The 576,716-nt window shown below is 44.5% G+C and overlaps 3 protein-coding genes across 20 annotated transcripts; 2 read left to right on the top strand and 1 right to left on the bottom strand.

Moving 5' to 3' along the window:
- The first annotated feature begins 94,087 nt into the window (after positions 1-94,087).
- Positions 94,088-387,142, top strand: NCAM1 (neural cell adhesion molecule 1). 15 transcript variants are annotated; one of them, XM_069468914.1, is made up of 22 exons: positions 94,088-94,331; positions 322,065-322,139; positions 323,891-324,109; positions 325,158-325,301; positions 325,690-325,827; positions 326,935-327,052; positions 327,489-327,658; positions 333,619-333,761; positions 339,865-339,894; positions 344,038-344,188; positions 344,573-344,757; positions 345,154-345,250; positions 345,546-345,716; positions 347,330-347,461; positions 348,590-348,604; positions 352,889-352,936; positions 354,551-354,592; positions 366,461-366,585; positions 368,904-369,081; positions 379,332-379,539; positions 380,547-380,663; positions 383,954-387,142. In XM_069468914.1, exons 1-22 carry the CDS (start codon positions 94,280-94,282, stop codon positions 384,072-384,074), a joined length of 2,679 nt encoding a protein of 892 aa, XP_069325015.1. In that variant the 5' UTR covers positions 94,088-94,279; the 3' UTR covers positions 384,075-387,142. The 15 variants fall into 15 exon arrangements, with proteins under 15 accessions (XP_069325015.1, XP_069325016.1, XP_069325013.1 ...); XM_069468915.1 differs by lacking the exon at positions 339,865-339,894; XM_069468912.1 differs by lacking the exons at positions 339,865-339,894; positions 352,889-352,936; positions 354,551-354,592 and adding an exon at positions 381,712-382,527.
- Positions 387,143-407,550: 20,408 nt separating this feature from the next.
- Positions 407,551-455,965, top strand: TTC12 (tetratricopeptide repeat domain 12). Of its 3 annotated transcripts, none has more exons than XM_069468907.1 (22): positions 407,551-407,582; positions 409,097-409,169; positions 415,506-415,669; positions 416,222-416,243; positions 416,847-416,924; positions 417,758-417,879; positions 422,537-422,596; positions 427,463-427,534; positions 435,592-435,652; positions 436,101-436,289; positions 437,398-437,467; positions 438,241-438,329; positions 440,669-440,837; positions 446,043-446,135; positions 447,133-447,193; positions 447,925-448,062; positions 448,547-448,645; positions 449,115-449,183; positions 451,932-452,033; positions 453,341-453,440; positions 454,420-454,645; positions 455,804-455,965. In XM_069468907.1, the coding sequence occupies exons 2-22, from the start codon at positions 409,112-409,114 to the stop codon at positions 455,877-455,879; spliced, it is 2,118 nt and encodes a 705-aa protein (XP_069325008.1). In that variant the 5' UTR covers positions 407,551-407,582; positions 409,097-409,111; the 3' UTR covers positions 455,880-455,965. The 3 variants fall into 3 exon arrangements, with proteins under 3 accessions (XP_069325008.1, XP_069325011.1, XP_069325009.1); XM_069468908.1 differs by lacking the exon at positions 407,551-407,582 and adding an exon at positions 408,028-408,060; XM_069468910.1 differs by lacking the exon at positions 409,097-409,169.
- Positions 455,966-486,937: 30,972 nt separating this feature from the next.
- DRD2 (dopamine receptor D2) lies at positions 486,938-548,294 on the bottom strand. 2 transcript variants are annotated; one of them, XM_069468905.1, is made up of 8 exons: positions 547,969-548,294; positions 501,373-501,688; positions 495,235-495,344; positions 494,054-494,190; positions 492,805-492,995; positions 491,797-491,883; positions 489,947-490,274; positions 486,938-488,249 (listed from the first exon to the last, which is right to left on the bottom strand). In XM_069468905.1, the coding sequence occupies exons 2-8, from the start codon at positions 501,655-501,657 to the stop codon at positions 488,056-488,058; spliced, it is 1,332 nt and encodes a 443-aa protein (XP_069325006.1). In that variant the 5' UTR covers positions 501,658-501,688; positions 547,969-548,294; the 3' UTR covers positions 486,938-488,055. The 2 variants fall into 2 exon arrangements, with proteins under 2 accessions (XP_069325006.1, XP_069325007.1); XM_069468906.1 differs by lacking the exon at positions 491,797-491,883.
- Positions 548,295-576,716: the final 28,422 nt, after the last annotated feature.

The raw sequence follows: 576,716 nt of genomic DNA, 5'->3' as shown, positions 1-576,716 counted from the left end.
CCAACCTCCCATCCAGTCATGGCTGAGAACTCAGTTTTTAAGGTTTCTCTAAGGTCCCCTTGGCCAAAAAGGGGTGTTCAGTTAGTTGGGGGGCTTAGGATTTTATTTTTATTTCTCAAGAGAAAAGGAAAGAAATGTAGGTACCAGGGAAGATAACTAGGACTTCTAACAATGTGTTCCCTGAGGTATTTATTACTAGTAGATAGATTTCTGGGCTGGACAAAACCGATCTAGGAATCCTAAGTTTCCTTTTAGAGGGAAGCTCAACATATAGTTGGGAAACAGAAAAATAAAGGAGAACCATGGAACACTGCGGAAGTGCAGTCATGGAGATATTCACCGGGTACCAAGGAGCCCCTGAGGATGTTTACCCTGGCAGGGCTCACCCAGCCACCAATGGTGGGGTAGGACTTCACATGCCAGGTAGGAAGAACAGTGTGAGCAAAGACACAGAAGCAGGCAATGGCAGAGAGCAGGTGTCAATTGGGGGAGCGGTGGCCACAAGCAGTTCAATGTCACTGAGAATGAAGTGTCGTTTTTGTTTTTTTATTGATACATAATATTTGTACATATATATGAGGTCGTGTATTATTTTGTTACATGCATAGAATGTGTCATGATCAAGTGAGGGTATTTAGGGCATCCATCACCCCGACCATTTATCATTTATACCTGCTGAGAACACTTCAGGTCAGAGGATAAAGTTTCGAGGAGGCTTGAGTCGAGGGTGAATGTCAAGGAGTTGGCAGGGCCGGGTCATGAAAGGGCCTTTCCCGCCACGTTAATCAGCTTAGACATTATCTGAGTGATTAAAGCAGGAGCATAACAGGGTTAGATTCATGTTTTAAAAATAGATCTTCCTGCTCTGAGGATTAATTTGAGGAGGAAAGGCCTAGGGGCAGGGAGACCCACTGGGAATCCAGGCAAGAAATGATGAGGTCTGAACTGGGGCACAAGTTCTGGGGAGGAACGAAAGGAAGGATTTTGAGAAACACTTACTAGGTTAAATTGGCAGGACTAGCAAGTGATGGCGAATAGAGGCAAGGGAAAGGAGGGGACAGCTAGGATGCAGAAGGTTCCAATCCGGGGCCTGCACGGATGAGGGGACCAGTCACCTGTTTGGGGGAGAAAATATGGAGTCCTTACCCGGTGTGTAGAGGAGCCTGTGAAACTGCTGGGTGAAGACGACTAGAAGGAAGTTCTAGAGGCTGGGTTGGAGGATGCTGATGTGGGGGTTACCCGTTAGAGCTTGAGCAGGTAGGTTCTTAAGCGCAGCCTTTCCAAATTTACAGAACAAATCCTTTCATTAAAAGGGGTGCAGCAGAGAAAGATGAAGCTTTTCTTGCCTCCTTTGGTGCTTAAAAAAAAAGAACAGTCTTGAAATCAGAAGGCTGCAGATTCCCCACCCCTTTTGAGAAGGGCTGAGCCTTTCAAGAGGAGGTTGGGGAAAGGAGCAAAAGGAGGCAAATGTAGAACAGCCAGAGAATAAAAAGCTAAAAGGGGCAAAGAGGGGTGAAGAAGAGAAGGGCAGGAGAGAACAGGTCAAGTGCAGTAGAAAGATCCAGTGAGGTAAGAACTAAGGTTTATTCTTTGGAGCTGGCAATTAGCAAGTCGTTGGTAACCACATCAACTTGAGTATCCATTAATTAGTGAAGCAGCGGAAGACTTCAGGGGGTTAAGGAGATAGTGGAGGTCTTTAGAGTCAAGGAGAGAAGACCACAATCACTCGCATTAGCATCAATGTCCATGACATCCAAGTGTCCAAGAGGAAGCCAGGTGGAAAGTGCCTAGTTAGAAACGGTAAATGTAAACGTCCCAGTGGCTTTGCAGAGAGCACTTTCTCCAGAGTGTGGAAACAGAAATCAGATTACAAGAGGAAAAAAGCTTTCTGGTGGTGAGAATGTAGAGGCTGGGAATTCCAGGTAGAAAGGCAGGAGAAAAACAGAAAGAAAGACGAAAAGGGAAGGAGGGCCAAGCAGAGGTCCTTTGCTTGCTTGTGTGAGTCTTTGTTTTGCTTTGCTTTCCGGTCAGCATAACTTGAACATCTTGCCAGATGTTCGGAAGGAGAAAGTAGAGAGCTTCGTGCCCTGTGTTGTGGGGAGGGTGACAATTGATGAACCAATCTCAGAGGAAACAAGAGAAGGAATTGTGAGCCCTGCTAAGGCTCTTTAGCCTTGAAATTGGAAGAACAGTTATTTTTAGACAAAATGAAGAGCATGAAAATAGAGATGGGAATGTATAAAAATGGAAGAGAGGAGGCTAGATATGGTGGCCTCAGCCTTCTTAGTGTGGAGGGGGTGAAGTCACCTCTACTTTGGGGTAGGTGTGTGAGCTTGGGGAGACTTGAGGTTGGCAATAATGCCAATAAAAAATGCATGGGGGCAGGCATCAAGAGATGAATAGAAGCATCTGCTAATCCAGAGAAGGACTCACTTGAAATTAGACTGGTGTTGGTAATAGCATCAAAGGCTGGAGAAACATCCACTGCAACAAGCAAATAAGATGTAGTGCTTAAGAGAGATTGATCAAAATTCCTACAGGAGATTAGACGTACAGACCAAAAAAGTACAAAAAGGTCCATTTACAGATATGAAGAATTGAACACTTTCCACAGTCATTAGACTCACCTCCTTCCCTCCCATCCCAGAAGCTCTACTGGTGGTGATTCTAGGCCATCTGGGGGAAAGGGTTGTGAGGGCAAGGGGAGTCAGGGCTTCTGACCTTTAGACAACACAGGTCAGCCATTGGTAGCCACTCCCAGCCGCAAAGCTGAAAATGGCTGGTCAGCAGCTTTAGCCCCCACCCCCAACCTGCCAGTTCCATTGACTAAACACTAGCCAGCACTGGTCTTGTTTGGGAACTGTGGGGACAGCAAAGTGAATGAGATGCTCTCCTTAGCTTTACAGTCTGGCGCAAGGACTTGCAATCTAGTGCATAGTCTCTCCCCAGAGGGGTACCAAGGGCGCTTTTCTAGTTACATCTACACTTAACCAGTAAACACTAAACCTTCCCAGGAAAGAATCAGGGACCTGGGAGGGGCTTTTCTTCCTCTAGAACCGCCTTATAGGACCAGCCCATATAATAATAGTCTTTCCTTTTACTGGCTGCTTAAAATACCAGAAGACACAGTCTATGAAGTGGATGAATCAGCTAATAATAAAGAAATACCCGTGGCAGGCAGAGAGGCTGCCAAAAATAAATCAGTGAGTACAACCCACGGCGTTGTGGGCTGTGCTGAAGACTCCGAGCCCCACGCCAGCCCTCTCTGGAAGCCTGTCTGTGTCCCTGGTACAGGCACGGAGGCTTCCAAGTGTTCTTACCACACAAACCATCCATGTCATTAGTCTTCCTTGTTACCCAAAAGTTTCCATGATTATCTCACTCGAAAGTGAATCAGACATAAAAGCAAATGCAAAAATATATACAGAGTTGTCAGGACTGATATTTAATGACCACGAAAACGTATATCAGAATGCCTACCGAGGAGTGAGTATTTCCAGGCTAATTCTGGAGGACTGAGTGCGTCTTACCCCAGCTCTGCCTTCTCTAGGACCTCCAGATAATAGCTTCAACCTATTCATTCCACCCTCTCTCTCTAAATCCTGCCCTTCCTCCAGAACCCACCTTCTCCACAAAGCCTCCAATGACTACTCGAGTCTAGCTCACATCAATTCTGTCTGCTCACCTGCTGTAACACGTATACAATTAATGTCTAATTATGTGGGGTTTTTTTTTTATTTCATTTACCTGAAATTTAAATCTCTAAACCAATTCAACTTCTGAAAGGCAAAAATTATTTCTTTTTTTCCCCCACGAGTAATGACTTAGTTCTTCTCTTATGTCACTCATTTATTCAATGTTTTATCAGCACCAACTATTCTGGGTACTACAAACGCACATAGTGAACCAAAAGACTCTGCCCTCAGAGAGTTAAACGTGAGGGACAGGCAAGGAAATTGATCATCCTTAATGAAATATATTAGGTACCACCATAGGGAAGTACTGGGCACTCTGGGGCATTGAGGGATGGCATCCAACCCAGGCTTAGTCTGTGCAGTCAGCAGGTGGTCACAATAGTGGGACTTCATGTAGGTCATGTGTTTCAGCTGAGTCCTAGAAAGAAAATTGGAATTGTCCTATATCTGGGGTGGTGGGCAGGGGTAAGGTGGTTTTTAGTGTTCAAAAATCCCAAAGTTGGTTCATTCTGGGAACCACATGTGGTTCTGTACAAGGGCAAAGGAGAAAGGAGAGTGATAGACAACACGTTGAGGAGATCACTGTCTGGTCCAAGAGATGAGACAGACCAGAATACAAGAAATGTGATAGGGGCAGGCTGGACAGGCATCTCACCTAGTTTGGGGAGTAGAGGGTTAGGGAAGGTTTCTCTGGGAGGCAACATCTCAGTGGAAACATCAAGGATGAGTAGAGTTGAACCAGGAAAAAAGGCAAGGAGAGGCATTCCAGGCAGACAGAACTGCACGTTCAAGATCCTAGTGACTCCAAAGCTGCAAAGGATGTAGCATTATCAGTATTTTCCTTTTTCCCCTGGTCCCTCCTGATGCATTCAAATCATTGGCCTTTCTCTGGATCTCCATATCTCAGCTCCACAGCCAAGCTATGGTCAGCATCTTCCTTCTGGAGAAAGGAAGAGCAATCAAGGAAAAGGAGAATAAGGAAAGATTGTCCCTGGGAGCAGTATTGGGCACTGGGAGTGGGGAGGGATTCTAGTGAGGGTGGCCTATTTAGCAGCTACTCAGTTTTGTTCTTAGAGCAAAGGCCCCTGTGTCAGCAAGAGCCTTTCATGCTTGGTCAGTCATATCCTGAGTACTTGCAGCAATTAACCCCCTCAAGCCCTGACCTTTACACTATAAGCTTCTTGAGGGAAAGGACCATGATTTTTATTTTAGTATCCTCAGTACTTAACACAATATCTTGTACCATATTATATAGGCACATAATAAGTGTTGAACAACTGATTGACTATCTAAGTTCCTGGTTCCTACAAGATTCTGTCCCGCACTGCGTATTAGCCAGGATGCCTCTCATCTAAAAAATCAAAATAAAACAAAACACCCCAAGAGATCCATTCACCAAATAATGCTTTCTTAAGTCAGTCTAAATAGGCCCCTTGGTAAGTCACAGGTGGGTGCCAAAGGGTGAATCTTCTTTCTAATATTCTTTACCAACTCAGATCACCTGGGGCAGGTAGAACACAGAAAATGATCGTTTATATGGCCTCATATTTTTTACTTTCACCAGCATCTATTTGTATTCCTTTTCTCCCTTCTGGTAACTTGGGAGCTATATTTTTAGTGGTCACTCTTAATTTTATTAACAGCCATGTTTAATTATACATTTGTAAACATATCTAAGTTACTTAATATTTCTACTCTGTTCCTAAACATGTCAAAGACAGTGGAATGTTTAACAACTCACTGAACAGCATCCCTCCCCTCTGGTTTAGAGGTTTAATTTTGCCTGCTTTTCAATACAAGCATAAATTTTTTCCTTTTTTTTTTTTTTTTTTTTTTTGAGACTGGGTTTCAGTCTGTCACCCAGGCTGGAGTGCACTGCCATCATCATAGCTCACTGCTACCTCAAATTACTGGGCTGAAGTGATCCTCCTGCCTCAGCCTCCCAAGTAGCTGGGACTATAGGCGTGTGCCACTACATCTGAAAAGCAGGACTGTTTTTTGTTTTAAAATAGTTAATTGTTAATTAAATTTATGCTATATTATTCATTTCTGTGCTCACCATCATTTTTAGTATTCCAGATCTTCTCTCTGGATTCTTCTCTTTTTTTCTTTAATAATTTCTGTATATGGTTGGTACATTCCCTCAGTTTTTGTTTAGAGAATGCTAGTTTAGCTGGATATAAAATTTTAATTTGATGGTCAAGTTTCCTTAGTGCTTTGAAGATATTTCTCCATTGTTTTCTTTCCTCTGTTATTGCTAATGGGATAACTACTGTCTTTGTATACCAGGATCTTGTTTTCTGATAGCTTTAATATTTGTCCTTATCTTTCATGTTCTGTAGTTTAACTTCAAGTCTTAACTGGGTATTTACCTTTATTCCATTCAGTATTCAATATGTATTTTCAATTGGAGGATTCATGTCTTTCTTTAATTCTGGAAAAAAATCTCAGCTATTTTTTTCTTCAAATACTGCTTCTCTGCCATTATCTCCATTCTTCATTTATAAGATTCCTAACAAGTTATTTTCCATAGCTCTCCCTTCTATTTTTATTTCTGCCTGTTTTATTTCATAACTTTTGTTCATTTAATGTTACTTGTTTGATCTCTGTAAGGATTCCAAACATATTTCTTTTTAAAACTTTGTTAGATATATCCATATAATTAGTTTCATCATTTGGAGTTAATTCATGTCCTGATTGCTTATTTTGTGGGTTATTTTTCTTATTCTTAGATTTCTTCATATGTTTTAGTATTTTGGTTTACAGGGATCCTTTTTAATGGAAGGTTGTTTTGTTTCATATTCTTCTTCTCTTTTTCCCTATCTAGTAATTTAGTGTTTGCCTCCACTTGATCTTCTAGGACCCAAGTACAGAACCGTTGTTGAATGATAATATTAGTAGTGATATTATGGACATTGCAGATCCAGACATAAAATCTGTGGGTGGCTTGACGCTGTAGTGCTTACAAGGCTATGCCCGTTTTCTTCCAACTCCCTGAGTCCACAGCTTCCTATTAAACAGTGCTTCTTAAAGTGTGCTCCTAGAGCAGTAGCATCAGCTCCCTGGAAACTAGTTAGAAATGAAAATCTTTACCTTGGACCTACTGAATCAGATACTCTAGGGATCGGGCCCAGAGATCTGTGTGTTAACAAGTCCTCCTGTGATTTTGACGCACACTGCAGCTTAAGAACCACTGCAATCAGCCCCCAGGCAACTAGCCAATGATTGCTTTTCAGCATCCTTACATAAAGAGAGACATTCACTCAAATCAGCTTCATCCTTCAAACAGTGAGCCTGTTCTGTCCCCATCTCATCAGTCTGTTTCCAGCCCCAGAATCAGCAACCTGCTTGTGTTTTCTTCTCGTTCTGGTCTACAGAAATGTTTATCTTATTTTTGAGTCCACTTGATTTCTTGTTGGCTTCCTCTTTTTTTATTTGTTATTGCTGTGTTTAAGGCAAAGAGAGTGTGCTGAAACTCTCTTTGAATTTGCAGAGATATCCTTAAGGAAGTCCAAAAGCATAATTCACACTCACGACTTGGGTTCTATAACCACATTACCATATTCATCATACATTATCTGATTTTAATCATGTATTAGGTACATTCATATACCGTATGCCTTTAACTATGCTTTGTGACCTAGGGCAAGCCGCTTGACCCTTCTGAACCTCAGTTAATTCATCCACAAAAGATCATTACCTGGAAGTTTTAATGTGAGCATTAAATCCAGTAATATACGTGAAATAACCTAGCATGGTGCCTGGCTCCTAATTGGTTCTCGAGGGCTGTTAATCTCTTTCCTTTTCGCATCTAGAAATTACGTTTAATTTTAACGTTGTTAAGATTTAGACAACCTGATTTCCAGTTCACTTACCAATTTGCTTCGTATCCAAACACCTTTCATCACATTCCCAATTCACCAGAACATAATGATGTTCTAAAAGAGAAACGTTAAGAGGTTTTTCCCCGGCTGTCAAGAATGGGGCACCACCCCCTCACCCCAGTGGCTGGGGATTGGGGCCATCGGCAATACCACAGTACACAGCCCAGAAGGGATCAGTGCTGACAGGCAGAGTCCCAAAACTGAAAGCCTGCTCCACCTGAATCCCCCAATTAGGCAAAGGATAGCAATAATAATAATAACAGAGACAACACTGGTAATCATAATAAAGCTAATATGTACCCGGCAGTGTTGTAAACACCAGTGTTATTTCATTTAATCTTCACAAGAGCCTGTATGGTAGTTACTATTACTATCCCCATTTTACAGATGAGAAAATCAGTTTCAGAAGAGTGAAGTCACTTGTCCAAGGTCATGCAGCTAATGAGTTGCAGAGCTGGGATTTCAATGAGGCAGCATGATCAGGCAGTGAACCTATAGGGACATCCTTAAAGAAGTCCAAAAGTATGCTCTGTGGGGCCTCATCTCCATGCTTCAAAGCTGGCGGAGCAATCTCCGTCAGCGATCTGGGTCTCACCCTCTCCGTTGTGCAGAAGCTCTGATTATGCACAGCCGTCAGCTCACATTTTCATTCAGCCTCAGCAATTAGATTCTACCCAGGTTCTGTTTCCATCATAAAATTGCAGCAGTTGTCCAGAAAACAGGGAAGAACAGTCCCCTCAGGCATAATCGTTGGATCCTCAGGACATTTCCCCCCTGGAAATGTGGCGCTGTCTTGATGAATGTCTCTCAAAGCCACAGGCTGGCCGTCTGTGCGTATTTTAGGCCTCTTTGTTCCTTTCTCTCTGCTGTGGGTCTGTCTCTGCCTAGCCGTCTCTCTGACCAGCTCTGCTTCTGTCACTCTCCTCTTTTCTTCTTTAGCAAAACTGCTTTCACAATACAGTGACAACTTCCCACCTGCAGTGGAACCACCTACTTTGAAAGGGATGTGAGTTCACAGATAAAGAATCTTTTACTTTCACCAATTATTGATTTCCTCTCCCTCAGGCAGTTTTTGCCACAGAGGAATTTTCTGCCCACATTCCTGACAAGGGCAGTCAAGCCGCTCGTACCCAGTGGGCAGCTGTCTAGTTTACAGGGTCAGGGTTCGGGGCAGCAAGAGGACAGACAGAGCGGCACCAGGTGCTGGTCACTAGCATCTGTGTTCTACACCAGACATCGGCGTTTTCACCTGGGATGATTCCATCTTGCATTGACTCAAAAATTGCTGTGATTTTGGTCTATAAACAGCTCACAGATTGGGTTAGGGAAGAAAAAGCAGAGGCCTTTGATTCTAGCATTTAGAGACAGTTCAGGCTTCCACACCTGGGAGGAGGCAAAAAAATGAAAGAAGATCACTCTTCACTTGGGCATAAATGAAGGCAGCTGATCCCCACTCACTAGCTGTAACATCAGCCCCCTGCATTTCCAAACTGCTAATTCATTACAACTAATGAGGCCCCTACGCTGCCTAAGCTGAATATTGATCAGATTCCCGGCATGCACCTGCCCCCACGCTGGCTCGCAGTCTCTCAGGGCAGAGTGGGGAGTGACCGAGGCCTGGGGCCTCTACAGCAATGCAGAGATCCTGATGGCCCACTCGACAGACCTCGCGCTTGATTTGCACATGACGACATGCCCCGTCTGGTTCATGCTGAAACGCACAGACAGACCACCTCGCCCTCATTCTGTAACAGACCTACCTCCTGCCAAGCCACAGCGTCCTGTCTGCTGAGGAGCCACCTGAGAACGCCTCTCCTCTGAGGCACACTGGATGTCCAGAAGTCACCCGCATTTCCTGGCTGACCACAGGTGGAGGTGGAGGGAGGGGTGGAGTCCGGAGGCGGTGATTCATATTTCTTCGTCCTCAGAAGAGTGGAATTCCAGCTGTGGCCCTGTTTGGAAAGAGGGTACGAAGACAGGGGCAAGGTGAGGAAGACCTGATGCTTCCTTGAATGGCACTTTGTCTCCTTCATCCCACCAGTACCTACTGAGCACCTAAGATGGGCCCAGGAAATGCTCTAGGTGCTGCAGAAATGTTGCAAACGAGACGGCAGTGTCCCCCATTCTCTCAGAGCTCATTCTCCTGGGCGAGATAGACAATGTAAGAAGTAAATTAATATTAACTAAATTAGGAAAATACATTCAGAGTGACTGGGGGTGGGCCGTGCATGGACGGCAATATCAGCCTGGGTGGTCAGGGGAGCTTCTCTGAGGTGGCATCAGAGCTAAGACCTCAGAATGAGAAGGCTGGGTTTGGGGGAAGGGAAGACAGCGAGCAGGCGCTAGCCCTGGGGAGAGAATATGCCATCTTTTGAGACTGAGGACAGAAAGGAGGCCACCACGACTGGGGTGTAATGAGCAAGGGGGAAAGACAGGCAGCATCACAACAGTAGGTTTCCCAGGCAGTGGTAAGAAGTTGTTTTATTCCTCATTTGCTATACCTGCCAGGATGAAGTTTTGCAGCATTTCTGGGCATATGCATTCTAAACTTTCTTAGGACTTTCTTCAGTGTCTAATCTATTTAATAATACCCTTACCTTACCTTACCTTACCTTACAGTGTCTATTTAATAATACCCTTACCTTACCCTTACCCTTACCTTCCTGGTCTGTCCACTTTTACTGACCTGGAATCAGCACAACTTCAATCCAGACATTTTAGAGCCTAACAATGCTAGGAGAGTAAAGTCCCCTCAGATCCTGGGGGCGATTGATAGCAACATCCTCCTCCGCTGACCTCCGGGATAGAAGAGAGGAGGTCTCCACTTGCCCGGCAGCAGGTCCCCTGGGACACTTCTCTGTTCTGAGGCCCGGATCTCCAGCTCATCTCCCCAGGATTCTGATACAGATCTTGCAGATAGAAGACCAGGGTATCACCAATCAAAGGTTGAAAGGGGACCTCGGATTCTCTAAAACTATCAGGTATCTCCCTGAATTTGCCTCCTGTCGGGTCAGCAGACATCAAACAAGAAAATCACAGGGTCAGATCTCTTTGGCTTTGAACAAAGCATTTCCCCCTGTCCTTCTTCCATCCACTTCTTCTAACTGTCTGGCCTCATCTGTGTCCACTCCATCTCCTGCCATCAGCGCCCAGGGGTTTTTGATTCTGTGCCCATAACTACTCTGGACACATCCTTTTCGCTCCAGGTATAACCATCCAGGTTTAGGCTCTATTGATTCTCTCCTGACTATTTTCTTACAACCACAATCGTTCTCCCTGCCTCTAGCCTAATCCTTTCACACCTGTGCTCCTTAATGCTGCCAGAGTGCTATTGCTCCAAAACAGATCTAATCGTGTTACCCACAGGCTCAGAAAACCTTGGAAGGTTCCCCAGTGTCTACGTGAAAGGATAGAATCGAGATTCCTCAGCTTAATTTTCAAATCTGACCCATCTCTCATTTCTAGTTTTAAGTATCCCCATTTTCCTACCAGTCCTTCCTGAGGCCAACTGTCAAACTCCTACTCGCTCTTTAAGGTCTAGCCAGAGTGGCAGGTCCTCGGCATTTGGGGTGCTGTGGGAGTGGAATTGGTCTCTCTGATGTGTACTTCTCTAGTGCACAGCGTGGTAACAGGAGGCCCAGCTGTGGAGGAGATAGACCCAGCTCCCCCATACACTTGCTGTGTGACCTTGAGCAAGGAACTAAACCTTTATAACAACGTTCCCTTCTCTGGAAAATGAGACTGATATTAATTTGGTCCTCCAAGGATGACAGTAAGATTAAATAAAATAATCCAAGTAAAGAATAACACCTTGCACATAATACATGTTTAATAAAATTGTCGGTCAACAAATCTTTACTCAGTGCCTACTGTATTCTAGCACAGAGGTAAACAAGACAGGCAGCCTCCCTCAAGGAACTTACAATAAACATGTGAGCAAATAAACCACTGAGATAAGGTTTGGCACAGACAAGAAAGGATAAAATAAGGATACATGGTAGATAGTGCCTTTAGTGATGGTGTTTGCGCAAGGCTACATGGTGGAATGACATTTTAGTTCGTTTTTATTACCTCTATAATAGTTCTTAATATAGTCAGCCTGTGTTGACTCTGTTCAATTGGTTAAAAATCAATTTACCAAAAGACAATGCCTCGATGTGGGGAAAATTATTTCCTCCCCTTATATTAGAGGTTGTAGCTGAGTGTGCTGGTCACTCACCTCATATCCGTTCTTCTTCCCTCGACTATATTAACAAAACCCAGATTTTATTTGGGGTGTCAGATGGGCACGTTGCCCAGCTTGCCTTGTAGATAGGAAAGTCCACACAACACAACTTCTGCCAACGACACGTAAGAGGAAGTTGTAGCATAAGACTTCCGGGAAAGCTCCCTAATAGAGGAGGGATAGACACAGCTGCTGTGCCCCTTGCCTTGCTCCTGCCTGTGACACAGACAGAGGCACAACAGCCGTCCTGTGTTCACCAGGCAACAAGCTCATCCTATTCTGAATGTAAACCCAGAAAGCCACTGAGATCCTCAAAACATGCCAGCCCTGGGCTCACCCCTTATTTCAGGAAAAACATCAAACCTCTTATTTGTCATTGAAAGCAATTCCAAATATAATGCTATGCATGCGTCAGTTGGTTTCTCCCAATTACCTGACGCTGCCTAGGGAGCAGGTCACACTGTGCTTTAGTTATTTTTCTGGCCTCACCTTGCCTAACATGATGCTTCACTCACAGTGTATGTTTAAGAAATGCTTGTTGCATTTTGAACAACAGGTACTTGTGCTCAATTTTTTCATAAAAATCTCAAAAAGTCTGTACTTTCTCTTCCAATATCTTTCACTCACAGGGTTGTTGCCTGATGGCCTAATGCCAGGTCTTTGGGGACTGTCATATGTCAGTTACATGTTAGATACTCCTTTCACCATGGTCTCCTGAACCCCAAGTTTCTTGTTTGCTCTCTTGTCGCATGATCAGAATGCTTGGGCCTCTCTCATCCCAGGGCCCCAGATGACATTGAGGCCTGTCCCAGCTTCTCTCCTCAATCGCTGGTTTCTTTACCAATCCTTTGCTTGCCCTACCCGATATTATACACTTGAGCTCACCAGAGTTGCGGAGGGTCATCTGCTGGCCTTGGCAAGGCGACCTGCATTCCATCCCTGGCTCTGCCCCTTACATAAGTTGTGACCTTGGGAAAGTTTACTTTACCTCCCTGTGCCCGAATATTCCCATCTCTCAACAAAGACAATGATTCATACTCACACCACACTGGCTTGGTGTGTGGGTTAAACTAACTTACCTTATTTTCAAAAGCCTCAGGTGTAAAATACTCAATAGTTTAAAAAAAACTGAATAGCAATGCTCAATGAGTGGATGTTAAGTGTCCTCGCTGCAAAAATGATCACTCTGTGAGGTAATGCATTTATTTGTTAATTAGCTAGATTTAACCATGCCACAATGTGTGCATGAGTATACACTTATGTATATATAATATGTCAAAACATGTTGTACATGATTGTTACATATAATTTTACCTGCCAATAAGTAAATGTTGCTTGGAGAAATATAAATAAAATAGTCATGCTCAATAGTTCATGTTATTTCTGTTGCTCTTAGTTGTAAAACCTGATTTTCTCTCCTGAGGTCTTGGCTGCATTTCTTTGGCATCCTTGCTACTGAAGCTGGCTAGCGCATTTGTTTGTCTATTATTGCCTTTGTTTTCATCTTACCTATGTAAGACTTGGTTCCAGTACTGGTAAGTTTGTATTTGGTTGCAAATAACAGAAATCCCAATTACAGCAGCATTTTTTTAAATGAAGATTTGTTCGAGTCACTTAATAAGGAACCTAGTGGTGGGAAGTCCAGGGCTTTTACAGCCTCTCCACAATGCTACCAGGGACATCGGTGTCTCTGTTTTTCTGTTCTGCCACCATATATGTGGATGGAATGCTATTGCGTCAGGGGCTCAAGACAACTGTTGCACCCCCAGACCATATACCCAAGCCATAGGAAGGAAGAAGGGGGAAGGACAACTGTAAAAATGAAGATTTCCCTTTGGATTCAAGAAGGTGAGAACTTCCTAGAGGTTTCTCCACCCACATCTCATTGACCAGAACTCTGTCCACAGCCACCACTTGCTGCAAGAGAATGAGAGGAAATGAATATTTTTAGCTGCACACATTGTCCTCCTGAGTAAAAAAGTGCTATTCTGTCCATAAAGACAGTATTATAGAAATTAGGTAGGCTATTAGCAGTGTCCACCACAATTCTTTACTCAAACACAGTTTTAAAATTACAAAGCAACTCTATTCAGGCTTGAACTGGTCAAATGATTTAATTAGAAACACATGATTTGGGTTTAAAAAAAATGAACTTTATTATTTAGGAACAGTTTTTGATTCACAGGAAAATTGCAAAGATCGTATAGAGTTTCCTCTGTACTTGGCATCCAGTGTCCCCTATTGTTAACATTTTACATTAGTGTGGTACATTTGTTACAATGACTGAACCAACAGTGACACATTGTTATTAACTGAAGTTTATAGCTTATTCAGATTTCCTTAGTTCTTACCTAATGCCCTGTTCTGTTCCAGGATCTCCCCCAAGATGCCACATTGCCTTTGGTTGTTTTGTCATCTTAGGCTCCTCTTGGCTGTGATAGTTTCTCAGATTTCCCTTATTTTTCATAAACTTGACAGTTTTGAGGACTGGTTAAATGTTTTGCAGAACGTGCCTCGGTTTGTCTGATGTTTTACTCATGATTAGACCGGGGTTATGGGTTTTGGAAGGAAGAGCACAGAGGTAAAGTGCCATTTTCATTGCATTGTATCAAGAACATATACTGTCAACATGACTTACCACTGTTGATGTTGACCTTGATCGCCTGTCTGAGGTAGTATTTATCAGGGTTCTCCACTCTTTCTCCACGCTGTCCATACTATCCTCTTTCAAAGGAAATCACTACATGCAGCCGACAACTACAGAGTGGAGAGATGTGGTCCCCCTCCTTAAAGGCAGAGTATCACATAAATGGTTTGGAATTCTTGTGCATAAGAAATTTGTCTTTCCTCCCCCATTTATAATGTATACATGTATGTATTCAATCTTTATTTATGTCAGTATAGGACCATGAATTCTTATTTTATATACGTTGGCTTATGATTCAATATTCCTTTATTTATTTACTTGCTCAAATTCTCCCACGTTTGGCCATTGGGAGATGTTTCAGTTGGTTTCTATGTCACTTTGACATGGCCCCATCGGGGGGGTGTGTGTGTGTGTGTGTGTGTATGCATGTGTGTGTGTGCTCTCCCTTACTTTCTGACACTACAAGATGCTTTGGGCTCACCTTGTATATTCCCTACCCCAGTTCTAAAATTGGCCATTTCTCCATGGAATCCTGGTTCCTTTTACTGGATAAAAATATTAAAAAATAAGATGTGGGCACTAGATGTGCTCATTGTGGGCAGCTGTCTTCAATTCCAGACTTAAGACTTCCTTCTCCATTTTTTAGATGAATAATTACTTTGCTCCTCTGCCCACCTCCAGTTTCTTTCTCACTACCTCTGCCCACACAGAACTGAGATCAACAGGAGTGCTAGGCTCTCAAAAGTCAGGAGTGGAGTGAATACTAAAAATAAGAGACATGCCTCTGTAAAGAACCAGAAACAATCTGTTTGGAAGGATGCTGAACTCATAGATTCCTGAATGTTATGTTGTAATATAACATATTACATTATGTTATAATGTAATATTTGGTAAACCAAACTTTCATGTTTCTCAGCCCCTAAGAAGTAAAGTGATTGATCCAGGGTCATGCAGCCAATTCGTGGCAGTACCATGATTAGACCTTAACTCTCCAGAATTTTCCCTATTGCTCTCTTCCCTAAAGCACTACGCTGGCAAATTCCATAAGCTTTTTTCACCCCCCAGGTGAGTGCAGGACTGGCCGCTGCCTCAGTGTAACTCTTCCCAGGCAAACATCTCAGTTTGCTGAGGACAGAGCTGGATGTTGACATTCTGTAATACATTTCCAGGGCTGCATGGTAGGAAATAGCAGCGATGTTAGACACCAAACTAACCATGCGGGGACGTGGCATCAGGCATGCTGATAATGAGGCGCCAACACGGGTGTCTTACCTCAGAGGTCCCCAGGGTCCCAGCTCCCTCTCCACTCCCCCGGGAGGAAGAACACCGATATGGGATGGGAGGCTGTTTGGATGATGTTGTTTTTCTGATGTAACCCCTGTTGGTTTTCCTACCTCCATTTTCTCTGCCTCCTTCCCTCCCTCTTGGGAGCAATTTATGTGTCTCTGGCTCCTTTTAGATGGGGAGAGAGTGCTAATTAGCTGTCTGATTCATCCCAGGCCACCTGTCCCAGGGTACTTGGCAATAAGACCAGACTGGGCGTGGTCCTGAACTCCAGGGCAGACGCGTGTCCCAGGGGTCTGGGCAATCCCCCATCTGACGAAGACCACGGCTCATGCAACATGATGGGTGGAATGGAATATTCTGCACCAGCAAGTACTGTCCCCGACACTCCATTTTCTTTATTCCAGCCACACGGCAATTCGAGATAAAGCGATTACTGTACCTTTGGGGGCTTTAAATTTATTTCTCCGCTCCAAGTGAAATCCACCAGTAGGATCCCTCACCAGCTGAGGGGCCTGAGGAGTAGGCCACCCCTCTCCCTTCTCAGCTCTTACTTACAAGACCCCCACTCATTCCAGTCCTCAGGGAGAGATCTCAGCAAAACACTGTGAACGAGTTGTCTGTACTGGTCGTGGTGACTCCCTCACCCCCTTCTCTCCATAGCCCACCAAATCAGGCATTGTTGCCCATTCTCCCCATACAACTGCTCCTGTCGAGGTCCCAACAGCCTCATGACGCCACATGCAGCCTCCCTTCCCAGCCTTCGCCTCCCCACCTCTTCTTTCTCTCTCTCTCTCTTTAAAGCCCATTCTTCTGCAGAAAGACATCTCTTTCTCATGAAATGAGATTTGTCTGGCCCTGTGGTTTAATACGACTTATATGCTGAGGCCTCCTTAACCTCTCCTCTGTGTCCAAATGCACATGCCCAGCAACTTAGTATCTCTGCTTGGAGAGCAAACCACAGGCCTGGGGTCCCGTAATAAAATTCAGACCATTGCACTAATCATCATTAAACCAGTTTAAACATTATGACCAAGCCCTAAATGCTCTTTACGTTATTTTGGCTTACTTCTCATTCCTCAGATTTCCTGCCTGATTATGTAATGATTAATGATAGTAATAACAGCAACAACTAATAGTTACTAATTTTTCACTGTGTGCCAGGCACTGTGCCAAACACCTTATATGCATCCTTCCATGTAACACCCATGCAACCCCATGAAGGAGATATTTTTATACCCATTTTGCAGCTCAGAACACTCAGGCTTAGAGAGATTAAAGCACTTGCCTAAGTTTTAGGACTGAAAGTAGCAGAGGCAGAATTAAAATCCCTGTTTCTGAGGTGGGGGGGCAAGGGCAATATACGTAACCTAAACTTTTGTACCCCCACAATATGCTGAAATAATAATAAAAATAAAATTTTAAAAAATCCTGTTTCTCTTAACTCCAGAACCCAAACTCAAACGTGCTCCTAACTGCCTCTTCTATTAACCCATGCCACAGCCACAACCAATTCTGTGTCCAAATCTGCTTCTTGAGGTCGCTGTTGTACCCCTCCAGGCCTACTGTGTCCTTTAGCACTGAGTCTCAGTGTGGGATTGCCATACACCTTACCCACTGTAGATGCCAGCCTGATAAAATAATTCCTGCTCCCTGACTAACCGAGCACAGCTTGTGAAGAGAAGGGGTAGAGGACTATTGCAGGAAGGGTCTAGAAGGAGAAAGTTGAGGCCCCCTGGGTGCTGAACCCTGGTCCACCAGCCGCGAATTACCCAGGGAACGGTCTGTCCAGGTCTGCAACATGGAGCAACCAAATGTAATCAGATGTCAAAGAGATCTTTTAAGCTGAGTGAGGTGAGAGCCAAGAGGGCAGAGGGCTTGAATTGAGATGGACACCTTATTTACAGATCTCTCTGGAGAAAGTCTGTCTAGCCTTTCCCCTGTTTTTGGACATGATCAGAGAAAATTTTATATAGTTCCCTCAGAGCTCCCAATCCATAAGGTATTACCACGGCGCACCCCTGAAGAAATGGAAGGACCTGATTATTGCAGTTTTCAATCTGGGTTCCAGGGGGCCCTGGGATTCCAATAGAGCCTTGAGGCCCAGAACAGCTTAGACTTTCAACAGGAGCATCCCTGCCATTATCTCTTGTATATCAAGGTTTCACACACGATTTTATTAATTAAGAAGAATTCCATTTTTTAAAGGACAATGAGCATAAAAGACAATGGGTTTTAACATCAGATGGGCATGAGCTGACATCTTGATTCAGTGATTTACTCATTAACATCGTTAAGCCTCTATTTTCTCATCAGTAAATAGGGATGATACACAGGGACGATCGTCTCTGCATCTCTGGCTCATGGTGAGAAGCAAATGAAACAGGAAGTGAGCAGCCCTAGCAGAGCACTTGCCACAGAATAAGTGCTCAGCAATCTACACTCTCCTTTCTTCTCTTTTCTTCCCTGACATCCCACCACCCAATGTGTGGTGACATCCCCCAAATAGTAGACGTTTCCACGGTACCCGCAACTATCAGTTCCATAAGGTAGAAACATCCAATTTAGTAAGCCAAAAAGCCCCTGACCACCCTCACCCCAAACATATATCGCAAAGCTCTGCCTCTGTTAAGCCTCGCACCAGACCCTTCAAGACATTATTGAGGACCTCACTGACTCATCTCAAACATACCGGCTCAGGAGGAGGGCCTGGCCGCTCCCAACGCTGACTGCAGCACGTGCAGAAACAGCCCAGCAGAAGACAGGCAGCGAGGCTGTTAGAGATGGACACCTGGACAGCAAGAGAAGGGGAAGCTGACCTCTGACCTGAAGAGAGAGGTCGGAGCAGCCACCACACAGGTGCGGAAACAGACTACAACTCCACGAAATGATGATCGGTAGCCTCCGTTTAAGGAAGGAGGGGAGTGTGTAATGCATTTTTGAAAAATGTCTACTAAAAATGATTCATTTTTTGAAGGAACGATTTTGGCACCTGGAAGGATAGGTTTCAGTTATCTAGTTAGTTTGCGTAAATTCTAACGATGCCCGGATAAATGAGGTGTTACTCTACTTAAATGCAGTCCCTAGACTTGGGGGGTCCTTTTTAAGCAGTGGAGTGAATTGGAACAAGACTATTACGGATTGCTCTCTGTCAAAGGGGAAGATGCCAGGCTTCTTGAAGAAGACCTTTCCAGAAAAGCCCAGCAATAGGGCTCATCCTCTGGAACTGAGTTAGGGAAAAGGGGATAGGGAGACATCCAAGCTTGAAATGGCAGATGGTTTAGTCCAGAGCAAAGTGCTATTAATTAGGTTTTATGTATCTTTGATGAACACAGATGGGAAGAAAGGAGCAAGTGTCAAATTACCCATTTAATTATTTTTTAAAACTCTCTCTTCATAGGTCCTGCATGGTTGAAACGTAGACTATCATTTACCCACAGGTGTGAAATTTGCTTGAAGCGGGAGCTTCCGGACCATGGGCAGTCCCTGAGAACTGCTGAGTGTGTTAGGGTCAAAGTGTGTTCTCTGACTTCCCAAGGCACAGAGCCCACACACTTGGACATGGTAGGCAAGGGAGCCCCGCAGCTGCCACACCCCTCCGGGTGGGGACACCCAGTGACTTTCTCCTAGACTTGGGGACAGGAGCCCTGGCTTTCAAGGCTCCAGAAAAGCTGCTACACCACATTAGACAAACATTTGTCCTTTGTTGGTGACAGTGTGGGACAGCTGTTCTTCTTTGTTTAGCCACCTCCCCCACCCCCCTGTGAGAATCTAGTCAAGGCCGGAGGATGGGTGAGGTCGTGAACCCAAACAGGTGAACATACAAAATTTGCATTCGATTTCAGGAGAGTCCCAATCTTTTGAAGCTCTGGTTAAAAAAAAACTAGCATCAGGGCCTTTCCAAGTCCTCTTGACTTCCACTTGGACCAGCTCTCTTATTCTCTGCCCTGCCTTTGGCACAGGCCTCTCCAGCTCCCATCTCTTGCCTGGAGGCTCTGGTCTCCATACCCTGGTTGAAACTCTTCACTGCTCATTAAGAACTTTCCACAGTGACATCTGGAGGGATCACCAACCTCCTCCTTTGTCCTTACCCTTCTCCCTGATTGGGCTTCTGCAAATACGTGGTCCCCTCTGACAAGGAATGAGTCACCCTTGGAGCACTGGCCTGAGCCCCACACCCCTGCAGAGGCCCCAGACCCCGTAGAGGACCCTTACCTCACAGAGCAGCTCTCAAGTACTCTCTTGCAGAGACGTTTTTTGCAAAAGCCGGGTGCCCCTCTCCCAGCCCTGGCTCTCCTGGCACTTGCGACTAAAGCTGGGCACCTGCAGCCATGTCAACCTGCAGGGGCCCTAGAGGGTTACCTGTGCCCATCACGAGTGCCTTGCTCAGGGTTGCAAGGCAGAGCGAGGCTGAGACCAACACATGGGCCTCTGGCGCTCAACCCCACACCAGCAGTTCTCAGGCTCATTTGTGAGGGATGTCACAAGTAATTTGTTACCAGAAGTGAGTACCAACAGTTTTGCAAATTGCTTACTTTATCATAAATTTAGTTGGGGAAGCAGAATAGCAGAGTTGTTTTGAGCAGGCACTTCCGGGTTCAACAGAGTTGGAATTATGGCTCCACTGCTGGTTGTTTTTGTGACATTGGGCAAGTTACTTTATATTTCTTAACCCTCAATCTACCCATTTGTAAAATGGGACAATAATAGCATCTACCTCCTAAGGTTGCTGCGAGGATTAAATGTGACAAGACACCAAGTGCTTAGCACAACATCTGGCATAGAAGCTAACAATAAATGCTGGCTAAAATTAGTATTCATATTTATATTTGTATTTGTGTATAGAAAGAAATTCCAGAGTCTTCCTATAATAACTGTACCTTCCCTCCCTTTCATTCTGACGGGCTTTCCTGCAGCAGGGAGAGAAAGAGGTGAAATTGCAGGCTATACATAAGGAATTGAACCTAATAACAGCCTATCTTATTTTTTGTCACATCTACAAGTGAGTTATCATCACTGATGCACTAATAATATTTGTGGTGGTTACAACTTATTATAATTCCTTATTTTCCTACAAAATAAATGCAAATGTGTGTGCGTGCGTGTCCTTCCCTGCTCACTTAGGCTACACTCAGAGAGTGTGTCTCATCTGACAAGGATGTCAGGGGTCCCTGTGTGAGACCTGAGCCGTGAAGTCCTCCAGGCACAGGCAGGAGCCTCGGGATGTGGAGAGGGCAGCTCTGCCCGGCAGGGCAGCCCCGGGCCCTGCTGCTTGTGGGCAGAGCCAGGGGACCCCTCGGCCGTCCTTTCCTCCCGTGATGAATATGGAGGAGCCTTCGCTCAGCTCCCTGCTGTTGGGCTTTGTTTCTCTGCACCACTCCCCTGCTCTCTGATCAGATGTCACCCTTTTTATTATTATTATTCCCTCTGTGTTGACAAGTGATTTAAACACTTCACAGGGGGGAAAGGGGTGGGGGTTGGTGGGGAATCTTTTCTTTGAATCCAGGGTGTTTCTCTTTCAGATTAGCAAATAAATGACTATGGGTGTATAATTAAAACTAATAGGTTAATTAGAGAACATTTAAATCTTTCTGGAAAAAAAAAATAATGAAAGGCAATGACTGTCTCCTTCTGAGGCAACCTGGGAAGATAATAGATAACCCTGTATAGAGGATGGGCACACTTACAGTTTACCCTGTCCCCTCCTTCGGGGCTTCAGAATTACTGAACTGGGGCCAGATGTTCCCTGCAGACCAGAGGACGAGGGCTCTGGGAAGCAGACCAGGATCTTCCTCCAGGGAGGCCAACAGCTGCTGCAAAATCAGGGCTGTCCCTGTCCCTCCCTGTCTCTCTGAGCTCAGACTCTCACTGTGTTCTCTCTCTCTCTCTCTCTCCCTGCCCTTTTCTGCTCAGCTGTGATTGTCACTCAGCCTGAGCCAATCTCTCTGTCCTCCAGACAATGATATTTGAGAGACTTTCTATGCTGTGACAACCTTTTCTCGTGGGGGTCTAGGGGAGGCCAGCAGATAGGCTATGTCCACTTCAGCAGGCTGACCCTCTCCGGCAGGAGGGCTCTGGCCTGGAGGAGTGGCCCCAGTCAGAAGTCTTAAGCGTGCCCTGCATTCTGCCACCGACCAGAGGATGGATGGGATGCCAAGGGATGGGTGTACGTGTGCAGTGCTTAGTCAGCCATGGCTGGGCCGGGGCCCAAAGGTAGGCAAGGAGGAGGGAACCCTGGCCCCCATGGTCAGGCCCCTCTTCCCTCTGGAACAGCATATCTGGCAGTGAAGATGGAGATGTGCCCTGGAGTCCTGCTGGTTTCGAGGCCTGTTGTGATGGATAGAGGGAGGGCCCTGATGTAGGTTGAATTATGTCCCCTGCAAAACAATATGCTGAAGTCCTAGGCCCCAGGTACCTCAGGATGTGACCTTATTTAGAAATAGAGTTGTTGCAGGTAATTAGTTAAGCTAAAATGAGGTCATACTGGAGTCATCCAAGATGACTGGTGTCCTTAGAAGAAAAGGAAACAGACACAAAGAAGATGACCATGTGACGACAGAGGCAAAGATTGGAGTGATGTTGTCATGAGCCAAGAAATGCCAAGAGCTGCCCGAAGCTGGAGAAGGCAAGAAAGGATCCTCCCCTAGAGACTTCCAAGGGAACATGGTCCTTCCAACACCTGAGTTTTGAACTTTTAGCCTCCTGAACCATGAGAGAATACACCTCTGTTGTTCTAAATCACCCACTTTGTGGAAATTTATCATGGCAGCCCTAGGAAACTAATATAGGACTTCAACAGCCACCTGAATTAGTGACTAGTAAAATCCTAGATGCAGTCTGGGAGTGGAATCTCAAATCAAATACTTAGAAGAGGATAATCGGGTCTCTGAGTGATCCCTCAAGCTATTATATCATAGAAGGTTCAAGAGCTGGACCCCAACTTCACCCTGGGGTTTCTCGTTGTCCACTTAGACAGTCATCGGAGTTTCCTTATCTCCTGAGATGGACACTCTGACCCTGAAGGAGAGAGACCGTCTCAGGGGATTGGAGAAAAGGAGACAGAAGAGCCCTTTTTCTTTCATTGTCCCATTTTTATTAATAACAATATTGATGCCCGTCATTTCTGGAGTGCTCACCACTGTGGCCAGCACATTGTAAGGATTTTCTCATGGATGCTGCCCGTAAGTAAGCCCTGAGCCTGCCGAGGGTTCTCAGAAGAAGATGCCCTCCCAGATCAAGGGCATCCCCAGCCCAGCTGTTAAACCTGAGGACAATGAGTGAGGGTGGCAAAGACTTATGTGGGGTCCTGGAATTTGAGATTACAGCACCACTATTTCTGGTCACATACATATATCCATGTCCTTATTCTCATTTTCATTTTCTACAAAGTAGTTATTTTTTTTTGGTTTACATTGGTGCTATTTTCACAAGATTAAAACGAACAAGCAGAAAACCTATCTGGCATGAGAGGAGGTCCAGAAAAGACTAGAAAAGTACCAGGGACCCAAGGCACAGTTGCACCAGCTCAGCTGTTCAAATCCTATTAAAAAACAAATTATCTAAGGGCTACTCTCTGGGGACCCCTAGTCAGACAGCGGGGGAAGGGAGCAGGGAGCGCAGGACAGTCTCTCTGAATAAACGACAAACAAAGGGCCTCACCCATACTGAGCTTCTGCTAGAGTCCTGAGATGAGAAGAGGCAGGGAAAAAAGGGACTCTTTCTGGTCATCACCCTCATCCAGTATGCCCTGAGGGTGTCACCTTCTCAAGGCCTGTCCAATGCAGGAACAACTCAGGGAACAGACATGCTGCTCTTGGAGTGAGCAGAACTAACATTCCCTGGAAACTAGGTGGAGTATTCATTTTCTAGTCTGCAGGGTTAAACTTTGAGGACTGGCCTTCCTCCTCCTACAAAGACATTCCTCTTCCATCCGCAGTGCTAACACTGCTTCTTCCTCTTCTAAGGGGTCTATAAATCCCGACTTAGGTTGGCATCCCCGCTCTGCCCTAGAACTGTGATCTCAGTCAAATCACTTAACCTCCCAGCCATGGTTTTCCTTATCTGCAAAATGTAAATTGTAAAACAAAACAAAATGCAAATTCTGCCAGGGTTTTGAGGACACATGAAAAATTCCTATTAATGTAAGATTAAAACTGTATAGAGAATTATTTTAATGTGTGAAAATGTCAGTGGCTTCAATATGTAAGTATAATAAAATTACCATTATCACCGTAGACTCTCAAACATTACTGTGGCTGCTGGGATAGTGAAGAACGTTTCTAGGCGCTAAGGGAGGGAAAGCCATTCCTTCCAACAGCTAGTCCTTCCTGATTTGACAGCCCAGCCTGTAACCTACATTTCAACTTGCAGGAAAAGAGAAATACAGGTTTAATCCCAGGAGGGGAAACCAAGTAAAAGAAGAGTGAAGAGAGGGGCTAGAATTTAGGTAGTTTGATTTTCTGCCTTGAGTTAAAGGTGTCAAGCGCAGAAAGCAGGTATATCGATAGTTGTTTTGTTTGCCCAACAGAGAAAGATTGTATTAGACCCTTACTGACCCGCAGCTAGTCAGTCACTTCCCCGGCTGCTCTAGAGAAAGGCCGTTTGCTCAAGGCTGTGAGCAGTTCCTACACCTTGAGGTTGCAGCAGACAGGGACTAGTCTCCAGGGACAGCCAGCCCTGTTCTCCCCGGAAAGCTAGCAGGAGGTGCCTAAAGGGAAGGGATTCATTAACCTCACTGCCTGGGGAGCCAATCACGGGAGCCTGTTCAGACAGACAGCCAATCGTATCGCTGGACAGGACAGGGACCAATCACCTTGCTTCCCCATCTAGGCCATGTCATCTCACGCCTCCCGGGCTGTGGGCTTGTTTACCAGCGCAGCCGCCTGTCACCGGCAGAAGCAGAGGGGAGCTGAGAGTCCCCAGCCAGGCCGGTCTGGGAGCAGACGCTGGCAGAGGGCTGGGGCAGACTGACTGATGGAAAACTCCCAGGGTGGAGCCCAACTCCAATTCATCGATTCCACAAATACTTATTTGACTGGTCATCGTCTCTGAGCCAGGCACTGGGAAGAAGAAGGGCACGATCTCTACCCTCATAGAGCTCAGAGTCTAGTTGGGGACACCGGGAAGTAAAGAAATACGGTACTTCCACTAGAGTTTGATGAGGGCCAAGTAAGAAAAACCAGATGTGAGCAGATAACCTGGGCACTACCTAATGGGAACAGGATGCCAGGAAACCCTCCAAGAGGAGGCACAGAACCACTCGGGGCATATCACAGCCCAAAAGTCCCTGCACTGTGGCTTGAGACTCCCACCATACCATACCTGCCCGTATTACTCTGCTAGGGCTGTGGTAACAAAGTACCAGAGACTGGTGGCTTAAACAACAGAAATGTGTTCTCCCACGCTGCTGGAGGACGGAAGTTCAAGACCAAGGTGCCCTCGGGGTTGATTTTTCTGAGACCTCTCTCCTTGGCTTGTAGATGGCCACCCTCTCAGTGTGTCCTCTTGAAATCTTCCCTCTGTATGCATATCTTTGTTCAAATTTCCTCGTCTTATAAGGACACCAGTCATATTGGATTAGGGCCCACCCTAATGACCTCATTTTACCTCTTTAAAACACTGTCCAAATACAGTCACATTCTGAGGTACTGGGGATTAGAACTTAAACGTGTCAATTTGAGGGGGAACACAATGCAGACCATAATATCATTACTTTCCATAACTATTGCGAGTCCCCTATTTATCCACTTCCTCCCTCAAAGACCACAGTGACCAGGGGCTTTTTGTCCTTTAAATCTCCTGTACTCAGGCCCATTGACTCAGACTTGGACCAGCTCCTGTCAGGTGAGAGGGGCAATGAAGCCTTGCGTCTGACTCTTCAAACAAGTGCCTTATTGCTCCTCTTTTCCTCAAAATGTTGCATGTCAATTAATCTTAGAGTAACTTCTTTCTGCTGTTCAGCAGCCTTGCTCACTGGCCTCATGCCCAAGGTATTTTGTAAGTCATTTTATCTGTGATGAGGGCTGGTGTTTCCTTGAGGACTGCCAGGGATAGGGTGAGGAAGCCACCATCCATCAATCAGGGCTCACACATGTCAGCCTGAATCCTTTGGAGAAGGTGGCAGGTGCCCTGAGTTGCTGTCATGGGGCATAAGGGCATATCGTGTGATCTCTGCGATCATAGGGGCACAGGGCAGGACTCTGGGCACTTGAAGGTAGGGGAGGCATCCGCCCTACATTCCCCAGCTCAGTATAGTGAATATCTACTGAACATCCACAGGTGCCAGGCACAGACACTGTGCTAGGAGCCAAAGATGGAAATTTATGGCTCACAGTCCAGTCCCCAAGTTACTTACACTCTCGTGGGGAAGACTATACATGCCATCCAACATACGGCTGTGGTCAAGTTACAGCCATGGGGCTCAGGACAGCTGGCCCTGCTTGGGGTTAGAGAGGCCTCTGGTAGGAGCTGATGTCTGAACAGAATCTGAAGGGCTCGATGGGGCTGGAAGCTGATGGGGCAAATGAGGAGAACAAGGTGGTCCAGGCAGGGGAGACATCTGGGCAAGACAATGGAGGCTGAGGCATGGGGGACATGGGAAGAATTACATGCATGTCAGTGTCACAGGAGATTACAGTGTGACGGGGAGAGTGGCAGGAGGTGGGACAGGAGAATGGCTGGGGCCAGACTTCAGAGGGATGTGTAAACCATGCTCAGCAGCTCCAGTGTGCTTTGGGAGTTTTCAGACTGTGATTGTGGGAGCACTGGGGCTCTTTAGTGCTGCCTTAGGATAAGGAGCAAGAATGACCAGATGGGGCAGGGTGTGCTGGCTCATGCTTGTAATCTTAGCACTCTGGGAGGCCAAGACGGGGAGATCACTTGAGGTCAGGAGTTCAAGACCAGCCTGAGCAAGAGCAAGACCCCATCTCTACAAAAAAAGGAAAAATTAGGCAGGCATATTGGTGCATGACTATAGTCCCAGCTACTTGGGAGGCTGAGGCAGGAGGATCGCTTGAGCCCAGGAGTGTGAGGTTGCAGTGAGCAATCATGATGCCCCTGCACTCTAGCCCAGGCAACCGAGCAAGACCCTGTTTCAAAAAAAAAAAAAAAGAAAAGAAAAAAGAAAGAAAGAAAGAAAAAGAAAATGAATGACCAGATAAGACAATAAAACACTCATCAGAGCATCTAAGGTCTTACCTCTTTTATATATTGGAGTTCAATTTGAAAAAATGTTCTAAAGCTTAAAACAGCCATAGCTACCATTGTCCTAGCTAATGAGGAGTCCGTGTAGAGTTTTAAGCAGGAGTCAATATGGTGACAGCGTGGGATCTGACACAGGTGGGCAGGCCAGGAGGCAGGGGTGCCAGCCAGAGAATATTACAATACTCAAAGAAAGAAAAATAGAAAGAAGTTGAGAGATTGAGGAAAGGGTTTCATGGTGAAACTAACAGGACTTGCTGATCGATTATTAATATAAAGAGTGAGGCAGGTATCTAGATTGAACATTGGGTTTATGGCTCAGGCCACTGGGTGCACACTGGTGCCTTTCACTGAGAAAGGGAATAGAGGAGAAGGAGCATATTTGGGCAGGCAGACGAGGAGTAGAGTGCTGACCATGTGGACCCTAATGTACCAGTGGAGCATTCAGGTGGAGATGCACAGGTGACTGATAAGAGTCTTATACTTTCTGATACATCCTAACCTCCTAAAAACAAAGCTTTGCATACCACAGAGAGGCACCAAGAAATTTACTTTTTTATTTTAACATTTACAGATAAAGCTTTCAAGTTTCTCTATACTCTTCCTGGATCTACTCTTCACTCAGTTCTCCTTGTACTTCTCAAAAGCGTGAAATCAGAATAGGCTGATGTGCCCTTTCCACAGATGCTCTGCTCCACCAGATCCGTTGTGTCACCGTCCCCTAAACATGCATCACTTTGGAGCCTCTGGAATAGATAGAGGATGGGGTGACATAACTGGTGTCTTCCACATGGGATGCACACGAAATGCAAGATGAGGTGTGATCTACGGCACACTGACCCTCCATTTCTATGCATGCCCTACTCCTTCCATCTATCTCATGTGACTCACCCTCCCAGACCCAGTCCTAGTTCCACTTTCTCCATGAATCCTCTGCTCTACTCCCATGAATAAGATAAAACATAGGTTAGTTGTTTAGAGAAACTGCCTGTGAGTTCTATAGGGAAAATCCACTCTTTAGAGCACCCCCAGCGTCCATTTGCCTAGGGACTCACCACCGGGGCGTCCCAGTCCTGCAGCATTGGGCACAGTTGCTCTTGTCCCTAGAGAAGGGGAGCACTGACCCAGGGAAGTCCCCTCATCACCATGCTACGTATTCTCAGAGTGCCAGGGCACCTGGATCTGGGTCAAAGGCATCCTGTGCACTAAAAGGTCCTGAGCCAGCCAGCCTCTGTCCGTGTCTGGGACTGTTTCTAACTTGCTGAGTGTTTCTCTGCCACATCTCAGTAGTACCGGGTTTCCATCACACACATGTGTTAAGCCTGTTTTCCCTTGCCTTATTTTTAGTCTGCCCCTTCTCCCAAGTGGATTCTAAATTTCAAGCCCTGGGCAAATGCTTAGCAACAAAGCCCAGGAGCCCAGGCCCTCTTTCCAACTCTCCAAGCAGCACCTCTTTCTACAAAGTCCTATCCCTTCGGTGAGCAGCAACGTCCTTTGGTCCATGAATTGCAAACACGGAGAGTTACCTTAGTTCTACAACAGTGGCTGTGGCTGTCTCCACTCCCACCCTCCGTTCTTAGTTCCTCCACTTTTCAGGGTGCCCAGGGAACCCTGCGATGATTCCAGAGTGGATAGCTGCCTCTTCCAGGGCAGTCGTGATGTTCAGCTCATTTTTTCCATGCACTGTCTTGCATCAGATCAGTAGGGATTCTTCCTACCCCTCCCAAATATAGAAAGATTTATTATAGCCCACATGGCATACTTGTAAAATACACATGAGGCCTGATAAATTATACACTATTTATTATGCTACTAAAATGATACCCTTTGCTTAATTAAAGTAGCCATATGCTGCAGTGCAAATCATTCTCATTCATTAAAATCCCAAAATATGTTAAAAAAAAAAAGAGAGTGAATAGCTAGCAGCACTTAGGGAAACAATCAGATCACACAGTTTTAAGAACAAAACTGCACTAAAAATAAGCTTGACGTTTCACCCTGAATAGCAGCAAACATATCCATCCATTCATCCATTCATTCATTAATTTAACAACTAATTGTTGAACACCTATGCTGTGTCAGACACCTTACAGGTGCCAGGGACAATACGTGGTCCCTGTCCTAAGGGAGCATGCAGGCCAGGTGACAGACAGATGAATAAGCAGACAGGTAGTGTCAACGTGATGGCAGAGGTTAGCCAGGTGCCCTGGGAGCACATCAGAGACTCGTCTACCCTAGACTTGTTGGGGCAGGAATACTTCTCAGAGCAGGTGCTATCTGGGTTATATCTCAAAGGACAATTATCTCTGGGAAGTGTTCCAGGTTATTCTTTTTTCCATCACCATGTTTGTTTTCTTAGTGATTCATAGATCACAAATCGGGGGTAACCTTTTCACTCATTTTGTTTGCATGAATACTTTCTGTCTCTCTCTTGCCCCTACAACTTGAAGGTAGGCTCCAAGAGACGACACACCTTGTCTGTCTTGTCCAGTGTTCTTACCCCAGCACATATAATGGTGATTAGCACATAAGAGAGGCTCAAAAATATTTCTTGAATGGAGAAATGAATACTAACAAAAGAATAGCATGTGCAAAGGGCCAGAGCTGAAGGGCACACAATATGTTCTGGGAAGGTTGAAGGCCACTACTGTGCCACGTTCTCCAATGCCTCATCCCTCCCACCTTCCCTCCCCCTCATCAGCCCTCTACACTCTGTCCACCCACCCCACGCATGCTCTTACCCCCACCCATCCTTTCCCACAGGAACTGGCATTTCCCACTGGCTCGAGTAAATAAGCACGTTTGCAGCCTGGAACAACAGCAGCTATGTTTCTCCATGACCTTAGGGTTAATGGCCAGTGACCCCCGGGTACCATCTGCAGGGAGCCATGAAAGAGCACACTCGACCATGACCACCTGACAGCCTCCCTGTCGCCCAGAGCTGTCCCTCTGGCTCCACATCCACAATTGCTCTTGGGAAACCCTGTCCAGTGTGGAAACAGCACTGAGGCCAGTGCTGGAAAAACCTGGATTCAAATCCAGCCTGCATGTTCTTAGGCAATGGATGCAATTTCTCTGAGCCGTTTCTCCAACATTAAAATAGAGATAAAAATACACACTTTATAAATCTTTCAGGGATTAACTTGCTCAATACATGTGAAGTATCTAGCATACAGTAAACACTCAATAAATATAATTATTATGATTCCATGGTACCTAACACTCTCCAGTTCTAACCCCTCCCCTCGCCACAAATACCAACATTTAAGCAATTTTATCTTCATTATTTCATGTAACACTCGTAGCTACCCTATGAGACAAATATTCTTACCATTACTGCTCTTAACTAGGGAGGCCTCTGCATCTTGGAAAAGTCTCCAAAGCCAAGGCATTGGCAGAGCTGGGATTCAAACCCAAGTCCATCTGACAGTAGGGCCCTATCTCTCAATCACCGCATTGTGCCTGTGCCGGCTGCTTCCCTCCCTCAGCTTCTGCGTCTTGCTCTCAGGGGCAGGGGCAGAAAGAAAAGAGGTTCATGGCCAGGGAAACTTGTTCCAGGGGCCAAAGTGCAATGCCAAGGAGAAGAGGACTCGCACACATGGCAGTGTAGCCAAGTCCACTGTGTGCTCCATCATCCCTCCCCCTGCTCAGCCATGTGGGTCTCCAGCACTTTCCACAGGTGGGAAAGAGGATGTCAGGGCCCTGTCCACCCTGGCCTAGATGGCCAGCCAAATCAGGGGCTCTCTGCCAGGCTAGGTTATTCTCAGGCCTTTTTTGTCACAGAGGAGAGGAGAAGGAAAGCATATCTTGCCTATTGATCCTGAACATAACTTACATATGTATATGAAGACCTTGAAATGTATATGAAATTCATGATATGGATTGTGACAGATTGCATTTCTCAAAGATGGCCCCAATAACCTTTTTCATCCTGCATATCCTTCTAGAACCTTGCACTCCTTCAATCCGCGTCGTGAAGTGGTGGCTTTTTCTCTTCCCCTTGAACTTGGAGGGACTATTGGTTTTAACCAGGTAGAATAGTTCCAGAGCCCATGTTTTTAACTGCTATTAAGGGGACTACTTGTGTGAGAAGGAGGAACAGTAAGTCTGGAAGGGTAGGTTTGGGCCCATTTGGGGAGGGCCTTGAATGCCATCCTTCAGCATTCCCTTAGTGACTTTTACCACTGTACTATTATTTACATAGTGATTTTCTTTAAATCAAATTTAAAGCTACTCACTTTTAAGAACTTAACCTCATTCTAAGAAATAATAATCACAAAACCCACAAGTTTTACATCCCATGTATAAGTATCTAATAACATAAAATAAGTGTATAACTGCCTTTTAAAATTTTGTTCACAAGCCCCCTAATGTAATCTCTGGTACCACGTGGGCGTCTGTGCCCTGTTTCAGAATTGGTGTAGCAGGCAATGGACAGCCACCGAACATTCTGAGCAAAGAGAAGATCAAAGCCACATTTTGGGAAAACTGACCTGTAATGTTGGCAAATATCAGCGAACACATCCCAAAGACCTGCAGGTGAAAGGCATTGTGGGAAGTGCACATAGCGTGGCCACAGTTCACATTAGTGGGATTCACCTGGGCCCTGGAGCATGGGGTGGTGTGGTGGCATGAGAGGCACAGGAAGAATATGGTGCACCTCTCAGAGTAGAAAGCTAAGTCATTGGTAAGTAGTTTAAAAATATTACAGTTATATCATGGGTATGTTGTGTAGATAAGATAGCAAAAATCACAGGAACTTTTCATTAAAAACAGGCAAGTCTAGGAAATTCCACCCTGGGTGTGGGAAGTTTTGGCCCATGCCCAGGGCAGAGGGTCTCAGTGGTCCTCTTCCTGCAGCCCGTGGTTCTCAACCCTGGATGCATTTCAGGATCTTTGCAGGAACTTTTAACACATTAACTGCCATGTGAGTTGTATTTAACTCATGCTAGTTTTGAGCCTGGGACTTTGTGAAGCATATATAACTCACTTCTCTTTACCTTAGGAGCCGAGTGAACTATTTTTCAAGGTGCATATAACTCATGCACAGAAAACAACAAAAAGTAACAAAATTTTCATTAAATTAGAAAGGATCTTTTTGGTTTTTAAGTTTTTATTCTTTTTTCCTAATAAAACACCATGGCCCCAAGGAAAACATTTTTTTCTGAGGGTGGCAGGCAATGTGTCAAGAATCACCTAGGCCCAGATTCTACCCTAGACCACTTATCCAGACTCCAACCTCTGAGGATGGAGCCAGGAATCAGTATTTAAAGGCTCCCCAGTTGATCCTAGTGGGCAGGTGGTATGGAGAACCACGATTCTAGGGACACTTGGGTGAGACGTGCAAGGAGCCCTGAAAGAGATCACCTAGGGACAGAGGATGGGAAGCTGTTCTCATAGTTTAAGGAAGACTCTACACATTTTCATTCATACATATTAGAATCTCTGCATATACGTTAGAATCTCTGCAAATATATTAGAATCTCTGCAAATTCATGCCTAGCACACTGACAACACTGATGTATACCAATAACGGCAAATGCACATGAACTGGCAAGTACAACACTTAAGCCAGCCAGGCTTTGTCAAGCAGAGAGAGCTTGCCCACAAAATCCAGTCAGTTCACTGTAATGACTCTATAGGCCAAAGCCCTAAGACCAAGAACCGGGAATCAAATCAGATTTAGGCTTGTATAAGGTTATGTCAATCTCTGACAAATCAGACCTACCAAATTTGGGATTCTAATTCTACTTATCCATAATGAGTAAGTCACTGAGAGAAGGACTCCATATATTCATAGAGTCACACATATTCACGTTTACAGACAGATGTACACATATGTGCACACACTCGCATTCACACACACGTGTATCAGGTTGGGCCAAATAATTCTCAAGCTCAGATACCGCAAACTGCCCTGAAGGATCTGTGAGGCTTTTGTTCCTGCCACCTCTAGTCCTCCTTCCCCAGAGCCTGAAGCCCAGGGCCGCTTCCGACCCCTGGCTGTGAGCAGGCCCTCTGTCCTAGATTGGAGGGGTACTTGGCAGGGGACGAAAAGAAATTGCAGCCCAGCTCCCAGGGCAGTGCTTTCCTTGCTCCACAGTTAGTTCTTGCTCCCTGGTCCCCCAAACAAGAGGCCACTCAGAAATCACGGTTCTGAAACAAGGCAGCATTGTCCCCTGGGCCTGAGCTTTCCTGAGGCTCGAGTGAGAGGAAGAGAGATGAGAAGTCTCCCTGGGCCGCAGAGGTCTGGAGAGAAGCTGGCACCTGGGGAAGATCAATTTCCCAAGCAGCTGGCCAAGCTGGAGTCTTCCAAGATGACACAGAGACCTGTCTTGCTGGCCTCCCCGTGCTCTGAGAGCTCCTTCTCTGGGGCCCTTGCTTAAAAAAGCCATCTCTTTGAAGGTGGCACCAACTCTAACCTTCCCTCTGCTCCACACGGCTTAGAGCAAGTCAGAAGCTACTCCCTAGGAAGCAGAGAGGGAACAATGGGAAAGGAGTCCAGTGGCCCCACCCTGAGGTGCCAGCTTTACCTCTCCCAAAGATCCCCTGTCCAGAGGGAAGACCCAGCCTGCTTGGCCCTGAGGACAGAGTCAGCATGCAATACAGCTAAGCCACCCACACCCTCGCCCTCTGATCCAGCCTCCCACTCAGAATTGGTAGCAACAGGTAGTGAGGAATTTCTGAAGATCGGTCATTATGAGGAAGCCTCATTCTGTCCACTGCCCAAATTTTCCACTAAACATCAGCAAGAATCCGAGGCTCTCCCCTCCAAGTTGAACCTGGGCTGAATGGCTCAGGCCATTTGACATCCCTAGATTTGCTCCACGCAATGCACTCTTCATCCTCATTTCAGTGGACATGAACACTATCTGCCGTACTCAGCATCCCTTCTTTTTCTGGAGCACTGCCCTTCCGATCCTAATCCACCCCCTACTAGTTAGGGTGTCTTTGGCTGCATGTTACAAAACAAGCCATTGGAACTGGCTTAAAGAACAAGGAAAGTTATTGACTCGAAGGCCCCAGAAAGGTAGCCCTGGGGGGCGGATCAGTCCAGAGGCTCCTGCTCCGTTTCTCTGCCACATCCTTGGATGTGCCCTCTTGTACGGGTTGGCTGACTTCTCTCATGGTGGCAAATGGCTTTAGCACCCTCATATCCCACAAACATATGCTCAATCCCCAGAAGAGACAGAGTTTCTTTGGGTGGCATCTTTTTAAGAGCAAGGGTAGTTCTCCCCAACGATCTCCAGCAAACCTCCTTTGGAAACTGCTGGAGGCTGGCAGTGAACTTCTTATGGGATCCTACCTCTGTGGCTAGCGATGGATTGAGGCGTGGACACCTGACCCAAAATGAGCCAATCATAGGTGGATGGGCATACAAGGTCTGTCTGTAAAGTATCCAGCAATTGTTTATATAACAAGAATGGTTTGCATGACATCGATGTAACCTGGCAGCCAAGGCGAGTGGGCTGTAATGCGCATGCGTGAGCAATGACGCCTTCGCTGTACTAGTCAGTGGGACACTAGACGCCATTGAGTGAGCCTGTGCACTGTGTGGCCGTGGCATTCAAAATGACTGAACAAGTAGAGCAATGAATCTGCATCAAATTTTGCATTAAGCTTGAACATTCCTCCGCGCAAACTATTTGGACCATTCAGAAGGCTTTCGAGGATGATGCAATGAATGCAGCGCAAGTAAAAGTGTGGCGCAAACGCTTCAAAGATGGTTGAGAATGTGTTGAAAGTGATCCATGTTCTGGAAGGCCTGAAACTAGCAAAACACCTGAGAATGCTGAATGCATATGGGTTGGGTTAAGAGACGCTGGGAAAACTGTGTGAGGTCCCAAGGTGCCTACTTTGAAGGGGACTGAGGCACCATTGTCGTATATATAATACAATGTTTCTTCTATCTTGTATTTTCTTCAATAAATGTCTCTATTTTTCATATTACATGGCTGGATACTGTCCACACAGACCTCGCATAACCCAGGCCAGGGTGATTATAATCCTTTCTTAGGAATTTTTAAACTGAAGCTGGGGTCCAGAGCCATCTCTGGTTATGACACTGTATGGATCTTATCTGGGCCTGTAGCCACCAGCCACCTCCTTATGGGGAAGCCATTTGAGAGCACGATGCCAAAAATCAGAGAGACCTAGTCTAGAGACAGAGACAGAATCCTGATGGAGTGTGAGTTCCTGGTTCCAGTGGTGCCTAAGGCCAATTTCACCTTCTCTTCCAGTATTTTGCTTATGCCAGACAATAGCTCCCTGCTGGACACTTCCCCTTACCTCTCACATGCCTATTGCTATGTCCACGAATGGCAAATGCAAGAGAGGACAAGGACTGGCTCAGGTTAACCAGATCTGCCCCTCGAGTGGGAGGGGGACCACCTTCCCTTAAGTTTTGTAGGGGAGGGATAGGTTTCAGAACAAATTTGGGATTTTGTTCCAAAGGAGGAAGCAGACAGGGATTGGATGTTGGGTGAGCAACACAGTGTCCGTATTTCTCTCTGAGCCGTGGAAGGAAGGCTTCTGAGCCAATTCACTCTGTGTGCTCCTGGAGCAGCTCTTCCACTAGTTTCCAAAGACAGCCAAGCTGGTCATATACTTGCAAAGTACAAGCTCAGGGGGGTCATTTATCACCAAGGAGCCCTTTGGGGTCCAGCCCACTTGAATCCCAGCAAGCATGGGAGGAAGAGCTTATCACTGCAATATGGCAAGCTCAGGTGACAGGCACACTATGCAGAAGACCCCTCGTCTCACCTGCTGGAATGGGGCAGGATTTATCCCACAACTTGAAGGCTCTTTTGGGTCATAAATAGGAAAGAGCAAAGGGTATCCATCAGCAGAAGATCATCAAAGAAGGCTGTGTTTATAGCCTTGTTTTCTCTTGTTTTGCTTTTATTCATTTAGTTAACAAACATTTTAGGAGCACCTACTATGGATCTCGAAGAATATTTTACCTTCACTTTTGTCTTCCTCTTCTTCTTGTTTATATTCCACTTTCTCCCTAGCTCCTTGGTTAATCTGTGGCTCTTTTCTGCAGTATCTTTTCCTCTCTCAAGTCCTTCCTTCTTGCTTGATAAATTTCTGCATGTACTCTATGATGTAGCTTCCCAATTTACCTTATACAATATCTCTGACCAAGGCGCTAAAACTCACTTCTGAGCATGGAAGGAAACAACCACAATAGACAAGATAAAGAAACACGGTATTATTCTTAGAAGCAAGCTCCCTGTGAGCCGGAGAATTCTGCAATCAGACCTCTGCACAGAAGGCTGCCTCTGAAGTGACAAGATCAGTCACTAAAGTCCCCAATTCACCACCTGGGAGAATGGTCTTCCAGAGATCTATTTTCAGGAGCCAGCCATTGCCATGCAAGGATGCAGAAGACATTGGGGGCAGATATCCTGTGAACTATAAAAACAAATTGAATCATACTAATTTGCGAAAGCTTGAACCAAACTGGGCCTGTATCACTGTGCCTTGTTTTATTTTTATTTTTTAAAGAACTAAATCAAAGGAGTTTTGGGGGGATTGTTTTTTGGTTTGGGATTTTTTTGTTTTGTTTTTTTGTTTTATTTTGTTTTTGCCTCTGGCAAGGAAAATCATGAACCAGTTTGAACTAGGAAGGAAACTATATCTTCTAAAACTCTGCTGAACTGCTCTTCCTAAGTTCAACAGAGATCTTCTCATTGACAAATCCAAGAGCTTCTTTTGAGTCCTCACCTCCTTACCTCTATGAAGCACATTCCTTCCTTCCTTCTTCCCTCCCTCCCTTCCTCCCTTCCTTCCATTCTTTTTATTTTTGTAAAGCATTTCTTTCTGCATGCCTGCTTTCTTGAAACTTTCTCTACCATTGGTTTCTGAAAGAATGATGTTTTCTGGCTCTCCTGTCTCTTTGGTTTCTTTTTTTTTTTTTCCCCTTGGTCTTTTTGCTGGCTTCTTTTCAACAGCCTTTGTCCCTTAAATATTGCTGTCCTTGTGCTTCCTGTCTTACCTTATTTTCTTCTCAGATAAGCTCTTCGAAGTGTTCTTAGCCACTCCCTTGATTTGGATTACCACCTATGGAGATGATTCCTTGAATGATACCACCAAATCCAGCCTTTCTCCCAAATTCAAGACCTACATTTCTGGCCGCCCAAAGGACATCCTCACAGGCATTTCAAACTTCAGCTGTTCATAGCACAACTCATTGCCTTCATTCCCTAAATTCTTCCCTGCTCCTCTTCTCTAACTCCATCAAAGGCTTCTCTTCCAGCTGGCCATGGAGCCAGAAAACTTGGAGTCATCCTTTCCATTCACTCCTCTCTCATCCACTCCACCTGATCAGGTGCTAAGCCCTACCATTTCTGAACTCTAAACATGTTTCACATTTATGCCCTCCTCTTCAACCCAACATCGCTGCCTTTATCCAGATCCAAGCCATCGCTCTCCTCCATGAATTACAGCAATGGCCTCCTAACCAGTTTTCCTTCTTCAAGTCATGCCTCCACACAGACCGTTCTTAAACAGGACAAGGTTATCTTTCTAAAACACAGATCCTACTATGTCACTATTAAGAGCCTTCAGTAGTTCCCCTCATGCTCAGAAGAAGGTTCACCCCCTTTAGCATCAGTCCTCACACCATTATGTCCTATCTCCTGCCTTTCTACTCCCCTCTATGTGTTTATGTCTTAGCAATTTCCTGGTGCAACACCTTCTCTTACCTGTCTATGCCTCTGTCCATGGTCCCTCTTCCTGGTATTTTTCCATCCCTCAAACATCCCTCTCATGTCCTATCCACATACTCACTGCAGTCCTTATCTGCCTAGCATGTGGAAATTTTAATATTTATTGAGCGAATGAATAAATGCTTGAAAAATTCATACTCCTCCTTTAACACGTGCCTCTATCATCATCATCCCTAGAGAGACCTCCTGGGTTACCCTGGCAGAATTAGTGTCCCTCTTCTTTGCTTCCATGGTAATTTCTATGTTTCTTCTTGTAGATGGCTTCAAACTCATTTTAATTCACTTTATTTAATCTCTCCTCTACCATAGACTGTGAACTCCTTGAGGACAGGAGCAGTGATTTTGTTTCTGTGCAGCCCCAAAGGCAGACAAAGAATAGTCCCTAAACAAATGTTTGCTGAAATAAAATGAGATGAACCAAACCACCAGTGCATCAAAATATTCTACAAATGGAGAATAACTTTCCACCGACTATTTTGTTCAGCTCAAATGCATGGTTTGGGAGTTAACGTATATGTGAAATGGCAGGAGGGAGAGCATCTGACTCCAATTGGGGAGGGCTGAGTTGGCTTTTCCCTCTGAGAGAGCAAAGAACAAAAGGGCTCCCACTTTGTTGTTCTTAATAATGCGTAGGCAGCAATCAGGGTTTAACAGCAGTAGTTAGAGCATGTCCTCTTACGTTCTGTGTGCAAACTGGGGAAAATAAGCAAACACAACAGCAGAAACCGATGCAGTTCCCCTGCTTCCTATTTATTGGTGCCAGCAAGCATCCCATTGACGCTAATTGTATGGGGGGTAGGAGGCCTTCCTGTACCCAGGGAAAGGTGAAACAGTGCCACACGAAAACCCTGAACTACAAGCTTACATGTCAGTATTTATACCATGTTCAGGATAGGCAACAGGCTCATGAAGAGATATCAGAAACAGTTCTGTGCCAAGCAAGGAAGATGTCACCCAGGGTAAGCCAAGAAAAGCAGCTTTTTACCAGGAAAATCCTGTGCTTTGCTGCTGCTCAAAAATATCTGACTTGCAAATGCTTATTTGATTTACATTAAGGGGCCTGAATTCTTACCAAGCAATCTGGTGATGGGAGACCCAACTCCTACTCAAGAAAGCTAGATGAGGAAGAAGCAGGAGAAGCGAGAGGAGGAAGAAGAAGAGGAGGAGGAAAGCCAGTGTTGGCTTTCTTGTTTTTTTTTTAACCTCACTTGGTTGAAGTTACCGAGAAGGTACATACCAACTCTGCTCAGAAAAATTCTGCTGCTGCCAAATACATTAACCTTTACTTACCAACTCTCAGCAAGTGATACCAATGGCAAGTAGATGAGCACCAGTGACACGCAGGGAGCAAGTGGTGATGTCAGGGGATGGGGAAGAGGAGATTGATACTGAGATCTTTTAGGGACCCTGGTGGTCTCACAAAAGAAAATGGCAGCTGTGAAAGGGTTAAATTCTGCATGTGGCCCAGGAGACATTCTCATGTGTGTTCTAGAGTTGTTTTGGAGCATTGTACTGGAGATATTTTCATCTAGCAGTGACAGTCTTTTGAAGTCAGAGCATTTAAAACCCTAAGCAGCAGTTCTTTTCTTCCTCTCATTTGTTACATACACTTCCTTTGGACCACTGTTCATGGAATGGGTAATGTAGTAGTTATCCACTGGGACAATTATTAGCTTGTTTTCCTCTATAAAGCTTGGCCATAATGTTCTTACTGTTTTCCTTAGAGTGCACCCATGCAACGAACAGATGGGCCATATGAGGACTGAGAGCTCACGAGATTGGTTGGAGCTGAGAAAGTGGGGCTCAGAGTCTGGGGGGCCAGGGGAGAGGCAAACAGGTCCATGGCAAAGGCCACTGCTGCAATATGACGTGTCAAGGTTTCTACCAGTAGGCCAACTCTGTTAATTGAAATAAACCCCCAACAATCCAGATGCCAAGAAACCAGACATCTCAAATAACCATTTTAACACAGAGTTTATTAAAAAGATATAAACCAACAAGTTAGAAAGCTGATGGTGGGGATTATTCAGAAAAGCACACTTCAAATATAATCAGTAATTCATCTTTATTTCCTTGCAGAATCTGAGGACACCTAAATATTTATAAACAGAGTAAATATCATATATACCTTTTAAGGATTTTATTGTATTTTGTTTGAAAACTTGTTGTCTATGTAGCCAAATGGCACCTGCAAGCTAGTCTGAATAAAACAGAATATCTCAAATAGAGAAATTCTGTTTTATTTATTGTGCTGCCTGCCCCACCGCGACCACCCGCAGCTCATACTCCCCCTCCAGGAGATCCCTTGCATCTTTGTAAGAACTGATCCTTCCTCCACACACAGATTGCCATAGAAACTGTCCACCTAGGGCAATAATCTCCACCCCTAGAGGCAGTTGATTGGACTGTAGGAGGCAACCAGGCCCAAACTAGTCCTGCCAGAGCCCTTCCTTGGCTTTTTGTTTTGTTTTGTTTTTGTTTTTTAACAGCTTTATTGAAGTATAATTGATATACAAAAAACTACACATATTTCATTTATACAACTTGATGAGTTTGAACTTATAATACACCCATGATATCATCACCATATCATGGAAACAAACATATCTATGAGCTCCAAAAATTTTCTCATGCCTTTTTGTTGTTTGTTGTTTGGATTTGGTTTTGGTAGCATGTGTGTGTATGGTAATAATACAACATGAGATCTAGCCACTTAATACTTTTTTTAAGTGAACGATAAATTATTGTTAACTATAGGCTTATGTTGTACAGCAGATCTTTAGAACTTATTCATCTCACATTACTGAAGCTTTATTCCCATTGAACAGCAACTCCCCATTTCCTCCTCCCCACCAGCCTCTGGCAACCACCATTCTGTTCTCCACTACTAACCATTCTAGATACTTCATATAAGTGGGTCAAAGAAAAATTAAGTATTTCTCTTTCTGGGCTTGGTTTACTTTACTAAGTATAATGTCCTCCATGTTCATCCATGTTGCTGCATGTGGCAGGATGTCCTCCTTTGTAAAGGCTGAATAATATCCCATTATATGTACAGACCACATTTTCTTTATCAATTCACCCATTGATGGACATTTAATGTTTCCATATCTTGGCTATTATGAATAAGGGATTAATATCCAAAACATACAAGAAATTTCTATAACTCAATAACAAAAAAAACAAATAGCCCAATAAGAAATGGGCAAAGGACTTGAATAGATAATTCTCCAAAGAAGTATATGAAGGGCCAACAGGTGTATGAAAAGGTGCTCAACTGCACTCATCATCAGGGAAATGTAAATCAAAATAATCATGAGATATCACTTCACACCTGTTAGGATGCCTATTATCAAAAAAACAAAACAAAACAAAAAAATAACAAGTGTTGATAAGGATGTGGAGAAATTGATATCGTTGTGTGCTGTTGGTGAGAATGTAAAATGGTGTAGCTACCATGGAAAACAGTATGGCGTTTCCTCAAAAAACTAAAAATGGTACTACCACATGATCCAGCATTTCCATTTCTGAGTGTATCTCCAGAAGAATTAAAATCAGTATCTCGAAGAGATCACACTCCCATGTTCACTGCAGCATTATTCATTGTGGTTTTTTCTTGGGTTTCTGCAACTGGAACTGAGGAAGAGAAGATGTTCTTTCTCCTAATGCAAAGTAAAGAAAATGTGAGTTCCTACAACACTCCCAAGGGGGCAGAGTTTGAAAATATGGAAGATTGTATCCCAAGATACAGAGGGCACTCATCTTTACCTAATGACTTGTGACCCCAAGTGTACCCCAGCACTAGCACTGCATTCAGTATTTACTGACGTGACATCAGTGCACATGGCACTCTACTGGATGGGGCATCCTGCCAACCACTCTGTTCCAATGAACCTGTGTGTTGACCAGGGCAGATCTATCAATATCAGTGATCGATATGATGATTATGGTCAGGAAGGCAGACCAGCATTGTTTAATGGCATTTGCCCTTATGCCCCTTGGTTTGGCTGACTTCCACCCCATGCAAGTGGGAAGACTGGACAACCTATAACCCACAAAGGAGGCTGAGGAAAACTCTAGGGACCTGACATCTGGGTCCTTTTCACAGGAGTGGGTATGCACATTGAAGACTTGGCCCAGGTGACATCAGAGACATGAGTTGTGACAAAATATACTGGGGAAACACTGGGTTTTCCAGCATTTTCAAGGTTGGCATTTGTGACACATTGATTGCAAAATAGCCCCAATTATTCCTTTCCCTGAGTTCATGCCCTTGGCAATGTGATTCTGTAGCTCTTCCCATGAAGAAGTAGTGTCTACTTCCCCAGCCTTGAATCTGGGCTGTCTGACTTGTTTTGGCCCATGGATCGTGGCACAGTGATGGTATGTCAATTCTGAGCCTAAGCCTCAAGAGACATTTCATGCTTTTACTTGCTCTCTTGGAACTTTGACACTGCACGTGAACAAAGCCAGGCTAGCCTGCTGAAGGATGAGAGACCATGTGGAAGAAAGCCTACTTGTCAAAGCCATCCCACTTTAACCAATGGTCAACCACCACCACCACCACCACCACCCTTCCCCAAAATGTGAGAGAGACCAGCCAACATCCCTAAAGCCGTCTACCTGGCCCACAGATGACTCCTCGTGCGTAGATGATCCCAGCTGAAACCAGAAGATCCACCCAGCTGATCCACACACTCATGAGCCATAATAAATACTGGCTTAAGCAACTGAGTTTTGGGGTGGCTTGTTATGTAGCAATAGATAACTGAGACATGGTTTTAAAAAATGTCACAGTCAGATAAGGGGCTTTATTAAGGCACCTGCTGAATCTTCCTTATATCACATATATCACATGATAAAAGGGGAAACATTCTCAGTTTCTATACCACATTGATCCCATAAGATGCTAAAACTGCCCTCATGGAAAAGAAGTAAAGTCCCATCTCCCCGGCTGCAGGCCACTTCCCAATTTTCCTTCCATCGTCCTCTCATCCTGTTCTCTCTCTCATAATTCTTGCATCACTTCATACCTTGAGTCCTGCTTTCCATCTAGACACTTAAGTGTAGGGACCTAAGTAATATTCTGTCTTCTCTTTGTAGGAAGACAAAGAAATATGCATTATAATATTGAATAATTTCCACAGAAATTGGTTAAAATAATAAAAGTTTTGCTACTTAATAGAACAAGCTCCAATCATTGGACAAATGAGATGACACTGACCATCTCTATACAACAACTAGCATACAGTATCCTCTCAATTCATACTAGGTGATGGGAATCAAGCAACTGAACACTGACCTACCTACTGTGTGCTTGGGGCTGTACTGGATGCTGTGGGGAAGATACAAGATATAATGCAAATAGGCAAAGTCAGTATTAAGCCAGGAACCAAGATGCAATCTCTGCCACATTCACTACTAGTTGTGTTCAAGCTATCATGTGAACCAATTTCTATCCCCAACACAGTTTGTTGACTTCGAAATCCTTCTCCCTATTCCATAATGTGGAATATTCCATTATGGAATATTTAGATGCCCTCTCATGACATTTTCTGATTTCATAAGCCCACATCCCATGAAATAGGGATGGTGTTTCTAGCTCCCTTAGGTATCTGAGAAGGCAAATTAAAATTCACTGATTTAAGAAATGTACTTTGTTTTATGCAAAAACACAAAGCCTTTCCCTGCATAGTCATGGTGTAGTGTCCCCAAGGGGGTGTTTTATGTGTATTTATTCCATTTTATTTGCTTATCTGTGGTTGAATTTTCATGAGGTTTTATTTACTTTTTTGCAAGGTCCAAAATCTCTCGGAGATACACCTTAATGAAAAGCAGCAAACCACTTACAAGGTTTATAAGATGTACAAGTAATGGGAATTAGAAGTCATTATCTTTTGTGAAGGCAGCAAATGGTTGTCTGAATTGAGTTGATTTTGGTGATACATATTATAATGGAACAAATTACTAATGAAGTGCTAAATTACTGGAAACATCCTTGTTACTTATTAAACACTTTGGTTAATTAGAATGGGAAAAATAAAGGTTTGAAACACATTTTAATACTTCCTTTGAGGCCAGGTCAGAAGTGAACAGATGTGTAGACCTACAGCCTAGCCCAAGGGCATCCTCTCGGACACGGACTTCCAACTACCTATGAGAGACACTCCAGGGAGGAGCTACTGACCTTCCAAGTTCCAAACAGACCTTGAGTGCATGAACAGATACCCTTTTCTGTCTCAAATGGGTGGCACTGGCCCAATCATTCAGTTAGAATCAGTTTGCTTTTAATGAGCGTGGTAAAATACAGCTAGAAACGAAGGAAAATGGAGCTGGGAATAAAACAATATGGAGGCCCAATAATAGAGAGAGATTTAATAGTGTCTATTTTGAAAACACCCACTTTTTAGAGTATGTCATAGCTGAGATGCAAGGATGTTATGCACACCCCCTTATTCTCAGCCTCCGTTCCCATTTTCTCCATGTTGTAACCCTGTTCTGGTAAGTGGCCTCTAGTTGGTTATGTCTGCCCAAGTTCTTCTCTACTGGTTATACTTCTGAACCAAACTTGCCCTGTCTCACCCTATAGGAAAGTGGAATTTCAGGCTCCAGCCATTGTGCAGTAAATGAGAAACAAGTCTAGAGTCAGAAGATCCCAGTTTTAGCCCAGAAACTACCACTGACTCACAGTTTTTGGGAAAATCCACTTCACCCCTCTGAACCTCCATTTTCTCATTTGATTCCTTTTCTAATTTTATGTTTACAGGGTCTATCAGGTATTGGAAATTCAAAAGATAAAAGGGGCAACAAGGGGCTCATTGAATCTGGGGAAACAGTCTTGTAAATAAATAATTACAAAATTGTGGGATAAGTGTTATTAATAATAAAGGCTTAGGTAAAATGTTACAAAAATACTGAGAACAGTGATGCCTGGGAGAGATCAAGGAAGAGCATACAAAGGAGATGTCTGAACAATCGTTGAGGATGAGTGGGTGCTTACCAGGAAGGCAGGAACCTGCAAGGCACATGAAATAACTCATGTAAAGGTGCAGGGTGAGGACTGCATGAAAGATGCCAGGAACTGAGCACTATTTGGAATGACTGACTATATGAGGGTACAAGTAGCCAGCAGACAAGTTCAAAAGTGGGCAGGAACTAAGTAATTATGAGCCTTCTCTGTTAGGCTAAGGAGGTTGCGTTTGTCCTATAGACAATGAAGATCCATCAAGGATTTTTAAACAGTAGAGTTTCCAGACCAGACCAGTGCATCAGGGAGAACTCTGACCCATGTAGGGAGCGTGGGCTGGAAAGGTAGGAGGAGGAAGCAGGGAAGTCAAGGGGAAGAGTATGCAACAGGACAGGTAAGATTCATAGAACAAAGAATTGGAAGAACATGGTGATTAATTAGATGTGGGGTATATGGGAGAAGCAGATGCCGGTTACCCCCAAAGACTGGTAAGATACGTTTATAGTGATACAAGGAGTCTGAGGAGAAGACTGGAGATGGGGAAGATGACGACTGATTTCTGTTCAGGACCAGTTGTGTTGGAAGTGCCTGAGCAGCAGCGGGGTGGAGAAGGCTGTGGGCAGTAAGACCCCCACCATGGAGCTGAGGAGTGGGGGTCAGTGGTATGAGAGCCACCCACGGAGGGGATTGCTGATGTCACAGGAAATGATGAGGTCAGCCAAACAGTGCACAGAGGGAAAAAAGAGCAAGCTCAAGGACAGAGCCAAGTGGAAGAAGCCACATTCAAAGACCTAGTGAAGACAGAACCAGCAAGAGACCGAGCAGGGACTGTCAAAGAAGTAGGAGAACCGGAAGCAGGGCCACCAAGGCCAAAGGGGAGAGCCTCCCGCAGGGGCAGCGAGCAGCAGCCAACTGGCAAAAAGTCAAACACTGACTGGGAATGCACTCATTGGTTTTGGCAACTGGAGGGTTATTGATGGCTTTACAATGAGTGGTTTCTAGGAACAATTTGTAAAAGATGGATTGCAGAAAGATGAGGCGGGATTTCAGCCACGCGCCATGCACTGTTTGAATCAGTGAGCATCGGCTGTGTTGCAATGTATTTGCAACGAGGGGAGGAAGGCTGAAGGGGTAGCTGGAGAAAAACACAAAGCATAGGAGATTTTTTATTTAAACTGGAAGAGATTTTAAGCATATGTACGATAACTAGACAAAGTGATGGCCAAGGGTCCTTCCAACTCTCTTGTCCTCTTCTTCTAAGGATTGCATTTAAGAACAGAGGGAAACCATCTCCTGTCACTGGTGATTTCCAGTAGCAAAGAATTACAAGCATGGAAATGCCACGTTACTTGACATGGTTACTAGTCTTTTGCCTGCCTGCCCCTCTTTCCTTCCCCAAACCAGGCCATTCTGATGAGCTCTAAGTGCAAGCAGAACCTGGGGAAAGCTCAACATTGACACCCTAGATTTCCACCCCACCCCACCTGTCTTATCATCCAGCACTGACAGACGGAGGCTCCTCTGACCTCAAAGAGTCACCCCGAGTCTTGCCTGGTGCTCATCCCAAGGTCCTAAATGCAATCAGAATCATGCCCAGAGCCCAGTGAAAAGCAAGAAGGAGCAGGGGATTAGTGCAAGAAGGAAAAAGAGGAAAAGGCTCATGGAGAACTGGTTCCCTCTCTCTCCAGCAGATCTTACATTAGTCATCTCTGTAGCTTTTTCCCTCCTGTTTGGTTTAATATTCTCAAGGGAATACCAAGTCGAACATGAACAACACAAGACTTAAGCACTCAATCTATTTTAATCCTTTAGCAACATAGTTCTGAAATAATTTTTAGAAGGCGTTTAGACTTTCAGGAGGAAGAATCTTATCTTCAGCGAATTACTATTTATTGAAGCTTTAATAAATGTTTGTTTTTTTGCTGGCAGGCTGCTTGCTGTAGCTCATTAAAGTGGAGATTATCTCTGGGGGAAGAAAAAGCACAATGTCTGGTTTGCAGCCTGGGCAAAGAAGTGTTAGCAACACAAGTAAAAACTTCCACACGATCAGTTTTTAATCTCACCTGCTGAGGTGGTTCTTGCTACTTAATGATATATTTTGGAAATGGATGTGACACCAAAGGTCATCCATAAATAGAGCCCAGAGTGAAGGGAATGAAAATCACAAATTAGATTCACTTGCTGTGCTAGATAGGGAAGTTTCCAATCTCCACCGATTTGTGACATGGAAAATCAAGCAATGGTTCTGGAACCTGCCTTCTGGGGAAGAGGCTTGGGGGAGGCGCAGTGAGTTTTGTGTTTGCTTGTTTTCTCTGTCCAGTCATGTGAAGAAAGTTGGCTGGGAGGTTTTTCCCTTTATTATTGTTGTCTATGACACAATCGCTACATTATACTGGAGCCTTTTGAAAAGCCGGTGTACAGCTCAATCGCCCCATTACCATTGTGCTGGAGTGGAACATGGTGTAGCCTTAGGGGAGCCCGGGACTCTCTCCCGTGGCATGGGAGAGGGGCCGCTGTCTTCAGAGTTTGCAGAGAATATGCCAAAACCTGCCAGGCCGTACAGAATTCCCAGGGGCCTTTGTACTGTTTTTAGGCAAAGAATTCACCTCAGCTCTTTAAAATTCAGCTTTTGAAACCACAGAAATGGTGATTATAGGTGCCCCCAACTTACAATGGTTCAATTTAATGATTTTTCAACTTTACCATGATGCAAAAGCAATACACTTTCAGTGGAAACCGTGCTTCAAGTATCCATGCAATTTGTTTTTCGCTTTCAGTACTGCAGTCAATAAATCACATGAGATATTCAAAACTTTATTATAAAATAGGCTTTGTGTTAGATGAGTTTGACCAACTATTGACTGATGTATGTGTTCTGAGCACATTTAAGGTAGGCTAGACTAAGCGATGATGTTTGGTAAGTTAGGTGTACTAAATGCATATTCATCTTACAGTATTTTAAACTTAGGATGGGTTTATCAGCAGGTAACCCTATCATAAGTCAAAGAGCATCTGTATAGCCTGGGAAATAGTGACTTGGGAAGCTTTTCTTCCTATATGTTGCTAGCCCTTAAATGAGGAAGGTGAGGATGCTAGGCCTAAAATGGAGCTCCTATCAGTCTGAATCTTGATATCACAGACAGAACACAGACTTCCAAGCCAAAAAGGTCTGGATTTAAGTCTTGCCCGTGACACTGGCCAGCTGGGTTGCACTAAACCTCCCTGGCTCCGCATACTGTTCTGCAACATGGGGGTAGTAAGACACAGCTCACAGGATGGTGAAAAAGATGACACAAAGTAATTCAAGTGAATTTTTATTAACAAATATTTGTTGGGTGGCTGCCATGCATTGGGCACTGTTCTAGATACACAGGATACAGCAGCAGTGAGCAAAACTGACAGAGAGCACTAACGTATGCAAAATGCCCAGCACACTGCCTCATCACCAACATAACCAACAGACAGGTCTGAGGCCCTTGTGTCAAAGTAATTCTTTGCATCTGGAAAGTCATGCCTAAATCATTATCTACCTCTGAAATTATTAGGCTCGCCGATCAAAACTTACTGAAAGTAGTGCAACTACAGATTACAACCAAGATGCCATTGCATACCATTTCTGTTCCTATGGGACTGATAGTAGCCAGGCATCTGCTGAAGGAAGGATTGCAAAGTTGGGATGTATGGGTTGTAGGCAGTGATGAATCAGGTTTTTGAGAATCCATGACAAGCTGTTTCTGTAAAGGGCCAAATAGTAACTACTTTAGGCTTTGGGAGCCACACGGTCTCTGTCGGAACTACCCAACTCTGCCCTTGTGTTGGAACAAAGAAAACAGCCCTAGATAATATGTCAATGATTGTGCATGGCTGCCTTCCAATAAAACTTCCTTTACAAAAACAAGTGGAAGGCCAGATTTGGACCATAGGCTGTAATTTACTGACCCTTGGCCTAGAGAGGAAGACAGATATGTTACTAGATAATGTCAACAAAATGTGAAAAATGCTATGATAGGGATAGGCAGAGGTGGGGACTGCTATTGTCTGAATGTTTGTGTCACCCCCCAAATTCATATGTTGAAACTTAATCACCAATGCAACTGTGTTAAGAGGTGGGGCCTTTCGAAGGTGATTAGGTCATGAGGGCTCTGTCCTCATGAATGGGATTAGTGCCCCTATAAAAGAGGCTCGAAGGAGCCTGTCTGGTCCTCTGGCTTTTCACCATGTGAGGACACAGGGTTCTCCCCTTGTACCACGTGAGGACTCAGCAAGAAGGCACACCTAGGAAGCAGAGAGCTAGCCTCTGCCAAGTACCAGATCTGCTGGTGCCTTGATCTTGGACTTCCCAGCCTCCAGAACTGTGAGCAAAAAATTTCTGTTGTTTATAAATTACCCAGTCTAAGGTATTTTGTTATAGCAGCCCAAAAGGACTGAGACAGGTACCTAAACTACCTGAGGGTTTCAGGTAAGGCTTCCTATTGAGAAGCTTGTGTCTGCAACTGAGGGTGGGCATTTCTAATTTCTTTGCCATTTCTGAAAGAGCAGAGCACTACTTTCTAGCTCAGGAGGCTACTGCAGAAGTCCAGGGGGGAGAAGAAGACCTGACCTGGAGCAATGATTTTAGGAATGGAGTGGAGGGGGTGATTTGAGAACTACTTAGCAGGTAAAACGGACAGGTCACGGTGATAGAATATGGGGAAGGAGAGAACGGGAGGGTGTCGAGAGTGATTACCATGTTTCTGCCTAGGGTGGCTGGGCAATTTTCACCAAGACAGGGGGATTCAGGAGAAGCATGATTTTGAGGTTTTACCTCCTTGCGGAAAACTAAAGTGAAGGACTCCAGCAGATGGTTAGCTATACCGAGTCCTGATGCTCTGACCTGCACTATTGATAAAGACTCCTAACTGGCCTCCTTGCACCCTGTCTTGTCCCCTGCAAATCCATTCTCCCTCAGCTGCCACAATGTTCTGTCTAAAACACCAATCTGACCATGGTATTCCCCAGCTAAATAGTCTTCAGTGGTTATCCATCCTCTAGAGGATGCAGTTCAGAGTCCTTAGCTAGGCATGGGAGGTTCTGTGGCCAGCCCATGCCAACCTCTCTACCTGTCACCTGTCACTGCCCACCTCCCCTGAGTTCCTCCATGAGAAGTCAGGGCCTGGCCCAGGCCGGGGACTTGATGATTCGGTGCAAATAAGGACTGCTGAGCCAGTGTCCTTGAGGACTGGGCCCTTTCAATGTGGGCAGAATTAGAAATGCTTACCTGTGGGGGCAGGAACAGGATCCCAGTTTCGGCCCAGGGATTCTCAGCGAGACTGCAAACCTCAGCCTGGCAGTTATCACGGTCAAGTCCCCTCAACGACCTGCCCTGAATGTTCGACTTTTCCAGAATGGCAAAGGAAGGAAAAATACCATCGGGAGTGAGGCCTCCTCCCCCGCTCTGATCTCCCCATAAGCCATGCCTGGTGAACTCAAGGCGCCAAGGAAATGAAAACCGGTCCCTCCTCCCACACACTCCAGGGATCCCATTAAACCCAAACTGCCTAGCAGTCACTTCACTGCTCCTAAAAAAGAAACAGGATCGATTTTCCTCTGCTGGGGAGCAAAAGCTGGCAGTCTCCTGGTGTCGTGCTGAAGCTTAGACCCACCGGACATGTCTTCAGAGGAGGATTCGCCGGGAGTCTCTGGTATTCACCGCCGATGCTGAGGTTGTCGAGTTAGTGGTGAGGGGAGCAGCGTCCTCCTCAAAGACTATAGGCCACAGAAGCAAAAAGAAAAGTTTTTGGAGAAGCATTTACAGCAAGGACGATCCCTGACAAGAGGCTTGTTCTGGTCGAGCAGACACACAGTTGAAGGAAAAATAAAAAACCTGCCAGTCGCCTGTGGAATGTTTCCGCCTTCATTTTCTGCACACAGGATCTGCCTGTTTACCTGGTGCATTGAGTTACCAGCGGTACGTGAGAAAGGGTGATTTCAGACCACCTCTCATGGGTCAGTGAACTGCAAATCTTTCTCTTGTAGAGTAACGATTCCAAACAACCTTTGCCTTTCCCATTTGTTCAGCATCAAATGACTTTTAGTAATGAGAGCAGTGCCCCCCAGGATAAAAGCTGTCAGCTGTGACACGGTCCCCGCACCTACACTGGCCCTTCTCTTACAAGGTGTCCCTTTCAGTAGTCTCTCTGACCCGGCCTTGAATCGAGGCGCCACATGCCCACAGGTCCAGCCCCAGGAGGAGTCGGTCTGAATCCAAACATCTGCTTCACCTCCACTCCCAGGCTCCGTTTTGTCCCTTTATGGACAGGTGTGACCTGCTGCCCCCCAACACTGTTGTTCCAAGCTGTGTGAGCCATTTGGTGAGGCTCGTTTCTTTGCAAAAGAAAGGATTTTAGAATTCATGTCCCTGGATTCTTTTTTTCTTCTTAAGGGAGCTAATAAACATTTTCAAATGTCTGTAAATTGCCAGAACAAATACGTTTCAAGAAGTCTGAGCAGAGCCTCTAATGCGCTGTGGGTAGCTCGCAGTTGCGAGGCCAGTGGGAGGAAACAGGGGAATCAGACGCACAGGCGTTTGCCTTCACACCTAATCCAAACCCTGGTCTGCTGCCCGATGACATTTCTTTTTTGCTATTTCTTCAGCTGCCTTTTCCTGGGCTTTTGCGAATGTGTAGAAAATTCCAGGCAGCAGGAGAAGGACTTTTGCTGCAGCGCACTGCTAGTGCCATTGCCTGGATCATTAATTATCATTGGTAGTGAAAACATGGGCTTGGACAATTGGTAAAAAATAATTATTTACCATCTGCTGTAGGCTCTCAGGTGTAATTACTTAACAATGGAAGTAATTGTAAAGTAAAGGTAATGACAGCAGACACGTGAATGGCGGACATTACTGGAAAGGAGATTTTATCCTTATAATCCTTAACTCACCCTTTGTTTTCTTTCTTTCTCTCTTTCTCTTTCTTTCTTCCTTCCTTCCTGCCTTCCTTTTTTTCCTTCCTTCCTTCCTTCCTTCCTTTTTCTTTCCTTCCTTCCTTCTTTTCTTCCTCTCTCTCTCCCTTCCTTCCTCCCTCCATCCTTCCCTTCCCTTCCTTTCCTTCCTTCCTTCTCTTTTTCTTTCTTTCTTTTCCTCCCTCCCTCCCTTTCTTTCTTCCTTTCTCTTCCTCTCTCTCCCCCTGCCTCCTTCTCTCTCTCTCTCTCTTTCCCTTCCTTCCTTCTCCTCCTTTTCTTCCTTCTCCTCCTTTTCTTCCTCCTCCTCCTTCTCTTCTTCCTCTTCTTCTTCTTCTTATTATTATTCTTTTTCTTCTCCTTCTATATAGCTAAAATGCACTAACCATCCACTTGTCCAAATCCCCTCTTGAGTGAACTTTTCTGGAATTCCCTGGATTTCCTCTTCTAGGCTGCCTAGGAGCGCATGGGCATGCTTGTCTCTATTTGGGCATGGGTCATGTTATGTCATAACAAACTGTTTATATCTCATGACCAGGTCTCCTGTGCACCCCATTTACACGTCTGCTCACTCACTGGGCCATGAATTCCTGAAGCGAAGGGATTTTTGTCTTTCCAGTGTCCACACTGTGCCCACCATGCAACAGACACTCAATTGTTTTTCTTGAATGAATGCATGCATGAATCTCCCTCTCTAAGTCAAACTATTTAAAACACAAAGTATTCATGAACATGAAATTTTTAAGATTATCATCAGTGTTGATGGGAAATTTCATAAGTATTTCCAGAGAGAATGACCCATGTCCTTGTCACCTCACAAACCAGAGACCCTAGTTGCAAGTCCCATTGATATTTATGCTCCTTCACTAAACAAAAGGCCAAATTTAAAGTTCCAGGTACCAGACTAGTTCTGAGGCCATTGTAAATAGGCTCTCTGTCAAACCTCATTGTCCCCTCATTTGGGTTATAAGGGGATGGATACGTAGGAAAAATAGCCCCTCTCCAAAATATAATCATTTATTGATCCGCTCACTCAGTGCTTATTTCTTGAGTGTTTATTTCTTGAGTGACAGGTAGTGTGAGAAGTGCTGATGAACACACACTTTGGAAGTCCATGTTTTCTATGACTCAGTCTACTACAGGACACATCTTTTAAAAATATATGTAAATGATAATATAATGGCCTCACTTTGACACCCAGTGCAGGTATAAGGTACTAGGAGAGCACAAGGAAGGAGAGTGATCCCGATTAACTGTATACTAAGACAGAAGAGCTGCAAAGTGGATTGTGGGGTGGCCAGGCTGGACTTGGAAGGCTGGAATTCATGGATGACTTGTTCGTAGTATGAACAGGTCAAGGTTGTTGGGAATTACCATGCACGAGACCAGACTGTAGAAAAACACAATTTCAAAGCAAGTTCCTTTGACTCCCAGGGAAAGATAGCACAGCTGAGTTGGGCATGCTGCCTGGGAAATGTCCCAGGACCCCTTCCATTCCAGAACATCCAGTAACACCTAACCTGGCCACTAAGCACTACTGAGGGAAGGCTGCCAGAGGGGTATGTTTTGCAGCTACCCTGAGCCTCTGGAGCCATTCCGCCCCCTCCTCCCACTTCTCCTTTACCTTCCCTCCCTTGGAAAGGTGCTGGTGACAAGCACTGGTGTCCAAGAACATAACTTAACCTGAGTACTTGATCTCTCCAGCTTTCCTGAGTATCCAAGTCAAGAAAAGCAACACAATTTACAACCCCTACCTTGTGGTGCTGCCAAGCCTTTCTTTAGGAGGCTGTTTTATATTCCCTCTTGAGTTGAGCATGCCATGTTTTCTTTTGCATATTAAAGGATGAAAATCGAGGTGATGGACACGTTCCCTTAGTACCAGAGTCAGCTGCCAAGTTTCTCCGGCTGACTTTATCTCCTCCTACAACACTTCATTGCCAGAATGGTCTTCACAGGGAAAATGTAGCAGAGTGCATGCGTTTCTCTCACTCTCTTTGCTTCTAGTGAATTACCTGGGAAGTGACCAGGAAAAAAGAAAGTGAAATGCACACACAAGTGGGTCCAAAGTACTGTTGATTTTATAAGATATTAATGCTGTGCTCAACTGAGAGAACAAATTGTGTTTTATATTTAACTGCAGCAAGAGACTTTATGCTTAATAGGTTTTTTAATATAGTTTGACCTAGTACTGTCAAGAGAAAAACTACATTTTGTTCCCGCCTTACCTTCAGGACGTGATTTCTGCAGATAAATAATTTGCAATGCAGTTTCTATTACTAGGACAGTGTTTCACACATCTGTTTTATGTTTCATTAATGGTACAACAAATGAAACCATCAACCATCCTGCTTCTCTACATTAATTCAACATATAAGAAAAATGCGTGATGACTCTAGACAGTAAGGACGATTACTGTGTCAGGGAAATCTACTAGTTTACTTATGGATCTGCAAAGGCTGCCAAAGCGCAAATCACCGTGCTGGCAAACGGCGTCCAATTTACTGTTTAAATCAGGAAGGAGCGCCATGGTCTCATCCACAGCAGAGCAGTTTAGAACCCATTAAGTGCTAATTTAATTTAATCTCTGGTACCAAACCGATGGTGAATAAGTCAATCGGAATGGGAAGTACCAGCGGGAGAAAGGCATCTTAAAGAATGCCGTTGATGGGACTTCCCAACCTTCCTGAAAAGGAGGCGATCTTGAGTTGGACCAAAGAGACGGTGTTGTTTTCTGCAGTGAGGAATACAAGAGGAGCACTTTATATGCATCTCATTTATGCCAGTATTACAAAGACCTGGAGGGATGAGGAGTTCAGCTAGTTTAGTTGTAAAGAAGTCAAGGGTTGAGCTAAGCACTTAGTTCTGAATTCAGTATGGGCCTGACCCACTATTCTTCATATACAGCAATGACGTCTCTAAGGTCCTCTGTAGATACCTTCCTTTGCATCTGTGTTGCAATAACAGTAATGTGTTTGTACTAGGAAGGTCACATCTCTCATTCGCTTTCCCTTCTGACCAAACCATACACTTTTGGAGAAGTTGACTAAAACTACCGAATTGGAGTGATTGGCTTGGACTCAAGGGACTTAGTTCTGCAGAGAATATCTCAAGCCCACCCACTTCACTGGTTCCTTCTCCTCGAGTTCTTCTGAATAGTGCCTTTCATCACGCTGACTGCTGATCTCTACCATCCTGAATGGCTTTATCTGTGGTATTTGCCACCCACTGACATCCTGCACACTCTTTTATCTCAGAATATTTTATAAGGCCCCTTTGTGATTGGGGTCTAGAAAAAGAAAAGTCAAATCGCAAATTTTACCTTCTTTACATTTGTGTTGGGGGAACTACACGGCCACGATGTGTCATGTGTTAATGAGGGATATTGAGGGGGACGTGTATAGATTTGAGTGGTAACGCTGGAGGCAAGATATTAGGACAACCCTAATGCAGATGGGGTTTAAGCGTTGACCTACCAGAACCAAGTATCATAATATACCAAAGAGCACAAAAGAGGGGCATCTAGCCTAACTGTCCTGCGAGACTGTGATCAGGAAATGTTTCCAAGAAAAATGTGACAGTTGGCTGAATAAGAAGTACAAAGAGTGTGAGGGTATCCAGAGGCAAAGGTGATGGCATTGAGAAGCATGGAGGGAGGAACAGAGTGGTGGGCTGGGGCCCTAGAGAGGAGAAGGTGAGTTCATACAAGGCCTTATGCGCCATGGTAAGGAGGCTGTTCCTTCTGCTGCAGGCGAGGGGAAGTAGGGACTTGTGTGGTTTCACTGTGTGAAGGAGGAACCCAGAGGACCAAGTGCAGAGGCAGGGAGAGCAAGCAGGAAGGCATGTTCAGCAGTCTGGATAGGGGATAATGACAGCCCCAACTAGGGGTACAGAACAGAGAATCATGGATCATTTAGGAGGGCTGGGGTCCCCAACAGGCCAGGAGAAAAGGTACTTGGGATGGGCAGGGGGCCTAGATACTCGCTTTTGTAACATGTCACTAAGAGGACAGAGCTGAGATTCCAGGGACTATTTTAGCCCAAACCTGGGTCAGATCTGCAACAAAGAGGACCTGGAATCTGGGCAGGAGGCCCCCCTGACCCAGCCAGCACTGCCTTTGCCCGCTGCTGCCCCGAGTTATGGTTGGTCTGGAAGTGAGAGGCGCTGGTCCGGAGGGTGGTGAGGTCAGCAGATCTGGAAAGCAAAGGAAGCCAGAGCCAGGAGAAACGGGCTGGAGCTGCAAATCCAGGGACACAGCCACAGATGGTCTGTCACTTCTACCTCCCCACTGCTCTGGGAGAGAACCCTACAAAACAGTCTGGGACACTGCACCTGCTCAACCTCTCCTCTGACCACAGCCCATGGGCTAGGGTGCACACAACCTGACTTCCCCACCGGGGATGTCCTGGGCACAGAGGGGTCATGTGGTGGTACCAGCAGGTAGCCCAGACCTGATTTTTCCAGAGACAAAGGGGACTTGACCACCACTACCTCCAAATCTTTAGGGATCATTAGTTTATTCTTTCATTCTCTCAACATCTATTAGAGCTTATGATATGTCCAGCATGATGCCGTCTGGCATCATGCAGTATAGGGTGCCACAAAGAAGTCTCAGATGTGGATCTTACCCTTAAGATAGACTGTAGATATTCCAGTCTAGCTGGGGAGACAAGGTTGGGACAGAAATAACCATAAAACAATGTTCAGGCCACTAGAGAGATTGAAAGATAGGTTATGGACATTCCAAGGAGGCAGTGGTGGGTTTCCTGCTGTGGACATCCGAAAGGTCCAGTAGAGAAGATGGCAGGGAGAACTGGCCATCCTAGTTGGAGAAAATGTCCAGCAAAGCTCCAGAAACAGGAAGGGTCAGGGAACATGAACAGATGGGCTTACTTACTAGGAAGGGCACAGAAGGAAGTTGAGGGGAACAAGGCTGATGGGTGGCCTAAGGGACCTGCCATGTCAGACTGCAAGGTCGGACTGGACTCTGCCAGCTGCAACAAGCCAGTGGGCAATTTCCAGCAAGGAACGATATTTTCAGGAGCTACCCCGAGGAAGCTGGTTTTTTGCTCCTGACTTAGCCTTAAACCACGAGAAATGTCTCACTCCTTAATTTTTCCCTGTTCTAGCTGTAAATGCCAATATAGCATTTGCCTGGCTATAAATGCCAATACTCCCTTTAAGCTTGCAAAAACCCAGTTCTGCTCTGAGTATGGTGAGCTATTGACTGATTTAAGTTTCTCCTTTTTTTCCTTCATGGAAATGCCTTTTGTGCCTCACTGATAAGTCCAAAAGGACACGGGCACAGTGGGTGCTGAGGCCAAGCCATATCTGGGGATGTGGAACATCTGTGGAAATTAGAACTCAATACTATATATTAAGGACCTTTGTGTAACAAGCACAATGAAATATTCATCCCATTCATAAAGTTCACAAAAATACAATAAAAGTCCCCCAGGGACAACCTGCAATATTGGAGAAATGTTAATGGTGCCTTCTGATCTCAGAATGCACTCCCTGGTCTTAAAATAGAATGCCCTGAAGGTGACAGTGATCTTACAGCAAGGGGCAAAAGGAAGGAACATGGGGCAAGGATTCGTAACACCTGACAACAAAGCTCTGGCTGTCCCTGGGACGAGAGGCACCTGCCAGAGTCAGGCCATGGGTCTCAAAAACAGACGTGAGGAAGATGAGCAAAGCTCTTCCTCCGAGATCAGGTAAGAAAAAAGATTACATTTTTCTCCTTAGATTTCTCTTTTCATTTATTGGATGGGCATTCCATTCATCCAGCATTTAGACTGCGTGTCTCTTTTTAGATTATTTAAGCCTCTGTTTTTGCATAATTCCTGCTAGTTGTTCTGCCCTTTTCTGTAGTTAGTCTCCATGTCTGTAAACTGAGTTCACCAGGTCTTACTGGTGTGTAGATATACAAAAGATGCCCCCTTAGTCCTAATAGTATAGGACTCCTTGTTCACATGGGCCTCCAACCCTCCTGAGAAGTGCTCCAAGCATGTCTCAGAATTGCCATGGGGCATGTGCTCATGAACATCTCAGTCAACCTCCATTGCCTACCACTTGATGCTCAGCCCAGTGTTCTCTGCATATGAAGTAGCTTGAGGAAGTCACACCCTTGCAAGTGCTGATCAGACTTTTCCCAAGAATAAAAATGTTCAGGCCAAGATGCTGCTTTTAAATGATCTCCAAGCCTCCAGGATTCAAGGCCACAGGGAGGTGCTAGGTAGCACATCAAAGCAGAAAACACGGCCTTCCATGGCTCCATGCCTCCTTTTCACACTGGGCCTGACGGAGCATAGCTTATGCTCAAATCACACAATTTTCCTTCAGCTTCTCTCTTACTCCTTGTTCCCAAGAAATAGAGTGGGGGATAGATGCCATCCTATCCCATCCTCTGCATTTTCTGTATGACTACCATCTTTCTGCCTTGTACCCTAGGTTAAAAACATGAAACATCAAATACATAAAAAGTTAAAAAAAAAAAAAATACACACACACACTTATACACACATACCATCTTCTCCATGTCTTTGTTTTGTGCTGTTATAGCAGAACACCTGAGACTGAGTAATTCATAATAAACAGAAATAAAGTGGCTCATGATTCTGGGGGCTGCAAAGTCCAAGACCATGGGGCCAGCATCCTGTGAGGGTGTTCCTGATGTGTCGTTCTATGATGGAAAGTGAAAGGACAAGAGAAGGGGAGAGAGTGTGTGAGCAAGAGGGGACAAACTCACTCCCATAATAACAGCATCAATCCATTCACGAGGGTGGTACCCCCATGACCCAAACACCTCCCATGATGCCCCACCTTTCAACACATTGGGGAGCAAGTTTCCAACACATAAACTTTGGGGGACACATTCAAACCATAGCACTCCCTCCTCTACCAAAACACTAATGTTCTAATACATACCAGTTCATGCAGATAATTGAGAACCAAAGCCTCCCAGCCCCACAGGCAAGTCTAAATTCCACACAGGGCTCATCTAAGCCCTCCAGCTACATGTTAAACAGATCCCCCACCTTGTCATAAGGCTGGTTTGTTACAGTCATTTATAGCCTAAAACCGGTTTTCACAATTGGCACTCCTCTGGTGTCAACTGTTGAAATCTGTTTGCCAAAACACTGCCTCATGCAAGCCTCCAATTTGTTGCTGAATGGCTGTTCTTTGTTGTAAAAGGACAGTTTACCATTTTGGGCAAAGAACTGGGTTTTATAAGTGTTTGTATGGCAATTTGTAGAATAGCATTTTAAGATAACTTCAGCAGATAGCTGTCAGGACAATATTTGCCTTCTGCAGAATGATGAACTAGAACAAGCATGAGCTTTGGTGTCAGACAGACACACGGGTTTGAATCCCAGCTCTGCCAGTTACTGTCTGTGAGAATTTAACTCCTCTGAGTCTCAGTTGTGAAATACAGCCCATAATTTGTGAGGATTAAATTAGATGACATATATATGACTGATAGTTAGAGTAAAGGGACTTAATAAATGGTGGCTACCATTATTTATATCATTATTAAAATAAATTTCATTGCCTAAAGCTACAGAGGAAAAACATTTCTAAACACTTGGGGTAACCAAGGATGGCACAGGCATGGCATGAACGCTGCCTCTCTCTACCTCCCAACTCACAGCAAACATCATGAATTAATAACCATGCTCTCCCGCTGAGGCTAAACATGGCCTCAGAATCATCAGCACAGTGTCACAAGCAGCCACTACTGCTATTTATTTGGTAAGTAAAATTACAGGAGTCTCACTTACATCAGATAAACAATAAATAACTGTTTAGCATAAATATGTCCCAGGTAATATTTGGGACATACACTAAAAAAATACACTAAAAATTATCATACTAAAAATTATTCATTGTTTTTCTGAAATTCTAGTGTAACTGGGAATCCTGTATTCTATTTGGCAATCCTCAAGGTCTGCATCTGAGTTAGATTAGATGGCATATATTAGACTGATAGTTAGAATAAAAGGACTTAATAAATGGTGGTTACTATTATTTATATAATCATTAAAATAAATTGCATTGCCTAAAGCTACAGAAGAAAAACACTTCTAAACACTTGGGGTAACCAAGAATGGCACCTGCATGGTACACATGCCATCCCTGGACTCTATATTTATCATGACTCAGGGCTATCAAATAATTAAAACTCAGTTCTACCAGTTTTAGGGATAAAGGTGCCTATTAGATTATATGACTGGGAATTATAGCAGGCATCAGTGGATTCAAAGGCTCAAACACTAGGTGAGGTCTCCAGCCCTCAGGCCCACTTCCCAGTTGGCTTCTTCTATAGTTCAGCTCTCTCCACCTGCCAACGAGGAAGGATCCCCCAATGGCAGATTTATTTATTCCCAATTTAACAACCAGAGAATTTCTGTCTCCCAACTTTTCTACATCAACCCAGGGCAACTCTGATTGGCCTAGTATGGGTCTTGTGCCCACCTCTAAACTTACAACTGTTGCCATCAGGACAGGCCTAAACTGGACCATGGGTTGGTGCCCATGGGTGGGATTGGATTAAGACACCTTGACAGGTAGTCCTACCAGGATCATTTGGCATGGGAGGGGTACCATTCCCAAAAGAAGCAGGATGCTGGTCCATCTTCATTCTGTTTTGTCTAAAACATAGAATTAGAGAATGACTTCAATACATAGAGGGTCAAAATCTATACCTGTGAAATAAATATGTGATAAACTATAGTAAACGCAAGGTACTAGGGCATTTATGAAGGCAAAAAATAGTGACCTGTCACAACCAAATATCTTATTGCAAGAAAGATGCTGGGGGTGGGGGTGGGGCTGTTTGTGAGTGATTGACAGGGACAGTAAAAATTGCTAGTAAACGTCCCTTAGGGAAGCATTTTTGACTCAGTATTGGTTTTCGAACTATTTCAAAGCATGGAAAAATCCCCTGTTTTCCTCATGCCATTGAAGCATCTGTCAATCAGAACCCAAAGGGATAACTACAAAAGGCACTTAAAGAATTATTCCCCTTTCAATGTTTATAGCTATATGTGTCAAGAGTAAATGCAAGGGCTATGCAATGAAACTGTCAGGGTTTGAATCCCAGATCCAGCACCTGCTTGCTGATGAACTTGGACACATCGCCTCACAGGACAGGTCCAGCACTCCTGCACTGAGGTGCCCTTGCACCTGGGACAAGGGCCCAACCTCGGGATAGACAGGGATGTCTTGGGCAACAAAATCTACAAGCAAAGAAAGTCTCCATAGAAGGGGGCAGTGGGCAGGGCAGGAAATAAAATCCAAACAGACCACTCATGTAAGAAAGCAGGCTCATCCCATCCCATCCCCATTGCTGTGTGGAATCCCAGGATCCTGTGGAACACTTTCTATGCACACAAACATAAGATCACGTAACAAAAATAACTATAACATAACAAAAGATTAGTGCTCTAAAAGGGGTATATCCAAAATGCCATGGAGAAACTGAGAAGATATGGGGGCTGGGGATGGAAGAGTAAGTCCTGAGGGGACATGTTCACCAAAAAAAAAGTGGAATCTAAGCATGACTTTAAAGGAACAGCCCAAGCAGACAGCAGAGGCATGAATATGCACGGCAATATCTCCCAACCTTTTCTGACTCTCAAACCTCTCATATTCACCTGCTAGACATTCAAAGGCTCTCCTGTTCTGTTTTGAAAGAGAAAAATACATAAATAATTTTCTGTATTGATTTTTTTAAAAACTAGGAATCAAAACAAACACCATCACTTCTTCCAATGACATCAATCTTCTGGAAAGTCATTGTGAGTCCCAGGGGAACCACTTGGGAGCTCTTCATACCTGGCATGTTTGGACAACATGAGAAGTGTGGGGAGAGGAAACTAAATGGACCAGAGGAGAGTGGAAGGAAAACACTAGAAGAGCAAAAGGGACAGGGCTGCAAAGTCTCATGTGCTATGCAAGGCATGAGAACATTATATGGTAACGATAAGCAAAGGGGAATCCAGGAAGGTTCTTCCTTTGTTTTGAGACCAAATGTGATACCATCAAGTGGGAGGTCACTTTCATAACATTAATACTATAGCCGTGGCAGGCAGCTTCTACAACGGCTCCCAGTGAACAGCACTTCCTTGTGCTCATACCTTCATTATGACTCTTTCCCCCTGAATGTGGTCTAGACCTAGTGACTTCCTTCTGACGAATAGGCTATAGCAAAAATGATGGAATGCCTCTTCTGCGATCAGTTATAAGACTGCGTCCTCTGTCTTGGGAGTCCTCGCTTGCCCTCTCACTTGCTCACTCTAATGGAGCCAGCTGCCATGTTTGAGCTGCTTGAGCTGTACCATGGAGCGGCTCTCATGCCAAGGAACAAAGAAGACCTCTAGCCAGCAGCCTGGGGGAAACCAAGGTCCTCAGTCCAGCAGCCCACAGGGAACTGAATCTTACCAACAACCACACGCGTGAGCTTGGAAGCAGATCCCACCTCAGTAGAGGCTTCAGATGAGACTGTAGCCCAGCCAACACCCTGATTGTAGCCTTGTCAGAGACCTTGAGGCAGAGACATGTAACTTAGTTGTGCCAAGATTTCTACCACACAGACACTGAGATAATAAATGTTTTTTTTTTTAAGCCACTGAGATTTGGGGGAATGTGTCCCACAGCAATATATAACTAATACAATAGCTAACATTTATTTAGCTCCGTGTTAAGCAGTATATGTACATTCACAATCTCATCCAGTCTTTAGGGGAAACAATGAGGTAGAATAATAATCCCATTTTACAGATGAGCATCCCAAGGCTTAGCCAAGTTAAGGAACTCTTTCAAGCTCATAGAAGTGGCTAAACTAGGATTCTAATTTTAATCTTTTTTACCCTACAATGCTAGCTCTGAACCACCACACTGTACATTGTCTTGAACACAGCGGAGTGCTGTGAGGGTGGGTTGTTAGGGCACAGGAGGGGGACAAGAGGCACATGGACTCCTGTAAAACCCCTCTGTGAGTCTGCAGAAGAGTGAAGGAGAGTAAGAGCTGATAATTTTATTTCACCTTTGAAGGCTATTAAACACAACATGCTGTAGTGGAATTAGTGACCTTATTAAAACATTTATTCACACATTACTACTTGATAAAATTATGAGTTAATAAATCTTTTTACACCTACAAAGGATACAACAAACCATTCATCTGAAGGAAAACCATCTGACTGCTCCAACCCTCTGGTTCATTTCAGGAGGTACTAGATTCTTCAAAAAGCCAATGGGAGACTTTGGGAAAGAAGAGATCTCCATAAGACTCCCAGTTCCTCCTAACCCAGAAGAGCACTGCCAGAAGCCCTCATGCCAGCCCACCTACCCACCCATTCCCCTCACTCACCCTTCATCTGTTCATCTGGCAGTGTGTTGAGAACACCCTCCACAGCCAAAATATCTTCACAGTCACCTGGGAGGAACCATAGGATTCATAGAAGTCCAACATGGAAGAGGGCAGGAGCAAAGGACAACCGTCTGCCAGTTTTGCTGGTACAATCACGAAACTGCTTCCAGAGAAGACCTGCAGGCTTGGCGTGAGAGGGAAAAGTCCAAGCACCTGGCGGCAGGTGCAGGTATGCAGGTGGGTGGGAGGAGGGGATGGGCAAGATATCTTCTGTGGCCCACAGGTACACATCCCCTTCCTCAGAGAGAGATTATACTGCCTTTGTCAGCTCTACTGCCTGAATCTATTCACAATCTCCTTTCTCCCACCACTCATCCATGCCTCTTCATCCTCCAACTTAGGAGCCTCTTTTTTCCCCTTAACCATCTCTAACAAAATGGCTGTGAGTTAATTTCCCAGAGACTCCCTAGAATCAACCCTGCATTGTAAATGGCAGGTATAAGGAACTTTTGACTGACTAGGATAATGAGAGAAAGAGAGGCGTTGGTGAAAACAAAACTAGTCAAAGTGCGGTACAAAATGAATAGGAATGTCAATTTTTTAAAGCTAAAATTATATCCAGCATTTAAGAACACATTTGTCATCCTACAGAAGTCATCTAAATGTGTAAACATAATGCAATACTTTAGAAGCACAGAACATGGTATAAACTGCTTGAATAAAAAAGTGGCCTAGGCCGGGCCCGGTGGCTCACACCTGTAATCCTAGCACTCTGGGAGGCCGAGGCGGGTGGATCACTCGAGGTTAGGAGTTCAATACCAGCCTGAGCAAGAGCGAGACCTTGTCTCTACTAAAAATAGAAAGAAATTAGCTGGACAGCTAAAAATATATATAGAAAAAAGTTAGCCAGGCATGGTGGCACATGCCTGTAGTCCCAGCTACTCAGGAGGCTGAGGCAGAAGGATTGGTTAAGCCCAAGAGTTTGAGGTTGCTGTGAGCTAGGCTGATGTCACGGCATTCTAGCCAGGGTGACAGAGCGGGACTCTGTCTCAAAAAAAAAAAAAAAAAAAAAAAAAGTGGCCAAAAGTTTAACATCTGTTAAAATAATTAGTTGTCGTTACATTTTTCTCAGATGAACTCTCTTTTTTTATGTTCCTAATATTAACAGTGGACTTCTCTTGGGCAGAGGCATGGCACTCCCTTGATGCTCCTTCCTTTTGGTCTCCTCTCATTTACGGCCAACAGCCTCACAGCCACACCCCATCATGTAGAAATGAACAGCTCCCTGCAGAGCTGGAGTTGGCTGCACCCCTACCACGTGTCAGGTAGCATAGTAAGACAATTACATACATTTTTGATTTGGTCTTTATAATAACTGCAAGAAGGTTTCCGCATTTTACAAAAGAGGAAACTGAGGCTCAGTGAGATTTGGTAACTTATCCAGCTAGGAAGTGAATTCAGGCAGTCTGACCCACACCGTGGTGCAGCTCCCAACCTGTGATCTATTTATTTTTCATTTCTAGGGTGGATCTGTGTTCCCTCTCAGAGGAGCTATTGGCAGAGGGATGGAGCCACACAGGTTAGGCTGTAGTATCAGGGAGCGATCAGTTGCCATTGTTTTTCCAAAGCCTAGCTCTGCACCTGGCTTTAGGTAAACTACAATAAATATTGGTTGTATTAAATTTCAAACAATTAAGTTTATCTTAATTGTTCACAAATATTTGCCAAATTTCTGTTTTATAAATTATAGTCTGTAAACATGTTAATCGTCTCTTAGACTGTACAAAGGTAAATAAATGGCCAGGTGGAGGCGTACTGGTCTTTGGCAGTTTGAACCTGGGTTCCCCCCAGAAATCAGGCAGTCTATTTTGATAAGTGATCCCAGGGCAAACAGGAGTGGGGAACTGGGAAGAGAGAAACGGCAGAGGAGGGAAACCTGATACAAAAGTAAGTTCTGGAGTTGGACACCACTGTGGGCAATGGGGGCGCAGAGAGGCGAGGCACCATCTCACCAGCTCTCTGGGGAACCAGGTACAATGTGCTGCGGAATTGTCCCCGGGAAAGACAGAAAGAGAAGAGTATTTACCCACGAGCTGTCCCCCCTGGGGAATTAATGCATCTTCACTTCCAGGCTACACCATATGAATGTCACGTGGGAGTCTGTAGGTTATCAGAGGAGCCCTGGGCGGAAAGAGAGAGGTGTGGGTGCAACTAAGGTGAGGTGCTGGCTGGTTGCACCTGTGGGAAGCAGGTTGCTACAGTACTGGCTAGGGAAGGAGGCGGGCTAAGTGGATGTGAGGTGGGCCACAGGAAGTGTCCAATGTGGGCCCACGTGGGCACCCGTGGGTGCTGGGGGCTGGAGGGAGGGGGAGGTACTGGTTAGAATGCAGGAGGGCACCTGAGGTCTAGCCTAATCCTATTCCACAGAAGATTTGAAAAGTGCATTTCCTCACTCTCATTTCAACAAATTAGAGGTCTATTCAGATTAAAAACCGTCCTTTTAAAATGCAAATAAGAAAGAGGGCCAAGGTTAATTCTACTGGTCATTTAAACCTACTGTGAAAACCTTAATGGGATTGCCTTTTAAAAACCCTTGGAGGGGAGCTAGGAAGCACGGGTTGGGATAGAAGGTGGTGCCAGAGACATAAAGAAAGGTAATGAATGACTGTCATACGGGTAAACACGCAGCAGGATGCTTTATGTGCAGAAACACTGGTCACGCCAAGTAAGGCCTGTGTAATGTATCCGTGTAACCCGAAGCCACATCACTGAACCGACAACTCCCTGTTAGTAGTAACCTCTCTTACAAGAAGTATAAAAATACACCCACAAAAGAAGTGGCAGATGACACATTTTTTATGACTTTAGAAAAGTTTTAGAATTCTCAGCGACGTTCACAGTGAGTACTTTTTATTTCCTTGGGAATCACAGGGCTATGTAGGTAATTTGGAGTTTATAAAAAACATTATCTTGTGTTTTAGCAACTTGGTTGTCAAAGCGTGTGTGGAGTAAGGGGTGTTGGGGGCAGGCTCCCTGGCCGCTGCTTGTCAGAAAGGATTCTGCTGGAAGAGCTGTGATTGCTGGGCATATTCGTGGGGAAACAACTGGCTCTCTGCACTAATAATAATAATAATTATTATTATTATAGCAAGCTCCAATAGAACATGTATTTGATGCCAGGCACTGTTCTAAGCACTTGATATACATTAACTACAGTGGTCCCCACTTATCCACAGCAGATATGTTCCAAGACCCCCAGTGGATGTCCAAAACCACAGATCTGAAACCCATATATTCTGTTTTTTTCTGTACGTACCTATCAACATTAAAATTTAATTTATAAATTAAGCATAGTAAGAAATTAACAATAACCAATAATAAAGTAGAACCAATTATAACAATAAGCCAGCATAACTACTGTTGCCACTGGGGCCATTATAGGTGAAATGAGGGTGACTTGAAGACAAGCACTGAGATACCAAGATGATCTGACAACCCAGATGGCTGCTAAGTGGCCAACGGGCAGGTGGCACAGACAGCATGGAGACGCTGGACAAAGGGAAGATTCACGTCCTGGGCAAGTGGAGCTGGAGGGCGTCAGACTTCATCACGCTCCTCAGAATGGTGTGCAATTTAAAACTTATGAATTGTTCATTTTTGGGATTTTTCATATAATGTTTTCTGACTGTAGGTAACCGAAACCATGAAAAGCAAAACCGCAGGTAAGAGGGAACTGCTGTAATTATGAACAGGTGCTAGCGCTATCTATATTTTGAGGAAACTGAGACATGGGGACATCAAGGAACTTGTTCAAGGTCACGCAGTGAGTAATGGCAGAGCTGTGGTTCAAACTCAGGCCACCAGGCTCGAGGGTCCTGCGCTTGAGCACTTTGACCACAGACATGCTTGGGGAGGTCTGTGTGCATCCTTCATGGCTGGGAAAAGCCAGGGACTAGGAAGCCAACGCCCGTGGGCACACCAAGGTGCAGGCATCTGGAATAGGGGCTGGGGCTGGGCGAAGCCCACAGCATCCCAGGCACTCACGTTTCTCCAACAGAAGCCCCTCAGGGAAGAATGCTGGCCATACAGCGAGAACAGTGAGACACGTGAAACCCTGACTCCTCCCATGCGGCTGGTGCGGCAGCAGGGGTGTGTTTGCGTGTGGGTGTGTTCACTCACTCACCTCTGTGCGTTCAGCCAGGTTACCAGCACCTCTCACCGGGGTTACTGCAAGCGCCTCGTCCATGGTATCTCTGGTTTCGTTCTTGTTCCCTCCTGCTCATACTTTCTGCCACAGACAACATGATCTGTTAAAAAGGTCAACTAAGTCATTTCACCCCTTTGCTTAAAACATTTTAGCAGCCTCCCATTGTACTTTGAATAACATATGAACTTCTTTCCATGGCCCACTCAAGCCTTGCATAATCAAGCTCCTACCTGTCTCTCCAGCTGCATGTCTTGTGCCTTTCCCCACTGCTGTTGAAGCGACAGGCACACTGGCCATCTTCCAGACAAGCCCTCTGCCTACCTCGAGGCCCTCCACAAGCTGCTTTCCTCCTGGCATTCTTTACCTGCCAGTTCCAATTCTTTTCAAGCCAGGTGGAATAACATCTGGGAAAGATAAGAATCTCCAGTAATCCACATCTATACAGTGGATTTGGGGTTAAATGAATTTAAGAGATATGCAAAGCCCTGGAAAATAGGGCACATATTCTGGGCTTGTCTGTAGGACTGAGAAAGCTCATTTCTAGCCCTGTTATTGCTCACATTCCTTTCTCTGAAGCTGTCCTTTCCTGTTCCCAATAACAACCGCAATACCCTTCACTGTGTATTAACTCCCTTTCCCCTTCCCCTTTCTTAGCCTTGGACATTCTCCCCATCACTTACAATCTTCCAGCTTACCTAAGAATGGACATTTCTCCTTTAGGCTGTTGTCCACCCCTTGCAGGGCCAGTTTCTCTGTGCAGGTAGCTCAGATCAGATCGGGGTTTAGTAGTAATTGTGTACGAAAAGAGAATCTAATTGGGCTATTCATGTCATTATTCTTAAAGGTCACCTTCCTTGTCCAAGTCATTGCAGCTTCCAGGGCTATTTGCGAAGCTTTAATGGCATAACACTACTGGGGTCACATCCCTCTGTGTTGTACCCTGGAAAGAAGTCAGCACTGTCCCCTCTCCTGTTTCCAATCCTTTATTTTATTAGTTAGTTCAAAGACTCCAACTCTGCTCTAAAATGCCATCTGGGAGCCTCTGTCACTGCAGCTGCCCTATGCCAATTCCCCACGTGGGCCTGGGATGCCGCGTCCACACCCTCCAGTTGATTTCTTTAGCAGAAGAACAACTAAGCCGACATGAAACAAGTGGGCTTTTTCTGATTTCTGGGACAGCTGCCTCACTTTGATTGAATTATATTTAAATAACTTAGGTTTTAGGAGGATCAAATGAAGAATGTTTTCTGAATGGGTTCAAAATCAACTTCCTTAAATTCCTGCTCTCAAAACTGTTTGCTTGAAGATTTACCGGGTGGCTCATCACACAGCCAAGAAGTTCCGGCCTAGATTTGGGTCTCCTTTTGAAATGATTTTGCAAGCCCATGGGCCATCCCTAGATGACGGAGGGAAAGCCCATCTGTTCTTTACCACCCCTGGTGCCACTACAGAGCTTTTTGTTAATGAATCCCAAATAGCAGTTACAGAAAGAAGCACACGTTTAGCTGGAAGTTTTCTGTTCCTGTGCATTTTTTTTCAACCCCCAGGGAAAGCGTCAACATCTTTTCCAAACCCTAAGGTGTCAATTAGGTTGCCATAAAAAAAAAAAAAATGGTGCTCCCTGGAAATGATTTCACATATGATCTTTTTCATATGTGTTTAAAGAGGTGCCTGGGTCTGAGACTTTGATTGCCAAACACCTAACACCTGGCACAAGGAACTGCTTTAACAAACTCACCATAGCCAAGCTCAGCTATCATGAATACTATCTTCAAGCAAAGAAGTATAAATCATTGCTTTGTCCTAGTTTTGGAATGTCAGCAAATTAAAAATAAGGATGATAAAAGAGCTAAAGTGAATTGTGGGCTTAATATGTGCCAGTTTCCGTGGTAAGCTCGTATTATCTCATTTGATAGTCTAAACTGCCCTGGGGTGACTTAACTGAAGCTTGGAGATCTTAAGCAAGGTGCCCAAGTTCCCACAGCTGGTAAGCGGTGGAGCCTGGATGTGAAATGACATCTGATTCCAAAGCCAGTTCTCTTAAGTGCTCTTCCCTAAGGTACCTTCAGCGGGCCCTCGGCATCCTTGATAAGTAAGCCTTTACAAATTAAGACACGTTTTCTACCTAACTGCCATTTTCCTTAAGCTTTTAAGAAATGGCTCTTTGTTTTTCTTGAGAATTGAGACAAGAGAATGTCAGGCCAACGTACGGGGGGTGGGGGGGGGGGCCGGAAACAACAAATAAATAAATAACCAAATGAGTGTTTTTCTTTGCTTTAAGTGCATTTTTTTTAAAATCTTTGAGCTCCTTGAGAACACTGCAGTGACTAAAATAAAATGTAAAGAGCTGGAATATTGGAACATGCAGAAAAAGTAATAATTTTTAAATGATATGGCATCCAAAGATGAATTTAGTAGCGAAAATAACTCCTTATTGGTAAAGGCAAATTTAAGGAAATAATGGCTTACCAACAGGTACGCAAAGGGAAAATGAAAAATGTCTATTTCCATTGCTACTATGATCCAAGAACATGGCTAATTTGTCCTTGACTTCACTATGTGAGGAAGGAGGAAGCATAGAGAGCCACAAAATTGGAGGATTTAAGGTCACACAACCTCACTCCACCATAGCTGGGTCATTTTCTTTCATTCACTCAAAATATTGATTGACCCTCTACTGTGTCCCTGGCACTGTACCCTGAATGTCCATCGGCGAACAACACAGAAATGGTCCTTGCTTTGTAAAGCGTGTGATTACTCCTGGTACCACAAAACTCAGGGGTGCAGATGTGAAACGTTATTTCTTTATGACTTATTTCTCAAGCCTTCGTATCTTTTGGTGGCAGAAAACGATCTTACCAATTCAAGGTAAAACTCGGATCCTTCTGGATTAAAACATGGGCTCTTTTAGGTGAAAAATCAATTCAGGTCTTCCTCCTTTCCTTTTTACCTTTCCATGGGGGTAATTTAAGTTCTGGGGATCCTAGGGAAAACTGGGGTCCCATTCCCGCTAGTCTGTTGCCTACACTGGCCTTCACTGGGTTGAATCTAATCTTTCTTTGCCTTTATCCTCAGGTTCTGGGCCTTGTGCCTCAGGTCCAAGCTTTCACAATGGCCTTTGGACTCCAGGCATGACCACTCTGAGTCATCCTTGTCCCAAATCCAGACCACTTTGAGTCAGCCCACAATCTCTTGGCATTCCTTTCCCCATGATGGATCTTGCCTGCTGTCTCCTTTCAACCTGAGAATAGTCGTCCTTTTTTGATTCTCAAAACCCTTTTTGTAAATTGATAAATTGAACTTTGTGAAAACTAAAAACATCCTCTTCTCAAAAGAGACTGTTAAGAAAATGAAAACACAAACCACAGAGGGGGAGAGGATGTTCACAATACCCATATCTTCCCTAGGACTTGTCTCCAGAATTTATTTAAAACTCTTACAACTCAATAATATAAAGACAAACAATCCGATTTTTTAAATGGTCAAAAGACTTGAGCAGACACATCATAAAAGAAGTTATATGAACTGCTAATAAGGACACGAAAACATAGTGAACATCACTGGTCATAAGGGAAATGTAAATTAAAATCACCATGAGATACCACTTCACATCCATAAAATGGCTAACATTTAAAAGACTGATAATATCAAGTAGGTCAGGGATGAAGAGCATCTGGAACTCTCATATGCTGCTGGTGAGAATATAAAATGGTGCAACTACTTTGGAAAATAGTTTGGCATTTTCTTGCAAAATTAAACCTACATCTATCCTATAAAACTACCCTAAGAGAAATTAGAATATATGCCCACAAAAATCCTTGTACAAGAATGTTCATAGCAGCTTTATCCACAATAGGCAAAACCTGAAAATTTCAAGTATCCATTAGCAGAAGAATAGATAAAACAAACTTATACCCACACAATGGAATACTGCTTAGTAATAAAAAAGAACAAACTATAGATACATGCAACAATATAGTCAAAGCTCAAAGATTTTACATTGAATGAAATTAGCCAGATGCAAAAGTATAACTCCAGGTACATAAAGTCCTAGAAAAGATAAACCAGATTATTATTATAGAAGGAAATCTGGAGAGTGGTTACCTCTGTTTGTAGGAGGTAAAGGGCATGTTGACTATGAAGTTCACAATGAAATTTACCAGAGTGAAAGAAAATGTTCTCCATATTCAATGTGGTGGGGTTTACCGACATGTATACATTTTTCACAACTTAAAATTTGTACATTTTGTTGCATGTAAATCCTGCACCAACTTAAACAAAGAGGAAAATATTTCTCTTTCAAAAATTTCCACTTTTGGCCTTCAAAGTTAGTATTCCTTGTTCTGATTTTCAAAATGAAGCATTTAGAAAATCAGTTGATTTTTTTGTTCAAGATTGTACATGCCTTCTCCTAAAGGTGGTTGATATGAATAGCTGTTCCTGGAGGGGGAGCAGTCAGGCCATGGTCAGGTGTATTGGGAGCATGGTGGTGGTGGGAAGTGGCTGTGTCATTGACACAACCAACGTGATCAGACATGATCTGCCCACAGCCTAGTGGAAGAAGCAGGTAATAAACGTGCGAACAACAAAGTAATGTATAATTATAACCTCTGCTAAGTGCTATGACTAACATAAGCAGGTGCAATGATAAAGTAATTTTGGAGGGAAGACTATTTAAATAGCGTTGTCACAGGAGGCTTCTGTGATGATGTGATATTGAAGCTGAAAAATGAAAAGGAGCTAACCAGATAAAGTACCAGGATAAAATGTCCTGGGTAGAGGAAATAGCTCACAAAGCACCCTAAGTGGGAGAGAGTTGAGTGTGTTCAGGGAACCTAAAGGGGGTGAGTGTGAACAGCATGTGCTGATCAAGAAATGAATGGAACAAAATGTATTAGAAAACACATGCCATGGAAGACTTTCTTCATGGGTCATGGTGGAGAGCTTGGCTTTACTCTAAATGTACTAGGAAGTTATTTGGAATTTTAAGCAAGGGAGTAACACGTTCCAATTTATGTACTTCTAAAATACAATCATGCATCACTTAACGATGAGGATACATTCTGATAATTGTGTCGTTGCAGGCAATTCCATCAAGCCTAGATGGTACAGCCTACTGCATACCCAGGCTAAACAGTATTACCTACTGTTCCCAGGCCACAAACTTGTACAGCATGTGATTGTACTGAACGCTGTAGGCAATTGGAACACAATGGTAGGTATTTGTGTATCTAAATATAGAAAAGGTGCAGTAAAAATACATTATAATCTTATGGAATTATCATCATAAGTATGGCTCATCATTGACCAAAATGTTGTTCTACAGCCCATGACTGTAGTATTATTGAGTTATGATTGATGCGTAATAAACTACATATATTTATACTATGAAATTTGGTAAGTTTTGACATATTTATAAAGCCATGAAATTATCAACAGACAGTGCTATTTTCAACATTACCAAAATTCTCATCATTCTCTTATGCAGCTTTTTCTTACTACCATTTCAGTCCCTACCCATATCCCCAGGCAAACACTGAGCTGCTTTCTGTCACTATGGAAGAGCTGTATTTTCTGGAATTTGATATAAAAGTAAGCTTACATAATGTTCTCATTTTGTGTGGCTTCTTTCACTCAGCATAATTACTTTGAGACTAACTTGTGTTTTTGAATGTATCAATAGATTATTCTCTTCCATTGAGGAGTGGTTTCTCATTAAATGAATATAGTAATACCACAATTTGTTGATCCATTTACCTGTTGGTGAACACTTAAATTGTTTCCAGTTTTTGGTGCAGTAATAAAAATACTTTCTTAAGGTATTAAATAAAGAATAATCGCTTCCAGTTCTGAACTATTATAAACAAAACAGCTATGAACATTTGTGTCCAAATTTTGGTATGGACATATGCTTTCATTTTGGGGGGAGTTAAATATGAGTAAAATGGCTGCATCCTATGGTAGGTATATGCTTAACATTTTAAGAAGCTAGAAAATTGTTTTCCAAAATGGTTATACCATTCTACATACTCACCAGCAGTGAACGAGAGTATCAGTTGTTCCATGTTCTCACCAAAGGTTGATGTGTTAGTTCTTTGTAATTTCAGACATTTTAATAAATAAGCAGTGGTATCTTATTGTGGTTTTAATTTGTATTTTCCTATTGCAGGGCAATCCTAATGAGGTCAATCATATGTTTGTCATCTATATATCTTCTTTGACAAAGTATCTGCTCAAATCTTTGTTATTGGGTTATCTTATTATTGAGTTTTGAGAGTTCTTTATATATTCTGGATGCAAGTTGTTTATCAGATATGTGAATTGCAAATATTTTCTTTTAATTTGTTTTTGTTCTCTTATATTCCACTGTTTTGGAAGAGCAATTTTAATTTAATTTGATGGAGTTCAATTTATGAATGTGTTCTTTCATGGATCATGTTCTATTGTCTAAGAAGTCTTTACCTAACACTGGGTCACATAGATTTTCTCTTATGTTTTCCTCTAGAAATTTTATAGATTTGAGTTTTATCTTTAGGTCTATGATCCATTTTGAGTTAATATATTTTAAGGTGTGGGATATAGAGTGTCACCATTTTTTTTATTATTGCTTACAATTATCCAATTGTTCCAGCACCATTTTCTCAAAGACTATCCTTTCTCCACTGAATTGCTTTTGCACTTTTATCAAAAATTAGTAAAGCACATAAGTGTAGGTCTATTTCTGAGCTCTGTATTCTGTTCTCTTGATCTATTTGTCTAACTTTACACCAATGCTACACAATTATAGTTACTATAGCTTTATAATAAGACTTGAAATCAGTTAGTATAAGTCCTTCATTCTTTTACTTTTAACCTATTTGTGTCTTTATATTTAAAGTGGATTTCTTGTAGGCTCAGTACAGTTCTTGCTTTTGTGTGAAATCTGATAATCTCTGCCTCCTAATTGGAATACTTAGGCCATTTATACTTAATATGTTTTTAAAAATATGTTTGAGTTTACACTACCATTTTGATATGTGTTTTCTATTTGTCTCATCTGCTTCTTCTCACATTTTCCCTCTTTTCCTTCCTTTTAAGAAACTGAGTATTTTTTTATGATTACATTTTATCTCCTTTGTTGGTTTATTAGCTATAACTCTTTGTTGTATGACTATAGTGGTTGCTTTAGGGTTTATAATATACATCTTTAACCTATTAACATGTACCCACAAATGATGTTAATAGATCACTTCAAGTATAGTGTAAGATCCTTACATTTGTATACTTGTAATTCTTTCTTCCTTGAATATGTGCTATTTCTGTAATACATTTCACATTCTATATTATAACCCTCATTATATATATTTATTATTTTAGTTTTAAATGGCCAATTATTTTTTAAAAAGATTTAAACGATAAGAAAAGGTATTTTTTGTTTACCCAAGTTGCCACTCCTGATGGTCCATATTCCTTTGTGTAGATTCAGATTTCCTCTAGTCTCACTTCTTTCTGAAGGACGTCCTTTAAAATTTTTGTAGTGCAGATATACTGTTGATAAATTCTTTCAGAAAAAATTATTATTTTACCTTCATTCTTGGAAAACATTTTTACTGGATATAGAATTCTGGATTAATTTTTTCCCCTGTACTTTAAAGCTATTGCTTCACTGTATTTTGGTGTGCATTGTTCTGACTAAAAGTTTTGTCTCATTCTTATCTTGACCTTCTCTACATAATGTGTTTTATTCTCCACAAACTTTTAGCATATAGTAGTCCTGCTTTATCTGCAGGGTATATGTTCCAAGACTCCCAGTGGATACCTGAAACTGCAGATATTAATGGTACTGAACCATACATATACTATGTTTTTTTTCCTATTTGTACACACTTAAGATAAAATTTAATTTGCAAATTAGGCATAGTAAGATATTAACAATAACTAACAATAAGATAGTACAATTATAATGATATACTGTAATAAAATTTATGTGAATGTGTTCTCCTGTGTACCTACTCTTTCTCGCTCTCTCTCTCAGAATATCTAATTATACTTTACTCACCTATTTTTGACCATGGGTAACTGAAACCACGGAAAGCAAACTGCAAATAAGGGGTAAATATTGTATTCTTTCATCACTGGTTTTAAACAATTTTATTACGTTGTGCCTTGGTGATGTTTCCTTCATGCTTTGTGCTTGGAGTTCATTGGGAGTGTTTGATCTGTGGGTTTACAGTTTTCATCAACTTTGAAAAATATTTGACCACTATTATTATCAAATATTTTTCTGCTTCCCATTTTGGTGATTCCAATTACATGTATGTTAGGCCATCTGAAGTTGTCCCACAGTTCACTACTGCTAATTATTTTTAGTCTATTTTCCTTGTTTATTTAATTTGGGATAGTTTCTATTTCTCTATCTTCAACTCCCTAGTCTTTTCTTCTGCAATATCTAATCTGCTATTAATCTATTCCACATCAGTGTATTTTTTTAAATCTCAGACATTATAGTTTCTACCTCTAAAAATTCAATTTAGGTCTTTTCCTATTTTCCATCTCTAAATTAGCTGTTCAGTTTTTCTAGTAGCTTTTTGAATATGTGAAATATAGTATAATAATTTTTAATGTCCTTTTTATTCCATCATTTGTGTTATTTATGGGTCAGTTTAATTAATTGACTTTTCTCCTTATTTTGAGCCCATATTGTCTTGTTTTTTTGCTTGTTTGCTGGTTATGATTGGATACTACACATGGTGAATTTTGCTTGGTTGAGTGCTAGATATTTTTGTATTCTCATACACATTCTAAGCTTTGTTCTGAGACACAGTAAAGTCACTTGGAATCAGTTTTTCCTTTTGTTTCCTGCTTTTAAGTGTTGTCAGGTAAGGCAGAAGAGCATTCTGTCTAGGACTAATTTTGCTCGACTTCTGAGGCATAATGTTTTTGCATGTACTACTCAATGCCCCATTAATCGTGAGTTTTCTACTCTGGCTGGTGGGAAAGGTAATTATTCCTGGTCCTGTGTGATCTCCAGTGATTGTTCCCTATAAATCTTCTGTGGTGCTTGCCCCAGCCTTGGACAATTTCGTCACATGAATGAGCTGATCAGTACTTGGTTGAAGACTTAATGGGACCTTCTGCAGATCATCAGAGTTGTCTGCTGGTACAGCTTTCTTTTCTCTCACCATTTGTCCTAAGAACTCTAGCTTCCTGGGCTTACCTGGACTCCCAGCTCTGTCTCTTCAACTCAGGGAGTCCTTGCACCATGACATAGAAAGTAGTACAGTACTAAGCTAGAGTAATTGTATGGCTTATCTCTGTTGTTTCTTATCTCTTATGGATCATTGTCCTTCGTTGCCAGATGTCCCATAGCTTAATAAATGTTGTTTCACATATTTTGTTCAGTTTTTATTTTTTTCAGATGGGAGGATAAGTTCAGTCATTGTCATTACATCTTGGCTGAAAGCATTTCAATTTATGTTTTTAAGGACTATTATGCTCTGTGGTGAATAAACTGGAAGGCTAGTGAGTTTCTCTGAGCATCGGGTTTTATTTCTTTTTAATCAGTAAAATACAGCCAGTGTAGGTAAAGCCTACCTCTTATTTTTATTATGAAAATTAAATGAGATAATACATATGGTGTATAAAGAAGATTAGTTCCACTCCTTTCTCCATGGTATAAAGATGATACATAAATAATTTAAAGAATATCCATTTTATATCCCCAGGTATAAACACTCAATAAATGTTCGTTGTTGAAAATCCAATCCCTTTGTAAATTGGCAAAAATAATCTGGCCAATAATGACATCAAGATGTCAAGTTAAATAAAGTCAGTTAAAAAACAATAGCGTGCATACCTGTTCCCCTGGTAAATTAGGGTTATATATGCTGCTATTGTAAATTCTTACAGGAGGGTCCCACCATGGATGGAGGAGCCCCCAAAGAATTATGAAGGCACTTAGGGGATAAAACTGGAGGAGACCTTTACCAGTGTTTTGCTTGCCAGCATAAAAGATATCTGTAGGGCAATAAAGCCGTCTTAGAGCCACCTATGATGAAAATGTTAGCAGAAACAAGGCATGCTTATTATTTCAGAGTGCACAGAAGTCTCTAGAACAAAACTTCCCTAAGAGGAACACATTTAAAGACACAGCTGTTTATTGTCAAAACAGGGAGGAAAGAGAGAAATTGTCTGAATTTTAAAAGTAGACTTAATTTTTATAGTTCTTGACTACATGAGTATACATAAAACCTCTTCTTTTTTGCACATTGAAGTTGATTCTCACTCCCCTGTCCCTCCTAAATAAATGACTGGACAAAACTCGTCTTCATGTCCAGGTACACTGAAGGAGATGCTTGCTCTGTTCTTAGGCTGTATCATTTCCAACACTTGCAGTCTTGAGCCAACTCTAAGATAAGCCGTTATTATTTTAACAGTTTATCAAGTAATTTCCAAGAGGCTTCCCTTTGCTGTTTATGTTGGAAGTTGCTCCTGCCTAAGATTGTATTTACTCTAAGAAGTGTGTGGTGAGAGTCCATTGGCCGATGCAATGTAGCTTACTCCAAGCTTTTATGTCTACGAAAGCTCATTTGGGTACATTTTCATTTTTTAAACAAAAATAGCTGATTAGCAAATCCCACAATGAGGTAAGTCCCCAGCTCAGCCCTCCAAATGTTTACTAGCTACTTTTTGGCTGCTGGAATATTTACCATAATAAGCAAAACCTTAATCAAATCAGCAAAGGTTTTCAATTGCAGTGTTCAATTTCCCTCATTCTGAATTCATGCTGTCTCCATCAGCCCTGATAACCGGATGCAGGGAACAAGGGAAGAGAATAAAACCCTTTTTTTTTCAGTGAAAGGGGAAGTTACGAATAATGATAAGTTTTCCTAGCTTTTGAATTCAACAGCTTAGCTAACAAAAATGAGCATATTGTTGTCTCTCTAACCAAAGAGATCTAATTCCACGAAAATAGTTCATCAGATCTGCTGAACTGGTGTTACTCCCTGCCATATTTTCTATTTCAATCCTCACTCTGCTCATGAAGCAGCAATGATGATTTTAGAGTGACATGTTGTTGCTATGGAATCTTATTTCTCTCTGCTTTTGGTCTATTGAGGTCTCGCGAGCTCTTAAATGTCTTTGCATGAGTTATTGCTCAAACGCACGGATGCCCTGATGGGCTGGGCAGCTGTTCAAACCCAAACTCAAACCAGGGATGGTTACAGAGTCAAAGGTTGGGTTTTGAGCTGTGCAGCACATAAAATAAAAACCAGGCAAATGTTTAAGTCATGGCCTGTAACTTTATCTTGAAGGATTTTGATGACTTGAGCATTACTGCTGTGGTTTGGGATAGTTTTAGCCCCAGCATTTATAGTTGTCCTTATTTATTCCCCGTATGCGCTCTGAGCTACTTCTCTTGCCTAATTTTCATAAGGAGAAGTGATATGCACTGATGAAGTTGCACTCTCTCCTGCCTGGCAACACATATCTCTACATCTAAAGAATAAATTCAGTTCAGTTGCCCTGATATCAAACATGGGCTGTTTGTTACCCCACTGAGGGATTCCGTAGGAAATTTACTAGAATGTGGTCTCCGCGAGGAGAGTGACATTGTTTATTTACTGCTGTCTAGCTAGCACTTTGATTTGGGACTTAATGCATAATAGGGAATCAGTAAATATTTGTTAAAATGGCTCAATAGAATCATAGAAGCTTCTTGGGAGGGAGTTGAACCCTGCTGATTCTACTTCCCAGCAATTTCAAGTCTCTCTTTCACAGAATGATGAGTGTTGCTCTTATATCCTCCGGAACCCCTGCAGCCACGAGACCCCCTACTACCTAGAAAGGAGTCTGTTCCATTTGTGGAGGTCTTTCATTGTCCAAAAGCTTCATCTTACATGGAATCACAATCTATCCCCTGTGTCTTCCTTCCTTAATTTTTATTTTTCCCTCTAGAAGGACACTTCTGTCTCCTGACGATGCGTCAGACACCAGTGGAGAGGTCTCACAACTCCCTGGGGAGCCCAAATGGCATGAAGCCGAGTATAAATGGCTAATGGTGTAACCCATAAAGCCAGGAAGGAGCTCTCTTCTCTTACAGAACAGCTGATTTTCAGGATAATGTTCAGACCTACTAATTTTAGAGATTGCATGATACTAACAGAGTAATTAGGATTCATTATAGTGTACGAAGGTACTGGACCTTAGTGGGGAAAAATCTACAACTTAATTCGGCCCGACTCAAAGCTTTGAGAAACTGAGATTATCAAAGAATTCTATGTTAATTTTTAATCAGGAAAAGATCTTGGAATTGAAATTTTAATTAATCATACAGCTCTTTTTTAATTGGGTACCTACTCTATACCATCACTTAATTTTCCTATATTGTATTAAGGCTTTATTACTAAACCATAAGATTTATTGAGGGCTAGTGCTCTGCAAATGTTACCACACTGAATTCTCATAAAAACCTACGAAGAAGTTTCTATTATTATTAATATTATCCTCATTCACATAAGAGGAAATTTAGGTTCAGCATGGATGAGTAATCCAAGGTCAACAGCAGGAATGTCACAGGGTCAGGCTACAAACTCAGATCTCTCTGGCAGCCAAATGCTCTTAATCTCTAGGTCATATTTCTAATGAGAAATACATTCTTACAGGGAAAAAAAATCCAGGTTCAATTCATTTTTGTGTATACTTACAGTGCCTTTCACAGAGTCAGTGCTCAATAAATATATGTGGAATAAATGAATATATTTGGTGAATGTGGACCAGGAATCAAAGCATGATTCACAACTTAACACTTTACGCCTCAAATTTCATCTCTGTGAAATGAGGGAATTGAGCTGAACCATCTCTAGGTTTTCTCCCAGTCTTAGGAATGTTTGCTGCTAGTCTGGGAATGAGGATGAAGTGGAGTTAAACAGCCACAGACACGAGGAAAGAGCATTTCCTGAGCAGCAATATGAGCTAATACAGCATTCCTTTGAACAGAATGTTCCCTCTGCCCAAAATACCTTTTCTCCACTTGCTCACTTGGCAAATGTCCAGCGATGCCCCAGCTGGCCTCCCCTTGGTGAGGCTGCCCTTGGCCCCTCCCTCAATACACACCTCCCCCTCTCCCCACCCAAAACACAATTATTTTCTCCTCAGGCCCCCCTTCCCCCTCCACACACTACTCACAGTTTGTAATTATGTGATTCTGGGCCTGTCTCCCTGCCCTCACACCCTAGAGTGTGAGCTCCTTAAAGACAAAAACTACATCTTCACAGAGCAGGGCAAGTTCAGCAAGCCTCCCATAAATGTTTTCTGAATGGCCAAATGAATTAGCAGGCCATATGTAGGGGAACAATTTGACCTTAATAGAGGATTCATGCCAGAAAACAGTGAGAAATGAAGTTAGTAAGATAGGATGAGGCCAGAAGTCCAGAAAGGCGAGTTTAGGCTTCGTGCCCCGGGTGTGGCAGAGCCCAGGTAGTATTCTTAGTGGGGGAAGAGATGGTAAGGAAACTCCTGTTGGGAAGATTAGTTAAATATGGTTTTTCATTAAAAAAATGAGTAAAGGTAATGAACTTGCTTTCTTCCTGCACATGCTGTTGACCAATCCACATCCCATTTCCTCTATCTAGCACTTACATGCCTGAAAAACACAGAATGGTCTGATTTGAAGGTGTTTTCTTATTTTAAGTAAATGAATTTTTAATAAATTACTCACACAGTAAACAGACATCTTAACTAGGAGGAACCAACGTTGAACATGTCAAACAGTTACTAATCACACGTGTAGTACCTAGCTCAGTGCCTTACATATATTACGTGCTCAGTTGGTATTTGTGGGATGTGAAGTTGATGTTGCATTGGGTTGCATTCCCTCTGTTTATTCACACAAATGGAGAATAACAGTAGTTTCCAGATCTAAAACACAGCGATTATTTTAGAAGATTAAAAGATTAAAAAAATAATTAAAGATTGAAAGACTTTAGAGTTCGTGTTTAGAATATAGAACATGTATGTTTATTTATATCAATATGTTTGCCTTTTGAATTCTCCAAAATGCAAAATAGTATTAAAATATGTGCATTGTGAGAGCACATGTCAAGTGACTGTAGGAAATGGTCGTTCAAAAATGCATTCCATCACCAGCCACACAACCCGTACCCAGTGGTAGCTATCAAACGGATGACAATTCATTAAAAGCCAAATAGGCCTCCTTACCAGCACTCATCTTGGAGAAGCTGGCACTGGAAAACAGTGCAGTCAGTTCAAGTTCATTGACAGAGATGGTTTAGCCATGTTTACCCAGGTGATAATCCATATTACCATGTAGTTGCATCATTTTGCAATCTTGGGATTTAAACTCACAAGCAGTTTCAGAATGCACAGTTTTCTTCCTACCTGGAAGAAAAGCAGAATGGGGTGTGTGTGTGTTTCAAAGTCGGAAGAGCCTAGGAGGACTCCTCTGTGATATTTGGTGTCTGATTTTGAGTAATTAAATTCCTCAGTGACTGAGCACGATGCTGTTAGACAAACAATATGTGATGTTGCCTGATGTAGTGCATAATGATCTCATTTGGACCACCTATGAATCAACATTTCTGCCTAGGAAAGGGTGAGATTCCATCTTGAGACCTAGATTCTTACAAGGATTTCCATAATTTCGCAGCTCCGCTGATGGTTCATCTCTGTCTGTGTGTGTGTGTGTGTGGGGGGGGGGGCTATGTAGTTCTTCCCAACTTGGTTTTCTTGTGCCTATTAATCACTTTCAAATTTATAGCTAATTGCTAGGATATTATTTCAGAAATAAATAGAAATCAACCTCCGTCCCCTGTACTCTCATCTATAGTGAAAGTGCACAGGACAGAACTGAGGAAAGGTGGCAGGCTCTTCCCTGATTCTTGGAAAGCTTGTCATAATATAAATTGTAGCCAGAAATTGGCTACTACATAACAGGTCTTGGAACCGAGTGTTAGTTATTAAAATCCTAAAAGATCTCGTGATAGCAAGGTCTCACTTCTTGTGTGTATTCTTAAAGGTGCTTGTAACTTTGGTTGTGTAAATCTGAATCATGTCTGAAGGATCCCATCCCTCACTGACATTTATGTATATTTCAAAGATAAGTTACCTTCATTACTGATTTTGATCTTCCTTTGGTCGTGGCTCCTAACTCTCTGGATTTATGTTTCTCTGCCCCTGGCCCCTCCGAAAGTAGTTAATCTTCCCCACTAGTTGTGGGTATAGTGCACTGGAAAAGAATGTAGGCTTTGGAGCCTGTGGTAGGTATTAAGCTGTTCATTACATATTTCTGATTCTTCCTCTGGGCACAACAGATTTTCACCTTCCTGCCCCTTCAAAGGTAGGGATGTCCATATCGCTGGTGTTGGTCAAGCAAAAGCAAGTGTAAGGGATGTAGCCCCTTCCGGGTAGAAAGTTTCAGGGCCTACATGTGGTTTCATGGAAGCACAGAGACAGAGCCATCCTCAGATGGAGTCCCCTAGTGAGCATGACATAGAACAGAGCCCTCAGCTCACATAAAGTAACCTTTGTTATTTTTAAGCCACTGACACTTAGGGGTTGGCTGTTACCCCTGCAGAAGCCAGCTTAGCCAGGGCTGACACAGAGCTGGGCAGTCACGGGCTCAGATCATTGAACAAATGGAAATTCTTCGACCACCTCAGGGAGTCATGTGGGGATTAAATAAAAGCACACGAGTAAAGTGGTTTGTCCCCAAAATGTATATACTAACATTTATTTCCTCTTCCCCTTGATCTATCAGGGAAGAAAGTGTGTCTTGTTTACTGCTTAATTGTACCTAGCATAAGTCCTGGAATGTAGGAGGTGCTTAAATAAATACATGACTACAAAGGAATATTTGGATGTACTTAAAGAGTAACTTATTTAAAAGATCCTTTAGCAATCGTTCTGCAATATGAACATTGTTTTTTTTTTTTTCTATAGATTTTCCTTACATCTGGTTTTCCAAGCAAGGCACAGTTGGTTGGACAAGGAGGCAGTTTGGGTGAGGAAGAGAGATCACGCATGGTCTGTATTGGGATTTTAACTCCTGCTCAGCCAGCTCCAAGTGTGAGTGCCTTTGGATTGCATGCGACAATTTGTAGCATCCTGAGCTGAGGCGGCAGAGGCTCCACCGACCTCTGCACTGGCCAGGCCTCTTTCAGAGTATTCAGCCCTGCTCTGAGTGTCACATCTGATAGGGTACTAACAAACTAGATACATGCAGTGGCAGGCGAGAGGGCAGGTGTGGAAGGCAGAGGGAGATGCTGAGGAGTGGGGCAGCTGTTGCTCATTGCTCCAAATTCCCTCCTGCTGTTGGAAGGTTCATTGAACATGGAACTATTTGTGTTCTCAGTACCTTAGTAGACAACGTGCGTAAAAATGTTGCCAGCGGATAAAGCAGAATCTGTGCTGTGACCAAGGGACACAGAATTGTTAATAAGAGAAATATCTTCCCCATTCACTTGTTTAGAAATCATAGGGGAAGAAAAGAAACTTGAAATTATCCAGCAAACAGAAAGGTGGAAAATCATTAATAAGGGGTTTTGTCACCCTCTTTCATCGTGAGCTTTACCAGCAAAGGCAGAAAGGGACCAGGCATTAGAAGAGGGTCACAGGAGGAGGAGGGGATTGCGAGCCAGGAGCCGCTGACCAGGACAGATGTCTTCTGCAGAGATCTGGGGGCTGTCACTCCAGGGCTTAGAAGAGGAACGGAGAGACCAGTGGTGATAGGGACAAAGCTTCAGGGACAAAGGACCACATGGAGTTGGTGAGGACATAGAATCTTCTTGATGAAGAAGGATAGGAGAATCAGAATGAAAGAAGATTGGTTTCAGAGGCTAGCCTGAGAGATTGAGACCAAAGACCCTATGTGAGATACTGTAAGATGAAATTAGACTTTACTTGCTAGACCTCTAATTGTCCCACTGTATACCTTGTTCCCCGAGCAACTCTCACACGGTGGAAAGGTAGTTTTTACCACATCCAAGACAAACAGTCTAGGAAGAAGTTGTTGATGGCATTCACTCATTCACTCATTCCACCACAAGCATGAAGCAGCTCCTATGTGCCAGGCAACATGCCAGGTGCTCGTGATACACACATTAAAATGAAAGTCTTTGTCCTAAAGAATGTCACCAGCTAGTAGAGGAAACAGAGTCAGGAATAGACACACTGCAGTGTGTGATGTCAGGGAAAAGATGGAGGTAAGCACAAGGCATTCTGGAAGCTTCTGGCAAGAGCTCTGAACCCAGGGGAAGTGGGTAAGGAGCAAGAGGTGGGAATGGTCAGGGAAGAAATGACCTCATGACCAAGCCTGAGGGGATGCACGGACTGATGTCAGCCAGGCCACCAGCAAGAGTCTGCCCAGGCAGGATGGTGCATGCTGTTACTCAGGTCCACAATGGGGCACAGGAAGAGGTGACAGGTGAGACTGGGGAGGGCAGGGCCCAGTCACGGAAGGCCTTCATGGGGCTTGGACATCATTCTGAGGACAATGGGAAGCCATGAAAGGGTTTCTGCAGAGAAGTGACACTTCCAGGTTTCACCACTATTCTTTTTGGCTCTGGGGCTGGGAGAGGTGGATTTGGAGAGGGGAGAGTGGGGGCCGTGGCAGAAGTTTCTGTGAGGTGTGACGAGCACCTGAACAGCTGCCGGGGGAGCTGGGGCAGAGACCCTGGGCCAAAGCCCCAGAACCAAGTAATGTTGAGCCCTGTGTTGGTTTGTTTATTGACCTCATTCTTTCAACAAACATTTAGAATGACACTTACGGCAGGACACTGGGGACAATGATGGACAGTGGGGGCCAGAGGTCTGGTGTTTGCTACGTTTCTATCCTGCCCGGGGACCGAGCAGGGGAGCCTGGATTCTTGGTTGCTCCTCTGCTGATGCAAGGATGCACAGTGGTTGGCGCCACGGCCTCCCCTGCTGAAGCACGCCTGGCTCGCTGCATGGTTCTTGCTGATGCAACAGGGAATTTCTCTTTCGGAGAGCATGGCTGGAATGAGTGCTGTGTCTCCTTGGAGCTCCCGGGAGCTTTCGGGCTCTGTGGAAATCTTGGCACCTAAGGGGCAAAGCAGCAGGGCTAAAAATGGCTGCCGGTCTTCGGAAGACATGGGTGGGGGTTCACGGAGACCTGTATTCACTTCAAATTCCGGGTTCTTTAGGTTTTTGTGACTTGTGTAGAGCCAGCAACACCACCTTCCAGCCACTGTGTTTCTTCAAGAAGGTGCCAAAGGATTCTCAAGAGAGATGCAGTGCAGTGAATGTGTCAAGGGAGGAAAGAGTTCGGTTCTTTTTGCAAAGACTTGGCAGTGGGGAGCGGCTGGGATAAATGACTTTGCCATCCACAGTGAGTGCCCACATCCTGCTTCCTCCTTTTCTCACCCTCCTTCTCACACTCCAGGGTGCTTGTGCAGAGCAAAGAAGGTGGCACAGGCCCCTGCATGGGCATTGTAGGCCACACAGATACAGATGAACCCGGAGGTACCTAAATTTATTGTTGGCTTTGCCTACAAGGCCCTTTTCCTGGGTGCTGGGGCTGATGGCGGATGGTGTTTCAGTGTGTGACAAAGGGAAGCAGGACAACCACAGAAGACACAGAGGAACAGGGCATGAGGACAATGAACAGGATTAAACCAGAGAAGTAAAGCTAGCAGGGAGAGAAAGGAAAATGTTTTTCCTCTTACCCCAAGGACTAATGCAACCAAATCTTCTAAAATATTAGTTGCCCACAACTACTATGGCAATTATTTGGAAAGGCCAGTAGATTCGTAGCGTGCAACTTAAAATAAGATCAACCTCTACTTGTGAATAGCTAATTGCCAAGTGCTGCACTTCTGTCCCCTGAGTAGGCCCCAAATGTCTTTCTCTTATCACAGAAGCACAAAGAAGGAATGGGTAGGGACCTTATGATTATTACTGTTATGGCTAATAGATCTATTAGGCACTCACTTTGAGCCCAGAGAGTGTGAATTTGTTCTTGCCTAGTTTCCTAATGACCCTCATGTTCCCCAGTCCAGTGGACACTCTTCTCTGTCCTCCTTTTACTTGGCCTCTCAGCACCATTTAGCAGAGTGACACCTCTTGCCTTTTTAAAAATTCTCACTTCTCTTGGTCCTGAGATTCTACTCTCTCCTAGGTGTCATCCTACCTCTCTAAAGTTTCAGTTCAGTCTTTTTGCTCTTTCTTCTTGCTCTACTTGAACCCCGAATTGTGGTGTTTCTCAGGGGTCAGGACCTGGGCTTTCCACTCTTCTCTTTCCACGTCTTCGTCTAGGTGGGCTTATCTTGTCCCATGGCTTTAAATACCATGAACACTGATGACCCTGAAATTTATATCTCCTGCCAAGACTTCACCTCTGACTTCCAGACTCTCATGGCTGCCCGTCAGCTTGACATTGTCACTTGGATGGCTCAAAGGTAGACCTGACTTGTCCAAAATGGAACCCTCAATTTCCCATTACCTCCAGACGAACATTCCCTGCTTCTTCTGCACGTTGACTTCTTCTTCTTCCTCTTCCTCACATCCATCAGCAAGTTTGGTCAATTCCATCTCCACTTGTCTCCATCACTGCCACCACCTCCCCAGCCTCCATCCTCTCTTCCCTGATTTCCGCAGTGGCTTCCGACTGGCCTCCCGCACCCGCTGCTGCCTCCCTACACGCTGCTCTCCACTCAGCAGCCGGAGTGGATATTAACACACGTAAAGTAATTCATGTCACTCTGCTGCTGAAAACCCTCCAGGGGCTTTCTTTGAACTTTGAATAAAAGACAAACTCTTTCCTCTAGCCCTCAAGGGGGCTCACATGTTCTGTGCCCGCTTTGGGTCCCTCCCCCGCTTGCTCTTGCCACCCTGGCCACGTTGGTATTCTATTATTTTCTAGAATCACCCACGTTTTTCTGATCTCTGGGTCTTTGCACACTCCTGGAATTCACCTCCACTTGCCCTTTCCATAGCTAGGTATTTCTCATTCTCGAGACTGCAACTTACATGTCACCTCCTCCAGGACGCCTTTCCTGTTCTAATCTCTGCTATCATTCTCTACCAAGGAATAATGTTTATTTCCTTCATAGCTCTAATTACAATTTATACTATTTAAGGTCTCTTTGTTTAGTTATTTGTCTTTTTGACAAGCCTATAAACATGTATATTCTGTTCACTTCTTTTATTCCCAACTACTAATGCAGTGCCCTGCATGGGATAGATGTCCAGCATATACTCACTGAATGAAAGAGTATCAGCCTGGCACTAAGCCCTCTATGTACATTATTTACTTGATGTTCACAAGGAATCTGAAATGTAGATATTGCTCCAATCCCATTTTATGGACAAGAAAGATGAGGTTTAAGGTATCAGGTAAATTACCTGAATCCACAGAGCCTACAGGAGGAGATGCTAGGATTTAAACTTGAATTGTCAAACTCCAGGGGCTGAGTGCTCATCCACTTCACTTCATTGCTGCTGGGGTGTGTGGGAGGCCATGTAAGGCGGACAGAGGAAGCTATTGTGTCTTTAACGTAAGCTCAGCCATGCTTTCTGATTTTTAAGATCTTGCCATAGAGACCCCGGATACTTCCATGAGTCTGTTAAGTCACCTGTTTCCGAGTTCTGTTTGTTTGTTTTCAAGGGAAGTTAGGCAGCCTGGGGTTTGAATTCAGCTCAGGGCCAAGGAGCCACTTAAACCTGTTCTTCTAGCTCACTGTAAATTCCCAAAGCTGTCCACATATTTCATGGCCTGCTTCTTGTGATTTGATCCTGCCTCATCCCTCTATATCTACATTGAAGAGAATAAATTGCTCAAATGGCAATTTGTGATAGTTCCCTGTGATTCAGTTTCCGATAGCTCTGGAGTGAGATGTGTAAATACACTTGACCTCCATGATGTCCGCATGGCTCCAATGCCAGCCCGAAGAACAAGTAGGCAGATTAGAAAACAGCACCCCTCAATCCTTATCAAAATCCTAATGATGATTTTTGCAGAAATAGAAAAATCTATCCTAACAGTCATATGGAATCTCAAGGGACCCTGAATAGCCAAAACAATCTTGCAAAACAACAAAGTTAGAGGTCTCATCTTCCTGATTTCAAAACTTACTACAAAGACGCAGTCATCAAAACAGTGTGGCACCGATATAAAGACAGATACACAAACCAATGGAATAGAATAGAAGGTCCAGAAATAAACCCTCACATATATGGTCAAATGATTTTTGACAAGGGAATCAAGACAACTCAATGGGCAAAGGACAGTCTTTTCAACAAATGGTGTTGGGAAAACTGGATATTCACATGCAGGGAAAAAAAAAAAAGAAGTCGGTTCCTTACCTTACACCATAAACAAATATTCAAACATTAACTCAAATGGATCAAAGACCTAATGTAAAAGTTGAAACTATTAATATAAAATTCTTAAAAGAAAACATAGGGGAAAAGCTACAAGACATAGATTTGGCAATGATTTCTTGGATATGGCAAAAGCATAGACAACAGAAGAAAAATAGATAAATTAGATTTCATTAACATTAAAAACTTTTGTATGAAAGAACACTATCAACAGAGTGAAAAGGCAACTCCTGGAATGGGAAAAATATTTGCAAATCATATATATAACAAGAGATTAATATCTAGCATATATAAAGAACGGCAATTGAACAACTACAAAACAAACAGCCCAACTAAAAAATGGGCAAAAGACTTGAATAGACATTTCTTCAAAGAAGGTATAGAAATGGCCAATAAGCACATGAAAAGATGCTCACTATCACAAGACGTTAGAGAATTCAAGTCAAAACCACAATGAGCTATTGCTTCACACCCATTAGAATGACGATTATCAAAGAAAAAAGAAGAAACGAAAAGAAAAGAAAAGACAAGACAAAGAAAACAACAAGTGTTGAGGAAACTGAAACCCTTATGCATTGCTGGCGGGAATGGAAAATGCTGTGCAGTCCTTGTGGAAAACGATATTGAAATTCCCCCAAAACTTAAATGCAGAGTTATGTGTGATCCAGCAATTCCAATTCTGGGTATATACCAAAAAAAAGTCACAGCAAGGACTTGAACAGGTATTTGTACATCCATGTTCAAGGCAACATTACTCACAATGGCCAAAAGGTGAAAGCAGCCCCAGTCTCCATCAATAAATGAATGGATAAAGAAAATGGGGTATATAAATACAAGTGAATATTATTCAGTCTTCAAAAAGAAAGGTATTATTACACGTGCTACAACAAAAAGAAAGAAATCATTACACATGCCGAACCTTGAAAACATTATGCTAAGTGAAGTAAGCCAGTCACAAAGCGAGAAATACTGTCCGATTGATTTTCTTCCTATCAGGTACCTGGAGTAGTCGACTTCATACTTGGGGAAGATGAAATGTTCTGGAGGTGGACAGTGGTGATGGTCGCACAACAATGTGAATGTGCTAATGACACAGACTGTACATATTAAAATGATCAATCTCATATTATGTATATTTTATATTTTACCACAATAAAAAAAGAAAAATTTAACTTTCTAAAACACGGTATTTTGATTTACAGCTGAAGTCATGTGGTGGGTACTATGCTAGGCTGTCCAGATTCCCCCTTTAGGACCAGGGGATTTCCTCCTCCAAACAGAAGGGATGCCCTCCGTTGGAAATTGCCCTCAGCTGAAGAGAGCCGTCTCTCCCAAGGTCAAGTTGCATTCCCAGGATGTCCTGAATCCAGTGACTGGTCAATGGGAGGCTATTACAACTAGTTTCAGAGCTCTCATGGGCCTGGCTGAGGGCTTGTGCCTGCACTGAAGCCCAACTTCTCTCTTTCTGTGCAACCTGTGTTCTTCCCATCCCACACAGATGTTAATCCTGAAAGCACTTTCTAATAATCTCCCTGAACGATAAAAAAGGAAAGAAAAGAAAACCAACACCTTTTTCTTGATGCTTTACTTCCAACAATGCCAGAAAAATTGTTATAAAAACCATATAAATATATGACCGGTGAGATTTGAAAGGCACCCCTTGAAGTTGTACAGTGCACAACCTACGCAAAGAAGCAGTGATTCTTTGTTTATCTCTGTCCCATTCCCCTGCTTTTGGAGGTCCCCAGCACCATTCTTCTGGTTTGACTGAGTGTCCACTAGTCCTCAGGCACTAGACAGTGCTTGAGCCAGCCCTGAATGGGGAGGAAGCATGTCAGTTGCCTTGGCCCCACCACAAAGTAGAGCTTAGAAGTAATTTCTCGTGTTAAACAGATCTGGAATATGGGAAGCTAGGAATGAAGTTGGAGGACTCTCACTTTCACTGTTGAGCTCCGTGGGCTCAATTTTACCTCCCAGTCCTAACACTTTCCTGGTTATGCTCAGCTCTTTGGACAAGCCTCTTTTCTAGTCTCTCCTAGCCCCAGGCCACCATCTCTTCTGTGTTTCCCAGAATGCGTTTCGCCTGAGTCCATAGTGAAATACAGTTAGTGGGTTATCTGAGAACCTGGGGATCATGCCTAGGCGACCTCTTCTCAATAGCAACAGGAAGAAGCCCTAAATGGGGGGGCACTTCCTTCTAGACCAAATCATTTTTCAAGTAATCTAAGTCAAGTTAGCGCATGAAGTCATGGTGGTGGGGAGCTGGAGTGAACAATCTATTTAACTTATTTTATCACCTGAGAGCGATAAAATATGCTTATTGAAAGAGAAGAAAAGAAGACCCTCTTTCAAGCCTCCTTCCCTGAGAAGCTTGCCTTCCCGTCATCATGGCACTGCTCTCCCATCATCACGCCACTGGAAAGAGTAGTCCACACCCCCTGCTCCTGCCTCCGCCCCTCGCTTTCCTTCCTGGGAGAGTGATGCCTCCTTCCCCACGACTCCATCAATGCCGTTCTCCAGGAGGCCACTGAGGCCTTTCCAGTGGTCAAATCCAGGAAGCTCTTTTAACTCTTTATCTTTTTTGACCACTTCAAACTTTCTTCTCCTTTGGGTTTGTGACACTGTCATATTTCAATTCTCTTTCTATCTTTCTGATTGCTTTTTCACTATTTCTTTGTTGAATCCTTCTGCCTATACCTTCAACATTGATGTTCTCTGGGTTTTATCTGTCTGTCTCCTGCCCGTCTCAACTTGGACATCTCTGACTTAGTATGTCCAGAGCTGCCATCATTGTTCCTTTGCTCATCGCCTTGTCTGAATCTGCCCCTCCTGTGTCAATGTCCCCAGGAGCTACTCAATTGCCCACACTGGAAGCTTTGGAGTCATCACTTTTGTTGAATGAATAAAAGGAACTTGGATTTCTTCCTGTGCCTCAGACATCAATCTTTGGAAAGTTTTGCAGTTCTGCTGTTCTTATCTTGGGAGTGTGTCTCAAGTCTGTGTTCTTCTTTGCTTCCTTTCCCACTGCTGCTGCCTTAGACTCGGACCTGCCGCATCATCCAGAGCTCTCATGGCCTCCCAGCTGGTCTCCTTGCTGCGGCTATCTTCTTAGACCGCTGTCTGCTTACCAACAGAGCTCCCTCTCTAAAGCACATCCTTTGCTTTTGCTCCATGGATGTTCACACTGTAGGTGCTCATTGACATGTGCCTGACAGCCATTCAGACCTCTTTCCCTGGGATTCTCTCCAGGGAGAGAGTTCTGGGGAGGGGCCAGAGTTTTGTCCCATTTTAAAATGACGTTCCGAGAGGGATTGAAATGCAACACAGAGGTCACAGATGTAGGCTTTGACAAGTGGAGAGCCAAAGAATTGGAGACAAGTGATGCATCCTGTTAAAAGAACATGGGAGAGATGCTCAGAGTGTGGACTGGAATGCCTGGGGCAGAATTCTAGAATGAGTCATTACAACAGAGATCAACAACTACACGGGGTAGGGAGGGGCTGGAGAGAGAAAAAAGAAATTCAGTCATGCTGAAGTGAGATAGGATTTCCACACTTGTCTACATTGGAAAGCTAAAAATAGGGACATTTGGGGAGAAAAATAGTGAGGAATATTTTAATTCTACTGACATGGGCTATAAGGAGGGAGTTTTGCAGGGAAGGATGTGTCTCTCACTCTTGGTGGCAAAATTAGAAAAATTTTATTTTGGGTGTCCCAACCTTCACTTCCCTGCCCCGCCTCCAGCCTGTTTTCTCATCTTTCCTTACTACCAAACCTCTTTTTTAGAAAAGGATCTGACACATTCATCCACGTAAATTTATAATACTTAATGTGGTCATTTTAGATATTTAAATATAGCAACTATTAAAAAAGATGTATATAGTCCACTGTACCCAGGACAGGGCTAAAAACAGTGGTTGTTCAACAAATATTTGTCGAAAGGTGTTCAAAATAAGCATTATTTATATTATCAAACTCTTGAAACAATCTAAATACCCAACCACAGGGAAACCATTGAAGAATCGCCCACATGAAGAAATATTACATAGCTATAAACATATTCAGAAAGCCTTTTTAATGGTCCCGGAAAATGCTTATAATGAAATGTTAGGCAAAATCAGCAGGATTCAAATTGCTACTATAATATATCAATTCTAAAAATCATTTGCATGTACAGAAGACAGAAAATATACGGGTGTCTCTGGAATCTGTGGGATTTGATATTGTTTTTACTTCTTTCTAGTTTTCTGTATTTTTGGATTGTTTATATTTGGTATTAGATAAATATTACAAAGGAAATGTTGTGAAAGATTTACTTGGGGGAAGAAATATTTTTCAGGGGTTCCCCCAAATCACAGTGTATTGGTATAGCCCAATACAGGAGCAGATGGAGTCTCTCCAGTAATGGAGGATGGCTGGTCCACCAGCAGAGGATGGGTTTTTAAACAGTGCTCCAGCAGTGAGGAGTCTGACCTTTAAAGAAAAAGGGAGTACCTGGTAACATTGATGCATTGGTGCCTCTGAATTTAGGCAGCCTTCCTCTGTTAGAGGGTTTCCATGTGCTAGGCTAATAGGCTAGTCCTACATCTAGAACACCTTCCTCACCTTTGTTCCTTACACACTCAAACCTTCAGGTACTGAGATATGTTTATTATCACCAATCCCTTCTCCACCCCCCTTCTTTAAAAAACACAACTGTAAGATTCATTAAAGCCCTTTGTGTTGGTACCTCAGTAATATTCTACATTAGTACTTTTAAGGATTAAGGTTGTGTCCCCTTGTAAGAAAACATTATTTAATATCACTTCTATCTCATAATACCTACATAAAAGGCTTGGCGATTTTAATACAGAGACCACAGGTTTCAGCGTTTATAAACGAGAAAACATTCTCTTTCAGTTATTTCTGGAAATTCCTCCTAAACATCTGCGTTTTCTTCTAACTGAAGTGGCTTCCCACTTCCTTCCCAGGGGATCTGCTGACTTGGGTTGTATGTTGTCTCTCTGTGGGAGAGCAGACTTCATAGTCAGGACAAAACAAACAAACAACAAAACAAAAACAAAACCCAGCGACAGCAACCCCCATCGCTCTCCAAATTTCTAATTTTCTGCACTTAAAAAAAAAAATTAAGTCCTGGGCTATCCTTGTGTCACAAGGATCTTAGACTCTAAATGAAGGGATTCGACAACTTTAAAAAGCTAACCAAATCTAAGATTTTGCTTTTATTATTTACTAATTATTAAAATATCCAAACTCCTAATTAAGGAACTCCTGCTAGATGGCAGGAGCGACTGCGAAGGCGTGGGGAGAAGTGTGAAAAGAAGAAACCCTAGCTCTGCCTGGGAGTCTGCGTGTGAGAGAGCCCGGCTCCCCCGGCAGCTCCAGGCCGCGTTTTGCAGGCGGCCGCATCTGCCTCCCCTGTCTCTCTTACCTCCTTGATGTTCGGCACTATTTGTGGCCGGCGTGGTGGAAGGACACAGTGAGGTTCTCACCCCCGCCCCTCCGCCCCCCGCTCCCATCCCCAGTTCCATCAAAGCGAACCCGGGCCAGCGCAAGGATCTCCGAGTTGCGAGTGTGCTGAGGCTGGTACTGTCACTCATTCTCCGATCAGCGCGTGAACGCAGCTCAGCAGCCGCTGGCAGGAAACAATTCTGCAAAAATAATCATACTCTGCCTGGCAATTGTCTGCCCCTAGGTCTGCTGCTCTGCCGCCGTCCACACTCGCTGCAAGGGGGGGGCACAGAATTTACCGCGGCAAGAACATCCCTCCCGGCCAGCAGATTACAATGCTGCAAACTAAGGATCTCATCTGGACTTTGTTTTTCCTGGGAACTGCAGGTACATTTTATTTTTTTAATTCTCAGTCTGATTTGCTAATTACCCCCTTCCCACTACTCCTCCCGGCAGAGCACTGTTAATTTGGGTGGTTTTACGTGGAATGCTAAGGCTGGTCATCTTCGGTGAGCTGGGAAAGGAGCGCGTCGCCCTTGCTGCCCAGCCGGACCCCGCGCCCTTCCCGGCTGCGCTGCACCCGGGCTGTCTCCCCGCGCCGCGAGCGCCCGGCGCCCCACCGGCGCGCCCGCCCTCCCAACTCTGTGTGCCCGCGGCGGTGGGAGCGGAGCCGGCCAGCTCCCCGGGACCCTGCGGCCGCGCTGGTGATGGGCAGCGCTCCTTCCCCCAGGGCGGGCGGCAGGGCGGAGGATGTCGCGGCTCGGGTGGTGCCGCCGCACAGGCTCAGATTCCTCGGGGAAGGGTCATGTCAGCCCCGGCTCCGGAATAGTGAACAATAAGGGCAGGGCAGCCACCCACGATCGTTATTTCCCCGGGTCTAATAAAGTGGGGCTTGCTGCTTTCGCCCTCACCCTCCGCCACAAGCCGAATAACGGTTTGCAAAATGGGCAGAATCGCAAGGCTGTGTGGCCGTTGTTGCACCCCTGTCGATATGACGTTAGTTTTTCGTTTGCCAAATTGCTGGGGAGTTGCGAAGCCTACCCTCAGCCCGGTGCACGGAGGGATGGGAGGGTCGAGCGCCGCGTTTTGACAGGAGGAAGTGCGGAGGGGCGGAGGGCGAGGAGGGCGTGATCGGGGCTGCCTGGTGTGTGCGCGCGTGTGTGCGCGTGTGCCTTTGCACGCACGGCGAGCCCAGTGTGCACGGTGCGAGGGAAGAATGGCAGGTAGCCGCCCGAAACACCTCGCCCCAGGCCCCTTTCTTTGAGCGAGGTTCCTCATCCTGGCAAAGTGCGAACAATAGGGAGCCGGGTGGAAGACAGTAGTGATGCTGCCGCGGGTGGCTGGGCTGCGCCGCCGCCCAGAGAACCTCGGCAGCCGGGAGGGAGGTGCATTTCATTTTGGCTATTTCCATCTCGGCCTCCCTGGAAGATTATTCTGTGCGTGCCCACCCTCCCCTCCAGCTGCTCCCCCCACCCCCGCCCAAGGATTTGCGCTTGCCGCTGGCGGACGGGAGGGGAAGAAGAAAAGAAGCAGGGGCCGCAGAGAGCTGGGTGGGTTGGGCGGACATTCTGGGCGAGGGGCGTGTGCCGGGAAGCGCCCGAAGGGAGTCGGGCGGAGAGGCTGTGTGTCGCGGTCGCCGATGCCGGGTGCCCGGTGTACCTGCCCTGGACGGCCGAGCCTGGGTGGGGGAACTCGCGGGGCGGGCCAGGGGCACCCAGAGCACCCCCTCCGCGGGCGGCACGAGAGCAGCGCTCGGCCGCCACCTCCAGCCAACTCGGGTCCCTCCCATGGCGACCAATCAGAGCGAGGCTGGCTGGGCGGGAAGCCGTGAGAGGCTTTTATTGCTGCGCGGGTGGCGGCCCAGGGATGCCAGGACCGTCTCCCGGTGTTCCAGCCTAGCGGTCTCGCTCACCCCCGCCGGGAGAAACCCCGCCCTGCGGCCGGTCCCGCGCCTGCCCCGCAGTTGCCGAGGAAATAAAATGGAGACTAGGTGGTCACCGGGAGGTGTCCTGATCCGGCCCGCCCGTGCTTGCCCACTCTTGCCGCTTTCACGCTGACTTGGAGCATCCCACCGCCCCTTCCAGCACACACCCTCGCAGCCAGAGCGTGTCGCTTGGGAGGGCGCCGTGGCAGGGCGCACCAACGCGCGTGCGCTGACCGGCCGGCCGCGGGCCGGGGGGCGATGCGGGGGCGGGGCCTTGGCGGAGGGCGGCTCTGGGGACCAAGCCTCGTCCGTCAGGCGCTGGGTCTCCGCCGCCACCTGGCCAGGGCCTCCCCGGCCATACCTTTTTCCTTCGTGCCCGTGGGTCTCCGTGGAGGTGCTTGTCCGCATGGGGGTGTGTGTGTTTTTGAGACCTCCCCTCTGGGTTGATAGAGTGACAAGGGACACTGGATCTTTGGGGAAGATCGCCTGGTCGTTCTTACCATCATCCTGGTGGGTGTAACCCTGTGTTTGGAGCCTGTGGGAGTTGCAGGCGAGTGCACGCCCAGGAAATCCCACATTGAGATGTTTCTGGATGCCCAGGCAAGGGTGGCATTCTGACCAGCGTTCCCTGGAATGAAAGCGTTCTCTTTCCTGGCCCCGATACCTTGAAGGTGGGAAGAAGGCAGAACACGAAACACATAAAAGGTTACTTAACAAAAGAAAGAAGTTGAATGGTTTTCCAAAGAGAAATAATTTTCCTTTATTGTTTCTATCATAGTTAAAAAAATAGAATTCAAGTCAGAGTCAGGAAGAAAATAAAAACAATATAACACACATAAATAAGTGTGTGTGTGTGTGTGTGTATATATGGCTTCAAATGTAGCATCTCCAGGGGCAATGATAATTCAGGCTCTGTGCTCCACTCTACACATACGACAATTTAGATACAAGGCACTCTAACATTAATATATGAAATGAATCAGGTCGGCTGCCCTTCTCTCGTTTTGATGTCTTCGGGTCTTTAGGAACACGATGAAAGATTATGGAATTGCATAGTAAATTTGAGCTTATTCTAGAAGCAGTTTCGGATGTTGTACGCAAAAATTGTTTGCTTGAACGATCTGGAATAGTTAAGTCACGTTTACCTCGTAATTTTACAGTCTTCTGCCAGTTTAACTCGGAAGAGTCAAGGAATGGATAGGACTAGGTTTCTAACAAGATAACACCAGATTAAGAACAAAGAGCACCTTTGCAATCTTCCATAACATACATACAAGTAAAGCATATGTTAATATAATATCCCTAGCTAAACGAATGAAGATGCGTTTCAGCAAAGTTTGATGTGAGCACAATTATGGCGAACTACATATATTTCTTTGTCGATTTTCATTTTAAGATTGGATTTGTGTCTTTCTGAACAAAATGTAACCAAATGTAATACAGCCATATTTAAGAACGTGGAAACCTGTGATAACTCTGTCCAAACCCTCAAAAGATTATTTTCTTTTAATAAATATTAGCATAATTTAAAATATTAAAACTGAGAATTTATTTAAAATTGGAGAGTTAAAAACAAAAAGAGAATATAATCCAGACATTGTGCAAGTGTGGCCTGTCATTTATTTAAGTTTTTGAGTAGCTATTCTCACTACAGAGGTCCTAAAGATCTACTACCAACCTGGCTAAATTTTCATTAGTCTTGCATTATTTTTTAGAGTTAATTCTTCATGAAGCTCCCTCTTTCTTATCCCAAATTATTGATCTTGATGACTTTTTTCCAGATACTTTTACCCAAGATCTTTTCTCTGTTTTTAAAATAATATTGGAATAACAGAAAGTAGCAGGACACATCTGTGTTCAGCAAAGGAGGTTCCACTAAGTCTTCCTATGCTAATTTGGTTAAACTAAGAATTTGTTAATTTAACTGGTGAGTGGTTTCTTGTGCTTAATAGTTCAAGAATTAAGGTAGTAATTGCCCCCCAAAAATCCCACAAAAACTAAAAAAATATGGTGTGGGTGTGTTATTTGTAAGAGATGTGGGTGTTTATTCAAGGTAGGAATAAGAGGGAGAAATTAGTCACATAAAACCCCAAATTCACAAAGTTTTTGCATAGTGCTTCGTACATTCATCATTAATTGAATTCCTCAGATAGGTAATACGTAATTTGATGTAAGTAACTTACATCTGTATTTTTCTGTCACAGGGAACAATGTCTTAATTGCCTCTTAAAATAAATAGCACCGTTTTGTCATTCAAAAGCTAATCTTCAGACATGACAGATGTTTTTGTTCGCTATAGAACTCAGTTTCTCAAATTATAGACAGCGTTTTGTAAACTTTACACTGCCTGAAATATGGACTTCGGAATTTCTGATGCAACCACTTAATTTTTCAAGGTGAAGAAGCTTCTATTTAGTATTAGTCTGATGAATTCCCCATATTTGCGTCTTCAGTGTTGAAGAACTGTGGCTGCTCTCCAGACTGAAAGTGGCTTCAATACTACTGGCAGGCCTCCAAAGACATTTTACAGACAGTCCTTTCAGACTTAGTGTAAAATAAGTGATTGACTACCTGTTGCTAAAGAACGGTTTGAACTTTCCCTGATGAGCTTGGGTTTGTGGTGATGGAGAGCAGAACCAATTGGCAGGCAGGGGAAAGAAAGGACCGCACCTGCCCCCGTCAGTCTGCGGGAACAGTCTGTTGCCTGGGAGGAGACAAAGACATTCTTAAAAGGCTCTCCTGTAATATTTAGGTATTGAGTTTTAGAGCACACAAATGTTTTATGGCATCAAGATACATATTTTAACGTAAATTCCATAATGGATCATTCTTCAGTTTATCAATCTAAACAAATGTATAGGCCAGAAATGTCTGGAACTTTAAAAGAAATGGCAGCAAATTACAAAGAGCATTTTAATAATCTTAAAAGTGGGTTGCAAATTAAATTGGAAACAGTCATTTGGCCATATAAAATAATGGTCATTTGAGCTTTGAACAAAAAAGACAAGGTTAAGATTCCTTTGGTTAAAAAGAAAGAATTCAGAGTAAAATTCAGAAAAAGGATTTTATATGTTTCTTAATATACTCAATGAATCTCTGAGCAGCATTGTAAGAGATGGCCTCTTAGGAAGGGGGAAATGCCCAAGGACCTCTCTGAATCCTAATGATTAGATTTCTATGGGCTTCAGCGTTTTAATATTAAAAAACATTGTAGTGAAACCATTTGCAATAAAACGGGTAGATACGCTGACTACTGTAGGGCAATAGAATACAGAAGTCAGTCTGAAGGTCATAGTCATGTCACCTCTAGCCCTTTTTGTTATTAACTCTTGCTGCCAAACCTTAAAACCATTTGCTGATGTAAAGGGATGTAAATTATTTGGCGTTGGCAGTGGTGCCATTATGCCCTTTCATTTCATGTTGTTGAAATACTGTCTCTTAGCTGCAGATGCTCATTAGTAGCACTGCTTTTTGATGTTGGTCTGGGTGCCAAATGGCGGCCTTTCAGGCAATTTCAATACATTACACTTAAAATGCTCTTAGGCCATGGTTACGCGCAGCCAATGAGTTAACTGCTTTTCAGTTAGGTTGATACACTTTTCCCTTCCTGCGATATTAATTTGGCTTCTATGAAAGTGGAAACATAAAGGATTGCAATAAAAAGAATAAGCCATTTGGTCTATCTTGTGTTATATATGTTTTTGGAAAACAGATTTTAATAAACCTGTCATGCATTCTTTTTCTCTCAAATATATGTAATGCTTTCTTGAATTTTAAGATTACATGGCTGATATGATTTAAAAGGCTTCTACGTACCTACATTCCACTATATACTCTCACTGAGTACTTTTTGATTTGTAGCTGCAAACACTGGCAGCATGGGAGCTTTTGCTTTCTATTTTGTGTCATTCCTGAGATAATGTGTAAAATGCCTTGTGTTGTATATTAATCTCTTCCTTTGGTATCCGATTACCTCATCATTTAGGAATATTCGTAATAATGTCACACTGAGATTGTGTTACGTTAGGTATTCTTTTAAATAGTTGATCAAATATGTTTATTGAGTGCCAGCTTTTTATCCTCAGCTCTGTGGGGAATTACAAAGGAGTGAGATGACATAATTTCTGCTGTCAAGGAACCCTGGGAGTAGTAAAGCATGGAGATTAAGAGATAGACAACCCTAGGGTGAAACCCCAGCCATATCTTTTACTAGCTGCCTGATCCTGGACAAGTTACTTCTCCACGTTTCAATTCCTCTTCTGTGAAACAGCAATGTTAGCAATGCTTACGTGTTAGACTTGTGAATATTTTAGAGATCATAGGACTTCAGTGCATGTAATCTGTGTTTATTAATAAGGAAGGATGATTTAGAAAAAATAATTATTCATACATGGTACTCTCTTTTTAGAAGGGTTTAAAAAAGGATGAGAACATGACTTCTTCAATGATGACAATTAGACTTAAAAAATTGATTGCTAAATATGCCTGCACTGCCATGTTGGTTGTGAATACTTTAGAGAGAAAAGTGGTCTGATTATAAGGTTGAAAGCCATTAGCTCAAGGGTGGATCTAGTTATCATGGAGCCTGAAAGATATACAATTTTGAAAGACCCCTTTGAAGAAAATACAAAACTTTCTGGCTTTTGTAAGATGTAGGAAACACATGACCATGAGAACACATTGCCAGGTTGCTATTCCGCAGAACCTTGGAAGAATCCCATGCATTGAGGAACCGTAAAAAAGTCCAGCCCTGCTTTAGCAACTATGCTTTCGTCTGCTTGAACCCACTCGTTTGAGAATATGAGCTAATTGTTCCAGTTTGTTAAACATGCACCTCATGATGGTGGCTTGTGTACTACTTTGAAGATGAGAATCTTACTGAAATCAAAGTTATTTTTGAAAAGAAGTTTTTTTCACCTTTATTTTACAGAAAACATTAAGTGAGATCCGCACTGATTTGATATTTCTCACTGATGATATTTTTGTAAATTACTAACTCGAATAAAATAAAGCAATTGCTATTATTCAAATGAGTCAGACATAAGTGCCCGATTGGCAGGGCAGGAAGTAGTTTTGCCAACTAAATGCATACGATATTGGAGAAGAGACTAAAGATTTTGTTTTAGCTATCCAAAAGGAGATAAACTGGATACATAATACCAATAATTATATCTTAATCATCACTCTCTGGTTACCAAACACTTCCATATGCATTATATCATTTAATCTTCACATCATTTATTCAGTAAATATTTATCAAGGACTTTCTCTGTGCAGGGTGCTGGGAATACAGGGGTGAATGAAATGTTATCCTTCCTGTTTTCATGGAGCTTCCAGCCTAATGCTGCAGAGGAAGACAGACATTAAAAAAGTAAAACATATTCACATATTTATAATGACATATACAGATAAAAAGCTAAGGAAAAAACAGAGTATGAGAGACTGTCGGGGGGGATTTGGTGGTTGAGGAGGTGAGGATGTAACATTTAAACAACTCTGTGACATGGGAAGAACAGATGGTATTCTCATTTTAGGGCATGATTGATTGCTTAATTCAACAAATGTTGAATTACAACAAACATTCCTGAATTCCTTAATTCAACAAACCTTCCTAAAGTCTCGAGAAGGTCAAATAGCTACAAGAATTGTGCCCCGTTTCAGATTATAAAGTCCAGGAAGAAACGCCTCTGCCTCGAGAGTTTACCACCTAGGGGGAAGCGAGACATACAATACTTACAAATAGAGGCATGAATTTAATGCTATTGGACCACAAGGAAGGAAGGAATTAATTCTACTTGATACTCCCTTGAGCTGGGCTTGGGGGATGAGTTTGCCTTCACTAGGTGGAACAGGACAAGGGGTGATTCAGGCAGAGCAAACACCTGGAACAGTGGTTGAGACACAAATACAGTTCTGTTTGAGGGGCAGTGTGGGGGTGTTTGAGAAGGAGTAGTCAGAGATTAGGAGGAAAAAATGTTCTGTAAGGCCAGATTGTGTTCGGTTTTGAAATGAAAACTGAGACTGAGAAAGGTTAAGTGACTTACGCAGGTGGAGCTGGGACCATAACTTACACCAGTTGGCTGCATTTCATCCTTTCCTAAAGCAAGGATAATTTGAATATATATAGCATTGGAATACATGCCAAGCAAATGTGCGTTCCTGCGGCTTCTGGACTGACAGAGTCTGACCGCAGTGAGCAGCAATATTGGGAGCTGTGAGGTCCGACCAATGAACTGACCTTCTGCAAGTTGTGGCCCTTCTGAGCCTGTTTCCTCTTCTGTAAAATGGGGTTAATGACACCTCCCTTAAGGGTTTCAGTGGCTTAAATAAAATCACATATGTAAAGTAGTTACTCAATATGTGCTTTTAAAAAGTTTATCTTGAATGGAGATTTTATTTGAAATGTTTATTAAAAAGAAGTCTGGTACTATAAATATGATGGGCGAAGTTCTGGGCTAGAGGCTGGTGGGGGGGGCACAAAATAAATGAAAGAAGACTGTGCTGTATTGGCCCTGCAGAAGCTTGTAGGTTGTTGAGGAGAAGACACTTAGTTCAAACCATTAAGAAATCATGGAACATACTAAACATACTGCAGGAATAAGTGCCCAAGGGAAGGAGGCAGGCAATAACTGTGCAAATTGCTTAGAAAGGTAGAAATCATCTTGGTTGATTTTAGTGTCTGAAAAAAAGTGTGGAAAAACTAGTACTTGATGTGGCCTCCACGGACCTAAGGATAAATAGGGAGGGGAGGGCCTGCTCCCCTGCAAGGGGAGATGGGTCTGGCCAAGGAATTGCTATTGAAGAGCAAGCAGTTAAAGGCTGGATCTGGGGGCAGGTCATATCAAAGTCTTAAATGCTAGACAGAGGAGAGGGGTGTTGCTGGAGATGTTAGAAACATCATTTTAAAAAGTGATTCAGAGGATAGTCAGCAGTAGCAGCTATCCTGTGAACATGTGCTGTGCCAGGCTCGGTGTTGGATGCTAGCTGTGAATTAGCAGAGAAATAAGTAGGAGTAAATTGGTAGAGATGATTGCAGCACTTAAAGGGAATTTTGGTTTTATATAGCACACACTATAGTGGCTGGACAAAGTAAAGGGTTAGGGAAAGGATTTTTGTTGTTGCATGAAACATCAGTCAGATGACAGAGAACGCAGAGGCTGGGAGCAGAGGAGCCAGGTAAACTGGCTCTGAGACCGGGGAAGTCCAGTGAAAGTGTATTGCTTAATTAATAGGAAGGTTCATATGTAGAGAAAGGTTACTGTTGGGCTTAGATTCCAAGGTCTGGGTTCAAGTATTGACTCTGCTACTAACTAGCCAAGTGAATGTATGTAAGTTACTTAACCTCTTTTAACTGTAATTTCCTCATTTAAATATACGAACAAAATAAGATCATGTATGTGAAATGGGTTGCAAATGAAAATAGTTCACAATCATAACTTTTTATTAGTAGACATGTAGCTGAAAAATTTTATACAATTTAAATTTTATGTACTGCCAGAGGGGCTTATTAGATTAAAGAAACCCAACTGTGATATATTTTATAAAGCAGATAATTTTGGAAAGATATACTTGTAATGACTTTCTATACGGATAAAAAGGGCATAGCTGAGTTGTTAGAAATGACAAATCAACCAGCAACGAACGCTCTTAGATGGTAGATCCCAAATGGTAGATGACTGAGAGAGAGAAAGATTTTTAAAAGTCACAAACCTGAGGCAATGAAAAAAAAACATGGTACTGTCAATATGATGGGGAAATTAAGAGACACCTTAGGTTTCAGAAAAAGTTTGGGCATCCCACTACCTTAATCTGTGGGTCAGTATTTTGCAAACTGTGGGTGGTGAAATCTATTTAGTTGGTCTCTATACACATTAAAAAGGAAAGAAGGAAGAAAAGTAAAAGGAGGGAGGAATGAAATGGAATAGAAAAGAGAGTGTGTTTTATATCATAAGGGTAAGTACTACTTTGAGGAACTTTTGTTTCAGTGTGAGAGTGTGTGTGTGTGTGTGTGTGTGTGTATGTGTGTAATATGTAACCCAGTTGTGATGGAAAACATCATGGCTCCGTTCAAAAGAGTTTGAAAGCTACTGTCATAGAAGGAAGAATGCAGGACTGGAGAGAGGGTGAAGCAGTCTAGTGGAGAGGGAGTACATTAGAAGGACTTAATGGGTTGTGAGGGAGGGGAAGAATTGACAGCAATAGTACTTACTGAGCATCTAAGTAGCCTGTTAGCTGTAGGGTGTGAAAAAAACAAAACAAAACTCTAAGTATGATACCCTTTTTTGAAACAGCATCTCCCAATGTTGCCTAAGCTGGGCTTAAACTCCCAGGCTCCCACCTCAGCCTCCAGGGTAGCTGAGACTACAGACACACACCCTTGCTTCCTAAATATTAATATAATACCTTGACCTCCGAGAGCTTACTGTCTATTTGGGAATGAAAAGATAACTGGGAATACTAGGTGGTATCTACAGCCAAAATGTGTGGTGCCTAAAATTTTAGCGGCAAGGCAAAGATTGCCTGGGAACCAGGGGTGGTTGGAGAACCCCTCACACTGTAAGAGAGAATTGAAGGAAGCTTTGAAAGAAGGATTGGGCTCTGCTGAGAGGAAGGGTGGAAGTGGGTGTGCATGTTGCCTGTTTGGGAGGGAGTGGAGAGAGACCAGCTAAGGAAACCAAGACAACTCAAAGGTCATAATAGTCTATATTTTTATATTCTTTCAGTGGAGAAAAAAACACCGTGAATTACACTCAGTACTGTGTGGGGTCATTATCATATCTTGAAATATTTATGTTGTTGTATTTATGTAGCATGTAGAATGGTATCTTGTCTATAATTCAGAAAGTAATTTTGAGCAAATGGACAGAAGCAGAGCTTAGTGATGTGAATTCCTAAGTTAAAAAAGTATAATAATGTGAAGTGAAATAAATTGGAAACAATCAGTATTTGTAGCTATAATCCCAGTTTTGTTAAAAATACACCGCTGGGCGTGCTAGCTGGCACCTGTAATCCCTGCTACCCTAGAGGCTAAGGCAGGAGGATCGCTTGAGCCCAGGAGTTTGAGGCTGCAGTGAGTTATGATCGTGCCACTGCACTCCAGCCTGGGTGACAGAGTGAGATCTAGTCTCTAAAAAAAAAAAAATTTTTTTTTTTTAAAAAGAAGACCAAAAAAATACACCTCTTTCACTTACTCCATCATCAAGACTGGTTGAAGGTAAATTACTTTTTATGTTGTCTGAGTTTCCTATAATGAACATATATTGCTTTATATTCAGTTGTAAAACAAATAGTGCAGTGAAAACGAGAGCAGCAGTACTTAATGTGGTTAAGAATATAAGGAAGATGAGAAGGAAGTTAGAAACTCAGAAGGACCTCAGAGGGGATTTCATTTGAATAGTGAAATTCAAGTTCTTTACTTAGAGTCAAAGACTGAGGAAGAGCTGATATCCTGGACACTTAACAAAAAAGAAGGAAAGAAGGGCTATTAGGTTGGTCGAAGGCTTCATCCTATGGGCTACCTGGGCCTGATGAGCTGAGCACCTTGGGGAAAGAACCAGAGAGATGAGCAGCCTTTGCAAAGGACGATGGGACAAAGCCATGTGAAGGAAATGAATAAAGTAAGGGGTTTTCCCCTAGTGATTCTATTTATCATGTGAGTTGATTATTTTTATTTACAATTTTATCTTCTTACATCATTGCCCATGATATTCACATCTTTCTTTTTATACCTTTTAAAAATCTCCCTGTAGGTAGCAAAATCTTTTGAAGATGCTTCTTGTCACAAATTGGATGTATTGATTTGATCAGCAAGGGCACGGGAAAGGTTGTAATTGACCACTTTTCTAATGTCCTTTTATTCATATTTCATTTGAGTGTCCATTCTGTTTAATTGAGATGCTGCCAATCACCAGTTAGGCTGTAGTTGCTATATGAGGATTAGATTTAGGGTACAACATGGCAGCCTTAAAGACCTGTTATTATGTAAATCTAATGCAAGCTCTTTGATTTGGGCTAATAATTACTAATTATCTTCCTTTCTTAATTTAATATCTCCTTTTGGTGTTCTAGAGGCAGTGCATACTGTAGGAGTTTCCCCAAGGGCCTTTGGTATCAAAACTGTGGTTTGTACTGTGGCTTTTCTGTCTCCATGACCTTGAACCAATTATTTAATCTCTCCAACGGTCAGTTTATTTATCTGTAAATTAGGAATAATACCCACTTAATAGGGTTATTGTGAGGATGAAATGAGGTAGTTTATACAACTGTTTGGCACATAGTGAGCTCTGTAATTTTCTCCCATTTCCTTTCTTTCTGCTAAAGTTCACAGTGAAGAAATACACAATTAGTGTTGGATTTAAGTATTGATTATAATGAGAATCACATTTTTTCCATTTATTTTTCATTTTCCAAGAGTTCAGGATTGCTGTGAGTTGCAACTGAGTTAGAAATACTATGGCTGATTGCATAGCTGTTTTACCTCCTGTGGAAAGCAAAGTCTAGTAAATCTTGATTTTGAGAAAAGTAGCACTTTCAATATCAAATTTATTTATAAAGACCTCCTTTCTGTTTGCATAGGGTTAATATCAAACCTGTCAATTTCCCACAATAGTGGAGCCATAACATTTAGTATATTTAAATAATGGTTGCCGCTAAAGATCATATTGGTGACACTTCATCAATCTGAAAGTCATTTATCTGGCAACCTTAATTCGTTGGAACATGAAGAATGGAAAAGTAAGGGAAAGAAGCCTCTGAGAGAGAGCGTAACGTCGTCTTATTTCGTGACACAGTATCTTTCATATTGCTGAGGATTTCAGAGAGTTCCGCTTGCTTCCTGGGTTGTCTCTTTTTCCTCTGAATTCCTCTTTATTCTGTTTGCCTCCGTATCTCCTTTCGTGTTTCCCGTTGTTTCCTTTCACTCCTGACTCTAACGATCCTTGGATGTCTGTTGGAAGGAGGGAGGCCCTGAAAAGCCGCGGGGCTCCGCGCGGGTGGGCGTCACGCGCACGGAGGACTGTGCAGGGACCTGGTCTTTTGAGTGAGGGTCCTCCGCAGCCACTCATTAGTTCTTCCATTTCCTCTTGGCTGGCCGATTTAAGAGAACTCAGCATTTTGCCGCTCGCACGGTGGAAGTCTGCTTCCTGTTCTTCTCCCAGCTGAGTGGGAGAAATGGATCGTGGGTATTTTTCTTCAGTACTCAATATTTCATTTAATCCCTCTATTTTCAGTAGGGCGCTTCTGCCCTCAGCAAAGTCTAGTGCACCCAAGAGCAAAGTCCATCTGGGTCAGCCTCTCCATTGATAAAAATCCAGTCTTCTGCTGCAGCGAGAGGGGACGGCAGAAGAGGTAAGGGCTGCTGCCCTCTTGTAGCTTACAGTCGGGTGTGCGCACGCGCGCCCGTGGGAAGTGAGTGGAATGAGGGGACACATTAGCTTTCATTTTGGAGCAGACTCAGAACCCACTGATAACCCATCTCTTTCAGGGTTCTTATTGCTACCGTCCAAAGCAGACTTTTGAAAAATCTTTTATCTCGCACGTTTTAGTATAGAATTCTTGAGATGGAAAGAAGCTTGCAGAGTTCTTAAAGGAAAACGTAAATGCTCTAGGGGCGCATCAAAGGCAAAGACCTAAAAAGAGAAATGTTAAGGCAACTTCAAGGGATTGGCAGTTCAAAGAGTTGAGGCCAGTCACAGATTTTTGAGGGAACTTTTCTAAACTTAAGATTTCTCAAGGGAGTCCAGGGTGGCCTGAGAGATTCCACATTTCTTGGATATAAAGACATGGGCGTGGCAGTGATGCTGCAAAACAGACAAGAGCAGGTTCATGAACACATTTGCAAATGGCCATGTCCCAGACTGGTTGGGTAGTAGAAACTTTACTAGAAACAGTCACTTAATCCAGTATTTATGGAATAACTCGTGTGTTCTGTGCAGTTGGAGTAGGAGTTGAAAGTAGAATATGAACACATTCGGTAGCTTTGTGACAAATTCAAGACCGTCTCCTAAATTGTTTTTGCTTACACTTGTAATATTTATTCCTGTGGAATGACACCAGAGACAACTTTGAAATGTCAGAAAATAACTAAGAGTTATTTATTCCTTTATCAGATTTTCCCCCTCTTGTGTATGTAACTTAAAGTTACTCATCACATGTTTAAAATTTAAAATTTTCATCAAAGAAAACCATCTGTCATAATGAAGAAAAAAAGGGACATTATGTGATTTTCTTTGAAGATAAGAGATTGAAAGGGAGTCCATTAACTGCCCTAGATTATAATTTGAGGTCATTTTGAGCTAAATTGGTTTTGGAATCAGAATTTAAATTACCAGTCAGACTCAATTAATCTAACTGGTCCTGAAGGCAGTTCAATTCCCTGCCTTCCTTCTCATAAAAAGAATATTTTTATTGTTTGTCTTTCTTTATTGCCAAGTTGGATATAGCCATTATATTTTAGAAGATAAACACTTCAAACGGTAATTGACTTAGATATTTAAGAGTAGTGTTTTATCTAAATAAGAAACCTGAATAATCATTTATTATTTGGTGTTCTAGAGATACTCACAGTAGATCCTTTTGAAGTCACTGGGAGGTAAATCAATATATTACCGAACTATACTTTTGCTGCCATGTGTAATATTAAAAGAATAGCTGTCACAAACAAACCTCAGACAGTTAAATTATTTTATTTAATCATAATAATAAATATATGGCTGGAGATACTTTAACAAAGCATACATTGTAAATATGTGTAATTATTTTAACGATTTATGTATGCATTTCTAAATGAAAAAGTAAACCTTTTGTTTGTGGTAAGTGGGTTTAAAATTATTTACTGTTCTAACTTGCTGAACATAAGAGATTTAAAATGAGTTCAATTTGGTCTTGACTTTTATCTTTATATTTATTTATAGACTAGAACAAATAAATTATTACTTTTCCTTTTTCAGTTACAAATTTCTTAATTTAGAATTTAAAAATATGAAGGAAGAAAACAATTTGAATTATAGATGAATTTGGTGGGGTTGGTTATATATCTGATGCCGTCTGGAGAATCCAGGCTCTTGTGACTTGTACTAGTTGGACACTAGAACTTCACAAGGAAGCAAAAATGTCTTGAATGATTTGCTGATGTCCTTGAAATGATGCTGATATCTATCCTGTAGAAAACCTGATGGTATGCAGATATCATTGGCTGGCAGAGTCACATGTCTTGGGATTTGAGACTGTTGGCAAGAAGATGGGCTTCATTTAGGCCATGATGGGAATTGATCTACACACGTATTTAAAAATATTTTGACTGAAATTCAATTTGAAGTGGTCTCATTCATATCTAATATCTTAAAATTATATCTACAGAGTTGTTTAAAATGATCATAAAAATCAAATTTACTTCTTGATGTTTAATGCATTGATTAAAAAATTAACACCCACAACAGAACATTTGAGTTGTTGATGATTTTTTACTTAAAACATTATGTGGAAATGTCAGGTAATTGTGTGATTGGGATCTCTTCATGAGACTTTGTAGGTGGAGATAGTCCGAAAACAAAATGATGAGACAAGTGAAATTTTTATTGAGGAAGGTCTAACGATTATATCTGATATGGTTTGCATTTTCTTGGAAACTTTGGTAAAAAATTACCAAGGAAATAATGTGGTTAGTAATGTTCCTTAAATGTGCATATGTATGTAATCCATTCTACAAAGATCCTATTTTCTTTGTAGCATTGTTTTATTGAACAAATTTTATTTAATTTTCTGTCAAAATAGCCTTATATTATATCTGATAATAATTTAGAAAAGTCACAAGTTTTATAAGGATACATGTAAATTAGATGGATTACTATTAAAATGTAATTTCCAGTGTTACAGCTCTTTTAGAAAAATGTAATTTCTTAGTCTTAATTTGGAATTTATAATAAATCTTAAAAATCACAGTTTTCCAAAGGTTCATGCCAGACAAATCATTTGCTGTTTAAAAACAATGTGCAGTTTCTTAAAAAAAAAAGTATCACTTGTGAGTTTCCTATATTTGGGAAAAAAATTAACAACATTGGAATTAATAGTTGACCATAGATTTAAATATGATACAAAAGGCTTAAAATCTAAATTGTCATTGTTTACAAAATATTGGCAAATCAGAGCTAAAGCGCTTGGTGTTATTGTGTAATCTTCTGTTTAAAAATAAACAGTGGAAATAATTGTAGAAACCTCTGGGCTTAGAAAGGCTTGTTGGTGGTTCTTCACATCCTACTAAAAAAGCAGGCTGTCTTTGCATATTAATCACTCTGTGAAAGGAAGCTTGCCTTATTTGCATTGTGCATGCACTAAGAAGTCCAATAGTGTGCCTGAGAAAAAAAAATGGGGGGATTGTAATTGTTGTTCTCAAAAGGGTTTTTATTCCATTCAAGTGGAAAAGCTGAATGCTGGAGAATTAGTGCAGTGTTTTGTGGAAGAAGAGTCCCTTTTGGCCACTAGGTTTCGTGTAGTCCAAACCCAGTGTGTAAGGATCCTGAATGTTGGGGTGAAGAGAAAAGTGACTCATCTTTCTATGATGCAATCTGTGTTCTTGTAGATCACTATAATTTTGTAAGCATTTTCTCCTTGTTATGTATCCAAAAAGAGTTAGAATGAAATTCTGGCAATATATGCAATATTGGAAATCTTAGGAGAAGACTTAAACATGAACCAAAATGTCTGCATCGAAGTAGCCTGGGTTTTGGGAGTAGAGTGGGTTTGGGGAGTAGAGTAGGGTGAGGGATACACAATATAAAATTAAGTAAATTATGTGTAAGTTTTTTTTTGGAAAATATGTGATTTGGTTAATGGCTGGCAGATATAATTTGCTCCTCAAATTGATTTTAAATGATATATTATCTTAATAATAATGGCATCTTTTGTGCTTCATTGTATTTTCAGATTCATTGGTTGAATGTAAACATTGAGAATAAACAGAAGAAATGCTCTTAATGTTATTGAGACTTTCTTTTAATAAGATCTCATACCATGAGCTTTGAATATGTTTCTCTTCTCATCTCCTTCATGGGAGCTCTTCCTGATCTAGTTCTAGCTAGTTCTAGCTAGTTCTAGCTGGCGACAGCCATGTTAGCCAATACAGTTTCTGAGACCTCAAAATGTACATTAGTTATTTTGGTGGTCTGTTACTTCGAACTGGTTTAATATACTCTACGAGCTTTTAGCATCTTTTTAAAAATTCTGCATGGAAGATAGCATTTCCAATTAGATTTGAATTTTACAAGGGGGAAAATGCACCATCATCTGTGTATACATATTTTGATAGAATGTGTGTAATCATGGAGACAAAAACTATTCTTCTAAATGATTTTTGTTAAATGTTAGAAGGTAGTTGACCGGGTTGAAAGATTGCACACCGGATTTACTAAAAAGCACTTGGTTTAGGTAAATTTGACTATTAGGGAAACTACGTGTTTTTGCCCTCTTACATTGTACAGATTTGTTTATTTGACAGATCCTCTGATGATACCATTTCTGTTTTATTTGACTTGCTTTCTATAATATTTACCTATATGGAAACTCTGTTTAATTTGGGCTTATGTAGAGTACTCCATAGACTTTTAGGGGGTATTTGGGCCACTGTTCTGAAGAACAGAAGTAGCCAAAAAGTAGTTTGAAAAAGTAGGACCACAAAAAATTGAGACTGGTAGAATAAAAAAAAAAAAAGAAAGAAAAGAAAAGAAAAAAAAAGCACCACTATTTTTACCAGCCTAAAAAGACCCTAGATAAGTTTCATAATAAATTTGTAATAAATACATTAGTGATATGCTTCTCTACAATTTTTGTTATAGACATGTCAAAAGTCAAAATTACAGAAAATTAAGTTATAGGCTTTTATTTGTGATTTCATGAATGGGGCAACTTCCATTCTTTACAAAATAAAATAAGAGCTCCCACTGGGCAAGTGGGTTTTGTAAGGTGGGAACAAGGAAACAAAACAATAAAAAAAAAAAAAAAAAAGGAAAACTGATTGGTTAACATCAGGTGACTTTTTGTAAGTGTTAAAACTGAGGGTACTTGCTTATTACATTGACTCAGGTAGCCTCGAATTTCCTGTTTTCAGGAAAAATTGGTCTGTTTGGGGATCTGTCTGCTTCCTTAAAGTTTCAGTTTGATTATATGGAAGTTAACAGGGGTGAGTCCATTCTGGTTTCGTCTGTCCTGGTGGGGCCTGGTGCAGACGCTCAGTCCAAAAGAAGGGCCTCCCATATAATTTTTGTTTAATAGACATAATTTTTAGAGTTTTCAGTTAATGTAAATTTAAACCTTTTTATAAAAATATGAAATGCATTACATGTTTTTAGGATTGCATAAATTTCGTAAGTATATAAAATTATGTACCAACAAAGTATCAAAAACCCTATGATCATCTCTATAGACAGAAAAAGCATTCAGCAAAATGAAACACTCCCTCATGATAAAAACACTCAGTCAACCAGGAATAGAAAGGACTTCTTCCACCTGGTAAAGGCCATCTGTGAAAAATCCAGAGCTAACATATACAAATGACTAATAAGCACAAATGGCCAAGAGATGCTCAACATCATTATCCATCAGGGAAATGTAAATCAAAGCCACAATGAGATATCACTTCACACCCTCTACCATGGCTATAATCAAAAAGACAGATAATAACAAGTGTTAGTAATGATGTGGAAAAATTGGAACCTTTATACATTGCTGATGGGAATGAAAATGGTGCAGTCCATTTGGAAAACAGTCTGGCAGTTCTTAAACAGAGTTACCATGTGAACCAGCAGTTCTATACTTCCAAGAGAAATAAAAGCATATGTCTGTACAAAAATTTGTAGCCTAATGTTCATACAACAGCATTAATAATAGTAAAAATATGGAAACAACCTTTTGGTCCTTTCAACTGATGAAACTGATGAAAGGACCAAAAATGTAGTATGTTCATACAATGGAATATTATTTGGAAATAGAAAGGAATCAAGTCCTGATACATACTACAACATGGGTGAGCCTTGATTCTGCTTTTCAGTCATGTAAGATCCTTAATTGTATTAGCCATTTGTTTGCTTGTAACGGTGAAGGTTTATTTTAATCCTAGTACTTGTTAACATTTATCCTTGACTCTTACTAACTTTTAGGTTATGGGCATTGCATCTCCATGAGAATAGTTAAAATAATTTTATTTGGATATTCTTGAAAGAACTATTGAATGCTAAGATTACCCCTGGTGTGTGTGCACGTGCGCACACACACACACACAAAATGCCTAGCTCCTTAAAACATCGTGTCTATCTGCTAACCATGAAAGAGGAAACATTTATATCTTCTGTGTATGCCTTTTGACTGGGGTAAAATTCCTTTTTCACTTTGTGGAGCTGTTCCTACTCAGGATAGGAGATTAGAGGAGAATCATCCGTTTCACGTATCTTACAGCTTCACGATAGTACTATGGTAGTATCTTACGTTGTGTGCTTTGTCAATCTCTTCCCCTCATCTGCACCATTTTGATAGTGTTATCATCCGTTCTTTGTGTATAGATACTGGAATAATATGTTTTCCAGCATTTTATAATCTTTCATTGTTGAATTTCAAAACAAAAGTGTTCATTTGTTTTTGCTCATTAGCCATAAAGTGGTATACAATACATATGGTTGCATTTTAAAGCCAGGATAACATGGATTTAAGATGTATTTCTTGGCATGTGAAACTTCCTTAGTGATTTCAAATAAAATATTAATTAGATAATGATCTGGTAATTAATATGAAAATGGTTAAATAATTCTTAGATGGCATTTATTGTGTTTGGAAGACACTACATTGCTTTTCTAGAACACTGGTAAGGAATTTCTGATGAGACTGCTCTTTTGTTAAAAGAGGAAGAAATCTTTTAGTAGTGGTCTTGGAACTGGAACTACTGTAGATAGTTTGTGGATTTTCCACCAGGGTGTTTTGTAAGGAAATGGACTTTGTGCTACGGAATCACTTAGAGGAGCCATGTGAAAGTAGTTAACCCTTGGGGAATTATGAATTTGAAGGACCTTTGAGAGTTCATCTTAACTTCCCTGAACTATAATTCACAAATATCTCAGGTATGAAACTGTCTTTTAAAAAATAAGACATTTTAGACATATAGATAAAGGTTAAGGATCAAAGTTTATTCGTATTGTAATGAAATTGTTGACTTTCATTAGGTGGCTCTCATTTTTTTAGAGTGAATTTAATATTTATTGACAAAAATAGGCAGGTTTTGATGTGCCTTTTCAGACATACTTATTTTATGATACAGGCTGCACCAAGCCTATGATACGATTTTTCCCCCAAAAGATTTGTCATTTATTTTGATTGACAATTGGGATGCATTTTTCTATAAGATGTTATATGTGGTAGTGCTCTCAGGATTAACCATAATGCACATCTTCATGTCCTGCACAGTGATTAGCAAAGTGACCTGCAAGTAGGTGCCCAACAAGTTCCCAGTTGACTTCGTTTCATTCTGAGCCCCTTGTAGGCAGCCTTTATTCATTCCTGCATTCTGAATGTATTTATGCCTTTGACTGATAGGTAAGATTGAAAGGAGGAATAGATGTTACTGAATTGAATTGTAAAGAGTTCTAGCTAGGCATGTGTTGCAAAGGTTTGGTGGCAGTGAGTAAACAAGAACTGATGGTCTTGAAGGTTAAACTGGGAGTGTCCTTGCTCAGCCTGTGGGGAAGTTGGAAGGTCATTGGAAGTGCTAGAACCTGGGAATTACTTGATGAGGGTATATTTTGGAAAGTTGGATCTATTGCCCTTCTCTCTGAAGTTGCATAGGTGGAACTGCTACAGAGGCTATGTGAAGTGATAAAGGTTGAATTTGAGTTTTGATTGTGAGAATTAAAGCAAAGTATTATGCAAGAAATACTACAAAGGGAAGATAGATGAACTTGGCGACTGATTTTGATATAGGAGAGAAGGAAGAATGGAGTTGGTTTAGGTTGCAGGCTAGGGGCACTGGAAGAATGAATGTTACCAACAACAGAAATGGGGAAGGGGAAGAGGGGGACTTTTAATTTTTCCAAAAGGTAATAGTTTGGCTTGGGGCAAGGTCCTTGAGGTTAAAGTGGACTGTCTCAGCAGAAAAGCCAAGTAGACAACTGGAAATAGAGTTTTTAGGAAAGATGAGGTTAGAGACATAGATCTGTAGTCATTTAAATAGTAGATGGCTCTCAGAAGGTAAGTCCATTTAGAGGGAGAAGCAGAGAGGGTCAAGGACAGAACCTAGCCACACACTCATATTCTGGGGATGGGCAGTTTTTATATGTAATAGTTATTAAAAATGGGCACTCAGTTATTGAAGCAAATTACTGTTTTGTATATTTTCAAAGAATTAAAATGACAAAGCTGCCATTTTTATGTCATGCTCTTGCTTTGAATTCATATTGGTTTTTTATCCATTCACTCTGGCTCTGTTTTAATGACAAAGATTGTTTATAACCATACCAATTTCTTGTTGGGAATTCTATCTTTTAGTGCTTGTGGTCAATAATGTAGCTGATAGATGAAAGATTCTGTAGCTCTAATTGATATTCCAGGATATAGGGAGCATTTGGAAATAAGATTTGTGGATGGCTACAGAAAATAATTTTAAGAAATCATAAAAATGAACAAAAATTCTGATTTTTTTTTCCAAGTAGAAAGAGGGTGAAGTCTTCCCAGGGAAGACCAGGGAACTTAATGACCATCCCAGACAAGTTTTAAGGATGGCCTATTAAACAGGTGATATGGTAGCTCAGAGGAGAAAATCAGGATCTAATGTAGGTTCACTAAGGACAGATCATGCGACCTCCCTCTTCTCTTTGGAAGGATTTCCAGACTGAAAGTGGAGTTTATATTGTCTTATCATGATAGCCAAATGGAGACATACAAGCTCAATGTGTGCAATTGGTCAAATGACCATGTTCCTCATCAACTTGTAATGTCCAGGTTGACTCTGCATTTTGCAGGACTTATCCTTTCTCATTTATTTAACATTTAAAGTGTGCAACATGATGTTTTGATGTACATATACATAGTGAAGTGATTGCAAATTACAGTCAAGCAGTTTAATACATTCATCATCTCACATAGTAACCTTTAATTATTTATATTTTTGTGTGATAAGAGTACTTGAAATATACTCTCTTAGCAAATTTCCATTATACAATACAATATTATTAACTGTAGTCATCGTGTTGTACTTTAGTTCTCTAGACTTATTCATCCTACATAAGTGCAACTTTGCACACTTTGACCTACATCTTCCCATTAGCCCCCACCCAACCCCTGCTCTGGTAACCACTGTTCTACCCTCTCTATATTCAGGTTTTTTTAAAATAAGAATCCACATATAAGTGAGGTCAGTAATAGTTCCTTTTATTGTTGGTGGGAGGGTTGGAAATCAACTTTAGACCATACTCCTTCAGATTAATTATAGTATTCAAATACTATAGCTGAATTTTTGCAGTGTTGTCTGTGTATGTCTTCAATGCAGTATTTTTCTTTCCACGTCTGGCTTATTTCACTTAGTGTGATGTCCTCTAGGTTCATCTATATTGTCTCAATGGCAGGATCTCCTTCTTTTTTAAGGCTGAATAATATTCCACTATATATATATATATATATATATATATATATGTATATATTTGTCCCATGGTTTTTTTATTCATCATCAATTAATGGATACTTAAGTTGCTTCTGTATCTTGGCTATTGTGAATAATGCTTCAATGAACTTGAGAGTGTGGATATCTTCATGAGGCAGTGATTTCATTTCCTCAGGGTGTATACCCATAAGAGAGATTGCTGGGTCATATGGTACTATTTTTAATTTCTTTAGGTATCTCCATACTCTTTTCCACTGTGGCTGCACCAATCTACACACCAATCAACAGCATACAAGGGTTCCTTTTCTCCACAGTTATAATCTTGGTTTTTTTGGACAAAAGCTATCCTAACAGGTGTGAGGTGCTATCTCATTGTGGTTTTGATTTTTATGGCCCTGATGATTAGTGATGTTGAGCACCTTTTCATATACAGTACCTGTTGGCCTTTTTGATGACTTCTTTGGAGATGTCCATTCAGGTCCTTTGCCCATTTTTAAATTAGGTTACTTATTTTTTTGCTATTGAATTTTGTGTATTCCTTACATATTTTTTGGATATTAACTGCTTATCAGATATGTGGTTTGCAAATATTTTCCACCAGCCCATAGGTTTTCTTTTCTCTTTTTGATTGTTTCCTTTGCTCTGCAGAAGCTTCTTAGTTTGCTGTAGTCCCACTTGTTTATTTTTGCTTTTGTTGCCTGTGCTTTTGATGTCCTATTTAAAAATATCATTGCCAAGACCAATGTCAAGGAGCCTATTCCCTATGTTTTCTTCTCAGAGTTTTACAGTTTCGGGTCTTTAATTCATTTTGCATTGATTTTTCTGTATGGTGTAAGATAAGAATCCAATTTTATTCTTTTACATGTGGATATTTGTTGAAGAGATTGCTCCTTCCCCATTGTTGTCTTCTTGGTGCCCTTGTCAAAAATTAATTGGCCGAATATCCTTGAGCTTATTTTTGGCCTCCTTATTCTGTACCATTGGCGTATCTGTTTTTATGCCAGTACTATACTGTTTTGATTGCTATAGCTTGTATTAATAGTAGATTTTGAGTTCAGGTAGTGTGTGGCCTCTAGCTTTGTTCTTATTTCTTAGGATTACTTTGGATATTCAGGGTTTTTTGTGGTTCCATATGAGTTTTAGATTGTTTTTTCTACTTATGTGGAAAATGTCATTGGAATTTTGATAGTGATTGCACTGAATCTGTAGATCATTTTTGGTAGCATGGACATTTTAAAAATATTAATTCTTCCAATCCATAAACACAGGATATCTTTCCTTATGTCTTCTTCAATTTCTTTCATCAATGTTTTATAGTTTTCTAGGGGTACAGATCTTTCATCTCCTTGGTTAAATTTATTTCTAAATATTTTATATTTTTTGATACTATTATAAATTGGATTATTTTTTTGATTTCATTTTTCAGATAGTTCATTGTTAGTGTATAGAAATGCTACTGATTTTTGTGTGTTGATTTTGTATCCTGCAACTTCACTGTATTCTTATATTAGTTCTAGCAGTCTTTTGGTGGAGTCTTATGGTTTTCTTTATATAAGATTATGTCATCTTCTGACAGTTACAGCTTAACTTCTTCCTTTTGATTTGGATGCCTTTTATTTCTTTTTCTTGTCTAATTGCTCTGGCTACGACTTCCAGTACTATTGTGAACAGAAGTGGTAAGAATAGGCATCCTTGTCTTCTTCCTGATCTTAGAGGAAAAGCTTTCAACTTTTCACTGTTAAGCATGATGTTAGCTGTGAGTTAACATATATAGCCTTTATTGTGCTTAGATACATTCCATCTATACCTGATTTGTTGAGATTTTTAATTATGAAAGGATGTTGAATTTTGTCAAATGTTCTTTCTGCACCTGTTGAGGTGATCCTGTGGTTTTTGTCCTTCATTCAGTTAATGTGACATTTCACATTTATTGATTTGCATATGTTGAACCATCCTCACATCCCAGGAGTAAATTCCTCATGATCATGGTGAATGATCCTTTTCGTGTGCCTTTGAATTAGGTTTGCTAGTATTTTGTTGACAATTTTTACATCTATGTTCATCAGGGATGTTGGCCTGTAATTTTCTTTTCTTGTAGTGTCCTTGTCTGGCTTTGTCATCAGGTAATGCTGGCTTTGTAAAATGAGTTTGCAAGTATTCCCTCCTCTTGAGTGTTTTGGAAGGATTTGAGAAGGATTGGTATTAGTTCTTCTTTAAATGTGTGGTAGGATTCACCAGTGATGCCATCAGGTCCTGGGCTTTTCTTTGATGAGAGATCTTTGACTACTGACTCGATACTGTAGTTTTTCATTGGTCTATCAAGATTTTCTGTTCCTTCATAATTCAGTCTTGGTAGGTTATATATTTCTAGAAATGTATCTATTTCTTCTGGGTCATCCAATTTTTTGACATATGATTGTTCATAGGTACTTCTGTGGCATCAGTTGTAATGTCTCCTTTTTTATTTCTGACTTTATTTGTTTGATTCTTCTCTCTTTTTTTCACATTAGCCTAGCTAAAGTTTTGTCAGTTTTCTTTATCTTTTTAAAAAACCAATTCTTAGTTTGTTGATCTTTTGTATTGTTTTTCTGGTCTCTATTTATTTTTGCTCTGACCTTTGTTATTTCTTTCCTTCTACTTTATGCTTAATCTTATATTCTTTTTCTAGTCCCTTGAGGTATAATGTTAAATTATTGGTTTGAAAATTTTTTAAATTTAGGCATTTATTGCTATATAAGCTTCCCTTTTAGAAGTGCTTTTGCTGCATTCCATAAATTTTGGTATGTTGTGTTTCCCTTTTCATTTGTCTCAAGATATTTTTTGATTTCCCTTTTGATTTTTCTTTGACTCATCGGGTGTTTGAGAGCATGTTGTTTAATTTACACATATTTGTGAATTTTCCAAATTTCTTCCTGTCACTGATTTCTAATTTCATGCATCATGGTTAGAAAAGATACTTGGTATGATTTCAGTATTCTTAAATTTGTTAAAACTTGTTTTGTGGCCTAACATTATCTGTCCTGGATAACGTTCCATGTGTACTTGAAAAGAATGTGTATTTTAGGCCAGGCGCGGTGGCTCACGCCTGTAATCCTAGCACTCTGGGAGGCTGAGGCGGGTGGATTGCTCAAGGGCAGGAGTTCGAGACCAGCCTGAGCGAGACCCCGTCTCTACTAAAAATAGAAAGACATTATATGGACAACTAAAAATCTATATAGAAAAAATTAGCCGGGCATAGTGACGCATGCCTGTAGTCCCAGCTACTCGGGAGGCTGAGGCAGTAGGATCGCTTAAGCCGAGGAGTCTGAGGTTGCTGTGAGCTAAGCTGACGCCACGGCACTCACTCTAGCCTGGGCAACAAAGTGAGACTCTGTCTCAACAAAAAAAAAAAAAAAAAAAAAAAAAGAATGTGTATTTTGCTGCTGTTAGATGGAATGTTCTGTAAATGTCTATGAGGTCCATTTGGTCTGATGTGTAGTTGACGTCCACTGTTTCCTTATTGATTTTCTGTCTGGATGATCTATCCATTGTCAGAAGTGGGGTATTGAGGTCCCCTACTATTATTGTATTGTTTTCTATCTTTCCCTTCAGATCTATTAATATTTGCTTTATATATTTAGGTGCTCTGATGTTGGATGCATATATAATAACAATTGTTATATTCTCTTGATGAATTGACACCTTTATTATTGTATAATGAATGACCTTTTTGTCTCCTTTTACATCTTTTGACTTAAAGTTTCTTTTGTATGATAGAATAGCTATCCCTGTTCTCTTTTGGTTTCAATTTGCATATAATATCTTTTTCTGTCCTTTCACTTTCAGACTATGTGTGTTCTTAAAGTTGAGGTGAGTCTCTTGTAGATAGCATATAGTTGAATCTTATTTTTTTCATCTATTCAGCCACTCTATGTCTTTTGATTAGAGAATTTAATCTATTTACATTCAAGGTAATTATTACCAGGTAAAGACTTACTACTGCCATTTTATTATTTGTTTTATAGTTATTTTGTGGATCTTTTGTCCTTTCTTGATTTCTTCCTTTGTGATTTAATGATTTACTCTAATGGTGTATGCCTTGATTCCTTTTTCTTTATCTTTTGTGTATCTACTATAGGTTTGTGCTTTTTGGTTACTATGAGGCTTACATAGAACATATTAAAATTATAACAGTTTTTTTAAGCTAATAAAAACAACTTAACTTTGATTATACACAAAAGCTCTATACTTTTACTCCCCTCCATATTTCATGTTTTTGCTGTCTCAGTTTACATCTTTTAATATTGTATATGCTTTAACAAATTATCAAATTATTATAGCTATGGTTATTTTTAGTAGTTTTGTCTTTTAACCTTTATGTTACAGATATAAGTGATTTATACACCACCATTACAGTATTAGAATATTCTGAATTTGACCCTTTGCCATTACCATTGAGTTTTTCACTTTGTATGTATTCAAGTTGTTAATTTGCATTTTTTATTTCAACTTGATGAACTCCCTTTACTATTTGTTGTAAGGCAGGTCTAGTGGTGATGAATTCACTCAGCTTTGTCTGGGAATGTCTTTATCTCACCTTCACTTCTGAAGAACAGCTTGGCTGAGGATAGTGTTCTTGCTTGGCAGTTCTTTTTTTGTTAGTTTAACACTTTGAATATATTACCCATTACTTCCTGGCTTTAATGTTTCTGTTGAGAAGTCCACTGATACCTTTATGGGGGTCCCCTTGTATATGATGAGAATCTTATCTCTTACTGTTTTCAAGATTCTCTCTTTGTTTTTGACTTTTGACAGTTTGATTATAATGTGCCTCAGAGAATTCTTCTTTAGGTTGATCTTGCTTGCAATCCTTTGAGCTTTATGAATCTGGATCTCCATATCCCTTACAAGATTTGTAAAGTTTTCAGACAGTATTTCCTTAAGTAAGTTTTCTGTCCGTTTCTCTCTCTCTTTGCCCTCTGGAACTCCCATAACTTGTATGTTTATATACTTGATGATGTCACATAGGCCCCTTATGCATTCTTTATTCTTTTCCATTTTTTTTTGTTTTTGTTCCTCTAATTGGCTAATTTCAAATGACCTATCTTTGAATTTCCTAATTCTTTCTCTTGCATGATTGAATCTATTGTTAAAGCTCTTCACTGAATTTTTCACATCTGTCATTATATTCTTCAACTCCAGGATATTTGTTTGGTTCCTCTTTATTTTATGGTTTCTATTCCTTTATTATGTTTCTCATTTTGTTCCTAATTTCATTTAGTTGTCTAACTGTATTGTCTTGCATCTCATTGAGCTTATTTAAGATTATTATTTTGAATTCTCTTTCAAGCAATTCATAGATCTTCTTTTCTTTGGGATTTATTGCTAGAGCTTTATTAATATCCTTTGATGTTGTCATATTTTCCTTATTCTTTGTTATCCCTATATCCTTGTGTTGTTGTCTGTGCATTTGAAGGAACAAGCACCTCTTTTAGTCATTACAGATTAGTTTAAGCAGATTAAGGTCTTCTCTTGTTAGGTTCTTGGGCTGATGGGATTACCTTCAGCATCACAGTTGAATGGGGTTAGAGCTGGGTCATGTGGCTGCTGATGTGTCCACATTGGGGTCTGTGGCTGGTGAGCCTAATACCAAGGGCTCTAAACAGGCATGAATCCTGCCTGGTCCCAGGGTAGACTGGACTGTCTCCGGGAGCTTGGTCCATAGGGATGGTTCTGAGATCATGGTCTGCTTTAGGATCTGCAGACAGCAGGCCTGTTACTAGGTTCATGGGTGGTTGTGGCTTTCTCTGGGTCTGTGGGAAGATTCCTGCTGGGTCACTGGTTGAGTCCCTGGAAGGCATTGCTGCCCTAGTCCACGGCTGAAAAGGGCTGGAACCAAGTCACAGGGCTGCTTTCAGGTTCACAACTGGGACTAAGGTTGGCAGGTCTTCCCAGAGGACTGAGGGGGGCATGTCTCCCTTTTGTCCGAGAACTGCTGGCATGACTGATTTCAGATCACTGCTGAGAGGGGCTGGAGGTAAGTTTTAGAGCCATTTCAGGGTTTGCTGTGGGACTGAGGTTGGCAAGCCTGCTCTGGGGACTCAGACAGGCCTGTCTCTCTTTGGGACCCTATGCTGCCAGCCAGATTGATCTTGAACCACTGCTGAGAAAGACCAAAGCCAAGTCTCCGAGCCATATCCAGTTCATAGCCAGGACTGAGGTTGGCAGATCTGTTGCCCGAGGCAAAAATGGGCATGACTCCTGGGTCCCGGGGTGGATGGTTCTTATAGCAGCATCATGACAAAATGGGGCAGTGGCTGAGTCCGCATGGGTACAGGAGCCATTTCTGGGTCTCGAACCAGGGACATGGCTGGCAAATCCATCACCTGCATGTAGTTCTCCCCACTCAAAAGGCCTTCCTGGGTCTTGGGCTCCACTGGAGTTTTAAAGTCTCTTACTTGGATCCCAAATCTTCTGCAAAGGCACCTTTGTCTGTAGATGGCTGTGAAATTATTGTTGGCTGTAGGGGGATACAAAACAGGGTCCTCCTGTTCCACTATCTTGCTGATGTCCTCTTGTGTTTTCTTGTTCAACTTTCATATCAATATTTTAGATAGAAATGCCATATATAGGTGGCACAGATCGGGATTGAGAGTTAATATGATGGGTAATAAGATTAGGATTCAATATTTCAATAAGCTGGATTAATGAGCTAAATTTAACATGATGAAACTTAACGGAAATAAAAGCAAAATTCACACTTGGATCCTAAATTGTGTTTCATAATTCTCTTCTCTCTTTCCCTACCCTCTTTTCACAACCTTTATTAGAGTTATTTACTCTATTCTCTGTCTTGCATTAGCACTATAGACTTAATTCTGTCAGAGCACTTTCCTCATTGCACTGTTCTTGTCTACTTGTCAGCCTGCACCAATATACATTGTCAGCAGTTTGAAGACAGGAACTATCCTGTGGTATTTCTTCAGTCTGCTACACCAGGACACATCAAATGACCGATTGAATAAACAAACTAGAACTTAGTGACAGCACTTTGAAAAAGTCGTAGTAACCTCAGTTGGCTCCAACAGTGTGATGTGGTTGATAGACTATTTATAGTTCGTCAGCCTCTTACCATAACTGGATGCTAATGGCTATAAACTGATTACATCCACTAATTGATCCTTGCTATTGCATTTTCACTAGTAAATTGGCCTGAAAAATAAAAACAAAATGATTGGAGCTGGCAGGTATCTTAGAGATGATTGAGTTTATCCAACTCATTTTACAGATGAAGAAATGAGGTGAAGCAAAAAAGAGAAGAAGTTACTGGCCAGGTTCATACAGATAGTAGTTACTCATTGTCCTGGGACTCCTCACTTTTAATTTTATTCTCAATATGAGTGTTTTTGTATTTTTATTTACATAAAGAAATATTTTTGGTAATAACTGTAGATATATTTTGTACTATCATCAGTTACTAATTGTACATAATAAAGCATTTTATGATTGGCAATATAGTCTGTAAAAATTGATACAGTAATTTAAGTTTCCATTTCTTTTAACGAGTAATGTAACAGTTTACATCTGTTTCCTCCCTCATTTGTAAAAGTTTTAAAGGAGAAATATTCATTTTAATTAACTTTTATAAGTCTTTAAGGCATTAAATATATTTCTATATTATTTTTAATGTCAGAGCATCTTCTATTGGAAATCATATTGTTATTAGACTGTCTCCTGGGAGAAGCATGGAGGAGGAAGCTATGGAGAAAATGGGAGAGAGGGGATTGTAGAGGATGATTCATTATTTGTATTCTTATGTGATAACTGCTTCCTTCTAAAGGCATCTTTTCTTAAAGAAGCCTTTTGCTCCATTTGAGGTTTTAAATTTTTATGCATTTAATTTTTAATCAAAATTGATATTCACAAATTATTAAAAAGTATTGTGCAAGTAAATTTATAATGACAAGTACTAGTTCCCTGATTACTACCTCCCATTGGAAGAAGGAAACACTTTTGCATCTTTTGTTTCTTTGGTTGGTTTCCTCTGTATTACTCAATAATATATATATTTTTATTTCAGAATATTAGAAATGTTTTGGTTACATGGATTGCTTTTGTACTGCTTGAAACAAAGTTGTAACTGTGCCCATCTCCCAGATAGTGTACATTGTACCTGAAAGGTATGATTTCACTCCAATAATATATTTTTATGTTTTAAATTTTAACATATTTATTTGTTTGAAAAGGTAAATCATTTACATGCTTCAAAAATGAAAGGCATAAAAATATATGTAGTGAAAAATCTTCGCAAAACACAGAAAAATCTCTTCTAGAAAATTCATCATATTGATGTATAAGTAAATACGAAAATATTTTCCACTCCCTTTTATGTAAATTTATACTCCTATTACTTGATATATCAATTTTAGTTATTATTTATTGACTTCTTGCTATGATAAAAGAAGTGCATATCCTTGTATCACCCTACTTCACTTGACTCCTGCCTCTTAAAACAAGTCCATCACTATTTATAATTCCTCTGTTGGTTATATTCTTAACCTTCAGCAGCCAGCTGACGCTTGGCTTCTTATATCATCAACTATAGATGGTATCTCTTGATTCCTTTTTGTGAGATGGGGATTAATAGCATCCTTATACTTCCTCTCTCCTTTTTATCTTTTCTTCTTCAAATTTTTCACATCTGTCTTATAATTTTTGTATTATCAGTGTTAACATCTACATTTTGTTCTTTACCCATAATCCATCAGTGATTTCTTTATAGTGTAAATTTTAAAAGTTGAAAATCAATAAATAGCTTTCACATTATGATGATCAAGTAAATATTGTTCACTAAGATGCCAAGTGGTATATTATGATTGTATTTTCTTTCCTATAAATATTTCTTACAATTTCTGCTAGTCTTTTTTTTTTTCTGGCATTGCCTGCCTTTATCATCTTCTTAAGTTTGTCCAGTCTCAGCGATAGCATCAAATCTGTGGAATCCCTTTTGTGAAGGGGAATCCTCATTCCTCTGTTTGCCTGATGCTTTCCTCTGGGCTGACTGACCCTGGATCAGCTGCACAGCTGTCACCCTGGGATGACCCTTTGTTGCTCTTCATGGTTGAATCCAGTTTTTGAAATTTAATGCTTTTTTCTTCCTGATTTGCTGTCTAACTGTGAGCAAAATTTCAAATAATTTCCTAAGAGAGGGTGAACAAAAGGTAAACTTTATGCATTATTAGTCCATGCATTTCTAATAATGTCTTTATTCTGCCCATGCATGTCTGATAATGTCTTCATTCTGTCCTTTTGATTATGGGGTTAACAGGATAAGACTTCTAGACTGAAAATAATTTCCCCATTGTAACTGGAAGGGATTTCTCATTATCTTTTAGCCTCTATGATTCTGATGAGAACTCTAATGCCAATCTGATTTTTCGTTTTTTATAGATGACTTTCTTTTTCCCTCTAGAAGCTTATAGGATCTTCTCTTTATCCTTGGTGTTCTGAACATTTTAATACAATCTCTCTAGTGTGAACTTTTCAAAATCCATTTTCTTGATTACTTGGTGGCTCTTTTCAATGAGATGTATGTCCTTCATTTTGATGCATCTTCTATTAACCCGAGGTCCAGAAACCTGATAATTTAGCACTCAGCAATAGGACAGTGAGGAAGAGGAGGCAGCAATCTAGTCTATAACTTTTATTTAGTCCTCACTAACTAGCACTCGTTGTCAACTGTACATCATGCTCAGAGTACCTGGAAGTTCTGCACCTTGAGTCTGTGTGCGTTTCTGCAGGGCAGGTCAGCTCCTTCCTGGGCTGTGGGTCCTCCAAAGGTGTATTTTCTGCTGGGCTTCCATTGCCCTGCTTCCTTAGGCTCTATTTTCTACCTGCTTTTATGGAAATCTGTTTTAATCCATACTTGTTGATGGCTACCCTCCCATTCTCTGCCCTTGGGTTTTTATGCTCTCTTTTTATTATAACTGTAATGGCGACTTGGTGGGAGAAGAAATAAACTCATGTGTTCTGTCATCCCAAAGTTGAAAGGACTCAGCTGGATCTCAAGCTTGATAGGGCCGTCCTGTAACCCTGCCTCAGTGACTGGAGTCAGGGACCTTGTCTTACTCATAATTATCCTGGAGCTTGGCACATAGTCAACACTGAATGGACATCTGCAGAATTACAATAGGTATGAAAGTTGAGCTGTTGTATTTAGGAATGAATACTAAATTGTGCCCCCTGCACCGTAATACATAAGCATTGAAAGGGCATGTGAAAAATAGTGAGGTTTTATGGTGGGTTTGATACCCATCAACCTTACTTTGGATTAATAGAATTGCCAGCTTTAATGATTTCATTTTTCATATCATAGCTGTCTGAGAAGTAGTTCCTCTAAGTATACTTCTTTGAATTGCCTAGTTTTCCCGTGCAATTAGAAAGCTGCTAGAACTTGATGCTCCATTTTAATGCAAGCTAAACTGAATTTTAACTAACGTAAGGATCTTGTGGTGGCATAAATTAATGTTTACAAAAGCCATTTTATATACTGTAAAGTGCGATGCACGTTTGAGTTTTTGTTGATATCATGTGGGAACTGCCAGAATTGTTTTTTAAGCTGTGCTATTTTGAGCAGGGATTAAGGCACTAAGCAGCATGCTACTGTCATCTATTTTTGTACTTTAAATGGAAAAGGAATGATTTTGTAATATATAGTTGTGAACCTTAGCTGGTTATAGCAGAGATAAAGCAGCTCAGCATAGTATATGATTATTTTCAGATTTGTTTGGCTAATGTAGACAAAGCTTTAGGGAAACGTAGGGGACTGAAGCATGCCGTGAGGATATTTGGTCATATCCCATATATAAATGTCATATAGCCCCAGTGATAAAAGCCTACTGACCCATATCTGGTTCTGTTTGGCTAGTTCGATTGAAGTGATCAATCAACTCTGCCTGAGGTGGGGAGTGTGGTGGAGCCTGACCACTGGAAGGGCTGAGACATTAAGTTATCCTTGAACATAAGAACCATGCTCTTTCTGCAAGTCAAGGCTCCTGGTGGCATTTGTACTTGAGGTCTTGTCCTCTTCCCCTTTGTCCACTGTTTTGATTTTTTGAAAAGTTATTAAATGCTGGACCAATTTAGCAGAATAAAAGGGAACATAATTTAAATCTGCTTAAACTTTAAATTTGCTTCCAATTTTTATCTGTTTGTACACGTCGCTTAGTTGTAAGCAGGGTGTAACATGATGTTCACTTTTCCTACTTAGCATTATTTTATATATAACTTATAAAACTGAGTACTTGCATATGTACTGCCTTCTTTTTTTCTGGTAAGAACATGTAATGTGAGACCTACCTTCTTAAATTTTGGGGTGTACAATATAGTATTATTAACTGTAGGTACAGTGTTGTATAGCAGATCTCTGGAACTTAAACTTCTTGCATAACTAAAACTTCATATGGACTGTTTTTAACAATGATAAGGTATTCACTGATACGAGATAGTATTTTTAACTTTTCATTGTTATAAATTGGCTTGTTTCTAATTGTTTATTATCATATACAGTATTGAATTGATCCAGGCATCTTTATGCAAATGATTATAAAGATCCTAGAATATATCTTCTGAGTGAAATGATCGGGTCTAATGTTTTATATGTCTGGTTTATGCAGTTGTTTTGGTCTCCAGAGTGACAGGGCTGTGCAGTTGTTTTATTCCATATTTCTTTATTAGGGAGCTGAGCATTTCTCTTATAATGATTTACTGTTTATGTTTACTTATGGAACAGAGAGCCAATAGTTGGATACTTTTAGCTCAATCTATTAATCATGCGGAAAAAGTTAGAATATGGGAGATCAATGTCTTTAACTTTTGAGGACACCCCTACCCTGCCTCCACCTGCATATCACACAGTGGTTTTCTAGCAGGGAGATTCCTCCACTAAGATGCAGACATTGCTGGAAAGGGTAACACAAGTTAACTTTTTGGCAGCAAACACTGTGGTAAGGATTACTGTATCAGCTTAATCTCTAATTCTAACAGCTGGCTGAGATCAGTACCTCCCAAGAACAGGACATAGGACAGGTGCCTGGTAGGGCAGTGGGCCTGATAAGCTTGGGTAGGATGTCAGTATTGGGGGCTGCAAGGATGAACGGGGACGCCTCCTGTTTATGCAAAAGTCAGTAAGAAATAAAGGATACTTACCCCATTGGGGGGTGGGTGTTACAAAACACTGACTGGGTCACAGAAGTGATTATTCTGAGAAAATAACTGCTCAGAATCAAAAGGCTACTTTATTTCTACCAAAGTCAAACATAAAAACTAGTGGTAATTAAAATAAAGGAACATTAATTAATTACATAGTATATTAATTTGCCACAAGAAGAGATTTATAGTGTTGTCATGTCCTTTGTTTTTAGGGGGTGAATTTTCAAAAGAGAAGTTAACGAGACCATGTAAAATGTTATATGAAGAATGTTTTTGCATTCTTTGGGAAAACTACTATGGGGACGTTGCCCATTATTTTCCATTTTCCTCTTATAAAGAGCCAAATTATAGAGTCATCAGAGTTCAGAGGTAGGAAAAAGTTATTTTCTTTCATGAAAAGTATTATTTAATTTATTAGATAGTAAAGTATATGTAACCATATGTAGCCCCTTTCTCTCTCTCTCTGCCTCTCTCTCTCTCTCTCTCTCTGCCTCTCTCTCTCTCTGTGTGGCTGGAGGATAAATTGGCAAGTAAATGAATGAGTCAAAAGGGAGTTAAGACATAAAGAAATTATTTAGGGCTGCTCGTTCCTGGAATGTCTCTCATAAGAACTATAATTAAATTAAGTAATAAGTTATCTCCATCAAAGGTTATTTTCAAGTCTAAAGCAGTATATTTTCGTGGTAAATAATTGATGATTCAGTTCCACATAGTACAGCTTTGTGAATATTTGGTTCTCTTCTTATGAAAACCTAAAAAGTGATTCTTTTCCTATGAAGACTCTTTTTGCTTCCTTCTAGATCCTTTCCAGTGTTTCCCGGCGAGGTGGGTTGGCCTGCCCAGCCGTGGCCTGCATGTCACAGGGAAGGAAGCGCCAGCTGGGGAGCTCAGCAGAGGCAGAGCTGGGGTTAGATTTCTCCTCAAGTCCTGGAGTCAGGAACTGTGGGGGTGAAGAAGGGTTCAGCAAGGAGCTTGAGGCTCGGAGAGGAGAAGTGCTCATACCGACGCACACCGCCCATTAGTGGCACAACAACGACTTTTGCCGTTTGTTCACTATGGAGGCTCTTTTCACAGTGCCACATGATGTTTACATCATAAGAGGTTGAAATCTCTGGGTAATTTCTACTGAGCCTTGGCTAATTCACCAAGGCACATGCCTGGAGGACTAGAGACCCACACGAGGCGTTGTCTGATTAGGGTCCTGCAGGCAGTGAGACCTTTTTGAGGATGGATGGGAGGGAGATGAGGATTCCTCTTCAGTTCATCTGACTTTCGTATTCTTTTGTTATTGATTTAGTAGCATAAATATTTAACCTTTATGTTCTACTAATAAACTGTGCTGTATCCTAGTTAGGAAAAAAAAATCCTGGGTACAAACGTAGTACTTGATTTCTAATCCTCAGGTATTTTCTCCACCCGCCTCTCCAGCCCCTCTGTCCTGCTTGTCTGCACTGCCCTTTAAAACACAGGCGTTTGCTACTTTCCGTAGCCCTCTCTACAGTAAGATGCTTTATTTTCTTTCAGCTTAAGTTGTCACTTTTTACCCAAAAGCTGAAAAGGAATATCTACCCCATCCTTGCAGTCGATGCTGAGCGCCTTTCGTACATACGCAATTTAACTGCATGTGCCCAGACTACTCTTTATTTTCTCATCCAGGACTTTGCTTTCCAAGAAATGACCCCTCCATTAGTTAAAATATCTTTTGAACATTTGGATTCTGCCAAATAAATGAAATAACGTATTTTAAAAACTAAGCTAAACAGGTTCCTCTCTACTTTAGTGATTCATGAACATCATAATTCTTGGTTGACTGAGCCAAAAATAACAACAAAAATAAACCCCCTTTATTTCAGATTCTAATTGAACTACAGATTAGGTCCTATTCACTTACCTCCCTCAAAGAATATATTTATGGTAAACCATCAGGTTGGTGTGAAACAGATATTCAAAATGGGGGAAGGAATTAAAAATATATAGTGTGATTAATTTTATAGACATCTTTCTGATATTTTGTGAAATACTGATTATGTTGTGCTAGTAATTGTAACAGAAAGGTTCTACCCAAAGGCTGTAACTCCTCCAAGTAGAAAATATACTGCTAAAAGTAAAACTTAAGGTCTCTTCATTTTGTAGCCGTGCCAATGGCTCATGTTGGTAGTTTTTATACCATATTGTTTAAAAGGGAAAAAAGTGCCACCAAAATATATCAGTAAAGTTAGAAAATGGATCAAGTTTTCCAGAATATTTACTATATATATATATATATAGAGAGAGAGAGTACATTTCTACAGAATACTGAAAAAAAAAAACTATTTAAAATATTATTCTTATTTCCTTTTTTGTTTTTTTAACTCTCTGGATACTCATTTTTAAATTACGGAGCCTTTGAATCTGTCTGCATTTCATGTTTTACAGAGAGTTTTTTTTTTTTTTTTTAAATAAAAAATTGGAAGAAAGTGGGTAGTGCAGATAACCCTAATTAAGAGGAAACCAGGTCCCACGTGGATATTGTCTGATTCACTATATATTACAGCTTTAGAATTTAGAAAATTGTGTTATAAATCATGATGTCATTTCCAGGTAATCACATTCGGGCAATGTTTCCCCCGAGAGAGCGTGCCTGTTACCACAGCTGGGCCATCCCTAGGGCTGTAGGGGAGGTTTGGGCAGTTGAGAATCGTAGCCTTGATTGTATACTTCCACCTTTGTTGCTTTGTTCACTGTAAGAGGTAAAGAAAGTTTATTTAAATTAAAACATCAGCTTATGAGTAAAGAAAGCTTATTTAAATTAGAACACCATTAGTCACTATGGCAGTTGGTTATCTTGGTACACTTCCTATTATAAAATAAATTCAAATTTGTGAAGACTTGGATAAACAAGAGGCATTGTTACACAGAGGAAAGAGTTTGGAGACTGGAGGTGGACCTGGCCAGACATTCTGCTGCTGATTAGTTAGATGTGACCTAATATATTTTACTTTACTTTTTAAACTTAATATCACAATCTACATATTGATTGATTAATATTTACTCATTCAGCAATTATTCTTTGAGGCTGTCTTATGTACCAGGCATTAGTTAGGTGCTGGGGATAATGTGTGAGTAAAAAGGACATAGTCCTTGATCTCACGGAGCTTATGGTTTAGTGGGAGAACCAGGCATTAAACAGATAGTCACACAAATGATACAATGACAGTTGTGATAAGTGCCATGAACAGAAAGAAGACAGAGCTATCTAGTAAAATTGGAATGCTATTGCCTCCTTTTCAAGGTTCTGACACATAAAAAGCATAGTGAATGGTGGTAGTGATTGTTAGAAGTATTATTAGAATGATTATGATGTCATCCCCAACCAAAACATGATCAGGTGAAGACAGACAGGGCAGATAACTAGGTGCAGGTGCATGATGAGGTAATGAAATATGAGGAATTCAAACTGAGGAAGTATGAGGCTGACTAAGTGAATTAAAATATAGTCCTCACAAGGTACAGAAGGCATCTTTCTAGGGGTCAGAGTAATTGTTACCTTTGATGGATCTTTGAGTGGTCCATGGTTAATGCTCTGTTCCTGGAAGGTTGAGGGATCAAGGTTGCTGCGCAAAGCTTGTGTTCTAGTGGTTCCCTTTTAAAAATTGCTTTTATTTTAAAGTCTTCAGTGTTTGGAGGCAACACTACAGAACTCCAAACACATATGTATATATGTGCATTTGTACATGTATACGTATATGTGTATAGTTATGCCTTCCTCTGCAGAATGTCGGCACTTAGCTTGTCATTATAGGAAAGAAGGAATCTTCCTGTGTCTTCAACATAAAGTTGAAAAGCAGGCTGCCCTAAATCCCAAAATAGAAATTCTCTGAAGAGTTCATCTGGAGGTAAGAGAATTTGTGAACCCTCTGCTCACTTTTCAGAACAGCCGCTCTCTGCATGTGTACCTGCATTTTCTTGGCATAGCAGCGTGGTATGAGGAAACAGTGTTCCAGATGTTCTCCTGGGTTTGGAGTGATAAACCCTTGATGACAGTGTATACCCCATGCAGTCACTGTGGAAGGCAAGCATGGAGACTCTCTGCTGATGCATACCAATGTTTCCCAGAGCATAGACGTTATTCTGGGAGTGCTTGCCCCAGTTCAGGGAAGACGGATGTTAGAGAACTGAATTCTCTGCTCAAATGTCATGGAATGGCGGGCGTAGAATCCAGTCGGATTTCCCTTACTAATAATAATCATGGTTTATTGGACATTTAGCTAAGTGATTTTCATCTAGAATCTCATGTACTTCTTAAGACAAGACTGTAAGGTAGGTCCAAAAATGCCTACCTTACAGATGGACACAGTTGAACATTTTACATACAGTAAATAGCACAGCATGGTCTTGACTTGGAAATGTCTGACTGTGAAGCCGGCTCTCTTAACCTGACACTCTGTTGTCCCTATTTGTCCCCTTGTTGTGGAAGTTGAACCGATACCCACTGACTTGTCTCATTTGCCATTATAGCTGTACAGGCTGGTGTGGTGCCTGCCTCTGGGTTAGGGGTATCAGTACCCCTTGGGTTGTGGGTGACAGAAATAAAACTCAAACCAGCATAAGCATAAATCAGATTTTATTGGCTCATATCAATAAAAATTCCAGGGGAGAGGTGCAATCCATGAGACATGGTAGGACACAGTGGGTCAGATGATGGCACCGTGACAGCCTTTCTTTCCATCTTCCGGCTGTGTGTCCGTCTGTGTTGGCTTCATTCCCTGTCATACTCTCTCCATGGGGAGGCAATTAGAGCAACCAGCAATTCTAGACTCCTGAGCCCAGAAATAAGAGGTTGTCTCCTTCTCACGGTTCTAACAAAAGCCCAAGGGGTGACTCTGGTTAGCTTGGTTTCTGAAACAGCTAGTTGGCTGGGGAGATGCTGTCCCTAACCTTGGAATTGGAGGATAAAGGAGTCGGCCTCCCCTGAACCCTATGGGCTGAAAATGGGGAGCAGTTGTTCCCTGAGAGATACCGGGCAGGCGGGAACCTATGTGCGTTGCAAAAGCTATTCCATAAATATTTGGCGAGTAAATGAGTGAACTAAGGAACGAATACCTGCTCTGTTCTAGGGAAACTTCTGCCAGCACAGACATCTAAAAATATTTTCTGCTGTTCTTAGTGAAACAGAAAGATGCTGTTTAATTGAATCTTGTCAATTTTGGAAAATTGTGTTGAATTTAGGAAAGCCAGTGCCACAGATGTCTAAAATGTTACAAATTAGGGCATATATTAAGCCTGTAGTACATCTTGGTTGAATAAATATAGGAACGAATGAATAACTGAGTTGGAAGGTAGACTCTGTGTTCTACAGAGGGGGAAAGTCAAATAAGTGCTCCCTTTCAGAGTAACGCGTATGTGAAGGTGCTTCCACCAAGTCATTTCTGTCCTACGTTCCTCTGCACCCCCCAGATACTGGGATCAGTGCTGGGATAATGGAGGAACAGGAAGGTAAGCAATGAGGAAATTGCATTTTCCAAGCAGGCCACCAGCTGAGTCCCCTGTGGCACGGAGGACCCAACAGAGACGTGAGGGCTCCTGAGAGGGGAGAGCAAGTGGCATTTCTTGGAACTCTTGTGTTTTATATTAAAAGTTTATGCAAATTTTGGATTCTGCTTTACGCTATTTGCATGTTCCCTTTAATAATAAATTAATATTTAAAGTTAATTACCATTGAGAGAAAAGCAAAACAAAAAAACAAAACTATTTCTTGCTGGTTTCAGTGAAACAGAAAGATGCTGTTTAATTGAATCATATCAATTTTAGAAAATTGGGTTGAACTGAGGAGAGCTCATACCACAAATTGTCAGCCAGGCGTTTCCTATGGTCTTAGTTTCTCAACATTTCAGATACCCCGACCCACATAAATAGAAGCTTCATAATCACTTAGAAGAAAAGCTTAAAATATTGCTAAAGGGGCTGGTGAGATGAAGTGTCATCAGGCTCCCTTTAAGGACAACTCTCTTGTTAAAGGAGTAAGTCATTATTCAGGGGGTCTCTGGTCCACTGGTCTCTCTGTCTCTGTCCCTCTCTCTCTGGGTTAGAGCAATGTGTTCAAAGCACTCTCAATGTCAGAAGAATACCGATGATCATATTTTAAATTTTATCACTAATACTTTAATTTTCATCATACATGTCCCATCATCATAAATGTCCCAAATAATTTGTAATCCTCACGCTCAGTACTTTTCATCCAACTTTCAAACTTTGTTTTTATCGCAGCTGTCTTGTCTCGTGTTGGCAAAAACGTTCAGCTCTGTTGTTGCTCTCTTTTGACTTTCGATTGTTGCTTGAGTTTGAGTCTGTTAAAGTAGCCACCTCCATGAACCACTGTATCATTAGGTGAAGAGTGGATTCATCCAGCTTATCCAGATTTTTTAAATGATTATAGGGCTTTTTTCCCCCTTTGGGGAAAAATAAGAATTAAACCCTGCATTGAAATATCCTGGCTAGTGCCTTCTGTGAAGCCAGTAAAAGTCACTTACCTGTGCATTACAGATGTGCTACATATATTAAAAGTAATTTTGACTGTCCCTTTGAACATGCTGAACTAACTGGATATCAGACTCATAGGCGGGGTGTCTCCACTGAAGGGGCAATACGTGGGCTCTCACTTCTGCAGTTTTTCTTTTCATAAATTTGTGCAGATTTGCTTATATATTTGTATATATCAGTATCAGCCTTACTAAAAACTCCATAAATCTTATTTGATTTCTTCACCTAGTGGTTTTGCTTAAGAATTTTAAGAATAAATGTCTTCAGAGCACATCTTCATCGTAAATACACCAAAGAGATGATAAGATGACCAGATAATCATTGTGCATGCTTTCTTCCGGCTTAGAATGAGATGAATTTTAATATCTAACCAGCTATATTTAAATTATTTTTCTTTTTAAAACATGTTCTTGTTTATGTTCTTATTTTTCTTTTGTCTGTGCACTTATACACATGTGTATATGCTTTATAATTTTTTATTTTTTTTTTTTGCTAAGATGAAAATCATGCAAGAATTCTATTTTGAAAATTTTCACTCACAATTTTTCAAGGCATACTTTCCTCGTTCTCCAGCTTTCGATGTTACGTCAAGAAGTCCGGTGGCATTCTGATTCTTGTGCTTTTGTGTGTGCCCAGTTTTTCATTTCTTTCTATTCCCAGTATTTCACAGTTCTGGAACTGACTTGTTGTGGGCTCTTTGCATTTACTGTGTTAGGCTCTCAGTGGGGCCTTTATAGTCTGAAACTCAAAAGCCTCAATTCTACGAAATTTTCTTGTGCTAAGTCTTGGATTTTTCCCCCCTCTCCATTTTGTCTTTTTCTATCTCTGTCTCTGTCTGTCTCTCATTTAAAAAAAATTGTTCTTGTCCTTCAGATTTTGGGCCTTGTGGATTGAGCCCCTGACTTTCTTATTTATTATTCTCTTTCTGTCATTCTTTTGTACATTTGAAGAGATTTCTTCCACCTCCACTATTGACTTGTTGTAATTTTTGCTATCATACTTTTTAATTTTCAAGAGCTTGTTCATGATGTTGTCCTTGCTCCAGTTCTTGTTTTATGTGTGTAGTATCTTCCCTTATTTTCCAGTGGTCTAGTTGTTGTTTTGTTTTGTTTTCATTTTCTCCTCCTCCCCACATGGTCTCCATTTATCTGATATCCTTTCTTCTGTAGGACAAGAAAACTGCTGATGACTTAACCTACATAGTAGATTTGGCTTCTCTTTCACATAAAGCCTTTCCCCAAATTCCTGGTGATTCTTGGCTATCTAATCATCATCATATGGGGCTGAGACTTTTAAGTGAGGAACTTTGCTGTAGGGTTACGGGTGACCAGCTAGACTTTTTATGTCTACAGGTCTTCTTTTCTGGGGTGGTTCAGTTCCTCCTGGAAAGGATCTTCCAGTCTTCTGCCTGGGGAAGGGAAGCTTTGCTCTGGTGTTGTGGACCTGGGTGTGAGGAAGATGAGGGGAGAGAAGTCTCACTGCTCAGTTGCAGACATTCACTTGATCTCCCTGTATGTATCTCCATTCCTGCTGGTACCTTTTTCTGGGCCTGGTATCTCCAGTTCTGTTTCTTCTGAGACTAACCTCATATCTTCTGTGGGGGTTGGTTGGATTAGTCATTCAACTGCAATGTTGGGCTGGGGACCTGGCCACCTATCTGCTCATTTTACAGACTTTCAGACATTGCATCTGTTTTCAGCTTCTGCCTCCAGCCCGATTTTCTAGTTTTTGAGCCATTTCAATGTTTTTACTCTGCCATCTTGAAAATGGAATTTAAGTATGTCTTTCAAGCACATTAAAGTATGTACTGTAACAGTGTCATTCAGCAATGATGCCTTTTTTCAATTTGGTAATTCTATTTTTTTCCCCTGAAACTGTTTTGACCACACCTCCAGTTCAGAGCTTCAACAAATTTTCTCTTAAGATGTAAGTGTTTCTTCTAAAGAGATTCTGTGACCAATCTTGAAGGCAGCTTTGAGCAATCTTCTTACTTGTTTGGCGGAGCTTTTTTTATTATATTGCTTCTGGCTAATACGTGTCCTTTTTTGGTTTCAAAAAATTCTGGCAATTTTGCTTCTGACTTTGCATGATTTGTTTTATGAAATGTCATTCTAAAGTGAATGGCTCTGTGTACTTCTTGAACAAAATGAATGGCTCTGTGTGCTTCTTGAACATGTTTTTACATACAGGAGTCATCCGTGTGAGCCTCATTTGCATCGCCACATAAGGAAACTCATATTTCAAAGAGATAGCCCCAGCTTTTTTGGTTGACTGTTGCTGTTCACTGTGGATTCATTCACTGTGGTCAAGGGAATGCTGTACTATCAATTCATTGTGGGGACTCTTGGGAACAACAAAGTCCATGTCTGTCTCAATCCTCAGTACTTTCAGGTTGTTCTTAAGTTTAATTCTCTTGCACATTTGCATGGTTTGAAAACCTCTACTTCTCATTTCCTGTTTCAAACCTACAATTATGCATTCCCAGTTGTAAATATAATTTTTAAATCATTTCCTTTAAACAAATAAATAATTACCACAAAGATACAAGGACCATGATTTTTGTTACTTTTGTGCCATAGCGAATTGGATTTGAGAGTAGTCATATGTTGGTAAACAGAACTTTTGGTCAAAGGCAATTATGGCAGAGAGTTGAACTGATGGGTTTTTATGTACTCAAAGGTGAAACAAACAAAAGCAGGCAAAATGTTTCCTAAGGTGATGAGAAAGACATTAATTTTCAAAACATTGGCCTCGTGGGTCTCCAGGGAGTTTTGAGCTGTCACAGGTTTCAGCCATGGAACAGGTGGTGGAACAATACTGGCTCTGGCAACTTCTTGCCTAATATAATCTTACTAACGTAGTGCACCATTTCCCCTGTAAGGGACCTGCAGCTGTGATATTTAGAGGGTGAAACATTTTCCAATCTCTCATGGCATTCATAAAAAATCCAAAAAGACACCAAACAAATTAGTTGCTATGAAAGAAGGTATTCTGCTAATCTTGATGAGCATGATAAACATTTTTAAGAGTGCAGAAATTCAAAGTCTGCTCCCTCCAATGCTCTTCAGTCATTGAGTAGGAAGCATTGCATTCACAGAGGCAACTTCCTCAATAGTTGCACTTTGGGTTAGGGCCTCTCAGGAAGTGCCAAATGAAGGAAACAGGGGAATATAAGATCTGTCTGTATTCTCAGATTGTTATAAAATAGTCTAAAAGCATCGTGTGATCACCAGGAACAGACCTACCTAAACAAAACAGTGCAAATAAAGTCACAAAATCTTAAAGCCCTAAGAGCCCTTTCTGCTTATTAATTAGCAGATGAAATCCAGGTTAAGGGACTTGCACAAGGTTACAAAACTGCCATACTGTATTGATTCTAAGATGCACATGTTTCCATTTGTACAGTTCTGAAAACAGGACAGCTTCTTATAGTCATTGGTGTTGTACAGTTACTCCCGGCCATGCGGTAGTTGTGGCATAGTTGTAATTCCCTGAGCACGCACGAATACCCAAAGCACCAGCAGCACAGTTTGCAGAGTGGGTATCGGCAGCTTGGAAGGAAATCTCTGAGCCAACAGTGGAACATGCTTACTGAATGTGGCGTCGCCAGTGTTCTTGATGGCGCAAAGGTGGTATTGAGTGGAAGAGCTTGGCCTGAAAGGTTTGGAGTGAAAACATAATTCAAAGTTGGATTCCAAATGTGAAGAATGCTTAGGGATACTTAAATAATTTTTTTTTATATATTTTCTTTTGTACTTAAGCTCAAAGGTTGATATATGATAAAAATCTGTGTCTGTGCATAAAAGAACTCCCTTAATAGGTATAAAATAGAAATTTGAAGTGATAAGGCACTATGTCAATTTAATTGACAGTTTTTATTTCTTTCTCAGTACATAAAATAACGTTGCATCTTACAATGAATGTGTGGAGATTTAAAGTTCGTGAATTATGGTAATTAAGAGTTGCTGAAAGTCTCTCTGTTCTTCATACTCTTATTCCAGTATACTTTCATCACTGTGGATTATGAATGTAAGTAATGATATATTTCAATGGGGAATCAGTAAATTTACCCTCAAAGTTAGGCTGTTCACATGATGATGCTCTGATACTGGCTTTAAGAACAATCACAGAGAAGGAGCAAGTTTCAAATCGCCATTTCTGTGGCTTCCCTCCCCGTAAGCTGCGGGGGTGGGCAGTGGTTTTCTCCAAAGCACACCTAAATTAAAATAATTTTGTGGGAGTTGGGGTATATGTCTGTGATGAATTTAGCCAGGACAGTTTCAGAGCAGGATTAACAATGACTCGCTTAAGCCATTGAAACATTTTATTGGTCCACATGTCTCATTTTATTTCCTGCAGAACCCTCCCCATATATCAGTTGCAAAATGTCCCCCTAAATGAGTTGTTGGTTTTAAGCCAGTTAATATTGGAGGACTACTCCTTAAAATTATTATTTTGATTTTAGAGTTTTCAAACTGAAGCCATTCTTCATGATAATAGTTCCATTGAGACAACAATTATCTGTCAAAGTAGTGAAGCCCAAATCACATAATCTGGGGGTTACTTATCCTTCTAGTCTCTATAGTGATTTTAAACCAATAAATTAGAAGTCAAAAAGAAAGGGAACCAGAGCACGTCTGTTTTATTAATATATACTGAAATGTTTTCTGATCCACTGGGAGATCATTCTTACTGATCTTCCTTAAACTGTGGTATTAGGCTGTAGATGCGGTATCAGCAGTACCTAAGCTCAGTATGGGCTCACTGAGCCCAAAGCAGAGCTGAGCCCTGTGCACAGAACCAACGACCAAGGAAAGGTCAACACAAGCTGCAGACTGTCTTACGTTGTTGTGACAGATCTCTCACAGGGGCACTTAGGAGTGTCCCAGTGGGAGAGTACAGTAACTTGGTAAGGCTTTGGCTACTCATGCTGAAAGTTAGCCTGAGAAACTGAGCCTTGAACTTTATAAAGGTAGACACTGTGTCTGGCATGCCAGTCATCTCAATTAGCTTTTTCTTTTCAAATTGGATAGACTCAAGCAGGAGCACATCCTTGGGATTATTTAAAAATTGACAAAAATTTTGCCTGCTTCATCACACTAGACCTTGAAATTTGTGGTGGCAAGAAGTCTTCATTGGGATTATTTAATTTGCAAGGCTTTAAACTGTTTAGGTACAGGAGAGTAAGCACGACTAGACATCCAATGAAGAGAGGACTCTCAGTAAATATCTAACTGAATGTGATTTAATGTTCATTCCTCTGTAGGACTCATCTCCAAACTCCATTCGCAGATCAGAAAGAACTTTTTCAAGGACCATGTGTCTAAGTTTTGAGTTTGAAAAATGAGATCAGGGTCCTAAAGATGCTTTGGGATTGTAGAAGATGAAAATATTAATACTGATTTGAAAGATCTGGTTATTTGTGATAATTCAGAAGGCACTAGAGCAATGCTTATTTTTGCATAACTGTGAAAGGGGGCTGCTAAGGTAGGAATAAAGTCAACAAAAGCATAAGAGACTAAGATGACTTATCTTCAGGTACAAGGAAGCTCATAGTTAGGCACAGTCTGCAATTTCCAATGTAAGCAGAGACCAGTGTACAAGCTAAGAAGATCCTGAAGGTTTCTTCAACTTACAAAATCGAGCTACATTTTAAACAAAAATTGAACTGTTAAATCAATTTAAAAAGGAAAAGCAAAACCACCTAATGAACCAATTTCATATTTTCTGAAAGTGTGAAACTGGAATAAAACTAGGATGTCAAAGCATTCTCAGATTCGATCCTGAACTAAATCAGTTTTCAGTTTGATTCATGTCTCTGGCTATGGTATGCTAATTACAGGCCCTTCTTACATATTTATTAAAGTAGAGTCTCATCTGAGCAATTCATTATGATTTGTTTTTTAAAAAATAACTCTTTATACTTGAAAAAATTAAAATGCATGTCCTCAGAAATATTCTATAAATCAGACTTTTCCATTTTAGTCAGATGGGCTTTCAATAATGTAAGTATGAATTAGTAAGGCTTGATTCTAATTGCTTCATTTTCCTTATTCTGATGAATAACATAATCATATAGCTGTATATATATAATAGCTGATAATAAAACCACCTTACCTATTATTTATGAGTCATATTATAGTCTCTGGAGTGTTTTTGCCTAATGAGCAAACATCAGCTATATACCTGTAAGAATAATTGTTTTTATGGAAATAATTATTGATTTATAATTACTGACTTTTCTGAGATGGAAAGATCTGTTCTTTATTTTTCTTTTTCTTTGTGCTATACCCAAGTTAAACAGGAAAAGCCAGTTGGTAAGAGTACCAAGTCTTTAATTGTATAATAAATTAGGCAAAATATTAATTTAATTAAATCTAAATAATATGCATATTGAGTGCACAGTACTGGCTGGCAAGGTATGACACATACACATGAAAAGTTAAATGATAATAAAATCAGGTTATCATTAAGTGACATATGAACACTTGGGACAGTAACTGTTAGTGGAATTCCAGCAGAGGGAGTCAGTAAAGGATGCATGATTGGGGTAAGCCTTTATTTGGGCCTTTAATGAGGGTTAGGCTATTTAAGGGGATGAGGAGAAGGGTGAAAAATCTAGAGAGGTTTGTATTAGTAGCGGTGGTACCATGCATAGCATGAGCAGCGGTAGGGATGTGTTTGCTGGGGCCTGTGAGCAATCTGCTTGGTCTGCCAAACCACTGGCCTGTCCTCAAAACCATCCATGTCTTGAAGGATAAGGGAAGACTGACGGATTGACTCAGATAGAAGGAGACTAAGGAGATATGACAACTACACGCAATGTGTAATCCTGGATGGAAGCCTGATTTGGACAAAAAAAAAAAAAAAAATTCTAAAAGGACATTATTGGGAAAATGTATGAAATTTGAGTATAGTTTGTATATTAGATACTAGTATTGTTACCAGTGTTAAATTTTCTGAACTTCATAAATGTATCGTGGTTGTGTATTAGTTCCCTAGGATTTCTGTAACAAAGTACCACAAACTGGGGTCCTTCAAACAACAGAAATGCGTTCTCTCATGGTACTGGGGGCGAGAAGTCTGAAGTCAAGGTATGGGTGGGGCCATGGTCTCCTTGAGGGCTCCAGGGAAGACGCTTTCCTTGCCCCTTCTCAGCTTCCAGTGGTTGCTGGCGACCCTTGGTGTCGTTGCCTGGCAGGTGCATCACTCCACTCTCTGCCTCTGTTGGCACATGGGGTCCTCCCTGTGTGCTTGTGTCTTCACATGTCCTTATAAGGACGTCAGACATGGGGTTTAGGCCCCACCCTAATCCAGTACGACAGCGTCTTAACTAATGACATCTGCAGAGATCCTATTTCCAAAGAAAGTACCATTCTGAGGTTTCAGGTGAGCATGAATTTTTAGGGGGACACAGCTCAACCCAGTCCAGATTGTATATGAGAATGTTCCAGTTTTTAGGAGATAGATGTTGAAGTCTGTAGGGGTAAAGTATCATGATGTCTGCAACATACTCTCAAGTGGCTCCTCAGTAATAATAAATTATGTACATGTTTATGGAGAGGAGACAAAATACAATGTGGAATAATGTTAACAACTGATCAATTTCAGGGAAGGGTACGTGGGTTGTATAATTTTTGCAACTTATCTATAAGTTTGAAAATTTTCAGAATAAAAATATTTTTTGGAAAGCAAAAGAAAAATCCACAAAAAAAATGATCATAAACATTTTTCCTCTGGACATTGAGATATCTGGAATGGTGCCTGAAACTGCTAAATCTGTATCACTGCAAGTCTAAAGATACGACCGACACTGAGAACAGCAGAGCCAAGAGCCGAGTTTTTGGCATTAGCATCATCAACTAGTCCTGAAACCTACACTTTCTCTGTCCTTCCCCTTGTGGGAGATTTTTAAAAGTAGCTTAAGCGGATTTGAGTCAGGATTTTAGTTTCTTGCAGCTGAAAACATCCTACCTCAGTCAATGTACTAGTGCACGGCTGTGTGTTATATTAGCCAGGTCATAGTCAATAATAGCCAGCTTAATGTCAATATATTTCATTTATTTGAAACAAATTAAAAAATCCATTTTGATATTTCCACACTTTATATTTATAAAAATAGGTTAAATTTTTAAAATCAGAATTCCAAGGCAGTTTTTTAAGTTAAATGTTTGGCACTTTGCCTAAGCTTTTGATACCTGATATCTGACCTAATTGTCCCTTTGGGCATCCCGGATTAAACTACATTTCTTAGAGACAAGTAAAAATGCCTAGATTTTCCCTCATGACTTTTTATTCCTTGTAAGAAACAGCTCTCAGAAAGAATATGAGTTTTGGGGGGCACATTTCTACTGTATGTAACTTTGTATACTACTACCATTACAGATAAATGGTATATTATGCAGCCCTGGGGAACATGTTTAAAATGTATTCTGTTTTTTAGTTAAGAATACTTTTAGAGTCTACATTACAATGTATTGTGCATTTCCTGAAATAAATAAAACAGCTTTGCAAAGTATATGGTGTAAACCTTTGAATAAGAGACATCCTAGCTCAGGGCAAGCCATTAGGTGGAACAGCGTTCTCTCCAAGCAGATGGCGCTGGCCCCACCTAGTCCTGCAGAGGGCCAGGGGGACTTGTTTGTGCGCAGAGCCTTGGTCTCAGAGCAGGAGAGCCAGCTTGTAAAGTTATTCCCACGGGGCTCATTGCCGTCCGCCCAGCGTCACCCCTGACATGAACAAAACAGCCATGGGGCTCCTTCATTTCTTTAAGATGAATGAATGCTGCCGTAAAGGACTTTTATTGAACAGTGTGACGCGATGCAGAAAGAATGTTGTAATGAAATACAAAACTGTATGTTATAAAAGTAGGTAATAGAAGTAGTTTTGGGGCCCATTTTCTGATGTCTACCTGACTGTAAGATGTTTTGAGGAGTCAGTTGTAGTAGTATTGGAAATACCTGCGGGATTTCTATGGCATTCTCGGTTGTAAGGACAGAAATACACTCAGGCTGGCACACATCTGAGGCGTTAAGTGAAACATAAGCTCGTGGAAATCTGAGAATGGCAAGTAGAGGACAGGGCCTAGCAAAGTTGGGAGTTGGAGGGGCTGTTCTGATCCAGAGCTGCTGGTCTGGGGCCCCTGGCAGCAGGTGCTTCTGGATCTGCACTCCCAGGTGGCAGTGGATGTGGCCGGCCCGTCTGCCTGGGTGTGCCGCGGGCCGGGCTTCCTGCCTTCTCCTAATTTCTCTTTGTGTTCTCTGTGCACCTCCGGCTCCTTGTGGTCCCTCTTGCCACTTTCTCTCTCTCGTCCTTACAGCGTCTCTTCTTGCACCTGATCCTCTCATTCTTTCAGTATTTTCCTGTTCAAACCCCTAAGGAGACAGGCCAATTCCGCACCCCACCCCCCATGCATCCTTGTGTCCTGGGCCATGTCATTGCTGCCACCCACCCCTGCTCCAGGCGGGCTGGCAAGCAGTGGGGTAGGTGGGACAGAGTGCAGGCACCTAAGGCGGCTCCCTTCAGCCAGGGCTGTGGGCTCGGAACACCCGATCCACATTCTGTTATGGCCGAATGTTACAAAATGGCTTGGTTGTTACTCTCTGATGTGTGTCATGGGCACTTTAAGATGGATGGCTTAGGCCACTCCTAATTTAAGATCTAGGCGTGTAACCAGGACCTGGTAAGCATTACACTTGAACTCTTACTGTTGGAGGGGGCGCCTCTGTCTTACAGTGTTTGTCCTAAAAGAAGGGTAGAGAGAACATTTCTCTTTGAGACAGAGGTGGTGGTGGGTGAGAAAGTTGCTCCATTGGGTGTTGAGTGAGCTTCCTAGGAGAAGAGCCAGACCAGGGAGGTGGCGGTGGCGTGCTGACTATTACATATTTGACTTAAATTGATTGGAATCCAATAACAGCTTTAATGGGAGGTATCCAAGGAAATGCCCATAAATGGTTCAATTTATTAAGCCCATTCGTGGATCTATTTAGGAGGTTGAGTTCATGCAAACAATAGCAGTAATTCTTGGGCCTTTACTATCATAAGTCAGGCACTGAGCCAAGACCTTCCACACGCCATCCCGTCTAATCCTTTCCACAGCCTTCTGTGGACAGTTACGTTTGTTATCTCTATTTCACAGCTGAAGAAATTAAGCTGTAGGGAGGCTAAGGAACTTTCTCAGGGTCGCAGAGGCAGTGACCTAGCTGTGATTTTCAATCTGGTCTCTGCCTCTGGACACTGGGTCCTTCTCTCTGGGGCTGCCCCCCTGCTACCCGCCCCCAGCCCTAGCATCTTCTCCTTAGTAGTGACAATCCACCGTCCAACCCCTTAGGGTTCTGTACGGTGCCTTATGGCTTAAGACAGGAATATTTGCGCAGTGTGGAACTTTTTGGAAAGAGCATCCAAGATGGGAGTGAAGGGGACACTCGGGTGCAGACACCAGAGCTTTGCAGGGTGTGTGAATTGCCTGTTGCATGACAGTCTCCTATGAGCTTTTATTGGTGCAAGCTGGTCCCCACGGGCTACCAGGTAACACCCAGTGCGTAGCTAGCAGGATGGAGATGATGGAGGGGTCTTTCTCTTCCTGTTAACCATTCTGGAGGGTCTGTGGGAGTGCACCCACATGGACAGAGCAGGTCAGCCCTCAAACTTCCTGAATAACTTAGGTGCAGCAGGTTAGAAAGAGGACCGACGGGACGCGTGAAAGCAAGTATTTCCAAGTTACAAATTATTCCTCCATGGACCAGGCAAACCACTGGCACCCAGAAGAGTCTTTGCTTTTTGTTGCTTCTTTTTCACTGACGAGGGTTTGTGGGGAGAGGTGCTTCCAGTGAATTGTTGTATTTAAAGCAATCAATTGAGTCTAAGCACAGGTCTAATAAATACAGTTTTCTCACAGTTTGGAGCATCATTAAGCCGTCTTTAATTCAAAGTTTTGTCAGCCTGTCATTATGCCCCATGAATTAGAGGATGCCGATGTGCCACCTTCCTGGATCTTCAGCAGTTTGCATGTGGCAGGAGAAATTGCTCCGCCTTCTCTCAGAGGAGCCGAGTGAGGTTCTTCTCTTACTACCGCTCGAGAGGGTTTGTGGTTAGATCCCTCGGAGGTGAAAGAGGTGCAATGAGACAGACTGGGAAAAAAGAAAGAAAACCAATTATAATAATATATAATACACTTAAATAGAAATTTCATTGTGTTTAGATATGTGCAGAGTTCTTTTAAAACTGGTATGAGGTTGTGCTTTTCAAATCTTTGGAATTTATTTTTGAAGATTCTCCCAGCTTTAAATAAGAATAAATAGAAATAATGTTTATTACCGTGACTCTTGGAATAAACAATAGTTAGTATTCCCATGGTGTCACAGCCAGCTTGTGTAGCTAGTGGGTAATTCCCAAGACTGTGGTGACTTCATCAATGAATCTGATGCACAAACAAAAACATCCTTAACTTGTCCCTAAAAAAGTAAAATGTAATTATATTTTTATGCCAGTAGTAAAACCAGCCATTAGTATGTGTGTGTGTCTTTCCCCAGACCTTGAAGATACCTTGATACATCAGTGAATCCTAACCAGAAGCTTTGGACGTGAAGGGGGAAGAAAGACTGTCTACAAAAAGCAAACAAGACTTTTTTTTCTTTTGTTTTTTAGCCATGATATACTACATATGTTATATCCGTATCAGATATTTTTTTCTTATCCTATTATACTGGCAATGTTCTCCCCTGGAAAATTTCCCAATATTACAAAATTTGAATAGATGGTGGTCTTGGCATATCTAATGCAAGTAATAAGGTAGAATTTAGGTTAAAACAGGATTCCCTTGATCCTTCACATCAAATAACTCTAAAATACGGAAGTCAAAAAAGAGAAATCAAACCAAAAAACTCTTTGCCCATGTGCTACTATGTGTACCAATTATATTGGGAATAAATTTCTATTGAACAAGGTGTATACATTGAAATATTTGTGAGGTTTAGATCTTATCTCTCATGCTGTCCCATTGGCCAATGACAGTTAAGCTTATGGAATGCCGTGGAATCTTCTCTCTCTCTCTTTTAATTAAAACATTTTTTTCTTGAGACAGGGTCTCACTCTGTTGCCTGGGGTAGAGTGCAGTGGCATCATCACAGCTCACTGCAACCTCAAACTCCTCGGCTTAAGAGATCCTCCTGCCTCAGCCTCCCAAAGTGCTAGGATTACAGGCATGAGCTACTGTGCTTAGCCATAATTAAAACAATTTTTAATTATGGTAAAAACACATAGCATAAAATTTACCTTCTTAATCATTTAAAGTGTACAGTTCACTATTATTATGGATATTCACGTTATTGTGCAACAACCATGTCATTTTTCTTACTTTTACATTTTTTCTAAATCTTTTTTTGTAAGCAAGAAATGGGGAATGAAAAGAAATGTTTTGCAAGGTGCCTACATTCTTGAACTTATTTCCCAACAGTACAGCCTGTTGAGCCAGGTGGGTGAATCCATTCAGGAGGCTCTTCCCTTGGGCCAGTGCTGTCCGTGTGTGCCGCGCCCATGGTGGGCAGCATCGATTCTGCTTCTCGTGATTCCCAAGGTGGGGTCTTAGATGAGGCTGCAGAGACAGAATTGCCAGCTAATTTTAACCATGAAGGCCTAGGCCACGTCCACTCAATCGGCGCCAGTCAGCCACTGCATAATAAACTTGAAATATGTGACTCTAGCAGTGACTGATCACATAGATAATGGCCCCAGATTCAGCCAGCCATCTGAAATACTGCTTTGGTTGTGTTCGGTGTTTATTTTTTTAAGTCATTTAAAACGGTCATAGTCTTAAATATTTTATCTTGAAAGATATGTTTTAATAGAGTCATTATAATATTGCTAAGTGGTCTAGTTTTATCGGACTATTATTTCTGGTAGAGAATTTTTACTGCAAAAATGACTATTTTTTTTCCCCCAATGTTGGGCTCCTTATAAGGAATAGAGGAAAATGCTTCCATAGGCAGTGAGAGAATAGGTAGAAGGTGTTTTTTCCCCTTGCTGTGCTCTGGCCATAGGTTAGAGGAACCCTTCTATGTGGAATGCCCCCGAATGAAAGGTCCTACTTAGGGAGAGGGGACACCTCATGCATGGGTGTACCGACAACTGTATGTCAGCACATCTCTGCACCATTTGCTCAGCTGTGGTCCCTCTCCCTGCTGCCAGCCCACCAAGAGCAACCCCTAGCCCAGCTGTGTCAGTAAAGCACTGAGATGTTTAGGGACGCCACTCAACCTTCAGCACCCTTCCATGGATTTCTTTGTTCTATCATTTGCCTGATTTTAATTGTTGGTCATAAACTTTGTGCAGATGCTGTCTCCTTTGTGAAGAAGTGCTTATTTCCATGTTGATCCTTGTTTGCTGGAGATACCGTCTCCTGACAGTATCTTATTTTTCTTGATTTCCTCCCTGGCTCCTTTTCTGTATCCATCCTTGTATGCCGGTGCATCTTGGTTGTGTTCTCTTCTTTCATGCTCTCCCTGGGCCAGCTCTGCCCTCCCCTGGTGTCAGATACCACTCATAACGTGTGTGAGTATGTGTGTATACCTGGAACAGGTAACATTACCTGAGTTCTGGGCCCCATGTATTAAGTTGCCTCCTAGACACAACAGTTTGTAGTCATCACAGGCACTTAAAATTTCATATATTCAATACAGAACTCATCAGCTTCCTTTCTCTTCCCTCCCCTGGGCAGAAGTCTAGCACGTGAGTGCTTGTCAGCGTTCCTGATCGCTGTGAGGGCAGAAGTCTGGAAGTCACCCTGACTCTTCCCTCTGTCATTCCCCACCTACTTGTCGGTGCTCCTCCTGCTCTTTCTGGAATTGTGTAATAGCGCAATATGACATCTTTGGCCTCACGCTTCACTTTCCATTTTCTGACTATAAAGAGGTCATTTTTGCAACAGGATTCAAAGTGGTCATCAGCTTCCCAAGGGCCCTCCGAGTCCTTTGGGAGCAGCCAGGCTGCCATCATCCTGGTCAGTTTTAACCCCTTCCCTTGTTACTGGTCCCTCCCTTGCCAGCAACTTTGCTGCGATTTGAGCAGTTTCTCAGCACTCCTCCGGTTGCCTTTATGAAACATTGTATCTTTGTAAGATTTGTGAATATTTACCTCATCTTACAACCAAGAAGAGACAGAGAAGGCTTTGAGTTGATGGGTTGAGGCGGCCCTCACGTCAGCCAGGGCTGTTCCAGGTGGACACTTTGCATTCAGCTCATCAGTGAATGTCACACTGTTAAGGCACCGTTTGCTTCTCCACCCATGCTCTTCACTGTAGGGTTTTGGATATTACATGGCAAGGATCTCTTGCACCTTACCTTTGAACTGTCCTTCATGTATTTTTTTTATATTTTGTTTTAGAGGACTATAAAGATTCTTTAATAGCAGACAACTTGGAAACCTAGGGAGAGAGTGATACAACTTAATTCACTTAGTTTGCTAACTTAAAGCACAACTTAGTTTGCTCCCAGAAGGAGGTAGAGGGACATATCTCAACAGATGAAAGCATTCTTAGAATTTGAAAAGCAATTTTATATTTTATACCTATCATTTTACTGGATTTGTTACTTCATTTTAGATAGTTGGCAATGTATTGCTGTTTACTATTTTCTTAACTGCTATCTCCTGCTAGTCAGCAACTGTTAACTTGTAGGATGAGAAATTAATAGTAACAGTAGCAATAACAGTAATACAATTGAGTGTTTACCTCCTGCCAGGCATATGCTAAAGGCTTTACTTATATTTGCATATATGAATTGACTGAATGAATCAAACCATAACTGCAGAGGATCTTGAGTTTTAGTGTGCTGTGGTCCATTCTCTGTCCATCCAAATTCATAGAACACTCTTGCGGAGAATGCAGTGAATGGGATCAGTTGTTAGGATGGCCCTATGGAAATGTCTGGTCAGAAGTCCAGGAAGTTCAACACGAATAGAGAAGACATTATATAAATGTGTCTAGGGACGTGTCTGGAAGCCCTATTCTAGTAGGAAACAGAATTAAGCTATGATAACATCCTTTGGCTATTCATTTGGGTTTAAGTCATATAGTATTAATAGTTGGCACAGGAAAAGTGGTATTAAGAGACAAACTGGAGTAGCTTGTTTTCATCCTTCCTAAATCTCAGAGACAATCAGCTTTATGAATTCCTGTGAATTTTTTCCATGCTTAAGAATGTAAGGAAAATATTTCCTATTTACACGTTATATCAATTAAAGCCCTGAAAACGTCTCTGTTATACAAAATGCAACTAATAGCATCATAGTGATTTTCTCATTGCCATGTCACTAAAGTTGGCTTATGTAGGCTTGCACAAATTGTCATTTTGCATGATTATAGTATTACAAGAAATCTTTGTGACTTTTAGAAACCTGCTGTAGACCATTTGGCTTTGCTTGGCTAGCCTTCAGGATAATAATGCCATTTACTAGGTCATACTAAACCCCTGGAATAGCAAAGGTAGAGAATTAAACCAAGCCACTGCTACTGCAATTGTTGTTTCTGTGTAATTGGGAGGAAATGCTAAGCCTCATAACATGTTGAGCAGAACCAGCTCATCGATGAAGTGCTGAGAGTGATCTGCAAAAATATTTTGTAATAGGAATTATATAATTCCAATGAAATTAACAGAAACTTTTAACAGTAGGTTTGGTGTTAGTCCACCGGCCCTAATCTTGAGTTTAAAAGATGCTGTGGGACTAAGCATATGTTGGAAGGAGTTGGTTTAAACCAATGGGACCCTGACTTTCACTTAAGATAATGCTCTCAATGCAAACACCTTGGCTTGGGGCAGTCATGGTTGAGAGAACCAGTGTAGACCTGTGTAGTTCTCCTAGGTAAATATTTTGCTGGTTTATGACACTAGTGAAGAGGATAGAACATTTCTGAACACTACTGTCACAGCTGATGAGGTCTCTACACCTTTGTTGTTTCCATTCGAGACAAGTAAAAATTCTTCCGGGATTGCATAGATGACCTCTGATATCCGTCTAAGATAATGCTATGGTTGCCCTTTCTTGTGGAGTGAAGGAATGTAGCCAATGGCTTCATATAAACTTGCCAGATAGGTAAAATTCAAAGATCCTATTTTTTGAGAACTGGGCACAAATGGGTTTGAGAATAGAATTTGCTAGAGAGCTTGCCAAGGAGGCACAAGTAGAATGCAGCATCAGTTAGGATTAGGTTTGGCCATATGTGACCAAAAGCTTAAAGTAATGATGGCTTCAACAGGATGGTTTCTTTGTTTTAGATAAAAGAAATGCAAAGGCGGGCAGGTAGTCCAGGGTTGGCATGATGGTTTTACCATGTAATCAGGGACCCAGGATCCTGTTTTTCTGCTCTCAGACTTATTACTGGGATCCTACCTTGTGGCCAGTGTGGCCACTAGAGCTCCAGTCATCGCATCACATCTGCATTCTAGCAAGTTGGAAGGAAGAAGTGACAAAAAAGGTAGTCTTTTCTTCTCCATGTGAAAGCTCCTCGGAAGTTACATATCTCTTTGGCAGAAACTTGGTCAACTGGCCACACCCAATGCAGGAGAGGCCAGAGAAGGTAGGCTTTTAGCTGAGTGGCGGTATACCTCACTAAAAGTCTAGTTCTTAATACCGTGGAAGAAAAGACAAATGAATATTGAGAGAAGAGTAGTGCAACTGCTAGATGCTGTACTGTTTATACAAAAATCAGAGTTGCAAGAACTTTAATAAGAGAAGACTCCCTAGATGTGGGTTATCTTTCTCACCATAGAAAAAAACAGAAAATTTTTGGTGAAACTCTTATTAGAAAAGAAATATTTGGTTGATTGAAACTGAACATTAAAACATTGATTCCCTCTTAGCAGCCTGACATTTCTTATGCAAGCAAAAAGGAAAGATGTGGCCCAGGAACAGAAAAACGGAAATGATTAAATGCCAACTCCGTGACTTTTATAGCCACTCATTCAGCTGCCTACCCACAAAGCACTTCCCAAGGAAGTTACAGCCAAGAATTCACTTGGCTGGGCTTGTCCATTTTTTATTCATTTCAATGACCATCTCCAGGAAAAAAAACATTCTGAAAGAAGAAAACCCATTAAAGGACTTGGGGAGTAGGAACAGAGTTTTTCTTTAAAAGAAAATTTCAAAAAGAAATAGTTTAAAACCACCTATGTTTGATTAGGAATTTTAGAGCTCTATTTATTCTTTCTCTTATGTGTCTCTGTTTGTGCATCTAAGTCACTACAAATATATGCATACGTATTCACGATCAAGTTAGTAATTTTACAGATTAGGGACTTGGTTTTCTTGTTTTAATGATGTTGAATGAAAACAGAAAATAGGAGGAAATTCCTTTAAAATAGCCTTGCCAAAACATGAAAAGGCTTCAGCATTCAATAAACTGTAAATTTCTTCCCTATTGAGAAAGAATGTATTGCGGGGTCAATACACATTTAATGCATGGGACAAGATTTTGGTCTGATCTTCTGCAAAGAAACATTTTGTAGACTTCAAACACAGGCTTGTATCACTTCTTGGGTAGATCTCGTAGTTCTCCAGTCACTTTGAGGTATTCAAAAAGTCTGGCCCAGTTTTTCCTGACTGTAGGTACCCTTTACTAACTACTTCAAGGGGTTCCTTGGGGCATGCATCACTCAGCTTGGGGTCAGTGAGTGGGAAAGGTCAGGGAACCACCTATGCTGTGAATTGCTTTACCTTAGAGAATCTCCTCCCTGACAACCTCTGGTCTCTTATAGAGGTATGGCTGGTCCAAGGACTAGTTTAGATACTTCTTAGAAGGGCCTGGGGTGATGTGTCTTTAAAATTAGGGTAAGTTGTTATCCACTGTCTTCAGCTTTGAACTTTTGCTAAAATTCGGATCCAACAGGCAAACTGTCATTCTATATCCAGTCACATATGTAATAAGTTTTATATTTTGGATATTTTTTGACTCTGTCATTTACTATTTTACCCCTTTTTGGTAGTCTCTTCTTAATTCATTGTTTGCTTCATTCTGTGATTGTTGGAGTGGTTTATTTGTTTACCACTACTATTCTAGAAGTCTAGTGTAATCTAGAAGAGGAGGTTAGTGCCAGCTAATGTATTGAAGGCTTTTACATCTAATGAGTATAGTCTAATGGAAGGTTTTCTAGGCCTTAAAATATGCTGACAAGTTGTTTGCAAAAATATAAGAATATATGTATTTTTATATTATTATGAAGTTTATATTTTCAGCAGTAAAATGGGGATTGTGAAACTTCAGACTTACAGTATGGTGAAAAAATAAGCATTTGCAGCCAGGAATAATCTGCCACTTGTGTTGTGCTTAATGTCTCCTGGAAAGATTCTGAAATTATCTCCCTTTATTAATATTTTTTGCATAAAAAGACAGTACACTGTGAAGGTTGTCTTGGATATCTTCACTAGTTGCTTTTAAAAAATGTAAGTAAACTGCTGCAAGGTGGTAAGTGCTTTCAAAAACCTTAAGTAATTGCTTCAAATACTGTAGTCGTCTGGACCATCTGCTCATTTGCCAGGTATGGACAATTAGGGAAAGCTGTTTGAACCAATGTTGAAACCATTTAGAATCTCATTGGAAATCAACGGCTAACAGCTTCCAAACTGTCTCATCATTGGTTTCAGAAAATGCTGTAGTCAGTTGAAAATGGCTTTGTTTTTTAAAACGTTTGACCATTTAGTATGCAAATCACTGGCATTAAATAATTTGCTCAACTAACAGAATAATTTAGATATTTCCCAAACCATTTTTCATCAGGATTTGTTAGACACCTAGAATACACAGAATTGTACTAGACACTTTTTGAGACAGCACATAAAAGAAAACAAGCTCTTGCCCATGTGTTGGGTTATAGTTTGCTTAAGTTAGTTATGAGATGTAATTGGAGAACAACTATAATAACAGCTATATTTATTCATCCTTTTCTTTCTCCATTCACACCTTGTTTGCTGAGCACCTACTTATGTGCCACGTACCCTTGTAGGTCCTAGGGTCACAGTAGTAACCTATAAATTAGGGTCCTGTTCTCATAGAACTGTCACTCTGCCTGGAAGAGACAGATGGTGAAAAGGTAAAAGAATGAGTGAGTGAATGAAATAGATGTTTCAGCTGGTAAGAAGTCCTATGAAGAAAATAAAGTAAAATGCAATATTCTCTAGAGAGTAAGTGAGGGGAGAGGGGGGTGGTTAAAGAAAGCTCCCTCTGATACTGGAAATGAGACCAGAATGACACAAAGGACACAGAGAGAGAGAGAGAATAGCAAACATGTAAACAGCAGAACAAAGATCAGCATGGGTTGGCTGCTTTAGGGAAACTTTTTTGAGTTATTTTGTGGCTGTGCCTACACTATACATCTTGATATATTTTGCATATATTTTAAGTGGGTTAGTATCATCAGCTAATGTTTATTGAACTGTCAGCAAATATTTATGGAGAGCCCTGCTGTGCTCAAGAACACTTATTAAGAGCAGAGCCCTGAATTATGAGTTACAAAGATTTTCAAACGATAGGATTCTATGGTTTATGGGAAATATTTCAAAGGAATTACAAATTAATTTAAAAAAAACTCCAGGATCATCTTAGAGAAGCACTGTACATTCTAGATATAGCATCCAAAGTCAAAAGATTAACCCAGATGGGCAACCATTTTCTTTCTCATTACCCAACTAAAAAGGATTGTGGACATGGACAGGGTCTTATGTCTAGGGCCCACATGAAATCACAGTGGTCCTAGGAAGAAGTTAACTTAGTAATTAACATTTTCATTGGCTATTTTGCTTCCCCAGGATTTTGTGTTTTTTGATGAAAGTGAATGTCTTTCACACGCAGAGAAGTGCCAACTTTCTTGAGTGCCTTGTGAAAACACAGGAGTGGTTGCAGAAGGGGGCATGTGCCAGCAGGCTTCCTCTCGAGGCAGTAGCACCCTTGAGAATGCAGGCGAGGAATAATTAATATATTGTTTTGGAAAAATTTTGTGTGAAGTTTTAACAGTGGCAACAAAAGATGCTGGACAGTTTAAAATGTCTTTGTGTGGAGAAATATTTTGTATGGGAGAGAGCACAGGCTCTGGAAGCAGCCGGACACATGGTGAGATGAATGACTTATCATCCTGGAGTCTGCGTTTACTCCTCTTTAAGGTCATAATAGTAACGATGATAGCTATCATTTATTAAGCACCTGCTAGGCACTTGATGTACATTACAGCCATGCTGAGTTGGAATCTCTCTTTCATAGCTGGAAAAACAGGCTCAGAGTGAGGAGGCAACTTACTCCATGCCAGATATTCAGTGTGTAGCAGAACTGGACTCACCCCCACTTCCCTCAGCACCCCAGGTGTTCCCGCCCTGGCCACAGTTTTCCTTGCAGGCTTGTTGAAAAGATTAGCAACAGTGAAGGCAAAACGCTGCTAAGCAGCCTAACAGAGACGCATGAAGGTGAAGCATGTTCTGTGACTCCTCCTACATCCAAGGACCTGGGCTCACCTTGAGATTCTCAATGAACAAAGGAACAAATCAGTATGGTGAAATTTAATTTTCTGTACATTTAAATTTTAAAACTGACAGCCTCTTCCACTGTTACTTCATCAAAACAAGCAAACAAGCCCCCCCCCCCCCCCCAAGAAACTAGAAATGTGTGTCCATATCCTGAATGAAAATAAAAAATTTTGGATCTCCAAGAGCACATAAAACACATTGATGCAGTATGTAGGTTGGAAATGACTAAGAGGTAATTGAAGAGAACCAATGTTGTAGGAACTTAAAAGATTAGTGTCTTGTCTGATAGTCATAAATAACACACAACAATGATGCTTTGCAAGTGCAGTCCCAGTCCAATATGATGAGTTTCAGTACAGGTATGGAAGCTGCTGCTCAATATTCAGTTAATTTTGGTCTTCATCGAGACCTTTAAGCGTGATCTCCTGAATTTTGTTCTCATAATCATTGTCCTGCCTCCAGCAAGGACCTGCTGAATGATAAATCATTGGTGTAGATAAGTCATTGGCATGAAAGTTGATCTCAGACAGCTTCTTTTGGCATTTAATAATTACTGCAGTGAATTTTCACTTGAATGTGTAGAACAGTCTCACCCTGAACTGTAAAATCTAGGAAATTATTAGATGAGACACCCACAAATAACCAAAGACCTGATTCATATGACTTCAGTGAACTAACTTTTCTAAGAATGACTTGAATTTCTTTAATAAGATTTTATTTCAATTTAAGGTAATTTAGGTCAAACTTTTTACATTCCTGGTCTTGATGCTAATGTAACTTATCAGAAACTGACTACCTGTCAAGGTTTAGATTCTTACAGAATAGAAAGTGAAGACATAAGACATAAGCCAGCCACAGAAAGACAAATTTCTCATGATCTCACTCCTATGTGGAATCTAAAAAAGTTGATCTCATAGAAGTAGAGGGTAGAATAGTGGTTGCCAGAGGATAGGGAGGGTTAGGAAGGAGGGCAAAATGAGGAGAGGTTGGTCAGTGGGTAAAACATTACACTTAGACAGGAAAAATAAGTTCTGGTGTTCTATTACATGGTACGGTGACTATCGCTAATAACAATGTATTGTATATTTCAAGATAGCTAGAAAAGAGGAAATTGAAAGTTATGGCCACGAAGACATGATCAAACTTTGAGATCATAGACATGCCCTAATTATCCTGATTTGGTCATTATACAATACATACATGTATTGAAACATCACACTGTACCTCATAAACATAAGTGATTACTATGTGTCAATTATAAACAAGTAAAAAAATTATATATAAAAAAAGAGTAGAATGGGAAGCCCCTTCCAGTATTGGTATCAGAGGACGTGAATCACATTCGTGTGAAAGGCGTTCTCTTATGGTGGACAGAGACACTGTTTATTCCTAAATGACCAGGAGTTGTGAATTTGACTCATACTAAACCAGATCCATGACTTAATGTTCCCTAGAAAGTTATCTGTAGGGGGGAAACGTGTCTATGTAATAACTTGGTTTTGCTTGTCAAATTGTGTTTACATTTCTCAGTTGCTTTGCACTGTAGTATTATAAGATTATCTAACAGATCAAACAAATGTATGTGCACATTTTAAACAATTCTGTATCAATAGTTTTGTGCAGTATGAGGATGATTTTTCCTCTCTAAGTTACTTGGGCAATTACTTCAACTGGCCATTTTGGTTTTTTCTATATCAGTATCAGCTTAAAATAAAATAGTGTAAACAATTGCTCAGAGTATTGACTTTACATCCACTTTTACTCTTCTTTTTATTCTCAGCAACACGTATAGTTCTTTTAGCAAAAATCTAAAAATATCACTATAGTTCAGAAAAATGATACATCCTAAATATAACTAGTAAAATAGCTCTTCTGTGTTCTGAAGTAATCTCTTAATCCTAACAGGCTGTATGAGCGGAACTGAAAATTAACCCAGCTAATATTGTTCTTATGCTAAGAAATTGTGAAAGTATCTTTTCTGTGACTAACGTAAGTCACAAAGTCAGTGTTTTTCAGGTATGTAGAGTAAAACTTGCACAGTAGTGTTTGAATTGATGATATTGTCAGATGGTTAACATCCTATAACAATAACCATAATCACAGGACTTGCTGAAAGTTAATAACTGGGTGTTTGGGGGAAGTTATTTGGGGATGTGCTTCAGCAAAATGAGGGAGAAAGTCATAAAAGTAGGTGAGGAATTCAGAACAAATCTGTCTCCAGAGACTGGTGAAGGGAGGTCTAAGAACAATAGCAGTGTTAAAGAGGAGCCAGTTCAGATCAGAACAAGAGGATTCAGGGCTCTTGGAAAGTGCACTCGGCGGGGGTGGGGGGGGGGGGGGGAAGGGCCTCTAGTCTATAGAACACCAGATGTGGGTAAAGAGTTTGAAAAAGAAAAAAGGCAACAGAGCCTGGAAGCTCTGTAAAAAATTATATAATGAATGAAATTAATTTTAATATAATATTTTTGCCTTACTTAGAACAGCACTACTCTTATTATACTAATAAAAATGTAAACTTAACTGATCTAAACAAAAGAATACAAATATATTGAGGAGATGGGGTGGTATAAGAAAACACATCATGTATCATGTTAGGAAGCTAAAAGGTGATACTTAAAATTGATAAATCAAGAAGTATCTTTTGAAATAGAGTATTTAGAGATGAGGAGATAGCAGCCCCAGAATACACTTCTAAAGAGTTACAGTGTACTTCTGCGGTAGAGAAATGGGCCGGGAAGAGGTGGGACAGGGCACTACTGCTTTTTAACATAGGGCTGAACGATTTGATTTCTTAACCACATTGCATGCATTGATTTAATGAAACAGTTCATTAAAAATAATGATGAAATTTAAAAAAACATTGGATAAACTGAGCTTGTAAGGCTGGTGGAGGAAAAGCTTTGCTAGTCTTATTAAGGATGCTTGACTTTGGCCTGGGTCTCACTGTTTTTCTTAGGAGGATTCAGGTATGGTGGAAAAACTGTAGGCTGGGGACCCACAGAGACTGGTTTTGAGTCCCCTCCCTGCTGTCTTAGCTGTGTGGCTATGCATGATGGCAGTGTTGCCATTTTCTGCACACCCAGTGTCTGCTTAAGGGGTTGGTGTTACTATGTGTATCTGATACTTGGGGAGACGGAGTGCCAGAGCTCTGTGACCTTAACCAAGTTATTTAAACTTTCTGCATCTCAGTTTGTTACACTGATATGAGTAGTACCTGTCTAGTTGGGTGGCTGTGATGATGAGAGATATACCTGATGGCTGGCTTCCATCCCAATGCCTAGATTATAAACACTAAACTTGTTATTGTTACTAAAGTGTGTGGTTTCAGTCACTGACCAGATGTTTATTTCCTCTCTTCTCTAAAAGATGAAAACGATAATTCCAGACTTCTTAACTGTACAGTATTGGGATATGGTTTAGGAGTCTACAGTGGAAGTTCTCTCAACTCCGTGATACTAGGATTTTGCACTGTATGAAAAAAGCGTGGGAGATCATCTGTAGACATCATCTCAAACATGGTCTATTCCAGAATTAAAATGTTATCTCTCATCGAATAATTGATAAGTAAATACATTGCATTTTATTCTTTCATTTAGTTTTTGGTGAGAATATGAGTTTCATTGGAAAGCAAGAAGGGTCATTAGATGTTTGGTGAGGAAAGCATTCAAATCAGTTGTACATTAGATGTATCACTTGGTTTCTAGATCTTGTTAAGGTATCAGGAAATCCTTTTATCTCTTGTTATACAAAGTAGTACTTGAACTCCTGTAATATATTTTGCATTGCTATTGCAAAAGAGAAAATTTAACTAATCTTTGTTCTACTACGGATTTGAGGTAGGATATGAGAGTGAATAAAGCGATTTCATTGACCCATTTGTACAGCTGAAATTTGTGAAAAACCCAACCTAGGTATTTAAAGGAAGTAATAGCTAATATTTTATATCCCCTAACTTATGGAACACTTTAACATACATTATTTTGTATAATCCTCACAACTCTTAAGGATACCACTACAGTCAATTCTTGCTGTTTTTGTTAGTTATGTTCTATAAAGTCACCAAAACACTTAAATAGGGAATACTGAATCATTACTTCTAGGGAAATGCAGGGTTAGGTTTCTGCCAGCCTCTTGCCACAATATTTTTGTCAACTCATCAATATATATCCTTGTTTTATGCGTATTTTTGTTTCAAGACACCTTTTTAAATATATATTATTAAAATCGAATACACAGTAAACAGCCTGACTAATTCGTGGCTGAATGTTTAACACCTGTATTTTCTTCATGAGGCACATCACAGATTTCTTGTACTTGGGAACACCTAGACAGCACTTAAGCAGTATCTTGAGGGCCATTTTAAATAGCGAAATCACCAACCAAAAAAACGTCCACCAAATGGACCGTGAAAAGGACATTTGTTTCCAGCATGAGAGCTGAGGCAAGAAGGCAGAGGGTTGGTTGCCTTGTGCGACCTCACCTGGGAACGTGGGCTTTGGGCAACACGCTGAACGCTCTGTGCGCGACCCAGAAAGCATTGGAAGGTTTGATTGGGGGATTAACAAATACATTTTAGGGAGTAGGCAAATTTATAAATACAGAATCTTCAAAAAATGAAGATGGACTATATTATTGTAGCATTTTTTTCTTATAAATTAAAAACTGAATCTTAAACTGAGCGACTTGCCTAACTTCCATGCAAGTCATAAACGGCAGAAGCGATGCCTATACTTTTTGCGCTTGCTTTGTCAGGGTGTGCTGCCTGCTGCAATATTCTCCCCCACCGGGGACGCAGGGCGTTAACACAGGCCAGCAGGCATGTGGGCGTGCAGCAGGCGCTGCTCCTTACAGACATTCAGGGATTCAGGCGCTTCTGTCCCCAAGTCCTTCCTCTAATCTCCTGCCTCCTCTCAGCTGACCAACAGGAAGGAGAGAGTGTTGTAAAGGACCGCGTGGGCGGCAGTAGGGACAAGCGCGCATGTGGTTTGCGTCACATTTCATTGGGCCCCACCTACTACAAGAGAACCTGGGAAATATTTTTTCCCATGTGCCCAGGTGGAAAAAAGGAGCCGGGTTTGGACAACATAATGGCGTTTTCTTCCCTCCACGAGAGCATCATGACATTTTTATGCCATTCTTCTAGTCCTTTGGCCATTTTTCTGTGTCCCTTTAAGATGTGTTAGAGACTTAACAGCTCCTACCTGTTCAGATTCAATTGAAGAACAGGGTGGAAGTCGGGGGTTTTGTTTTCTGTGCGGTAAAAATTTCTTTGTATGCCATGGAAAAGGAGCTGATTATAGTCTTATACTTAGCTGGATGTTTCAGCAGAGTCTTTTCCAGAATTAAAAGAGTTTTCCAAATGGCATGACTTGATTTAAAATTAAAATAGATACAGAGGTGCATTTTTCCCCCCTCACTAAATTTTCCGAGTCAGGTTCTTGCCTCCCATAATTGAAGGCAACCATAATAACGAATTTGATTGCATGGCTTTTACTATTACTTTTGAGGTAATTGCCAGATTGGCATACACAGTAATTTGTATGTGAGAGGTGATCAGATGTGAACATTTCCATTCAATCATCTCCCTGGAATTCAGACACATCACTGCTTCTGGCTTCAGAATTAGGAGCAGTAATTGCAGCTCTGGGGTGAGCTGTGCATCTGAAATAGGCCGTGTTTCATGAGTGATCGGTGATGTTACCAGACTTGCTCTGGGAGACAGAGCTGAGCAGATTCCTACCCTACTCTATACCCTAAAGCAGTCGTAGTAATAACAGTAATGGTGGTCGCTGTAGTGGTAGTTGTTTTGGAAATACAGCAGGAAATATGCAGATAGGGATAGAGTTGGGAGGGCCCCAGCTTTAGGATGTACAAGCGTGGAGACAGAAGGAAGCCTGCTGAAAGATTAGCATGAACATTTAGGGGTTTTTCACTTTTGCTTTCAATCCTAAATTTGATGCTGGATTAGTCTAATTTTCTCTTCAGTGGAAGGCGAAACATATTTTTCCTTTACTCTGCAAAGAGAATAGTGGTTATTCTCCAGAGAACTAAAAAACTCATGTGAAGTGAAGGTAAACAAGCCACACTGGCTGTGGATCCATTCTTTTTTCTGGAGCTGTCTTTATAAAAGGATATGTTTCCCAGCTTCCTTACGCATCTTGATCAAGTGTGTGCTCTGAGATGCTACCCCTGGCTTTTGTATATTAACCTTTTAATTTTTCAGGAAAAAAATTCATAAAATGGTAGCTGTTTTTTAAATTTCAAAATATTAAGGAGGTACAAATGTTTTTGTTACGTGAATACCTTTTATAGTGCTTAAGTCAGGGCTTTTAGTGTGCCCATCACCCTAATATAGTGTTCTTTGTACCTGATAGGTAGGTTTTTGCTCCCCCTTCCCTCTTCTTGATTTCCAAGGATCTTTACATCTCTTTGTGCCCCTGTGTGCTCATCAGTTAGCTCCCAATTATTAGAGAGTACACGTGGCATTTGTTTTTCATAAAATAGTAACTATTTAAGATGCCACACACACCCAGGTACATATTGTCACGATGTTAAAGCAGTGTTATACATTTGATAGTTATAGTTCCCTATTTTCCATCATGAATATCTATATTCTTTAATCTCTCCTTGTCTCACTTGCAGTCTCTAATTGAGAAAGATGGAGAAATGGGCTTGTGTTCAGTCTGTCCCTATGATATAATTAGGCAACACATCTCGTGTTCTTATGATTTTTAGGTTTCACCGTTATATAATAAAAAGCACTTCCATTCACCTACTTGTCCTTAATTAGTTGACATGCATTTGTGGAACATTCACTGTGTTTGCAGCATTGTATTAATAACAAGCACTCCTGGTGGACACCAAAGAAATGACTCCAAGAAATTTAGATCAATTCTACATTCCTTGTAAGAATAGTTATAAAGTCTGTTGGCTGGCAGGATTTTCATAATGTGGCCCTGTTTTTACTATTGTTCTAGCCATGTTCCACTTGAATCACTGGACATCCATAAGAGAGAAAAAACTGCTGAGAATTATAAGCTTCTTTTGTTCAAATTCTGACTTGCAGTTTATTCTGATTTCTTTTAGATTTGGCCTACTTTCTTTGAGGTTTGGACCTGAGGGCTATGCTAATTTATATGATTGATGAACTGTCTTTTATTTTGTGCTGTTGACAGAAGAGGAGGATTAACCTCAAATCCAGTCATGGTAATTAGGCTCCAGCTTAAATCACCCTCATGTCCTGGAGGTCAGTTTCTTATGTGGCCTGTCTCTCCAGTTATGTGCAGACCGCAGCCCATTGGTACCTGGGCAAAGAAACTCTTCTTGGGGATTTGTCCTTGAGACAATAAATAGACTTTTTCCCCCCCTAACATTCACCTACCCTTGAGGGGCTGTAAATTTGGTACATAGATTTAAAGAAAACCCTAAAGGCTTTTTTTTAGCCTAGAGTGTTCAAGCTATAGAGAACTAATAGATGAGAATAGCCTAGGTGTTTACCACGACTCTTTTCCTTTTTCAAGAAAGGAAGCCATTTTTAAATTGTAGAAGAACTAACTACCCAGCCACATTCCAAAAGTAAGATAATTTATCTGTACATATGAATTGCTTATGAGGTTTTGTGGTTATTTCTTTTCTTCTTCTTTTTAATGGCCCTGGTTTCTGTAGACCTGAAAGATGTGTTATTGAGTGACAATTCCAATCTGTTCACATCTCATGGTGTAGGATGGGACAGAAGATGAAGATGAAATATTGTTTTAATATTCCCTTTCCTTAGTTGTCAGCAGGTTTAGGGATTCACAAATAGCTTGTGGTTTATAAATATTAAATAAGGGCTTCATTATTGGGAAGCGTCAGCATGACTAGCCAAACCCCAAACCCAAGGGATTTAGGCTATCATGATGCCATTTGTGACGAAAAATTCAGGGCTGAAAAATAGTTTCTATTCTCTTTAGTTATTTAAGAACACATGGGAAATTGTTCTGTTATTATAACAAAATAGTCTGGAGTCTATGTTAAGAAGATCCTGTTAATAACCTTGAATCAACACTCTACAGCCTTTTTATAGTGAAGAAGTCAATATATTAACAATAATACTACATTTGCCTGGAGGGTTAGACTTTTAACACTTCATTTTTTGTAGAGATGAAAAAATGAAACATAGTGAAACACCGTAAAATATCTAAGTACTGAATAAAATAGTTGTCACGAAACCTATGCACTTTAGTTTGTAGGAGACATAAGAAAACGCCATGAGACCTTTCAAATAGGGCCCATTTTCTTATGTCTATGAAAGCATTCATCCCTAGTTTGATTAATTTGATTCTATGTTTTTCTCTCACAACCCTTTGTCTTTTTAAGTTTATGTGGACAACACAATATAAGACACATCACACCCTGAGATGAGACGATTGAGAAAGAGGCGGCAGAACCACTAACTATAATGGCACCATGGTGCAAGACCTCTTACTGAATGGAAGAATAACTCTGCACCTGTCACTGCCCTTGAAGACACTGTCATAGTATATCGTCCAGCATAGTGACAGATTTTTAATTTTTTTGTATGTATTTCTATATTTTAATTCACAGATGAGCTCATACTTTCATTCTATAAATTTATGTTTTAGGTTGGATTTTCTTTTTTTTTTTATTTCAGCATATTATAGGGGTACAAAAGTTTAGGTTATGTATATTGCCCTTGCCCCCCATCAGAGCTTGAAGCGTGTCCATCCCTTAGACAGTGCGCATCGCACTCATTATGTATGTATACACCCATCCCCTCCCCTCCCCACACCTGCCTGACTCCTGATTAATGTTATTCCTAAATGTGCTCTCAGGTGGTGATCGGTGAAACCAATTTGATGATGAGTACAGTGTTGCTTGTTTTTCCATTCTTGGGATACTTCACTTAGTAGAATGGGTTCCAGCTCTGTCCAGGAAAATACAAGAGGTGCTATATCACCATTGTTTCTTATAGCTAAGTAGTACTCCATGGTATCCATATACCACATTTTATTAATCCACTCATGTATTGATGGGCACTTGGGTTGTTTCCACATCTTTGCAATTGTGAATTGTGCTGCTATAAACATTCGAGTGCAGATGAGTGATGGATTTTTATAATGATAATCCAAGACACTAAGAAGTTATTAAATTTTGCTCAGCTTACTAGGGACATGTATTGTTCTTTTCGAAGAACATGCTGTTAAAATTTTTTTTAAAGGCCTTGGTGTTTTAGGAAGAAAATTTCATTATTGAGTTAATTCATGTAATGTGAACCACACACCTCTTCTAGCAGAGCTGGATGAGAGGGGCATTGGTATATTTTTTCAAAGAAATTTAACATTGTCCCCTACCCCCATATTTGCATTTATTATGTTTGTTCAAAATAATTAGTATATCATTTTTATTTTATGATTTGCCAATTAGTTTGACCAAACATGCATACTGTATTTTATTAGGATCTCCTCTTTAGTTTTGTTTCCCTCTTAACATCGATCTTTTCAAGACAGGAATGGCAGGAAGGAAAGCAGACCACCTCCTGATCTCTTGCCTAGGGCAGCCTGAATACAACATTTGGCATTTACCAACCAGTCCAAAGAATGTGACTCTATTCCCTAAAAAGCCCAGGTCTCTTTCAGAGCCTGCCTTGTCAGCCCCTTGTCAAAGAGACACAGTCACCTTTGTGCTCCTGTCCCCAGTGCCTGGGGAAGATCTCCCATTCGAAGCCCACTGTCACGGAATCCTTGTGGTCTTGCTTGCTCAGCCTTCACTGGGACTCTTCCAAACCATTTCCATGCTCCGCAAGATCCCAGCTCTGAGTGATGATCCATCCTGCTGTTCTTAGTAAATAACCTCACCTTCACTTTGGAAGCTCTAATCTGCCCATTATGAACTGCTTCTTGCTTTTCATCCTCCCACTTCCTTCTCAACAGAAGAGCTGCCCCTCTTCCTCTTCCTCTTCCTCTTCAAGGCTAGATTCTGCAGCAGCCTCCTGGCCATCCTCAGTCACTCTGCCCATCAGCTTCCCCTTCTCTCTGGCTTGTCTGGCTCCACCCCTCTGCTGTCCCCAGGCTACATCTCTCCTAGCCCATAGCAGCCTGGCTGTGTCACCTTCCACTTCTTCCTGCCCTGCCCTTGCCGCCTCTGTTCTCTCCTTTACATGTTGCCATCCGCCTCTGTCCCTCTACTTCACAGATGCCCTTCCTCCAAGGTCACCATGACTTCTGAGCCCCGCCCCCAGTCCTTCCTCTGTTTTAGGGTTCATCTTTCTTGCCTGCTTACGTTATTCGGTACTTCTGACCACCTTTTCCTGGGACCCTCTTTCCTTAGAACTCTTTGCTGTTATCACAATTCTCACTGCCCTTGTTATCCTTCTACCTTGAAACCCCTTCCCCATCCCTGCTGCAAATCTGTGAAGGAAATTGACCCTACACAGATAGGCTGACATTTCAGGACCTTTTTGCATGTTTCTCTGTGCCTCAGAGGTGTCTGTGGCTGAGTTCGAAAACAATGGGTTTAAATACTTTACCCAAAGCCAAATAATGAGTAAGTAGCACAGACCAGGCTGGTACCTCGACTTCCTGATCCCCAGCCTAGTATTTTTTTCTAACGTCCACACTGTTTTGCCAGAAACACGTGGGCATTCACATCAGTTCATAGTTTTTTTTCTGTGCTTTTCTCCTTCATGTTTTTATCTGTCCCCATGACTTTAACTACCACCTTCATGAGTATGATTTCCAAACTTATCTTTAGCTGGATGCCTCCTGCAGTCTGTATCTCTGAGTTTTTCTTAGGTACCTGATGCCACAGCAATGCCTTAGAATTAACAACCATGTCAAATAACATTTATAAAGCATTTTGAGATTCAAAGAGTGCTTCCACATACATTAGCTTATGTAATCCTCATTGTAATTTAGAGAGGACAGTATTACCAGTCACCTTTTAAAGTTGAGGCAGCTGAAGCTCAGAAAAGTTACATGAATCACTCCACATGGCACAAGGAAAAACAACAAGAGGGCTGGGTTTGTGAGTTCAAATCCGTTTGTTCTTCTCTTTCCCCAGGCAGCCGGGGTCTGGTCTCAGGCTAGTTCAAGGCTGAAATTGCCCTTGTCCCTGTCTGCTCTCCCCAACAACGATTATAATATAAGCCAGCAGTGGCCTCACACTAGTGCTGGTATGGGAGCTTCTTGGCCACAGGGACCCTGTCTCAGTCACCTCCGAGGCCCTGCCCAGCATGGTGTCTGTTATATAGAAGGAGCTTATATATAAGCATCTGGATTTGGGTTGAATTATTAAGGATTTAGTTCTCTTGTGCACCCAGACTCAGAACCTTACAATCATCTTCGACTCCTTCCTTTCTGCTCTACCGACACATTAAGTGCTTGAGTCCTCTGTATTTTTCCTTTTTCAGTGCTCCGGGCATTTCTGTGTTGTTCTCTTTGTTTCAAACACATACCCTCTGGTTCTCATTTTGCCATGTCTCCTGCAGTGTGGCTGTAGCCTCTGGCTCCATGAATGCCAGATAAATCTCCCTAAAACACAGCTCTCCTCCTAGACTCAGACTTTTTCTTAGAGTGTGTGAGGATTTTAGAGATTATCTGGCCCAACCTGCCTCCAAGAAAAGAAAAAAATCAAAATGGGCTCACCCCTGCAGGTTGGGCACCCCCCACAACTCAGCCTTCCTTACACCTAGGCTCTCACCTCATTCTGCGTCTTGTCATTCCCTGTATCTGTTATTTTGTTTGCCGATTCTCCCCAGCCTGCCAAAAGTGAAGTCCTATTTCTTTGTCCAGTGTTGAGGCCCCCTCCGTGACCCAGTTCCAACATGCTGTTCGAATTATCTCTCACTAATCCCTAAATCGATGTTCCAGCCAAAGTGCACTGCTTACCATTCCCGCAGCATGCCCACTGCTTTCTCGCCTCCTTGCCTTTTTTAGATAATTCTCTCTGCCCGGAATCCCTCCATCGTCTTCATTTCCCGTCATCCTTTCCACGAAAAGCTCCGATTCTTCTCTAGTTGGAAAGGAAGGGACTGTCCCATCTATGACAGCGTATGGCACTTTGCTTCTCTGCTCTGGATTTACCTTGTTCTGCCTTGCATCATATTTATTTTTATGCTCATCTTATCTTCCTACTAATTCTAAGCATCTTTAGAGCAAGGAAGATTTTTTTTCCTTTTTTTTTTTATTTCAGCATATTATAGGGATACAAATGTTTAGGTTACATATATTGCTATATATGTGCACCAGACGGTGCACATCACACCCATCCCCTCCTCGCCCCCCCCATCTGCCCGACACCTGATGAATATTAATCCTATATGTGCACTTAGGTGTTGATCGGTGAAACCAATTTGGTGGTGAGTACATGTGGTGCTTATTTTTCCATTTTTGGGATACTTCACTTAGTAGAATGGATTCCGGCTCTATCCAGGATAATACAAGAGGTGCTAGATCACCATTTATTTTGTAGCTGAGTAGTACTCCATGGTATACATATACCACATTTTATTAATCCACTCATGTATTGTTGACCCCATATCTCTTACCACCTAGCAGAGTGGATCGGCTTGGCTTGGGGCTGGTACCAGATTGGTGAATGGATAGTTGAAAACAAAACAGAGAGAAAGTGCTGGGAAAGCTCTAGCCAGCATATCAGGTGCCTTGGGCTTCAGTTCATCCCCTGGGAAACTCAGGGGTTTGGCCTCCACTGAGTTGACATTAGCTTAATGCTTTTAAAACGTCATAGAGATGTGGAGGGGGACAAACATTTTGCTTCCCGCCATGTCTTGCCTCCCTGCCTCGTGGCAGCTGCTCAGTGTCTGAGTGATGACACTGCCTCTGCGAGGGCAGGAAATCAGTCTGTGTCCATCACCTGCCTTGGGTGGCAGGTTCTGTGCATCCTTGGGAGAAACGGGTGTTTGAGTTCTGGGAAGAGATGTTGCATTTTTCAAATATTGCAGATCTGAGGAGGTGAACAGACATCTCCAGGTCTGCAAACTTCTCATTGTTTATGTAAATGCTCATCAATTTGTCTAATTATACTGCATAGATTTACATGGAAATAATATGCCTAACCAAAGGGAAAACTCACTGATTAAACAAAATACGTATTCTATTTCTGTTGACCTTTGCGTGTTAAGTGAGGTAAATGTTGAGCAGAGTATGTGTGAAGTTGCAATGATAAATAATACATGATGTATAGTAGGTTGTATTGTTCAGAATTGTTTTTGCATTTGTCATAAACACATGCATGGGGCTAACATGAACTTAACTTTTCCTGGTGGAGTTTTTTCTGCTCTTCTAGCCTCTTACTTATTTATGTGCTGCAGGGAACTTGCGGAAGGTGAGAACTTATATCGTTCCCTTCTCTGTAATGAGGGATGATGAAGGGGTGGAATTGGCCTCCACCAAAATTTATTGCTCCTAGAAAGTTTGATCACAGCAACTTATACTGTGTCTGTATATAGCTAGTAATGGAACATTTTCACTCATTTTCTTCAGCCATTTCAAGGACCAAATTAACCCAACAAGTTGTACAGTTCAGTTAATAAGCCAGACAAATTATCTGTCATTTGCTATCTAAGTCCTGGAAATATAGCCTAGACACAGGATGTAAGTTGAATTGTGTTATTTTAGGGTCAGATCCTGGAGAAACTTTGTTTTCGGTGCATTATTTGGTTAGCCTCTAAGCCACTACTGTCCAATAGAAATAAAATGTGAGTTTCAGATGTATTTTAAAATTTCTAGTATCCATGTTAAAAAAAGAAAAAGGCTGAAATTAATTTTAATAATAATTTTATTTAACCCAACATAGCAAAAGTACTATCATTTCAACATATATTCAATATTTTAAAAAATTATTGTTGAGATATTTTATTTTTGTTGTTGATGTTCTGTGTCTTTGAAATCTGGTGTGTGTTTTACACCCCTCAATTTGGACTAGCTACAGTCCAAATATTCAGTAGTCACATGTGGATAGTGGCTGCCACATTGGACTGCATAGACCTAGGCTGGTTGAGATGTGATTGTCCAAGAAGGAAAAAGGTAAAGAACAGTTATATTATTACTCTTACAAAGGGGTCAGCAAACTTTTTAAATAATGGGCCAAAGAGTAAATATTTAGGTTTTGTGGGCCATATGGTCTCTTTTGCTCTGCTGTTGTAGCACAAAAGTAGCCACAGACAATCCATAAACAAATGGATATGGTTTTGTTCCAATAAAACTTTATTTATAAAAACAAGTGAATTTGGTTTGCAGGCTGTGTGCCTGCTCCTGTTCTTAACTTTAAATCACGTTGCTCTATCAGATAAATCAAAATAATTTCTATTTGGAAGTATTATTTGTATGCTGAATAATTCTGTTTGTATTTAGAAACCACAAATAATAGCAAATGATGGGCTCTATAGTTCATTACCTCTTTTATAAAACAATTGGTGATTCTCACTGTGTTGTAAGTGTTGTTTGTTGGTTTAGGGAATGAACATGTTTTTATGTCGCTATTGATTACCACTTTTCTATCTCTTTTTTTCCCCCTTCCACTCTTCATCCCTTCTGGCTGCAACAATATTATTGGATGGTTTGGCTATTGTATTCCTACTCATATTATTCTGTTACAATAGGTAAGACCCTTTTCTTTCTCTTTGAATTACAATTCTGGCCAGTGTTATAAAAATTAATATGTAAGGTTTTGCTTTTAATTTAAATGTTCAAGGGAATAACATGGCATAGTTTTAATAAATTTGTTTTAAATTAAATTATTTTCAGCTACAAGGAGAAATAGTCATTGGTATAGAATGTACGATTGGTACAGAATGTATGGGGAATATCCCCTTAAAATATTTTATAAAACATGGTTTACACTTAATATACAATCAAAAAATTAGATGGCTGCAGGATTATACTGTCTTAATTTTTCTTTCTCAATTTGGACATGACTGTCATAAACTCATACATGCCTCTGTGTGTGTCAGTGTGATTATGTTAAAATTTATTATTAAAAAGCCCTCTTCTCATATTAAGAATGCTAGAAAGAGATGTTTTTTTGTGTGTTGTGGCCTCGGGTAGTATGCTGGTGTATTCTGTGAAGCCAGAAGAATGACCATACAATGGATTGACCGTTGGGTTATGGAATGAGGAAAGCTGTCTTCAGATTTATTTTGACTACCTGATATGAACCAGGGTAGACCTGTTCATCAGGGTGTAGTAGGAAGATGTAAAGAAAGAAAATATGGTAGACATCTTTAGGTCTTTTCTTGTCATGTCATTGCATTGAGTCTTTGAAAAAAACTATTTGAAGATTTGTTCTCCCACATTAGACACTAACATCACTCTGAACCCCTCCAGAGTCAGGCCTGACGGGTCCCACTGCTCCTCCAGTGGGTGATCCAGGGAGTCACCCAGCCACTGGTAGAGACCTTCCCACCCTCTCCCAGAAGCTCGTTATTCCCTCCCATGGCTGTTACGTGTCACCAGGAAGAAAAAGCCCCCTGAAAAGAGCTCCCTCTATCCCCCAAAGACCCTTTTTTCCTTAATCCAATTTCTTTTTCTTTTAATTTCAGGGAAAATAAATCTCTCTTTCAGAAGCTGAACTTTGCACTCATCACCCATCATCTACCTCCCCTAACTTCCCCTGGGGCCTTGTTTCATCAGTTCAGCGTCATCCTGTGGCCTTTGACATCTTTTCTCCTCCAGCAGATCTTTGACTCCAGCCTGCAGACATCACAGGGCTTCCTCGGGCTTGAGAGGAACAGGGACACTTCCCTCCACCTTGCTTCTCCATCTTCCTTTCCTCACCACTGGTCTCTGAAAAGACGTCATCATCCCCTTCTTCCTCCACTCCTAACTCCTGAAGCCACAGCCTTCCCACGGGCCTTGTCCCCCCAGTCATCTACTGCAGTGGCCTCTTCTCAGCCTCTGCCTTGATCCCCTGCAGCTTGGCCCTCCCTCTGTCCTGTGACTGCCCTCCTGTTCTCTGCTTTGCCTCCTCCCTTTCTGACTGTACCTGCACTTTGTTCTTGTTGCCACCTGCTGAATGTAGGTGTCCTTGGTGTCCTTGAAAGCCCTGTTTAGGATCTTCCTTGCTCTCCTCCCAAGCCCTCCCTAGCTCTGCCCTCCTGCCTGCCCCGCCGCACTTCACATGGAACACGCCCCAGACAGTGTCCATCATTTTTCTCCTCCCCACCTGTCACAGCTGTCATTTTTGAGGGCCTCAGGTCCGCCTCGATCTGACTTTTCCATTCCCTTCTCCACAACCCTCCACAGTCCCTCTGTGGGATCGCTGCCAATTCCCCGCTGGCCCCTTCACCTGCTGCTGTCAGATTCATCTTCATAAAGCGTAACTCGAATCCCATCCCTGTCCTGCTCCCAAGGCTTCCTTGACTGCTCATCTTTTATTGATAGCTTAGAACAGTGCCTGACACCCAGTGCTCAATAAATACCAGTTATTTTCCTTCTCCCCTTCCTTGTCATCATCTGTATTCTCAAATTCTTATTTTGCCACTTCAAGCCTTCTATGATCTGGACCAACCTTCTTTCTGACTTTATTTCCCACCAGTGGAAGTAGAGCAGGAATTTGGGGAACTGCAGGTGGTTCCTCCTGGGAAATGGGGACTGGCAGGATGCTGGTGAGGGGCACAGGGGACAGATCAGAGAGGGGGCTTCATGCAGGCTTTGGAACTTCATCCTGTGGGTGCCGTGAAGGATGTGAAATGGAGACGTGATATGCAGGTGTGCAGCCAACAAGGACCACTCGCTCTTCTGACACTGTCCCTTCCCCTCTCTGTTGCTGTTGAAATCCTGCTTTTACTTGGAGGTGGGTTTGCAATACCATCTCTTCTACGAAGCCTTTTGTTATTGCTCCAGCTGGTAACAAACATTCCCTCTTGAGTCTCCATATTGCTGTGAGCACTTACACCTCTCTGTCCTGTAGTTCGTCTCCATGTGCTCCCACCGCATCCTCCCCCCAGCCCTGCAGGGCCCGTGCCCGACACAGCGTCCAGCCCGTGCACCAGACAGGCGCTCTGCCAATGATTGCAGGAACTTAAATGTGCCTAGATGTTTTTGAGTATTTGCCATGTTTTAAGATTTCACAGCAAATTTATTCAGGATCACTATTTTTAGTGATATTTTCATTATATTCATAATATTTAGCCTTGGCAATATTTAGCCAACGTCAATAAAATCTGTTTAACTAAAAGAAGCAGGGCTTTGCTGGGTCAGTTAGAGATCTACCATGTTGGAATAGCTTTCTCCCCAGGCAAGGAGAACACCCTGTCTGATTCCTTCCTTTCTACCCACTCTTTTCCATGTCTTTCCATGTCAGACTATTGTCTGAACAACTTTGGACCCAAAACTTTTCAAGAACATAGCCACATACCAAGATGGACCTACTAACCTTTACTTGGCTTTTGAGGAAGGATAAGAAAGTAATTTCTTCTTAGTTATTTGTGTCATTGTGCTGTACTTTGCCAGTTCTACACACACAGACACACACACACACACAGACCCACACGCACATGGGCTATAAAACATGATTTGTAGAACCTAGCAACGAAATGCCAACTTGTGAGCTTTTTCCCACTTTTCTTTCTAGGGTATTGCAGGATGGCAGGAGTTAAAACAGCCTATTTTTTTAGTGTATTCTTTAAATATCTATGAAATAAAGGCACAAGTGTTTATAGGAGAGGAACATCACAATTTGTTTATGCTATAAGTATTTTCCCAGGACGATGTTGCTGGGAAAGAGGTGTAAGAAAATGCTCATGGTCTTCCTGAACAGAGAGAGAGCAGGTGAGGGAGCACCTACTGAGCAAGCAATAGTGGTGGAGGAGGGAAATGCGCTCAGACACATAAGGGCCCCGAGAGAGCCAATTCCCTTCCCACCGTCCTCCCTAAAACGACCCCCTGGGAACCGTGTTCCCCAAACTTGCCATAGGATCACGTGCATTGTGATACAAAATGTAAGGCAGTAGAACACACGGGAGCATTAATCTGAAGTTCTGAAATGCCATCATGCATTATTTATACCTCCTGATACAAAAATATATCACAAATGAATTTAAATGAGAGAGATGATATTTCTTCTTTTTTCCCCGATGATAGATTCAGGCTGGATAAATTCCTTTATTTTATTTCAACCTGTCTGCTAAAGTAGGCCAGCATGTGATGGAAATATGCTTTTCTCTTTGAGGTGAGTGAAGTGGCTCATCTCAAGGAAATTTTTCTTTGCATAAAAGAGTTTTTTTTTTTTCTTTTTCTTTTTTTTTTTTTTGACTTGGCTTTTTAGCTATGTTACATTACCTGCTAATCATCTTTGGGAATGTTAAAAGTGTTGCCATTTAAAGCTTGGAGGTGAGATGAATAGAGCTACAGAGCCATAGGTAAATGATTAAAAAAAGATGAATTATGGTATGTGTCTAAAGATTTACTCTGTCCTTTTTAATGGTGATTAGGGAAAATAATGTGGGAGAGACAGCACAGTTTGAGAATTATTTATCAGATGAGTGCTCATTAGTCTATACTAATTTGCTATTAAAGAACCAGGTATAAAATGACCTTTGGAAGGCAGAGTCATAACGTTATTGAGTGGCCAATAGGTGCCAGGTGCTGTTTAAAAACCTTCCTTATTTGTCTCACTTAATCCAATCTCAGAGGATTAGTATTAATATTGCCTCATTTCACAGCAGAACAAATGGAAGAGCAGAGAGGGTGGGTAACTTTCTTAAGAGCACAAAGAATGTAAGAGGGGAGAGTGGGCTTTGAACACAGGCTGTCATATGTCAGAGCCTGAGTTCTTAACTAGTGTGCTTTGTGCCTCCCAGCCCATATAGGCGTGGCCAAAACAGCATCGGCCTAAGGTACACAGCATCTGTAACTTCCACTTACTGTTTACAGACAACTCTCAGTTACCTTAAATCGAAACTTTGCTTTGACAACTAGGAGGTGACTCTTTTCAACAGGAGGGCCACAGATACCTGGCTGGGAAGACGTCTGTTCATAGTCTTAAATGGTGTTCATGGTAGCAACATTGCAGATGCTAGATGGATAATAGATGAATGAATGGGTGAATAGATAGATGGGCAGATGGATATATAGATGGCTGGCTAGATGGATGGACAGACAGAAAGATGAAAAGGAAGGAAGGAAGGAAGGAAGGAAGGAAGGAAGGAAGGAAGGAAGGAAGGAAGGAAAGAGGGAAGGAAGGAAGGAAGGAAGATGACGTTTAGGTAGACAGATGGCTAGATAGAAGGATGAGTAGCTAAATAAAGAACAGTTCATAGATGTGGAAAGATACTGGCTGTTAAGTTTCATCTTTTAAGCTTTGTTTTTATTAGACTTTCATGTGACCAGTGCAGACAGAAGCCTAGGGACTTGGGAGATTTGTGAATTTGTACTACTGATGCTTTTATTGGAACACACGAGTTCCTGTAAGGCTGGTAATACAGGAGCTCAGTTTTTTATTATGCCTTATTTTGCCTGGCTAATAACAGACGAGCAAAGTGAACCCTATTTTTCCATTAAAATTCTATTATTTACTTAATTATTTATTTACTTGAAGAAATTCCCATCCTGTATGTAATAAAATCACAACGAAGAGTAAAATCACACTTAAAAATAAAAATAAAATCACACTTAAAATATTTTTTGAAATAATATTACAAGCCTCAAATAAAGCAATACTGATAAAAACATTTGACGTATTAATAATGTCTTAGGCTCAACTCAACAAGCCGCCAGATAAGAGAGCCTCTACTGCCTGGGCCATACCAGATTGGAGGCACAAATTAAGTTATAAGTATAGTTTCAGAACTACTTTTCTGTTCCATCTGCTCTGTGGTGGTGGAAATTCTTCTGCACTGTTCCTGGCGGCCCTGGAAGTCAACTTTGCCTCATCCTTGTGTGCACCTGCTGTCCCAAGCTCCAACTTGCTGCAGTGACACCTCTGGTTCAATTCATCTCTCTGGGCTTCAGCTTCCGTGTCTGAAAATGGGGCATAGTAGCAGTGTCTACTTCAGACAGAGGGTTGTTGCTGAGATTTAAATAATCAGACAGTCTGACATTGCTGTCCTCTGCATTTCCTGAGAAAAAGAGACAAAACTTAGAGCTTTAAAATACTGAGAGGGAAGGGAAAAGATCATTTGTTTGGATTGGCATTGCCGTCTGTTCCAAGAATATTGTTTTTGACAGAAACATTGATAGCTTTTTAAACAATGGGTACTTAGGTGTTTAGAAACTTATTTTTAACTTTTGCTTTACAACATTGTATAAATGGTTTTTTGTGTATCGCTTTGTAGATTGGGTTTGCCTTCTAGCAATACTTTTGGTCTACCATATGATCCATACACACTTGCAAAGATCGCCAGAGAATAGAATCTTGCCTGCGGTTGAAGTATTGGAGAGTGAAGATTCTCCCTTTTGGACTTGGTTGTCAACTCACAGCTTTGCCACCCATCCTGACATTGAAGTATTGACAGGCCTGCAGTTTCTCTGATTCCCTGGGCTCATCCTGGTTTTACATAATTAGCAAAGGACAGTGCTCTGAGTTTTAATTTCCTCCTCTGGAAGACAGCCTTGTTCTCCCTTTAAGAAACACGGGCTTTGGGGTAGCCTGCCCAGCTCCAGCCCTGGCTCTGATGCTAAACAGCTCAGTGACCTCAGATGAGCTGCTTCTCTAAGCCTCAGTTGTCCCCAGGGGGAATTAAATGGGAGTATGTAAAGCTTCTGTCGTTTAGGAAGTACTCGGTAAACTGCGTCCTCAAACCTGGTCCTTAACTTAACTCTTACCTATGTGCGAGCCCCCTTTAGATCTCCGGATTCCAGAACCAATCACCCGGCCTGGCTCAGTGTGCAGGGGTGAGAGGGAGGGGGTTAGTGGTTCACTGGCTTAGTACCAAGTCAAATTGCTTGGTACTCTGTTTTGTTCACAATCATTCCACATGCCTTCAGCGAATGTTTCTTGCAGCTCCTTCGTGATCTGTGTTGTTCTAGGGGTTAGGGGTGCAGTGATGGACCAGACAGGTGCACCTCCTGCCCTGACATTAGACTCAGCATAGACATTTTGGGAACAGGCCTCACTGTCACACCCGCTTTAGAGATCAAGATCCTGTGATCTGGGAGTAACTGCTTAATGGGTATGGGGTTTTCTTTTGGGATGATGCACATGTTTTGGAACTTGATAGAGGTGGTAGTAGCACTACCTTTGAATGTACTAAATGCCAATGAATTTGACACTTTAAAATGGTTAATTTTATATTATGTGAATTTTAGCTCGGCTAAAACAAAGATCCTATGATGAGCTCCTTGGCCTTCACCCCAAACTGTGATTCATCCAGGGCCTGATCTCACTGACCTTGGATCATTTCTTCTCTGAAAATTTTATTCACTTTATTTGGAATTTGAAACCCATGGATCGGGGCCATGTGATGTGTCTTCAGATATCTTGCAGAGCACTTTTCCCATGTAACGGTTAACTGTCTACTTCTGCTTCCACTTTTCGAGGCAGGGTGATGATTCTTTTTCCAAACACTGTTTGGCAGGCTCCCAGGGAGGGGAACAGAAGGGCTGAAAGCGCTGAAGGTGAGCATTGCTCAGCTTGGGTTTCCCTGGGCCCCTGCTACAGAGAGCACAGGCCTGCACATTACAACTCCAGGGGCAGGACTGGAAAACAGCGGGGGCTCTAACAGAAGGCCTCCGCCTCACGCCAATTTTCTCCTTTCTCTGCAATTCCCCGAGCTAGAACAGTTACGATCTCGTCCCATAAAACTAAATAGCTATGTGCCCATCCTATTGACAAGGCATGTTTGAGGGCCATTCAGGTGGCGTGGCTGAAGCAGGTGCAAGAGAAAACGTGAATGAATTAGTTGTCTTAATGGGACACAAATCCTCTGTTCTAATGGGAAATCCATTGGATTCGGGCATTTGGTGGGAGTTGGAGACAGTCTGAAACAGACATTTGTCTCATGGCTGGTTGGATGTCTCAGACTCAGTCAATTCTGTGGAATTTTTCCATTCTATCCTTTGCTCTGTGGAGAAAGGAGAGGGGGAGGGAGAGAGGGAGAGAGAGAGAAGGGGCAAATGCATGAGAGAGAGAGAGAAAGAGAATGAATGAGAGAGAAAATGAGTTTATATGTGGCTGAGTATGATTTACTTTCAGAGTTACAGCAGTAAATAGATGAATGTTGTTCATACTTTTAATGGTAGTAAATAAATCATAGTTAGGAATAAGGCATTTAAATGCTCATGGAATGTAGACCAGAAAATCCAGAACCATTTGCTCAGGCTCTGACCTAAATTTTTAATGCCTATTTTTTCTCAATAGCAACAGATACTTTATTATTGTAGAAGTATGAGAAATTCCACTCTTTCCTCTTATTTCCCCCTAAAAATGTAGTTATATGCGTGGTTAAATCACCCAGATGGTATTTTCCCATCTCTCGCGGAATTTTTAAAACTTGGGTTAATGGGTTTCTAGGGCAATCAGTTTCATACTTTTTAACTCTAACCTGTGGTGATGAATATATTCTGTATTACAATGTAGAATACACAAGCACATATACAAATGAATTATACAATTAAATATTCCTTAGCTACAGCCAGATATTAAAAATAATTCCCAAGGCAAAAATTTCACAAAATATGACTGACACACGATATGTGCATGCTATGTTTTATGTCAGTCTAGTTGATTCTTCTTTATTCTATCATTTTTCCATCCCTTGTCGTCGGATTTCATGTCACAATGTGCTGCATAGAGCACCTTGCTGTAGGGAGTCCATGGATCAGCTTTGGGGTCTCTGTGAACCCCTGAAACAATGTGTTAAGTTTCTGTTTGAGGTCAGGTGCATTTTCCCGTGAAAAGCATCCATGGCCTTCATCAAGTATTTCAAAGGTAAAAAAGCTGATGAACTACTACTCTAGAAGGTCTTTCTTTTTGTAAGTTAGAGGTTATTTTGATAAATTTGTAATTCAGGTTCAAATTTAATTTGAAGATACTATGAATGCAGATAGTGATTTAAGAAATCCCCTTTTCAGTGGTAGAATTTCTCTTTCCCCACTGTAACTTTTTAAAGCTATAGCATCACTATATGTAAAATGAGGGGTTGGGGTATATTATTTTGAGGTCTAATCTAACTTTAACTAAATATTTTTATTATCAAAATATAATACATGCTTATTGTAGAAAATTTACAAACACACACAGACAAAAGAGGAAAATAAAAATTACTCATTCAACTACCACACAGGAATAAATAAGATTAATATTTTGGTGTCTGTCCTTCAAGTCTCCTTTCTATGTACAAATGTATATGCTTTTTAAAGTACATTTTTTTGTATTATATATTTTATAACTAATATTATAACAAACTATTTTATAACTTGTTTTGCTCATTATAACATCATTTCTCCATGTTTATGTATTTCCTATTGAATTGATTTTAGTGGCTGAAGATATTTGTAAGATATTCAGTGGTATAATGTAACCAATTCCTATCATTCAACATTAGTTTACTGCAGCTTTTCACCCCTTAAACAACATTACAGTGACTATCCTTGTAGCTTATTACGCTCATTTTATTTTCTTAGTACAAATTCATTTCTATAAATAGACTAGCTAGTTCTAAAGGGATAAACATTTTTGAGACTTTCAATACCTGTTACAAATCGCCCTCCTGATAAGTAATCCTGTACTGACGTAGACTCAAGGCCTGGGTTTGCCTGTGGCTGTGGAACTCACTGTTCTTCCAGACACCGTGTTCTCGTGGTTCCGTGAACCCTTAGTACGATGTAGCATCAAGGTGCACCTTTAGGCGAGAAAGCCTTTAGAGTTTCCCTTTACAGAGGAGTGTTCAATTCAATAACGTGAGGATTCCATCTGGGACTGAATCTGCGTGGGTAGTAAGTTGTTTACCTGACGGTAATCGAATCCAGTCCTTAGCTCAATTGGATGTGCCGGTGATACCTACCTAAGGGAATTACTGCAGGTCGAGTCAATAAAGCAATTTCAGATAGAAGAAACCCTGAACTTCCTTTTTAAAGAATAAATAGACAAAGGACTTTTCCTTTGAAACATTGTTAATTAAAATGGAGTTTGAAGAACCCTTGAGCAGTGGGAAGTAGATTTGGTATTTCTCAGAAGTCATCTTTTATGAAATGTGACTAGAATTTCCATTTTAAGCTCAATCTGAACAGAAGCTTTGCCACAGTCTCTCCGGGGGCCCCCTCCAGAGACGTGGGGTTCCCAGGGGATTCTGGGCAACTAGGGGAGCCGTGAGTAGCTAACCTAGAAGTACCACTGCATGTCACTAAAAGGAAGGTTAGCATGATTTAGAGTGGTTTGATGATGAAAGAAGGTTATTGCCTCACAATTACTGAAGGAATATTTTACCTTTCTCCTAGTTTAAAGAAAATGTTGTGAAGTTTGGATTTATAAAAAGCGTTTTTCCAAACTTTTCCCAATATGAACAATAATGCTAGTGGTCCAGATCTCCTAGCCTGTGCTACGTGTAACTACAATGGGGTCACACCGATGGTGAGGATATTACTGACTCTGATCTCCACCCATCCACCGCATGATTTTACCCACAGTAAAGCCCCCTCAAGTGCCTGGAGGTCCCTTGGGGGCTTGCCTGTGCCCCCATGTCACCCAGAGCCCCTTACCAAAAAAGTCTCCTTAGTTTTTTCCATATCACCTTCCCTCCTCTGGGCCCCAGGCACAAGCCATAGGTCTAGGCCAGGTATGGGTCTGTGCAGCCTCTACTGTGTTCAGAATCACTGTTTGCCTCCAGTCCCGAGTCAAGTTGGTGGCCTGGCTCTCTGCTGCCTCCAGATAAGTTCAGTTGGTGGGAGGACCTCAGTATCTCCTATGCAGAGATATCTGACAGATCCTCTGGCAGCCCCCTCCACCCTGACCCTGGTCTACCAAATGTTCTCAGAGCTGTCTAAATCCAGATTCAGGCCGCCCATCTAGCAAATGAACGTATGAAACGGGCAACTTACAGGAGAGAAACTAAAGCTCAGAGAAGTGAAATGACCCACCCAAGTAGTAAGGGAAGGTGGTTCTAGTCCTAAAACCGTCGTACCCTGCTCTTTTTAAGATTCCTGATACCTAATAAAGCCCAGTGTCAGCCAGTTTAGTGCCAGAGCTGGGGGGTTTGTAGACTTAATATAAAAGTCCCATCCTCTGCATTTTAAACCCTTCCCTGAGGCATTAGCTATCCCCTGTATAATCTGGTCCTGCCCTGGAGGAAGGATACTTTCCCAGTTGAATCGTCAGGGTGCTCCTGGATTTTGTGGTAATGCCTAACATTCTAGTAATGGCTACACTTCGGAAATTACTTAGAGGCTTAAACGTTTGCTGGAGAATTGTCTCCTTAGTCCTCGAACACAGAACTAAGGAGAGGCCTGATAGGCTATCTTCACTGTGGTGACTTTGACCTCCGTGGCTTTTTTTGGGCCAGGTTGGCCCAGTCTCCAAGTCTTTCCACATGGTTAAGAATAGCTTTATGTTTTTGATGGAAAGTCAGAAGTTGCATTTTCCTTTATCCTCATGCATAATGTTTCTTGAAAGGCATTTGGGGCCTTCTCCATGGCTGCTGTGATTAATCCAGAGTCCGAGGGGCCAAGAGACCTACTCAAGGGGGAAACATGACATTTATAAGAAGGATTGAAGCCCTTTCCAGGCAGGATGTAGGAAGGTCTTAAGACAAAGTTATACCTTGAAGTGACTGTTGCGTTAACCACATTCTTTATGTTTTGAAATGTTTTAATATATTTCCTTGACTCGCCTTATTTTCGTCAATTTTGCTTTCTCTGAGGAAAATTTTGAACATCTCTCACTTTTCAAATTTCAGTTTTTATGAGGTTGACATTTTCCTTAGTGCATTGTGGGCTATAAATTATTGAGATATATTAAATAAAGCTCTGCCTCCTAGGCCCCAAACACCCTGTATAATGGATGAAAAAGAAATGATTTAGTAAGATTCTAGATGATCTAAAGGGCCAGTTACAAAAATAATGGTGCTGAAAGGAATATAGAAGTAGAAAACAGTCAGTGTTTTAAATTTCATATTTGTGCCCAAACCCTGAATTATGCTTTATAGAAATTCTTATTAATTGTAGAATTCTCTAGTAACATAAAAGTCGTTTCCATAAAGAGCAAAAATTTATTTAAAATTATATAGAGTAAATTTTGCACATAAACATACTCCTTTTTCACTTAACATACCCTTGCTGTCTTAATCCACTCCTTACTGTGTTAGCGACGTAGCCTTTTCTGGTGAGGACTCTCAAGATTTACTTTTGTGTGGACATAGATGGCCCTTGTGGAATCCCCTCCCTTTGAGGTGGGATCTGTGCCTTGTTTCTAGGCAGTATAATACAGCAGAGGTGTTGGGACATCACTTCTGTGATTATATTATGTAAGATTGTAATGTTTGTTTCACTGAGAGGTGCTCTCCCTTTCTGGCCATGTTGGCAAAGTCCATGTGGCAGGGAACTGAGGGTGACATCTAGCTAACAGCCTATGGGCCCCTCAGTCCAACAGCCCTTGAGAAAACGAATGCTGCCAACAAGCACACGAGCTTGAAAGCAGATCCTTTCCCAGTCGAGCCTCATGACACTGCAGCCTGTGAGACCCAGTCGAGCCTCATGACACTGCAGCCTGTGAGACCCAGAAGCAGAAAACTAAGCTAAGCTGTGCTTGGACTCCTGACCCACAGAAGCTGTAAGATAATAAATTTGTATTGTTTTAAGCCACGAAGTTGGTTGCAATATTGTTGCATAGCTATAGATAACTAATATATTTTGGTACCTGTTTATCCCCTGAAACTTACATTCATACCATCATTTAATCATCCATTCATTAAAAATTTCCTGAGCATCCACTACAATGCCAGGCCTGATGTTAGGTGCTAGAGAAACAAAGAATGAATAAGTCATATCCTCTTTAAACCACACTAGTAATGAGTGTTGTGCGAGGTGCTAGAGGCAGAGTGGCAGAGGTGGTCCAAGTCCCTTGCAGGAACAACGGGGCAGGGAACCTCACCTACAGGGGGTGAAAGATGAACAGCAATATCAGGAAAGACTTCCTAGCAGCAGGGACACTTGAGCTTTGTCAGTAGTGACTAGGACATAACCAGGTGGAGTGCAGGAGAGGATAGGGAGGCAGTGAGCACCCAGACAGAGAGAGGACACCATTGGCAAAGGCATGGAGGTTCTGGGAACTACAGGCAGTGACGTGAGATGCTGAGGGCTGAGATCTTATACTCAAGAGATGGGTAGGGGCGGGGTAATGGAGGATCTAGTGTATAGTGTCAAGGAACTTGGGCCTTATCCTGTAGGCAAAGGGGACCATTGAAGAGTTTAAACAAAATGATGAGGACTCATTTATATTTTAGAGGGACAACTTGGGAGTCTGAATTTAGAATAAGGCTAGTTAGATGGCTTTTGCAATAGCCAAATAAAAACCTGATGAGTGTCTAAACTAGAACTGTGGTAGAATGGAGAGGGATGAGTTTAAAAAATACATATGAGGGGAAATCTAGTAATTTGTCATTGATTGTGGAAGATTGGAAGTGAGGGGCAGAAAGAAGTCAAAGATAGCTCCTAGGTTTCTAGCATGAATGACTAGGCACACCCTACCAACTAAATAGAAAATACAAAATAACAGGTTTAACATAGAAGATGAGCAAATTGAGTTATGAACATGTTGAACTTGAGTGCCTATGGGACATGCAAGGTGAAGACTGCTGGGAGCTAATTGTTAAGACTTCTTAGCCCTTGCCCTACGCTATGGCCCCATAGTATAGTGGATGTGAGTGAATATGAGAATTTCCTTGCGTGGAGCTATCGGGGAAGAGTTGTCCTCGAAGAAGAGCCTGGTTGTCATTAAGAGATGGATGTGGAGAAGAGTGGTCTATAAAATATAAAGGGTGAAGGTGGTATGTTTTAAATGAGAAAAATTTCTAGGGGACCTGGTAGAGGGAGATTGATAGTGGAAGGTACTTTCAGAGCATAAGGAATGCGAGAGTTTTAACTGAGATAGAATGTTCTTCCTTTGTACGGAAGCTATGCCGGGAAGCACTGACCTCTCCATGTATGCCATATTTGTAGACTGTTTATATTGAGGAATCTAATAGGTCCGGCTTATTGAGTATGGCAATTTGAATGTGCTACTTTATTCAATTCAGAATTTGAGTTTGCTTTCATTCTGTTGTTTTGAGCAGATCGTACAGAACTGCTTCTTCGTGACCTCTAAAGGGACTATTAAGAGTAGAGTCCAGTCTCTAGTCCGTTTCTGCTTCTTCAGGCCTCTCACACTGATGCCACCAGCTTAACTGCAACTGCTTCTGCAGGCAGCTCAGACCGGGGATGCACCGCACCCTCCTTCCTGAAGCTACTGAGAGCAAAGTGAACACCTGACAGACACACCCTAATTTGGGGGAAGTCATTATTCACTCCTAGAGGGTCACATAAATTAGAAACATAGCTATGATGAACTGAAATCTTCTATATCTATTGTATATTTTTTTCTAGTCACAAAGCCTTGATTCTCTGCTTATTTCACTGATACGTTCATGCTCTGGACAAGCAGGTTGAACAAGTAGGAGCAAGGCTGTTCAGCAGTAAAGAAGAAAGAGAACAGAGTTCTAGACTTCTCCCCCCCACTTGTCTAAGACAACGTGATTGATAAATTCTGCTGTCCTGGGAAAGCCATTTAATCTTTATGGCCTTTAGTTGCTCTGTTGGTAAAATAGTATAAATTACGCTTTACCAATCTTCAGATAGAGAGCTCAACCAGTCTACGGCCATACCACCCTGAACATGCCCGATCTCATCTGATTTCAGAAGCTAATCAGGGTCAGGCCTGGTTAGTACTTGGATGGGAGAGAGCTCAACCAGAATCCCTTTAAATCTTTTTCAGATCTAAAACCCTTCCAAAGCCAAGACCCAGGGGACAGTGTCACAGTTATGTGTTGCTGTGTAATAAACAGCCCCAAAGTTCAGTGGCTTGAAACAGCCTTCTTATTTTGTTCATGTGTTTGTGAATCAGGAACTGAGGAAGGGTTTGGCTGGGCAGTTTGTTCCTGATCCTCATGGTGTTCATTTTGGTGATTGGGGCTGGAGGATCTATTAGTACTTCCAAGGTGGCTTCTTCACTTACACATCTGACATCTCAGCGCTCCTTGGCCTCTCTGTCTACGTGCTGGCCTGTCCCCTCAGGCCTCTCCATTGTAGCCCGAGCCTCTCACAGCATGGTGGTCTCAGGGTGGTCACTTCTTATGTGACAGCTGGTTCCCAAGAGGCAGGAAGCAGAAGCTGCCGGTCTGTTAAGGGCCTTGCCTGTGACTGGCATGGTACTGCTTCCACCATGCTCTGCTGATCGAGGTGGTCCCAGGACCCACCTCTTAGTGGCAAGGACACATTGCATGAGAGCATGTGAGATGGGGGATATTGCTGCAGCCATCTTTGGAAAGTATAATCTGCCATAGCCAGTCATTTCTTCCCGATACATGGAGAAAAAGCTTGGTTTTAGGGTAATGTATGTAGAGCACTTGGTACAATAGCAAGCGTTTAATGAATCATACCTATTGCTAGTCTAGTAAAAATAAAGAACAAGACTGAGAGCCAGGACTTGTCTTCCTTGCTATTCCACAGGGAGCAAGTAGGGTGTTTTACCTAGGACACAGAATGAACAAGAACATATTATAGAAGATTGAATACTGGGTGTGAGATTCTCAAAATTAGTCTGATCGAAGTAGAAAAATTAAATATTTTTAAGATTAAATTCTTTCTGACTTTAAAGTATTTGTCCCTGGGTTTTATAGATCTTGGTTGCTTCACTTAAAAAGACAATTCAGAGACATTTTTGGACAAGATACTTAATATGATTGTGATGCACATCCTTCCTGCTTGTTGCATTGTGTTTTATGATACTGTGGTTGCTGAGTCCAGGGGATAATTGAGAATCACTGCCTATTTCTTGGCATTATGAACTAAATTTGGATATTTACATTCATTTGTACACAGTGAAGCCATTTTCACTTAAAAGCCCTAATCCAGGTCCTTAAGAAAGTATATGTACATTTCTTTTAAATATGGTATGTCTGGTGATGTATACGGTTCAACTTACCAAGAATCCTAGTTTTAGAAGTTGGTTTAGAAAGATTGCCCCTTCTATGAATGCATAAAAATAGCTTAAATTATTTACTGTTCAGAAAAGCTGTGTTATTTTTTGTGGAGCTCAAGCTATGGGAGATTGAGAAGGTTTCCCCTCGCTTCCTGTGCAAAAACTAAATCTCAATTTTTGGCTGAAATTTTATTTTTAAAATTCCTATATATAAACTTCTGTATTTGGAAAGAGAATTCATTTATATCTTTTGCATTTCATTTCTTCAGTGTACCCCAATGTTTCCCCTGGACATGCAGTTTTAGTTGTCACTAGTCACTCTGAATTTTTTCTAGAACTGTGGAAGAGTTAACAAGGTATTGATCTAGGCATCGAAAGTAAGTGGAATTATACATAAAGAATCATGATTAAGAACACTTAACATAAGATCTATCCTCTTAGCAGATCTTAAATATATATTAGTAATACAGTAGTGCCTATGAAGTATAATAGATCTCCAGGACTTACTTATCTTGTGTAACTGAAACTTTGTACCCTTTAACCAACACCTCCCCATTTCTTCCTCCCCCAACCCCTGGCAACCAACATTCTATTCTCAGCGTCTATGAGTTTGCCTATTTTAGGTTCCACATATAAGTGAGATCATATAGTATTTGTTTTTCTGTGTCTGGCTTATTTCACTTAACATGATGTCCTCTAATTTCATCCATGTTGTTGCAAATGGCAGGGTTTCCGTATTTTTTAAGGCAGAATGATATTCCATTGTATGTTAACAAAAAATGATCATTAAGTGACTGACCTGCCTTCTTGGCAAGAACATCATGTACTTGACTGGAAAGTCCTTATAACTTTATAGTCTAAGTCTAAGTAATATTTTTCTTGAACAATTTCTTCCAATACCTCCCTCCCAGACCTATGTTTTACCAGGAATCTCAAAAGTAGTTGAATTATGGAAGTGACAGTCCAAATCAAAAGGAAGCTCTTAGATAGTCAAGAAAATCTTCTTTGTGGTTTATCACCACTTGCAGTGGGACTGACATTCACAGAAGAGGGAAAGGAATACTTGAACAGAAGACATTTCTGCTTTGAAATTTGCCATTTCCCATTTGCCTGTGGGCCAGCTTGGTTGGCCTGTATGCAGGACACATATGTGGAACTCACATCCTGTCCTCTATATGTGTACAATAAATGAAATACAACAAAGATCATTTATTCATTTTCTGCTTCAAACAGTCCTATAGCTTATTCTGAGCTTAATTTGGCCATGGTGATGAGTATCGGCCATGACAAAAACAAAAATGAAATAATTGGTATGTTGTAGTCCGATTTGACCACTCGTATCAGGAGACCTGAACCAGGGGTTCCATGTTCATGTGTACTTACAACCTACACGGGGATCTGGGTTTCCTTGGATTCATTAATGTGATAAAAGCAGATAGTCCATCTCGATGGTTCAGTTTTTAAGGACCTCGTCTGTGCTGTCATATCCAGCAGACATGCAACCTGGCATCAGTCTGAGAAGAAGCACCTTACCTCGTAGCTGTCTCCTGCCAGGAAAGTGAGAGACAACATAGGTACAAAGCATGCATTTGTTTACACAGGTGATTTGTGACACAAAATTTACCAGTAGTGACATTTAGTACATTGACAATGTCGTGCACTCATCACCTCTGTCTAGTTCCAGAACATCTTCATCCCTATAGAAGAACCCCCTCCGTATTAAGTGGCCACTCCCAATTCTTCCTTCTCACAACACCTGGCAACCACTAAGCTGTATTCTGTCGCCTATTCAGGGCATTTTTAAGAGATGGGATGGATCATGCAATCTGTGACCTTTTGTATCTGGCTTCTTTCACTGAGCGCAATGTTTTCACCATGGCTAATTTTTACTGAATGCCTGTGATGTACCAGGCACTGCATATACAATGGCAAACCAAACCAGCATGTTCCCTGCCCTCGTGAATCTCGTGTCATGGTGGTAGAATCAGACCAAAAAACAAGTAAATAAACAACTAAGGTGACTTTAAATCATGCTAAGTGCCATACGGACAACAGACAGGGTCTGGGCTAGAGAATAGTGAAGGGGTGGGGGAGGGGGTGCTGCTTAAGAGAAATGTCAGGAAGACCTCTCCAAGGGGCTGACAGTTAAGTAAAAAACTTAGAGTTTAGAGGGAACCAGGTCTGTGAAGAATGGGAGGAGGGAAATTTCAGAGAGAAGGGATAGCACGTGCAAAGGCCCCAAGGTCAGAAAGAGTCTTACGTCCTCTGCTAGAAGGCCGGAGTGGTTGAATTAGCCAGAAGATTTGAGAGTTGGGGAGGGCTCTGGGTTTTACCCTGAAGGTAATGGAATGCCAGTGAAGCATTTTAAGCAGAGAAGGACCTTGAGAAAACTTACCTGGTGCTGTGTGGAACATGAGGGCAGGACCAGTGGCGGGGCTGTGGTTTGCAGAGGGCAGACAGGCCTCCCTAACCTGAGATTCATAGCTCTGTGTGGGTGCTCAGCTGGGTGCGGCCTGTTGTTGATGCCAAGGCATCTTTCCTGCTTCTCTGGTTTAGACTCTCTGCCTGTGCCTTGCCTGGCCCTCCGGTCATTCACAAGCCTGTGCTCAGAAGTCTCCACGTCCAGCACGAGGTCTGAACTTGACATTCCACCCTCTAACACAGGCTGTCTCTGAGCCTCCTTGCTCTGCTTCCTCTGGAGACCACTCAGCATCCAGTGTTACTAATCTAGACCGGTTTTGCTGAGTTCTTTGGATGAACTGCATCATTGCAAGATGCCCAGTCCACATGGTGCTGAGGGGTACACATGGGGCCATATAGTTGACATGCCTTGGATGGGGGTCCAGCTATTCTGCTCAGTTCCAGGAACCACTCACATCTATGTACCATAAGCCTGCATCACTAGATCTCCAAGCCACTCTATGATCTATGCAAAGCAAACTGCTACTTCAGTCCATTCTGACCCTGTTAGGCTATAGCCTTGTAGAAAAAATACAAAATCTGATTTAGTTTAAGTGAGTGTTTTTTTAAATTTCAAAGTATTAGGGGGCACAAATATTTTTGTTTACATGTATCACTTTTATAATGCTTGTGTCATGGTTGTAAGTGTGCCCTTCACCCAGGTAGTGTTCATTGTACTCATTAAATAGGTTAGAATGGCTTTTATTAATAAGTGAATGTTTAAGTGTTTTTTTAGAGCACCAGAATATGCATGAAGGACTCATCAGCATTAACTTGAACTTGGTCCACAGAAAGCGGAATCTATACTTTGTGTGACTAGTATCTCATTTGGCTTTTTGTGAAGAGTTTCTTTGCCAACTGGAGTCATATTTCTCCTTTTAAAAGATGGAAGACATCTCTGATTATGTTATTCCAGATCTATATGGGCAGGTTTCCAATCAGCTGTAGGAATTGACATCATTCTCTGGGGGGGGGGGGCGCTGACCACCTTCCATTCAGGGGCCTGCCTGGTATTGAATGATTGACAGCCTGAGGGAGTGGGGAGATGGGGAAATCATAGTCTCATGTCTCACTGATAATCTCTTCTTCCTGTGACAACTGATTTTAACCCATTAACATCCCATGGGTCATGAGAGTATATATTAGGAAACCAATTTCTCAGAGCCTACAGCTGGGAAGAGTAATATGACCAGTGAAACTATGGCTGCTTAATCTTTAAAGAGAACATATGTGGATGTAAAATAATACATCTAAACCAATGTTCAGTTTTAAGTTAAATGGTAAAAATGACAATACAACCAAACATAAAAGAGTCTAGAATTAAAATAGACCATTAGACCTTTTCTTCTTGAAATTATTTTTCTCTTAAGCTATATATTTGTCTATTATTCCTTAAATGTTTATTGTATGTTAGATTCTGTTCTAGAAATTTAAAGACATCGTTTGTATCCCCATATTATGCTGAAATTTAAAAAAAATTGAAAAAAAGAAAAAAAGAAAAACTAACTTCAAAAACTGAAATAAAAAATTATAAAGATTTAAAAAAATAAAAAAAAAGAAATATGATTCTGCTTTTCAGAAGTAAGTCAACTTTAATAAAAGTAGATTCTGAGGGAAAAAAATTTAAATACATCACCATATTTAATTCTCCAGTAATCCTCTGCAGTTCATATCATTACTATCCCCATTTTCTAGGTGAGCAGACTGAGGCTTACCCTCTGCTGCCAGATATATCTGAACCCATTCTTGAACTCTGAATTTCAAATCAGCAAACTCTCATTGATCACCCAGTGCTAGGTACCATGGGGAATTTAAAGTGTACATAATTTTCTTCTGAGGTACTTTAAATAAAAAATTTGAAGGTGTTGGCCGGGCGCGGTGGCTCACGCCTGTAATCCTAGCACTCTGGGAGGCCGAGGTGGGCGGATCGTTTGAGCTCAGGAGTTCGAGACCAGCCTGAGCAAGAGCGAGACCCCATCTCTACTAAAAATAGAAAGAAATTATATGGACAGCTAAAAATATATATAGAAAAAAATTAGCCGGGCATGGTGGTGCATGCCTGTAGTCCCAGCTACTCGGGAGGCTGAGGCAGTAGGATCGCTTGAGCCCAGGAGTTTGAGGTTGCTGTGAGCTAGGCTGACGCCACGGCACTCACTCTAGCCCGGGCAACAGAGTGAGACTCTGTTTCAAAAAAAAAAAAAAAAAGAAAAGAAAAAGAAAAATTTGAAGGTATTAATATTTTTCTGGAAAATTAAACAAATGTAATGTTTAATTTACTATAGATTAAGATGTTCCATATAGAATATTTATAGATACATGTGTATACATGGGTTAATGCACATACATATATTTTCTTTGTCAGCTGAGAGGGCTTAAAAGAAATGATACCTAGTAGCAACAAGCATGCCTAGCACCCATACCTTGGTTTCTAGTACCATTCTCAAGTAAAAGGAATCAGGCGTCCTTGGAGAAGTAGCTTATTCTAGAACTGGGCAGGAAATATACACAATGAGCCTGGAGCATCTTGTAGTACCTGAAATAAGGAAGTGCTCAAAAAGAAAAACAAAAAACCACAATGGTTGAAGTATGTCAAAGGGACACAGGAGCCAAATGAAAGAGCTCCCCATGTCCAAAGCTGAAAAGCCATGAGCACCAAGATACATAAAAGTATTAGATTATAACCTAAAGTACAAAATAAATATCCATTGGTCTGTACCAATACAAATAAATGACTGGATAAATTAATACATTCTGGAGAAGAAACAAATTTCACGTGCAGAAGAATTCCAAATAAATTATGAAGCTATTCCATTCTACAGAAGGTAGAACATAACCCTCCTCCTTAAGCGTGGGCTGTGCATAGTGACTTCCTTACCACAGTAGGGAAAAGGGGGAAAAAAGAGTAACTACAGTGGAGAAACCTGGCAAATGCTGCCTCAGCCAGGTGACCAAGGGCAACATCACTAGCTGTAAATCATGTTGATAGTGTTGATATGTAGCCTGGAGATGACGTGATGAAAGTGCACTTTACCTCTGTGGTCTTCCCACCAAAAACCCATCACTCCAGTCTAATCATGAGAAAACCACTGGGTGTATTCCAGTAGAAGGACATCCCATAATATGCCAGGCCAGTACTCCTCAAATCTGCCTGAGTCAGCAAAAAAAGGAAAGTCTGAGAAACTGTCACAGCCAAGAGGAGCCTAAAGAGATATGACAGCTAATGTAATATGGGATCCTGGAACAGAAAAAGGACATTAGTTTAAAAAAAAAAAAAGGAAATCTTAATAAATTATGAGCTTTAGTTAAAGATAATGTATCAATATTGGTTCATTAATTGTAACAAATATACCATATGATGTTAATCATGGGGGAACTTTGCAAGTTGATGGGGTATATGGGAACTCTATAGCTTTCACAATCTAAAACTGTTTTAAAAAATAAAGTTTATTAATAAAAAAAAAGAGGGTGTGAGCATTTTATTGTGCTTCCTGAGAACAAGTTATTTGGTTGGTTCTTGTCCCTTCATTTTCATAATGCATCTGTCTCATTTATCTTGTGAGTGTAGGATGCACATATGAATTTATTTAACTGGGGATTGTCAGATAAGTAATTTTTGTAAAAGGAAGTTACATAAAGATCCCTTTGAAACTGTCCAACTTCAGTATATGAACAGTTTAGTGGGAAAAATATCTGTAGGCAAGAAGCAATTCTGTAAGTTAATTTTAATCTTGTTAAAGTCCATGTAAAGGTATTATTTATGTATAGAAATATATTCTTGTAATAATTGTTTTAATGGATTTTACATTAGCTTTTGATCTTTTTTCTTTTGCTTCACTAATTACATAAGGCTTTGCCCATTATATGATATTAATTTATTTCCATTGCATCCATGGGTAACAGAAGAAGAAGGAGGCCAGAAAGCCAAGTGTTTTGCTAGGGTAACTCAAGATCAAAAGCAACTGCATACGTCTCAATTCCTGGTTTCTGTGCATTGCCTGCCATGACTGTATTGGCTGGCTTATAAATTCCATCCTCCTTTCATCAGCTTTTCTCTTACAACTCTAACTTTCATTTTCCTTTAGGATTTTGGAAGGCAGATTTTATTATAAATGTACTTTGAGGATGAGAAATATGAAACCCTTTTCCAGTTTCTTTCCCTCTAGAAAGAGTTGGACTGCAAGAGCACATGTAGCATCTTCACATTTTCTGGGATAGCATCTAACGTGGTCTGTTGTTATATCTCTGAGTGCTGCTTTCTTCCCACCAGACTGTGAGATCATTAAGAGAGGAGGCTGTCTTTCTCTCTTAGTGTAGAGTTTGACCCATGGTAGGTGATCAGTAAATGGAATTTCCATAAATAACAGAGAGTGATACAGTGGAATTACAAAGTACTATCAGTTATTTGTAACAAAGACACTTGTTCTCCTGCCTTCTTACCATTAATATTAGGCCTCCCAGACTCATCCATTTTGTTGCAAGCCCAGGGTTTCATTTGGGGATGGGAGTGTCCTAGAAAGGGAGGAAATGTAGCAAGACTGTAAAGTAGCACAAGCAGACACAGACGTGACCTCAAAATTAGAAAATCATGGCACTAATTAAGCAGCCTGTACCACCTCTTCCCCTTTGGGAAATTGTCTTTTTGAATTGGCTTTGTAACTCATGGACTCAAATTAGGGACACTGGTGTTTAATTCCATGAGTGGAAAATACTTCTCATTTGACTCATGTATATTGTCACCATCATTATGTCACCTGGCATTTGAGATTGTGACACAAATGCCTCACTAGCCCTGTCCCCTGTAATACGTACTGCAATTAGCTACTTTCTCTTTTCTGGCCTCCCTGAGTTCATAATCCCTTTGGTTATCATCTAAAGCCAAATTGTATTCTGCAAAGCATGTTCCCCTTAATGTTAATACGTTACAACTGACTTCATTAAAAAAGGCTCTGGTAGTCAAATAAGCTTGAGAAATGTGTTCAGCAAAGTGAAAAGGCTTTCTTTACTAGGAGACTTCTGAGAGTCCTGATAGTGTTCATGCACTCTAGAACCTCCAAGTGGGGCATTAGTGTACCACGTTTCTAAGACTTGCTTGAACATAGGCTTATGAATAAGTATGGAAACTATGGTTAATAACTCTGGCTTTGGAGTCATATTCATCTGGATTATAGAACCTCAGGAAAGTTAATTAATTAATTAAGCATCTTTAAGATGCTTAATTTCCTCATCTTTAAGATGGGTATACTCATAATAGATGTCCATAGGGTTATTATAAAAATTAAATGAAATAATTGGGTATAAAACACTTGGCACAGTGCCTGGCAGATGGGTGTCCTTTGTAAAGGGTAGCTAATGGTAATACTAATATTTTAGAGGTACCTAGAGTTGTGCAAAACATAGTTTTGGAAATGCTGATCTCGAATCCTATTGGTTGTTCATTTCATCCAGTTTTACAGATGAGGCTGAGAATAAATTCCTGTGACTTATTCCATAATCTAATCCTTGCTTTTTCCCTAGTGCAGATGCCAGTTCTTCAGTCTTACAGGACATCTTGTGTTATAAACATTCTACCGGAAGGGTCTTATTTCAATACCTGGCCCCTGTGACTGATGTAGGAACTTTACCACTGGAAGATGTGGGGTTTTGATGGTTTGGTGCTATAGGTGGTAGTTTGTCTATTCGGTTGTATTGTTATGGCCATCGAATATTATCTAGTACCCTTTAAATGTGTGGAACACTGTGCAGTCATACCCTGTCAAGAAGGCATAATTATGTGGTTCACCAATAGAGAGAAGTGGTATCAGCTAAACTTGATGATTGTGCTAATTTATATGTGATTAATATTTGTACTATATTAACAGATGTCCTGGCACATCGAACTTTGTTTGTGTTCATTAATTAATTCACTGATTGATTCACAGATATCTAATGATTGCCTTCTATGTGCTGGGTATGGAGAAGGCAGAGATGAATAAGAAGTGTCCCCGGTCTCCAAGGCCTTGGAGTCACTTGTGGAGGTGGTCCTCAGTGTGAATAATCAAAGCACAGTGGAAGCAAGTCTCCTGAGGAAGGACAGGGAGGTGTCTAGGGGAAAGGTGGAATTCCAACTCAAGCAGAAAGATCTTCAAAGTAGAGACTTCCTATGCAGCTAATGAGTGAAAAGAGCTTTGGGGGCTTTAGAGTGGTTTGCTATAAATGATGCCAGTGGCAGTGGGGAGGGTCCATTAGGAGTGCCAGCATAAGAAATGGAAATGTCGGCAAGAGCAGACCACAAGGCAGCCTCCATGACAGGACCAGGGGTTTTATAGGATTTGGGACTGTGATGTAATGACGAGATTGCTCTCAAGGCAGATAACTGGAAGCAATGTGGAGAAGAACCTGGAAGGAACCAAAGTGGATGCAGGGAGACCAGTCAAAGGAGAGAGTCATTCAGGTCTGTGCTGGTGCAGGATTAGGGTCCTTTCTGTTTGGGAAAAAGAGGCATTGGTGTGTTTAAAAAAAGTCAAGCAACATTGTTTTAAGCAGATGAAGAGGGACTTACAAGGCAATTTTCTTGGAGGTGGAGAAGTGAGCAGAGGCTGAGAGATTCTTAAGACAGAGGGTTGACAGAATGTGGTGACAGTTTATTGTTGATATGATTTTGGTGGAGAGAAAGGATATCAAGGATGACTGGGAGGTTTCTGGCCGTGATGATAAGGGATGCAGTGAGACCACTGGCTGAGACAAGGGATGTGGTGGCCAGGGAGAGAAAGTGTGTTCTGGTGGGATGGGGTCCATTGAGTCTAAAGTGCCTGTGAGGTGTTCAGGGGGATTTGTCCAGTAAAAAAATACAAAAGAAAATAGGGCTCCAGGTTGGAGATACGGATACCGGATGCATTAGCCTGTTTGAAAGAGGGAAGTCATGGGCAAAGAGGAGGTGGCTCAGGCTGTGTCCAGGTGACCAACGAGAGTACCATAGCCAGGATGAACCAAGTGCCATGGACATTGACTCCCTCTCAGTCAGGAGAGCGTCCTGGTTTGGGTGCGAAATGATGTGATTGTGCTCGATGGAACCCTAGGAAACATCAGCTTTTACAGGGAGAAAGGAAGACTAGCCAGGGAGATTAAAGGAAATAGCACGGTAAGCAGTTAAGTAGAGACAAAAGCACGGTGAGTGGGATTCAGTGAAACATGCAGAAACATCCTTCCTCTAAGCTGGCCTAGAAGGAGAAAAGTGCACAGGCAATGGGGAGGGGCATGGGGTTGAAGGAGAGCTGTTACTTCTTTTAAAGAAGATTCGACCATTTAGTGGACACAAGGGAGCCAGGCAGGGATAGGGAAAGGTGAGGGAAAGAGGAACAACGGATGGGGCAGGATCCCAGAGGAAGATGGGAGGAGATCAAGGGCATGAGTAGGGGAAGTAAGCCTTGAGGAGAAGGTGTGGCTCCCTCTTTGTAACTGGAGGAACCGTAAGAAGGATTGACAGGAATACAAATAAATTTGGAAGTAGTTGGGAAGAGGGCCTGGAAGCTGCTAAAATCTACTCCTCAGAGGACTCTATTTTCATGATAAAGGAAGAGAGGAGGTCATTTGTTGATAGAGAGAGGAGCAAAGGGAGGAGCTGGGTGCTTGAGAAGGTGATAAAAATGTGGATACATGGGATAAATGGGAAAGGAAGCTCACTGGATGCCTCCCTCACAAAAAATATTTCTGGGGTGTGCTGAAACTGGAAACCACAGATGTATCACTGGTGTAATCTGCATCATTTACTTTACTTCTGCAGCACTTGGCAAGCCCTATGGTGGAGGGACACCTGAAGATGGTTGGGTTGAACCTATTGTGGGAATAGGCTGTGTGTGGTAGAGGGTTGAGGGGTGAAGAATGAAGGTTGGAGGTGAGTGAGCCCTAAGGTTAAAAAGGAAGTCAAAGAGGCTGATTGTTTGGAAGAAAAGGGGCAGGAATAGGGATGTAGTCCCAGGAGATGGCAGCATTTGGTATGGCTGGAACAGGTGAATGAAAAAGAGCGGGAATGTTGATGGATCGCAGTTGGATATAGGAACATCCGAAGTTAAGATTGCAGAGGTAGAACAATTCCCAGTGGTAACAAAGCTCAGGATGTAGCCATAGGCATTTGTTGCTTAAATGGAGTAAACAAATGTCAAGGGAATAACATGATATTTTTTGTAGCTTTTCATTTGAGCTACCTTTCCAATTTTTACTTTGAGATTTGCTACTGTTGGTAGGAATTGTACAGAACCTGGATCTTTTTATGACTGGCCCAGATATAATGCTCTGCTGGTGGTAGGCAAACCGCAGGACTGTTTGCATTTGTAATTCTTAAGTTAAAAGAAATCTGAAGGTTGCCAGTTATTCAACAAAGTTTCATCGATAATTGGTAATTACTATTAAAATTGATTATTGATAATTGATCATTAATACCTTTTCCCAGAAGTTGTCAGTTAGCTTTGTTAGATTTTGATTGGACCAATGTTTATATTAATTTCAGTTAAGCTTATTAATAAAGGCTACAATTGAATGATGAATTAGGAATAATTAGTTGCAGGGAAGGCAAAGGGCATTGTCATATTTAAAGTAAAAAATGTAATCAATGAAATAGTAATCTTGGGTAAATGTATTATAATGAATTCAACAAGCATTTATTTTTAGTGGCCTAGTGATTCATGTCAGCATCTTGAACGGTGAAGACAGAGCATCTTATAGGGACTTTGTAGTGCTGCTCAGGATACGTAGAGCTAAAGAAAAGCCAAATCTGGACCTGGTTTGTTGACTTGCCATGTTTGATTAATCATGTAGATTTCTCATGCATTATCATAAGGGGTTAACATTTTGCAACTGACCTCATTTGGTGCACATTTAATGTACTACTTCAAATAAAATCTGTGTCTTCATTTACATGTTTGTTGACTCAGTAGGTACAGTTTAGATACTTCCCAAGTTGGTTGCTATGTTGTTGGGGTCATCTTTCTTTCCTGTCTTGCTAAAGTAAACTTTTTCCAGGAATTTTAGACCTGTAATCATGATTTCTAAGTATTTCACATTGCTTCTTGCCTTTTTTCCCCAATTTTCTTGATTGTGGCAAACTATACATAACATAACATTTACCATCTTAACCATTTTTACGTGTACAGTTCAGTGGTTTTAAATACATTCATAATATTGTGCAACCACCATCACCATCACCCGTCTCCAGAACCCTTCTCATGTTGTAAAACTGAAACTCTACCCATTAAACAATTCCCCACTCTCCCAGACCCTGGCAACCACCGTTATACTTTCTGTCTCTATGAATTTGACTGCTCTAAGTGTCTCATGTAAGTGGAGTCATACAGTATTTGTTGTTTTGTAACTGACTGAATTCACTCAGCATAATGTTCAAGTTTCATCTGTGTTGTAGTATATGTCAGAATTTCTTTCGTTTTTAAGGCCGTATAGCATTCAATTATATGTTTGTACCACATTTTTTTCTTGCGTTGTTTTTATACTATTATTTTTTCTTTGGTTGAGTACAATTGCATCTCTATGGAGAACAAAAAAAGGGCCCCTTTTTTCAAAACACAGCCCACTTACACCGAGTCCAAGATGTATTAACCAAAGTAAACAGGGTAAGAAAGAGAGAGCTATGTGGAGAAAAGTTATCTTTAAACATGTAGCTTGGGAAACATTTCCATGTGTCGCAAACCACAGGAGTGCCTCTGTGGAGATGTGTTTGCCTTTACACCTCTCTGGCAGCCACCCCACCTTCTGGGGCTCCCAGGATATTTTTAGCATGGCATTCAACTTAGTAGATGATGTTTCTCAATATTTTAATTATAAGATTATTTTATGTTAATTTTGTTATTTTAAAAAGCTTTGCAAACTTTTTTTTAATGTCCCGAGGCCATATGGAAGCATCTTGTTCCAATTTAAGCTAACGAGAAAGGAACCTTTTACAAAACCTTTAAATTCGTGTAGCACATTTCCAAACACCTGAGTTGGGTAGTGGTGGTGGAGGTGGTGGTGGGAACGTGTGTGCGTGTCAGACGTGACGGACACACCCGCCATTCTTTTTTCTCCCGATCAATTAATTTGCAACCCCCATGCAAAGAAAGTTGCAGAAGGAAATCTGAAACATTCACCTGTTATTCAAATCCTGCAAATGTTCTCGTAAGGCAGCCACGTCTGATATTTATGCCTCTGTAAGAGGCAAAGCCTAGCTGTTTTCTGAGTGGGAGTTGATTTCTACTTTGAGTAAATAGTAGGTGTCAGAGAAGCATTTGTAATGAGATTTGGAAGGAGAAACACAACAGTGCGGAAGTAGTGTTTGCAGAGGAGCACCTTGACCCAAGTAGGTTATTTTAAAAATACTTTTTAGTGCTGCTGCTGTGTTCTTTTCTCCAGGTTCCTTTGGGGCTTGGCAGGATAAGGTCCTTATTGCTCCTGTATACTGAGGGCTTCATATAAAACTTGAAGAAGAAATCGTACATTGGGGGTGATCAGGGTTGCCATAGGGAGTTGTAATATAGGACAAGTGCTGAATGACTGGGAGATGATGTCACATACATTGTGGCGTGAACGCTACCCCTGGATTTGCATGGTCTGGTGGCCCTGGGTGTGACGTAAAGGGTGCAAGTGGGGAACAATCCTTCTCTCAGTCTGGCCTCCCCCGTGGTATGTTTTGGACCTATGTGAAGTAACTTGAGTTCTGAGTTATATCTAAAATTAAAATCTCGAGTCCCACGGTGAAAAAAGAAAACAGTCTAAGATAGCTCTGTGCAATAAAACTTTTTTTGATGAAGGAAACGTTCTGTATTTCTGCTGTCCAATATGGTAACCACGTGTCACACGTGGCTGTGGGGCACGTGGCTGGTATGACTGAGGAGCTGAATTTTAGATTTTATTCAATTTTAATTAGTTCAAATTGAAATTGAAATAGCCACGTGTGGCTAATGGCTACTGTATTGGATAGAACATGTCCAATAAACCCTTCTCACTTAGGATGTCCCCTTGGGGATGACATTTGGCATGAGGGGACCTGCGTGTGTACATGCTGGGATTGGTGCATCCATGCGGGGTGGCCGAGTGCCAGCTACCCCCTAGTCTCACATTCCTTGGCTGTCGCAGGGACTCAGCTATTGATTTTCTTGCGCGAGAGGGGGTAGGAGGTTGAGATATGTAGTTCTTGAGTCATTAGGTCGGGAGCTTTAGAGGAAGGCTCTTAGCTTTCCTTGGCTACCTCTATAAATAAGAGAAAACTGAGAGAACTTTTTAAGGCCGTAGGTGGGTCAAGACAACCAGGGTTAAAGGAAATTTGATGGGGTCCTGCTAAGAAAAAACTTACCTGGCATCCCATACGCTGACTAGCCAGATGACCTTGAGTAAATCTCTTAACCACTCAGAAACTAGTTTCTCCTACATAAAAGGGGAGGAATAATAATGGTTCTGCCTACTCGCCTGGTTGTTAAGAATAAAGAATGAAACAATGTTAAATGTAAAATGCTATTTAAATCTTTATCATCATCACTGGCCAGTGGTCTGTACTTACAAGTTTTCTTTGTGTCCATTCCCTCCAGCTCCTCATTAAGTAGAAAGAAAGCTAAAATGGAAGAAAAAAAAAAAAAAGAGGATTTCATGTACCAAGGGAAATGCTTAAAATAATCAAAATCTCACCATTGACTCAAAGAAAAAGGCCTGATGTCTGCTGGGCAAAGGTTCCCAGTTCTCCTTGGAACTGACTAGTGTCTAGTGAGGCTGGGGCTCTGGCACGGCCAGGACTGAGCAGCGTCACCAGACTCAGTGTCCCTGGTCGGGAGGCCACACACAGAAGGCCTCCTGCCTTGAGGGGGAAATTCTTGCTTCAGGAGAAAGAGGGGCTGTTTTCTACTTTCAGCGACCAAGGGAGCGGCAGCAGTTTGCAGATTAGTTCTGTCCTTGCCAAAACACATCCACCTTTGCCCATCCCTCCCTGGGCTCCAGTTTTTATCCTGTAAGTTATGAAAATTGCCTGTCCATTCTCTGCCCACATGTGTAACCAGGGCCCGTGAAGGCTATGGCAGCACATCGTAGAGGAAAATAATATATAAAGACCAGAGGAAATGGTTTTCCCACTTCTGCACAGACAATGGTGTCTCCTAGACCTAGACACTAAAAACATGGTTAGAATCTGCCTCAACCAAATAGCTGAGTGACTTTTTTCTTTTCTTCGAATCCTTAGCACCGAATCATTTCTCTTAATACTAGCCTGCTTAGACAGCTGTCCAATCCAAAATATTCCCTCCATCTAAATGCAAAATAAAGTGGGATATTTATATGCCTGTTTTCCTTCTGGAGAAAAGTATAGCAGATTTGTTTCTAGGGTTTGAAAGAATTCTTTTCAGCTAAAGTGAAATTGATAAATTATTTTATTATCTTTTTCTGTGTCAGATTCAGCCCACTTTGTTTATTATCTATTTGCATCTAATGCTCTGGATTATGTACCGGGGGAGACTATAACATTGGCACTAATTTACAATTGAGTAGAAAAGAAAATTTCTATTTTGACACAAGAATATGACAATAGTTTGTAAATATGTCTACTCTTAAGTCTTAGATCTGATCTAAAAATATTTTAACAATTATTATGCATGTGTCAACACAAGATCCTGACTCATGAATAAATAACTCTGACTCATTCATTTGAGAAATATTTTGAGCATCTCTCGTGACAGGTACAGGGGATCTTGGGATGTATCAGATGCAGCCTCTCCTTGTAATTTGGTGCAAGAGACAGAATTGTTAGCAAACAAAGGCAAAACTGCATGATTAGCACTATTATAAAGGTATGAGACTGATGTGGATATGCAGAGGAAATAATTACTAGTTTTCCTAGGGATCCAGTCAGCAAAGGTGTCTTGGAGGAGATGGTATTTGATCTTGTAAAGGCATTTGCTGGACAAAGAAGGGAGGAAGACCAATGCAAAAAGTAGTTCTCCATGTAGGGTTTGGGTGTGAGCTTGGTTTATTCCAGGCACACTGTGTTTAACTTAGCTGTATACACATATTCTCTGAATGTGATGTGTCTGTCCCTAAGGATCCGGCCACAGAGTATCAGCCTACTTCATTCATGTACATCTGTTATTTGAGCCAGTTTTCTCTTGTGCTCTGACCATACTTTGACTCGAAGTTGGATGCTGGGCCAGCCCATATGGCAAAATTTGTTTGTTGAGTCGACCTTTTCCTTACCTTATCCAGTGTGTTCTAGTGTCCTGCCTAGCTCGAGGCTTGGCATATAGTAGATGCTCAGGAAGTACTTCTCGAATGGGTAAACACAGATGCTTATTTGGAGTCTGTATTAGTTTCCTAGGACTGTCAAAACAATTACCACAAATTTGGTGGCTTAAAACAGCAGAAATTTATTCTTTCCCAGCTCAGGAAGCCAGAGTCTGAAATCAAATGTTGTCAGTGTTGTGATCCCTCTGAAGGCTCTAGGAGAGAATCCTCCTCCCTTCCCTCTCTTAGGCATCTGATGGCTCCAGGTGTTCTTTGGTTTAGGGCTTCATCACTCCAGTCTGGGCCTCGGTCTTCATGTGGCCTCTGTATCTCAAATCTCTCTTTCCATTTTTTTTTTTTTTTTTTTTTTAAGGGCAAAAGTATTGGATTTAGGGCCCTCCCTAAATTCAGGATGATCCCATCTTCTCTAGATCCTTAACTTAATTATATCTGTAAAGACTCTTTTTCCAAATAAGGTCTTATTCACAGGTTCTTTTGGTTGGGAGGGATCACCATTCTACTCGTTGCAGGGTCCTTGCCGGGGCCTGAGACTGAGTAGGGTAACACAACTATAGAAAGCTTTGATCACACAACCATTTTCATTGCAATGCTGGGATGAGAGTGGAGGGTAGTGGTGAGAGAAGATTTTTAAGGATGTCTCATTATATTTCACTCCTTCTTTTCTACTGCATTTTGAGGAACGGCATTCTAGTGAGTCATCCAGACCATCGAGTGTGGTTGGCCTGTAGCTCCTTTGATCCACACAGCCATGCTCTAGACCACAGTAGCTCACTCCTGACCACAGCCAACTTGAGCTGGGTTGGAGACCTCTCCCAAGGGCACCCAGTCTCCTAGGCTGTCCAGTGGCCTGTGGCCAATGGTCTCATTAGCAAGCTGAGATGGTCCACTTATATTTCTCTCATGGTAGCTTCAGTTTTGAAACTCAAGGGACTGGGTTAGTTGGTAGTGTACTCTGCAACTGAAAGGTTCCGTGCAGCTGTGCTGGCCACCAGGACGTGGGTCCATAGGAGTTGTGAGAAGGTCAGTCAGCAGGGAGCCCTGACTCAGCCATATGCAGAGAAAGGCAGAGGTGCTGTGACGGGAGGGCCCCCCTCAACCCGTGGACCCTGAGAAAGACCTGCCTCCCATCCCAGCCACCTTCCAGTTTGCATGGGGCTGTGATTTTGTATTTCCTATTCTTGAACTTCCATGACAAATAAAAAGATACCCCTAGCACTCTGGGAGGCCGAGGCGGGAAGATTGCTCGAGGTCAGGAGTTCAAGACCAGCCTGAGCAAGAGCGAGACCCTGTCTCTACTAAAAATAGAAAGAAATTAGCTGGACAACTAAAAATATATAGAAAAAATTAGCTGGGCCTGGTGGTGCATGCCTGTAGTTCCAGCTACTCGAAAGGTAGAGGCAGAAGGATTGCTTAAGCACAGGAGTTTGAGGTTGCTGTGAGCTGGGCTGATGCCATGGCACTCTAGCCCAGGCGACAGAGTGAGACTCTGTTAAAAAAAAAAAAAAAAAAAGATACCTACATAACATTTATGTGTGAAGTGCCCACTATATGTGAAGCATTTTACATGCATTATCTGATCTGTTCCTCATTACATAGATTTGGAAATGGAGGCAGCAGAGGGTGAGGGACTTGCCTACCGCCAGCCAGCTGGTGAGTGGCACAGCGAGCCTCAAGCCCGCAAGCTGTGCTCGCAGCCTCCCCACCGCCCCCTTGGGTGCCTGTGTTTCTGGCTTTCATAAGCTTCCTTTTTTCTCTCCAGAAGGAATTGGGTATGTCCCGATTCTTGTGTCCCAGAAACAGATGCTGACTTGATTAGCCAAATAAACCTTAAAAACTTTGCCAAGTTTTTTGATGTACCCTTCATTGGATTCATATGAACATTAAGGTAATCTGTGATAAACCATGGAGCTCTAGAGTCTTTGTGATCTACATGTTTTAGAATGTATTTACATGCTTCGTAATAAAATCAGTTAAATATTTTAAAAAATTAAAGCAACCTTGTGTTTGATGAATGTCATGACATGATATGCAACAAATGATATTCAGCAAATCAGTCAGTCCAATGGGTCTGTTTCACAGTGGCTGAAAACACTGGCCTATCTCTCCAGCCATTTTCCTGTGCCGGGCAGACGTGACCATCGTAATATAACAAAACTATTTCAAGATTGAAGTACTAAAGAAACGAACCTACTCTTGCCTCAGTTTACTTTTTCTTCTAAAAGAATGGTCTTCATTCTTTGGGAGGCTTTGTGCACAAAGGTATCTTTAAAGGTTTAAAGTCCCAATAATATTGCAGTATATTATAATTTAGGAACAAAATCTTCAAGGATAATACCAGAGCTTCAGATTCTGAAATTCTATAGAGAACAGTCTCAGATATCTGATTGTGTTTCTTAAAAAGGGAATAGATTTGGTGTTGAATAAGGCATGTGGAATTACAGGCTATCATTTTTTCCCCCATCATCCGTTTATATAATAACGGAAAGAGAGGCTGGCAGAAGATAATACACCCTATTGAGTTAGTAATATAGGGTGTGATTTTCAAGTGCCCACTACAGAAATGTGCTTTACCTGATAATTTGAAACAGGTCTCTCGGGTGAGCGTACATCTTTCCCCAAAGTCTGAAATGTCTCTAAAGAAACACTGTTTCCTGATGAAAATTTAGGTTTGCGAAGTAAATATACAAAAGCATTCCATCTGAATCACATACAGGTTGTCAAATCAGACATATAAAAACCTGAAAATTTAAATGCTCTGAAAAGAATTCTTTTTTTTTTTAACTTTAAAAAAAAAAAAAAAAGCCCTGTCAGTCAAGTTTGACGCGGGTGGTATTCATACACAGGGTTGCTTTTGTATGTAAGAGCATCTGTCCAATTGAGCATCTAATTGGTAATCATGGAGTATTAAGTTAATTACTTGAATGGAGGCTATAACTGATACAATTTCTAAAGCTCTAGATCACGTAAAATTATTTTTATAGTGACAAGAGGAAAAGAGACATGGCTGTGACTACATTGCCAAAACATGGGATCGTATAGACAGAATTGTACGTAGAGTCATATTAGTGCTGATTTTGTTTCCCCAGGTGCTCGAAGGGCTCCTGGGTGCCCAGTCGTTGTGTATGTAGTTGTCAAGGTAAATGTAAGTCATTAAGGGAACAGTGAAGTGGTTTCCACTGTGCTGTTTCTCACTTGGTTTTGCATATTGCCACGATCCAGTGCCATATGATTGGCACTGGATTGAAGATAAGCACTATACTTGCGTTGCTTTTTATTTTTTAAATATGTTGCTGTCTTAAAATCATAATTTCTTACATTTATGTAGTCTTTATGGTTTAAAAGTCACTTTTTTATACATGCTATTTTGTTTAGTTCTCCCAACATCAAACGGCAGTGTAATTTCTCTTCTAGAAACCAAGTGGGGGAAAGGAAGATCCCTGGTAAAGAGGGGGGATGCCCATCAGAGGGGAAACTGGCACTTTGGTCCCCAGTTGGATGACTGCCTAGCCGGAGAGCTTACCACCCTGTCCCTAGCGCTACCAGAGCAGGGGAAGGCATTTGCAGAGAGATGACAGGATGGGGGGCCTGTGGGGTGCAGGGGTCTACGACAGCCTCCCATCTTCCATTCAACCAGGTCTCAGTTTCTAGAAGTATGGAAGATGCCTCCCACCTGTGCTTGCAGGTCCGGGAGCTGGACGTGAGGGATAGATAAGGTTTGGGGCTGCAGTCTTGCTGGGATCTTTGCAGCAGGGTGGGCAGAAAGGCACTTACCAAAGCACGCTCTGTGATGCCAGGAGCTGGGGGTCTGTAGGAAGATCTATTGCATCCTACAAGGGACCTGAGACTTTCTTTTTGAACTAAAGAAAATCTCATCAAGGTTTCTTGTTCTGTTTTTAATAAACTAAACCCAGCTCCAATAGTGCTTTTACTCTCTGCCTACTTGCCGTTATGCTCAATCTGCACAAAATTTCTGTGCCACATACATATATACACATTTTCTTTACACTATCTGCACATGAATTGAAATTTGCTGTATTAATATTGCCTTTTAATGTGTATGTTTAATATCCTATTTAGATGATAAGCACACTAAAAGCTGTGATTGCCTTCCCCCCCCCCCCCCCCCCATTATTTTCCTTCTTGGTCCAGTCTTGATTATAGGCTTGGTAAATTTTATTGAAAGACCAGTTGGTACTTCAGCTTGACAATGGCCAATCATAATTGATAATTGAGAAAGAGTCGTTGAAAGAGAAAACAGACCAAGAGCCATGCCAATTCTTCCCATGTACTCTTAAGGCTACTTGGTATTTAAATTGGAAGAGCCGTGATTATACATTTTTTTGATATGCCCATAGATTTGTATTTGTATCCCCCTGAGATACAGATTAAATTTTGAGAAAATGTTTTGAACAATAATTTAATATAAAGCGGTGGTAGTCTTATTGTAAAACCACGGGGCTTAGTGGAAATTTTTGTTGTATCACCATAGATACCAAAATGTAATTTGATTACTCTTGTGAATAGTTGCAAACTATAATCTGATATTGACTGTTACTTTCCGTCAGCTGGAAGTAGTGTGCTAATTGAGCTGGAGGCAAGCCAGAGAAATCTTTCAAAGGAGTAGTTTTATATACAGCAGTTTTAATAAGCCATTCAATGAAACCTTTTATAAAAGCAACAAAGGCAAGAAGGTTCTGGACATGGTGAGCATGCTTGACACATCTACAAATGAACACAAGACAATGCTGGATCATGTCGGTCACTCAGACCTCATTGGGCAAGGTCGCTAAGAATAGCTTAATTCATTCGGCAACCATGAGTCTCCTTATTTACTTAACAACTCTGTCAAAAGCAACCCTCTGTGTCTCTGGAGTTCAATAAATGAGCAAGGTGCCTTTTGCGCCATCAGATTATCCACATCTTTGGTCCTGTGAGGAGGAGAGCTTTGTTTGCTGCTTGATTTTCCCATCACAATTCAAGTTATATCACACAACTTCATTAGTAAGAGGGTTTTTTTCAAAGAGGCAATGGTATCTTTGCCTGTCATCACCTAGGAACAGTGTAGATAGATGGAAAATCCCAAAACACAGTGAGTGTTTTTTTCTTTTTCTTTTTCTTTTTTTTTTTTTTTCCTTTTTGAGGAAATTGAAGCCCAGGGCAAATTGTTAGGACAGTGATGTGTACTTGTTCAGTTTGACAAGTCTCTGCTACTGGCCATGAGGTGTACTACATTATATTTGTTGAACTTTTTCTGCAGGCCATACATTGCTAAGCACTTTACATTTCTCATATAATTTCACCCTTATAATATACCTTTTGTCCTGTGTTAGTCCGTTTTGAGTGGCTATAAAGGAAATACCTGAGGCTGGGTACTTTATAAAGAAAAGAGGTTGATTTGGCTCATAGTTCTGCAGGCTGTCCAAGAAGCATGGTGCCAGCATCTGCTTCTGCTGAGGGCCTCAGGGAGCTTCCAGTCAAGACAGAAGGTGAAGGCGGGAGCAGGCGTGTCGCATGGTGGGAGTAGGAGCAAGAAAGAGAGAGGAGGGGCGCTGGTTTAAAAACAACCAGCTCTCCTGTGAACTAACAAAGTGAGAACTCACTTGTCATGGTGGGAAGGGCACCAAGCCATTCATGAGGAATCCACTCCCATGACCCAAACGCCTCCCACTCGGCCCCACCTCCAACACTGGAGATCAGATTTCAACATGAGATTTGGAGGGGCCACACGTCCGAACCATATCACATCTCCTATTTCATTGATGAAGAGACTCGATTTCAGAGAATTTAATAATTGGCCCACGTGCACACAGTTCACATCGGGACATGCAACACTTGAGTCCCCGTCATTTGTCTTTGTAACTGTACTGCCTCCCCACTGATCGTTAGATGGGGAAAAAATGGGAGGTGAGTACGATACTATTTGCAGGAAAAAAGTTTACAAAATGTTGCTCGATTAGGTTGAAGTGATTGCTGTACAACTTCTACTGGGATCACTGAATTTAAATGAATCTTCATTTACTTTTCTCTGTGGTTGTATGTAATGGAGATGCTGTGTGGAAAGCATATGATGTGTATTAGGTGCTCAATAAGTAGTCATTACTATCATTAGAGTTACTTTTTTTTTTGTACCTTTGAGGTTTCTTTTTAATCTGCATGCCTATAGTATTTATTTAAATAATAATTTTAAAATGTGTACATAGGGACAAGCTATAAAACTGCACCAACTGGATCCTAGATCCTCTTTCCCCAAGGGCAGCCCATTCTTGGTTCTTTGGAGTTGCTTTTCTGTGTGTTGGGCATTTTTACCTAATCCTGTGCTTCTCAAACTTACTGTGCTTTTGGGTCCCCCAGGAATCTTGTTAAAAATGCAGATTCTGTGAGTCCCGGGTGGGGTGTGGGATTCTGCATTTCTCTGCTCCCAGGGCCACTTTTTGAGTAGCAAGGGCCTAGTCCTTGAGCTCAGCAATTAGTGTCCCCTGAGACGAAGTGTAGTTTTTAACTGAGATACAGCAAAATCACTAGCCCAGAGGAGACATTTGTGCTTGGTTTCACTAGAACAATGCAGAGCCAGCTGAACTAACTAGGAGTTAGGCATTTCCATAGGAATGAGGAGGGGCTGGAGATGGAGTAGAAATGGAAAGAAAAGCTGCAAGGCAAGGAAAAATACATCTCCCCAGGAAACATGAAAGTAATTGGAAGATGTTGCTCTTAAGGGTGAACAGTTTATTATGAAAAGATCTTGGTTGGAAAACCCGAAAGACAAACTGTCTCAATCCCTGATGCCCTTCTTCATCAGGGCCCTACTAAGTGAGGCAGGGAAGGCTGCTAGGAGGCACCGTCTTAGGAGGTGCCCACTGTCCAGCCTGCATTTGCACCACCTGGACAGTAAGTGCCTCTATAAATTCTGAGCCCTAGGACACCACTGTCCTCACCACAGGGCTAGCCCCCTTCTACCTGGAATTGTCAGGCTGGAAGGGACCTTAGTGATCACCATATCCAGCGCCCTATTTTACAGATGTGGTAACTGAGCCCCAGGTTAAATGACTTGTTCAATGTAATTAATAGTGAAATAGTATTTACCAAGTTCTAAGATGCACATATTCCCCCCTATTTTAACATCTTTGAAATCAGGATTGTCTTATCTTTGATGGCTTGTGAGCACTGTGTCCTGGTTTGATTGGAAGTGTTTTGTCTTTCTTAGTGGTATGAAACATAACAATGGTGCACCAGACGATTGTTGGGTTCTTACGGACCATGACATACAGCAGTAGAGTACCCGGTCTCCTGCCTCCTGATCCGGTGCCCCTCGGCTGCACACCGCGTCACAAGGCTATTCTGATGTCTGTGCAGATATCCTGATGCTCTTGGAGACAGCTTAGCATAGCAGCTGAGAGCATGGGCTCTAGAGCCAGACCGCCCTACCACATGCCAACTGTATAGCTTCCGTCCATTCAGCTCACTCCTCTGTAACTGAGGATGCGTTAACTACCGAGAGTGTCCTTGTGAGAGTGAAATGAATTAATCCATACAAATCAGTTGGCGTAAGTACCGGCACATAGTATGCACTCAGTATACACACTGTTGTTATTGAGTTGTCCAGGACTCCCAACAGTGTCAGCACAGAAACTTAGACTAAATAGATGTTCCTCTGTGCACACTATATGAATATGACTGTATTGAGAGTCCTGTTAAACCCTGGCAGGATTGCTGAGTATCAGCATGATTCGATACTTACTCTGACTACCGAGGGAAACTGCAGCATTTCCATCCATAAAGGGTATTAAAAGTGTAAATTGACAAAGATTTATCTTGACTGATACAGATGTTGGCCTGTCTGCAAACAGAGCCATACCGGGTGAATCCCATGACAGTTCTGTAATCTTCTGTTAAGTGAGACCCGTTATTCTGTTCATACTAATCCCGCAGTGCCGGGGAGTTCTGTCTAGCTTGCATTTGTTATGAGCCTTGATCAGATGTGACATGGTTTACCGCAATGAGACAAGATTTACCACAGTGCCTTCCTTTACCCTGCCTCCAGCTCTGCAATTATCGTTCATGTTTGTTCTATCGTGTAATTCCCTAATACAGTCATCTTGAACGTAATAGATAGGGACATTATTGTTCTTCACATTTTTCCCTGAAATTTTTTCCTTTTTCGTCTTACAATCATTGTGTTTAACTAGGTGAATTGGGAATCTGGAATAAGCCTTTCCTAACTCTCTTCCCTTCAGCCAGCCAGAATCAGTTTCTCCTCCTGAACTCCCAGGGCGCTTTGTCTTATGCCATTGATCACAGGCTGGAGTGAGGCATTTATGTGTTTACTTGCTTTGTCTGCTGCTTGGTTATGAGCAACCTTGGAGAAGGGGTCTTGGCTTACTCTTTTTAATCATCCTGCAGCCGCCAACATAGTACTTCACAGTTCTTAATAGAAATTCATTGAATGGATACCTTTTGGGTTTTGGAGTAGATCCCAGTTCACATATACCATATAGATAATAGCTCATCTGAGGTTATACCAATCTTCCTAATTATCTACCTTAGAGAAGCTGGGCAAGCTGTTCTCCCACAGTGTAGCAGATTTTTTGCTAACTTTTATAAGCTGCATCACACATCAGTGATAGCAATAATGGTATATACCTTGATAAATGCTAATAGATGAGTTCAGACCAATTTGTTTCTTATACCAGGTTCCATACAGCAAACCTCACATTGCACTGACACTCATGGCCAGTGAGAAAATCTATTGTGTTGGTAATGGGGGTTCTTAGGGGACAGTATAAGGGAGTGAGCCCTAGAAGAGAAACTGAGGGAGGATCCTGCTTTTCATGACTGTAGCGGTGAACAAGAAGGAGCAGGCTGTGCAGGGCTGTTGGCCCCAGACAGTCTGACAGATCCCATGAACGGAATTTCAGTCTTCCAGAATTGACAAAGTAGGGAACACTTTTGGTGAACATTTTTTGACGAATGCTCTAAAAGGCCTGCCAATCTTCAGGTAACATTTACTAAGTTTGGACAGATCAGTCTAATGAAATACCCTTTTTGATTAGGGACATGAAAAATATACCCTATTCATTGATGCATAGACACATGTTGGTAAGGGCAGAGCAACCTGATACTGAAAATTGAACAGCTCTTTCTATTTGAAACGAACTCACCATTCGGATGCTCAGGGATGTATCTCGCTTCTAAATTCTTATTAACATTCTTTATGGAGTCTGTGTCAAGAGTTCATTCATTCCTGAGGCAATTCACTGTCTCTTATTTATCTCTTTCACATCAGAAAGTGTGAGCCACACATTTTGGTTCAGGCTGATACTTTGCATCAATTTAAGATGAAAAGGGATATTTCTAACCTGAGAGGTTGGGGGGAAGTGTGAACAGAGTAGCAGATGAGGAAAGCTAGACAAATTGCCAGCTTCTGGCAGAGTCTTTATTAGGGAACTTAAAAAAGTAAAGCTTGAAGTGTTAAAAGTTCTCAGAATATAAATCATAACCTCAATATAAGGTAAAATTAACAGGTAAAGTGTTATTTTTAGATTATCTGAATAAGTTCCCCTCCATTTTCGTGGGTACTTATAAGTTGACTCTCCTTAATTCCCCTTTGCAACAATGCAAGGTGAGTAAATAATTAAAACATGGCATCCTTGCAGGTTAGTCTAAGCCCACAGACATATTTTTTGGCCGAGACCTTAAAAATCTCTTTTTCTAAGGCTTAGATAAATACAGATTTCAACCAGAGAGAAAGCACATAAATGTATTCCAGACTTTCTTGAGGTGGTTTTTCTTTGCACGCAGATCAACGAAGTGTGTAGCTGGTGATACACATGCAAAGCAGAGAGAACCATTTTTCAGAAGCGGGAGAACATTTTTACTCCCTTGCAAGAATAGCAGTTGGGGGCGGGTCATGAATGTACCTCCTGTTCCCAGTCTTCCTTTCTTACCTCACTGCGCTTACGGCATTTTATGGGCTAGCAATGGAAGGACTAAAAGGCAGAAGATCCTGAAGTGCAATCCACAGATGACCTGGCTGATATTTGTTTTTTTCTTTTTTTCATTCAAAGTGAACTTTGACATCCATAGTCCTGTGTCCTCTGATTCATAGTTGCTACAGATGTTTAGCAGTTTTCTGTTCAGTCCCATTTTGCCTGTCCGTTTCCAAAGTTATTTGCACCTTAGTGACCCCTGAACACCCTTCCTGATGAGATGCAGCCAACTCAAGGATGTCAAACTCCCTATTGATAGGAGCTGTTGAACTTGACAGCCCGGATAGATGCGAGTATGAGGCATGCATAACTCTAAATTTGTTCTTCTTGATCACTTAGGGGGTGTTATAGCATAGTTCTCTTTATTATCATCATAAAATAGATTTGCATTAAAATATGCATTGCTCTTTTGGCCTTTAACAGAAAGCAGATTTACTCCTGCTTTAAGAAGCTCAGTCTCTACCTTCCATTGACTTGTGGCAATGCAGAAGCCAGAGGATATGGCCTGTCATTAGCTGCTGAGATCACAGGGCATCCTCTGCATGATCATAGCCGGCAAGGTAGCACTTCAGTCCAGTCCAGTGTGCTTCCAGGTGTCATAGTGATTGCCTTGTAAAGCGTTTGACACGAAAACCGAGCTTTAACCACCTGTATTTCCAATGTTATTTTTAGGAAAATGAAAGGTTCTGGAGAGATACTGTACACAAAAGCATCAAAGTTTAATGTGCATTTGTTTGTTTTTTGAAGTTATTTCATCAGAAATGAACAAATAGACTTAAGGAGAGAAGCAGAAGCTTTAGACATAAACACTAAGTAGGTTGAAATCCTGTTCTTAACTCCAAAGCATAGTAAAATTAGTAATTCTTAAGGGAGTGATATTTATTCCTCAGTCAATGGTAGATGGATTAGAAGAGTGAGAGCTAATCAATGGCATGTTATTATCTTTGGAAGGACCTCCAGAGGCCATTCCGCTGTAGTCATTGTGAGAAACCATCATTCATTCAATAGGCTTTATTCTGAGTAGAGGCTGAAACTACCTGGTGGGATTAGCTTGATCAATCCAAACTGACTTACCATGTTGTTTTTTCCTCAACCATTTGATATGGCAAAGAGATGACAATAGTTATCAGATAAAGGACTAGCTATCAAATTCTTGTGCAGTTTGCAAAGCTAAACTTGATGGGTCCATCTTCTGATTTTCTTATGTGGGCAGTGCTAAGATATGAATAACAAAAGATGGGCTTTTATAGACTGTAGGTTCCCACGTAGGAATTCTTTGTGTGATAGTATCTGTCTTAGCATCCCTATATATTAAGGAGTTGCTTTTCAAAACCCAACTCCTAACGATATTATTTTTCATAAATTGATTATATCTTTATTGACTTGTTTTGCTGAAGTTTAATGGAGATGTTGGAGGATATTACTTATTTTTTGCTTTGGGCTAAGACAGCTGTAATTAGGACCAGTGTGTATTAAAAATGTAAAATGAGCAAAGCAGTTGAAAAATCAGAATGTGCCAGATCTATGCACTTCATTAAACCCTACATCTGGCTTAAAAATTTGAGGGCTTTATACTTCCCTTGAAAGTTTAAAAAATAGAGTAGATGTAGTGGTGGTGTTGGTTTTTCTAATCAGAGCATAAAAGCTATTAATTAGGTTTAAATTTACCAAATTAAACAACCACGGTTCAAGATAGTGTTATGCTTAGAATTTTCTTTCTTTCCTGACTTTAGGGTAACTTATAATTCAGCAGTCTGCATGAATAAGTCTGTTGGAAAAGTTTGGAAAAGCGAAGATAGCTTTGCGTTGGAGAAGAAGAACAGAATGTTTTACAAAAAAACAATTGGGGAGGTATTTTAGAAAAGGGAAGATGAAGACACACGACAGTTATAATCATAATATGAAGAAAGTATATTTTTCCAAAGGACAATTAATGCTCACTGTTTTGATGAACTGAACCAAAGAAGTACAACCAAGGATTTGGATTCATTTTTCCTCCCAAAAGTAACTTGAAGGATTCTTGTCTATAAGTCTTTGTTATATTACAGGAGAAAGAAATTTTTTCAGTACACTCAACTTGATATCATGCAGAGTGTAATACATATGTTAGACTGATGAAAAGAGTATCTTCAGAATTTGTTGGGGTTTGTGTTCGTTGAATAATTGGAGTTTTTCCTAGCTATCCATAGATTATGGTATTTCCAATTCTTTTTGTTTCATAATCTAAACAAGTAGTTATGAGAAAAATATATTTTAACTGTCCTCTGTGACCTCATTAATATTACATTATGTATGGACTATTAGCTGATAAATTCAAAGGCTCTGACAGGAAAACCCGTTGTTGGTTGTGTGTCGTAGTTGACATTCATGATGACTTTGCCTTGTGTGGATTATTACTTAGAGTATTACTGACCCATATTAATGGGATCAAGACCAATATATCTTCTGTAAAGGAAAAGTTTTGCATCACTGAACAATAAAGCAAGACAGCATAGTTTGTGGAAAAGAAGATTTAGAGCTACGTAGCACATTATACTGTCTGCAACATAATTTGTAGTGAAATGCAATGTATGAACTCTTGAACTTGTAGGGAATGTGTGAAACATTAAGGCCAAGGAAGTAATGAGGTGATTGTTGAGCTATTTTCCTCCCCTTCCTGCTAACACAAATGCAGTGCCCAGGTGCCACAGTGCTGTCACATCCCTGCATCAGCTGGGGAAACATCCCTACGTCAGCTGGGGAAACTTTGGGGAAAAGGCGAGTTGGCATGTCTTACTTGTGAATTACGTTCACTAACCCTAAACTCTATAGCCCCAGTACGCTAGAGGGAAAGGAGAATAGGCAGAGTTAACATTGCTTTGGATCAAAACTGGAAAAAGTAAGAACCTTGATAGAAACTTAATTTATATCCCACATGTAACTACCAAAATGTAGCACTTCTGGCCATATTTTGGTTTGTGTTTCATTATGACTGTCATTTATTCATTCAGCAAGTGCTCACCTCCTATGAATCAGCCATTGTTCTAGGCACTTGGGGATACATCAGTGAAAGGACCAGGAAAGATGCTTTCTCTTGAGCCCACATTATAATGGAGAGTATGGACAATATACGGTAAGCATAATAAATGAGCAAATTATATAGAATGTTAGACAGTGATGATAGCCATGGGGAAAAAGCTTAGAACAGAATGAGAGTGACTTAGAGTACATGTGGGATGGGCAATGTGTGGGCAGTTGTCACAGGTTTGATTTCCTAGAAGATCTAATCCATATAATGGCATCTCCCCCACCCCCACATACTGTAGAATGAGTCTATTTTAAGATTTAAGCTGTTTCTCAAAAAGGTTAAGTAATTTGCCCTAGATCAAGCGCTGGTAAGAGAGAAATCTGTTTACCCTAAAATATTTTTATCATACCCCGTTGCCTCCCAGCTCAGTGGGCTCACCGCTCCCCTGTTCCCGTTGCTTTCTGCCAGGGGTATCTTTGGCCCGAATGGTTGATCCCAGGATGGTGTGCTGCAGATGTTTTATTGGACTCACGCTTTTTCTAGGCCACTCAAAGTTCCAGTGCCAGACATAGTTCATCGCTGTAGTTATAGCCTTGGGAATAGCAGCTTATAATAACTGGAAATTAGACATGCATGAGAGGGTAAGAAGGCTTGGATCGAAATGTTAAGATGAAGAAAGTAGGTTAGAGGCCAGAGCTGTATCAGAGGTGAAGGGAGATAATTACTTAACAAGAAAATTGTGTCCAGGGTTGGTACTGAGGACAGTAAATAAGGCCTGAATCACAGGAAGTAAAGGTGCATGAGCAGCAAGTGCTGCACTGTCTCATTCAGTCCTTGAAACCGACAGAGTAGGTTTTCTATCCCCATTTCGTGGATAAGTAAACTAAGATTTTAAAAGATCAGGTGGCTTGCCTGACAGTCACAAAGATGGGATGGGAATTCAAACCTAGGTTCTCTGGCTGTGGAGCCCCCTTCTTTCCCCTGCAGCAGAGAATAGGAGGATTAGAAGGGAAAGAAACAGGCGAAAAGAACACACCCAGCAGTGGGTGTCCTTTCGTAGCCTCCACCGCTTCTTCCTTGAATACAGATTGGGCTCTAATCGAGTTCTGACTTAAGAAATATTGATAGGGAGGTAGCAAGATTTATCCCACACCTGCCTACCAGCTTTCTGGGACAGCATTCCCATAAGTGGAAACTACCACACAATTCTCAGGGCATCTTTGGCAGGATCTTTTAGAGCTACAGCTTTTAGCTTGCCCGTGGACAGTAATAGCTAGCTTTTGTTCAGCATTTACTCTCTTCCAGACAGTGTTCTAAATTTAATTCTTTAAACTTCATAACATACCCAAGAAGTAGGGTCTGTTATTGTCTATATTTTACAGATGAGCAAATTGAAGCATAGAAACATACACTTTCCCAAGATTTCACGGATATAGGGAGGACCTGTGGGTTTCAATCCAGTGAGTTTTTAGCCACAGTGCTGTGCAGCCTCTCAGGTGAAAGGTGACTAGCTAACATCAACTATTAGCTCGGAGGGCTTTGCCAGTGATGGCATCATGACAATGACAACAACGCTGTGAGGCGGGTCTTTTGTTATGATGATTTTATTTTACAGATGTGGACCCTAAGTCAGGGGGAGGTTAAACTGTTTGCCCATAGGCACACAACTGCCAACAGTGAAAATAGTGGGAGGAGGTTTGGGGGAGAGACCAGAATTCAAATCCAGGAAGAAATGAGCCAATTCCCAATAAAATTGCAATTACGTAAGTCTATGGTTGGTCTTTAAATTCTAAAGATGATTACATGTTGGAGAAATTGGAAGGTTAGGAGAGGCTGACCATCTCTTCTGTCCTGCTTGTTTATTAGTTGAGGGCTATCAAATCAAAATAGTATGGACCAGGTGGAAAAATACTTTTTATCTTAGGCACATATGTCATTACACTCACTTCTGGAAGAAAGAAAGGAGTGAGATTATATAACATCACTTGTAACTATCACTGAAGAACCCCCTCTGTTTAACCTCAGGAACTGGATGGCACGGTCCCACAGTTGCTATTTCACCGCAGTGGTTCTCAAACAAGGCACCCAAAATACTAGTACCAAATGCTAAATACAAAGATAATAAATGGTGAAGCCAAATAATGATAGTCTTAATTTTCAGAAAATAATTATGCAGATAGAATTTTCTTGATTGAATATTTCTTTGTCATGAATTCTTCTGGAACCTTTGGAGCCTGGCTCATTAGTGACAGTGAATAACGAACACAAAATATTAGGAATTGCCTGGTCTGCTCCAGCTATATTTTGGGCCTACCCCGGGTTGCAATTTTCTATTGCATCCGTAACATAGATGGCTATTTTTTGGTGTTCCTCTAGGAGCGCCCTAGCTCCCAGATGGAGGCCATTCAGTGGCGCAGCAAGCTTAGAGCAGGCCATTTGCTGGAAAATGGGTCACACACTGCACACATGGCTTTTCTTTCTGGCATCTCATTTAGCACAGAGAAGGTCCACTTAGGGAAAGCTTGTTTCAGAGAAAAATGCTCAAGCAGGTGTTGAAAGAATCTTTGCAATTTCATTGCACCAGTTGGAATGGGAGAAAAATTTTCCCATTTTATTCTCAAATGTAGTTCACAGCCTGGTCTTCCTCCCTTCCCCCACCTCATGACTGTCATTCAGCTGAGTAGTGAAGGTTCTACAACCCCTTTAAGGTTTATGGTCTTATCAAGCACAGCTGGGTAGAGGTTCTTTATTCTTAAGCCTTTGGAAGGCTTCTCTTTGAAAGTTTACAAAGGCCCATCTCTTTTCTCTAGGTGGGAGCATTAGGAGCAGACCATAGTGGAAGCGAGGCACGCTCGGTATCCCCCCACACAATCGGGTACACGGAAGTCATTCCATTTCTGACGGGAGGGGTTGTCGCCCATCCTTTTACTTAAAAGCACGTGAGCAGATGGATTGGAGCAAGTAAAATAGTGAAAGGCCCTCTGCAGACTGGTGGAAGCACGAGGAACGGCCCCCACCTCTGCTGGCCATGAAGCCATTACGTCCTCCTGACGCCTGCATTCCCGCGGGGGTCTCCCCGCAGCTGCCAGGTGCTGTGCTTCTCTGCGGGAGATCACCACCCCCAACCCCGCACACAAACACACCTGCAAGCTGCTTTGGTCGCCATTACATCTGTGGGCTTGAGGAATAGATAAAATGATCGATAGCAGCTAAGTGCTCTCACCTGGCTTCAGACACAGAGAGAAAAGTGCAGCCCCCTTTAGACAGTTAAAACAACTACAAAAATGAAGAGCAATGACTTGGGGGAGGACGTTTAGCTGTTGACCCTTTGGCCAATAGCTGGTGTGTGTGGGCCGGTCAGATAACTTGAACAAGGACAGCATGCAAGAAAAAAAGGTTAAATTGATTTGGGTATCAGAGTAGCAGAAAAGTTCTACCATTTGGCGCCATGTTGACTAAAGATAGAAGTCAGGCCCATGTGTTTGTCAAAATCATTGTGGAGACGATGGATTTTGTATTTTGCATAGTCAGCATTTGGGTGCTGCATAAACCTTCACACAGCTGGCCATTGAATCTTCAGAGCTTGAACTAGATCATTCCCTCGGTCTTGTGTTGTCCTAGAATGGAGAGATTTTTCATTCGCTCTACTTCCAGAATCCGAACGCACACTCGAGAGACCAGGGCTTTCACTCTGCCCTGCCGCGTCATTTGTGCACCTCTCATTCCTCCTCTGGCAGCAGGCCCTTTGAGGCCCACGCTGGGTTGGCATTCTGTGTTTCACAAGCAGTCGGGGCCTGGGATTTGCTGTGGAGGCCCAGCACTCTCGTTTACTGCCCCTGTCTGGGCTCTTTTTCCCACAGGCTTTAGTTATCCCAAGGCCTCACCAGTCCGTGACGGATGAGCCAGCGCAGGAGGTCAGCAAGGCCATCTGGGCCGTTGCAGTTGGAATCAAGGGAGGACAGACAATTTTTTTGTTGACTCTCAAACAACTCTGTTAGCTGTGGCCTAAGTCTTTTCCAAGTCACCTCGACAGGAATGAGAAAGGTAGTGAAGGGAAATCTTTAATCTTAAATCATGTTTATTTCATATGCAAATGACCTTAGGTGTATTTTTATAACTAAGGAAAATAGTATTTGGTTTTGAATGATTAATTATTTTCTATTTCTCTTCTTCAAGCTGCTAGATCACTTACAGTAAATGGGACCTTCAAGGTCTTGCCGTTAAGATTTCCCGATAACCCTGAGCACAGAAAAGAACTAAACCTTGATATGTCACTGAGGTCAGATCAAAACTCAGTAATTTTGTAAAGAGAATATGATTGAAGAGGAACACTATAGCTGGTCTGTCATAAATTAATACTTGCTAAGTGCTCATGAGGAATTGTGCCATGACTTTGATCCCTGCTCCAAGCAAAGCTAATCACTCCATTCTCAGCTTTGTACCATCTTCTGATACAGCACTGACCTTGCTTTAATACAATTCGTGTGTGTGTGTGTGTGTGTGTGTGTGTGTGTTTATCTGAGCCACAGACTGAGCATCTAAGATCAGTTTACCCAGTTCTCAGCATGGTGGAGGGTGGTCAATCCGGGCTGAGCAAATGAATGACTGCACAAATGATTATTTGGATGAGGATCCATTAACACAAGGAGCCCACGTTCAGGTGGCCTTTGTGAAAAGGCACCGACTCCTCCCAGGAGTCCTGAAACATAGTAAGGAAACCATGGTGGAACCACGCTGAGCTAAGACTCCCCAAAGCCCTCCTCAAGAAACTGGAAACAATCCAATCAATAGCAATAACTAATGTAGTTTTTATTACATTTTATCCTTACCTGAGAAGGAGGTGGTATCCTTGCCTGAGAAGCAGAGTGAAGGAGGAGAAATCAGTCAGGGTGGATGTGAGAGGCGGGAGGTTAACATGCTCCATCTGGTAAATATGTACACCGGGGTGTGTGTTATATTCAGGTGAATGTGGACAGTGGGTCATTAGAAATGCCAGCTGCAGCTCAGCTCAGAGATCAGGGCTGTTGCTAAGATTATACTTCCAGATAGTAATTGAACACATGGGTACAGATTAGCAAACCTGGAGAGGAGAAGAGAGAGCAGAGAGATTGTGTAGCTCTGGAGAGAGGGCGGATGGATGGGGAAAGCTTTCGGTGGCCTTCTGCTTCTTTGTCCCAGAGAAAATCATTCCCTATCACCACAATATGTACACTGGTGGATGTTTTCACTTAAACATGATGGGTGTGTATGTGTGTATACACATATGTGTATATGAATGTACATATTTATGTACTTATATACACACATATATAACATGCCATATTCTGCCACATACACACAGATATACAATATTTTGGTAGCACTTGGAGAAAGTGCTAGGTTAACAGTCAGGAGACTTGGATTCCTGTCTCAACACAAGCACCAACTTGCTTTGGGACTCTGAGCTTGTCTCCATTGCACTCTGTTTATCCATTTCCTTATCTGTGACAATGTAGCTGTTAGACACTAGACCATCAGGCAGGCCTCTTCCAACACTGTGCTTTTTCTGAATTTTTTAAGCTTTCGTTTGATTTTTTTTTTTTTTTTGGTCTGCTGTGTTACTCCCTTTTCTAGACTCTTAGTAGATCCCTATTAACTGGCCTCACTGATTATAAACTGCTGGGCCTGAGTTCGGAGCCCTCATCCTTGCCTCTTACCCTACATTCTCCTGGTTTTTTTTTTTTTAATTAAAAAAAATTGATTTTTAATTATTATGGATACATAATAGTTGTATATCTTTATAGGGTATATGTGATGTTTTAATACGGGCATACAATGTGAACTAATCAAATCAGGGTAATTGGAATATCCATCACCTCAGGTCTTATTTTTGGGGTTTTTCTTTTTTTTTTTTTTTTTTTTTGACAGAGTCTCACTCTGTTGCCCGGGCTAGAGTGCTGTGGCGTCAGCCTAGCTCACAGCAACCTCCAACTCCTGAGCTCAAGCGATCCTCCTGCCTCAGCCTCCCAAGTAGCTGGGACTACAGGCGTGTGCCACCATGCCCAGCTAATTTTTTCTGTATATATTTTTAGTTGTCCATATAATTTCTTTCTATTTGTTTAGCAGAGACAGGGTCTTGCTCTTGCTCAGGCTGGTCTCAAACTCCTGAGCTCAAGCAATCTGCCCGCCTCGGCCTCCCAGAATGCTAGGATTACAGGCGTGAGCCACCGAGCCCAGCCACCTCAGGTCTTTATCATTTCTTTGTGTTAGGAACATTCCAATTCCACTCTTTTAGTTATTTTAAAGTATACCATAACTTACTGTTCATTATAGTCACTTTGTTGTGTTATCAAATATTGTTCATTCTATCTGACTATTTAACTATGTTTTTGAACCCATTAACCATCCCCACTTTATCCCCCAACTCCCTGCTACCCTCTCCAACCTCTGGTAAACATCATTCTACTCTCTCTCCATGACATCAATTGTTTTTAATATTTAGCTCCCACATATGAATAAGAACATATAATATTTGTCTTTCTGTGCTTGGCTTATTTCACTTAATATAATGTTCACCAGTTCCATCCATGTTGTTGCAAATGGCAGGATTTCATTCTTTTTTGGCTATATAATATTCCATTGTGTGCATGTACCACAGTTTCTTTATCCATTCATCCATTGATGGACACTTAGGTTGATTCCAAATCTTGGTTATTGTGAATATGCTGTAATAAACATGGGAGTGCAGATATCTCTTCAATATACTGAATTCTCATCCTTTGGATATAAAACCAGCAGTGGGATTGCTGGGTCATGTGGTAGTTCTGTTTTTAGTTCTGTGAGGAGCCTCCATACTGTTTTCCACAGTGGTTGCACTAATTTACATTCCTACCAACAGTGTAGGGAGTTTCCCTTTCTCCACATCCTCACCAGCAATCATTATTGCTTTTTTGATAAAAGCCATTTAACTGGGGTGAGATGATATCTCACTGTAGTTTTTTTTTTTTTTTTTGAGACAGAGTCTCACTCTGTTGCCCAGGCTAGAGTGAGTGCCGTGGCGTCAGCCTAGCTCACAGCAACCTCAAACTCCCGGGCTCAAGCGATCCTCCTGTCTCAGCCTCCCGAGTAGCTGGGACTACAGGCATGCACCACCATGCCCGGCTAATTTTTTCTCTATATATTTTTAGCTGTCCATATAATTTCTTTCTATTTTTAGTAGAGATGGGGTCTCGCTCTTGCTCAGGCTGGTCTCGAACTCCTGAGCTCAAACGATCCGCCCACCTCGGCCTCCCAGAGTGCTAGGATTACAGGCGTGAGCCACCACGCCCAGCCCTCACTGTAGTTTTGATTTGCATTTCTCTGATGACTAATGCTGTTGAGCATGTTTTCATTTACCTGTTGGCCATTTGTAAATATTCTTTTGAGAAATGTCTATTCAGATCCTTTGCCCATTTTTAATCAGATTATTTGATTTTTTTTTCCTATTGAGTTGTTGGAACTCCTTATATATATTCTAGTTATTAATCCCTCGTCAGATGAGTAGTTTGCAAATATGTTCTCTCATTCTGTAGGTTGTCTCTTCTCTTTGTTGATTGTTTCCTTTGCTGTGCAGAAGCTTTTTAGCTTGATGTGATCCCATTTGTCCAATTTTGCTTTGGCTGCGTGTTCTTTGGGGGGTATTACCCAAGAAGTCCTTGCCTAGACCAATGTCCGGAAGCATTTCCCCAATGTTTTCTTTTAGTAGTTTCATAGTTTCAGGTCTTAGATTTAAGTCTTTAATACATTTTTATTTTCTTTTTGTATGGTGAGAAGTAAGGGTCTAGTTTTATTCTTCCATGTATGAATATCCAGTTTTCCCAGCATCATTTATTGGAGAGACTGTCCTTTCCCCACTGTATGTTCTTGGCACCTTTGTTGAAGGTAAGTTCACTGTAGATGTGGGTATATTTCTGAGCTCTTTATTCTGTTCCATTGGTCTATGTATCTGTTTTTATGCCAGTACCGTGTGTTTTGGTTACTACAGCTCTGTGGTATAATTCGAAGTCAGGTAATCTGATTCCTCCAGTTCCTTCTTTTTGCTCAGGCACCTGCACCAGTATTGACTCATTTGAGGGCAGGTTCTACGTCTTCTTATATTCTTTCCAGGACTTAACTGAGAGATTATATAAAATATATCACCTTGTCATTTGTTGAAACTGGTAAGGGATGGATTTGGCTTATTTTAAAAAACTCTTTGTCCTTAAGGCTAGTAGCCTTTTTTTTTTTTTTTAAGAACACATTTTAGATAATTGTTAGTGAAAACAATTAAATGGTTCCTTGAAGGACAAGAGAAGTTTATGTCAATATAAATTTACTTATTGTTTATAGATATTTATATTTTGACATAAATACCTAAAATCACAGTGAGATCACTACTATCATCATCAAGATGTATTTGAGTTGAACTTTTGTAAGCTTTTGTGTTAAGTGTACAGGAAAGAAAACTATAGAGACTTCATTTACCTCCTCTTGCAGGGGCAGTGGAGCTTTCCACATATCTAAATATCTTGGATAGCTTCAGCTTATCTTACCAAGTGCCAGGGCCTTTTATGTTAAACATAATTGATGAAAACATTTCTTAAGCAAAATATACATGGAAAATTTTCTGAAATTCATGCAGTGTCATAAAATTTGTGACATAGAATTTATTCAACAAATCGAGTTAGTAAACACTGGGGATACTTAGTGCCAGGTAGTGGTCTAGGTTCCAAGGATAAGGTAGTGAATGAAGCAAGGTGCTGGTTCTCATGGAGCTTCAGTCTAGTAGGCACAACAGGTAATCAACATGTATGCAAATACAGTTGTCCCTTGGTATGGGGGAGATTGGTTCCAGGGCACCCTCCCCACCTGGATAGTGAAATCTGCAAATGCCCAGGTCCCTGATATAAAATGGTGTAGTATTTGCATAAAACCTACATACATCTTCCCATATAGTTTAAAACATCTCTAGATTACTTATAATACCTAATACAATGTAAATGCTATGTAAATAGCTGTTATGGGGTACTTTTTATTTGTGTTATTTTTTATTTTTATTTTTTTCAAATATTTTCGATCTACAGTTGGTTGAATCTGTGGATATGGAACCCACAAACACAGAGGGCTGACTGTAAGTGAGAAAGATAATCTCAGATACAGTGATCATGAGAAACTACAACAGGCCAGGCATGGTGGCTCATGCCTGTAATCCTAGCACTTTGGGAGGCTAAGGTGGGAGGATTTCTTGAGACCAGGAGTTTAAGACCAGCCTAAGCAACATAGTGAGGCCCCATCTCTATAAAAAATAAAAATTAATTAGCCAGGCATTGTGGCGTGTGCCTGTAGTCCTAGCTACTAGGGACACTGAGGTGGGTGGGAGGATTGCTTGAGCCCAGGAGTTGGAGGTTGTAGTGAGCTTTGATCATGCCACTGCACTCCAGTCTGGGCTACCCAGCAAGACCCTGTCTCCAAAAAATAAAACAACCCCAAAACAAACAAACAAACAAACAAACAAAAAACCAAAACTACAACAGTATAATACTAAGGTAGGGAATGGGCAAGGGAAGAGACCTCTTTTTAAAAAGTGGTCAGACGAGGCCTCCTTGAGGAAGGACATTAGATCTGAGACCAGAATAGTGAATGTCAATTGAAGAATTGGAGTAAAACAAAGGCCCTAAGATGAGGGGAACATAGTGCGTTCCAATTTGAGTTTATTTCTTGGGTCTGAAGTGCTCATGGGACTTCCAAGGATGTATGCCCACAGGTTGATGGGAGAATGATGGCATAGGAGATAAAGAATGGGCAGTCAGCAGGTTCCTGGAGATAATTAAAACCATCGAACAGGACCATTGTTTAGAAGAATCATTATGGAAGTTGCTTCTCTTCCCCGGGCACATCTCCCGATGACAGTAATAATTTCTGTGGGGCATTATTCTAAGCACATTACAAATATTAGCTCATTTAGTCCTCAGAACAACCCTAAAAGGTAGACACTATTATTTTCCTTCCATTTTGTAGAAAAGGAAAGTGAGACACAGAGATACTAATTTTTCCAAGATCCCATTTATTTAGTGGTGGAGGTTAGAGGCAAACCTAAGTAGCTTGGTTGCAGAATCTGTAATTGTATTCCCATGCTATGCAGCCTCATGGACTGTTCATCAAGATGGGGTAAATAAGACTTTGGAGAAAGCTGAGAAAGAGAATACAGAAAGCATAATGAGAAGATGAGAGGGTGTTGAGTAAAGTACTAAATCCATCCTCTGCTGGGAAGTGGATGGGGTACCCGTGTTTGGCTGTTTCTCCGGAGTTTATCCCTACACAGTTACAGATCACTATTGTTCTGTCACATTTACCATGTGCTTTCCTGGAGCAGTAGCTAGAATAAATTAATTCTCTTTGTAACAACCTCTTTATCTAGCTAACAGAGCAATGCGAACGAACGAACAAACAAACAAACCAGAAGGATGAAAGGAGTTGACAAAGATGAGCAAGAGCAGAAGCAAATGCTCACTCAAGCCCATCTTTGGCACAGAGAGAGCACTCCCCGGGCTGGCTATGGGCTGTGCTTCAAGGGCTTTTTATTTTCAGAGGACAGAAAGGCCATCTGAAGTTCTGACCATGCAAAAATCCTACCTTCTTTTCAACCAGCACCTACCACCCTAAATTTTGCCTGCTCTACCTGTTGGAAGCTACTGGCACTGCCCCCACCTGCCATTTTCATCTCTAAACTCATGCTGGGGGTTCTATGGCAACTCTAATACGGCTTCTCTAGAATGTTCCTGGACCACCCATTCTAGCTGTTTAGGCCACTCTGAGGTTGTAAAAGAGAATGTGTCAAAAGAAGCCACTTCCTCCTGTTCTGTTTTGTTCTCCTTGTTCCAAGAAGGAACCTGATTGTATTCAACTTAGTAGAATCCAGCTCAGGTTATGCCAGAGGACCGAACCTATCCTTTTTGGGGAAACTTAAGGAAAAGTTTACCTGGTTTGTCTTTGGCCTGGAAATGCCTTATTGGAACTGCTGTCACTCCAACTTGCCGAACTTACCTACTTCTAGAATATTCTTTAGTGCCCATCCCGGAGTTCCTATGCCCTCCACTGTTGTGGAAGTGCCAGGAAGTTTGAATAATTATTAAAACCTTTAAAATGACATATGAAAGAGGCATTAAATTCTTGCATGATGGCTTCAATTCCCATGGTAGTTGCTGGCACTGCTGAACATGTGACTTGTTTTTAATGGCATTGTTATTTTCCTCTGTTACTTTCCTACTCTGCTTCTTTCCTTATTTAAACTCGCTCCTCTATGACCTGTTATAAATTATGGCTGCGCTGTGTATTGCTGCTTCATTACCCGTTCGAGTGCCACACTTTGTCCTGTGTTCCCCTGCTTTCCTTCTCATTTCTCCTTTGTTTGACCGTATTTATGCCCGTCAAATGAACCATTTATTTTCTATCTCCTATGTGTCCAAAAAAGTAATGTTCTTGCAAAGAAAATGTGACTAAAACTTTAGGAATAATTTTAATAATTAAGCAATAATAGTTAACACCTTGGAGTGCTTACAATGTGCCAGGCGCTTTAAGAACTCATTTAATATGAACAATCACACTTTGAGATCATCTTCCCCTGGGGAAACTGAGGCCCGGAGGGTTATGTAACTTAATAAATTTGGCTTTGCTGTCTCCCGGGATATGCTTCTCGAATGATTTGTATTATTTTACAACATAAGTAAGTTTATTTTCAAACTCTGAGTATTTCTCCTTTGTTTGCACACATTAGTCTACTTACGTGGTGTTCTGTTAGTCTTTTCTACCAACTGATTAAGAATACTGCTATGTTTGTTTTTATTTTCCCCCAAGTATAGGTTGTTGCCTGTTAAAAATGAAGGGAAATGTGGTTATTTCTTAATTCTGCCAGCTCATCATTTGTTCAGAAGATTGTAATAAACTCTACCTTTGTATAATGTCAAGAATAACTGCATTTTTTTAGTCATGTGAAAAAGTTCTTTAGGAGTATTATTCCATCCATTTTTAATTTTTCAGGAAGATTTTTTCATGAAATATATTTCACAAAATATAAATGTGTTAAGGATTGTTTTACAGAAATATTGGAGGTTATAATCCACAGGAGGGCACACCTGTGCAAAATGTTCCCACACGCAATACACATATGGTAATAGAAACACGGTTGACCTATTATAGATACAAAGGGAGTTGGACTGTTTCACTTCATCTGCAACTTGAAATCAAATTTGCTGCAGTCAGTGAGGTGAGACCTCACTGGCCTAAGCACCAGTCTTAAATTTCCTTTGGCTGGCATGGGAGCTATGGAGGTGACATTTGTCCTAGCCACTGTCAGATTGGAAGCCACAACTTGGATTGCTGGCTTGTGGGCACACGGATATGCCAGCTGGACTTCCCGTAGATTCCCCCGCCATCTGTACCTCTCTGCAACTTGGTATTTACTTAATTACTTTGAATGATTAAAAAAAAATAAGGAACTGACGCGTTTAAACATGAGCAAATTTTGATTAAAATTTAGACCACCATTCTACTATTGCACTAAAGGGAACCACTAAAAGCAAACCACAAATGAGCAGTTTCATGGGGAAGGTGAAGGGTCAGCTAAGATTTTGGGAGCAAAAGCTTTTTAAGACAAGATCAGCTATTAAGGCTTTTATTTCCCATTCCAGAATTTGGAAACATTTAGAATCCTGTCATTATTTCCTTTATTCCCTCATAAGAACAAAAGCATATCTGCTTGATTATTAGACACAAAATAAACTGGATGACATTTGAATTATGAAGTTTGGTTACAGACATTTTTCTGCATGCTATTTTTTAACTGGGCAAAAGGAAGTGCGTTGCTTTCTTTGATAAGTACAGGGTAGAGTTAAGGAAACATGAGTATATGGGGAGTGGCTGATTAACACATCTAATTAATGAAACTTTGACATCATAGCAGGTTGGCTGTTGTTAGTAAGCTTGCTAGGCTTCCAATTTCTATTCATTAGTTATTCTGTTTCCCTAGTTGCTTCACTCCTCCGCCTTCACACAGGCAACATTATTAAAGGGTGGATCAAAATGGTGTGCAAATTGATAAGACGTAGTTATCTAGTGTTCCTGAATGTGTTTGTTACTTGAGAAAAGTTTCAGGCTAAATGGAGTGAAGAAGATTTGAAATGTAAATGGATTCCTTGTCCCTTTTGTAGATAATTGTGCTAAATGCTAATTTGTGGGCAGCTAATATGGTCTTGTGTTCACTGATAAGCTGTGTTGCTTGAAACAAATTTATAAAAAGAGACAAGTTGTTTGTAGGCAGAAACTCTCAACCCAGTAAACTTGGGCTGTCTGATATTTTTTTGTACTTCTGTGGACAGGAATCCCATCTAAGTCACCTGCCTCCACAAATGCAGTGCCCACCCGCCCACCACCCCATGATAACGGGTGGTTTATAACCTGCCGTCTCCCTGGAGATCTATTTTAGAGATTTGGGATGAAATGTACACTTCTGCTAGGTTAGACCATGGAAGGGTCCCCAGACTTTTCTGTAAAGGTCCTGCTAACAATTAGCTATGGCTTTGCGGGCTGTCTGATCTCTGCCCCCACTACTAAGCTCTGGCTTTGCAGCCCTGACGTAACCACACATCACATGCAAGGGAAGAGATGTGTTCCCACAAAACTTCATTTATAGATGCTGGATTTTTTGGGTTTTTTTTTAAAATTTTTTATTGATACATGATAACTGTACATATTCATGGAGTACATGTTATATTTTGATACAAGCATATAACATATAATGATCAAATCAGGGTAATTGGGACATGATTCACCTGAAACATTTATCATTGCTTTGTGCTGGGAACATTTGAAAACTTCTAGCTATTCTGAAATATAATAAATTATTGTAAACTATAGTTGCCCTATTGCACTGTTGAACACTAGAACTTTTTCCTTCTATTTAACAGAATTACCCCTTCACCAACACTTCTTCATTACCCCTTCCCACCACCCTTACCAATCTCTAGTAGCCACCGTTCTATTCACTACCTCCTTGAGATCAGTTTCTTTTAGGTCCCACATAGGAGTGTGAAAATGCAATATTTGTCTTTCTGTGCCTGGTTTATTTCACTTAAAATAATGTCCTCCAGATCCATCCATGTTTCTGCAAATGACAAAATTTCCTGCTTTTCATGGCTAAATAATATTCCATTGTGTACATACACCACATCTTTTTTTATCCATTCATCTCTTGATAAACACTTAAGCTGATTCCACATGTTAGCCATTGTGAATAATGCTGCAATAAACACTGAAGTGCAAAATTTTCATATATCGTGAAATGTTCTTCTTCTTTTAACTTTCATCTATTAATTTAAATGGCTTTTCCAATCATTTAATTTTTTGGTAGCTCGAGGGCCTTACGGCACCAGGCAGTGGGCAGATGCGGCACAGGAACCCTGCGTTGGAGGCTTCCTTTCTCCTACGTGTGTCTGTTTCTCCTCCTGGTTGCTTGACTTGTCAGCTGCCTGCACTCAAACCCAGCACCGCCTCCAGTGTCTTTTGGTGGTGGGTTCAGTGACTTTGCAGTGGAGGCCCTGACTAGCTTTTTGTTTTGTTTTGTTTTTCCTGTGGGGGACAGGGAGGGGGTGGAGGGAGGCAGTAGGCAAAGGTTTTTTGTTTATAGGAGTAGGGAGAACAGTAACAATGATTGATACTGCCCTACTGAAAGGGTGAATAGATGTAGAGGCTCAAATGCTGCTCCTTCTGTGGCTCTTTTTTTTTTTTTTTTTTGCTAAAAGATATGCAGATGCTTTAATTTTGTCAATAAAAAAATCGTGATGATCTGTGTGTGAATGGGTATATTGCATTTGAGGCCCAGCTATTTGTGATTTTTTTTTTTTATTTCTTTAAAAAAAAATGCAGATCCAATTGTGAAGCAACAACAGGGATGGACTGCAGTGTCCCTGGGCTGTGGCTGCCTTTCAACTGGGTTGAAGTCCTTTCTAATGAGAACAAAGTGGAATTGGGGGTAATCGCTCATTGTCCTTGGGCACTAGTTAGCAAACCACCTCTGGTAATTTGGAGGATGCAAAACCTTTTTTTTTGGTCCTACAAAGCCTCGTAATTACTGATCTTTTGAACCTCTAGTTTGGGAATAAATTGAGTCTTATGCACTTGAGTCCTGTAATATTATTTTACTTGAGGGTGAAGAAGTTAATGTATAACCTGTTTGGCTAATACTTCAGACACTTGGAAAATACCTTTGATATTTAATCAACATAGAAACAAAGTAAAATTTAAGTGTGTGTGTCATTTCTTAGGAATATTTGAATAAAATAGGTTGGGTTATTCTTTTATTAACTTTTTTGCTTATTTGAATCTGCTCTTTTTATTTGGATGAGGTGGTGTGTCACAATGGAAGGGAACACTAATAAAAATCTGATTTGTTAATTGATCTGTTTCAGGTATTCAATAGTGAGAATACTTGTTGAGGTCATTTGAGAAGAATGTAAGGGGTTTGGTTCAAACATCCCTTTCCACTTCATAATCCAGGAAATGGTGATGGATTTTTGAGGATTGTGGGTGGGATGTGCAAGCTTTGTTCACCCTCCGCTATGTGCCCTTGAGGTTGGAGGGCCCCGTGGGTCCCAATTGCAGTTGGAGGAAGCCCAGAGACACCACCGCTGCTGTGTGGCAGGACTGGTCCAGGGAGGGGATGGGCCTCACCTTGCATTCCCATGTCTGGCTTCCTCATTTTTGTAACCTGCTCTCTCACAATTCTTTTTTTAAGTTATTATATATATATATATATATTTTTTTTTTTTTTTTTTTTTTTTTTTTTTTTGAGACAGAGGCTCACTCTGTTGCCTGGGCTAGAGTGAGTGCCGTGGCGTCAGCCTAGCTCACAGCAACCTCAAACTCCTGGGCTCAAGCAATCCTCCTGCCTCAGCCTCCCAAGTAGCTGGGACTACAGGCATGCACCACCATGCCCGACTAATTTTTTCTATATATATTTTTAGTTGGCCAGATAATTTCTCTCTATTTTTAGTAGAGACGAGGTCTCCCTCTTGCTCAGGCTGGTCTCGAACTCCTGACCTCGAGCGATCCACCCGCCTCGGCCTCCCAGAGTGCTAGGATTACAGGTGTGAGCCACCGTGCCTGGCCCACAATTCTTACCATTATTAAGACCTTTCCTTTCATTGGCATAAAATAATTTCTATTTTTTTCTTTGCCGAAGATTGCGGTTTTCATAAAAAAATGAGGTACTTGACATATATCCACAGAAAAACTTGTGCACCGAGTTCACAGCAGCATTACTCACAATAGCCAAAAAGTGGAAACAAAACAAATGTCCATCAACTAATGAATGGACAAATAAAAGATGTATATTCATACAGCAAAATGTTATTCGGCCATAAAAAGGAATGAAATACGAATACATTGCTACAACATGGATAGACCTTGAAAACATTATGCTAAGTGAAAAAAACCAGATATGAAAGACCATATAGTATTTGCTTCTTCCATTTATATGAACTGTCCATGATTCTTGTCTATACAGACAGGAAGTAGTAGATTAGTGGTTTCCAGAAGCTGGGGAGAGAGAATAGGGAATGACTGCAAATGGGTACATTTTGGGGTGATGAATATGTTCTAAAATTAGATAGTGGCGATGGTTGTACAATTCTATGAATATGCTAAAAAACAATGATCTTTAAAAGGCTGAATTTTTTGTATGTGCATGATATCTTAATAAAATGATGAGTCATAAAATAGGGGAGTTTGAAAAATAGAAAAATTATGTGTTAACATAGCTTTGTCATCACCACAAACTTCTTAGTTTCTGCATAACCAGTTATACCATTTGTAATATGTATTTTAAAATATTTTATTTACTTATTTATTTGTTTGACTGATTGGTGTCATCTTTGTCACTGGGGGAAGAAGATTATCATTATCTGAAAAAAACAAATCCTGTCTTACGGATAACAAATTACATTTATTATTCTGTAGACTGTGATTTGAGTTATTTCTAAATATTGTCAGGTCCCATTTATCAGATGAGTACGTTGTGGTTGCAAAGTACACAAATGAAAAAGAAGCTATTTGGTCAGAGATCTGGATCTTTTGTTCCCCATAACAACAAACATCTGAACTCTGAAAACTTCTGAATGCATGGCATTATGGTTCAGAATATGGCCCACAAGGTTTGTGGTTTGTTGGCTTTTTGGTAGTCTAAGAGTTGATGATATAAAATTGGCAGTTCACTGTGGCACCCCTACACGTGAAGGCTCTTGTATTTGATGAAGAAGAGGAGAAAAACAGTTGAGTTGTCTCCCATCTTGATTTTCTTTTTAGTGACATTAAAAGTCCATTAACCCAAATATTATCATCTGGTGTTATCTGCCTTAGGAAAGACAAAACAAAGATCAGGTGGTCTACAAGTTTGGAGCATTTCTTTCGCCAAAATACAAAAGGACATTGTGGTTTAAAATAAACTGAACCACAGCTCTTGGAATGGGAAGAATGCTCTCCGGGCCCACTGAGGGGGTTATTATGGGAGAAGCAGCAGTTGTTTGTGGCAGGAGAAATTATTCAGAAGATTGCTATTTCTGCAATTCTGGGATGCTCCAGCTGCATAAATTGGAACTGATAATACTCAGTCAGTAGCCCATCTGTTCCTAAAAAAGCCCAAAGAGAAATGTACAAATGGCAGTGAGAACAGAGGCAGTTATGTGGTGTGGACCAGGACGCACAGCCCACAGTTGCTTGCGGTCTGTCCTCCTCTGAGTAACGACATAGGAATCAGAATTCTATTGGTTTGTTTTACACAGTGATTTCTCAGTTGCTGTGTTCACAACTTCAGTTCACTTTGGTGAATATTCAGTGATGAAGATGAGAATAAGAAAATGATGGCATCCTAGAAAGAGGCTGAATGGACTCAAACATTTGAGCTCTTTTCAAATACTGGGGGGAGTGTGGTTAGATGGTGTACTTGAGAAAGCTTGGGTTTTAAAGTTAGAAATATTGGGGTTCTTGTTCCAGCTCCACCTCTTACTAGCTGTGTGCTTGTAGACAAGAAACTTAGCATCTTTCTGCGGACTCTGAGGGTCCTCAGTGGATAAAAGACTGTTATTAGTAATAATTTCATTAGGTGGTGAGAATGAAATAAAATAATATGCACAAAGATCCAGGCTTTTTGAGTGGGTATTCCATAAATGCTTTTGAAGCTTAATTTTAAGAAAGAAAAAATCACTACTGGAAATGTTATACCCCTCACACAGACCACCTGGCATAAATTAAGGGAGTGGCATCTTCTGGAGTAATCCTAGGGACATAACCCAGTAAACTCCCCAAATGAACTGCAACTTTTGTTATTAAACCTGTGCTGTCCTTTGCTCAGAGATTATGACTGTTAACTCCCAGGTCACATTCGAATTTTCTGGAAATTTCTTTGGTCATTTGGAGATAAGTTCCCCCAAACTTTTTAATGGTTAGAAAATAAGTTGTGTTCACATGAGTTGATTGAAAGTGAATTAACCAACATTGTCCAAAAGTCCTCAAATTTTAATATTGAATTTTAAAGATTAACTTAAGCTTTGGTTTAGGTATGTTTTCCTGTGGACCCTCATGTATGCATAATTTTTAATAATATAAGCCTCAATATCTTCATCTGTAAAATGGGCTTAATAGGAACTTACCTTGTATGAGGAAGAGGTGAGCAAAGGCATACAAAGCCACATGTCAGGTCGTCAGTGAATGTTAGTTGTCTCTGAGCAGGGCACTGGAGGATGCCACATGTTTGTTCCCTTAACTTTTAAAATTTTGAAACTTTGAAGAAGGAAAGAGATGCCAAATTGGAATGAATGTTGTTTGGGGCTCTCTGACTTCTGGGTAATTGCTTTCTCAGATTTGGGGAGGAAGTTACCCTCCATTAAAGTACTTGATTTGCATATTCTCTTTCTTGATTTATCTTTTATGCAAGTCATTTAATAAATTAAAATGTAGAAGTTACCTGTGATTCCTGAGAAGATTAGAGTATTGGTGTCTAGACAAAAATTTCTTTGTTAACCTGAAAGCTTATGGAAGACAAATTCCTTCTTCATGCACTCATAAAACTCAATCTAAGCACTCTGCACTATCCAAAATAAATTTTCTCTTAAGCTCAACACTCAAATTCCCTTCTTCCTTTCTTTCTTCCTTTCTTTCTTCCTTCCTTCCTCTCTTTTTCTCTCTCTCCCTCCCTTCTTTCCTTCCTTCCTTCCTTCTTCCTTTCTTTTCTTCCTTTTCCTTCTCCTTTCCTTTTACTGGGTTTGGGCCCAGAGATCCAGTGGACTATACAGTATGTCCACTGGCATATTTCATTGAGGTTTTGAGAGGGGCCAGGAATTGTCAGGAATTGGAAATAAGAATATTGCCAAAGATATATTCCTGAGTCATATTTTCTGGCCTGTGTGGCCAGTGCTATCTTAGGAGAAAAAGAATTGATGGTTATATTAAAATGAAATAAAATTTCATTCATTTCATTCTGAAAATTTATATTGATCCCCAATTTTACGAAAGTTCACAACATAAATAAGAATTGTCCATGGGCTCTATTTTCAAGGAGACTTTTGTTTTGTGGTGTGGAGAAGACATGTATATAAATAATGAATCCAAGGTAGACAGGAGAAAGTTACTGTTTCTGGTGCAGGGAGACTGGGATGGGCTTGAAGGAGAAATGCATTTTGAGCCGCATCTTGAATGGTGGGTAGGTTGTGGGGATGATGAGATTTTTCTAATCAAAGGGACCATTTCATGGCATTCACCAGGCATCTGACAGAGTGGGCCTGACTTTTGGGAGATCATTCCTTGGTCCCTGAGATGTCTCAATAATGTGGTCCATGAACTTTTTACATATGTACATACATACATACACGCATACATGTACATAGAGACACACACATATGAAAGTATACATGGAGGATGAACTTAACTGTAATGTGATTATAATTGTTTTTTGGCCAAAGTGGATGAAGCTAATAGTCCTGCTTTTATAATAATATATAGATACGTGTGCCTAGTAGCAGCAGGCATGCTTTCTAATTCAATTGCTATTTATTATAAAAAGTCTGGATCAGTTCAATGAATTATGAATTCATTCTGAGGATGAAGATTAAATGAGATGTTCTATTTTCAGTCAACACACTGGGGAGTTTCCCAACAGAGACACACTTAGTTCCTGGCATATATTACAGTCTTGGGAAGATAAAGGTGGATCATATTTGTTTTCTCATGAACTCATTCTCACCCTAGAGTCTCTGACAACCGAAAACCTTGTAGAGATGAACATCTACAATTGCTTGGCCTCTTTGTGCACTGATCTTAAATGTTATGTTCTGGTTTAGACTCCTAACTTTCCCCCTCTCTCTTACGTCCACACCACACAGTGGGGTGAAGAAAGTTTAAAGAATTTGGGCTGTTCCTATGGGGGAGAGGAGAGTTAGACAAATGCAAATGTGTGATTTCACTAAAGGATCACTGGGTTCTACACAGTAAGAAAGTGTGGATTAAAGATGTAAGAGTGGCTGGTTTTGACTATGACAATTCCCAAGCTCCCTTGAGTAATGAGCCATCACTTTTAAAATTCCAGGAATAGAAGACCACAGGTGTTTGAATTCACTCAGAAAAACAAAATAATGAGAACTTTGTTTTGAAGAACCAGAAGTTTTAAGTTTTCTGAAGCAAAATGTCTAGAATTTAGTTTTGAGATTTAAAACGTGAGCCTGTGACCTGGCTCCATGTTCCCAACACCCACTTCCCTCTGCCCCTACTTGCAGACCCTTCTCTTTTTGTGACCTTCTCCTGCACAGCCTGTTCCTGGACCTAGAACAGGCTTCTCTGCTGGGACTCCTCCCGGGGAGGCCTTAGTAATGACAGTAATGCTAATAAGAATAGCCAAAAAAAAAAAAAAAAATGCACATAATCTTAGTGCTACATTTTACTAAGTGTCAGTGATCTACACGCACAATCTCATCTAATCCTTATAACAGCTTTGTGACATAGGCACAGTTTTAATCCCTGCTTTAAAAAATGAGGACATGGAAGCTAACTAGTAGGTAGCACAGCTAGGATTTTTGCCTGGCCCAAGCTGATTCTCCATTACTTCTCAAAGTTCACCCTTGGGGGAAGTAATTCTACAGTTTAAATATCGTACACAACATTTGCTCTCCTTTGTGCTCTCGTGGCTTTATCCCATAATGGCCAGTACTGATTAGTTTTTTACCTTTGTTTTTCTAAATTGCAAAAGTTATTATGTTTATAATAAAAAATTAGAAAATATAGATAAGTGAGATAATAAGGGCAAAGAAATCGCTATCTGTTATGTAATCCCACATTCTAGAAAACAGTATTACTCAAAAGGGTGCTTACTTTCTGATTCCATTTGCATGATGTTCTAGAGTAGGCACTGTTACCAGGCAAGAAAACAGATCAGCAGTGGCCAGGGGCTGGGGTTGGGGGAGAGAGATCTGGACAACAAAGGAACTTTTTTGGAGTCATGGAAGTGTCCTATATCTTGATTATGGTTGTGGTTATATGACTGTATACATTTGTCAAAACCCAGAACTGTATACAAAATAGGAAATTTTATTGCATGTAAATTTATTCCTCGGTTAAACATGACCGAGAATATAAGCCAATATTAACACCTTGTTGTATATCCTGTGCATTTTCCTCTGCATATCTGTTATAAATATATATATCTTTAAAACAGATTATACTCTATTATATCTTGTAGTCTATTTTTTCACTCAAAAATGTATCAAAAGCATCCTTTATAATCAGTAATCACCTCTCATAAACAAGTGTGATTTTTTTGAATAAGCTTATTGATTGTTTAAATTAGCTTTTGCCTGAATTTTCTTCTAGCAGATTTTGTTTTTAAGCTTTACTAGTGCATGTTTACTAAGAGAAAAAGAAAATCTTTCTCCCAGAACACAGCAGCTTTGACTGAAAAATAGTGAAACTGGTAAATTCCCTTCATAAATCCTAACAGTTTTTTCGATTGTTAGACTGCTAGTTATTAGGTAGCTGAAGACTCTACTTTTCAGTACATTTTCCTTGACCCCGAATTGGGGGTGTAGGTAAGGCAGGACCAACCTGTTCACGTGAGCAGGAAGGAGAAGCTATTTTTACCTTAATGCTCCATTGGACTGATATTAGTCTTTCATAACCTGACTTTTAAGAACAAATGTCTGGTTTTCATGTTTTGCCAGTGGGAATATTTACTCTATTTGAAACTTATTGTCTTGGGAGTATAATGAATGTTATTTCTTTTGAAAGATGCAATAAATATTTTCCTTCTGACCTCTGTGAGTAGGTGACAGAAAATAAAATTGATTGTTTTCCTCATAAATTTAAATAGACATATTACCTCTGTTTCAAAAATGGCATCAGCTAGATCACTTCACAGGCTAATGACATTTTTCCTGCCAGACAGAACACATGATTTACCACTGTCGTGAAGTCGCTGTGCCATCTTGTTTTTCATTCCAACTGCATGCTTGAAGTATTGTGATACTTAACGTTTCCTGTAATGAAAAATAAGAAAAATTTGACAAGGCTCATTGTTTACCATTGTGTAGAGAAAGATCTCTCCACGATCATTATGAGAGCTTCTTCATGGGTCTTGCTGAGGGTGGCCGGTCCTCTCTGGTCCCCACCAGTAACTAGCGTGTTCTTTGCCTCAGCCTCTCCTGTGTGGATTTTTTTAAAGTACATATTAGTTTCATAAAAGCCTTTCTGCCTGGAAGAGTGGGGTTAAAACGAGAAGCCCTCTTCTTTCCATGAAGGATCCCCCTCCATACTTTTGGAAGGCCTGTTAGAGTCTAAATGGATTCAGTTAGCTACTGTACTTTAGATCTTTCCATACCTAAAATTGCTACCCTTTGATCTGGTGGCAGCTTTGTAGAAGGGTCTGAGCCTCTGGTTTCTTTTTAGATAAGTCCATGAGTGATTTGGTTTGATTGTATCTTTTTGTAAATTAGATAATCAGTAAGTCCCCGTGGACCGTGTGCTATAGACTGAGCAAGATGCTCTGGGCAACGTAAGGAAATGTACCAGCGCCCTGCCGTGTAGGAGCTTATCATTGTTTATTTGAATTTGTTGATTTTGTTTCTCTCTGGAATTATATATAATTTTCTGTTGGCTCTGATCATTACCTTAAAATAAACCTGAAATATTACCCTGTTCACTCCTTGGCGTGTTCTGATTTATGACTGCTCAACAGTTATATTCCATCACTGGGCTCCTAGAAGTGTCCTAAATTAGATATCCGTGGATTGGTGGGTTCCACTGAGACCTTGGAGATGGAGAGTGTCTTTTGTTGTCATTGCTTGTTTCAGCAGCCTTGGAAGGTTAATTGACTCTCCAAAGCTTCATTAGCTAAATGAAACTTAAGTCTCGCCTCTTTAGTTGAGATGGGTCTTTTTTTTTAAATCATGATGCATCTTAGATCTTCTCTTGGATTCTTTCCTTTAAGATGAGATGGGGCTTTGGGATCACCCTTGTGGTCGACACGATCTGTGGATGGTGATCCATGAGGATGAGTGGTCACCCACATCTGTCCTGAACCCCTGCACATCACTGTCCACTGCAGAGCCCTCTGTCCCAGTTGGCGTGCCAGCAACTTAGAAGGGGCTAACAACTTGCCTTTAAAACAGCTGTGTATTTTGATGCCCAGAGCTTCGGGCTATTGCCCTTTTTAGGTTTAAGTTTGCCTGGAGAGGAAAGTGGAGACCTTGAATATTAAACTTCTGTTGCCTTGTGTGATTTGACAGCGGTTTTGTGGAGGATAATTTTTTTCTTAGGTGGAATCACAGCCCAGTTTGGAATGAAGTCATTATAGCCACTTGTGCCAGGCCAAAAACAACCCATATAACTGATCTTTTTCCCCAGAGTCAGAGACACAAATAGAACTGTTTCAGAGCATTGCAGTGGGGAATTTCAGAGTGGTTTGGCTGTGGTCGTTCTCCTTTCTTTTAAGATGAGGTGCATCGTGCCAGGGCTGACTCCACATTAGTAACCAGGAGACAAACAGCTCTAGGAGATACCGCTCTTAGGACAGAGGAGGCCTAACAAACCCTGGACATTTAAGCAGCGGGAAAAGGGAGGTCTGTTTTGGCTTTATCTAGCCATCTCGTTGATTCTAATAACCCCCTGATTTTTTCTCCACTTTGGTTTTGATTTCAATTCTTTTTTGCTGTGCTTGGGGACTTCTTGTTTTTCCCCATCAGGCACCTCCCAAGTGTTCTCTGCACTGGGTGGCGTCCCTGCTCCCTCTGGTGGAAGGCCTGAGCCACAGTGCTCAGAGAGCACCTCTCTCCACTGAAGCAAAAGATGCCGGCTTGGGTGCGTGTGCAGGTTTCTCAGCTTTCTATTCCGAAGTCATAACCAGTCATTCTTTCATTCCGCCACAGCAGGGGTTTCTTGACTGCTCAAGGCTGGAGAATCATCAAAGAACTAAACGAAATTCCTGCTTCATGGGGATTGCATTGTAGTGGTTCAATATATTTTTTATATTATCAAAAATATATAAATTGAAACAAGTTCCCCTCTCCCCATTAAAAAAAAAAAAAAGTCTTACTCAATTCTTAGGGAATTATACCCAACTCATCAGTGTCTTCTCTTTGTATAAGGAAATTCAGAAATTCAGAAAAACACAGGTATATCTCTTATGTTATTTTTCAAGAGGCATAACTAATAAACAGACACCTCAAGAGGCGGCCCCTGGATAGTCAGTGCCCCCCAGCCAGGGTCACCCTGGGGGAGAAATGGTCGGGGCGAGCTGCCAAGGCCAACCTAATGTGCCTTGTGCGTTTCTGGGTTGCTGGGACCTCAGCATTTTGCTCGTTGCCCACACCAACCAACTGAACTACAGAGGGAGTGCAAACAAAGAGTAACTGTGGTCCAGATGTCCATCACAAAACGTACGAAACAGCCTGGAAATAGGTACTGTAAATAAAGCTTTATTATGATGACAGTATCAACAGAGAGCCAAATGTTGGACCAACATATTTTGCCCCCACATTCTTGGTGGAGGATCAAAACGTGCAAGCAAAGAGTTACCAATGGGGGAGCTGTTTTTTTCCCCCAGTTCTGTGTTCGTGAAACTAAAGTATTATCAGTTTTAGTTTTCATCGTTTGTGAGAATCCACACAGAATATCCAGAAAGGAAATACCCCACTTTCTACCCCACTGCCAAGGATGCTAGCAATGTCTTTAGATTCCGTAAGGGACGTGGTGACTAGCAAGTCAGGACTGCTGGATTCAACCGTTAGTCAGCTAACAAAATGATTTCCAGGTTGTTCTAGAAACGAGAGCAGAAGATCAGAGAAACTGCAACAGTGAGATCCCCGTTACACACATGTTCTTGGGTCTTCTGTTTTTTGGATGCTCTGAAGAAGGCTTTATTTGCACGTCCTAGTTGAAAAACAGTTTTGTTGAAAACAAATAAGAATATGGCCAAGCTTAGACTCAGAGATTCTGCCTAGAGCTAAATGGTTGAATCTCTCTTTCTCTCTCTTTGATTTTTTAATTGTGGTAAAATACATAACATGAAATTTGCCGTCTTAACCATTTTTAAGTGTGCAGTTTAGTATATGGATCTAGATCTCTTTTAAAGAGGATATATCCTGCTAAGAGAATAAAAAGTGTCTTCTTTCTCTCATAAGTTTGAACTTCTCAAATTCCCAGGTAGACATGGGTCTATGGCAAATACAAAAATCTAGGTTTAAAGTGACAAAGTGAAAAATAGATAGATTATGCAAAAATTCATGGAAATAATAAATGTATTCGTGAATTTAGTTGATATCTGATCATCTTCTTCCCCTTTCTAGGTGGGGAGTTTCTGCCATTAAGGGCTGTCTCATACTAACTCCTATCTTTTGTAGCACTTAGCATGATGCCTTACTCTAGGATGCTTAGAAACCATTTGTTGCTTGAGTGTTACATTTTTTGGTAACTAATCTTTTGTCCATTCCGTGCAACTGCTCTGAAATTTTACTCCTCTGTGCCTTTATTATAGAAGAGGGGTGGCAGGGTAGTGGACAGACAGTACCAGGGCCCCGAGGGTGCAGCCCTTCCTCAAAGGGACTGTCACAGCCCTGCAAGGCCACTAGCTGAAATGACTGCCCCAGCAGACCTAGTGGACTTTAAACCAGCGCCAGGCCAGGTCAGCTGGCACATATGTTAAAGTGCCTATGAAACAAAACTTCCATTCGCATCAAATGATCGGAATCATTTTAGCCTTCGAGTTATGTAAACTTACTGACAGAGAAGAGCTTCTGGTTTTTCCTGTGGGTTCAGCCTGCCAAACATTAGTGTGTTCATTTCAAAGAGCAAGACCAGTCGATAAAGATACCGCTCGGGAAGATGCCGAGGAAGCTGACCCCAGGCAAAGCTGGTGAAGAACGTGGCACCTCTTGTCACTTCTGCTTGCGACATATTGGCATTGCACAGTGAAATTCTTCATTACTCTCTCCTTATGTACTTCCTGGCCTCTTTGAAAAGGTACCACTGTGTTTCGGGAAAGGGGCCAAAAATCAGATTAAAATCTAGTGTTATGACTGGAAACTTTTTAACAGTGTGAGATTTCATAGAAAAATGTTTATAAAAATATGCCTCTTTATGAATATTGAAGATTAAATTTCCTGCGTTTGGTGAGTTCAAGTGTGTACTCCCAGCAAATTGAATTCTATATTTTCTGCCTCAAATCCTTCTGCGTATGAGTGGAGTATACATAAATTACATGTTTCTCTTTGCAAATTGGCCTTCAATATTTTATTTGCCAAGAATATGTTACAAAATTGGGGTAGCGTTAATACCTTTTTCCTAATGCTTTCCAAATAGTATTTTTTTCTATTTCATCTCATCTGTGTAAGCCATTTAGTCTAGGCCACAAAAAACCGTTATGAGGGAGTAAACTAATATGTTAGAGGCAAAACCCAAGATGTATTTAGTGCTGAGATCTAAATTATTCCCAGTTTAGTGTCCTTTCCACTACAAGGGTCTTCAGCTAGTATTCTAGGAAACATGATTCACAAATGTCATGTGCTGCCTTCGGGTAGGTTACACAATTATTAATGAACAAGGTGCTCCCCTCTCTCCATCACTCTGCTTGAGGGACACACTGGACCTGTTGTACCTTCAAACTCCTACCTTCCCATCCCCCTCCAATCCCCGCAACCCAGAACATCTACTTGTGATGTGAAAGGTCTTATGGACTGTTTGCTTTGAACCCAACCAAAATGACTGCAAAAATTTTGTTGATCATCCAGAAATTTCCTTCTGTGGATTGTAGACTTCAGGGATAATGAAAATTACTGATTTACTCAGAAACTTTGTCCAGCTATATTGAGGGAAAACCAAACTGTGTATAAGAATTTAAATTGGCCAAGCAACCTAAATCCTGGTAAATTTCATGTAAGTTAGAAATCTGTGAGACTTCTTAGCTTTTAGTTCATAGCCAGAGTGGATTATGAAGATGCTGACCCATGAAAGTCAAGTAGTCATGCTTCCTTTTATCATCACAGCAAACTACTTGACATTGTCAAAATTTGGGGAGAGCGGGGGAGGGGAGGAAGGAAGGCAGATTTTTTAATACACAAAGTATTATAAGTAGGCGTCTCAGGCAGTCATTTGATCTCCATTTGCAAGATCGTCCCGTACTGTTTAGACTTAAGAGTGGAGTAATTAATAGCGATGATTGAAAGAAGGTATTTTTAAAAGTACATTATCGCCTCTTATTTTCAACTTTAGGTATCAGGAGGTTACAGTGACACTTAGTTTTATTATTTAAATAAATAACCCACTCTTAAATAAGACTTTGCTATATTTTTCCACTTGAATCTGTCTTTCTCTGAGGTTTCTTTGTAGCGCACTATCTAGGTACTTAGAATCTAAAAATAAGATGTTCAATCCTTTTACTCTCTTTGTCCTCTCAGAGGACATTCATCTTATTTCTTAAGCGTTTGTTCTTCAGCTGTATCTGTCTTGGAGAGGAGTCCTGCTTTTGTTTAGCTGTTATTTTAGCCCTAATGGGGAGATGAAAAACCTGAATGAGCCCAAATGAGTCTCATGTAATTAGCAATTATACCTATTAAGTGTCCCAGAAAAGGCTGCCTTTGCTGGGAAAGATTTTCTTGGACTTAGGGAGATGTTTTAGCTGGGCCAGTTTTTGTGGCCTAAAAGCACCTCATTTACAGCCCCTGGTGCCTTTAAGAGGGAGAAGGGGGGCTTGGGCCATTGGAGGGCCTTTCTAGGGGAAACTGGGCTCTGTGTCAAAGGCTGTGGCTAGGGCTGGGCGGGAAGAGAAAAGAGCACAGTAATGCACGTGAAGAAATGGTAACAGGAAGAGCAGTGGAGGACCCAGAGCACATGGATGACAGCATGTAAAAATGGTAAATTCTCCATGAATGCGTGATTGATTGGAGCAGATAGAGGGCAAGGAAGGGTGATTTGCATTACTGATCGTTTCCCAAAGTAGATGAACTTTCTTTTCATTTGCTCCCCAAATATCACCTAAAATTTAGTAGATAAACTGATTTCAGATACGTAGCCCTTAGTTACCACTTAGGTCTCACGTTCTTCTCACTCTTCTTATGATGGGTTCCTTGATTTGTTTTTTAAAATAATTCTTTATCATTTTGGTAAAATATTTCAGGAAACTTGTATGCACATGTTATCATGTCAGATTTTCACTAGTGACTTCTAAGGAGATCATGTGGGGAAGGGGAAATAAAAACCAAATGAACATGTGCAGGTAGGAAACTGTTGTTGAATTTTTAGAAAGTAGGTAGATCTGCAATTCCACGACCATGTTGATTATGTGGCTTCAAAATTCTTTGAGTTAATAAAGACACATCTTGTTCTGTTTTGGTTTTGAGCAGTGTTTGTGTTGGGGGTGGACTCCGCACGGTGGTGTGTTTTAAAGATGTAGCTAGTCACTTGGTCTTGGAAACCTGATGACACGTGCTCTGAACCTTCTGGAGTCAGAAGTCCTGAGTTCACATTCTCCCCAGGTGATGCTAGAGAGAAATAGCATAAAAATGAGGTCGTGCCATTTCCCCTGCTTAAAAGCCTTTCAATGACGTTCTAGTACGCTTAAGAATAAAATCCAAGTTCTTTAGAAAAATTTCGTAAGCCCTGGTCCCTGCTCTCTGCAATCTTGTCCTGGGTCATTTTTCCCCCTTTTGCTAGACTCCAGTTGCATGCATTCTTTCCAAGTTCCTAGAAAACCCAAGCTCCTTCCGGCCTCGGGGCTTTTGTCCTTACTCTTCCCTCCCCTGAAATTCTCGTATGTACTGCTCGTTCCCTTCAGTTTTCAGGAATGCATCTCCTTGCAGACCTTCTCCGCCAGCCCATCTCCAACTGGCCTCCTTCGTGCTCTCTTGCAGTGTGCTAGTCATTTTCTACGTAACACATAACGTCTCTGATTATCCTATGTATTTGTTGTTCACTTATTTATTATCTGTCTCCCTTCTAGTATGTTTGTCTCATGAAATAATGAATCCCTAGTGTCAAGCCCAGTTTGGGGCCTCTGTAGGTGTTTAATAAAAACATTGTGTCCAATGGAATTTACGAATGGGTTCAAAACGGAAACTTGTGAATCTGTGAAAGTGAAAGGAATCTGTGTGGAAAAGAATCTAGAGGTTTGACTACTGACTTTTCGTCTTCATTTGAGGCAGAAAGAATGAACACGAGCCATTAAAAGAGAAGAGAGGAAAAAAAAAGAAAAGAAAAGACCTTTATATTTAAAGCAGGTCAAAAATAAGAAATGTTTAAATACCAAAATCTAATGAATACAAAGCACAAACAAAAATCGATTTAGTTTAATTCCTTTAAAAATTTATTAAACAAAATATGAAATGTTCAAGTCACCTTAAAATTGAGAGGAGAATGTGAAAACACTGGACAAAGGCTAAGACATCTCTTTGTGGCTGGTTTTAAGAGAAGGAAAAAGGGAAGAAGAGGAAGAGTTGGAAGTTAAGTAGGAAACGGGGATTAGGGAAGAAGGGTAAAAAAGGAAGTAGAGGTGACATTTAGACAGAGAGAAAGGGAGAGAAAGATGCTCTGACAGCTGGCCACTTGTGGGGCTGGAGAGTTCTCCCTGCCCTGTGAAATACTGATCATTCCAGAGCTCTGGACTTGTCCCATGGGAGGGAAAACTGCATTCAGAGCTGCAGAACGTCTGTCCTGACCTGTAGCCCATGATAGACATGGAGCAGGTCAAATCAAGCCAGAAGTCAGACTTGGCAGAGAGGACAGAGGTTCCAAGCACTGTCTGATAAGCCACTGGCCCTTGTGACCCGGAAGCCCTTCTGTCATCTGCACAATGAAATGGAAAATGGCACCATTCCCAGTGAATTGTCTTGTTTTTGTTGGAATGGCTGGTAGCAGTGCCCTAGACGCTGGGATTAACCTATGGGCCATGGTGACGAAGTTTTTGGATGGGCAAAATTTGCTTTGCTAAGGCTAATACAGGTTCCAACCTTGGTGGAGGAAGTGATATTTAATATCACATAAAACCAGAATGAATTATTCTCTAGGGAGTCGTCTGGTTGGCATTTCTTTCCTATTTTTCTTCCTTCCTAGGCCAGCTCAATTCTATTAAAAATTCTGTTAGCTAAATGTCAATGGGTTCAGCGTGTCTCCTCTCTGTGCCACACGTTGAAATTTTCCTATAAAATACTATTTTAATATATTAGAGATAAACAGATTTTTATTAATGTCAGGCCCATAGATCTACACACAATCAGTATCCTGTCTGGGGTTACATTTACCAGGGCTAGTTTATTATTATTCTTCTCAGTTCATGATGACAAAATACTTATTTGGAACACAGAGAAATGAAAGTGGCTTTGCTACTTACACTGAATTGCTTAAGGATAAAAATTTGCATTTAGTGCTCTGGCTGTTGGGCTTAATTAGGTTCCACAGTTCCCTAAAAGAATTGAATCTAGAGGGTTCTCTCAGCTGACTAAAAAGAATGATCCAGCCTTGAGCGTGCCAGGTTGGAAAATGTACTGGATTTTGAAGAAAAGGCATTTTACAGAAACCACGCTGAAGGGTTTTGAGTTACGCTGGCACTCTTGTTTCTCTCAATGAAGAGTGTGTAGTGATAACCCTATGTTTGTTCTAAGGAACTTCCCTGGGCCATTATTAGCACCCCATGGGCTGACATTATCCAGAGGCAATGTTAAAAGTGAACTCATTTTGGAAAGTTGCAAGGTTTCAGGGTAGAAGTGCCCTTGTCTTTTTTAGTACTCAGCTATTTAAAGGTAACGATGTCATCTATGCTGCTCTGCCTTGTAAACAGCCAACAACCTAGGCCTTAGTGGAGGACCTTTAACTTTATGCAGATATAATCATCTGACACTAAATAAAACTATAACCCAGGCTCATTAGGAATACCAGGGGCCTCCTGCAACATTGCTGTCATCGTCACGCTTCGTACTGACTCATTTCTTAGTCTGCTTTTATTATCCCGGGGAGCTAGAGCTTGGCCCAGCCACAGCTGTGCCTGGGGTGAAACCAGTGACAGAAGCAACCATGGCAGGGGCGGAAAGTGGGGCGGATCTCATTTCTCCCCATTGTAAAGGGTCACTGCTGACACCCCACTAACAAAAGACAGCTTCACAAGAGAAAAGCATCATGGTAACAAATTTATTATGTGCAACATGTGCACGAGACTTACCTAAAATATGAAAATTCAAAGAAAGGGCTAGATGGTTGACAGTTAAATACCCTCTTCACTGGGGAGAGAGGGGTGGGGTTGGAGGGCACTGTGAGTGAATGGGCCTGAAGACCAGCCAGTAATGTGTAAATGATTCTCTTTGGGAATTGAATGGGACCTGAGACCAGACCGTGGTTTGGGGCAAAGTTCCTCTGGGCTCTAGGGGTGGTGTTTAACGTTCAGTCTTTTCCTCTTCTCTGGTTCATGAAATTTCAGGGAAGGGATCCAAAGGCAATTGTGTTCCTCTTTGGTGGGTCTGGTTTCTCCTTAGATAAAAGAACTTCGGAGAACAGCCTGGTCCTGTGCTTTGGGAGAGACAGAAGAATGAGGGCCTGCCAGGTGGGGTGGGGGGAGGGGGTGTCAGAGAGACCTTGAGGCTACTGCTTTAGCTCAGCACGTCAAATTGCTGTATTTTGAGGTATTGTTTTCTGAGCCAGCTCCACCAATCTCACAAGAACAAGAGTCACTGCACTCCAGAAAGGGGCTTTGAGAAGAATGGCAATGATCCACTTCAGAAAAGAGAATGGGGAGTCGAATTTACTGTGGATTTCAGACTCATCATCCCTTAGACCCCAGAGGTTCCTTGTTGTCTTGGTCGCGATTCATGAATTTCATGATTCTCGTACCTTCTGGATCTCTCAGATGGGCAGAACAAAATCCTTCTCAGGGAAAGTAGAATCGAATGGGAAACTAGGAAGGGAGAGAAAAGAAAAAAAAAGCAAGAAGGGGAGAAGTAGGTTTGGGTGCCTTTCCAAAGATTTTTGAGTTATCTATAAATGTGGACCTCTTTACTATATACATAATGTCTTTTTATTTAAGAGGAACAATTTGGAAAACACAGTAGTGCTTCCCTTGGTATAATTTGAAGCAGATCTTAAATCCATATCTGGTCCCACTAGCCTCTTTCGGGGGATCCTGAGTGCCCTGAAGCATCTCTCTGTGCCCATAGTGTCCCTGTGTCACCAGCCCACCTTCAGCTCCCATCCGCTCCTCCTCATTCTCTGGGCCCTTTTGCAGAAGGCAGTGTTTTGTGTGGGAGCAGAACTTTCAGAAAGAAATTTAATCTGTGAAAGCTGTTGAAACTGGTTTATCAGCTAGCCTGAACCTGGTAGGGGTTCAGCGGTTTTATTTTCCTGCACTCACTGTGGGAACCGCACTGTGGAAACCTCCTTCCCCACAAAGAGCGGGAGGGCTGGGATCTTTGTTTCCTTCATTAGTGTCATTGTTGTTCAAGTGCCTAAAATAGTGCCAGGCACATGGTGCCTCCTCAGAAAAGATTTATTAAGTTGAACATCTTTGGTGGAATCCCAACTGTTTTCATTAATTAAAAATAAACCTGGGGTTTTCTAATTTAAAGGACCAGACCCAAATTCTTTGTAAATGTTATTTTTTTTTTCACTTCCCTTCAGCACCTGCCTTCTTTAGGCTTAAAGGGAGTTGGAATCGGGGAGGCACAGGGCCTACTCTTTCCATCTGACCCACACATACACTCACACCTCGCAGGAAGGGAGAGGAATGTGCCCTGGGACACTCTTGCCCGGGCCTTCTTCTCATTCTCCATCTTTTCTGGTGTTTTAGGGTGGAGAGGAGAGACGATCATCCCTCGTGTCATGGGCCATGGCTACAGTCCTGTCTCTGTAGGATTAGCTGCTTCTCTGGTACCCCTGACTGGTGATGGGTGCCAGCCAAGTGGGGCGACATCCAAATACTGGCCTTCTTGTGGTACCCAAGGGAGGGTTCTTCAAAACCCCTTTTAGGGACTCCCCATCCCGTGACTCCTGCATGTAGGAGGTCTGGCTTCCACTCTACTTCATCTAGCCCCTCCTCAGCTCCGCCTTGGTGCAGCCCACCCCTACCCCAGGTCCCCTTATCTGCAAGCTGCCCACTCGGATAGAGTCCTGGTGAGGGGACGTAGACCGCCTTGCACCGTAGGAGGCTCATCCATCCTCAACCCCTCTGGATAGCTGCTGCCCATCTTTGCGCTGCCATTTCTGTCCAATTCACGTGTCTGCTCAGACAGGCTCAGGGCCCATCAGCAAGGCTCTGACCCTGCAGTCATGCCACTGGGAACCAGGGTGCCAGCTTCCCTTTTCTGCTGGCTCCTCCAAGGTAATTGTCTTGAACCTTTCTCTTGTCTTTAGGGGAAAGAGAAGAAAAGGCTTCTATAGGGAGGGGAAGGAAAAGCCTAGACACTCTCACTAAGGGGAAGACCCAGAACTGACTCCACCTGCTCTCTCTTTTGTCTTCTCCAGACTGGGAAGGAGGCAGGAGGGGACGAGTGGGGAGTGCAGTGTGGTGTAGAGGGGCCATCCTGCCATCTCCCTGAGCCTTCGTGGGGGTGTTTCTTCCCAACCATCTGTACCGTAGACGGTGGTGCATTTGACTATCTCTTGACTTCAGCTTTGCTTCCTTGGTTGCCAGGACAGGACAACAGAACAAGTCCTACTCAGCATTCTGCTACATGGTAAAATAAACAGATTTCCACCTTTCTTTTTTAAATCTTCTAAATCTAGCCAAGCAGGGTCTGATGGCACCGTAGCTAAGTCTCTGTCTATACAGTAAAACAGCTGTTGTGTGTTCTTCAGATTGTAAATTGTAAAGTCACGAGATATTTCAAAATTCTTTATCTGATTTTAGTCTTGCAGTTCTCGTAAAGCCCAATACATATGAGAAACGGTGGTTTATTTCATTCTTCAGCATAGCTCCTGATGATGATGATTTGTTTTTGAAGAGCCTTTTGCTTGGATAGCAACTTACCTAAAGATACCAGAGTGATGAGGTGTAATACTCTGAAATTTAAAAAAAAAGGAATCCTCGTTTTTCCTGTGTGTGTTCATCTGGCTTTTACTACAGCATTAAAGTCAGTGTAAGACCCGTTTACCGACAGCTGGATTACTCGGGGTCTGGCAAAAGACCACGAATCGACGCTTCTGTTAAATTTCACGGCAGTACTTTGAATGTATATTTAATGTGTGTCATAAAAGTGTGTGCAGATTGCCTGGGGCCCTCTGTCATTAAAGGCCCGAATGCTTAGCATTAGCTATCACACTTGTGGTACCTCAGATATAATTGAAAAGGTTTTAGCGATATATGAACATATGTAATGTTTGTCATTTCTATTAGTACTCTAATTAAATCAGCCTTCTAATCAGACAACTTATAAAATCTTAAGTAATATGACGAGAGAAAAATAGAATGCAGCTCTCAGATGTCTGAAGCACAGTTGGGTAGTAACTTTTTGAGAATGTTTTGCTGAATGGGTGACTTTGGAAAGTAGGTAGTTCAGCATTTCGGTAAGGAATCTGACAAATTTGGCTTTCTCTAAGTCCTCTCAAGATTCCAGGCAAGGTTGGTTTTCATTGTTATATCTATAAACAAATGTGCCACATTTTCCTTTATAAGATTGCAGTAGTATCTGAGAAATTCTAATCCCTGGCACCATGTCCTACTGACACATAGCAGTATCTTTCCTTTACGAAAAAATGGAAAAATGGTTGTAAACAAGTCAAGAGAAATCCCAGTTGTAACGGAAGACATCAACTTGGATTAACTTTTATTTTCCTTCTTAATTCTATCAGAATTGCAGCAGAGAGCGTGGCCCCCAGAGTGATGAGAGAGGCCCGGGGTTGGAGCAGACAGACTCGTTTGGTGGCAGCAGCTTGTTCTACTGCAGTCTAGGAACTGTTGTTTGCGACAGGCAAAGGTGGACGATCTGCTCAGAGCCGGCTGGGCGGAGTGCAGGATGCCAGGTCCCCAGGCTGGATGTGGAGACAGAGTTTCCAAGGCTCCAGGCCACCCTTCAGAATTAAAATATTCATTGAGGTCATCGTCTGTGGCATCTGTGCGGCTGGTATTTGCTCCACATTGCAAAGTCTGATCCTAGATCTTTCATTAGCTCCTTCTCCAAACTCCTTAACAACAACAACAACAACAAAATAGCAATAATAATCATACTAATCATAATAAAAGCGGTAAATAGCTGCCATTTATGCAGTGCCTCTTATGTGACAGGCCCTGTGCCCTGGTCTTTACGCCGCTCTGAGAAGACTGGGCTTGGTGAGCCCGCGTGGCTCGCTCCAGGTCACACAGCTCCTGGAAGTGGTGAAATCGGAACTTGAACCCAAGGCCCAGAGTTCTTCCTGCTGCCTCCGTCCCAGGGAGGGGCTGCCTCACGTGCTCGTGAAACAGATTCAGACGTGTTTATAGCCATAGTCCCCTCATGTTTATCACCCTGCTCTTTTATTGCTTAGTCTTTAAGTAACACAAAAAGATCTATTATATCATTACAGTTCATTTTTCTCATAATTGTGTTCTCAGCGGATGCAATTGACAAATTATCGAGCTCCTCTTGTCTCCCTGACATTACTATGTAGTTTTGAAATGCCTTTTAGAGGAACATTTCTCTCATAAAAAGCAATATTGTTACTTTTCAATAGAAATCCGCTCGACTTCCCAGCCGCCACTGCAAACACGGTGCAGATTTGCCCACAGCACAGAGCATAAGCAGATTCCCGGTGGGAAAACGCATCCACCTGACAAGGTCAGATGCAGGCAGAACGACCGACGTGCACGCGGATCCCGGAACATCCACCACATCTCACAATGGTCAGACAAGCCAGATAGATCTGGGTGCCAGGGACATGGCTAGGGTGAAACTTCCTCCAGAGGATAAATCCTCCCTCCTGTTGGTGCCTACCCTAGCGACGGCCTGTATTTCTTCCAGGGTTAAACTCAGAGAGAGAAGGTAGTGATTTTAGGTGGTTGTCTGGACTACACATGGTCTCTATTTCATTACCTCTCGTGCATTAGGACTGTGATTCCCCAGCCTGATTCCAGGGTGGGGTTTAGGAATCATTATCGCAAAAGCTCTCCAGGTAATTCTATTGCACAGACACTGCCGTGGAATAACAAATGGAATTTGCAATAAACAAGGGCTTATCAGGGCTGTACAAAACCTCTGTGTCCACGTGTCTGCCGTGGGGAGGTACAAGACTGTGTGGAGGACTGTTCTGGGCGTTCCCAGAGCTTTTGTGTCTTTTCCTCCAAGAGCCATTTAAAATGAAGCTTGTATCATATCACTACTGGTCTAATTGCTTCTGTAAAAAGAAGGGAATGAAGATTATAATGGCAGTATAAATGCAACACCTTTTTAGGCAGGAACTGTCTTTTAGGGATAGCGTTTTAAAACCTCTATTGCTTTTAGCAGAATTGGTGATGTTTAAGTAGCGATGAGAGGATAGAAATAAAAATGGTATCGATATCAAGAGTTGCAAGGCATTGAGACTTTGTAATTCATTCTCCACCAAAAGAAAAATGAGTTATAACATTAAAAAGCTAAGGGATTAGTGCCCAGTGACAAAAATAAAGCAGCTGCTCCATGGCATCCCTTCCTACGACAAGAGAGAAATATTTGAGAAATTCTCAATTTAAACATGGATCACATTTCAGCAGATCAGTTACATGTTAATTGTTTGAAACTCAGAACATATTTGCCCTTAGATACAAAGTAGCTTCTCCTTTGTGCTGGGTGCCTGTGCCACCCAGGGCTGGGCAGAGGGGATTTCGGTAGGGTGAGGGCTGCTCACTGCACTGGGCATGGCCAAGCTGTCATTTTGGCCAAATATTCCCTGTGGCATTACCACCCAGCCTCCTGCTGTTGGGGCATGTCCCTCTGTCCCTGATCTGGTCTTGTATGTTTCCGTGGCTGGTGTCTGCACTATTACTTAATCTGTGCACCATTCACCCCAGACACCTTTGGCAACCACGCGCTCCTTCCAACAGCATTGTCCCTTTGCTCAGGAACTCTTCACCGCCCAGGTCCTGCGTGCAGAGCAGAGTGGTATAACAGAAACGTTAGAGAACTGGTGGGCCAAACTTTGTGTCCTAGATGTGCCACTTAGTAGCTCTGTGAGCTTGGGCCCTCAACTGCACACGTCCGTGCCTCTCTCTTTGTTCTTCTGTGAAATGGGAGTGAAAGTGCTTTGTGAGTTACCAGCCAGCGTGACCAGGTATAGGAAAGTGTCCGGCACGTGCAGTTCTTCTCCAGGAGGTTTGGATACAAGAGTCAGTGATAAGTGGACACTCCCCGCTGTGTGCACAGTCTAGTGAAAGAGACAGTGGTGTAAAAAGAGAAGTCGCAAACAAGGTGCTCTGCCTCATGATGACAATAGTGACCGTGATGACAATAGTGACGAAGAACCTCAGCTTTCTGTTCCTTCTCACGGCAGTCCCTTTGTGTCTGCCCCTTCTCAGGGTGTGCCCCCTTTTAGACCTCTTTATTCTTGGAGATGACTCGATCACATCTCTGTGCCTGGGATTACAAATTGAAAGATAGGCCTCATCTCCTTCATTTTATTAGAATCTCTTGTGAACAGGGTCAGCCTGGACTCCAAAGAGGAAGGAACGACAGAGAGAGGCGGAGAAGACGCCGTGTGGGTGCGGTGTGCAGGCAGTGTTTGTCGCTGGGGATGGCTATAATCACTGACATTCCACGACTAGCAACTGGAGGGCAACCGAAGCCCTAACTGCGTGGGCTCCTGCACACACATACGATTCATTAAAAACTAAACCCTGGGGGAGATTATGTAGAGCAAAAAATAGAGCAGAAGCATTAAACATGCTCTTTCTGGGAGCTGTACAGTTTTAGGGAGGCCTTTTGTCTTCTCATTAGACTAAGTCTCATAGAAGGACTCTGGGAAGAGCCACCGTGGAATGACAACTCTCCTTTCAGTTCCGGATTGGCGTATTTGTAAGGCCAATTCTCCTTTGAATTGGATATAGGGCCTCTCATTTCCCTAAGAGGACCCCTTTTGTCTGACAAATGAAGATATTTTCAATAAAAATCTATTATTAGCTTGGTATCTTAGGGCCAAGTTTTGCTTTTGAAAATTAAACTGTTGTCCTGGCAGATTGGTGTCTGCATAATTTTCTGTGCATGTGGCGCTGGCTCCATACATATCCATTGGCTTCATTTTCACTCTAATGAGATTCCTTTGGGGTGTGTTTCCTGGGCACTCTATAGACAGGGAGCTGTCTTTTTTTTTTTTTTTTTTTTTTTTATGTCAGTGACATTGACCAAGACGTATGGGCATCTATCATTTGCTCTCTGAAACACCCACTCAGTCACAGCTGTGAGATGAAAACGGGGAGTCAGCCAGACCAAGTCCTGTTCATTTCATCTACTGATTAAATATGGCGTTATCCTCCTTAGAAGCGATCTTTTCCCCACGCACAAGACAGGAGCACAAGATGTAAAATAAATACCCTGGCACCAAGATTGCTAGGAGAGAAGCAGGAATTTGGATTTCAAGATTCCTTATGAGATTGCACAGTATTGCAGACATCCGGAATAAAGAAGATGCGTGTTAAGTGGCAAGGGTGGACAACCTCAATTCATCCTGCCCTTGAAGTTCTTTTCAGCCACTTGCTAGTTGAGTAAATAGGCCAGCAATTTAGCACAGTGCTTTTGCAGCTTCGCGTTTTGCTGTATTAGTACATACGTTTTATTCAGGGCACACATTCTTGCCTTTTGTATGTTATTGTTGTATTTTTAAATAGTATTAATAGTGCTAATGACCTTGTGGACACGTGGGTGTCTAAGGGTCACCTTCTTGGTTATACCATTAATTCAAATAAGAAGGTAGTCATGTGCGGAACACAGGCTTTGCCTACTACATCTTCTAAATATCCGCATCTTGTGTTTGACACTTGAGGTCCTTATCATTTTGAAGCCTCACTCTGCCTTCCTATTGATGAGCAGATTTAGGGGCTCTAGCTGTTGTTGGCAAAGTATCTGCCAACAATATTTTTAGAAACATGGTGATTGTTGATCATTAATCTCTGTATTTAGAAACTTGGAGTGGTTTTCATTTCTTTGACAACTATTTATTATGCATTTTCTACGTGCCTAGCACTGTGCAAGGCACTGGGGTACAACAGTAAAAAAAAAAAAAAAAAAAACACCCAGAAATTCCCTGCCTTCATGAAGTTTAGTAAACACATTAAAGGAGCCCATTAAAAAGTATGGCACAAAATGATGTGTATTAATATCGGAAAGAAATCAAACAGGGCAACTGGGATTGGGAGTGCCAAGGAACAGTGGTGTTGGCAAATTAAATGGGTTTGGAAGTCAACTTAGATATAAATGATAGGCCGGATTCTGCCCGATGATTGGGCTGTAGATATCTTGGTGATACCATTTGTACTATTCTCTTATTTTATTTAAACTTTCACGCTATGTCTTGCTTCTGTTAGTAATCTGTAAGCAACTTGAAAACGGGAACTGTCAATCGTAAGTCCTGGCTTCCCCTCCAGCACTGATTCCGTTGTAGATGCTCCACACCTATGTGTTCAGTGAATTCACACATCGCCATCAGTAAGAGACAGGTGTGCCGTTGGGCGTGGCTGTTTCCTAAGCCTGTGTCGAGTGTGCTGTGCAGGTGGGTGTGCCTGCGAGTGTCTTTCCCAAGGAGGAACGGTGGTGTTGTTGCACCCCTTTGCTGAACAGTTCATAGGAACTGTCCCCTTGCAACACAGGGAAAACTACTAGAAAGCTTTGCTTTTTGTTTTTCTCTTCTGAAAAGTTTGCTTCCTTAGTATAAAAGTCACCAGGGCAGACGGTCAGTAAAGGCTTGAGCCAAACCAACTGGGAACAGTTGTTTCTCTGCTCATATTTAGCTCTGAAGATCCTCAGACCTTGTGGTCTGATTCAAGATATTCCAGCTGTTGTCAGGAAATTCTTCTTTATGTCACTTCTCAATTTAATGGAAGCCTGTTTGTCTTTTTCCAAGGTAGGCTGTGGAGGAGGCAAACCACTTAGTTGGTGTTGTTAGTAGGGAGCCCTGTCGGGGCGGGTCAGGAGCCTTCCTCTTGAAGCTTTCAGCCCCCTGGCTGCACGAGGGTGCACACAGAGCCACCTGCTGCACCCCCAGAGGACAGTCAGCTGTGCCCCGCCCTTGCTGGGCTTCCGGGGCATTCTCTTCAAGCCCAATCTGAGAGATTCACTGATTGTGAGGAACAGCACGTGTTCAGAAGAGCTTAAGAGAAAAGGAGGGATCTCTTGGAAGCCAAGATCTGGACGTGAGCCTCCCTTCATGAGGGGTGTGTCAGTGGGGATAATGTGGACCACAGGGGCAGGTGAAGCCCCAGACCTCAGGGACTTAGCGCAGTAGATGCTGATTTCTCCCGCTCATAACGTTCCATAGCTGAGCAGGGGAGGCTGTGCCCCACACAGTTACCCAGGGGCCCAGGGTGACAGCTCTGCCATCTTTCCCCCTGGACATCACCAGCCAGCCAGCCGATGGGGAAGGAGAGAGTAGATCATGTAGGCTGTCTTATGGGCTGTCACAGACGTGGCATATATCATGTCCACCCATGACCCACTGGCCAGAACCCAGCCATATGGCCATGGCTTGACTGTAGGAAACTAGGAAACGCAGTCTAGCTGTGTGCCCCTGGGAAAGGGAAGTAGGTTTGGAGAACAGTTAGCATTGTCTGCCACATCCAGGGACTGGAACTGGAAACGCATCTGGAACCGGGTTAACTACTTCCAATGCCCTGACTGAGAGCTGCTGTGTCCTCTATGCTCGTGCTCCTTACTGTTTAGATGAGAAGAGGGGCGGAGGGTGCTTTTAAGTGAGAAAGGGAAGCATGTCCTCACCCTCCTCCGATAGCTTTGCAGTCCTGCTGTGTGGACGCTGTTTCAGCTTCCTGGGACATCAGGTTGTATTCAGGGAGGCCCTGCATCCCTCTTGCCCTTGGCTAGGGAGCAAAGGTCAGCCTGGTCATTAGCCCGTTCTGGGCCATGCTGGCCTCAGACAGCTAACATCAGGCATGGAAATAATGTCTGTAAAATACGTGAGCAAAGACAGTTTTCCCAGGAGACTCTGACCTAAATTTTGAGCCAGGCTGTGCAAATTTGCCTATTTTAACAAGAAAAAGAAGAAAAAAAGACAGATTCCCTCAAATCACATCTGTTGGGTTCTGTCTCAGCACTGGATAATGTGTGTTTTCCTTAATCCCCGGAGGGAAGGGAGCATCACCTTCTCTCCTTTCGTGGTTTCTACACTGCATCTTCCTCCCAAAATAGCAGTCGGCACAAACGCCCTGCTCCTCAGCTTAGCCACACGGCTTCCAGAAGGGCGCGGATGAGTTTGGGATCAGGCATCTGTGAGGAAGTGTTCGTGTCAGATAGCACAGGTATTACAGGAATGGGAGAGACAGTCTGCCTGACCCAGGCTGTAGAGGGCTGTGCTACCCCTACTGGGACAGAACAGTGGTCACCTGCCCACACCTGAGGCCTCTTGTACAGGGGTCTCGTATACTGACTTTTCCAGGTCACATCTCAGAAATGTGGGGAAATAGAGAAATGTTGGTGCTAATACATTGCATATAGATTTAGGGAGTGGAGTTCTTTTCTTGGGTTCAGGGTTCTTTTCTTGGGTACAAGGAGAGAAATCTGTGCCCCAGCAGCCCTGCTATCCTGTGTTCGCGTTTGTAGTAACAGAGTCTACAGCTAAGTAAAGATGAGCTCAGGAAGAAGTCTTTGGGTAGGTGCTGAAGCATCTTCTCTTTGTTCTTTGTGTTAGAAGCTATAGGTTTCTAATTATGATGGTAGGAGAGGTGGCTTTTATGAAGTGTGTCACTGTGTGTCAGAATATCTCTCTGTTCTGAGATTGCTGTGTTCTTCATGCAATAGATGTTACTTAGGAGCATACTTGTGTCCTTCTTTCCAAGGACATAATCTAACAGTTTTCTCTTTTCTGTTTTTTTTTTTTTTTGCTTTGTTTTGCAACCTCGTGATATGCTGCTGGGAACCGTTGCAATGAAATTCTTTCATCTGTTTCACATCGCAACAAAAAGGTAAGGAACTGCAAATTGCATTAACATGCTGAAGCAGCACCAGCTTATATAACGTGCAAAAGGAGATGCATTTTGATCACTGGGAAATTTTTTACTTAAAAGTGATTGATTGTGAGGACCTTGATTCTAGTATTGATGTTTGGCTGGCTGATTTCATGTCTCCTGAGTCCTGACATTGAACGAGACTCAGGCCTGTGTGCGTGTGTGTGTGTGTGTGTGTGTGTGTGTGTTGGGGGTGGGGTGTATCTCTGTATTTAGAGTTTTTGTCAGAAGCTCACAGACATGGAGAGAAATTCACAAATATTTCACAGTTAAGCTTTATAAAGGCCAAAATATTAAGCAAAAAAGGAGGCAAGAGGAATGTTAATATTGCTCTGTCTCTGTATTTTGAAGCAAAAGAAATGCAATCAATAATGAGGCCAGCTTGAGATTTCATTAAATGTTGGCATGACAGGGAAGCGGCCATTTAGATTCTCTGCCGAATAGGAAAACTTAGTTTTGTGCCTGGTAATCACACCCACCCACCGTATCTTCTTTTTTCTTTCTTTGCTTTTTTTTTTTTTCTGGTAGCAAAACCACATAACACTTACCATGTTAACCATGGTTAAGTGTGCAGTTCAGCAGGTGTCAAGCATAGTCGCAGTGTTGGAAATAGATCTCCAGAACTTTTCATCTTGCAGAACTGAAACCCTGTACCCATTAAACAACAACTTTCCTAAGCTTGTTTTCTCCCTAGGCCCTGGGGAACACTGTCCTACTTTCCATTTCTATGAATTTGAATACTTTAGATACTTGGTAGAAGTAGAATCACATGGTATTTGTCTTTTTGTGACTGGATTATTTTATTTAGCATAATGTCCTCAAGGTTCATCCATGCTTAAGCATGTAACAGGATTTCCTGTCTCTTTTAAGGTTGAATAATATTCCACTGTACGTACGTACCACATTTTGTTTATCCAGTCTTCCGGGGATGGACACTTGAGAGGCTTCTGCCTCTTTGCTACCGTGCATGATGCTGCTGTGAACACGAGTGTGCAAATATCCACCATATGTTTAGATGGGGTGGATTCTGCTAGTGTATATGTCCATTCTGAAAGTGAATTTTTGCCATCACTTGTATTATTAAATTTTCAGCATAGCCGTGCCAAACGTTAGTGGCTCCTTAGGGCCAAGTACACCTTGTGGCTCAGTGGCTGGCAGATACTTATCCCCTGTCCCATAATCCAGCGTCCCTTCTCCCCCCTACTTCTGTTTCCTACACATTTCGGACAGAGGGCTGTGGAAGCATGTTTCCTCTCCACTCCCCACCACCCTCACACCAGAATGACTGTCCTTGGTGACAAGAGTTGCAAGTATTGTTGTGATGTGTATCATTTCACATAAGTGATGAATTCCAGTCCTATTGCTTTATTGTTTAGAAGAAGCTTGTTTTATTGCAGTAATCCATAGTAAGAAGAGGAGGGCACCATGGAGATCCTCAGTGGCAAGTGGTTTCTGTCTTTTCCTCCCAGTTCCCTACCAGGGCACGCTGGATCGGACAATGGAGAAGGTTATCAGAGCTATAGGGCTTTGGGCACAAGACCTTGCCCATCATGGGCATGAAGTTCTGCTGGTGAACAAGGACTGTTTTCCTAAAGTTCTCTTGGGTGCTTCTAAGTGTGTGAGAATAGTGGAAAGGGAAGGACTGGTGCTAAGGAGGTGAGTGGGTGGGGAGATTTTGGTGATGTTGTCACTTGTGGCTTAACCCCAGGCCCAGATGTTCTGCAGGAACAGCATCTACAGGCAGAGGTGGAATCCGTGTTTAGATAGACAAGTTGAGAAAAAAAATAACCATTTCCTGATTTTTTAAAAAACAAATAATTGTCTGTAAGAAAGCATCAAGAATGTGCTTCTTGGCTGGGCAGGATGGCTCACGCACGCCTGTAATCCTAGCACTCCGGGAGGCTGAGCCAAGAGGATCACTTGAGCCCAGGAGTTCTAGACCAGCCTGAGGAAGAGCGAGACTCCATCTCTACAAAAAACAGAAAAATTATCCAGGTGTGGTGGTGCATGCCGGCAGTCCCAGCTATGCAGGAGGCTGAGGCAGGAGAAAGGCTTGAGCCCAGGAGTTTGAGGTTGCACTGAGCTATGATGATGCCACTACACACTTGCCCAGGTGACAGAGCAAAATCATATCTCAAAAAAAAAAAGAGAAGAATATTCTTCCTAAACAGCAACATTAACATTTTCGAGAGTGCACCCTAGACTGGGTTCATGAGACAGAAAACAGACTTGAGCAACGGGGTCTGCAGAGGGCCCACGTGGGAAGTGTAGTGTATTGAACGCTTGGGGACTCTGGAGCACAATGCAGAAGGTCCACTGTTTGGCTCTGTACAGTACACCAGCTGTGTGGTGCATGCCCTGGGCAGGCAGTGAGCCAGCCCCTGAGGCCTCCTGCTCCAGGATGTTCAGTGTTAGTGGCACTTTAGACCTCTGAGAGCTGTTTGGAAACTATTTTTCTTACTAGAGTTTTTGTGTATATTCCTCTGCTCTGCATGGGAATCAGGACGTACTGAAGAGTGCATCCCCCAGACCCGCCAGCAGTGCCACGGAGGCAAGGTGGTTTAGTTCTCACGAGTCAACTTAATGATCAAAACATTTGCTGGGAAACCCAGGGCCAACTATTTCTTGAAGATCAGTGATGAGGAGGTTGGAAAACAGGTTTTCTTGCATGTTATATGGTCTGGAAAGTACCTCTTTTTGTGTGTGTGTCCAAAATTTAGCGTTATTGACAGAGTACAATGACTCTCCCTTATGGCTTCATTTATTTTCACATGAATTTGTAGGTAAGTGAGATTGGACAGTGGATCCTTAACTTGCTCAGGATTTTTATTTTAGTGCACTTACACTTTAAATTGAAATTAAAAAGTAATACAGGCTGGGCATGGTGGCGTGTGCCTGCAGTCCCAGCTACTCGGGAGGCTGAGCTGGGAGGATCGTTAGGTTCCCAGGAGTTCAAGGCCAGTCTGGGTAACAGGGAGACCCTGTCTCTAATTTTAAAAATAAGTTAGTACAGAGTAGTAGCAGTGGTAGGAACAGGACTAATGAGAGAGGAGATAGCCTGAGACCTTGTGTCACTTTTAGTCATAGTAAGTCAGATCACTGCAAACATGCAAGTAGAAAGAAATGCACAGTGGTCTTCGGTTTTGGCCAGAGACAAGATCTGGACATTATTCACAATGGAAGTTATTGATGAGTTATGGGAGGGGAAAAGAAATGGGTGCATGGGGGTGGGGTAATAACTCTTGGAGAAAATACACAATTGACAGCCAAGGGATAGGAATCAGAAGAGACAAACAGAAAGAGCCACAGGAGAGTGAGGATGAACAGAGAAAGGGCGCCACACCTGGAGCCCAGGTTGAGAGCCTTTCCAGGGGTGCACAGCCATCAGCTCCAGAACCGGGCTCAACCCTGGTGTGCACGGAACAATCACCTGGGGGCTTGTAAAAAATATACCTGTGACTGAGCACCATCCCAAAGCAATTAAATCCAAATTTCTGCAGGTGGAGCTTGTTCAGATATTATATTTTTTAAAACCTTCATAAATGATTCTTAGGTCCATGCAGTGTTGAGAACTACTGGTCAAGAAGGAAGGAAAGAGAGATTGTAATGAGTGTGCCAAGAAGCAGGTGCTTGGTCAGCTTTCAGTGTTGTTTTCACCAGCATTGCGTAGCTAGAAGGAGGCCAGACTGTGGAAGGTTAGGAAAGGAATGAATGAAAACCATGTGGAGCCCACGAGGAACTTGGCAGGAAAAGGAAGGTGAGAGATGGAAGAGTGAGAGGTCAAATAAAGGGTTTGGTTTTGTTTTGAGAGATAATAATGTGCCACAGAAGCTGAGAGAGAGAGAGAGAGAGACAGGATAATTGTAGCAAGTGGGCTGAAACATGACCTAGAATTCCTGGGAAGGGAGGAGAGAGAAGATCTTCTTCCCTTAATGAATAGTGGAGACGGGGGTGTGGGTGCGTGGGGCCCAGTGAAGGGACCCTTGCTGAGCCTACGCTCCCCAGAGGGATCTCCTTCTCCGTGGTGCAGGAGACGAGGCTGCCCCTGAGATGGGGCTGGTGACTGAGGAGGATTTCAGCAGATAGGGAAACAGGTGCAATAGTGCCTGTGGGTCTGGGTTAGGAAGCTGAGGACATGTGCTTGAAGTGATGGCTAGCAGCACCGATGCTTCTCACGTTGGCCATGTTTGAGCGAGCCAGCTTTGCAAAGATTTGTCTTCTGTCTGTCTCAATGATCTGCGACCCAGCCATCGGAATGCGTAGAGTGGATGATGGGGATGGTCTAGGCTGGGAATTGGCTTGAGGGGGTTAGGAGAATGTTGGGGCAGTGCAGGAGGCTGTAGAGAGGGTGGCTTCCAAATCGTCATAAATCCTGAGTCTTGCAATGGAAAGGGAAGGCCAGTATATACAAAGAAGGATAAATGGACCCAGTGGAAATAGAGGAGTTAAATGGAGTTGAACAGCTGTGTGGATGTGGCCAGACTGGGGACACGGGCTCCAATGAGGGGACATGGAGAGAGAATGTCCAGGGGAAGGCCAAGGCCAACACTGACCGGGCAGAGGACAGCTCCCTGCCTCTACTGGGGAGGGGGAGAAGGTGAGCAGTGTGCTTGCAGAGAGTCAAGTTTCAGTGAAGTCCAAGAAGAGAAGGAAAGATTGAAAACTTGGTGTGGGGTACAAAGTAGCTTAGTGGTTGCAGAACAGGGCATACCAGAAAGAGATTGTAGTTGGGAATTACTCTTTCCTTTAAAAAGGGGGGTGGAGGAATAAGTAGTAGTCATGGTTTCTTTCCCCTTCGAGACCAGCAAATCAAAGAATATGAGTAAAATATAGAAATAGCCTAAATAACATGCATATTTTATGTTCCCTGTGTTATCTGGAAACCCAGCTGTTTGCTGACCATTAAAAGAAGACAGTTATAGAACTGGTAATAAGTTATTTAAAAGGGAAACTCTGAAATATGTATTTGTTGAAAGACATTTCTCAACGTGAATTCTTCATTATGCTTTTGGCCTTTGCATAAAGAAGGAAATAACATTATATACAAATGTTGTTAATTACTCAATAATCTGACATTTTGATGGCATTAAGCAACAAATATTAATTTGAGACTCAACATTGTGATTGTTTCTGAGATGTATGACATCTCCAAAAATATGAAACCTACATTTCAAAATTACTTTCCTCAAAGACTGATTGTGGCAAAACTCATTATTAGAGCCTTCTGTACTTTAAAAGCTTCAAATGAAACACTGCAATTTGCAGAATTCATTACTGTGCACAACTAATTAGAACTTTAGAGGAAATCACAGTAGGGAATTAGACATTTTAAAGAGCATTTCCTTGAGCTGCAGTGCTCTTTAGAATAGAGGTTGTTTTGGATTTTACATACATATATAGACACACACTCCGAAGAGTGTAGCATGTTTGACCACTGGTGTTCGGAAATCATTCTTGTTCTCGGTTCAGACAAAAGGAAAAGCAACAAAGACGGCAAGGGAGGGACAAAGCAGAAATGCAGATTAGATGTCCAAAGCGTACTGGTGAAGCCAAACAACAACAAAAAAAATGCAGACATATCTAATTAGTTTCCAAAGCCAGCTTTACCCTAGGAAAAAAACATTCTCGTCTAAGAAAACAGCAGTGCGGTCTGTGAGTCCCAGGTGTATGGGTGATTACAGCGGAGAGCAGAGAATGCCACTGTTGTTCGGCTCAGCTGCCTCCATGCTACACAAATGTGCTTACAGAAAGAATATAAAATCAACCATGGATAAAACCCTCCCTTTCCCCAAATTGATTAATTTCTCGACGTGCTGGCAGATTTTTACATGGATGAGGATCGGGTTTGAGAGATGAATGTGTAAATCAACAGCAGGTGGGAAGTTGAATTTGTCTGGCCCAGCTGCTATTCCCTGCATTTTTTATTCTTTTTGGTTATCTCAGTCCAGCATCTGTCATGGAGCAGGACTCAGGGGCTTCTGTCATCTCAGGCCCGGGGATCCCCTGTGTTGCCTGTGCTTCTCCCGGCAGCTCAGCGCCCTGGAATAGCAAACAGCAAGAATGATGGCCCCGTCACTATTAGCAGAGACAGACAGAGTTGAGCACAGTATTTTTTGTATTGCATTTTAAGACTTCTCTTAGCATGAACACATGCCTTCCAGTCCACCTAGAATTTGGATACTGCATTATCAGGGCTCTTTTACAACACCTCCTTACTCGGCTTAATTGAGCATAGTCTTATATTTGAATGTGCTTTTCTTTGTATTTTAATCTTGGTGATGGTACCCAGCAATAAAAAATGACCTGCTTTCTGGCCCCTTAGATTAAGTTTTGAAGGAACAATGTATTTTCGACACACTCCGGAAATCTCCGTGGAATTTAATCATCGAGCCAACACACATTTTTAGCATTTCTTAACACCATAGAGTTTTAGTGGTGGGCGTAACCTTCAGAGGTCAGTGTCTCTGCTCCTCCCGTGTTGGAATCCTTCTGCCCCACCCATCACAGATGGCCAGCGAGCCTCTGCCCATCATGGGTTGACCATGATATCCAGGCAAATGGCAGGTGCCTCTCCTTGACAGCTCTCCCCCACTTGGGTCATTATCGCAGTGACATGTAGCCTACCTGGATAGTGGTGAGGGTGGCTGTTTTTCCAAGACTTTCTTTCAAAGAGCAGCCAGACTGCCATCCTACAGGCTTGCTTGGATAGATCTTATCTTCTAAAGAAAATCACAGTTACTAATGTCATTTAGAAATGTCCTGCAGAAAATATTGACTGATTATTGCTGGCAGAGAGGAAATCAGATATTTGTTTGATATTTATTAGAAAAGAGCTGAGTGAAATTGTTTTAGGTTAGGCTACAACACAAGATACTGTGTTTCACGGTACATGAGGATGTGATCACTCAACTATTAGGTCATGTATATTTTTTATAATCATTATTTGGGCAGTGATATCCTCCACCATTTTTTTCCACTTGAAATCTTTTAAAAACATACCTAATTACCTAATTTATAATAATAAGCTGAAATGACTTAAGGAATTATTCTTTTTTGTACTGTCAAGTTGCAGGAAACATCAACTATCGATCCTATGCTGTTATCAGTTTGATATGTGGCAAAGTCTGCTCTCTCTTTGTGCACACGTGTATTCATAGCCCTCAATTTGTTTTTTCTTGCTTAAACCTTAGCTAAAAACATTTGATATACTACATTTGTTTTCATAGTTATTTATAATGTTTTGAGTAGAGAGAGATAAAACAAAATATTATTAGTTACAAATTCCTGGCAGAATTGACCTCAAAAATCTTTCTATACATTTTTCAGTCAGAAAAGAGGTTGGCAGAAGGGAAAAAATTATTGAAAAGAAAATTCCAAATTATTTGGGAAAAAATCAAAGTTGATATGAATAGATACCCATAGAAACGTGGAGGATTCAGTTAAAAATTGTAAAGAGGCTAAAAATTCTTTTCTAGTAATGTTTTAACTTGTTGAGAAAAGGTTGTAAGCAAATGTAAACTTGTAACATCTTAGAGTTGGAAATTCCTTGGAGACCAAACCCATGCATCCTCGTCACGAATACCTCAAGTGATAAGCAGTTCATCACCAAGATCACAAGCATTTATGAGCACAAATTAGATGACAGGCAATGCCCCTGGTGTTGGGGACATTGAATAATATTGAAAAGGATGAAGAGGAAGAAACAGCTCCTACTGTCATGGAGTTACATTTGAGTCGACTGCCTGCCATGCACAACAAGCTAGATTGTTTAAATTCTGCTCCTCATATTATCTGAACTGTGCCCCTGTGTCTTCAGGAACTCATAGATCTCAGAGTCAGATTGCCTTAGAGGTTTTTAGTCCAGCCTCCCACAGGTGGAGGAAACCTCTCTGTGGAAGCCTGTATTTGAACACCATCCTTGGATGGGCTCTGGGAGGTCAGCGTTTCTGGTAAAATGGAGTATAGCCTTCCCTGTGTGGTCCGACAGTATGTCCTGAAGCTATTGACTCCTTAGTTTTAGACACCAGAGTTCTCCTGAGGGAGACAGCCTGAGATTTTGTTAGCTACCCTCACCGTTACTTGGCATAAAGCTGATGGTGAGCTGTAAACCTTAGGCCTTTTATAACATGAATCACTTTGGAGCCAGGTCTCCCATATCCTATACTTGTGCATTGGATTTTTTGACCTTGAATGTGGGACTCTTTTTTTTTTTTTTTTTGCATTTATCTCATTTATGTTTCATTATGGTTACAAATTGGTGCACGTTCCAGCTTATTTTGAACTTTATGAGTCTTGACTATTTTCTCTAAACATTTTGATTAATTACTTCATCTGTAAGCAACTTCTGAGTTTTCTCCTTCCATTTACGTGTATTTATTACTTTATAAATTATATACATGTATCATTAGCTAATATCTCAAGCTATTATATATGCTTAAGGCAAGGTTCAAATAGTGAATTAAAGCCATATTTCAAATCATCTTGCTTTCAATTTTTTATTGATTTCTGATCAGATCTCATTAGATCATGGGTGTCTTTATCTCACAGGGCTGGCGTAGTGCTCGTACTAGGAATAGTAGAACTGTCTGTTCGGCAATTTTCTTGTTCGTTTGTGCTTTCATTATTAGTATTATCTTCAATTTCTTTGTGAGAATCTTTTTTTTTTTAAGCCAGCTGTTCATTTGGGGAACATTGGTCTAGTTAAAACTAGAAAGTGTAATCCATAAATCTACTCAACAGAGCTCAGCTAAAAGGCTGTGTGTGGGAAGGAGAACAACAGATAAGAGAAGGACCTTCAACCCTCTATTGTTGTGGAACCCTGCTCTGCCCTTAGACTCCCCCCTCCCTTATGTAACATGCCATCCACTCAATTATAGACCAGGTGACAACATCCTTGTCACTTAGTGCATTTAAAATATTAGGGAAGCTTAACTTATTTTTGTTTAACAATACAAATTGCTGTAATACTGCTTTTCCACTCCCTAATGACCCATCTTACACACCTCTTGGGGATGTACTCACCCTGCTTTAGCGATCTCCTCTCTGATATTTCACTTGTCTGTAATTTTTTTGCCATCCCTATTTTGATAGCTCACTTTTAGGTATTCATCTCAGTCGTATATAAAAGTAGAAATTAGAAAAAGGATTAAGATGAATTCTTAGAACACTGAGACCTCTCTCTAGGTTGATATTGATCCATACGTCAACCCACTTGAGGTACAGTTTTTTAACTAGATGTGAATAAACTTGTTTGTGTTGACCACCTGCCCCTAAGTTTTCCACCTGGGCTAGAAGATTATCCTAAGACATGTAGTCAAATACGTTGATTCTAGATACCCACCTGATAATAACAACTACCACATAGGGAGCCACTACTCTGTGACAGGCTCAGCACTAGGTTCTCTACAAAGGTTATTTCATCTGATCCCTATGAGGTGGACATTTTATTCCTGCGTTACAAATTAGGAAACTGAGGCACAGAAGGGTAAAATTGAGGACAGTTCTAAGCAGCAAATGAGTGAGCTTTTTGACAAGAGTGTATGTCATTAGGAAGATGTACTTGGGTGTGTCCCCCACATTAATTCCTTGGGTGAACAACAGGATGGCTTCAAAGGATGCAGAAACATGGGTTTTAAACCACTGTGTTCTCTGAGGATGTGACATTTTACCCTCTTTTGAAAATTGGGACATCTTCACTTCTGTAGTGTCCTGTCGCCTCCCTCTTCTCTTTGCCACACTGCCTAAGGGACAGACACCAGCATGTCCTCAGTTCCAGGTGCATGCTCCTTTAGTGACCCAGTTAGGAGCTGCGTGTCCTCTTCCTGTCATTGTATCCTCACCTACCTGTGACTGCAGTCCCGGTTCACTGTCTTGTCTTTGCTGGTTGGAGGATGCTTCTAGGAAACAAAGCTTTTGTCTCTGTCTTCTGTTGCTGTCTCACCACCTGACCCAAACAGTGGTTTTTCTGTTCTTGGAGAGCAGGGATATATAAACTAAGCAATTTTGAGTTATTTTCCTAAAGTGATCTCTTAATTATTTTCCATTTTTACTGTAAATGTTCAAACAAATAAAAAATTGAAAGAATGGTACAATGGATACCTGTTTGCCAACCGTGTAGATTCAAGTTAATGTTTTGCCATATTTGCTTCCTCTATACTTTTGTTTGTGAACTATTTAGAGTTGCAGACATCATGACACTTAACTCCCAAATCTTTCAGTGTGGCATCTCCTAAAACTAAGGATGTTCTCCCTAAAATAGTCATTCTTCTAAATTACTGCAGTGCCATTTTTATACTTAAGAACATTTACACTAATTCTTCAGTATCATGTAACACCCAGTGGAGTTCTGTCTCCAATACGTATTATGTATTTTTCTCCAAACTAGGATTCAATTAAGTTTCATACATTACATCTGGCTTTTATATCTCAAATAGTTTTAGAATTTAGGCTTTTTGTTGTTATGGAGATGAGAATAAAAGATCTGGATTATTTTCAAAAAAAGAATTTAAATCCCATCTCACATGAATGATGACTTTTCATATTAAATAGTCTATTGATCTGAATTGTTCCGGTGGTTTTTCACTTGGTAGTAAATGGCGCCGGATATGTTAAAGTTGTAAAATATAGAAATCTCTAAAGTGAGCACATGAACCACATCTTAACAGAGGCAGTTCATCATCTGTAAATGTACATGAGACACTCAGTACTTTGATGCTATTGTATGTGTGAAACCATCGCATAAGCCAATAATGCATCAAGGGTTTTGGCGTAGCATTGATAATGGATTCTAATAGATTGAAATTAAATATGATTTAAGTGACAGGAAAATGGTGCCTGCTAAGTAAATAATTGATTAATCACCCCCCCAGTTAAACCTGGCAAGTTAAATTGCAAAGCTGGAGCTGAATGCTTGGTAGAAGGTCCTCTCCACATTTTAGTCCTAGCAAAAACTGTGTAAGAGAAGGAAGAAAAACCAGCAACTCTTCGGAGAAAGGGGCTGTCCCTTGCTGTGCCTTTGCAGCATGGCATCGTGGTTATTAGCTGTGCCGTGGAAGTAATGGTAAGAAAATGAATATCCAGGAAAGAGCTGTCACAGAAAACATAAACAAGTGGGGACGCGTGGTTGCATGGAAATCAGCACATTTAGAAGGCAAGTGACAGCACATCTTTTTTTTCCTTTTGTTTTGATCATGATGAGGTAAGTGGGGTGACTATGACTTTGACAAATCAGCTGAGCAAAGCACACTAGTTACCACGTGTGCTGGTCACTGTGTGGCAGCCACTGGACCCTAGTGTGACTTTGGGTCGGTCATGTAGCCTGCCAATTGTCTGGGTCTCTGCTTCTTCATCTGTACATAAAAGACCTGGATGGAGATCTCTGAGATGCCTTCCAGCTCTTCAGACCTAAGACTGTAACAGCTACAAATCTCCATTAAGCAGCGCCGCCCTGCTTCCCGTGTGTAATTATAACTGGTCTTTGTCACCATGACCCTGTGTCACTACCTTCCTCCACATGTTTCCTGAATCATTAAAGAAAATTTAAAGTGTGCATTTAGTTTATATGAAGCACATAAGATTTTGTTCTACTTCTTAAAGATTAGTGATCTTCCCCTAACACTTTATTAGCCAGAATGCTTCATGAATCAGAATAGTCCATTCTGTCACCAGGCAGAATAAGAGACATTTTATTAGAATTAGAAAAAGATTTACATATTTTAAAAAATGGAATAAGCACTACTACATTACAGTTGTTGCTTAAAGCCCTTAATTCCCAGTAATTCAGCAACCTAAGAAAAAGAAGTGACCCCACTCATTACCCAAGGCAGTGTTGTGTTGAATTTTAATCATGAAGATTGGTTCAGCATTTGTGTTTTCCAGGTCAGCAGACTACGTCTTGTACAGTCTTTGACAAAGTCTTAGATTTTTAAAGCTATGTTTTCTCTTCCATAAAATGGGAATAATGCAGTATTTATGTCAAAGAGAAATGAAGATAAAAGAAATCATAAATCACATATATAAAGTGCCCAGAGCACAAGAGGTGCTGACAGATGTTAACAATCATGGATGTCATAGTATCCCTGAGTCCTTGGCAGTTTCCTTCAGCGTGGAGGGTCCTCCAACCAATCCGACTGATCAAGAATCAACACTTATTACATTATGTCAATCATCTTAATTGGCTTGCAACATTGGCTTGACCTTGCAGCAGTTCACTAACTCATAACCCAAGAATGATAGATACCTTCTCTTAGTTTAATATTGAAAATATGAATCCTCTAAATCAAGCTACATGAATATTCTGTCTAGACATGATTGACACTCATTCACTAACTCTTTCCATTTTACTGGCCCCAGGAATACAAATAGCAGCTGCCTTATCTTCAAATGTAAACTTGTAATAACATGAGCAAAGAATCCACAAAACAAACCTTTGTTATAAAATGTGATAGTTATTCTTTATTTGAATCTGGGCTGGATCAAATAACATTTCCCTGAATATAAAAACCATAAACAGCAAAAACATGATAAAATTCAGGAATCATGCCCAACACTAGCATTACAATACCCAACCACTAGATTATACTGAATGATTTAGTATTTGTTTCTGTAACCATTGTAAGAAAAATCAGCATCTTTAACTCAAATTTTCATCTGAGAAATGTGATATATCCTTAACTATATTAATGAAGACAACTCCAACATTGACAATAGCGGGAAAGAGAACATTATTACCCCATCTTATTGGTTCCCTCCCTTTCTTTTTAAAGACCTGTCCATCCGTTGTCTTCTTCATTGCTCTACAATTGGGAAAAGGTTAGCTTTTAATATTTACCAGGTCTATGTAAAGAAATGTTTCTATTTTTGCTTCCTGTATATGTTAACTGAGGTCACAATGGCATTATGGTTGTATGATTGGGAGCCTAGAGTCCCCCTTACCTCTTGCTCATTTTCCTCCCTGTTAGAAAACAGGGCATGAAGTGCCTGTTAAGAGTTAGTGATAATTTGGGCATATCTAAAGGCAAACAACCCTTTCTGGAGGCAGTTTCTCCTGGCACCAGCTTCAGGATTAATTCACCTGGACACAAACATCAGCATACACACTGACTCTGGTGACACTCCTTTTTGGGTTGGAAAATATCAGAGTCTTTGGTTTTAATCAAAATTGCTCATAATCTGGCTTAACGATGCCATAAAGGCCTTGGTTTACTCTGCCCCAGGTGAATGAAAATGTTTGCTGTGAAAAATAAGTTATTAGTTTTATAGCCCTACCTACTCCAATGCCTCTATCTAGAATATGAGAAGAGATATTGAATCTCAATTTTTAATAAAATTATTGGCATCATTGGGGAGCTTTATAACACTTGACATTTGCTTTCAGTATTGGGGGAAGAAGGAGAAAGTAAATTGATTTGGTATTTATTTCCTAGGTTGGAGTACAGCAAGTTACTTTAAACATAAAATATGTGTGCTGCCTTTGAATACAATGAGCAGAATGAGTTGTTGATTCTGAAAATGAACTTAAATTTTAGAATGAAATGGGTAATGTAGTAATGACAATAATGTAACCTGATTGTTAAATGAACCTGTTTTATTATATTCATCATCAGATTTCTGTTGCCACCTAGGCACCCTTCAAAGTTGACAAAAGGTGATGTTTGGACCCAGAAAACAGCTCTTGGGTGAAAATGCACATCACTTCATGAAAGTTAACTTCTTTTCAATAATGTGCTCTGAGTATCACTTTTTCTGCAAAAGTTAAAAAAAGAAGGCTTTCAGAAAAACGTCTTTGAATGCGCAGAGAATGTCCTTGCAAAGAATATCTGTCCGTTTTTCCATAGAATTTGTCTCTAGTTGTTAATGATTTGGGGATACTGAGGACAGGGGCAGCGAGGGAGTTGATGGCAATGTTTGCTGGGCACAGTTGAGTCTGGGACCGGAGAATGCCCAGCAAAGGCTCCGTGGGAGAGAGGGAAGCCAAACAGCCCTTAGCAGATCAGTTTTTGTATGATTGGCTGGTTTAAACTGTAGGTAATCAACATGGGAAGGTTTCTAATATGATGCATTCTAATGCGATGTAGCATTTCTAATAAAAGAGTCTGTGTCATTAAAAAAAATTGTGCTTATTAAAATGTCAACTCTTCAGCACCATTTTTCAATGTCCTCTAAAAGAGAACTGCCCAGAAAGGGGTGTGCCTGTTTTGAAAACATGAGATCCATATTCCTGAAGAATTATCCCAATTGACAAATTCCCTAGTTGGGCCATTTGGCTGCTACCAAGTTCTCTTGAAAAAATGCTAGTTTCTGTGATGATCACTTGCATTTTCAGGAAAAGGCCTACAAAACTTGCACAAAGGCCAGCTGCAAGCCAATGTGTGTTATCTGTTGTTAAACCATGCGCAACAGACTGTCTGAATTCTTCTTTTTTCTTGCCTTACTAAACATGACGCCAGCTTATTTACCCCAGCAGTGCTCTTAACGTAGATGTTGAAATGCGCGATAGATTTTAAAATGAATTTTTAATTACTGTCTGCTATTTTGAGCTCATTGCAATCAGCAGCCATCTTGCTTGAGGATAAAACAAAACAAAAACGGCTAGCTCATGGGAGGAGCAAAGGCCTTTGCAGGCGTGGGGGACAGAAGCCCATTGTCAGTGGCAGCTGCTGGACGCTTTCCCCAAGCACAGGCTCAACTGCCAGAGGGTTTGGAGGCTTTGAGTTTTCCACTGATGGTTTCTCTTCTGTAATGAGGTCACCTTTCAGCACAGTAGGTGGGACGACTCTGCTAATGGGAGATTCAGAAATACAGATTGCAGTTACAGTCTTTGTTTCCAGATATCTCCCATAGTTTCTGAACAGCCCCAGGAGCTAGTAATGGGGACAGCTCCTCCGCAGACATGCACACAACCTTTACTGAGTACCACCTAAGTGGTATGCTGTATGGTGCTGTCGTTTTTAAGGAGCAGAGACGGGAGCATATGAGAATGACACTGGCCAGGATTCACGTAGTGACATTTCTGTAACATTTAAAGCTACGTCATTTACAGTTTCATGGAGTCAGGGCAAGTCACATTATCCACATTATGCCGACGGAAAACTCATGGTGTAGAGGGTTTGAGTAACCTGTTCGTGGCCACCACTCTGGGCCCCATATTCTGCACAATGGGAATGATACCATCATACCTGTGCCAGCTGTTAGAAATTTATAAAATCCTGTGTGTGGAAATGCTTTGAAAATGGATGAATGCTCTAAAAATATAATATCTCACTATGATTAATCCTAAAATACATATTTCTGTGAGTTCCAAACAGAGAATGGAAGCAAGTAAACATCTTCCCGCCCTGCTTTCACTTTTCTTGGCAGAATCTCAGAGGAGAAGCCTGAGCTAGGGACTACAGAGCCCTGGCAGGTGGGGCGGCGGTTCAGGACGCGGGCGTGGCTCCCACAGCCGCCTCCATCCTTGCTCTCCCCCTGGCCGGGATTAGGATGCTCACGTTGCCATAACAACAGGCAGCAGCTTCACTCCCAGCCGGCCAGATCAATCGCCCGGGCTAGCGCTGGCCTGGTTATTTGCTGCGCATTTTTTTTTTTTTTAATTAACCAGATCAGACTCGAGGTCTCATTTGGATTTTTCTGTCATCTTAATTCCTGAATATTTCTTGGATCTGATTGTAAACCAGTAATTCTCTTAGTGAGGCAGAATGAAGGGTAGAACACCAAACAAGATTCTGCTTGAATTTCAGCTCAGAGTTGAGGAAGTAGGCATTCATCCAAGTGAAAACATTTGCTAGAGTTTGGTCAGGATTTGAAGGCTCTGACCATCTCCCTATCTTAAATTTAATTGATGCATAACTGTCTGTATGGATATATTTATAGGACACCACCATAGGTCCTTTCAAACACACACGCCCAATCCTTTCAGCAGCTGTGGTGGAGGGCATTATTGTCCCCTTTGTTCAAGGTGAAGATTCTTCAGGCTCAGGAAAGCTGCTTTGCCCCAAGGCAAGGGCTATTCCACTCTACCATGCTGTTTCTTTGCACCGCCATATTAATGGAGTTCTTCACTTTTCTCAGATGGGTTGGTGCTCAGTAAGATAAAGCAGAAGCCCGTGAGTGGCCATCTCATCTCCCCACTCTCCTCCTTGGGCTGAGAGCTCCAGTATCCCAGCTCCTCTCTAAAAGGATTGTTCAGTAACCAAAGTTCGATGTCACTTTCCGATCTTTAAGACCAGACCAACTTGTCAGGGACTTCCAAAGGGAATGATTGCCTATGCTCTCTTCTGACCAAGAATCCTAAAAGTCATTTTGGGGTGCCTGAACTACTTTGGATGGGAGCCAGAACCTCCCCTGGACCCCGGTGGGACCTGCCAGTCTGGGGTCTTTCCTCCAAGACAAGGTGCACATGCCCACAGCAAAGTTGGGCTAGGTCTGTGCCTTTCTGACTTGCTGGGGAAGATGGCATACTTCTGAACAGAGCAATGACACCATGAGAGAGATGTTCAGAAAGGATTGACCAGTGGGCTATATGCAAATTGGATATTAAGGAGGAGATCAGACTCAAAGAAACCAACTGGGAGACCATTATAATAATCCAGGTAAGGGAATATAATGTCTGGCTGAGGATGAGGCAGAGGGAATGGAAGAGAGTGAATGAATGGAAGAGGTAAGTTGGAGGAAGAATCCCAAAGGTTGGTAGACAAATTGAGAGGTAGGTGTCAAACCTCAGTGTTTAGAACTGGGTGGTAATGACCAGCTTCACAATCTCTATTTCCCTGTCTGTCAGTAAATAACAGTGCTTTTCTTCAATTATGAACAACTATGAAAAACTTAATCTTTTTACATTCACTTTTTAGTGTTTCATTTAATTATCACACTGTTACCATATTGCTTTCTGCTACTTTTCGTTGCAGATGGATTAGCTAAACTTCGTTTCCCAGCCAGAGAACAAACTGAATTACTATTTATAATGCAGTTTCTATGGAAAATGAATTATAAATTTTAAACAGCCTTGGAAATGCAATTTTGGAATACAGAGTTGTGGACTTATTTTATTGCATTTGATTTGAGAAAGAGATATTCTCTCTATAGATGTGGGATTGACTCTAAGAGGAAAGGTAAAGTTGGGAAGCATATATTTGGGAGTCATTTGCATTAAAGTCAGAGTTTAAAAGGATGGAAATGATTAAGAGTGGGCAGTGGGAAAAATTGAGGCAGCAGTGTACACCATTTGTTCAGATAGTGTTGTACTGAAAAGAAAGAGACTATAATAAGGTCTGCTTCATTTAAAATGAAAAATAACTAAATTTTGCTATGGTGAAAATTAATTGCAAAAAGATAAAGGTAAATTACTATTTTAGAAAAGACCAATTTTAATGACTATAACTTTGAGTTGTGAAGAATATGAATTAAGACATCAAACAATGAGATAATTGAGTAAAAGCTCCTAATACAGGACACAGAGACCTCAACAGTTGAAGTCTGCCTATGTCCCCAGTCTCCGCTCTAGTTACGTTTTGGTCTTATAATGTGTGCATATACCTGTACACACTATAGTGTAAATGGTCTTTTGGAAAAAAAATGGATTGAGTTGTACATCCTAGTTTAAGTTGATTTCAAATCAGTCCACGTTGCTGTGGCAAAGGAATGGTTGTATGTGTGAACCTGTCTATATGGAAATTGTGTGAGTCACTCAGGAGTTTAAGTGTTTGCCTCTCTGATCTATGACACCAGCCTGCTCACTGGGATTTCCTGTTGAGAGTATCGTGTATGATCCAAGTTGCTATATTTGATTCAACTCAGCAAGACTTTATTTATTTATTTATTTAGAGACAAGAGTCTCGCTCTGTTGCCTGGGCTAGAGTGCCGTGGCATCAGCCTAGCTCACAGCAACCTCAAAATCTGGCTCAAACAACCCTCCTGCCTCAGCCTCCTGAATAGCTGGGACTACAGGCCCAAGCCAAGATGCCCGACTAATTAAAAATAAAATAAATAAATAAATAAGTGGCAAAAATGTTGTAATAAACATCTATATATACATTTTTGTTCATATTTATGATTATTTCTTCTGAATAAACTTTCAGAAGTGGAAATTGAAAAAATAAATAAAATAATTTTTCTGTTTTTAGTAGAGACAGGATCTCACTCTTGCTCAGGCTGGTCTTGAGCTCCTGAGCTCAAGTGATCCTCCCTCCTCGGCCTCCCAGGGTGCTGGAATTACAGGCGTGAGCCACCGCGCCCGGCAACTCAGCAAGTCTTTATGAAGCATCTTTCATATATATTTCATACCAGCACCAATATAGGCATGGTGAGGAGTAAGCAGCATATGACCCTTTCCCTGCCATTAAGAAATGTGTAATTCAGCTGGGGAGATAAGACAAACATAGATAATCAGTTAGAGTACATAAAAGATAGAATATGTTCTCTTCCTAAATTGTTGGGCAGTTGGAAAAGAGAGAGAGCGAGAGAGAGAGCGAGAGACCTCTGTGAACTGAAACAGTCTAGGTAGATGTTGTGAAGGAAGAGGGACGTGAGAGGAGTTTGAGTGGATTCAGGGCAGAATGTCATCAGACTACGAAGATGGGGGAAAATGTCCTGGGTGAGGAGGGAGGATGACCCAGCCTCATCCTGAGTGTCCACGTCAGGCATGATACGAGAGAACCCCTAGATAGTTGAGGGATGGTCAGGGTTTGAATTTTATAAAATACTGTGCATAGCATGAAAATGCCCTGAAAATGGATGAATGCTATACAAATATAATGCCTGGGTGGCTACAGATATAATGCCTGAAGTGCCTGGTTAATGGACCCGGCCTTGATCTACTAAGTAATAAGAGGAGGATATGACCCGCGAGACGAGGTGGTGTTGAACGTGAGACTGTAGAGAAGCAGGAGCAAAGCCACGTCATGGCGCGGGTGTTCCGTGCTGATGTTCGGAGATGACAAGCTTTAAGAATAATGACTCTGGCATGCTTCTGGCTCTTAAATCAAAGACCCAAATCCTAAATGGACAAGGGGGATGGCCTTAAACTGAAAATGCCAGCTGCAACCAAATTGAAAGACATATAAGAGTCCAGGTAGAAAAACTCTTGTAAAACAGAGACTAAAGCTATGGGACCCTTGTCAATTTGCAAAAGCCGCAGCCCAGTCAGGCAGCACAGGCGAGAGAGCAAGAGAGAAAACATGGCCCAATTGGATTTACCATCGTTGTGATCCTGAAATCGTTCCCTGTAAGTGAAAGTGTGCTCACTGCTGGGGTGGCTGAAAGCAACTGGTCAATTGGATATGGCCAGAGTCGTTCCCTTGTTTGACACATTCAATAAGGTTTTCATTTTTAAGGCAGATTGGCACTGTGTAGAGAAAGCCGTAAGATTACCTGATTGGTGCGTGTATTCTGAGAGCCCACACTTTGCTCCCTATTGAATAAAGTTAAAATGATAGGAAAATGGGGTCTGCATCTGTCACTTTCATCCTGGTCTCTCACTTCTATCATCAGCTTTCACGGGAAGCTCTTCGTGCTGGGGCAGGGCTTTGCCAGGAGATCCAGGCCCACACCAGCAGCTGTCAGCCTTTGGTTTGCTCAGCTTTGTCACTCTCATCGGCCACAGTGGTCTGTGTCTGTTCTCATCCCCAGGGTACAATGAGTGCTTGATCCTATCAGCTCACCAGCCCCCCGGGCTCAGCAGCTGACTGGGGAAGGATGGAAAGTGGATGTTGGAGTTGTCCACAGAGCAGGAGGATCCTCAGCAGAGCCGCAGGCTCAGGGGGTGGGAGGACAGGGGGGCGGAGGACGTGCCCTGGTCACCTGATTACCTCTAACTGCGTAACACACCCCTGCACCACGCTGCCTTCCGGTAGTGGGCACACCCCAGACCTGGGTCATTGAAGCGTACCTTTGCAATGGGTTCCACAGAAAAATTTTAAAATAGTTGAAAGCAGCCAAAAATTTAAGAATCTCTTTTTAATGAGCTGTAGAAAGGCTTCTTTCATGTAGATCTGGGGTGCAGCAAAGTTACTCTCTGAAGTTCAGGATCAGAGCTTAGGTCTTACTCCTTTGACGTTTGCAAACAAAACCCAAGTGTAAAGGCTGCGGAAGCCGCGCTGTGGACGGACTGAATTTCCCCCGTACTGCGTCTGTACATTTCTGCTTTGGTCATTATGGTTTCTATTTCTTTTTTAACAAATGGAAACTACAACTGCCACGATCCCCTTGACAACTTCTCTTCTACAAGCTAACATATGAAACAAGTCAGTGTAATATGTGCTAAAAATATTCCTGTAATGCTCAAAAAAATGCCTATTTCCAACATGTTCTCCTTGGCAGGAAAAACTACCTTAACACACTTTTGCTCTTTGTGGACCGGCCCCATCCTTATCCAGGTTGGTTTTGATTTTGTTCATGCTCTTTATGAAATTGGCTCAGATATAGGGACATGGAGCATTTGTAACTTGTCTATTCAATCAACAAACCTGTATTGAATACCTATTACTATCCATTTTTAGGTGCTAACCATACAACAATGAAAAAAAATGTGCTCCCTCCTTCAAGGAACTTGAAGGGAACCAGGCAAATAAACCAATAAGTGACACACAGTACTGTATATCCTTTGTAGAAACAATAATGTACAGTAGGAGCTCGAAAGAGGAGTGTTAAGGATCAGGGAAGACTTTTCAGAGGGGAGTGGGTTTTGCAGTTTGTGTAGGAGTTCATGAGGAAGACCATAATGCATCTGGAGTGGAGATGAGGGATACGGGAACAATGAAACCATAGAGTTCTTTGTATGCCATATTAGGAACTTTTGCTTGATTATCTCATTAGCTGGGATAGCAAGTCATTGCAAAGTGTGAAGAAAGGAAGTGAAGTTGTTTATTCAGCCATTAATTTAACAAATATTTATTGAGTATCTACTATGTGCTTGCACCTGGGAACACACAAAAGTGAACAAAAGAGAGATAGTCCGTGCTCTGAGTTAGCTTTCAGCCTTGTGTTGGGGGGAGGAAAAGAGGGAACAGACATTAAACATATACTTGTACAAACAATAATTGTTAGGAAAGACACTGAGAAGAATTGCATAAGATAATAAATGTAAGACACTTGGCACAATTGCGTAGCACAGAGTAAGTGCTCAAACAGTTCCAGCTGCAGTGGTAATATTTGTTATAACCTTTAATAGAAGGATGCAGACAGACTCCCGTTTCCAGTGAGTCGAGGGGCAAATGAGAAGTGAGAAATTGGCAATAGCAATGAGTACTATTTTAAAAGTTTGGCTATGAAGAGAAATAGGAATTTCAAGGGCTATATGGAGAAGACTGCTGGTTGAGGAAAGACTTGGGGTTTTCAAGATGTAAGACTTGAGCATGTTGACGTGCTCCCAGGGGCTGGCGGGTGGATGAAGTTAGGCGAAAGAGGAAGAGAGGTCTGTCAGGAGGTAGGCAGAAAAGGGAAAAGCACCTTTTCTGAGATAGCAAAAGCAGCATGTTAAGAGGATTAAATGAGATAATAATCCGTCACAAAATGCGATGAATGGCACATGGTGGGTACTTAAAAATTGTATTGCCTCTGGCTGGGAGCATGGATACACACACATACACATATCCATGCACATACACACCATAGACATGCACATATGTCTGTATCTGCCCACACACACAGAGTTAAAAGTTTTATTAATAATTGAGATTGAAGGAGGGAAGCTGAAGTTCATGCCTGGTCACCTCACTTTCTTTATAAAGGGAGGTAAGGCATCTGCTGAGAGAGGGGGCAGAATTGCAAGGTCGTGGGGATGAAAGTGGTAGCTGAATGAGAGAAAGAACGTTGACCTAGAGAAGAAGGATGGCTGAATGATGCTGAGGATCCCCCGGAGATTGGAGACCACATGTTACAGACACTTAGCATTGGGGATTTTCCTCTAGCAAGCTCCATTTCCCCCAGAACTGGATTGTTCCAACCTTCAGGTTTGGCTGTGCAGCTGTAGCATGACAAAAAGCAGGCAAGAGAGTGAAGGATGCTCCCAGGACAGGATGTAAAGTTCTGGAGTACAGGGGTTGATTGCATTGGGAAAAAGTGCAGCCAAGGGGGACCCAGGGTGGGTGACACCAGATGGCTCCATGACATCAAAGATCAGGTGTAAGGGGCCCTGGGGAAGTAGAGGAACTGGAAGAATGGAAAACAGTCATTAGAGAGTTGTGTATTGGAATTTCAATTTTTAAAAGCAGAGCTGTTTTAGAATGTCTCCTAAGGGGCTGCTGTTGTAGAATAGATGTGATGGCCACAGGAAATCGAGGAGTTTGGAGGCTGGTCCTCCACCCTCCACCCACACTGGTGAGCTGAAACTTCTTCTCCAAGGGCACAGTGGTCTTTAACACATTAACTGCCACATGAGTTGTATTTAACTAGTTTTCAGCCCAGGCCCTCATGAAGCATAGGTAACTCACACGTCTCTTTACCTTGGAAGCCCCAAGGACTATTGTTCAAGTTGCATATAACACACACACACACACACACACACACACACAAAAACCAAACAAACAAACAAACAAAAAAAAAAAATTTTTTCATTAAATTAGAAAGGATCTTTTTGTTTTTGAATTTTTTATTCTATTTTCGTAATAAACACCATAGCCCCAAGGAAAAAGAATTTTTCTAGTGTGGCAGTCAATGTGTTCATTGCCCAGTTAAGTGTTCTTTTCTCCAATCTCAAAATCCTTGACTTCTCTTAACCTTCTTCCCTGTTGACCACCTCCTTCCTCGTCCTCTCGCCTCTGTGGATGTCTGGCACGTGTTCTCTCTTAGTTCTCCTCCCCTTCCCCTCCCTCCGTCTCCCTGCAGCTCCGGGCTTGCCGATGGAGATGTTCTCTGAAGGGCCCCCTGAGCTGTCTCCATGTTGACTGTCAGAGTCACACCCTGGCAAAGGGAGGCAGGAAAGATGGGTGGAGGGAAGGAGGAGGCGGGCAGACCAGTTACAAAACCGGCCCTGAAGTGTGAGCAAGTAGCACCGGGGAAAGGGAGAAAGGAGGGATGTGGGATGTATTTCAGAGTCTATGATGAAAGTCGACAGCTCTTGGCAACTGGAAGAAACACGTACATGGGGAGATGGAAATAGAAGAACAAAAGATGATTGAAATGTTGAGCTTACTGAGAGGAAGACATTAATGGGAAGAGAAAACCCGAGAGGATGGAGGCGTGGGAGTGAGGGAGAAGGGAGACGATGGGTTTGGTGAGGGGCGTGTTGAGTTTCCAGTGCCGGCAGCCGCTGAGGTGAAATGTGCAAAACATAGATGGAAATTGAAAACAGTGCCCAGAAGACAGAGAGGTAAGTACTAGAAATAATATTTGAGAGTTAACACCACGTTAGTTGCGTGATGACATACTCTAGGAGAAGAAGATAACGGCAACTGAAAACAAAAAGAGAAAACAGGAGGGCCCAGTAGAGAACCTCGGAGACACTTACATTAGAGGGGTGACGTGGAAAAGGCCCTGGGAAGTAGAGATTAGTCTTGAAGTGGGCAGGAAGCAAGTGGAGACAGCGATAGGAAAATAGAAAGCATTGTCTTGAGGTCAGGAAGACTTTGTAGAAAAGAAAGACTACAATTTTTGTGGCTCAGTGGAAGAAGAAAACAGGGAAGAGAGAGAGCTGCTTGTTGGATTAAGCTAGAATCAAAGAAGAGTACAACCTTGTACCTTATTCCTCTGAGAAGATAGAGAAGGAGGAACAGATGGGCAAAGAAGAAAAGGTTGAGGTGGAGAAACATGGAGGCTGGTGTTTCAGTGTTCTTGGTGAAGGACAAGGCAGCTGTCTCCAGGTGGAAGGATTATAGCAGGTTCTATGGGAATGGGAATGGTGCCAGTTAGACCTGGAGGTGATGGCCTGGGAAGAAATGAGGTGATTGTATGTCCAGGTTTGCCCAGGACTGTCATGGTGTATGCCTGTTGTTCTGGTACAACTATTTTAATTGTACCTCTTGTCACTCTTAATTGATTCAGTTTGTAATATATATCTCAAGATCACCCTAGAGAGAAGCAAAGAAGACTTAAAGACAAAAGATGATTCCCTAATCTAGAAAACAAACAAAAAAACAGTCAAAATGAGACCTGCTTGCATGTTCTGCTTAAAAACCTGAGGCATGCAGCATGGTGATTTGCACTGTTGGGTCCTACAGAGAAATGCATGGCTCAAAAGGCTAGACATAGCACCTAAAGCATTTGAACTTTAGCTAATTAGAACTTGACTGCTGAACAGATGCCCACGCTCAAATTGAAAAGGTTCCAAGTTTATTTTCACATCAAACAAACCAAATAAATGACATTGGTTCTATTTCGAGCAGTTTCCAATACATTCTTCTGTCCCCTGTTTTTCTTGCTTTCCTAGTACATAATACACTTACCAGTCAGAAAGTGACATTTTGTTGTTTGGAAGTCTGATTTTTTTTTAATCACCGTCTAGATCATCAGAGCTTAATATTTTTGGTCTCAAGCTTTTCTATCCTCCTAAAAATTACTGTGGATCCCAAAGATCTTTCATTTGTGTTGGCTCTCCGACTTGATACTTACCAGTTCCAGAAAATAAAACTGAAAAAAAATTAAATATTTATGAACTCATTTAAAAATAGCAGGAATAAATTGTTATAGGTTATCATAAATAATATATTTTATGAAAAATCACTAAATTTTCCAAAATAATATCAAGAAGAGAAGGATTTTTTTACATTTTTGCAAATCTCATTAATATCTGCCTTAATAGTTATTAAGACAGCTGGTTCCACATATTTGCTTCCACATTCAATCTGTTGTGATATACCCTTCTGATTGCAATATATGAAGAAAAGCCAAACACAGATCATGTAGGAAGGAGTATTTTAATAGACTTTAAAGAATAACTCTGGTTATTCTTTAACACAAATGTGACAAGCAGAAGTTTCTTAGAAGTTAGTTGCAATGTGGAATCAGAAATCGTTATCAGTTAGCTTTTGGCACTCAGTTACATCAAATTCCATGGTTTGTCCTGCACTTTGAATGTGTAGTTAACTCATGCATGATTTTTCAACATCATCTATTGGTCATTTAGAAAATATTGGTCCACTGAATTATGCAGCATTGACAATAATAATATATGGTATGTAATGTAATATATATATTATTTAAAAATTGTATACGTTGGTATTGCCACAATCTCATCAGAAAAGTCTTTAAGTATTAGAAAGCCATTAAGCTCCTGCTGGTAGATACAGGTTTTCCAAAAAGCTAATTTTTGCTTGAAATCTTGGATTTTATCTTTAGCCACAAATGCCACCAACTTGCTTCCTTAAAAGGCTCACTTCATTCATTTTTGGGAAAATGTCTTCCAAGAGACCCAAGTCTCGTGAAGGATGTGGCTAGTTGAGCTCACAGCTCAGTTGCACAAATGCTTTTCCTTGAGTGCATATCAGGCGGGTTTTATTCACTTCTCCCTTTGGTCACGCAGAATATTAAGATGTGTATATTCTTGTCATGAATATGGTGCTCCTACCTCTCTCCTCTTCTCTCCCCTTGTCCCTACTAAGATAAGACAGTCCATGTGCATATACATTATCTTGCTTGCTTTTTAAAATTATCTCTTTAAGCTGTGGTTTGGCTAGCCAAATTACACAGTCCTCCAAGGGCTGGATGTGTTATTCCTTCTCGGTATTTTGTACATTTTGCCTAGATGTACAGTAGACACACAGGACATAGCTGTCCAGTGAACACTGAATGAATTAAATTGATGAGCACCTCTCCTATTCACGGGTTAAGTTAGGCCATTTAGGACATATTTTTGCTAAATTGAATTATTAAATAACATCACCCAAAACAGTGAATATCTTAGCAGCCGTGTTTACTTAAAACAGCAAGTTTGTATTTGGAGTAGGCTTCTTCAATAATTAATAATAATACGCTATTTCTAGCAATAATTATCTCTAGAGACCAGTGCTACCAATTGAAAACTAAAACTCAGCATCTCCTTTGAGGCAAAATGGGATTTTCTAGATAGAGCATAGACCCCTATTGAGTAATTTATTTAATCTTTCTAAATTATATATAGATGCCTATGGGAGGTCCATAATATTAAGGCTCTTATATAATCAATGGTGTCTTGCAGGGTTTTTTTGTAAAATGTAACAAGATAATTTTTAAAAACTCACATAATTTTTAAAAACTTACCAAATTTTATGGTCAGGAACACTGCAGTTTATAATTAGAAGTTAAAATCTGTGTTTCATATATTTAAATTTGGTATATTTCTTAAATGTTTAAATATTTAAATAATTTACTTTTTTGTTTGTAGACATCTGTTAGAAATGAAATAATACTAGATAGTTAGGAAATATCCAATTGCAGACATGTTTACAGTAGCAAGTAAGTCTCCATTTTCAATTTACCCATCTCGCTCAAAACCATTCCCCTGAAAATAGACGCCACATCTGGGTAAAATTCAGTAGATGCTATGAAGAAAATAGAGAACTCTGTGATGTGACCTTTATAGTTAAGAATTTAACTGTCCTTTCGACTTTTTCTGTACCTATAAACATGCATTAGAGTGAGAAAGAGAGTTATTTCTATTAAATGCATTTTAAAAGAATATCTAGTTGTGGTTTTTAATAATCTGATTTTTAAAATATTGTTTAAATGCCCCGTAGCAGCAATCAGTTCTGTTCTTCATTACTGTTTATAGCTGCCTCCTCCCCACTGTGCCTGAAACTCTTGCTTCATGTGTACCTGCCAGGAGCGCCCCATGCCTGGGGAAACTGTGGCCAGCAAGGAGGATCTGGTCTGCAGCTGATGTTATTCCGGTCAGCCCCTGAGGTCACACATGGGGGCAGGCACTGCTGAGTTTCCTGGGGCAGTCTTTGAACACCGAGCTCAGGCATGCAGCCTTGGACAATCTCTCACCGCATTGGAGTTGACAGTATGAATGCAATCGTGGGGCTAAATGGTGTTTCAGAGAATGAGATTGTACCTCCTCTTTAGTTCTGCTTCGCTCCAGGTTACCAACTGCCCCAGTTTCCATGGGACTGTTCCATTTGCAAGACATGAAATCTGAGGGCCCCTTTTATGTTGCCCAATTTTCCTGGCACGGGTACAAAATCCCAAATCATGCACAGTGGGAGCGAACGTGGAACTGCAGAGTTTTGCAGGAATTATGAAAGAATCAGACACAACCGGTGTTATTGATCTTCAATGAAGAGAAACTCTGGAGCATTTCTTCCCCCGGACTGGTTGTACTTTCTGCCAACAGCAGCCAATACAAAGGCTCAAACCCACTTGGCATTCAGCACTTTTTTGTTGGAAACTGCCTGTGTTATTGTGCCAGTGGTTGCCCTAGGTGTTCATCATGAGCACTTAAAATGATTGCTTCTGCAGTTGCAGATGGCTGTACCAGCTCCAAACAAAGAGGGTCACTGAGGGTTCTGCTTATATAGTGCAGTTTCTGGAAAGAATTCACTACAGATTGTACAATGAAGCACAAACACACTGGACTCTGCCAGCCCAGGGAATTTTTACAAGGTTAAATCAGCCATAAATTCTGTCTGGGCCTGGTCTGTTCCCGGATTGTTCCTCCAGGGCTTTTGTCAGAGTTTGGATTAAACTCTGTCTTCTTGTCCATTGAGATAGGCAACTCTCACTTCCTGCGGGGGATGTATTTGTGTAAGCACCATCCTGGGACCGTGTCGGAAGCCGGGCAGGCGTGCTCTGCCTTCACGGCCATCGCACAGAGAAGAGAGTTGAGGGACAGCAACGCTGAACCTCTCTTGATCTTGGTCTTAGGTGGTCTTAGAAACAAATGAAAATCTATGCTGCCAGTGAGAAAAGAGGGCAGGGAATCAAAGTAGCCCCCAAAGAGACGATTTCATCTTACAAAATGAAAATTATATACTACAGGAGATTTCTTTGTCCATTTAAGAAATAATCTGATTTTAAAATGTTTTATTTCTTGCTTTAGAATGTTTCATTTTTGCCTCTTAACATCTACATGGCATTTGAAAGTTAGTGGATGTGGTACCTCAGGGTCAGAATTCTCTTTTCCTTGTTGTCATTGCTAAACCCTGTGCCATTGAAAGAGGTCCAGGTATTCGCAAGAGGCTGCTCGAGCGTATTCTTACTGCCAAATGGGTGCTTACTGAGTTATCAGAAATATGTGGGCTCCCTTATCTTGATTCTGTTATCATCCTTGGACGGCTTATTCCTGAGACTGATCAATCTTATAGTCAGATTAAAGCTCTTTAAAAAAAATTTAGTGCATTTATCATAGACAAACATGCATAAAATCCCCCTGCCTGTTGCATGAGGCCAGTATGTCACGCTAGCAAAGGCCACTGCCTTTCCTGTGAAGCATGAGGAAGTAATAAAAGAAATTCTTGTGTATGTGGCTTCTTCCCCCTCTTCCCATACCCATCATTTCACAGAAACCAGAGTGTTTAGGTCCTCAGGGGCTTGCAGCAGAACGGAGAGAGAAGAGAAAGTGGAGGAACAGGCCTGTGGTTGGGCTCCATACGTAGGCTGCGTTTCTGCAGAGCCTTCTATGCCAGGGAGCAGCTGGTCATATTTGTCCATCCCCTGAACTGATTTTTCCCTGAAACCTTGGCTTGGATAGCTTCCTGAAAGCAACGTGAAATCTTGCGTGTGTGCCAGGCGAACTGCCATTGGAGATATTTTCGGAATTCAAGGGTGTTATGCTAGGAAGTCAGGATCATTTGAGTAAAACAAACAAACAAGCAGTTAAGGGGTTTTATTCCTGTATAATCTGTAATTTTGAGTTGTAGTTCCTCCAGGGGGGAAGGAGTAGCCTGCGATGGTTATGGTGTGTTACAAGGCGATTGTTACAGGAACGAGTCCAGAGTCCTACTGTAATTTAGCCTTTGCAAACAGAGCTAAAAATATAGTAACCCCTTTGTCTTCTTGGTTTCCAGTCTTTTGGAGATATTCCTGGTCCTGTCATTTATTTGTTAAAAAACAAAAAAATTCCATCTCGGGCTTTGAGCTACTTGCTGCAACACAGGAGCAGAGGCTTGTGCATAATGAGCCGCCCTGGCTGGCTGCTCACGTTGAAGCCAGGAGACCACGGCGCCTGCTGTTATCTCAGAGATTGTTTTTGCAGTGCCCGCTTTTGGCCTCAGAGCTGCCAGTGCGGATGGCAATGGAAGAATCCACTTTTCTTTTCTAAATTACACGGAAAACGAGCCCATGATGTCACTCTCCTTGAAGAAATAACAGTCTAAAAAAATAGTTTAATGGCTTTCTGAGATAAATATGAACGGCTGTGTAGGGATTGCTGTGATATGATAGGGAAAGAAAAAAATGAATGCAGGACTTCCCAGATGTTTGTCTCCACCAGAAATGTGATTGCATTCTGCACTGTTTGCTCTTCCTTTGTTGTTACAGTCACAGGGCATATTCTCGGCGGGCAGCAGGCGAGGCAGAGGCGATGGAGACGCAATCTCATTAATGATTCAGCACGCCACCCTCGCGGCCACTCGAGCACACAGTTCACATGTAGATTCAAAATGGACCTGCAGTCCATTGCCTTGGCTCTCTGGGAAAGAGGCTCTCCACTGAGGCTGCGTGTGAGAATCACCTGGGAACCTTAACAGTCACTAATGCCCTCCCCGTCCCTGCACACTCGGGTTCCCCTGGTTGGGGGTGGGGCTCCGGCTTCAGTATTTTTCAAGTATTTTTCAAGCTCCCTGTGCAGCCAGGGTGGAAAAGCACTGCTTTAGGGAAAAGCAGATTTAGGATGTCTCAAGTGTAGCCTCATCCCATAACCCCAGACCTCTCCCCACCTTTCTCTGGTCAAGAGAAGACATCTTCTTGCCATCCAGAAGAAAGGCAGAGAAGACCTCTGGGGATTGGAGTTGGGGATGTAATTTTCTCAGTCTGCGGCGTATCTTTTTTTGTCTGTAAAATAAATACCGCAAAAGTACTGAAAACGTCTGAAAACAACCACTCATGCTGCTGTGTCACATCAATATTGGCTCAGCGGCCTGGCCAGCCAGGCAGATTGAATGCTTTTGTCGTGATGAGAACCTTTTTCTTCCCCCACCAGATCGGGATGTCACAGTTTTGACCTCTGTGGGTTTCGCCATTGAACTGGTCCTCAAAGCCAGAAAGTTCAGAGCTGGGGCTGAGGTTCTGAGGTTCTCTTGAGAGTTGTCAAGAGTGTTATGGAAAGTAACTGGTCAGAGACAAGATATCTGTCCTCCGAGCGGTGATATTCTGAAAGGAAGGGATGTATCTAGTCTTGTCCCAGAGAGGCCAGTAAGGAGTAGCCCTTGCTGTCTGCCGGGAGGGAAAACCGTTTTTGAACATTCTGCTTGTTGGATAAGAAGTGAACGTCTAGAGTGGACTTAAGGAAAAGTTTCGCTCAGACCTGGCTAAGATTGAAGGAAGAAAGCATCAGGGTTCGGTTGCCCTAAAGTCATAAGTTCCTTAGGGCCAGGCCCTGTGCCAAGTTCTGGGGCGTCCAGGCTGTGCAGATGAAAGCTGGCCTATACCTAGAGTATACAGTCAGGCAGAGAAGACAGACAGTAAGTGAAAAAAAGTTGGAGAGGAGTTTCAAGAAGGCCGTGCAGAGTGCAATGGGAATAGACAACTATGGGACTGTCCCCATTGGCATGCTTCCAGATGGCCACTGAATGGGGCCACCGAGCACCCACTGCACCCTCTGTCATCATGGATACTGCTGGCCTCAGTATCAAGGTCAACAGAGCAGGTGTGGTTATCCCCCAAGGCTGAGTGATGCTCTCCTCCTTCCGCTCGTGGAGATGTCATTGCATGTAGACCATGTGGCTCTGCATGCATGCTTTGCAGTCTGCACTAGGAATTAATGGTGGAGAAGGGGACTGTATGGTAGGAAAAAACAAACTGACTGTTTTCTCCTACAGTACTCACACTTACTCTCAGTACTTCACTTCTGACACCAGAGGTACGGCAGTTTTTCCCACGCACCAAGCAGTTCTCCAGTGGGCACTAACAGGGTGCCCTCTCATTTACCCCATTCTGACGCTATCCACCTGGAGTTAAGTTAGAGTCAGAGCCCATAGGTTAAGGGTTCAGTCCCACAAGACTGTCCCCCACTGCAGATGCCAGTCGAAAGTCCCAGGTTGTAACCTGCCCTTCTGACTGCCTGCCTGAAAACCGGGGTTCTCACGACCCCCTCCTTGGGTTCCATAATTTGCTAGAATGCCTCACAAGTCTCAGGGGAACACTTTACTACATTGACCCATTTGTTATAAAGGATATTACAAAGGATGAATGACCAGATGAGGAGATACCTAGGGCCAGGTGTGTGGGAAGGGGCGTGGAGGCTCTGTGTCCTCTCTGGGTGCACCCCCCTCCCAGAACCTTTACACGAGCTCTCAGAACCCCATAGTTAGGGATTTTTATGGAGGCTTCACCACATAGACATCCGTTATTAACTCAACCTCCAGCCCCTCTCCCCATCCCAGAGGATGGGAGTTGGGGCTGAAAGTTCCAGGCTTTTAATCATGGCTTGGCCTTTCTGGTGGCCAGCCCTATCCAGGAGGCCACCAAGAGTCACCTCATTAAAACATAAGATGCTCCTGTTGCCCAGGAAATTCCAAGAGTTTTAGGAGCTCTGTGCCAGGAACCAGAGCAGAGACGCACTGTATCACAATAGCACGGGACCCACTGCTTACTCACTGGCAACCAGGTGGAGTGTCTCTGTGGGGAGAGCAGAAGGTAGACAAAGGCAGCTGTGAAATAGCACGTACCATCGTCAGCCCACCTTTCCATCGCTCAGGACCCCCACAGGGGAATTGAAGCAAAACCACCCCTGTCCAGTTAGACGGATTGGAGAAAGGCCAGTGGGTTTCTGAAGCACCCATCCAGAAAGATGATTTCAAAGGCCCCTTGTGGAGCTAAGATCCAGAGTCTCAGAGGCGGTCCCTGGGCTCCGCCGAGTAGACCCCGTCTGTTTCAATTCAGCCGCAGGCCCTCTACCCACCTGTCTTGACAAGCAGTGGAGACTGGGAAGTACCAAGAATCACCACTTCTCAGACTAAGTCATGACCTGTAGTTCATTTAAAAAACTGCTTCCGTACAATGAAGTTTAAACCTCTGAGCCATGTGGGCAGAGCTTGGGGCTGTGTAGCTTCATCTCCCACCCCTGGTCTGGACCGTTATGAATGTGGGGTATCTTCTCACATCCTGGCGAGCCTGTCTCCCGCCCCTGAGTGAAGAGAGGTAGCTCTGGTTTCTCTGGGTCGCGGGAGGCCCCAGCCATCTGGCTTCCTCTGCGCCGGCCCAGCCCGGTGTGGCGAAGACCACCCTGAACTGCACTGGCTTCTCGCCGGCTCCCCTGCTGCCCTCGCTCCTGAGCAGCAAAACCCACTGATTTCTTTCCACGCCTCTTTATATTCCCGGCCCTCTCCCCGGGAGAGGTGAGAATGATCAGAAAAAGAGCAAAAAGGCAGCAGTAGGAAGGAGGAGCCCAGAGCTGGGATCACAGCCACTGGCCTTGCAGCCTGGTTGCTAGGGGCAAGACGTGGGAAAGGGATTTGCAGATGAAGAACCCTGAAAATGGCAGGAAAACACAGTCATAGAGTAAAGAGCCCACCAGTGGGTGCTGCTGTCTCCATGGGACAGGGAGCAGGGCAAAGGTGCTGCTGTACACCTGCAGATACAGTGGAATAGCTGTGTGACCGTGGGTGGGTCATTTTAACCTTCCTTATCCTCTATTTTCTTACCTGTAAGATAAGTGCATTTTACTTAAGGTACAGATTGTTTAAAGATTGACATGCTATAAAGGCCAGGTGTGGTGGCTTTATGCCTGCAATCCCAGCACTTTGGAGGCTAAAGTGGGAGGAGTGCTTGGGGCCACGAGTTCAAGACCAGCCTGGGCAACATAGCAAGACCCCACCTCTAAAAAAAAAAATTTAAAAAAAGAATAACACAGTATGAATATGATAGGATGTGGCAAAATACAAGGAATAATGCAAATATTGGTTGAGGCTGTTACTATTGCCTGTACCTTGCTAAGTGATGATAATAATGACTTTGTTAGATAATAATGGAGCCTTTCAGATCCTCAAATGCATGACAGATAACTTGTCATAGAAGGAAATCTGGAGCACTATCTCAGGCAAATACAGTCCTTATTGGGACAAAAAATAGTTGGCTTTATTCTCCTTACTATACAGCAACTTCATAATACATATCTCCACATAGCCAAAAAAAGGAAATATAAATATAATCATTTTAGGTACTTTTTAGGAATTACAAATTCAGCTGGGTTAGATCAGATTTCAAATTTAAAACCAGCTTCTTATACAATTCACTCACTCATTCACTCCTTTATTAGATGAACAAAAATTTGATTTCCGTGTCTCTGGAATTTGATATAATGGATTTTGACTTGCATTTAAAGAGGGCTGCTGTATTGATAAATATGTTGAAGAATGCATAGAACATGCCACTGTCACTACACTGACTGCTAAGTACATGGCCTTGATCTTTCCATTATCAGAGGAGCTGTCAGGCAACATAGTGTGTCAGTGTAAAGAATCCAGAACCCTGAAGCTTTTACTGTTAATCACTGGCCTTGGATGTGCCTCACTTCTGGACAAAGCTCAAGTGTCCTTTGTGTGTATGTATAGCTTTCTAAGCTTCATCACTTCCATTCTTGGAAAAAACGCCGTGTTTCTAAATGGCTTATGAGCAGAGTTAACAAAGCCCCACAGTCTGGGAAGCCATGAGGCAAAGCACCTTCCAGGGTCTGCTCCCCAAAAGCTCCCTGATATAATGTTGACTTGGGTCATGCACAGTGGCTCAGGCCACTTCTCCACAGGCCTCCCTCTGAAAGGAGGTGCCACTTTACCATGGGGGCACTCACATTTCAGAATGGCAAAAACATTTTTTAATTAAATTTTTTTTTCACCAAACCCTTACTCAGCCTTCAGCAGTTACTCAAAAGCTTCAGTTCTAACCTTTGCAGCCAGAGCCAGGCCCTGGTGTGTTGGGCGTGAGTCGGTGGCACGCAGAAGTCTGCAGGAAGCTCCCTGTAGGGAGAGGGTCCACCTCTAGCCTGGAGCCCATGTTCTGTGTGTTCTCATCATGTGGTTCATACAACTCCAGCTCAAAATGTGAGCAGGACTTAATTCTCGGCACTCAGCTTGGTTTACAAGCAGACTTTTCTAGAATGGATCCAGTGTGGCAAGTTTGGTATAGCTTTATAATATAACATGATCGATAGGGAGAGGAGTGTGTGTGTGTATGTCTGTTGCTTTTATCCAACAGCTTGATTTTTCCTTCTGTCTTTAAACAATTGAGCCACATCTTTAGGCACCCATTCTAGAACTCTTTTGCAAACTGCATATATATATATGTGTGTACATATATATATAATGTTAGGTTGTGACTGGAGTCTGAAGCCAGAATTTCACAGTGTACATTTTTCCTTATCAAAAAGGAAATGGAATTGAATTCCAAATTGTATTTCAAATTGAATCAGACAAGTAAGGCTCTTCCCAGGTTAGGCTGGATAATCAAGTTAACTCAAATCCATGTGAAGGACTTTCTTTGGAAAATGTTGCCTTGTGGAAAGGTACTATATACACAGTAGATAGATCAGTCTGTAATCTGAGAGCCAAAATCATGTGGTCTCTGTCCTATTTGTATTTCGGGGGTCTTATGCTTTGGCCCAGCTCACTTTTACTGCTTTTGTAAACACAGGTTTAGAACTCCAGCTCACAACTGTCATTCCAAAGGAGATGCTGAACAGTTGCTGTGTGGTCGAGACAGCCTCGCTGCCAGTTTGTGGCCATCGTGACTAGCTCAGTTCTGAGGTTCAATGCATTCCCACATAATATGCCTCGTGGAAAGGGAGGGGACAGCGTGCGTCCTCCAAGACTGGTTTACACCCTGGGTGACTTAAGCATGTTTATAATTTTAGTTAGTTGCGGTGTTGACATCCATTACCTAGTAATTAATGTACTTTCTTCCACTTCTGTTTGAGATATGTTATTAACTTCTCAGATCTGTCCTGCTGCTCCTGGTTTAGTCTGTACACAGTGGGAAGAAATTCTGTTTCTTACCAAAAATTGCAGAGCAATGTGATCCAGTTTCTTTTGTTGAAACGCTGAGTTAATTATATTTAACCACAGATGATAGTAAAGTTGCACTAGCAGCATTTTTAATCAATGGGAAATGTTTAGCTTGTGTGAGGTGGGGGAGTTGGGAGGCCAGATTGGGGGAGGCCAGGTAACCAATTCTGCAGGAAAATGTTAACTGTGAGATTAAGCATGAGTTTTCTAATAGAGTTATTACAGCATCCTGAAGAGGCCTTTATTGCATGAACTTGGAGGCAGAATGTAAATGTACTTGTGTGCTTATTAAAGAGGAAAGATTCTCTCTCTGTCTCTCTTTCTCTTTTTTTTTTTTTTTTTTTTTCTGTTTTTTGTCCATCTCTAGATTGCTTTGCAGAAATAACAGCCAGCTTGGGAAACCCAGGCCAAGATTGACCTAGTTGGTACCAACCATATACCAAAAACACAAACCAGGGACAATTGTGTATGTGGTTTAATGGGCAGCTAGACATACCTGTTTACCCACGTTATGATGCTGGCAGTTCATTTTACCTTGCCTTTATGTAGAACAATTAGGGTTGAACTCTCCCCAGTGTAAAATCAGTTGTGCAGTTTGGCTCCACATTAATAATGCAGAGAGAAAAGCTGTTTGCCTGGAAAAAGGTAGAACATGAACTGTGATTTGCCTTTTCCTGTCCCCATGCAGCTCCTCAAAAATACATTGAGTTTTCCCTCACATAGGGGAACAGATAATACATATTTTCATTTGTCCTAGGCTCCCTGATAATTGTTTAGGTTCAAGATGATTATTGGTTCTATGAAGACATTAGTCCTGGTCATTGCGCATTGCTATTTCAGGGTTAGATGGGAGATATTTTTTACAACCTTGTTTCATTAGTTTCTTTGCTCGATCGATTTTTTTTTTTTTTTTCTCTAGGAGGCATGAAATAACACGTCTGTCTGGACTCTGTGATTTCCAAGTGTCATCATTTTCATGTGTCTTGGTTCCTTCACCTCTGTTATAGATCAAAGCTATTTTTTCTTGCAAATTACATGCATGTGGTGCTTTTCAAAGCATGTGAGCATTGCCAGCTTTTTGGGAGCCCACAGCAGCCTGAACTAGGGAGGGCAGAGTGTTAGCAGTGTGGCTAGCACTCCGTGGCAAATGGGGGAATGCCAGATTCCACCCCAGCTTCACAGACCTCAAACCCCCACCTCTTCCCAGTGAGACTCACAGCAGTTTGCTCCTGATTTTATTTTTGTCAGATGATTTCTCCCTGCCATCCATATTCTACCAACTCTTAAAACAGGATCATTGTCCTTGGGCCGTGCCCATCCTCTCTGGTTTTCTGTAACAGAAGTGTGCATCGCAAGTGTGACGAGTGCCTAACAGTGAACAAAAAAGCAAGGAGAAATGCACTGGCCAGATGTTAAGAAGAAATTAAAAAATGCAGCCTTATGTTCTACGGTTTGAAAAAATATCCAAGGGTCAAAATAATGTGAAGAATCATTTTGAGGAACTGGTTTTGGGAAGTGAGGACAGTGAGAGAAGAATAGCGTGATTTCTGTTGTTGCTTGTCTTGCTTTATTTCTCTTTTCATGTTTGGGCTGCTTCTGTGAGTTTTATTCTTATGTTTTCCTGGCCTGGTTGTTCATAAAACAGAGGGACTAAAAGAACGTAAGGGCAAAAAGAAGGTGTTTTTCTTTGATAGTACATGGAATAGACGTTGGGAGTCATGAATAAGAGCTCTCTTGGATGGGAAAAAAAACCCATTAAGCTTGTCTTCCAACACTGCTAAAAGCTAATTGCATTAAAATAATCATGTATGCTGTAAATAAGGGCCAGGTAATCTGAGCTGATGTTGGTATTGCATTGTGTTTGTATTTAGACGATCTGCAATAGTATAATTAAAAGTAAAACCCAGGGACTTGGCTTTCAGATACCTGGCTTTCTGCAGGAAGTGCAGGGCTCAAGAGGGAGCGGGGGAGGGACAGGGAAGGTGAATTCATGAGTGGGAGTTGCCTTCCTGTGCCTGGGCTGTGACAGTGCTGTATTCATGTTATCTCATGTAATCCCCACTCCAAACCTGTCAGGTAGGTGTCATTATCTCCATTTTACAGAAGAGGAAACAGGTGTTCAGAGAGGTTAAACAATGTGTTCCAAAGCACACAGCTCTTATGTGGCAGAGCCAGAATTTGAACTCAGGTCTCTCTGGTCCATTCCGTCATATTGTTTCCTTACTACGGGAAGTTTTAAGAGGCATGTGGCTTGAAATGCATCATGAAAAGGGATAATTTATTGATCTCCCAAAGTTAATAGTGAATTATAGTGAATTGGATTTACTGTCCAATTAGACAATTCATCTCTTCCTTACACATTGTGGGTTGAATTTTGTCCTCCCAAAATTCATATATTGAAGTCCTAATCACTAGTACCTCAGAATGTGACCTGATTTGGTGATAGGGTCATTGCAGATATAATTAAAGATAAAGTCTTACTGGAATAGGGTGCGTCCCTAATCCAACACTACTGGAATCCTTATAAAGAGAAGAAATTTGGAGACAGATACAGGCTCGGGGTAAACATCATATGAAGATTAGAGTTATGCTGCTGTGCGCTGAGGAACTCCCAGAAACTAGGAGAGACTCTGGGATAGATCCTTCCACAGCTCCTTCCGAGGGAGCATGGCCTTGTTGACACCTTGATCTTGGACTTCTAGCCTCCAGAGCTGTGAGACAAGGAATTTGTCTTTGCACTGCCCAGTGTATTGCATTTTATTTCAGCAGCCCTGGAAAACCACTGCGGTACATCTCATCTCTCATTCCCATTAGGTCCTTAGTCTCGTCCCATCAGCCCAGGCTGAGTTGTTAATACTTCTTCCAAGCTACCTTCACATCCTGTGACAGAGTCTAGGAGCTGCCATCAAAGCCCTCTTGTCTCGGGCACCACATAAAGCTCATCCCCCCTGCGTTCCAAGTAAGTGTCCTCACCTGTACCGCACGAAAACTCCTCCCCGCCACAACTGTCTCCTCATTGTGTTCTGGAATTATTATTTTCTGTGCCACGGTGGATTCTGTAAGTACTTCTTTCCAGGATGTCAGGATATTATAGCTTGAGGATTGATCTTGGTACGTTCTTTTGTCTGGGTCTTTTATTTTGCCTTATATTGTTTATTCACAGATTTTAGAAGATTGCACATTTTGTTTAATTATGTCGGAGACAGACTGGCATTTTAGCTGTTACAGTCTGTGGGAGAGGGGTTGATAGCAAAAATTATGTGGAGTTTAAATTGTGTTCGGTAAAGGAAGTGGAAATGAATAAAGCTGTTTTACCATGAAAAGCAGGTATTTTGCCTTGGATCCAGAATGGTTTTTTTTTTTTTCCCCTCCCTTTCTTAGCTGGAAATGTTCTAAGTGCTGCATTGTGTATTTTGTTTGCTTTTTACAAGTCTGACTGTTATAAAAAGGAAATTTGTATCTGTATTTGCAAATTTGAGCCTGGCAGCTGTGTTTTGAAGGCTTAATCTGGGATCGAACTGAGATGCAAATGATGTCGAATAGTTTTTCCCATGATGTTGTCAAGTTTTACTTTTCAAAAATACTGCTCGTGGCAGCTCCAGCCTCCACATAGGATCTATTGAGTTTTAGATTTTTAAGTAATAGGCAATTTGAAAGTGATGTTAACTCAGGAAAGCAATGGCTTCTGGCGGTACCTTCCCTTCACCATGCATGCACAACCCAAACTGCCATGGGGTGTGGACAGAATCCCTTCTCTGCTCTTATTACATTAGCCATGTTTTTGATTAGTTAGGGGGAAGAAAATTCTCACAAAACCACAAAGCTTTTTGTCTCCCATGTCTGTCAAAATGTGGCTGATTTAATTTGAATGTAATTTTAATTAGAAAAATTCTGCCAAGATCCAGCCCTGATTTGAATATTTATAGATATTTTAAGAATCTCCGTAAACCTGGGGTCTCATTTGAATTGCTTCCCTGGACGTCAGCCCTGATGGTACAGTGAGAAAGGTCACTGCGTGGCAGTGCAAATTACCCACATGGTGGGCTGGACCGGGAAGCCAGACGGGTAGGAGGCTACTTGCGTGGCCTCCCCTGTTTTAATAACAGCAGTTTGTCCAGATACATTTTTCAAGCTTGGGAGCACTTAGTTATGGGATTGGAAAACATATGACCAATATTAACATGTTACTTGGAACATACACATTTTAGAGGCAGCAGGACATGTTGGAAACACCATGGGGGGGGGTGGGAGGAGAGACAGAAAATATCTCTCTGGGTTCATTCTTATCTAATTCCAGGCCTGTGTTCTTGCATTTAACCTTCAGAGTCTCAACTCCTTTATCTCTAGAGTAGAGGAAAATATTAATAGGATGTGCAGGACCCATGGAAAAAACTCACCAGCCCTGGGGTCGGCCTTGGGCAGTGAAATACTGTGGTTTATGAGGCGGGATGGTGGGCGTGGATTTCTGTTGCTCTTGCCTAGCTCATTGCCAGAGGCCACTTTTCCTAAATCATTCCTATCCCCCATGAATGTGCTTGATGTCAAAACAAAATAAAAAATTTCCGTGGCACGTTACCTTTGCTATCGCGTGTTTGTGTCGATTTTGTGTACCCCGTGCGTCGGAATAATGCCTTTAACTAACACTGTCCCGTTTATTACAGTCCACTTTCATCGGAGAGATTAGAAATGGAAAAATCCTAAATATCTACAAATATAAATATATATCCCCTGCCGAAGATTTCCTGGCAATCCTATTCTATTTAACAGAGCCAGAGCCACTGAGAGGACCCCAACAGAGGATTTAGTTTCCCTGCAGTGATTCTGTATCCTCACGGCCCTCAGCACTTCCCGACTGGTCGCTGGTGTTTAGCCCTCACTGAGATTTCTCTTTCAGAGAAAAGACTCCATTTCCCCACCAAACGCCAGGTATTTCTAAGCAACCCCAATTGCGTTTAGTAATGTTGGTGCGAAGGAGCACAGGTTGTGCAAAAAGGTTCTTTGGATCTGGCAAAATAAACTTGTGAGATTTTAGTGAAACAAGAAAAAATAATTTTCTGCGGCAGTGATTTGTTCCAGTAAATGTTGTCATCAGGCAGGGCCGCCTGGAGTGGAGGTCTCCCGTGCATATGAGCCAGTCATTCTGCACCCTGGTCCCCTGGCTCCTCCTGAGCCATGGGCATGGAATAGTCCCCACCTGCGGTGGCTCCTCCAACCACCCTTGGCTGGTACAGCTTTTAACCTTACTGCAAATTTGGGAATGTGAAGATTTTCACATACAGCGTACTTAGTATTTTTTTCACTTGCACATGGCATGGAAAAACAGGCTCCATTAGTATGTTCACTAAGGTCAACACATAGCAAGGGGTGGTGGAGAGAAGGAAGCAACATGGAAGGTGGGTTAGAGTTGCGGGGATACCAGCCAGAAGCCTCCCCTGTGGATCCCGTCAAAGATCGAAGTACGTCAAGTATCATGCTCACGTTTACTGTCACTCTGGGCCCACCAACAACTGTGTCTCCATCCTCAGGGAATACAGCCTTTGTATCTGCTGAAGCTTGTGTGTGCATGTCGAGTTTGCACATAAGTTTGTCCCCCAACATAAGCTGGGGGACAACAGGCTTCCTCTTTGCAGCCCCCTAAACGACTCCGGAGGTGCCTTGGCAGCTGAGGTTGCTGTGTGATGCCATGCCCCCTCGGGAAATCTGTATTTCTTAGATTGACTGCAGCCTTTGAATACTAACTTTGATGTGCTGTGTTAACCATCTGGAGACATTTTACAGTTGTTGTCAAAAGGTTGACTGAGGTCTCTAATGCAACATGAGGAGTTGATGGAAACTTAATAGAGTTTACCAGTTGCACTGATTCGTGAATGGCAGCACCACAGTAACCCTTGGCCCAAGAGATGGCGGCTGTGTGTACCGTTTGAAGGAAGGCGGCAAGGAGTAGAATGTGAGTTGTGCATTTTGTAACAATTTGGAAAGCACTCAAATTGTGTACATCCACCTTAGTTGGGAAACTTCGCCCTGCTGGTCACATGTGTGTCATTGATTTATTCCCCATTTATTCACCTTGTAGAAAGCCCTTTTGATTTAGGAGTTTTACACATCAGCTCCAATGCCTCTATAAGAGGTGTGGTCTCTTGCAGTGTGCCACATGTGTGTGTTTGGTTTTAGATCCAGGCCAGGCCTAAGCTTCCAGAGAATTAGCCTGCACACCCTGAGGGTGTTGCTAGTGAGGCTGTTATGGCGACATGTTTGTTTTTATGTTTCTCATACCATTTGCCAGTTGTGGAAAAATATCAGTCACATTCATCACATACTTGTGTCCCTATATTTATAAACGCAACACATTTATGCATGTATATAATTACGCATATATAAAAATACAAGAGAAAGACAAAGAAGAAAAAAAGCAAGAATAATGAAAATGGGAATACTATTTGAGTAAATTGGAAGCAATGCAGAAGTTGATGCGTGGGTAGAAGAAATGATGAACAAAGAAAAGAAGATGATAAAAATGTGGGTGGAAGTTACCTTGATTTGATTATATGAATGTGTCAAATCAAGGTACCTGTACCTCCAAAATATATACAACATTATGTGTCAATAATTAATTAATTAAAAAGCTTAAGAAAAAAAGTGAGTGGTTGGTCAAACAACATCCAGATGTTGGTTTTTGATAAAATGCAACATCCTAACAGGGTGTGATTGACAGAGACGATAATGGCAAGAGCACCAAGCTGGAAACCCAGAGAGTGGGTACATTCAAGTCCCTTCGTCAACTGTGTGAATCCCCAGATCTGTGCCAGGAACGGGGCTGAGCCTGGGGATGTACAGAGCAAAGCCAAGCGTGGCCCTTGAGAGGCTAAGCAGTTCAGGAAGAGTGCCCTGTTGCCTTTTAAAAGCAAAGGTATATGGTAAAGATTGCTGATGTTACTCAGAATTAGATTCTGCTTTGATTGTGGTGAAGAGTTAGTACAAGGGAGTGGAGGCCCCAAGGTCAGAAAAGGTGCTAGATGTTCTAGGGCCCATCAGAGTTGTTGAACCCACACTTGATTGAATCCTTATATTTTGCAAGAGATTAGGTGAAGCCCCATTTGACTACTGTCCAATTTTCAGACATTTTGAAAAACCATCTGGTCTGTTCTGAGGTCACATCCCCACCTCCGAGAACACCCACCAGTCTGGGAAGGATAAACACAAAGCACTCTATGGTTTTCAAGGGAGGTGTTATGGGTTTTTGCAAAGATTAATTTTCTTTCTTAGTTACATCCTAAGATACGAGACATCTGTAGGTCCCCCCCCCATTGTTGTTTTTTTGTATATTTAATTTATGTGGCTTTTTTCTGTGGTCATTGGGATGGGGCCAAATTTAGCTTAACAAATTCCTAAAGGCAGATACAACAAATGCTTTCCAAATGTTTCATTGTACCATAAAAAAATACACCATTTATTTCCCAGCCTGTTGAAAACAGCTGGTCCATCAACCTCTTATGAGGGCTCCGTCCTCGATGAAACATGGACACGCGGGAGAGCATGGAAGTGATGTGCTGCACCCGGTTTACCAGGAGGGATAAACTTGGCTTTGGGAGGTTGGAGTGTGTAGTCCTGTTTTGTCTTCCCAAACTTCTCGGTAGACTTTCTCGCCTGACAGTGTGGCAGGGGTCATTTGGCAAGGTCACAGAGTCTTAAGCATCTCCTGGGATGTGTTTAACAGGCTGTCTGTGACTCAGAGGTTGCACATTGAAACACTTCTCTGCGTGGAATGTTTGATCACACTTGTGTGCAGAGCAGGCTGAGATGCACGCCGCTGCCCACCTGGCTGGCTTGAAGGGCATCAACTCTTCAGGCCTCTCCTTTCCCCTACCACGCTAGGGGCTGCTGTTCTCCTGTCTTACGTGGCCTGGAATTCCACCAGGAAGTAAGAGACAGGATACATTGTCCCCAAAAAGCCACTGTTAAAAGTCACCCGGGGAAAGGGAGCAGCGTGTCTTTCTTAGAGACTGTAGCCGAGCGCCCCCCTGAGGGAGGCAGGTGCAGTGCAGGTCAGCCGCCGTGCCGGAGGCCGGAGGAGGCTGCCCTGGGGAAATGCCCGGCCATGCAGGGCAGGCTCCGATTTGAAAAGACCCTGGGGACAGCCGAGGTGGGACTGGCCGTTTCTGCTTTCTCTCTTTTATCTCTGTCTCTCTTGCTCGTTCGCTTCTCCCGTGGACTCTCCCTCAGAAGGGGCGCCCGCAGCGGCAGCGAGAGAGGAACTCGCTAGAGGGGAGTGGGTGGGAGGAATGCTATTTTAGAAACTAACTAAATAAATGGGGAGCTGAGCTCTAAAAAGAACTTCCTTAAAGACTGTGTGGGATTTAAAATCCAAGAAACGAACACGAGATAGACCATACAGATGAAACAATTGCAAACACAGTCCTTCCCTTACAAATGTCCTTCTTTCTTCTTCCCCCCATTCTCTGTGTGCCTCCGTCTCAGAAGGGAAGAGTGAAGGAGGAGAGACAGAACGTGGACCTGACAGCAGAGGACAGTCAGGGAGACAGGAATAAGGGGCCAAATGGGAGAGGAGGAAAATAGCTTAGGACGGGGACGCCCTACATCCCCACACACCTTGTGAGTCAGTACGTTGACTTAAACCCCTTGACGCTGCAGGGGTCACCTCCCTGCTCAAGGCCTAGCCCAGCTTCCTGCCCTTAGAAGTGATTTGGGGTTCCAGTGTGTATCCATCTCATTAGCAAGCTGGCGAAACAGGAGGGCACACGCCAACTGTCCGGACATGCAGCAGTGCGTCCAGGCTGGTCCTGCCTCCGATTCTCGGGACTCTGATGGAGCTGGTTAACAAACTGTTCGATGCTCTGCTTTCGTGCAAGTTTCTGGCCAACAGCCTGGTTTCTGGCAGAGGCAGGGTCACCAGAGCGAGCCTGCCCACTGGGCTCAGGAGGTCAGTGAACAAAGAAAGGAGACAGATTTCGTCCTGAGGAAATGGCATGGAGGTCCCTGCTGATCTCGGGACAGAAGATGTTTGCTGGATTTCTGAAGAGTGAAGAACTTGGGGGCAGAGTCCAAGGAGGGACGACGATGTGAGTGACGATTCCAGTGAGATCTCAGTGTCCGAAGGCCGACCTCTGAAGGGCCCAGGTGCTTCAGTCTAATCGACACCAGCTCCCTCACCTGCTGCTAACGCCAGGCTGGAAGAAGCAGGCTCTCAGTGACCCACTGAGCCCAAGACCAGCTTTTGAATATATGCTGGAGCTGCTCCACTGGCTTGTGAGAGCCAACTGTTTGCATCTCTTCCCACCCCTGTGCTTAGTAACGTGATGCTGATAGCGTGAAATCACATGGTGGGAGTATTTACACCACAGATATTGGTGAGTGCTACAAATCAGGGCTCCCCTACCACCAAGAGCCCTTTGATAAACTTTCACCAGAGCACCGCTAGGCAGGAGGGAAGTGTGAAGAAACTGTATGCTATATTTTTAACTGTTTTAATGCCTGGTCTTGTTTTCTGGGAGAGTATATGATTATGTGTGTACCCCCCAACTTGTTGATATTTCTAAGTAAAGAATTCACCATCCTTTAGCTACGGAGTAAAATGAGAACACATTTCCATTTTCAGGGTTTGTTTAAGAATTTTGCAACAAGTTGAGGGAAATCGTGTCTGCTCAGCTAAGCAATTTGGTGTCTGTTGATAGCCAAACAGCCTGGAAAATTATCTTCGCCTCAGCTCACCCACTGTGCGAGGGAATGATGCTGACAAGCTGGCTGCTGCCAAAGGCCTATTGTGTGGCAGCCCAGTGGCGGGGGGAGGCAGGTACAGGCTTTCGCCATCTCTTGCTCTGTCTGCTTTACTTAATAAGTGAATCCTGCCAGACAGTCTTTGTAAGGCTTTTCTATCAACACTTGGGCCATTTCTTCTCTCCCATCCCTCAGGGAATATGATAAAGTATAGACAATCACCAAAAGATTTTAGAAAGCGCTTCCAACAAACCACACAGAAATTGCTAGAGATATGAGGATGTCTGAAACCTCCTTAGCATGAAATGCCGAATTTTCCTTTGCTTTTAAATTGTGTCTCTTAAAATATGGAGGCACTTGGCTTCTGTGACAGTGTGTCTTTAAGAAGCATCTTGGCTAATAGAGAGTGGAGAGGGAAAGATTCAACTCATTAATATTCTAGAGGCAAAGAATGTTCACACTCAATCTCTGTGATTTTATAAACGAAGGCACTGGAGCGCTTTTCCAAGGGGGGCCTGCAGAACAGAACCCCAAATTCCCAGACAGTGAGGGAGCAGCAGCATCTGCCACCACCACTGCAGCTGCTGTTCCTTCCCCTCTCACTCCTGCAGCTTGTGGACCACTGACTGTGGCAGGTGCTGTGCGGAGCATTCTGTGTGCTGCTTGCCTCATCTGGTAGGCACTGAACGTCTGCCGGGCACAGGTACAGCGGAGCACTTGGAGGATGCAAAGAAGGAGAAGACATAACCCCTGTCCTGAAGAGGCGCACAGTCTCATCCTGCCCAGCAGATAAGAAGTACCCCGACAAAGAGTGAGCTAGGTGCTGCGAGCCTTGGAAGGCAGGAGAAAGCACATTTGATTGGCCTTAATAGCTACCCCCAAGATTTCTTCTCGGGAAGCATTAGCCAAAGGATGAAAATAAACTTCTAGAGATAAAAGGCTATAAAGTGGAGCCTTTCTTAGCATGCGACTTGGTCCTAAAAGAATTACAAGGCATTCTCTGGAATGATCTTTCATAAAGCCTTATGTTGGGGCCCCTGTTCCTGAGCAGAGTGCAGCTAAGGGAATCCCCAGATCTCTGGGAAGGGTGGGCATGCTGTGTGAATGCACGTTGCAGAAGACAAGACTTCCTGTAGCATTAACTTTGCTTTCTTCAACTCTGCCCCTAAGCATACACAGCAAGGACCTGTACTTAGAGTAGAAGATGTGAGTCTGTCCTTTGAGGCCTCCCTGCATTATTGGGAACATCATGGTACGAAAGAAAGGAAAGGGGCTTTGGAGCAGAACAAAACCTGGGTTAAAAATGCAGCTCCCGATCTATTAGCTGTGCTGTAAAGTTGGGCAATTAACTTAACCTGTCTAAGCTTCAGTCTCCTTATCTGTACAGTGGGTGGGTGGACGTAAAGTTCAGTCATTCAATCAATGCATGCAGGGACCACGCTGGGTCCCAGAGGTGATGTTTATAAAGATCTGGCCCAGAGTTAAACGCTTGGTTGTTGACATGAATCTTGTGTCTAGAGTGGGGGTCTCATTCATTCTGCAGTTTCTCTTACTCCTTGGTACACTATCAAACAACATTAAAGATGTTTCTGATCTGGAGTAGCAATGCTGATTCTACTGATGGAGCTGCTTGGTCATTTTCTCAGCTTCATTAATACCGTAAAGATGAGTTCCCACAGCTGGGAGAATCCAGACAGGAATTTGCTGGTGACTTACAAAGAAGGCTCTGAGAGCTGATCTGAGCAGGTGTGGTGTGGGACAGCCATGGGCAGCCTCTCAGGCCGCCAGCCTCGTGGCTCCGGGCTGCCCACTCACCAGCTGTGCAGTCGTCCTGAGATTTATTTGGTGGGTTTTAGGCTTTCTGACCTTGGCAGGCACAGGTGCTGAGGCCTGAGCGCCTGCTTTGAGTGTGAGTAGGCCGACAAAGAGGTAGCCAGATTTTCCTTAAAAGGGGGGTTTTCCATGCGGTTTTAATCCAGATGGCCTCTCACCTCGCCAGAACACAGGACTGACCCTCAGAAGCACCCAGGGATCCTGGCTCCGCCTCTCTGACAACTTCTTTCCATTGACAGGTAGCCACTTGGAACGAGACCGGGCCACTCCACTTCATGTCTGACACGCAAGCCTCCAGAGTTTAAAATTTTTTGAATGAGACCACTTAGCCATTTTAGCTTCAAAAAGTATTCCTTGCAGTACGCCCTAGGGGTATATCAGGAATACATGTGTCTAAGTAGCTTACTACTGCATAAACCCAAGGGGAAAAAAAAAAAGAGAGACAAATTGAGATAGCAATATCTTTCTAGCGCCTTGCTTTTCTTAGAGCCCCTGCTGTAATGATGGGCTTTGGTAAAACACAACGTACTGTCCTCAGAGTTATTCATATCTCTTCCCTTAAGCCTATAAGGATTGCTTAGCACTAGAAGAAACATCAAGCTTTTTGACTGTCCCCTAGGGGGGTAAAAGCCTTGATAGAAGAATGGTCTGTCCTAGTCTCTATTTCTCCAAGCGCACTCTCCTACCAGATGCTAATGTGTCCAGGGACGACTGGGAATGCATCAGAGAAGCACACCAGGCCCAGCCCGGGGAGGTCCTCGTGTGGGTCAGGCAGGAGGTGTGGAGAGAGGATCTGCTCATTCGCTTCGCTCATCCTCTGCCAACCTGGCCTGGATGCGTCCTTTCCGGGCCCTCACACTGTGTAATTAACAGCCACTCGGCACTTGCTTTTTGCTGCCTTGATTGTATTATGGTTCTAATGATGATTACCATTTGTAGAGTGGCTGCTATGCACAGGCACCTCACCTTCACCACCACGCTGTGATGCAGATAGTATTGCCATCTCTGTTTCTCCAAAGAAGAGGAACCGGAAGTAGCTGGTTCCCCCAGGTCAGCAGCAGTAGGAGCTGAGAGTAGGAGCAGTGTTCCCTCTGAGTGGGGAGCAGTGCTGTGCTCTGGGTGATCTTGGACCAGATCTTTAACCAGAGCCCCCATTTGGGAGGGGGCTGACAAGAGGTCAGCACCTCCTGGGTATTTCAGGACCCCAGGCTTGCAGTGGCAACCCTGGCTTTGCCCAGGTGGGCTGGGGCCTCTGATACGCTGCCAGGATCAGTAGTGAGGATTGGCTCAGGAACTAGGTGGCCTGAGCCTGCAGGTTGGAGACCCACCTGGCAGGACTGGGGCAAGCCAGCCCTGGAAGAAAGATGGGAAAATTGGGAACCTCCTTGATAAATTGCCAATCTGGCCCCAGTCGTGACTATAGAGGTGGAATGGACGTTTAAAATCAGCCAGTCCAAACTCTTTCTTTCTAAATGAGTCAGCTGAGACCTGGGCAGGCAAAACAGCTTGTCTCTAATCCTTTGGGTGTTGTAGGGGCAAGGCTGGGACAAACCCCCTGGGTTTTGTTTTCCTTTTCAACTGTTTTTCCCACCTGGCCACCCTCTGCCTCTGCTTTTCTCCTAATGTTACAGCCGGGGCACGAGTGCCACAGCACACACGGAAACACTAGAAACCAGCACCCGGGGTTCCCGCCACGTAGGCACAGAGATCCCCTTTTCATGGGACCTCACTGTCTCACTCTTAGGGATGGTTCCAGGCATTTCCATTGAAAACAATTTTAAAATACATTTTTTTTTACCAAGTAATTTAAGAAACAATATTCACCTCGGGAGATAAAACATAAATGAAAGGAGAGTTGCTGTCAGGCAGTGGAGAGCATTTATTGGAACCTGCTGGGTAGAAAACCAAGTGCAAGACACTCTGAAATTACAGACATGACCTGACCTCACACTAGGTAGCTTATAGTCTGGCTTCTCGGTGTGATTCTCTTGTTCCTTCTTTGCCAATTTACTACTTGAGTCACGTCTTAAGTATTGTTATCAATTTCTAATTTTAAGAGCAAGCTACAAATGATTTAACTGGCTAGAGCTCACGTGCTGGGGGCTTCCCGTGTTCCCATGCACCAGCCACCTGCAAAGCTAACGGAAACCCCACTTGGTGCACAGGATGTTGCTTCGGGTCCTGGGGGTCAGTGTCCTCAACAAAGTGAGCTATAGCGCAGACACTGCTGTGTCATTTGAATTTCTCTTGATAGTGTAAAGTAGAGAAAACTAAAAGAATTTATAGGAAAATGTCCTTACACATTTTCTTCTCTATTTTCTACACATAGGCGATGTGTAGGATGTATGGAAGCCAGAGAGATCCACATAAATGGTCAGAAATATCTATAACTCCAGTGGGCAAGGTGCCTGCACTTGTGAATTACGCATTCCCACATTCGGGAAAGAGCTAATGAATCACCAAATGACTTTTTCCTTTCAAGTGAGGAGTATGTTGAATGGAGGAGGAAAAAAGTAAATAAACAAGCATAGAGACACTGAGAATAAATAATCATCTTTTCCATCCAAGAGGAGGGGCATTTGTCCTTGGTTCTCTGTGACTTTGAAGGCAAGATGAATTCAGCTAGGAATTGTTTGAAACAATTGCAAGTTTTCTTTTATCGGGTTCAGCAGGGGATTGAGAATCCTAGTTAATGCTCCTGTAGGGGTTTGAAATTCATCAGTATAGCAGAATAAAGGTAAGAGGCAGGTATTTCCTTACACCAAGGAACAGAAAGCTTTCTGGGCTCAAAGTCTGCCATTTAGTGCTGGGTATCCTTTTAACTGCCATTTTGAAGATACAATAGCAGTAATTCATCTTGTTTTATGATTTATAGCTAATTCAGAATTTCTAAAGACTTTTTATTTCAGAACCTTGAAGTCCCATTTTAGGAAGATAGTGTCTGATGCCTCATGCCGACCCTCACCTTTCTTTTTTCTTACGGTTAACAAGGATCCCCTCTGAGCTTCCAGAATATATTTCTCACACCACATCTGCTTAGTGACCACTGCATTCATCTGCAGGAGCTTTGGGCATGGCTCACGCAGGGAACATTTCGGGCTGACCTGCTTAGCACGGCCATAGAAAGCTTGCCCAGTTGGTCAGCTGGCACTTATGGAGACCTTCCATTTGTAGCATGCAAGTTGTCATCCTGGGCTAGGTGGACCAAGGATGTCAAACTGTGTGCTAAGGGCACTGCTGCCCAGTTGTACTTCTTGTCCTTTGTCATTATAGCCATTTTGATTGAAAGGCATATCTACTTTTAGAAAAACATGATGTTTTCATGCATATTGGTATCTTAGTCTGGGTTCTCCAGAGAAACAGAACCAATAGGAGATAGATATATATACATATAGATATACACATACATACATATGTATGAATACAAGTGTGGGGGAGGTTATATATATAAGGAAATTTATTGTAAAGAGTTGGCTGACAGGGTTATGGAGGCTGAAAAGTCCAAGATCTGCAGTCAGCCAGCTGGAGACCTAGGACAGCTGATGGTGTGAGCTCCAGTCCAAGTCCAAGTCTGACAGCCCAGCTCAAAGACAGTCAGGCAGAGAGAAAGAATTCTTTCTAACTCAGCATTATATTCTATTTAGGGCTTCAACAGATTGGATGAGGTGCACCCACATTAGTGAGTTCAACCTGCTTTCCTCAGTCCCCTGATTTAATGTGTTAACCTCATCCAGAAGCATCTGCACAGACAGGCTCAGAGCAATGTCTGACCCAATGTCTGGGTACCTCGTGGCTCAGGCAAGCTGATACCTAAAATTAAGCATCACAGTTGGCTTTGAGTGTAGTTCTACACTTCCTAAAGTGCTGCTATGACAGACTTGAAAACAAATACATGAAAGAGGGTTTCGGCAGAGCTACGTCACATTGCTTAATGTGATAAATGGCAAAGCAGCCAGGGCAGCATTCGCACGATTGTAAAAATAACAAATTTCAGGCAGGGGCTTGAAGACTTTAACTGGGTGTAATGTTTGCAATTCATCAGTTATCCCAGGTAGGCTGTTGACTAAGCCAGTGATCCCCAACCTCGCTGCATAACAGAATCACCTGAGGAGGATTTTAGAGCTGGAACCACAGGGGTCCCACTGCAGAGGTACTGATTCAGAATCTTCAGGGGTGCGGTAAGGAAATTCATTTATCATAAACTGTCCAAGTGATTCTTAAGCAGGTAACCTGACACTGGTCCAGGGCCTGCTCGCTGATTTGGGAACCGTTAGACTGGTGTGAATCTCAGAAAACAATGGTCACAAAATGATCTTCAGGCTAATTCAGCAACCCTTAAGGTATGTATAGGGCACTGTGTGCCAGGCACGGTGCCTGGTGTTGCAGATGCAGACTCGGTTCTTACAGAGTTCACTGATTTCAGTAGATGGTAGTACATTACCCCACGGTGATGCTGAGATAGGGCCACACGCTCAGTGCTACGGAGGCACAGAGGACGAAGTGACCTTTCTCCCTCTTTACCTTCACATCCTCTCCTATTAAGGCTTCCATGGCCTTAGAGAACCCTTGGCCAGATTTTGACAGATAAGATCAAGAGATAGCCCTAGATCAGCCCTCTCATGGTCTGGGTTGATTTTTCATAGGAAAAAGAATCCAGAAGTGTCACATTTTGAAGACCGTAGGGGAACACCCTGTATTCTGTTCAGTCTAGTCTGTGCCAACCCTCTGGGCAGATAGTTGGAGTCTCGTGGAAGGTCCCAGCAAAGCATCTGACTCCAAAGCATGCAGCAGGAGGGACGAGCCTGTTCACAAATAGCACAGGTGTGAGGCTGATGTCCCAGCTGGTGTTTCTGGAAGGCTGTGAGAAGCAGCAGAGGTAGCACAGAGGGTGGCTTCTTACTGAGGCTCCTTAGGGACCTTCAGTGACACACACTAATATGTTACCCAGTTAATTCCATTGCTTTCTTTACTCCAATGGCACTTTCCTTCTAGACTGCAGTTCTTAGCTCTCTCTCTTGACCCATTCCCACCTTTGCAGGTTTGCCTCTTGCGACGGTATCTAAGGGAGTTCCCCACTGTGAGAGGAAGCCTCATCTCTGAGCTGAACAGCAAGCCTTTCACTAAGGGGCAAGAATAAGCCAGACTTGTGTTTAACACCAGGAAATTTTGCTCTATGGGGAAACTAGACATGGCTCCCTTGACTTCAGGCTTTGGTCTCTGGGTCATTCTCCCTTATGACATTATAAAAAGATCTTGGTTCAAGACAAAGGCCAACCCTAGACTTGAACCTGTTTTGGTCCTTTGATAGCCTTGCCCAAGGGCTTGGGGAGAAAAGTAGAGAACACAGAAGGTAAGAAGTCTTTGACCTCATGGCTGTTTTGTTGTTGTTGTTGTTTGTTTATTTGATTTCTCAGTCTTATGACTTACCTAGCAGTTTTGGGGAGAAACTTGCATTTTATCAACACCTCTTCTCCCCTAGGAAATAGGCACACAACTCACAGTCAGTGACTTTTGAGTCTGACATGGTGCGGATGGGAGATCTCAGTGTACGTGTGTGTTGGTAATATCTTTGGAGGCCATTCAAAATGGGTCAGCTTGCCTAAAGGGACTCAGAGAGAAACGATTCCTGAAATGCAAAGGTATGTGTAGACCCCGTACCGAAAAAGAGGAGGCGAGAGCAATCACGCACACCTCCAGAGAGCGGGACGAAATTCAGAGACAAATTCGTTGGAGCAGAGGGAGTTTGGGGACTGCTGCTGGGATCACATGCTCTTTTTTTCCTGGCCATTTATTCTGGCAATTCGGGTGCTTTAGTAGACTCAGTTGTCAGGTTGTTACTGTTAACTTTCTATAAGACACCGGCATCTTTAAAGGCCAAATAGTGATGCTGACAGGTATGACTTGTTTATAGAAATAAAGGCAACTTGTCTTGTTATAAAATAAGGTACGTTGCATGAACAGGAGTATATACACATACATATCAGTGCTTTTCTTTTTGGCCAAAGTTTGTTGCTGCTGTTGCTGTGATTGGATGTGGAGGACTTCCGTCTGTCCGTCTGTCTCATGGAAGTATTCAGAAGACCAAGCCTGGGAGTTGTGAGGGTGTGGTGAAGGTAGGGATGCCAGCAGACAAAAGATAGGCCTGTCAGGAAGATCCCAGCCCATGTGAAGCCGGCGGCCCACTGTGTCACTCCCCACTGTGACGAGAGACTGAAAAGGGGGCTGCTCCATCACCCCCAGGACTCTGTAGCCATCCGAGAGCAGACAGATGGGTTCCCGCTTCTCAGGCAGCAGAATCACAGCACTGGCTGTCTGGGTTGTTAGCCCATCAGCATGGCGTGGGTTTAGGGGAGTTTTTTATGAGGATATAAGAAAACCGAAACTTAAACTTCTCAACACAAAATCATATTACCCTGTGTGAGCTCCACTCATTTAAATATGTTCACATCAATATTAGCCTTAGGACTTCTTGGTTGTGGAGCCGGCAGTCCAGTTTGGAACAGAAACTAGTTTTTACACCCCCAAGTTTGGCTACTATGGAGGCTGATTCTATTTTTAAAGAAGGAAAATTTGGTGACTAGTGACCTGAGTTCTTTTAAAGGTACCCAGTATTGCCTGGTCACTGTGACTTCAAACTATCTTGAAAATTCAGAAGATTACCTCCCAGAGGGGCATTCCACTGTCCAGGGAGACGGTGGGGACAGTGTGGGGACAGTGGTGTGTGTTTGTCCGTGTGTGTCTGTGTCTGTGTGTATGTGGCTGCTTCCCTGCATCCCACCTCCCAGACTTGTTGCTGGGACCTCCAGGCAGCGTCACCATGGACACTGGAATCTCCTCCCCTTGCCAGGAAAGGGGTTTGTTCTCCCGAAGATGGAAGGAAATTTTGCAAAAACCTCCCTGGAAGAGAGAATTTGCCTCCTGGTAGGTTTTTCCCTTTCATTTAGATAGCAACATTAAAGATCCAGAAATAAGTGAGTTGGTTTTAAAGTTGCTCGTAACTAGAGTTTGTCACCTTGCGGGGGACATTCAGAAGCATTGCTTTGGTGACATTATTCTTAAAACAAGATGCAGCGGCCATCAGAGGAGTTTGGTTTATGTTTGTTTCTCATGGGCGAGCCTCGTTAGTTGTCCCTGACCTTTGATTGGGATCCCACTCAGACGTTAGTCCTTGCACATCAAAGCACATTGTGACACGGTGCCATGGGGGCCTGTCTTTAATGTTTCTGTCTTTGATTTCAGAGACCAAGATTCAAAGGCTCTCCTGCCTATTGGATAAAGCAAAGTGAATTTGTCAAGGACAGTTTGGTTCGGATTGGGGGAGGGGCAAAGTCTAAGTAAATACTGAAGGAACTCAGTCCTGGCTGCTTAAATAAATAACCCCACTATAACCAAAAAACCCAGACAAAAATCTATACTGGAGAGAAGGATCTCTTACCGTGTTTAATTTGTGTGACTTATTAGCAGATCTCTCATGCTGTAGCATAAGTCAGGGCAGAAAGAAAGGTGTGTAATTAGCACGTGGGGGAGGCCCCGGTGATCAGGATTGTGCGTTCCGTTGTGTTCTCTCCCGCTTCTGACCCCTGCCCAGTGGACCGTTTACCCCGGCCCTCCCAACACACTCCACCCAAACCTTTGATTCACTATAAGTCAGAAAAGACTGATGGCAACCTCGAGCACAGCCAGAGGCCCTTGCTGTTCTTAGGCATATAAATCATAAGGTAAAAGTGCCAAGAATGAAGACAGAATGTCAATAACCAGCCTGGAGTGGGAGAGGGCCTGTGGGACTCTTCTGGGTCCCTGAAATCACACTGCGTGGAGACAGGAGGAGGCCATCGTGCAGCCCAGGGGCTGTCAGCTGAGAACGAGGAAGCAGCGCTGTGGGTGATTGTGTGGACGGCTGCATCGTGATGTTGGCAGATGTAATATGGCAGACTCAGGGGATGAGGGTGTACATTGCAGGTGCGGCACCACCTTGCGGCCACTGTGTGCTGCGGCCCCTCCTCCCCTCCCTTCTCCACACCCGCCTGGACTGGGGCTGCTCTGAGTTCCTGACACGCCGTGGTGGAAATGATAAGGCCTTCCAGCTCTTACCCTGGTTAGCGGCGGAGAGCTGCGGGTGCCAGGGACACGGCCTTATCTGTTCCCTGACTCAAGAAAGCAGCACAGTTATTTCCCGAAGTAATGGGTATGCTATTGGGAAACTTATTATTTAAATGGATGGCTTTCCTTCTGCTCTGCCCCCTTCAAAATTTTGTGTAACTTAGTTTTCTGTATTATCCAGCAGGTCAGGCACTGTCTAATGGGGGGCGACAGTGGCTGTGGGGGTTGGGAATGGACTAGTAGGAAAGAATGTGGCCCTTTGCCATGGGCTCTCCGCAGATGGCCTCTTAAGGAGAGCGACTGCTTTGAGAGAGCGCAAGTTGGGCCACAGGAAAAATTCATTTCAAATGCACATCCTGCAGGGGACCAGGGGGAGAGAACCAGTTGCAGTTTATGTATCATCAAAGAATAATTTTAATGTCGACATTTTAATAAGGGAAAGTATGGCTTGTTCAGAATGCAAACCGGGGATCAGAAATAAACCCATAGATGGGAAAGTCCAACTCACAGCCTCTGGGCCTGTCCCTGTTGGCGGCCGCCACCAATGCTGAGCAGTGAGCTATAGCAGCGGCAGGGAGGGGCTGCAGGGAGGCAGCGAGGCCAGGCCCATGGGTGGTGAAGCCTGGAGTAGAGAGGATCCGGTTCCGAGAGGAATACAGGCTGGCCCACGGCAGGGCGAGGCGTGTGGCCTGCTGGGCTCAGGAATCCAAGCAACCTCGTGTCCAGCCGCTGTTCCCTCCATACATCCCCAGACCTGGACCGGCATAGCTCCTAGTCTAAGACAGTGATTTCCTCTTCTATGTGCCCATCTGCCAGTCCATCCAGCAAAAAATCAACCCTCTTTTCATCAAAGTTGACTTTGACACGGACTTTATGTAAATACAGACCTAAGAGCAAGGACTGTGGAGCTGGATCTGCCCGGGTCCAAATCTTGGCTCTGCCACTGACCAACTTTGTGACCTTGGGCCGGTTACTTAACCTCTCAGTGCCTCAATTTCTTCCTTTGTCAAACAGGTTAAGAACCATACCTATCTCACAGGACGGTTGTGAGGATTAAATGAATTAAATGAGGCACTTAGTACGGCGATTGGCACATAATAATCACCATCCATACATATATATGTGTATATGAGTGTGGAATTTTTCACTTGACAGAAACCAAATGTAACAAATCTCTGCACTGGTTGTTTGAGAGATTATATGCCTCTGTATCTTCAATAGCCCAGATGTGCTTAAAGCTATGAACACATAAGGACATTATTGAAAGGCACGGGCAGGATCTGAAATTCTCAGGATGAAGTTGCATGCGAGCATTCTGTAAATTTCTATTTTCTGGGTGTAAAGAATACAACATCTGCAAACAACAGCTGGACAAATATTGAAAGATATAATTCCAACTTCTTGCCATGTTGGCAAAAGCTGTTGGAAGGGAGGGAAGCGCTTCGCCTTGTATCAGTACCTTTTTATAGCTGAAAGAAAAGAACTTCGATGAGTCATTTTGTCAAGGCAAGGTTTCAGGAGAGCAGACCTAAGAAAACATTGTCTGGAGCCTCCTGGAAGCAATCAGATAGTATGCAGCAATTTACTAGGAAGGCCTGGCTTATCAGGGCAGATTGATAGATTGTATTTTGTTTATCTGGAGAACCTTAGCTAAGTTCCAAACATCTATTTGCGTCCTTGCCCTACATTTCAGTAATTCAGCTTCATGTGCACTGCTGGCCCACGATCAAGGTCTGCCTGGAAAAGAGAAATAACAGGAAAGGTGGCCTGAAAAGGGAGCAAGAAACCTGAGCCTCTGCTAAAAAGTGCCCCTGGTGTTGGAGGCACTGACAGTTTAATCAGCTGTCACAGGACCAGTGGTGGAGGACATGCCATTTGTCCAGCTTATTTAGCTGCACTTAATAGGGTTATTCTCCCCATTCGAAGACTCTTGCTCTTTTTGAATGGAGGTGAGACCAAGGCAAACTGGGCAAAGAGAAAACAGTTGAAGAAACAGCTACTCAGGACACAGAAAGAAAATGAGACACAGAGGCGAGAAGCAGCCCCGGGTCAGGCGTCAGCATAGGGGGCCAAATCCCTGGCTTCTGAACGTTGCTGCAGGCATCCTAGGTTTCTGCTCCTGGTGTTTCCCATCTGTAAAATGAAGGAGTTGGAGACGATGCATCAGGTCCTCTCCAGCTCTAACTTTCTTTGTTACTAAATGACTCTTTAGCCTTGGCCACGACTCTGTTGAAGTAGAAGACGGAGAAGTCATAGATTATAATTAGACCAGGTTTCCCACCTCGTGGCACACACTCATGCCCGCAGCTGTGTGCTCCTCAGTGCCAGAGGCTGGGGAACATTCCTGCCCTCACCTGTCGTGGTCTGTGTGAGCCTGGCTAGTGCCCACTGGAAAAAGAGTTCACCCCTGGCCCAAAATCTAGCCCTTTTGAGGATCTATGGAGATACTTCTGACTTTTTGCTGCTTTGGAAAAAAAAAAAAAATGATGAAATCTTGAATGCGGCTTCTTTCCTTATGAGGCTCTAATAAAACTGTCAAACAAACAAATCAGCTCCTTTTCATCAGAGTCAGGCCAGATTCTCTCCAGCCTGTGAGCTTGATCTGTAGGTCTGGAACTTGCTGGCTCTTGCTACTGCCTCGTATCCATTTGAGTCCTTTCCTCTGACTACCCATAACGATGCTCCCGATTGCTCCTAGTAAGAACTGGGTACTTTTGGGGGAAGGGCATTGTGGTGGGACTGAGAGCCCGGGAACAGCATGATTCTATTACTTCTGAGCAGATTAACCAACATGTAGATTTTCTTGCCCTATAACCAGAAGCACAGGACATGCGTGACATGCAAATAGTCAGGTTTTCTAGCTTCTAGGTAGTTTGTGGGTACAGGAGCCATGGTTTGAAACCACTGACATGTTTCTATAAAACTAAACCATCTGATTTTTAGAATTGGACCTAATGAAATGCTAATTTGACCCAGGGAGTTCAGGAGGCCAAGAGAACCGAAGCCGTTATCTGGCTTAGCTCCGTGTTCCAATTTGAAGCGAGCCCCGTGGAAGTGAGCCAGTCCCCAATTATGCCTGGTTCTCAGCAGCTCATGTAATTTACTATGCTAAGAAATAGAGCATCCTATTTCTGGCAAGTTTGTTTTCGTTGTTTGGCCATGAGAGTTCCAGAGGAGACTGTTTAGGGTGATGGGATATAAGATAATCATGTAGGCCTCAGTTGTGCAGTGATGCTCAACATTTTTTCTTCCTTATTACAATATCACAGTATTAATTGTAATATCATATTGCATAGAAGCCCTATCACCTTCTCCAAACTCCGCCCCCCGCCCCCATCAGTCTGTTAGGAAGAGTTATGGGATTTGGGGAGGTTAAAGAGAATTTTCACCAGGACTACTTATTGCATGGCTTTTGTATAGGAAACAATACCCAGGATGGGTAGCTTTATTAAAATGGTAGATTTTGGGAACCTGCTTGGTATAGAAGTATAAAGAGCCCAGTCTCTCTCAAGTGAATTTGTTCATAGATGTCTGTATACTTTCTGCAACTTGTCTGTATGTTTTGTCTTTATACCAGGAAGCTCTGATCTCTCCATTCTAATGGCATAAGCGAATGAGCCGGCTACCTCCACCAAGAGTCATCTTTCCCTCCCCCTCCAGTCTCAAATTCTGTTTTCACACATCTGCTGTGTGCTAACGTTTCTGGGCAGGAAATTCCACAGCTTTCACGAGGGTGAAAGCTTCATTCTCTAGGCTGCCTTGTGACTGGGGGGAAAGCCAGGGGTCCAAGGTGCTCTGGGGACTTTACACAGAGGGTTTCCCGAGGGTTTGGTTATAAACTTATCTCAGTTGACTTGGAAACCTAGCTAAATTACTTTTGGGTATTCAGGTTTAAATGAGAATGAGATAGAATTCTGGGAATTTATACAGATGGGACCCCGGCTAGGCTGAACAGAGGACTGGCAGCCCCAGTATAACTTCTAGATAATTTCAGTTGCTGCTGTGAGCCAGCTTTAAGCATTGATGATGCTTTCAATGGCAATTAAAGTATTGCCATTATGATGCCATTTGACAGAAGCAGAAGCCAGAATCTTTAAGAATGCATTTTGAATAGTCCCTTTAAAATGGCATCTAACTTTTGGGTTAACATTGAAGAGTTGAACAGTCTACCTCATTGTCTTCTTCCACCCAGTTGCTGTCAACAGCAGCTTAAGCCAGAATTGTAGGACTCACATGTCAAGTATGGGTGAGACCCTTCTCTCATCCCTAGTAATTTTTTGGTTTTTCTCCCCCCAAATGAGATAAGTTTACTTATGTCTGGCTATTTCTTACAACAATATCAGTCTGACAAGTTGCATTATTCTATTAATACACACACAAATATTTATATAGGCTCTCGATGGATGTATCCATACAGACACACAGAGGTCAATACACACACACCTTAATAGATTTTGAACAAGTTGGATTCGTAGTACACAAAAAGTTCCTGATGTGTCATTCCCATTATAAGCATCATTGGGGATTTTGTTTGTTTGGGGGAGGGGGTGTGTGCGTGTGAAGTTCAGAGTACTACCATATGTATTGTCATTTAAAAAGAAAAACAGCAACAGCACAATGTGACCTTGTGTTTGGTACTTTATCTGCATTACCTTTCTAAATTATTTTAATATCCCTATGAGATGAATAGGGTCATTCTGTTCATTTACAGATGAGGAATGCAGGCTCTGAGATTCAGTTACAAAGTATCAGAGCTGGAATTTGGACCCAGTTCTCCCTGAGTCCTGAACCACAGCCCTCTCCCGAATGTTTATTATTATCCCCATTTTACAGACAAGAAAACTGAGGCCAAGGTGAAATGACTTGTCTAGAGCTCCCTGAATTATTGGATTTTGGCTCTGATTTAATTCAGTCTTTTGTATCTGCTGACTAGCCAATAAAATAAATTAATTTAGAGAGGAGAATTGGGCCACCTGACCACAAATTGGATCATTCTGGAAGGTTACTTTATTTTAAACCGTAAAAGGAAAACATTGCTCCCCTCAGTAATACTAACCAAAATAATTTCTTTGAGAAGGGTTGTTACTAAAGGTTAAGAAGAAGAATACGTAACATGTATTCAATGCTTATTATGTGCCCTATATATTTTTTTATTTGAGCATTTATTTTTTTCCAAAAAAATCCATGCAGAGAAAGAGAGAAAAAAAAAAGAGAGAGAAAGAAAGAGAAGAGTGCCTTGTGTATGTTAATTCATGTAGTCTTTCCAAAGCCCTATGAGGACGGTTCTGTTTTTCCCTATTTTACAGACGAGGCACTGAGAGGTTAAATAACTTGGCCAAAATCACAAATCTAGTAAGTGGTAGAGCTGAGATTCAAACTCAGCCGGTCTGTGCAGCGCCCTTGGCCGTCAGCACTCTGCAGTACTCCCAGGGTAGTTTCCATTTCAGTTTCACTGAGTTCTGCAGGCTCCGCAGTGAAGAGGCCCTTTCTTTTCCCTCGAGTGCTTTGCTAATAATGAGAGAAACTGTCGCAGGCAAGTGGGGAGGCCTCGGTTCTTATGCTCCTGGTCTGAACATCTGGGTTTCCCACAGGTATGGTCAAATGAAAGACACTGTAACATTCCGCGATATTTTCAAAAATTAAAAAAAAAAAAACCCGCTCCGTTAAAGTGGTTACATATAGCAATTTTTTAGGTTCCCTTCTAGAACAATAGCCAACAAAATAAATGTGTAGCTGTAACTCGATGCCTTTTTCAAAAGTTCTTAGCCATTATGAAATAGTTTCTAGAAGATCCCGTCAGCTCATGTATAGTCACTGACCGGATGAATCCACTGTAGTTCGCTCATCTCTTAAATTAGTGATCAGGGCGTCTTCCTCAGGTGTGCCTACATTGGCCCTGGGACCGCTGCAGGTCTAAAATCTGTCTTCCTCAGAAGCCAGTGTCTTTATAACCTCGTAACAAGAGAGTATTTTCAATTAGCCATGGGAGAGACCTTGGTTCACTTTCTGCTCTCAGCTCCTACCTCCTCAAGCACATTAGAATCTGAAAAGAAAACCAATAAAATTAAACTGCTGCAAGAAGTTGCTGATTCTAGTGAAATCTGTGAGCTCCTTTTTGAAATCATAACTGTTCTATTCTGTTGCTTTGCCTTAGCAAGATTCCCACCTCTTCTGATAAGTACCGTAGCACTTTTTATGAACTGAAATTTTAATTCACTTTTCTTCAGCAACTAAGACTTTATAGCCTATTTCTGCTCTGGATTGGGAGTTACGAAACTTCTATCTACACCTGAAGCCATTTGCTAATAGAGTTGGCATTCCTTTCAGAACGTCGTATCAACCAAAAAAAAAAAAAAAAAAGGGACATTTAAATAGAAGACACATTTTAAAATATATCGGTCTCCCACAGGGTTATTTTACTTCAGTGAGACAGGGAGAGGGGTATCATTTGGTTCTCAAAAGACAGAATCTTTTTTCTGTCTATTTACAAGGGATAGGATAGCATGGGAGAAAGGGCTGGGGCTTTGGACTCCTTTCAACTCTGGTTTAATCTTGACCCTACCGTCACCCTTACCTATGGCTGTAAGCGTCCCTTCTCCCAGCTGCAAAATAGAGGTTCTAATGCTACGATTATCTGCAAGCAAAGAGACCGGTTATAGCTAACAGGAGAGAAGTGATGGCAGCAACTTGAGGTGAGATTTTTGTACAAAGACTCTGCTCTTTCTAGCACACGATTTGGAAAGGGAGCATATGGTCACTATTAAATAATAGGGTATAATAAACCTATTCGGAGGCTGACAAAAAGTTTGCAGTAGTTGGGGAGTATAGAGGGAAGAGCTCGAGTCTTAGCATTAGATGATTTTTAGTCTTGCCTTTACTGCTGATTCGCTGAGGGACCCTGGGCAAGTCATTTCATTCCTCTGAGCCTCCAATTTTTTTCTTTTGTAAAATGGAGACAATAAAATTGGCCTTTTGATCTCTCAGAATGGTTGTGAGCATCAGGTGAAATAATGAAGTGTGGTTTGTAAACCGAAACGTGTAAACCAGCTGCAAACGAGGCCATGGGGGATGAGTACTTATTGGAGGCCTTGGAGGTACTGGGTGGGGAGCCTCTCTGACCTGCCCGGGAGCCTCCCCAGGTCCAGACACCTAGGTTAATAAGCGTGGGTCTTTGGATGCAGCCAAGATGAGCAGTGTTTATGCAAGGAGTGTTTATGGAAAGCAGGAGATGAGATACTTTATCTGGGAGAAATGTTGTCACAACTTTCTTTAAAGGTATGAGTTATGCGTGGTGAGGAAATTTCACTTATATGTGCAACTGGAGAAAGGTGAAAGTTGAGGTGGGAATTTTTACTGGAAACAGTCAAAGCAGTAATAGAGAAGAAAGGGAAGGACGACAAGAAGTAGAGGGGAAGAGTTTTGAGTTTGGAGCCAGATTTCCACTTACTGTCATTCAACCTAATATTTCAGGGTTTTGCATTTGGGGAGGGATCAGCCGTTGTGCCTTTGCAGTGGGAAACACCCCAGCACTGATGCCCAGAGAGTCCGGGGTCCCTCCGGCCCGGCTTTGTCTCTGGTGTCTTGCAGGAGGATTCACTATCTTTTCCGTGTGTGCAAAAGGCCAGGAGTCTAAAAGAAGGTTTCTCTCCTTTAAAAAAACTTCTATGATGATAAATGTTTGTGGGGGATCCCATTAAGCTGGGAATTCCTTTGAAATTCTCATTTCTCTTTTCTCCCCATGGCCCAAAGATAGATCCTGGCCACATTTGGGTATGAAACTTCTCAGCCTGGCTGTGTTCTCCGGCCCCCTGAGAGTCATGTTCTGTTTGAAAAGAGCTGAGCAAATGAAGGCTGTTTTTTCACTCGGGACCAGAATATCCTCCTCCGGGCAAGAAGGGCTGATGCGAGAGTAACTGGATCCACATGTTGACGCCGGCGCTAATGCTCAGCACATGGCCCAGGGAGCTCCTCAGGAGGGGTCTGCCTCGCATTCTCTAAAGAATGCCCCAGTAAACTCCAGAAAAGTCCGTGACTTAGGTGACCATGACATAGGCACAGCTTCTGGGCATCATAGGCCTGTCGTTCCGGTTGAATGTGAGCCACAGATGGCAATAGAAAAGGCCCTGGCTGGCCTTAGGGTGGACGGCACTGGCCTGTAGCCGTCTTTGTAAGGCCCTGGGCTCCCCCAGATACCACGGTTCTTATCAGCGCTGGGCGTGCTCTGTTCTGTTAAGGGATGGCGAATCCAAGGGTTGGTGCTCAGATCCCAGACTGAGTGTTGCACGGAATGGAAACGTTTTACCCTCTGCACAGGGGCAGCGGTGCACACTGGAACGCACACCTACCTGTGAGCTAGCAGGCCTGGGCTCTGGGGCCAGTGTGGCCCTAATTAGAAGTGACCTCTTCCTCATTTGGAAAGTGAGGAGGCAGGACATGATGGCATCTGAACCCCCCTCACCCCGTCCCCCTGGGGCTCTCACAGTATGGAACTCAGTGGCACCTAAACTCGATGTGGAGGAGAATGAGGGGAGAAAGCAGTCCCAGCCGGTCACACCTGCACGGTGGACGTGGCCGCCAGGACCCTCACCAGCATCGTATTCTAGTGCAGCTCTGTGTGCCGCGGGCCAAGTTCAGGAAACTGCTCTCAGGCCACACTTCAGTCCTGAGCCCTGAATGAGTCAGCGGCAGCAGTCCCAGGAGGGAGAGACTGGCTGCCCCTGGACGACAACATTTCTTCCAAACCCCAGCATTGGGAAGTCAGTGCCCGCCCCGATTATCCTCAGAGAGCAGAGCTTGGCATCCTCGCCCTGCCTCTGCCCCTTGCCCCAGTCCTCCCCAAACCCCCACTCCTGCTGTCCCCACCCCATCACGCCTTCCTCTCTGCAGCCTCTGCTGGGTTTTTCCATGACCTGCCTTGTCTGTGGGTGGGACGGTTAGGAATGCTGCATCCCCAGTAGCAGGGCACCGCCCCCATGCACCCCCTTCCTGGCCCTAGGCAGGCCCTTTGATCGCTATAGTCCACCGAGCGCAACTGTAGCCTCTTCATCAAATGAGCGCAGAGCGAGACCAGCAGCAGCTCTGCCTGCAAGTCAGTCGCCATGGCAACCAGCATTCCCTTCATTCTACTGTGAAAAGAAAATGGCTGTTGGAAGGATGTGCTCACTGAATCTCTATTCCCCGGCCTGTGTTGTTCAGGCCCCTCCTTCTTATTGGCCTTAAGAAGCTCCATGCATTGAACCAAATGTCTGTTGGCCTTTAGATTTTGGATTTACTGTACTTAAGAGGAAGACAGGCAGAAGGAAGTTGAATTCGAATGAATAAAGCATATTTTCTACCGTAAAACTATATTTTCATGAGGAATGGTTATCTGCTCCAAGCAGATAAATGAGGAGCAGATGAACACAGGAATCTGTGCGATCTGGTGCAATGTATTTTGTCTTATCAGTGCGACGGAATGGCAGCGTGTAGATATTCAAAGAAAAATTCAGAAAAATTAGCCAAGGGCTAAGGGGAATTCTGCAAGGCAGAGACTATAGGATTTCAGAAGAGTATCTGACTGATTGAGGTGATGACGTTTGATGTTGTCTCCTGTTATGGAGACAGGAGCCAGGGAAGGTGAACATTTACTCTTAACCATCCCCTGCCTGAATCAGTGTGACTCTCCATAGGGATTAAGCATGGCGGCATCGGGAATTGGTGAGAGACCCCTGAGCTTGATTCTGAAGTGTCAGGCTTCCTGCTCTTGACACAGCCGTGGGGACACTTCAGATTGACATCCAAAAGGAACTGGTTGGGCTGCTATTTCTGGGAACTCCAGAGGGTGGCTGTTTGGAGCAGGACCATAAGCCTTCTCAAAGGGCCAGAAACACATTTAGGGCAGACATCACTCCGAATCTCCCAGGGGGCCTGCACTTTCTGATAGTGGATGGCAATCCCAGAGAGGAAGGAATGGTCTGGGCTGTGTCTGCTCCTGGCTGCAGTGTGAGGACACTTTCGTGATGACAAGTTCTCCAAACCCAAATAACCCCCTCCCTTCATTCTTTCTTAAAGTGAGCCAAGGGACCCTGCTGTTGAATGAAAGTTCTGGGTTTCGTTCTCTAAAATTCGAGTGTATGTTTGAACTGGACTTTGTCTTTTTCAGTTTCTCTGCAAGTGGATATTGTTCCCAGCCAAGGGGAAATCAGCGTTGGAGAGTCCAAATTCTTCTTATGCCAAGGCAAGTGCCCTCAGCCTCGCTGCATTTTAGAATTTGCTTCAGAGATTCATCAGACAGAGCAGGAGCCAGTGGGCCATGGGTGCCGGGCTGATCACACCCCACCTAGAATTCTGGCCATTGCTCTGCTGCAGGGTCAGTAGTGTGGCCACTCACGAGCCAGGCCAGCTCTCAGGCCCTTTTCCTTCCCCTCACAAAGGCTGCCCCAGAATAGTGAAATGTGTCATCCAGACTTCAGCTTGACAGTGGAAGAGGCTCAGAGTTTTCTTAGGAAAATCAGCACAACTCCCAGAATCTTGAATCATCCCAGATGTGCTGCTCTGTAAACACCCAGAGTTCTATAAGTGACAATGGAGAATAGCACTGGCTCAGAAATAATGCTGTGGGTCAGTCTAAGGCTTATTTCTTAGAATCACCCAGAGCCTGAAAATCTAAGGAGGTCTAAAACTTGCCTGAAAGTAAATTGAATACTGGCATGTTATTTATTGTAAGTACACATATCCTGCATTTTCCAGATCTATTGTGAATACCAGTATTCTGTCCCAGGGTCCCCACCAAAGAGTTCTGGGATATGTCAGACCTGGCGTCCTTGTTTTTTGTTTAAAAAATATGCCCTATTTCCACGGCTCAGATAATTATCAGGAAATGTCCTGGGGTGGAAAGGGCCTCAAAGTAAGGCTCAGATTCTCTGTATGTGACATGCCTGGGATTCAGAACATGGAAGGACCAGGAAAGAGCTGAGCTAGGTGTAAACTGTGACATTTAGCAAACAGCTTTTGGCGGGGAGGGGCCCTTAAATGCGATCATGATTTGCGTCAGATGAGGTGGCTTGTGGCCGCCGGATGTGTTCACTCCAGCTCTGCCTTCATTATCGCAATTTCAATGATCTGGAGATGCAGCCGTGGAGCCCACAGCACATCTTGCAAATAGCGATATTTATTGAAAACATGATGGGCCCTGAAAGGCAGGCTGCTTCATTTCCATACTAAGCATCTGTGCAGGGCTGGGTGTCGCAAGCTGGGCAGGGCACCATGCAAAGAGGCAGGGTGCAGCCAGGTCCACTGGGTCTGAGAGCCCTTTACCCTGTTCCAGCTCTGTGTCTGGGGTGCTCTGCAGCTGCAGACGGCTCCTCATGGGTGCCTGGGGAAGGGAGGCCTGGCCGACTCTGGCTACCTTCCCTACAGCGTGGAAGGAGATGAATTTGTCTGAGGCAGGGGTGCTGAAATGCCAGTTACGCCAGTTTGTGCAGGCAGATGCTAGAATAAAGGTGGTTGGAATCTGCACTGCTACACTAGCCAGTATCTCATCTTCAGCTCAGGACACCATAATCTAAGCCTTTGAAAACAAGATGATCAGTCGGCTCAGAGCAGCTGGGCCCCTGGGCGCAGATCCTAGATATACTAACTCCCTTCGTTACCCGCTCTGTGAGGCACATAAGTTCCAGCAGACAGTAGGTCCTGAACAAGTATCTCTTCTCTTCCCTCGCTAAGGATAGGACCATGATAAAAAAAAAAAAAAATCAGTACAAGTGGTTGTTGAGTTCTTTCCAACTATTGCAAGAAGTGTTATGTATATAATAGTTACACATAGAAGCCAAGAAGGACTACATACTGTTCTAACATAAATGGTCACCCCTCCTTGATGTTGAAACCTTGGTTGATCTCTTGTTCAGTTACTCTTACTGAGTCCCCCACTCTGGAAGGCACTTAGTCCTTTCAACTTCGGTAGTTTAAAAATAACTTCTTCCTCCTTAGTGGCAGGAGATGCCAAAGATAAAGACATCTCCTGGTTCTCCCCCAACGGAGAAAAGCTCACCCCGAACCAGCAGCGGATCTCAGTGGTGTGGAACGACGACTCTTCCTCCACCCTCACCATCTACAACGCCAACATCGACGACGCCGGCATTTACAAGTGTGTGGTCACTGGCGAGGATGGCAGTGAGTCAGAGGCCACCGTCAACGTGAAGATCTTCCGTAAGAGCCTCCTTCTTCTCCTTCTATGTTCTGTGTCCTCTCCTTGACAAGGAGACACGTGGGTCATAGGAAGGGTGAGATGGCAACAGAAGACCAGCGGAGAGCCTCGCAGGTCCCTTCCTCTCTCCCTGAGTCCTTTCTGACCTAGCTCAGAGCCCCAGTACATTCTTAAACGATGCTTGGCCAACTCAGAACTCACAACCCTGGTTCACACTGGTCACAGCTACCCCCCAGAGGCCACCAGTCTCTAAATTCAAGTTACACAGTTCACAGAGGTCTGTTAGGGGTTCCTCTGTCCCTTCCCCAAGTGTTGACTGAGCTTATACAATTCCCTTCTTCTTTCGCTCTGCCCTGCCCAAAGGCTCAGTGGGGTGGAGGGTTATTATTTGAACACTCTTTGCCACTGAGAGCAGGGGTTTCCCATTGCCACTGAAACCCCGTCTGGAGGTGGCATCTCATTACCTTGTTACCACGCATGTGTCCCATTGGTCAGAGTAATGGTGGGCAACAGCTAATGGAACAGTATTGGTTGCCACTATGTGTATTGCCACTAAGCGTGATTTTCCTATGATCTTTTCTTCAGCATTCTCTATTCCGTAGGGAAGTTGGGGTGGGGCTGGGGGTAGGGGTCCAAGTGGGAGACAAAAAAAGGACTGATGACTGCTACTACTCATTGCAGAACAGGTGTTCTCCCAATTCATTCTACCTGGGCATTGCGTTTCACTGGCATTGTCCCTCAGGGCAGGGACCCCATGGGGCAGTGACCCCTTGGTAAAGACACACCTTTCTTCCTATAGACCCTTTTCTGCACAAAGTGTGATAAATTTAGCACTCAGTGAGTAGATATTGGCTGTCGAGTATTGATAATGTATTCCCCTGCTTATGCCAGCAGCTCCACTTGGCATTTATGGCCAGGTTCCCCTCTTGTACAACTGTATATCAGGATCAAACTTGCCCGGTACTCAAGTTGAGGTAGCATGGCTCTAGTAGAAAAGGATCTTTGTGGGAGAACCAGCCGTTTTCCCTCATTCTTCTGTTCATTTTCCAGAGAAGCTCATGTTCAAGAATGCACCAACCCCACAAGAGTTCAGGGAGGGGGAAGATGCTGTGATCGTGTGCGATGTGGTCAGCTCCCTCCCGCCAACCATCATCTGGAAACACAAAGGCCGAGATGTCGTCCTAAAAAAAGATGGTGAGACCCAAATCTCCCGGCAGCCGCCTTTGCCCTGGGCCACCAAGTTCCTTAGTTTCTCTACCTCTACCAGCACTTGAGACATTCCAGTCCAGACTCAGATTCAGGGGTACCAGAACCTGCATGCAGTTTCCAAGTCCTGAATGGAAATATGTCTATAGTTGGTAAATTCAGACACTTGATTTCCTCTTCAAAGCAAAAGACAAGTTTCCAGTAGACTTTTGTTCCTGGCTGTGTTTCAGAGCCAGGAACTCATTTTCTTGTTTCAGCTTACAACCCCACCCCTTGGGCTGAAGTTAGGGAGAAGGAAAGAGGCTGGGCTAACTGCCAGCAGATACCAGCGTTCTCTGACTGATCCTTGGGTGAACCCGCCTCTTGTCTCTTCTAGTCCGATTCATAGTCCTGTCCAACAACTACCTGCAGATCCGAGGCATCAAGAAAACAGATGAGGGCACTTACCGCTGTGAGGGCAGGATCCTGGCGCGGGGGGAGATCAACTTCAAGGACATTCAGGTCGTTGTGAATGGTGAGGAGATCCGTTCTTCCTGCTCTCTGCCTGCATTGCTACAACCTTGGTTTCCCAAAGCCATTCTCTTTAATGCCTCTTTGATCTATAAAATAAATCCTATCCTGACTCATTCATCCATCTCAGCCGAATCCCCTTCCCACCATAACCTGGGGATGGGGATTTTTTGTTTGTTTTTTTAAAAATACACTTGCCTTTTGGATCGCCCCTCAACATGGGGGCTTTTCCTGCAGTGACTGAATGTCCTTCACTGTTTTGCAGCACTGGAAACTTTCCCCACTCTTACTGATAAATTCTTCTTCCCCCTCATTGTCCTTGGTGTCACTGTAATCGCGAAGTTAGTCCCCTGTTCAATGTTCAAACGAAGCATTATAATCAATTCAGGCCTCAGAAGAGTCAGAATCATGGTCCGTGGGCTTATTAATCTTAATTTGCAGTGTCAAATAAACACACCCATGGAATCGATCTGACATTTACAAGATGTTTACAGGAAATTATAATGTCAGTCCTAAGAAAATAAGTAAATCATGGTTGAATTGTTTTGACTATTGATACATAATTTTTTTTGCCAAACTCTCCCCCTCTCATTCCTTTGGTAAAAAACAGTTTGTGCACAAGGTTGTTTATGACAATCCCAGAGAAATGTCACTCTTTAGGGAGCTGGTGCATCTCCAATTGGCATTAACCATCTAACCACCAAGAGCAGTAGTTTCCAACTTTTTCCAGTATCAAGAGCCCCTTTTTAGCATCAAGTTCCACTGACCTTTGTAGTTATTATATTTTATATGCATTGATTGAGAAAATGTATAATGAAAAATAGCTGCTGTAAATCAAATACAGTTTTATCATGAGTAAAATGTATCATTATAGCTTCTCAACTTTTGGAAAACAAGAATGCATGTCTGTGGGAGAATCGCCTATTCACTACAGTAGTTGTTTAATACGCACATGAACTTAGATTATTTACACTGACTCTGCAGCCGCCTGGGACCCTCGACTCACAGGCTGAGACCCCCTGACCTGAGGTCCCCTGAAGGTGTCTCCTCTCCAGTCCTTTGCGTTCTTCCAAGTTTTCACAACCACACCTGACACCCTTCTTTCCTTCAGTGCCACCCACCGTGCAGGCCAGGCAGAACATCGTGAATGCCACTGCCAACCTCGGACAGTCCGTCACCCTGGTGTGCGATGCTGACGGCTTCCCAGAGCCCACCATGAGCTGGACAAAGTAAGAAACTGGCTCATGCCTTTTATCATGGCCTGGAAAAGAGGGCATCACAGGGTCTGCTCCATGCTGGCATTTTAGCAGATTACATGTAGACTTCTTGGGAATGTCAGCTGCAGGTGAAGAATGGATTCTTTCTGTGAGGCTCTCTTGCCTTGTGCATTGGATTGTTCCTTCATTTTCAGTCTTGCAGGGGCAGAACCAGAGGGTGTGGCCTTGGGGTAGGGAGGGCTCTTTGAAACCTTCATGTTGTATAGTTTAAAGCCCTTGGGTAGAGTCCCAAGACTGAGTAGAAAATAAAAGGTATATGGGGAAGTACAGCCTGGTGTCTTAATGTTTTGTGACACCAAGTTGTCAGCATTCCCTGGAAAGTAATTACAAATAAACATCTTAACTCTGTGGTCAAAATCATGCTCCTTTGCATTTCTTTACCCTGCAGGGATGGAGAACAGATAGAGAATGAGGAAGACGATGAGAAGTACATCTTCAGCGACGACAGCTCTGAGCTGACCATCAGGAAGGTGGATAAGAGTGACGAGGCCGAGTACGTCTGCATTGCTGAGAACAAGGCTGGAGAGCAGGATGCGTCCATCCACCTCAAAGTCTTTGGTAAGGCCGAGGTCACGGCTCTGCCACAGTTCTTCTCACACCACGCACTTGACCCATCGGCAAGACCCGGTTCACGCCACCTTGGGAGGTATCCCAAATGCGACCATTTCTCACCGGCTCCACCACCTGAGCCCTAGTCCAGGCCACTGTCACCCTCACCTGGACAGTAGGACGGTCTCCCTGCTGGTCTCCCTGCATTCCCTGTCGGTCCCCTTCATTTCCTTCTACTCATGGTAGCCAGAATGGCCTAAGTGCCACTCGTCTGTTTAAAATCCCCCAGCGGCTTCCTCTTGCAGCCAGAATGGAATCCAGACTCCCTACCAGAGCCTACAAGTCCAAACCTTCCTCTGTAGCCTGGTCTCTCCCTCACTGTGCTCCACATTTAGATCTCTCCAACTACATAGGCCTTCTTTGTGTCCCTCAGACACACCGAGCCTGCTCCCTGTCTCAGGTACGTTGCACTTGCTATTTCATCTGCTTGGAATATCATTCCTCAGATCCCTCCAAGCCACCTTCTTGAGCCATCATTCAGATCTCAACCCAAACCCACCTTCTCGAGGATTTCTGCCCCCACTGCCCTGGCCAGTACAGCTGCCCCATCCCCGCACCCACCCACCTCCACTCATCTCTCTCACAGCTCTTACCGGAGGTCTATTGAACTTGTCAGAACCTGAATTAATCCCACCTACAAAGCTGTTTGGGGAATTGTTCATCTTTCACCTCCACTAGTGTGTAAACTCCAAGATGGCGGAACACTGGCTGTCTTGTACTTCGCTGCTTCCCGGACTCTAAACAGCACCGGATCTGTAATAGGCCCTTGGTAAACACAGTGTCCGACTGGCTGGCTGCCACGCCTCCTCTGCGTCCTTCTCCGGCCCGTGTGAAGCAGTGTCATAGGACATCGTGTAAAGAGCCCCCCGCATCTCTACTCACTCTATCTTCATACACTCAGGAAACATTCATTTCTTTCAGAACAGAAATGCATTTTGACCTGCCTTGAAAAAAGGGCATTTGTTGCAGAGAAATGTTTAACCTAGTGGCTCTCAATTCTCTCTTCACATCTGTTTAAAAAACACAGAGAAGCTGGTCCCCTGTAGAAGGTGCTTCTAGAGTACAAATGCCTGAGGGGCTGCTCTGGTTGGTGGAGCTCCCAGGTAGTTACAACATGCATCTGGGAACCAGGGTGGAGCCCTGTTTGTTTAGCCTGATCAGGAGAACCATTTGTAAACACAGACCTTTGAAAATCAATGTTCATGTGCAAATGACCTGCTATTTATTCCATGATGATCACTGGGTTTAGAAACAGGTTATCCATTTGGTTGAAGTTACTTGTATAATATGTACTTGAGAGCGAATGCTAAACTTTTTGAAAAATATTCTTGAGAGTATTTTCTCACTGAGATTTTATTAAGTTTTTCCATATTATAGAAAAATACAGATGCATTTATTAATTTATCCCTTCATTTAATAAATATTTATTGGACACCGTTGTTGGTAGATAGAGGGGCTACAGAGATGAGTAGGGATATGGTCCCTTGAGCCTGAGAAGCACAAAGAGGGAGATAAACAGATAAGCATCTAAGTTAGAATAGCGTCAGCAGCATTTGAGTGACCACTATGGACCCTGCCGTTGCTGAGTCCACAGAGATGAATAGCATGGACTCTGTCCTCATCAGCAGATTCACAGGCCAATGTAGATGGTCACCGCTGGAATTTGAAATGACAACCCATTCTAATGACTTCATAAGAGCAATATGCACAGCGTTTTACAGGAAAGGTTTCTGGTCCTGGATGGCATAAGCTAAAGAAGTCATCACAGCCACGTGCTATTTCACGAGTAGACATTACTCAGCGGCAGACGGGGTGGTCGGACATTTCAGGCAGTCCGTGCACAGGCACAGAGGCAGGAAAAGCACATGTTTGTTGAACAAGAGCCCTTTGTGGATAGGGGCTGTGTCTGTTATACTCACAGATATGTCCCCAGAGCCTAGAACAGTACCTGGCATATAACAGGCACCAGTATTTGAATAAATGAAGGGACTGCCATTAGTTCCATGTGAATGAAGCATAGCATATGTGGCAGGGAGATGAGCCTGGTAACATGTTACCATCATTTGTCTTTAGGAAATTATTAATATTTTAGACATTAACCCCATAAAGTAATAACAGTAATAACCAACACAAACCAAGCACTTACAATGTGCCAAGCACTATGTCAAGCCATAAATTAGTTCTTTTAATCCTCATCACACCCCTGTGAGCTAGATTTAATTATGATCCCCATTTCACAAATGACGACCCTGAGCACAGAGAGATGAGGTGCTCCACCCAAGGAGCCAGGACTCAAACCAAGGCAGTTGGCTTCGAAATCCATTCGCTAAGCTCACAGTGGTGGTTGCTAGTCCATGAAACCCAAGAGAACACACTGCATCTAGATCACATAGGGAATGACCAGCAATACTAGAATTAGTGCACTCTGCCTCTACCACCACGTAGCTCATGTTTCTCTGTAGGAGCACACTCAGCTATGGCGTGGCTGGGCAAGAGCAGATCTCAGCTTCCCTTCCTGGCCTCTCTGGTGTTGATGCTGCCTCAGGAAAGAGGGATTGGTGGGTAGTGAGTGCAGGGCCACGTGGGGCCGTGGGCGAGTAAAGAAAGTGGGCCAGGTCAAGGGGAGGAGGTGATGAGGCCGGGACAGTGGGATGGGGGAATTGACAACACAGGATTTGTCTTCCCACCCTCCACCGTGGACACACAAACACCCTCCAGCATCACTGGGGGAGAAATAAGGCAGGTTCTCCAGCAGTAGCAGAGTCTACAGCAAGAGGTGGAAGAAGAAAGGACCCCGTAGCTTAGATAGTAAGGAAGAGCTCAGAGCTCTGGTAGCTTCAAGAAGGGATGGCAGTCAGTAGGTAAGGGACATATCTAAATTAGGTAACTGTCACAATTGTACCTAAATGACATCATTTTCTCCTAAGAGAAGGATACATTCGAGCATGCATTACCCTAGATATTAGCTAGGCACTCTTTTTACTAAGCAGTTACAGCCTACCTTTCTTTAAATTTGGCAGTGAATTTCCATTGCTCCTTTCCCCGTGGGCCCTACTAAAGAAGTTTTGTTTCCCCAGATGCTTATTATCTTGTGTTAAAGCTCTTGAGGTCTCCTGCTGCTGTGGGCTAGTTCACCAGCAGAAAGAAGCCTTGCTTAGCTGACACCTTGTGACTAAAGCAATCCTTGAGGGTTACAGCAAAGAACAAGCAGGAGCCCTAAGGAAGGTGCACCTGGGTATGCCCAGGTATACTGTCCAAGATCTTTGTTCAGTGAAGCAGGGGCCTCAGGGCGCTCCCTGGGCTAGGGTTGCAGGAGCCTGGATTGGAGGAGTGGGAGTGGACAAGGCTGCTCTGAGTGGCAGGCCTGCTTGGAACGCTCCCAGGACAGCTGTGCTTACCAGAGGGTCCCTGGGGAAAGGTGCAGTGGAACAGTCCGAGGCCCTAAGTCCCATTGAGGCAGGAGAAGAATAGAATACGGATCCAAAAGCCAAGGGCCCACAGCAGAGCTTAATTAATATGCAGCAAGGACTGTCAGAAGATATGACCTGGAGAGATTCCCCTAGGTGCTGGAACGCAGAGGGAGGGTGTCTTTTGTAAGTAGGGTGACCCAACATCTGTGTCTGTTTGCCCAATAATGCCCCTTGTCCTGATGTAATTATTTAGAGGACCCCTCTTCATTCTCAAGAGTGTCCCAATTTAGACAAAAAATTACATACATTGCTTTTGCTAAGGCGGTATTCTAAACCTTCAAAGTTAGTTCTGACAATAGCACTGCCTCTGGAGTCAGAGGATTAAGTCATCAGTGAGAAGCTCGCCCTCCTTCCAACAGCCCTCTGTAGACTGTACAAGATTAGCCATTGTTAGTAGTGTTTTTTAAAAAGAATATAGTTTGCTTTTTTCTAAGGACTTGTACAATGCACCCTTTGTAACTATCTGGGAAATGGAGCCACCAAGACCAAATATTAATAGACGTTAACTGACCCTTGTCTGTCTTTTGTTAACCTTTGGCTGCCAGGACAAAGTGCTGTAGGTCAGGAGAAGGTCAGCAAAACACTGTCCAGATCTGAGTCTGACCAGGTTCCCAGAGGCCAGAAATTCAGCCTCCCTAGGACTGTCTCCAGCCCCCAAAACAACTGTTCAGTTTAGTAAATTCAGTTGTTTGGCTGAATTTTTTTTTTTTTTTTTTACTTTTCTCATTCTATGATTTTGATAGTATAGAAATTTGACTTTTACTTTACCTTTATTTTACTTTTATTCTATTTACCTTTCTGCGTTTTATATTTGTTGTATTTTACCTTTATTTTACATTATTTTACCCTTTTAAAACAATCCTATTCCATGGCACTTAAAACTCCTTCCTTTCAATGCAAGTTATAACCTCCTTGAAAATTACATTTATCAAGATAGACTCAAAGTCTTCCTCTAGGAAAACCTTATTCATGTGGACTTAATCAACTCCAATCTGTGACCATTTGGCCACACTGGGTTGGGACAGGCCTGTGCACCATCCATCAGAAAAGGATTTGCCAGCAGGCTGTTAGTACAGATTAACTTTATGAGAATATCTGAACTAGATAGGTTTTTTTATATAAAGCAGGCATTTGCTACAAAAAATGTATAGCTCTATTACTGTTTTCCATTTATTAAAGCAGCAGCAAAAACCTCAACTTGGAGGCCATACACAGGCAGTACTTTATTGGCCTACTTGGCATTCCTGGATGAGTTTGAATATAGAGCAAATGTAGTTATTTCAAAAAACCAGCTATAATTCTGATTTCTTTGTTTGCTTGTTTATCTAGCCTGGCCTTTTTCTCTATTAGTGAAATAAGTTACATTTGTGCAGTGTTATCTTTTCTCTTCTATGGAAAGTTCAGCAATTTCAGAGTATAATTGTTTTAAATTGGGAAAATTCAATTTTCTCTAATGTTTTAACGTTTAACTCAGCTTTGGAATGCTTGTGTTTTCTTGCATTACCCAAAACATTTGGAAAATGAACTCGTCTCAACTCATCTCCTTTCCCTCCTCAGCCCGTCCCCCAGCCGCCACCCTGTTCCTCGCCTGCTAACACCGTCTTCTAGTCATTAAGTGTCGCAGCCATTTGGACTCCTGCTTACTCTTTCTTTTGATTCCCTCCATCCCCACGTGCCCTCAGTCCGTTTGCCGGGTCCTGCAGACCTCCCTTCAGCATCTCTCTTGAAGTTGTCCTGACTTTCTGTTCCCCCAAAATGGCCTTGTTCAGGACTCAATGTTACCTCACATCCGGGTCATTGCCAGGGCTTCCAAATTGGTTTTCCCAATTATCTTAAAATTTCCCAATTATCCCAAAAATCTTAAAATTTTCCTAGATTAACCTTCTTGAAATACAAATGACCTCATTCCCCTGATCAAACTCTGCCCGTGGTCTGGGCCCCACCAGCCAGTGGGTACAATTCTAGCAACCCAGCCTGCCCCCTGCTGCCTCACGCCACACTGCTCTCTTCCCAGCCCTCTCTTCACACCTTCTCCCTTCTTTGCTTTTATTCAAGCAGTTTTCTGCACTGGGAAAGACCCTGTCCCTACCCCGAAGTTCTACTTGCTGAACATCTCATGGCCCAGCCTCAAAGCTGCCTCCTCTTAAAGGCTCCAGCCAGAGGAGTGTTCTTCCTCCGCGTCTTTCCCCCTCATCCATTGCTCTTAGCACTTGAATTCTACAGGACGTGTTCGTTTTAATTATTCCTGTAGTTTCTGAGCTTTCACATGCCTACTTCATTGTAAGCTCCTTGGAGGTTCAGCTCTGATCTCCTAAAACATCTAGATCAGGGCCTTGTATTTAGTAAATAGATAACCTTAGTTGAATGGGTGCACGTCTTCATTTAAACCCAGAAAGCTAAGTAATTAGGTAAACTCAGAGAAATGTTTTGTCTTTTCAGCAAAACCCAAAATCACTTATGTAGAGAACCAGACTGCCATGGAATTGGAGGAGCAGGTTACTCTCACCTGTGAAGCTTCTGGGGACCCCCTACCCTCCATCACCTGGAGAACTTCCACTCGGAACATCAGCAGTGAAGAAAAGGTATAATGTTGCCCAAGAATTTCAGGGCCATGGAACATAGGCTTGAAGCAGATTTAGTCTGCCTGTGCCCAGTTCTCTTTGGTGAGCTAGAAGCTGGAATGTGGTCAGCAGAGGCCATACCCAGGGCCTGTGGCCTTCCTCCCCCAGACTGAAAGACATGGCCTGCTTGGCATCCCCTTGCAATGGAACGGGCACAGTCCCTTGTATAGATGGGCAGAGGGGTGTGATGTTAGTGGGCATGCTCGTTGGATGTTCTGGGAAGGAGGCAATAGTGATTTTCAAACCCAGGGTTATGGAGCTGTGAGGAACAAGGACAAGCCAAGGTCCTGGTGCACCAGATGACATTATCATCATCTCAGAAGCACCTAAGGAAATGTCTTTCAGAAATAATCGGGATCAAAATAAACCTATTAATTCTTTTCCTCGCGTTTTGTATACTCATGCTATATATGCACTTACGCACAAAAGCTTGGTTGCCTTTGTGTCTGCCTGTATTCTTGGTCACATTTGGATACCATTTTGTTCTAAAGGCAAAAATAATTAGCAGTTTCTAAATGATGATTATACTAGTTATACAGTATATTCACTGAAGGTTTAAGAACATTGTACCAACCTTCCTGGCAAATTAAAATAACTGGAGAGATTTAGCTTTAAAGCACATGGATTTATAGGCCACCGGAAAGCTATCTTTATTATTGACAATATATAAAACTTGAAGTGACCACATGTCATGCAACCCTTGGCTGTTGAGTAGGTCAAAAGCTAGAGGAAAAAGCTTGGGTTTAAAGCAACTTAAACCCTCTTATGGCTCTTCTCCAATCTCATTTCGCACATCCTACAGTAATGGGCTTCATTTCAGTTGGCCAAAGCTTTGTCACCTATTCAGGAGTAATGGCCATAGTCTTAAAGAACATTTATAATGGATTGCTTATTGACCAGAATGTCAGAAATGATAGATCTTCACTCTTCTGCCTGCCTAAAGGAAATCCCTAGAGAGAATAAACTCAAATAAAGCCAAAAAAGGATAGTGTGAAATACTAGAGCTAAATTTGGGGTTTGCATTTGAGGAACTTATTTCTGACCAACTAATAGAAAACAAAACTAAATCAAAAGAAACAGAAATTGCTATTTCAAATAACCCATTATTTTTTTTTTTTTTGCAAGTTTTACCTCTAAAGTTGAATTCAACTTAACAAAATCTCAACTGAGGAACTGCTAAGTATTTTTGAAACTCACATATGCTGTTTGATACTGTGAAAACCAACTAGATTAAGAAATGTGGTGTTTACTTGGATACATTCTTTATCAACATTGGAATTAAACCCTCAGCTAAGATTTCAGCTCCCATCATCTGTGTTATGTGGATTAAATGTACATTTCAGGGCTTATACCACAGGGCCACTGCCTGGCAGATCTTTCTACATCAGCTTAAAAGTAGATTTGTCCAGAGTGACCCAGTATATATCTTTGACCTACAGGGAAGGACAGAAATAATATCTGTCTCAGATGAATGATGCTTTTAAATTCCGTATCTTTTCTAGGAATAGCTCAACAGCCAAGCTAGACCAGAAGGGTTATTAAGATTTGTGCCTACCAAGGTTCTTTAACAGGTTGGCACTTCTGGCTTGGATCTGTGATTTCATTTTTATAGAATGAGAATAAATAGCCAGGAACTGATACACACTTATACCTGCTCAATATTGAGACTGAAGGTGTTCAGCAGAGACTATCTCAAGCCTAGAAGGGACTACTTTTAATATAATGCAGTTATCAGTATAGATCATCTGTCTTTGATAATTATTTAAGCCCAGCCACATGGGTTATATTGAATATTATGGTTCTTTTTACTCTGGACTACTTGAAGTGACGTGATTGGGACTTGAGTGAATCAATGTTAGAACGAGTCCTCCAAATCAGCCAGTGATGTGACCAGATTAATGGATTTGCCTACATGAAGCTGCATAAGAAAATTTCCCATTAATCTATTATTAAATATTGACATAAAGAGGCATGACGTCCATCTTACACTGTGGATGGCTAATAATTAAGAAAACAAATATGGGCTATTCATGAGCAGGTTGGAGTCCAGATAATAGATTTTTCTTTTACTTTGGCAGCCTCTCTCCATGCTCTCCAGCATCCAAAGTTACATTATATGTAATTAGGTACCAGTATTACTAGCATCCCTGAATTGTAGGAGCAGAAGAAAACAATTTTCTTTTTAAGATCGGTATGATAGGCTGAGCAGGTGACAATAGACCAGGTAAAGAAGCCTCTTGAGAGTGAAACACATAAAATGCCAAAATCATAAAAGGTTGGAAGGCACCTTCTGAGGTTATCCAGTCTCACCTTGCACCCTTTTTAGCATCCCTGCCAGGAGGTCACCCAGCCCCCGTGTGAAGGGTGAAGGCATCAGTCGTCTGCAGGGGAGTTGGCCAACACTGGTGGACAGAAAGGACTGCTTTAGCACCCGCCTTCACTCAGTCCTCCCCACCTCTGCCACTCAGTGCTTTGGAAGAGAGCCATCAAAGCGCTCTTTAATTTTCCTTCCATCAATATGCTCATCTTTCCTTTAACACACCAGTTATTTTCACTGTTTCTCATGTGTCATGGTTTCCTCGTCTTTTACCCCTCCAGTTGTCCAGTACTAGATAGCTTCAGTTCATTCATGCTCTTCTAAAATTTTGACATGTCCAGTGAAACTAATGCAGACTCCAGTAGGGTTCTTGCCTCCTTGATCTGGACACTGCCACGCAGTTAAAGGTGCATTAGCTCTTGAGCAGTTTCCTCATTCTCTTGCCTCCTATTGAGCTTGTGGTCAACTAAAATGCTCAGGTCTCTTTTACATGAACTGCATTGAAGCCACATATCCCCTCTCCTGTTCTTATGCAATTGATTGCTTAACCAATAATGCAGAATTTTGTATTTATTTCTGTTAAGAAATTATATTTTGTTTGTTGCAGCCCAGGGTTTCTCAACAGAGTCACTGTGGCAATTTGGGAAGAATCTTCCTTCCCTAGGACTGTCCTATGCATTGCAAGATATTTAGCATCTCTTGCTGGTGCCCTTCGCCTTAAATGCCTGTAGCCATCTGTAAGCATTACTAAAGAGGCCACGTGTACAAACACCCCCCCTGGCTTGAGAAAGACTATTTGAGCCCATCTTTCCAAACTGTCAGGACTGCTTTTCATCAGAATTCTCCTTAGAAGTCTGTGGGTTCAGGGCATTTCAACCCACATGGGCCCCCTATTTTATATATGCATATTAAAACTAATGAGATAGAAGCAGTCCATGGGGATCCCAGCTCTAAGCCTAGAGCACAAGGGCAGGCAGTTGACTAGCCTTCCCAATGCAGTTGGCATCTAACATTTATGTTAGTTCCAACCTTGTATGAACACTTAATTGAAATATCTTTGCCCAAGTCACTGATAAAGATGTTGACTGGGACAAGGTCAGGTATAGAGCCCTTAGACTGCCACAGTGCCATGGTTCTCTCTCACGATTTTTATGGCTTTTGCGGAAGGTTCAATGATTCCTTTAATAAAGTTAGTTACAATATAAGCTAACTAAAGCAGCTTTGCCTTTTGCTTCACTGCTGAGTTTTGTATTACCCTTCTTAAGAGAAGAGAGGGGGAAAAGGCTTTCAACCAAGACACAGGATGAGTGACTTTCTAATGGAACTCGAATGTTCTTGTTCACTAGAAAAAGAAGGGGGCAGATAAAGCAAAAACCAATCCAATGAGCATGAATGTCCCACCCTCTCTGGTTGGAGTCTAATCATTTGTTTGAGAATGATCCTTCTCAGTCTGTTAGGCTTCAGCTAGTAGAGGTGGTTTAGCTCAACAGCTGATAATATTAATAGTTAGGCTAAGTCTAATTGTTTGGGTCACTGAGATCATTAAGGTAGGTAAGTTGTCAAAAAGGTGAATCATTTCTTAGTGATTGCTCTTGTGTTGACCAAAAAATAAAAAATATTTGACCATCATAATAAGTCAGTTCGGCCATGTGTATGAAGGTCATTGTGATCCTTCAGAAAGTCTGTGCGTCCACGTTTCTTTCATTACTCATCCTGCCCAGATTCCTGTTCAATATTGCCAGGTGTTGAGGAGGGGTGGGGTGCTAGATTCCAGGCACTATTTACATACTAAGTGAGACCCAGCGATGATGATTTGCATACTCTATCCCTGCCAGAAAAAGTCCATCATGTGCTTATTTGAACATCTCCAAGCCTTTGAAATAACTGGCAAAGAAAGGCCTATGAAGCCTTAATGATTAAGGAAAAGCATAGTAGAGTTGAGATCAAAAGACAGAGAGAGAAAAAAATGAAAAGCAGCTTGTGAACCTTGAATCTAGGCTGACAGAATAGCCTACAAATAAGCGAGACCTTTTGAAATTCTGGATTCTTTGGAAGCTGCTGCTTTCTTTTCCCAAAAAAGAATTCCTCATTCAAGACAAACCCAGTGTCCGCTTTCAAACACTGGAAAAGGTGACTGCATTCAGCAGGCAGAATCTGGTTTATCCACTGTGCGGCCACATGTAATACAGGGGCTACTTAGGATAATTATAGACATGTTTCACTTTAATTTATATACATATTCCTGCAGGCTTGTGTGTAAGACAATAAAATATGTGAATGTTAAAACAACCTAGAACTAACAATTTTTGGAGCATTACTAATCATAGCCTAATGTATTCCATAAGTGTGTATATTTGCTTATCAGTTTGTCTTAAAGTGGGCCACAGCTTCACCAAATTAGTAGGGCCAAGATATTTCCTATCCTTCCACCAGGCATACGGGTAGGAAGTCAGGCTACTAGAAGTGTTGTGTTACTATCAACTACTTATTCTAAAAGCCACAGAACCGTAGTGATTTGGGAGAGACACAAGAAGTATCAGATTTGAAAAGCAAACAACTATATATGATATGGCTCCTAAAAAAAGAAAGATCTTAATTCATATAGCCCTGGCATGTGACAGACCAGCTTCTCAGTGATGTGGATTGGCAACCACATTTGACATGCTGGCCCACTGTTACTTTAGTCTATGCATGTTCCTCTGTTCTCACTTTCTTCTTTGTTCCAACGTCGTGTGACATAACCCAATATTTCCATCCTCATGTCTCACAAAAGCTCATTGCATTTGGTGAACTGGTACTAAATGTTTGCTGCCTCATTTGCATTCCCTGGATTGCATTGCTGTGTTTCTAGCATCTTTTCTATCTTTGTTCCATCTGAACATCAGGGACAATTAGGCAGTCGTGCCACCTAATAAAAAGAACAATGCAGCTACAATGTCTTTGACTCCCGGTATGAAAAACTGTAAGCAGAGTAGAATCCCAAGTGCCAGAGAAATAAAAAATCTACATGGGTGGAAAATTGCCCAGACCTGTATGTCCCTGAGTTGGTGCACTCCCTTGCGAATGCCATGTTTGATGCAGATGGTACATGCTGGAACACGCATGCCATTGGGGCGTTCTCTACCTTTAAGGGCTGAAGCTCTACCACAACCATTTGCTTCGGGTATCCTCAAAGCTTCCAGACCCGTAGTCTTAAGGACTGCATATTTCTCATTCCTAGTGCTTCTCTCTGCTCCTTGCTTTGTTCCTGATTTTTAATAGAATGCATGCAAAAAGTTATAAAATGCATGAGCATAAAATGGCATTAGTATATCTGTAATAAGCTGTCTAATAAAATCTGAAGGAGGATACCTGCTCTCTAAGTATCTCAGATTATGTGGTTAGAACTAGGAGTGTCACCAAATACTACAAGGAATATTTAAAGTGTTTTGGAATAGGAGTAGTCTGATATGTCTGCTGGTATCCATATATATGTCTCTAAAGATTAGGAAAACCTTTACCTTTCCTAATGTATAAAATGAATTATACATTTTAATGTGCATAAGGGGGAAAAAAGATGAACATAAGCTAAATCTTAAAATTAAATTGGGTAATAAACACACCATTGAAAGTGGGCCTTGGAAAAAGTTCTGAATTAAAAAGAAGCTGCATGTGCACGGAATGCAGTGTGATACATCAATTCTCTAAAGCAACATGTTGTAAAATTTTACTGCTTTCTTGTTGTGTTTTATATCTTGTTCTCTCCAGGCTTCGTGGACTCGACCAGAGAAGCAAGAGGTATAGCTTACCTGACCACTAGCCAGTCTTTAGTTTTGAAAGCATTGCAGTTTAACTCACCGTTGCAGTTTCATAACCAGACATGCTAAACTAATTAGTAATTTAGTTAGATTACAGAATAGGTCGATAGTGGTAGACGTTACTTAGCAATAGTGTCCTTTTAGGATGAGCAAGCAAGCTGTGTTGGGAGTGGATGAACAAATCCTTATAATTTCCTAAAACTGGATCTTATTCTCTTGCTGGTGCTGGTAAAATCGTATCCAGGTAATTATGCTGATAGAAATAAATTGCCCCAATTCCCAGGCCAGGAGTTTTGAAATGATGAAATGTTTTTGAACTCTCAGTGGTTCACGTGGCTTTGGACCGTAAAGTCACAGAGTTAGTGATCTAAACACCCACTCATCCCTTTCCTTTCCAGCTCAACTCATCTTGTTGCTCACTTATTTTATAATGATTGGTCTTGGAAAATTATCACGTCGCATTTCATCTCAAAAGCAATGCAAATGACACCTCTTGTTGGTTTTCCCAAATTGCTAAACATAACTATGTTACTTTTATAGAGCATTAAATTTACTAGATTAGAACGAATTTGGTACAAACGGTTTTATGTTTTTTAACGTCAGTGGCATTTAGCCTTTGCAATTTCTCTGACTACTTGCTTCAGTTTGGGTCATGTGGGACTTAGTTTGAAAACTGAAGCTAAATATTAATCTTTAGATCTTAACTGCTACATCCCAAGACCGTACTTATGATCATGCCTATCATTTTTTACCTGATTTGTCGATTAGGTGACATATTATGAAATAAAAACTAGTATGCTTTAGATGAGATTCAAGGATCTAATCTATACATACTTTTTTAAAAAATACCTTTTGTCTCTTCTCCAGTGGAGCTTTGGTACTATAATAACAAATGCTGACTATGGTGATCCTATAGACTCTGTATTTTAATTTTAAAGACTATCCTCTCAGTCTTTCAGGAATGATAATTATTCAGAACATATAATTCATGTGTTCAGGTCATGGCTATGCATATTTAATGCTGTTTAATATTTAAAAGCTGACCGCCTGTCCCCAGGCACTGATACAAGTTTCTGCATGTGAACACACTGCCATTATCAAATCTAGTTCATTATAAGCCCCCTTTGTACCACCCCGTCCTCTATGTCACAGGAACTGCAGTTGAGTGCTCATCCTCAGTGAAATGCTTCCCTCCTGTGGCACAAGAATCGCTTAGAGCTATCACAGCCTGGGTGTTTTATTGCCCCCAAAATCCTGGACCCATTGGGATTGGGGAAGGGAGCGAAGGGAGTTAATTATCAGCCACTCTTAAGCAGCTACAGATCTCATTCTGCTTGGCCTTGGACATCTTTCCTCTGTCATTCCGATTTAGAGGAGGAGCTGAGATTTATCAGGGAGCATTAAGGTGATGCTAAGAGAATTATTATTATAAGTGGAAGTAATAGGTTTACTCCCAGGAAAGCAGACACCTCACTCCGTTTTCCAGAAGTGTCCTTATCTTGTCGAGTCTCACTTTGGTCATAACTGACTTTCAAGTGAAGGCTGCCCATGGGGACTTCTCTTCTCTCCTATTTGCCTCATGCAGAGATGAAGACCTTAAGTCCAGACGAGCATCAGAGAGGGCTCCGGTTAGGGCCAATTTCATTTTGTAAGTTCTAAAAAGCCATAGCGTTTTTACCTGGAAGAAGGGAGACAAAAATATTTTGATGAGAAGAAGAATTGTAATTGCCCTTCATACATTTTTGGGGGAAAAAAAAAAAAAGGGTCTTCTTGCCACCATGACCTTTCCACACTTGCCCAGAGCTCATCTGCTCCGTCTGCCGCCACAGCCTGGGTGTCAGCATGGTTTTGGTCTGGATGGCTTGTAGGTGGCACTCTCTGACTTCGTCCTGGGGCCAGAGTGAAACATGTCAAGGGGTGGGAGTCTAATCACATGGGGTCTACGTGTGTATCCTCAGATGGAAAACTGGGTATCTGGCAAATAATCCCATCATCAGATCTGTAGTGAGCCGCTGCAAAATAAGATTCTCTACAGAATTCTCGACAGACCTACTGGTCTGCTAACATCATTAAAGGAGAGAAATTTCCACATAGACAAAGTTCAGAAAAGAAACCAGATAGGAAAAAGAAAAAAAAGTATGGCTGTCCATGCGGCCGTTTTCTGAGCTTCTCTTCAACTGTTTTCTAGATTATTCCCAGTAAAGACTGCTCCTCCTTGTTGTTAAAGTCCTACTTTTACCTCATTATTTTCTTTGCCTCCTTTCTTGCTTTCTCTGTTTCTTCCTTATGGAAATATTCTCTTGACTTCCTGGAGATTAGGGTCAGATTTCCAGGGTTGTGGTGGCAGCCCCAGCACCAGTCCTGTCTATGTCACAAACAGTCATAGTTCAGTCTCCGGTTGGCATCACAGAGGTAACTAGAAAGGCCAGGGGTGGACCTCGAGTTCCCTCTGCCTTCAGCCATGCTGTGATTTTGGAAAACAAGAGTGACAAGCAGATCGGGCCGTCCCTTTAGAGATAAATGCAGGGATGGCTTCATGCTCTCCATGCCACTGGTGTAGACTGACAGCTAAGGATTTTTCTCTGGTGTATCTAAAGAGCCTCTGGGATGTACCAGCAAAACACTGTTAGCCCACGAGAAAGGGGGTCCTATGCTCCACCCAACAAACTGGGTGTCTTGAGGGTTTCTAAGGACGTGCTGCACACCTCTCTGTTGTCATCTCTCATTAGCGTGGGGTGCAGCTTCTCAACCAACCAGGCTCCCAGATTTATAGGTCCAATGGCAGCATCACAGCGCTCATCTCAGGGAGGAGTGACAGGCACAGCCATAGGCAGTGATGACTTTGCTTGGCGCTGCTGTCTTCTTGCTCGAAGTTGCTTTCCAGCTTCCAGACATGAAAAGTGAGGGGGGCTAAATAACTGGAGTGGACTAAATCTGTTAGTGATGGCAGAGGGACTTTTTGTGGTAGGTCTGAGGCTGCCCCACAAAGCCAGTACTCCCTGTTTTTGACTCCCTAGACTGGCTGCCGTATGACACTGCATTTCTGGGCTTCGAGCTTCCAAACCAGCATACCAATAGAACCTGAAGCCAAATGCTCTTTCATTTTTTAAAGACCCAACTGAGGGGATGGCAGATGCCAGATGCAGCACAGCCTCCTCTCCGTCTCTACAGAACATCATATACTGGAGATAAGAGGGTGCCCCAGCCCACAAGCAACAGGGGGGCCCTTCTTCAGATTACCAGCTTGCTTGAGGATCTGAACTTGGGCCACATGCCTAGACTCTCTCTGGGCCAGCAGCCACTTTACTTAGAATGTCAAGGGGAAAAACCTTTGGAGATATTCCGGTACTCATTGCCTAAGGACCTTATGCTTATTCTCTCTTTGGCCAGTCATTGTAATTCTGGAGACCCAGGAAGCCAATTGCAATATCAAGGCCTATGAAATGGTGATGACCGTGGTCTCAAGGATCCCGGATCTGCCTAGGACTCTCTGTACCACTGTCCCTGGAGAGAGAACCCAGTTACCCTCACTTCCAGCTCACCAGCTCAACTCCTGAGCTTTGAGTTATTTGTCTTGTTTTTTAAGTGGAATTATTTCACTTTTAAGCATCCAGGAAAGAGAGGCATCTGCAGAAATACAGGTTTCTTGTATAATTTCTTATGTTGAGCACATTCAAGTTTCCTATCCCATGTACATGTAGCATGGAACTGGCAGATGGGCAGATGGGAAGGAGAGGAGGGGAAGGCAGGCTCCCAGAATCTCATGAAGCAAGGCTGCCGCTGCGGGAGCATCTGCTGGCCAGGGCTTTCGGTTCCATTTTAGATGTCCCAAACAAAGTCGTCTTGGGGGACCTACCCCCAAACCAGTCTTGGCACTTAGTTAAGGCCACCTGACGTGGCTGAGTCCCACTTTCTGTTTTGGATCCACCCAAGTCCCACGGTGTCCCCCGCAGCTTCCCCTATTAGGTGGCACCTAAAGTAAGACTCAGCCATTGTCGCAGAGAGGAGAGGGGGTGAGACTGGTCACAGACAAGCGGTGGCCTAGTCTCCTCTCCCGCCCTGCCGTAGCACTGCTGCCTGCCACCCTGCCTCGGGCTCTGACACGCCCCCTCCCTCCCGGCAGACCCTGGATGGGCACATGGTGGTGCGCAGCCACGCCCGCGTGTCGTCGCTGACCCTGAAGAGCATCCAGTACACAGACGCCGGAGAGTACGTCTGCACTGCCAGCAACACCATCGGCCAGGACTCCCAGTCCATGTACCTGGAAGTGCAATGTGAGGAATGACTGGGGAGGACTCGGGCGAGGGAGGGACAGTGCAGGATGGAGATGAGGGGAAAACAGCAGCAAGGACCTGTACCCTTCCCTGGGAGCTCTGCTCATGTCCCCTCTGGCAGTTGGCCCTAGGCCAGGCCTTTTCAGAGCTGTGTCCCTGAGCCACCGCACACACACCATCCCCAGGCTTCTTATAAGCCTGCCAAGCCCCTTGAGGTTCCTCACGCCACGCATGTGCGCAGGAATTGCAAAACAGCCCTGACTTCCACTCTACCAGGCACCACCTCTGCTTCAGAGCACACCTGCCTTCCCAGAGCCAGGAGACAGGATGTGGGGGCTCCATGAGAGTGGCAGTCATCCTGATCATCATCATCATTCATTGCAGATGCCCCCAAGCTACAGGGCCCCGTGGCCGTGTACACTTGGGAGGGGAACCAGGTGAACATCACCTGCGAGGTGTTTGCCTACCCCAGTGCCACAATCTCATGGTTCCGGGATGGTCAGCTGCTGCCAAGCTCCAACTACAGCAACATCAAGATCTACAACACCCCATCCGCCAGCTATCTGGAGGTGAGTCAGCCTGGGGACAGGGCCAGGTTCCCTGGGTGGAGAAGGCACAGTTTGACTGCGGGTAGGCTCCTGCATGCAGCTCACGTCCTCTCTGTCTTGCTTCCCTGCCATATCCTGAGCAGGGAAGGCATTGGCTGGGACAGCAACTGAGCCTCATCCCAGGTTCCCTGTCCCCTACTGCACTGATCCTCTCCCTGCAGCTAGAGCAGAGACCAAGAGGGCGAACGTGCCTCTTCTGTGAGCCCCTTTGCCATTCTTTTATTTAAGGCTGGGCTGGAGCTAAAGATTCGTGTTTTACTAGTTCTATTCTTTACTAACTTAATCCAGTAAATAAGGATCTGAGTCTGTGGCCATCCCACGGGACACTTGTAACCCAAGAGCTCCTTCCTTCTAAAGGTGACCCCAGACTCTGAAAATGACTTCGGAAACTACAACTGTACTGCAGTGAACCGCATTGGACAGGAGTCCTTGGAATTCATCCTTGTCCAAGCAGGTGAGTGCCCCTTTCAGGGGCTTCCACACCACCCTTACCCTGCAGCCCATTTTGTGTACTTCGATGACGCCAGGGTCAGCAAGGCCAGGGGGCCAGGAAGCACAGAGCCGTTGGAGGATCTGAGCATGGGTCATATGGGGGAGAGTCAACTGGGAGGGTGGACCAGGAGGACAGGGTACAGGCGACAAGATTCCCAACAGTGAGCAGAAATGAGAGAGACATGCCTTGTGACTGGGAGTTATGGTCCTGGGCCAAATTTGGCTCACCTGGGTCTCCATATGTGTCCTCCCCACAGACACCCCGTCTTCACCATCCATCGACCGGGTGGAGCCATACTCCAGCACCGCACAGGTGCAGTTTGACGAGCCAGAAGCCACAGGTGGGGTGCCCATCCTCAAGTACAAGGCCGAGTGGAAAGCCATGGGTGAAGAAGCGTGGCATTCCAAGTGGTATGATGCCAAAGAAGGTGAGTCAGGAAGTCTTCATTTCCTTTGGGCTCATGAGTGTGTCCGCACTTAGTGTTGGGGCGCACACTCCCCCCAGCATCCACCAGATCCTGGCTGCCCACTTTCACCTATTGGAGCTTGCCAGATGCCACCACCTGCCATCCTGTTGTGTTCCTACAGAATTAGGAACCATCCTTCCAGAATTAGGTTGCAGTCACATCTCCTTGTAGAGTTGTTGGCTCCCCTGCCCCTGCCCCCTGGTGCCTCAGAGCCTGGTTTTCACGACCCTGCCAGGACAGGTGAGGCCATCTCAACCACGTTCTGGGCAGCAGCCCCACAAAGGTGCTGAGCACAACCAGGCGAGTCCAGTCCACCCATCTCCTGCATATTCGACTTACTCAAGCCGCAGTTCCCTGCCCACACTCAGACTGTCCCTCCGGGGCATCTATACTCAGGGACTGTCATGTAATTGTGATAGTAACCAAGTGAGCAAGGAATGTCTGCTCTTAAATCAGTGCTATGATATCTTTCCAAGGTGAACATTTTAAAAACTGACCTTTGGATTGCTACAATTTTGAGATTCTGAGCCCAGACCATCTAAGGATGGAGTTTATTTATGTCTGACTCCCCCTTTGGGGTTTAATTGGAATCACTCAGTGAAGTATATTTTGTTGCTGTAGAAATTTTTAATCCTGGTCCTGTCTGTGGTGTAACTAGGGTAGAGTAGGGAGTGAGCTGCGATATTGGTATCTCGGCCATTCAGAGACTCGGTCCAGCCCAGTTTTACTGAGAATTAGTTCTGCCAGACAGCGTCCATCACTCCTTCAGTTTCTGGGGGGTCCAGGGGGCCAAGAGGAATTGCTGTGTGATCAGAACCTGGGTCAGAAGAAAACATTCTCCTTTCTAACTCCTCTCTGAAATCGCATCCTGACTTTGTGGCAGGCGGATCCCATGTTACTATCTATCCACCAGGGTTTTTTCTTTTTTTTTTTTTTAGGTCAATTCTAGTAAGTTTTTAAACTACACATAACAGATTTTACATTTAACCCTCTTTAAGTGTGCAATTTGGTGGCATTAAGTGCAACTATCACCCCCCATCCATCTCCAGAACTCTGTACCCATGAAGCACTAACTCCACCTTCCTTCCTCTCCCAGCCCCTGGTAACCACCATTCTGCTTTCGGTGTCTACGTAGTTGGCTATTCTAAGTACCTCGTATAAGTGGAATCATATATTTGTCCTTTTGTGACTGGCTTATTTCACTTCACACATGTCTTTAAGGTTCATCCATGTTGGAGCGTGTGTCAGAATTTCCTTCTTGCATAAGGCACAATAGTACTTCCTTGTATGTACGTACTGCATGTCATTTATCCATTCATCCATCAGGGGTCATTTGGGCTGTTTCTACCTTTTGGCTGCTCTGAATGCTGCTGCCATGTACATGGCTATCCAAGTATCTGTTTGGTCCCTGCTTTCAGTTCCTCCGTGTATATGCCCAGAAGTAGAATTGCTGGACCAAATGATAAGTCTACGTTAATCTTTTGAGTTCCCGCTATACTGTTTTCCAGAGCAGCTACACCAATATACCAGTAGACTGTCACTCTTTTGTGATCCTTCCCATGTTCTCACAACAGCCAGCATGGAGGGCATTGTCACCATTGTGGGCCTGAAGCCAGAGACGAGGTATGCGGTGAGGCTGGCAGCCCTCAACGGCAAGGGGCTGGGCGAGATCAGCATGGCCTCCGAGTTCAAGACGCAGCCAGTCCGTAAGTAAAGAAGCTTCCCTGCCTCTTCCTGTGCCCACCCTCCTCTCCCTGGGGGCAGCCAGGGACCCTGAGCTGGCCCACGTCATTGTCCAGATGACAGCTTTTTGTCTTCCGATCCCTCTGCTCACGGCGGCCCCTCCTAGTTGAGCTAACACACAGTCCCTTCATCCTCTCATTCTCGAAGGGGTTGGGGACACTGTCCTCGTAGCCAGTCTAGCTTGTTAGAGTAACAGCTGGGGGAAAGCCACCGACACATTATTAAAGGGAGTGGGAAGAAAACCAATGGATTGTGGAGGGACCTGGGGGACTTGCTTTTTGACACAGGCCACAGAGGCCCTCAGCACCCTGTGACTTGAAGGAAGAAGGCCAAGATGGTGACAGGTCACATAATTCGGGTTCTGGGATTTTTGATGCAACAGAAATATTAAGTAGCAGAAGAAAGGAGACTGCTGTAGAATGTGGGAGCAGGAGCAGAAACCCACCAATGCCAAAGGGGAGAGGGTGGCCCTGGCCTTCACCTGCCCTGCTCCTCCTCTCCCCCGTACCAGGAGTGGTGGTCAGGGTCTCCCTGCCCCTCAGCCTCTTTCAGGAGAGCTGCTCTCCCTGATTCTGCTCAGGGCTACATCTCTGTTTTCCTCCGCCATCCCATCTCTCCTTAAAGCATGCCGGCCCTGCTTCGCCCTCGCCTCCCACAAGCAGCCAGGCTCCGGGCGAGCCCTGCTCCAGCCAGGGCCCTCTGCAGACAGAGTTGCTCTCCTGGGAGGCTCCTGAGTCCATCTCACGGAATAAGATGCCATAGAACTAGACTTCCAGGGGTCACAGAGTTCCCTGGGCTCTCTCTGACCCCTGGATTTAAAATGCACAAAGGAGAATCCTTTGTTTCCTTCTCTTTGGAGCCAGAGGCCTGCAAAGGGACCCCCTGCCCTCTTCCCAGAAATAGAAAAGCTTGTGTCATCTTCCTTCTACAGGAATTGCTTCTTTCTCTGGATTTGAAGTAATTTAATATTTGAGTTTCCAGCTCCATGTGCTCTGCGGATTCTATTCATTTCTTTTACATCTTATTTTTTTTTTCTTGGGTCTGTCTCTTGTCTTTTCTTTTCGTCTGTGTTCCATCCATGGGAAATGCAGATAGCCCTCCTCCACGTAAGTGCCTCTTCATACCTCATTACCTGTCCCCATAGCGTTAACATCTGCTAGTCCTAGTTCTTAATTTAGTTCCAGTGCCTTTTTTGTCCCCTAGAGGCTGAAGTAGATACTGTCTGGGCCCTAACCACACTGACCTTAGTCTAGTCGTGTTCTTGTTAACGTCTGTAGGTTACTCCGAGAGGCTAACACTCTTCTGTTTTAGAGCATGCAACTTCTGTGTCTTTTGAAATTGTGCTTATTTATTAATTTTTGTGTGTGATGATTATTACCCTGTGGCAAAGATGACATTTGCTGAGCCAAGCCTGGTGGAAGTCTGCAGATGGTCCCTGAATAACACGCGATAGCCCCGTTTCTCCTTCAGCCAGGATGGCAGAAAAGTGACCACGGCCTCACCGGGCCACTATTCAAAATTCCTTCAAGGGAAAAAGAACCCGAAAGGATTTTCACATTTGCTTTTAGGAGATAAAAGAATTAAGCTCGGTGGCCTCCTTGCTTTGCTGGCTGTCAGGTTGGTCGCTAGAGGGGAACAGGAGGACTGGTCTCGAAAGGCCCTTGCAGCAGCTGCCTTTGTAACAATGTAGCATGAACTTTGGTTCCAAGTCATGGCATGTCCTCCCGGCAGCTGTAGGGGGTTAAATCCCCGGTTCTGGTCAGCTCCGTTCCTTAGTTCTACGTCACCTACAACGTGCATTTTCATGTTCAGGAGAGCCTGACCAGCTAACTTAGTAAGTTTCCTGCCATGCATGTATGGGGGAGATTCCCCGTGGGCAGGACACCCTAATAGTGTAAGCTGTAAATAGAGAAGGGAGTGTAATTGTGGGCTCACCTCTTCAGCCTGTGTGGATGCCCCAAGCTCCACTTCTGCCAAGGCTGGGCTCTTTCTTCCTAGGCTGAGCTCAGAGAATAGTGGAGGGAAGTGTTATCCAGGCAGAAGAAAAGCTATTCAGGAAGCCACACACTCTTTTTATAGAGAGCTCCTAGCTTCCTGAAAAGCACTTAGGGAAGCTTATCTTTTTAAAATTTATTCATAAATATTGCCACAACAGCAAAAACTAAGTAGCTAAATGTAGGCATTCTGAGATTTTGAGCAAGTGCTAAATCCACTACCTCAGCAGAGTTGGTGTCTGAATGAACCAGCTCTGGAAGGCATGGTGGGTGGGGGGTGGAGTCGGCAGGTAGGCTGACAGCTGTCTGCTCTGGGCCAGCAGCCGGGCCCTGAGCAAGTCCGGGGGAGCAGCTCTGGGCATAAGAGAACCTTCCTTATGGACCCTTTTGCTGATCCTTAACTGGTGCTTCAACCGAATCTTCAGGTTTCCTGTCTTCTAGATTTGATCAATAAATGAGTGCTGGCTTAGTTACCTTAAGAGAGGAAGGCTGGGATGAGGCCTCCCTCTGAGTCTCTAAGCAGTCACTGGAGTTTGAGTACTGAATCAGAATAACTGGGTCTGGGACTTCAAAGACCACAGTGGTTTTCATTCTTTGCCAGCTCAGCCCTTGTAAAGGTGAGATTTTTTTTTTTTTTTATAGCAGAGTCTATGATTTTAAAGTCAATGTTGAAAACTAAATGTTTAATTAAATTTTGATTTTAAATTTGAGCTTAGATTAAATTGTTAACCAAAAAAAAAAAAAAAAACAAGACACCTTGTTGCTTATTGTCTGGTAGTATAAAAATGGGCAAGCAACCAAGACTCCAAGAAGCCCTTTGACAAATGGCGTCATCTCTCCATTCCAAGGAGATCAGAAATAATACAACAGTAGGCATTGGTAGTGACACAGAAAGTCAGTATTTCTCAATCAAATAATAAAGTTACGGTTTAAAGAATTGAAAGGCAAACTTCTTTTAGATAAGTAGAATCATGGCATCGTCTTAAAGTTAAGTGTGCCTTTTTTAAGAACTTCAACAGGATGGGGTGGTGAACCTGTGGGAACATCATCCTCTCACTAAAGATACCTTACGATGGTCTTTCTCTGTGCCACTGTAGTCTTCCCAGGGTCGCTGAAGTGAGGGCCTGCCCTGCGGGGTATCCTGCTGCCCTTAGACTCATCCTGAAGAAGGATACCATCGGGAGGATGCTGCCAGCAGTTACCACTGCTGTGACAAACCCAACTTTTTACTGCTAGGAAGTCAGAACAAGTCTTAGTTCTGAGTTCTCACTCCCATTGCATGGCAGGCACAAAGGTTGTTTGAAATCAGGTAAACAGAATCAACCAGCCATTTACCTGCGTGCTTCCACTGAGCTCAAGCACCAGTGACATTGGTTTCAGATGCCAGCTCCAGGCACCATCGACCCTGCAGCCCTATCCTATAACCGCTGGGGTACAGATGCGCAGCTGGATCCCCTGGCACTGGAGTTAAGCCCTGTGTGCACTCTTGGCCCCAGTGAAGAGAAAGCACAGGGTCATGCTGGCATACAGGACAGGGAGGCGTGGCTGCCAGACCCCTGTCTCTCCAGGCATTCGGTGAGGCCAGTGCGTATGAAACTGACTCATCACTTGAAGTTTGTTGAGGTGTCTCAATAATGGGGCTGCTTTCTGGGTTCGTTAGTAGACTTCTCCACATTCAGTGACAGGGATATATCAACACCGGGATGAACGGGTGAAACTAGCAAAAGCCAACACAATACTTGAAGGACCCCTGCACGAGCTGCCAGATTAGAAGGCATGGCTTACCTGTTTGGAGGTTCCTTTGTGTGCAGTTCATAAATGTGCATGAAGGTAATGAGGACGCTGTGACTGCAAACAAATAAAACTCTAACCTGGGAGAATGTTCCCATTTTGTGTATTTCTAAGCCAAATGTCTGCATGCCAGCAAGACACTCAGGTGGAAAGCTCTCGACCTCTGTTTGCCTGGGGAGGGGCTGCTTCCCTGTCAGAACTGCCTACAACGGACTGTGAATCTTTTCCTCCGTTACTGAGCCACACACCTCCAGAATTTCATTGCCTAAACATTACCGCATAATTTGCTTCCATACCATGAAGCAAAATAGACAATTTCTTTCAGGGTGTAGAGATTATGAATGAGTCTGTACTTTTGATAAGACGCATCCTGAGATTTTTGTTTTCACATGTTATCCCCCAAATGATGGCACACTGCGAGTATAAATTAAATACATTATAATATATGTGGCTAAAGCACATAAAATTCCATCCCTTTGTCAAAATAATACAGACAATTATGCAAAAAGTTCCAGCCAAAAAATAAAAAATAGAGAGGGAAGGAGAGATACGCCTTTACATGAATTAACCAGACCATCCAATCACGCAGAGTTAGGCCATCTTGCTCTGATTCCAGTGACACTGTCCTCGTGGTTTAATGAGATGCCCTCATCTTGGAGGTAAAGGAAGATCACACCATGAGTACTAATGCAGGGTTGGAGTTATGTTGGTGTTTTCCCAAATTTTCATCTAGCTCTCAGAGGGGACTTTGTTTTACGATTGTTGATGGGACAACTTCCGAATATTTGCCAATGAAAACTAAAGATCCATTCAGTGTCCCAGTGTCTCAGATGCACGATTTCTAACCATCCTACATACAGAAAGTTGGTTAGCGTTACTTATTCACCCCCAGTTCCTTCAACATCCCCTTTCTCTGGGGGAGTGAGAATGACACGGACCATTCTTCGCACTGCTCTTCCATAGCAGTACCCTACAAAGTCACATTCTGTCAAGGGCTTTTTGGAGGGCAGCGGTGGTTACAGCATCATCTGTATGACAGACTAGTAATGAACCTCACCCAGTAGTAACCAGTAAGTAGGACACTCATTTCCACTTCATTCAGGTATTGAAATTAGCGAGGCGTACAGGTTTTGCTGTAAATATGTGCCATATATGCAAATAAGTGCCTCTATATAAACGCATGTATAGATGTGGAATATGAAAAGCCCAAGTCTTTTTCTCTCCTTTTTACTTGTTTACCCTAAGCTGAGGTCCAGGTTCCCTTTCCTCCTGCACCTCTGATCCTAGGGAGACAGCTGCTTCTGCTGAATTGGTTATTTGTTTTCCGTCGAGGTTTGCGGCTTCTGCAGCTGTTCCTGGCCCAGACCTTACCTGAACGGCAGGGTTTGGCAGGCGCACAGGCTCCTGGCTTGACGTCGGAGAGAGCCCTGCTCCCCGCTGGCTCGCTGGCCACCTGTTCGCACACGGAGCTGTCCCTCCCCGCTTTAACCCGCTTCAGCTCCTCATACCGACGCCCCGGGTTGTCGCTTCCATGTTTTCATTCAGTATCTGTGTGCCTCAGTGATGCTTTTTCCTTTTTTCTCACCTTCGTTTTTCTTCCTTCAGCGGCATCTGCTAGCTCTCCCACCCCTGTTCCATTGTCTCCACCAGCTAGTGAGTATCATTTTCTTCATCCGTCTCTCTGCAGGTTGCTTTCCACCAGCCGCAGTTTGGGCTGCCTAATGTTATCTCCTCCACCAGGTGATAATTCAACCCTGTTGGCGGAAAGCAGCATCGGGGTTTTAGAGAAGAGAAATAGGCATAGGGCCTCTCAGATTCATGGGGGCAGCCTCCCCGAAGGGAGGCAAGTGAAAAGCATTGCTCTGAGTAGAAAACCCTGCAGACGGGCTCCCCCAAGGCTGCCATAGCCAGCCCTGTCCTCGAGATTCCAAGCGGGCCAGACCAAAGCTGATGCTTGGAGAAGCCAAAGGAATTTACCGAGAAAAATATCTGTTCTGCAGGGCCATAAAAAATGCTTTGGGGTGCTGTGTTTGTACCCTTCATTTTAATGGGCACAGTGGGATTCAGACATTGAAATGAGAGTGGGGCCTATAGCTTTTGCTTTGTCCGTAAATGCATACATTTCTCATAAATATTTGTGGGAAAATAAACAGTGTCTGCTTGCAGATGTGCCTGGCAATAGGTGCTTAGAGGGAACTACTTAACCTTTCACAAAGGAGCCTTGTTTTTCTCCTCTCTGAAATAGGATGAGCAGTCACCCTCCACCCACCGCCCTAAAGAAAACAGCAGACATTATAATGTTTATCAAGCTGTGCTTTGCCCACCTGCATCAGGACCACCAAGCCGGCAGTGGTGTCGACTGGTCTGTCTCAGGCTTTGTCGTCCTGGCTGAGCCTTGATTTCTGCTCTTATTTTTAGTCCGCTGCCCTGTCCTTTTGTTCTCCTGAGCCCTCAGTAGTAGAGAGAACTCCAGGCCTGCCACTGTTTGGAGTTTTGAACCTGGCTTTCTAGGGGGGGACAGCAAAGTGACACAACAGCTGAGGCAGGCGCAGGATGCAATGCCAACATCCGCCCGGAGCAGCAGACAGTGGCAAGTGTGTGGGCAGAGCGGTGCCGCCCGGCTGGCTTTATTCTCCTTAAAATAGCAGAAGCCCCTGCAGTTTGGGCTCAGCCTCAGGCGGCGACTCGAGCCCCAAGCGCCAAAGCCCTCTGTGTCCATCTGTTTGACTCAGAAGCTTCCCTGCCACCCCACACAGTGCTCTTCCAGGCACTGCCCGGTGGCAGAAGAGGTACTAAGGCAACCTCTGGAACCAGGCAGACCTGGGTTCAGGTCCCACCTTCACCACGTCTGCCTACAGCTCCGTGACCTCAGAGGGGCCCCTCAGCCTCCCCAAATCTCCAAAGTGAAGGATAGATTGCATTTACCTTTTAAGTGTTTCTGAAAATTAAAGATTAAATGTGAAAACAGTGGGCAGCATGTAGCAGCTGGAACTAATAGTAAGAATCAAAATAAAGGGTTCTGTTCTTTCTTGCTGTGTGAGTCATTTGTCAGCAAAATCTGATAATCTCTTTAAGATATTTATATTCATATTGATAAACCAGAGAGAGAGTGAGAAAATATCTCCTTCACCATTTGTCTTAATAATGATGCCTAGATATGTATAAAATACATACACATGTATATATACATATATATTCGTGAACATAAGTTGTCTCCATTCTCTCATTCACCTTGCTGTGCCCTTTCTGTCCTTCATGTTTCCATAGCAACCTGGCCTCTTCCTGCCCTTCCAACCACAGCACCGGCTAGTGAGTACAGAGCTCAGCTGCTCTCGGCCAGACCTCTGCTCGCTGCTTGTCGTGGAGCCGACTTCTGGGTTACAGCACTGCCTGTTGTTTTCCCTTTTATTAAAAGCAACAGTTGGGAATGCATGGAGGCCCCTAGCCTGGTGTGGTTTCCTAAGCATGCTGTGTGCTTGGCTGAGAGAGCAAACCGAGCCTCACCAAAGGAACGGGCGTGATTATTTGAAGAATTCTCTGTGCATGAGGAGGCCTTTCCAAATTGACTGTCTGGTTAAAAATAGAAAAGGATTAGGGAAACACTCGGGAGACAAGAGAACAGCATCTCTTTGCTAGCTTTTTCTGTCCCTCCCTCTGAAATACAAACGCACACACACGCACACACACGCACACACCCATGTTAATACAGAATTAGCAAGGGAAGGAGCAGGAGAAAATGGCTGCTTTGGGAAAGGCAGAGGGAGCTGCCGAGGAGGAAGGAGCTGCTGCTTCCTGACAGCGCGCCCTCCTTTGTCTCCCTGCACACAGAGCACACGGGAAGGAGAGAGCCCCTCCTTCTCTCTCCTCTCCTGCCTCCACCTCCGTGCTAGAAAAATGAAGGGCCACAGAAGCCTAACCCTGGCTCTCTCTGGGTTGTGAGTCCAGATGAAAGTGCTGGAATTCATCTCCTGATGGTAGAGTCAAGAGCCAGACTGTGTCTGCTTTCTCTGCAGAGCACATTGCCCTGAATCACCACTGTACCATGGTGCTAGCTGGCCTTTGTGATGCTCTAATGAAGTGAGATGTATGTCAGGGACTTAAATCCCCCGGCGAGTCAACGTGAGTCTGTCTGCCTGTGTATAGTGTTCAGCACCAAAGCTGTGTGGGAGTTTTCGATTTTATGTTTCTGGGTGCACAGAAAATGACGTGTGTCCCATTGAGCAGTAATCAGAGCGAGAAGGCAGAAAGCAGGTATGCGAAGTATAGCTCCCGCTCCTCAGGCCAAGGCTTCTGATACATAACTGAACAGAGAAGGAAAGAGTTTCCTGGTTCTGTGTGTTGCATGAAATGACTCTTTTTTCAACTGCAGAAAACAGCTAAGGGTCTGCTTTCTTGGTGTTCCTTCCGTGTGTGTGCTGTGATGAATTTTAATTCCTGATGCTTTTGAGGTTTCATTTTGTCTGCAGAGCAGAGCCAGTGACAATGGGCTGTGCTCACACGAGTTTAATTCAGAGGATGGGGCCCTTTGCATTTGGAAAAGGAAAGCAGCCCACAGCTACAGTGTTGCTCCTGTCCTTTTTCAGCTTGGTGTAATGTGTGTCCAGGTGTAGCAGGAGAAAGCTACATAATGCATTTGCACAACTGTGTCAGATTTAAGGTGTATCACTGTAGGTTGGTCTTCTCAGTTAGTGAAACACAATCTTGGTTCCAGATTTTTCCTGAAAAAGGAATTAGATGTTTTTCTCCTGATACGTCTTTAATTTTTAAACATCAGACATTTTCTGCCCACAGATAAAATGCTTAGTTGTGACATCCAAAGGGAAGCAAGTTTGAGTCATTTGACTGTGAACCACTTGACTACTGACCCAAATTGTAGGTCCCAGTGGATACTGAGACGAAGGAAAGACAGTCACAACTGGGCAGCAGCCTGTATTTAGCATGAGCATATTCCTCCCGGGAAGGCAAAATGTAGCACATGTGAATTGCAGTGTAACTAATAACAGAGTAGCTGTGAGCATACAGAAATCCCTGATCATCAAGCAGCAAGGTTGAAAATAACTATCTCCCAGTTTTGCATATGTGTGTGTGTTTGCATGTGTGTGTCTTGATCCATTTATAATTATGAGCGAATGAACACATCTTAAATAAAATCAAAAGAGGAACTGCTCAGCTGTATATAATCTCTGCAGGACATCCTTGGTAGGAACATGCCAGAATGTGTGTAATATCAATACACAGAATGTGCGCAATAAGAAGTGCACATTCTACCAGCTCACAGTGGCAAGGGAATACATAACTTGGTTAAAAAACTTCTCTGGAAAAAAAAAAAAAACTTCTCTGAAATTATTTTGATCAGCAGTGTGCTTTGGGAAGAAAGCTATCTTCTCCTCCCTTCTTTGCCCTTCTTCTCCCTTAGCCTTAACTGGCAATGGCCAGAACTTCCTCTGGCTTGTAAAAGTTAAGGTGGGAAACCCAAAATGCCCTTTACTAAGTCAGGGTTAAATTCCATCGCAAATTAGAATTTAAATACAACATAGGACCCAAAGGAACATAGATAAGTCCACATAAGAAGACTATTTTTTTCATTGTAAATCTCAAATTCATGTCTTATCAGTGCAGCTACAAGTCTAAAGATAAAACGTTACCCATAAGTGGCCGAGCATTTGTTTATGTCAGGCTGTCAGCTCACTGGGCCAGGACTGCAGTCTCTGCTCTTCAGTGTCGGCTGAGCTATTGTCCCAACCACCAGAAGGAAACCTATTCCCCAGTCTGCACTGGCCTCTTCCTTTATTTGAGTCTTGACTTTAGGGAGGCTCTTTGGGGCCTGAGGAATGATGTGGGCATGTGGATAGAGAAGTGATAAAAGGTCCTCAAAGCCACCATCTCTGGCCCGTGTCCACCCGGCCTCACTCAGCCCAGGCTCCCTCTCTTCGTTACACCAGAGGAAACATGAAATGGCTTTTCTTAATTTAATGCAATCTTTTGTTCTTCCAGCGCACACAGTCTTCGCCTTAAAAATCTCAGGACTTTTCCTTGATGGTCCGTGTTCTGTTTCATTGCCCTTGTTTCCCAAGGATGCCAAGACGTTTCTGGAATCTGTGAATAATAATAACGTGCTTTTTTCTTTTCCTTTAACAGTCTCCTGGATTGACTTTGACATCTGAGTCCTGACAGCAACACCACCCCATTTCAAACCAAGTTTACATGCTCCTTGATGTGGTATTAATATGCAGTGTTGCAGCTGTAGCTAATGCTTGTTGGTGTTGTTAACCAAATGCTCTTTATGATTTATTATTCTATTTCTGGGCAGTTTCACTGTCCTCCCAATGTTTCCTATATATGCTGCTAATTTAATTTGATTCCTCCTTTTATTTAGTCTGTGATTTTGTTGTTGATTTTTCTCCCTGCCCATTGTTTACATCAGTTTTTAATTTTTTTGTATTTTCCATGTGACCTCCTCCACTTTCCTTTCAACCAATCATGTGCGTGCGTATCATGTGACTTTGTCATGTGGCTTGCATGGTGCTGATGATGTCGTCCACGCTGGTGAACAGAAGGTAAAACTCTTTGTTCTGATTAGTGAAATAAATCTAGGACCGCAGCCTGGCACCTAGGGCCCAACTCATTTCTTCCTGTCTCAGATTTCCTCAGCAAAGCCATTGAGAGATTTCCTCTTGTCCTCAAATCACGTCCAGAATCCATCGTTCCTTGCAACCTTGACATGACAATTTGATATTATGACAGCCTTTGGTTTAATATTTTGCTTCCAGAAATTTGGTCACACAAACTGCTCTTGATGGCACAACCATGTTGGCCACTGCCCAGTTTGCAAACTTGAATTTTTACTGGATGGTTCGTAGAAATTATTGCCCAGAAAGGTGTTTGCTAAATTAGCTTTATGGCATTGTTAATTTAACTTTATTCAGTAGTTCTAAAGATCACAGTTATTCTAAAACGAATTACATTCCCCTGAAAATGTTTACAACCTTGAAATGCTACAGAGAGAAATCTATCAATTGCAAAGGTTGTGTTTGTTTAAAACCAATGAGAGCGCTTCATAAAATTCATGCAAATTGAGGACTTTCTGAAAAAAGAGATTTAAGAATTTGGATTAGAGCAGTCTGACTGCGATTACTGAGGTGTCACTTTTTAAGAGTGGCCCTCCCCCAGGCAGAGGGGGAGAAAATCAAAGCAAAAGTCACTTGGCAATTACCATGACTGGAGATCTCCGTGTAATCAAGAAGCACATGATTGACCCTTGCAGCAAAGGAAATAAAATTATAGCCTAATTAAGCACATAGCGGTGACAAAATAATGAGTTAATATTGTGACTGTCACAACCTTGTTAAAACATTTCTCGCTTACCATAAAGAGAGAAGGAAGCCTCTGCTCACGGCTTCCCCCACTAAAATTAAACACCTATTCAGAACCTGCCCTGCGAGTCATATGCATTCTGTTTGCTCCTAACTGAAATTTTTCACTTCACACCCTGAAACACACACGGGCTGCATTGACCACAAAAGCAAAACTAACACCAATAACCCCCCATGTGCCCATGCATGCAAGGGGTCCCTATGAGACCTCACTTCTCTGAGAACTGATTGGGCGACATCCACAAAGTCAAAACCGTCAATAGTTCGTCTCGCATGTTCTCTGTTCCTGGTCTGTCCTTTTGTTTCATCCTCCTCACCTGTGTCAGCCTGTGTATGCTCCCTCTCGTTCACCCTCCACTTGTGCCATCTCTGAGGCCCTCGGCTTTGTGGGTGTGGCAGCTTTGCCATAATGCAGAGTCCCATTTACAGCCAGACTCCTGGACTTGCCTTTGAGCTGCCCTCGTTTCCAAAAAGGAGATGTTTGATACTTACATGGTATGCAATACAGTGAGAAAATGTCCCAGAGCGAAAGATGCAATTCATGCTAATAAATTTGACCTTAAAAAATTGTCTTAACCGATGAGTCCTAGGGCAGAGAATATTGGGAGCCTAAGATTTTCTAAACTCCAAGACCCACCCAAAATATTGTGGTTTCACTGTCTCCCTAAGGGTAACCTCCAGAAGGAGCAGACTTTTTTCAGACTTGCAGTGACTGCTCGGGGGCTGAGGTGCATGGACTTTCCCCAGGAAATCTTAAGTCTGAGCAGATGCTGGATGTGAGACTTGAAACCTGTCAGTTTCTTTTTTTAGACAAGTGTGGTCATTTCTGTGCAATGCTATAATGCAGAATGAAGCAAAGCACGGTGTTAACAAGGGAGAGACTAACTGACTCTCCTCTGAAGAGCGATCTCTTCCAGACATTTTAAGCAAGGCAAGAAATGTTTGAAGATGTTTTCTTCAGTTGCCGTAGAAACACTCCTTCGCAGTGGTCTTGGCTGTCGGTAAAAAATGTGGCCAGTACTAAAAAAAAAAAAAAAAAAAAAAATCACTGAGAGCCTTATGGAATTCCAAAGCTATGATTACCCCCTCATCAAACCCTGTTCTCATCCATGACAGACCCTCTCCTGCAAGGCAGAGCACTTGTTATTCAGGTGAGCCGCGAGCTGCAGGAAATGGCCTTTAACAATAAAATTTAAGGGAATGGAGAGGTCAGAGCCAATAAAATTTGTGGGGGAGAGAAATAAAGCTTAGTTAAGGACAGTTATTGCCTCCTTTCCCTGGGTATTAGTAAGGATTTAAGCTGAATTGGGCCTAAATTAGAAAGGTTAAAGTGAGCTGGGAGACTCTCTCCTGTCCGTTGTATACCCAACAGTTGATGAAATCCAGTGTTCCCTGCCCACCCTCTGGCTATGCTTAACATATGCCGGGTGCTCCTTCCACCTTAAGTTCAATTGGGTGGTGTTTACGGCGTCCAGCAGCACTGACCGAAGTAAGGCAGCTCAGAGAAGGGAGGTTGCAGTGGGGATTGGGCACTGTTCTCCATGGTTCCTTAGCTCCTGAGCCCACAGAGCTTTGCACGTAGAGCTTCAGGAGAGACAGATAAGCTTACACACCTGTCCCGCGATGGCAGGCGTGAGTTCACTGTGGTGAGCTAAAATGCCCCTCGATGGTATCGTGCAACTACAGGGCTTCCTGCAATGACTCCGCGGAGCCGTGGCTTTGTGCATCAGCTACTGAGGACTCTGTGTAGATGGGACTGGCCCTGCCTCTCCACCCACAGCATGCGTGTGACGAGCAGCCCTGCACCCCTCCTGTCTGTGTGCTGCATGTTGGAGCATGGCTCCCTCCCTGCCCGTTCATAACCACATTTTTTTTCTTTAGCTACTGACACTGACTCGTACTAGGAAATGCTGATTCTGATGAACTAAGCTCTTTAACACCCACTCTTCCTCCTTAGATTGAAAACATCACTAACCACCCCTTCCACTCCCCCCTTTATTTTTTACAGCTGTGTGTCTGGATTGCCTCGACCTCTGGCAGGTCGACACAGACTTTGCACCAGGGTTTCTGCTCTAATCCTTTATTTCTAAGGATTCCCCGAGCTGGCGGTTCCCAGGGTAGGGAGTTAGCAGGAAGGGGCTGCAGAAGAAGGCAGTGATGTGTATTATCCTGAATCCCGTGGGCCGGGACCAGGGGCCGCTGCAGGGACCCAGTTCTCCCAGGGTTGCCAGGATGAGGGCTGAAGCATCCCAGGAGCCTCATTCTTCTTCATAACTAATCTGATGTCCATGAAATAGCGTTGAAGACGTGCACAAACCCCCCTTGTGGCCTTGGAGGCAGGAGCCGAGTTAATTGTTGGTGATAGTTATTTCTGTCATAACTTCCTCAGCCTGGATCAGCCCCATAACCACAAGCCATACCTTCGTGGTCATATTTTCTTTTTAGGATGATGAAACAAAGATAATTGATCAATTAATCCGTTGGTGTTTTCACGACACCCGCGAGAAGGGAATTGGTATTTTTGTGGTTCAGTCTGTCAGAGCTCATTCGTTGCTGTTTAATTTGCACTTTGTGCTGCTGTTTGCCACCCCACCCCCACCCCAACACACACACACTCTCAGGCTCGTCATCCCTAAGGAAAGTGGCACCACGAAGGATCTACGGACCAGATGCCTCAGTGAGCATGGCTGCAGTTCTGTAAAAGCTGGGGAAATGGCCACACCCCTGCCCACTCACTCTGTATCCCAGCATTCTCTGGAGCCAGGGTCTAGGATGGCAGAGAGTGTGGTCACCCCAGGACACAAGGAAATCCGTTACATGGAAGAGGAAAGAGCTCAGGGGAAAGAGAAGACTTTACTCCAAAGGCCTGATTTTGGAGGAACAATGCATAAGTCAGATTGATACTCATCTTTACACTGTCAGGCCATTCTTTGGGACTGTCAGAAAGCCATCCAGCATTGCTAGAACAGCCAGGGAGATTCCCAAAAGAGGCATCAGAGAGTCCTGAGGATCCAAGAACATACGCAACGTAGATCACATCAGTTCTTTGTTTGACATCTAGGACTAAGAGCTCTGTTTCAGGAAAGATAATTAGTGATCTAATAATTCTGTATTCTATATCCTGATTCCCTAAGGTAATTGGCTGAACCTCTAAGGACCAGTCAAACTTGTAACCTCTGGAGGTAATCATAATGTTCCCGAGTTGGAAAAATTGAATAGGCTTCATATTTGAATAGCTAAATTATACATTTTTGACTTTTTAAAAACAAATAATATAAAGGTATACACAAATCTCAAATTGCTTGTAAGAAATAATCAACCAAAGGAAACAGGAGTTAGGATGAACAAAATGAACAGTATTTTTAAAGCCAGATTTTTTTGTTTGTTTTATTTTTTGTTTTTCAATAAAGAGACAGGGTCTCACTCTCTGTCCCAGGCTAGATTACAGTGGCTGGCACTGTCCTAGCTCACTGCAGCCTCCAACTCCTGGGCTCAAGGAATCCTTCTGCCTCAGCCTCCTAAGCAGCTGGGACTATAGGCATGCACCACCATGCTCAGCTAATTTATTATTTTATTTTTTTTAGAGACGGGGGTCTCGATTTTGCCTAGGCTGGTCTTGAACTCCTGGCCTCAAGTGGTCCTCCTACCTTGGCCTCCTAAATTGCTGGGATTATAGGAAAAGTAAAAGATTTTAATTCGAGCCCTACATCCATCACTGGTTTATACTCAGATATCCAAAACTTTGTGCAGGTCTCTGCGGAGAGGGAAGAGTGGGTGAACTCTGAACACAGAGGGAAGCTTCCTTGGGGATGGCAGTTTGACACCTCAGCATTTCCTTCGGAAGATACAACTAACTCTTAGTGCTTGGGCTGCGTTGAGTGGGAAGTACAATATTGTTGTCCTTCTAAAATTCACAAATGCTGTCCGAGTGCCCTGGACTTGCTCTGATTTTTGTTGTGCAATTCAGATGTCCAGCATCAGTTTTCTAACCCCCAGGGCTTCTGCTGAGGAGAGGAAGGCCATGAAGCACACTCAGATTTAAGGACACAGTAGCACAGTGATTACAAAGGAAGAACGTACCACCTGCATGGCCAAAAATACACATTTCAATTACGGTTTCTAAGGGGGAATTTCACAGGACCTGCCTATGATATATCTGGCTGCTATAATACATTCTTTTTTCCTTGCATTTATGATTTCATTCCTCTAGTAAATACCAGAACTGCCCAATATTTTCTATTTGTTATTGGCAAGGTTTATTTTTTAAGGTTCTGCTGTTTTAGTCTTCACATAAAATATTTTGGGGGAAAAATTGGACTCATGCCTGAAGCCAGGCTCAAAGGGTGTAATTAACCCCAGGGGTCATCGTGGAGCCACCTGCCGAGTGCTGCTGAATTGCAAACCAACATTTATAAATAATTACAATATTGGTTTTGCTGAAATTACCTGTAATGATTTCAATCAGAGCAGCCATCTCAGAACACAGTGCACGCTGGGCCCCTCTCAATCATTTCTTCTGCTAATGCGCTCGATAAAGCAGTGAGCCTCCTGAATGGCAGGGCCCAATTTCCCTGGCTGCAGCCCCTCCCTCGCCAGGCACAGCTTTATGCAGAGAGCTTAGGACAGTTTCTTTAACCCCATTTCTAATCTTTAAGAAAAATGGCCAACAGGAAACATGTGAGAATGAATAAGAATTGATTAAGCAGTTACTCTTCCATTTCTTAAAGTACCTACAGCAAGTCACAGAGCCACCAAGTTGGTCAAAATCTCTATGATGTTAGTTGAGTATGATCTTCTTTTAGAAATACTATCATAGGAAACATTATGTTTCTGTCCAAGAGCCCTAGCATTTTTTAAAAGACTTGATCATAACTTAAGTTTTTTTCATTTGGCAAACAAAACCGTGTCTTACCCACCTTTGAGACGTCAATCCTATTAGATTTCCTGGTACCTTATAGATACTCAGTACACACTTGTTGAATAAATCATAGGCAAAGCACCCTTAATGATATATCTAAATATTATATAAAATAATATAAATTCTATGAGAAAATAATACACACATATCAGAGTAACATGGCAGTTAGCAAATTATATTGGTAATTAATAAATGTGAGAACTGTGTTCTAACAGTGGTACAGTTTTTAGTGGATTTTCTGTGATTCTAATTGTATATTTTCTAAAACAAATCCAAAGATAAGAGAGTACCTTCATCAGGACTATTGGTTTCTTTGGGGATTCCTGGGAGACACTTTTGTTCATATATCTTTGAAGAGACTTGGTGTGGGGGGATTCTTTTCAAAAATAGGACTTTTAGAAATAACTTGATTTCAGCATTGTAGAACAAAAAGTTGAAACCTTTGTGCCTTAGAAATGTGGAACTGTTGACCTTGGGGTGCAATCTCCCTAAAATTAGTTGGAGATCATGTATTTTTTGTACTGTTTTCCACAGTGCCATGAGAACTAGCCCAGGTGTAGTTGGCAGTCCATGCTAGCGCAGTGGCCGTCACTGTGTCACATGACAGCAGAGCCGGAAGGGACCCTAGAGAGCATTTGATCCAGCGCTTGTATTTTGCAAATATGGAGACCGAGGCAGTGACTTGGCTAAGGCAACAGACCACCACGATGCAGAGTTCAGAGACAGTGTCCTGCAGTATTGATTCGGCCTTGGAAACCCACACTGCTCAATTCTGAGAGGAAATAGTAGGAAGGTGCAGCCCCATGCACTGGTGTCTGTCTGCCTCCCGTGGAGGCCTTGGGGAACCACGTGGCCTCACCTGATGGGTGTGTTGGAAAGGCCACTGGTGCACCTGGATGAAAAGCCCTTCCTCCCAAGGGCAAGGGGGTCATTCAACAGAGTCAGTGTCTTGATTCCCCGAAAGGTAGAATGATTAACATCCACCTCCAGTCAGCCTAGGGTCACCAACCGTTCCCGGTTTCCTAGGACGGAGGGGGTTTCCCAACTTGCAGTGCTAGATCCTGGAATGTTCGAGCTAACCAGGATGAGTCAGTCACTGTAATTCAGCCAGAGAATAGAATTTGTAAAGTGTCTCCTCCTTCCATCTGTTCAGCACTGCTGACTCTACAAAGAGCTCCTGCCCTACTCTAAAGGATACACCACTTTGAGTTGCTTTTTAGCCCTGGGTGTTTATAATGGTGTACACATACTTGACATATTGTCCAAGACTTGGGACAGCCAAAGGAAGCTGAAAAGCCTACATTCCTTGACTTGTCTAAACCAAATTGCAAAATCGTTTGCCCTGAATAGTGGGGCCGGTGGCTAGATAGTGGCTTTAAAACAGGACAAGTCTTTGCCTGAAGCTCATTTATTTTTTTATTCCTGTTTTTAATTTTCTTTAATTACTGATTAAAGAAAACAAATAATAAGCACAATTTTTCCTAAATATCCCTCAGACGTCAAGATTATGTATCCTCCCTGTGGCAGCTTTTGTGTGTCCCTGTTACTGCTACTTCTCGAGCCTAAATGTTCAAGAACATCACCAAGGGATCTTGTTACTTTTCTGTTAGTAACAAGCTCCCAGGTGACGCGTGTGCTGCAGGCCCTTCCATTGTAAGTAGCAGGGCTCAACCTTAGCTTCTCTCCCTGGTCCGTCCCGCGACGCAGGGAGGAGGTTCCCAGAGTAGCTGAATGAGGAGGCTCAGCCAGACACTGGCTATGCCAGCAGCCTTCTCGTGAATGACAATGGCCAGTGGTGCAATTAAGAGTGATTAGATCCAAGCCTGGTGACAAAACTTCTTCTGGCTCTTCTGTCACATGTCTGCGATTCTCTTTGTCAGAGAGCAAGCCAGGGTGACCCACCCAGAAGGTAACTGTTTTGTAGCCTCTGAAATAGATACCGAGAGAGAGCCTCCCAGGAAGTGCAAGAGTTCCAAGTGCTTTCAGCACCTATTAATGAAATAGTTTCTCTTAAAGTAAATCGGCATCTTACTGAAGAACCATCCCAGCCCTGGTAGTTCTTCATCTTCCTTCGCAACCTTGTATTCACAGAGCTACAAGCTGAGCCTACACTGCAAATAAAAAGAAACAATGACTGCTTTTCTGTTGAGAAAGCTAAAGACATTTTTCTCTCTGCTCTCACAAAGAAAAAGACTTTAAGGATTGTTACTTTAACACATTAAAGTGCCAGGGATTATCACTCACTCAGCTGAGCCATAAATGCGGGATACTTTCAGGAAACTTGCCTGTGGCAACTTGTGCTTTATTTAATCACAACTGGAAACTTGTTATTTTTTTTAAATGCACCCAAGTAATAAAATTTAATTCATGAAAAGCTAGTCACAAGAACGCAGCCTTACTCACTCCCAAGAGGGCATCAGACCCCAGCTGGGTGAGTGATGTATCCAGGGAAGAACTCGGGCTGTTTTGCAAAATAGTTTTATGGGTGTGAGTTTTCGACTCAAGCACCTACATTTTCCCATATTTCAGGCTGTTCCTCAAGATGTGTCAGGTTCACAAAAATTAAACCTACAGTTGTAAGAGCAGTCAAAAGGCGTGCAAGTACCAGTGAGAGAGACAGAAAAAAGCCTGTTCCTAAAAGGGCGAGAGGAACCTGCTAAGAGGAAGACTGTTTCCCAGAACATTCCCAAAAGTCACTCTCAGTTTGGCCTAAGTCTGAGGCATCTACCTGGAATTCAAAGTTTTATCTGTATTGCTTTTTAACCATTTGAATTTCTGAGAAAGCAAGAAAAGTGTCCAGCCCCGCCCCATCATACATCCCGTTCTGATGGACTGGATTTTCACTCTGTGGATGAGAAATTCATGCGAATTAACTGGCTGTTTCAGGGGAACCCAGCGCACCTAAGCTCGAAGGGCAGATGGGCGAGGATGGAAACTCTATTAAGGTGAAACTGATCAAGCAGGATGACGGTGGCTCCCCCATCCGGCACTACCTGATCAAGTACCGAGCGGTGAGTGGCCTCCTTCCCAGGCTTTACCCTGTCCCTGCGACCCTGACACTCATCCTGGTAGGGCAGCAACATGCAAAGCCCAGGTGGGGCAGGGGTGGGGCAAGGGTGGGACCAGGTCTCCCTCTGCATCTTGCAGGTGGTTCATGGACCCTGGTCAGGGTTTTAAATCCCAAGACTGCCCTGTTGGGAAGCTGTTAGGCCATGTCCACGCTGGGACCATTTCAAAACTTCTGAGACCAGGACAAACTCACACCATAATGGATTTTTCTGTTTCTCGAACTTTTCTACAAAGTTAAATTGCCGTTATTGAGTACTTTTTGCAAATACCATACTGATATCTAAATACTGCTACCTTTGATAAAGTCTCTGCACAAGGACCCTGTGAAGTAGGTCTCGAGACCATCCCCACTTGACTGATGAAGTAACTAGGGCATGCGACGAGAGTTTGAATCCAGGTCTGCCTGAATGAGACACAGGGCTCTTGCTGCTGCCCAAGGCTGCCTAAGGTCCTGAAACAGTGCCACCTCTCTCACCTGCGCTTTGCCCGGCCACCTGAGCTGTTCCAATCCTGCTAACAAACTGGCTTTAAGACTTTTCCTCTTGGTTTGCCCACCACCCAAGACTCCCATGAATCCACCTTTTATCCCCAACCCCAAATTGAGAATCGCATTCTCCTTTTCTGGTGTGAGAATGACACTTGGCCATCGCCAGCCACAACTAGTTGCTGAGAGATTTAGAAGCAGTATCTGAGCACTGGGAATAGCCTCTTAGTGGGAGAAAAGAATGAACCAGAGAGAAGTTTTCTTTCTTCAAGTAGCCCCCAAAGGCTTTCTCCAGGAAATTGATTTGCTCGCTGTCTGCCTCGTGGTCAGCTCCCAAGGAAGTGACATGGGGTCTTTAGCTGGTTGGGCTGAAGAGTCAGCCCAGCTCAGAGCCCTGCAGGCATCTTTCCACGTGGGTGGGTGGCCAGGCCCCGTCAATATAGTCAGTCCTCTTTCCCACTTAATTTCCAAGCAGGTATGAGCTGACTTCCCTAAGGCCCAGCCCAGAGGTCTCTGTGGCTTCCTCACTGCGGATGCAAGGATTACTCAGGTGGCCCCGCACACCCCATTGGACGTGGATGATGTGGCAGGGTGGGGTGCCTTGGGCCACTGCTATGCTGATGTGGCCCAGTGGATAGAACGTGGGTTTTTAGAGCCGACAGACATGGCGCCCAATTCCAACGTTACCACTTTCCAGCATGTGACCTGAATAGGTCACCCAATCTTCCAAAACCTCAATTTCTTAATCTGTAAAATGGAGATACAATAGCTTACTGAGTTGTTGGAAAGATTAGTTACAATATATGCAAAGAACCAGAAATGTGTCTGACACTTGGAAACCTTTATAAATAGTAACTATGGTTACTGCTAAGATGCAGGCTTGGCTGGAGCTGTCTCCCCTACGAGGCCACCTCAGACGTCAGTTTGTCTGAAGAGCCGCTGCGGCGGTGGCTGTGGCAGGCAGCTCCGTGTTAGAAAGACACAACTGGGGCGCAACAATAAGATATGCCAAATTTCAACAGCCATCTTCTCTCACATCAAAAACTTAATTTTTACTAAATATTACTATTATATATTATTGATATGTATTATATAACATAATATTTGCTTCATTAAATATTTGCTTTTTATTCTGGTTGTCTCTTTTATAATGATATTTGCCAAGGAAGATAGAGAAAGAGGAGAAAACACAGACAGCTCAGTTGCTTTGTTTTAAATTAAAATGGGGCCACACAGTGACATAACACAAGCTAACTTAGAGCATAGCCCAGGCTTCCTCTTTAGATTCTAAGGAAACTAGTGTCCCCTTCTAGCATTTCCCCATACAGTCACTGGCGGTGGCATGAACACTGTTGTATTCCTAAAGGCATCTCTTTGGGTGGTGCAAACCGGTTTGCCTGGGAAGACTGCTTTGCTACAAGGTCGCTCCGCATCCAGCCTCAACCACAGGCCGAACACGGCTGCCAGTGTTCCAGAGTGCAGCCTGGGGGACACGGGTGGAGCTTGAGCCCCTGCATGCCCTGAAGGTGGTGGGACGCTGAAGGGCCTGCCCATGCCACACTGGCATCTGCTGCTGTTTGTAATTGCAAACATGCAGGGTTACCTCCTGACCTGTGTAAAGAATAAAGACCATTTTGTCCTATCATTGCTTCTGATTTTTATGGTTTTGCACCAACAGTTATTGACTCCCCTACGTTCTGCCTATTAGCTGGTCTTCCCAGCATTTTTATCTAGGTCTTTCTGATGTTTTGTATCCTTCTTGCCGGTTTCTCCCAGCTCTCCTCCGAGTGGAAACCAGAGATCAGGCTCCCGTCCGGCAGTGACCATGTCATGCTCAAGTCCCTGGACTGGAATGCTGAGTATGAGGTCTACGTGGTGGCTGAGAACCAGCAAGGAAAATCCAAGGCGGCTCATTTTGTGTTCAGGACCTCGGCCCAGCCCACAGCCATCCCAGGTATGGCCACCTCTGCTTTCTGTTAGTTTTCCGCTTTGAATTAATGCACAAGTGCTGCACCTCCTAATGTGCCTGAACAACCCTGACAACTTGCTTGCTTCCAGCCATCCTCATGATTGGTTGCCCATGCAAAGCTTAGTTTTGCTTTGTACCTATCTGTGCAATGGGTTGAGATGTACTGGACCCCCAGGAAGGCTTGGCCAAGCATCCTGGGGAAAAGGTCCTGTCTCATTTGGCCTTGAAGGACTGATGCTAACCAGTCCATTGGACCCTTCAGATGGGAAATGCCCCAGCTCCAGCCCAGCCTTAGAAGCTGGTTGAGTACGGATCCTTTTTTGAGACCTTATCTGCCATCTACCACTTCATACTTGGACCAAATAACCGTTTTTAAGTGCTTTCTATCTAATGCCCGCTTTATCTCCACAACCGTGGTCCAGATCTCTTCCCTTTGGCAACCCCAAGGGAAGGAAGAGATGATGCCCAGTTAGTTACAAACCCCATCTGCCAAAGGCCCTTCAATTGAAACAAAGATTAAATTGAACCACTTGACACAGAACAAGTGGAGACATTAGTTGCTGGAAAGCACCATCCATGAAAGCAATCCAGTCTGCTAGAGACCATGATGGCAGCAGTTCTAGGAGATGCAGATGTGTCTCTAGGGATCCAGGACCGACTCAAGTGTGGGAATAAAGTGAGAGTTCTGCTTTCTTACCTTGCCGCTGACGGCCAGTCTCCTCTTTGGCCAAATCCTCAGAGAAGAATGAGCTCTTCAACATCACTCTGCTTTTCCAGACTAGCCAAAGGCCAACCACAGGCTGAGAAGGTGGGCTTAGTACATACAGCTGCAGCCTGGTGGGGAGCCTCACACGCCGTACCATGTTTGGGTGTGGTAGGAAGATGGCCTCAGTCAGCCCCCTGCCATGCTTGCCCAGCTCTTGGCTCAGTTGTCACGATTGCTCCTCCCAGGGGGAAACAGGCCAGAAGGGTCTGGGCTGCCTACGACACAGGGGTGGGTGTGCCAAAGTGGACTAGTCAAACAGCAACAAAACGAAACAAGTGCGTGGGTCCCGATGGTTGTCTGTGCTTGAATGTGTGTGCCTGGTAGCTGTGTGGGGGCCTCCAGCGAGTTGGCAGGTGAGTTTTAAGCCGTAGATCAGAAGCACCAAATGGTCCCCGCTGCATTGTCAGGAAGGCTCCCAGCACGTGCTGTGGTGGGCGTGTCTGCACAGGCACTGGTCCAATGATTGGTACTGAAGACAAGGCACCTGGGTATGGCTGCAGGAAACGTCCTCATTACTGCTTAGTAGGATGTCCAAATAGAGATGGCCCTGCTGTTCCTCTGCCCTTCTTTCTTTGTGTTCTTTGGTCAGTATTTCCTTGAAATCTACAGTCTGCTGTATTGAGATCTGCCCAGGCTTTATGGGACACTTAGGAGATGGGGGAATGTGAGGCTTGAGTAAGCCCTTTGCAGCAAGACAGACTCCTTCAGGCACTTGGACCGTGGGATGAGACTCCATAGGTAGGTGATTTGGACGTGCTGTGTTCACATGCTGGGTACTGCCAGCAACATCAGCTTCTGGGCTTTGTGTGTCAGAGACAGCAATTCTGGGTAGACCTAGTCCTCCAGAGTGGCACCTGCTGGAGACATCAGAGTCCTTCTTGTGAATTGCCCAGGGACCCAGTTAAGCCAGAGAGGGTTGGAGCGTGGCCCATCTCACCCGAAATAGCTCTGTGGCTCAGCTGCTACAGGTCTGAGAAGGTGGTGGCTCTGTGCTTGGTTGGACTCTCCTGGCTACTGAATTGGGGTCTGAGAATAAAACCTCTGTGAATTGCAAGGTGTATATTTGTGGTCAGCTGGGTGGCAGAAGGTGAGGAGGGGTGCAGAACTAGACTCCCTTAACTATGGTGGGGGACTTGTGCAATGGGGAGAAAAGTCTGCTTCAACTGGGACAGGGCCGTCCCCATCCCTGTGCACGGCTGATTCAGTGCAGTGATCCAGTGCATCTCTGCCACCGTGGGTGGAGACGCCAGGCACTAGGAGACACTAGTGACTGTGTCCAAGAGGCTTCACCTTAGTAAAAGGTAACACTCTCCTAATCCAACTCTTGTACTTTACTGTGGAGGCTTCTGTTCTCTCACTTTAATTTCATTTGCTCGCTGACCCCTAACCCCGAAATTAACCCTGCTGTGCTGCTTCTGGCATTGCTGAGCTTCTGAACTGGCCTTATGGTATTGAAATCGCACTGCGATCTCCCCTAACCTTTGTCAATTTAATTTACTAAGTTGAATTAACCTTTGATTCTGCATTTTCTATAGGTGACCTAATTTTTTTCTTTTTATCTATTTTTTTCTCTCTTTCTGTCTCTACCTTCTCTTTCCTTCTCCCCCCCTCCCCTTCCTGTGTCTGTCGTCACACTTGTCACCTTGGACATCACTGGGACATCCCCACTGCCACATTTGTTTTTAAACAACCACATTCTCTCTGGGGACACCTTGCTTGACACCTGCAGCAACCTTGGGAGGCAATTCTGCGTCCTACACCTTTGTCTCATTGCTTTTCCCTGCAGTGACTCTTCTTTTGCTCTGCTAGGAACTTGAACACAAAAATTAAATTTCCTTAAAAGCCAAGTTCCTATGAAAATTATCAGTGTCCCCCTTTGGAAGAACCTGTCACGACCACCATGGCCACAGCCACCGAGCGAGCATTGTGTGTAACAGAGGAAGGTTTTGCAATTGGAAAAAGCTTTACCTCCAGACTTTGACCACTTGCAGATACTTTTGTGCCACTTCATAAGGTGTTTTCCCCCCTTTCTCGTGGCAGTAAAAAGAATTTGAGAGCTCTTTCTTTAAGTTCTATTTTAAAAAAGCATTGTGCTAGGTTTACAGAGAGGTTTCTGCATATCTGCTACTTGTTGCATTTTTGGTTCATACCGAAAAATGACGTAGCAGAGGAAGAATTCTAAGTCCCTTCTCAAGTGTGCATCAGATTATTAAAATCACCACGTGCCCCCCTCATTCTAACTCTGTGCTCCTCGTCCTCCCCTCAATAACTAGATGGCTTTGCTTGCATTTAAGTATTTAAGTGCCCATGTTAAGAGAGCCAGACCACAGCGATTCACCCGAGTGTTTTGCTGACATCATGGGCAAATTAAGTGACCCTGTTGCCCATGCAGTGGAAAAAAGCTGACTTGCTGAATATTTTCTGGGACTGGTGAACATTCTAGGAGGCACTTTGGTCCTGGTATTGTGACCAGCACTTCATGCTATCTCTGTGAACAGGGCCAAGCTGTGATGTGCCAACTCGTGCCAGCTTTGAAGGTGTTTGTCTCCCAGTTGGGGCGATTCCCTGCTGCAGGGCGGCATGTCACAGATCAGCACAGAGCCTCCGTGTCACGGCGGGGGGGTGATCCAACAGTGCCCCATGTAATTGCTGTGAGCATCAGTCCAGCGGGCAGGTTGGAAGCTCCCACTGTGAACCAGGCACGAGTCCCCCAACCTTCCCTGGATGTGCTCAGCACAGCGGAAGGGGAGGGACAGGCCAGTCCCAGGTTGTGCAGTCCAGGAGAGTCAGTAAATTGGGACTCAGTCAACCTAACATACTTCTTAAATGCTCGGCCCTCGTGTTGGTCACTTAGTTCAGTGACATTTTAAAAACACTCATGAAAAGCCAGCTTCTCCTCTCTGCTGCTAAGACCACCCAGGAGAGGAAGTGGGTGTGTTTCGTTAAGGTCCCCGGTGGAGACCCAGGGTCGAATCCTGCTCGGTGATGTTAGCGTGTGTGCTTGGGGATGGACCTTCCACCGAATAAAAACTCCCTCCATTGTGGTCACATATCATTCTACATATCTCATCTTTGAGCATCTCCACGGAAGTTTGATTTTTGTTCTTTTTGGTTTCTTTATATATTTTCTCCATTGTTATTTTTTAATGTTCAAAGATTTAATGTTCCCCTTTGGGAAGCCAGATGACCCCAAGCTGTGGTCTGAGGGGCAAAACCGCTGCGTTGGCGCCTGCCCGTGTCCCCAGCGCTCAGTTAGAGGCCCCCATGCAGACACCAGGGGCCGCACGCTGCTCAGAAGCTCAGGCAGGGCGGTGCCTCTCAGCCCGGCCGCAAACCTCTCCCCACAGTCGCTGATCTCGCTTCACGCCAGGGCAGTGGCGCGGGCATGGTTCTCAGGCACAGGGCAGAGCAGCAGGGAGGGGGGCGTGGTGCCTCCCAGGCTGGCGTAAGGATGCCCGGTCAGCCGGGGAGAGCTGTAGGGAGGGCCCGGAGAGGCTCCTCCACCGTCCTCCTGGCTCTTGTAATCGCCTTGGGCAGAAGCTACACGGGTTCATCTTAGGAGGGCTCAGCTCAGGGGCCTGCCGCACCCTGGTCCCAGGCCCCCCTACAGGAGAGGGTCAATGTCAAGTGTCTTCGAAGGGACCCTTTGGAGATCCGGCCCTACGTGTGAAGAGAAATGATATGGCCCTGTCCCCCCAGCACATCCCAGGCCCAAGCAGGGCTCGGCTGAAACAACTCCGGGGCCACTGCGGTGGGCTCATTTGGACGGGCCACTGCGGTGGGCTCATTTAGACAGGCCCCCCGGCTTATAACGGCGTACCCTTCTAGAGGCAGCCTCAGTGCACACCCTCTCCCTCCAGCCCCTGTAGGCCCCGGCCCCTAGGAGACCCCTGCAGGAGTGAGTGCGCCCCACCTTGCCCCGCCACCCCTGCCTCTGCGCCCTGTATTAGTGCTGCCACGCTCCACACGCCACGGGGCTCCTCTGCTCCTTTTTGGACTATTTATACAGCAGGTTTGGATCATGTTTTTCTACTAATAAGAACGCTAACATTGTTGTGTAGGTAATCAGCGAGGCCTTTATGAAGTTTACACCTTTGCATTATTAAAGGAAATAACAGTTCATGTGAACTCACTAGCGTGTTTGATTTTATTTGATAGTTGGGTCCAACAAAGTATCAAAAGCCCTTTCCTTCCACCTCACATGGACCTGGGTAACTTATTACCTAGAGAGACATTTCAGTTGCACCTCAGCTTTGCAGCCTGACAGATGGAGTTCTAGCCAGGGGAAATACGTTTTCTTCCTAATGAGAAGCAATGTGTTTTCCTCAGCTATCCTAAGAGCTGTTACGGGTCGTTGCCACCTGGGAGAGCCCAGCAGGCAGTGGGAGGGGAAAGTGCCTTTGCAGAACTGGGGACGTGGTCGCTATGGGGACGGAGCCACACTCTGAGCCACCAGATGCACAGCGCTGTGGCAGGGTCACTCGATTACACGGCACCCTTGCCTCTCCCTAATCGCGGCCGCACAGAGTGGGTTGTAATGGAGAGACTCCAGGAGAAGATTCTCTCTGGCAAACCGTACTCTGTTTATCGTCACACTTAGTCAGACACTTCCTGCAAGCCCCTGAGACCAGCCGTCTGTTTAGCTGATTCAGGGAGGAGCAAGCAGATGTGTAAGGGGTTTTTGAGTGAACCAACACCCCAGCTCGACAGTTTGGAGAGTTTGACGGTCATATGGGGGAGTGGGGGTGGGGAGAGCACATCTGCTGTACCCGGGTCTTGTGGCACAAGGACTCGGGCCCATCCAGGCACCTGTCAAATGTCAGACCCATGTTCCCGTTTTAAGGCACAAGAAAGTAGGCATATGTGGACCTCAGTCTTGGAGCAAGCCACCTCCCTATTTAGGGGCATCCTCTCCCAAGCCAGGAACCGCAGAAGACGGACAGCACCGGCTTTGTAATCTCACTGTTCAGGGAAGCTCTGACCTTAGGGGTCATGGAGCAATTGCTCCCAAGAAGACTTCTTTGCATGCAAGTGCATGGGTGAGTTAGTTAAGTGTGGTCGGCAGAAGATCATGGCAGAGAAAGGGCCCCCAGAGGTTTTTTTTATTTTTCCTTTGGTAAAACATTACATAAGATGCAGGAGATATCCTTTGTCCTGCTAGCTTTCCTGGACTAAACAATTGTGTAGCATCCACCAAGAGGGAATGGATGCTGGGCTTGACTTGAAAGCCCTTTAGTCTACGCTGGGCCTGTGCCTTCCTTCCAGCCTCTTTTTGTAAAAGCAACAAGCATTTTCCCTCCAGCTTGAGCATCTCGCTTGCTCTAGGAGTCTAGCTCTTAGCAGTGGAGGACACTGTGGCCCCTTTTCCTTGAGGGAATAGTCTTCACTTTCTCTCCTTCCATCCAGTACATTAGGTCAAGTTCATTTTGTCAAGGTTGCTGGGCAAGATGGCACACCTCACCCTTGGGTGATGGGTCATGGGTTCAGCCGCTGCTCCTTGTAATGCAGGGGCGGGAAGACCTGGGAACAGGTCCTCATATCACCTGGGTGCTTGTTCAAATCCTGACTCCTGAGCCTCAGCCCCAGCGATTCAAATTCCATAGAATTGGGGAGCCCCGAATTCTCAATTTTTAACAAAACACCCCAGGAATTCCACTGCAGGTGGAGATGCATTGAGTTAAAAGATATTTATTTTTCATGTGAAAATAAAATCACAAGGATCAATGATTAAAGATGGGACCTACCAAGCACTTCATCTTCCAGGAAAATGTCCTTCTCTGTCCACACTGTGGAGAAAACTGGCATCAGGGAATCTGTACCCTGTGCCAGGTACTGTGGCACGTGACTTGGAAGGTCAGGCTCCTGTGGTTGAAGAGGACTTGAAGACACCATCTACCCAAGCCCCTGCCTAGTGTAGGAACCTCATCCAGAGCAGTACAACATCCCTGCCAAGGGGTTGCCCAGCCCCAGCAACAGGGGCACACCCACCAGGGCAGCCCACCCTATGTCTGAATAGCTGTGTTTGTTAGTCCTTTCTCCTATGGCACTAAAATCTGCCCCCACCTCCATAATTCCCACACATTGGTGCCAGACTAAGACTCCTGCTTCCTTCTCATGACACACCTTTAAATATTTGGAAACAGTGTTCTCATCTCCAGGCTAGACACTTACTCATCTGTGCAACAAATATTCTTTGGATGTTTTTCTATGAGTCAGGGTCATCCTACATGCTGGGGAGACGTTAAGAGAGACAGGGTACCTGCCAGGAGGTCCTAGAGAGGACAGCCAGATTATAAGCATGTCCCTCCCCTTCCGCTCCGCTGAGCACATCCAGGGAAGGTTGGCAGAGAGTGGTAAGAAGAGAATGAAACAGGGTACCATGGTAGACATTGGGTGGAGATGCCTCACTAGATAAGAGATCGGGGAGGCTGCTCTGAGAAGGTGACATTGGGACTGAGGCCTGCAGGATGACAAAGAACTGCCCATGAAGCAATAGGGAGGGAGTGTCCCTGGCAAAGACTCAGTGCCAGGCCCCGGGGCGGAATGGCCGGGTGTGTCCAGCAGGCAGAAGAAGGGCCCCTGGTCCGTCCCACAAGTAGCCATGGTCCGAGGGGTGGGCAGCGTCCACAGCACATGCAGGGCCTCTTAGCCCAGGAGAAAGACTTCGAATTCTGTATCAAATGAAAGGGGAGACCCCTGCTCTGCTTCTTGTTTCGGAGGCAGCTCAGAGCCTCTTCACCCTCCTGGCCCTCCCCCAGCGCGCTCAGAACCCATGCAGCCCTTCGCTGGGTCCACCAAGCCCAGGGCAGTCGTTGTTCCAGCCTCTGTCCCCTCCTGCACATGAAGCACCTTTGCAGTGGTTTATTTCTTTAGATGTATGGTTGGTTCCACAAAACCATATTTTTTTTTTTTTTTTTTTTTTTTTTGAGACAGAGTCTCACTTTGTTGCCCAGGCTAGAGTGAGTGCCGTGGCGTCAGCTTAGCTCACAGCAACCTCAAACTCCTGAGCTCAAGGGATCCTCCTGTCTCAGCCTCCCGAGTAGTTGGGACTACAGGCATGCACCACCATGCCCGGCTAATTTTTTCTATATATATTTCTAGCTGTCCATATAATTTCTTTCTATTTTTAGTAGAGATGGGGTCTCGCTCTTGCTCAGGCTGGTCTCGAACTCCTGAGCTCAAATGATCCGCCCACCTCGGCCTCCCAGAGTGCTAGGATTACAGGCGTGAGCCACCGCGCCCGGCCCCACAAAACCATATTTACACATAAATTAGGGCCATGGAGTCCAAAACTACCAGACATATCCCCACCACCACCACCAAAAAAATGCTTTTGGCTCCTTCGGGATGTAGGCACTTCACACCTGTCAGGTGCTGGTGCCAAGAGGCTGCAGTGGCCTCGAGCCCCGTGTCACAGGATGGAGAGAAAACCGAAGGCCAAAGTCTCTTCCCTATTCAGGGAAACAGCTTTGAGACCCTGAAGATCAGGACGACTGCGTCTTTTTCTTTCCTTCATGAGTGGAACGTATGAGGACCACGGGGAAGGGGAAGGATGGCTTTGTTCTCACGTAACCAACCAGACGTGCCTCTGTGTTAGGGCCGCTAAGAAAACGACCCATTCTAGCTGACAGTTGGGGCTGGCGGCCAGTTTCCTGCTGCCAAAGCCCAGGCAGGAGCTGGCCAGAGCCAGGCCATCTGAGCACAGAGCCCTTTGCCGGTCTCAGGCCTTCCTGGGGGAAAGGGCTGGGACCCTCAGTGCAGGGTTGGAAGGGACCCACTGGACAGCCTGCGGAGGAAAGGCTGGGAAGCCCGCCAAGGGCCCAGCAGGCCCAAAAATATGTGCAAGTCGGGGACTCTTCCCCGGCCCAGGCCCAGCTGTGCCCAGGGTGCTAAGAATAGGCTGTGAGTGGTCCTCTCCGGCATGCTGACCCTGTGGCCCATACCCTGAACTGAAGTTTGAAATAAAGGCCAGTGGAAGGGGACTGCCGCTGGAGAAGCACAACAGTGCCTGGGCACGGACCCCTGAGGCAAACAGGGGCGTCACCCCACCACCACCCCCGAACACAGGCTGCATGAAAACCGAAGAACGTGTGACCCATCTGTGGTGCCGGTTATCCTGGGTTGCACATTCCTTCCATTATCCGGCATGACACGTGGCTGGCAGCCCATGGGCCTGGCCACACACTCAGCAAAGCCTGGTGAGCTGAGTAGTCAGCCAGGGCTGGCCACAGACCTGGGTGACCTGGGCCCTGAGAGCACAGCAAGCTTCAGACAGGGTCTGGTGGTGGGGCAGGGCTGCCAGTTCTGGAACCAGCTCCTTCCAGAAGGAAGATGCATTGGAAGTGCCCATATTTCAGTCCAGAGTCATTGTTTCCACACCGACTTATGGACAGAGCTCCACATGGGTTCTTGCTTCCTGCAGTGTGACCACTTGTCTCCCACGCACTGGGGGGACCACTGAGGGGGTCGACAGGTTGATCCCCCAGCTATTAACATGGATAGTGAGCATGCGATGGGGTCCTGGGGCCCCAGGAAACTGAGCCGAGGTCCTTCTGTGATAACATCAGCAGCCCATGGGGCATAGTCTTGCAGAGTGAGCCCAGCCAGAACCAAGGTGCTGGGTGACGCTGGAATGTAAGAGCGTATGTCTGTCTGAGGGCATTTGTCCTACACGTGAGTGTGCCTGTCTGTGCGGGTGTGCATCTCTGAGTGAGTCTGCTGGTTTTCCTGAAGTCTGACCCGAGCATTCCTGGGCTCCCAGATGGTGAGTATTCCCAGACCTCTCACCTTGTCCACTGGGCCTCAGGAGGCCTCCATGTCTCCAGAGTCGTGTGGGCTTCATTCGTCTCCCTGGGGTGCGGCAAAAGAGGGTGAACCATGAGCCCAGAGTGGTCCACTGTCGGGCCCCTTCGGGGTTATTCCTAAGAGGGGGAGAGGAAGTGGAGTAGTGAATGGCATCTTGTTGTGCCTGATGTCCCCACAATCCCCTAGAAAGCCTTGGGAACCTTGGCCACCCCACTCGAGACCCTGTAACTGCTCCAGGAGCCACTGCTCCACCCGAAACCAGTGACTGCTGCCTGCCCACCCTGCAGAGCCTTGTGCCCAGGTCCCAGGAAGACACAGCAGTGCCCTCCGATTGTCTCATTGTGCAGAGTCCTCAGACACTGGCTGGCGGGGTTTGGGCTGCTCCCAGGGCTCACGGGGAGGCCAGCTGAGAGTGAGCCTGGGGGCTGCAGGACCCTTCCCCAGTCTGTGAGAGGAGGCTATCATCCGTCTCTCTGGAAGATACAGACAGACCCTGTAGCCTCAACACTGAGGCATGGAAAGGCCCCAGAGAAGGTGTCACTCTGGACAAGAATGCCATGACTCTGTCCTCTGGGCCCTACCCACCCCTGGGGCTGCCACTCACAGGGTCTGGGGGTCTCATATCTCAGTCTGTTAACCACCGGCTGTCTCTCTCCCCCTCAAGCCAATGGCAGCCCCACCTCGGGCCTGAGCACCGGGGCCATTGTGGGCATCCTCATCGTCATCTTTGTCCTGCTCCTGGTGGTTGTGGACATCACCTGCTACTTCCTGAACAAGTGTGGCCTGCTGATGTGCATTGCCGTCAACCTGTGTGGAAAGGCTGGGCCCGGAGCCAAGGGCAAGGACATGGAGGAGGGCAAAGCCGCCTTCTCGTGAGTGCAGATGCGTGCCGAGGTCTGGCCTCTGTCCCCAGCCCAGGGGCCCAGTGGCTGCGCCACTCTGGGCCATCAGCTGGAGCCTGTAGTGACACTTGCTTCAGCTTCACTTTCCCCATTTGGAGCCCTGAGGGGAAAAGAGCATTAGAGAAAGTTTCTCAAAGCGTGGGCTTTGGGGGTGGGGGGTACCTGTTTGAAAACTGGACTCTTGGGCCCAACCCCAGATCTAGAGTCTTAGAATCTCACCAAGTGTGACGAGCCTAAGCCTGGAGAGGGGCTGCAAGGGAGGGGCCAGCATCCAGGGGACACGCTGGCCTTGCTTTCATTCGTTCATTTATTCATTCACACACCACTCAGCAAATATTTATCAAGCAGCTGCTATGGACAAGGTACTGTTCCCAGATACTTGGTACAACAGGGAACAAAACAGATAAAAGTCTCGATCCTTGCAGAGCTAAGGATCCAGCTGTTGTCTCTTCTAGCAGCCCCTGCGGAGAAATGGACCCTGAGCCAGTTAGCGGGAGCCCTTGAAGACTGTCGCTGTGGGGCTGGGCTGGGCGAGCCAGAAAGGGACAGAGGAAGGAAGTCGGGTGTTTAGCACCACCACATGCCAGGCACTGTGTGAACACACATGCACACGTGCCTACGCGTGCATGCTTGCAATGTGTAGATTTGTGTGTGGATGTGTATATATTTGAGCAGTTATCTGTGCTAGACACTGTGCTAAGCACTCTCATTTAATTCTCATCATAACTAGGTGAGGCACATACTATTATTTGCCCCATTATATAGATGAGGAAACTGAGGCAGGGTGATTAAATCAGATGCTCTTGAGCATCTGCTAGCACGAGTTGTCCTGAGACTCCAACACCGAAGCTGATGGCTCTAGATACCCAGGCTGCCTGCCTCGGGCCAGGCCCAGCTACCCTGAGCTGTAGCTGCTTTCCCCGGGGACCCCCACCCCACAACCGCCTGGAGTCTAACCAGCAGGACTCTCCCCACAGGAAGGACGAGTCCAAGGAGCCCATCGTGGAGGTTCGGACTGAGGAGGAGCGGACCCCAAACCATGACGGAGGGAAACACACAGAGCCCAACGAGACCACGCCACTGACGGAGCCCGAGTATGTGGGCCGGGAAGGGCTGGCACCTCCTCAGTAGAGCCCCCCACACCTACCTCACCACCCTACCCGCACCTTCCATGCGCCCACCCACAGCACCCGGCCCGACAGTGCAGGCCAGGGTTCCGGAGCCCGGGGCCGGAAGACCCACCTGGCTAAGAGATGCTGCCCCCACTGCCCTCAGAGAGGGTGCTCTGGGTTCTCTCTGGAGTGGCCATGGGTGCACTCAAAGGGCTCCTTGCGTAAATGGGAATCCCTCCCTGTTCCTAAGTTACACGCGTATTCTGGAAATAGCTTAAGAGGTCAAAACCTCATTGAGGGAGGTATAGCAAATTCCCTTTAGGATTTCTTAGAATTCTAGAGTTGTCTGTTTTCCTAAAAGAGTGAAGGAAGTTGGGGACCTGGTGAGGTTCCCTGGCCCTTCTCTGCTCAGAAACCTCGGAGACCCACAGACTCCGACCAGCTGTGGTTGTAAGTCCTGCCTGGCCATCAGGGATCCCACGGGTTTGAAGGGAATGGAGTTTCACGGAACCGCAGAATCTGTGGCTGGAAGAATGCACAGCTCTTAGGGGCCATTCCGCGCACTCGTCATCTGCTTTATTCCTGATTTCCCCCATCTCTGCCCTGGGGACTGCTGGGGGGTAGCTAGGCCCAATTCCTCTGGGACCTAGGAAGCCCAGAGCAGGTGGACGCTGAACTGAAGCCGGCCCCTCCTGGAGTCGAGGCCCAGGGCAGGGATGAGAAAGCCCCAGACGGGTCTGTAGGGAAAGGGAGCCCTGTCCAGAGAGCTGGAGAGACGTCAGCAGGGGAGAAGGGCGAGCAGGTCCCTTTTGAGACCGCCACGTTCTCTGTCGTCTCCTGTGTCCTCTTCTGCCCACCTGGGCATGTGCCTCCTCTCAGCGTCCTCGTCTCTCTGTGGGCCTGTGTTTGTGACTGTGCCTGACTGCATGCCCCCCTCTGCCCTCGCCTCGGCTTCAGCCCTCCTCCCCCGCTTCTCTGTCACGTCTCAGCTTCATTGTCTATTCTCTTCTACTTCCTGTCCTCCCCACAGGCTGCCTGCCGACACCACAGCCACTGTCGAGGACATGCTGCCTTCTGTCACCACCGTCACCACTAACTCTGACACTATCACCGAAACCTTTGCCACTGCTCAGAACAGCCCCACCAGTGAGACCACCACCCTGACCTCCAGTATTGCCCCTCCAGCCACGGCCACACCTGACTCAAACTCAGTGCCCGCTGGCCAGGCCACCCCTTCCAAGGGGCCCGGCGTCTCTGCCTCCTCCCCGCCCCAAGCTTCAGCCCCCAAGGTCGCCCCCCTCGTTGACCTGAGCGACACCCCGACCTCAGCCCCTGCCGCTAGCAATTTGTCCTCTAGTGTCCTGGCTAACCAGGGGGCTGTCCTCAGCCCAAGCACCCCCGCCAGTGCAGGGGAGGCCTCCAAGGCCCCTCCGGCCAGCAAGCCGGCCCCGGTGCCAGCCCCCACCCCAGCCGGGGCAGCCAGTCCTCTAGCAGCAGCTGCTGCCCCTGCCACAGAAGCCCCCCAGGCCAAGCAGGAGGCTCCCAGCACCAAAGGCCCGGACCCGGAGCCCACCCAGCCTGGCGCCGCGAAGAGCCCTGCCGAGGCAGCCACAGCCCTTGCTAGCCCGAAGAGCGAGGCTGCCTCCGCCAGCGCCACAAACCCTTCCCAGGGCGAGGACTTTAAAATGGACGAAGGGAACTTCAAGACCCCAGATATTGACCTTGCAAAGGATGTTTTTGCAGCCCTGGGCTCTCCTGCTCCCGCCGCTGGGGCCAGTGGACAAGCCCCTGAGCTTGCTCCTTCCACTGCAGACAGCTCTGTGTCGCCTGCGCCAGCAAAGACCGAGTACGGCCTCTCTGTGTCTGCTGTTGTCGCGTTGTGTCCCGTGGTGGTGTGCGTCTGTGCTGTGCTGTGTCCTCCTTGTTAGATGTGTCTTCAGCCTCATCCAGGGCTTCTCTGAGGCGACCGTCAACCAAGGGGCTGGGATAAGGCAGAGAGAGTGGGGCAGGCAGCCGGGCCCCTGCGAGCGAGCAGCCGCCTGCTCACTAATTAGGCCGTGTTAATTATGTTTTATCCTTATCGTCCTAGCAGCAGCGATTGTTTCCCCCGGGGGAGCCCTTGCAGTGGGGCCATTGGTGAAGCTAGCTTGGGAAGCCAGTGAAGGCGGCCAAGGTGCCCTTATCAGCCACCCGGGGCCCCAGTGGGTGGTTATCCAGTGCCAGGCTGAGTCTCCCCCCCGCCCCCCGCAAAAAGGCACCGGTCGTGCAGGGAGAAAAGAGGGTCACACGCTGGCTGCGATGCCCACCCTCCCCTTGGGGTGCCTGGGAAGACGAGGGGCCCGGGAGCACAGAATGGCTGTGAGGTCTCTAAGTTCGAGGGAAAGTCCTTAACCTTTCAGGTCTCTCCAGTGCGATGCCAAAGTGCAGTGGCACCAGCTGAGGCTGGGCCCTGGGCCTGCCCCGCGGCTTCCTCACACCCGACTCCACCCTGGGACTAATGGAGACAGGGTCAGACCTAGGTTTTCATAGAGGCTCCTGGGGTGCCCCTCAGATACGCTGCTGTGCTGCCGCCGGGAGCCACAAGGAGCTCTTGTCAGGAGCCCTGAATCTCAGTGTCAGGAGGTGAAAGGACTCCGACAGCCCTGCCCACTCAAATGCCTTCAGCTCCCACGTAGCAAGTGGGCCCCGTCTAGCCCCTCACTAGACTCCCGTGGGAAGCTGCCTCAGTGTCTCCTCGCCTTACCCAGGCAAGCCACAGGGGCGGCACCGCAAAACACAGAGCTCAGGGTGGGGCAGGGGCAGGCAAGAGCTGCTCACTTGCAAAGGGAGCCCCCCCAGAATCGTCCTGGGAGCCCCGCCCAACATGCCTCGTTTACATCAAGCCAAGCTGCTGCCACCATGGCTGGGCAGGGTGGGGAAGAGGCTGCCACTGCTTCCCCCTTCCACGACCCCAGGTGAAAACAGAGCCCCTGGTGTCGATTTAGGGCTGGAACAGGAAAGGACTCGTCCCTCTGACTCGGGGCTTCTCCACTCTGGCTGCACCTGAGAATCACTCAGGTGCTTGGAGAAGTCACCGTGTCCAGACTAATTAAACCAGGACTTCTGGGAACATGGCCCAGATCTGAGTGATTTCTAGAGCTCCCAGCTGATGCTGACATGCATGCAGGGGTGGAGGCTGGTGCTGTAACTGGGGCCCCGCCAGGACCTGGCTGCAGGGGTGAGGTGTCTGCAGACCCTGGTCTCAGCAGTGCTGTTTTCCTGATCCTCCACAGGAAGGGCCCTGTAGAAGCAAAGTCGGAGTGCCAGGAGACAGAAACGAAGCCAGCGCCAGCCGAAGTCAAGACGGTCCCCAATGACGCCACACAAACAAAGGAGAACGAGAGCAAAGCATGATGGGTGACGAGAACCGAGCAAAGATCAAAATAAAAAGTGACACAACAGCTTCACCAGAGCATTTCCAATATCACACGGACACACACACACAAACACACACACACACATCTCATTCCTCTAGTGTCTTTTGCCTTTAAAAAAAAACTAAACAGATAAACATGGGATCTCCTTTTTGTAGGTTTATAGAAAGGGTTCCTTTGTTGAGCACTCACTTGTAAGAAAACGAGACAAAAAGGTTAAACCCACAGCCAAACTAGGACACTCCGTTCCCTGAAACCATTTAAAAATCAAACAAAAGGACCCCAAATTAAGAATCTAGGAAGCTCAGAAAAAAAAAAAAAAATCTAGGTTCAGGAAAACCACACTTGGTGTTACCCAATTGGCACAGACCAGTTTCGGAGAAGTACTTTCAGGCACTAAGACTAACCGAATGAACAAAGTCCACAGTTTATTTTTATACTTTCAGTCGAGTTTGAACTCTGTAAAACCTCATAAATAAGTTATAATTTCTGTTCACTTTGTATTTGTTCAGTATGCAAAGTGTGCCACCCTTTCTAGCTGAATTCAGTTCCCACGTAGACTCTTGTTTTGTAGGAAGAATGCCAAATTGCAGCTTCTGGGGGTAGATCTCAATTTGCAGTATTCAGACTTCTTTTTCTTCCTTTTTCTTTCTTTCTTTTTTTTTTTTATCCTTTCTGCCAACTTTGTTTTCCAGTGTTTACAATTTGACAAATGTTTGACTTCAGTTGTGTTTAAATGTCCATGTAAAATAGCTGCCTTTTTTTTTTTTTTTTTTTTTTAAATAACAAATACCGCCTAAAGGTAGGTAGGATCATCACAGGCTTGCTTTTAGCACAGACAACGTTGTGAAATACGACTGTTTACAGTGGCTCTTCCCCCGTTCTGACTTACAGTTTTTGCCTGTGTCCAACTCAGGTGAAAATCCATCTCGTTCTGGAATGGTTTTGCTTTGGATTTTTGGTTCTTTTGTTGTTGTTGTTCCTTTGGGGGTTAGACCACTTTCCAAGTAGCCGCCACCTGCCTGCATGTGTGAAAAAGGGTCTGCTCCCCAGGCGCTGTCACCCTTCCTTTTGAAGGACTCCTTAGGCTTTGTTGAATGAAGCAGAGATTGTATAGTTGGGGCTGGTCTTGGTGATCACACATTTTTACCCCAAACATCCCCTTTTTTGTAGAAAACCAAATAAAATATATACATACCATTTCCTTTTGAGCCCAGAATCTAGATTTGAGCGGAAGAGCATGTGTGCTTCAGGGAATTAGTGTCTTTTTTTGGAAATCTGTTGAAGTAAAGTAACATCGGCCTTCTGTTCACTTAGGCAGCATTTATAGAAACAAAAGAAGAAGAAGAAAAAAAAAACAACCTGTCTGGAGTCATAACACAACTTTCCTGGATTGGAAACCAAGTGGGGAAAAAAATACAGAAACTTTTAAGGGGGATGGGAGGGGGGAGAAGGGAAAAGCCAGCCCTTTGTATAGAAATTTTGCTTTTTTTTCCTCATTCTACTTTAGAACTGCAAGCTTGTGCACTGTGGATGCGTGAATATTTTAGTGTGAAACGTGTTTTTGTCATAGTATTGAAATAAAACTTCAACATAGTTTGGTTGTGGAAGGTATAGCAGATAGTTCAGAAAAATATTCAGGAAACAAAAATAACTCTTAAAAGGAATCAAAGCCTTTAAATAAAGAAAATGAAAGACAAATGATTATGATGACGAAGATGACGCTAAGTAAACAGAAACCAGTACTCCGGCATGCGTTCCTTTCCTAAGGTACAAAGCAGCAAGAGGTTAGGGTGGCAAGACTGCCCCTGAGTCCATTCTGTGGGCCACACTCCCCAATGTTCTGACACTTCTGCAGTCTGATCAGTGGCGATGCTAGATTATAATTTCAAACTGTGAAAAATAATGGTCCTGTCATTTGCTAAATGTGGGGTTATTTTGCATTTTCTCAGCTCCTGGGGATGGAAATGGAGGATTCCAGAATACACAGCCTGGCCCCTTTGATTCTAGGGCCTGCACAGATCTATGGTTCGAATGCACAGGCCCTCGGGGGAAAAGCAACATGAAGACAGATCTTAGAGCACACGGTAGAATGTGAGAGGCCGGGAGGGCCCAGCGGTGAGGGGCATGCGCTTCTGATCACAAGACTGTTCAGCGGAATCACCTCCTTGTCTTGTGACGTTGAATGGCTTTGACCAAGCAGGCCAAGCCCACGCTGTACTTCGTCAAGACTGTGCAGTACGTTCCAGGTGGTTGTGGTTAGGCAAACTGATTTTGGTTCCAATGGTTAGAAAGAGACAGAGGTGTAGTCAGCCCTGAGATAACCTGGCCCAGGGCAGCTGACCCCCCAGAACCCTGGCTCCGCCATTAGCTGGTACCCAAGACTCTACCCACACTTTGGTCTGCCTCTCTCCCATTACACATAGGTTTGTCTCAGCATGCATGAGTTTTCCTTTTTAAAAAAACAAACAAACAAAAAAAAAAAAACAAAGCTTTCTCTAAAATCAAAGAGGGAGTCACTTTATTTTCAAGATGTTCTATCTTTTATGTTAAGAGATAAAAGCTTATAATTTTCCTTTTTTAATTTTTTGAAGGAGGGATCAACTCCACCAGTTTCCAGTGTCTGTGTGTCTATATGTGTATGCACCGTACATATGTACTCACATAAAGACCGGCATGGCCAAGTTCTGCTGGAGGGGCACGCCAGTGCCGTGCGCAGGGCCTCCCGATGCTGAAGGGCCGTTGTGTATATAGTGCAGCTTTTGAAGTGGAACTCTATTTTCACACTTTTCTATGGAGCCTTCCAAGTCCCAGGTTTTCACTCGCGGCTGTCTGTCCGGATGGTGGTTCTCAGACCTCCATTGACATCCCTACCCAGCATTCTGTACTTTGGGGGCCTTCTCTCTTGTTATAAAACTTTTTACCAAGTGAAACATCTATACCACCTTTGTTTCCATTCTCACTGGTGTAAATACTGAGTACTAACTGAGAATTTTGACTTTGCATTCTGTCAGAATACTTGTGTTCAATAAAAATCGAAAGAAAAAAAAAAAACTGCCGTGGTCAAACTGGGATTTATTTCGATTCAGCAAGTCTGTTATGGAAATCAAATGTGGACGTGCCTGTGGTTTTTTTTTTGTTTGTTTGTTTTACCTTGTGAGCAAGGTTAGTTAAGTCCCGGTGTCTTGAGTTCATGTTGCCGGAATGATGATTTCTGTTTGTTTTTTCTTTTTTTCCTTATAGGTTGATAGAGAAGTCCTAGTTTAGAAGGGCCAGACATCAGATTCAGGAAGGTTTCATTCAAATCCTGATTCTGCCATCCCCTGATTGACCTTGGAAGGGTTACTTAATCCCCGTGAGACTCAGTTTCCCCTTCTGACAGACAGGAAATACCCAGTGAATAGAGCTGAGGGGCCGGCTGATGCAGGAAACGTGTACATGAAGGCCTAGTGCAGTCCTTTCATGGCATGGAGTAGGTGCTCGATCAATGGAGCCGTGGGAGTCAGTGCTGTTGGCACCCCAGGTGTGTGATACCATCAAAGCCAGCTGCAGTCACAGTCAGCACCTGAGTTCCGAGACCCCAACAGTAAGGTAGACCAGGAGGCTTATTCTAAAGTAGGTAATGCCTCCCTCTTGTTGCTTTGCCCCGCCTCACAAGACTTACAGCCAAAATTCAGCCCCTGGAATTTATACAGTCTCAGATGAGCCAGCCAAAGGGTGAAGGAAACTTTGCCTCAGCTCCTGTGTCTGCAAGAAGCAGCCACTTGAGTTGGAATTGTTTATTAAGCTGTGGATCAGGGGTTCCTGGAAGACACCTGGCTGCAGGGCCAAGACTAAAGTGACTCCTAGGGCATAAAACATCGGGAGATGCCCCTCTCAGGGCTGCCCCTGCTCTTGTGTGAATCTGAGGGTGATGCCTTCCTAATCCTGGGCCTACAGGCCTCACTTACCTGTAATAGTGACACAGAGCCATGTGCATCTGTGTGAATTCCTTGGCCACCGATTTCTAGCTGCATATGGCAGGGGGTGGTGGAGAGAGAAACAAAATCACATTGCTTATCAAGATTTGGAGAACACGTGAAATGATGGCCATCTCCACTGACCTAGGAGTGCTTGCTTCCAGAGCCTTCCTCCTTTCAGGCTAGTTTCCTCTCAGATTCTCTCAGTATTTATTATGTCCAAGGTGCTTAGGATACAGCAGTGAATGAGATGTCTCTCTCTCATGGAAGTTAAAACATTTAAGTGTGGGAGTGGGCCAGACGATAAGCACATAAACACCTACTACTACGCTGTGGCAGTTGTTAGGGCTATTCACACATACTGCAGTTCTTCTCCTTTCCAGGTACGTGGCAGGATTGCACTTCCCTGCACATGAGGAGGTAGGCAGGGCCGTATGACTTGCATCAGTCAATGGTGCATGAGCAGAAGTAGTGTGTGTCACTTCTGGGTAGAGCCTTTGATGTGGCCCTTTTCCCCGCCACAGCAGGCGGCAGTGCTTCAGGTAGGGGAAGGGCCATGACGGGTGCCCAGAGTGAGGATGTGAACAGATGACCCCAAATGGACGTGCGTGGCAGGGGAACCCAGTGGTGGGCTGATGAATGCTTAACAACCAGCTCGCTAAGGGAGAAGGGGGCAGGGGGTGTGTGTGTGTTTATTATAAACTTACTAATATAAAGGATGCAATTTACAAATAACAAAATATACAGTACCCCATATTGAAATCGCATATCTCCAACTGATAGAGAATGCTTTGGTTCATTTCTGCTGAAGTCTTGTATCCATACTCAGCTTTTGGTTCCAGTTCACAAGTGAGCGTAATTCCAACCTGAATGTTGGTTGATACATCCAGTTATGTAAATAAGATGGAACAATGGAGACATACGGTCAGAACTTCCCTCATTCATTTATGGTGTGAATGACTTCTTTGTTGAATCCAGTATGAGTTTTGAATACTAGAAGAAGACTGCCTCAATTCTTTTTCTGCTGTTCACAGAGTAACACCTGCAGACATGGCACACCTTTAATCTGCATCATAAAATATTTTCCCCATTGCTTTCATAAGTCTAAATATGCACTAAAAAAAAAAAAATCAAACCCTGATTTGCAGCATTTACTGATTTCAGCAATGTGTAAATACTCTCAATGTGGCTGATTCCAACACGACACCACCAGAGGAGAGCTGAGGTGGGGAACGCAGAGCAGCACGTGATCATATACACCGTGTTTACACCACGCAGACAATAGACATAAATAACCTCGAGTGCACAGATGATAGTACTATGGAGTAATAATTCCTAATATAATAGTAAAATGTAAAATTAGAAGTGGTCCACTTTGATTATTGCCTTTTTAAAATACAATTTAGTTAATTGTAACTTTATATCCTTTAACTTTGAATAATGGCTATGTGTAAAAACTGGCTCAAGAATTTCCAGAAAACTTAAAAACTGGTTCTCTGGAGCCAGGACAAATTGGCTCCAGCATATTGCTGGATAACTCTTTATATTATAAGCCACTGAAATTTGGGGTCTGTTTCCATAGCATTATGTAGCCTACCACATTTAAATCAGAGAACAGTGTGTGCTATGGATAACAATGAAGCCAAGTAAGGAGCTGAAGGAGCATTATACAGGGCAGTCAGGGTAGTCCTCCCTGAAAAGGTGACATTTTCGCAGTGACCTGAAAGATGTGAGGGACTGAACCATGCAAGTATCTGAAGGAAGGTATCTCAGGCAGAGAGAACAGTGTGTGCAAAGGTTCTGAGATGGGAACTTTAGTTACTGTGTTTGAGTAAGAGAAAGAGATGGAGTCAAGTGGAGAGTACAGAGGCAGGAGATGAGTCAAAGGATTCCATGAGCCAGATCTCACAGGGTCTTTATTGTTAGAATTTTGCCTTTTCCTTCAAGTGAGATGGAAAGCCAAGGGAAATTTGAGCAGAAGCCTGGCATGACCTGACTTTTAAAATGAGCACTGTGGCTGCTGGGTATATAACAGACCACAGGCAGGCAAGGGAGGAAATGAGGGTACCAGTTCGGAGGCAGTGACCCAGAGGGCACAAGATGGTGCCAGGGGAGGGCTGGGCAGTGGCCAGTTTCTAGACATACGCTGAAGGTAAAGCCAGCAAGATTGGATTGGGGGGTTGAGAGCAGCATCAAGGATGGCTTCCAGATTTCGGGTCTGGACATTTGAAAGGATGGAGTAGCCATTTACTTTCTGAAGGCAGAAGATGTGGGTTATGAAACGTTTGGCTCTGGACACTTTGAGTCTGAGATACCTGTGAACACCTGAGTGGAGGCTTTGAGTAGGCTGAAGTCTGGGAGGTCCAGACCGGAGCTACATGTAGGAGCTGTCAGCATATGTCTTGTATTTCAGACCGGGGACTTGGTGAGATCACCGAGGGGATGAATATGGATTAAGGAGAGAAGAGAAATAAGAACGGTCCCTAGAAAGGAAAATGCACAGGTGGCTCTATCGCAAGGAGAACTGTCTGAAATTCAGCGATACCACTTGCAGCCTCACTGTGGGGGACAAGGCTCAGTGTCTCCTTTGCACAGTGGCCCCTCCCCTTCCCTTAACAGCACTGACATCCACCTGTCCTGCTGGCTGGGTGTGCTCTGGAGCCTAGAGAATAGCTTTTGACTTGTAGCTGGAAAAAGATGTCCTGGGACCCCTGTCACCCTGGGTGTGTGTGCATGCCACTGCCACTCTAGTGCCCTCCATTGCTACCCAAGCCCTCACGGCCCCTTCCTCCCAGATGACCTCGGGAGACACTCTGGCAAGGTTGCCAGTGAGGACTGCCTTGTAGGAGGAGCCCCAGCCTCATCCCGGGTGCTACTGGGGCAGGCAGAGTGGGGTGCCTCTGAGTGATGACAGTCACTGCTCCAACACCTCAACCGCTCACTCACTGGCACCAGAAACTCCCTGCCTCAACGTTCTCAAGTTACATCTGTCTTGTAGAACTCTAGCCCTGGAAAATCACCTGGCTGCCACCACTTCACTTACACCTGATCAGCTGGGTGCTATTCAAGAAAAACCAGCATAACCAGGCAGATTGGTAGCGATACATAACAAAGGTCACCCTCAGCGAGGCTCTCTGCTCCGCCCGGTCCTACTGGCATTTCTCAGCAACTCGTTCGTATTCTCCTCTACAAAAATGTCTTCACTTTCCCCAAACCAATTCCTCCCTCAACCTCCCCTTTCGTCTCACTTAGTGGTCTTGCTTCCTTCTTCTAAGGGAAAGGAGAAGCTGTCAGAAAAGGACACCCTCAGTTCCCAACACCAAATCTACACCAAATCAACACCTAGCTGCATCCGTGTCGTCCCTTCATCCCTCGCTCCTGTTAAGACAGAAGCAGCATCTCCCCTTTCTAAAGCCAGTCCCTTTCCCCGGCCCTGGCCTTTGTCTTCCCTTCCAGGGGCCTTTCCTCATTGGTTCAATAACCATTCAAGTGTTTCCTGAGCACCTGCCAAGGCCAGGAACTGTTCTAGGTGCTGAGGAAACAAAGCCCCACCCTCATACAGCTGAAGGTCTAAATACAGACAATAAGTTGATGATGACAGGTGCTGCGAAGAGACATGCACATATGGGGTAAGGAGGCTGGCAGCCCTTGAGGGAGGAGCTGCCATGTCACATGGGGCAATTGGGGGAGACCTCTCTGAGGAGGTGGCATTTAAACAGAGAACTAAAAACAGGAGGGAGCTTGTGTTGCAAGTACTTAGAGCCCTACTCAGCTGGCTCCTTCCTTCAAGCTCGTGTGGTGGGTAAGACTCTCAATGAATAGGAAATAAATTTTTTTTCTTATATGGAACTTAAAATCTCCTTCAATCCGCCATTCCATGAGAGGGTAGAACTATAATCTCCACCAAATTAGGGTCTCATCTTCAACCCTCTTAATGTTGCTGATGAGACCCCTAATTACCTCTCCAAGCCCACCTCACACTGTTCTACCTTCACACTCGAACTGCCAGAGACAGTGAAAAGATTTTAATTCCTGAGCTATGCCTTGTTCTTTCTCACCTCCGTGTCCCCACACGCCCAGTGCTTCTTGCTTTCTCTGGAACTTTCTCAAGCACCCCGCAATGCCCACACAAATCCTGGACTTCTACTCCATCCTTAGGCTTCAGTGTAAATACCTTTGCTCAGGTAAGCCTTTCCTGTCACCTGAGCCAGGCTGTATTCTGCTGTTCTATGTTCTGCCCGGGGCCAGTGTGCAGCCGGCACTCACTGGTTTGGTCATATCCAGTCATATTCTGGATCATATTTGGTCATATTCTATATTTGGTCAAAATATAGAAATATTTCTTCACTGTTGTAAGTAGCTTCTGTCACCGCAGTCCCCCCCGACCCCCAGGAATTTTCAGGTAGCCCCACCTGACCCAGAGAGGGTCTCCAGGGTTCTACTGCAATGCTATGGCTGGCGTCCACAGAAGGCAGTCTGTAAAATGTCTTTAACATACCCTTTGGTCATATCCTAAGACCCCATGCTTCACTTAATCTCTAATTTGTTTCTCTTGCTCACTGACCTCTAAACCCCTCCTGGGCAAGTTCTGTGTCTGTCTTAATCACTACTTTATCCCAGCACCTTGTACAGCACCCGTCACAAAGTGGGGACTTGATATTTGTCAGCCTTATAAATGACTAAGTGTCAGGACGCATGAGTAAAGTGATTATATATGTGCACCAGCCGGGGTTACCTGGTCCTGTTCCCCTCTGTGTGTGCGTGCGTGTGTGCACACAGACAGAGTCTACGCCTGGCCAGGGAAGATGCCTCTACGAGCCCCACAGCAGTGCCCACGGCCCAGGACCCTGGAGCAAGTCCACAGCAGGGGCAGGGTGGGGTCCAGTCTCAAGGCTGTTAGCCTCACAGACCTGGGGCTGGAGAGGGTCTGCGCTCCACCTGCCCAGCCTTTGGTCATGGGTCACCACCCTCCTCCTTCCCAGGCTGGTGACAATGTCCAGCCAGTGAGCAGCACCTCTGTGATAGGGGCAGAGGTGGGAAGACTTGAGTTAGGGGACCCTGAAAGGCAGGAACACTGCTACTGGGTCCACCTGTGTCTATCTCAAAGCTATGGTTACCTGAGGAACAAAGGTGACCACACAAAGCCTGCGGACCTCTTCCTTGGAGTCTTCACTCTTAGGGGGCAAACTTTGGGGTTGGAGGCTGGGGAAAAGGAAATCAGGAGGCAGGGTGTGATCTTGGAAGGGTCTGCGGTCCCTAGGTCTGGGACTCGGTGAGGAGGGGACGGCGCTGTGCTGTTTCTTCTTCCTCAGTAGACGAGCCGTCAACCCGGGCTCAGAACAAGACAAGCCACAGGGATCTGTCTGCTTAGGGTGCCTCCCATGGTGGTGGTCCTCCACGGCCTGCTGGAGAGGTGGCAGTGAGCATGGGGAACAAAACCTCAAAGATCAGGCTAATAGGTGAAGAATCTTTCCGAGAGAGCCTCTGTTTCTAGCCCACAAGTCCTGTCATCCTGCATGTCCTGCTGCCGAAGGAAGAGAGAAAGCAGATCCTCCTCCAAGACAAGGCATGAGTCTCCCAGGGCAGCCAGGACTGCACACAGGCGCAGGCTGGGAGGCGCCCCAGCTGTCCTGCCCAGCCACACTTGGCCAAGCCCCTCCAGCACCCCCTGTGCCAGCCTTCTGAGTCTCCAGAGGCACTGCTTAAACTGTGTGTTCCTGGAGCCCAGACCCACAGACCCTGATGCTGCAGGTCTGGGACAGTGAAAGGCCATTGCAGATGGTCCCTGGACTGCACGTGGGGAGATGCAGGTGGGCGTCTGGGGCGCCTGGCCTGAGGTCCCAGCTCCATCCAGCTAAGGGCTGGGGAAATACTTCTTTGGGAGGCTCTGTGGTCCCACATGGACAGACAGGAAGTGCTGTAGACGCAGCCATGTGTCTGGATGTCAGCAAGACACCTCCCAAGGCTCAGCACACTGCAGCACACATGCTGGAAGGCAGAGTTAGCATCCCAAAGGCGCTCAGCCTCAGCCGTGGGAGGAAACTGCAGCTGAGTTGGTGCAATGTCATAGGGACAGATGTAAACTCCTGCACGCACTCTGAAAAGCCAACCCCTGAAGCGCACACTGACAGGATGGGGCTCAGCGGCAGAGCACATTTTAACCAGGAAAAAAAGACTATGGAGTTTAAATCAGCTACATGCCCACTATGAGAAGCAAAGCAGTGTAGACACTCAAAAATACTTGTGATATCGAAATTGACAGTTTATTTGTATTTAACACTTCTATAGCACTCTGTCTAGCACTGTTCTAAGTACCCTACAAATATTTACTCATTTAGTCCTTAGAACAATTCCAAGGTAGATACTATTATTAACCCCATTTTATAGATGAGGAAACTGTGGCACAGCGAGTTTAGGTAACTTACCCAACGTCACACAGCTAGTAAGAAGTAGAGCCAAGTCTTGACCCAGGCTTAAAATATCCCCGGCGAGGAATTGTGAGCCACCACTCAGCCCTGGTCTGGTTGGGACCACACTCATGCACAGCGTCCAGGTCCCATGCCACACCCAAGGAGAAGTGCTGGCCAGGAGGCCTGTCTGGGGCAGAACCACTGAGAGTGGAGGACTCGGCGCTGTGTCTGAGGAGGAGCATGCAGAGGAGGAGTTGGGTGTGTTTAGCTTGGGCAAGAAACCCAAAAGCAGGGCAGGAGGGCAGTGGGGCAGAACGCGGACTTCAAAGGGCCGTCCTCACGTATCGGAAGGGCTATCGTTTAGAAAAGGGGTGGACTTAATATGTAACACTCCTGAGGCCTCACATAGAACCTGCATTAGAAGAAAATTGTTTTTATATAACACACACCAAGGGAAGACTGTTCTGACAATTGTAGTGGCCCTAAAAGTGGACAGTCAGTGTCCTCAGGGAGAGGCCAGGCGGCCACTCTTCAGGCATGGAGAGAGGAGACTGGCACATCCGTGCACGGTGACCCAGTCAGATTCTAGATTCCTTTGATAGCAACAACCACTGGGGCCTGGAGCATCGAATGCAGAGGAAGCAAACTGCCAGCACAATCATAGCGGCTGTTCAAATTCACCTTCCAAGGGCAGACGATGAACTCAGTTTCGGACAGGGGGGGTCGCAAAGGGCAGAATGCACAGAGGGGCTGCAGCAAACAGACAGGGGCTGCTGAGGAGCAGGTGAGCCCTGAGAGAGGGGAGACTTTCCAAAGACAAACCCTACCTGCCCCTGGAGAAGACCCAAGCGCAACCTCACTCCAGGAAAAGAGAATGTGGCATTTGCATTTACTCATTAGTTCAGTATTTATTAAGGTCAAATATCTATTGAGCACCTGCTATGTGTGGCACTGTGCTGAGTAATGGGGGGTAGTGACAAGTATGACAGACAATGTCCCTGCTCTGTGGAACTCAGCATCCAGCACATGGGAAAGATCATGGGCTCCAAAAAGCAACATATCTTGTGTTAGAATCTAGGCCCTGGCACTTGCAAGCTGTGTGACCAAGGCCGAAGTACTTAACCTCGCTGAGTATGTTTGCCTCATCCATAAAGTGAGGATCCCTACCTCATAGAATTGTTTCAACTTTGAAGAGGCCTAGTACTTGGCATGGGATACATCAGCATTAGTGTCTATATTAGTCAGGGTTCTCAGCTGTAAGCATCCAGAGTGGATTCTGGCTGATTAAACAAAACAAGGAGTTTATGATAAGGATATTGGGTGATTCGCTGCTCTTAATGATGCTGCACAGCTGGCATTATGAGAAAGCCACCACTGCCCATGTCCCCCTGCAATGCCACCTCTGGACCAAGAACTTGTCTTCCAACCTGTACAACCAACTACCCCCTTCTCCATCATTGCCCTGAAAGAGAAAGCCAGCGCCTCTGCCACCATCTTTGCCCACAAAATGGGTTTGGGGAAGACCCTCTGTCTCATGGCTGGATCGGAATCTCACATCAGTGAGTGTGGTCAGAGCAGCTGCGTCTCACTGACGCCCGGTATCTGTAAAGAAGCCTGGGGAATGCTGGAACTTCCTCCAGCACAGCAAGGATGTGCAACAAGTGCTGGGCACACAGACCTGACAAATGTTCACTGGAGTCCCCTGCCCGGTCTGTTCACCAGATATACACCCAGCCTCCTGTCAGTCCTGACAACTCCTGGTGGACATGCTCCAGATTTGCCAAGACCTCCCTGGCCCCTCCCTGCGACCCTGGCACAGCACTGAAGTCCTTGGTATGCATCTACCCACATGCAAGAGCCCCTATCCCCAGCATAAAGGAGAGTCGCAGCCTGAGGCTCCCACGGGAAACCCAGGTGAGCCGGCCGGCCCTGGCTGGGAAGGGCAGAGTGGGCTAAGGCTGCCACCAAGTGGCAGTGCTGAGAACCACAGGGAGACCGGTGCTTCCCTCCAACTTGGCCACCCAGGCAGAAAGTCACTGCCTGCCCCCGGGGGGCCTGAGAAACCAGGGCTCCTCCTCCTCTCTGCTCCTGAATTGAGCTGTCTACATCTGCTGAGCTCTGAAGGAGATAATGATATCTAGAGCTGATCTGCTACCCTGCAGTGTATAAAACACTTTCATAGAGTAAGAATAATTGCATGATAATATTAATTATTGTGGAAGCAACTCTCATTAATTGAGGGCTTACTATATGCCAGAAACTTTAAAATATCATCTCTTACTGCTCACAGACAAATCTGTGTGAACAAATGAATCTACCCAGCGGCCATCCATTTTCCTTTCTTCTCGTAATGGCTCTTCAATTTTTCTTTGGGAATGTTCTTTCCTAAGACTTTTATGGAAACCATTAATATTAGCAAGAAAGAAACTCTTTTGGAACCCATTAGAAGAGAAGCCTTGAGGTGCCACCTGAGGGAAAAGACCTTCTGAGATTGAAACCAACACAAGGGAGCAGCACAAATCTCGGCAGCATTGGAGCCCTGTGGGTCGGCCTGAAAACCCTCTGGACTTTTCAATTCCAGTATACGAACCAATATATTTCCCTTTACTGAAGTCAATTTGAGTGGGAATTTTCTTTACTTGAAACCAAGAGAATTCTATTACTTCCTATTTAATAAAAGAAAGTAGCATATGGCAAGTAGGGTGTTGTAGATAACAGATCCAAAAGAGAAAATTGTCAAAGTCAAGGTAGCTGGGGGCAGGCGGAACTTACTGAATACCATGTGCCACCTCCTGTTTGCTATAGACTGCATGTTCGTGTCCCCCCAAAATCCCAAAATTCATATGTTGAAATCCTAACCCCCAAGGTGATGTTTTAGGAAGTGAGGCCTTCGGGAGGTTGAGGAGGTCGTGAGGGTGGAGCCCTCATGAATGGAACCGGTGCCCTTTTAAAAGAGGCTCCCCAGAGAGCTCCCTGCCCCTTCCACACGTGAGGACACAGCGAGAAGGAGGCCGTCTATGAGGCAGGAAGCCTGCCCTCACCAGACACCAGCTGCAGGAATAGATTTCTGTTGTTAATAAGCCACCCAATCGATGGTATGTTTGTTACAGCAGCCTGAACAGGCTCAGGCACTGCTCTAGGTGCTGGAGATGCATCATCTGTGTGCACCTGCGGTGACTTTCCAGTGGGAAATGCCACAGCAAACCACTGAGCACACAGCAACTCCATGGAGTACTGACCAGAGTGGTGTGATGGATACAAATCACGCAGTTCCTTTACATGGATCGGTCAGGGGATGGTGTGATGGCAATGTGCTTGTCAATTTGTTCCCTGGCAACTATGCTTCACAGAACCCCCTTTTTCTGTAGGGTTCCAATTAGCATTCGCCAAAAGAAGAATTTGAGTGTGATTTCAAGGTAGAAGTGACGTGGTTTCCGTTACTCTCTTAAGGACTTTTTGCAGTCACCTGCAGAGACAGAAATGTTGCTCAGTGAGTTCCAGCATGTCTTCACCCTCCTCCATTCAAGTCCAGCTGACTGTCAGCGTCTTTCTGGCCAACCTGACCTCAGGTCCACTGCCAGACATGTGGCTGTGGACCACACAGAGCTCACAGACTCCCTGGGACCTCTCCACGAGCTTCTTCACAGCCCACAGAGGTGGCCGCTCACCTGGGGGAGGTAGTAGCAGCAATGGAGAGCAGACAGGCTCAAGATCGGTCGTGTAGGCTTGGCAGGACGTGCTGGTAGGTTGGATGGATGATTACTAAGGGGAAACAGGACGCCTCCTAGGCTTTTGCCTTAAGCAAGCAAGTGGATGTTTGGAGCCATTTACTGAGATAGGAAGGAACACATCCAGGGTTTGAAACAATAGTTCTATTTTGGACATTGTGGTAGGTTGAAAAAAAATAGCACAATATTGTGGTAGATTGGGGGAAAAAAATGGTCACAAAAAGTGAGTGCAACAACTCCCAATCATAATCATAAACTTACATAAAAGTTGCAAGTACAATGCAAAGAAGTTTCTTTTTCCTGAACTGCTTTGAAAGTAAATTTCTGACCTGATGCCCCATCACCTGTGAATATTTTAGTATTTCCTACAAACAAGGACATTCTGTCTCCAACATAACCATAAATCAAAATCAAAGTCAAGAAATAAACATTGATACAATACTATTACTTAATCTTCAGTCCTCATTCAAATTTCTCCATTTGTTCCACTGATGATCCTTAAAACAAAAGAAAAATAATCTTGACGTGTCCACCGCTCACTCCAGGAACACATGTTGTGTTTAGTTTCATGCCTCTCTAGTCTCCATCAATCTGGAAGACGAGTCCTTTTTTTTTGTTGTTTATTATGATCTTGACATTTTTGAAGAGTACAGGCCATTTGTTTTGTAGAATGTCTCTCGATTTTAGTTTGCCTCAAATTTTCTCACAATTAAATTCAGGCACTGCTCTTGCAGGGAACTATCACAGAGCTGGTATTGTTCTTCTCGCTGCATCCTACAAGGTGGCACAGGAGTCCCATTCTCCCGTATCTGCCTGCGTCCACTTGGATCATATGATTAAGGTGGCGTCTGCCAGCCTTCTCCACTGTAAAGTTACGTTTTTCCCCTTTGTAGTTAAAAACCATTTGTTCATGGTTGTAGTAACCATCATTAATTGAGGGAGTGCTATGTGGGGAGGGACTTTCAAACTTTGTAAATATCCCGTGCCTCGTCAAACTTTCAGTTGGTTATGTTCTTTATTTGTATCCTTATAGGCTAATTGTTTTCCAGATTTCAGTGGATTCTGTTGGTCTTATTATGTATTTTGATGTTCGAAAGGTCCCTGATCTGGTCACTCAGGGAAAGCCCATTCAAGCTGGCTTCTGTACGTTTTCTCCAGGACCTCATCACTCTTTGAGCACTTCATTACTTTCTGGCACAAGATGTTATAGTCTCATCTTGTCCTTTCTCTAGCCCAGCCCTGGGAGCAGCCATTTCTCCAAGGAGTCTAGGTTTCACGAGATGTAGGTGTACACATTAATATACATATTAATGTATATACTTAATGTATATATGTACATATTAAATATACATGTTAATAATTAACACTCAGGTGGGGTGAAGATGCTGTGAAACTGGCACCCTCATACATTTCTGGTTATAGTATAAACTGGTACAGACCCATTGAAAATTTGGAAATATTAACAACCGTAAAAGTTCAAAATCTTGATTGAGAAACCTACTTTGAGACATAGCCTGAGAAAATAATCCTAGATATATAAAAGGTTATCCTTAGAGCTGCTTGTTGTGGCAATATTTATATGAGCAGAACATATTAGAAGCCACTAAAGATCTAAAATGATAGCAAGTAGTCAAGGGAAGTAGAGTGCATGAGTAAGTGGAATGCACCGCAGATATTATATAAGAGTAATGAAAAAATGCAATTACATGGTACAGACTTATGAGAGGCAAGATAAGTATGTCTTTCCTGAGCCTTGATTGTCTTGTCTATTAAAAGGAGGATAATACCAGCTCCTAAGATTGTCATGTGGCTTCATGAGATGACATTTAAAGTCCCTCGTAAAGAGCCTTGGACATCAAGGGTGCTCAGAATATATCAGCTTATGATGATATTATGCTAAACCAATAAAGTAAAACATAAAATCATGTGTAAGCATGATTAAATCATTGCAAAATATGCAGAAAAAAGACTGAAAGCAAATACCTCAAAATGTTAATAGTGGTAACAGGGTAAAGAGATCATAAATAACTCTCTATTTTTCTCTATTTCCTAAATTTCTATTATGTCCTTTTAATATACTGTTAAACTTTTGATCTAAAAGAAGCAAAGGTGTTTTCTAGAAATACATATCTCAGCCTTTCACAGCAATTGAGATGGGACCTAGACCAGGACAGTAAGTAACTCTGGGGTCCTATAATTCTCTGTGTGCCTTCTTGTTCCCAAAATCTTGGAGGAAAAAAAAAATCCCACTGCACAAAGCTAATGCGTCTTTATAATATCTGAGTGGCATGGATTACCCCTAGATGAATGACCAAGTATCCCAAATAAATGATGAATAAATGTTAAATATTCTCAAAAGCCTAAATTGTTGGCATCATTTAATTCACTCTCCAGAGAAACAATCACAGCAGCTGTAGCAGCGCAATAGAAGGAGCCTAGCCAAGCACGAGACACATAGTAGGTTCTCAACAAACGTTAATTCGTTGCATGAACGGCCAACTGCTCGCTGGTCCCAGCCTTTCTCTGCCTCCGTGGCTGTCCAGCTGCAGCCCGTCTGCCCACACGGTGGCAGCGCTGCTCCACACTAGGCAGGGTTGGGCGGCACCGTTTCCACCCGGCACTGATGCCCAACTTCCTTTTCCTTTCCAGGCAGAGAAGTCCCATGATCCGCACAAAGGCTCCAAAGGAAGAGATTGTTGGAGTCACCCTGTCTTTCTTAATGGAGTGGGGGACAAGCCCCTCTGGCCACAGTTAAATGCATCTATCACCTTTAGAGGGTTGGGCCAGTCTGTGAAGAGGCTGGAACAGCCAATGCGGAAGGTCACACAGCCACAAGGCCAAGCCGGGCCGGCAGCGCCAGGAACGGTCACTGACCTAGGAGTTTAAAACATGGATCTCCCGAGAAGTTGCCTGGAAGGTGGTGTGGTAGGTGGGGTGGCGTGAACTGGGGGGACACAGACCAGGGCTCACATCTTAGCTCAGCCTCTTCACAAGTCACCTAACTTCTCTGACTGCATTTTCTTGTCAATGACATGGCAATAAGTCTTTGTAGGGCTACGGAGAGATTTAAATTATATAATGCATGGAAAGCAAAAAGGATTGCCTGGCACATAGCAGCTCAGTGCATGTTAGTTACTGTCAGTACTGTTGCTTTTGTTAATATTGCAGTGTCATTGATTAAGCACAGAAATCCCATGGAAGACTATGGACACAAAGATTAAGACTGTGACCGGATCCTGAAATTCTTTCTTTATCTATAGTAAGGGGGCCACTAAAAGGGGAAGGTATGGGTCCAAGAGGCAAGAATTTTAGCTCCTTTTTTTTTTTTTTTTTTAATGAAAGGACACGTGTTTAGGGGAAAAGTAAAAAAATCAAATGAGATTTTTGAATTTTCTTTAGAGAGGGAAGAGGCAGTGCTAAACTCCTTTAGCTTCCTCCCTAAATCTTGATGCCTTTAATGTTGATATATATTCATGTAAAAAATAATAAAGACAAAAGTAAAGAAATAAAATTTGGGGACAAAAAAATTTTTTTTGAAACCAAAGTTATTGAACCAATTACAGCCCCAGCATCAATAGTGAGGAGTTTTGTCGAACAAAACATTTTCAGAGTTTGGCTCCTGGATTTGGGCTGACCTTGTCTACACCATTTTCCCTCAGCGGGCAAAGGTCAGATGTCTTTATTCTTCATGCAGTTATACTGGGGTGGGGTTGGAATTTTATGTAGCCTACGCTTATAGATCTGATTGATGACAAAAGGTAAAGAGATACGATTGTTTACACTAAAGAGGGAGCAGAGTAAAAGAGAGGAGAGAGAACTTATAATAATCTGCAAGTCTCAGATTTACTGTACAGTGGAAGGTGAACAAATGTTTGCCAGCTTTTATTGAGGACATAAAGAAAAAAGTAAAACGTAAGTACCACACAAGGGATTTAGGTCAGGTGGAAGCAGTTGTTGTAAAAGTCTGATTTATAAAATTTCCCTAGGAGAAATATATTTGAAATACAAGTCACCAACACTTTAAAAGTCTGTTTCCCTTCCCTCTACCCATTTGAATATACATGAAAATGCACAGCCATTGACACTGAAAATGTAAATCACAATGATCATAATCTATCTATATATATATTCATGCACAGGGTCCATAGATTTTTGTCATTGTATCAAGTGAAGAACAAGTGATCTGACTGTATTAGATGTAATGGGCTCTATTATGCTGCAGTAACAAGCCCCAAATTCTTATAGATTATAACAAGAAAGGTCCATTGCTCACTCATTCTGCATATCCATCAAAGGTAGACAAGTATCTGTGCTCCATAGCCTCACTCAGGGACTCAGGCAGACACAGCCTCCAGCATCTGGTTGCTAGGTCAGAGGGAAGGGACATGTATGGTGAGTCACACACTGGCTCTTAAAGGTTTCTGCCCTCTTCCCTTCTCCCCACATTGCACTGGCCAAAGCAAGTCACCAGGCCACAGAGAAGTGAGATAATACCATGCACCTAGAAGGAGGAAAATTGGAATCTTTTTGGACAGCACAGTGACGATCCAGGGTTTACTAGGACTTCTGACGTTTTAAAGTGATCAATCTGTCAAGGGAAACACTTACCCTAAAAAGCATATTGTGACTGTAACAGTGCTTGTCCTCCAGGCTAGACCACTCAGGGAAGCCTGAGGCAGAGGAATCATAAAACCCCTATTCGTTTTCCATCTGGCATAACTTATATTTGAGATTTCCTTTATGCAGAACAAGAGATTAGCTCACTTATTCAACAAGTCTTTATTTAGCTCCAACTAAACATCAGATGCTGGGAATACAAAGATAAAGCAAAATCCCTACTTCCAAGAAACCCACAGTCTACAATCCAGTTGGATTTCTAGGGCTGGGGCTTAGAGTGAGTTCTGGGCTCCACAGAGACCCACGTGCGAGTCATGAAGATGGAAGTGACTTCTGAAGAAGCCACAGGTATCTGTGGCTGCTGAGTATGGCTATTCTCGCTCAACTTAGGAGCAAATACACTCGCCCCTTCTTGTGCCTCCCTCCTGCCCAGGTGATCCTCATCCTCTTCCATGTGGGCTCCCCCCTGCTTTATACTCTTCCTATGGCTTCCTCCTGGACACTTCTGCTCCTACCTGCATCTCTGGGCTCCTCTGTTGCCAGTCTTGCCTTACAGTTCTGTTTTCTCACACACATCACCATGTTTCTTGCCTCTAAACTTTTGCTTATCCTGTCCCCTGTGCCTGGAGCCCTCCACACACTCCAAGGCTGCACATTAACTGTTGAAATTACTATTCCTGCGGGGCCTTTCCGGATACCATTTCCTTCCCCCGCCCCCTTTCTTAGGCACTAGACCTTCACTGCCCTTGTCACAGTGTTCTGTAATAATTTGTTTATGCATCTATCTTCCTCACTGGACTGTGAGTTCCGTGAGGACAGAGGCTGTGTCCATGGCTCATGGTATCGTTTCTAGTCAAATCAAACACCCCAATGATGTTCGTTGAAATTTCTGTGGCAGAGAAGAATGATCGATGAAAGAGATTCGAGCATAAAAATATCCTATGTTAGGATACTATTTTAAATGTGTATGGGAGGTATAAAATGGAAACATGACTTCAAGGAGAAAAAAAAATAATATGACTTCGAACTATAAAGAAACATTATTCATTAGCTTCTTAATTGTATGATCTCAGTATCAAATTGCTCTGGTGTTTGAAGTCTTATGCCAGTATAACAACATTTAGACTATTTGAGCTTATGATGAAAAAAATTAGATACAAATATTAAGAGAATGTTAGTTGAATGAATGAATAGTGCCTTCCATATCAGTTAACACTAGGTTTGGCTGGGAATGACAGAAAACCCAACATAGCAGTGCCTCAAACAAAAAGGCTTTATATTCCTAGCAACTGAAGTATTGTTGAGGTTAAATGTCTCTCACATATAGAAACATGGAGTTCAAAGCCAGTGAGGCAACTCCATGATCATCAGCACCCAAGCACCTTCTAGCTGTGGCTATCCATCCTCAACACAATGCTTCTGCCAAAAAGTCCAAAATGGCTAATCCAGCTCTAGCCATTGGGTCCACATTCCAGCCAGCAAGAAGGAAATGCAAGGAGAAGGGCATTCTTTCTGGACCCTTTCCCAGAAGTAGCTCCACCACCGTATCTGTTTATATCTTATTGGTTGGAACGTAGTCATATACAAGGAGAGGTGGGAAATAGTTTATTCTAGGTACCTTAGGCCTTGCTAAAAACTGGTAGATCTGAAGAAGAATAAATATTAAGGGGCAATCATCAATTTATTCAACATCTACACTTGGATAATTCAACTGGCATTTTGAACTGAATATGACAAACCTGAACTCATCTTTTCTCTAAACCTGGTTCTCTAATCTTCTCTAGCTCAGCCAATGGAGAGTCCCAATCTGGCTCACGCCGGAAACCTAATGTCATTGTTGATATTTCCCTGCTGTCAGTTCTCCCTCCAAATGCATCACTACTCCTACTGCTAACACCCACTATCAACTGTTTCCCAGTGTCCCTCTTCCAGATCATTCTCTGCATTGTAGCCAGAATAATTTTCTAAGAAAAAATTAAAATCTGAGCATGTCACTCTTCTGCTAAAGCCCCTGGAAGGCTGCCCTTGATATTTAGGGTAAAGACTTAAAACCTTCACACCGTTTTCAAAGGCCCTAATGTGATCGGGCCCTGCTTCATCTTGCACCACCTACCTCTTGCTTCCTATGCAAACAGCCAAGCTTGGCCTTCTGTTGGTTCCTCATCCATGCTAGGCTCCTTCCTGACTGCTCATGCTGTTCCCTCTGTTTCCACCTCCTCTCTAATTGGCCAGTGCCTACACACCCCTCAAGAGGCAGCTTAAACAAACATGTCATCAGGGAAGACTTCCAAGGTGTGAGACTAGACCTTCATAGCACTCTTTGCTACTTTTGCTTTTCATCCTTTGCTTCTTAAATCACTTATCACAATGAGAATTTAAATGATTATTTGTTTATTGACTTTAACCCCTCCCACCAACTTGGGTGATAAGCTCCACTTGTGTCCTGCTATGTCCCAGCATTGGATAAAGTGTCTGCACTTTGCTACTCAGTGTGGCCACAGTCCACAGAGGGGTGTCACTGCAGAATCTCAGCCCCTTGGCCTCCTGACCCAGAACCTGCATTTTAACAAAATTCCCAGGCAATTCCTATGCACAATCAAGGTTCAGAGGCACTGGTCTAATGTATACTAATCATACTAGTGGTACTAGTTAATAGCATTCACTGGGTGTTGCTAATGCCCCAGCCACTGCTCTAAGCACATTACCTGTATTAAATCATGTGCCTCTCACAGGAACCTCATGGGATAGATATCATTTAACAATCCCATTTTACAGATGAGGAAACTAAGGCACATAGAGATTAAGTAACTTGCTCAAGGTCACACATCTAGCAGTAGTAATAGTAGTGTTAGCAGTAAAAGAGAAAGAAAAAGATCTCCCGTATCTAGTACCCTAGAAGGTACACAGTAGGTGCTTAATGACATTTTAATAAATGATAATAGGCGAAGATCTGAGATTTGATCCCAGCGGAAAGGCTCCAGAGTGCCCCCCCCAACCTCTTAACCCCTCAGCCCATGACAAATATTTGTCAAGCGTACCCAGGGACTTCCACTGCATCAGCACACTGTAGACCACCCACGTTTGATGAAGGAATGCATGAATGAATGGTTGTGTGGTATAATTGGTTGTGAGCAGGTCCCAGGCAAAGGAGCTCAGTGAAAAGAATAGTGGAATAGGAAGTAAGTGATTTGCAACTATCAACCCCAAACTGACAAGAAACACCCTGAGGTTGGGGACTACAGGCATATAGACTTTGTGTGCTCAAGGCCTCACAAGCCTGAGAGGAAAATGGGATGATACTAATAGCAATAACCAAAATGTCACTGGTTTTTGTCTCCATCAATTCCCACGGGTTCTAAGGTATCTAAGTACCCTTTGACTTTCTGAGGATCCCTAGATTGTGCCAGACCTGTGCTCACCAACAACCTTGCTCCTGCCAGGCAGCTTCCTTCTCTGCTACTTCTCATGAGGCCCCTCAGTCTCTCAGGACAACTGCTGTGTCCCCCAGGTCCCACTGCCTCCTGCAGGAGCTCATGTGCCAAAGAAGTCACTCTGCTGAAGCTCTACCTATTCAGCTGTCAAGAGGAAGAAAATACCCCTGGCTCCTTTGGGCTACGCTCCATTAGAGGGGTACCCAAGCAGGACTGTATGTGCCAATGCCTCCTGGAGACTTCAGTCAAACAGTACGTCTGTTCTCCATAGGGCTCAGGCATGCACCCTGTAGGGCACAGGTCACAAGACAGAGTCAACAGGCTGGCTGTACCTGGAATCAATGTTGGAGCTAGCTGGCCATGCCTGCGTCCCTCCCCCTCCTGGTAAATTCTCTCTCTAGGGGCTCCTCTTTCCCTATCAAACAGGTTTCCATAAAGCACTCACAAACTGGTCAAGAAGTCCCACGTGTTTCTGAGCATCAGCTTAAGCTCAAGAAACCTGAGCTTAAGTTTCCCTCAAACCTGATTTTTTCCCTTGGTAACCCAGCACACAATATACTGAGCTTTTGTTTGGGAAAATAACTTGGAATTTTTAAAAAAAATTCCACTTCACTGGGCCCCGTTCCGCAGGAATTTGACCTGGAAAGAACCCTAGCGATCATTAGGTTAAGCCACACCCCCACCTCCTGCTTTATAGGTAAGGGTGCCTGGCAGTGACACTCATGGGGGCCTGGTGCTTTACATGTGTGTGCATGTATTCAGAGTGTGAAAGGGCCGGTTAGCTCATTCTGCTCTAAAGCCTACCATGATTCCCTGGATATTAACTACCACTTATTCCTACTGACTGGGCACCAGCCACTTTAACCACAAACCTTATGAGAAAGTGCCATTTCTCCATTTTATAGATGAGAAAACTGAGGATCAGAGCGGTTACTGAACTCTCCAAAGCTCACACATTTATCAATAAACAAAACCGGATTCAGATCCAAGCCTGTCTCTTCCAAGAACAATGGAAATTTTGATCTTTCGTGCTAAGGATATTAAACTAACGGGAATGAGACCCATCTTCTTAGAAGAAAAAGCAGCAAGCACCTGTCGCTGCTTTAGAGACCAGCTCTTAGCTCCCCGCCACCACCGGCCCTCCCGCACCCGCTTCGGGCATCCCAGCTTCCAGCTTGGCCTTGAACTTGGCCGCGTGAGCTCTGGGGTGGAGAGTCGGAGCTCAGTCCGCCCTCGCCCCTGGCCCCGCCCTCGCCCTGGCCCCGCCCCCTGCCCCGCCCCAGCCTCCACCGGTCCCCGTCCGCCCGCAGCCGCCATTTCCTGTCCATCTGCGGGCGCGTCAGGTCAGTGCAGCGGAGCGACCCTGGGGTACCCCCGGGCCGGGCCCTGGACTGGCCTTCAGAGCCGAGCACGGCACGCTGGTTGTGCCGCAGCGCCGGGGACGGTACCGGCCGCGGCCAGGCCCGCCACGGACGGCACGGGGCGGGCGGACGCTGGGGAGCGGTTGCCGGGCAACGGCGCGCTCTGGGGCGCGGGCGCGCGTCCCCGCCGCCGCAGGCCCTGCTGAGTGAAACTTGGCCTTGGCCTGCTCGGGCCCTCTCGCCCTGCAGTGGGTGGCATTGGCCAGGCAGTGTGCACCCTTAGATCCATGCCCGGGGAGCAGAGGGCTGCCCCTACCCATGGAAGTGCGGAGCCTGCCTTCTGACCTCTGACCTTGGACAACTTAATGCGCTTCACTGGGCCCCGTTCTGCGGGAGTTTGACCTGGAAAGAACCCTAGCGATCATTCGGTTAAGCCACACCCCCACCTCCTGCTTTATAGGTAAGGGTGCCTCACAGTGACACTCATGGGGGCCTGGTGCTTTACATCCGTCCCCAGGATAGTCCTCAGGGTTCAGTTCGTATTATCAGTCCCATAGGATGGGTGAGGCGTCTGAGGCTCAGAGAGGTTTTGACTTTAGCCAAGGTCACACAGCTTGTAATTGGTGGAGATAAGGACATTGAGACTCGGAAATTAAATAATTCGCAGCTTGTTCACGGCAGATTTCTAATTTCCAGTTATAGGTGTGTTACACTACTATTCATAATAAACCTAATTGTAAATCAGAATCACCTGGAGAATATTTACAATATACATTCCTGGGCACTGTCCCAAGTTTACTGACTGAAAATCCCATGGATCTAAGACCACGGAATCCATACATTTTGCAAACTTTTAGATGATTTTTATGGTCTGTGGATGAACCTTGGGGTACACTATTCAGCCTTCTCACTCAAATTTAACTGAACTAAGTACCTGGACAGGGGAAGAGACGTTGGTGCTCCTCGGTAGCCTTACGTTCCAATCCCCTCAGCCAATTTGTAGCTTCTCTTCACTCCTCAGAAACAAGCCAGAAGCTTATATTTTAAACAAGTATGGACATTTAGATGCAAATTGCCCCATCTCTGGTTATCTGTCTTACTGCCACATCCAAGCTTCTGACTGGGCAACCAGTCATGATCAAAGTCAGTGGTTAGGATGCTCCTGTAACCCTGGCAGCCTCTCAGCTGCTCTCCCCTTAGTCTCCTTCATGCCAGGTCCCTGCATCACAGCGATTGAAGTTGGCTTTGGAGGAACTATTTGCAGAGCGTCTTCCCCAGCGGAAGGAGGGCTGGCAGCTTTCTGGAAGTATTGCCACGAATAATGAATGTGTCTTGGCCTTAAACAGTGGATGGAGTGAAATGGATCACCTTGCTGTTATTCATGACGTTTATAAACACAAATGCCTTGGCTCTTAGTTTTAGAAGGCTAACAAGCCTGATGGTTCTGTTTAGTGTTTTATTATTATTAATTTCATCATTTATGCTGCCTCCCTCAGGGATTCTGGTACACAATGGCTGATGATCAAGAGAAAGATTTGCAGAAATTTCTTAAAAATGTGGATGAAGTCAGTAAGTACCAGTAAATCATAAACAAATTAACTTCTGCTTTCGATAGGTGGCGTGTCTAAAGAGAAATGATTACTCTTAGTTCCTGGGTTGCCTGACAGGTTTATGACTCTTAAGAAAAAAAATGTAATTGAAATTAAAGAGAGTATTGAGAAGGAAGTTACGTTGTAGCCTTGGGGCAGTACATTCGGTCTGTTAATTGGTATCAGAGAAACTGTTAACATTCTGACTGGAATTCAGGCTGACATCTCTCTTCCATATTTTGTCCCCTTCTATGAAGAATTGGGTCAAAAGGAGCAACTGTTTCTCTATCGACAATGAGCCTAGCTGTTCCCTTGGAGATCACCTGAGATCCCCTTTGATCAGTCTGGGACCCCTCCTATTCTAGGGTAGAGCCATTTCTGTTTTTGAGTTGCAGAGGCCAAATCAAGTTGGCTTTCCCTTGGGATCCATCAGTTTACGTGGATGGCTTATGATTGTCATTCCCGTCTCTCTCTTCCTTCTGGCAGAAGATCCCTTCCCCAGCTCAGACAGGTGGGATCTCAAAGAATAAGATGACATTCAGGAAATTTCAAACCTGTCAGTCCCTGTTCAAACTTCAGGGAGCTTCTTTGAGTACAGAAACAAACCAACAAGCAAACAAACCCACATAGCAAATATAAATACGTTGGAATTGCTGCTTCTGGGAGATTGTATGGGTCCAAAGAATAAAATGGTTATATTTAAAAATAGTTTGGGTAACTTCATAAATGATACATCCCAAATGTGTTCTTTGTGTTCCTCCCGGGCCTCTCCTCTGTTCATCCCTGAGTGCTGTTCCGTGGGGTTCTGGCCTTAGCCCCTGCTCACCTTGCTCTTCAGCTGGTCTAGTCTGAGCACGTGATTTTACCTACCACCTGTTTGCTGGTGACCCCCACATCAAAATTGACACCCAGCCTTCTTTCCTGAGCCTCAGCCTCTGTGGTCAACTGTCGTCGTACCCACTATATCCCACAGATACCTCAAACTTAATGTGTCCAAAATTGAGTCATCAATCTCTTTCCCTCTCCACCCTCCTCCTCCCAAATAAAACCTGCTTCTCCTTTCCCCTTCCTCCTGGTCTCAGTTGGTGACAACACCTTCCGGAAATTCAGAAGTCATACCGGATTCCTCCCATCTCTCGGCCCTATATCCCATCTAGTTTGGCTTCTTTCTCCAGCTCCATCCTCTGCAGCCCTCCCTCTGTACTGGTTCCTCCCACCCAGACTATTTCAACAACCGCCTAATTGTTTTTCCTGCCTCCAGGTTTATACTCCCCACAGAGTAATGTATCTAAAATGCAAATCTGACCCAGACACTTCTCTGCTTGGATTCCTTTTGCAGTCACAATAAATCCCACGCTCTCATCAGGACTTAAGTCCTCCCATGACCTTGTCCTTACCTCTCTCATCTCTCCCTCCCTCACACTTGAGCAGCAACAAACTCTGATAGTTTCTCACACATACTCTGGTGTTTCATACTCTGCACTTGCTCTTTGTCAGTCCCTCTGCCTCCCCATCTTTCTTTACCTAGTGAACTTTACTCATACTCAAAGTTCGTTCAGGTATCATTTATATCAGCACTGCCCAATAGAACTTTCTGTGATGATGGAAATGTTCTATAATCTGCACTGTACGCTATGGTAGCCACCGGCCGCATATGGTTATTGAACATTTGAAATGAGCTTGCGTGACTGAGGGATTTCTAATTTTATTTCATTTTAAATTAAATTTATGTAGCCACATGTGCATAAATTCTATCCATTCCTTTCTTGGGCTCTTGCTGTGTGTTGAGTTTTGCTAGGCACTAGAGAGTAAAGCAAAAGAATTACCTTTCTTCATAATATCTGCAGTCCAGTGGGGAAAACAGATATTAAGAAGTAATTTCAAGTGTGATACATGATGAAAAGAGAGACTTGCAAAGTACCCAGCTTAGGGGGTTTTGTTAGTCTGCTGAGGCTGCTGTAGCAATAGCACAGGCCGGGTGGCTTAAACAACAGAACTGTATTTTCTCATAGTTCTGGAATCTAGAAGTCCAAGATCAAGGTGTCAGCAGGTTTAGATTCCTCTGAGGCCTCTCTCCTTAACTCATAGATGGCCACCTTCTCCCTCTGTGTTCACGTGCTCAGCTCTTTGTGTGTGTATGTGTTTGGTGTCTCTCTTATAAGGATACTGGTCATACTGGATTACAGTCCACCCGTATGACTTCATTTAATTACCTCTTTAAAGGTACTGTCTCCACATACAGTCACCTTGGGGATTAGGGTTTCATCATATGAATTTGGAGGGGGATACGATTCAGTCCGTAATAGAAGTCAAATAAGATTTTGCTAGAGAAGTGAAATTTAAGCAAAAATCTGAAGAGTAAGTAGGAGTTGGCCATTACAAAGAGGGAAGGGAAGTATTCTAGGAAGTAGGAAATCAGGGGTAGGAAAGCTGGGAGTTAGAAGAGAGTGTGGTACTTTTGAGAAGCTGAAGGAATGAAAAGCCCCGTGTGACTGGAGAGAAGAGAGTAAGGAGAGAAGGGTCTCATCTGAGTGTGGGGAGGCCAGATCAGGCAAGACCTTGGAAACCATGGTGAGGATCTTGTGTTTACGCCAGGAGCAGTAAATTCATTCCAAATAATTTATGTAGAGACTTTCTGCTCAAGGAGGTGGAGCGTGACTGTCCACCCCCTAAATGTGAGACACCCTTAATGACTTGCTTCCAAAGAGTGCAGTATGGACAGGGAGGGAGAAAAGTAACTTTACAGTGGAGAAAGCTGACAAACACCTCCATAGACAGATGATCAAGGTGAACCTCATGAGGAGTCATGTTGAGAGCATGGACCCTTGATATGATGTGCTGTAGCCTTCCTCCCCAAATCCCATAACCCCAGGCATGAGGAAAATAACATATAAACCCAAATTGAAGGACATTCTACAAAATACCTGACCAGTACTCCTCAAAACTGTTGAGGTCATCAAAACAAGGAAACTCTGAGAAATTATTACAGCTCAGAAAAGCCTAAGGAGGCATGACTAAATGTCACGTGGTGTCCTGGATGAGATCCTGAAACAGACAAAGGACATCAGGGAGAAACTAATGAAATTAAAAATAAGGTATGGAGTATAATTTAAAAATTTAATTAAAAAACATAAAAGAAGATCTGAATTAATGGAGACATACTTTATCATGAATGGGAAGACCCATTTGGTAAAATGTCAGTTCTCCTCAAATTATTCTATACAGTCTGTTCAGTTTAGATCAAAATCCCAAAAGTGGTTTGCACTAAAATTCAACAAGTGGATTCTTAAGTTCACATGGAAGAGCAAAGGACCAAGAGTAACCAAGAAAATTCTGCAGGTAAAAAAGAAGGTAGGACACCCCTCCCTACTGGATGTTCAAGATTTAAGAGAAAGCTATAGTAATTAGTGCATGGAGCTTCTGGTGCTGGAAAAGACAAGTAAAATCAAGTGGAAAGGAATGCAGAGCCCAGAGCAGAGTCACACATGTAACAGGGATGACAAGACACATCAGTGGGGAAGGCAGGGACTGCTCAACACAGATGCTCCTGCCCTACACAAAAATCAGCTGCAGGTGGATTAAATATCTTCATAAAAAAAATAAAACTTTAAAACCTTGAGAAACCACCAGAAAAGAGTGTATTTATAACCTTAATGAAAGAAAAGGCATAAATTATAGAAGAAAAGATTGGTATATTTAACACATTAAAATTAAAATCTCAAAAAAAAAAATAAAAATAAAAAAAATAAAATTAAAATCTCTTTAACAAAAGGTTCCATTAAAAAAAAAATGAAAAGACAAACCATAGCCAAGGAAAAGATGTCTGCAAATACATGTAACCAGTCCAGAATATATAAAGAAATGAGCTGGGCAGGGTGGCGTGCCCCAGTAGTCCCAACAACTCAGGAGGCTGAGGCAGGAGGATCGCTTAAGCCCAGAAGTTTGCATCCAGCCTGGGCAACATAGTGAGGTCTCTACAAAAAATTAAAAATTAAAAAAGGAAATCATGTAAAGTAATAAGAAAGAGACAAATGACCCGATAGAAAATTGGCCAAGGATAGGAGCAGGATCTTCACAGAAGAGGAAATCCAAATGGCCTGCAAATCAATAAGAAAATGCCCAATTCTAATCATATTCAGCAAAATGCAAATTAAAACATTAGTGAGTTACCATTCCCATCCATCATATTGACAACAATTAAAAAGTTTGACATAACAAGTGTTGACAAGAATGTGGAAGAGTGGGAACTCTTGTATACTGCTGATAGGAGTAAAAATTGATATAGCCAGATCCTGAATAATATGTAACATATGCACAAGGAAATATGTATTATAGATACAGGGACTCAATTCAGCATTTGTTTACTGTAGCAAAAAATAAAACTAAAAAAAAAAAAACACCTCTGGCTATCCACCAATAAGAAGGTGGATTAACTATGGTATATACGATGATTTAAATGAATCAACTAGAACTATATATTAATATATCAAGAACAAATGTCTAAAGCATATTAAGAGAAAAAAGATTGCAAAAGAATGCACATTTTGTACAACCATGTATTTTAAATGTTTTAATACACATACATAAATACTCCAGTAGATTGCAAAAATGGTCACAAATTTCTTTCTTCCCATCAAGAAGTCTGTAGTAATCTTTTTTTTTTTTCCTCCCCACTCCTTGAATCTGGATTGGCCATGTGACTTGCTTTGACCAAAGGAATGTTTGCAAACATGACTCAAGCAGAGGCTTGAAAAGTGGGTGTGCTATGGAGCTTACTCTCATGCCACTCTTGGGAACCCCTGCTGGAGAATGAGACACACTCTCCCTGGTTGCCCCCATTGCTCGACACAACTGCCAGTCAACTTTCCAAAGCAGAGCCATTTAGATGACTGACAGCCAACAACAGATATAAGTGTGAGCCCTGCTGAAACCAGAAGAAGAACCAGCTAGCTAAGTCCAGCTCAAATTGCTGACCCAGAGAATTGTAAACTAAGCTAAGTAACAGTGGCTTGTTTTCAGCCACAAAGTTTTGGAGCCATCTGTTGTGCAGCAAAAGCTAAATGATGCAAATACTAAACATTAAAACCTGCTGGAGAAAGGATACATGTTAACTTACAGATGGTGTGGAAACAAACATGTCTGTTATGGTATTTTTCTGTATGTGTGAGATATTTTACAACTAAAATTTTTGAAAAGAAATTTCCATGAAGAATCAGTGCAAAATGAAGAAATGGGAAGTACCTTAAAGGAATTTTAGTTGTGATGGGGAGGAGATAGGGCATTGGGAGAGATGTAAGGCATATAAATACCTTTAGGAAGAAGCTGTTCAAATAGAAGAGGTTGAAAATATTGCTGAAATGGGATAATTAATTGGTGATGCAGGGTTCTTGATGATGCACAACAGGATGATGGGATCCTGAGTGCAGAATGAGGGATTAGCCTCATATGGGAGAAGGGACACCTTTTCCTTGTGGTAGGATGGAAGGACAGATGAATGTAGGTGGAGGCAGGCAGTTTTGTAATTTTAATGGCAGCAAGTTGATGGTATCTCTTTCCTCTCTGAATTGATAAGTAAGGTCATCTGTTTGAGATGGTCAGGTTTAGATTATAGAAAACTTTTAAAAGTCTTTGGGAGAATAATAGAAAGATTGCCTAGGATAACAAGGATGGCTGTCCGACATTCAAAGTCCAGTTGAGTTGCGACCAGCATCTTTCTCCCTCAGTACTCAGCATCCCTGAAAAAAAGAGGTGGATGGTTGGATTCATCTAGAGTTGAAGTTTGTCTGTTAGGTGGGGTGGGAGGGCAAGGGAGTTGAGTGTATGGGCAGGTGGCTGCCAAGTGATAGACCGTGGAATGGAAGCTGGGCAGGCAATCGAGTGAAGACAGGTAGGGATAGGATTAAGGGCTGTTGTTTTGTGATCTCAGAGCTGCCTGTACTTACATGTTTGTCTCCCACATACGACCATAAGCTCTTCAAAGAAAAAGAATCTTTTTTATTCATCATCATTAACTGTAGCAGTCAGCATAATATCTAACTCATTATAAGCTCTCCATAAATTATTGTTGAATTAATAGTGGCTTAAAACTCTGTTCCTTGAAGCCCGTAGTTAAATTCTCCTGCAGTTTTTTATAGGCAAAACAAATCCTGTTCGTATTTTTTCACATTGGTTCTAATTGCTCAATTTCGCTTTCTATTGCTGTTTTTTTATTCCTTTAAGACTTCCCCATGAATTTTTGATACCATCCTTTCTAGTGAATGGAGTATTTCCTTTTGAAGACCTTGTCTGATTGATTCACATCTTATTTCTCCTCTAGCCAATTTAATTCAGGAGATGAATTCTGATGACCCAGTTGTGCAACAGAAAGCTGTCCTCGAGACAGAAAAGAGACTACAGCTTATGGAGGAAGACCAAGAGGTGGACGAATGCTGGACCACCTTGAACAAGACTGTGATCAGTCCTCCACAAGCTCCTATGAAGGTTTCTTTTTCTATTATGAAACCATATAAGTAGATACAACAAGAAGACCTACATTGAGGGAATAGTTAAGTCTCCAACTGTCTGGTGAGGCTGAAATAGTCTTTTGTTTCTTAGATTCACTAGATTTATTTTCTACAAGGAACTCTGATTTTTTTCCCCTTGGTCTGGATCATCTTTAAATAACCCTTTGGGTCTGTTTCAATGAAAATTTGGCCTCTCCTTCCCCTGAGCATATATGTGATAACTTTATGCTGCACTGTTAAGGTAATATATTTCACTAACTTGTATTTTCAACTCATGCAGCCACAGCTGAGGTCCCTTGACCTGAGTGGCCTCATTTCTGCAGACTCAGCCCCACAGCAGTTGTGCCCATAATCAGATTCCCTGATTGAAAGCAAGCCCTGAGTTTCCAGCCCTTCCGTATTGGTGGTTAAAGGAAATGACCTGACTCTCATTTGTAATTGATTTGCCTTCTTGGTGTAAATACATATAAATCAGAGAGTGGTTTTTGAAATTTGTTTCTTTGTTTTTATGATGACCTATGTCCTGCAGAATGTGGAAGAAATAAACTCAGGTAAGCATCTCTCTTCCCAATTTTTAGTGTTTATTTAGGGTCAGTTTTTACTGATTGTAGCTTTCAGACCCTTCAATTCTAGCCTCTGGGCTTACAAACAACCTGCGAACGAAAACTTGCTGATCACCCAGCTCTGTTAGTGGTGGTCAGAGGGGACAGCACTCAGCGGTGCTTCTCTGTTTGCTCCTGGCCAGTCTTTTGTAAACTGAGTGCAGTTATTCTGTAACATCCAGTTTACTCTGAGCTGTTCAAGGGATCCAGGTAGTTTCTCTGTTGCTCAGCTCAGAAGCTCATTATGCTAAATGGAAGAAAAAAGTCATTCTTCAAAGAAAAACTCTTTTAAAAGACATAATTCAAATTTGAAGCACAGTCATAGCCATCATGTATAATAATACATCACACATTACCATTTAATGTCAAATTAAGAAAATGTCATTTTAGTTGCCTCAGAATTGTGAGCGTGCACGTGTGTGTGCCTACGTGTGTATGCATGAGGAGTGTGGCTCTAAAGTTCTAAAGTAGCTCTCTTCGAAATTTGAACTGAAGCACTGATTATAGTATTTGGATCTTTCTTTTGAATATTTGAAATTACTCTGCTGTCAGAGGCCTTCTTGGCATCTGTGGAGAAGGATGCAAAGGAACGAGCCAAGAGAAGAAGGGAAAACAAAGTCTTAGCAGATGGTAATTGTCAGCCCTTCCCTTTCCATAGCTGGGATGATTTGTGCTAGAAAGAGCACATGAGAGCCTATATGCTAATGTTCAGGGACATGAAGACTCCCAGTCCACAGGTTTATGGTGGACCAGAGGCAATGGGATTGGCCAGGCAGAAATCATTGGTGGTCTGTTCTCTGTTTCTGCTGCAAAGAGCCAGGGGGTAGGGCACAGCCCCCAGTCCACCTCCACAGTCAGACTTCTTTCTAAAACAGATGGGTGGACTGGGCAGATCGGATTGGACAGTCCTAAACAATGCTTAGAAAACAGGGAGCGATGGGAGCGAGGCACCAGTGGCTAGGCTGAGGCATAGATGAGGAAGTGAAAAAGAAAAATGAAACAAAGGTTTGAGAAAGGAGAGGACAAATGAAGGAAGAGAAAGAAACAGACAGGGTTGTGGGCGTTGGGGGGAGATACATATGACAGAGGCATGCTTTCAGCATGTATTTTATACCACCCAGTGCTGCAGATCTAGATGATTCCATATTTGTTAGAAAATTCATTATTTGACCCTCTTTATGGGACATTGAATGTGTAGACTTGGTCACCATGGCAAGCTTGGCTTGGTTCTGAGCCTTGATACGGAAACATTTATATTTTCTGAGAAGCTACTTAGAAGACTTTTGGGTGGATTTGGAGAAAAAATACCTGAAATATCTGCAGAGAGAAACAAATGACAAGCCCCTTTGGGATCAATGGTGGCTAAGACCTTCAGAGTAGATTTGGAAAATCAGGGGAATAAAGTCTGAAAGAATTTTCCAGTGTGTGGTGAGAGCTCACCTGTGTGACTTGTGTTCTCATAGCCCTGAAAGAAGAGGGGAACGAAGCGTTTGTTAAGGGCGATTACGAAACAGCCATCCTGTGCTACACTGAGGGCTTGCAGAAGCTGAAGGACATGAAAGTGCTGTACACCAACCGCGCCCAGGTCAGTGAGCCAGGGGTGTGTCCCTGGGGCCTTCTCAGGGAGCAGTTGCCACTAAACCTGTGAAAATAGACAAACATGAGACTAGGTGGTCCCACTGCGGGGCTGGGAAACGTTTAACAACTGGCTCTTGTTTTGGATTGGGGGGAGCTGATTTGTATGTAGCATTTTCCACTTTCTGTGGTATAAATACTCTCCCCATGATTTGATGTCAAGCTACCAAGTTGGAATCACCAAAGGAGGACTTGGGAAAAGTGCATCATCAGCTCTCTCCATAGCGTAAGTCGGCTCCAGCACATCACTGATGGTAACCAAGTGCTTGCCCATGTGGCTACAGGAGAAAACTAGTGGGATTAAATGACCAGTGAGACCTTGGAATTCGGCCACCAGTGACTAGATTTGTCGAGCCTCCTTTCTTGGTGTGAGTTTAAACTCCTAGGGGTTGCCCTCCTGTTAGTTCCTGTTGTATCAACCCTCTTTAAGATGAAGGGTATGTGACTGGGGTAAACTGGATGGCTGATGGGCCTGGAGTCAGTTTCTTGGCAAGTTTGAGTTTTGGAAAGCCTTTGTGCCTCGGTTTATATCACAGCTGAGCTCAGTTTTCTGGAACACTGGGTAAAAAAACCATCACACAGGTGTTTATTATTTACTGTTAATACTTAATGAAGGGATAGGCTGATAGTTCTCAGTTGGAACAAAAATGTCTCCCGTGACCTTATCTTTGAGAAGTAGTTGAGTTTTTGTGTGGTAGAGTCCTCTGTTGGTCAGAGAAGCCAACACAAACTGGCAGAGTCATGGACTTGATTGTCCGATGGTCAGGGTATGTCAGCAGGACCTGTGTCCGAGGAACTTGACGCCTTGTCATTTACAAGATGGAGAGACTGCAGCAGGGCCCTCATCAGCTCCAATGGCTGTGGTATGTTGAGGAAGAGCATTGAAGGCAAGGAGCAGGATGTTTGGAGGCCAGAGATTCTGGGGGGTGACAGTAATTTAATGATAAGTAAACCCAAGCACAGTATAACCTCATTAGTTTAGCAGTTCAGACAAGTCAGCCTAGGATTGAAGTGTCATTTAACTACCCCCATTTGTGGAGAAAATTTGTTATAAGGAAGGGAATCGGTAAATAAGATGGCCAAAGTACATTTAACAGTACATTTTACCACCCGACAAGATTATAGACTTTTTGAGACCAAAAGCTGCCATATATTTTTCCCCCTAATGCTCTATAACAGATGTCCAATAAGTCCTTGTTAAGTTACATAAGATTGGAGGCACAGAAGTTCAATTAAGGGAATTATAATAAGTTTCTATTGACAATTCAGGAGAATCATTTAAATGCAAGCAATTAATACAATAGTTATAGTTCCTTCTTATTTATCATCAAATTTGGTCTCCAAAAACATCTACCTCCTGATGCTTATTCAGTCATGTTACTCTGCAGTTATTTGAAAGCAATAAAATTAAATTGCTTTTAAAAAGTTACGTAATTCAAACATATCTAATTCTGACTGTCTATACCCTGATTCATCTAAATTAGTTACGTTTTCACTGCGCTCAATTCTGAGCAGCACTGTGATTAGATCTGAAGAATCACATTAAGAATGAACGTGGATAAATATAAATAAATGAAATGAGAAGCTTTAGAGGAGTGATTCCTCTAGCTTTCCCAAAGAGAAAGCTTATTCAGAGACAAAGAAACACAAAATGTGCTGCCTGGTGTTACAAATCATTTGAACCATTGACTATTTTTAAAATACCTCTCCTGTATGCATGCAGTGTTAGAAAACACTTAATAAGGACCCTGTGACTTGAGTGTTGCTAGCTAGAGAGAAAACCTACCCTTTCATTGCTTTGTTTTTCTCCTGGAAGTAATATTATGATCAGTAAGATTGCTGGTGTAATTTAGATAAATCTGGAGTTTACTTGCTATTTGGAAAAAGTAGTTCTTTTTAAAATCTGGAAAAGCAAAAGAGAATGAGGAGGTTATAGAGTGTTGAATCCAAGCTTTAAAAAAAGGAAAGAAAAGAAAAGAACAAATAAAATGATGTGTAGAGAAATTGTTGCAGCCCATACAGATTTTTTCAGAGTCTGTATGTATCCTGAATCAGAGTGTCATGAAATCATGGCCACAGTTGCCTAGAATGATGCCAGCTTCTTCCTCACATCCTCTGACTTTCAAATGAAATCCAAGACCCTAGAGCAAAGGGTGATACTTTATATTAACAGACACAGCTCAGTGAGTCGTCTTCTCCAATTAGTGCAGAACCCAAGTTAGTGAAACCACCACGTCCAGCTTCCTTTCTATGAGAGCCGAGAGCTGCACTGCAGAAATTCATTAGCTGGCTACAGCCTGCTCTCCCTCCTCACTTTGGTTGGGTACTTAGATTCTCCATGAATCACAACACTGACCCTGTAATTGGCTTGCCCGTGACAATATCTCATCAGGTCCATTGTGAACAATGTGTGCCTTGGTACAGATTTGATCATGGACAAACCTACCTGTAGTACTGGCTTTATCATTGGTGACTGATGAGACCCTGGGAGAGCCACTTCTCTTGGTGATTGGCTTTCGTTTCTTACAATGGGATGATCCTTGCTGCTGCTTAGGGAGCTTTCCAAAAGAAGAGTGCTTCAAATATACTTAGTGCAACTTGCTAAGAATTTATTTACCACTTATTGTGTCCAGTAATTAATGGAGAGCTTATAGTAGCCACTGTGCTTATTTAAAACAGTCTTTCATTTGTTTCTGTGCCTTTACTTCTTAGAAACTTTAAATGAGGCCGGGCGCGGTGGCTCACGCCTGTAATCCTAGCACTCTGGGAGGCCGAGGCGGGTGGATCGCTCGAGGTCAGGAGTTCGAGACCAGCCTGAGCAAGAGTGAGACCCCGTCTCTACTAAAAATAGAAAGAAATTATATGGACAACTAAAATATATATATACAAAAAATTAGCCGGGCATGGTGGCGCATGCCTGTAGTCCCAGCTACTCGGGAGGCTGAGGCAGTAGGATCGCTTAAGCCCAGGAGTTTGAGGTTGCTGTGAGCTAGGCTGACGCCACGGCACTCATTCTAGCCCGGGCAACAGAGTGAGACTCTGTCTCAAAAAAAAAAAAAAAAAAAAAGAAACTTTAAATGAAACTAAATTCTCACATTGGTTTACTTTGAGTGGATCGTAGAATTCTGAGTCAATTCTTGATTTTCTAGATTTTCCCTAATTCTAGGGTATTCTAACAGAGCGCCCCAGACATTAGACACAGAGGGTTCGTGGTGATGGTCTCCCTTAAATGTCAGCCTATTCCCTGAATTTCTTCCTTCCTGCTGTGCTCATGAAAAAGCAGAACTTTATCATTTTTTTGGTAACAGCATTGAGATATAATTCACATACCATACAGTTAATCCATTTAAAGTATACAATTCAATGGTTTTTAGTGTAATCACAGAGTTGTGCAACCTTCACAATCAATTTTTGAACATTTCATCATGCTGGAAAGAAACTCCATCCTCTTTAGCTGTCACTCTCCAGTCCTCCCAGCCCTAGGCAACCACCAGTCTGCTTTCTGGCGCCATACATTTGCCCATTCTAGACATTTCATACAAATGGCATCATACAATATTTGTTTTTTTATGAATGGCTTCTTTCATTTATCATAATATTTTCAAGGTGCATCCATCTGGTAATATGTGTCAATTCTTCGTTTTCTTATTGCTGAATAATTTTCCATTGTATGGATATACCACATTTTCTCCATTCATCAGTTGATGGACATTTGGATTGTGTCTGCTTCTTAACTGTTAATATTATGAGTAATTCTACTATGAACATTCATGTACAAGTCTTTTATGTTAATGGTCTTCTTGGGTATAAATCTAGGAATAGAATTGCTGGATCATACGGTAACTCTATATTTTACCTTTTAAAGAACTGCCAGACTGTCTTCCAAAGGGGCTGCACCATTTTACGTTCCTGTCAGCAGTGTATAGGGGTTCCAGCTTTTCCACATCCTTTCCAGCACTTGTTTATTATCTGTCTTTTTTATTCTCTTTGTCATCTGGTGTCTGGTGCCGTTGGGAGACTCCAGAAGGGAGGTCGTCCTTTGTAGACATGGTTAATGTGTTGGGTGTTTTCTCCAGATCCCTGTCTGCCCTGCTTTGTGTCCTGGGGGTGACCTGTGTAGACTGGCTCCTTGGCTTCCTAGTCATGTAGCTTCCATTCGCATTCAGCCCATGAAGTCAGAGGGAAGGAGGGTGGTACGATTAGGGTATTTATTCTCCCTGCTTTTGGCTCTGGTGACGGTCTCAGCTCACATCAGGCAGTTCTTTTCACATATTAATCTCTCCCATTTTGTTCATTGCTTCCTCCTTCCGCCCCTTAAGTTGTAGTCATGGTAATTGCCATACACTGTTGCTAGCCCTGGGATTCTGTAACATCCCTTGTCGATTTCCCTAAGCCCCACCCTTGCCTTGCAAAATAGTCCCTGTACTAAACCCTCCTCAGTTGCCCAGTGTGAGTGTGCCATTGTTCCTTGCCAGGATCATGACCCATCTAGGTAGGGACCAGGTACTCATCATCACCATTCTGCTGTTCAACTGCTCTTTCTGTGTAGACTGAAGACTGCCTGATGCAGAGCTGTGTATGAACATCAGCTATTTGTGTCATTACAGGCTTATATAAAACTCGAGGACTACGAGAAAGCACTGGTGGATTGTGAGTGGGCTCTGAAGGTAAGAGAATATTTCCGTTCCCATCATGTTGGGCTTGCTTGAGTCGGATGTCTTAGTCCTGCAGTAAACACAAGGCAGCTGCCAGTGTATCGTGGTAGAAAAGGGTATAGGGTCTGTAGTCAGAGCCTCAGTTTCCTCATCTGTAAGATGGGATAGAATACAATTGCTGTGAGGGTCATGATAATGCACATAAAGTGCCTAGCTCATAGTAAGTACCCCCAAGAAGCTGCTGTTATTATTGGTCTTTCAAGGTCTTATGTTGAAACAGCACATTCTTCGCTGTTGTGTTATCAGATGCTTTGCTCTGTGTAGAACTGCCTCCTCCATTCTAGAGCCAGCCACGGGAGCTTCTGTCTGTAAATGTTGACATTCTTCCTCATCGGTTTCTGGTTTTTTCCTTCAGCCCTAATATATTATAACATCCTCTGTTTGTAGAAGAATAATCAGAAGAAAGAATTCCTATTTTTCAACTTCAGTGAGGCCTCAGGCAGATAGCATAATACTGTGCACAGTATTTCTTCTGAAATCTACCAAAATAGTAACCAAAGATGCATATAAGTAAAAGAGAAATGGTGTGATCACTTCTTAGGAACATGATTTATTTCAGATGAGATGACTAGATATTTGAATAACCCTTAATCCACATTCCTCGGAGTTATTTCTCTGCCACAGGGAGCTTATAAATAACCTAAACTAGTGCCTCTCAGACTTCTGCACTGAAGTGCTACTAACAGCAGAGGAGAATGAGCGTGAGCCTCTCCAGAGTCTAGAGGCAGGATGCATGAAATTTCTTTTAAGACATGTATTTTATCTTAAAAATCCTTGTGAATTTTGCATGGCACTTCATAAGATTTATCTGTTTTAATATAACAATGTTATTTTTTAAAACTTCGAATCCAGTAAAATTGAAGTACAAGGAGAATGTGCCTTTGGCTTCCATTCTTGGCTGTGCACACCTCTCCTAGCCTACTGAGCATAGCCCCAAGCAAGAGCACACTTCAACAGCAACATGCTGGCCATGTCTACCTGTTTATTTTTTATTGAGAGGGTAAGCAAGGGAAACAGAGATGAATTAGAAAGTCACCTTTGCTTTATAATGGTTGCCAAAACACCAGGGATCCTCCAAAGCTGACATCCGGGGTGTCTGATTTCTTTATCTCTTAGAAGATACAGTGTGTGACAAACCTTTTCCCATTGCATTGGTGTGGTCTTTCAGTTCTAAGAGTTGCCCAAAGCTAATGACATCAAGCTCCTCACAGCCCAGCAGAGATCCACTAAGCTGCCTTGTCACCTTGTTTGATCATTATTACTTTGTCTACCACCATTCTGCAAGAGCAGAGAGAGGCAAGGATGTTTTTCTTGGTTGTTCCAATAATAACAGCAAAAACCACCATTTGCTACATGCTCACAATATTCTATTCTAACAGTGTTTAACATCACTATTTTCTTGGTTGTTCTGAGAAGGAAACTGAGCCTTAGTAACTTGCACAGGATCATGAAGCTAATGTCAGTGTAACTGCAAGCCCATACTTTTAACCATCTACTGTAAAGGGCTGTCCACTGAAACCTCAAACCCCATCGTCCCTGGGCGTGGGTCTCATTCCCTTCTGTGGAAGAAACAAGATCTTGCAGGGTCTCCAAGAATAAATTTTCTCATCTGAAAAAGACCAAAGAGATAGACACCCCATCATGCTGATTTGGAATAACACACTGGCGTTCCCAAATGTTAATTGAAGCACAATGTAATTAACGGTGAAACCGAGGCAAAGCAGGCCCAAAGGAGCTGACATTAAAAAACGCCGACACTCGGCAGCCAGTCTTGTTAAATGCCCAGCGAGGCTCCCAGTTGAAGAGGTTTGGGTAAACACTTGGATAGACAGGGAAAAAAATGTACAAACAGTTCTAAAAACTAATATGGTTTGTTCTATGTTGCAGCCGTGAATTAAAAGAAAAAGTTTCACTCTCTTTAAAAGTAACATATCAATAGTGAATGTCACTGGCACTTCATTATTAATAGTATTAGTACTTTCGTGCCAATTTAATATTTTTGACACTTTTAAATTGGTAGAGACAAGCTCATGTGATATTTCAAGACTGATGTTCCTTGTCAAGGAAGATAAGGCGGACAAGCTGGTTTCAATTAGGATTAGAATCATTTCTTTCTTGGCAGAACACTTCCTGCATGGGGAGATAGGTCTTCGTCTGAAGTCAGGATTCCTTTAAAGGGAACCTGGGCTTCACCTGAGAAAGTCCTAGTGAGGGTTGACACATGATCAAAGGAGAAGGGGCCCGTTAGTGAGAAATTCATTCGAGACCCTTTGCGTCATTCTGAGGAAGGCGAAGTCACAGCCAAACCCACTTCACGATGACACACAGTTGGCCATGGACAAGGCTTGAATGCTTAGGGCTCGGTTTCTCCCCTGTTGTAACTCCGGTGCTCTGCCGGTGACTATGTTGTGAATATTTGGCTTCAGGAGCTGTAGCACTAGTGTTTCCTCTTTTCCCTTTGACCGTTCCTCTCCTGCTTCCTTAATTCCAGCCTTTGTGAATTCACCAGGGTTCACTCCTCTGCTCCCCGCCTCTCTCCTCCCTGCAGTTGCTCTCTCAGAGCTCTGGGCTCCTCGTGGTTCACCTCTCATCTCTGCACAGGGCTCTCAGGCTGCTGCCCCAGTCTCCCCCTCCCCGGCTCCAAGGCTGCATCCCAGCTGCCCCCTGCAGGTGCCTTTTCACTGTCTTGGCATCATCTGGAACTTGTACGTCTAGAAGCCAACTGTTCATCTTCCCGCTCAGCCCTCCTTGCCCCTTACCCTGACTGACCTCTTTCTGTTAATGACACACCAGCCTTCCAGGCATCTAGATCTCCAGTTTTGACTCATCCCCTCCTTCCCTGCTATCATTTACAGCTAGTTGATGCTGGTCAGTTTTTTCTTTGACATAGCTCTGGTGTCTGCACTTCCTTTTACTCTTACTGTCACCAGGACTTCAGACATCTGCCTTTATTCTAAGTAGTCTCCTAGCTCCTCTCCCAGCCCTTCCTTCCTCTGGGCACATCTGCATGCTGCCTCCAGACCAGCTCACCTCCACGCTGCCATTAATGACTCACCCTCTGGCCTGGCATTCAAGGCCTCCATGTGGAGTCACTGTCTAGCTCACCACTTCCAGCCCAGTCTTCCCTCCACCAGCACCTGCCCCTCCGTCCCGGCTGGACTGTCCACAGAAGCCCCGTCCTCTCCCGCCTTGCCCAGCACATTCCTCCATCCCCCTTTCTTTACCTCTCCATGTCATTCAAGGTCTGGCTCACATCCCTCCTCCTTTGTGTCTCTTTAAGACTATGTCTCTTTAGTGTAGGTTTCCTTCCACTGAACTTTTTCAACAGCATTTTCTATAGCATCTATATACTTTTTTCTATAGCACCTTGATGATGGAGATTTGGTGTAATTGTTAAATGCTTGGGCCCTGGAATTAAATGGCCAGATTTCAAATTCCAGTTCTTCCACTTATTACCTGTGTGGCCTCGAACCTCTCAAACTCCTACTTTCCTTATCTGTAAAATGGGGACAATAATTGTGTCTACATCACAGAGCTGTAGTAAGACTTCTGTGAGATCGTTCACATGGACCATCGAGCTCAGCGCCTAGTGCATCGTACTGGCTGAACAGTCACGCACTCTTCTTCTTAGCACTGCCATTCGCTTTGTACTGAGTCAGGAAATGATATGCACGAAAATCCATCTATAGAGGGTTCTCCGACAGTTATTGATCTCTCTTTTATTAGTTTTCAGCTTTTCTTTACATTTTCTCTTTTGCTCTGAAATGGATTGCTGCTGTTGTAACTGCAGCACCAACAGCTAATAACATATTGCCCAGCACTGTGCTAAGTGTTTTACGTGATTTCTTCCTCACTACAACCTGAGAGGGAGAGAGAGTATTATTGTCTTTACTTTCCAGGTGAGGAAAATGAGTGTCAGAAGGGATACGTGGCCTGGCCAATGCCCACGTCTTCTGAGTGGCAGAGCAAGAATCCGCCCAGGTCATCTTAGTCTACTGAGTTGAACTCGTAACCTCTTCAGATCTAAACTCTTGAAGGGCATCTTACTCACCAAAATACCCTGAACATAAAAGGGGTTCAATAAATGTCCATTTTAGATGTTTCCAATTTTAGTTTATGTCTCTATGCTAAATCATTCCCTGTGAAGTTATAATAATTAGAGACAGGGCCCCCTGTGTACATGGTCTAGTCTCGGCTATAGTTTCAATCCTTTTGAAGGGGGCATTCTTCTTGATCTTAAGTGATATTAATATAAGTCCCCAGTATACATGTGTGGTTTATGTAAGGGGAGGAACTTCCCAGGGCCACTAAGATATAATGGAAACCTCACCTGTTTTGCGAGAGTAAATTCTCCCTTCTAATAAACCAGTGATTCTTTAACTTGGCTGCACATTTTTGTCACCTGGAGAACTTAAAAAATTATTGATGCCTGGGCCCTACCCCAGAGTATAATTTAATTGGTGTGGGGTGCTTTCTGGCTGGCAGGATGTTAAAAAGCATCCTAGGTGATTCTAATGTCCAGCCAGTGTTAAGAGCTCTTCTAAACTGAGGGTTTCTGGTTTGCTTCCTGATTGAGTCTTATTAAATGGATGTGAAAACTGGCAGTATCATTAACTTGATAGAGAGCTTACTGGTACCTCCAGGCTCCTTGCAGGGATCAATTAGTTTAGTCACAGATGCACAGAAAAGTTTTAATTGTCAACTCTGGTAGCTGTCCTGAGAACCAAGGCTCTGCCTTAACTCTGTTAGCTAGATTAGGGGAGTAGCTAATGACTTCTGGCCTTTGAAATATGTGATCAATCATTCTCTTTTATGCAGTGTGATGAGAAATGCACAAAAGCATATTTCCACATGGGAAAAGCCCACCTGGCCCTGAAGAACTACAGCATGGTAAGTTTTTAGAAGAATGTAAGTGACATGTTTGATCACAGAGTGATGCTCCCATTTGTCCCAGAGGAGAACCATGATTCTCCAAGTTGATTAGGTATTAATCCACCTTTCAGTATTTTCCAAGGTAAATCTCAAGATCTTAGAGTTGGGAAGGATGTTGGGTATCGGTTAGTACAACTCCACCAGCTGTACAACTCCACCAACTCCACATCCTGTGCCAGTGTTTGCTCAACCTCTGGAGAGAAAAGGCATAAGCAAAAAGAAAAAATGAAATTCACTGTAATCTTATCACCCAAAAGTAACTCTGTGTGTGTGTGTGTGTGTGTGTGTGTGTGTATTATATGTGTATAGCTATTCTATATTGTTAATACCAGTTATTGAGATATAATTCACATACCATAGAATTCATTTGTAGAAAGTACATGATTCAGTGTTTTTTGCTTACATGTAGATCTCTGATCCACGTTTAGTTAATTTTTGCATGTGGGGTGTGGTAGGGGTTCAAATTCATTCCTTTGCATGTGGATATCCAGTTGTCCCAGTACCACTTGTTGAAGAGGCTATTCTTTCCCTCATTGAATGATTTCGGCACCCTCGTAAAAGATCAGTTGACCATAAATATATGGGTTTATTTCTGGACTTTCAATTTTATTGCATTGATCCACATCTGTCCTTGTGCTAGTATCACACTGTCTTGATTTTTGTAGCTTTGTAATAAGTTTTGAAATTAAGAAATGTGTGTCCTCCAACTGTGTTCCTCTTCTTTTTCACAGTTATTTTAGCTATTCTGGTTCTCTCAGATTTCCATATGAACTTTCAATCATCTTGTCAATTTCTGCAGAGAAGCCAGATGGAATTGTGATGGGTATTATATGAATTTTTAGATCAATTTGGGAAGTATTATCATCTGAGCAATATTAAGTCTTCCAATCCATAAACATGGGATATCTTTCCATTTATAAGTTATTTTAAAAATAAATTGCCTCGTATTGTACATTTTTAAAATTTTTTTTTCATTGTTGGATTTTAGTTATAAAAGTAATACAGGATTATTGTAATAAGATCAAATAAAAAAATGTGAATAAAGAAAATGTTAATCTTTCTTTACCATATTTTATTTGCTTATTCAATTAATTCATTAAGAGGTATTTATTATGTGCTTTCTATGTATCAGCCACTATCAATACAGGCAATAATAATACAGCAATGAACAAGACAAATTCCTTGACTTCATGGAACTCACATTCTTAAGGTGGGGGTGGACAAGAGACATAAAACAAATAAGTAGATATAATCTGTTAGGGTGTAGTATGTTAGGTGGTGATAAGTGTTATTAAGAAAAATGAATCAGGAAGTAGTGAAAGGTGAGATTGGTTTTATATAGGGTGGTCAGGGAAGGCCTCTCTGAAAGAAGGGAGGGAGTGAAGTGAGCAAACCATGTGGATATACAAGGGAGGAGCATTCCATGTAGAGGGATAACTAGGATGCAGCCAGCAATGGGAGAGTGATGAGATGAGGTCACAGGGGTGATGGTGGCAAGGAGAGGGCTGATTCCATAAGGCCTTACAAGCTTTTTGGAGGACCTTGGTTTTTTATTTTCAGTGTTCTGTAAGCTATTGGGGATTTTAAACAAAGGAATGACATGATCTGATGTATATTTTAAAGGATCACTCTGACTGCTACATTGAGAATGTTTCTGCATGGCAAAATAAGAACAGAGAAGCAGTTAGAAGGCTATTGCACTAAATAGCCAAGCAAGAGGTGACTATGACTTGGACTAGATTGGTGTTGGTGGAGGTGGTAAGAAGTGATGGAATTCTGGATACATAGTGATGGTGAAACCAACAAAAATTGCTGATAGATTAGATCTGGGGTTGAAGAGAAGTTGGATACAGGGTTGTTCGTTTGGTGTATATACTTCTGTTTCTGTGATACTGTCCTCTGCTTTAATGTGTTGTTTTTTTTCTCCAAATGATTTCTTAATCTAGTATTCTAGACAAAACTTGAGCCTTCAAGATGTCTCAGAACTCTCTTCTTATGTGCTTTTTCCCTCAGTGACTGGTTGGATTATACTCTAGGCAATTCTTATATCCCTGTAGAAAATACTTCCCTAAACCCAGAAATCCCCTTGAACTAGAATCAATCCCCTTTCCCTTCCCTTCCCTTCCCTTCCCTGTACCCATTATGTAGGTTTTTGCCCATCCCCTCCCACACTTCCCTTCTGCTTTATTTCTGTAGAGTTTTACTTCCCTTTATACACATGTGTGCTGATTAGTTCAAATTTAACAGTGAGTACATGTGGTGTTTCTTATTCCATTCTTTAGATATTTCACTTAAGATAATGGTCTTCAGTTCCATCAAAATTGTTGCAAAAGTCATTAAGCCATCCTTTTTCATGGCTGAGTAGTATTCCACGGTATACATATACTGCATTTTGTTAATCCACTCATGAATTGATGGGCATTTGGGTTGATTCCACATCTTTGCAATTGTGAATTGTGCTGCAATAAACATTTGAGTACAGGTTGTCTTTTTGATAAAATGACTTCTTTTCCTTTGGGTAAATACCCAGTGGTGGGATTGCTGGATCAAATGGTAGGTCTACTTATAATTCTTTGAGGGATCTCTATCCTGTTTTCCATAGATGTTGTACTAATTTTCAGTCCCACCAACAGTGTATAAGTGTTCCTTGCTTTCTGCAACCACACCAGCATCTGTTGTTTTTGGACTTTTTAATAAAAGCCATTCTAATTGGGATAAGGTGATAGCTCATTTGATTTATATTTCCCTGATAATTAGTGATATTGAGCATTTTTTCATATATTTACTGGCCATTTGTCTTGTTTTGAAAAGTTTCTGTTCATGTCTTTTGCTCACTTTTTAGTGGGTTGTTTGTTTTTTTTTTTTTTCTTGCTGATTTGCTTGAGTTCTTTGCAGATTCTGGTTATTAGCCATTTGTCAGATGGGTAGCTTCTGAATATTTTCTCCCATTCTATAGATTGTCATTTGCTCCATTGATTAGTTCCTTAGCTGTACAGAAGCTTTTTAATTGAATCATGTCCCATTTATTAATTTTTGTTATTGCTGTGATTACCATTGGGGTCTTCTTCATAAATTTTGTGCCTACGCCAATATCTAGAAGAGATTTCCAGCATTTTTCTTCTAGAATTCTTATGATTTCATGCCTTACATTTAAGTCTTTTATCCATTTTGAACTAATTTTTGTGAGTGGTGAGAGACGTGGATCCTGTTTCATTCTTCTGCATGGGGCTATTCAATTTTCCCACCACCATTTATTGAATAGGGCTTCTTTTCCCCAATGTATATTGTTGTCTGCTTTGTCAAAGATCAGTTGGATGTATGTGAATGGTTTTACATATGGATTCTCTGTTCTGTTCCATTGGTGTATGTCTCTATTTTTGTGCTGATACCATGCTGTTTTCATTACTATAGTCTTCTAGTACAGTTTGGAGTCTGGTAATGTGATGCCTCCAGATTTGTTCTTTTTGTTAAGATTGCTTTGACTATTCAGGCTCTTTTCTGGTTCCAAATGAAGCATAGAATTATTTTTTCTAGCTCTGTGAAACATGACTTTGGTATTTTGATGGGGATTGCATTGAATCTGTAAATCACTTTGGGTAGTATGGACATTTTAACAATGTTGATTCTACTGATCCATGAGCATGATATGTTTTCCCATTTGTTTGTGTTGTCTACAATTTCTTTCCTCAGTGTTTCATAGTTCTCTTTGTAAAGATCTTTCACCTCCTTGGTTAAGTATATTCCTAGGTATTTTATTTTATTTGTAGCTATTGTGAATGGTATTGAGTCTTTGATTTGACTCTCAGCTTGACTGTTATTGGTGTATAGGAATGCTACTGATTTGTGTACATTAATTTTGTAACCTGAGACTTTGCTTAATTTATTTATCAATTGCAGGAGCCTGTTGGTGGAGTCTTTGGAGTTTTCTAGGTATAAGATCACATTGTCAGCAAAAAGCAATTGTTTCACCTTTTCTTTCCCAATTTGGATACCCTTTATTTCTTTCTCTTGCCTCATTGCTCTTGCTAGGACTTCTAGCACTATGTTGAATAGAAGTAGTGACAGTGGGCACCTTGTCTTGTTCTGGTTCTTAGTGGGAATGCTTTCAACTTTTCTCCATTCAGTGTGATCTTGGCTGTGGGTTTGTCATATATGGCTTTTTTAGTCTTGAGGTATGTTCCCTCTATGGCCTAATTTGTTGAGGGTTTTTATCATGAAAGGATGCTGAATTTTGTCAAATGCTTTTTCTGCATTTATTCAGATGATCATATGGTCTTTGTTTTTGCTTCTGTTCATGTGGTAAATCACATTTATTGATTTATGTATGTTGAACCATATTTGCATCCCTGGGATAAAGCCCACTTGGTCATGCTGGATTATTATTTTTTTTTTTTTTTGATGTGTTGTTGAAATCAGTTTGCTAGTATTTTATTGAGGTTTCTCAAATCTATATTCATAAGGGATATTGGTCTGTAGTTTTCTTTTTTTGTTGTGTCCTTTCCTGGCTTTGGTATCAAGATGATACTGGCTTTGTAGGATGAGTTGGGGAGGAGTCCCTCCTTCTCGATGTTATGGAATAATTTCTGCAGTATTGGTACCAGCTCTTCTTTGTAGGTCTGGTAGAATTCAGCTGTGAATCCATCTGGTATGGGGTTTTATTTTGTTGGAAGATTTTTTATTACTACTCCAATCTCATTGCTTGTTATTGGTCTGTTCAGGTGTTCTATTTCTTCCTAATTAAGTCTTGGGAGATTGGATGTTTCCAGGAATTTGTTCATTTCCTCTACATTTTCGAGTTTATGTGCATAGAGATTTTCATAGTACTCACAGATGATGTATTTCTGTGATATCAATTATAATATCTCCTTTTTCATTTCTGATGGAGCTTATTTGGGTCCTTTCTATTCCTGGTTAATCTAGCAAGAGATCTATCAATTTTGTTTATCTTTTCAAAGAACTAACTTTTTGTTTCATTGATCCTTTGTATTGTTTTTTTGTTTTCCACTTCATTTAGTTCAGTTCTGATCTTATTTATTTCTTTTCTTTAGCTGGCTTTGGGTTTGGTTTATTCTTCCTTTTCTAGTTCCTTGAGATGCATCATTGCATTGTTAATTTGTGATTTTTCTGTCTTTTTGATGTAGGCCTTTAAGGCTATGAATTTTCCCCTTAGGACTACTTTTGCTGAATCCCATAGATTTTGGTAGTTTGTGTCCCCTTTGTCATTCATTTCAAGGAATCTTTTTGATTTCCATGTTAATGTCAATATTGACCCGATAATCATTCAGCAGTAGATTGTTTAATTTCTATGACTTTGTGTAGAATTGAGTGTTTCTCTTGGAATTGATTTCTAGTTTTATTCCACTTTGGTCTGAGAAAATACATGGTATGGTTTCTATTTTTTTGAATTTGTTGAAACATGTTTTGTGACCTAGGATATGATCAATCTTGGAGAATGTTGCATGTGCTGATGACAGGAGTATATATTTTGTAGTTTTGGGGTAAAATGTTCTGTAAATGTCTGTTAGGCCCATTTGTTCTAAAGTCCCATTTAAGTCCAGTGTTTCTTCATTTATTTTCTTCTTGGATAATTTGTCCAGTTCTGTCAGTGGGGTGTTGAATTTCCCTGCAGTTATGATGCTGCTGTTTATCTCTTTGCTTAGATATGGTAGGGTTTGCTTTATGAATCTGGATGCTCTTTTGTTGGGTGCATAAATATTTAGGATTGTTATGTCTTCTTGTTGAATTGCTCTCTTTCCCATTATATAATGACCATCTTTGTCTTTCTCTACTATTACTGATTTGAAGTCAGTTTTATCTGATATGAGAATGGCTATACCTGCTTTCTTTTGGTTTCCATTTGCATGAAATATTTTTTTCTATCCCTTCACCTTGAGTCTTTATGAATCCTTGTGGGTTAGATGTGTTTCCTGAAGACAGCAGATACTTGGGTTGTATTTTTTCATCTGTTTCGCCAGCCTGTGTCTTTTGAGTAGGGCATTCAGACCATTCACGTTGATGATAAAATTGATATGTAGGATACGGTTCTGTTCATCCTGTTGGGTAGTACTTTATGGCTTTGTTTTACCTTTTGTGCTATTGTTTTATATGAGCTCTGACCTTCAGCTTTTGGATAGTGGATGTCTATTGTGCTGATCCATGTATAATGCAGTTCTGAGTATTTTCTGTAGGGCAGGTCTGGTTTTGACAAATTCCCTCAGTGCTTGCTTGTCTGGAAAAGTATTTCTCCTTCATATATGAAACTTAGTTTTGCAGGATACAAAATTCTGGGCTGGCAGTTGTTCTGTTTATGAAGATTGAAGTAGGGGCCCCAATCCCTTCTGGCTTGTAAGGTCTCAGTTGAGAAGTCTGCAGTTAGCCTGATGGGTTTTCTTTTGTAAGTTGATGCTTTCACCTTATGGCTCACAGGAGTTCCTCCTTCATGTTGACTTTGGAAAGTCTGATGACTATGTGCCTTGGTGATTGTGTCTTTGCAGTGAATCTCCCAGGTGTTCTTTGGGCTTCTTGTGCCTGGGTGTCTAAATCTCTAGCAAGACCAGGGACGTTTTCTTCAGTTATTCTCTCAGATAGGTTTTCCAACCCTTGTGCATTTTCTTCTTCATTCTCAGGGATGCCTATGATTCTTATATTTGGCCATTTTACATAATCCTGTATTTCTTGTAGGCTTTGTTCATTCCTCTTAATTCTCTATGCTTTATTTTTGACTGACTTAATTCGCAAGAGTTGTCTTCAGGCTCTGAGATTCTTTCTTTGGCCTGGTCTAGTCTATTCTTAAAATTTTCCACTGTGTTTTGTATTTCCTTAAATTAATTTTTCATTTTCAGGATTTCTATTTCTTTTTTTAATATGTCGATCTCTTTTGTGAATTTTTCATTCATTTCCTGAATTGTTTTTCTGGTTTCTTTGAGTTGGTTTTCCATTTTCTCTTGTATTTCATTGAGCTTTCTTACAATCCATATTTGGAATTCTTTATCTGTCATTTCAATATTTTCATTTTGGCTGATATTCATTGCTAGAGAGCTGGTATTCCCTTTTGGGGGTATCCTTTTGCTCTGAATTTTCATACTTCCAGAGTTCTTTCACTGATTCCTTCTCATCTGTGGCAGCTGTCACTTCTTATTTTGGGATTTTCTTTTGTTTAGATGTGGCTCCCCCCACACTTGTAAAGTTGTAGCATATGTTGGGTAAGAACCTTTGGCTTTGCTTGTGGGTGCTTTCATGGTGGTCTAGGTTCTGGATGGATGCCTTGACATCTTTAGTGTGACGGTTTTCTCCTTTGCTAGTTGTATGTAGGCTGTAATAGTAGAGAGCTACGTGTGTGGGCAGATTCTCTGTCTCTCTTTGATGAGCGAGGATGGAGGTCTTTGAGATCCTTTCTCTTTCCCCAGCCCTGTGGTCTTTTTAACCAGAATCTTTCTTTTTTTCAGAAACTTTCTACCTAAACAATTTCCTCAATGAGAGCTCCTCACTCCCCAGTTTTCTAGCTGACTCTTATGTCTCCAAGAAGTGGACTCCTTACCAGCTCTCTTTGTGGCCTGAATGTATTACTTGGCAGTTCTCTTTTCCTATTCCTGAGTCTCTGTCAACACTGTCTCTAGCTTCATTTATTTCCTAACTCCCTATGGGCATATTGGAGAGGTAGCCTCCTGTTCTCTCTTAGTGCAAATATCATATCTCACTTTTGCATTTACCTTATGATTATTCCTATGCCAGATGGACATGATCCACAAGAATTTAGGACTAGGTATTTTTTATCATGGGCTGTATCTGGCAACACTTTTTTAAAATGAGTTTTGAAATTATACTGTTGCTCCATAGAACTAGAGAAGCCTAAACAAAATGTCAACGGCACACCATGTTCCCACGCCTGTCTGCACTGGGAGCAGGAGGAGGCTGGGAGAAAATAATGAAGGAACCAAGCCACATGATGTCCAGTGTTTTTCTTGGAATCACTTTTACCCCCTAACCACTCTCAAGGTCTTGTTTCTTTTTTCCAGTCTAGAGAGTGTTATAAGAAGATCTTAGAAATAAACCCCATGCTGCAAACACAGGTGAAAGGTGAGAATGTTCTTGCTGATGTCCTTCATTTGAATTTCATCTCCCTTTGTGCACCTGCCTCAGGGTACCTTCCGTACCTTCTCTGCCCTTGGCCACGAGGCAACAGCCTTGCCTTCCCTGCACAGCCTGATCCTCCGTGTTAACCTGCGCTGCTCCTCTGCCCTCCGCTCTCCCCCTCAAATCCTTGCCTTCCTCCTCCTCTATGCTGTCCTCGCTTACAGCCTTCTAGACTGCCTTGCATCCCCACGATGGTTTAAGATTCTGGTTATAGAATTTACACTGCTTCTAAAATTTTCCTTGCTGAAGAAGGGTTTGAATTATTTGAATGTTTTATGTTTCTCAATCTCCCATCCTCAAGAAAAAGGAAAAAAAAAAGAGTTGCTTTTTGTGTGGTATTGTTGATTGTCAGGATTTTGTTTTGTTTTGGTTTTTTCTTATGTTTTGCTAGATTACCTGAATCAAGTAGATCTTCGGGAGAAAGCAGACCTTCAAGAGAAGGAAGCCCATGAACTGCTGGATTCCGGAGAGAACACAGCCGTGACGACCAAGAATCTGCTGGAGACCCTTTCTAAGCCTGACCAGATCCCCCTGTTCTATGCTGGGGGCATCGAGATCCTGACTGAGATGATGAAGGACTGTAAGCCAGGGATGTGTGTGACCTCATGAGTATTGTCAGTGTCAAGGGACAGGGCTTAGAGGTCTGCCTTCCTGAGGCAAAGGATCCCTCCATCCTTTGACAAATATTGATTGAAAATCTACTGTATTGTAGGTGCATAAGAAATATGTCCCCACCCCTGCTCTGTCTCTCTTCAGAGCATGCATGTGTGTTGAACACACACACCCAACACAGCTTGTACACACAGCACACACTCCACATATACTTAGATTACATGCACCACACACGTGCACACACATGCACACAGCATTCACTCACTTGACATGTACTTCTGCTACACACACAGCACACACTCACCCCATAAATACTTGTGCCAGTATACAGTATCCTACATACACTCTGCCCTCACACTTTCTTCACACACCCACGCCCATATATACCCCAAACATCCCACACTACGCCACACACCTTCCCCCCACTGTGGAAGAATGGAAGGCAGAAATTTGTAGGATAAACACCACGGTTCACCCCAGTTATACTTAACGGCTGCTTAGGACGTGAAAATAGTTTCAGAGCCAACCTCAGCTCTCCTCTTCTACTGTCTTTTACCAGTTCTTATAACCATTGATTCTGGCATGGGCTTAAACAATTCTTGTACTCAGTGACACAGTATCGTTTGTACATTACATGGAGTCTCCGACTTCCTTTCAGTATAGAGGGTGCACAAATACCCCCTTAAGAAGTTTCTTGGAGATTAGAGGTTCTTCTCTAGAGCCTGGAAACAGCTTCAAAATGAATATTAAAGAGCAGATGTATATGCTGGTTCTTCCCGGAGGTTAAGCAGCTCCTGGAGGCTCTCTCAAGATTACAAAATGATGAGTTGTGCAGATTTCCCACAGGGCCACACCAGCTCGGCTCTCCTTATCTAAATAGTCCCTCTGCCTGTGGTGCTGAGTGGCTGTTGACAATTGTTTTTCTCGGACTATAAAGGTGTTTGTTTCTGCCATAGTGTTAATGTGGTGACCTTGACGTCCATATCAGATTCCTCATTATCAGCTGGCTGTGTTGCAGCTAGACACCAGCCAGACAGTTCAGGAGTCTGATGTGGTTTTCTATGAATTTGTTTCAGGCACAGAACAAACTTTATTTAGAACACACAATGGATTCAGTACCATCAGTGACAATGAGGTCATAAGAAGGTAGGATGTGTCTGTAAAGACAGCCGCGCTGTGAAAGCAAGGAAGGGTCTCCATTTCTTGTGAAACCAGACACTAGTCATATAGACAGCAATGTCTCTGAGTGTCACCACCGCTTAGCCAGCAGTGGGGGCTCCTCTGGCAGCAGAAAGCTACTACATGGATGCCTTTGAGCTCAGAGCCTCGGGCTGTTTGAGTGATGCCACAGTTAACAGCTGCAGAGGGAAGAACAGCAGCACCTCCCAGGGTTCCTCCAAGCACTTCACAGCAAAGAAATGCTCATTCTTGCTGGTTTCCCACCAGTTTTTGCAAGATCGCCATTTGTTCTTTTCTTGTCTTGGAATCTGCTGGTCATATCAAGAAGTGAGATCAGCTGGGTCCTGGCTGACCCCGTTTATAGTTTGATCTGAAGCAAGACCCCTGTGGTAGGTGGTGATTTGCTCCTAAATATTTTTATTTTATTTTATTTTAATTGTTCCGGTATGATTCCTGAGGCTCAGTACAGGGCACGCTTGTTGGTCCCAGTGCAGCCGTCACCCATGGCGCCTGGCTTACCGCCACCGTCTGTGCAGCCCTGATCTCCTCAGCCTGCATCCTTGACCTGGAACTCTCGGTTCGGTGACCGGCAGTCCATTGATCCTGCTGACTAGTGGCTCTGGAGTATTATATTACTTTCTCAAACCCTCATGTGGCAAGTCCAGGGTGAAATAATACAAAAAGAAAAGAAAATCAAGACCGATTTCCAGATCTAAGATGGTTCTCTCTGTCCATTCCAGGTGCTTTTCCACGGTAGGGAAAGATGCAGTTGAAGAGACAATCTGTGTGTCTGTTCTCAAGCTCTGGCAGGCGGTGTGCCATGGAAACGGTAAGCCTGGGAATCACTGTTGACCTCCGTTAATGCACTGGCCATGCGGCAGCTACACTGTCAAGTGGGATTGTCCTCTCCCCACAGTTGATGTCTAGACCTCCACACACGCCCTTCCTCCAAAACAGCATATGGGTCAAAAGCAAGGTGGGTGGTGAGGGGTGCGAGGTCACCGCCAGCGAAGTGAGTAGTCTCCTTTCTCCTCTGCCCTTGCTCTTTGCAGACTCATGACATCTGCTCGTGCGCTGGCGATAGGCTGGACAGAGATTTTCCTCTCCTGTCTGCCTAATCATAGTATTTCTTTGTGCTAAGCTCAGTACCTATTTCAGCAACCTGAGATTTGTGACCATCCCTGCCAGCATCTTCTGACTCTGATTATTGTCTACTATTGAGACAGTAGAATGCTACAGGGATTTTATGTACTGTGTTAACTGTTAGATTTTTTAATATTTGCATCTTTCGGAGTTCATTAAGTTTTATGCAATCTTTCTTAATCACTTTTGTAACTTGCATGTAAATAAAAATTTTGAGTATAGCATTTCCCTCATTTTTAAAAAGTATATTTCACAGGAAAAGGTTTGACCTTGGACACAAAACACTGAAAATGGGAATAACGGTAGCCGTGTGTCCTTTTCACAGGGCTGCTGCAGGGAGCCAGAGATAGCGCTTGTGAATGCAGTTCGTACACTATAAGATGCTGAGTATGAGATAATACTGTTTTTTTTTCTTGATTAGTAGAGTGGAGGAATCAAGAACTTAAGAAATTAAGCTCTAGAAAACTAGGCAATCAGGGGGCCTATCTCCTGAAGGGAATTATGCCCAGACTATTAAATAATATCCTCATCACGGTACCTTGCTACTCTGTACAAGACCCTGCACTGGCTTAGGCAGGGTTTTTGCAGATCTCCCTCCAGGAGGGTGAGAAAGGAAGGCTTGGTAATATGTATTCAGTGTGAATCTGACATAGCAACCCATTTACTTTGGTTTCTATGAACTTTGAAGTTAACTTTTTTTTTTTTGACAGCAGAAAAATATTGTCAGACACAACCCATGATGAAAATTCCATATTTCAGATCAATGAAATCTTGATATATCTAACTCAATAAATACAAAGCAGCTTTTAAAAAGGGCAAGGGAATACTTAAAAGTAAGGCCATGAAAATATGTCAGTGATATATTATTCAGTGGGGAAGAGAGGCCAATTACAGGGTAGAATGTATACTATTTTTAACATTATTTATACAAGGGACGAATCATAGCTCCTTTAGGAAATGGGCTTACCTGGAGAGGGTACCAGAGAAGGGAACTTTCATTTTCAGCTTTATAGTACTCCGGTGTTTTTGAATTATTTACAACAAGCTGCTTTTCCAGTAAAAGAAAAAATATACAACTAAACAAATCAATAAAAACCTTTCCATTTCAGAAATCAGTAGATCCTATTTTACATGGACAGAAGTAATCATAGGTGAAGTGTAGGACTGAGATATAGTGCTTGCAATGAAAACATGGTTTGACATGTAGGCTACACATCAGATCCTGCAGTCCTCTTACCCCAGCTCTGGTGCATGGTGGTAAGCTCTGGTGTCTTCTACTTAACAGCTGGGTGCTGTGTGCAAATGGCTAGCTAGCACAGAAGGGACGAAGGCCCAAGGTAATGATGGCCAGGTGACAGGGCTGTCCCTCTGAGATCCAGTTCACTCTGCTCTGTTTTCTAGCTTAGCCTCATGCTACAGTCTGTATCACTGCCTGCTGTCACACAAATTTGTGTACCTGGTCAGACAAGGAGGGTAAATCCAATGCCACCACCCTGGAAGTAGCTTATAGTCTAGCAAAGAGAGCATTTTTTTTTTTTTCATGACCTCGTGTGATGTCCTAGTTTCCTGGGAAGAACTCAAATGGTTACTGTGGCCATTTTATGAAGATCAATAGTTCAAAGATATTCCCCAATTAAGCTGGTTTCTTTTCCTTTGCTCACATTTCCAGATACCACACACCAAGGTGCTTTTTGACAATAGTAATGATATAGCTGACTTATGTATGCCAGTCCCTGTCTGGCATGATCATGTATTATTAGCTTATTTAATCCTCATGATGTCTCTATAGGTAGGTTGTCATCCTCATTTTACTGATGAGGAAAATGAGGCACACAGGAGTTAATAATTGGCTAAGGTCACTACCCTGGTCATTCAGACCCAGCAGTCTGGTACTACAGTCCATGTTCTTGAACATCATTATCCTGCCTCTCAAAGGAGCGGGCAGTTAGGTTTCTCATTAGCTGTGGGGAGAGACAGAACTGGATTAACTGCATAGCCAAGACATGTGACTCCTGTGTTTTGCAGAGGAAAACCAGCGTGTGCTTGTGATGCACCCCGATAGGGGCGGGCTGCTGCCCTCCCTCTTGGCCTCTGGCATCCCGGCCGTCCAGCAGCAGAGCCTGGCCCTGCTGCAGCAGCTCGCCCAGACCGAGAACGGACGGAGCCTGATCCTCGGCCACCTTGACCTCACCCGGTTAGTCTCTCTTCCTCGCGCCATCTCCAGTGATCACTTGAGAAGTTCAGGCTTGCCTGTCTCCCCCTTATGTCACTGATGTATGACTTAATGAAGCATCGAGGACAGAAAGCCTTTGACAGGAGCACTCCTTCATGAGACCTCCAGGACAACCTCCTGTCTGAACTTACTACCGTGGACAGCTTCATTTCCCCTGGGCAGCTGGTTCATTTCTGTCCCACAGCTATTGTACAGGTGCAGATGGCAGCCCTTCCATAGCCAGATCTGGAACCCACCTTAAAAAGATCACTTGCTTTTACACTTGGCCTTGGTCCTGGCTCTACCTGTTCCTGCCCTTCCTTTTCTTCTTTCATGCCTATTTGAGGTAATACTGTCTTATTCTGCATGTCCTTAAACCCTTTCCTGGAACAAGGTAGAGTATGAATAAGTAAAACATCTCCAATACTGTCACATGGAGGTCTTTCTGAACCTTAAGGCTGTAGGAATAGAATATGCCTCTCTCCTAAGTAGACGTTCTAAAAAGATTACCGAACCACAGTGATTCTGCCCATTGCGTTACAGTTTATTAGTTTATTTTTATTTATTTATTATTTTTTTTACTTCTTTTATTCATTTTTATTAATTTTTTAGTTTATTTACCTTCAGATCATCATTTCCAATATGTGAAATTGCCACTTTCTAGATCAAAAAGGTTGCATGTCAGCCATTTCATGTGGTTCAACCTAATAGAAATAGAGGCAATTATTGCAGCTTGCTTTATGAACATTTCATGCATAATCTAAACACAGAAGTTAGCCTTCTGATTTTTTTTTTACTATGTTCTCGTTTTATCTCCCCTCATCCTGCAAGGTAGGCAAGGAAAGTTATTACCCCATTTCACAGATGGGGCAGGAGAAACTGCAGCAAGGAACCAAGGAAATCTCACGCAGGTGGCTCCCAGGTCCCGTTCCTGGGGCCCGGCTCCTACTCCGTGTTCCCAGTAAGAAAAGGAGCCATTCTGCCGCCCTGTCAGATCTGCCTTGGACCAAACCGAGACCCCAGCCCCGTCCCGTCTGGTGAGGAGGTGTACTGTGTGCTGAGGACAGGGTGGCCAATAAGCCTTGGCGGTGGCTCTCCCCTGCTCTGCCTAGTCACAGCCTCAGTGGCTCCCAGGAAAGGCTTTGGCAGCCCCCTGAAGCACAGCCCGCACAGGCAGATGGGTTGTTAGTGGAGTTAAATTCTCCAAAAGCACATTTCGCATTTCAAATAACCCTGCAATCGTTTCCTCAATACCTTCGTCAGGTTTTTTTTTAATTTGGTTTTTGCCTTTTTGCATAAATGTAGCTATAGCTATCATAAGCTTTGTCCCCCAAGCTATCTGTGAATTGCTTGAGTTTCAGTTTGAATTTTCCCCGTGCCATTGATGGTGGTGTTTACGTCCCCTCGTGCAGCCCTGCCTGCTCTCTGCAAACAGAGAGGCCTTAGCTGATTACACCAGTCTCGTTAATGTCTGTCTTATAGTCCACGACTGTCACACAGGCACACATATCACATGCCTCCCAAAATGTTTTTCCTCATAGGAGAGGTTGTAGGGATGAGGAACAAGCCAAGGGCCAGCGTCACTGTGCAAAGTGCTGGGTTTGGGGATTCAGGCCGTCCTGAGCTTAAATCCTTTGCAAGTCTCCTTCTGCTCATGTGACCCAGGAAAGTGACTTAGTGTTGGTGGACTCCAGCGTCCTGTCTGCAGTTGCCGACTTACGTTGACACTGAAAGGGGGTGTTGTATCTGTGTCGGTTAGAATTTTTTCTGCTGCCCTGTATAGAATACTTGAGTAAAAGGAGCTTAAGCAAAATAGAGCCTGTCTTGTTTTTCTCACGTAAGACTAAAAATAGCAACTGTTGGTGCAGTGGCTTCAAGATGTCAAGGTCAAAGTCTGTCTTTGCCTTGACCTTTCACTTATGGTCACACCTTCCCCCTTGCTGCAGCGCCAAGCCCCACATCCCTCTTTCAGGCAGGTTAATGCCAGTGGATCTGTGCCTTTTATTCAGAAAAGCTACTGCTTATTTCCCTGTGCACAGAGTTGTGTCTGTCACCATTCTGGTGGGAAAAGTGGCCCCAGCTTCTAGAGTCAGGCAGACTAGAAGGGAGTGCAGAATATCTGTAGACTTAGCCGGCAAACAGTGTCTGCCACGGTAAAGAAAAAAGCCACTAGCATCGTGTATCCAGTATTAAGTAACATGCCTGACACATAGTAGGGACTCTAATATTTTTATAATCATTTTCTCTCTCAGGGTATATTGTTCAGAGTCCTAAGCTGAGGTGACAGTGCATTTATTGGTTACACGAGCGCATTGTCTGACTTTTAGTCCACCCACAGGGACAGCTGCTTGTCAGCAGAGCAGAAAATCTGCCACCACAAACGAGGAGATGCATAGAAAGGGACACACTGTCCTCTGTAGGTAATGAGTCCAGTGAGGATGTGCATTTTGTCACATGGTGAGGGAGCCTGGTTGCTCATGTCTCCTAGGACAAAACCAAGATGATCTTGAACTCATCTCCTATGCTATTCAGGTTCATTGACATTCATTTTTGCTATTCAGGTTCATTGACATTCATTTTTAAGACCAAAGAAAACCAATTTAAATTGGTGAAGGAGGAATCTGTAAAACAAGTGATTTCTGAAAGCAGGAACACTGGAATGCACCCCTGAGGAAGGGAGGGGTTTGCAGAAGCTTGGGGTTTACCCGGGACCCAGGACCTTCGACACAGTCCAGACCAGCCCCACCAGCCATGACCCTCTCCGTGGTATCCTAGTTCAGCCTGTGGGTGATGCCCCCCAGGAGACATTCCAGCATTTTCTTTATTTTTGTCTTCATTTGAAGACATGGGATGGGCACTAAAAGCCGCTAATAGACTGGGGGCCTTTCCCCAGCTAGTGAGAGGACGTGGATCTCACCTCCCAAGGCAGCCCTTCCCATGCCAGGACAGTTCTAATTGCATAAATTGTCTCCTTACACTGGACACAAACTGCCTGTCCCATACCATTCCAGGGCAGTTCTGCCTCCCTACATTGACGCCCGAGTCCAGGCTATGAAGGCCTACAGAATGCATCTAATCCTCCCTCTTGCCAGTGCTTTAGGGTATCCGAAGACACTGATTTTTTCCAGGTTAAGCATCCTGGTTCCCTTAGTCATTCCTGGGGTGATTTGGCTTCCGAAAACACACTGCTAAATAGACCCAGTACATAGGTATAGGTGGCTGGAGTCCATACTCCCACGTGCCCGATCCTACGGGCTCTTTCTATCTTCCTCCCACTCGCCTGCCCTGTGGCATCTGGTCCTCTTCATCGCTACTCTTCTTGAAACTCCCTATCTGTGGCTGTCAGAGCATCACCCTTCGTGGCCCTCCTCCTACCTCCCTGGCCTTTCCTCCTTGGTTTCTTTCACAAGCCCCCCATGGTGTCCCCCTTCCAAGGCAACGACCCCAGGATCCTACCCTTGGCTCTCTATTCATCCATGGCATTTGTCAAGAGACGGAGAGTCAACGTCGTGCTCTCAAGTGCTCGATGAAAATACTTCTGCCACTGGACATGTATATCTCAACATCCACAGGTATCATCAACTTAATAAATCAAAACACGGGTCTTCGAACCAGTCCCTCTGCCTGGATTTCCTGTCTTCACAGAGGGCATCTCTATCGGCACCGTCGCTAAGCCAGAATCCTAGAAGTGCCCTGGGTCACTCCCTCACCACAGCCACAGTCTCTTGTCAGTTCTTCCTCCTAAGCATCTCCCGGATTCGTTTCCTTGCAGTTCTCCTCCTCCGTCTCTGATCGTTCCTCCTAGGTCTTCATGGGGGCCTCTTTTTGTACCTCTTACTCTGCCGCTGCCGCAGTTGGTCCCTCAACCTCTTTGTCTGGACAACCTCGGCTCTCCCCTGCTTGGACTCCTGCCTCAGGTACTGCCTGCCCCGGTGCAGCCTCCACCATACCACCAAAGCGGTTTTTCTAAAATGCACATCTGTCCTGTGATTTTCCCAGTTAGAACACTGAAATGACTCTATTGCTTATAAGACAGAGAAATCTCATGTCTGAGAACCGCGTGGGGACTTTGGTAAAATGTAGCCTCCTGGAGCCCCTCTCACTCAGAGACAGACAGAGGCCCAGGAACTGGCACCTCCCCCACCACTAAGCAAGTCACTTACCAACCAGGACATCCTCCCCTTTCATCGTTGTGTGATGAACCTTCCACGTTGCCTGGTACAGTCAGTGCTCGCACTCTGTGTTGTTGATTGAATGAATGAGTCAGTGAATGGCCGACACTGCACTTTCAAGGGATGCTGAAATGTCCCTACTGAAGGCTGCTTTTCCTCCATCCCCCACACCTCCTGCCAGGCAGACTCTGTGGCCCACTTAACATGTGTCTGTCTCTGACATGTCACCAACACAGTTTATCTTCCTTGTTTATTTACACCTGTGCCACTGCAGGAGGCCAGGAGCTCAGTACCGAGCACAGTACTCAGCACATCGTAGATGCTTAGTACAAGTCTGCTGAGTGAACAGATTACTTCCCTTCTCCTGGTGCCAGCAGGTGCGTTGGGGCAGCTGGAGATTGCATTAGTTTTTTTGGCATCTGCACCAGACTATGTGCTCATACTGTGTTTGTAATTGTCTAAAAACCCTTAAATCTTTTCCTACAAACCAGATTTCCCAATTCTGTTCCTTACACAGAATTTCCAGCTCTTAAGTGGAGGACTTTGAGTTTAACCCTATTAAATTTCATCTGATATATTCAGCAGCCTGTCAAAATCTTGTTAAATCTTTATTCCGTCACCCACCTTATTAGGGGGCCCTCCCACTTTAGTCATCAGCAGATTAGTAAGCATGCCATTTAGATGTCATCTAAGTTAATGAACTTGACTGAGCCAGAGTCACATGGCAGAAGCACAGAGACTCTTTCCAAGCTGCGGTCCGATAATCAATAAACTTTGGTTAAAAGCATTCACACTCCTGGGGCTTCCCATTAAGTGGGGGAGCCAACCCTGTAGGACAGTGTCTGTCTCTGGGGTGGGCAAGGAGCTGGGCTTCCTAGCAGGGCATGGCAAGGCCACCCTTTCCTGTCTCACCGGGATCCCCGCTCCTGCCTGGCTTCCGTGCAAAGTCACCCCCGTGCTGGGGAGTTGTCACCTGGAGGACAGCCCGCTCTGAGGTTGCTGTGGGGTTTTGCAGGTTATTGGAAGCCCTGGTGTCATTTCTTGATCTCTCGGATAAGAAGGCCAACACCGCCATGGCACTGCTCACAGACTTGGCTCTGGAAAAAAGGTAACTTTTTATTTCCAGATGTTGACATTTCTTCTTCAACCTTTGTTGAACTCTCTGATCTTTAAAGATGTGCAGCATACAGAGAGGCCAGCCCTGCCGGGTCTCTGACTGAGCACCACAGGATTCACTGAGCAGGATGGCCGATGCCTTCCCGGGCACTGCGGCCGCCCGCCCCATGCCAGCCACCGTGGCAGGGGCTGACCCAGGCCTCAGTGGGTTTGGAAGCAGTAACACACTTAAAACAGGGCCTCTCGCAGTATGCAAGCCTGTGATGTCTTGGGGAAGCTTCTAATCAGTGCCTGGAACATAGTAACTGCCCAGCAAATCTGCGTAGAATGAACGTGCGTGTGTGAACGAGAGAGAATGGACAGAACACACAGCCCCCTCTCGGGTACCAGTGACATTGTGAGTCACTGCCTCCTTCCACCCTATGGTTTTTTGTTTGTTTTTTTTTTGCTTAGCTGCTAAGCATCATGGTAAAAGTCTTAGTTTTTATAATTCTTCAAGTTTTTTTTTAAGCAGAGCTTTTTTTTTTTTTTTTTTTTAATTTCCTCACAAACTCTAGGGTGTCTTGCTTAGACACGGTCATGTAACAAGGGAGCTACTTGGGTTCACAGGCAGGCCAGCTGGGTAAACATACTCGCACTGTACTTACCATCCGTGTGGCGTGCGCACAGCATGGCAACTCAGAGCAAGGGGGCGCGGGGGCAGGTGCTAAGTCCGCCTGGCAGAAGCCTAGAGATTCTAGCAACTTCTGCTTAAGAGAGCTGCCCTCTGAAATCTGTTGTTTAACATCAAAGGCAATTCTCCAGGCTTAGAAAAATGAAACCCACATTACATACCCACTAACTTTCTTTTCATTTTTTTTGTTTCAGAACGAATTGCCCCATGCACTCTCAATGATACAAGTTCAGAGTCTGTAGCTGTCTGCTACGACGGTGTATTCATGCTATAGTTTGTGCACTGTAGAAATAAACCCCAGCTGTTTTCTCTACAGATTCCAAGTCTGGTTCCAGGCCAGCCTTCCAGGTGTTCTCCCTGCGCTCACAGGCGCACTGGTGAGCAAACTCTCGTCTTTATCCTCTGCGGCACACACTCTCAGGAGCATGAGCAGAGCTGTTTAAACACAATTTACAATCCAGAACAACTGTTGTCTCCCAGGTTGATTAATCATTTATTCACAGCTGGAATTTACACAATTCTCAGTTATTAAAGCAGCCGCAGTCGGGCCAGGTGGAGGCGGCAGATGGATGGGCTGGCTCCAGGGCAGGGAAAGCTGGAGGTGGGCTGCATCTTAGGTGATGGCAGAGAGAGCTTGTCAGTCTCCGTCAGCCCCCTGCTGACACTAAGTCCTGTCATCAGTACATGTGCCACCCTGTCCCCTGAATGAAGTCACCCCTGTCAGGAGGGGGAGTACAGCAATTTGAGCTGACAAGGCAGAGGACAGTAAGGGGGTCCTCCTTGGAGAGTGTGTTGGGACTGGACCCTGTGCCTGGTGAGCTGCAGAAGTTTCAGGGGCCCTTAGAGAGCATAACCACACCCCGGTGTTTCACCGCTGTGGAATGGAGGCTCTGAGCAAGGCAGGGACCTGCCAGGTCCTCCCAGCTAGTTGGTGGGTCTACTCCTCTGTGTGCCTCCATCCTGTCGCCAGTGTGACCCCACTGATGCCCCTGTGTGACATTAAGCTCTCTGGTTCCCAGGGCTTTTGGTGAGTGAGGGTCACCGCTAGAGATCACTGTAGCATCATCCGCCTGCTCTGTAAGGAGTCACATTCTCCATTCACTTTCAGAAGCGAGATCCCAAGGTAACCAGCTCCTCGGCCCTCTGCCAGTGTATCGCCATCATGGGAAACCTCAGCGCTGAGCCTGCCACCCGAGCACACATGGCAGCCTGTGAGGACTTCGGGGATGCCTGCCTGGGTCTCATGGTATGTTAGCTTTTCTAGTCAAAATTGGTCTTTTATCCTATTTGGGGGAATTGGCTTCTTCTTAATGATCTGGCTTTTCCAAAAAGTCTGTTTCCAAGAGTGCTGGGGCCAGCAGCTTATCCCTTCTGTAACCATGCTGGCCTTGAAGGGCCCTCCAGATCAAGCCTCATTGACCCAGAGGAGATCTGAAGGACTTTCTGGTGGAGTTGGCTCAATCACCCATTTCAGCAGCTCACTCTGCAGTTTAAACCCAGGACCAGGCCCAGCCATAGTCCCATGGTGGAGGTACCAGAGATTCCTTCCACGTCTCCTAGACTAACACTAACTCGTGGAACTGGTCTCTGATCTTCCAGCATCACTTAGGTTCATGACATTGGCAAATTAGGGAGTGTGGGTAACTCTAAGACCCTTGTCCAAGGGAAGAGAGGACTGTGAGAAGTAGCAGAGCAGAAAGGTCGTCGGTTACCTTGTTTTGTTTCCCAAGGCCAGGTGTGAGGAGGATGTGGACCTGTTCAGAGAGGTCATCTACACCCTCCTGGGACTCCTGATGAACTTGTGCCTGCAGGCCCCCTTTTTCTCTGAGGTATGGCATTCTCGTCTCCCTGCCTGGAACCCTGGCGAGGGTTCTGTTGCGTAGAACTGTTCTCATGTTCACAAAGAGAATAGAAACATGTACACTGGCAGTGGGCATGGGGAAAGATGGAGGAATGTTCTGTTCTTTGCTCTGCTGAGGGGGACAAGAGTCACTTGCTCAGACAGTCATTCAGCAATCTGACTGAGTGTCCAGGGCGTGCTGAGCAGGGTACTAGGTGCTGAGTTTACGAAGTCAGATAAAATGTGGTCCCTCTTATCAAGGCGTCACCCTGGAGTTAGGGGAGACAGACACAGGGAGAAATAGGAGCAATAAAAGGTGTTGTGAGGGACATCTGGGCAGAGCGTGGTCGGGGTGTAGAGGAGGGAGTGGTCAGTTCGATTTGCGTGCTCGGAAGAAGCTCCATAGGGACGCAGATTGTCAGGACGTTAAAATCTTCTCCCGTCTCCCCTCATTGTAGGCCTGGGCTGTGGAGGTGAGCAGAAGGTGCATATCTCTACTAAACGGCCAGGATGGAGGAATCCTGACAGTAAGTTTCTCCCAGGGAAATCCTGAAACAGCTTCCATTGTTTTTCTTTTGTTTTGTTTTAACATCAGTGGGTCTTAACCTTTTTGAAGTTGCCACTTTGGAGAACCTGCTGGCTAAGTTACGGTGTGTGGATGTACCACTCAGAATAATGCCCAGTGGCACAGGAACACCATATTTTGCCTACAGTTTCAAGGATTTGGTGACCTTCCCCAGCGTCCATCTGCGGGCCCCCGAGATTCCAGGGACCCAACTTGAGAATCCCTTTTCTGTGTGGCCTGGAATTGAACCAGCTTATACAATGTGATCTGTCTGATTTGTCCTACGTCAAGGCATCCTGTGCAAATTGGGCAGGTCAAGTGTCCAGTTTATTTAGAATCCCCTTTTTCCATAGTCAAAAAAGCCAGTGATCCTGGAGGTTGTTTATACATAATATTTTTAGCTCCCTTTTTAGATATATGCTGGAGCAGCTTTCTTAATTCTGCTCTTGGCATTTGGATAAGAAAACTGAGAAAAGCCTGTGGTTAGCACAGTGCATCAGAAGAATCTTAATGTGATTCAAGAGGCTGTTTGCCGTCATCCTAGGATGTGTTCTTCACTCACATCAACAATCACCCCCATATTTCTCCCTGTCAGGGCAGAGCCCCCAAAGCCTAGAGAAACAATCAGGGTCACCTCTGGGGAACCGGTGCCTCAAAGATCGCAGACTGGGGACTACCTCCAGTGTTTTAAAAAGTAGGTCCGGCCAGGCACGGTGGCTCACGTCTATAATCCTAACACTCTGGGAGGCCAAGGCAGGTGGATCATTTGAGCTCAGGAATTCGAGACCAGCCTGAGCAAGAGCGAGACCCTGTCTCTACTAAAAATAGAAAGAAATTATATGGACAACTAAAAATATATACAGAAAAAATTAGCCAGGCATGGTGGCGCATGCCTGTAGTCCCAGCTACTTGGGAGGCTAAGGCAGGAGGATTGCTTGAGCCCATGAGTTGGAGGTTGCTGTGAGCGAGGCTGATGCCACAGCACTCTAGCCTGGGCAACAGAGTGAGACTGTGTCTCAAAAAAGAGAAAAAAAAAAAAAAAGTAGGTCCAACATAGCCCATTTGGGGCTAGCAGTCTCACAACTTCCCCAAAGTCAGTTCAGACATTACAGAGCAAAGGTTTTTAATCTGGACTCCATGAATGTGTTCCTGGAACCCTCTGCAATTGGGTCAACAATTCTAAGTGTATGTGTGTTTTCATGAGAGGGACATCATAGCTTTCATCAAATCCTCAAAAGAGGTCCATGACCCCCCAAAGTGGTAAGCAACACTGTTCTTGAGTGCTTGGGGCTTTTCTCCACAGTCCAGACCTTTAAAGCTAGGCCTGCACTCGTCCCTGAATAAAGTTTCAGGGGATCTTGTAGCCACATGTCCCCAGGGTTCTGTGTGTGTGCACAGCGGGGTGCTTCTCAGCTTGCTGAAGAGGGAAGCAGCTTCACCACAGGAATCTGGTCCTGGACAGGACACAGTCTTCCTGGTCTTGGGTCTGAAAAGGGACCTGTAGTGTAGTGTCAGCTATAGCAAAATTTTAGAATCTCTGGGAAGATTAGAGAAACAAGATCAATAATATGATAATACACAAGTTTATCCCTTCTCCCTCTGGAAACCTCATTAAAATGAGATTAAATGCATTGGGGAAAGAAAGTAGAGACTCACATTGACACAGTGACTAGGCAAGAGGTCACCAATGGGTAAATAATTTTAACCAATTTCTAGAAGATGGAGAACAGCTGCAAGAGGTGTAATTAATGAGACAGGACTGAAGAAACCTTCAGGAAGGGGAACACAGCGGGATGACAGCAGGTTTGCCTACAGTCCCTGGAGAGGATCAAGACTTCAAAATACTAGGCACAGCAGAGGGCAGTGGAATCTCGTTCAGCTCGCAGGCGTCTATTCCTTGGGCATAAAATCAGAACTTTTTTTTTCTCTAAAGAATTGAGAAACTGGAGAAAAGATTTTTCTTTCTAGTATTTGGGAGAGCCACCTCTCTACATGCCAGTCAACAACCTCCCCACAAATACAGCACTCCCAAACGTGTTTTTATTTGCTTTTTTTCTTAAATGTGACTGAGCAGCTAAAGGTCACCAGACATTTCGGGAAAGCCATACACATAAATAGGAAAAACAAATTGACCCAAAAGAAATAGAGATGATATGGGAGACAGAAGAAAAAAATAGTAACTATCATTTGTATCCTGAAAAAGATTCAAGATAATTATGTACATAAAATGGTACCAGTTTGCTATTTAAAAAACAAAAAAGAATTATAGCTGGGAAATGATGAAATCTCCCAGGAAGTAGAACAAAAAGAGATTCAGAAAGAGAAAGATGAACAAAAGGCAAAAACCATAGAAGATCAATCCAGGAACTTGAGCATCTCCTAATAAGTGCCCTGCTGCTATCAGAGCTCTGAGGGGAACCCCAGAAGAAACTTGCTTTCTCAGAGTTGGACTGGTTGGTCCCATGAAAAGCTGAGATAATCTGTTGTGGGCCTTTGGGAGCCAAGTGGCAATGTTTACAGCCCTTTGACAGTTTTATTAAAAAGAACAGTGTTTTCTATTTATTACTTGGCCGTTTTTTAAAAATCGGGATGTGTAATTTGCTTCCAATACTAATGATTGTTTTTGCCTTACCAAACTCCTTGTTAACTTTTAAAGATTGTTAGTATTTCTGAAAAGGACATTTAGTCATCCTTTTTCTGCTTTACTCAGAGAGCTGCTGGTGTTCTGAGCCGGACCCTTTCTTCTTCTCTGAAAATCATTGAGGAGGCCCAGAGAGCAGGAGTGGTGAAGAAAATGATTAAATTCCTGAAGGTAAAATGACTTCCTTGGTTACAACCTCTTAATTTCCAGGAGTCCCCTATGTTATTCAGGGAACAGAATTAAGGTCAGTTTTTTGTTTTTTTCTTTTTTTAGTTAATGTGCCACTATTTCACCCTTACTGGATTTTAAATTTTTTGGCTAGAGAGTCTCTTCTGCCTGTCCACCCAAACAGTGTCCTGAACATCAACAAAAGATTGTTGAATAAATAAGTAAATTGTTCATTAGATACATCCATAGTAACTGCTTCCCCCTCAAGCCTAACTTTAAAATGTATGGCCTCTGTCCTTGAAACAGATGGTCCAAGTGGCTTTCTGCAAGGTTTCTCAGGTCCATTATTTTGCTCGTGTTTTCCTACTCGTGATGCTTTATACAGTTATCTGGAGAGTGTTGGCTGTAACCCTGTTTACAAGATATATGGGCTGCAGAGTTCCCACGTGACCAAAGGATGCTGGGGGTTCCCTATGAAATGAGTACAGTGAATCTAAGCGAGTCAGCACAACAGTTCACCTGACTCAACTGAAAGTGCGAGAGGAATTATTAGGCTGCCAGCTCTGGATCCATCTGTGATGTACGTGCCCAGTGAGGTCCACTCACCCATGCTAGTGCGGTGACACCACTGGTCTTATTCATAAAGCCCCAGGCTGAGTGGGGCAGGGAGCATGCTCTGGGGGTGCTGCCAGGGCGGGGGTATTACTGAGGAGCAGCACGGCAGGTCGCAGTTTAGGCTGCCACTTGGATGATGACTGTCATTCACTCTGTACAACTTTTGCAAACCCACCGCAGGCTGCTGATTGCATGCACACATGTGCATCATGCATGCATATATGCACACATGCCTTTCAAAGACCCTGCACTGGGTGATATTTAGGGTTAGCATTTGGCAGTTGTCACCTTTTAAGATGATCTGGGTTCCTGACAGCCCTAGCAAGTCAGTCCTTCTCAAATGGTGACATGACACGGGAGGGCCTTTTCCTCCCCTTTTTGGAAGATCTGCCAGTCGTCAGCATCATCCTCTCCTCAGCCACTCACTCATAAAGCCTTCCAGAGGCAATTACTCAGGTGTATGTGACAGGCATACAATCCATGTCTGGGACGTGGGCTGTGTTAGAGAGGGTGTGAGTGACACTCCACCCCAGCAGGGACCAGGCCAGCTCACCAGGAAGCATGTGCCATTCTTGGTGGATTTCTCTTTGGAAGTTTAGGAAGCCACTAGCATTGTCATAACTGCTCGCTATGGTTTCTGGTCAAGAACAATCACAGTACTGATTTTTTGTTTCTAATTTCATTCTGAAATCTAGACAGGAGGCCAGACTGCATCACGTTACGCCATAAAGACGCTAGCTATCTGCACTAATAGTTATCACGAAGCTCGGGAAGAAGTAGTAAGACTGGATAAAAGTAAGTGACAATCTCCTTAAGGGAGCCCACATCCCAGGGGTTAATCCATCTTTGAAGCTGCAAAGGGAATGGTGGCCGAGGGCTGGGGAGGGACTCGGCAGTAATGCCGAGGACTGGACTGCCCTCCCTGGACTTCAGCAGTGTTTACAGAACATGGTGGATTTCACCTCCAGATCTGAAAGCATTTAATTAGCCTTTCTGCCGCACACAGGTACATGCCCAGGCTGGAGACCCAGCTGACAGCCAGCTCAAAGATTGCAGGGTCTAAGCTAGGAAACTCCTTCCTCTCACCAAGTTCAATTGAAATTGTTTCTGAAGCATTCTGTTTAAACCGACCTAGCACTGGTTCTCTTCCTTCATAGAGGGAGGAAAAAAAAAAGAAAAACAAACCACCTTCAGCCTTCAGTGAGCAAGGGGAATAGCAGAGTCTGAGCCTAGCTGTAGTCCGGTGACTTAAATCTGCTGTAGTGACTCACAGCAGGGTGGGCAGCCCAGCCAGTCTGCTAACGTCCTCACCACCTCCTCTGGAGTGCACAGAGGGGAACTAAGGGCCCTGCCGTGGAAGCAGGAACCTTTCTTCTGGGTCCTGTTTGTTGCCCTGCAGGTACAGGATGCCAGCACCTTCTCCCACGTGGGGGCTGTCAGCGGGGACCTCTCACCGTGTTGGAGCGGAGAGGTTAAGAATGGGGACTTTTGAGAAGACAGACCTGTGTGGCACATAGTGTTCGTTCACCTAACAACTGTGTTGTGCTGGGCACTGTTCTGGCCACCTGAGATGCTTCAGAGACACAGCAAGGGGTCGAGGAGGTTCATAGCATTCAGCGAATATTTGCTGAATGAGTGAGCAAACACGTCCTTCCACAGAGCTTCTGGGGAAGCTCGGCCTCTGCCGACACCTCCGGGGCCCCTCGTGTCCTGTTGCCAGGCTCCTGCTGGGAGATTGGGAGGAACTGTTGCCCGTTCCCTTCCTTCCCTGCAGAGTTTAGCATCTTGATGAAGCTGCTGCACTCAGAGGATGAGGTTCTGGTGGGCAACGCTGCCCTCTGCCTTGGGAACTGCATGGAGGTGCCCAGCGTCGCGTCTTCCCTGCTGAAGACAGACCTCGTGCAGGTCTTGTTGAAGCTCTCGGGTGGCGACGCGAAGAACACGGCTGTGCAGCTGAACGCAGGCATCGCTCTAGGCAAGCTGTGCACAGCCGAGCCCAGGTATGCCGCGGCCACCCCGCCAGGCTGGCCGCTGTGGGTCACATCTCAGAACGAGCGGCCGAGCCGAGGCGCGGTGTTTTGGCCGGGCCCGTGTGCTGCACAGAACTCTGTGGGTGACCCCCGTGCCTCCTGTGCAGGCCCAGGCTGGGTCCAGTAGCTGCCTCTCTGGAGGAGCCTTCCTGGAGGGAACTGGGAGCTCTCAGGCTCCAGCCAAGGAGAGGGAATCGGCTTTTCTGACAGGGATTTTTTCCACACACGAACTGCTATTGTCTCTCCTTCCCGTTCTCCTCCATTCTCCTTCATCCTTCCTCCCTTCTCTTTCTCCTCCTTCTTCCCCTCCCTCTCCCTCCATCGTCCCTTCTCTCTCCCTCCTCTCTCTTTTCTCTGCTTTTCCAAAAAAAAGGCCCCCACTTCATTTTTTTTTTTTGCCTGGACCTAAACAAATGGAGGAATGTCCAGTGAGGGCCACGTGTTCGTGAACAGAGTGGAGAAGCAAGACAGCCCAGCGAGCCCCCCGTGCGCCAGGGCAGAGATCTTGCTGTCCCTGTGCGTGTGCTTCTCTGTTGGCTCAGACTTCTGCTCTGCTTCTGTTCCGAGGCACCTAACTCCTCTCCATGCGTGCTGGCAGCTGCCCACCTGTGGCTGAGCCATGGGGCCCTGGCTTAGAAGGGAGGAGTAGGCTTGTCCCCCAGGGTGAAAGATGTTCCCTCCCTTACACCTACGCAGGCCTTTAACTCCTTCTCTGTAGAATGAGATGGTTGGCCTAGACAATATCTAACGTCCTTTCAAGTTCTGTCTGATTGTTCAAATGGAAAGAATAGATAAAATCTTTCTTCGCAGAAAGCAAGGCACATTAGCCAGGATGAGCTCAGAGTGGCCACCTGCTGGGGAGTTCCCGAGAGCACGGTCCCATCTGAGCAGCCTGACACCACCGCCACCCCCGGCGAGCGTGTTTTCAGTGTTTTGTGAGCCTCTCTGAGGGCCTTACTTAACCCTGTGACCTTTAGGGCCCCCAGTGCCACAGCCACTTCTCCTTTCCACCCAGGGTGGCAGGACTGATGTTCCCAGCCAGCTTCTGTCTGAGAGGGGGCGGCTCTGGGCTCCAGAAGTCCGGACCATGGCGTTTATGTCCTGGATTGTGCGTTCTGGTTGTGACAGGTTTACTGCTCAACTGGGAGAGCTTCATGGGATAGAAATTCTCAACTCTACGATGAAACACATCAACGATTCTTGAGAGACACGGTGTCTGTGTGCATGTTTGTGAAAACAGCTGTACGCTACGGATTGTTCCTGTGCTAGTAAAGCCTTTATCAATATCCACTCCAGAATCAAGTCTTTCTTGTCAGAGTGTTTGCCTGGTGGGTTTTCACTGGTAACGAGAGAGTGGGCATTAGGGCGATGCGTCTGTGGGAACCGCGCACTCGGCTTGCTCAGTGTCCTTTGTCCCCCCTCCGAACGTTCATTCCTGTTCTGTAGAAGCTGGAAACCGGCAAACAAAAAGCCAGATTTCCCGGACCCTCTTGTAGCAACGGTTCTAGATGGGAACTGGTGGCCAATCTAGTGCCACTTCCTGCCCCTTTTGCTATTTTCTGCTGGCCACGTGCTAGAAACATCAGATTCTTTGGCAGCAGCCCTGCAGCATCTGTGTCCCAGCTGTGAGTGCCAAGAGAGTTGCAGCGGCACCGGTGGCGGCAGCGTCCTGAAGCCCAGCCTGCAGCTGCGGCGTGCGCTCTTGGATTCAGTGAGGGTGAGTGGTGGGCCGCGGCTGCCCTGTCAGGGGAGCTCTGTGCGGTGCTGGAGTCATGCCTGGAGGTCCCTCCTGACACCCTCCTCCTGCCTATCCGATGCTGGTGGAAGTTCCCTGTATTAGACTGTTCTCTGCTTAAAGTGCCACAGCAGGGGTTCTATTTCTGCAGTGACTCCTTACTGAGAGCCCACTTGACTCGCTCACCCATCTCCAAAGGCACTGCTTCCCTCCACGTGCCCCAGGGCCACTCTAAACCAGGGTTTTGTGGACTCCAAGTCCCTAAGTGAGAAGTCCAATAAGTGACACTATTCTTTGGCTTCTCATTATAATAGCTTGATCATTTTAGGGTAGGAGGCAGGATCTGCATGATATGGTGAATGCCAAGAGTCCCAGACCAAAGATCCAAAGACTTTTGGTCGTACCCTGCTACCTGCCAACTGTGTGACTTTGGGCAAGTTGCTTAACCTCTAGGAGCTTTAGTGACTGCCTCTGGAGAAACTAGGATAATACCTGTCCAACTTACCTCCTACATTGCTACGAAGGTTAGATGAGGTTTCAGAGGTGCAGGCACTTGGGGAATTATAAAGCGCCACACAAATATAAAGAGATTCCCGGGCTCCATCTTGGGATTGAAGGGTTGGCTGTGACATCAGTTGGGTTAAGTCCAAGGAGTCGGGGGAAGGGTAAAGCTCATGTCCTTTAAGGAGTCAAACCCGGACATTTTCTGAAGCATGTAGGAAAGGAAACCCTCTTCCTCTAGCAGATTTTATTCACACCCAAAGAAATGGTTCTTTACAATGAGACAGCTGTTGGCTTAAATTAAGAATTTTGTTCCTGAAATCAAGGTATATAATTGGCATTTTGTGGAGCTGGAATAAAATCAATATCCCTGAACCTCTCACTCTGGGATCGGTGTAACACGTATGGCTGGAGTGAGCTCGCTGGAATACTCTGGGATGGCGCCTGGGTGGCAAACAAGTGACAGGCCACAGCACAGAGACCAGGACCTGCCCACTCAGTCTTGTCATGCAAACAAACGCCCCTCAAGATGCTACTGAATTGCAAAGGGAGAATGACTTGATGCTAAACAGAGCACAGAGAAGAAAATTAGAGGCTGTAAAATGTGCTGTTTGCAGAGAGAATTCAGTGGAGCTTTAAAAATGGAAAGTCTGCCTGTGTACCTAACCAACAGGCTTGTCTCCTTTGATTTGAAGTTTAGACCCCCCCTTCTCCCACTCTGGATGCACTCCTCCTTCCTGGCTCTTGAAAATGGCTATTATAGGTGTAATCTCTTCCCCCAAACAGTGGAGAATGTCAAATTATATTATTATCTTTGCTCCAAAGTGCCTGCCGAGAGCAGCAATCTTCTCTGCTTCGGAGGGGGTCTGCTGCACCTGAGGTGGCCCCCCTTGCAGTTAGGAAGAGATGAACACAGGCTAATGTTCTCTGTCTCCAGTGTGGAGCCACCGCCCCCACCCCTAGTCTTGTTACCTCTGACACAGGCTGCCACGCCAGGCTTCCAGGCAGTGCAGAAAATGCCAATGACATGTTTGAGAAGGGCCTTATCTCCATGTACCAGGAGCCACTGGCACCACCCTTGCCACCCTCGGGGACAAGGTTTATTCTGGCAAAGCAGAGACTGCTGGTTCATCAGGCAAAGGAGCTGGGATTGTCCATCCAAAAGAGGATGTGGCTAAAACGGAACTCAGTCACCATCCTGAAGCCACAGCAAAGGTGGTCGCACAGTCAGCAGCTGTCCACTGCCTTCATAGATGACATGATGACAGCAGCTCTGGTGGGCAGCAAGGTGGGACTGAGGTTCAATGTCAGGAGGAAACAAGAAGGGGCTGAGATGCTGCAACAGGTCGGGGGTGCCGCTGTGAGCACTTCTGTGAGGATCGGTTAGAAGAAGAGCTTCTTGGTTTGTAAAGTTGAATGAAGGATAGTACTGCCAGGAATGTTCTGAGGCCAGAAGACATTTAATCCCATGTGACTTTTTTTTTTTTTAGCAAAAGGTGTCATTTTCTAAATACCTTGAAAATAAGGGCTTGCCACAAGGCCCAGAAAGAGGCGAGAAAAATCACAGGTAAAGCCCATTTAGAATTGACTCCCTTTCCCACTGGGAGAGGCTCTTGGTCTTCATAGGCTGGTGCCTTGCCGACCTGCAGAGAGCCAGAGGATAAGGTGTTGTGCATTTGCCCTGTGCTATGCACTGTGTAAGTGCTTAAGATCCTCTCCGTGTAAGCCCGCAAAGACCTATAGGCAGGCAACATCTTCACTTTATGGGTAAAGGAACTAAGATACAAAGATAATAGGTACTTCCTCACCCAGGACCACATAGCCAGTAAGTAGTGGAGCCAGAATTTGACCTTGGCTGTGTTCTTAACTCCTTCTGAATGTAAAACATTCCTCTGCTTACTGAATGTGGTCTGTGGAAAAGTCATCTAATTTCTCTGAGCCTCAGTTTCCTGTCTGTAAAATGGGAATGACAACCCCTATTTCCCATCCTGTGGTTTGGATATAACATACATGAAGTTTCTCGCATAGGTACCTGGCAAATGGAAGGCATTGACTTAGTGGTGACTATTAATTTTAAACCAGAAGTTACCATCAGTTCATTATTTGCACCCTCCTGCCCTCCCACCTTTGTGATCCTCCTAGGTCTTCCGTCTCTCAGAGGGCAAGCAGGTATTTGGCTGTACTTACCTTTCCCTCTCTCCCCTGCGGGTAGGAACCATCAGGATCCCCCAAGCCCCAGCTGCTGGCCTGCAGCCTGCCTTCTTAATTACCACCATGGCAGCAGGGCCTGAGGGTGCCAGTCCTGGGTGGGATGGGGTGCTGGGCACACTCAGGGCTCAGTGATGGGGTGGCAGTGCTCCTTGCCAGGAGCCAGCTGACTGAGACCCGTCAGGGTCCGGGGCTGGGCTGCATTTAGATCAGCAGGGCCCAGTGTGAAGTTGAAGGTCTAGGATCAATGCCCAGATCCCCTCCCCAAACAGATGCGCCTCCATTACTTGCTGTTTGGCCTCAGTTTAAAATCAGGAAAACCTGTTGATTGCAATGACTTGCTCCAACCACACGTTCACCAAGTTCTCATTAGTTCTTTCCGCCTCAAGCCCCAGAGCTGTGTGCCCTACCCTCCCTGATCCCCTGGAAAGAGGTGGCTGAGCCCAGTGGGACATCAGGCTAACTCATCACCTCCTCCAACAACTTTCAGCCCTAGGCGGCTGCGTGCTAGCCAAGCACTGTGAGCTGCTGTGACCTGAAGCCGCTGGATGACTTACTTCTTTTTAACAAGACCTTTAATTTAATTTAGATTTCAGAAAGGCAAAATGAAGAATGAGTGATCCCTGGAGACATTCTGCCCCTTTCTCTCGTTTTGCCCTGGGGCTGGATCAGGCTTCTCTGTTTGCTCCAGGGCTCAGCCCTGGCAGGGTGGGGGGAGCCTCTGGGTGCCCGCAGGGCAGAGGGAGCAGCTGCCGGTCGGCTCTGCCAGGCACCCCCAGCCTCAGATCTCCCCAGTTCTGGAGGTGGGCTTCTGTCTGCCAGATGTGCCAATTCTGCTCAGCCTGAGCACCACCCCATTGTCACATGTCTGTCTCCAACTTCACATTTGTGCTTCTAATCTTCAGCAGCCCCCCTGAGTCACAGGCACTCACCCATGCAGAGTTCATCTCTCTGCCACTAGGAGATGAATTTTCACGTAAAAATGGGTGAGTTAACGCACAATGGGGATTTAGGCTAGAGATCAAAGGCATGACAAGATAGTGAGAAGTATTGGAACAGGTCGCTGGAGAAAAGACTCCTAGAATGTCCAAGCTGAGAATTATTCAGGGATCCTATAATTCAGTACAGACCCTCTGTATCCTCAGGAGATTGGTTCCAGGACCCCCTCGGATACAAAACTCCGGCAATGCACATGTCCCGTATATAAAATGCATATTATTTTTATATAGCCAATGCACATCCTCTTGTGTAGTTTATTAATAAATCATTTCTAGATTATTTATAATATCTAATGTAAATGCTAGGTAAATAGTTGTTATGCCTTATTTTTAAAATTTGCATCATTTTTTATTGTTGTATTGTTATTAGTATTTCTTGTTGGAATATTTTCAATGCACGCAGGTGGTTGAATCCATGAATTTGAAACCCACGGATACAGAGTGTCAACTGTATCGGCTTTATTGATTGGAATTCATCTGATTTCATTTGCCAAATACAATTGATTGCTCCAAAATGTCTAGCCCATGCCCCCTCATTTTGTAAATAAAGAAATTGAGACTTAGAAAGGCCAGGTGAGCTATCTTCGGTGCCTTTGTCCTTGTTCAAGAACTCTCTGAAATAAAGGTCCAGGGTAGGGCAGGGGCTCCAGGAGATGCTGGGAGGCGGTGAGCTCAGCGAGGGGTGTGACCGCTGAGAGCCCAGTGCCACCTTGCATGAGCTCATAACCCCAGGGAGTTGCTTAGCCCCTTGATTGCCTTGTCTATAGAAGCAGGGTGGGGAGGTATGATACCCACTTCACAGCTTTGTCGTGAGGCTTAAATGAGATTTCTGTAAAGCTCTCAGCTCCACGCTTGGCACACAGTAAGCCCTGAGGCAATGGGAGCTCCCACTGTCATTATACTAATACTTCCGTAGATGTTTGGCCATCCCTGTGTGCTCTTTTCTGGAATTCTTAAACATCAGGACTTTCATCAGGGTTCCCATGGAATAGAGGAGTGGGCAGAAGGGGAGGGCTGGGCTGGTAAGGTGGGCTGGTGGGGGCCACGGCAGGGCGAGCGTGAAGGATGGAGATGCTCACTCAATGCATTAGACGATGCTGAACTCTGCACTGCATTATCAATAACGGGGAAAATAAGAAACAGGCGCTGGATTTGGTTAACTTGAATTATTGCAGCAGCCTCCTTGCTGATCTCCCTGTCTCACTCCATATTCTAAGCCATCGTGCACACTGCAGCCAGAATAATCCTCTTAAACAGCACTTTCATTACCATGCCCCCTTCTCAGGCACCTTCGCGCAATTGTCTACACTAGAAAAAGGGCAAACTCCTTTGCTTGGTGTGTGTGCTATGTGTGTGTTTGTGTGTGTGTGTGTGTGTGTGTGCATGTCTGTAGGGAGTCAGGACCATAGAGCTCTTTAAATTTTCTTAAGTTTTACTGATACAGCACTCACATTATTTTACTTAACTACTGTAAGAGGTATGTGCATTCCTTACACTGCATATGAGTAAGAGCTATGATTCATAAGTTTTAGGTATAATTTAAAATTAGCATAGCTATTTTTATTACCCCTCAAATTATTTTTCCTTATAAATAATAGTGATAAAATTCTACATGGCCTTTGCACATAACCCATCCAGTGTAACCGTGCTGAGCCTTAGAGTAGGCTTGATTTTAGGGTCATGTTCTGGTTCCCACTTAGGCCAGCCCATCCTGGGCACCAACCCTGGGTCCCATGTCCTTGTGGTTCACTGTGGTGTTCCAGCACCTCAGGGAAGCCTGACTGATACGCGAGCAACGGTGGCTCCCCCAGGCCCTCTCTCAGGCCAAGGGGTGTGTGCATACGTTCCACTCACGCCCAGCCCCTTCTCTTACTGTGGTTCTCCCCACTCAAAAGACCTCCTCCTTTCCTCTCTTTAAACCTTACGCATCCAGGAAGCCCCAACATAATAAAAATGACAGATATCTTTTGTTAAATACTTAGCAGGTTTCAGATTCTGTCTAATGCCATGGACACTATTATTGTTTTCCCTTTACAGATTGAGAAACTGAGGCACAAAGAGGTTAAGCAATGCAGTCCCTCCAGCCCTCAGCCTCTCCACCCATCATGGAGCCCTCTCCAGCCCACACTATTCATCCTTTCTTGAAATTCCTGCCTTGTACTGCACTTTTAAATATTCATTGTTATAAAATTCTTTTCTGTGTATTTTTTTCTCTCCAACTAGAATTTAAATTCATTAAGGACCTGGAAGATTTCTTCTTCTGTGAGAAGTCTCAGGGACAAAAAAAAAAGAGAGAGAATTAGACATAGATAGAAGGGGTTTAATAACCTTATTCTGAGGATGTTTCATTCTGGAAGGCATGACCTTGAGTTTGTGGTTGGTCCTGTCCTCAAGACCATGTAGATGAGTCACCAATAGTGAGAGTGACTTCCCTTCCCATTGTGGCATTACCTCCTTTGGCTCCCAGATCCACGGATTGATACCACAATTCTCCCTGTCAGTATCCACATGACATGGAAGAGGATGGTCATGGTCCCCCATTATGCTGCCTCTGAGCAAATATAGGCCAAAGGCCACCCTTCAAAGGTCCCAGAGAATCCTGATGTTTTAGGCCAAGCCTCAGCCCTGCAGTGTGTCTCTTGTCCATGAGAATAATAGCCTCATGCAGAGAAGTGCTTTTAACTTCTTCAAAGGCCTTTCATGTCAGCGATCTCATTTTATCTGTGCAATGTCCCTGTGAGGTAGGTATTATTATTATTACCCATTTGAAGCTAAGGGAAGAGAGGCCCAGAGATTCAATTTCTTGTCCAGAATTTCCTGAGGAAATCATGGCTGACCCGGTACCCAAATCCAGCCTTTACCTTGAACCTCATTGCCCGCTGCCCAGCCCTGTCTCTCCTTTCATTAATTCTCTGGTCCAAACTTCAGCACAACTAGCTAGTTCTTTTCATTTGCTTCCTGAGCATGAAGGGGAAAATGAAACTCTAACCCTTTTAAGGTTTTATCAGAAAGCCTTGCTAATCCATCCGCAGTCTGTTAGATAACAGCTTAAAATCTCTCCACTGCAAAGGATTACCTTCCCATCTGATCAGGCACAACACATTAGAGGAGGCGTAGGGTGGGTACGGGCATGTGGAGGCCACGGCGCTTTCTCTGCAAAAATGGAGATGCTCAGATTTCCACATGTGCTGTCCTCCTTCGGTTGGGCAGAGAGCCCAGTGTCTGCATATACACCAAGTGGCTCCTCAGCCAAGGTTACGTAAAAGCTCCTCATTCATTCGTTCGATAAATTGTTACCAAGCACCCACTGTGTGCCAAGCACCGTGCTGGACAGTACAAAAGGACTTTGGATAAAATGAGTCCTATTTTCACATCCACTTCTGTTATAATTATACCAGGGCATTATCAAGGTGAAAACAAATCAGACACAAGCAAAAACGCCCCTTGGTGCTGTCAGGGTCATAACCCCTGATCCATGTACACCTCACGTCAGGTATTGCAAAAACATCCACTGAGGGTACAGGGAAGGGGCCTGGCTGGCCTGGAAGGTTCTCCAAACCCCAGCCCTTGGACTTCACTCCAAAGCCCTGGCATGGCAGAGTCAGGCAAAGGGAAGCTTGAAGACTTCAGACTTCTCTCAGTATTACAGGTGCTTATAAATGGGGGGATCTTGGCCGATGAAACAAATTCTCTCCAATGTAGTCCTTATTTCTCCTAGCTTCGGGTGTGACTTTTTCTCCCAAGGCCAGGTTGGAAGCACATCAGGAGAAAGCTGGTCTGCCCTCCAGTCAGGAGGAGGGGTGACCCCCTCTGAGCACCAGTGAACAACCTCTGACAACTAGAGTTGGGTAGACCTGGCCTCATCTTTCCTTAAATATTTGCTTGGGACACTCTCCTCCAACAAAGTACAACCAGTTTTGGGTCCCTGGTTCTCATTGGACCGCACCTCTGAGGCTCTGGATCATTAAAAGAGCAACAAAGAAATGCATGCTTTTGGTTCGTCTCTCAGAACTAGTGGAATCATACAAAATTCAGGTTAGGAATTGAAGTAGGAATACTGTTTTTGAAATGAGAATATTCAAAATAGGCTGTTTGCTGCTGCAACTGAAGTCATTGAGAAAAGAAAATCAGCAGAAGGAGGCTAGAAAAGGTGGTCCCACGGTGGGTTCTTTCTTAAGGCATTCTGGAACCAGCAAGCACCAAGAGTTGGGGGACCCAGCTTTGCCCTAGCCAGGTCTATGACCTCAGACAATCAGCTCACTTCTTTGGGCCTGGGCCTTTGACTTGCTATGTCTGCTAATGACACTTCCATAATTTTTGTTGGTTCTGATCAGTGATGTGATCAAGGAACCAACACCTCCTCCGTGCTTAGAGGAACTTAGGTGTAACTGATTCAAGCCCGGGTTCCGGGGTGAGCCAAGAATCCAGGCCCAGCCAATCATGACATCGCACGTCCCTTTCGCCACAGTGATTGAGTCAGAGAAGGTCACATGACCTGAAGAGAGCCGGTCAGAGCTCAGCCCAGATTTTTGCCTGGGCAAAGGGGAGAGGAACTGTTTCCCACCAAGGTTGCTCAGAAGAGAGGATGTGAGTGTGGAGCTGTGGTGGCAATTTTACCATTTTATGGAAGGCCTCACCAAGAATGAACGCCACATAAGGGGAAAGCAGAAAGAGGAGTTTTGTTTTTGTTTTTTTTGAGACAGTCTCGCTCTGTTGCCGGGGATAGAGTGCCGTGACGTCAGCCTAGCTCACAGCAACCTCAAACTCCCGGGCTCAAGCAATCCTTCTGCCTCAGCCTCCCGAATAGCTGGGACTACAGGCATGTGCCACCATGCCCGGCTAATTTTTTCTGTATATACTTTTAGTTGTCTGGTTAATTTCTTTCTATTTTTCTTAGTAGAGATGGGGTCTCGCTCTTGCTCAGGCTGGTCTTGAACTCCTGACCTCAAGCGATCCTCCTGCCTCGGCCTCCCAGGGTGCTAGGATTACAGGCGTGAGCCACCACGCCCGGTCCAAGAGGTGGAGTCTTAACTCCTTAGAGAGCCCTTACGTTGTTGTTTGCGCCCTCGGATCCACTTGTGCCTGAGGCTGTCCTCCGGCTTTCTAGTTATGTGGGATAATAAATCCCCTTTTGCTGAAGCTAGTTTGCGTTGTCACTGTTACTACAAGAGCCCTTATCAATACCTCCTCTTTCTGATCTCCTTGTCCTTTTATCTTGTCTAAGTTCTATTTACCCTTTGTGAAAGTTACAGATGCCACGATGAAATCACTTTTCTGAGACCCAAACTGGAGCCGGAAGGCACAAAGGAGAGGAGCTCGTGCTCGAGTGTCTGCCTTAAGGCTGTCCCAAGGACTTCTTAAAATAACCCCACAGGAAATTCCTTTATGTCCTTCACACATCTCATGCTTGCCACGACCTACATTTTGCACGTATGTGCATTATTTCTATGACCACTTTATTACTAGATGTTCTTTAGGACTGCAGCAATTCAGATAAGATGCCCTCAAAAGAACACTTCCCAGAGACGGCATCACCACCACCAAAGAACTGATGCCAACTCCAGCTTTGAGCCTCTGGAAGCAACGAACTCTGTTTCTGAGCAGCTTGTGTGAACATCTCCTTTGTGCCAATAAATGCTTCCCTCACCTTCACCTCTTCCGGTGCAGCTGTGATTTTCAATAGCTGTGCATCCCAGATTATAATCCTCTTTGCTTACTCCCAAATACACTCACTAAATTAGGAGATATATTTCTCTGATGTCTTTTTATAAGCTGAGCCCTTAAAGTATCCGCTTAAATATTAAGTGCTCCTGCCCTATTTTCCAGCTCCTTTCCTTCCCCAACATAAAACTTTAATAGATACATATTATTCTAATACATGACTTCCTTATCATGATATATTGTTTATTGTTTTCATTCTGCCCCCTTTTCCCACTAGAATAAGAACTCCATAATTTTTGTTGGTTCCAATCAGTGATGTGATCGAGTACCTAGAAAAACACTGATTACATAACAGGTGCTCAGTAAATATGAAATTTAGCAGGGGAAACCATTAGGAGACTGTCACCAGGGCCAGCCTGGGGTGAAGTCTGATTACTCTAACCTGCTTCAAACTCTCCAAGCCTACCCACACCTTACTGTGCTAATGACTTAGGCTAAAATACTACAGTGAATAATAACGTCTGTTTATTAGTTTCCACTATATGCCAGGCATTGGGAGAAGTGCTGGGCACACACAGATGGATAAGATAGTCTCTTCTCCCAAGGAGCTCCCAGTCATGAGAGAGGAGATGGACACACTAGAAAAGCACATAACATTGGGCTTGGCGCCATGTTTGTGTTACAGAGCTGGGGCATCTGGTGCAGTGAGAGACACCAGGCTAGGAGAAGTCTGCCTGGAAGAGGTAGTATCTGAGATGTCCCTTTCCTACATTAGAAGGAGGACATGGCAAAGATGAGTGTGGGTTGCGGGTAGGGAGAGAAATGGGGAGAAATGAGTGAAACTCAGACTACACCAAAGGCAGGCTGGGGCAGGAAAAATGTGCTCTTATTCCCCCCACTTTTCTTGCCTGGGCTGACCTGAAGACATCTCCATGAGTTCCCTCATTCATTCTCTGCCTCCAGAACATTCTCCCTCACCTAGCCAAGTGTATGGGGGTCCTCTACTCTTTTGGGTTTCAAGACAAAAAGATTCATAGGCACCTTTGGTTACCTGTTCTCACATCGTTCAATGCCATTATCTGGAAATACCTGTAGGCTCTTATTTAAACTGGTCTTGGTTTCTATGAAACGCCAAAATTTGCACCCTGTGCCTAACACTAGCCGCTGCCCCCCACTGTATACCTGGAAAGGGGATGATGCATCGGTTCTCATCCTCAATAACTCCCCTGATCCCCTCCAAATTGCTCCTGCTTCAGTGTTCCCAGGGCCAACCATCAGTTCCTTTCTCCTCTAAGTTATCCTGAGTAATTCCTCCAGAAGAGTGAGGATAGCTCAGAGCGAGATGCAATCTGAAGGGCACTCTTCCCAGCCTGAAAATCCACCTGCTTGACACTCCAGTGACAAGTTTCCATACTCAGATGCAAGTTTACCAGCGCTTGTCTAGTTTCTCTTTTACTGGTGAAAAAGGGTTTCAGCAGTCCCAAGGACATATTGCCTTCTTTCCAGCCAAACCTGGAGAGACAAAGAGACATTTCTACTGCATCGAAGTAATCCTGAAGTTTCTCCACAAGCCAAATTTGGGCTAATACTGACCTTCCACAGGCACAGCTTCCAAAGATATCTTTTAGCTGCAGGCAAAGTCCTGATGAGCATAATGTTAATATTAGTCAAAACTCCACCTCTTCAGTACCAGCCCACCCACCTTCTCTCTTCTCTTCCTTCCAGGTTGAAGGAGAATGGGGAGTGTCTTTGAATCTCCACAGCTGATTTATGCCCCAGGAGGGGCATAAGGTGTCACATGATGTCAAGAGGTCCTATTGGTTGGCCTGACATCATGTGACACCCCCCCCATACACACACACACACACACACACACACACATACACACACTGGATGAGCATCACAGTCTGAGGGTCCCATATTTGATTTTATCAAGGCTGTTCCTGCCATTGGTAAGAGCAATGCACCTTGGCAAGAGGCAAGCCAGGTTCAAGTCCTGGGCCATCTAATCGCCAAGTGCATGACCCTAGGTTCCTCTAAACCTATAAAAATGGACATAACAATAGTACCTACTACAGGGGTGTGGTTGGGCCTTTGGAGGGAGTGTCTGGCACAAAGCATAGACTTACTAAATGACAGCTTTATAATTGCTTTGGCCCCTCAAACCTCACTATCAATTTGCTCTTATTCATCAGAAAAGCCCTTTGCTTGGAAAACTGTATTTATAAAAACCTGCATGAAGCATCATAAATGATCATAAGGAATCTGACTGGAAGAAGGTAGTGGGGATGGGAGTCTCCAAGGGGTCTCTACCAGGACAATCCTCCTAGGGGCCTCAGCGGCCTGCCCCCGGGATATAGGTAGGAGAAAATGGTAAAGGAAGTTCAGTTTCTCAGCTATAATATGACTCAGAACCTACTCAGACTAGAGAAGTCTCTGGGAAGAGGCCAGAAGTCAGCCTCCACCTGCTGGATTTCGCATTCCTATTCATTCATTCATTCATTCCTTCATCAGATATGAAGTGAGCTCCCTCCTGCATGCCAAATACCGAGATGGAGCAGTAAACAGGATTCCCATCTGGAGCTCACATTCTACTAGTCCATCTGAGATTTTTGACTTTTAAGAATCGTATTCTTCACTACCACCTATACCAAATGGTGAAAAAGAAACCGTCTAACTCTCCAGCCCTAAAAGAGAAAGAGAGGAAGGAAGGAAGAACTTTACTAAACAGTAAGGAAAATAGAAAAAAGAGATCACATACAAGAAGCACGACACCCGTCACAGTTTAGGAGTCCTTTCCTTTTCCTACAGAGCCAGCAAGCTTTCAGAGCTTCCAAGAAAGCCACCTTTTAATGCTTAGGCCCTTCCCTAGTTCCAGCTCTCCCGTGCTCACGCCCACCCAGGACGGGCTCCGAGGAGAGGAGGAGGGTAGATTTATCCCCCGGTCAGCAAGGTTGGCATAAGGAGAGCATTTCCCCTTTACAGTCCTGCTAACAGGAGGGTGAAGGTTATTTCCTCTTAGCTCCCTGCCTGACTGTTTGTTAAATGGAAAACCATTGTATTTAAAACTCCCAGTCTCTTCAGAACTAAAGAAGATACTGCCCATGACCTCTTGTATGTGCTCTGAGCCTGCTGAGGCCCAGTGTTAGACTGATGCTACGCCAAGGTCATGGCCACGGCCACGCATTTCTCCTAGGCTGCTGGAGGTAACACGATTCTTGGAACATTTGTTTCTTGTTTCTATACAGACCCAACCCAGGGCCACAAGCACCCAAAACCACAAAGAACCTGTGGCCATAATTTTGACGATGAGAACTGTGGTTCCTGAGACTCATGGCTTTAATTTTTGGCTTCTTTTGACATTCACGACGATAGTTATAATAAAAATGTCCTTCAAAGGGGGAAACTGATTTCCATATTAGGGGGGAAAATCTATGTCCTGTCAACTCCAGAAATATTCTTACAACATTCTTGGTTTACCCCAATCTCACTCCTGCTTCCACACTCCCCCTTGATCCTGAGAGGGACTATTTTTCTGCAGTAGTCAGTAACAAGTCCACCTGCTCGGGCAGGATCAAAGTTCTACACCGGGCACCACCCAGCTGGGTACTTGAGACTAGCAGCAGGCTAGTGGGGACATCTGGCCTCCTGTGGCCCCAGTGGAGCCAAACCTGGCACCCCTGGCTTTGGGGCCCCCCTGCATCTGTGTCCCAGCACCCCTCAACTGTCTCAACTGTCAGCACTCGATGCCCTGAGCCTCCGTGAGCACGCGGAACAGGCAGGGCCCATGAGATGATTTGGAGACTGGCACGTTGGATCTTTCTTCTGGCTCTTTCTACATACCTATTACAGATTTCGTATAATTATGTCCTTATCAGTGGGTGCCAGCTCATGTGATCACATCACCTGAGTGAGAATATTGGCTCTTAGAGGGAATTACATGGCTTCCTCCCACTGTCCTCTCCTGCCTCAGACATTTCCCAGAGTGGCATTCCTCTTCCTCCTTCAGGTTTCGACGTGTCCCCAGGCGCCAGACGTGCTCCTCAAGGCTTTCTGTGGCGTGTTAGATTACCCCCTTTCCCCTATTATGGGAATATTTGGCTTCTGAGAATGTACATTACCTCGTAATAAGAACAAGAACAAGAAATAGAAGGGGGAGGAAGAGGAGGAGCAAAAGGAGAAAAAAGGGGGACTTATGTGCATTTTTTTAAAATGTTCTGTTTTGAGGTAATTGTAGATAAGCACACGATTTTAAGAAATAAGGCAGAGATCCCTTACACCCTCACCCAGTTCCCCCCAAAGGTAACATCTTATGTGACTGTAGCACAGTATCACAACCAGGAAACTGACAGCCATGCAATCCATGGACCTTGCTCATATGCCATCAGTTTCACATGCATTCATTTGTGTGTGTGTGTGTGTGTGTGTGTGTGTGTATTTAGTTTGACGTAATTTTATCACATGTGTTTCTTCATGGGACCACCCCACAGTCAGGATGCAGAACAGTTTCATCACAAGGATCCCTTGCACTAACATTTTATAGCTACACCTGCCTCCCTCTCCCCCACCACCACCTCTGACAAGCACTAATCTGTTCTCCATCTCTAAAATTTTGTCATTTCAAGAATTTAATATAAATGAAATATTTTTTTTTCATTCAATATAATTTTCTGGAGATTCACCCCAGTTGCTGTGTATATCAATAGTTGCCGAGTAGTGTCCCATGGTATGTGTATGCCATGGTGTGTTCAACCATCCACTGGCTGAAGGCCACCTAGATTTTAGCTATTACAAATAAAGCTGTGATAAACATTCCTAAGGGTGCAAATGCTGTGTTGTATGGTGATTGAATGTTTAGTCTCATAAGAAACTTCCAAACTGTTTTCTAGGGTGGCTGTACCATTTCACATTCCCACCAGCACTATATTGTGATCCAATTTCTCTACATCCTCATCAGCATTTGGTGTTGTCACTATTTTTTAATTTTTATTTTTAGCCATTCTGTTAAGTGGTTAGTGATATCTCATTGTAGTTTTAATATGCAAATTTTCTTAATGGTTAATTGTATTAAACATCTTTTCACACACTAATTTGCCTTCTGCATATACTCTTCAGTGAAATGTCTGTTCATGTCTTTTCTCCATTTTCTAATTAGATGCTTTTTTTTTTTTTTTTACCATTGAGTTTGAAGACCTCTTTATGTACTCTTGGAATGAGCACTTTGGCAGTCACATGCTTTACAAATATTTTCTCTGTAGTTTTCTTTTCATCATCTTCACCAGGTCTTTCACAGAGTGAGAGTTTTTCATTCTGATGCAATCTAGTTTATCAATTTCTCCTTTTATGGACTGTGCTTGTGGTGTTACGCCTAAGAACTTACTGTCTCACCCTAGGTCCAGAACACTTTCTTCTATTTTTTTTTCTAAAAGTTTTATAGTTTTACATTTTATATTTAAGCCTATGATTCATTCTGAATTAGTTTTTGTCTAAGATGTGAGGTTTAAGTTGGTACATTTTTTGCCTATGGTTATTCATTGAGATGAATTTCTAAAGATTATAATCTTTACAGAAACATTTTAGAATGGTTATTATGATTATTATCCCATTTTACAGATGGAGAAACCCAGAGGGATTTGGTAACGTGACCCAAGTCAAACGACTCATAAGTGGTAAAGGAAAGCCAGGGTTTGAATGCAGGTCCTACTAATCCTTGAACTCTTGCATTTAACCTACTCCTGTTGCCTCATTCACTCCCTTTCTCTCTGAGAGAGTCTGGCTTCCTGAGCAATGTTCTAGTTTCCTGCACACATTCCTTTGTCCTGACCAACCTTAACCTCACCTCAGTGCATATAGGCTATTAGAGGTTGCAGCCTGCCAAAACTTGCCCAGGTGTCCTTGGTGACATGCTTACAGGGTGGGAATGGGGGCAGATTGGGGGACTTCCCTGCATGCAAATAGCTTGTCATTCTGGTTTGGGGAAAGGTTCCTATTGGATTTCAGCATCTTTCAAAGTATTGTGGAACTGCTCTACCTACCAGCTCACTGGTCTGGGAGTGGCAGGATGCAAATGTCAGGTTCCCAAAGACAGTCACTCCTGCCCCACCCCCCCAACAAAAATTCATTTAATAATTCCAAGTCCAGAACATTTCTATCCTCCATCTGCCAAAATAGAATACATTGACCCACCTCGCTGTCCATTCCCATTGTGAGAAGGTGTGCAGTAGAAGGTGGAGCTTCCCCCGCCCTCTCCTCCCCAGGCACTGGCTGCGGACTCCCCACCAGGCAGGACCTGAGGACTCTGCACTCAGGCCGCTGGGAAGAAACCAGCAGCCTCTGGGTCAGCCCTGCTCTTTCCCAAGTCCCTAACTCCACCCCACTCATAACCAGGGATCCAGGGGTTCTTTGTTTCTGTGACTTTATACCCAGGAAGGGTCCCCTCCCCTTACAACTTCTCCCAGAGCTTATCCAAAGACTACTAGGCTTTTGTCCTGGCCCACTTCAGAGAGATCAAAGGACCAGCGCAAGCCCAGTGTGACAAGCCAGTCGCCAGTCGCTCTGGGTAAACGTATACATCTATCTCGCCTACGTCTATCTCGCCTGACTTCTCAGAAGCCGCAAGAGTGCTTGAGCCCACAGCGTGGCTGTCTCCACAGGAGGGTCAGGGGTAACACACCCTGGCTCCTGCGTGGCCCTCGACCACCCCTGTGACAAATTCGCAGAGGTATTTTATTTGGGATCCTGGCAGCCTGCCTTGGGCCCTACGGGTCCCTTCCTCCAGGGATGAGGCTTTCTTCAACATTCCTGTGACAGGTGCCAGTCTCTGCAGACAGCCAACGGTGGCTTCTGGTTTCTTGCTCTCCCTAGAGAAGCACTTCAGGTGTAACTGGGCCAAAGGAAATGGCTGAACTGATTCAGACCATTCACCCCTGGTGTTTCCTCCAAGAGCCGAGACAGCTTTTGCTGAACGTCAGAGATCTGGGTCTGAGTCAAACTTCCTCAGGGCCAGGGGGCTGTCCACCTTCGCAGTCTCCATGTTAGCCCGCCCAGCAGAAGGCACGAGACCTCTTCTTGACCCCCTGGTCTCCCTGACACCAGACTCCCCTCTCCTCTTCCAAGCTCTCCTGGGGAGGCTTTGAAACTTGTCAGGGCAGGCAGTGCTGCTCCAGGGGCAGTAAGGTCTGTTGTCCCCGCCTTGCTCCAGCCAAAGCACGCTGGGGGCCTCCCTCTGACACTGTCTTTGGGGTATATGCCCTGCTCTGGGAGCAGTTTCCGTCACCTCCACCCTCTTCCAGGGAGCATGACTCTCTCACCCCCTCCCCCATACTCATGAAAGGCTACCCCTGCTCCTCCATGTCCAGCTCACTTCCCTAGGAACCAAGGGGCCTGGGTTTGAATGTCAACTGCCGCTTACTAGCCATGTGGCCATTGACTACTTATTGTCTCCAGGGCAGTTTCCTCATCTGAAAATGACGAGATGTTGACATCCTAACATTGTTGTAGATTTAAACAAGATAACATCTGTAAAGTACGTGAGTAAGTAAAGCAGCTATTGATCTGGGAACAAAGTGAATGTTTAATTAACAGTGGCTATCACTGGTCCCTGTGACAACTGTCTTCGGGCCCAATCTTCGGTCCTCGGCCTTTCATCCTGGAGGTTGCATGTAAATTGTTACGGAAAGAGCAGGTTCTGCAGCTTCCACCGGGAGTCTCTGTTCACTACGCTGCCTATGCTGTTCCCTGGCAGTCTGGGGGGTTGTGGCCTGGCTGGTGGTCGACAGCCTTGGGCCAAAGGCAAGGCAACTCCTCCTCTGGTGGGTGGGCTCCTGGCACTTGCCGATGGTCACTCTGGGGTCTCCCTGTGGACGTTAGCCCATCTGCCCCATTGTAGGTGAGAAGGGACTGACCCTGCACTGCTCGGCCACAGTCCCCCAGCTGTACCTGGCCCTGGGCAGTGACTCACTTGCTCAATGCCCCTGGAGAGACCCAGCTATTCAAGTACTTAACATTTTCCCTGCTCTGAGGGTCTCTGAGGTGAGAGGACAATCCCATTGGCCAAAGACCCAGAGGAATTCCAGGCTCAACACTGGGAAGCCTTCCTCTCTTCTCACCTGCATCCCCAGGTAGACTGAGGTACTGGCCGCCTTGGGTGCCAGGGAAGGGGAAGGGAGCAGGCAGTTCAGAGAAAGGAAAGGGAGTCGCCTGGATGTGCTGCCACTTCTCACGTCTCTGGGAGACAGTCTGTCCCTCCGTCTGCCGTCCTGCTGACTTTACGCACCAGGACAGCTCCCTGTCTGCCCAGCAGCCAGGTTTGCCTCTCCAGGGACACCGTCTCCCCTTCTGCCCCAAGTCTCTGTCCTGAGCTCTCAGGGTAGATTCCTCAACAGCCCAACACTGCTCTGCAGCCACCCTGTCACCCGCTCAACCTGCCCCGCCTTCCAGCCTCCCCTAGTAACTGGGCCAAGGAGCCCACCTCCCCCATGGCCACCCCCAGGCCGGGTGTCCATCCTCGGAGCTTGGGCCTAAGAGCACTGTCCTGAAGGGAGCCCCCTGAAGACAGGAGCCCAGGCCCCCCAGCCCCTCTATCTCTGCTGACCCCTTCTTGGTGACCTTTAGCACACTAAGACTGGGTAACAAACAAATGAAAACCAATAATAACAAAGGAAGCATTAAACCAGTCAGACCAACAGATTCAGACCAGAAAAACCCCATTAGGAATTTTTGAACCCCATCCTTGCTGGGGAGGGCTGGGGGTCCTGGCCCAGGAAGGGCCCTGAACACTTCATAAGCCCTGGGACATGGGAGTTGCAGGATGCATAAACGGACTCCCACTTCAGACTGCGCCTAAATACAGTGGAGCCAACGTCTCTGGCTGGACTTCTGCTTCCAGCATCAGGACACCTTCCTTTCCCAGCTCGGCTCCCCTGCTCCAGGGTGAGAGCTGTCGGGGAGACCGAAGGCTGGGACTAAGGAAGGACTAAGACTCAGCTGTGGTCTCAGGGCTCAGGTCCTGGCTCCCCTAACCTGCACGGGAGGGAAGGCCGGTGCCCTGCCATCCCCACCCTCCCAGGACCTGATGAGCCGGAAGCGTCAGCTCCTGGAACCACCCAGGCTGCGACCGATCTCGATCTCGGGGAGGCGACAGATCTTATAGAACTTTGTCAGCCATTGCAAGAACTTTGGCTTTTATTGGGAATGAGAAGAAAGCCGTTGGAGGGCCCTGAAGAGGGTGGTGACATGCTCTGACTTAGATTTTGCAAGTGTCACTCTGGCTGCTGGGTTGAAAATGGATGCGGGACGGGAAGAGGAAGAAGCAGAGAGAACAATTAGGAGGCTTGGGCCAAGATGCCAGTGGGAGAGAGAGTGAGAACTGGTCAGATTCTTGCTCTACGATATTTTGAAGGTAATGCCAGGAGGATTTTCCAGGTGACTGTTTATGGGGACTGACACGAGGGTCCTTGTGTGAGGACCAGAGGATAGAGGACCTACTCACTGAAATGACAAAGGCTGAGGGAGGAGGAGGTTTTAGGGGAGAATCAAGCTTAACTTTAGACACATTTAGTATCGCATATGCAGTCAGAGAGGTCGGGATTGACAAGACACAGAGTGCAGAGTGCAGAGTGCAGAGGAGAGGGGCTAGGACTGACCCCACAGTCGAGGAACACAACATGAGCCTGCCAAGGAAACAGAGAGGAAGTCACCAGAAAGAGGGAGAAATCCCAGAGAATGTTGACACAGAGGAGGGAAGAAAAAAGTCCGAGATCTGAACTTTAGACTGAGAACTAGAAATTGTTCGCTGGCTATAGCAACATGGAGGTCATTGGTGACCTTAGCAACAGGTGTTCGGTGAAGTTCAGACAACAGAAACTAAACGAGAGGGGGCGGAGGGAGATGAGGAAAAGGAGAGACGGCAGTAAATGCTTTCCAGAAGTCTGGGTGTGGAGCGGAGTTGTGCAAGGCAGTTACTGTTATTCCCATTTTACAGTTCAGAAACTGAGGCTCAGAGAAGTCACTTGCTCAATGTCATGCAGATAATAAGTGGTGAAACTGGGATTTGAAATCTGGGTGGTGTGACCCCAGGTCCAGTGCTGTTTCCATTTCATGACAGATGTCATTCTAGTTCCTGCAAACCCAAGTGGAGGAGAGGAAACAGATCAAAAATATCACAGAAGTGGAGATCGCTGCCACAGCAGAGAAGTAAAGGCAAGAACAGGAGAAACCTAGACTAGCCAACCTGTCCAGGTGCCAGGGAGAGCAGGTAGTTTTCCTGCAGGTCTGGGCTCTCTGGTTGGCTTCTCAGGGAGGGACAGCAGAGCCATCACAAATTTGCAAATATTGTGCTTTCAAAAATGTCATTTCTCCTCAATCCCCATAACCGCCATCCCATAACAATCTATAACAATTTGCATATTTACAATTTGCACTGTGGGCACATACAGTAAAATGAATGAGAGGGTTTGCAAATGCTTGTTTTTGTAAGGCCGTCCCTTAAGTCTTCTGTGCAATTCAACAAAGATGTATTGTGCGGCGCAGGGCTATGTGCTCTGGGGAGTACTAAGATGAGTAATTATAGTTGATCTGCAGAATGCAGTACTGTGCATTAACAACCGTGCTTCAGGAGAATCGCCGTGTGGGGAGGCGCTCGCTCGCTCGTGCTCCACACACTGTGATCCAGAGGGTGGGAGGAAGGAGCGAAAGGGAGGGAGAAAGGGAAAGAGAGGCCTTGCAAATGTATCGTAGAAGAATATCCTAAAGTATCAACAGAGGCCAACCCTGGCAGGTTGGATTGCGGATGACTTACTTTTCTTTTTTATAGTCTCTGTAGTCCCCAGATTTTCTACAAGGTGCATGTATTACTTTCATAATTAAAATGGCAATAAATGATATTTTAAACCAGAAACATGAGGCATAGTATTAATCTCCAGGGGCTTGACATCCACTCGGGGAGATAGACGTAGAAACAAGTAGCCAGAATCAACGTCAGGCTGAGACAGGTGCTGTCTGTGGCCACCTCTGCAGAGTGGACTGGCTCCTACACCTGCAAACTCCCTCACTTCCTGTCTTGTCTGCTGAACCTTCATCTGTGATACTTGCTGGGCTTCACTTCAGGTCTCTCTTTCCTCCTCCACTACCTTGCAAGCTCTCGAGGCTTCTCTGGGTCCCCGCAGCCTGGCATCGTGCCTAGTTCGTGTGTTCTGCTGGTTCTGTTAGTAATTAACAGGTCATTCTCTTTCATCTCCTGGTCCCCATAGCTCTCATGTGAATTGCCTCATTGAAGAAGCGGCCACAAGGGAGAAGGTCAAGTTTCAGCACATCGTGTCTATCCATGGGGTGTGCAAGCAGCCCCTGGGCATTGTGATGGGGTTATGATGTTCTCCCTGGAGAAGATGCTGCCACCCACAGTCTCTGCTGGCAGCTCAGGTTCTGCATCATCCCTGAGACCAGCTTGGCCATGAACTTCCTGCACAGCATTAAGCCACCTCTGCTCCACCTGGATTTCAAGCCAGGCAGCATCCTCTTAGACAGCAACATGCATGTCAAGGTAAGAGCCCAGGACAATCCTCTCACCCGCTTTCACTCTACAGTCTCCTCCGGTGAGCAGAAGCATCTACCTGCCTGACTGGCCTGGCAAGAGGTCTAAGCAATTCTCTTCATGGACAAATTCTGAGGGCAGGGATCGCACCTGGAACAGAGATGGCTAAGCAGTAAAGTTTAGTGCATGAGCCTGGATACAAGGATGCTTGTGATAACCCTCTTTAGGCCTCAGTTTTCCATTTCTAAAATAGGCAGAATAAAATATCTATCCCTTCCATTCCATGCTTTGGGTTGGGATGTGTGTAAACAAGGTAATCCCTAAGAAAGGTCATAATGGCCATATTTTTCAGTTCCTAAAATATACCACACTCTCTTCTGCTCCAGGACCTTTGCATATTCTGTTCCTCTACTCCTCTCTCTTTACCTAGCAAAGACCTTCTCATCTTTCAGCTCTTAGGTTAAACATCACCTCCTCAGGGAGGTCTTCCCTGATCCACTCCAACAGGCCCCTGTTGTATGCCCTCACTGTGCCTCTGTTTCTTCACACTGCTAACCCCAATAGCAAAGATATAATTACTTCTGACTGTACCCCCTGTTTGAACAGGCACTTAGGAGGGTACAGAGTGTGTGGGGGCATCTCATGTTTCTAATCTGCTGTTTGATCTTCAGTCCACAGCCTAGTGGGCCCTCAATGAATGGCCCATTGGTGAATAATGACTTAATGGACAGAAGCAAAGGGGGTTACATGTACACGGTATATTTCAGGGCCCGTGGAGGTGGGATGAGCAGAAGCTCTCTGAGGATGGCAACTGTATCCACAGTCTCTCTGGATAATGGCAACACCTGCCAAGGACTTCACACCAGGCACTGTTCTAAGTGCTTTTTGCCTGTTACCTCATTTAATGCTCATAACAGCACTCTGGTCAAGTACTCACATTATTTCCATTTTACAGATAGGGAAACTGAGGCTCTGAGATGATAAGTAACTTGTCCCAGATCATCAGGTAGTAAGTGGTGGAGCTGGGAGGCAGTGCAGTAGGAAACCACTGCACGATACTGGGATGGATAGATCACAGGACAGGTGAGGAACAGAAGCAGTTTTCTGGACACAGGACTCTATTACAACCCTATCCCCTGACACTGGCTTTCTCCCAGATTTCAGACTTCGGCCTATCCAAGTGGACGTGGTACATCGGGAGGCCGGCCCTGCAGGGCACGCTCGGCTACGTCCCCCTGAGATGTTCCTGGAGAGTAACAAGGCCCCAGGGCCCAAATCTGACATGTACAAATATGGAGGGGTTTCATGCCACACGCCCAGGAGGCAGCTGGCGGCCACCACCCTGCCTGGCCCTCATGGCCAGTGGGCAGGGCAGGACAGGGATGCAGTCTGGCCCCTCCTTACCCAGGTGGGAGGAGGAGGGTAGGGAGGGGAGGGAGGGTAGGAGGAGGGCACTCTGGCTGGAGAGTCTTGTCCGGGATTGTGTGGGCTGTAGGACCCCCTGGCTGGGGTGACCATGGATATTGGACCAAGTCACTCAGAGCATGTCCCCATCACAGCTTCGGGATTGTCATCTGGGAGCTCCTCACTTGGAAGAAACTGCACTCAGGTAGCAGGTAGCTGCGGTGGGCTGTGTGGGGGGCAGGGCAGGCCCCTCGATGGGGTCCTGGAGAGGGGCCGTGGGAGGGCTGGGGTTAGAGAGGGAGCACAAGGGGCAGGCTTGCGTGGGGACCCTATTCTCCTCAAGATTCTTTTCCTCACCCTCCTGCCACTCACGTCCCAGTGAAGGGAAAGAAAGTGCACCCAGCCCGTGCTGCGTGGCTCTAACCCCCTTGCTTTCAGAGCGCCCATTCCTGCCTTCCCCAGCCCCCAGCCCTGCTGCCTAGGTGCCAGGTAAATGGACCACAGGCGACTTGGGCAACATTGCAACATGGAAGGTCAGAGCCTTCGCCTGGGCCTGTCTGTCCATCCTGCTGCCTTTGGGCAGCACAGCCCTGCAGTGCAGGGTCCTGCCCGGTCTTGACCTGGGAGGTAGCTAGAGCTGGACCAGAAAGACCCGGCTGCTCAAATCAGAACCTCAAGTCGGTCATTAGTCTAGCTGTTCACTCCCCATGCACACGTGAAGCCCCTGCTGCATGCTTACCTGCCCGGGTCCTCAGAGCCCCTGCCCTGTCTCCCAGCACCCACATGGCCTGGGCCTCCTCTTGCAGGGTTCACCATGACAACCATCATTATCCAAGTGGCCACAGGCGTGCGGCCCTCCCTGCAGCCTGTCTCCAACATGTGGCCAGGTGTGGCCCAGCAGACGGTGGACCTGATGAGGTGCTGCTGGGACCAGGACCCCAGGAAGGGGCCGTGCTTGGCGGGTGCCCAACCAGCCTCACCTGCCCAGGGACTGGGAGCTGGGCAGGGCCAGCAGGGGAGATGATTGGGCCCGGGTCACTCCTAAGAACTATGCAGAGAGACACCAGCAGCACTAGGGCCTGGAGGGACTTTCTAGGGTCGAATCTGCATCCCAGGGCTGGAAGGACAGCATTGGGAGCCGGGAGCAATTGAGGACGGGGCCTAAGCTCTGTGTGTATTATGTGCATCCTGTGGAGGTAGAGTAGAAAATCCTCGTTGCCAGAGGTGTAAGTCACAGTATCTGGGCCTGGCCTTGCCACGGAGCTCTCCAGCCAGCCCCGGGTTCTTTCAGGGCTATGGTGTCCTCATTTGTGAAATGTTTCCAGACCATGAGATCACGGGTTGGAATGGACTGTGAGGTTATCCCATCCTTTGGGGACTGTGAAAATGCACACGTGTGTGTAAGTGTGAGCATCTTGGAGATCACCTAGCCCGGCCCCCCGGTTCTATGGAAAAGGACTCTGATAACTCAGAGTGTGGGTGACTTGCCAAAGTGTCCCGCTGGGACCCAAGTTTCCTGTCTCCTCATGTGCAGGAAATGTGAGGGTATCTAAAACAGGGAAGGGACTGTGGCCAGCCTGTTGCTCCCTTTGCTCTCTCTCTCTCTCTCTCCCTCGTGGAGCAGACATCACGTGGAGACAGACTTGCTGCTGTCACTGCTGCAATACTGTGGCAGGCCCAGAGAGTTAGGCCCTGGCCGGGAAGGGGTCCTGCAAGCCATCGCTGTTCCAGCCTCGGATGTGAGCGTGTGGACTGGGCATGCCTTGCCGTCCTGTCGTGCTGCCCTGGGGCCCGGGCGTGGACTGCCATGGTCTCTGGCAGGACTCTGAATATTCATGCCCGGGCTGTGTCCTTCACAAGGCTGCCTGGTGGAGGGGGCCAAGCCAGGCTTTCTAGCTCAGGCCACCTCCATCCAGAGAGAACTTCTTTTCCTAATTTGCACAAAGCTTCTCTAAGGGCCAGTGGTGGCTGTAGCGCAGAGCCCCTGGGAAGGACATACCTCTGCTCACATGTGAACAGCACAGTGAGAGCAGCCACTCCAACTCAACACATGACTGTAGTTTTCAGTTGTCAGAGGAAGGGAATCGTCCATCTCAACTCCTGGCTGGCTCTGACCCTGAGCTGGTCAGCAGGCCTGCCTTTGCATGTTGCCCTCCTGGGCTGGGCATTCCAGGCTGGGCACGGGGCCACCAGTCGGCAGCCTGGTGTCAGCATGGCAAGAGAGGCAGGGCAGAGGACACCTGTGGCCTCACGTGCTATCCTGCTGAGTGCGTGAGCCCTTTTTAGCCATGCACGGCCAGCAGCATTGCATCCTCCGTCCTGTGGCCTCTGGACTGTGGCTCCAGCCTGTTGGTTCCTGGACACTTTATCCTCACCTTGCCACAGTCTGTGGCCACCATGGAAAGCCAGGTGTGAGCCCAGGGAACTAGAACAGAGGTGTCCTAGAACAGAGGTTATAATTCGAGTCTGCATATGAGCATCTCCAAGGAGGGGGCTTTTGGAAGACGTGAGGGTGGAATGAGGACAAGGACGGAACAGAGGAGGGGCACAGCCTGGACCAGGTAGGAGCGGGGAGAGGACCACAGGCCGGGGAAGGTGAGACAGCTGTTTGTGGGGAGGAGACCGTGAGGGCAGGTGGAGGGACGGCACTGTTTAGCTGGGGGTGGGGAGGGGGCCTCGGTGGGGAGACCTTGACACCCATTCTGATTGGGGAGCTGTCACTCAATGCTATCACTTTCCCAGCAGAGGGAGGACACAATCAGAATGTACCAGAATGCATTCCAAAGACCTCTCCAGTTGCGTGTAGAGTGAGGAAATGGGGAGCTGGGGTGGCAGATGGGGACCTTGGCCTGTGGTAGGGGCTTCAGGGCCAGGCAGGCCTGGATTGGACTTGGCCTAGACTTTCTGGGCTTCAGCCTCATGTTTGCAAGAGTTTTATTGTTGCGAGGATGGATTAGAGATGGGTATCTCCAGCGTGAGTTGGTGCTCACCGTCACTCCACTCTTCCCCCACCCTCCTCCTCCTGTCTTTTGTCAGCGACATTACTTGCTTCACACCTCATTACTTTTTACCCAGGCGAGAGCCTCCTGGTAAACCCCACATGAACCAATCCAGCCCTCCCCAAGGCAGACATTCCTGAGCCCTGAGAGATGGCGTCACCTAGTCTGGCTGTCCCCAGAGAGGCAGATAGCCCAGGTGGCTTGTGTTGGGAGAAGGACACCGTTGGTAGAACCCTCCCAGTCATGAGGCGGGAAAACCAGAAGGAGCAGGGAGGTTTGGCGAGCTGGATCAATAGCAGTTAAAGTCCAAAGGGGCTTCTGTGACTGTCCCAGAAGGGAGGCGGGATAGCAGGGATGAGCTGCAAACTCCTTGGTGACAAAAAGGCCTATGACTCAACCTAGGAGCAGTGAGGAGAGGAGACCGGGGAGACCACGTCTCTCTCTAAAGCCAACCCCGGGGTCCTGAGCCCCAGGGAGAGAATGACAAGGGCAGGGGAAGAGGAGAGGAAGCGGGGCTCCGGGCCCGTGGCAGGGAGGAGAAGAGGGGGGCCCCAGCGCTCCTTGAGCACGTGGATGGCAGCTCTGGTCATCTTCTGTTCAGGAACATTCCTTCCCTGCCCACCCCCTGCTGCCACCTGTAGGGCACATCCCACCAACTTATTAGGGCCTCAGTCAGTGGGGGCTCCAGCCCCCTGAGACCCACCCTCCTCTGTCCCCACGGCCCGCCCTGCCCCACACTCGCGGCCACGGGCTCCCTTCGTGCTGGTGGTCTGAGCTCCTCTCCCACCAGTGCCTGCCGGGGTCCCCTCTGTCCTTTGAGACCGAGTTGCCTGTCCCTGCCTGTGAAGCCTCCTCTGCCTGCCCCGCTGGAGATGCCACTCCCTCCTCAGGGCGTGCTGTCCTGACGCCCCATGCAGTGGGGCTGAGGAGCCACTCTTGGGGCCACCTGCTGGCTCAGCACAGGCCGTGCCACTGTGTCCTGCCTTTCTGTGTTCCATCCGGCCCTCTCTCAGGGCCCTGCTGCCGAGGCACAGAAATCACACCCTCCGTGCTTGCTGACTCCGACGACAGCAGCAGGTTTGCTACAAGCTAACGTAAGGGACAGAGGTAGGAGCCAGGCTGGGCTGAGGCAGGGGAGGGAGCCGTGGGAGGCTGGGTGTGACAGACCCAAATCCTGCCTGAGCCGCCCCCTAGTTACATGGCCTCAGGTTGCTGAAACTATCTGGGCCTTCATGGTATCACTTAGCAGCATTGTATCACTTATCTCTGGGCTGTTGTGCAATTAAATCCGATGCCATGCTGCTAAAAAGGCAAGGCAGGTAGTAAGCACTCAAAACATTCGTTTCTTGCAGTTTCTCCTGAATTAGAGGAGCTTTTCTCTTCAAATAAGGCGCAGACAGCCCAGCCTGTGGGAGCCGGTGGCGAGGACGCTCTTGGAAGCCTCTGCCTGCTTTCCTTTGCCAACGCAAGCGGGGAAGGAAGGAAAGACTTTCCTTCAGTGCCCTGGTGTGACTGTGACACTGAGACTTCCTGGGACACACCTGAAAGAGTGTCAGGTCAGGAACAGGGCCAGGGCAAGCCCCACTAGTCAGGAATGCCCACCGAGACACAGTCGTGAGGACAATCTGCAGATGGTGTCACCCAGAGCCTGGGGCCAAGTCCACGCTGTCGGCTTTTCTGGCTCTGAACCCCAGAGCAGAGAAAACCAGGCAATGGAATTGTCTCCTCCCGGGCACTTTCCTTCCTCTCTCGCCCACTCATGCCTTCCCTGGCCTCCAAATGGCTCTTCCTGCAGCTCACACACTCCTGGGGGCTACAGGACAGTGTTTGGAGTTGGGCCGGCTCAGGAAGATCCCGAAGATGGGGATGCCCCAGCTTTATTCCTATACAGTTCCCTGCTCCAGGCCCTGCCCCTCCCGTCCCTGAATGGTAGCAAATCCGTCCCCTGGCCCGGCCACCGTCCTTCACCTCGCCTACAGCATCGGAGTCCCACCGCCCTGAGATGCCAGGGAGATTCCCTCTCTGGCCTCACACACATCTCTGGGCCTCAGAAGCCAGGTGTGAATACAGGAGAAAGCCACATGCCACTGTGGTCATGCAGCATTTCCCACGGACTTGGGGACATCTATGGCTCCAGCTGGGAGTAAGAGGCCCCCCAGGATGCCCTCCAGGCCGGGGGTTCTGCAAACAACTCCTGCCTGTTCCCTCCCTGGGGGCCACCCTGGGCCTACCTGGGGCCTCTGCTCTGGGGAGGCTTTATTTGCCAAGTAGCAGAACTGGGATGGGAGAGGGAGTGGGAAGCTGTTCTCACCAGATACCCATCCTCCCCTCCCGCCAGCCCACAAAGCCAGGGTGGGTCTCCCCACTCCAAAGATGGTCTGTCCCCTCCCCATCAGCTTCCTGCTTCACCTGCCTCTCTGGGACCCAGATGTCACAGAGCCACAGGTACCAGGTTGGCCGGAGAGGACCCTCAGGCACACAGATGCCCAGACTCGCCCCTTTCACCACTGAAACCCCACTAATAACTGTACCCCCTGCTCTGCCCCCACCACCTACTCGCTTGCTCGCTAGGGCAGCCCAACTGGTGTTACCCTAAATGTCTGGCTCCAAACAGGTTTTCTTTCTTTCTTTGTCTTTTTAAAAAATCTCAGTACACTGGCCTCTTCCACTTACACTCAGGCAAGGTCAAGAAGCTGGTCTGGAGTGGAAAGTCTAGGATGCAGAAACAGAAGGCCTAGTCCTAGAGGCAAACTACCTTCCTCGTACCAGAGCTTTTCTTCAGTAAGTGAGGTCATAGGAACGGCCCCCTGCCGGGCAGGAGGAGAACACACCGTCAGGGAGGGCGCAGCCCATAGAGGCCCCGGCACAGATGGGAGCTAACGCTGCAGACGCAGGACCCAGGAGGGCAGTGAGCCAGTGGGACACAGGGCGCCCGGGCTAATAAGTAGGTAGAGGAAGCCATGCAGTCCCCGGGGAGAGGGATCCAGGTAGGTGGAGACAGTGGAAATGCCCCGAAGGCAGCCAGTCTTCACCCAGGCAGATGGGCAGGCGACTGGCTGCTCCTGTTCGGGGACCACCGGGAAAGCAGGACCTGCACTTGCTCTTCCAGGGGCTCCTGCCCAGCCGTGTGGGAAGTTCTCCACGCTGTCAGTCTTCTTGCTCTCATCGATTCCGTACCTACCTGTTCCAGGCCAAGGCTTGCCAGGGCTGCTGTGTCACACATCACCTAGGAGGACGGTGCCCTGGAGGTGTGCAGGGCACACCTGTGCTTTGTCTGCCCTCCCCAAGGCCCTGGCAGTGGGGAAGTGGAGCTTTCACGCCTTTGTGTGATCACTGGGTTAATGCCTGTCATCCCACTAGACTGTGAACTCACGAAGGCAGGGATCACGACCACCTCCTTCACTGTTTATTCCCTGCACCCCACCTAGGGCCTGGAGCACAATAATTGCTCAATAAATATTCACTGCATAAGACAACAAATGGGTGTCTGGATGGACGGAATGATGCACTCTCTCAGCCTGCTGGACTCTACACCGCCTCAACTCCCAAGACCTCCCCCAGCCCGTGGCCACCTGGGACTCCTCCAGAAGCCACCTGGGGAAGAATAAGGACCTGGAGCTTTGAAGACTTGCAGCCACATCTGGACCTGCTCCTTTGTGACTGTCAGACTCCGTTTCCCGTCTGCGAAGACACATGCAGAGTGCCCAGCTGCGCCTGACCCTTAGGCGGCAATCCCTTGCTGTGCTCTGGGGACGAGGGGGCCAGAGCAGAGGTGCAGACATCACTGACGTAAAGGCAAATAAAGCACCCTCTGATTAAAAGGCACTCTACAGAGAGACACGGACATACACATAGACACAGGGAAGGGCGGAGCGGGGTGGAAATTCGCAGGGCTTCCCTTCCGCCCTCGCTGTCGGAGAGAATGGGGCCATCGTCAGGGCCCCTTAGGAGACAGAGCCTGAGCCTGGGCCGCCCCCTTCCACCTTGTGTTCCCGGGTCCCCCTCCTCCCGTTTCTGTGCCCCTGCAGTGCTGAGGGGGGAGGGGGTGGAGCCCGGCCCTCCCCCTGCCCACTCTAGCTGTCAATCTGCTGTCTGGCAGAAAGACTTGACGCCTCTTGACAACTGTGGGCAACTTTCCCCTGCCCCACCTCCCGCCCCTGCCCTGCCCTCTTCCCCTCTTCTCCCTGTCAGCCTCTGCTCACTCTGCTCCGGGTCTTCCGCCTCCCTCCTCTCTCTCTCTCCCCCCGCTTCCCTTTGTCACCTGCTGGGTTCTCGCTGACAGACCTGTGTGCCCTCATGAGATTCCTAATAACGAGGTAAACCTTTATGCGCCCAACCAGGTCAGGATCTTCCATAGCCTGAGAGCATGGGAGTGTGTGTGTGTGTGTGTGTGTGTGTGTGTTGGTTCAGGGGTGGTTATGGGCAGCTGAGAGGTCCTCAGAGCCCCCACGGGGTCTGATGCCCCCCCAGGAGGTAGTAACTGGGTTACTGCCTGCCCTGCCCCCACCCCCAGCCAGACGAGGGGTCTGTTTTGCCCACCTTCTGGAATCAGGGTGCTCCTGGGGACAGGAGCCTCTCTCAGGGCTTAGCCCTACACGCAGGTTCAGGGAGAAGATCAAAGTCCATAATTAAATGTTCAGGGCAAGTTAAGTGCTCCAAACTTTGGTGCTAAAAATATTGTATTTAGCATGCAAATTATGCCCTGACAGCTCCCCAGAGCCTGAGCCCGTGGGTGCCGGCACCTTGTTTGTCATCAGCACTGTTATTCTCAAGATGGTAAGAATATTCCTCCTTCACCAGGTTGATTTATATCTCATTTTTAGAAAGCTAAGTTTCTGTTGTCGGGGCAGCCCCAATTGTCGCCCCAGAAGGCTTGGAGCTGTGGATCATTCTGGAGGCCCAGGGAGGGAGACCTCTCCAGGCCACAGCACTCGGGGCCTTCCCTGCTCCCCTCAGCCTACACCAGAGCAAGGGACACAGAGACACAGAGTCAGGGCAGGGGACAGAGACAGACACAGGCAAAGCCAACACCTCAAAGGCCACCTTTTCCACGAAGCCCTCTCTGCCCCAGTGGGTGAGAAAGGCAAAGGATGGCCCTTCTGGGGCACCAGGACCTGAGAGGGGGAGGGAGAGGGGTGGGGACCACCTGGCTGCCCTCGGGGAGGATCCTGCCAGACACCTGAATGCTGAGGACAGAGGTGGCACTGCTCCCTTCTGCCCAAGGGCCCTGGAGAGCAACTCTTGTCAAAGTTTTATTAGTTTGGTGCATGGGGAGTGATGTTACAGAGTCTGGGGCCTGGGGCTCCCCCAAGCTGCAGCTTCCCCTCCTCCCTCAGGGCAGGGCCAGGCCAGGCCAATCGGTATCCAGCAGCCTCTTAGCCATGGGCTCCTCTAAGGCAGAGGCAGTGGAAGGGAGGGGACACAGGAGAGAGAAGACACCAAAGAGAATAGAAAAGGAAAGTGTCTTTGCGTCAGATGTGGCAGGAGGCAGCCCCCAAAGAACCTCAGACGCCCCCCGGCCCGGGCCCTGACATGGTTCCAAGGCCGACTTCCCTTACTGGCCCCGGGTGGCCACACCCGCTATGAGAGGGGCTGCATCTGAGGCCGTCGGAAGGCGGCAGAGTGGGCTAGGGCCAGGGGTTCCTCTCCCCACAGATGTTCCTGGGGCCCTTCGAGATTAGGGCTGCTCCCCTCAGAGCATGTGGAAACCACATGGGGAGCTGTAACGGGGTGGGACGTGCCAGGACCCACTGACGTGGACAGTAGAGGCTCACATCGGGGTGGAGGTGGGAGCTGAGATTTTTGGCTTGGTCTTCTCTGGGGTCCGTCCTGCAGTCTGGTATGTACACGGGTCATCGAGGACTGAATGGTCACCTGGGTCCTTGGCAAAAGCTCTTGCTTCCCTCGTGTGTGCCTCGTGGGGTGTGAACTGTCCACCTCTCCCCACTGCCTGCCCCAGGCCAAGCCTAACAAACACAGAGCGCTCCACCTCTGGGCCCTGACTCTGGCCCCTGGCGACCCCAGAGCCCCAGAGAAAGGTCAAGAAGATGGCTGCATCTTTGGTGCCAAGGAGAGGGGGCCTGGAGGTGGGAGGGGGACCCTGGGAGCTGCCCCTGAGCCGGGTGGTCCAGCCCAGGGCTGGGACTGTACCCAGCTCCCTAGCACTACCCTGGCAGAGTGAGGGTGTGCGGGGTGCAGAGCCAAGCGAACACTGCAGGGCCTGCCGGGGTGAGCAGAAGGCTGCGTCCACCCCAGGCCTTCCTGCCCGTGGCTTGCAGGGGTGAGGCCCGGCCGGCCTGGGCAGGGAGGCGGGAGGCAGGCTGCTGTGCAGGCGGGCAGCAGAGTCAGCAGTGGAGGATCTTCAGGAAGGCCTTGCGGAACTCGATGTTGAAGGTGGTGTAGATGATGGGGTTCACGGCGCTGTTGACATAGCCCAGCCACGTGAAGGCGCTGTACAGGACGGGCGGGATGTTGCAGTCACAGTGTATGTTCAGGATGTGCGTGATGAAGAAGGGCAGCCAGCAGATGATGAACACGCCTGCGGGAGAGGGCATGGTCAGCGCGGCCAGGGACACCCCCGCTCTGTGCCCAAGACAGCAGGCTGCAGCCCAGGAGCACTGCGAGAGGAGTCCCGGTCTTGGATTCTAGACCTGCCTCTGAGGCCCACGTGCAGCGAAGGGTCCCTTCAGCTCCCTCAGCCTCACCTTCCCCATCTGTCAAATGGGTATAATAATACCTCCTAGGGAAGGATACTTGGTTTAAAAACAAATCCGAAAGGTTACCGTTCTGATGCAAGTCAGCCAGTAGAAATGGAAATATCTATTCTCCTTCTAGGTTATCTTTGAGAACAATGTCTTCCCTCTGAGCTGGAAGTGGAGGGGATCTGCTCCTGGCAGTGTGGGACACATGGTTTGGGGAAAGGGAGCGCTAAGTACCTATGTCACTTAGTTCTCACGCCACCCTTATGAGGTGGATGGGAAACAGGCTCGCAATGGCTCTGCCACTCGTCCCAGGTCACTCACTCTTGAGCAGCAAAGCTGAGAGCTGAACTTCAGTCTGTTCAGGTCCCCAAATACCCAGGGTCTTGCTCCAGACTTCCCCCAATTTCCCCCGCCTTGGTGGTTACACCCTTGCCCGTCCCTGCCTTGGACCACACCCTCTCACCCGGGCTGACTGTCCACCTGCCCTGCCATCTAACTCAGATGCGCTTTCTCCAGGACCTCCTGCTCAGGTGGGACCCTCGGCACAAAGGCAGCATGTATGCGACGGCCCTGCAGGCACAGACGGCTTGCCCAGGTGCGGAGCAGTGTCGGGAAGGGGCAGGGCTACAGGGCAGAGCCCCTGTTCCCTGCAGCACAGGATCTGGCTTCAGTCCCACACTGCCACATCCCAGCCCATGGTCCTGGGTGGCCCTCACCCTGCTGGGACCGTGTGCTCATTCACAAACCAAGAGCCGTAACACCTGCACCACTCACATCCCGGGCTTGCCGGGAGGTCGAAGGGGATCGCAGGTGCTAGGTGGAAGGCAGTCACTCCAGGTCCTCCTTTTCCCAGCCACTCATGTCAGTCCACCCCTTGATTTTTCAGCTTTATGATACAGTTTTCTAGGAGATTTTCATTCAAAAGCCCTGCCTAGCGGACAGGGCTGCCCCCTCATTTAGATCAGGGGCTGCCTCTCAAGGCCCCTTTATTTTTCACAGCTGTGGTCGCACAGGTTAAGCGCAAGTGAACTGAATTTCCCAATTCCTCAACAATAGCGATAGTAACAAAAACCATAATCATTACCTATGTGTACTGCTTTGCAGTTTATAAAGTGCTTCCACCAACTGTATGTCATCGGCCTGCCACAACAACGCTGAGAAGTAACCTACTCTACACACAGGGAGACCAGAGAGAGACAGCGACTTGCCTGGGGACATGTGAGGTTCTGGGGACATTATGATAGATTGGTCAAGTTCACACGCTCTGGAGTCAGATGGCCTGAGTTCAAATCATGGGTGCTCTTGGTCAAGTTATATAACTACACTCTAAGCCTCTGTTTACCCATCTGTAAAATGAGCACAGTCATAGAATCTACCTAATAGGGCTGTGTGTACAAGTGCCTTGGCCTGTGCCTGAGAAATGCCAGTCCCAGTGAGGAGGGGCAAGGCAGGGAAAGGGACCTGCAGCGATGGGTGCTTTCCCCAGCCAGGGCTGGGCAAGGCCGGCTGTCGCCAGCAGCGAGGGCCGACTCACCGAGGACAATGGCGAGCATCTGAGTGGCCTTCTTCTCCTTCTGCTGGGAGAGCTTCCTGCGGCTCATGGTCTTGAGCGAGGTCCGGGTTTTGCCATTGGGCATGGACTGGATCTCAAAGATCTTGGCAAGCTTGGGGTGGTTTTTGGCATGCCCATTCTTCTCTGGTTTGGCGGGGCTGTCGGGATTGCTGTGGAGGCCGTGGTGGGAGGGGTCGGGGAGAGTCAGCTGGTGGTGGCTCGGGGGGATGGGGCTGTACCGGGTCCTCTCCGGGGGGCTGGTGCTGGAGAGCATCTCCATCTCCAGCTCCTGGGCTCGGCGGGCGGCCTCCTGCACCAGAGGCAGAGAGCTCCAGGTAAAGCCAGACCAGTTCCCGGGCATCAGCCCCCCAGCCCCTCCCTTTCCCCCTCTGGAGACTCCTGCAAATGCCACAGGATCACCCTGCCAGGGGGCAAGGAGGACAATCACTGGGAAGCAGGGACTGTCCCCGGCCCCCTTCCCACAGCAGTCGTTATGCAGCCTCAATATCCCATAACCATTCTGTGGGGACTGAGTACCAGGCACTTCTCTTTCATAACCTGAGCAACACTTGCTGAGTGCCAGCTGTATGCCAGATACCACGCTGGCTGCTGGGGATAAACAGCTAAGTGATGTTCAGTCCTGCCTCTAGGAACTCCTGTCCTAACTGCACAGAGGGCGCCCACCCCGCTCTCCCTGCCAGGCTGAAATACGGGGCCCAGTGCTCCTGCCTTGTGGGGACCTGCCCCAGCACACACTCGTGGGCTGCATATCCTCCTGGCTGGACAGATCCAGGTGCCGCTGACCCCTGGGTCCCCGTGTCTTCCCTGCTGGTCTGCCCTGCAGGGCCCTGGCATGGGTCCACTCAGGGCCTCCCAGGTTCTGCCTTAGGCTCTCCTTTTAAAGCTTTGGAGGTCTTAGTCTGAGCTCCTGAAATGTGGCCTCACTGTGTGCCCAGGTGTATAACTGGGCCGCTGCCATGGCCTTGCTCCTAAGTCCCTGTTTTGGCACCTGCCTCATAAATGGCTCCTCAGTGTCCTGCCCTTGCAGTGCAGGTGGGATGGTGGGGACCCTGCTTCCCAAGGACACTTGGCCTGGGCTTTTTGTGTGGCCTTCTCTGGGTTCCCTGGTCCCATTTTCTGTCCACCTGGGGGATAAAACACCTGCTGCTTGGACCCTGGTGCCACTGTCACTGGGCAGAGCTGGGGGCCTGCCATGCTTGTGTCCCTCTGGGCTGTACTCACAGACTGTGCCTCGCCACCCGCCCCTGCACTGCTCCACCCTCCCCGGCTCCCGCCGCCAGCCCCAGACCTGCCTGCCCATGAGGCAGCACGTGCCAGGGGAAAGAACACGGGCCTGGGTTTCTGACTCACACAGGTCTGGGCTTAAATACGTTTTGTGTCACTAACTGTTGAGACTTGGTTGAGTCACCTATCCTCTCTGAGCCTCTGTTTCCTCTTCTGTAAACTGAAAATCAATTGGATGAATGAGACTTACCTCCCAGGGTCGTGGTGAGGATTTGGTGAGATAATAGCCATGTGGCAGGTATTTGAGAAATGGGAATGGCCGTGATCATTTTTATTACACTGTTAGGGCCAAGTCCTTTCTCCCCACCATCTCCTTGTGTTCGGGGCCTGTGCCTCGTAGAGTCGAGGGCTCTCACTCCACGCCTGCTTGGAGGTTTGCACGGTGGGTCTGCCCTCAGCCGAGGCAAGTGGCGGGTGCTGGGAGGTGCTTCTCCCTTTGACCCACTGCTGAGGGCTCAGAGCCACGGCCAGCGGGCTTCCGCAGGGGCAGGAAGACCTGGCTCTGGGTCCCTGACCTGCGCACTTACCACTCTCCGCCTGTTCACTGGGAAACTGCCATTAGACTTCATGATAACGGTGCAGAGTTTCATGTCCTCGGGGTGCGTGCAGTTGCCCTGTGGAGGGAGCCGGCACACGGGTCACACGGGGCGGTGGGAGGCGGGAGAAACCCAAGGCGGAGAAGTCCGCGGAGAACTCAGACGGGGCAGAGGGGCTCAGGGATCAGGAGGGCGGGGCCGGTGGCAGGTGAAGGTCGGGATAGACATGAGAAGAGGTGGGCAGGACAAGGGGGCACCTGCTGAGGGCCTGGCACCATGCTAGGCTCCGCACGTCCCTTCTGACATGGAATCCTCAGGACCACCCTGTGAGGTTGGGATTACGACTCCTATTTCACAGATGACGAAACTGAGGCTCAGAGAAGTTAAGCAACTTGCCCAAAGTCACTCAGCAAAAAAGTGGCAATGCCAGGTTCTGAACCTGATGTGTCTAACCTAAAAGCTCTTGTTCCTTCCATGCCCACATACATCTTTTTTGGGGAGGGCGGAGAGAAGGGGAGAATTCACAAGGCACAAGAGGAGGGAGATGAAAGAGAGCAGAGGAGAGAAGAAGGGAAGAGGAGGCGAGGAAGATGGAGGTGTGCGTGGTGGGCAGGGCAGAGTGTAGAAGGTAAGGGTAATTGGATGGGGGTGTTAGAGGAAGGGACAGAGGGATGGAAGGACCAGGCTGGGGAAAGGAGAGGCTAAGGACGGATCAGAATGGAGCCAAGGGGGCACCAGGAAAGAGCTGTGCATTTGGTCACAGAGATCTTCAAGCAAAGACTTCTCCCAGCTGGTGCGCACCGCGGACCCCACCTCCCACTCCTGCAGATCCCAGCCCCTCTCCCGCCGTCCGGGCCTTCAAATCCTGCCCTTGCCCAGCTCCTCAGAGCTCCTCCAGCCTGGGCCTCAACCTGGCGTGGTGTCCCAGCCCCCACCTGAGCAGGGACAAGGCCCTTTGGTAAAAGGTGGGGACACTCGGAGGAGAGGGTGGTCTCGGACCTTGAGCGGGGCCCTCAGGTTGGCCCTGAAAGCTCGGCTGCTGCGCTTGGTGTTGACTCGCTTGCGGCGCCTGCGGAGGACGATGTAGATCTTGATGTAGACCAGCAGGGTGACGATGAAGGGCACGTAGAAGGAGACGATGGAGGAGTAGACCACGAAGGCCGGGTTGGCGATGATGCACTCGTTCTGGTCTGGGGGAGGGAGAGCCCCAGACAGATGTACATAAATGGGCGGCGTAAATCAGAGTATTGAAAACACAACTGTGGGCAACAAGCTAAGTGTGACCAACTGCTTCCACGGTTTCCATTACTATTGCTGTCATTACTTGGTCATTAGTTTTGTCATCTGTGGGTGCACAAGTGGAGCCAGAGTATTCAGACGAAATGATGCCAGAAAATTATTTTAAAAGAGTAAACCATTATTTTAGTCTTTCCTTCATACTGGGGGCAGGACTGCCAACTTTTAATTTTAGGAAAAAGATAACCTGGTCCTGTTCTCTGAACTCACCTGTGTTCCAATGTGTTTTATACATTTCTCTGTTCCCTTCCAGGTCTACCAGACGTCTCAATCTCAGGGTCTTCCCAGATCAATCCAAGTATATGTAGACCCATTCCCGCTGCTCAGAATTCCTGTGACATTTAGCTATTGTACCACAGTTTCAAGTCTGCATTGTGCCCTGTGTGGTTATGGTCACAGAGGTGCACCTGCAGCAGCTCCTGGCTCCCTGACAAGAGGAGGCTCCAGGCTGGCAGGCACTTTGCATCTCCTCTGCCCGAGACACTCCCGACTCTGCCTCCCACAGAAATGGGCACGTGGCCGGCTCACCCGCTACCTGTTTCCAGCTGCCCTGGGCTCAGCCTGCCCTGAGGGCTACAGCCCCATAACAAAAACACCATTGTCAGGGGTGAGAGAAGCCCAAAATAGACGCCCCCATGTTTGTGTGTGCGAGCACACACACACACACACACACACACACACACACGCAGCCTGTGAGGCTGTCTGGCCTGCTTCAATTTAACAAACAAAGTTGGAAATTGCCAGACACCCTCCTGGGCCATTGTCCCCACTCCTTATCTAGCTCTGTTGTGTCTGGGCCGTTGTTTCCTCTTCTGCCTGACCTGGTCCTGGCCCAAGACCCCAGCCTGGCCTCAGTCCAGAGTGGCAAGTAGGTCCCCATGCCCACATCTGTGCCAGGGACTCAGCTCCTGCTGGGCCAGCTACGCCCCAGATGAACGAAGACAGGTCTCACCTGCGTTGTTGAGTCCAAACAGGAGCGGGCAGGAGATGGTGAAGGACAGGACCCAGACGATGGCGATCATGACAGTGACTCGGCGCTTAGAGCTGTAGCGCGTATTGTACAGCATGGGCATGGCCACAGCTGTGTACCTGCAAGAGTGGGGGACCCTGAATCTGGGGTGCAGGCCCAGGGACCCCTCACTCCACAACACACACACACCAGAGACAGTCCCGGGCCTTGGGGCTGGACAGGTGACCCACTCTAGGAAGCCTGATATGCCACCTCAACCCTCCCTCCTGTCCCCAAATTCAGACAGCGAGGACAGTGGCAAAGCCCAGTTGAGCATTTCGCAGCTGGCCAGCTATTACTCTAAGCACACTACTTGGATTTTAGGATTTTTGAAGGGTCATGACCTGGGTGGGTCTTTTTGCACCAGTATGGTTTTGAAACTACACCCTCTGCACCTGTGCTGAGCCCACAGAAGGTGGGAGTGTTTGTGATGAACTGGTAGCCAGGCTCCTCAGAGCAAGGGTTAAGCCCCATTTAGCAGGAAATAATAACACTAGCAACTGCTTACAATCCTCCCTCACATTCCTCTACCCAGAAATTCTCATTCATTAACTTATTTCATCCTCCAAGAATGCCGAGAAGGGACTGGGGCCAGGGCCTCTGGGAGCCCAGTGGCATATCTGTGCAAATTAGCAAAAGGCTCCAAGGATGCAGCTCAGCAAAGTGGGCATAGCCTGGGCCCCTCCGCCCTGTGTCCCATGGTGGACATAAAGTGCATGATTACATTTTATGCAGTTATGCACTTCAGTCATGGGGCAGGTGTCATCGTTGTTGGTTTCTAGAAAATGAAACTGGGAGTTCTAAGAACTTCCACAATCTGCCGAAGGTCACATAAATAGGAAATGATAGAACTAGGGCTTCCGTCAGAATCACATGCTTTCCCCGTTATATTGTCACTGTCTGGGTATTCTTGGCAGCCTCACCGTTCGTAGATGCCCTCTCTTTAGGGAGTCCGTACTCTGCTAGCCACACATTCATGCACACACATGCACACACAAACACATGGACACACATGCACTCAGCCAGCCATGCAGCGTCACAGACAGAGCCTGACCCTGAGGAGAGGTGGGGCGGCTGGAATGGTGAATGGCCAGGGTCACGTCTCCCACTCTGGCTGGGCTCACCTGTCAATGCTGATGGCACACAGGTTCAGGATGCTGGCTGTGCACATCATGACGTCCAGGGTGACAAAGATGTCACAGTGAATCCTGCTGAATTTCCACTCGCCCACAACCTGGGGACAAAGCAACGTAACAGATGGGTAGCAGGAGGGGGAGCTTCGCTTAGGTCCTGTGCCCGGTCCTCCTGGGGCAGATGGGGACACGGCTCAGAGGGCAGCTGCAGGAGTCTTGTGGGTCCCTGGCCGGGATCCGGGCAGAAAGGGGGAGTGGCGCCCATGGGTGTCTGAGGCCCTTGCTCTGGCGTCTCTTCTCCCAGACACATAAGGCCACATTGTGTCAAGAACTGGGCTAGAAGAAAGACAACCAACTTACACTGAGCGCCCCAACTTTGAACCTCAATCTGTGATGCCCCGTGTATTTCCTTAGATCCTGCATTTGTCTCTCTGGCATCCATTCATCAAAGAGACAACTATGTGGACTACATTTCCTATTCTGTGTTCCTGATGCTTTGGCATTTGGGGGCCTAATAAACCCTGGGGAGAAACTGCCCTCCCAGGGCTAGCTAATTCCTAAAGATAGGCAGTGACTGACCCGAGAGCACAGCTCCCAAACGCGAGCCCGCACCCCCTTTATCTCTCACAGACTGAGCCAATATTTCCCCTGCTCCACATCGTGCCAGGACCAGAAAACAAGGGACCACCCCTGTAGCCCAAAGCCCTCCAGAATTATTCACAGTAGCTGATCCTAAACTGCTTGCTCTGCCCTGCCTTGTGTTTCCCATGGGAACCCAATTAGGCTGCGGCCTGAGCGCTCCTCTCCTGACGCCAGCCCAGCGTTCCCTCCTGCGGCCCTCCCTGGCGTGCTGAGCCTCTCGTTTCTAGGAGATCCGTGAGTAGCATTAAACTTTTCTTCCAATGGCATTGACCACCCTGTGTTATCACTTAGCCATACCTCTATAAATTAAATCCCAGGTATAATTTTAGAACACCCATTTTACGGATGAGGAAACTGAGCCTCAGAAAATTGCAGCGACTCGCCCAAGGCCTTTCAGCTCAGCCTCTGGTCCTGCTCTGGCCCACGTTCTCAGGGAGCCAGGCAAGCCCCGCAGTGGCTGGCCCTGTACGTGGCAGAGTCGGGGCCCAGAAATGATCTGTTAAGAACAATGGTGGAGACACTGCTGCTCTGAGACACTGGGAGGAAATTTCTGCTGCTTATTATAGCAGGAGAACGAAAGAAGGGAGATCCGCTGGAGCCGCAGGAACACCAGAGTGGGCTGGAGAGGGGCTGTCATGAGCTGTCCGTGGTGTGATGGGAAATGAGGAGTCTAGCTCCCGCAAGAAGAACGTTTTACACACACACACACACGCATTCTCTTTCTCAAACCCCTTACCACGCACGTTCACCTGCACACCCCCATCCCTCCCATTCATACCCACACACACACACACACACACACACGCGCTCACACAGCAGGCTGGCCCCGCAGCTCTGGCAGTGTGGAGCAGCCCCAGTCCCTGAGGACGGAGTCGGGACAGGCAAATACACCTCTGGCTTCTACCAATAGGGGGAGGGAGGAGTGGGAAAGCCCCCTCCCACGGCTGGAACGGGGCAGACTGCGTGTCACAGCACAGCGCGCAGCAGCGCTAATTATAACCTTGCTCATCTCATCGCTGCCCTCTCTTCTGCTCCCAGGCATAAAACCGAATGTTGGCATTTAAGCTCAATGATGGGCAATGAAGCTGCTGTCGTCTCGTGTGGGGGGAACAGCAGCTTTCCCCAGAAGACAGGAAGCCTCCTGTGTGGCACTGTCTTCCTGGGGTCCACACAGGGGCCCTGTGCGGCTGCATGGACCAGGTGGGCAGGAGCTGACGGCTGGATGTCCGGTCGGGGGTGGGTTGGAAGGGTACAGAACGGGCTTCCCTGGAGTAAACAGAGTCTACCTTTAGGGCACCACTGGGCAGCGTCCCAGGCCCACCTGGCTCACACCCCACCCTGTAGCCCCTCCTAGGATGGGTTCTTGGGAGCTGCTTTCACGCCCTTGGGGATCTAGGTCTGAGATATCAGGGTCCTCCACATCCTCCCTTTCTCCTTCCCTCTTCCCAGCTACGTCCCTCTTTCCTACAAACACTTACTGAGCAACTTACTGTGCCAGGCTCTATCCTAGACTCCTGGATACAGTTGTGAGCCATTCAGACAGAGTCCCTGCCTTCAGGGGAATCTTAGACCACCCCAGCGGCCTGTCGGTGGCCCAGAAGAAGGTAGGGTTTCCTCTGTGGTCCCAGGAGCAGCTGCTCTGGAGAGTGGACTCAAGAGAATGTATTGGTAGCCACTGTTTCTAGAACACCTCCTGTGGACACTGCACTTTACCTCATCTGTTGTACTTAAAGCCCTTACAAGAAGGCATTGCTTATCCCCATTCGTTGATGAGGGAACTGAAACCCAGAGAGGCCATGTAGTGTGGCCAAGGTCACCCAGCAAGAGTGCAGCAGGTCTGGAATTCGAACCAGGTTCTCCAGGCATCACATCCCATGCTCTTTCCTAAGCTGCCTTAGAAGCGACCTTCTAGCTTGTCATAATTATGTGAAAAGTACTTGGTATACATAAGACATGAAAAGGAGAGATTATCATTTCAAGGGCCAAACTCAGCGTCAGAGAAGAAAGCAGATGTGCCCAAGATCACCTGGTGATTTAGCAGCAGAGGATGGACTGGCCCCAGGTTTTCTAGTCGTTCCCAGGGCTCTTTTCTCCACACCTGTGGGCATTATTCATTCATCGACATTCTTGCTCACGTAAAGCCAGCGAGCCTGTGCTGGCTTGGCTAAATCCCAATAACAATTTTCATAATGCTAAGCACTCACCACGTGTCAGGCACTGTTCCAAGCACTTCATGCTCGTATGTATGGAATGCAGACAGTAAACCTCAGAGACAAATGACATGACCGCCTCTCCTGGACACCTCCAGCCAGCTACCCCCTCTTCCTGCTGGGTGGCTTTGCCTAGAATGCACGTGTGTCCTCCCTCCCCTGGATAACTCTTCCTAAAGCTCACTTCGCCCTGCAAGCCATCCCTGACACCCCCAGACGGGGCCCGTGCCCCACACCTCCTATGGGGACCGCTCCACTGTCTCCTCTGCATGGACGGCAGGCCAGTGCCCCAGCTGTAACCCCAGGATGGGGGCAGGACCCAGAACGCTCAGTGCATGTTGACTGAGTGAGTGGATAACTAACTCTGAGACCTTGTTCATCTTCTCAATCTCATCTCATCTGGAAAATAAATGCACACAGGAGCCTCACCTCACAGTGCTGCCAGGCCCGCATGCAAGGGCACATGCAGACCAGTGGCCCTCGGCTGTCACCTCTCAGGAACTCCGCCCACAGCTATCTGGGTGGAAAGGGGTAGAGTCGGGCGTTGAACCCAGTCCCCTCACTGCAAAACCAGCATGCTTTCCACGTACTGAGCAGGATAAATAACGCACACCTAGTCCTGGGCTAGGCAGGTACCAGCATGGCAGGCTATAGGGGGCATTTTCACCTCACTGGAAATGGAACAGGATGGAATATTCTGGATGACAAGAGCACCTCTGGGAGAGAGAACAGTGTGTGGTTGTTGACAGGACATGAGGGTAGCATGAGACTCCACTGGGGACATTCTCTAGAGACAGTGAACAGCTGAGATAATGTCCTCTAAGCAGGGCTGGTGCCCAGCTCCAGTTTGGACGAGATCCTACAGGAGAGTTGGGCGCCGTCCTGTGCGATTGTCTTCTGCACCTTGCCCCCCAAACACTCAGCTTCACTTTGAAAACAATGGTGAACAAATATGTTTAAAATATCTGCTTGGGCCGGGCGCGGTGGCTCACGCCTGTAATCCTAGCACTCTGGGAGGCCGAGGTGGGTGGATCCTTTGAGCTCACGAGTTCGAGACCAGCCTGAGCAAGAGCGAGACCCCATCTCTACTAAAAATAGAAAGAAATTATATGGACAGCTAAATATATATATAGAAAAAAATAGCCAGGCATGGTGGCGCATGCCTGTAGTCCCAACTACTCGGGAGGCTGAGACAGCAGAATCCCTTGAGCTCAGGAGTTTGAGGTTGCTGTGAGCTAGGCTGATGCCACGGCACTCACTCTAGCCTGGGCAACAAAGTGAGACTCTGTCTCAAAAAAAAAAAAAAAATATCTGCTTGAAGGACTTACAGATTCCTGGGAATCCGATATAGTCCGTGTATAGATTTGTCCCACCCTGGTGTCTGGGTAGGGATGCGGGTCTGGAAGCCAAGAGAACCCATGCCCAGAGCCAGGGGCAGGACATGCCTCCCTCTGAGAAGAGAGTGCCTCTTCGCCTAGGCATGGGGAGGGGTGGAGAGGAAGGGGAGAGTCCTCTCTATCGGGAGGGATGCTGGATCCCTCCCGTCATCTTCATCTTCATCATCACCACCATGGCTGACATTGCATAGTGCTCACTGTGTGCCAAGTTCTGTGCTAAGCCCTTATCACATATTAACTCATTTGATTCTCAAGCAGTGCTATGAGGGAGGTGCTGTTATCGCCCAGACAGGTTGTCTGCTCTACCGTTTTCTCCTGATGGCCTCAGGTCGAGGACCCTCCTTCGCAAGGGGCAGGAAGGGATCGAGCCTAAGCATTAAGAAGGGGCTCCCCGGGGAGAGGCCCTCAGATAGGACGTGAGATGAATAAAGTCTGGGGGCCTCGTGCACATGTCAGCCACGGAGGAAGTGGACCCCTGGCCTGTGTCACCTGCGTTTTTGTGTTGTTTTATATTTATTGTGTTTCCTTTTATTCTTCCTTAATATCCAGTCAGGCCATTTTGAAAGCTGCAGCCTGTTTTGGTCGTGGTAAAGAAATCCAAGGGGTGATGGGCCAGCCCTCCCTGTGGACCAGGTGGTGGTGACAGCAGGAAGCTGGAGCCTGGGGACAGGGAGGTGTGCCACTCTCAGCCAGCCGCCCTCCTCACCAAAGGGCCTGTATTTTCTTCAGCAATGGAAGCCCTTCCTCCCAGGCAGGGGCTGGCCTGTCTTGCCCGGGGCAGGAAGGTGATGGCTCCGAGGGCTGAGTGGTGGCCCTTTCCTGAATGCCTGATCAGCTGCCTGTGCACCCAGACTCCCAGGCCGGCTTCAGCCCGGAACAGGCCACCCCAGCATCCCAGGCCAAGAAAGGGGCGGGATCTAGCTTGTGCCCACTGACGTTCCCTAGACCTTCCCACACCTGCCTGCCATCCCTGAAGGGTGCCCCTGCTTCAGGCTTTCTCCATCACAGATTCTCCCTTTGCTGTGTCCTGGGGGAAGAAAGGCAACTTCTCCAAAGCCTCTGTTTCCTAATTTGCAAGTGAGAAGAGCAGTAACAACTCCCAGGATTACTGGGATCTGTGTCTGCACCGTAGCAGGGGCTGCCTACTCCCCATTAGAGGTGCACAGCTGGGCTCTGTCCTGGGCTGAGCAATGGGTAACTGCATGGCTCTTCCTAAGGAGGGGGCTCCAGCACAGTTCACGGCAGCCTCTACCCTGAGGTCCTGGACACGCCACCAGCACAAACTGGAGAGGGGAGGAGGTTGGGGAAGGGAGGAGGTTGGGGAGCCTAGAGCAGCAGCCCCATTTCTGAAGCAGGAGAGAGGAATGAAGGTTTCGGGCCTGGGAGCACAAACACGTTTCTCCTTGGGGAGCCTCACCAGTACTCCCATTTCTAACATGACCTAATGAACCAGCTCTGGGACCAGACAGAGTTCCAGTTTGGACCTGTCAGCTGTGTGATGCTGGAGAAGTCACCTAACTTCTCTGACTACCTGGTTCATCATCTGCAAAATGGTGATAGTAACGCCTGACTACCTGGTTCATCATCTGCAAAATGGTGATAGTAACGCCAGCCTCTGAGGTGTTGTGAGGGTTCTATAAGAAAATGCCACATAAAAAGCCCTTAGCACAAGGCCTGATACTTACTAAGCACTGTATAATTGGTAGTTGTGATTATTAAGGAGACAATCTGCCCATCTTATAAGAAGAAAAAGTGAGCCCAGAGCAGAGGAAGAGCCCACCTGGGGAAGCACCAGGCAGCCTGCTGTACAGAGCCAGTCCAGGCCCCAGGGCAGGGCCCTCCTGGAGAAGGCGCCAGAGCAGGGCGGGGCCCCGACCTACCTCCAGGTAGACAACCCAGGGCATGACCAGCGTGGCCACGAGGAGGTCGGCCACCGCGAGGCTGACGATCAGGTAGTTGGTGGTGGTCTGCAGCGCCTTCTCGCGGGACACGGCCATGCACACCAGCACGTTGCCGAAGACGATGACGACGATGAGCAGCGTGAGCAGCGTGGCGTAGTAGTTGTACGGGGGCCTGTCCGCCTTCCCTTCCGACCCATTGAAGGGCCGGCTCCAGTTCTGCCTCTCCAGGTCATCATCGTACCAGGACAGATTCAGTGGATCCATCGGGGCGGCGGAGCCACAGGGTGGCCGGGCTCTGGCCAGGAAAAATGGACACAGGGTGTGAGGAGAGGGTCTCCCACCGAGGGCTCTGGGGCGGAAACCAACCCCTGGCACTAGCTTAAGTTTTGCAGCCAACAGTTTTCTTAAAATGTTGGGCCCCGTGCCACTCTTTTGCTGGCAAGTTCTTACAGATGGTAGAAAAAAATGAGCAAGTATAATTTTTTTCAAGTATAATAAGATGAGTTTGAACAGCGCTGATCAGTCATTCACTCGTTTTCAACAAACACTTCTTAAGTACGTCCCATGCACCATGGACTTGAGATAAGTCAGCTCGGCTTTCCACCTTCCAGCGGTAGGAGAGAAATAGGCATTCATTCATTCTTGCTTCTATAAATATTTATTAAGCACAGTTCTATATAGTGCCAGAAACACAGGCAGGAACAAAATATACATGGTTCTGCAGCTCACATTCCAGAAGAAACAACAGGCAATTTAATTAATCAAGCAATTAAATCTACGGGTGGTAGGGACTAGGAAATAGGATGGGGAGAGATGCACAAGCTAGTTTAGGTATTCAAGGAAGGCCTTGCAGAGGAGAGGAAGGCAGTGCAGGAATCTTCCTGGTAGAGACTGGGGAGTCAAGGGGAAGGGTCTGGACCCAGGAAGCAGCACATGCAGAGCACAGAGCTAGAGGGCAGGCCCCGGTGGAGGCTTGAAAGAGACTCGGGATAGCTAACGCAGAAGGACTTGGCAACAGTTGAGTCTGGGAAGGCTGCGACACGCAAGATCATAGAGGGCCTTAAAAGTTATGCTGAGAGTTTATACTTGATCCTAAGGGTAGCGGGAACCACACGATCAGATACACCTTTTTTTTTTTTTTTTAAATTTCAGAGACCTTGGAATAGATGATTCTGACTGCAGTGCAGAGAATGGATGGGAGGGGCCCAGAGTGAAAGCAGGACACCAGCTGGGAGACCGTAGAAGGAATCCAAGTAAGAGATGACAAGGTTTGGGAAGACACATGCAATAAGAGGAATGGGCGTCTCATCCTGGGGGGAAGATTTCCCGAAGGAGGTGTCCTCTGGGAATCTGGGATGAAGTATGGAGAGGCGTGTCCAGAACCAGGAGCCAGCTTGGAAGTCCATGTCATGGTACTTGTTCATTGGGTAGATGTGGGCTGGGAGGGGGATGGGCAACCAGGGAGAGAAGGAGTCGGGGACAACTCTGTGACTTCTGCCTGGGGCTCTGGGAGGCTGGCGGCAGCAGACTGAGGGAGAAGAGGGAGCTGAGGGGCTCGGCAGCAGACTCAGGAGGCACCTGGCGTACACGAGCTTGACAGCCTGTGTTTTGGTTGTGATTGAAACATAATGCATGCGTAATATAGTTGGCTCTTCTGCTAACAAAAGTGTTCCTATTTCACACAATAGAATTAAATTTATCAGCATTCCAAGGCATTCTGTGCAAAGCACTGTGATTTCCAGGGGCTTTGCTACCCAAAATTGAAAACCATCAGTTTATGCCATCCAGGCGGTGCCATGTCCTAATTAGTGAGCAGGGCACACCTACTGCAACGGGTCAGAGGGGACGGTGGAGAAGGGTCTGTCTACCTCCACACCTCATCCATACTCCCCTGCCGAGGGCCGGAAGGCTGGATGTGTCAGCCCAGCACCACCACTCTGGAGTCTGGGGGGAAAGCAAAGTGCCTAATTTCATGTGGGGTGACATGGAATGCCACCGTGCAGCAAGTCTTCCAGTTCCAAGGTAATGAAGCACGCGTCACATTGATGCCGCATTCTGCAAAGCCAACTGGTCCCTTTTCCCATTTGGAGCACACAGCAGGAGACCTGCGCTTACGTATTGATCAAGCACCCAGGGCTGCTTCTGACAGTGATTGACTCAATCAGCATCTATTGAACCTGCTGGGCATAAAGCACTGTCGGGGCCTGGAGACATGCGAGGCACACTCACTGCCCCCATCCTGCTCTCTGCCCTGCCCCCCACCTCCTTAGTCCCTCTCCTGGTCGGGCCTAAATTAGGGAAACAGAGTCAGGCCCTTAATCCCCTCTCATAGATGTCACAGCTTGTGGCTAGCCCAGGGAAATGGTGTGACCTTGAAAGAGGCCTCTGTCCTCATCAGTGGGCAATCGCCATGAACTGTCGGTTGCCAGCACTCCCGGGAGTTGGGGATGAGGGCTGTAGCCCTCCGGGTAAGGGGGGCGGGGCACACCACAGCATCCACTACAGCTGATGTTTGGAAATCAGAGAGCACATGCACACGTGCTCATGGCTGGGGTGTTCACAGGGAGCCTCTCAGAGGAGCGATGATGTAACTGGGACTTAAAATTATGAGCACAACTTAGATGGCAAATGGGCGTGCTATGGGTCAGATGTTGGAGGTGAGCACCCATTCCCCTGAGTGCTGGTTACTCACAGGGCAAGGCCGAGTCCCTGCACCCAAGGCTGTGAAAAGGCCTTCTGTATTTAATTTTCTAATTTAGCATTTATTCTTGATTGTTCTTATTGCTTTTTGCTGATACATATGTAGTATATTTATAGAAAAAAATAGGAAAACATAAAAAATGCCTAAATGCCTGTAAACCCTATTAGCATCTTGGTTACAAGGCTCTCTTCTAATCCCCAGCACCAGCCCTGGTCCCTTCCATGTCCTCAGCATCCTACCTTCTGGGGGCTGCCATCTCTCATAAGCAGGGGCTGCCCAGCTGGCTCTCCCCATATATCAAGCTGAGCAGGAATTAGGGCACCAGCACATTCACCCTTCCAGATGAGGTCTCCAGCATGAGAGGAGCTGGTAGAACAGATGAGCTGAAGACCAAAAAACCTGGGTTCAAGTCCCAACTCTACCAATTACTAGCTTTGGGGCCTTGACCAGATTATTTGGCTTTCCTGAGCCTCAGTTTTACCATCTGCAAAATAGGGATAGTAATAATTGTTGTGAGGATTAAGTAAAACGATGCACATATGCCCAGCACAGGTAAGCCCTCAAGAATGTTAACTTTAAAAATCAAACCGTGGCCAGGCATGGTGGCTCACACCTGTAATCCTAGCACTTTGGGAGGTCAAGGCGGAGGATCAGTTGAGGCCAGGAGTTCAAAACAAGCCTGGGCAACATAGCAAGACCCGTGTCTCTAAAAAAATCCAAAAATTAGCCGGGTGTGGTGGTGCACACCTCTAGTCTCAGCTACTCAGGAAGCTGTCCCGGGAAGATCATGTGAGCCCAGGAGTTCTGGGTTGCAGTGAGCTATGATCACGCCACTGCACTCTAGCCTAGGCGACAGAGCAAGACCCATCTCTTAAAAGAAAAATGTAAGCAAAAGAATTAAATGAAACAAGCAATCAGACAAGCCTGAGGCTCAGAGAGATGAAGTGACTGGTGCTGTCCAAATGCAGCCCACCAGGGTCACAGGTCCTCCCGGGCTCCTGCTGCTACCACCCGCTGCCTGCTATGGCCATCCTTGAAAGTTGGGGTAGTGGGGCGGCTGGATGAAGGGGGAAGGGTTCCAAGATGCAACAACCAAACCCCTGGGAGGAAGTAAAGGAAAGAAAAGGCAAAGCCTGTCCCTGGGCCCTGGCTGCAGGACAAACCTAAGCGACCCTTGGAATGGGGTAGCAGCTGGCCTGGAAGATCCAGCTCTCCTGGCCCAGCTCCTATAGCCTGTGACTGTAATGCTAATCATCACATTTCATAGGCTCTAAGACAAAATTGAATGAGATGCACCATCATTTCATGTACCACTAGGAAAGAAAAAAAATGCCATCAAACCCCAATACAGCTTGAAGATGTCATCCACTGTAAAATGCATTCTGAATTCTGAGACACAAATGGGGGTGGGGGAGGTGCACCTTAGAACGGATAAAATACAGGACCTGGCATTTCCCTGCTGGCATTTTCTCAGGAGGCCCGAGGAAACCTGGCAGTCCCGGGCTCCCTGGCTGCAGCTCCAGCCCATGCCTTGCTTTTTGCCTCCTGCCTCTGGGCTGCACAGGTTGTTGGGCTCCAAGGGGCATCCCATGAGAAGGCCCATCCCATGAGAAAGCGCAGGGAGGAGCTTCTCCATCAGGCTGAGCTTGTGCCTGCAGGAGGAAGTGGAGGGAAGGTTCCTACTGAGGCAGCTCAGGGCTGTGCCGGGAGTGCCGGCCTGGTTCGGGCTCCCAGGAAGCCAGATGAGAGCACTGTTCACTCTGGGGCTTGTGGAGGGGCCATGCCAAGCCACACAGAACCTGGCACCCTGGATTTGCCATGACCGTTTGAATTTCTTGTTCTTTTTTTAAAAAGGAGATTGGCTAAAAAGTCTAATTCATGGTACATTATTCTTGCATTCGTAAGATTTTTCAGATAATTAAGATTGCATATTATTTTTAAAAATCTGTTGTCAGAACAATCATTTTAATTTGGATTTATGAAAATATGATCAACTTGCTCACCACCCTCTACCACCTCCTTCTTCCTCCCAGGTGGTTTCTGCCTCATACACAAAAGCTCCAAATAACAGTCCCCAGTCAACAAGTATTTAGTGAGCACCAATATGTGTGTGGTCACTGCCATTTCTCAGCTTTTACAGGTGTGGCTACTTGATCCTGTCTCTCAGGAGAGGGACGGAGTAGCTAACCCTGTAGATGCCTGTGCTGGTCTCGTTCAAGGAGTGGCTGCCTCCCCCCCAAAGTGCCATCTCCACCTCCCTGTGCAGCAAAGCGGGGCACCTGTTGCTCCCTGCCACACCCTCCCCAGGCAGATGCCTGCAGACAAGGGTCCCTGGGGCCTCCTGAGCTTTTTGTTCTCAGCTGCCCCGGCGGAAGCCAGGAGGAAGGGGAAGACTGCTGAGAGTGGCCTGCGAGCTTCAGGCCACCAAAGTGCCAGAGATCATCTGCTCCTCATCTGTCTCCAGTCATCACTGTTCTGCCCTAGCTCAGAAGGGAAAAGATCTACTAAAAGATCTTCCAGAATCAACCATTCTGGTACTCAGCACCCCTGCCCACCATGATCTCCTTAACATCCAGCCTGACCCCGGCCTGCTGTAATACCGACTCTCTTCAGAAGCTTCAAGCAGAGCATCCCAACAAGATGTCTGGAGTGAGTCAAGGTGTGAGTAAATGGCAGGCCAAGAGGACCACGGACCCCGGCCTTTCTAACCTCAGCAGCCTCTGCCATTCACCCTGTGTGCCTTATAAATGTTACTATTTTCTGTGTGTGGTCTAATTTGAAAATTAGCCAGCTCTCAAACTGAGAGGTGCTGGGCGAACCCAAATACCTGAAGCTGATCTGGCCCACCAAAGGCTATCTGAAGCAGGCCCCCTGCTGAGACCACCAGCTGACGGCTGATGGGGAGTAGAAGAGGGGAGGGACATGGGCAGGCCTCGGGGAGTAGATGTGGGCATGGGGGGCTGCCCTCCCAGGCACACCCCCGGACGGCAGGCTCCCCAGCCTGTAAACAGAAACCAGCTTCTCTCAAGTGTGGTGAAAGGAAAAAAGCTCCTTGAAGGCGCCACAGCTGGAGGCTGCCATTTCTCTAAGGAAGAGCTTGGAGAGTGTGGTCACCTGTAGTCCCCAGGCTGGTGGGGTGAGGTCAAAAGGGCCAATCTGCTAGAGCAGCCAGGACGCGGGAGGAAAGCTGGTGGGTCCAGGACTCTCTCTCTCATTTCTGTGCCGTCCGGGGCACAGAGCCAGGGAGGTGGGGGCGCGGGAGCCTCGGTGCAGCACAAGCCCAGCACCCTGTTTCCTGTGCCTCCGTCTCAGCTTAAGGCTTCGTGCTGCCTTCCCTGAAAGTTTGGCACTTGAAGGAATCAAATTGTCTAATTAAAATTTAACAATTCCTTATCAGGCTCGATGGCAGGTGAGACACTGCTGTCTTAAACACATCATTTTTTTCCTCTTTTCTGAGATTTAAAGCATTTCAATGAAAAAGTAGAGGGAGGGGGAGGGAAAAAAGCATTTCACATTTGCATCTCAAAAGCAGCTTGTTGGAGTGACTTGGGTTGGATGGAAATGGGAGGCAGCAGGCAGGGGGCTCCTCTCAAGACCTGGGCAACCGGCTGCCTGCTCCTGCTCCTGCTCCTCCAGGCCAAGGACCAGGCCGAGATGTGGGGGTGGGCCCTTCCTCAGAACCCCCTGCAGCAGCAGAAAGGCAGAGTGGGGATGGAAGACGGAGAGGGGTAGGCACCCCAATTCCTTCCTACTCCTGAGAGAACAGGAGAAGAATCACTGAACAATGCCCTGTGCACTCTGGCCCGGGAAAGAGGAAATGGAAAACTCATTCCCCAAACCATAGGCCAGGCCTCACAGATGCCCTCTGGGCCCTGGGGCTGGGGCTTGTGGTGGGTCTCTGGGGAGGAGGAAGTGGGGAAGATGGGGAGGAGGAGGAGGAGGAATGGAGAGGAATGTTGGGCTGGAGAAGAGCCTAGGGCGTGGAGGTGGGGTGACGGGTGTTGGCAACCTCCAGGGCTCACTACTCCTCCATCCTCACCCCTGCAGGGCTTTCTCGGCTTCCCAGGCCCAGTGCACAGGGGAGCAGCATGGTGAGGCTGTGGCTCTGGCCCAAGCCTCAGTTCAGTGGTCACTCCTGAGGGAAGAAACACCGATGCTTTTCCCAGCTGACATGGAAGGGGACCCGTGCGGGGCTCCTGGACTCCCTCCGGACTGCAGCCTCAGCACTGCTGTGAGGAAACCAGTGTGGACTAGAGACCTGAGCGGAGGGAGCCTGCTTGTGGTAGCCCAGCGAGTGGCCTAGAGTAGCATTCAGGGGTGACAACGGGTGGCGGGGGAGGCCACACACTGACACCTCCCGCTTGCCGCCTGCACCCCCCCCCCCCCCCGCACACCCCAGGCATGGTGAGCCTCCCAGTCCAACCTGGAGCTCCCTAGAGGCAGCTAGCACAGGGCCACACAGCTAGCACAGGGCCACGCAGCAGCTCAGCAGTAGAGCTTAGACACGTTATCCGTGGGGGACAGCGTCAAGATTTCTTTAGCAAGCATGGAACAGCTAGATGAGTCTCCCACTCTGCTCCCCGGCTGTGCCTGGCCCTACCCTCCTGGGGCCAGGAGTTTGGGCACAGTCTTGAGGGCCTGAGGTTGGCAACCCCGGTTACCTGCTCAGAGCCTCTCTCCTGCTCCCTGGGATTAAACCTGGCCAGCAGTGGCCTTGCCTCCTACCTCACAGCAAAAACAGGACCCAGCCTTCGGCACTTGCTTGACTTCCCATCACCAAATCCACAAACCTACCCACACAGGCAGCCACCTTCTCACTCCCTGGGGTTCTAGCATCCCAACTCATAACCAGGCCCAGGCCGGCCCCCTGCCGGCTGGATCCCTGTCCTGGCTGGCCTCCTCCTCCTCCTCACCCTGCAGGACGATCTTACCAGCCCCTTCTGCAGGGAAGCCCTGTGCCAGTCCAGCTCAGGGCCCGTCCTCTTGCTCAATGCTTTCACAACACATGTGCTCGCTGGCGCCACTTAGCACAGGTGTAATTAAATCATTATTTGTCTAATGATTTGTTTGGTGTCTGTTCTTGCCAACTGCGAGCTTGCGCAGTGCAAGGCTCATATCTGTCTTGACTGCCATGGTGTTCTCGCTCCGCAGCACGGGGCCTGCCCATGCTGCGTGCTCCATAAACGTCTGAGAGATGTCTGCGGAGCTCGTATCTCGCTCACGTGTGAAGGGGCCAGTCCCTACGTCTTTTTCTGTCCTGCAGTCTTTTCTCCTCCTGGGGCCTTCTCCAGGGGTACCAGTAGCCTCCTCTGAGATCTCCCCTCCCACCTCTAGGTCCCAGTCACAGTGGCAGCTGGTTGGGGCCATCACTGTGGCACACAGAGTTATAGCGCACTGGGTAAAAAAAGAGAAAGAGAGAGGGAATGCGTGTGCATGAAAGTGAGCGCAGGCATGCGGGGAGGCGTCAGAGACAACATGCAGCCTGTGGGAAGGGAAGCACAGAGCTGGTGGGGGTGGCTTCGGGGCTTCTGGAAGGCCTGCGGGGCCAGGGCTTGACAGGGTCCAGATTGGCCCACACTGCGGGACAGAAGTCGTAACAGGCCACCCAGGAGCCATCTCCTCACGTCAGCACCAGCCAGGACCACAGAGCATTCCCTGAGGGCAGGAGGGTGAGGGTGGGGCGGAGGTGTCCCCAGAGAGAGGCTGGAGTGCACCCAGCTCCTTGTCCAGCTAGGGAGGAGTCGTGAGTGAGACTGTCTAGGAGCGGGGGGAGACCAGGGCTGAGTGTGACCAGGGCCTGCTCACCTCCAGGGATCTAGTCCCAGACCCTCCTTCCCCCGCTCTCTGCTGCTCCCCAAGGTGGCCAGGTGTCCTTGGGTCTGCCCAGGTGTCCCGGGGAGTGTGGAGCACCCAAGAGCCCCAGGCAGTGGCAGACTTCAGGGCTTCGCAGCCTGAGACCTCGGGGCCGGGCCACAGTGGGGTGAGGCGGGGTCTGCAGACACAGTGAATGCAAGAAGGGGTGTCTGCCTGACAGCCCCATCCCTGCGGATTTTGATGGCTCTGTAAAAATGTCTCCTCACAAACTGTCAAAGTGTCACAAATTAATTAACTGTTAGCTGGAGTGACTCAGTGTGGGGAGGGGGTGGGGAGAAGGGCCCCAGTGAGGCTGAGCGGGTGGCGGTGCTGTTCTCTGCGTGCGCTGCCTTTTGATTAAAAATCCTCGCTGCTGCAGCGCGGTGCGGGAAGGGGCAGATGGCTGGGGCAGCTCACGTGCGCAGCAGAAGACTGGCGGGTGGCAAGCAGGTGGAGGGGCAGGGCCCAGGGCCCCCTTCCCGAGAAGGGAACACAGTGGGGAGAAGGAAGCCCCTAGACATCGCTCTGGAGATCTGAATTCAGAATGGAGACCACAGGCTGCCGCTGTTTTCCTCCTCTCTCTCTACCTTCCTTCTCAATTTTCCCCCACAAAGAAAAGAATTGGGAAGTTGAACTCAGTGTGCCCTGGGGGCTGGGCAGGGTCACCTGAGCCCGAGGAGACGGGAGCTACCAAACCCCAGCCAGCCAGAGCAGGAGCTGGAGACTGGGGAGGGCTGGGTCTCAGACCAGCCTCCTGACCTTTACTTTAATTTCAGGAAAGAATTGAGAAAACACGTTCTTGAAAGTCAAGAGGGAGACGAATCCTGAACCTTATTGCTCTAGAAGGAAGAAAAACAATCCCGGCTATTTGGCAGAAAATTGCTCTGCTCTATGAAAAGACATTCCTGTTTATCAAAATGGAGATAGGGTCCAGTCCAAGTAGTAGCACGACCCACGATCGCTCTGCTGGGGCCCCGGAGCAGCCCCTCTCCCCACGTCCCCCACCCTTTGGCTCCAGCAGGCGGGCACTGGGGGGCTTTCCGATTGGCAAAGGAGAAAGCAGCCCTTCCTGAATGGAGCGGGTGGGCAAGCAGGGCTGAACTTTACGACTCCCACACAAATACCTATTTGGTGTCAAGACCTTAAAGATGATCGAAGGTAAAACTTCACCGTGGGAATGCAATTGGCAGAATCCAGACTGTGGAAAATGCTATTGGACAAACGACCCGGTTTCTTCCAAAAATCAATTGCAAGGAAAGGAAAAAGAGATGGAGGGGAAGCCTCTAGAACAAAGGAAACTGAAAAGCCCTAGTCACCGATTGCAGCATGTGGGCCTTATTTGGATCCTGATCCAAAGAAACCAATTTTTAAAAATCCTTGACAGATATGGGACAACTGAAAATTTAAACAGTAGATTTTCGATGATATTAGGAATTATCAGAACAATTTTTAGGTGTGGCAATGGCATTCCGGTAAATTTTTCCAGAGCCCTTATCTTTTAGAGATGTACGTTGAAACACTTACAGATGAAATACGTGCTGTCTGGGATTTATCTGAAAATAACACGAGGCTGAGGGTAGAGATGAAACAAAATTGGCCATAAATTGATTGTGAGCAAAGGTGGGTGATGGATACATTGAGATTCATGACACTATTCTTTCTGCTTTTGTGTGTGTTTGGAATTTTCTATAACAAATGCTTTAAAAAATTGAATCTGCTCATTAACCCTCACCCTCACTACCCCTCAAAAAAACCCAAAAAACAAGATGGGTGGGAGCCAGGCTTCAGAGTAGCTCTCCCACAGTTCCATTATTGTAAAATGGGGCCTCCTGTCCCACAAGTCTGGCTGACAAACTCTTCCTCTGCTCCCATCGCTCTGTGGGCTCCGTCCAGTACAGAGGGAGCCCCGGGGACGAGCCCTGGCAACCCCTTCTATGGCCTGGACCCCTTTCTTAAAGACGTGACAGCTTTGGCCTAACAAATTGCATCTTCCCTGTCACAGAGGGCAGTGGCTCAGCTGCTAGGAACAGAGGTGGGGGTTAACACCTACTTTAATGGCAAACAGAGCAGCTACTGACCTCCTATTGCATGCCAGGCACTGTGTGAAGTGCTGTGCATCTGTAATTCACTTACCCACACGACACTTCTGTGAGAGCAGGTATTATTCCCATGTTGCAGATGAAGACACAGAGAGGGTGAGTAACTTGCCCAAGTTCACCCCAGTGAAGTGGGTTATGAACACAGGTCGATCCACCTCCAGAACCCAGACTCTTTTCCTTACGCCAGGAGTTGAGTCTGGATCTCGGGAGGAGTAAGGTTTTCAGGGTCCCAGGTCAGGGCTTCATTCTACACGGTTCCCTCACAGGTGTGTCCAGGGCCTCTCCCCACCAGGCTGTTCAGTCTCAGACTGGGTCCCTATGGCCCCAGTAAGAACCCTCAGAGCCTATAAACAGGGAAATCGAGGTCCGGTCTGTACCCAAATTTCCCCAAAGTCCTGAGTGCCCTTAGGCAACTGCACATTTTCCAGAAAACACCACTCAGAGTCCCCAGGCATGGGGCAGGCTCTGAGGACCATGGGACGAGGGGAATCTGGATGGAGCCAAGGAGTGTGGGCCGGAGCCTGACTTCCTCCTGCTCTCCTGGGCGTCTCCTGTCACTCCACACCACAGGCAGCATGACAGGTCTGGGCATCCTGCCCCACCAGGGCTCCTGGCAGCCGCTCAGAGGAGCAGCAGCATGGGCATAGCACAGAAGAGAGCAGGGAGGCATTTTCCCTGTCCCCAACATTTGAGGCTTCTCTAAGCAGCGATGACCAGATATAGAGAAGTACTTTCCTTCTAGATCTAGAACTGAAGGAGGCATGTCAAAGTGGCCTGTTTTTTTGTTTTAATCAGATAGACCTGGGTTTCAGTCCCACCTCCAACATTTGCTAGCAGTGTGGCCTTGACAATGTAATTGCTCTGGACCTCAGTCTTCTCATCTGTAAAACAGAAACAATAACCCCCTCCTCATTGGAATGGTTGTTAGAAATTGCGAATGAAGGGGCCAGTAGGTGGCAGATGCTCAGTCAATGGCAGCTAATGTTCTTAGGAGGGATGCAACAACTGCCAGAGAGAAGACACTGTGTGAGGGTCCCAGACCAAGGACCCAAGCTGGGATGAAGGACCCTGAAGGAAGGAAATCCTCTATTTCTCTGTGGCTTCCAATCCTCTACACACTCCAGAGAGGCTCCAGCCCTGCCCACCGTGTACTTTCCACCATGCAACCCTGAGCCAAAAGCCCTGAACTGCTGCAGCTGCCGGCAGCCTTGGTTAAAGTCCTCTCCGTGTGTGCCACGCAGATTTGCAACAGCCTAGACCCTTCCCTCTAGATCTTTCAGAAAAAAAGAAGTCCCACTTGGCCTGTAGCTTTTCTGGTAAATTCCAAGGACACAACAGCTATGAGACATCTCTGCCCGAGGGGTAGGGCCAGTGTGAAATGTGACAAGGCCGGAAGACTCTCTAAGGCATCAAGCAATCATCAGCGCTGGATTATATCGTCTAGCTGTGCGGAGGTCTGACATGCAGAAGGATAACCCTGTTCCCTGGGAAGAGCCACGTCTCTAATTCTCAATAATGAATAACTTAATAATGAGAGCTGGCACACCTAATTTCAGAGAGTGGCGGACGAATCAAGGCAAATGAAATATTCCAAAGTGTCTTGCAAACTCTAACATCCTATAAAAAATGTTACCATCCCAGCTTAGATCTTCATGTGGCCATCTAGGAGTCGGTCATACCCATATCCGCACTCAGGAGCTATTGAATTAATAGTTGGTCCCATTCGCTTGCTAGGCACGTGTTCTTTGGTACTGACTTTGCTCTGTGTCTGTCCTATCTCTCTGCTGCATCTGTGAGCCTTGATGGGCAGCTTGTCTTAAAGCTGTGTATCCTTGGCTTCCACTAGGAGGGCTACCGTTCGGTAAGTGCTTACTGAGTGGCTGTGGTGCTGGTGGAAGCCGACAGCGACAGTGCTGCTTTGGACAGCTCTGAAACAGAGTGAGGCTGCCTTCCTCGCGGGGTTATTTTGAAGATTAGATGAGATACCTCAAGCCCTTAGCACGGGCTCTGGGTAAGAAGAGGCACTGGATTGTTTTATGGGTGGCTAACCTGGCAGATGTAGCACATTGAATTTTACTGCCGGAGGAAATCTTAGAAACTATCTAATCTCTTCACTTTACAGATTCAAAAAACTAAAACCAGAAAATTGAAATGACTCACCCAAGTTCCCAGAGCAAGTTGCTTTCATAACCAGGATTGCGATGAAGGTCTGTAGACGGGTCCCCTGCCTGGCCCTACTCGGCTCTGTGTCTGGCTCCTAGAAAGGGCTCCATCAGGGTCACTGGCGTTAGCAGCATGATCTGCCTCTTCAACGAAACTAACTCAGCTAAAGGAGAATAATTCTGGAGCCCTGATGAGTATCTCACCCGAGTCTAACCCGAATCCATCCATCTTCTGTGTGTGCCCATCGCTCCCAGAGACCCGTCCTCACAGAGATGGGCTCAGCCGCCCTCGAGAACACCGCGGGCATACACTGTCCCCGCCCGGCCAGTTCATTTCCTGGCGATAATCTTTTCTTTTAACCTTCCTTTATAGGGGCTGTTTTCCAAGCCTGACACTCTTCTCTCCCTCTGCCCTGTGGATGCTGGAGGAGGCAGGCACCTGCAGCTATGCGCTCACGTCAGTGGAGGGCCATGGGGCCTGTTAGGCTTCTTTGTGACATTTTGCTTCTTGAAACAATGTCTTTGGGAGGTCTACTGTTCCATTCCTCCCCGTCTCCCTCCCGGAGCCCAAAGAAAGGGCTGAACCCCTTGGCCTTGTTAGATGCCAAGATGAAAGGGAATTCCCAGGCAGGAGAGGAGGGTGGGATAGACCAGCAACCCTGCTCACACCGAGCCCTCTTCTAGCATCAAATCAACACACTTTGCTCCAGAGACCCACTTATGGGGGGACGGGGTGGGGAGAGAAATGGAGAAGGCTCCTGTCAGGAACACCCCAGGCTGGAGCCACCACGCTGGTTTCTAATCCCGGGAATTTCTGAGGCAGAACATAAACACTTTGGTCTCATTCCGGGGCTCCCAGGACACAGATGAGCTAAGTTTTCTGAGCCCATCATGGCAAACAACATAACGTTGCTAATCAAACTTCCTGCGCCCCCACCCAATTTGATAAATCAGCCTTTTCATGCACTAAGTGAAGATGAATTAGCAGTAATGAGGCTGTGACAGCTCCCTGAGGCACAGGCTGACGGGGAGAGCTTTGATGGCTGTGGCAAGAAGGAGGGGAAGCTCTTCTCGGGGATCAGTTCCAGCTGCCAAGTTCGTGCAAATAACCCCGCGAGGCTGAGGCATCTCGGCTTCCACCTGCAAATCACGCACCCTCACAAAGTCGCCATCCGAGAAGTTTAAGCCTTTTCGTTTCTGAGAACCAGAGTTTGCTGTGCTCCTACAATAAGACACGTGCTGTAAGCCTCAGGCCAGTGAGAGCTCTGGACAGACCACAACACAGAATCAATCCATTTTGGTACGTGGGGAAATCGAGGCTGGTGACGGCAGCCTGGAAAAATCCTTCTTCTTTGCAAGGCTGCCTACCCAATAGTGACTGTCTCCACCAGCCCGGAAACAGAGACTCGACACTGGTGAGCTAACCCCTCCCAGACCCAGAGCCTATGGACCACATTGAGCTTGCAGATATGATTTGCTGGGCTCACGTAGCATTGTTTAAAAGTTGGAATTTATTGCCAAGATTTAAAATGGGAGACTTTGCATTAAAATACACATCTCTCGCTTTTCTCATGAAAAGAACTGTAAGATCTTGGAAACACTGGGTCAGCTTTCTTGCATGGCAACAGCAAGCTGGGGTTCAGTAGAGGCAGCCCCCTTGACACCAGGCACACAGATCGGAGAAGGCAGAGGAGAGCCCTGGCTCATGAGCGAGGGGCTACATCTGCCCTCCAAGGATGGATAAAGGGGAAAAACAAGCAGCTACATCTCTACCTTATGCTCCCCCCCCCCCGCCACTATGCCCCTCCAAGCTTCTGCAGAAGGTCCCTCCCTCCTGTCACCACATGTAGACCCAGCTGGCTGGGACATGCACTCTTGAGTTTACCACAGTCCCCACCAATCCTTATAGTGCTGCACCCAGCTGGTTTCACTCAGTTCACATTTACTGCCAGGCCCTAGAATATATTTGTGTCCCTGTTTTACAACAGTATCAGGGGTAACCGAGCTGTTACTACGTTGCTGAACTACACAGGCTGTGTCTGTGTGATGCTCTGGTGTCCTCTCACCTGGCCCTCCCCAGCAAAGGGTGGCGGCAGGAGGATGAGCACTCCTGAGGCTGGGGAGGCTTAAGGCAATGCTGGTGCCTTTTGGGCACAGCAGTCACTTTCTACGCCTCCCCAGCCCTGCCTGGAGACTCCTGCCCTGTCTCTGGAGGCCCCTGTCCAACTGCTTCTGAAGCACAGGCTCCCTTGGGCTTCTTTCCTTCCCTGCTGATATTCGAAGTGACACCATAAAAACAAATCTCTCTCCCCAAAGGTTGCATTTGCTTTTGTCTTGCTACAATTGATCATCTAATTACACTTACAGCCCGAGAAGTGGTAATCTCTTCAGCAACTGAAATGCAAGCTGCAGGTTGAAACAAAACATTCCATCTTCCTGGAATCGATGTCTGGAATCGACCACGTGCACCAGTCTGATAAGCAGGGCTGCTGGGGACCTGGGAGGAGGGCCCTGCCCCTATCTTCACACCTCTCTCAGGGCATCACTGGGCTTTCTGAGGGAGGGCTGGCTCTGTCACCCCACCCCCTTCCTTATCTGTGAGGCTAACAATATGCTAGGGTCTCTGGGATGCTGCTCCTCTCTGGGGCGGACGCCGATGACAGCAAACAGGTGGACGCAGTTGCCACTGGTACCTTCAACTTCTGCTTCAGAGAACATTTGTATGCTTAGGTTGTTTGAGAGGATGATGCTCAGTGGTCTCAGCCTCTTGTAAATTCCTTTCTCACTGTGGTCTGTATTGCCCAGCTGAGCCACCTCCTCCAAGAAACCCTCTCCGATTGCTCCCAGGATGAATCACTTACTTATTCCTCTTCGATTTCACAGCACATGATTTGTTCTTCTTGGCACATGTGGTATCAACATTTGCCAAGTCTGTTTCTACCGTCCCCTATTATGCATCTTTTGTGCCTCCAGCATCTGGTGCATGTTAGCATGGAGAGGGAGCTCAGCAGTGACAACTAAATGGAGACGAAAGGTCATACAATTTAGCAGCTCTCCAATGACCTCCAAGTTAGTGGCACATTGGATTAACCATTGCTCTCCCATCACGATGCCAAGAAAACTAAGCGAAATGCATTGGGGGAAAAACTGCTAAAAACAACAACAAAAAACCTGACTCGTTATATAGTATGTGAATGAGACAACTCTGAAAATTCTTAAAATCTAAGCGTCTATACTTATATCATTTTATAAGTTTAAGTCTTTTCACTGCTTTAAAAAATAAAACTAAAAAACCCTGAAAGTTGTAGGTAAAGCATTAGGGGTAGACTTATGCAAATAAGATGAGGCAACGCTCTGATCCGTGAACTCGTACTCAAAGAGAAGACTCAGAATATAAACAGAAAGTTTGGTAAGTGAATCTACATGAATGTGCTAAAGGTAGAATGAAATACTTGCAGTATCTTTTTTTAATGAAGCTTCTTTTCAAAGAATTTTTTCAATTGGTCAATCCACCCTACTGGACAAGAGGGCTTCTGCTTGGCTATCTGGCCAGTACCTGAGCCTTTTCTGTCTGTCTGTCTCCCTACCAGGGCTGTGTGTTCCTGGGGGAAATGACACGCCTCCCCCTTCTGTAACCAGCACGCCTGTCGTGTGCACTCCACGGACCGTCTATAAATGGTGGCTGATGATAATGGCGATTATTCATTCATTCATCACGCGTGTATTCAGCGCCTATACTATGCAGCACTGATTAGGACCCAGGGATGCAGCGCTGAACAGTGGGGGCAAGCCTCTTCTCCTCAGTCTACCCCCAGGTGGGGGATTGTCGACAGCAGAGGCTCTGATGTCAGCACAGCTGGACAGGCTGAGTAGGAAAGGACATGCGTTTTGCAGAGGGCAGGTAACGTGGCTGAGGTAGCACCCTAAGCAGAGTAACCTCCCCCCACTTTTGTAGCTGCATGGGATCTTTCACTCCCCGGGACAGATTTTTGGCAGAAGCAAAGGCTCTGAGAGCCTAGAGGAATATAAGAAAATGGAAAAATGTTAAAGCAAGACTACAAAACGCGGCACTGCCCACTCCATCACAAGTGTTAAACTAGTCCCACATTCTGCAAATACTGACCAGTACTCTTCCAGAGTCTCAAGGTCATGAAAGACAAAGACAGAGTGAGGGGTTATCACAGATTGCAGCAGACTAAGGAGATGTGACAACTAAAGGCCATGTGGGATCCTGGATTAGATCCTATGCCAGGAAAAGGACATTAGTGGAAAATCTGACAAAATGCAAATAAAATCTGTCAGTTAATAACATTGAGCCAATATTATTTTCTTAGTGTTGATAATTGTACGGTGGTTATGTAAAATGTTAACATTAGGGGAAGCTGAGTGAAGAGTATATGGGAACTCTCTGTACTACTTTTGCAATTCTTCTGTAAGTCTAAAATTATCTCAAATAAAAAAAATAGGCACCTCCGATACCAGGCGCCCGTGGGAAGGGGCTGGGCCACAGCATCCCTGGTCTGTCTAGGCCTCCCTGAGGCATCGCAACCTCCTCCCGCCCGCAGGCAAGGATGCAGGAACTCCTCCTGGGCAAAGGGGAGGGTCCCCTTCTCATTCACCCTTGGATGAAGTGTCAGGTATGTGTCCCGCATGGCACTGGCTGCTGGTTCGAGAGGCAGGAGGCAGAGAAGCAGAGAAGGAAGACAGGGGAATTAATATCTATCAACCCATCAATTTTTAATACCAGTCATTTTAAGCACCTGCTGTATTCTGGGCACAGTGACACTCCTTATCAGGTATTCTTCTTTGGTCCTCATAATGTCCCCGTTGTTCAGGAGACTGAGGCCCAGAGAAATGCAACAATCTATCCATAGTCCCAGCTGGTAGGTGGCAGAAGCAGGACTCTAACAAGGTCAGCGTGGCCCCAGAGCCATTGCTGGCTACAGAGGTGCTGGGAACGGGCTGACCTTGGAGGTACCTCCCAGCCACTGCCCTGGAGCATTTCCAGGGGACCGAGTCTGTGAGTTCCAGGGTTCTGCTCATTGTCCTCCCAGGTTTTTCTGTCTGTCTGACCCACACTTATCCCCTGGCTTCCTGCTAGACCTTAGCAGCCTGCTTCACTCCTCCTGGGATGCATAGAGGCTACTTCATGTGTGCGAAGCTCCACGTGCCAGCTCACCTCTTGTCCAGGCTCCCTGGTGATGGAGGTGATGCAGCCCCATCCCCACGGATCCACCCAATCTCCCAGGCACTCTCACCATCCAAGTGTCTCTTTTAGTCACTTCTGCTGGGAGGACCAGTTTCTACCCCCTGGCATTGAGGGTCAGACATACACAGGGCTGCTGCTAGAGCTGGAGAAAACACTCTTGCTTACCAACCACAACAGTGATAGTAATAGTAGCTACTGTTTATTGGCTACACTGGACACTGTGTTGCACATTTTACATGCGTTTTTCTAATTCTGAAAGCAACCTTAAAAGGTAAATATTATTAACCCTTTGATTACAGATGAAGCCAGTGAGGATAAGGGAGGTTTAATAACCCAGTACAGCTAGTAAGTGGCCGTGGACGGTGGAGGCCTGAGTGTGTCTAGTTGCAAAACCCCTCTTTCCACTGTGCTGTGAGGCCCCCCACTAACATACTGCACCTGTAGGATGGGAAGTTTGGGGATAATTTACTCACATTGCTGATGATCCCCACAATAATCCTACCATGTCCCCATTTTACAATATAGATTGATGCAAGTAGTTGTGAAAACAAGAAAAAGAAAGCCCTGGCAGTTCTCTGTGCTAATGTGTGCAGACACGATGCTGCGTCTCCTGGAACAAGGCGCTATTTGCTCCAATCTGGCATTCAGTGGCCACACAGCTAGTAAAGCCAGATCTGGGGTTCAGACCCAGGCTCCTTTGGCTTTAACACCTATGTGCTCTCTGACATCATCCAAGCCAGTTCCCACTGCCGTCTGCTGATTGGTAACGTACAGTCAAACAGAGAGAAGCTCTGTTGAGATGTGTGGTCATAATAGCACCACTTAGCAACCTCCCGTCTGCGGCAAGTGAAGATGGTGCTGACACGGAGGGTAAGGCATATTCTCTGTGTTTCGAGAGGGAGGTGCCTGCAAGGAACCTTCTATCCTGCCTGCCACACTTGCTGATACGTTGGTGTAACACATGCCTGTCTGGCCCCACTGGCCTTGTCTGCAGCCTTGACTCAGGAGCAGGGCTAGCACTGAGCCGAGAAGAATGCTGCACAAGTGCTGAGCGAATCCAGATCTGTGTGGATGCCCTCGGGGCAGTTGGGAACAGCTCCTGCGGCACATCACAGCCTATCCCACTTCTGCTCCTGCCTCTGGGGATAGCAGGGCCCAGCCTCCACCCCAGGCCTGGGGCGAGGTCAGGGGACCGCATGGCCACACTCTGCCCTGTCGTGCCCACGTCCATCCCCTCCATTCCTACGTTGGCAGTTCCTCGGGCTCCGTGATGCTGTTTTTTAAATCATAAATTTAAACCCTCTCCCTACTCCTGCACTTTTCCTGGGTGAGCTCTCTCAGGTTTCTTATTGAATTTGCAGTTTCTGGCACATCCCCGCCGCCCAGAATTCCTGGTATGGGCGGATGGAAGTGGCTGTGAGAACTAGAACAAGGAAGCACTATTCAAGGCTTCCATACCACCCTCTGGGAAAAGGAAAAAAGGAAAGAAGAAAGAAGGGAAGGTGCTGCTTGCTCCAGCACTGGCACAGGACGTGAGCCAGCCGGCGGGCAACTTCACCATTCGCCTCGCATGCAAACGGGAGCACACGGGGTCGGCGGGCATGAGTGGTCCATGGGACAAGACGGACAGCCGCAGGGGTCGGAGCATGCAGGCACAGAGCTCTGAGCAGCAGTTGGCACCTGAGTTCTGGCCCAGGCCCTGCTCCACTTTTCCAACTGTGTGATCTCCAGCGCAGCACTTCCCTCCTCTGTCCTCGGTTTCCTTTTCTAACAAATACATGTGGCTGCATCACAGGACGCACAAGACTCCTTCCTACCAGTCCTAAGATGCAGTCCTGCCATGGTGTGATCCCCAGCCCTGTCGCTGCTGGGGGGCCCGTGGCAAAGGAGGATGCTCAGAGCTCCTGGGCCCTCCTCACCTGTCGGTCAGGGGACAACTGTCTGCTATGGTTACTGCATGTGTGAAGCAGGTGTCTGTGGCCACAGTGAGGGTAAGACCCCAAAAAAAGGATCCCGAGAGGCCTCCAGGGATGGGATCTAGCCACAGAGAGTGTGACTAAACAAGCTCAGGCTAGGAAGTCCTCAGCGCTGTGACTGGAGCCAGGAAACAGGGAGTTAGTGAGTGAGTCACCTGGGACACCGAGCCTCGAGACAGGAAGCCGTGGAAGTCTTATGACACCCTCTCTCGAAGTCTTGATGAGATCTCTGATTCATAGGCCAGCCGAGCACCCAAGCCAGGGAGGTGCCCGGAGCAGTGGCCAGGGGGCCTAGCTTCAGCCCGGGGCAGCCCAGCCTCGGGGGCAACCAGCCAACGACTGCGATTCCAGCAGCCAGCCCAGCACAGAGGAGCAGTGGCTGGAAACCACGCCCCAAGCTCTGGGGGAGCTCCCTGGCTATTCTTGGAAACACAGAGACTCCTGGCTCCCTCTCCGAGCTGTTCCCCACTCTCATAAGCCCAGCAGTCACTGCCACAATGTTTTCCCCTCTGAAGGAGGTGGTGTCTCAGTAATTGCAACTCCGTGCTCCCTTGGCAGCAGCGTTAATCTCCTCTCTCCGTCCCAGGCCCGGCCAAGAAAGAAGGAGCAGGAGGACGGCAGGGCCAGAGGGCCCTGGTGTTGCTCACTGTCCTCACCAAGGGCACTGGCAAAGTAGTCTGCTCTGTCCCTTCCTCAAGCTCCTTCTCACTTCCCAGAGAGGCCTGCGGGCCGGCTTCATTCTCCCGAGGTGGGAAGGATTGATAAGGAGCAGGGTGGCTCTCCCTGGCCACCTCCAGAGGAGCTCTGAGGGGCTGGAACTCGAGAGGCCCCCACACTCCTGTCTCCTGCCGCACTTCCTGCCCGTTCTGCACACGCCTACCAAGTCCACTCCCAAAACCATGGCTTTAGGCCCATGTCACGGCTTTGATCAAAATATCTTCAAGGACTTCCACGAAGGGAAAAGTCCGGATTCTTTAGCTCTCTCCTTTGAACCTTCCTAGATGAGACCTGCCACCTGCCCCTGTGGAAGGCTAGACTCTGGCTGCAGTTGACCTATTCTGTGGCTTTTCCCACCTCCTAGCTTTGCCCCATCCTCCCTTGAATGCTACTGTTTCTCCACCTGCCTCCATTCCCGCTGTCCAAATCCTGCCCACCTTTCGAGGGGCAAAGCCCAGCTCCTAGAGGAGCCATTGCCTGGACCCCAAACCCCTCTTCCTTCTGCACTCCCACAGAGTCTGACGTGGGGACTCAGGCAAGGTGACATCGTAGAGCTGAGGCACATCCTGGACCCCAGCGGGAGGGACGGAACCGGAGATGCCTTGGGAAGTTGGGCAGGTGAGAAGGGAGGGCTTGGCATTCACTCAATGTAGGCATGTCAAGCACCTGTGCTATGCAGATGAGCTGGGAACTGCAGGTGTCCTTCCAACAGGAGCAGATCACGTGAGTTGAGGGCAGATTTTTGGAAAGCATGATGCTTCTCCCCATGGAGCACACACCACAGTAGGCACTCAGTAAAACGTGGTGAATGAATAAATGCGGTGCCAGCAGAGTGACAGGCGTGACATGGAGCCATTCCCACCAAGATGGTGTCTGCCATGGGAGAACAACTGGGGGGGTTAGGCTGAGATTTTAAGGTGGCATAATAGTTGAAGAGTGAGCAGAAATGGCCTTAATATCTGGCAAGTGAATGTATTCAGACAAGCCAATTGGGTCTTCGAAGAATTGGAGCCAGAGAAACTATGAGAGAAGTGAAAAGTCACCCCAAAGTCAGAGCAAGATGGCAGGAAGCTCAGGAAGGAATCTGGGGGTGGCGTTTAGTGAGTAGAGGAAGACCTAGCCAGGGGCAGAGCTGCCTGCTCCCCGAGCTATCGCTGAGGCTGCCACTAGCCCTGTCGCTGCACTTGTCTCGCTGCGTGGTTTGTATCTCTTCACGTTGTGCATGCACCTGTTTCCAGCATCCGGTGCTGTGCCTGGCATTTGGGGGCCCCTCCACGAATTCCATGTTCCCAAGTGAAGTAGCCGGAGGGGGCTGGTACGCTGGAGACACGGGACCTTCGGTCTATTGTTGCCCTGTGAGAATGTGTCAGAACTTCCAATATATTTCAAAAGAAGACAGAAATTTGGACTTTTATTTGAAATCCCATTATTTTGAAATGCTGGCAATTAACTCATCCCACTGGTTGAGCCAGGCACTTCCACGGGTCTCACCAGCTCCCCTCCTCACTCACACTGTCTGAAACACCAGCGCCAAACAGCCACGGTGAAAGACAGTGCTGTACTTTTCACAGGCCTCACAACAGCCCTCGGGTCGGGCCAGGCCAGGCAGGGTTATTACTCCCTCTTTAAGAGTTGAGAAAGCTGGCCCAGAGAGCCTTATTAATTTGCCCAGTGTTGCCCAGCTAGTTAGTAGCAAAGGTAGGATCAGAACTCACATCTCAACACTCTTCCTCTCAGGCTCTTCCCCCAGACCTTACATGGTCTCCAGGCCGAAGCAGGTGTTAGAACAGCCTGAGACCTGTGGTGTTGGCTGGTTGATCACAGTGTCCATAGAAGAGAAGTAAACAGGCAGCTGACTAAATTCTTAATCTCTTTATGTAGAAGAGCTCTAGGTGAAAGGAACAGAAGTCTAACCTGAATCACCAAAACAGGGAGTTGCACCCCTTTAGTCCATTCCCAGATTTGAGCCAGTTTTCAGATACAGAACCCCTTGAATGGGGGGGGAGGTGAGGTCTTCTCGAGGAAGAACCCTGCACACTGCCAAAAATTTAATGTTTCCCCAGTCTTCCCCAAACGGTCATCTAGCCTTTTACCAGGGTTCCTATGTACTAGGAAAGGCAGTAATCAGACTTTCAGGGGGTTACTGGACACTTGTTCTAAACTGGCTCTGAATGACACTAATTCCAGGAAAGCCAAAACGTCACTGTGGTCCATCACTCAGAGTAGGGTCTTCCGGAGTTTTAGCTCGGGTCCTTCTCACAGTGGGTCCCATGGGTCCCCCTCCCCCATCCTGTGGTTATTTTCCCAGTTCCAGAATGAATAATTGGAATAGACATATTCATCAACTCTCAGAACACTTTCGAGCTGTTAGGATGTATCCAAAACTTGGAAGTAAGGCCGCAAGCCCACCTAAGGGTTGTTTGATTCTCCAGGGAATGCATTTTGTTTGTTTACTATTTACTATCCTTTAGGGGCACAGCCTTATAAGATAGATGTTAACAGGTAGAAAATTTGGTGATATGTGAATGATTTCCATCAAGTAGAGAACATAGTGCCAAACCATATGGTTTTACTGCCTTATATGACATTGGTAAGTTTCATGTCTAATTCAGCGATCTTATTCCAGGTTTCTCCCATTGAGATATATATGTATTTTTTTTTCTTCCTTGTATCCACTTTTGAACCCAGCCTTGTCATCCTGCTGGTTCCCACATTAATGAGTTAAGTAAATTTTTGACATGTAATTGTTTGAGACACAGATTTTTAACTTTTTAGAAAGTATTACTTTAACAGTTTATATGAGGCCGGGCGCGGTGGCTCACGCCTGTAATCCTAGCACTCTGGGAGGCCGAGGTGGGCGGATCGTTTGAGCTCAGGAGTTCGAGACCAGCCTGAGCAAGAGCGAGACCCCATCTCTACTAAAAATAGAAAGAAATTATATGGACAGCTAAAAATATATATAGAAAAAATTAGCCGGGCATGGTGGTGCATGCCTGTAGTCCCAGCTACTCGGGAGGCTGAGACAGGAGGATCGCTTGAGCTCAGGAGTTTGAGGTTGCTGTGAGCTAGGCTGACGCCACGGCACTCACTCTAGCCTGGGCAACAGAGTGAGACTCTGTCTCAAAAAAAAAAAAAAAAAAAAAAAACAGTTTATATGACTCAAAAAACAAACATTCGCAGGACAAATCCAGCACCTGGATGGATTAGGTGGCCGAGTGGACCCCATTATCCCATTTCTTCTCCTGTCCTCTAGCCCCCTCCAGCCCAACACATTCGACTCATCCCCAGCCTTCCTGCCACCAGCTTGCGGGGCCTGCAGGGCAGCCTGCACTTGGCCTCCTCCAGCGCAGACCCAGGGCTCAGGTTCAGCTGCTGCGACCCAGCACCGCCTGCAGAACAAGACGTGGCTGACTCCAGATTATATGTGGGACACAGGCACTTTCCAAGCAATTGGAAGCAAGACAGCCTCTCCAGGAGTCAGAGATGAAAACCAGGAGAAAGGGCAGTGCCGTCTGGCAGCCTAGAGGTTGATGATCCTTTGTGTAAATAACTTGAAAAATAAACACACAGGAAGAGCAGCAGCTGCCAAGCACTTCTGTGGTTTCCAGAAGATGAAGTGAGCTTGCCTGAAGTTTATCCCTTGCTCTCCATATTGAGGAGCAGGGGGCAGGGCCACTGGTGTGTGTGCACGTATGTGCATTGGGGGGCGGGAGATGACACTGCTGATCCAGGTCAACCCTCAGCTCCCTGGAGTCCAACTCAACCCACACATCTTCTAGAAGGTTTCCCTGACCACTGCACACCCCAGTAGTGTCACCCTTCTCTGAACTAGCCCTTGTGGTCTATAGTACCTCACACCATACTTTATATTATGCTATTTATTTCATTAGGAGTTAGAAGGCCTAGGTCATAGTCCTGGCTCTGTATTTTATGAGCTGTGTGACCCTGGGCAAGTCACTTAACCTCTCTCTTTCTCTCTGAGCCACAGTTTTATCACCTATCAAATGGGAATAACGTCTGCTTTCTCCACTTTATGGGGCAGCAAGCATCAAGTCTTAGGTTCACATCCTGGCTCTACATATTCAATATCAACAACAAAAAATACTAGGAGATCTATTTAACTTCTGTTGCTCATTTTACTCATCTATGAAGCGGAGATAATGGTAATAGTATCTACCCCACCAAGATATCTGTAAAGATTGAGTTGCTGTAGAGATTAAACAAGTTAATGTATGCTGAGTGATTATCCTGATGCCTGGCATACGAAGCATGCAGTAAGTGTTAACTGTTTCAGCTGAAAATACTTTGAAGCAGTGAGATTCTTATCAAATGAGAAGTTTTGTAATTATGATTGCCTATTTTCTTGTATTATTCTCTGACTGTTTCGGATTTATTAGTTTTGCCTCCTCGGGTAGATTTCAAGCTCATGAAATCATTTAACAGCTATTTATTGAATATCTTCAAAATGCTAGGCAATGCGGATACCAAAATAAATTACACATAGTCATTGTCTCTTCCAAGAGACCACAGCTCAGTGGCAGAAGCGAGTACATACGTGATTGGCATATTGCATGATAGAGGTGCCAGCACGTAGGGGAGCCGCCGAACCGAGCTGGGATCTTTGAAGGCAAGGCTAGGTCACATGATTTTTTAAAAGTCCTCTCCACAATTTATACTCTGCTCCTAGGACAGGGTGCTGTATGCAATAGAAGGTCAATATAGATTTGTTGAATAAACATGGAGAACTGAGCAACCTTTCTTATTATCTAGGTCACCCAGAGTCCCTTTGGTGGGTGGGAAGAGGAGAGGATGGGAACTAATATTAATGGAGAACCTGACACATCCCAAACACTGAGAAGGGCGTTTCACCTACGGGCCAGCGGTGTGCTGGAGCCAATTGTATGGCGCTTTCTTCCCAACTCTGCATTCAAAGACAGTGTGTTGGCAGCTTGAAATCAGCTACAATTGGACTATTTTCACAATGAAAGCAGCAAATGCTTCAGATCAGCACATTACCATTATTATTATTTTTGAGAGCTGGTTGTTAAAACATTTACCAGCGTACTATGGCATGGATCTGTCACAATAATCTAGTTCACAGATGAGGAAATTAGGATTCAGAGTGATTAAGTAATTTGCTCCAGGTCACACAGACTACAGAAGGCAGGCTTAGGATTTGGACTCCTCTGATTCCAAAGCCCTGGCTTTTCCCTCTGTAACTTGTGACCCCCTTTTGTCTCCCAGTGGGCTGACTCAGGAGCAAATTAGTGCACCTCTGTAACTTGTCCTGGCTGAAGGGGAGAACAGAAAATCTTCACCCTTCACTCAGTCTTCTTGTAAAAATTGTGGCTCCCTGGACCCAGGCTGAGGTGTGTGAGAACCCCATGATATCTGCCTCCTTTGTTATCCACTTTGGGGCTCCTTGTCCACCTCCATCAAGAATGAATGAACCTATGAAAAGATGCTCAGCATCTCTAATTATCTAAATGAAATGCAAATGAAGACCACAATGAGATATTACCTCATATCAATAGAATAGCCATTATTGAAGAAACAGAAAATAGCAAGTGTTGGCAAGGATGCAGAGAAATGCCGACCCTTGTGCACTGTTGGTGAGATTGTAAAATGGTGCAACTGCTATGGAAAACAGTATGGCAGCTCCTCAAACAATTAAAGATAGAATTACTATATAACCCAGCAATCCTACTTCTGGGAGTATAGCCAAAAGAATCGAGAGAATGATGCTCCTGTGAACATGGACTACTCATGTTCATAGCAGCATTATTCACAATAGCAGAGGTGGAAGCAACCCAAGTGTTGATTGATGTATAAATGGATAAAGAAAATGTGGTACATACATACAGTAGAATATTATTTAGCCTTAGAAAAAAAGAAATCCTAATGGAATTGGATAGAGAATTGAGAAATAAATCCATGAATCTACAGTCAATTAATTTTTGACAAAGGGGCCAAGAACACACAATTGGGAAAGGACAATATCTTCAATAAATAATATTGGGAAAACTGGCTCTCCGCATGCAAAAGAATGGAATTGGAACCTTATCTCACTTCTTATACAAGAATCTACTCAAAATGGATTACAGACTTAAATGTAAAACTTGAAACTATAAAACTATTAGAAGAAAACATAGGGGAAAAGCTATAAACATTGGTCTAGGTAATGATTTCTTGCATATGGCCCCAAAAGCACAGGCAACAAAAGCAAAAATAGACAAATGGGGTCGCATCAAACTAAAAAGCTTCTGCACAGCAAAGGAAACAATAACAAGAGAGAAGAGACAACCTATGGAATTGGAGAAGATATTTGCAAACCAAACACCAGATAAGGGGCTCGTATCCAAAATATATAAGGAACTCAAACTACTCAATAATAAGAAAACAAATGACCCTATTAATAAATACATAAAGGACCTGAATAGACATTTCTCAAAAGAAGACATACAAAAGGCCAATACATATATGAAAAAATGTTCAATATCACTAATCATCAGGGAAATGCAAATTAAAATCACAATGAGATATCATTTTACACCTGTTAGAATAGCTATTATCAAAAAGATGAAAAATAACAAATGTTGGGGAGAATGTGGAGAAAAGGCAAACTTTACACACTGTTGGTGGGAAAGTAAATTAGTACATTTTGGAAAACAGAATGGAGGTTCCTCAAAAATCTAAGAATAAAATTACCGTATGATCCAGCAATCCCACTTCTGGGTTTATATGCAAAGGAACTGAAAAAAGTACGTTGAAGAAATGTCTGCAATTCCATGTTTTTTACAATATTTGTCACATCGCCCAAGATTTGGAAACAACTTAAGTGTCCATCAACAGATGAATGGATAAAAATAAATAAATATGGTATATAGCCACAATAGAATTCTATTCAACCTTTAAAAAGAATGAAATTCTGTCATTTGTGACTACTTGGAAGAATCTAGAGGACATTATACTAAGTGAAATAAATGAGGCACAGAAAGACAAATACCACAGGATCTCACTTATATGTGGAATCTAAAAATCTGGGCTCATAGAAATAGGAGTAGAATAGTGATTACCAGAGCCTGGAGGTGGGGAAAGGGAAATGTTGGTCAAAGGGTACGCACGTTTCAGTTAGACAGACGGAATAAGTTCTGGTGATCTTTTGCATAGGAAGGTGACTATAGTTAATAACGATGAATCCTATATTTCAAAATTGCTAAAAGAGTGGATTTTGAATGTTTTCACCATAAGGAAATGATAAATACGTGAGGTGACAGTTATGTTAATTCGCCTGCCATGCTCATTACACAATGTAGGTTTGCATTGAAGCATTACATTGTATCCCCTAAATATATACAATTACCATTTTCCAATAAAAATACAATTAAAAAAAAGAAGGAAATCCTGCCACATGCTACAACATGGATAAATCTTGGGGACACTGTGCTAAGTGAAATAAGCCAGGCACAAAAAGACAAATACTGTGTGATTCCACTTATATGCGGTATCTACACTAGTCAAATACACAGAGACAAAAAGGAGAGTGGTGATTGGCAGGGGCTGCAGGGAAGGAAAAATGAGGAGTTGCTATTTCATGGATATAGAGTTTCAGTGTTGCAAGATGAAAAAGATTTAGAGATCTGTTGTACAACAATGTAAATATACTTAACACTACTGAACTGCATGCTTAAAAAATGGTTAAGATGGTGAATTTCACGGTATGTGTGTTTTACTACAATTAAAAAAGAAAAGAAAAGATACCATGGTTCCAAATGGAATTCACCCTCCACCAGGCACAAAAATGAATGAATGAAGCACTAAGCTCACTGTGGGCCTCCGTGTACATCACCTAAGGGACAACCACCACTACAGGAGCCCCTGGGCTGGGAGACGACCCAACCAGCTCAGGAGGCAAGTTCTGAGAACAAATGCATCCAGTTTATTTAACCAACAGGCATCTGTGCCCACTGCATGCAAAGCACTGTGCTAGGCCCTGTGGGCCGATACAAAGGTAACTCAGTCCTTCTTCTCTAAGCTAATACCGAGGGGAGAGCGGCAGATGAGAGCGCACTGACAGCTGTTGGAAAGACAGAGCTGTATTTGAATCCTGACTGTGTCACTCCCTTGAATGGTCGCTCAACCTGTGTGAGGCTTGGCGACCACATCAGATAGAATCTCTTCTTCAGCAGGTCTGGATGATTAAAGGACATACGCCTGGTACAGAGGGTTGCATTATTCGATGACTATCCACTCATCCAATTACAGAAAGCCACAAATAAACAGAAAAGAGGGGAGTCCTCAGCAATAAAAACAGTGACCCTGTTCTCCCGTGCAGTGCTTCTTCGTGGACTGTACAGTTCTATTTCTAGGCAGGGGCTGTGAGGCTGGATCTACCGAGTGTACAGTACTTCTGCTGCTACTGAGTTGAAACAGTGCAATAGAGCCAGCTCCCCCTCCACCTGGCCCCAGCACCTCCTGCCACTCCTCCAGACTCCGATAACATGGTCCCCCAAGCCCTGAGCTCCAGAATCCCCACCCCCATCCCCAGAACCAGGACCAAAGCATCCAGAGATTTCCCTGGAACAAAAGCTCTGTTTGCATGTAAATGAAAAAGGAAGAAGGGGAAGCTTGGGACCCTGTTGTCTATGAATGAAACCCCTTTCCATGTAAGATTTCCATTTGTCTGCTTTCTCCAGCTTCTGCCAGAGTTGCCTCTGGGCTCATTCTGTATGACAAAATCCAGGCCTCAGAAGTATCTAATTTGGAAATTATGGGCTGTCTGAGTGGCAGCACTCCAGGTCACTGGGTTGATGTTGGTCCTGGCCCCTCTGCAGGCAGCAGTTCCCATCAGTGATGGGCTCTGTCACCTAAGTCTTGCTCATTAGAGCCAGGGCCATTTATGTACCAGCCCTGGAAGCTGAACTAACAGCAGCCTCTGGTTCCAAGGGCTGCCTCCAGGGGGTGGAACGGGTAGGCCAGCACCAGCCTGGGTTGGGGACAGGCACCAAAGACCTGTGCCCTCCAGGGCAGTCAAAAAGGGATTAAAAGGGCAGGACAAGACTTTCTCAGCTCCCCTCGGGCTCCCAGCTAGCTGGTGACACAGCCAGGACCTGCAAGTAGAAAAACAACTGCCGGAGGCAATAGCTCAGCTAGTTAAATGGTGCCTGACCTGGGTATTTTGCAATTTTTATACATAAACACACATATCCCTATAACACACACAGAGTGTGTAGGGTTTTTGCTATGATTATTATTATTGTTATTATAAAGTGATTTTCTAGTCCTCATCTTTTGATAAAGGGTGTTCTCAAAAATTTCTTCATTTCATGCTTTGACCTCCTTTTTCCTGCATTTGTAATCTCTGGCCCACATGGGCGACTTGGAATGCCAGGTGTAGGCTTACAAATATCACCAGAAAAAAATGAGAGAAAGGCTGTGTTTACTGTTTCTTGATATTTGCTCCTGGGAAACACAGCCCTTTGTGGTTTGTGATGGAGAGGCCATGGAATCACCCCTGCACTGGCATGGGATTTACAGCTTCCTCCAAATGCATCAGGCAAGATTAAAGCACTCATTTATTTGAAAGGCTACATATTGGTTTTGATCTGGAAAAAAAAAATTGCTGGTCCATTACAACTCATGCTGTGTGTATACAACCACAAGCAAGCACTGATTGTGTGTGTGTGTCTGTGTGTGTGTGTGTGTACATGTGTGCATATGAATTAGCATTTCTTGAATGCCCACGATTGTGCCTAGCACTGTGGACTATACATATATGAATATATTTAAAAGCAGTCTCCAACTTACTCAAGTTCCAAAATTTTGGAATATATACATTCCTTTATTCATACATTGATTCCACAAATATTCAGGGTCTACTGTGTACTAAACACCAGGGACAGAAAGATGCCCTTATTCACTCACATGCTGGGGACAGTGACAGGGTGGGGAATAAAGAGGCGAGTCATCACAATACATTGTGTCATATATTGCAATGAAAGTGTTAGGGACAGAAAAACAAGTGAGAGAAATCAGAAAAACAGATAGGAGAAAACATTTAGAGAAAAACAATAAGGAGGAAATGGTTGCAGAAAAATAAAAAGAGGGAACGGTTATTTCAGTTTTAAAGAATGGAGTAATTAGGCCATGGAGCACTGACCGCCAGGGAAGGAGAATACACCATAAACGGTTATGGAACTCTCCCCAACATACACATACCAGAAAGGATTACAGGAATATAACCTTTAAGTCACGTCTATATCTGGAAAGAATTCAGTCCCCAAAGCAGTGACGTATAGTTATGAATAGTTATAACTAACCTTTACCTAAACATAAAGCATATAAAAAGAAAAACACAGAAGTAGACAGGGTCTTCTCCACTTGCAGAGACAGACCCATTTCCCCCTAGGAAAGGTACTTTTGCTTTGTACCCTTAAACTTTACCCCCAGTAATTCTTCACGCATACTTACTAAGTGTCCGTCATCTCTCTCAGTCGTGTGGGCCAAGGCTCCTCCAAGCCAGGAGCCCAAGAACTGGGGCAACACTTCAAAGTCCAGCCGTGGACTGAACCGTGACACAAGTGAAAAAGATAAAGCGGGCATATGGTAGAATTTAATGTGACTTGGGGCAGAATGGGGGTATTGTAGCAGACAGGCCTGGGCTTAAATAACTGCTTCAGTTCTTACCACCTGTGTGGCCTTGGGTACCTTTACTTAATATCTCTGAGCCTCAGTTTTCTCATCTGTAAAATGAGAATAAAAATTCCTATCTTTTATAGCTGTCACAAAGGTTAAAGGTGATGTGTATAAGGCAGATAGGATAGTCAGTATTTAAAAGTGGTAGATATTATTAACTTGGGTAAACTGAATACTGCTGTAGGCAAGAAAGCATTTGCTTATAAAATGAACGCCTTAATAACATATATGTTTTAAAGCAAGATTTGTGACCCTCAAATGCAGCTCTGGGTAGAAGGATATGGAACAAGAACAGCTGTTGGTGGTCATAGTCTGTTAATGCTGGAAGAGACTTCATCCCATGCAATCCTATCATTTCAGAATAAGAAATTGGCCGGGCGCGGTGGCTCACGCCTGTAATCCTAGCACTCTGGGAGGCCAAGGAGAAAGAATCGCTTGAGCTCAGGAGTTCGAAACCAGCATGAGCAAGAGTGAGACCCCATCTGTACTAAAAATAGAAGAATTAGCCAGGTGTGGTGGCACGTGCCTATCTATAGTCCAAGCTACTCGGGAGGCTAAGGCAGGAGAATCCCTTGAGCCCGAGTTTGAGGTTGAAATGAGCTATAATGACACCACGGCAAAAGAGAGAGATGCTATCTCAAAAAAAAAAAAAAAAAAAAAAAACAGAAGATAAGAAAAATTATATATACCCAGGTCACCAATTAGGGTGACAGAACTGAGGTTGGAACCTAGGACTCAAGACTCTAGAGATCTCAATAAAGGTCTATGCTAATCTAGTTTGCATAGACAGCCCAGAAGTGGGAGCTTAAAAAAGCCCGTCTCATGGAGCTAGAGAGTAGAATGATGGTCACCAGAGACTGGAGAGGGGGAGGATGGAGAGAGGTAGGTTAATGGGTACAAAAGTACAGTTTGATAGAAGGAATGAGATCTGGTGCTCCACAGTACAGTAGAGTGACTATAGTTAACAATAATGTATCCTATAGTGCAAAATAGCTAGAAGAGAAGAATTGGAACGTTCTCAATATAAAAGAAAGATAAATGTTTGAGGGGATGGATATCCAATTATCCTGGTTTGATCATTACACATTATAAGCATGTATCAAAACATCACATGTACCCCCAAAATACATACAACTATTACATATCAATAAAAAATACTCCTGCCCCCTCAAAAAGAGAAAGGAACCCAACAAATTAGCAGATTGCCAAATCACAAAGAAACTGGGCAGTGGGACCCAAGGAATAGTGCTGTGGCTCTGGAAGAAAGGTGCTGGATTCCAGCTTTTCCTTTCATTGCTTTGCTCTTCGTGTCCATTCTATGAGGTTTTCTTGGGTCTCTGTATCTGGTGAACAGAAACTCAGGGGCTCTGATCGGAGGCGCTGTGAGATCAACCATCTTCAGACAGGCTGCTCATTTCTGCCATTATTCCAGTTCCCCCGGGGGCTGCTCCAGGGGCTGTTTGCTGGGTCCCCTGCCCTCTCCCGCCTGGCACCAGTGCCCTGTCCTCCCCAGCCCTGGCAGCACTTGTGAGCTGCCACAGGCTGGTGGAACAGGGATGAGCAAAACAGGGAGGACAGAACATGGAGACACCCAGGTGAGTGGGCTTTCCTGGGCCACAGAGAACCTGGGTCTGTCCCAAGCTGCACTGGCTGTGAGCCCCACCTAGGGAGACACCTGAGTTACCAGCCTCTGTAAGCCCCCTGGGGACAGAGACTCCACGTGCTGTTCAAGAGCTCCTTTTCCAGACCAAAGAACATTCAGAGGCTGTGCTGTGGGGCCCTCAGCCCTGGCCACTCCTGGATGCCAGCCTTTGGTGTGGGCACCTCCCTGGCCCATTGGAGCCCCCTGCTCAGAAGGCACATGGACATTGCTGGCCACATGTGCTCCTGTCCCTGCTCTTTTCTCCTCTTCCCTACCAGGGCCATGGTCTCCTGCAGCTGTGACATTACCATGGAGACAGGGTGTGGGGAGATGCCTCGGAGGGCAGAGAGCTGCTCAGGGATGAAGAAGAGATAAAAGCCAGAGAAGCTGGGAGGCCCCGGTGTTCTGGGTGCTTGGGAAACTAGCACAGCCCTCAAGCCAAGTCCCAGATGGGGTCTCTGAGGCCTCAAGTCCCAAAACTGGGCTGTGAACAGCTCCTTGGAAATCCCCTACACCCCTTTCCCCAACACCCTCCCTCCTCTGTCACAGTAAGATTTTCTCTCCAGACTTACTCTAGTCATTCAACGTGTAATTACGAAGCATCCACTATGGACCTGGGCATCATAAACCAGCATCCAGATTGGAAGGCCCAGGAGGGGAGGCTTGGATGACTCAGCCCCACTGGGAAATGTTACAGGCAGCTCCAAACATTGGCAGGTGGGTGCTATGGTAGGACTGCAAGAAGGTAAATTTGCAAGGCCACAAGCTCCTTTGTTTGCAGGGCCCAGAAAACTTCCCTGGCACCACCAGCATCCCCTATGTCCTTGTGGACTGGACTGGCCATCTGGGCAAACGTAATGGCTGGGCTCAGGGTCCAGGGCTCGTTTCAGAAAGCGAGTCCCTGTTAGCCTCTGAGAGGTCCTTGATCTTCTCCTCCTTCACAGGGAATGAGGATCCCAGCCTCCCCTCCTCCACCCCAATAAAGCTGAATGCAATGGCTGGAGTCAGGGAGCCCTCCTGACCCCCGTCTCCACCCCACCACATCGGGGAGCAGCAGTGAAGTGAGTTCTGGAAACATGCTGCACACACGTGCTGTGCATGGTCCAGCCTGTCCAGACACAGGGTCATTATTATTACTAGTACCTGGTGGAGATTAGGGATCCCCATGGCAGGATGGAGCACATGAGAGGAGAACATTGCTTTGTGTGGGGTGCACTGAGGGTTAGAAGGCTTGGATTTCGGTCCTGGCTCTGCCCCCAAGAGTCTGGGTAACTCACTCAACCCACTGACACCTCAGTGTTCTCATCTGTGAAATGAGAGCATTAGTCTAAGATCCTGGTGCATAGGAGGCATTTAATAAATGCTCATAGAATGAACATTGAGTGAACAACTTCAAATCCCTGAGTTCCTTTGGACTACATAAGGCACTCAACATGAGCACTTAGCCACCACCATCACTGGGCCTGCACCCAAGTGCCCCCAGAATCCAGGTTCCCATGGGCCTCCTCTTTCTGGAACATTCAGGGGACGCCCCTCCTTCCCTTCTCTTCCTCCAAACTACCCTACCTTACCCCTTACTAACCACTGTGCCAGCAGGTCAGTGAATCCCTTCTAATCCCAAACTCCCAGTTGTACTAATTGCTTTCTTTCTCGTCCTCATTTGCCTTCTAACTCAGGAGCTGACGCTTCAGTTAGATAAGTGGGCAGCTGTTCCCAAGCAGGTAACTGGGGGAGAAACGGTCCTGCCCCAAAAGAAGCAAAAGATGTCTAGTGACCAGGAGCCAGCAAGGCAGGAAGTTCCGTAGTGGGTAGTGTCCCCCCAGAATTCATGTCCACCCAGAACCTCAGAATGTGACCTTATTTGGAAATAAGGTCTTTGCAGATGCAATCAAAGGTAGAGATGGGATCATACAGGATTAGAATGGGCCCTAAATCATGCTTAGTATCCTTATAAGAAGAGGAGAGAAGACAGAGACGCAGGGGGAAGACTGTCACGTGGAGACGAAGGCAGGGTTTGGAGTAGAGGACTGATGCTGCCGCACGCCAAGGAGCTCCAGGAGCCATGGGAAGCTGGATTCTCCCCAAGAGCCTGCAAAGAGGGCAGGGCCATCCTGGCACCTTGATCTTGAACTTCTAGCCTGCAGAACTATGAGAGAATAAGTCTCTGTTGGTTTAAGCCACCCAGTTCGTGGTACTTTGTTCCGGCAGCCACAGGAAGCTGATACGCTTCCCAAGTTTATGTGGCCCTGCCGTGGTTAAGTCATGTGGCTGTGAGCTCTGCCGACATCTTCCCACCTTCCCTTGCCCTCTGCAGACCTTCTTGATGCCCTGGGGTGCAGGGAGCCCACGTGGGCTTGCAGTCGTTCTGCTCCACATGCTTTTGAGCAAATCACAGCCTGCTCTGCAAGAGGACAGTATTCATTCGTTCCCTCATTCATTCATGCAGCAAGTATTTATTGACATCCTACCACCTTCCATGTATAGGCTAGGGGCGGGCATGGGAACTACCTCTTCTCTTATCCCCTTCCTTGCTGCCCAGTCCCTAAGATGTGACTGATGACACAGGCGTAGTCAGTATACCTCATTACGTTATCTTGGATGACAACAATACGGCATTCAGGGAGCTTTTGCATGTCACTGGGTATACTGAGCAGCCACTTGCCTACAATCTGCTTCCCTGCAAGAAAATGGGGATGCTGGTGGCTCCTCAGCCCCGGCACTCAAAGCCGTGAACCCCTCAAAATGTACGAGTACTAGCCTGGTCCTACTTTGCAGTTCACATATCTGTATTTCCCAGGCAATGAAATAGAGCTGAGTAATAAAGCTCACCAAATCAGTTTTGGATCCAGAAATGAAAAGAAATAAATGAGAGGATGATTTTTGGAGCTGGTTAAGTGGGGGACATTTTTCATGCAGCTACCGGAGGCCACACAGTGTGGTGCACACCTTCTCTGGCTACCGGGCCTGGGGCAGGGCGCTGGTTTGGTGGTGGGAACGGGCCTGAGACTGGCCGTTTGCTAAGCGGCCAGGAGACTCGATGTGTCACTTCCCTCCCTGAGTGCAATTCTCTCACTCAGGCATGGAGAGCTAGTGTGGGTCCCTGAGGTTCTTCAAAGCTTCGCCATCCCAGGATCCCCCCAGTCTAAATCACCGTAAGAAGGTGGAAGATTTCAAGGATGAGTGGAGGATGCTGAGTGCTGCCGTCTTATCATTGTGTGTTTGGGGGGTCCCTGATCACAGTCCCACCGTATACAGTGCAGTGCGCTGGCACCGGGCCTAAGAGGTGAGGACTCCATCCCTGCCTCCAGGGAGTTCACCATCTAGTAGAGGAAACAGAGCGGTGAAGAGGCAGTTACAACACAGCAACAAACAATCCGACACTGCATCCTAGGGAAGTACAGGAGGAGACCTTAGCCCAGGCAGGTGGAGCAGGGTAGGAAGGAAAATCAGGGAAGGCTTTCTGGAAGACGTGATGTCTGTGCTCAGTTTCAAATGCTGAGTAGGAGTTGGCCTTTAAAGTTAAGGGCTGGCACGTTCAGGCAGAGAAAACAGCGTGCTAAAAGTCTAGCTACGGTACACTGGGTGCAGAGGAACGACACGTGCCAACACATCCATTTTCTTCCCTCTTCTGTGCAACCTCCGCCCCGTGCATCTCTCTCACCCATGTCTTTACACCTACTCACCACCCTCTTTTCTCCTTCCTTCTCTTTCTCTCCTGTTCTCTGTAGAGATGGAGAGGAAGATGATCCCGTAAGTTCATGAGCTAGTGAGGGAGCAGAAGAGAAGAGCAGGAGGGAGGATGAGACCTGGAAGGGAGGTGTGTACACGGGGCAGCAGTGGCCCCTCCCTCCCGTCGCAGCTGAGGGCACCACTTCCTCTGCAGCCTGCAGGAGGCAGCTCGGCACCCCCACCCCGTGCCTTCTTACCTGCTCCTCTACCCTCTTGTGAAGACCCTGTTCCTTTCAGTGCACACTGCCCATCCACGATCCTGCTATTGCTCTTTGTCACTGTCACCCATAGTTTCTTGGTCCCCTCCTCTCCTTCACTGAAGTCTTTGGCACCTAGCTCACTGCCTTTCCCTCCAGCCCAAGTTGTGCCATCAACCTGGGTAAAATCAGCTTCCAACATCTTGGCCTGCCAGCATCTTGACCTCCTCATCTCCCAGTGCGCTGTCTACTTCAATCACCTACTCCCGTGGTTGCATCCTGGGCCCTCCATCAGCCAGGACTGCTCCTCTCCAAGGGCATAAATTCGGTTTCCCCACTCTGTGACCCCATGGCCTCTGCACCCCAGCTCGATCGCTCAATCACTCCCAGGGTACCAGTCCTCCAACTTGAGCAACACCACCAGTCCGCTTCTTCTATTTCTCCCCCCAGTAGCCACAGCCTATCTTGCCTTTACTTTCTGCCTAGCTTAGATTTCTGGCCCAACATTCATACACTTTGACTGACATCCTTAATTTTCTTCTTTCATTGTCCTTAAGTCACCTTGGTTCTCTCCTCCCCTCAGCCTCCGTAGCCCATCAGTCACCGTGTTTGGGGAACTTGAAATGCCTTTTCAGACGTTTCACGCCTTCCTATCTCCACTGCCACTCCCTGGCCCAGGCTGCCAGCATCGCTGTCCTGGACAACTGCAAACTCCCCTCGCTACTCTCCTTCCAGGCTTGTGTCCTCTAAAATCAGTTCCCCCACAGAGCAGCCTCTGTACTTTTTTTTTTTTTAATGCAAATCAAATCAGTGGAGTTATTCTCCTGCTTAAAACCCAGTCCTTCATGACGGCTTCTTATCTCCCTCAGGAGGGAGTCCAGTATCCTTCATAAGACTTCAAGGTTCACAGCCCGGCCCCTGCCTATGCCTCTGTCCTTACCTTATGCCATCCCCACTTCAAATTCCACTCTTTGGCCACTGAGCTCCTTACTGCTCCACTCTGACCTGAGGACAGCAGGGTCTGGAGGGAAACCCTGGACAGAAGGAAGTTCTGATCCAGATCTCCTACTCCCTTGTTGTGTGACACTGGGTTCTTCCAAGGACAGCACTCTACACAAGTCAAGTGCCACCTTGTCTAATTTCCTTATCTGCAATGACCACTTTTCTCCCTGCACAAGAGAGAAGATGGAATTGGGAGCACAGATTGGGAAGGGTGCTGTGTACATTTCCACACCTACTGACAATTATGGTAAGAATAATGACAGTGAATGTTTTTTGAACGCTTACCACGTGTCAGGGGCCGGGCCAGGCACTTCATATGCATGATTCATTTACTTTGCACAAAACCCTGTCAGGTAAGTACTATGGTTAAAAAACTGCATCTCAAAGGGTTATAGTATCTTGATGGAGGTCATAGAGCTCAAGACTGATGGGACAAAGATCTGAGCCTATGTCAATCTGACTTCTGAGTGCGTCCTCTGAATCCCTTTGTTATGCTGAATAACTATGAGCAGAGCTGCATATCCCACTTCCTAGAAATGCTTTAGAGAAAGATAGGTTCAAACTGTTACTGCTTTTGGAGGGTCTCAGGTAGAAGGATGCTTATCTTTACCTTTTGAATGAAGGGCCAGCCCAGTTCCCCAAACTCTAAATCCCAGCTTCGAAACACAGAAGCCACCCAGAGCACCAAGGACATCCCCCAATAGCTGCCCTGTCCTACCTGTCTTCAGGTCCCCAGGCTGACCTGAACAAGCACATCTCTACGTGCTTCCTCAACAGCTCACCCAAGACCTTCTTCTCTATGTGTGCATCAGATTGAAGCAGCTCCAACTATTCAACACCCTCCCACTTCCACGCCCTATGACAACTGTGGAAAATTTCCAGCCAACCTATAGTGTAGTCATGGCTGATGGAGGCCGGATAGTGCTCGTTGAGGATGAAAGAGAGAAGGTATAAAGCACCTTGCTGATTCACTAGATACCTCTAGTGGGGGATACCTCAGACACTGCCACGCACTGTTGTTGGGCTTCAAGTAAACAGAGAGCGTGTGGCTCTGGGGAAGTAAGCCCTCCTCCACCCACCCATCACTCATCCACCCACCCTCTCACTCACTCAACAATTTCGGTGATGACCAAGTGCTTAGCACCATTTTAGGTTGTAATAGGTCCCAAAGAAGTATGAGACAAATTCTCTGCTTCAAGGAGCTCACAGTCTAGTGGGAAAGACAAGAAATGCAAAATGGAGAGATTAGCATTAAGATGGCTCCACACAGAAGACTGGTCCCAGGAGAGAATTTGTGCCATTCGTCATCGAGAGTGATCCCAGACCTTCAGCTGTACACATTACTCAAGGAAACGCGCGTATGGAAACATGGATCCACTTTGGGGGCCCTGCCATCCTCTGCTTGGGACCCTGGGTGCTAGTTTCTGCTCGTCAATTCACTTCTCTTGTTGGCCCTGCCATAAATGAATGAAAAAGTTGAGAGAGCACAGAGTCCAAAAAGCAATGACCTGAGGACAATGAGCTGGGAACAGAATTCCTGCAGCGCCCTCTGAAATCCGCTGTCACTGAACAGTGAGAATTTGTAATTGGCCAGAGATAGATGCATGCCAATTACAGCAGAGTCCTCTCCAAGGAAGGATTCATAGATAAAGGAAAAAGCAAATAAAAGGGAGCAGCTTTCTGGACTGTAGAGCCTCAGGGCCAGAAGATAACTGTGTTCCATCTTCCTTTCTCAGGCAGGACCATAATTCTTCCAAAAACATTAATGACCCCAGAAGAGAGAGAGCATACATTTCTGCCAGTTCTGGGATCTACTCAGTGTGAAGTTCTTTGTCCCTCTCAATCTAGGAAAAGAAAGAAAAGTCTCCTTGTCCTTGTACACTAGTATATTCTCCTCATTTTGTATTTTTAATAAAAAGTGTCCTGTGCCAGAGTGCGTGGCACCGTGTGACACTGCCAAACGGGAAGGCTCCAACTGTGAGGCAGTAGATGAAGGACCCAAGAAACCAGGAAGAAAAATTAGGCCTTGGAAAGTATCACCAGGAAGACCGATACATCCTCCTGGCTCCCATGGGGTGAGATGGGAATGAGTTCAGCCGCACCCAATTCAAAGAAAGGGATGACAAGCAATTTGAACCCCTCTCTTGCTCAAGATGAGTAAGAGCTGCTGACAGATGAGTGCCAAAGAATTTTGGTGCAGATAAGTGATGGCATAAGAAGTATAAACTTGAATTTTGTGAAAGTTTTAGAAAAATAATTTCAGAGGTGTAAGGTCAGGGGCTGAATTAGTGCAAAAGGACAACAGCTGAAAGTGTTAAGTTTCTTGTTAAAATTTATTACTTATTAACAATAACAATCATTATAGTTAACACTTGTGGACTGCTCACTTTTGCCAGGGACTCTTTCATATGTCTTATCTCTATTACCTTAACTAATTGCTGAGAAACCAAAAGTGATAGAAGTTAATCAACTTGTTTGTGGTCACATTACTAAAAATCAGAGTCAGGATTCAAATTCTGGGAGTCTAATTCCATATCCCACAGGCTTAACTACCATACTATGTTGTTTTTAAAAAGGTTTAAATAAGGGATTAAATATTAGTACATATCATTCATAAAACTCATGGTAAGTTTCAACAACAGACTAGAAGTCTTTTAGCTTATTACAAGACAAACACAATTATTAGAGCATCTTAGTGGAGTCTTCAGTGCTGTTGAATCTTAGGAATTCCATCTATTAGGCAACATATAAATAGTTCCCTTATTTTGTGACTGAAAAAAACTGATGCACAGATTAAATGTCCTGCCCGGGGACACCCAGGGCTCTCCTGCCCCTGTCTACCAGAAAAGCGCTGATCAGCTAGTTTGTACAAAGAACTCTCATGAGTCACTCCTGTGTCTGTGCAGGATCCCAGGCCATCCCACTCCCCACCTTTCTGTAAGTCCAGAAGCTTAGTCTTGGAGAAGTAACAAGTTTTCATTCTTTGGCGATAAGAAAGCAATACCAAAGGCATAAATGTTGCACTCATCCTTTCACCTCAAAGAGATGTGGGACAGAAGGTGACATCATCACAGTTCCAGATGGTTTGACAGATGATCCATCCACACCTCCTCCCCTGCACTGCCCCCTAGGTGGGAAAGCTTAGTTGACACTCCCTCCCCTCTGCTCCCATTGCTTGCTGAAGTTCATGCCCAGTGCCTTTCATCAGAGGGGCCCAGATCCAAAGTGATCCCAGAATAACACTTCTTTGCTGGTCCTCAAATTTAAGAATCCCATGGTGTTATTTCATCCATCCTTCTTCCTTTGCTATCTCCGTCCTCACTTTCCTGGCTTCTTATGCAAAGCTCACCACCACTGCAGTTCATTAAAGAAGTACTATGCAATAGTTCTTTAGAGAGAAAGCTGTTGTTCTAGCATAAGACAGTCTGGCTTTGAATCTCTACACATTAGTTGTGTGACCTTGTGCAAGCCACTTACCTCTCTAAGGCCATGTTTCTTCCTCTGCAGAATGGGGATAACAAGAGTTCCTATTTCACAGAGTTGTTGCCGGATCGGGAGTTGAAACGAAAAGCACATGTCAAGTGCTGAGCACAGTGTCCTGCACACAGCAAGTGCACGGTAAATGTTGGCTGTTATGATGATGAGGCCAGCGATGGAGGGACTGGTGAGCAGGGCCACTTGTCAAAAGCAGCCACTCTAAAGAAGCCTGTGAGTAAGCCACTTTCCCAGACCAGGGGTTCCTGGCAATTGCTAGTGATGGTGCTGCCTGGGGTAGCAGGAAGGAGACGAGGCAATTATACAGCGTGTCACAAAAATAATTTCATTTCTAATGTCTTTCTCCTGCTGGGCCACTTAGAACCCAAACAATAACAACAAGGCGGGGGTGAGATCGAGAAGGGCAGGCACGCTCTGAAGGAACCCAGTGACTAACGGAAGGGCCCCAGCACTCTTTTGGCTCTCAGACATCTGCAGCGGAGTATCGCTGGGGCCACAGCTGCAGTGCTGTGCTGAGCGGCAGCTTCCTAGATTGTAGGACTGCCCAGGCTGTCGGCAGGCCTGTTGATGGGGGCCCTGAGAGCTGAGTCTGCCTGACTCCACTTACCATCCTCTGTCTGGAAGCAGGCTGACATTACTCAGAGGCCTTCGGGAAAAGCCTCCTTCCCTTCCCTTTCCTGTCTCTGCAGACAGCAAAGAATTTCCTCATTTCTTCCTGGAAAAAGTGAAAATCCTTGCAGGTGCCATCAGATTATGACAAAATTGCCCAAATTGCACTAAACTGGTGCCTGTATTCAATGCATATTCAGCCTCTCCCAAAGGTCCCTGAGAGTCTGCTTCTCCTCTGCTCCCACCTTCGTACATTGCCCCATGCTCCCCCAAATGCCCCGGCAGCTCCCAGCCCTCCGAGCTTGGAACACTGCGGCAGCACAGCCTCTCCTGCCCAAGGGAGGAGGGAGTCCCCAGGCCCCAGTGCGTCATCGCTGGCTCCTCCCTGTACACTGGAGCCAGCAGGGGCCTTGGTTCCTCTGAAGAGAAACATTCCCAGCTCTCGTAGGGGGAAAAGGAACTGCACCCTCCCAGGGGTATCCCGACTGCCACGGGTGTGATTTAACCCATTTATCAGATGGAGGTGAAAGGGACAAGAAGAGGAAAATGAGCAATTCAGAGGGCAAGTTTCTCTCGTTTCTCTGGACCCAAACCGAAGCAAACCAAGTGGCTGCATCTTATAGTTTTACTACTCCTCCATTCCCATGTACTGACACTATAATCAAGCTATTTTCCAAGCATATGCATTTGGATAATATGATTCTAATATTCTTAAAAAAATAAGAAAGCCATCTTCAATTACACTGGTGATGGGACAGGTGAGAGGCGGCAGGGTATATTAATGGATTCTAACACTATTAGAGTAATTTTGAAAACTGGAGATAATATCAGTCTACCACCCAAAATCGGTAAATAAGCAATTTGCATATCCTTAGTGGCTCCATTTTGTATCCTGGAGAGTTGTTGGGTTTATACATAATCTCAAAGCCAGATCTTAGAGTCCTCCCAGGGTCACAAGATGCCTTATTGGAAGTGGGAGGAAGGGGAATGGTACTGGGTTCAGCTAAGAGGCCACCCACAGAGGAGGGTGCCTGCTGAGAAGCTGAACCAAGCTGTGCCCTTTCTGCTGCCTATGGTTTCCAAGTGTTTCCTAAATGCAGGTTGCTCCTCTGCTAAGCAGGGCTCCTGGTAAGATGGAAAAGCTTTGGTTGCTGAGTCCAATTCTGGTGCCCAGAAAGTAGAAAGTTTACAACACTCAGTTTTGGGAGAATTTTAATAACAGGATAAAGACCACCATATTTCTGACTCCCTATTTGGAGTCAGAGCATGCAAGATGACTTCTGAGGAGCCCAAATAATCTAAGGATCTAAAGTCCTATAAACTACGTTCCAAAGCAAATGTGAATGATTGGGCTGCTGTTCTAAGTTATTTTCAAAACCTCAAATCTTAGATTATTGTGACCTGCTGATAGATAGTCTGATTCTGGGAAATACTGCAAATACAGCTTTGAGGTCCTGGCATTATAAAACCCCAACTTTGATTCTTCTCTCCCTTCCTAGGTGCTGAAACACCTTCACTGCTGGAGATTCATAGGTATTAAGCCACAAGGGAGGGAGAAGTAGGCGGTGGCAAGGCAGAAAATATGAGTCCCTGGAAGGGGTGGGGTTGGCTCAAGAAGCTCTCATCATACCTGCCCCTCCTAGGCTGTGCACATACATGTGCATGCACACATACCCACACATACGCAGTGCCACCTTCACCGCCACGCTTCTTCCTTAACACCAAATTGCAGCTCTCCCCTGCAGGGGAGATGGAGACAGCTCTCTCTAGCCAGAGTCCCCTTACACTTGTTTTCCCAGAGAATGGTGACCTCAGACCAATCTGGCTTCGGCAGGACACTCTCAGGAGTATATGAAGTCATACTTCTGATGAGACCCTAAGCTCCCTTTTGCTTTCCATGGCATAAGAGGAAGAACATAAGGGTTTCTCTTAATTTCAGGTTCTCCTACACCATTCTCCAGATTATAATTGCATGTTCCAGATAGAAGTAATCCAACCTTGCAGGTGAAGGTAGAAGACATACTAGCCCACAAGCATCATTACTAGCCTTTTCACCCCTACAAGCCTCCTAGCTTATGGAGCACAAGAACCAAATCGATACAGTCAATATGTCACTGGCAGCAGGGCACGAGTGGCTACCAGCCTTGGGGAACATGACGTGCTACTAGGCTGAACTAATCACTCCTTGGCATTTCAGGAGCAGTTAGGTTAACAGATCACAGCACATGCATAGTGAAAGACAACAACTCACCCAGAGGGGAGGGGAGGAGGAACACACTGGGTTGGCCCCCAGAGTGGGGCAGTTAGTATTTACAGATGTCAATATGAAGCCATATTGGTGATTTCCAAAGGGGCCAAAAATCTATTTTAGAGAGAATAAAAGCTCAAAGCATCCTGGGGAAGAGAGGATTGGGTTATACCCTCAACTGCAGCAAAGGGATTGAATCGGGGATATCCTTCCACCGGTAGTCCTACACTTGAAGAATTTAACAGATGTGACTTCGGGAGACAAGGGGGGAGATTAAAGACCTTAATTTTTATAAATTTAAAATATATGAAATTTAGGAATATTTTAGATATCAGCAAATGGTTGCCAAGGTATGTGATTCTTTTAACTCTTAAAAATGCATTTTTACATTTTCAAAAGATTTTCCTTGCTAGAATACCTGCCACCAAGTTTGTGTAAAATAAACTTGCTTTCGATTTTCAAAATAAAATTTATACAGAATCTCTAAGGAGTCTCGCTTTTTGAGAAATGATTTCCTAATTCAGTGTACATATGAATCACCCAGAAATATTGTTCAAATATAAATTCCTGGCCCCTGCTTGAGATTCTCATTCAGCAGTTTTTCAGGGAAGAAGCAAAAATATGCATTTTTAACCAGTTTCCCAGCGAGTTCAAAAAAAAAAAAAAAAACACCCCTTAGAGAAATGCTGCCCAGATCTCTGCCAGAAATTAGAATCTCTCCATTTTCCAGGTACCTTTCATCCTCAGGCTGCATAGAGAAGGTAGAAGGAACTTAGAACGTTCTTTAAGAGACCAAAGCTGGGACTACCTTGGCTCTCATTTTGCTCTAGGTCTGACCCTGCCAAACCTCTTCACTGTCTGAGTTCAGAGATGGCATCAAGCTGCCTTGGAAACAAATGTGCCAGGAATTTTGAGCAGAGAAGTCCAAGGTGGGGGTGGGAGGTGGAACCCAGGAAACCAGCTTGCTGATTTTCTTGAAATTGTTCACACTGACCACGGTCTCCCTCTGCCCACCCTCATCAAACAACAGCACAAGCGGAAAGATGAGAAGAATGATTTCTTTTTCAAGTGGTCCTAAGGCTGAAGGATGAAACAGGCATAAGCACCAGTATTTTCATCTAGGCTGGGTGGGTAGAATCACTGAACATCTAGTTCCTAGTTCCCTAGGGAAGAGCAAGGCTTAGCCCAAAAGGTTTGTAGCTTGGTCAAAATCCAGAAATGGTTGGATGTGCAGAAGTGTCTGGAGAGGGATCCACAAAGTGCCTTGCACCTCACAAAACCTCAGGTGCCCCAGAACAAAAAGTAGTGGGGTGCCAGGTGGGGCAGCAGGGACTTGCTCAAACAGCTTCCCTGTGGCTGAGAGCAAGGGCCTGTCCCTACGGAGCTGCAGTGCTGTGACTTGTGTCCATGGCGAAGCCTGTTATGTAGACGCACACGCACCCTCTTACCTCTGCTCTCCAAGAGGAAGCGCTCACACGCTGCCCGCAGATTGGGATGGGGACGCGCTGTCTGGCGCTTAGAGCTGCCTCTTGTCTCCGCACATCGCCCTAGCTGGGCTCTTGGCCCATTCCAGAGCCGGACAGTCACCCTCCACTGCTGCTCCCACCGTCACCCGCACTCGCAGGTCCAGATGGGTCTGGAACCCCAGCCTCCCTCCCGGACTGGGTCCCAAACCCAGAGAAGGTGTAGGAGAACGAAAATTCAGAACCAAGGACAGCGGCAAACCAGGGAGCGGGAGAACAGACCCAGCACCCGCCTCTCCCTCATCCTTGGCTTTTGCCCTTACAAACTGAAGTCTCAGGTCGCGCAAACACGGAGTTGCCAAAAACAACCCTTCTTCCTGCGGGGTGGTCGGAAACTGGCCGTGCAACTGGGTTCCCAGGCTCGGGTGCCGGAGGAGAGATCCCTTGGCGGGGCTCGCTCTTGGCGCTCCGCGGGGAGGCTGCCTCGGCGGGCCCGTCCGCTCCTGCCCGGCCGAGGATTCCCGCCTTGGCAGCCAGAACGATACCGAGAAGGAGGGAGAGGGGACGGCAGCGCCGGGCTCCGGACGTCCCCGAGGCAGCGTCCCGACGGAGAGTCGGTAGAGAACCCGACCCTAGGCGGGAGCTCCTGGGCAGGCAGCGCCGGAGTGGCCGGACAAACTTCTGGTACCGACCGCGCCGCCTTCGGAGCTCCCTCCTCCCCTCCGGTGACCCCGCCTGGGCCCGGTGTCGCCTGTCGGCCCATCCAGCGGGTGCTTACCTTCAAGCCATAAGGCGCCCGGGGGCAGAGACGGCGCCGGCTGCCCGAGGCTTCCAGCTCCCGCCGCATCCACGCGCGGCCGCCCCTCCAGCAGCCGTCCGGGGCCGCCGCTTTCCTCGGCGGGTCCCTGGCTCCCGGCCCCGCCGCGCCGTTCAGAGCCCCGGCGGGCAGCCGCTCGGCCGGCTCCGGCCCGCGGGGAGCAGTGGACCGGCCGCGGCGGGGCGGGGCGGGGCGGGGCCGGGCGCGGGGCAGGCGGGCGGGAGTGCGGCGCAGCGGCGAGGCGCGGAGGCGGCGCGGTGCGCGCTGGGGGCTGCCGCTCCGGCACTGAAGCTGGACAGCTCCGCGGCGCACGGGCGCGGGGAGCGAGGGAGGGAGGGGGCGGGGCCGCCCCGGCCACGAGGCGCCCCGGGCCCCGCCCCTGGGACAAGCCCCGCCCCTCTCCGCCCCGCCCAGCGGTTTTGTGCCTACTTGGCCCGCCCGAGCCTTGCGGGGGCCAGGGTAGGGGAGTGGGGGATTCCGCCATTCCTAGCTTTGAGGCTGGAACCGAGCCCTCGACTGCCCACCGCTCTGCCACACACACCAGAGTGGCACACTGCACGCAGGGCTGTGTCCTCATCTGCTTGGCAGTCCTCTTTGAGGACTCAGAGGCGAAGGTTGCGGGAGGCACCACCCATCCAGGGAGTCAGGTAAGGAGGAGGAGGTATCCAAGAGGTCCAGGATCCGTTTTCTTACTTCAGGTCTTGGAAACTGTGTGGTCAGTTCCGTTGCTTGACTCTTCCAGAGGAAAATCCTGCTTGGAGTTGACCTGAGATGGAAATGCAAAAAGAGGCCTCTGGGGTTCCAGCTCACCTTTGACTCCAAACCGAGGTGTGTGCACTGGGGAGTGTGGAGAGTGGGGAAGTGGGGTCGTGGGGAGGATTGTTCTGCTGCTGCCCCTGCCCAGAGTCATTTGGGCTGCAGAGGAACCTCCTTCTCCTCTTTCCTTTGTGCTCTTTCTTCTTCAGCAATTAATGACTGTCTTCACTTTGCCATACTCTAGGTCAGATTCAGGGCTCACAGAGAGGAATATAACCAGGCCCTTGCTCCCACATCCTGCCCATCCAGAGAGGAGACCTCCAGGGAAATACCTGTAACATACCACGCACCTGTGGCTTACACGGGTGCTGTGAAGCACTAAAAAGCAAGACCTCACAGGAGCCAGGCATTGAAGGAGAAATACCAGTTCCCATGGGGGAGAAGCTGGCACAGCATTCCAGCCAGAGGGAACAGCATGGACAAAGGACTGAATTTGCGTAGCAGGGAGTCAGCCCTGCATGGCTACAATGGAGCCACTCAGGGCCACAAAGATTAAATTCATCTCAGCATTTCCTCCAATGACAATTATAGAAAGTTGGGGTTGGACAGGACTGTGGCATTCATCTAATCCCTCTTCACTTCAAAAGGGGAAACTGAGGCCCAGAGAGAGAGGGTGCCCTTGTAAATCCCACAGAGATCCAGCACTGGACCAGCCCCCTTCTCCTGAAGCACAAAACATCACTTCTCTCAAATACAGCCAACGCTGGAGGGACTTGGGGCAGGGGAGGCTGTGAGGGGGGATGCCTCCTCCCTGCTCCCTGCCTTTGACACTGTAGTGTGGACTGTCCCCTCCTCCCCTAAAGTCTGGATAGGGAGATATTACAACAATCAGCAATCCTAACATTTAGCCACATTTATGTATAGAGCAAACGTTACAGATATGTTTGAAATCCCAGTATTTCCCTCGTATACCCTCAGGTCATTCTTTCCTAGGTTTAATTCCCTTAAGGGGAGAGTTGGTGCCTCCCAACTCAGCATCTCTGCGTGGGTTGGAAGGGTCAGACTAGACAGAGCACCTGGATGGGTGTCCTGCCTTTATCACCTACCAGTTGTATGACCTTGCCTAAATTGTTTAATTTCTCTTAGCCTCAGTTTCCCCAACTTTAAATTGGGGCTGATAATACCTATCTCTCTGGGCTTCCTTGAGGTTAATAGATGAGGACGTCTTAGACAATGGTAACGTGGGCAACCTCTGGCTGCTCTGAGGCGGGAAGTGTAGCCTTGCTCAGTCTGGACGTGGACGGAAGAGCAGGGTGACCTCCACTGGATGCACCAACCCAAGGACAGGGTTGCTCTGTGCTGCATTTTTTTACCTCAATTTTACATGGCTGAGTGGATTTCATGCTGGCTGTGAGTGAGACGGATGGATCTTTTAGTTTTCAATTAGCAAATGCCTCGCTCTTTAAACAAGCGGCACAGCAAACAGATGCACTGAGTGATTGATGACAGGGAACATCTGCAGCCAAGTGGCGGCTGCACCAGAGGCTCCTGGCTCCTGGGCTGCCAGAGCCCTCTGGAGGTCGTTTGGTGCCTCCCCTGCCTCCAGGCAGAACTGTACCCAGTCCAAGTAGTCCGGGTGGGGGCAGGGTGTCCCTTTTCCTTATAGCTTTCCTGGAAAAGAGTCTACAACAGCCTCCTTGAATTTCTCATCTATATGTTGCAGAGCCTTGGAATCAAGAAGTTCTATCCAATGTGCTACCTAAATCTTTAGTTTATTTCTACCCTTTTCGTTGTTGAAAATAGTAAGCAAATGGAAAATAATGGGTATCAGGCGTTGTCTTAGTCTGTTTGGGCTACCATAACAAAATACGATAAACTGGGTAACTTACGAACAACAGACATTTATTTCTCACAGTTCTGGAGCTGAGAAGTCCAAGGTCAAGGGCTGGCAGACTTGGTGTCTGATGAGGTCCAGCTTTCTGGTTTGTAGATGGTGGTTTCTCGCTGTGTCCTCACATGGTGTAAGGGACAAATGAGCTCCCTTGGGTCTCTTTTATATAAGCACCAATCCCATTCATGAGGGCTCCATACTCATGATCTAATCACCTCCCAAAGGCCTCACTTTCTAATGTCATAACCTTGGGGCTTAGGATTTCAACATTGGACTTTTGAGGGAGACACAGACATTCAGACCATAGCAGGGATAGGAGATGGGTTAGGGGCCAGTGGGGGGGTTGTTGGCCCTGTAATGAGGAAACCGAGAATAGGGAAAACGAGAACTTCCTCCTGTGCTCCAAGAACTGCCCTCCAAGGTGGAGAACGAGGGCTGGCTGGGGCCTGGAAAGGAGGGCCCTTCACTGGTCTCCATCAAATGCTGATGCACCCCCAGACAGACACAGACTGTCACAGCCCCCTTCTGAAAATCACCCTACAGAAAATAAGGGAAATGCCCTCCTCTGAGGAGTTAGATCACAGAGCTGGGTAAGGTCAGCTGCAACATTGGAGTCACACAGGACTTTGTTCACATCAAAACTCTAACAACCTTGGGAAGTTCTGAACATCTCTGAGGCTGTTTCCTCCATTGTGAAATGGTAACAGAGAGCTGTATCACAATGCTATTGTGACGATGATGCAGGAATGACAACTGACACATACTGGTGCTCAGTGGGTTTTCCCCTCTTATAGAAAACCTCAACTGCAGAGTGCTGAAGGAAAGGCAGACAGACACCTTTGGTGTGATGTTCTGACTCTAGATGTCTTAACCTACTTTACAGATGAGATCTGGACCCCTATTTTCACACTCTGGAAATTTTTCTTTGCTCATTATCCTCTGTCTTTTGTCATTTTGTTCATGTCCCATTTGCAAATAACTCCGGGAGCATGAGGGGGGCAATCCATCTGGGTCAGAGGAGGTGTGGGGCAAAAAGAAAATGAATTCATCCCTTTTGTACTTTATTATGTCTCTCAAAGTGCAGAAAGCCTGAGACAAGTGCAGAATTCTTGGTTACTGTCATTGCTGAGAGAGCCACAGCTTCATGCCGGAATACTCTAGTGAAGGAACAGAAAGCAGGTTAAGCTGGTAGTCCCCAGGGAAGGGTGCAAAGGAAAGGATTGTTTCAAAAGGACAGAAGTTTAGGGCACTGTTGGACCAAGGCAGAAGAGCAGAGAGTTACCTGAGAGTTTTGACATCTGCGTGTGTAATTCGCCCTTGGAAAATGATTTCCTCACTGGTAGACTCCAATGGGCTTCTCCACCTCAGTGTGAAAGGGACATTTGTCCATTGCTGTCTCCTATTTCAAAGCAATACAGAATACAGGTGTGACCCACTTTAAGAAATTCTGTTATACAATTCTTTAGAGCCATAAAACAGATAAGTTAGAGTGCAATTGTCCATATTACTAATGTAATTGTTTGATGGGAAGAGGTCATAAAATACACACTGTATTTGCACACCCATGTTCGTGCTACATTATTCACAATAGCCAACAGGTAGAAACAACCCAAGTGTCCATCAACATGGATAAACAAAATGTGGTATATACATATGATGGAATATTACCTGACCTTAAAAAGGAGGGAAATTCTCATGCATGCTACCACATGCAACCTTGAAGACATAATGCCAAGTAAAATAAGATAATCACAAAAGGACAAGTACTGTATAATTCTACTTACATGAGGTACCTAGAGAAGTCAATCCACAGAGACAGAGAGTGGAGTGGTGGTTGCCAGGGGCTGGGGACAGGGATGAATGGGGACTTATTTAGCAGATATGGGGTTTCAGTTTGGAAAGATGGAAGAAGTTCTGGAGATCAAAGGTGATGATGGTTGAGCAACAATGTGAATGTACTTAATGCTACTAAGCCACTCACTTAAAAATGCTTAAAATAGTAAATTATATGGTATGTATCTTTTACCACAATAAAAAGTATATACTTTGTGTTTCAGTGGGCACTGCAGTTGTTGATATATATGAAAAAAAATTTTTAAATCTTGGAAATTACCAGGTAAATAGATGGGAAAGTGACTGAATTTAGAAGACATTCAATTCATATATAACATCTGGAGTTGTACTTAGGGATGTACAATCAGTACTGCCATGGAGTTCTTCACCTCCTTCTACAGATAATAAAACACTTTCTCATCTTTGATCTCGTTTGCCCTCCCATAGCCTTGTGATGTCAAGAATGTCATTCATCTGGGGAGAGCACTGGAAAGGTTACGCAAGGTCTTCCCCTTCCAGAAGCCGGGAGTTGGCAATGAAACTAGGGAGATAGATTTCAGGTAGTCTGTAAATGCAAGGACCATTCAACCACTCAGGTGCTGAATGGAGTAGTGCAGTTCAAAGGAAGCTCTCAATTGTGAAGAAAAGCTCAATTTGAGGGTGAGCAAATAAGGAGCAGAGGTATTTTTAGTCTATAAACTCACCAGCAGCATTTGGGATTCATTTCCTCGCAACCTGTTCCTCTGCTTGGGTTCCCCAGCTCTGAGGACCACACCATCCAGCTGCTCACGCCCTCTCTTTCTCCAGCACCATCAGGGAACACGCATGTGGGAGACAAACATTCTGGCAGTTTAAGCAGAAAAGGAAGTCATTGAAAATATTGTAGTAGCTCACAGAATCATAGAGGAGATTAGAGAACCAAGCTTGTAAGATAGGCAGGAACAAAAAAAGCTAGACATATTAGGTTTTCAACCAAAATCAAGGCGGAGCAGCAGTCCATCAAGAACTCAGCTATTGTAGGTAGCTAAGTGCGGGGTACCAAATGGCATCTCCACCACTGCTGGCATCAGATACTGGCACATCCCCAGGCCCTGTTATGCTTGTCCTGGAAACTGAAAGTTGTGGCTATTTGAGCTATCTCTAGAGAGGACTCTCCACTGTGCCTGCTTCTCTGAGTCACTAGCTCCTGGGTCAGAATCTGAGGCAGCCACCTCTCATTGATTGAGGTGGGTCATGAGCCACACCCTTCTGTGGGCTGAGGGCTCTGCCTGTCCCCAAGGACCACATAATGAGGCGTTCTCCAGAGTAGGAAGGGACAAAGACTGCAAAGCCAAACAACAACAGCAACCACAGACCAGATCCAAAGGGAAAACAAATCCCGGGGTCCTGCCTATTCCACTTTCTGAATGCCACACAGACCCACCCACTCTGTCCCCCCACTGCCACCCGCCACTCCAAGCCAGGCCGTCGTCCTCTCTCCTGTACATTATTACAAAGCCATCTACTGCTCGCTCCCCACTCCAGCCCGTCTTCCACGCTGCCTCTAAAACATAAATCTGATCATGTCACCGCACTTAAAACCCTTAAAAGTCTTTCCTGTCACCTTTGAGATAAATTCTAATCTTGCTAAAATGGATTAAAAGTTTATCCATGTTGATGGATACTTGGGTTGTTTCTACGTTTTGGCTATTGTGAATATTGCAGCCACATCTGTCCCTGCCTCTGTCCAGCCTCATCGCTGGCACTTTCCCCTCTGAGCGTGTGAATCAATGAATGAATCAAAGCTTTCTGGAAAGGGTTGCAGGGATGGGAGCAGGGAAACTCTAGAGTTTCTCAAGTGTCTATTGATCCAATCCAATCCCTTGGATTGGATCAATAGAAATCCCTGGGAAACTAAGAGAAAATTGCAGATTTGGAGGCCCAATGCCAGATCTATTAGATCATAATGTAGGGGGTGGGGGTGAGGGTTCTGTGCTTCAAAAACACCAACCAGTATGCTGAGCACTAGCCAGGGGGCAAGCACAAATCTAATCCACACCCTTCATTTTGCACCTGTGGGAGCCGACGCCCAGAGAAGTTAAATACTCAATCGAGTATTTAACACGAATCGAGTTCAGTGTTGTAATGAAGCAAAACTTGGAGCAAAGTTAGTCTGACACATTTAGTGCTATACATAATCATTATTGTGCCACATGGTAATTAGGCATAAATAGTGGGTAAGCTATTCAGAGGGAGGATTATTATTAGAGTTATAGAAACCAAGTATTTGAGGGGGTCAAACTAGGGGAGAAGGAAAGGAGCCACTGGGAGAGGTTGGGGTGCTGCTCCAAGGCCCATAGAGGCCCCCAGGTCTGTCACCTGTGCTCCAACAGATCTGATGACAGGTGGCTCTGCCCAGGGAATTGAGTCAGGTAGGAGCTGGGTTGCTGGGAGGTGGTTCAAGACAAATCTTCAGACAAGACTGAGGAAAGACAACACAGCCTCTGGCCCCTTCCTCCAGTGCCACAGGGACTGGACTAGGTGGGCGTACGGGGAGGAAGGAGAAAAAACCGCTGTGGGCCTCAGGGCCTTCCCCTGCAGGAACAGAGTAAGGGGCGGGAGTTAAAGAACCCCATTCTCTGCCTACTTTCAGCAGAAGCATCGTCCTCACATGCAGGAATTGCTGTTGTTTTCTGGATATGTGTTGCAGGTCCACCTCCAGGCCTTTGCCCGCACTGTTCCCTTTGTCTAAAATGCCTGGCATCTCTCTTCCCCATGTCTATATGTCCAATTCCTATTGGTCTTTTAAGGCCCAACTCACATAGTTGGATTCCATAAGGCCTTTCCACATCTTCCAAACCCGAATCCTAAGAAAGACTGTGACATTGACTACGTTGTCATTTGTGTACTTGTTCTGCTCCTGGACTAAAGGGCGAGACCCTCTGGCTCACCTGCATCCTTCCACGTTCCCCCTTACAGAACCGGCACAGGGTAGACTTTGAACAAGCGCTGGTTAAACGAAAGCTCCCCAATTAGTAACTCATTTGGCTTAATGAGCAAACACCCCTGGGGGTTCAAGGGTGATTTGTCCGTCATACACACCTTAGTGAGGGTTGTTTTTTGGAGACTGCTTTTCGACTTCCTAGCTGAGCGGCTCTGGGGGTGTGCAAGTTTTGATGGGGGTAGAGTGGGGAAGGTTGGAGGGATAGGAGGAGAGGTCCTTTTGCTCAGCATCTGGACAGAGGGGCTTTTGAAAGTGAATGGATGTTGCTAGATGTCTTGTGAGCAAAGGAAGGAAGAGAAAGAAAGAGGAGGTGGGAGGCAGCAGAGAAGGAGTGGGGAGGGGAAGAGAGGGGTGGAACAAAAACCATAACTAGTCCTCTTTGTACTGTGCCATGCTCTTGCTTTGGTCACTGCCCCTCTCATCTTCAGAGACAGGACAGGCAGGAGCTGGCCCTCCAGTTGCAGTGCCCTGACTGAGCTTCTGGTCCATGTGGCTTGAAGGAAGGAGTACAGAAGTCCCAGAGCAGAAACTTCCTTGCCCACATTCCTGACCTCCCCTCACAGCCAGGGGACTGGATTTCTCATCTGTTTCCCCTCCCCCAGATCTACTTTTTAAAGTTTTTGTGAAGATCATATGTGATCCTGCCCAAGGTAGGAGCACCTTGAGAAACAGTGCCTGGCACATAGAAAGTGCTCTGTGGCTGGGCTTGGCTGTCTTCAGTGACGTGCTCGACCTCTCCGGCAGGTGACTCCATAGGAACTGTGAAATGAACGCACCTGCTTCCACGGGCATGCCTGTCACCCCCGTGACTCTCATGGGGCACACATGAGGCTCCCCAGCTAGGGGGAAGGCCAACTTTCCTCATCCTTCCCCGACCCCAGCTCCCAGCAGTACCCAGCAAGCCTTCCCAGAGGGCCCTGGCTGACTGCTGGCCACTCAGGTTGGAAACCTGAGAACTACCTGGGTTTCCCTGAGCCCATCAGATAATCCTGTAATCACCTGTTAGAGGATTACAATTGCTTAACTATCATGAGTTTAAGCGAATGGTGGATTCGCAAAACTCACACACACCAGGGAATGCAGGTCTAGCTGAACAGTGGTCAAATTCTGGATTTAAGCCTATTGCAGGGAGAAAAGCCTGTGCTGGATGTCTTGGATTTTCCCTTCTAGGTCTTCCTTCTACCCTCCCCCACCCTGCACATGCCCTGGGAGCTGATGGATATGGATGACATCAAGGCCCCCTTGGCCTCTGCCTTCCTGGGCATTGGGCTAAACCACTGGAAGGGAATCAGAGGGTGGGAGGAGAATGAGGTGGGGTCAGTGCCCAGATCACTCCTGGGAGCTGGGGCACTCCGCATCTGTGAGTCACATGTGACAGCTCCTGTGTGCTTGCTCTCTTCTCACTCGCTCTCCATCTCCCTCCCTCTTGGTAACTGCTCTATCCTTGGCCCCTTCAAGTGGCAATGGAGCCCCACTGTCACCAGTCCTGGGAGGCTACCGTATCCCTTCTGGTTTTCTTACATTCTGCCTATATATTTGTAGTAGCCTTCTTGGGTTTTTTGTACTAAACTCTTCCCCATTGATCCTATTTGACTATGCCATCTGTTTCTGCCATCTGCAGGGACCCTGACTAGCAGAGCACCCAAAGTAAAAGTCCAGGCATCAGGGCAGGGACTGCTGAGAGCAAGGTGGAGCACACAAACACAGTCACGGTTAGGAATGAGAGCCAAGGTCAAGACCCCACAGGACCAAACAAAGTGACAGGGGCTGGGATGCTGAACAGAATAATAAACAGTTCAAGTTCATTCCAGTGAGTAGTTAGCAGGCAGTAGTAGAATTTGGCTTTATTTTCACCTGTCCACCAGCCCATCCTGCTTCCTATTTGGAGAGACCCCCCCCCCCATTGTGAGCACCTCTGGTGGGTCTCAATGCCCTGCCCACCACTCCATGTGCTGGTGGAGGGTCTTTCCTCTCCCAACTCCCTGGCAGGGAGGCATGAGCATGTGGATGGGCTGAGTCAACTGGGTGCTCTCGGCTCCAGAGCTGGGACTCTACAATGAAAGAGTCCCTCATGGAATGGCTGGGGTGGCTGTGGGATGCCTTGGGCAGGCTGCCCTTGCCGAACGACACTTGTGCCTCCTTCCTCTCACCACAGCTGCCATGGTGACTGCCTGTCTTCAGGTCTAAGTCTTTGTTCTGTGAGCCCACTATGCCCTTCCACTCAGTTTCCTCACCTGTGTAAGCCAGCCAGGATCAGTTTCTGTTGCCTACAACCAAGGACCCTGGCACATACCGAGCTTCCTGAAAGGGCTCAGAGGCAATGCCCCAGGCCAACCTGAGACTGGCCTCAAAGCAGCTCTTCAGGTTCCAAGACCAGCCCAGCTGACCTGCAGCCTAAGGCTCTGCATCTCTTGGTGTGTACCAGGTGACTCCTCCCAGCTTACTTTCCCCACTGCATTAACCTCCCAAGCCCACCTGTGTTGCGATGTAGCAACCACCTGTCTGGCCCTCTCAGAGTCCAGGGCCTTTGTGGGAATTGGGTGGACACTCTGGAGGCCTGGGGCCATTCAGTTTTGGCCCGAGCACTGCTCGGGGACAGGCCTTGCCAATTGGACAGGAATAAGACTCAGATCAGACACGCAGTTGACAGACAGCAAAAAGTTTCCTGCCTAACAGCTGTAGGACATTATTTGGACCTCTTGTATGTGGGAAAGTCTCTTTCTACCACTGATCGCTGTGCAAAGCGAAGTTTAAGAAAATGCCGTCCAGCAGCACCTGGTCCTTGTACCTAGATCCCTAAATTCAGACACAGACTGGAGTTGACCTGGGCTAACTGGTGCTGCCTGTCGCTGCCTGTTTCCAGGTTCTGCTCCCCTTCCCTCTCCATACATGGGGCCATCAGACCCTCACCTTGGATTCAGCTCCCACTCTCTGGCCCCCAGGACCAACCCTGACTGGCAGAGGAGAGAGTCACAGACTCTCAGGCCCAAACACTGCTCACCGGACAGGCCTTGCCCTTGTGGAGCTTCCAGTCTAGACAGAGACAGGCCCCAGACCTAAGGCACAGCTGCACAGCCACGTGCCACCTGTAATGGAAGCTGCTCCTCTCCTACTGGGACAGCCCGGGGCAGCCAATCCATGAGGTGCTCTGACTTGAAAAGTCCCTTCTCAACTGAGGCAACTGTGATTAGCTGGACCAATTATATTTCCTCTATTCGGAATTCAAACTATGAGATTCTTTAGGGAGAATTGCTCAGTTGGTGCTGGGAGCAGAAGCCGATGCGGAGTGAAGTCAGGAGGAAGCTGAACCACGAGCAACCCTGAGTAAGCGACATTTACGAGTAAACCATATGCCGAAGTCATGCGTAGGGCGAGGGCACTGGTCTGCAGCCTGTAAAACAGATGAGCACAAAGCAGCAGACACGCAGCGTAGAAAGCACTTCAGTGAAGATGAAAACAGCAGAGGGTGACAATCTGTCATGACCCCTGGAGCTACTTGGATTTTTCCCCGTCTTCCAGTTCTGCTCTCTGCAACATCCAGTAGAATTTCAGTTCCTTTCCTTTACTTATTTATTTATTTTTTTTGAGACAGTGTCTCACTCTGTCTCCCACTCAGCATTTTGTGGTTTTTAATATACAAGTCCTGTACATGTTTCTAGATTTATACATAAGAATTTCATTTTGTGATCAACTATAAATGATGTTGTATTTTTAATTTCAGTATCCACATGTTCATTGGTAATATATACTAATATAACTCTTTTTTTTGTTTGTTTGTTTTTGAGACAGAGTCTTGCTCTGTCGCCCCAGGTAGAGTGCAGTGGTGTCAGCCTAGCTCGCTGTAACCTCGACCTCCTGGGCTCAAGTGATCCTCCTGTCTCAGCCTCCCAAGTAGCTGGGACTACAGGTGTACACCATGACACATGGCTAATTTTTCTATTTTTAGTAGACATGTGGGCTCACTCTTGCTCAGGCTGGTCTCGAACTTCTGAGCTCAAGCGATCCTCCCGCCTCGGCTGGCCAGAGTGCTAGGATTACAGGCGTAAGTAATCGTGTCCGGCCAGTTCCTCTTTGTCTTGCAAGGCCTGGTTGTTAAATCCTCCCCAGAACCCTTGAGGCCTGGCCATGAGGTTGAGATGTCTAATTACCTATTTCCATTTTCTTCCAACACTCCTTTCCTCCCCCCAAGTACACACACATACATGCTTACTAGAGGTGGCCCAAGAAAGCCTCCATCCTTTATACCAAAAAAGCCTAACACACCCACCCTAAATTGGACCTACTTCTGAACAGTGGTTTCCTTCCTTCTCCTTAAGACTCAGGCCCACCTCTAGTGCCCAGACCTGGCTCTGAGCTGTGGTCCCTGACTTTAACTCATCCACTAGGGGCTCTTTCTAGACCTCTCCCACCTCCATCAACTCAAAAGTCAAGACCTGGAAGGTGTACATGAGATGGCAGGACATTGGAACTCAAGAGGGACATGCAGAGGTCTGTTTAATCTGATAGAAGGAGATTTAGATCCAGGGTAGAAGACCTGGAGGTCCCTTGGCGACTGCTTTCCTGATTACCTTCCCTCCACAACACTGAGGTGTCCTCTCTCTGGCCTCTCTGGCTCCTCTCTTTTCTCATTGCCCCCCAGATGGTCAGTGTCCTTGGGACTCTCAGCATCAGACCATTCTGAGTACCCCACCTTCCTTCTTTGATGTGAGCAGTTTTCTTCTCCCCTTAGATTAATAAAGAAGTTGGTATTTTGCAACTTCAAAAAACTAAAGGGAAACCAAATACAGCCCAAATGGAAAATAACGAAAAGGCCAAGCAAGACACATCCTGTTTGTCTAGCACACATTCATTATCCAGGGCTCCTGAAGCCTCAGCTCGGGCGGCCTCGCCTGGCTCACGTTGGCTGGTAGAGACTTGGGTCTGTGCCCAGGTTGGCCTGGCCCAGGGATTCTCGGTCCCTGCCAGAACTGGCTTCCTTGCCCCTCTGTTCTGTGGGCCTTGCTCCGCACCTGGCTGGGCTGCTGTCCAGCACCTTGGTCACTCTGGCTGCTGCTGATCCTGGCCCACGGACTTCCAAACTCTCCAGGCATTTCCTGGAATCCAGCCTACTGTGCCGCTGCCTTTCCTCACCAGAGAGGTCACTAAGACGCCCGGAAACCTACCCTTGGCCCTGACCCAAGTGTGAACGCACTGACCGCTACGGTGAAAGGAGGAAGCAAGACCTTCCCTGGGACTTTCTCTGCTGCCGGCTGTGGTTCGCACATTGGCAGATACTCCCCCTCTGCAAACTCACAGCTCTTCAGATCTCACAGATGGTCAAGCGGGCTCCCGGGATTTCCTGAAGAGGGAGAACCAGGACCCAAAGTGGGTTCCTGCAAATTCTAAGCCCAGTTCTTTCCCACTCATGTTTCCACAGAGCATCTAAGTCAGGCCACACAAAGAGGTTTCAGCCGACACGTCAGTTCTGATCCACTTAGTGTCTGCTTAGAGACCCGTGGTGAGGAGTGCGAGGCCACCCCTGTGCTCAGTGGGAGAGCGTATCCTGATGAATTAGAGATGTCCATCAGGGGGAAGAGCTGGAGGGAATGACAGGCTATATATGTGCCACATTATGGCCACTGTTGGGCCAAGCCATTGTGGTGGCAGCCACGTGGCCTTGGTGGCAGGCACTGCAAACCCCTCTGCTTTGTGCTAGTCTCCCACCACATGGAGGAGCACACCTCTGCTCAGCCAGCATTCAAGTCCCAGCTTTGCTACCTAACTGCCATATGATCCTAGGAAGTTACTTAGCCTCTTGGAGCCTCAGTTGTTTTGTCAGTAACATATAGCTAAGCATGATATTTACTTCATAGGGTCTCAGTAAGTATGAATTGGCATAATGCTTGTAGATCACCTGATACAGTGCCGTACACAGAGTAGGCATTTAGCAAATATAGTTGTTAGCTATCATTCTATAGGGCCTGTAGCCCCCACTGTTGCACACACCAGCTTCCCATTTCTATGACCTGCCAAGGTGACAAGCCCCCAGTCTTCCCATATGGCCCATGTTCTCCTTCTAATGCCATCGGATCTGTGACAGCCCTACTGGGTCTGCTTTGCCTCAAAGTCCCACTCCTCTCCACTCGACTGGCCATTGCAGATCCTCCCCAGGGGCTCCTGCCTTGTTGATGTGATTACATGTCTTCATTGTCATTAAGCCCTTTTCATAGAGCGGCTGGTAAATAGCTGGTAGAACATGGAAGCTAATTATCACCTTAATTGAAGAGGATGAACTGGTAAATGATAGGTGTGACTTCATTATCAGGAAAAACCCTATAAAGGTTAATGGGAAATCAAAACTTATAACCAAAGGTTCTGGAATTTCTGGGAAGGTTATTCTCAAGCTTTGACAGCAACAGAGGTCAGGTGCCTGGCAGAGCAGGCTGCTGGCCCCTTCCCTTGCCTGGGCCAGACAATTAGAGCTCTCACCCTTTCCAATAGAGGAGAAGGTGGTTCATGGATCCAGTATTTTCTTTGGATATTTATTTATTTTATTAAGCATTTCACTTTTTTGCAGTATTTTTTTCCAGCTTTATTGAGGTGTATATTAAGCATTTCTTAAAGGCTTTGTACTTTTCTAGTAAGTTAGGGCTGCCTTATCCTCCGAGGACATCTACTGTTTTCCCCATATAGTGAGATTCCCAGGAACTAACTAAATCCTTTGCCAGTGTGCTCTCTTGGCCTTGGAGTCCCTCTTTCGAGAAAGACCTGGAACCTCTTTCTTGAACTGACTCAGCCATGCCTCATATCCACGCTGCCTCCCCTTGGCTTACCTCTCCTCCCCCTCTGCTTTGGGTTTCCTCCGCTGCAATGCAAGATCCCACCATTCCTTTAGCAGCAGCTCTGTGGTCAACAAACGTTCCTGTCCCCTCAGACTCTTCAACTGATGATTTCTTCTCTCCCCAGTTTAAACAGAGGCCTCATTGTCCTGGAGTCTGGCTGTGCTCCCACTACTTCCTTGAACCTGCCTTTTCCAGGGCCACTATTTATTCCACACGTACTTATTGAGCACATACTCTGTTCTCTGGCTGTGCGTCAGGGATACAAGTATGAAAAGACAGGCATGAGCTCTGTCAGCCCCGGGGAGCTCACAGTCTAGGGCGTGGGGACAAGTACCCAGACTGTCACAATCCAGTGGGCGGGAGCTGCTCAGCAGGTAGAAAGAGTGCACACGGGAGGGCACAAAACCCAGACTCGGAGGTCAGAGAAGTATCCTGTAGAAAATGACATTGAATTTGGTAAATAAGGAATGAGAAGGACTCATCCAGGTAAAGAAGGGAAGAAAGTTCCCACTACTTGGACAAAGCATAATGTTTTAAAGACAAAAATCCATCAAATCATCCCCTTGCTTAAAATCTTCATTAGTTCCCCCTTTTTCATATCCATGCAGCTACAGGTGGGAAGGTTCCTGTTCACCATTTCATCTCCACTATGCTCATAGTAGGAATTTTATAAATATTTGGTAATACAAAAGAATTAACATACAAAATACAAAAGAAGACATTTACAAGTGAAACATTAGAAACACAAAACAATATAATTTGTAGAATTGTAAGTACGTATAAAATATAATGAACAGAATATAAATTCCCTAGAAGACCATTTTTATTAAGTGTTATAACAAAACTAGCATTTGTGTAATGTCTAGTGTGATGTCAGTTGCATAGTTGATAATAAATGTTTGTTGAACACACGTAGTGTTTGGTGATTAAGGCACTTAAATTATAATATTCTGTAATCCTATATCCTATAATCCAACATCTCAGTGAAAAAAACTGATGTCCTTAAAGGGTAAATAAATTCCACAAAATCACTCAACTAGTATGTAGTGAAAAGTCATAATTGAATCTTAGGGCTTCCAGTGGCAAAATCGATGCTCTTTTCAGACAGCACATAGAGTCTAGATGGATGTAAACTGTAACAGTGGGGAAGGCTTCACACGTGGGAGACTTGAACTGGGTCGTGATCGATCAGGAGCATTTGGATAGACCAAAAAGGGTGCAGGGCAGGAAGTCCTGGTGAGAGGACCAGCGTGGGCACAGGAATGGAAACAGGGACAACGTGCTTCTCTCAAGGGACCGAGAGGAGACTAGTCTACTTTAAGCTGAGAGTTTACATGGCTGCAGTGGTTTCATACCCAAGGACGGGATTGAACTCAAAGTACTGCATCCAAAGAGCAACTCTTCCACCCTGATAATTGGGCATCAAGTTGACTCCGATTACAGGTATTCAGGGCAAAAAAGAAAGGTGTTAAGTCACACGAGGACAGCTGTCAGAGAGGAGAAAGTGCATTACCATAATGCTAGATCTGTGTGCCCAAGTCCCACAGTGGGCCACACCGGCAGGACCACCAGAAGATGTTTATTTCCTGGACAAAGTTGTGTGAATGCACTGGAATCTACTGGAATTCATAAGGCCTTGAATAGACCTCTGTGTAACATACGCTTATCTGCTAACAGGTCAAGAAGCATCTGAGATAAAACTAGAGAACCGAGAAGGTGGTAGAACTAGAATTGGAGATCTCCAGGGAAAAATACTGTTGTCTGGGGTTCGGCCACTGCTACATGTGGCTGGGAATGGTAGAATGTGCTTGGAGGGGACACCACCTGAACAAACATTCAGAGTTTAGTGAAGCCCATAAATGTTAAAATTGATATTCCATGTCAGTTGCATTTATCCCAACCGCCTGTTCCCAATGTTGAATAATTCTTCGTGCTTAACAAGGAAATCAAGACTTTCCCGGCACTAAAATTTTTCAGCTTCCATCTCAGTGATTTTATGTCTTGTACCCTTCCCTTCTTCTCTTTATTACTCAGGCAGCACTTGCACACAGATAAACTATAGTAGAAACTACAGGTGAACCAAAAGGAAAGAATGAAATTGCCTTGCAATCCCAGCACCCAGAGATAAGTATGGTTAACTTGTTGGTAAGTAGAATAACTTGTTGGTAACCAGAATCTTTGCATAATTTTTAAAATAAAAATAAGGCTATGCCATATGTATAATTTGATATCCTAATTTTATTTGACAATATAACAGTGAACATCTTTTCGTGTCAGTAATTAGTCTTCCACACCGTTGTTTTTATAGCCATACAATGTTCTGTTGTATTCGTGCCACTGGTGATGTATTGTTTGATATGGAAGTTGTCTGCAAGCTTCAGACATTATAATCATCAGTGATGCTTTGCTGAGTCCTTGGTGCATCCTGAATTGCTCCATCAGGGGCCCTTGCTTCTGTTTCCAGCCTCCCCACCTTAAAATCCTCTCACTCTCGCTCCTCTTTTTGGCCAAAATGAACTTCTTTGGGTTCTCTAAACTTGCCATGCTCTGTCTGACTCTGAGCTTTTGCACATGCTCTTCCCACTGCCTAGAACACTCTTCTACCACCTGAGCCCCCCACTCTTCTCTCAGATGTCAGCGGAGACATCACTTCCTCACGTAAGTCTCCCCTGCCACCCGTCTTCACCACAGTTGGGGGCAGCTGTCCCTTTCACGTCGGCCACCACCACCCACGCTCTGTTCTGTTAGGGCAGGAATCAGGCTGGATTGTGACATCCTGTCGGCCTGTCTCTCCCCTTCACTAAGCCGTAATGTCCGTGAGGGCAGGGACCAGGCCTGCCTTGGTCAACATGCCTGGAATAGTGCCTGGCACGTACTCAGTACTCCACAAACATCTGTGGAACGAAAAATCAATACATTCCTAATAAAACTGCTGCGTCAAAGGCATGCATTTGTGAAGGCTGATGATACGCTGGGCCAACTGCTCCCTTGAAAGGCCTGGCCACTCTGCCTGCACCCCGACAGCGTGTGACAGTGCATGTCGCCCCATATCTTAGATAGTCTTGCAAAGAATTCTGAGAACAATTCCACTCCACAGGGCTTTGTGCAGGGAGCAGTGACTGGAATGAGGCGCGGTGTGTTACCGAGGAGTCCCAACGCAGTGGGGTATAAACACGAAAATTAATTCTTTCCAGTCACTGCTTTCTGCTGTGTTCTGTTGAATCCCTTTTCCCCATCGCTTGATATTTTCAGCAGAAAGTGGATGACTATTCCTGTCACTTTCAGTTATTAAAAATGCAGTCCAGTCAGTTTAAAGCTTCACATTTGTCTCTGAGTCAAAGCTCTCCCCCTCCCCCACGCCACCCCAAAGCCCAGGAAGACTGTGGTTCTGGGGACCCAGAGGCTGGGGAAGCAGCATGGTCTCTTCCTTTCATTTCCCCCCTCCTCCCTCTTCTGGGTCTATCTGTTCTAGGCGTAGGGCCAGGAGGGAGGGACAGGGAGGCAGAGGGCAGCTCAGCATGGCCAGGGACCAAGGTGAGAGCAGGCACCCCCGACCAGGCACTCCCAACCTCGGCCCGGCTCAGTCTGAGTTCCAGGGGAGGTTGGTGGAGCCTGCTGCAGTAGCAATCTCCACGTGGACACGGGGGTCCTTTTGTGGAGCAATGTTCAGCTCAACCCAGGTCTCCTCTCTTACAAGGATGCACTCAGAGAGAAGGTGGCTATGCCCTCTTCAGCTGGGCTGTGGCCCCACCCCTCTGGGCATAGCCCTCCTGACTCGTCTGGCAACTTGCTGGGCAGCCCCCGGCTCTTGCCCTCCCATTCCATGCCGCCGTGGGTGGGACCCCAGGCAAGGCTGAGGACTTCCTCTGTGCTCTCCAGAGAAGGAGGGGATCTGGGGTGGGTGCCTCCAATGCTTCCTTCCCAGGCCCTCTCCAGCCCCTCTCCCTCCGCTGGGAAGGGGCCACCTCCACAGGCCTTAGAGAAATCTCTAGACCAGGCGGCCAGGGGTCTCTGATCACCTGTGTCTTCCCATGGGGAGATAGAGGAATGGCCCCTCACCACCAACACCGTGAGGCTGACAGCCCTGATGCCATCTCTCCTTGCCATCCCCCAGTCCTCACCTTATACACACAAGAGTGGAGGACCAGAGTGTGGGTTGATGGCTGAAGGTCAGTTCTGCCACCTGTGGTTTGCAAACCACATGGCCAGGATGTGTTGCCCTGCTCCTGGGCAGCTCTCTTTAGAATGCAGGCTTCCTCAGTGCCTCTGCTCTGCTTTGGTCTGGGCCTTACCCACAATTCTGGGACACCACAAAAGTCACCCTCGTCATTTTGTTGCAGATGTAGCAGTCGTGATCCTCAACAGTATGTTCATAATAATTGCAGAAATAGATTGCATATGGCTATTTCTTGAAGCAGCACTGGATAAAAGCTGAAAGCCAGATGAGGCAATTTGGAATTAAAGGGAAAATAGCCACATAAAGCAAGAGAGACAGAGCCCAGGGCCCTGAGGTGTGGAAGCGGGGAAGGATGCAGAGTGGACAATGAGTTGAGCAGGCGCTCTTGTGCCTCCGGGGGCCTAGAGGGTCAGGAGAGCTCTCAGTCCAGTGTTGTCCGTTGTCAGGGGCAACTGGACATCATATGCAAAGCAGAGAGGGAGACGGGGCATCACTGAAACCCTCTCACCCTGCCTCAGTCCTCCAAATGTAAATGTCACATCCACCTGAGCTGACGCTCTGGCCAAAGCTCCTCCCTGGCACTGGCTACGACAGTCCCTGTGGTCATCTCCCAGAGCCTGAGCTATTGCAGCTGATTGGATAGGTGCAGAGGTGCCCATGAGCTAGGGGAGGGATGGCCAGAGATTGTTTCCAGCCCCCAGCATCCGTGAGAATAGGAAGCCAGGACAGGACCTCACTGAATCTGTCACAGCGAGAGGGACCCTCCTAGCTCCCTGGCACTATCTACTGAAATAAGATCTTCACTGTTGCAATCACAGTCAGAGTGTGGGGAGCCTTGGGATTCATTAGTTTTGACTCCAGCAGCATTGATTTCGTGTTTAGTAATTAGCTTACCAGAGCCCCTGATGGCATAATCTCTCCATTTACATAATTAAGACACAAATCTTGAGGCTGAATAGTAGCCAGGGCACTGGGGACCGGCCACCACGGGCAGCAGGTGCTTGCCAGCGTGTGGAACCAGCACCACATCTCACCAGCCAATCCCCTTTGCCCGGGTGACTTCAATGGGCTGAGAACATCTCCTTAGGTGTGTGTTTTTGAAGGCTCATTCCACGGAGATCGATCCACTTAAATTCAGCTTACAGAGAGGCTGTGGTGGTCTCTTTGACACTTACACCTTCAACAGGTGGAGTCTAATTTTCCCTTCCCCCCTCACCCTCCTGTCACTTGTTCTAGCAGAACAGACTGCCATATTGTGTTGATGCTCACACAGCCTGTGGAGAGCCCACACTGGGGGAGAAACTGAGCCCTCTAGTTGACAACCAGCACCAACTTAGCAGCCTCACGACTGAGCCTCCTTGAAAACAGATCCTCCAGCCACAGTCAAGCCTTCAGATGACCACAGCCTTGGCTGACATCTTGCTTGGCACCTCGAGAGAGACCCCAAGTCAGAACTGACCAGCCAAGCCACCCCCAAATTCCTTACACACAGAAACTCTGAGGATAATAAATGTTTATTATTGTTTTTAGCCACCAAATTCTGAGATAATTTGTTACACACAATCAAGAACTAATACAGAGGGCATTTCTCTTTCCAACGCTGCTGCTTCAAGAAAGAAATGGTCTGCTCTCAGGACTACGACAACTAAAAATGCTCATATTCTTGACCTAGCAATTCCTGTTGTAAAATTTATCTTATAGAAACATATTAAAAATGTAAACACACACACACAAAGTTGCAAAATACTTGTTTAAATGTGCTTATGGCAGCATCCTCTGTAATAATAAAAACAGAAAGCAATTAACATTTTCATCAACAGAGTTCTATTAAATAAGTTATGGAGAAAAGCTGAATAATCCTGTGTAAGCATTAAAGAAATTGAATTAGTAGGAAAAAATAAAATCCCTGCTTGTGAATCTTCAAGTCCAGATGGTTTAACCAGTGGGTTTGCCAGCAATTTATGGAAAAAAATATTCAAATATTTATGCAATCAGTGAGGAATAAAAAGAAAATAAGAAACCACTTTGCAACTTAAGCATAACCTTGCTTCCAAAACCTGACAGAAATATTAAAAGAAAGGAAAAGTATATGCAGATCTCATTTATGAACATAGATGCAAAAATTTTCAAAAAAATTTTAGAAACTAACTCCAAAAATTTACAGAAAGGTATAGATCATTAATAAACTGAGTTTAATGCAGAAATGCAAGGCTGATTCTGCATTAGAAAAATCAAAGTAATCTACCTAATTAGTAGGATAGGGAGAAAAATCATACGATTATCACAACAGATTTAGAAAAATCATTTGATAAAATGCAACATTTATTTATTTATTTATTTACTGAGACACAGTCTCACTCTGTCACCCAGCCAGAGTGCAGTGGCGTCATCATGGCTCACTTCAACCTCAAAAGTCCTGGGCTCAAGGGGTTCTCCTGCCTCAGCCTCTGGATTAGCTGGGACTACAGGCTTGCAGCACCATGCCTGGCTAATTTTTCTGTTTTGTAGAGACAGGGTCTCACTCTTACTCAGGCTAGTCATGAACTTCTGACCTCAAGCAATCCTCCTGTCTCGGCCTCCCAGAGTGCTAGGATTATGGGAGTGAGCTACCATGCCTGGCCTCACTTATAATTTTAAAGAATAATCACTTAACTGAATCAAAATAGAGAGGGTGCTTTTTAACGTGGTAAACGATATCTATAAATAGATAGAAGATACAAGACAAATTCTGAGAACTCAAGAGGGATGTTAGAAAAAAAAAGATATAAGACAATGATGTCTGATATAACAAATGCAGTGAAACATTGTGCTGGAGATCTTCTCCAGTGCATTAAGGCAAGAAAAATAAATGAAAGGTACAAAGATTGTAAATCAAGAAATGAAACCGTCACTGACAAAATTATTGTGCACCTAGAAAATCCAAAAGAACCTACCATTAAACTATTAGCATTCATAAGAGACATAAGTAGTTTTGCTGGATCCAAAATTAATATTCTTTAAAAGATGATATTTTTGTATATCAGCCATCAACAGAAAATAAAATTTATGAAAGGCCCCTTTCATGATAGCATCAAAAAAATAGCAGGACCTAGAAATTCAGCTTTCTTCCATTAAGCTAGACATGAAAGAGTTTTGCAAAAATGTAAAACAATGTCAGCAATCTCTGTTCATTAAATCTTCAAATCACCACTGGGAGAGTTAACATCTTTACATACTAAGTCTTCGAATCTATGAATGGGGTACATCTCTGCACTGAAGTTTTGCCCTGCCCTTCACTGAAGTTACAGAGCTTTCCTTATAAAAGTCTTGTCCTTCCTACGTATTTTCTAGGTACTTGATATTTTTTGATGCCACACAGAATATTTTTAAAATGTACTCAAGGGTCAAGATTAGATATAATTAATAGTTTTTGCTGCTATTTGAAGAGCATTCTTAAGTGAAATTGGCATTTTTAACACATTGACTGCCACACTGGAAAAAAAATTTTCCTTGGGGCCATGGTGTTTTATTACAAAAATAGAATAAAAACTTCACAAACCAAATGGTCCTTTCTAATTTAATTAAAAATTTGTTATTTTTTATTGTTTTCTGTGTGTGAGTTATATGCAACTTGAAAAACAGTTCACACAGCTCCCAAGGTGAAGAGACTGTGAGTTACATATGCTTCACGAGGTCCCAGGCTCAAAACTAGCGTGAGTTAAATACAACTCATATGACAGTTAATGTGTTAAAACTCTGGTACATTACAGTGAATAATACCACTCTTAGTACAGTCTGGGGCCACTACCTTGATTCATGCTAGAGCACCAGCAGTTTAACCACATTACTTTTGCACTATCAGTACAACTGTCAACTCTTGGAAAAAAACAAATAATTTCTTATAAAAAATTTTCATCTCATGAAGGTCTTGGGGATCCCTAGAGGTATCGGATACACTTTGAAAACCACTGCTGTGAAAAAAATGGATGCCTGTGTGCATTAGGAAACATCTATATGGATATTTGCAGAGTACTGCTTATAACAGCCCTGAATTGGAAATAACCTGAAAGTTCTTCAACTATAGAATTAATAAATAAACTATACTCACTAATGGACTAATACATAGCAATAAAAATGAAATAGCTAACAGCTACATAAAACAGTTTACAATAACACCACAAGCAAGGCATCCAAGCTGGTGGCACTTGGAGGGTACACCTGAGGCCACAGGTATTCCTGAGGATTGTGAAGAGATAGAACAGGCTTTATTCTTCCTAGATCCAGGCAAGAGTTAAGGTTCCAGCAACAGAAGATGAGATTTTTATTTCCTTGGACTTGGAGAAAAGATGAGGATTTTTGTGGTTTTCAGACAGGTAAGGTGAGCTTAGCCAGTAGAAAGTTGTGAACCTGCTTGGAGAGTGGCTGTACCTGCCTGTTCTATGTGGTTCTAAAAAGGAGAATCTTTTTGATCCTGCTTTTTCCAATGGTCCAGGAGGAAAACTACCAGGCAAATACACACAAAAAAGAAAGCAGAAATGGTAACAATAATATCAAATATGGTGGAATTCAGATCTGAGACAAAAACTGGACAGTTATAATAATAAAAGATATGGTCCATGAAGAATAAATATAATCATTAAGTTACTTGCACAAACATAGCAGGTAAATCTGAAATTTTAAAAAATCCTGTAAAAATAAGAAAAATTAACTAAAAAGTGGAATATTTTAAAATATTTCTTTTAAAATTTGACAGATCAGGTGGAGAAAAAGTAACAAGGATAAAAAGGATTTGAATAATGTAATCAACAGGCACTTTAACAGTTCTACATAAAAAATATGTTATTTTTATGTCAATGAAACATTTTCAAAAATCCATCATGTACTTGGGACAAAGAAAACCTTAATAAATTCCCCAAAAAAAGCTTCTAGCAGGCCCCATTCTCTGATTATAATCTTTAAAAATCTGAAAATTATTATTTTTTTTTTTATTTCAGCTTACTATGGGGGTACAAAAGTTCAGGTTACATACGTTGCCCATGTACCGCCTATCCCCCCAAGTCAGAGCTCCAGGTGTGTCCATTCCCCAATTCCCCTTCCAAACAACAGCAGCAAACACTTAAGAATATAACAACTACTTGAAAGCAAGAAACATTTCTGTGCTTATATTAAATAATTTCAAATACAACTGTTTACTTTTAAATAATGATTGCATTTAAATTATAAATAAATGGAAAAGAATCTGAAAGAAAATACCACATATAAAAAGTTATCTAGCACATCTAAATCTGTACTCGTAGAAATTTTTAATCTTACATTTTTCCTTTTATTAATAATTAAAACCAAAAATAAATTAGTTAAGTACTCAATTTAAAAAATTACAGTGTGTGATAACAAAATAAACCAAAAAAAGTTAGAAAAAATATTTAATAAAGATAAATGTTTAATTAATGTAGTGAAAAATAATAAAAATCAGAGGAATAAACAAAGCCGAAAAGGTTGTCTATGAGGGAAAAAAACATTATAAAATAGAATACCTCTGTAGAGATTGATAAGGAAAAAAGAAAGAAAAGATACACAATATTGGGAATAATAGAGGATATACTCACAGTTATGCAAGATTTATAACAAATGAATATTATGTGCAATAAATTTGAAACTCTAAAGAAAATGTATTGTTTTCCTAGTCAAATAATAACCACCAAAATTGGCCTAAAAAGAAGTATAAACTCTAAACAGACAACTGTGTAAGAAATTGGAAAGATAACTAAACACATACATTATAAATAACTCTAGGTTAAGATGTGTTTACAGATAAGTTCTATCTAACATTTAAACAACAGATCATTTCTGTGCTATTTAAAATACTCCAGACCATAAAAAGGTGGAAAACTTTCTAATCTATCTATGAATAATAAAACTATTTTAACTTAATACCAAAATCAGTGCAAAATATTAAATATTGACTAATTTCACTTACAAAGAAATATGGGCAAATGATAGAAACTGGTAATTCACAGAAGATAAAATCTAAATGACCAATAAACTTTTAATCTCATTGTGTTATGGAAATGCAAATTAAAGCAGGCATGAGATATCACTTTCACTCATTAGATGGGCAAAATTAAAAATATATATAAGAATATACATATATGAATATTGATTCTGATGCAAACTGTCTGGATTCAAATCTCAAATTACTGTGTAAACTTTGACAAGTCACTTAGCTTCTCTGTGTCTAAGTAACTTTATCTATAAAATAAGGGTAGAAATTATGTCTACTTCACAGGGTTGTTGTGAGAAAAAAATAAACATTTAGAACAAGTAAAGTGCTTAGAACAGTTCCTTGCACAGAATGGGAAGCCTATAATGTTAGGTCTCATTATTTCTGATAGTAGGTGGGGAAGTAGGGCCGGGCGCAGTGGCTCACGCCTGTAATCCTAGCACTCTGGGAGGCCGAGGCAGGTGGATCGTTTGTGCTCAGGAGATTGAAACCAGCCTGAGCAAGAGTGAGACCCCATCTCTACTAAAAATAGAAAGAAATTAGCTGGACAACTAAAAATATATAGAAAAAATTAGCTGGGCATAGTGGCACATGCCTGTAGTCACAGCTACTCGGGAGGCTGAGGCAGAAGGATCGCTTGAGCCCAGGAGTTTGAGGTTGCTGTGAGCTAGGCTGACGCCAAGGCACTCACTCTAGCCTGGGCAACCGAGTGAGACTCTGTCTCAAAAAAAAAAACAAAAACAAAAAAACTCATATGTTGAAGTCCTAAACTTCAGTACGTCAGAAGTGGCCTTATTTGGAGATAGAGTCTTTATAAAGGTGATCAAGGTAAAGTGAGGTCCTTAGGGTCAGCTCTAATCCAATATGACTAACATCCATGTAAAAGGGGAAATTTGGACAGAGACAGACTTAGAGGGAAGGCTATGTGAAGAGACATAGAAGACAGGCTTCTGCAGCTAAGGGGAGAGCCTGGAACAGCTCTTCCTTCACAACCTTCTTAAGTGACCAACCCTGTTGACCCTTCGATTTTGGACTTCCAGTCTCTGGAGCTGAGACAATAAGTTTCTGTTGCTTAAGCCACTCAATTTGTGGTACTTTGTTATAGCAGCTCTAGCAAATTAATGCAGTTGGGATTGATAGATGGTTAGAGGTTTGGATAGACAAATATGCAGTAAAACCAGTATAGTACAATGTTAATTATAGGCAGAATTGAGATGCTGGGTTTATGGATGTTCATTATAAAATTCTTTCAACTTTGCTATATGTTTAAAATTTCCAAAATGTCAGGAGGAAAAGAGAACATTACAAAACGTTCTCTTTGAACAAAGAAAAGTCAACTCTTACAAATAGTTGCTCCATTCTTAGAAGTTCCATTGCTAGACAATTCCACAGAAAAGATCAAATAGTTTCAGATGAGCAAGTGGCACAGAAACAATGGTATTTAACACACACACCCATGTGTGTTGACTCAAAAATTCCACTTTGTAGATTCTCTTACAAAATCAAATACCAGTATGGAAGTATATATTTGTTTATTTCACTACTGTTTGTAGTGGCAAGACAAAACAAAACTGGAAACCACGTGACTACCCATTAGTAGAGGACTGGTTGCTTAAATGGTGGTTCATTTGTGAAATATTATGTTGCTGTTTCTTGAATGAGTTAAATCTACAGAATATTGTTTGATCCATACTCCTAGCCCCACCTAATACTGTGTTTCAACAAAACCTATATTACAGTATTATTACTTTCTCTTTTATTAATATAATAAAGGACTAACACAAATATAGTTTTAAGAGATGAAAGAAATGGGTCATCCCTCTACTGAGATTCTTGCTGTAGTCAAGAATCTTACCCTCCAGGCACATTCCTGCACCCAGCTGTTAGGAGATGGAGGGTGGGCACCCAGGACTAGCCAGAACTACTTACCCTGAGGGCAGATGGCAGAAGCAAGGAAGGACCCTGGAGTCAGGCCAGGAAGGCAAGCGCAGGGGGTGAAATGTCATCAGTTCCTCCTGACAGCTGAACAGTGTTGGGAATAGAAACAGCTGGGATTCGGGTCCAGTGAAGAAACTCAGATTTGTTCATTGAAAACTCACATCTTAGGGGGTCAGCAGAACAAGGAACAGCAGGTGGTTATGTGCATAAGAAGACTTTAGAGCTAGAACAACCTGGATTTGGAAATTCTGATTCTTCTACTACCAGTAATGCTAGGCAGATCCTTCACCCTAGTTTGTCTTTTGTCAAATGGGAATGATAGTTACTTCCTAGGTGTAATGAGAAGAGTAAATGTAATGATGTATGCAAAATACAGACTGTAAATGCTCTGTTTTATCATCATAATTAGTATCTCTGGGTACGTGTCCATTCACAGCAGATGTTCAACAATGGTGACCGTCCTCATCATCACAGTGTTTGCCTGGTCTCACCTGGAGTTGAAAAGAAAGGGAGAAAGTTTCCTCTGCCCTCCCTGCTTCCTGCTCCACAACCCTGGAACTTTCTTCTGTTTCCTCTTTTATTATCTCTGCAGGCAGCTGAGGAATGCAGACTTAAACAGCCCAAATGGCAAGAAGCCAAGGGAAGAACTCATCACTACGGTGTCCTGGTAATAACTGGCTTTGATTCGTTTATGCAAATGGCTCATGTGTGCACTGTGCCAATGAAGACATCAGGATTTGGGGACTGAGTTTAGGTATATTGTCCAAGTCTGGGTTTTGATTGGAGTGTGTGTTTGTGTGTGTGTATGTGTGAGTGAGAGAGACAGAGAGAGACAGAGAGAAACAGAGACAGGATCAGAGGGTGGGAGAAAAGACTGGCTTGTTTTACCCAAGAGCAGAGTCAAGAGGGAGGCAGTATCATGAAGTTCAAATGTCATTCATGAAAATCAGAAAGTGGTTACCCTCACGTTCATGCAGATAAGTCCTGGAGGTATTTAGATATAAAATGATCTGCCCTGATAAGCTGTATGGCAAGTAAGTCGTCCAACTCCATTATCTAGTCTGAATCTGGTTGGATGAGTTAGGCAGCAGGGGAGATACAGGGTACAGGTGGATTGTTAAGATTATAAAACTTATAAATCAGAAAGATTCTTTGTTCATTCCCTCACCTACAAGATGAGCCACACCACCTCCCAGACAGAAGGAAAGCCTCCTCTTTCTAAAAGACCCTTGAAACCCTTCCCATATTGCTTGCCACCCTGTCTCTTTCAAAAGAAAAGAAATCTCCCAACTTTCTTGCTCACATGCTCACAGCCCTCATCGTCAGGAAACTCTTCCCCTGAATTTCCCTGGGAATTTTACTGCTGTGCTAACTCCTCTTTCCTGGATAGAAGCAGAAAACAAGAAGTCCTCCTTCTTTGAATGAACGGCTCCTCCTCTGTCTTCCATGAAATATGTCCCCACCCACAGGGGCTTCACAACTCTGCCCTAATCATGAACAAGCCTCTCTGTCCTGTAGCCCCGTCCTCCACCCCTCTTCAAGCCCAGTAACACTGCAGATGACAGAGGAGGGTGCGAACACACAGCCTCCATGCGTTGGGCATGGTGTCTTCTGTTAACTGATGCTATGAGCGCTGACTCTCCTTCCAGTATCCACCTGGGCCTTGGGCTTTGAGACTTACCTGATTCTTTTATCTCACCTGGCGTCCTGAACACCCTACTGCCTGCCTGTCACCTGCCTTTTCCTTATAGCCATGTAATCTCAACACCTATAATCTCAGCACCCATAATCTCATCATCTATCCCCTTTAAATCTGTGTTAGTAGCCACAGTGGCCCTGGGGGTTGATCATTGAAAACATCCTTTCCTAGAAGGTTGATCAGCCTCTGTAGGCTTAGCCTCTTCCTCCCACCACCTAAGACTGGAAGCTAAAGTTAGCTTGGTTTTATCTTCCTTGGAGAAATCGTAGCTCCATGACTGTGCAGTTCAAGGCTGCTGCCCCGGGTTGGCCTTCCCATTATGTCTATTGCATAACAAGTGCCTTTGTTCCTGGCTGAGTGTCGACACTGCTTAAACGCTCCCTTTGTTCTCCTCCTCCCAGCGCATCAGCATCAGCGTTCCACACCACACCACCGTGAAAACCAAACCAGCAGGAGCCCGCTGGAAACTGATGTGTGATGCCTTAGAAACTCACTCCGGATGCTAAAGAGATGCCCATTATTGGCACCATCTCTTGGCTGTCTCAAAATTGTTTGGGGGCCCTGTTGCTTTGTCAGCCGCACAAGTAATGAGCTGTTAAGCCTCACCTATCTCAGCCAATTGCATGGTCAT

This window comes from Eulemur rufifrons, chromosome 6 (assembly GCF_041146395.1).
Source record: "Eulemur rufifrons isolate Redbay chromosome 6, OSU_ERuf_1, whole genome shotgun sequence".
Taxonomy (NCBI): domain Eukaryota; kingdom Metazoa; phylum Chordata; class Mammalia; order Primates; family Lemuridae; genus Eulemur; species Eulemur rufifrons.
This window is presented reverse-complemented; position numbering and strand designations above follow the sequence as displayed.

Bases quoted from the DNA above. Each gene is read 5' to 3' on its own strand.
- NCAM1 (XM_069468911.1), top strand. From the start codon at position 94,280: ATGCTGCAAACTAAGGATCTCATCTGGACTTTGTTTTTCCTGGGAACT. The intron at 325,302-325,689 runs GTGAGACCCAAA...TGTCTCTTCTAG, and splicing joins TGTCGTCCTAAAAAAAGATG to TCCGATTCATAGTCCTGTCC. The intron at 327,053-327,488 runs GTAAGAAACTGG...TTTACCCTGCAG, and splicing joins CCCACCATGAGCTGGACAAA to GGATGGAGAACAGATAGAGA.
- TTC12 (XM_069468907.1), top strand. From the start codon at position 409,112: ATGGCTGATGATCAAGAGAAAGATTTGCAGAAATTTCTTAAAAATGTG. The intron at 440,838-446,042 runs GTTAGTCTCTCT...GGGGTTTTGCAG, and splicing joins GGCCACCTTGACCTCACCCG to GTTATTGGAAGCCCTGGTGT. The intron at 448,063-448,546 runs GTATGTTAGCTT...TTGTTTCCCAAG, and splicing joins ATGCCTGCCTGGGTCTCATG to GCCAGGTGTGAGGAGGATGT.
- DRD2 (XM_069468905.1), bottom strand. From the start codon at position 501,657: ATGGATCCACTGAATCTGTCCTGGTACGATGATGACCTGGAGAGGCAG. The intron at 492,996-494,053 runs GTGAGACCTGTC...TCCCTCCCCCAG, and splicing joins GTTTGGACTCAACAACGCAG to ACCAGAACGAGTGCATCATC. The intron at 490,275-491,796 runs GTAAGTGCGCAG...CCTCTGGTGCAG, and splicing joins CAGTGAACAGGCGGAGAGTG to GAGGCCGCCCGCCGAGCCCA.